The 513,941-nt window shown below is 48.4% G+C and overlaps 10 protein-coding genes, 2 long non-coding RNA genes, 4 other non-coding genes and 4 pseudogenes across 138 annotated transcripts, besides 103 other annotated features; 7 read left to right on the top strand and 13 right to left on the bottom strand.

Annotated features, from left to right (window-relative positions):
• Positions 1 to 1,102: 1,102 nt before the first annotated feature.
• Positions 1,103 to 9,383, bottom strand: CCL22 (C-C motif chemokine ligand 22). 3 transcript variants are annotated; one of them, XM_047434450.1, is made up of 4 exons: positions 9,360 to 9,383; positions 8,403 to 8,505; positions 6,732 to 6,855; positions 1,103 to 3,788 (listed from the first exon to the last, which is right to left on the bottom strand). In XM_047434450.1, the coding sequence occupies exons 2-4, from the start codon at positions 8,473 to 8,475 to the stop codon at positions 3,704 to 3,706; spliced, it is 282 nt and encodes a 93-aa protein (XP_047290406.1). In that variant the 5' UTR covers positions 8,476 to 8,505; positions 9,360 to 9,383; the 3' UTR covers positions 1,103 to 3,703. The 3 variants fall into 3 exon arrangements, with proteins under 3 accessions (XP_047290406.1, XP_047290405.1, NP_002981.2); XM_047434449.1 differs by having other exon boundaries at positions 9,144 to 9,367; NM_002990.5 differs by lacking the exon at positions 9,360 to 9,383 and having other exon boundaries at positions 8,403 to 8,509.
• Positions 4,366 to 4,547: a silencer, noted in NCBI's record as "fragment chr16:57396657-57396838 (GRCh37/hg19 assembly coordinates)". NCBI's record gives its function as "represses an EF-1alpha promoter that drives an FKBP-Casp9 reporter gene in an ReSE screen in HepG2 liver carcinoma cells and K562 erythroleukemia cells {active_cell/tissue: HepG2 | K562}" and the evidence as "EXISTENCE:reporter gene assay evidence [ECO:0000049][PMID:32094911]".
• Positions 45,129 to 45,956, bottom strand: RPL23AP91 (ribosomal protein L23a pseudogene 91; annotated as a pseudogene).
• Positions 63,085 to 63,134: an enhancer, noted in NCBI's record as "active region_10890". NCBI's record gives its function as "activates an Ori minimal core promoter by ATAC-STARR-seq in GM12878 lymphoblastoid cells {active_cell/tissue: GM12878}" and the evidence as "EXISTENCE:reporter gene assay evidence [ECO:0000049][PMID:35858748]".
• Positions 66,698 to 66,867: a silencer, noted in NCBI's record as "silent region_7529". NCBI's record gives its function as "represses an Ori minimal core promoter by ATAC-STARR-seq in GM12878 lymphoblastoid cells {active_cell/tissue: GM12878}" and the evidence as "EXISTENCE:reporter gene assay evidence [ECO:0000049][PMID:35858748]".
• Positions 66,730 to 66,812, top strand: TRL-CAG2-2 (tRNA-Leu (anticodon CAG) 2-2). The gene has a single exon. It is a non-coding gene; the product is annotated as a tRNA-Leu (tRNA).
• Positions 67,018 to 67,077: an enhancer, noted in NCBI's record as "active region_10889". NCBI's record gives its function as "activates an Ori minimal core promoter by ATAC-STARR-seq in GM12878 lymphoblastoid cells {active_cell/tissue: GM12878}" and the evidence as "EXISTENCE:reporter gene assay evidence [ECO:0000049][PMID:35858748]".
• Positions 67,158 to 67,367: a silencer, noted in NCBI's record as "silent region_7528". NCBI's record gives its function as "represses an Ori minimal core promoter by ATAC-STARR-seq in GM12878 lymphoblastoid cells {active_cell/tissue: GM12878}" and the evidence as "EXISTENCE:reporter gene assay evidence [ECO:0000049][PMID:35858748]".
• Positions 67,259 to 67,341, bottom strand: TRL-CAG2-1 (tRNA-Leu (anticodon CAG) 2-1). Its single transcript has one exon. It is a non-coding gene; the product is annotated as a tRNA-Leu (tRNA).
• Positions 67,488 to 67,617: an enhancer, noted in NCBI's record as "active region_10888". NCBI's record gives its function as "activates an Ori minimal core promoter by ATAC-STARR-seq in GM12878 lymphoblastoid cells {active_cell/tissue: GM12878}" and the evidence as "EXISTENCE:reporter gene assay evidence [ECO:0000049][PMID:35858748]".
• Positions 74,341 to 74,635: a silencer, noted in NCBI's record as "tiled region #5344; K562 Repressive DNase matched - State 9:DNaseU". NCBI's record gives its function as "represses a minimal TATA promoter and a strong SV40 promoter by Sharpr-MPRA in K562 cells {active_cell/tissue: K562}" and the evidence as "EXISTENCE:reporter gene assay evidence [ECO:0000049][PMID:27701403]".
• Positions 79,965 to 80,177: a silencer, noted in NCBI's record as "fragment chr16:57321027-57321239 (GRCh37/hg19 assembly coordinates)". NCBI's record gives its function as "represses an EF-1alpha promoter that drives an FKBP-Casp9 reporter gene in an ReSE screen in phorbol 12-myristate 13-acetate-treated (for megakaryocytic differentiation) K562 erythroleukemia cells {active_cell/tissue: K562(+PMA)}" and the evidence as "EXISTENCE:reporter gene assay evidence [ECO:0000049][PMID:32094911]".
• Positions 82,427 to 82,836: a silencer, noted in NCBI's record as "silent region_7527". NCBI's record gives its function as "represses an Ori minimal core promoter by ATAC-STARR-seq in GM12878 lymphoblastoid cells {active_cell/tissue: GM12878}" and the evidence as "EXISTENCE:reporter gene assay evidence [ECO:0000049][PMID:35858748]".
• On the top strand, positions 82,620 to 111,195 carry PLLP (plasmolipin). The gene is made up of 4 exons (NM_015993.3): positions 82,620 to 82,886; positions 105,222 to 105,395; positions 108,708 to 108,830; positions 110,263 to 111,195. Exons 1-4 carry the CDS (start codon positions 82,752 to 82,754, stop codon positions 110,377 to 110,379), a joined length of 549 nt encoding a protein of 182 aa, NP_057077.1. The 5' UTR covers positions 82,620 to 82,751; the 3' UTR covers positions 110,380 to 111,195.
• Positions 82,881 to 83,542: an enhancer, noted in NCBI's record as "H3K27ac-H3K4me1 hESC enhancer chr16:57317662-57318323 (GRCh37/hg19 assembly coordinates)". NCBI's record gives its function as "activates a minimal SCP1, AML or CMV promoter by ChIP-STARR-seq in primed H9 embryonic stem cells {active_cell/tissue: H9 hESC(primed)}" and the evidence as "EXISTENCE:reporter gene assay evidence [ECO:0000049][PMID:30033119]".
• Positions 90,321 to 90,615: a silencer, noted in NCBI's record as "tiled region #12895; K562 Repressive DNase matched - State 8:EnhW". NCBI's record gives its function as "represses a minimal TATA promoter and a strong SV40 promoter by Sharpr-MPRA in K562 cells {active_cell/tissue: K562}" and the evidence as "EXISTENCE:reporter gene assay evidence [ECO:0000049][PMID:27701403]".
• Positions 103,138 to 103,907: an enhancer, noted in NCBI's record as "H3K27ac-H3K4me1 hESC enhancer chr16:57297297-57298066 (GRCh37/hg19 assembly coordinates)". NCBI's record gives its function as "activates a minimal SCP1, AML or CMV promoter by ChIP-STARR-seq in naive H9 embryonic stem cells {active_cell/tissue: H9 hESC(naive)}" and the evidence as "EXISTENCE:reporter gene assay evidence [ECO:0000049][PMID:30033119]".
• Positions 103,138 to 104,678: a biological region, named in NCBI's record as "H3K27ac-H3K4me1 hESC enhancers GRCh37_chr16:57296526-57297296 and GRCh37_chr16:57297297-57298066".
• Positions 103,808 to 103,977: an enhancer, noted in NCBI's record as "experimental_43612 CRE fragment used in MPRA reporter constructs". NCBI's record gives its function as "activates a minimal promoter by MPRAs in K562 erythroleukemia cells, with activity observed for the non-introgressed 16:57297312 variant allele {active_cell/tissue: K562}" and the evidence as "EXISTENCE:reporter gene assay evidence [ECO:0000049][PMID:34662402]".
• Positions 103,908 to 104,678: an enhancer, noted in NCBI's record as "H3K27ac-H3K4me1 hESC enhancer chr16:57296526-57297296 (GRCh37/hg19 assembly coordinates)". NCBI's record gives its function as "activates a minimal SCP1, AML or CMV promoter by ChIP-STARR-seq in naive H9 embryonic stem cells {active_cell/tissue: H9 hESC(naive)}" and the evidence as "EXISTENCE:reporter gene assay evidence [ECO:0000049][PMID:30033119]".
• Positions 104,900 to 105,453: an enhancer, noted in NCBI's record as "H3K27ac hESC enhancer chr16:57295751-57296304 (GRCh37/hg19 assembly coordinates)". NCBI's record gives its function as "activates a minimal SCP1, AML or CMV promoter by ChIP-STARR-seq in naive H9 embryonic stem cells {active_cell/tissue: H9 hESC(naive)}" and the evidence as "EXISTENCE:reporter gene assay evidence [ECO:0000049][PMID:30033119]".
• Positions 105,454 to 106,009: an enhancer, noted in NCBI's record as "H3K27ac-H3K4me1 hESC enhancer chr16:57295195-57295750 (GRCh37/hg19 assembly coordinates)". NCBI's record gives its function as "activates a minimal SCP1, AML or CMV promoter by ChIP-STARR-seq in naive H9 embryonic stem cells {active_cell/tissue: H9 hESC(naive)}" and the evidence as "EXISTENCE:reporter gene assay evidence [ECO:0000049][PMID:30033119]".
• Positions 106,421 to 106,480: an enhancer, noted in NCBI's record as "active region_10887". NCBI's record gives its function as "activates an Ori minimal core promoter by ATAC-STARR-seq in GM12878 lymphoblastoid cells {active_cell/tissue: GM12878}" and the evidence as "EXISTENCE:reporter gene assay evidence [ECO:0000049][PMID:35858748]".
• Positions 106,491 to 106,630: an enhancer, noted in NCBI's record as "active region_10886". NCBI's record gives its function as "activates an Ori minimal core promoter by ATAC-STARR-seq in GM12878 lymphoblastoid cells {active_cell/tissue: GM12878}" and the evidence as "EXISTENCE:reporter gene assay evidence [ECO:0000049][PMID:35858748]".
• Positions 107,674 to 108,229: an enhancer, noted in NCBI's record as "H3K4me1 hESC enhancer chr16:57292975-57293530 (GRCh37/hg19 assembly coordinates)". NCBI's record gives its function as "activates a minimal SCP1, AML or CMV promoter by ChIP-STARR-seq in naive H9 embryonic stem cells {active_cell/tissue: H9 hESC(naive)}" and the evidence as "EXISTENCE:reporter gene assay evidence [ECO:0000049][PMID:30033119]".
• Positions 108,842 to 109,054: a silencer, noted in NCBI's record as "fragment chr16:57292150-57292362 (GRCh37/hg19 assembly coordinates)". NCBI's record gives its function as "represses an EF-1alpha promoter that drives an FKBP-Casp9 reporter gene in an ReSE screen in K562 erythroleukemia cells {active_cell/tissue: K562}" and the evidence as "EXISTENCE:reporter gene assay evidence [ECO:0000049][PMID:32094911]".
• ARL2BP (ARF like GTPase 2 binding protein) lies at positions 113,657 to 122,033 on the bottom strand. 2 transcript variants are annotated; one of them, NM_012106.4, is made up of 6 exons: positions 121,887 to 122,033; positions 121,151 to 121,212; positions 118,649 to 118,755; positions 117,440 to 117,525; positions 116,785 to 116,881; positions 113,657 to 115,126 (listed from the first exon to the last, which is right to left on the bottom strand). In NM_012106.4, exons 1-6 carry the CDS (start codon positions 121,922 to 121,924, stop codon positions 115,025 to 115,027), a joined length of 492 nt encoding a protein of 163 aa, NP_036238.1. In that variant the 5' UTR covers positions 121,925 to 122,033; the 3' UTR covers positions 113,657 to 115,024. The 2 variants fall into 2 exon arrangements, with proteins under 2 accessions (NP_036238.1, XP_047289839.1); XM_047433883.1 differs by lacking the exon at positions 121,887 to 122,033 and adding an exon at positions 121,481 to 121,499.
• Positions 115,500 to 121,477, top strand: LOC124903697 (uncharacterized). The gene is made up of 2 exons (XR_007065082.1): positions 115,500 to 115,588; positions 117,321 to 121,477. It is a non-coding gene; the product is annotated as an uncharacterized LOC124903697 (long non-coding RNA).
• Positions 121,635 to 121,844: a silencer, noted in NCBI's record as "silent region_7526". NCBI's record gives its function as "represses an Ori minimal core promoter by ATAC-STARR-seq in GM12878 lymphoblastoid cells {active_cell/tissue: GM12878}" and the evidence as "EXISTENCE:reporter gene assay evidence [ECO:0000049][PMID:35858748]".
• Positions 121,935 to 122,314: a silencer, noted in NCBI's record as "silent region_7525". NCBI's record gives its function as "represses an Ori minimal core promoter by ATAC-STARR-seq in GM12878 lymphoblastoid cells {active_cell/tissue: GM12878}" and the evidence as "EXISTENCE:reporter gene assay evidence [ECO:0000049][PMID:35858748]".
• On the bottom strand, positions 126,823 to 181,140 carry RSPRY1 (ring finger and SPRY domain containing 1). 16 transcript variants are annotated; one of them, XM_047434854.1, is made up of 17 exons: positions 180,242 to 180,963; positions 165,080 to 165,104; positions 162,284 to 162,788; positions 159,607 to 159,699; positions 159,182 to 159,234; positions 158,105 to 158,217; positions 154,194 to 154,320; positions 153,346 to 153,404; positions 151,119 to 151,185; positions 150,257 to 150,388; positions 146,445 to 146,560; positions 145,877 to 146,020; positions 139,839 to 139,950; positions 136,479 to 136,581; positions 135,973 to 136,125; positions 132,064 to 132,168; positions 126,823 to 128,413 (listed from the first exon to the last, which is right to left on the bottom strand). In XM_047434854.1, exons 3-17 carry the CDS (start codon positions 162,631 to 162,633, stop codon positions 128,317 to 128,319), a joined length of 1,824 nt encoding a protein of 607 aa, XP_047290810.1. In that variant the 5' UTR covers positions 162,634 to 162,788; positions 165,080 to 165,104; positions 180,242 to 180,963; the 3' UTR covers positions 126,823 to 128,316. The 16 variants fall into 16 exon arrangements, with proteins under 16 accessions (XP_047290810.1, XP_024306251.1, XP_024306250.1 ...); XM_024450483.2 differs by lacking the exons at positions 165,080 to 165,104; positions 180,242 to 180,963 and adding an exon at positions 181,057 to 181,140; XM_024450482.2 differs by lacking the exon at positions 165,080 to 165,104.
• Positions 131,700 to 131,829: an enhancer, noted in NCBI's record as "active region_10885". NCBI's record gives its function as "activates an Ori minimal core promoter by ATAC-STARR-seq in GM12878 lymphoblastoid cells {active_cell/tissue: GM12878}" and the evidence as "EXISTENCE:reporter gene assay evidence [ECO:0000049][PMID:35858748]".
• Positions 154,463 to 154,632: an enhancer, noted in NCBI's record as "experimental_43594 CRE fragment used in MPRA reporter constructs". NCBI's record gives its function as "activates a minimal promoter by MPRAs in K562 erythroleukemia cells, with activity observed for the introgressed 16:57246657 variant allele {active_cell/tissue: K562}" and the evidence as "EXISTENCE:reporter gene assay evidence [ECO:0000049][PMID:34662402]".
• Positions 179,623 to 180,267: an enhancer, noted in NCBI's record as "NANOG-H3K27ac hESC enhancer chr16:57220937-57221581 (GRCh37/hg19 assembly coordinates)". NCBI's record gives its function as "activates a minimal SCP1, AML or CMV promoter by ChIP-STARR-seq in naive H9 embryonic stem cells {active_cell/tissue: H9 hESC(naive)}" and the evidence as "EXISTENCE:reporter gene assay evidence [ECO:0000049][PMID:30033119]".
• Positions 180,669 to 180,878: a silencer, noted in NCBI's record as "silent region_7524". NCBI's record gives its function as "represses an Ori minimal core promoter by ATAC-STARR-seq in GM12878 lymphoblastoid cells {active_cell/tissue: GM12878}" and the evidence as "EXISTENCE:reporter gene assay evidence [ECO:0000049][PMID:35858748]".
• PSME3IP1 (proteasome activator subunit 3 interacting protein 1) lies at positions 181,176 to 214,826 on the top strand. Of its 43 annotated transcripts, none has more exons than XM_047434678.1 (10): positions 181,176 to 181,261; positions 188,440 to 188,582; positions 188,760 to 188,790; positions 192,604 to 192,672; positions 193,423 to 193,564; positions 194,418 to 194,516; positions 194,920 to 195,041; positions 200,066 to 200,199; positions 203,227 to 203,291; positions 212,785 to 214,826. In XM_047434678.1, exons 5-10 carry the CDS (start codon positions 193,438 to 193,440, stop codon positions 213,000 to 213,002), a joined length of 765 nt encoding a protein of 254 aa, XP_047290634.1. In that variant the 5' UTR covers positions 181,176 to 181,261; positions 188,440 to 188,582; positions 188,760 to 188,790; positions 192,604 to 192,672; positions 193,423 to 193,437; the 3' UTR covers positions 213,003 to 214,826. The 43 variants fall into 43 exon arrangements, with proteins under 43 accessions (XP_047290634.1, XP_047290632.1, XP_047290633.1 ...); XM_047434676.1 differs by lacking the exon at positions 192,604 to 192,672 and adding an exon at positions 191,592 to 191,753; XM_047434677.1 differs by adding an exon at positions 190,139 to 191,753 and having other exon boundaries at positions 188,440 to 188,790.
• Positions 181,579 to 181,628: an enhancer, noted in NCBI's record as "active region_10884". NCBI's record gives its function as "activates an Ori minimal core promoter by ATAC-STARR-seq in GM12878 lymphoblastoid cells {active_cell/tissue: GM12878}" and the evidence as "EXISTENCE:reporter gene assay evidence [ECO:0000049][PMID:35858748]".
• Positions 188,091 to 188,672: an enhancer, noted in NCBI's record as "NANOG hESC enhancer chr16:57212532-57213113 (GRCh37/hg19 assembly coordinates)". NCBI's record gives its function as "activates a minimal SCP1, AML or CMV promoter by ChIP-STARR-seq in naive H9 embryonic stem cells {active_cell/tissue: H9 hESC(naive)}" and the evidence as "EXISTENCE:reporter gene assay evidence [ECO:0000049][PMID:30033119]".
• Positions 216,570 to 217,359: an enhancer, noted in NCBI's record as "H3K27ac-H3K4me1 hESC enhancer chr16:57183845-57184634 (GRCh37/hg19 assembly coordinates)". NCBI's record gives its function as "activates a minimal SCP1, AML or CMV promoter by ChIP-STARR-seq in primed H9 embryonic stem cells {active_cell/tissue: H9 hESC(primed)}" and the evidence as "EXISTENCE:reporter gene assay evidence [ECO:0000049][PMID:30033119]".
• On the bottom strand, positions 218,923 to 274,709 carry CPNE2 (copine 2). Its single transcript, NM_152727.6, has 16 exons — positions 274,502 to 274,709; positions 256,370 to 256,584; positions 253,825 to 254,004; positions 251,742 to 251,816; positions 249,725 to 249,796; positions 248,014 to 248,097; positions 247,642 to 247,731; positions 246,101 to 246,199; positions 245,532 to 245,618; positions 243,819 to 243,878; positions 241,299 to 241,432; positions 239,389 to 239,443; positions 232,466 to 232,517; positions 230,010 to 230,143; positions 220,971 to 221,207; positions 218,923 to 219,741 (listed from the first exon to the last, which is right to left on the bottom strand). The coding sequence occupies exons 2-16, from the start codon at positions 256,547 to 256,549 to the stop codon at positions 219,634 to 219,636; spliced, it is 1,647 nt and encodes a 548-aa protein (NP_689940.3). The 5' UTR covers positions 256,550 to 256,584; positions 274,502 to 274,709; the 3' UTR covers positions 218,923 to 219,633.
• Positions 219,301 to 219,595: a silencer, noted in NCBI's record as "tiled region #6435; HepG2 Repressive non-DNase unmatched - State 23:Low, and K562 Repressive non-DNase unmatched - State 18:Pol2". NCBI's record gives its function as "represses a minimal TATA promoter and a strong SV40 promoter by Sharpr-MPRA in HepG2 and K562 cells {active_cell/tissue: HepG2 | K562}" and the evidence as "EXISTENCE:reporter gene assay evidence [ECO:0000049][PMID:27701403]".
• Positions 221,341 to 221,635: an enhancer, noted in NCBI's record as "tiled region #3054; HepG2 Activating DNase matched - State 8:EnhW, and K562 Activating non-DNase unmatched - State 5:Enh". NCBI's record gives its function as "activates a minimal TATA promoter and a strong SV40 promoter by Sharpr-MPRA in HepG2 and K562 cells {active_cell/tissue: HepG2 | K562}" and the evidence as "EXISTENCE:reporter gene assay evidence [ECO:0000049][PMID:27701403]".
• Positions 221,427 to 221,632: a silencer, noted in NCBI's record as "fragment chr16:57179572-57179777 (GRCh37/hg19 assembly coordinates)". NCBI's record gives its function as "represses an EF-1alpha promoter that drives an FKBP-Casp9 reporter gene in an ReSE screen in K562 erythroleukemia cells {active_cell/tissue: K562}" and the evidence as "EXISTENCE:reporter gene assay evidence [ECO:0000049][PMID:32094911]".
• Positions 225,182 to 225,361: a silencer, noted in NCBI's record as "silent region_7523". NCBI's record gives its function as "represses an Ori minimal core promoter by ATAC-STARR-seq in GM12878 lymphoblastoid cells {active_cell/tissue: GM12878}" and the evidence as "EXISTENCE:reporter gene assay evidence [ECO:0000049][PMID:35858748]".
• Positions 232,010 to 232,059: an enhancer, noted in NCBI's record as "active region_10883". NCBI's record gives its function as "activates an Ori minimal core promoter by ATAC-STARR-seq in GM12878 lymphoblastoid cells {active_cell/tissue: GM12878}" and the evidence as "EXISTENCE:reporter gene assay evidence [ECO:0000049][PMID:35858748]".
• Positions 253,893 to 253,942: an enhancer, noted in NCBI's record as "active region_10882". NCBI's record gives its function as "activates an Ori minimal core promoter by ATAC-STARR-seq in GM12878 lymphoblastoid cells {active_cell/tissue: GM12878}" and the evidence as "EXISTENCE:reporter gene assay evidence [ECO:0000049][PMID:35858748]".
• Positions 261,331 to 261,930: an enhancer, noted in NCBI's record as "H3K4me1 hESC enhancer chr16:57139274-57139873 (GRCh37/hg19 assembly coordinates)". NCBI's record gives its function as "activates a minimal SCP1, AML or CMV promoter by ChIP-STARR-seq in naive H9 embryonic stem cells {active_cell/tissue: H9 hESC(naive)}" and the evidence as "EXISTENCE:reporter gene assay evidence [ECO:0000049][PMID:30033119]".
• Positions 263,210 to 264,165: an enhancer, noted in NCBI's record as "H3K27ac-H3K4me1 hESC enhancer chr16:57137039-57137994 (GRCh37/hg19 assembly coordinates)". NCBI's record gives its function as "activates a minimal SCP1, AML or CMV promoter by ChIP-STARR-seq in naive H9 embryonic stem cells {active_cell/tissue: H9 hESC(naive)}" and the evidence as "EXISTENCE:reporter gene assay evidence [ECO:0000049][PMID:30033119]".
• Positions 274,218 to 274,627: a silencer, noted in NCBI's record as "silent region_7522". NCBI's record gives its function as "represses an Ori minimal core promoter by ATAC-STARR-seq in GM12878 lymphoblastoid cells {active_cell/tissue: GM12878}" and the evidence as "EXISTENCE:reporter gene assay evidence [ECO:0000049][PMID:35858748]".
• Positions 274,688 to 274,737: a silencer, noted in NCBI's record as "silent region_7521". NCBI's record gives its function as "represses an Ori minimal core promoter by ATAC-STARR-seq in GM12878 lymphoblastoid cells {active_cell/tissue: GM12878}" and the evidence as "EXISTENCE:reporter gene assay evidence [ECO:0000049][PMID:35858748]".
• Positions 274,848 to 275,097: a silencer, noted in NCBI's record as "silent region_7520". NCBI's record gives its function as "represses an Ori minimal core promoter by ATAC-STARR-seq in GM12878 lymphoblastoid cells {active_cell/tissue: GM12878}" and the evidence as "EXISTENCE:reporter gene assay evidence [ECO:0000049][PMID:35858748]".
• Positions 275,118 to 275,187: a silencer, noted in NCBI's record as "silent region_7519". NCBI's record gives its function as "represses an Ori minimal core promoter by ATAC-STARR-seq in GM12878 lymphoblastoid cells {active_cell/tissue: GM12878}" and the evidence as "EXISTENCE:reporter gene assay evidence [ECO:0000049][PMID:35858748]".
• Positions 282,630 to 282,759: an enhancer, noted in NCBI's record as "active region_10881". NCBI's record gives its function as "activates an Ori minimal core promoter by ATAC-STARR-seq in GM12878 lymphoblastoid cells {active_cell/tissue: GM12878}" and the evidence as "EXISTENCE:reporter gene assay evidence [ECO:0000049][PMID:35858748]".
• Positions 283,772 to 377,735, bottom strand: NLRC5 (NLR family CARD domain containing 5). Of its 45 annotated transcripts, NR_169519.1 has the most exons (50): positions 377,697 to 377,735; positions 350,104 to 350,218; positions 346,285 to 346,591; positions 344,977 to 345,036; positions 343,439 to 343,507; positions 340,274 to 341,924; positions 339,137 to 339,220; positions 338,907 to 338,990; positions 337,436 to 337,519; positions 337,208 to 337,297; positions 335,829 to 335,888; positions 333,623 to 333,688; positions 333,041 to 333,124; positions 331,109 to 331,192; positions 330,008 to 330,097; positions 327,443 to 327,511; positions 326,574 to 326,642; positions 325,718 to 325,807; positions 325,227 to 325,310; positions 323,688 to 323,777; positions 322,555 to 322,796; positions 321,800 to 321,895; positions 320,651 to 320,740; positions 319,664 to 319,747; positions 315,671 to 315,754; positions 312,452 to 312,541; positions 312,198 to 312,260; positions 311,773 to 311,856; positions 309,144 to 309,227; positions 308,231 to 308,320; positions 307,760 to 307,825; positions 305,761 to 305,844; positions 305,591 to 305,674; positions 301,994 to 302,080; positions 300,678 to 300,758; positions 299,822 to 299,905; positions 299,464 to 299,556; positions 297,373 to 297,456; positions 296,674 to 296,757; positions 292,609 to 292,692; positions 290,390 to 290,473; positions 289,913 to 289,996; positions 289,490 to 289,573; positions 289,272 to 289,349; positions 288,159 to 288,242; positions 288,000 to 288,071; positions 287,663 to 287,746; positions 286,111 to 286,194; positions 285,682 to 285,765; positions 283,772 to 284,875 (listed from the first exon to the last, which is right to left on the bottom strand). NR_169519.1 is itself a non-coding variant. In NM_001384950.1 (49 exons), the coding sequence occupies exons 3-49, from the start codon at positions 346,577 to 346,579 to the stop codon at positions 284,764 to 284,766; spliced, it is 5,601 nt and encodes a 1,866-aa protein (NP_001371879.1). In that variant the 5' UTR covers positions 346,580 to 346,591; positions 350,104 to 350,218; positions 377,675 to 377,735; the 3' UTR covers positions 283,772 to 284,763. The 45 variants fall into 45 exon arrangements, 35 of the variants coding, with proteins under 35 accessions (NP_001371879.1, NP_001371882.1, NP_115582.4 ...); NR_169518.1 differs by lacking the exon at positions 322,555 to 322,796 and having other exon boundaries at positions 321,800 to 321,844; positions 338,907 to 338,982; positions 339,089 to 339,220; positions 377,675 to 377,735; NR_169517.1 differs by lacking the exon at positions 322,555 to 322,796 and having other exon boundaries at positions 307,760 to 307,883; positions 321,800 to 321,844; positions 377,675 to 377,735.
• Positions 296,419 to 297,143: an enhancer, noted in NCBI's record as "H3K4me1 hESC enhancer chr16:57104061-57104785 (GRCh37/hg19 assembly coordinates)". NCBI's record gives its function as "activates a minimal SCP1, AML or CMV promoter by ChIP-STARR-seq in naive H9 embryonic stem cells {active_cell/tissue: H9 hESC(naive)}" and the evidence as "EXISTENCE:reporter gene assay evidence [ECO:0000049][PMID:30033119]".
• Positions 297,144 to 297,869: an enhancer, noted in NCBI's record as "H3K4me1 hESC enhancer chr16:57103335-57104060 (GRCh37/hg19 assembly coordinates)". NCBI's record gives its function as "activates a minimal SCP1, AML or CMV promoter by ChIP-STARR-seq in primed H9 embryonic stem cells {active_cell/tissue: H9 hESC(primed)}" and the evidence as "EXISTENCE:reporter gene assay evidence [ECO:0000049][PMID:30033119]".
• Positions 304,751 to 305,950: an enhancer, noted in NCBI's record as "BRD4-independent group 4 enhancer chr16:57095254-57096453 (GRCh37/hg19 assembly coordinates)". NCBI's record gives its function as "activates an origin of replication core promoter dependent on BRD2, P300/CBP, MED14 and CDK7 cofactors, and independent of BRD4, by STARR-seq in HCT116 cells {active_cell/tissue: HCT116}" and the evidence as "EXISTENCE:reporter gene assay evidence [ECO:0000049][PMID:35650434]".
• Positions 319,281 to 319,370: an enhancer, noted in NCBI's record as "active region_10880". NCBI's record gives its function as "activates an Ori minimal core promoter by ATAC-STARR-seq in GM12878 lymphoblastoid cells {active_cell/tissue: GM12878}" and the evidence as "EXISTENCE:reporter gene assay evidence [ECO:0000049][PMID:35858748]".
• Positions 321,004 to 321,183: an enhancer, noted in NCBI's record as "active region_10879". NCBI's record gives its function as "activates an Ori minimal core promoter by ATAC-STARR-seq in GM12878 lymphoblastoid cells {active_cell/tissue: GM12878}" and the evidence as "EXISTENCE:reporter gene assay evidence [ECO:0000049][PMID:35858748]".
• Positions 321,434 to 321,493: an enhancer, noted in NCBI's record as "active region_10878". NCBI's record gives its function as "activates an Ori minimal core promoter by ATAC-STARR-seq in GM12878 lymphoblastoid cells {active_cell/tissue: GM12878}" and the evidence as "EXISTENCE:reporter gene assay evidence [ECO:0000049][PMID:35858748]".
• Positions 325,040 to 325,139: an enhancer, noted in NCBI's record as "active region_10877". NCBI's record gives its function as "activates an Ori minimal core promoter by ATAC-STARR-seq in GM12878 lymphoblastoid cells {active_cell/tissue: GM12878}" and the evidence as "EXISTENCE:reporter gene assay evidence [ECO:0000049][PMID:35858748]".
• Positions 325,410 to 325,459: an enhancer, noted in NCBI's record as "active region_10876". NCBI's record gives its function as "activates an Ori minimal core promoter by ATAC-STARR-seq in GM12878 lymphoblastoid cells {active_cell/tissue: GM12878}" and the evidence as "EXISTENCE:reporter gene assay evidence [ECO:0000049][PMID:35858748]".
• Positions 327,696 to 327,895: an enhancer, noted in NCBI's record as "active region_10875". NCBI's record gives its function as "activates an Ori minimal core promoter by ATAC-STARR-seq in GM12878 lymphoblastoid cells {active_cell/tissue: GM12878}" and the evidence as "EXISTENCE:reporter gene assay evidence [ECO:0000049][PMID:35858748]".
• Positions 333,673 to 333,842: an enhancer, noted in NCBI's record as "experimental_43539 CRE fragment used in MPRA reporter constructs". NCBI's record gives its function as "activates a minimal promoter by MPRAs in K562 erythroleukemia cells, with activity observed for the non-introgressed 16:57067447 variant allele {active_cell/tissue: K562}" and the evidence as "EXISTENCE:reporter gene assay evidence [ECO:0000049][PMID:34662402]".
• Positions 340,323 to 340,841: an enhancer, noted in NCBI's record as "H3K4me1 hESC enhancer chr16:57060363-57060881 (GRCh37/hg19 assembly coordinates)". NCBI's record gives its function as "activates a minimal SCP1, AML or CMV promoter by ChIP-STARR-seq in naive H9 embryonic stem cells {active_cell/tissue: H9 hESC(naive)}" and the evidence as "EXISTENCE:reporter gene assay evidence [ECO:0000049][PMID:30033119]".
• Positions 352,254 to 352,303: an enhancer, noted in NCBI's record as "active region_10874". NCBI's record gives its function as "activates an Ori minimal core promoter by ATAC-STARR-seq in GM12878 lymphoblastoid cells {active_cell/tissue: GM12878}" and the evidence as "EXISTENCE:reporter gene assay evidence [ECO:0000049][PMID:35858748]".
• Positions 352,434 to 352,593: an enhancer, noted in NCBI's record as "active region_10873". NCBI's record gives its function as "activates an Ori minimal core promoter by ATAC-STARR-seq in GM12878 lymphoblastoid cells {active_cell/tissue: GM12878}" and the evidence as "EXISTENCE:reporter gene assay evidence [ECO:0000049][PMID:35858748]".
• Positions 352,634 to 352,683: an enhancer, noted in NCBI's record as "active region_10872". NCBI's record gives its function as "activates an Ori minimal core promoter by ATAC-STARR-seq in GM12878 lymphoblastoid cells {active_cell/tissue: GM12878}" and the evidence as "EXISTENCE:reporter gene assay evidence [ECO:0000049][PMID:35858748]".
• CFAP69P1 (CFAP69 pseudogene 1) lies at positions 353,179 to 354,238 on the top strand (annotated as a pseudogene).
• Positions 355,472 to 355,521: an enhancer, noted in NCBI's record as "active region_10871". NCBI's record gives its function as "activates an Ori minimal core promoter by ATAC-STARR-seq in GM12878 lymphoblastoid cells {active_cell/tissue: GM12878}" and the evidence as "EXISTENCE:reporter gene assay evidence [ECO:0000049][PMID:35858748]".
• Positions 365,933 to 365,992: an enhancer, noted in NCBI's record as "active region_10870". NCBI's record gives its function as "activates an Ori minimal core promoter by ATAC-STARR-seq in GM12878 lymphoblastoid cells {active_cell/tissue: GM12878}" and the evidence as "EXISTENCE:reporter gene assay evidence [ECO:0000049][PMID:35858748]".
• Positions 366,956 to 367,457: an enhancer, noted in NCBI's record as "H3K27ac hESC enhancer chr16:57033747-57034248 (GRCh37/hg19 assembly coordinates)". NCBI's record gives its function as "activates a minimal SCP1, AML or CMV promoter by ChIP-STARR-seq in primed H9 embryonic stem cells {active_cell/tissue: H9 hESC(primed)}" and the evidence as "EXISTENCE:reporter gene assay evidence [ECO:0000049][PMID:30033119]".
• Positions 367,523 to 367,622: an enhancer, noted in NCBI's record as "active region_10869". NCBI's record gives its function as "activates an Ori minimal core promoter by ATAC-STARR-seq in GM12878 lymphoblastoid cells {active_cell/tissue: GM12878}" and the evidence as "EXISTENCE:reporter gene assay evidence [ECO:0000049][PMID:35858748]".
• Positions 375,261 to 375,555: an enhancer, noted in NCBI's record as "tiled region #12884; HepG2 Activating non-DNase unmatched - State 21:Repr, and K562 Activating DNase matched - State 8:EnhW". NCBI's record gives its function as "activates a minimal TATA promoter and a strong SV40 promoter by Sharpr-MPRA in HepG2 and K562 cells {active_cell/tissue: HepG2 | K562}" and the evidence as "EXISTENCE:reporter gene assay evidence [ECO:0000049][PMID:27701403]".
• Positions 377,428 to 377,927: an enhancer, noted in NCBI's record as "H3K4me1 hESC enhancer chr16:57023277-57023776 (GRCh37/hg19 assembly coordinates)". NCBI's record gives its function as "activates a minimal SCP1, AML or CMV promoter by ChIP-STARR-seq in primed H9 embryonic stem cells {active_cell/tissue: H9 hESC(primed)}" and the evidence as "EXISTENCE:reporter gene assay evidence [ECO:0000049][PMID:30033119]".
• Positions 377,651 to 377,850: an enhancer, noted in NCBI's record as "active region_10868". NCBI's record gives its function as "activates an Ori minimal core promoter by ATAC-STARR-seq in GM12878 lymphoblastoid cells {active_cell/tissue: GM12878}" and the evidence as "EXISTENCE:reporter gene assay evidence [ECO:0000049][PMID:35858748]".
• Positions 377,891 to 383,050, top strand: LOC124903696 (uncharacterized). Its single transcript, XR_007065081.1, has 2 exons — positions 377,891 to 378,021; positions 378,271 to 383,050. It is a non-coding gene; the product is annotated as an uncharacterized LOC124903696 (long non-coding RNA).
• CETP (cholesteryl ester transfer protein) lies at positions 383,447 to 405,342 on the bottom strand. Of its 3 annotated transcripts, NM_000078.3 has the most exons (16): positions 405,195 to 405,342; positions 404,168 to 404,282; positions 397,772 to 397,906; positions 397,611 to 397,681; positions 397,291 to 397,378; positions 396,190 to 396,259; positions 395,911 to 395,971; positions 395,209 to 395,300; positions 393,782 to 393,961; positions 392,141 to 392,191; positions 389,037 to 389,201; positions 386,067 to 386,134; positions 385,612 to 385,645; positions 385,055 to 385,127; positions 383,881 to 383,966; positions 383,447 to 383,700 (listed from the first exon to the last, which is right to left on the bottom strand). In NM_000078.3, the coding sequence occupies exons 1-16, from the start codon at positions 405,310 to 405,312 to the stop codon at positions 383,626 to 383,628; spliced, it is 1,482 nt and encodes a 493-aa protein (NP_000069.2). In that variant the 5' UTR covers positions 405,313 to 405,342; the 3' UTR covers positions 383,447 to 383,625. The 3 variants fall into 3 exon arrangements, with proteins under 3 accessions (NP_000069.2, NP_001273014.1, XP_006721187.1); NM_001286085.2 differs by lacking the exon at positions 393,782 to 393,961; XM_006721124.4 differs by lacking the exons at positions 383,447 to 383,700; positions 383,881 to 383,966; positions 385,055 to 385,127; ... (3 more) ...; positions 392,141 to 392,191; positions 393,782 to 393,961 and adding an exon at positions 394,786 to 395,123.
• Positions 383,814 to 384,314: an enhancer, noted in NCBI's record as "H3K4me1 hESC enhancer chr16:57016890-57017390 (GRCh37/hg19 assembly coordinates)". NCBI's record gives its function as "activates a minimal SCP1, AML or CMV promoter by ChIP-STARR-seq in naive H9 embryonic stem cells {active_cell/tissue: H9 hESC(naive)}" and the evidence as "EXISTENCE:reporter gene assay evidence [ECO:0000049][PMID:30033119]".
• Positions 395,855 to 396,194: an enhancer, noted in NCBI's record as "active region_10867". NCBI's record gives its function as "activates an Ori minimal core promoter by ATAC-STARR-seq in GM12878 lymphoblastoid cells {active_cell/tissue: GM12878}" and the evidence as "EXISTENCE:reporter gene assay evidence [ECO:0000049][PMID:35858748]".
• Positions 402,361 to 402,655: an enhancer, noted in NCBI's record as "tiled region #2679; HepG2 Activating DNase matched - State 5:Enh, and K562 Activating DNase unmatched - State 5:Enh". NCBI's record gives its function as "activates a minimal TATA promoter and a strong SV40 promoter by Sharpr-MPRA in HepG2 and K562 cells {active_cell/tissue: HepG2 | K562}" and the evidence as "EXISTENCE:reporter gene assay evidence [ECO:0000049][PMID:27701403]".
• Positions 402,657 to 402,726: an enhancer, noted in NCBI's record as "active region_10866". NCBI's record gives its function as "activates an Ori minimal core promoter by ATAC-STARR-seq in GM12878 lymphoblastoid cells {active_cell/tissue: GM12878}" and the evidence as "EXISTENCE:reporter gene assay evidence [ECO:0000049][PMID:35858748]".
• Positions 403,746 to 404,733: an enhancer, noted in NCBI's record as "H3K4me1 hESC enhancer chr16:56996471-56997458 (GRCh37/hg19 assembly coordinates)". NCBI's record gives its function as "activates a minimal SCP1, AML or CMV promoter by ChIP-STARR-seq in naive H9 embryonic stem cells {active_cell/tissue: H9 hESC(naive)}" and the evidence as "EXISTENCE:reporter gene assay evidence [ECO:0000049][PMID:30033119]".
• Positions 404,734 to 405,721: an enhancer, noted in NCBI's record as "H3K4me1 hESC enhancer chr16:56995483-56996470 (GRCh37/hg19 assembly coordinates)". NCBI's record gives its function as "activates a minimal SCP1, AML or CMV promoter by ChIP-STARR-seq in naive H9 embryonic stem cells {active_cell/tissue: H9 hESC(naive)}" and the evidence as "EXISTENCE:reporter gene assay evidence [ECO:0000049][PMID:30033119]".
• Positions 415,739 to 416,239: an enhancer, noted in NCBI's record as "H3K27ac hESC enhancer chr16:56984965-56985465 (GRCh37/hg19 assembly coordinates)". NCBI's record gives its function as "activates a minimal SCP1, AML or CMV promoter by ChIP-STARR-seq in naive H9 embryonic stem cells {active_cell/tissue: H9 hESC(naive)}" and the evidence as "EXISTENCE:reporter gene assay evidence [ECO:0000049][PMID:30033119]".
• Positions 415,741 to 416,035: a silencer, noted in NCBI's record as "tiled region #9411; HepG2 Repressive DNase unmatched - State 4:PromP, and K562 Repressive DNase unmatched - State 12:CtcfO". NCBI's record gives its function as "represses a minimal TATA promoter and a strong SV40 promoter by Sharpr-MPRA in HepG2 and K562 cells {active_cell/tissue: HepG2 | K562}" and the evidence as "EXISTENCE:reporter gene assay evidence [ECO:0000049][PMID:27701403]".
• Positions 416,406 to 416,455: an enhancer, noted in NCBI's record as "active region_10865". NCBI's record gives its function as "activates an Ori minimal core promoter by ATAC-STARR-seq in GM12878 lymphoblastoid cells {active_cell/tissue: GM12878}" and the evidence as "EXISTENCE:reporter gene assay evidence [ECO:0000049][PMID:35858748]".
• On the top strand, positions 420,735 to 420,846 carry LOC124903811 (uncharacterized; annotated as a pseudogene).
• Positions 421,949 to 422,028: an enhancer, noted in NCBI's record as "active region_10864". NCBI's record gives its function as "activates an Ori minimal core promoter by ATAC-STARR-seq in GM12878 lymphoblastoid cells {active_cell/tissue: GM12878}" and the evidence as "EXISTENCE:reporter gene assay evidence [ECO:0000049][PMID:35858748]".
• Positions 422,039 to 422,088: an enhancer, noted in NCBI's record as "active region_10863". NCBI's record gives its function as "activates an Ori minimal core promoter by ATAC-STARR-seq in GM12878 lymphoblastoid cells {active_cell/tissue: GM12878}" and the evidence as "EXISTENCE:reporter gene assay evidence [ECO:0000049][PMID:35858748]".
• On the bottom strand, positions 422,428 to 435,150 carry HERPUD1 (homocysteine inducible ER protein with ubiquitin like domain 1). 14 transcript variants are annotated; one of them, NM_001436354.1, is made up of 9 exons: positions 434,901 to 435,150; positions 434,132 to 434,538; positions 431,980 to 432,057; positions 431,817 to 431,891; positions 430,475 to 430,605; positions 427,933 to 428,055; positions 427,047 to 427,397; positions 425,055 to 425,160; positions 422,428 to 424,166 (listed from the first exon to the last, which is right to left on the bottom strand). In NM_001436354.1, exons 4-9 carry the CDS (start codon positions 431,835 to 431,837, stop codon positions 424,002 to 424,004), a joined length of 897 nt encoding a protein of 298 aa, NP_001423283.1. In that variant the 5' UTR covers positions 431,838 to 431,891; positions 431,980 to 432,057; positions 434,132 to 434,538; positions 434,901 to 435,150; the 3' UTR covers positions 422,428 to 424,001. The 14 variants fall into 14 exon arrangements, 11 of the variants coding, with proteins under 11 accessions (NP_001423283.1, NP_001423280.1, NP_001423282.1 ...); NR_199163.1 differs by lacking the exon at positions 434,132 to 434,538 and having other exon boundaries at positions 425,055 to 426,426; positions 426,891 to 427,397; NR_199165.1 differs by lacking the exon at positions 434,132 to 434,538 and having other exon boundaries at positions 425,055 to 426,426; positions 426,891 to 427,397; positions 431,817 to 431,888.
• Positions 425,141 to 425,190: a silencer, noted in NCBI's record as "silent region_7518". NCBI's record gives its function as "represses an Ori minimal core promoter by ATAC-STARR-seq in GM12878 lymphoblastoid cells {active_cell/tissue: GM12878}" and the evidence as "EXISTENCE:reporter gene assay evidence [ECO:0000049][PMID:35858748]".
• Positions 425,847 to 425,916: a silencer, noted in NCBI's record as "silent region_7517". NCBI's record gives its function as "represses an Ori minimal core promoter by ATAC-STARR-seq in GM12878 lymphoblastoid cells {active_cell/tissue: GM12878}" and the evidence as "EXISTENCE:reporter gene assay evidence [ECO:0000049][PMID:35858748]".
• Positions 427,944 to 428,053: a silencer, noted in NCBI's record as "silent region_7516". NCBI's record gives its function as "represses an Ori minimal core promoter by ATAC-STARR-seq in GM12878 lymphoblastoid cells {active_cell/tissue: GM12878}" and the evidence as "EXISTENCE:reporter gene assay evidence [ECO:0000049][PMID:35858748]".
• Positions 428,384 to 428,743: an enhancer, noted in NCBI's record as "active region_10862". NCBI's record gives its function as "activates an Ori minimal core promoter by ATAC-STARR-seq in GM12878 lymphoblastoid cells {active_cell/tissue: GM12878}" and the evidence as "EXISTENCE:reporter gene assay evidence [ECO:0000049][PMID:35858748]".
• Positions 434,121 to 434,415: an enhancer, noted in NCBI's record as "tiled region #13851; HepG2 Activating non-DNase unmatched - State 1:Tss, and K562 Activating DNase unmatched - State 1:Tss". NCBI's record gives its function as "activates a minimal TATA promoter and a strong SV40 promoter by Sharpr-MPRA in HepG2 and K562 cells {active_cell/tissue: HepG2 | K562}" and the evidence as "EXISTENCE:reporter gene assay evidence [ECO:0000049][PMID:27701403]".
• Positions 434,229 to 434,278: an enhancer, noted in NCBI's record as "active region_10861". NCBI's record gives its function as "activates an Ori minimal core promoter by ATAC-STARR-seq in GM12878 lymphoblastoid cells {active_cell/tissue: GM12878}" and the evidence as "EXISTENCE:reporter gene assay evidence [ECO:0000049][PMID:35858748]".
• Positions 434,529 to 434,578: an enhancer, noted in NCBI's record as "active region_10860". NCBI's record gives its function as "activates an Ori minimal core promoter by ATAC-STARR-seq in GM12878 lymphoblastoid cells {active_cell/tissue: GM12878}" and the evidence as "EXISTENCE:reporter gene assay evidence [ECO:0000049][PMID:35858748]".
• Positions 434,529 to 435,118: a biological region, named in NCBI's record as "NANOG-H3K27ac-H3K4me1 hESC enhancer GRCh37_chr16:56966101-56966655".
• Positions 434,549 to 435,103: an enhancer, noted in NCBI's record as "NANOG-H3K27ac-H3K4me1 hESC enhancer chr16:56966101-56966655 (GRCh37/hg19 assembly coordinates)". NCBI's record gives its function as "activates a minimal SCP1, AML or CMV promoter by ChIP-STARR-seq in primed H9 embryonic stem cells {active_cell/tissue: H9 hESC(primed)}" and the evidence as "EXISTENCE:reporter gene assay evidence [ECO:0000049][PMID:30033119]".
• Positions 434,999 to 435,118: an enhancer, noted in NCBI's record as "active region_10859". NCBI's record gives its function as "activates an Ori minimal core promoter by ATAC-STARR-seq in GM12878 lymphoblastoid cells {active_cell/tissue: GM12878}" and the evidence as "EXISTENCE:reporter gene assay evidence [ECO:0000049][PMID:35858748]".
• Positions 435,104 to 435,658: an enhancer, noted in NCBI's record as "NANOG-H3K27ac-H3K4me1 hESC enhancer chr16:56965546-56966100 (GRCh37/hg19 assembly coordinates)". NCBI's record gives its function as "activates a minimal SCP1, AML or CMV promoter by ChIP-STARR-seq in primed H9 embryonic stem cells {active_cell/tissue: H9 hESC(primed)}" and the evidence as "EXISTENCE:reporter gene assay evidence [ECO:0000049][PMID:30033119]".
• Positions 435,449 to 435,498: a silencer, noted in NCBI's record as "silent region_7515". NCBI's record gives its function as "represses an Ori minimal core promoter by ATAC-STARR-seq in GM12878 lymphoblastoid cells {active_cell/tissue: GM12878}" and the evidence as "EXISTENCE:reporter gene assay evidence [ECO:0000049][PMID:35858748]".
• SLC12A3 (solute carrier family 12 member 3) lies at positions 451,442 to 502,085 on the bottom strand. Of its 4 annotated transcripts, none has more exons than NM_000339.3 (26): positions 501,775 to 502,085; positions 500,076 to 500,222; positions 498,920 to 498,995; positions 497,468 to 497,563; positions 497,057 to 497,196; positions 496,556 to 496,666; positions 494,830 to 494,941; positions 494,506 to 494,636; positions 489,131 to 489,215; positions 488,065 to 488,219; positions 487,643 to 487,750; positions 487,039 to 487,162; positions 484,795 to 484,896; positions 483,088 to 483,243; positions 481,928 to 482,027; positions 480,817 to 480,928; positions 480,199 to 480,339; positions 479,261 to 479,367; positions 476,936 to 477,018; positions 475,132 to 475,209; positions 474,238 to 474,339; positions 472,650 to 472,761; positions 467,676 to 467,762; positions 464,784 to 464,919; positions 462,830 to 462,897; positions 451,442 to 454,028 (listed from the first exon to the last, which is right to left on the bottom strand). In NM_000339.3, exons 1-26 carry the CDS (start codon positions 502,054 to 502,056, stop codon positions 453,887 to 453,889), a joined length of 3,093 nt encoding a protein of 1,030 aa, NP_000330.3. In that variant the 5' UTR covers positions 502,057 to 502,085; the 3' UTR covers positions 451,442 to 453,886. The 4 variants fall into 4 exon arrangements, with proteins under 4 accessions (NP_000330.3, NP_001119580.2, NP_001119579.2 ...); NM_001126108.2 differs by having other exon boundaries at positions 475,159 to 475,209; NM_001126107.2 differs by having other exon boundaries at positions 500,076 to 500,219.
• Positions 453,673 to 454,872: an enhancer, noted in NCBI's record as "CDK7 strongly-dependent group 2 enhancer chr16:56946332-56947531 (GRCh37/hg19 assembly coordinates)". NCBI's record gives its function as "activates an origin of replication core promoter dependent on BRD2, BRD4, P300/CBP, MED14 and CDK7 cofactors, with strong dependence on CDK7, by STARR-seq in HCT116 cells {active_cell/tissue: HCT116}" and the evidence as "EXISTENCE:reporter gene assay evidence [ECO:0000049][PMID:35650434]".
• Positions 453,673 to 455,696: a biological region, named in NCBI's record as "CDK7 strongly-dependent group 2 enhancer GRCh37_chr16:56946332-56947531".
• Positions 454,370 to 454,419: an enhancer, noted in NCBI's record as "active region_10858". NCBI's record gives its function as "activates an Ori minimal core promoter by ATAC-STARR-seq in GM12878 lymphoblastoid cells {active_cell/tissue: GM12878}" and the evidence as "EXISTENCE:reporter gene assay evidence [ECO:0000049][PMID:35858748]".
• Positions 454,778 to 455,696: an enhancer, noted in NCBI's record as "H3K4me1 hESC enhancer chr16:56945508-56946426 (GRCh37/hg19 assembly coordinates)". NCBI's record gives its function as "activates a minimal SCP1, AML or CMV promoter by ChIP-STARR-seq in naive H9 embryonic stem cells {active_cell/tissue: H9 hESC(naive)}" and the evidence as "EXISTENCE:reporter gene assay evidence [ECO:0000049][PMID:30033119]".
• RPS24P17 (ribosomal protein S24 pseudogene 17) lies at positions 460,269 to 460,794 on the bottom strand (annotated as a pseudogene).
• Positions 462,715 to 463,223: an enhancer, noted in NCBI's record as "H3K27ac-H3K4me1 hESC enhancer chr16:56937981-56938489 (GRCh37/hg19 assembly coordinates)". NCBI's record gives its function as "activates a minimal SCP1, AML or CMV promoter by ChIP-STARR-seq in naive H9 embryonic stem cells {active_cell/tissue: H9 hESC(naive)}" and the evidence as "EXISTENCE:reporter gene assay evidence [ECO:0000049][PMID:30033119]".
• Positions 462,939 to 463,028, bottom strand: MIR6863 (microRNA 6863). The gene has a single exon (NR_106923.1). It is a non-coding gene; the product is annotated as a microRNA 6863 (primary transcript).
• Positions 463,852 to 464,032: a silencer, noted in NCBI's record as "fragment chr16:56937172-56937352 (GRCh37/hg19 assembly coordinates)". NCBI's record gives its function as "represses an EF-1alpha promoter that drives an FKBP-Casp9 reporter gene in an ReSE screen in HepG2 liver carcinoma cells {active_cell/tissue: HepG2}" and the evidence as "EXISTENCE:reporter gene assay evidence [ECO:0000049][PMID:32094911]".
• Positions 468,460 to 468,509: an enhancer, noted in NCBI's record as "active region_10857". NCBI's record gives its function as "activates an Ori minimal core promoter by ATAC-STARR-seq in GM12878 lymphoblastoid cells {active_cell/tissue: GM12878}" and the evidence as "EXISTENCE:reporter gene assay evidence [ECO:0000049][PMID:35858748]".
• Positions 473,896 to 474,627: an enhancer, noted in NCBI's record as "H3K4me1 hESC enhancer chr16:56926577-56927308 (GRCh37/hg19 assembly coordinates)". NCBI's record gives its function as "activates a minimal SCP1, AML or CMV promoter by ChIP-STARR-seq in primed H9 embryonic stem cells {active_cell/tissue: H9 hESC(primed)}" and the evidence as "EXISTENCE:reporter gene assay evidence [ECO:0000049][PMID:30033119]".
• Positions 490,352 to 490,851: an enhancer, noted in NCBI's record as "H3K4me1 hESC enhancer chr16:56910353-56910852 (GRCh37/hg19 assembly coordinates)". NCBI's record gives its function as "activates a minimal SCP1, AML or CMV promoter by ChIP-STARR-seq in naive H9 embryonic stem cells {active_cell/tissue: H9 hESC(naive)}" and the evidence as "EXISTENCE:reporter gene assay evidence [ECO:0000049][PMID:30033119]".
• Positions 491,767 to 492,703: an enhancer, noted in NCBI's record as "H3K27ac-H3K4me1 hESC enhancer chr16:56908501-56909437 (GRCh37/hg19 assembly coordinates)". NCBI's record gives its function as "activates a minimal SCP1, AML or CMV promoter by ChIP-STARR-seq in primed H9 embryonic stem cells {active_cell/tissue: H9 hESC(primed)}" and the evidence as "EXISTENCE:reporter gene assay evidence [ECO:0000049][PMID:30033119]".
• Positions 495,743 to 495,932: an enhancer, noted in NCBI's record as "active region_10856". NCBI's record gives its function as "activates an Ori minimal core promoter by ATAC-STARR-seq in GM12878 lymphoblastoid cells {active_cell/tissue: GM12878}" and the evidence as "EXISTENCE:reporter gene assay evidence [ECO:0000049][PMID:35858748]".
• Positions 496,153 to 496,202: an enhancer, noted in NCBI's record as "active region_10855". NCBI's record gives its function as "activates an Ori minimal core promoter by ATAC-STARR-seq in GM12878 lymphoblastoid cells {active_cell/tissue: GM12878}" and the evidence as "EXISTENCE:reporter gene assay evidence [ECO:0000049][PMID:35858748]".
• Positions 498,926 to 499,510: an enhancer, noted in NCBI's record as "H3K27ac-H3K4me1 hESC enhancer chr16:56901694-56902278 (GRCh37/hg19 assembly coordinates)". NCBI's record gives its function as "activates a minimal SCP1, AML or CMV promoter by ChIP-STARR-seq in naive H9 embryonic stem cells {active_cell/tissue: H9 hESC(naive)}" and the evidence as "EXISTENCE:reporter gene assay evidence [ECO:0000049][PMID:30033119]".
• Positions 499,511 to 500,095: an enhancer, noted in NCBI's record as "H3K4me1 hESC enhancer chr16:56901109-56901693 (GRCh37/hg19 assembly coordinates)". NCBI's record gives its function as "activates a minimal SCP1, AML or CMV promoter by ChIP-STARR-seq in naive H9 embryonic stem cells {active_cell/tissue: H9 hESC(naive)}" and the evidence as "EXISTENCE:reporter gene assay evidence [ECO:0000049][PMID:30033119]".
• Positions 504,305 to 504,354: an enhancer, noted in NCBI's record as "active region_10854". NCBI's record gives its function as "activates an Ori minimal core promoter by ATAC-STARR-seq in GM12878 lymphoblastoid cells {active_cell/tissue: GM12878}" and the evidence as "EXISTENCE:reporter gene assay evidence [ECO:0000049][PMID:35858748]".
• Positions 506,610 to 507,009: an enhancer, noted in NCBI's record as "active region_10853". NCBI's record gives its function as "activates an Ori minimal core promoter by ATAC-STARR-seq in GM12878 lymphoblastoid cells {active_cell/tissue: GM12878}" and the evidence as "EXISTENCE:reporter gene assay evidence [ECO:0000049][PMID:35858748]".
• On the bottom strand, positions 508,691 to 508,774 carry MIR138-2 (microRNA 138-2). Its single transcript, NR_029680.1, has one exon. It is a non-coding gene; the product is annotated as a microRNA 138-2 (primary transcript).
• Positions 508,775 to 513,941: the final 5,167 nt, after the last annotated feature.

The following is a 513,941-nucleotide window of genomic DNA, read 5'->3' as shown; positions in this document are numbered from 1 at the left end:
AGTACGTATTCAGGGGTGAGGAATGGCTGGATGCCATTGGCTCCAATGGAGGCTGCGGCTAGGCCCAACTGCAGAGAATTGTGAAGCGGGAGTGAAGAATGAGGATGCTGTTCACAGGCCAGAGAGAGCTGGGAAGGTCTTGGACTGAGGGATAACTAGAGTAATGATGAGAAAAAAAAATGGGTAGCACTGGACGGCAAAAATTTCCTCTGGGGTGGGGTGGGGGTGGTGAGAATGGGGGTGTCCTTGTCCCCACCTTCCACAAGCCCTCAGGTGGCCAGGACCCTGTGCCCCAGAGAGCAGGGAGCCTGTGCTGTTCTTGAGGGATATGAGGGACTCCCCAGCCCTGGAAGTAGCACAGAAACAGCTCTGGAGAGGAGGATGGGGAGATCGGGGCACTCCTGCAGGACCAGGATGGGAGAAGGGATGGGCATGACCAGGGGGCCTCCCCTGCCGCCACCTCCAGGGCCCCTGGGACCCAGTCCCACCCAGCTCTCCCAGCTTATCTTTTCTGGCCAGTAAGGAGGATTGCCCACGTGTGCTTAGCATTTCCTCTGCCTGTGACCACGCTGGCTGTACCAGAAGGAAGGGGTCTCGGTCCCTGAAATGACCACATGGAAGGTTGCCTAAGACTGAGAATGCTTGATTAGACTTCGTGTGAGAAGAAATAGCTTCTGCTGAGTTGAGCCACTGAGATTTGGAGGTGTTTGTTGCAGGAGGTAGCCTTTCCTGACTAATACTCCCTCCCTTTCTCCAGTGTCTGCCCGTGCAGGGGGAAGGTGAAGGCTGAGTGGCTGAGTGATTATGCTGCTGAAAGCTCGAGATGTGGGGACTGCTTTAATGGTTTCATCAAATCCTCCTGACAGCTGGTCCCAAGGTGGGCTGGGAACTCTGGGACAAATGTCTGGGCTTCTCCATCAGCACCTGTGCAGCCACCTCCCAGGCCCTTGTGTCCAGCCCTGACTCCCACCACTCACAGGGTGACCTTGGGCAAGTCACCACCTATTTCAATGGGAAGGCTTCCCCAGTGGGATAGAGGGGATCATGGTGCCCCCTGCCCCATCTCACAGGGACAGCAAATGCCAGGAAACCAAAGCAGACACTATTTTAAAGGATTTATTTTCCAGCAGTCCTGAGGGGCAAGGACAGGACAGGAGGGAGAAGGAGATCCCAGGACGCTTGAGGGCCCCGTTCATGGGCAGTAGGCAGATTCGTCCTTCTAGTGCCTGTGGTAGGCAGGTTGACCCTGGGTTCGGGAGGGACACAGGCCCTGGATGACACTGAGCTGGATGCCTAGGCAGTGTCACTCCCCACACTTTCAACCTGAGCCCCACAGCAAGCCTATAAGGTGAACATTCTCACTGTGATTTGTCAGGCTGGGTTCAGGGAGTGAAATGGCCTCCTCCAATTCCACAGGTTCAAATACCCTGCAGAGCGGCACCAGCCTCCCTCAGAAAGGACCAGACACTTGTAACATTTATGTCCTTTACCTGGGACACTGCTGTCCCATACTTGCTGTATGAAAAGAATATTTCTCAAGAGGAAGAGGAAGCCAGGCGCAGTGACTCACGCCTGTAATCCCAGCACTTTGGGAGGCTGAGCCAGGAGGATCGCTTGAGCCCAGGAGTTTGAGACCAGCCTGGGTAACATGGCAAAACCCCGTCTCTACAAAAATCAGCCAGAAAGGCATAGATAGACCCAAATCCCAGTCTTTAGCCTGGCCCAACCACCTGAGAATGGTCTCTACCCAGGATTCCTTCACTCAATTACACCCTACTCTTTGCCTCCTGCCACAGACAGAGAGAGAGAGCGCTACGCTACCACAGCCAGCTTCCTCCCAGGGCCAGGAAAGCTCCACCTTGTCCCCCTCTCACAGTTCCTAAAATTCTTCCATTCATCTATTTGGCCTCTTAAGTATTTACTCTGTTTTCAAATACATATATAACTCCAGCTTATAATACCAAGTCAAAGGTAGTCTTTCACACCATAGCATGAATTTGATTGTCAGCTATTTAAGGAAGGAGGCAGGGAAAGTGGAATGGGGGGTACTCTGAAGAGGCCAGGCCTGGGTATTGGAGGTTGGAGGACCACCCAAAAAAAGCCTGAGGGGAGAAGGAAATGTAAGCAGACACGACACATAGGTAAAACGAAGAAAGGTACAGGAGTCTCCTATTAGGAAAAAAAGGGGGAGGCTGGGTGTGATAGCTCACGCCTGTAATCTCAGCACTTTGGGAGCACAAGGAAGGTGGATCACTTGAGGTCAGGAGTTCAAGACCAGCCTGGCCAATATGGTGAAACCTGTCTCTACTAAAAATACAAAAATTAGCCAGCCGTAGTGGCACACACCTGTAATCCCAGCTACTTGGGAGGCTGGGGTGGGAGAATCGCTTGAACCCAGGAGGTCGAGGTTGTAGTGAGCCGAGATCACGCCACTGCACTCCAGCCTGGGCGACAGAGTGAGACCCTGCCATAAAAAAAAAAAAAAGTTGGGGGGGGGGTGGGGAGAGGGAAGAGGCCAGGCACTGTGGCTCACGCCTGTAATCCCAGCACTTTGGGAGGCTGAGGTGGGCGGATTACCTGAGGACAGGAGTTCGAGACCAGCCTGGCCAACATGGTGAAGCCTCGTCTCTACTAAAAATACAAAAATTAGCTGGGCGTGGTAGCAGGAACCTGTAATCCCAGCTACTCAGGAGGCTGAGGCAAGAGAATCACTTGAACCCAGGAGGCAGAGGCTTCAATAAGCCAAGACCACACCATTGCACTCCAGCGTGGGTGACAAGAGCGAAACTCCATCTCAAAAAAAAAAAAAAAAAGGGAGTGGGGGAAGAAAGGTGAATCTGGGCAAATTTGGGGCTTCACATTGACCCAGCTGGCCCATTTCTAGTGACCTTGAGTCTCTGTATTGATATGTAACTGCCTTTTGGCAGGGAGAGGGGAGGGACATTAGTTTTATTGATTTTGTCTGCAGCCACTTTCTGGGCTCTGATTCTGAGCCAGGGCCTGTCTGCAGTGCTCTATGCTAGAGGCTTGGAGACTAGAGTAACTTAGCTAGAAACCTTGGTCCAACTAGTGGAGAGGTGGGGGAGAAAACCCCCAAATCCCAAGAATCTGCGGAGACTGTGACTAGGGTTATTAAGAGGGGACAGAGGGCCAGGGGACATCTAATACATGAAATGGAATTACCAGCTGCTTGGGCGAGCAATGCCTTGGAGGGCTGGTGGGGCTACACATGTGCAGGTGGTGGGACTTTCTGGGTGTCAGCAACATCCCAGGCAAAGACCCAGAAGTGGGATGTGTAGTATGGGTTTGGAGAACAGGGAGCTAGAACCCAACATTCATGAAGGGAAGTGGGCAGGCTGGAGACAGAGATGGAACCCAGATCCAGAGGGCCACATGCCAGGCTTGGGAGACTGACCTCAGCTTAGGGCAGTGGGGAGTCATGGAAGGGTTTAAGCAGGGGAATCGCTGATGGGAACAGGACCCTCTGACTGCAGGGAGGGAGGCAGAGGATGGGTTAGAGGGGTCAGGGGGGAGATGGCAGTGACAGCACGGAGGTGACCAAGGGTGACAGCCACAGGGATGGAGATCAGGGAATGCAGAGAGTTGGCACAGGCTTCTGGCGGGGAGCAGCTATAATGGCAGGGAGGTAGGGCTCCTGAGCCTTCCTGGAGGAGCCAAGGCCACGGTCATCAGAGTAGGCTCTTCATTGGCTCAGCTTATTGAGAATCATCTTCACCCAGGGCACTCTGGGATCGGCACAGATCTCCTTATCCCTGAAGGTTAGCAACCTGGAAGAAGGAGACCCCAGAGACAATGCAGCAACATTAGCACGCAGCAAGGATGCCACACCCTCGGGAGCTTAGCATTTATGAGCCACCTACTTTATGCAGGGCTCAGCATTTATGAGTCACCTACTACATATGACATTATCTGCTAAATAGAGTGGTTCAAAATTTACAAGCCACCTGTGGTGTGAAAAGAATATTTCTCAGGAGGAAGAGGAGGCCAGGAGTTCACGCCTGTAATCCCAGCACTTTGGGAGGCCGAGGCAGGAGGATTGTTTGAGCCTAGGGGTTTAAGGCCATCCTGGGCAACATGGCAAAACCCTGTCTCTACAAAAACGTACAAGTCAGCCAGGCATGGTGACATCTGCCTGTGATCTCAGCTACTTGGGAGGCTGAGGTGGGAGGATTGCTTGGACTCAGGAGGTCAAGGCTGCAGTGAGCCCAGATCTCTGCTCCACTGTACTCCAGCCTAGGCAACAGAATGAGACCCCGTGTCAAGAAAAAAAAAAAGAGGAAGAGGCAGCAAGGACTTCCAGGACCCTCAGCTCTTGAATCCCAGCCTTGAGTTCCAGATCAGGCCATGAAATAGAATCCCCAAGAGTTGGGTTTTGTTTTTGTTTTTGTTTTGTTTTGTTTTGTTTTTATTTTTTGAGATGGAGTCTCTGTCACCCAGGCTGGAGTGTAGTGGTACGATCTTGGCTCACTGCAACCTCCAACTCCTGGGTTCAGGCGATCCTCCTGCCTCAGGCTCCCGAGTAGCCGGGATTACAGGTGCCCGCCACAACACCCAGCTAATTTTTGTATTTTTAGTAGAGATAGGTTTTCACCATGTTGGCCAGGCTGCTCTTGAACTTCTGACCTCAAGTGATCCTGCCTGTCTCGGCCTCCCAAAGGCTAGGATTATAGGAGTGAGCCACTGCGCCAAGCCAGAATCCCCAAGAGTCTTATAATATCACTTAACTACTCTGAGCCTCCAGACACATTCTTTCTAGGGTCCCTTCTGGCTCAAAATCCAGTGATCACATATGATTTGATTGATTGATTGATTGATTTTAGAGACAGGGTCTCACTCTATTGAGGCTTGTCTTGAACTCCTGGCCTCAAGTGATCCTCCCAACTCAGCCTCCCAAAGTCCTGAGATTACAGGTGTAAGCCACTGCACTCAGCCTTTTTTATTTAAAAAAATGAAATAAAGACAGAGTCTCAGTAAGTTTCCAGGCTGGCCTCAAAATCCAGGGCTCAGGAAATCCTCCTGCCTCAGCCTCCCAAGTAACTGAGAAGCACTACATGCCCAGCAATTGAGCATCTATTATGTGCCAGACATTGAGCTCTTCACCTTCCTCTTACTATTACTGTGCCCTGTAATGCTCAAGAGGCCCCCTAACCTTTTTGTGCTCATTTCCTCACCTGTGAAAAGGGGGTCACGATGGCACCTACTGCATAGGATTGTTTCAAGGATTAAATGAGTTCATATTTATAAAGTGCTTACGGCAGAGCCTAGCACTTAGCAAGCACTCTCTATGTGTTTGATAAATACAAATAAGTCAAATAAGTTTAGGTTATTACTTCATTATACTGTTGGGGAAACTGAGGCTCAGAGTTAAAGAGACAAGAACTCTGGGAGGGCTTCCTGCTTCAGCCTTTTTTATTATTCACCTGCAGATCCCTCTAAGAGATGGTGTCAGCAATAAGGAGGAGGAAGATGAGAAGATAATAGAGGCCCAAAGTGGGTCATGAGTCCCCAAACCCAGCCTCCCCAGGTGTGAGATTTGGTAGGCAGCAGGCTCTGAGCAGTTGGAGAAGCAGCCAGAGAGGCTACCGCAGAGAGGGCAGGACTTGTCACCCAGCCAGGTGCAGGTGCAGGCCCCAGGCCAGGGAAAAGGAGGCAAAGAAGCCAGAGAAAGAAGCAAAGGAGAACAAGAAACTCAGGAGAAAGCCCTGAACGAGGAACCAGGAGTGAGTTCTGGCTCCAACCTGGGCAGCCTTGAGCAGGTCACTGTCCCTTGCTAAGCCTGTTTCTCCATCTCTACCATGGGAATCGTTGAACTTCCTCGTAGGATTGTTGTGAGAATTAAACCAGTTAACACAGGTAATGATCAGAACAGTGCCTGGCACTCGGGAGGCACCTTGGAAATTTTAGCTCTTAATGTTATTCTTCTGGTCAAAATGGGCTGCCTTGGACTTCTGGGAGCCTGGAGAGGATCCAAGACACTTCTGGTGTGAGCATTTTTTTTTTTTTTTTTTTTTTGAGACAGAGTCTCCCTCTGTTGCCCAGGCTGGAGTGAGGTGGAGCGATCTCGGCTCACTGCAACCTCCACCTTCCAGGTTCAAATGATTCTCCTGCCTCAGCCTCCCAAGTAGCTGGGACCACAGGCACGCACCATCACACTCAGCTAATTTTGTATTTTTAGTAGAGATGGGGTTTCACCATGTTGACCAGGCTGATCTTGAACTCCTGACCTCAAGTGATCTGCCTGCCTCGGCCTCCCAAAGTGCTGGGATTACAGGCATGAGCCACCACGCCTGGTTCACCATCCATTTTTGCCCAGAACCTGGGAGCATCTTTGCTGACTCAGTGGCACTAGGTATACTCCTATACCTGCTATACCCAAATACCCTAGATGCCACAGCTACTGACTACCTACTGCCATACCCACACTGTGGTGGCACCCTGTTCACTCAGCTCTGCATCCTCAGAACCTGACATGTTGCCTGGCACCTAGTAAGCGCCTGAGGATATTGGCTAAACGATCACATTATTTTTGTTTGTAGTCCACCCAAGCCTGAACTGAGCCATCTCTTCCAGCCAAGCCATCCTGGCAGGCATCTGGTAGCCCTGCCACATTCCTCTCATCCCTGGGTGTGTCCCACCCACCAGCACCTGGGCCATCCCAGGCTGTACCCGTCAGGCCCACCAAGGCCCTGTGGCCCCAGCTCCCTACTCACACCACGCCAGGCCTCGGGCAGGAGTCTGAGGTCCAGTAGAAGTGTTTCACCACGCGCAGGGGCAGACGGTAACGGACGTAATCACGGCAGCAGACGCTGTCTTCCATGTTGGCGCCGTAGGGGCCTAGGGGAGGGGTCCCCAGTGAATTCACAAGCTGGAGCCCAGAGAGGTCACCCTCGGCCCCAGCCCCTGATCTCGGCCTCTCCAGGCTCCAGGAAAGAGATGCAGTTTTTCTGTTCTCATGTGGAAGGATGGTGACCAGAGGATTCTGAGCCCTCCAAGACCCTACCCTTGGAGCTTCTGAGAAGCCACTTAGGGTCCAATGTCTACACTCTGGGACAGTCAGCTCTAGGAGCGGGGATTCAGAACAACTAAGCATCAGCTGTAGCCTGAGGCCCAATTTCCTCCTCTGACCAAAGGGGTAATAACAGTACCAGCTTCAGAGGGTCTTTAATGCATGAAAAGCACTCAGAAAGCCCAGCAGCTGGGAGCAATTCTTGTTTATAGCTGCCTGACCCCACTCCAGTGCTCACTCCTCCACCCAACACAGCAAAAGTATAGAGTGGGGTGGAGAAGAGGAGTCAGGAATCCATGCTGAGGACAGGTTCTGGACAAAAATGGATAGTGAGCCCAGAGCAGTGGCTCACGCCTGTAATCCTAACACTTAGGGAGGCCAAGATGGGAGTTTCACTTGAGGTCAGGAGTTCGAGACAAGACCGGTCAGCATGGTGAAACCCCATCTTTACTAAAAATACAAAAATTAGCCGGGCATGGTGGCAGGTGCCTGTAATCCCAGCTACTCAGGAGGCTGAGGCAGGAGAATCACTTTAACTCCAGAGGTGGAGGTTGCAGTGAGCTGAGATTGCGCCACTGCACTCCAGCCTGGGCAACAGAGACTCCATCTCAAAAAATAAATAAATAAAATGAAATAAAAAATAAATTTAGGCTAGACGCAGTGGCTCATGCCTGTAATCCCAGCACTTTGGGAGGCTGAGGTGGGAGGATCATCTGAGGTCAGGAGTTTGAGACCAGCCTGGCCAACATGGTGAAACCCTGTCTCCACTAAAAATACAAAAATTAGCCAGGTGTGGTGGTGCATGCCTGTAATCCCAGCTACTCAGGAGGCTGAGGCAGGAGAATCGCTTGAACCTGGGAGGTAGAGGTTGCAGTGGGCCAAGATTGCCCCACTGCACTCCATCCTGGGCAACAAGAGTGAAACTGTGTCTCAAAAAATAAAATAAAATAAAATAAAAAATAATAATAATAACATTTTAAAAAATGGATGGTGGGAGGGCAGCACCAGCTTTCCAAGGGAGAACCCCTTGCCCCAGCCCTGCCTTCCCCCACTCAGACCTGACCCTTAGAAGCTCCTCACCCACACCCCTAGGGCCCTATGCTTGAGTTTTCTGGGGCAGGAGATCCCGAGGCTATGCCCACCACAACCCCCAACCCAGGTGAGACAGATCCTAGACTCCAAGTCTTCAAGACTGCCCATTCAACAGACTTGTAAACTGAGGCCCAGAGAAGCACTGCAACTAGCCGAAGGCCGCAAGAGCCAACAGCAGACTGAGGTCTTCTGCTCTTGGTCCAGTGCTTGTCCAAGACATGAGGAAGACACCCCACCGTCTGCCCTGGCCTCTGTAGGGGGTCTTCCTGCTCCCCAGCCTCACCTGCCTCAGTTGCTTGAAGCGCCACAGCAAGGAGGACGAGGACAACCAGGAGTGCAGTCTGTAGGCGATCCATGCTCTGTCCTGTATGTCTCAGCCCAGGTGTCTGCAAAGGGACATAGGAAGACCTGCTATTTAAGGTGCTGGCTCCACCCACAAGCCTCACTTACTTACCTCTTAGTCACCGGGGTGCCCAGAGTCACTTGACATTCACATCTCAAAAGAAGAACTACCTCCCACTTCCTCCAAAGTGGAGAAATTCTCTTTGGCGGGGAACCACTCAGAGGGGACCCCCCCTCAACTCTGTCCTCGCCTCTGGTTTCAGACAGACTTGTAAAATCCCCCTCTTAGAGGCTTGTGCTCCCCAGGGTCTCTGCACTGTGTGGCCTTGGCCATGTCTGGGTGTCTCTGGGACTTGGTTTCCCCATCTGGAAATGGGGGAGATGGTTTCACAGCTCTGTTGACTTCACTGGTTGTAAATCAAGTGAGAACGTGGACCAACCCTCACCTAGAATTGAGGCCTGTCTTGTACCCTTAATGACGGCATTACTGGTCTCTCTTCAATGGGAGAGGCCTATGGACCCATTGACCCATCTGGGGCTTCTCGTGAAGTCCACATTTGGGCCAGGTCGTGGATTTCTCAACGGTTTATGGAAAGCATCTACCCACACTTCTGTCCTGCCTGATCTTCCTTCCCAGTGGCTGCCGGGCTCTCCCTCCCCCACTCCTGTCTCAGTCCCTCACCATGTCCATGTCCCGTTGATTCTGCTTCCTAAATCTCTCTCAGATCTGCTCCTTCTCTCCAACCCCACTGTTCCTGCCCAGTCCAGGCCACCTCCACCTCAGGCTGGGATGCTGGCCTCCTCAATGCCATCCCCACCCTGCAGCAGCCAGCGTGAGTGGTCCAGAGCTACACACTCTCTCTCCTGCTTCAGAACCCTGCCGTGGCTCCCCATTCACCTAAAGGCAGGTCCCGGGCTCCTGTCTGTGGCCTTCAAGGCCCCGTTTCCGGACAGGCCTTTCCCCACTGGTCTCCTTCCCCTGAGGGATCACACCACACTCCTCACACTTCCTCAAAAGGGACTGCGGCCTGTCCCTGGCCTTTAATGTCACTTTCCACATCTCTACCACATAAACTCCTACTTATGCGTCAAAGCTGTTTGAAATGTCATGTCCTTGGTAAGCACACCCTCTCAGGACTTCAAAGCCTTCTAGGGGACCTGGAATGTGGCCCTGAGCAGACTGGGTCAGGTTTTCTCTTTCTCAAGCCCCTCCCTAGAAGTCAGACTCCAAGCTCTAGGAGGCTGGGGTCTCCCTTCATTTTTCTTGGCATTCCCAGGGCCCTCTGAGGATCAGGCACATGTTGGGTGCTCAGAACACATGGGCTGGGTGCAGTGATTCATGACTGTAATCCCAGCACTTTGGAAGGCCCAGGCAGGTGGATCACCTGAGGTCAGGAGTTCAAGACCAGCCTGGCCAACATGGAGAAACCCCATCTCTACCAAAAATACAAAAATTGGCCGGGTGTGATGGCATGCGCCTGTAATCCCAGCTACTTGGGGGGCTGAGAGGCAGGAGAATCGCTTGAATCCGGTGAGAGGCAGAGGTTGCAGTGAGCCAAGATTGCGCCACTGCACTCTAGCCTGGGTGAGAGAATGAGAGTCCATCTCAAAAAAAAAAAAAAAAAAAAAAAGAAAGAAAGAAAGAAAAAAAAGAACACATCTAATGAAGGAGGAAACTGAGGTTCAGAGAGAGAGGACTTGCCCAGTTCACACAGCCACACAGAGGCTACGCCAGGCCTGGAACTCAGAACTTGGGACTCCATGTATAAAGGGACCCATCCATTCATCCAATTCCTTCATTCAGCAAACATTTATTGAACGCTGTGGTAAACAGAATAATGGCCCCCCTAAATGTCCACATTCTAATCCCCAAAACCTATGAATATGTTACCTTACATGGTAAAAAGGACTTTGCAGATGTGACTGTTTAGGGTTTAGGATTTTTGTTGTTGTTGTCGTTGTTTTAGAGGCAGGATCTCACTCTGTCACACAGGCCGGAGTGCAGTGGTGCAATCACAGCTCACTGCAGCCTTGACCTCCTGGGCTCAAGCGATCCTACTGCCTCAGCCTCTCAAGTAGCTGGGACTACAGGTGTGTGCCACCACGCCCTGCTCATTTTTATTTCTTGTAGAGATGGGGATCTCACTATGTTGCCAGGGCTGGTCTTGAACTCCTGGCCTCAAGCAATCCTCCTATCTTGGCCTCTTGAAGTGCTAGGATTATGGGTGTGAGCCACCATACCTGACCTAGGATCTTTAAAGAGGGAGATTTATTGGATTATCTAGACAGGCCCAAGGCAATCACAGAGTTATTTCAAGAGGGAGGCTGTGGGTCAGAGTCAGAAGAGATGATGGATGACAGAGCAGAGGTCCCAGTGACGTGGAACTGTGAACCCAGGGATGCAGGCGGGCTGGAGAAGCTGGAAGAGGCAAGGAAACAGATTCTCCCCCAGAGCCTCCAGAAAGAACTTATCCCTCCCCACACCTTGATTTTAGTCCACTGAGACTGATTTAGGACTTCTGACCTCCCAGGCTATTGGATAATAAATTTGTGATGTTTTAAGCCACCAAGTTCATGGTCATTTGTTACAGCAGCCAGAGGAAGCTCATACAAGCACCTACTATGTGCCAAGTGCACTGCCAGAGCCTGGGAAGGCAGCCTGAACAGGAGAGCAGGGGCCCCTGCTCTCATGGAGTTTGTCTTCCACAACAGACAAACATGGCAAACAAGGTAATGTCAGGCTGGGAGGAACACCGGGAAGCGAATGAAACAAAGAAGCAGCTTTGGGATAGGCAGTCGGGAAAGGCCTCTAGAACGGGGTGACATTTCAGCTGAAATTCAAAGATAGAAAGGAGGCCAGGCACGGTGGCTCATGCTTGTAATCCCAGCACTTTGGGAGGCTGAGGCAGGCAGATCACTTGAGGTCAGGAGTTCAAGACCAGCCTGGCCGATGTGGTGAAACCTCATCTCTACCAGAAATACAAAAATTAGCCATACATGGTGGCATGCACCTGTAATCCCAGCTACTTGGGAGGCTGAGGCAGGAGAATTGCTTGAACCCCGGAGGCAGGCAGAGATTGCAGTGAGCTGAGATCGCACCACTGTACTCCCGCCTGGGTGGCAGAGCGAGACTCCATCTCAAAAAAAAAAAAAAAAAAGAAGATAGGAAGGAGCCTGCCAGGGAGCACAGCAAATGCAAAGGCCCAGACAGAGTGAGAGGGCTGAACAGCTGAGACAGTGTGGGTAGAGACAGAATGGGTAGAGATGCAGAGCACAGCTGAGTGGAGAGGCTGGCAGGCAGGGACCGCAGGGTTCCTGTGAGCTCCTGCTAGGATGCAATCTGAAGTGCACGGCATCATCTCGGAGGACCTCTTTTCAAAAGCCATGACCCAGGACCAGTCACAAAAGAACAAACACTGTATGATTCCACTGCTTTGGGGAACCTGGAATAGTCACATTCACAGAGACAGAAGGCAAAATCGTGGTTGCCAGGGGCTGGAGGTGGGGGAATGGGCGTTAGTGTTTCATGGGGACACAGTCTCCATTCTGCAAGATGAAAGTTCTGGAGGTGGATGATAGTGATGGTTGCACAACAATGTGAATGTACTTAATTCCACTGAACTGTACACTTAAAAATGGTTACAATGGTAAATGTATGTGATTCACAGTTTCACCATTTTTTAAAAGGTGCTCCCCTACAATCAAATCAAGTCCCTAGTATTAATTACCAGTTGACAAGAAATACAGGGGCTAGAGGAAAAAGATAAATGGCCCTGTGAGGAAGCAATCAGACAACCCCAGAAGGTGGAACCTTCCAGATGCTCTTCAGGATAACAGTCCTCAGATCATCAAAAAGTTAATGTTGGTCCGGCGTGGTGGCTAAAGCCTGTGAGCACTTTGGGAGGCCCTGGAAGGCGGATCACTTGAGGTCAGGAGTTTGAGACCAGCCTGGCCTACATGGTGAAACCCCATCTCTACTAAAAATACAAAAATTTAGCTGGGTGTGGTGGTGCGTGCCTGTAGTCCCAGCTACTTGGATGGCAGAGGCATGAGAATCACTTGAACCTGGGAAGAGGAGGTTGCAGTGAGCCGAGATCGCGCCACTGCACTCCAGCCTGGGCAACGAAGTGAGACTCTGTATCCAAAATTTTTAAAAAAGTTAATGTTGTTTTAAAAAAATAATAAAGTGAATAGAACATTTAAGATTAAAAGAGGCTTAAGAGACATAACAGCCAAATGCAATACACGGACCTTGATTGAATCCTAGTTTTGAAAAAAGTCAGGGCACGGTGACTCACGCCTGTAATCCCAGCACTTTGTGGGTCTGAGGATCGCTTGAGGCCAGAAGTTTAATACCAGTCTGGGCAACATGGTGAAAACCCCTCTCTACAAAAAATACAAAAAAAATTAACCGAGTGTAGTGGCATGCGCCTGTAGTTCCAGCTACTCAGGAAGCTGAGATGGGAGGATCACTTGAGCCCAGGAGGTGGAGGTTACAGTGAGCCAAGATCACAGCACTGCACTCCAGCCTGGGTGATAGAGTGAGACCCTATCTCAGAAAAGAAAAAGAAAAAACAGGGGGCCAGGCACAGTGGCTCACGCCTGTAATCCCAGCACTTTGGGAGGCCGAGGCAGGTGGATCACCTGAGGTCTGGAGTTCAAGGCCAGCCTGGCCAAAATGGTGAAACCCCATCTCTACTAAAAATACAAAAATTAGCCTGGCGTGGTGGTGCGCACCTGTAATCCCAGCTACTCAGGAAGCTGAGGTAGGGTAATTGCTTGAACTCAGGAGGTGGAGGTTGCTGTGAGCCGAGATGGCACCATTGCACTCCAGTCTGAGCGACAGTGCAAGACTCCATCTCAAAAAAAAAAAAAAAAAAAAAAAAAAAGGAAAAGAAAAAAACAGCTCTAAAAAGATCTTTTGGGAACCAGCGGGGACATGTGAAAATGTGAATATGGGCTGGATATTATAGTAGATATTCGTGCTTTATTGTTGATTTTCTTCAGTGTAATGTGGGAAAATGTCCTCATTCCTAGAAGATGAAGTATTTAAGGATAAAGGTCATAAAACACTGAAGTATTTAGGGATAAAGGTCATGATCACCTTACTTTCAAAGAGTTCATGGGAAAAAAATGTGTGTAGACATATATGGATATGTATGCAATATGTGTGTATACATATGTGTATGCATAACTATAGATGTATGTGCCTATCTATATATGTGTATATATATGAATATGTATGTAATATATGTTCATATATGTGTGTATAGCTACAGATGTATGTACATATCTATATATGTGTGTGTATATATATGGATGTGTATGTAGTGTGTATATATATGTATGTATAACTATAGATGTATGTGCATATCTATGTGTATATATATGAATATTTATGTAACATGTGTCTGTATATGTGTGTATATATGGATGTGTATGTAGTATGCATGTGTTTATATATATGCATATGTGCATGTGTAGACATAGATGTATGTGTATATGTGTGTATAGTGTGTATATGTGTGTGTGTGTGTGTGTGTGTGTGTGCATATCTCCCAGAGAGAGAAAAGAGAGACTAAGTATATGTGGTAAACTGAGCATCAACGATGTTGCAGCTTGGCAGTGGATATACTGGTGATCACTGAACTACTCTAAGGACTTTCCTGAATATTTAAAATGTATCATATAAAGGCAGCTGAAGGTATTGGGGTGGGGGGAAAGAAAAAACAAAATAAATAAGAATAAAATGTGTCATAATAAAAACTTGGGGTGGCGGAGAAGAAATCTTTAAATGTGGAAGTCATCCTGTGGCCTATGGGCGGCTCTTGGAGGACTGAAAGTGAGTGACAGAGAATTGGCCTGGTGGCTCTTCACCCGAACCTGGGGTTTTCTTACAGGGGGCACTCCAAGGCCGAGGTCCCTCCATGGGTGGGCTCAGGGGCTCCCCCCTGGAGAGCCCCTGAGTCCCCAGGGACTCGGCAGGGCTCCAAGTCCTTGCTGCTGGCTCAGCCTTTGCAGCAGCCGCCCTCCCCATTACCCCTCTCCCTGGGCTTACAAGGAAGGTAAGTCACACCTGGGGGCCAGCAACCTTTGCACCCCCAGTGCCCTTGACCTCCTGGGAGCTGGAGAAGAGCAGGCATGGCATTCAATGCCATGGCCAAAAAGGACACGGGAAACCAGCTTTCAAAGAAAGGAAAGGGGAGTTCCTCTTGGGGCTGCAGGTGGGGAATCATCAGAGACACAGAGGGCAGCTGTTGTTGATGGGGGTGTCTTCTCTCCTCCTGTCAGGTGTTTTATGCTGGTGTTATCCTTCTGTCCATGCTGCAATGTGTGGAAAGCTCCCAGATCTAACCCTCTTTTCCTCAACCTTCCTTCTTCTTTTGTTTAAATTAATGTGTTTATTAAAAATACATTAAGGTAGAAACAACCCAAATGTCCATCAACTGATAAGTGGATACAGAAAATGTGATATATGTATGATCCAGGAATCCCACTGCAGGGTATTTATCCAAAAGGAAGGAAATCTGTATATCAAAAGATGTCCATACACCCATGTTTATTGCAGCACTGTTCACAATAGCCAAGATATGGAATCAACCTAAGTGTCCACCAATGGAGGAATGGATTACAAGAATGTGGTATATATACACAATGGAATACTATTTAGCTATAAAAAAGAATGAAATCCCATCATTTGCAGCAACATGGATGGAACTGGAGGTCCTTATGTAAAGTGGAATAAGCCAGGCACAGAAAGACAAATATCATATGTTCCCACATATGTCGGAGCTAAAAAGTTGATCCCATGGAGGTAGAGAGTACAATGGTGGGTTACCAGAGGCAAGGGAGAGGTATGGGGATAAATAGTAATTGGTTAAAAAGTAAAAAATACAGATGGATAGAAGGAGTAAGTTCTAGTATTTGATAGTATAGTGGGGAGATTATAGTTAAAAATAATTTATCATATATTTCAAAATAGCTGGAAAAGATTTATATATATATATATATATATTTTTTTTTTTTTTTCTTTTTGAGTCGGAGTCTTGCTCTGTCGCTCAGGCTGAAGTGCAGTGGCACGATCTTGGCTCACTGCAAGCTCCACCTCCCGGGTTCACGCCATTCTCCTGCCTCAGCCTCCTGAGTAGCTGGGACTACAGGCACCCGCCACCCTGCCCAGCTAATTTTTTTTTTTGTATTATTAGTAGAGATGGGGTTTCATCGTGTTAGCCAGGATGGTCTCGATCTCCTGACCTCGTGATCTGCCCATCTTGGCCTCCCAAAGTGCTGGAATTACAGGTATGAACCACCATGCCCAGCCTGGAAAAGATTTATAATGGTCCCAACATAAAGAAATGATAAGCCAGGAGCGGTGGCTCACGCCTGTAATCCCAGCACTTTGGGAGGCTGAGGTGGGCGGATCATGAGGTCAGGAGATTGAGACCATCCTGGCTAACACGGTGAAACCCCATCTTTACTAAAATACAAAAAATGAGCCGGGCGTGGTGGCGGGCGCCTGTAGTCCCAGCTACTCGGGAGGCTGAGGCAGGAGAATGGCGTGAACCCAGGAGGCGGAGCTTGCAGTGAGCCGAGATCGCGCCACTACACTCCAACCTGGGCGACAGAGCAAGACTCTGTCTCAAAAAAAGTAAAAAAAATAAAATAAATAAAAATAAAAGAAATGATAAATGTTTGAGGTGATGGATATCCTAATTATCTTGATTTGATCATTGCGTATTGTATACAGTTATCAAAATATCACATGCACCCCCAAAATATATATAACTATGAAATCTCAATTTAAAACATAAAATATATGCGGTACATACATGCAACAGAAAATTATTCAGCCTTACCCAGCACTTTGGGAGGCCGAGGTGGGCAGATCATTTGAGGTCCAGAGTTCAAGACCAGTCTGGCCAACATGGTGAAACCTTGTCTCTATTAAAACTACAAAAAACTAAGCCGGGCATGTTGACGCATATCTGTAATCCCAGCCACTCGGGAGGCTGAGGCATGAGAATCGCTTGAACCCAGGAGGTGGAGGCTGCAGTGAGCCGAGATGGCGCCACTGCACTCCAGCCTGGGTGATAGAGTGAGACCCTGTCTCAAAAAAAAAAAAAAAAGAAAAAGAAAAAAAATTATTCAGCTTTAAAAAGAAAAGAAATTCTAGAACCAGTCACAAAAAGACAACAGGGTATAATTCTGCTAATATAAGGTACCCAGAGCAGTCAAATTCACAGAGACAGAAAGGAGAATGGTGGCTGCCAGGGTGGGTCTGGGAGGTGGGGAATGGGGAGTTATTGTTTAATGAGGGTGGAATTTCATTTTGGGAAGATGAAAGCATTCTGGAAATGGAACGTGGTGATGGTTACACAACCATGTGAATGTACTTAATACCACAGAACTGTACACTTAAAATGGTTTAGATGGTAAATTTTATGTTACGTATATTTTAGCACAATAAAAATACACAATAACATATAAATGTGTATTTGCACAAGTGTATAGTTTATATGTGGAAAGATACACAAACAATCTCTATTAGTTGCCTCCAAGGACTCAGGGTAGTGGGTGGGGCAGGTGCTCAGAGGGGAAGACTTACTTTCCACCAAATGCCCTTACTTATGATTTGAACATTTTTCCATGTGCATGACTGACCTATGCAAAAAGATAAAATTTTAAATTCATGCATTACAAAAGGGGTAGAATGAAAAGCAGTTTTCCCACCTCTGAGATGCTACTCACCCCCATGCCAGGTTTAATTTCCTTTCCTCAGAGGCAAACAGGCTTAATGATTTCTTGTTTGTCCTTCAGAAATAGGCTATGCATATTGCAAGCTTCTGTGTAAAGGAAGGAAGATGGGAAGTGAGAAGGAAGAGAGGGAGGAAGGGATGGAAGGAAGGAAGGTGCAGGGGGGTAAAAAGGAAGGAAGAAAGGGAGGGAGGGAAGGAAGAAAGAGGGAAGGAGGGAGGAGGGAAGGGGGAAGGATGGTGGGAGGGAAGGATGGAAGAGCGAGAGAAGGAAGGAAGAAAGAAAGGAGGGAAGAAGGAGGCAGGAAGGAAGAGCAGAAGATAAGATATACGAAAACCTGTTTTGCACCTTGGTTTTTTCACGTAAAATGCGTCTATCAAAATATCTAGCCAAACCGTGTTCTTTCTATTGGCTGGGTGGTTTTCCACGATATGGATATACCATAATGCCTATAGCCAGTCCCCGACTGATGGATATTTTGGGCTTTTCCAGTCTTTTTCATTTATAGAATAATGTCAAAATAACCTTCCTTGAGTGTACTTGCAAGGGGGAATGCTTCTGGTGGGCAAATTCCTAGAAGTAAGGTGGCTGGGCTTTTATATATCCACAGAGATTTAAAAAGAAAGCCCCTGCCCTGAACAGCTGTCTCGGAGCTTCCTCTTTTCAGCAGACGCAGGGGGTGCCCCAGGAGAGGCTCTGTATGGGGTTGAGAGGAACACTTCAACCACTGATTTCTTTCGTTGTTTTTTTTTTTTTTTTCAAGACGGTATCTTACTCTGTCGCCCAGGCTGGAGTGCGGTGTCACAATCACAGCTCACTGCAGCCCCGATCTCCCCAGGCTCAGGTGATTCTCCCACCTCAGTTGTTGTATTTTTAGCAGATATGGGGTTTCACCATGTTGCCCAGGCTGGTCTCCCACTCCTGGGCTCAAGTGATCCACTAGCCTCAGCCTCCCAAAGTTCTGGGATTACAGGCGTGAGCCATCGCTCCCAGCCCGAGACTATTTTTTAATAGAGATGGGGTTTCACCATGTTGCCCAGGCTGGTCTCAAACTTCTGGGCTCAAGGAATCTTCCTGCCTCCGCCTACCAAAGTGCTGGAATTACAGGCATGAGCCACCGCACCCGGTCGACATTTTCATCACCACAAAAAGAAACCCCATATCATTAACAGTCACTCCCCGTTTTCCCCTATCCCCAACTTCTGGCAACCGTGAATCTATTTTCTATCTCTATGGGTTTATCTTTTGTGGGTATTTCATACCCATGGAATCATATATATAATACGTGGCATTTTGTGTCTGATTTCTTTCACTTAATGTTTTCAGAGTTCATCTGTATTGTAGCATGTATCAGCACTTCATTCTTTTTCATTGCTGGATAATATTCCACTGTATGGATGGACCCATTGTGTTTATCCATTCATCAGCTAATGGGCATTTGGGCTATTTCCACTTTTTGGCTCTTGTGAATCATGCTGCTACAAACAATTTTGTGCAAGTTTTTTTGTGAACATGTTCTCCATTCTTTGGGGCATATATGTGGAAATGGAATTGCTGGGTCATGTGGTAACTCTAGGTTTAACTTTTGGAGAACCTACCAGGCTGGTTTTGTTACTGGATGGTGCCATGCAGTTCTGGGTTCTTGGTGTCCCGAACAAAGAACTGGAGGAGACACACATGGAAAGCAAAGCAAAGCAGCAACAGGGTAAGAAGTGCAGTGTCCACTCACAGATGTGGGAGCGGACTGACCTCTGCAGATGAGATCAGCATCAGCTTGGTGTCATTTGGGTCTTTTCATGAGTTTTTTTCTTCTCGTCACAAGGCTGCCTAATCTCTAGCCAGTGTTTGGCTTTTGATTGATAGGTGTGTTGCTCAGTTACTTTGGGCCCTTGTGCATTTCTGTGTCTCCTCTATCCCATAATTTTAAGTACATGCATGATATACAGCCCATATGCACGAACCTTAAGTAGCTGATAATCATGCAGGATTATGTGAAAGATACTTTTTCTCTAATGCGCATGCCCATCTCTGAAGAGCTTCCCCTTAGTGGTTTGGTCTGGATCTTGCTGGCCATGGGGTCCTTGCTCACTACTTTTTTTTTTTTTTGAGACGAGTCTCCCTCTGTTGCCCAGGCTGGAGTGCAGTGGCGCAAAATCGGCTCACTGCAACCTCCGCTTCCCAGGTTCAAGTCATTCTCCTGCCTCAGCCTCCCCAGTAGCTGAGATCATAGGTGGGCACCACCATGCCCCAGCTAATTTTTTTGTATCTTTATTAGAGACAGGGTTTCACCATGTTGGCCAGCCTGGTCTCAAACTCCTGGCCTCAAATGATCCACCCATCTCGGCCTCCCAAAGTGCTGGAATTACAGGTGTGAGCCACTGCGCCCTGCCTCCTTGCTCACTACTTTATCTCACTTTTGTTTTGGCTGCTGAACCTCTGCTTTTCATCTCACTTCTTGCTCACCCACCCCTTCACCTTGTTTCTGTTCTCTGCTTTTACTTATTCTGTCCTTTATCCAACTTTCAGTTCCCTTTGCTATTCTTCTGCCTCATTTTCCCTATTCTCTTGCCTCATTTTCAAGGAGGTTCTACCATTTTACATGAGTGTTCTATTTTCCCACCAACCTTTGCTATTGCCTGTCCTTTTGATTACAGCTATCCGAGTGGGGGTGACGTGCTGTCTCTCTGGCTTTGATTAGCATTTCCCTAATGACTAATGATGCTGAGTATCTTATCATGTGTGTATTGGACATTTGTCTATTTCCTTTGGAAAAATGTCTGTTCAAGTCTTTTGCCCATTTTCCATTTTTCAGTTGTGTTGTTTGTCTTTTTTGTTGTTGACTTGTAATGGTTCTTCATGTATTTTGATATTAGATCTCTATCAGATGTATGATTTACACATATTTTATTCTTTGGGTTGACTTTTCACTTTATTGATAACACCTTTGGAGCACAAAACCTTTTCACTTTGATAATATCCAATTATCTATTGTTTCTTTGGTTACTTGTGCTTTAGATATTATATCTAAGAAATGGTTGCCTAACCCATGGCCATGAAGATTTGCTCCTATGTTTTCTTCTAAGAGTTTTATATTTTGATTCATTTTGAGTTACATTTGGTAAATGATGTGAGTGAGGGATCCAACTTTAGTCTTTTGTATGTGGATATCCAGTTGTGTCAGGTTATTTATTGAAAAGACTATTCTTTCCCCCATTGAATTATCTTGGCACTCTTATCAAAAATCAACTGCCCATAAATGTATTCATTTATTTCTGGACTCTCAGTTTCTACACAATTTTTTTTTTTTTTTTAAGAGACAAGGAGCTTGCTCTGTTGCCCAGGCTTGCAGTGGTGCAATCACAGCCTCGAACTTCTGGGCTCAAGCCATCCTCCCTTCTCAGCCTCCTGAGTAACTGAAACTATAGGCATGCAGCACTGTAACAGGCTAATTTTGTTGTTTGTTTGTTTTTGGAGAAACAGGGTGTCACTTTGTTGCCCAGGCTGGTCTCAAACTTCTGGGCTCAAGCGATCCTCCCACCTCAGTCTCCCAAAGTGCCAGGATTGCAGGTATGAGCCACCACACCCAGTCCACAATCTTCATTAGTCCTTCATAGTAATTCCCTCCTCCTAGGTCTTCTTATTTTTTTAATTTTCAAACAAATCTTTCAAATATGCAGAAAAGTAAAACAAATCTTGGGATCCACAACCTAGATTTAACAGCAGTTAACATTTTACTGTCTTTTGGTTCACTAAGAAATAAAATATTTTAGATAGAGCCAGGCATGGTAGCTCGTGCCTGTAATCCCAGCACTTTGAGAGGCCAAGGAGGGCAGATCGCTTGACCTCAAGAGTTCAAGACCAGCTTGGGTGACATAGTGAGATCTCATCTCTACAAAAAATAAAATAAAATAAAATAAAATAAAATAAAGAAATAAAGTATTTTAGATACAACCAGAGCTACCCTACCCCTACCCCCACCCATTTCCCCTCCCTATCTCTTTTTGGGTAACCACAAAACCACCTAGGAAGTTACTGGGGTCCTTCCCAAGGATGTCATTGTACTTTTATAGCCTTATAAATAAGATATAGCATTGTTCTGTGGGCCTTAGTATTTTACGTAGGCAGCATCATACAGGATATAACCTTTTATAACCTGCTTGTTTTGTTCACGTTTATCTTTGTAAGCTTTTTCTCCATGTTGATCCACATGGATCTAGTCCATTCATTTTTACTTTGAAGCAAGTTCTATTTTGGTTTCATCCATTGTTTATTCCTGGATTCCCCTGGCAGTGAATATTTGGTTGTTTCCAGATTTTCACTATTACTGGTAGTTCCGTAATGAATGGGCATTCCAGTGTGCACCTTCTTGTTCCCTTCATCTTTTTGTTTATTTTTGGCTCTAAACTTGGTTATCCACTGAGGGACTTGCTTCCCCTGCAGGTTTCTAAGACATGGCTATTATCTCCTCAATAGCCGTTCTACTGTGGGGCTGGGGATAGAAGAGGCATTGCCCCTTGCTCTTTGTAGCTACTTCCAAACCACACATTTTTCCTCCCTAAAATCCCCAGCTTCTTTCCTTAGTTTAATTTTTAAAAAAAAATAGAGACAGGGTCTCACTATCTTGCCCAGGCTGGTCTTGAACTCCTGGCCTCAAGTGATCCTCCTGCCTCAGCCTCCCAAAGTGCTGGGATTACAGGTGTGAGTCACCTCACCCAGCCCCACAGCTTTTTTGAAATGCAACTCACCACTTTACCATCCATTGCTCCCTCCGGTTGCAGCCATCTACACACCCCTGTCATTCCCCCTCCCTCCATGTCTGTTACAGCTCCCAGCTTATAGTCATTCTCTCCAACGTGATTCTGACACAATCATGATTTCCTTTTGGGGGTGTGTGTGAACATGTTTTAATTGCAGGATTCTTAGATATAGTGGTTAATCCATTGCTCACAATTCCTTACTAAGAGTGCCTCATGCTGGAAACACATGCCCTCCCCTTACATTACATTAAACTCAGGTGATCACATCTGTTTTTTTAAATTATTTTATTATTTTTTTTGAGACAGAGTCTTGCTCTGTCGCCCAGGCTGGAGTGCAGTGGTGCAATCTTGGCTCACTGCAAGCTCCGCCTCCCAGGTTCACACCACTCTCCTGCCTCAGCCTCCCGAGTAGCTGGGACTACAGGTGCCCACCACCACGCCTGGCTAATTTTTTGTATTTTTGGTAGAGACGGGGTTTCACCATGTTAGCCAAGATGGTCTCGATCTCCTGACCTTGTGATCCGCCTGCCTCGGCCTCCCATAGTGCTGGGATTACAGGTGTGAGCCACCGTGCCCAGCCAATCACATCTCTTTAACACAGAGTTCTTGTGTTAAAAGATTCTCATCTTTGTGAAGCCAAGGACTGTGGTGCAAAAGGAATATTTCATTAGCTGAAGTCACTACTATTTGCTAGAAAGATCCATTACTTTAGAATACTTCAACTATAAAATATATTGAATTTTCATATATCTCAACCATACACATGTGTAACTAACACTAAATGCGGTTCAGTCATTAAAAAGTAAGATTCTGGGTTGGGTGCACTGGCTCACGCCTGTAATCCCAGCACTTTGAAAGGCCGAGGCAGGAGGATTGCTTTAGGCCAGGAGTTTGAGACGTTAGCCTGGGCAATATAGCGAGATGCTATCTATACTAAAGAATTTAAAAATTAGCTGGGCCTGGTGATGCATGCCTGTAGTCCCAGCTATTTGGGAGGCTGAGGTGGGAGGATTGCTCAAGCCCAGGAGGTCAAGGCTGCAGTGAGCTGTGATCACACCACTGCACTCCAGCCTAGGCAACAGAGCAAAATCCTGTCTCAAAAAAGAAAAAGAAAAAGAAAAAAGACATTCTGGGAGCAGGGTACAAATATACAATCTGGCTGAATTCCCCAGGTAAGGACCTGTGTGTTATAAATTAATTGCTAATACCAAACTGAGAGCTCGGTGACCCACACAGTGTACAGCTAGGAAAGCAAACGAGGCCCTCATATCTCAGAGCCACAGGGTGATTTCAGTAACCAGCCTTTCTGTCCCATGGTCTCCTTTCCTCCCGTGAGCTTGTCCTCCACCTGCCTCAGCCCCTCACTCCCAAGGTCATATCCTGAACCATGTCATTACCAGTAACTGCCTTTGCATAGTCTCAACATAAAACACCGCACTCTCCAACCACCACCATCTGTCTGTCCAGCTCATTGCCTTGAGCATCCAACTCCAATAGTCCTTTAGGCTCACCCAGGCTGATCCTGCCCTTTTCCCTTGCCTCTCCTTCACGTCCTTAATTGTCACCTTGCTAAGCTCCCAACTTCCGTGGTCTTTCATTACAGACATCGTTTACCTACACCCTCGACTCTCTTCCCAAATAACTTCAACTCTCATTCCTGCTAACTCCTAGTAAAACCGGAACCCGGAAAACCCAACTCTCCACCAACTCTGTACCTGCCCCAGTGCAGCTGACACGGCTGGAGAAAGCCACCCAGTCACGCTAATGGTAAATCCAAGATCACTCACCTCAGTGCCACCCAAAAGTCCCACTGCGTTTCCCTGACTCATTCGCTCTCCCACTCTCTTTGACTATTTCATACTTTCCTGTCTCCACTCAAACCTTCAAACTCCTCCTCACTGATCTGCACTTGAAACCTGTGACCCTGATTCCCATGTCCCCAAGAAACGAGAAGTTACCAGAAGACCACACCCACCTGCAACTGTCGCATCTGCCCACTGCATTTTCCTTGTTCCTCACTCAAGGATAAGCTTGTCCAACCCAAGGCCTGTGGGTCGCTTGAGGCCCAGGACAGCTTTGAATGTGGCCCAACACAAATGCGTAAACTTTCTTAAAACATTAGGAGATTTTTTGGGCGACTTTTTTTTTTTTTTTTTTTTAGCTCATCAGCTATCATTAGTGTTAGTGTACTTTATGTGTGGCCCAAGACAATGCTTCTTCTTCCAATGTGGCCCAGGGAAGCCAAAAGTTTGGGCACCCCTGAAGGACATCACTCCTAATTCTCCTGTTTCTTTCCTGCATCATCAATTTCCTCCTTTCTACTGTATCATTCTCTCTCTCTCTCTCTTTTTTTTTTTTTGAGACAGACTCTCGCTCTGTTGCCCAGGCTAGAGTGCATTGGTGCAATCTTGGCTCACTGCAACCTCTGCCTCCCGGGATCAAGCGATTCTCCTGCCTCAGCCTCCCAAGTAGTTGGGATTACAGGCACACACCACCGCACCTGGCTAATTTTTGTATTTGTTTTTAGAGACGGGGTTTCACTTTGTTGGCCAGGCTGGCCTTGAGCTCCTGACCTCAAGCGATCCACCTGTCTCAGTGTCCCAAAGTGCTGGAATTACAGGTGTGAGCCACCGCGCCCGGCCCTACAGTAGCATTCTCACTGGCATGCAACAAACCAGTAATTCTCCCATCTTAAGAAAACAGTGCATTAGGAAAACAGATCCCACATCCCCTTCCAGGTGCTGGACCTTTACAGTAAAACTCAAAAGAACAGTCAATACTTGCTATCATCAATTCTCCTTTTTCTTGTCTCTTCATTCCAATTCTGATTGCAAATACTTCTTAGGAATTCCTTGGGATGGCAGAGTCATGAGAGGAAGATCCACTTCAGAGAGGGGAGAGATGAAACCCTGGAGCACACTTTATTCCTGAGGTTCTAATAGGGGACTAAGAAAATACTTTTGATTTATGTGGGAGAAATCATTGAACACGTGAAGGATATAAATGTCTTCTGTAGTTAAAAAAGGAACCATTGGAATCAGGTAAACTGGCATGTATTAGGTACTGTAACGTCAGATGTCATAACAAACAAACCTCAAATTGTATAATGGCTCAGACACAGTAAGTTTATGTTTCACCACATAAAGTCCAAAACAGATGTTCCTGATTAATGGGCAGCTCTTCTCCAAGTGGCGGTTCAGGCACCCGGACTCCTCCCATTTGTGGTTCTGCTGTTGTTAACAGATCGCCGTGTTCATCTACATCAAGTCATAAAAGGGAAAATAGAAGCAGGCCTGGAGCGTGGGAAACTTTTTTGGTCCAAGCCTGGAAGTTGGGTGCATCAGCTCTGATCACATTCCATTAGCCAGAATTCAGACACCTGACCTCACCTGTTTGCAAGGAAGGCTGGGAAACAGAAGAGGTGTACTCAAGAAGAGGAAATAGGTTTGGCAAAGAGCCAGCCAGGCTCTGCAAATAATGGACATCCTCCAAGGAACAATGATTGGGCAAAGAGAAGATGACTTACCCTCCAGGACTTTGTTCTGAATAAGCAGCTTGTCCTGGCCTGGATTTCCGAGCAAGTCCCATTGTAAAACCACAATTGCTCTTTCTTCAAGAAGAAAACCCTTAGAAAAGCAAACAATTCTACACATTCCATCTACCTCTTCTGCCATTTGATATGTTTTGTGGGTTTCCAATTGGCTTTTTGGTATTCTATAAAAATGAGAGTCATCTTATAGCCTGTAGGGTGAGGGTGTGAGTAGCATGGCTATATCCTAAGTCTCAGAGATACGGGCTCTGCTACCAACTGGCAGTGAAGCTTGACTACCAGGCCCTGTGCCCTTGGGACTCAGGCCCTGACTCTGTGAAATGGGACTGGTCATGCCTGCCACTGCCAGGCTATTTGAGGATCAACAACTTGCACATTCGCAGCTCCAAATGATCTTTACAACAGCCTTTGGTGATTGAAAGGGTATAAATGCCCCTTGCACATTTCACAGATGGAACACCCGAGCTGGACGGTGACATGCTTGACCCAGGGAAACTCCAACTCCCAGTCCCCAGACAAGAGGTAGTGGCTGAAACTGAGAGGAGGTGACATCTTATAGGGAAGGAAGCAGAAAGGGGAAGCAGAAAAGCATGAGGAATGGTGTGAGGGGAAGAAAGAAGAAGAAAATGTATGGACGTTTATCCCAGAGCCCAGGGTTCTTTCCGTAGTGCCTCCCAACCCTCGGTTCCCTGTTATTTACTCACCCTGAAGCCTGGTAATCTGGACACAGATGGAGAATTATAGAGAAGACCAGGGGGGAACCAAGAGCGTTTGGAATCTCAGGAGCCTTCAAACTGGACAATGAACAGTGTCATCTCTTTCTGTGGTCAGTGGCCACCTACCTAAGGAATGGGTCCCCCAGGACCAACCATGTGTCAGAAGGCTCCTCCTCTTGCCCTTCTTTTAGTGTGGGATCCTGGAAGTCACTGTCACAGGGATGCTGTATCTACATGGGCTTGGACTCCTCGTACGGAAAGAATTATTATTTTCTCAAGTGGTAAAATGTTAACAGTTGGTGGATCAGGATGATGGAAATACAGGAAATACAGGATTTCTTTACTCTATTTTTGCAAATTTGCTGTAAGTTTGAAATTACTAGAAGATAAAAAGTTAAAAAATAAAAAAAGAAGAAGAAGAACAAGAGCTGGGCATGGTGGCTCACACCTGTAATCCCAGCACTTTGGGAGGCCGAGGCAGGCGGATCACAAAGTCAGGAGTTTGAGACCAGCCTGGCCAATATGGTGAAACCCCATCTCTACTAAAGATACAAAAATTAGCCAGGCGTGTTGGTGGGTGCTTGCAGTCCCAGCTACTCGGGAGGCTGAGGCAGGAGAATTGCTTGAATCCGGGAGGCAGAGGTTGCAGTGAGCAGAGATTACGCCACTGCACTCCAGCCTGGGTGACAGAGCAAGACTCTGTCTCAAAAAAAAAAAAAAAAAAAAAAAAAAAAGAAGAAGAAGAAGAAGAAGAAGAACCCAGAAACCCCCTCATGACCTCTTCCATCACAACCCCTCTGCTGCCACCACCAAGGAAAGCCCATTCTGGCTCCTAATACCTAAACTAGTTATTTCTATTTGAATCATAGAAAAAGTGACTGGGTGCACTGGGTGCTCATGCCTCTAATCCCAGCACTTTGGGAAGCTGAGGTAGGAGGATTACCTGAGCCCAAGTTCGAGACCAGCCTAGGCAATGTAGTGAGGCCCCATCTCTCCAAAAAAAAAAAAAAAAATACAAAAATTAGCCAGGCATGGTGATGCAAGCCTGTGGCCCCTAGCTACTAGAGAGACTGAGGTGGGAGGATCACTTGAGCCTGGGAGGCCAAGGCTGCAATGAGCCGGGGGGGGTGACAGAGAGAAACACTGTCTCAAAAAAACAAACAAACAAAGAACAGAAAGAAACACTGAATCATACAGAAAGCATTCCTTTATGCCTGACTTCTTCTCTTTTTTTGAGACAGCGTCTCGCTCTGTCACCCAGACTGGAGTCCGGTGGCACGATCACGGTTCGCTTCAGCCTCAACCTCAGCTATCCTCCCACCTCAGCTCCCCTAGCAGCTAGGACTACAGGCATGAGCCACTGCACCTGGCCTGTGCCTGACTCCTTTCATTCAACATTATGTTTAGGAGATTCAGCCATGTCTTTGCTTGCCCTTTTACTTCATTCTCATTCCTCCACAGTATTCCATTGTAAGAATGTATCACATATAGATGGGACTTCCAGAATGACTGAGTGAGGAAGCTCTGAAACACCCACCCACCCACACAAAGCCCTCATTCTTTTCTCATTAAAGTTCAAGACTTTTCAAAGTAAACACTTCTCAATTTGTTACATACTGTGTTAGTTTTTTCTTTTTTCTTTTTTTGAGACAGAATCTCACTCTGTCACCCATTATTCTACCTACTACTTATAATTTTGATCAATCTCCAGTTTTCAAATGATTATTTTTTCTCACAGTTTTGCAGTTTTGTTATAAGTTTTTGTAGTTTGTTATAAGTTCTGCTAAGTTTTGTATTTTTAGTAGAAATGGGGTTTTTCCATGTTGGCCAGGCTAGTCTCAAACACCTGACCTCAGGTGATCCACCCGCCTCAGCCTCCTACAGTGCTGGAATTAGAGGCATGAGCCACCGTGCCCTGCCAAGAAAAATTATTTTTAAGAGAACCAATAGAAATTCTGGATTTGAAAAGTATAGTGTCTAAAATGAAAATTTCCCTGGAGGGGCTTAAAAGCAAATTTGAGCTGACAAAATAAAGAATTGGCAATCTTGAGGATAGATCAGCAGAGATTATACAAGCTGAATAATGGAGAGAAAAAAGACTGAAGAAAATGAACAGAGACTAAGAAGCCTTGGCCCATCATCAAATGCACCAACATCCAGGTAACAGGACTCTGAGAAAGAGGGAAAAAATAGAGAAATGGGCAGAAAAAATATTCAAAGAAAAAAATGGCTGAAAAATTCCAAAATTTGATGATAACATTAATCTACACATCCTAGAATCTGAATGAGCCAGAAGTAGGATAGACTCAAAGAGATCCACACATGAGCACGTTATAATTAAACTGTTGAAAAGAAGAAAATAAAAACTTGAAAGCAGAAAAGAAAATCCATCATATACACAGAAATGACAGTAAGATTAACACATGACTTTTGTCCAAAACAATGGAGAAATACACAACAAACTAGGAATAGAAGGAAACTACCTAAGCATAGTTATGTGCAGATTAAAACAAACCTGATAGTGAAAGACTGAAAGCTTGTTCTCTAAGACCAGGAATAAGTAAGGATGCCTGCTTTCACCACTTCTAATAACATAGTACTGGAATCCTAGCCAGAGCAATTAGGCAAGAAAGAGAAATAAAAGGCATCCATATTGACAATGAAGAAGTAAAATTATCTCTGTTTGAAGATGACATGATCCTATATGCAGCAAACCCTAAAAATTGCATCCATTAAAAAGCTATTAAAACTAACAAACAATTCAGTAAAGTTGCAGGACACAAAATGGTCACATAAAAGTCAATTGCAGCTGGGTGTGGTGGCTTATGCCTGTAATCCCAGCACTTTGGGATGCCAAGGCAGATGGATCACTTGAGCTCACAAGTTCAAGAACAGCCTGGGCAATATGGCGAAACCCTGTCCCTACAAAAAGTACCAGAATTCACTGAGTGTGGTGGTGCACGCTTGTGGTCCAAGCTACTTGGGAGGCTGAGGCAGGAGGATGGTTTGAGCCTGGAAGGCAGAGGTTGCAGTGAGTCGAGATCGCACCACTGCTCTCCAGCCTGGGTGACAGAGCCAGATCTTGTCAAAAAAAAAAAAAAGCAAACAACAATTGCATCTCTACACACTAACAATTAACAATCTGAAAATAAAATTAAGAAAATAATTCCATTTACAATAGCATCAAAAAGAATAAAATATGTAGGAATAAACCTAACCTAACCAACAAGATAAAAGGCTTATATGTTGAAAACTACAAATGTTTCTGAAAGAAACAAAGACACAAATAAATGGAAAGACATCCTATGTTCATGGATCAAAAGACTTAATATTGTTAAGATGTCAATAGTAACCAAAGCAATCTACAAATTTAATCCAATCCCTATCAAAATCCCAACATCATTTTTAAAAAAAATTCTAAAATTTATATGGAAACTCAAGAGAACCCAAATTGCCAAAATAATATTGAAAGAGAAAAACAAAGTTGGAAACATCACACTTTCTGACTTAAAAACATACTACAGGCTAGGCAGGGTGGCTCATGTTTATAACCCCAGCACTTTGAGAGGTCAAAGCAGGAGAAATGCTTGAGGCCAGGAGTTTGAGGCCAGCCTGGGCAACAAAGTGAGATCCCATCTCTACAAAAAATAATAATAATAAATAAAAATAAATAATAAAACATACTGCAAAGCAACAGTAATCAAAGCAGTGTGGTACCAGTATAAAGACAGACATATAAATGGATGGAACAAAATACAGAGCCCAGAAATAAACTCTTGTTCATATGGTCAAATGAGCTTTGACAGGAGTGAAAAGACTATACAATGGAGAAAGGACAGTTTCTTCAACAAATGATATGGGAGAACTGAATATCCACATACAAAAGAATAAAGTAAGATCCTTACTTTATACACCATATACAAAAATTAAATCAAAATGGATCAAAAACCTAAATGTAAAAAATAAACTATAAAACTTTTAGAAGAAAACATACAAGAAAGCTTCATGACATCAGACTTGGCAAGGATTTTCTGGATAATCATACCAAAAGCACAGATAACAAAAGTAAAAATAGATACATTAAACTACATCAAAATCTAAAACTTCTGTGCATCAAATGACACAATCAACAGAGTGAAAAGACAACCTATAGAATGAGAGACTATATTTGCAATTACATATCCAGGGTTAATATGCAAAATATATGAGGAACTCGGCCAGGTGCAGTGGCTCACGCCTGTAATCCCAGCACTTTGGGAAGCCAAGGCAGGTGGTTCACCTGAAGTCAGGAGTTAGAGACCAGCCTAGCCAACATGGTGAAACCCCATCTCTACTAAAAAATACAAAAAATTAGCCAGGTGCGGTGGTGTTCACCTGTAATACCAGCTACTTGGGAGGTTGAGGCAGGAGAATCGCTTAAATCTAGGAGGCAGAGGCAGCAGTGAGCTGAGATCGCACCACTGCACTCCAGCCTGGGTGACAGAGTGAGACTCCGTCTCAAAAAAAAAAAAAAACATATATATATACACATATATATATATATATGTATATATATATATATGTATATATGAGGAACTCCTGCAACACAATAAGAAAAAGACAAATAACCCAATTTTAAAATGAACAAAGGACTTGAATAGGTATTTCTCCTAAAAAGATATACAAATGGCCGGCCAGGCATGGTGGCTTACACCTGTAATCCAAGCACTTTGGGAGGCTGAGGCAGGCAGATCACAAGGTCAGGAGATCGAGACCATCCCATGAATGGTGAAACCCCATCTCTACTAAAAATACAAAAAATTAGCTGGGCATGGTGGCGGGCGCCTGTAGTTCCAGCTACTTGGGAGGCTGAGGCGGGAGAATGGCGTGAACCCAGGAGGCGGAGCTTGCAGTGAGCCGAGATCACGCCACTGCACTCCAGCCTGGGCAACACAGCAAGACTCCGTCAAAAAAAAAAAAAAAAAAGCAGATAGACAAATGGCCAAGATGAAAAAACGTTAAACATCATTATTTATTAGGAAACTGCAAATCAAGACAAATATCAACCCACACCCATTAGGATGACTAATTAAAAAAAAAAAGACAGAAAATAACAAGTGATGGCAAGGATGTGGAGGAATTGGAACTCTTGTTCACCGCTGGTGGGAATATAAAATTGTATAGCCACTATGGAAAACAGTATGGTGGTTCCTGAAAAAATTAAAAGTAGAATACTATGTGATCCAGACATTCCTTTTTGGGGTATATATCCAAAAGAATTGAAAGCAGGATCTTGAACAGATACCTGCACATTCATGTTCACTGTGGCATTTTTCATAACAGTCAAGAGGTGGAAGCAACCCAAGTGTCCATCAACAGATGAATGCATAAACCAGATGTGGCATATACACAAAGTGAATATTATTCATTAAAAAGGAAGGAAATTACGACACGTACAACATGGATGACTTTGAGAACATTACGCCAAGTAAAATAAGCCAGTCTCAAAAGGCAATACTGTATAATTCCCCTCATGTGAGGTAACTAGAGTAGTCAAATTCACAGAGACAGGAAGTACAATGGTGGTTGTCAAAGGCTGTGGGGGATGAGGGAATGGGGAGCTGTTTAATGGGCATAGAGCTCCATTTTGCAAAAAAGATGTTCTAGATACTGCTCACACATCATTGCGGGTGTAGCTGACACTAAGAGATCGAGCTGACTGGTATCTCTTCTGATGAGGATACTAATCCTATCAGATCAAGGCTCCATCCTTATGACCTATTTAACCTCAATTACTTCTTTAGAGGGCCCATCACCAAATACAGCCACACTGGGGCTTAGAGTTTCAACATATGGATTTTTGGAGACACAAACATTCAGTTCATAACAAGCAACTGGGAAGGTGGAATGTGATTGCTAGAGTTTCCATGTTACATCATTTTATTTTTTTCTTTTATTTCCGTGGGACCCTGCTTGATAACATGTTGTATCATTTTAAATTTCCAGTTTTTAATTTAAAAATTTTGGAGACATGTCAAAAAATGGGAAAGTATGACCCATACATTAGGTGAGGGAGAGTAGTCAATAGAAGCTGTCTCCTGAGGAAGCCCAAACATTGAACTGTGAGACAACAGCTTTAAGTCAACTATTATAAATATGTTCAATGAACAAAAAGAAACCATGTCTAAAGAATTAAAATATACAATGTCTCACCTATAGAGAATACCAATAAAGAGATAGAAATTGTAAAATAAGGAACAAACAGAAATTCTGGAGTTGAAAAACATAATAACTGAAATGAAAAAATTCACTGGAAGGGCTCTAAAGCAGCTTTGAGCTGGCAGAAGGAATAATTTGTGAACTTGAAGATAGGTTAATTAAGATTATTCAGTCTCGGCCAGGCGCAGTGGCTCACGCCTGTAATGCTAGCACTTTGGGAGGCCAAGGTGGGCAGATCACCTGAGGTCAGGAGTTCAAGACCAGTCTGGCCAACGTGGTGAAACCCCATTTCTACTAAAAACACAAAAAACAGCCGGGCATGTGGTGGTGCATGCCTGTAATCCCAGCTACTCAGAGGCTGAAGTGGGAGAATTGCTTGAACCCCAAAGGCAGAAGTTGCAGTGAGCCGAGACTGTGACACAGCCTTCCAGGCTGGGCAACATAGTGAGACTGTGAGACTCTATCTCAAAAAAAAGAAAAGAAAATAAAAAGAAAGAAAGATTATCCAGTCTATAAAATGGTAGAGGGCAGGGAATGAAAAATGTGAACAGAGCCTCAGAGACCTGTGTTATGCTATCAAACACACCAACGTATGTGTAGTGGGAGTCCCAGAAGGAGAAAAAACAGTAGAAAAACTATTTGAAAAAACAATGGCTGAAAGCTTTCCAAACTTAATGAGCAACATTAATCCTCACATTTAAGAATCTCTCAGTGTGAAATTGGGTTAGGAAAAAAAAAGAATCTCAATGAACTTAAAGTAAGATAAATTCAAAGAGATCATCACCTAGACACGTCATTATAAAACCCTGGAAAGACAGCTAAAGAGAGAATCTTGAGAGCAGCAAGAGAAAACCCATTCACCACAGACAAAGGATCCTCAATAAGATTAATAGCTGTCAGCTGGGCGTGTTGGCTCACACTTGTAATCTCAGCACTTTGGGAGGCCAAGGTGGGCAGATCACATGAAGTCAGGAGCTCTAGACCAGCCTGGCAACATGGCGAAGCCTCGTTTCTACTACATATACAAAAATTAGCTGGATGTGGTAGTGCACGTCTGTACTCCCAGCTACTCGGAGGGCTGAAGTGGGAGAATTGCTTGAACCCAAGAGATGGAGGTTGTAGTGAGCCAAGACTGCACCACTGCACTCCAGCCTATGCAACAGAGCTAGACTCCATCTCAAAAAGAAAAGATTAACAGGCATTTTCTCACCAGAAATTATGGATGCCAGAAGGTAGTAGAATTACCTATTCAAAGTGCTGAGGAAAAAAAAAGAAGACTTGCAACCAAGAATTTCATATTCAGCAAAACTGTCCTTCAAAAGCAAATTAGAAATAAAATATATTCCTATATTAAACACAAACAGCAAAATTGTCACTGGCAGACCTGTCTACAAGAAGTACTAAAGAGAATTCTTCAAACTAAAATGAAAGGACATTAGATAGTAAGTCAAATTCACACAAAGAAATAAAAGAGCATTAACAAAGATAACTACATAGGTAAATATTAATGATAGTATAAATTATTTTTGTTTGTAAATCTTTTCTTCTATCTGATTTACAAAATGGCTGCATGAAGCAATCATTATTAAAACTATGTTGATGTGTTTAAAATGTGTAAAGATGTAAGTTATATGAAAATAATAGCACAAGGAGAAGAAATGGATTGGAGCTATATTGGGTCAAAGGTTTTTTATAGCATTGAAATTAAGTTGGCATTAATCCTAATTTGATTCTTTTACATTAAGTTCTTAATTGTACTCTCTAGGGGAAACCCTAAGAAGATAACTAAAAATACGATTGAAAACTATTTTTAAAACCATACACACACACACACGAAATAAAATACTATAAATATCTATTCAACATAAAAGAAGGTAATAATGGAGGCACAGAGGAACAAAACAAGACTCAGAAGAAAAAAATTACACATGAATGTATTCAGAAGAAAAAAAGACTATCTATAAATATAGATATAATATATATGTATAAAACAAATAGAAAAATGGCAGACATAAGTCTTACCTTTTCGTAATTACATTGAATATGTATGTATTAAATTCTCCAATTAAAAGCAGAGTTTGATAGGATGGATTTCTTAAAAAACATGATTCAACTATATTCTGTCTACAAGAGACACACTTTCTTGTCAAAGACACATATAGATTGAAAGTTACATGATAAAAAAGAGCTTCTTCTCCAAGAAAATATCAAATACCAGTTGACTCCGGTACAGTGGAAGGACCCAGAGGCTTCCACAGTGGCATCCAGGGCTGCTACACTTAAGTCAGAGGCTGCACTGTCACCCTGGGCAACTTTACCAAGCCCATATTTGATGCCAAGACCTATAGCTACCTGACCCCCAACATCTGGAAAGAGATAGTATCACCAGGTCTTCCTATTAGGAATTCACTAACCATCTTGTCAAGACCCAAACCAGAGTTTCTGTATAGAGGATCCAGGCTCCAACTGTGGCTACAATATAAGGTTTTTTAAAAAAAAAACAAACAAAAAATAAAAAAAGTGAACTAAGCCTGTTTTTTCTTTAAAAAAAAAAAAGATAGAAAAAGATATGCCATGAAAATATTAACCAACAGAGAGCTAGAGTACCTATACTAATATCAGACAAAATAGATTTTAAGGCAAAATCTTTTACTCGAATTAAAAGAAGATGTAATAATTATAAACATATATGCATCTAGCAGCAGTACCCCCAAAATATATGAATCAGAAATTGACAGAATTGAATGGACAAATAGAAATGAAACAACGGGCCGGGTGCGGTGGCTCATGTCTGTAATTCCAGCACTTTGGGACGCTGAGGCAGGTGGAACACCTGAGGTCAGGAGTTTGAGACCAGCCTGGCCAACATGGCTGCCTATAATTCCATCTACTCAAGAGGCTGAGGCAGGAGAATTGTTTGAACCCAGGAGGCAGAGGTTACAGTGAGCCAAGATCATGCCACTGCACTCCAGCCTGGGTGACAGAGCGAAACTTCATCTCAAAAAAAGAAAAAAAGAAATGAAACAATAATTGTTGGAGACCTCAATACCCAATAATGAACAGAACTAGCTAGAAGATCAATAATAGAAGACTCGAACAACATTAACAACTAGATGTGCTGGGCTCAGTGGCTCACACCTATAAGCCCAATACTTTGGGAGGTCGAGGCCAGAGGATGGCTTGAGTCCAGGAGTTTGAGACCAACTTGGACAACATAGTGAGACCCTATCTCTGCAAAGTTTAAAAATTAGCCAGACGTGTTGGTGTGTACCTGTAGTCACAGCTACTTGGGGTGCTGAGGTGGGAGGATTGCTTGAGCCCAAGAGGTTGAAGCTGCAGTGAGCTATGATCTTGCCACTGCACTCCACACTCCAGCCTGGGCAACAGAGCAAGATCCTGTCTCAAAAAAAAAAAAAAAAAAAAAAACAAGTATATATTACAGACATCTATAGAACACTCCATCCAACAATAGCAGAATCCACATTCTACTGAAAGTTGCGTGAACAATTCTTCAGGATATACCATATGTTAAGCCATAAAACAAGCCTCAATAAATCTTAAAGGATTGAAATCATCCAAAGCATGTTTTCCAACCACAGTTGAAAGAAATAACAGAAGGAAATTTCAGAAATCCACAAATACGTGAAAAATGAACTACAAAATCCTAAATAGCCAGTGGGTAAAAAGAAATCGCAGGGAAAATTAAAGACTTGAGATAAATGAAACAAAACACAACACGCCACATCTTATAGGATACAGCTACAGCTTCCTCATAAATGTCTATATTAAGAGAAAGACTTCAAATCAGTAACCCAACATTCTACCTTAAGAAATTAATTTTTTAAAAGAGCAAAATAAACCTAAAGCAAGCTGAAGGAATGAAGTCATTTAGATTAAAGTGGAAATAAATGAAATAGAGAGTAGAAAAACAATAGGGAAAATTGATGAAACCAAAGGTTGGTTCTCCGAAAATGTCAACAAAACTGGCAAACCTTTAGCTAGACTTACCACAGATAAAAGAGAGAAGATACAAAGTAACAAAATCAGGGCCAGGCGCGGTGGCTCACACCTGTAATCCTAGCACTTTGGGAGGCCGAAGTGGGCAGATCACCTGAGGTCGGATGTTCAAGACCAGCCTGACCAACATGGAGAAACCCTGTCTCTACTAAAAATACAAAATTAGCTGGGTGTGGTGGCACATGCCTGTAATCCCAGCTACTGGGAAGGCTGAGGCAGGAGAATCACTTGAACCCAGGAGGCAGAGATTGTGGTGAGCCGAGATCCCGCCATTACACTCCAGCCTGGGCAACAAGAGTGAAACTTCGTCTCAAAAAAAAAAAAAATCAGGAATGAGAGAAGAGGCATTAATACCCACATTACAGAAAGATAAAGGACTATAATGGAATACTATGAACAATTCTATGACAACAAATTAGATAATGTAGATAAAATGTATACACTCCTAGAAAGACACAAACTCACTAAAGAAGACATAGAAAATCTGAATAGATCTATTTACAAGTAAAGAGATTGGATTAATAATCAAAAAGTTTCCAGCCAGATGTGGTGGCTCATGCCTGTAACCCCAGCACTTTTCGGGGCTGAGGCAAGTGGATCTCTCGAGCCCAGGGTTTCAAGACCAGCCTGGGCAACACGGCAAAATTTCATCTCTACAAATAATACAAAAATTAGCTTGGCATGGTGGCATGCACTTGTAGTCCCGGCTACTTGGGAGTCTTAGGGGAGTGATCACCTGAGCCCAGGAGGTCAAGGCTACGGTGAGCTATGACCACACCACTGCACAGACGGAGTGAGACCTTGTCTCAAACAAAACAAAACAAAACAAAAAATTTCCCTCAAAGAAGAGCCCAGGCGCAGATTTAACACCAGTCTTTCTCAAAACCTTCCAAAAATAGAAAAGGAAGGAATATTTCCTGACTCATTCTGTGAGGCCAATATTATGCTTATATCAAAACTAGAAAAAGACATCACACATACACACGAAAAGAAAACTAAAACCAGTATCTCTTATAAATATAAATGCTAAATTTCTCCAAAAAAAAAAAAATCCTCCAAGACCAAGTGGAATTTATCTCAAGAATATATGGTTGGTTTAACATATAAAAATCAATCAATGCAATACACCATATCTGTAAAATAAAGGACAAAAACTACATGATCCTCAATAAACACAGAAAAAAATTGACAGGTCAGGTGCTGTGGCTCATGCCTGTAATCCCAGCACTTTGGGAGGCCAAGTTGGGTGGGGATCGCTTGAGGTCAGCAGTTTGAGACCAGTCTGGCCAACATGAAGAAATCTCATCTCCACTAAAAACACAAAAATTAGCTGGGTGTGGTGTCATGCACCTGTAGTCCCAGCTACTCGGGAGGCTGAGGCAGGAGAATCGCTTGAACCTGGGAGGCAGAGGTTTCAGTGAGCCAAGATCGTGCCACTGCACTCCAGCCTGGGTGACAGAGCAAGATTCTGTCTCAAAAAAAAAAAAAAAAAAAAGACAGAAATGAAAAAGAAAAAAAAATGACAAAAATCCAACACCTTTCATGATAAAAAAAAAAAAAAAAACAACTCAGAAACTAGGAATAGAAGGGATCTCAAGCTGATAAAAGGCATCTGTGAAAAACTACTAACATCATTCTTAGTGGTAAAAGACTGAATGATTTTCCCCTAAGATCAGGAATAAAACGAGAATGTCTGCTTTGGCCATTTCTATTCAACATGTTATTGGAGGTTCTAACCAGGCAATTAGGCAACAAAAAAGGCAATCAGGTCAGAAAGGAAGAACTATTCCCATTTACAGATGATATCATCTTATACAAAGAAAATCCTAAAAGAACTGCAATCAAAGCCTACAAAACAATGAAGGCAGGCCAGGTGCGGTGGCTCATACCTGTAATCCCAGCACGTTGGGAGGCCAAGGTGGGCAAATCACTTGAGGTCAGGAGTTCGAGACCAGCCCGGCCAACATGGTGAAACCCCGTCTGTACTAAAAATACAAAAATTAACCTGGCATGGTGGCGGGCACCTGTAATCCCAGCTACTTGGGAGGCTGAGGCAGGAGAATCACTTTAACTAACCCTGGATGCAGAGGTTGCAGTGAGCCGAGATTGAGCCACTGCACTCCAGCCTAGGTGACAAAGTTCTCAAAAAAAAAAAAAAAAAGAAAAAAGGAAACAAACAAACAAAAAAACAATGAAGGAGTAGAACAAGGTTGCAGGATAGAAGAACAGTATTAAAAAATCAATGTGGCTGGGCTCGGTGGCTCACGCCTGTAATCCCAGCACTTTGGGAGGCTGAGGTGGACGGATCACAAGGTCAGGAGTTCAAGACCATCCTGGCCAATATGGTGAAACCTCATCTCTACTAAAAATACAAAAATTAACCAGGCGTGGTGGCAGGTATCTATAAGCCCAGCTACTTGGGAAGCTGAGGCAGGAGAATTACTTGAACCCTAGAGGTGGAGGTTGCAGTGAGCCGAGATTGTGCCATCACACTCCAGCCTGGGCAACAGAGCAAGACTCCGTCTCAAAAAAAAAAAAATCAATTGTACTTATATATACTACTCAGGAACAATCAAAAATACAATTAGGAAAATAATTCTATTCACAATAATATCGAAAAGTATAAAATACTTTGGGGCCGGGTGCAGTGGCTCATGCCAACAATCCCAGCATTTTGGGAGGCCAAGGCGGGAGGATCACTTGAGGTCAGGAGTTCAAGACCAGCCTGGCCAACATGGTGAAACCCCACCTCTACTAAAAATACAAAAATTAGCCACATGTGGTGGCACGTACCTGTAATCCCAGCTACTCAGGAGGCTGAAGCATGAGAATTGCTTGAACCCATGAGGTGGAGGTTGAAGTGAGCTGAGATCGTGCCATTGCACTCCAGCCTGGGTGACAGAGTGAGACTCTGTCTCAAAAAAAAAAAAAAACAAAAAACTTCGGAATAAATTTTACAGACATGTAATATTGTTACACTGAAAATTACAAATCTTTGCTGAGAGAAATTAAAGAAATTCTAAATAAATAGACATTCTCTACAAATCAGAAGACTCATTATTAATAAGGAATTTCTCCTCTATTTCATCTATAGATCCAATTCAATTCTTCTCAAAATCCAAGCAGGCATTTTTTTTTTTTTTTTTTTTTTTTTTTTTTTTTTTTTTTGCAAAAATTGACTGGCTATTTCTAAAATTTATTTTAAAAGGCAAAGGGCCTAGAATAGCAAAAACAATTTTGAAAAAGAGTGACAAAGCTAGAAGACATAATTTCCCAATTTCAAAACTTACTATAAATCCACAGTAGTCAAGAGAGTGTGGCACTGAATAAGGATAGACATATAGATCAATGGAACAGAAGTGAAAGCCCAGAAATACACTCTTAACACTGATGCCAGTTGATTTGCAACAGAGGAGCCAAGGCAATGCCTCAGAAAAAGAATAGTCTTTTCAACAAATGATGATGGAACAATGGAATATCCATCTGCCAAAGAAGAAAGTTAGATCCCTATATCACACTATAGGCAAAACTAAACTAAAAATGGATCAGAGAACTAAATATAGAGTTAAAATTATAAAACGTTTAGAAGAAAATTGTTGTGACTTTGGGTTAGGCAAAGATTTCATAGCTATGACAGCAAAAGCACAATCCATAAAATTTTAAAAATTGATAAATTGGATTTCATCAAAATTAAAAGCTTTACAAGACACCATTAAGGAAATCTAAACATTGGAAGAATGTATTTGCAAATTGTATGTCTGCTTAAAGACACGTATCCAAAATATATAGAATACTTACAACTCAATATCAAGAAGTTAAATAATCCAATTTTAAAAGTAGATATAATAATTGAATATATATTTTGCCAAGGAAGATATATGAATGGCTAATAAGCACATGGTAAGATGTTCAATATTTTTATTCATTAGGGAAATACAAACCACAAGAGATACCATTTTATACCACAAAAACAGCTATAATTTTTTTTTTAAAAGGACATAATAACAAGTGTTTACAAGGATGTGGAGAAAGTAAAACCCTTATAAATTGATTATGGGAATGTAAAATGGTGCACCCAGTTTGGAAAACAGTTTGTCAGTCTCCTTAAAATTTAAACATAAATTTTCCATATGACCTGTCAATTGCCCTCCTGGGAACATTTGTCCATGAGAAACGAAAAGACATGTTCACACAAAGACTTGTTATAGGAATGTTCATAGCAGCATTACTCTTAGTAGCCAAAAAATGGAAACCAAAATGTTCATCGGCTGATGAGTTGATAAACAAAATATGGTATGTCCTTACAATGGAATACTATTCAGCCATTAAAAAGAATGAAGTGCTGGTACATGCTAAAACATGGATGAACATCAAAAACACTATACTAAGTGAAAGTAGCCACACATAAAAAGCCACATATTGGATAATTCAATTTATTTGAAATGTCCAGAAAGGGCAAATCTACAGAGATAGCAATTAGATTAACAACAGTTGACTGGGGCTGGTTAGAAAAGGGAGTGACTGTTAACAGTCATGAGGGATCTTTCTTGAGTAATGGAATGTTCTAAAATTGAATTATGGTGATTATTGCACAACTCTGTAAATTTACTAAAAAATCATTGAATTGTACACTTAAAAATAAAATGAAATAAAATAAAAAGACCTGACTAAAACAAAAATAGTTTAAAAAGATAAACTGGCCAAGCACGGTGGCTCACACCTGTAATCCCAGCACTTTGGGAGGCTGAGGTGGGTGGATCACAAGGTCAGGAGATCGAGACCATCCTGGCTAACACAGTGAAACGCCATCTCGACTAAAAATAGAAAAACTTAGTCGGGTGTGGTGGCATGCACCTGTAGTCCCAGCTACTCGGGAGGCTGAGGCAGGAGAATTGCTTAAACCCGGGAGGCAGAGGTTGCAGTGAACCGAGATCGCGCCACTGCACTCCAGCCTGGGCAACAGAGCAAGACTCCATCTCAAAAAAAAAAAAAAAAAAAAAGATAAACCACAAATATGTAAATAAACCAGTTTGTTTATTCATTCTACTATTGATAGATATTTGAGTAGTTTCCAGTGTAGAGTTATTATAAATACTGTTACTGTGAACATTCTTGTATATGTCATGCAGTAAACATCTGTAAACTTTTTCATTGTCTTTTGGAGATGGGGTCTTGCTCTCTCACCCAGGCTGGAATGCAGTGGTGCAATCATAGCTCATTGTAATCACAAAGTCCTGAGTCGCCAGGACTACAGGCACATGCCACCAGGCTAACTTAAAAAGAAAAAAAATTTTGCAGAGATGAGGTCTTGCTATGTTGCCCAAGCTGATCTCTAACTCCTGGCCTAAAAGGATGCTTTCACCTCAGCCTCCCAAAGGGGTGAGATTACAGGCATGAGCCACCATGCCTAGCCCATATGTACCCATTTCTGTTGAGTGTATATCTAGGAGTAGAACATCTGGGTCATGAGTATGCATATATTCTGCTTTAGCAGATACTGCCAAAGACTTTTTGCCAGGTTCTCTACCAATTTACATGTCCTTTGGCAGTATATGAAATTTCTACTTTCCCTATGCTATGATTTGAATGTGTCCCCCAAAGTTCATGTCTTGGAAAATTAATCCCCAAAGCAACAGTGTTGAGCGGTGGGTCATTTAAGAGGTGATTAGAGATCCTGAGGGCTCTGTCTTCATGAATAATGTCATTATGGTAGGAGTGATTTAGTTATCACTGGAGTTGGTTCATGATAAAAGGGTGAGTTCTACCTCCTTCCCTTTTCTCTCACATGAGCACTTCTGCCGTTTCACTTTCCACTATGGGATGGTGCAGCAAGAAGGCCCTGGTCAGATGCAATTCCCTCGACCTTGGACTTCCCTGTCTCCAGAACTGTGTGAAATAAATCTCTGTTCTTTATAAATTGCCAAGTCTTGGGTATTTTGTTATAGCAGCATGAAATGGACTAAGATACTCTACTTCCTTGCTGACATTTGGCATCTGTTCAGCCATTCTGCTGGGTGTGTAGTGGTTCCTTATTATGGTTGTGAAAGTGAACACTATTTTAAGTTTTTCTCTTTTGGTTTTTGGCTATTTGGGAATCCTCTTTGTGAAATGCTGATTCAAATATTTTTGCCCTTTTTTCCCCTTAAGTAGTCTGTTGTTTTCTTATTGATTTTTGTAGAAGTTTTTTTTCCAAGCCAGTCACAGTGGCTCTTGCCTGTAATCCCTTTGGGAGGCCGAGGTGAAAGAATCAAGTGAGGCCAGGAGTTCAAGACCACCCTAAGCAACATAGCAAGACCCTGTCTACAAAAAAATAAAACTAAATGAAATTATTTTTTTCCACTCTTTGGCTTGACTTTTCATTTTTTTTTTTTTTTTTTTTGAGATGGACTCTCGCTCTGTCACCCAGGCTGGAGTGCAGTGGCAGAATCTCAGCTCACTGCAAGCTCTGCCTCCCGGGTTCACGCCATTCTCCTGCCTCAGCCTCCCCAGTAGCTGGGACTACAGGCACCTGCCACCATGCCTGGCTAATTTTTTGTATTTTTAGTAGAGACGGGGTTTCACTGTGTTAGCCAGGATGGTCTCAATCTCCTGATCTTGTGATCTGCCCACCTCAGCCTCCCAAAGTGCTGGGATTATAGGCGTGAGCCACCACGCCTGGCCAACTTTTCACTTTCTTGACAATGTCTTTTGATAAGCATAAGTTTTAGTTTTAATGTAGTCTAACTTATCCATTTTTTTTCCTTTATGGTTTTAGTGGGTTTTTGTTTATCTTTTGTTTTTTATTTATTTATTTATTTATTTATTTATTTATTTATTTATTTATTAAGACAGTCTCACTCTGTCTCCCAGGCTGGAGTACAGGGGCACAATCTCAGCTCACTGCAGCCTCAGCCTACTGGGTTCAAGTGATTCTCCCACCTCGGCCTCCTGAGTAGCTGAGACTATGGGCACATGCCACCATGCCTGGCTAATTTTTGTATTTTTAGGAGAGACAGGGTTTCACCATGTTGCCCAGGCTGGTCTCAAACTCCTGGCTTCAAGTGATCCTCCCATCTTGGCCTCCCAAAGTGCTGGGATTACAGGCATGAGCCAGATTTTAGTGTTTTGTCTGTTTGTTTTTTGAGACAGAGTATCACTCTGTCACCCAGGCTGGAGTGCAGTGGCGCGATCTCAGCTCACCGCAACCTCTGCTTTCTGGGTTCAAGCAATTCTCCTGCCTCAGCCTCCTGAGTAGCTGGGATTACAGGCACCCGCCACCACGCCCAGCTAATTTTTGTATTTTAATAGAGATGGGGTTTTACCATGTTGACCAGGCTGGTTTCGAACTCCTGACCTCAAGTGATCCATCAGCCTCAGCCTCCCAAAGTGCTGGGATTACTGGCATGAGCCACCACCCCCGGCCAGTTTTAGTGTTTTTTGATGTACCATTTAAAAAATATTTGCCTATTTCAAGGCCACAATGATATTTTCCTGTTTTCTTCTAAAATATTTATTGTTTTATCTTTCACATTTAGATCGACAATAAATCTGAAGTTGATTTTGTATATACTGTAAGGTAAGGGGTCAACATTTATATTTTCCTATTTGGGTAACTGATTGATGCAACACCACTTTTTAAAAAAGCACTGCAGATTTATAGTAAGTCTTGAATTTGATGAAGTTCTCCAACTTTGTTTGTTTATTTATTTATTTATTTATTTATTTATTTTTATTTTTTTGAGACGGAGTCTTGCTCTGTCGCCGAGGCTGGAGTGAAGTGGCGTGATCTTGGCTCACTGCAATCTCCGCCACCTGGGTTCATGCCATTCTCCTGCCTCAGCCTCCCAAGTAGCTGGGACTACAGGCGCCCGCCACCACGCCTGGCTAATTTTTTCGTATTTTTAGTAGAGACGGGGTTTCACCGTGTTAGCCAGGATGGCCTCAATCTCCTGACCTCGTGATCCACCCACCTCAGCCTCCCAAAGTGCTAGGATTACAGGCGTGAGCCACAGCACCCGGCCATTCTTTTATTCTTAATTAATTAATTAATTTTATTTTTATTTAATTAATTTAAATTTTATTTATTATTTATGTATTTATTTATTTTGAGGTGGGGTCTCTCTCTGTCTCCCAAGCTGGAGTGCAGTGACACAATCATGACTCACGACAGCCTTGACCTCCTGGGCTCTAGTGATCCTCCCACCTCAACCTCCTGAGTAGCTGGGACCACAGACATACACCACCACACTTGGCTAATTTTTAAAATTATTTATAGAAATGAGGTGTCGCTATGTTGCCCAGGCTGGACTTGAACTCTTGGCCTTAAGCAATCTTCCTGCCTCAGTCTCTCAAAGTGCTGGGATTACAGGCAAGAGCCACTGTGCCCAGCCCCAACTCTGTTCTTATTCTTCAGGATTACTTTGGCCATTCCTGGTTTTCTGCTTCTACATATAAATTCTAGAATGAGCTTGCAGTGAAAATCATTCTGAGATTTTACTGGAATTACATTAAGTCTATAGATCAATTTGAAGAAATCAGAAAAATTCATTATAATATAAATCTTCCAATCTATGATTTTGGTATGTTTCTCCATTTATTTAGCTATCTTTAACTTTTTTGGAAAATTACTTTGTAGTTTTCAGTGCAGAGGTCTTGTATGTCTTTCATTGTAATAATTTCTAGTTTTTTTTTGGAGGAAGGCAAAAAGATATATATATTTAGAGTTAGCCAGCCGGACTCAGTTTAGATGATCCCAACTTTGTTGGCAACATCCAAAGCATCGTAATCAGAAGCCAGTCTAACATGTGCCTTCTTCTCTCCGTCAGGCTGAATCAGAGTGATGACCTTGGCCACATCAGTGTCATAGAGCTTCTTCACAGCCTGTTCGATCTGGTGCTTGCTGGCTTTAACATCCACAATGAATTTTTTTTTTTTTTTTTTTTTTTTTTTTTTGAGACGGAGTCTCCTTCTGTCGCCAGACTGGAGTGCAGTGGCACGATCTCAGCTCACTGCAACCTCCACCTCTCCAGGGTTCAAGCGATTCTCCTGCCTCTACCTCCCAAGTAGCTGGGACTACAGGCACATGCCACCACGCCCAGCTAATTTTTGTATTTTTAGTAGCGACGGAGTTTCACCATGTTGGCCAGATGGTCTCAATCTCTTGACCTCGTGATCCGCCCGCCTCAGCCTCCCATAGTGCTGGGATTACAGGCGTGAACCAACGCGCCCAGACGTTGTCTTCTATCTTCTTCATGGCAAACTTAGTAGCCAGTACAAACTTGATGATAACATAGTGGTCAAGCTTGTTTCTCCTGGGGTGCTCTTCTGAGGATATCTGGGCTGCCTCTGGAGTCGCAGCGTCTTGGCCACGGGAAGATGGGTGATGTGTGGATCTTCTTTTTTATGTGGCTGTGGACACCTTTCAGCACTGCCTTCTTGTCCTTCAAAGCCTTCGATTTGGCTTCAGCTTTAGGGGGGCAGGAGCTTCCTTCTTTGCCTTTGGTGCCATCTTGTGAAAAGGGTCTATTTCGAGATTTTTCATCATTTATTCTATCATATAGCATTTTAAGTTTTTAGTTAAAATGTTTCTTTTCTTTTTTTTTTTTTTTTTTTGAGACAAAGTCTCGCTCTTGTCCCCCAGTCTGGAGTGTAATGTCGCGATCTCGGCTCACTGCAACCTCTGCCTCCCAGGTTCAAGCGATTTTCCTGCCTCAGCCTCCCGAGTACCTGGGATTACAGGTGCACACCACCATACCCAGCTAATTTTTTGTATTTTAAGTAGAGCTGGGGTTTCACCATGTTGGCAAGGCTGGTCTCGAACTCCTGACCTCAGGTGATCTGCCCATCTCGGCCTCCCAAAGTGCTGGGATTACAGGCAGGAGCCACCATGTCCTGCCAATTGTTTCATTTTTTAATGCAAATGTCTATATATGTTGCTTATTTATAAAAATATAATTAACTTTTAAATATTAACCTTGGATGCAGCAGCCATTCCAAATTCACTTATTTTTGTTTGTTTTCTTTCTTTTTCAACCAAGATCAACTTCTGCACAGATTCACTTATTGATTCCAGTAGCTTGTCTGTAGACTTACTGGAAATTTCTCTGTACCTAATCATGTCATGTAAATAATGATAGTTTGGAGTTGAGCGTGGTGGCTTGCATTTTGGGAGGCCAAGGCGGGAGGAACTCTTGAGCCCAGTTCAAGATCAGCCTGTAGTCCCAGCTACTTTGAAGGCTGAGGTAGGAGGATCATTTGAGCCCAGAAGTTTGAAGCTGTGGTAAGCCATGACTGCACTACTGCACTCCATCCTGGGTGGCAAAGCAAGACCCCGTCTCTAATAATAATAATAATAATAATAATAATAATAATAATAATGAATTTTGCTTCCCCCCCAAATCCTTATGACTTTTATTTCTTTTCCTTGACTTATTGCACTAGCTTCCACTTCTAGTGCAATGTTAAAGAGAACTGGTGAGAGTGGTCCAAGTCACTTGTAGAGAACATTTAGAACAATTTGTTCTGTATACTATCATATATGTAGGAAAAGAAGGACAGGGGTTCCATGTACATATAGGCTTACAATACTAGAAACCAGTAACCCATCACCAAGGCCACAACCAACTGGACTAGGGGTTATAGCCAGAACCAATAGTAGTCACCCAGACCTCCCAGTGGTCAATGTAATGGGCTGGTTTGGGAACTCAATCAGTAGGATCAATCTGGAATGGAGTGATAACCTGTCTCATCAGATTTGGAGACCCACAGAGCAGAATCACAGTCAGTTTCTCACACCAAGAAGAGGTGCTTAGCTGGGATACAGGAAGGGGAGCTTTCACCACTGTTTGCAAAGGAAGATGGCCCAGAGAAAAGATTGTTTGACTATGTTTTCTGGGCATTTCATGATCTTGCTTTCCTATTGCTTCCTCTAGGGACTTTTCATCAGCATCTCAAAAACTCTCAAATGCATAAATCACCATAAAAACCATTGTTGAAAAAACTGGCAAAAGTCCTTACCTCTGGAGAGGGTAACTAGAGGTCAGGGACAGGGAGGGAGGCTTACATTTCACTGTTATATCATGCCCACGTAAGGTTGATTGAAAAGTAAATTTAGTATTTATGTTATAATACATAAATAAATTAGATATTAAATCATTACGAGGTTGAAAAGACAATCATTGGGAAGGCACTCCTCTGGAAGAATGTGTTAGGGTTGCCAGCCCCTCTAACCCACCCCTGCTGTGCTTCTTTTTTTTTTTTTAACTTTAAGTTCTGGGATACATGTGCAGAATGTGCAGGTTTGTTACATAGGTATACATGTGCCATGGTGGTTTGCTGCCCTTATCAACCTGTCATCTTGGTTTTAAGCCCTGCATGCATTAGGTATTTGTCCTAATGCTATCCCTCCCCTTGCCCCCACCCCCTGACAGGCCCCAGTGGGTAATGTTCCCCTCCCTGTGTCCATGTGTTCTCATTGTTCAATTCCCACTTATGAGTGAGAACATGTGGTGTTTGGTTTTCTGTTCCTGTGTTAGTTTACTGAGAATGATGGCTTCTAGCTTCATCCTTGTTCCTGAAAAGGACATGATCTCATTCTTTTTTATGGTTGCATAGTATTCCATGGTGTATATGTGCCCCATTTTCTTTATCCAGTCTATCAACTGGGAATATACCCAAAGGATTATAAATCATTCTACTATGAGTACACATGCACACGTATGTTTATTGCAGCACTATTCACAATAGCAAAGATTTTTTTGTTTTTTTGAGATAGAGTCTTGCTCTGTCACCCAGGGTGGAGTGCAGTGGCCCGATCTCGGCTCACTGCAATCTCCACCTCCCGGGTTCAAGCGATTCTCCTGCCTCAGCCTCCTGAGTAGCTGGAATTATAGGCACCCACCACCACGCCCAGCAAATTTTTGCATTTCTAATAGAGACAGGGTTTCGCCAGTTGTCTAGGCCAGTCTCAAACTCCTGACCTCAGGTGATCTGCCCACCTCAGCCTCCCAAAGTGCTGAGATTACAGGCGTGAGCCACCACGTCCGGCCCCCGCTGTGCTTCTGACATGGGGAAGGGAATGTCACAGAAGCCAAGACCCCATCCCCCACCCACCCCAGGGAAGGACGTGAGGAAGTGGGAGCCGTGGCTGACCTAAGGAGAATGTAGCAGCAGCCACTACAGAAAAAGATGCAGACCCAGAGAGCAGCTGGGTCACAAAGATGGCAGAGTGCTGGCTGCAGGAGGGACAGAGGACCCCCAAACCAGGGCAGGAGGCTGAGCTGCTCAAAGAGTCCCGAGCGCCACTCTGCCCTCCCCTGCTATTCCCAGCCCAGCTATTCCTGCTATTCTGGGTATTCTGTGTCCCTGCCTGGGAGGCCCATGCAAATTCTTTCTGTGTTACAGATGCGTGTAAATCTGTGACCTCCCTCTCCGGTGGACCTGTCCTTCCAGAGCAGAGGCAAGAGGGCCCCTGCAGGGGGCGGGGGTGTCTCTCTGCTCCATCTGGGGCAGCCCCCCTTCCTCAACTCCCATCTTCCTAGAGAAACCTCCTCCCTCTTGTCCTAACCTCTAGGGTTGAATCCCAATCCCACAGCTGGGAATTTTCCAAAAGCCCCACAAGCCCTTTTTCCCGGATTGCCCTTTCTCCATACCACCCTTCAGGGGTCTGCAACACTGAGTGAGGTTGTGAGAAGGATTTCTTGGAGCCCCAAAATAGCAAAATGGAACTGAGTGCAGAGGTAAGAGCACGGAAGGAGAATCCAGATCTAGTTCTGGACCACGCTGAACCTGAATACAATGTTCGAAATAGCAATTAATAACTATGTGCCTATCTCTGTTTAGGCCTTTTATGTGGATTAATTTATTTAATTATCACAAAAATCTTTTGAGGTAGGTACTATTTTCTCTCCATTTTACAGAGAAGGAAACTGAGGCTGGGTGCAGTGGCTCACGCCTGTAATCCCAGCACTTTGGGAGGCCGAGGCCCGTGGATTGCTTGAGGTCAGGAGTTCAAGACCAGCCTGGTCAACATGGCGAAATGCCATCTCTACAAAATATACAAAAAATTTAGAGAGACATGTTGGCGCGTGCCTGTAGCCTCAGCTACTCGAGAGGCTGAGGCACGAGAATTGCTTGAGCCTGGGAGGTGGAGGTTGCAGTGAGCCGAGACCACGCCATTGCACTCCAACCTGGGCGAGAGTGAGACTCCATCTCAAAAACAAACAAACAAACAAAAAACAGAGAAGGAAACTGAGGCACCAAGAGGTTAGAATGCTTGCCAAGGTGCACAGGTGTAGGTGATAGAGCCAGGATTCAAACTTAACTAGTCTGATTCCAACATCCATGTTCTCAACTCATACATTCCACTGCACCTCACAGTCCCTGGGCAAAGTGCCCACCTCTGAGCCTCAGCTCATGCTGTTCCCTCCTACAGGAAAGTCCTTCCTCCCTTCTCCACCTGGCAAAATGCATCTTTCCAGACCCCCATCTGAGAGCCCTGATATGTCCCCAGCACGTGCACACACACCAGACAGAATTTCATGGTGTCCTCCTCTGGGCCATTGGGCAGCCACTTCCCTCCAGCACAGAGTGGACATGCCATGCAGCCTTTGCCCAGCCAGGGCCTTGCCCCCTGCTGAGCCAGAAGCACTTCCCGGCAGGCCCTGGGCCTGGCCCATCACAGTGTCCTCAGCCTCCAGCACACAGCAGCCTTGGCCAGTGCCGTTCCGCGTTCCAGATAGGACTGGCCTCTGCCTCTAACTTTCTGTGGGACTTTGGGTAAACCACTGCCTCTCTGTGACCTCAGTTTCCCCATATCTAGGGATCCCAGGATTGAGATTTTTAAAAAATTTTTTCTGATTGTTCTTCAGCTGCTGAGAGCTCTATGTCTCCCTGCCAGAGAAATCACCTGGGAACTTTCCTCTCAGACCACGCTGTGGAGAGAAACCAAGGAGCTTCTGGGAGGGCCAGTGGGACTTTCTGGGCTCCCAGCTGGACTTGGACTTTCCTAGAGGAACATCTGAGTCACCTTCCTGTCTGAGGAAGGAGTTTGGCTGCTCTGTTTTGGATGATGAAAGGCCAGGAAAGGGCCTCTGTCCAAACATCCACTCTTCCCACCCAGACTTGATGATGCCCCTCCAGTGCCAATACCCCACTGATAATAATAATCGGAAGTATGATTTATACACTACCTTCCCCCATACTCATTCACAGTGCCCTGCAGTTCCCAAGCCAAGGAGATAGAGCTGTGGGATAGCTAGGACTAGGCTGGGTCAGACCAGAGCTCTGGTGCCAGGGCTGCTGCTCCTTCGCCTCTCCATGCCTCAGTTTCCTCATCTATAAAATGGGACAAGGGCACCTGTTTTCTTAGGTTGCTATGAAGAATACACTTGCAAACTGCACAGTGCCTGGTGCCTAGCTATTGCTCATCACTCTGGAGGCACCAATGGTCTAAGCCAGGTAGGTGCTGGCCAACACCTAACTCCGACCATTATACAGATGAGAAGATCCCCTGAGCAACTTGGGAGCAAACAGAAGGTGTTCTATTCATCTCCATGTCACCAGCATCCAGCACATGATAAATATCCAAAAAGCCTAAGAAACGTTCCACTTCCCACTCACCCCCAGTAGCTGTGTGTCTTTGGGCTATCTGCCTTCCTTCTCTGGGCCCAGCCTTTTTGGGATGCCTAAGCTCACACTTTAATATCTAGGTGCAAGGGAGCAGTGGATTACATTAGGAACTCTGAGTTGGCAGAGCTGCCCTGGTATGATTTCTGCCTTCAACACTAACTGTGTGATGTAAGGGAAGAAGGGAAGTTATTTTACCTCTTTAAGCCTCAGGATTGTGTGTGTGTGTGTGTGTGTGTGTGTGTGTGTGTGTGTGTGTGTGTGGTTTGTTGTTGTTGTTGTTTTTTAGAGATGAGGTCTCACCATGTTGCCCAGGCTGGTCTCGAACTCTTGACTTCAAGTAATCTGCCCATCTTGGCCTCCCAAAGTGCTGGAATTACAGGCATGAGCCAGCCTCAGTTTTCTTATTCATAAAAAAAAAAAAATTCCCCCTACCTCTCAATATTGTTTTGAGACTTCAACACATGAAAAGTACTGGACACAGCCCCGGAACATCGTAAATGCTCAATTAACTAAAGATGATTTAAGGGTGAGAAGAGGAAGTTAGGGGGTTGGTTGAAATGGTTATAAACCATGTTGTGGGAACCCAGAAGAGAAAGCAACAAATTCCAGCTGGGGAGATGTAGAGAGGGGAGGCGACCCACCGGAGGCCACACAGTTATCGTGGCAGAGCTGGAGGGAGTTCCACAGACCAGACCCCTGTTTGGGCTGGAAGGCAGCCATCTCTGAGGGAGCGAGGCACTGGTTTCCTGTTTTCCTTCTGAGAATCCGAGGCACCTAAGACAAACAAACAAATAAATCTTGGCCTAAGTTCCATTTCACTCAGTGAAGGAGCCTTGTAAAAGGATGTGTCTGAGCAGGAAAAGTTTATCCCTACCCATTTCACCTTCAACTTGAAGAAGGAGCCCTGAACCGTGATTCAAGACTGGGTTCTAGACCTCTCTGGGCCTCAGTTTCCCCTTCTGTAAAATGACCAGATTTTATAGGCATTTCTGTGCTCTTGCAAACAACCACCAAGATACATTGTTAAGTGGAGGAGGAAAAAGAACAAGGCCAGTATGCATAGAAGATGACAGTTTAAGGAGAAAGGTGGGGGAAGGTGGGAATGCCTGTATACATCAACTTGTATATGCAGAAAATTTCCTGGAGGGCTACATGAGGAACCAGTACCGCAGGGCTTGCCTCTGGGGAAGGAAGCAGGAGTCAGGGATGGAAGGAAAGTTTTCATCTGTTTATTCTTACTTTGCACCTTTTGAAAGTTAAATTATGCAAATGTAATCCCTGTGGGGGGGATATATATACACACACATATATATACATATATATGTATGCACTGTAAAAAATAGAAAAGTATTGAAATCCAGCACTTTGGTATTTTTAAAAAATTATATAACATTGACTGCAGTTTTTGTTTCCTTTTAATACACATACACTGAGATTCCAAGAAGAAAACCCCCCAAAAGGCAGGATCTCTGGTCAGAGACCTAATGCCTGCAGGAGGAGGAAGTGGGGGCAGAAACAGGGAAAAGAGATACACAAGGTTAGAAAATTCAAACCTTATTATGAAAGGTACAAAAAAGGAAAGTGAAAGCCTTTACCTCCCTCCCCAGAGGCAAGGTAATCAGAGGAAATCTCTGATAACAGCTTTTTGTGATTCATCTGGGACATGGGAGAATTAAAAGTCAATAAGTAAAAGGAAAGAAAAAGAAACTGACATTGTGAAAGCTAAGTTTCCATTTGACTTAATCTCATGTCTGGTAGGAGCTGTTTCTGCAGGTGATTTTGTCCTGTTTGTCCAGGCACTGGGTGGGGTTCCATTCTCCTTGGTCAGGTATACAAGCTGGCAGGCCTCCTGGAAGCAGCATCCCTATCTTCTCAAAGTTAGGCAATGACATTCAGAGCTGGCTCCTGGGGAGGGAGAGGCCATCCAGAGCCTACCCAGCCTCACACCCTATCCCCTGGCAAACAACCTCAAGCCCTGACTGTGGTCCTCTCTCTCCAGAACCACAAGCATCTCCCCAGCTGGGCTGAGAAATGTGTCCAGGGGTTCCAGTTCACCGACACCTTTTTCCAGCTTCTTTTTTATTATAAAAATAACACATGCTCTTGGTAAGAAATTCCAAGAGCACAGAAGAACAGGAGCCCCCTTCTCATTCCCTTTCCTCAGGGTGAACTGAGCCACCAGGGTTCTTGGTGTCCTGGTCAGCCCCAGGAGATCATAAGGGTAATGATGCCCATTTTATAGATGAGGAAACTGAGGCACGGAGAGGGGGAGAAACCATTGAGGCCATGTGCTGAAAAGTGGCAAAGGTGGGATTTGAATATGGCTCTTCTGCCCCCAAGTCTAGAACTTTCCACAAGTCTACCAGCAGTACAGCTCTGATCAGCTCAATCCCAAGTTCATAGTGCTTCTTTGCCCCATCCTTATCACTCCTCATCCCCACCACACAAACATATACACGCATACACACACACACATACATATACACACACATACACACACATGCATACACATGCATACTCACATATACACGCACATGCACACAGACATACACACATATACATATACACACACATACACACATACACACATATATACATATATACACATATACACCCACTTACACACACATACACACACACATACACACAAAACCCCACAGTGACTAACCCAGCTGCATGAAAATGCCTCCACAGACATATATACACTCACCCAGCCCAGTGCCCTCATCCCCATAGACTATTTCTGAACCAACATATACACTTGCACACAATCACACATGTGCAATGTACAAAAACACACTTCAGACACTCACACGTGTTCTCATTTCCAGAGACACAAAGACACACTTCTACACACCCATAGACATAGATGCTGGCACACACCCATCCCCACCAGCCTCCCCTCATACCCTCTGTCAGAGCCCACCCCTCAGAGACGCCACATCCATCTTGTGGCCAAGCCATCACCGCCAAAGTCCTGTCCTCTTCTGCCCGATCAAGTCCTAGTTGTGGTCTTCTAGTTACACTATTGTGCCAGCCAGATGCCACCTGTCCCCCGGCCAAAGCTGGGCCCCTCCCTCAATGCCCTTGCCCTTCTGCCCAAGATTCCAAGGCAGCAGAATTCTTTTTATTTTATGTATTTATTTTTGAGAAAGAGTTTTACTCTGTCGCCTAGGCTGGAGTGCAGTGGCACGATCTCGGCTCACTGCAACCTCCACCTCCGGGGCTCAACTGATCCTCCTGCCTCAGCCTCCCGAGTAACTGGGACTACAGGCATGTGCCACCATGCCCAACTAATCTTTGTATTTTTTGTAGAGACGAGGTTTCACCATGTTGGCCAGGCTGGTCTCAAACTCCTAATCTCAGGTGATCTGCCGGTAAGCTAGCAGAATTTTTTTTTTTTTTTTTTTGAGACGGAGTTTCGCTCTTGTTGCCCAGGCTGGAGTGCAATGGCGTGATCTCGGATCACCACAGCCTCTGCTTCCCAGGTTCAAGCGATTCTCCTGCCTCAGCCTCCTGAGTAGCTGGGATTACAGACATGTGCCACCACGCCCAGCTAATTTTTTGTAATTTTAATAAAGACGGGGTTTCTCCATGTTGGTCAGGCTAATCTTGAACTACTGACCTCAGGTGATCTGCCCACCTCAGCCTCCCAAAGTGCTGGGATTACAGGCGTGAGCCACCGCCCCTCGCCAAGCTAGCAGAATTCTAGGGCTTCCTTTCGTCACCTCTCCCACCCACATGGCACTAATGCCTTGAAGAGATTTGATGAAGAACCTCACAGTTCAACACTCCTGCCTCCTGAGGTGTGCACAAATAGCTTGAAAGGGACCATCTGCTCCTGAGGATCTGCACTCACCCTTGCTCCAGACCCTCTTCATCTTCTCTGAACGTTTCCAAATCCCTTACCTCAGTTTTCCCCCAACAGTTCTCAGAGGATGGGGACCTGAACATTCAGTTGTGGCTCCATTTGACTCACCTGTAAATGTGGTTCCCGAACACTCCAGAGACAACTAGGAACTTCATGAAAACACACAGTACTGCCCCCAGACCCACGTGGGGTCTCTGGGGCTGGCACAGGGTGGCCACTCAATCTGATGGCCAAGAGGTCAATTGAAGAGCTGGGCAGGTGGAGAGAGGAACATCCTTCTCTTCCATAGTCAGACATTAACCAGGAGAGAACTGGATCCCCAAAATGTAATCTTGAGGACTTGAGCACAAGTACTGAGGGCCCTAGTTGGGGTGCTATGAACATACGGGGGAAACACTCTGAATTGGGGATTTATTGGGGGATTTATTCATTTGTTCTTTCAATTAATAAATACTTCCTACAAGGAGGCCAGCCTCAGTGACTGAAATCCCAGCACTTTTGGAGGCCAAGGCAGGAGGATCACTTGAGTCCAGAAATTCGAGACCACCCTGGGCAACATAGTGAGACTCTGTCTCTACAAAAAATACAAAAGTTATCCAGGCTTGGTGGTGCATGCCTAAAGTCCCAGCAAGTCGGGAGGCTGAGGTGGGAGGATCATTTGAGCCTAGAAGGTTGAGGCTGCATTGAGTCATGATCGAGCCACTGCATTCCAACCTGGGTGACAGAGCAAGACCCTGTCTCAAAAACAAAAACAGTTCCTACAGGGAAGCAGGCACCAAGATCTGTGGGGATTGAAGAGTCCCAGCTCACATGAGTGTGGGGTCTGGTGGGGACACACGTAGCCTAAGACTCTCCTCTCTCTCTCTCTCTCTGACACACACACACACACACACACACACACACACACACACACACACACCATGCCAAGGGTTCTGGTGCAGACAGGGGAGCTGACCCAGGCTGGAGGTCAGGAAAGGCTCCCGTGGGAGGGAACCAGAGGAGAGCTGAGGGCGGGTGAAGGTGTTGAGCTCCTTCAGCAACTTGGAAACTTTCTCAGACAACCTGACCTAGAAAAATTTTGCATCAGACTCTCATTTTTATGAGGAACTTGATAAATGAAGAAACTTGCTCTGTATATCTGCTGAAACCTTTGGAGAACAAAGGAGGCATCAGTAATGCTCTTTTTTTAGAATGAAAAGTAATTTTCATGGCTCTTTTTCCTTTCACGTTGCAAAAGCAGTGCATTTTGGGAAACATGACTCCCCCAGCCCCCACCCTCCCCTGCCCTGCCCACCGTGTCTCTGGCTGGGGAACAGGGCACGCGACTTGCACCACCCTGTCATGACCTCCTGGGACTCCAAGAGTCCACCTGTTGCCTGTCCAGGCACCTCCCCTGGGCAGACCCACCTGTGCCCCTGCTGGCACATCCTCTGCTGAGGTCCCCAGGACAAAGGACATAGGTTGGTCTTCTAGGATCTGAGTCCCAGCAACCATAGAGAAAGACTGCAACAAACAGGCCTGGAGAAAATAGCATTAGGCATATCAAAATCCAGAGGGAAATGGGGAGTTATTTGAAGATAAAGAATTTCCAGAGGAAATGTCAAAACTCTGAGTGGCTTCACGCAGGTGGAAAAGGGCTTCAGCTGTGGGTTCCTTCCCCTCCCCAGGGTTGTGGTCCCCATTTCCCTCCTTGGAAGCCCCACTTGGATGGGTTTGCGTCCCGGATATGGCCTGCAACACTGGGTCCAAGCAGTTTAGGGGCTAGCTCTGACTCTGGAAGGCTGGAGAAATGGCTGCACCAGCTCTGGGCTCTCACGATGCACACAGGGCCAGGAGCAGTGGCTCATGCTTGTAATCTCAACACTTTGGGAAGCCAAGGCAGGAGGATTGCTTGAGGCCAGGAGTTTAAGACCAGCCTGGGCAACGTAGACCTTGTCTCTACAAAAAAAAAAAAAAAATTTTGTTGTTGTTGTTTCAATTAGCGGGACATGGTGGCCAAACACCTGTAGCCCCAGCTTACTCAGGAAGCTGAGGCAGCAGGATCTTTTGAGCCCAGGAGTTTGAGGCTGCAGCAAGCCAAGATTGCACCATTGCACTCCAGCCTGGGTGACAGAGCAAGGCCTTTCTCTAAAATATAAATAAGGCCAGGCCTGGTGGCTCATGCCTGTCTTGCCAGCACTTTGGGAGGCTGAGGCGGGTGGATCACTTGAGGCCAGGAGTTCGAGACGAGCCTGGCCAACATGGTGAAACGCCATCTCTACTAAAAATACAAAAATTAGCCGGGCGTGGTAGTGTGCGCTTGTAATCCCAGCTACTTCGGAAGCAGAGACAGGAGAATCTCTTGAACCCAGGAAGCAGAGACTGCAGCGAGCTGAGATCATGCCACTGCACTCCAGTCTGGGCAACAGAGCGAGGCTCCATCTTAAAAATAAATAAATAAAATAAAAATAAATAATGATTTTAAAATGATGCCCATAGAAAATGTGTAGTGATTGAAAGGAAAATGGAATATTTGTCCCTCTTTATTGCACTTTCCCCAGGATCCCTGGCTTTCCTGGAGAAATTGATGCCCTATCTCAACTGGACTCCATACCATCCTTGGTTCTCCTGAGACCCATCTTCTCTCAGTCCCACCCCTAGGCCTTTGCTCATGATGGGCTCCATGGAATGCCTTCCCCCTCCTCTCAGCCCATATAGGTCAGACCGGTCCTTCTCTGCCCACCTTCTCCAGCACACCTCCTCCTCTTTGGCATCCCTGGAGTTCTTTCTCTTCCACTAAGTCTGCATCATTTAATCAGGCAGGATCTGATCTCTTGTTTCCTGATGTTTTGCAGAGGAGCCATCTAAGCTAGCACTGCCCAATAGAAATATGACACAAGCCACACAGGAAATTCAATTTCTTTTTCTTATTCTTTTTCCGTTTTTTTTTTTTTTTTTTTAAACAGAGTCTCGCTGTGTCGCCAAGACTACAGTGCAATGGCACAATCTCAGCTCACTGCAACCTCCGCCTCCCAGGTTCAAGCGATTCTCCTGTCTCAGCCTCCTGAGTAACTGGGAATAAAGGCGTGTGCCACCACACCCATCTACTTTTTTTGTATTTTTGGTAGAGATGGGGTTTCACCATGTTGGCCAGGCTAGTCTTGAACTCCTGACCTCAAGTGATCCATCTGCCTCAGCCTCCCAAAGTGCTGGGGTTACAGGCATGAGCCACCGCACCCAGCCAGAAATTAAATTTTTCTAGTAGCAGCATTGAAAAAAGTAAATAGAAACAGTGGAAATTAATTTTAATAATATATTTTTATTTGACCCAACATGGCCAAAGTATAATTACATTGAAAATTAATAATAAAACAGTTTACATTTTTTTCATACTGTCTTTGAAACCTACTTTGTATTTTACACTCATGATCCCTCTGAATTCAGACTGGCCACATTTCTTTTTTTATTTTATTTTATATTATATTATTTACTTTTTTTTTTTTTTGAGATGGAGTCTCACTCTATTGTCCAGGCTGGAGTCCAGTGGCATGATCTAAGCTTACTGCAACTTCTGCCTCCCGGATTCAAGCAATTCTCCTGCCTCACCCTCCTGAGTAGCTGGGATTACAGGTGTACACCACCATGCCCAGCTAATTTTTGTATTTTTAGTGGAGATGGGGTTTTGCCATGTTGGCCAAGATGGTCTCGAACTCCTGACCTCAAGTGATCTGCCTGCCTCGGCCTCCCAAAGTGCTAGGATTACAGGCGTGAGCCACTACACCTGGCCTGGACTGGCCACATTTCAAATGCTCAAGAGCCAGTGAGTGACTACTGTGTGGGAGGGTACAGGTCCAGGCTGTATTTTTCTTTGGGTTACATGTGACAGAGGTTCACATTAAACTGGCATAAGTGAAAAAGGGCATTGGCTCATGAAACTGACAAGACCAAAAGGGATAAATTGAGGGACAGCTAGCTCCAGGCTTTCCAATGTCGTCAATGTCGTCAGAGAGCTGACATTGTATATTTTCCAGCTTTCCTTCTCAAGTAGGTTCTGGATGGCATAGCAAAGACAGCCACCACCAGCTCAGCCACCTGACCCCGCACCCAGCTTCTCTATTCCAAGTGTTCCCCCAGGCCAGACTCCCACTGGACCAACTGGAATTCTGCACTCATTTCTGAACCAATCAGTGTTGTGGCAAGATGGGTGGAATGGCTGACTAGCAGATGTGAGTCGTCTGACCATTCCCAGCATGAGAGGAGAGGAGAGTCAGCCTCACCTTTCCTGATGGGACTGACAGTGGCCACGGAGGGGTTTCCCAAAGGAGAATCAGGAGGTTTGGTACCCAAAGACTAAGGGGGCCACACAGGATGGGGAGGGAGAGGGATGTGAGGTGAGAGTGAAAAGTGACCAGAATGCAGGTTGGATTGAATAAAAAGAGGCTCCCAAGAGTACTGGAGTATGAGATTGAACAGGAAAGACATGATCTTAGTCTGGCGGAAATGTTCAAAAGATGTGATGGCTAGTAGGGCACATGCCAGTGAGAGCAGATAATAGCCTTAGTGCTGGGTGCCCAGGAGTTTTGGGGGTTGTGGGGAATCCCGGAGAGGGGAAGGGCCAGGATGGTCGTGGGGACTATGGGAGGCTCATTGCAGCCCCATTTACCAAGGAGCACAGCAGTATTTCCACCTGTTGCTACTGATATGGCCATAGGAAGCACATCAGGAGACCATCCAGAGGCCTCGACCTCAGACACTGCATCCCATACCCCACACTAAGGATGCAGCCCACCCCGAGAGAAAACTCTGCCCTGGTGCAGCTCTGAGCAGAACACAGGAACCTTTTAGCCCAGAAAGACAGAGCAGATGGACCTTCCCGAGGGTCTGGAGGTCCCCAAGCCCAGGCAGGCAAAAGGGTTGTTATCCCAATGGGGAGGGCTAGGCACGGGACTCAGAGATGAAGACTCCTGGGGAAGGCAAGGGTCATGAATGGCCTTCCCAGGGGGGAACCCAGGCTTCCTGAGCTCCACTAGAGAGGCACAAAAAGCTGACTTGAAGAGCCCAGAGAATTGACTCAGTCGTCTGTCCGTCCGTCCATCCATCCATCCATGCATCCCTTTGTCCGTTCACCCACTCATGTACTATTTATTTACCAAGCTCCTGCTATGTGACAGGAATGCCCTACCTGCCAGGAATACCCTGGTGAACTAGATGGCCAAGGTCCCTGCCTTCGCAGAGCCCAGAGCCTAGTCAGGGAGAAACACGATCAACAGATAAGCCAGCCAATGAACACGGTGACTTCGGATCTCAAATAGGGTGGCCAGATAGCAAATGAGTGGGAGGAGAGGTGGGGGCTGCTTTAGCCACGCGCTGAGGAAGAGTCATTTGAAGAAGATGGCTCTAGACAGAGGAAACGGCCAGTTTCATAGACCCTGCAGAGGGAGTACGTTTTGTATTGGAAAACCAGATAAATGGAGGTGGGAGATGAAGGTGGGGGAAGAGGTCGGAAAGCTGGTCACGGCTGACTCAGGTGAGGCAGTCAGGATGCACTGTGGTTGTGGGGAGGGCAGGCTAGAGATTCTCTCCACAAAGTCAGATTGGCAGGTCAAACTGGCCCCATAGTATTCACCAGGCACAAGAACTGTCATATTAGGCTGGGCACAGTGGCTCATGCCTATAATCTCAGCATTTTGGGAGGCTGAGGTGGGAGGTGTGCTTGAGGCCAGGAGTTCAAGACCACCCTAGGCAATATATTGAGACCCCATCTCTACAGAAATGTTTTTTTGCAAAAATTAGCCAGGCGTGGTGGCTTGTGCCTGTAGTGCTAGCTACTCGGGAGGCTGAGGTGGAAGGATCACTTGAGCCCAGGCAGTCGAGGCTGGAGTTAGTTGTGATTGCACCACTACACTCCAGCCTGGGTGACAGAGTAAGATCTTGTCTCAAAAAAAATAAAATAAAATAAAAAAGTCACATTGTTTTATTTTGCTGGGCTAACACATAAAGCATTTACTCTGCTCCAGGCACTCTAAGTGCTCAGCATGTATTAACTTATTTGATCTTCTCAAAAATCCTCTAAGATAGATATTAGTACTAAGCCCATTTTACAGATGGCGAAACTGGGGAACTGAGAGGCTAAGTAACTCCCCCAAGGTCACAGAGCTAGCAAATGGCAGAAGCAGGATTTGAACTCAGGTGGTCCCAGAGTCCATGCACTCAGCCACGAGGGCTCAAATTAAAATTGGCCAGCCAGGCATGGTGGCTCACACCTGTAATCCCAGCACTTTGGGAGGCCGAGGCAGGTGGATCGCCTGAGGTCAGGAGTTCAAGACCAGCCTGGCCAACATGGTGAAACCCCATCTCTACTAAAAATACAAAAAAAAAAAAAATTAGCTGGGGGTAGTGGTGGGCGCCTGTAATCCCATCTACTCAGGAGGCTGAGGCAGGAGAATCACTTGAACTGGGAAATGGAGGTTGCAGTGAGCCGAGATCACACCATTGCACTTCAGCCTGGGCAACAAGAGCGAAACTCCATTTCAAAAAAAATTGGCCCTCTACTCCCTGCCTATCAGGGTGGTAAGCTGTCGTCTCAGCCATTCCTGGGGTTCTCCTTCTAGGGTGGCCAAAGGCTTAGGGGGCATGGGCAGAAGCAGTCCAGAGAACTTGGAAGTGAGCTCCTGGCCTTTGGTCTATTCTGGTCGTCACTGAAATGCTCACTGTCCACGTGATCCACTCATAGCCAAGAAATTGAGCCGCCTGACTCCCTCTATGCCAAGGGTGGACCTTGGGGTCTTTGGCTCCAGCTCCTGAGGGACCAAATTTTCCCTACCCCATCCTGTTAGACATCTTTGCCTGCCTCATCCACTTCACCTCCAGATTCCCCCATTCCCCTGGGGCTGGCCTGGCTTCTCCCCTCAGTGGTCAAGATGTCCAAACAAGGACTTTAACAGGCATTTGCTCCTGGCACCCTGTGGCTTCTGCCCTCCACCCTCAGCCAAGAAAACCAGAGCCTAAATAACAAAAGCTTGGCCATGCTACTTGGACTGCCTTACTGGGAAAATCCTACCCTTTCTTTTAAATCTCCTTTAATAATGAAAACAAACAGGACTAAAAACAGCATCTCAAAGTCCATCCTGCCATGTGAATTGGCAAGCCCTCGTGGCTTTTTTTTTTTTTTTCTTTTTGAGATGGAGTCTCGCTCTGTCGCGCCCAGGCTGGAGTGCAGTGGCACGATCTCGGCTCACTGCAACCTCTGCCTCCTGGGTTCAAGCAACTTTCCTGCCTCAGCCTTCCGAGTAGCTGGGATCACAGGCGCCTGCCACCATGACTGGCTAATTTTTTGTATTTTTAGTAGAGATGGGGTTTCACCATGTTGGTAAGGTTGGTCTCGAACTCCTGACCTCAGGTGATCCGCCCGCCTCGGCCTCCCAAAGTGCCAGGATTACAGGTGTGAGCCACCGCGCCCGGCCTCATGGCCTTTATTAAGGAGACAATGTAAAGAAAGTGCTTGGCACAATGCTAGGCACACAGCATTCAAGAAGGGGTTTTGTTTTGTTTTGTTTTGTTTTGTTTTGTTTTTGAGACAGCATCTCACTCTGTTGCCCGGGCTGGAGTGAGGTGGCATGATCACGGCTCACTGCAGCCTCGACCTCCTGGGCTCAAGCGATCCTCCCACCCCGGCCTCTCAAAGTGTTAGGATTACAGGTGTGAGCCACCACACCTGGCCTCAAGGAGTTTTGAGCCAGACAAATCAAGTTCCATTTATCAGCTGTGTGACTCTGGGTAATTCATGTGGTCTCTCTGAGCCTCACTTTCCTGTAAAATGGGGGTAATGATGACCTGTGTTGTGGTGCTGTGCTGAACATTAAGTGAGGTAATGGATGGAAAGGAAACATTCACTAATACTCAGCTTCTTGCCACACTTGTCCCTGGGAGGGCTGGTGATGTGTGCTGAAGTCCCAGGAATGCTAGGAATTACCCCTTTCAGGCACCTTGGCTGGACAAACACTAGGTCCTCATTTGGCCATCTGACTTCATCTGTGCAAAGTAGGGCAAAGTACAGGAAGAGCCACGTCGGGGCTTCCCCAGCTGCTTGTGGGCTTTTCAAGCTCCACCCAGGGGACTTTTTTTTCCCCAAGCTGGACAAATGTCCGGAGCAGGGAATGGGTGAGGCCTGTCCCACAGGGCTCATTGTTGGCGTCTAGGCTGCTGATAAGGTGGAAACAGGACATAAACAGAAATGGTGGCCTTCTCCCTTCCCAATTTTGGTCTCAGGGACCTAGGGGTACAAGGCTTCCTCCAGGCCAGGAGGGTGTCACATGAAAGGTGTCGAGGGGGGACACCTGATCATCCACCCAAACCCAAGAGACAGAGCTGTGTGGGAACCTGGTGCTGAGCCCCATCAAGGGAGCACTTTCTCCCAGGCCGGCCAGGAGGGCAGCAGGCAGGGCGGGGCTGGTGTGGGCTCCAGCTCTGGCGCTACCTCTGTTCCCTTCTCTCTAAAATGATGTGCACTCAGAAAGGTTGGTGATGCAAGAAATGAAGGGAGGGTCCCAGAGGTGGAGAGTGCAGGGCTTCTGCCCCAAAGAGGACCTTGGGCAAGTCACTCAGCCCACCTGAGCCTTACCTCCCTGGTCTGCAAAATGGGGTGAAAGTGGGAAGCTAGCAGCCCCTGCTTCAAAGCCCTTGCCTTCAAGGGAAACCAAGCATCTAGTAACCTGGCTCCCCTATGGCCTTCGTGACCTCCTATTGCATCCCTACATCCTCTCTCTCCACCCTGACACCCCACACACACACCAGCCAGCCAGCAGGGCTTGTGTGTTTTACCCCAAAACACATCCTGAATCTTGAATTCTACCACCTTTTGCAATCTCCACTTCCCTGGTCCAGCCATCATCATCTCTTACCCTCCCTGCCCTGGCCTTCCCCCTGGACTTCCAATTCTTCCCTTGGCCTGCCGTCCATCCTCCACACAGCAGCCAAAGGGATAGTTTTTGAAGGGCCCTCAGGACCATGCCACTCCCCTGCTTAAAACACTCCAGGCTGGGCACAGTGGCTCACACCTATCATCTCAGCATTTTGGGAGACCAAGGCCGGAGGATCTCTTGAGCTCAGGAGTTCGAGAACAGCCTGGGCAAAGTGTCAAGATCCTGTCTCTACAAAAAGTATAAAAATTAGCCAAGTGTGGTGGTGCACACCTGTAGTCCCAAATACTTGGGAGGCTGAGGCAGGGATTGCTTGAGACCAGGAGATTGTCTGCAGTAAGCCAAGATTGTGCCACTGGACTCCAACCTGGGCCACAGGGCTGGACCCTGTGTCAAAACAACAACAACAACAAACAAAAACACAGCAGTTACTCCATCACAGAAGAAAATCCAAACTCCTTTCCCTGGCACTCCAGCCCTGTGTGATATGGCCTGAACCTTCCCATCACCTTACCCCTGCCACACTGGCCTTGCTGTCCCTCCAACAGACTATATTTCTCTCTGCCTCAGAGCCTTTGCACTGGCTATGTCTTTTATCTGAAATGCTGCCACCTGCAGCTTTGATCTTGCTTGTGTTTCTCCTTTTGAACTCAGTGTCAGCTCCTCACAGAGGCCCTCCCTAACCACCCTGCCTAGGAGAGCCCCAATCACTCTTGATCACTGTTAAAAGGGTATTTTTTTTTTTTTGAGATGGAGTCTCACTCTGTTACCCAGGCTGGAGTGCAATGGTGTGATCTCAGCTCACTGCAACCTCTGCCTCTCGGGTTCAAGCAATTCTCCTTCCTCAGCCTCCTTAGTAGCTGGGATTACAGGCAAGTGCCATGACGCCTGGCTAATTTTTGTATTTTTAGTAGAGACGGGGTTTCACCATGTTGTCGAGGCTGGTCTTGAACTTCTGACCTTGTGATCTGCCCACCTCAGCCTCCCAAAGTGCTGGGATTACAGGCATGAGTCACCTCGCCTGGCCAAAAGGATAATTTTTAAGATAAAATCATAATTCTCATATAAATATAAAATGAACACGTCAAAGATTTTATTTTAGTCATTAATTAATGGGAGGACCTGTTCAATGTTATAGCCAATTCAAAAGAGAATTCAAAGACACACATATATTGGCAATCAGGAATGCTGAAATGAATTTATAAGCAGATTGCAAAATTGGTCAATATCCACAGGGCAATGATCAATTGCATTCTACCCTAACAAAATTCACCTGTATTTCTGTGGACAAGAATTATTTGGACATAAAAGTAATGAAAGGTGCAAGCCCTTATAGAATCAGATCCAGCTATCTTTTTTGCCTGTTTTAAAGTCTTTCATGAGTTTCTTGATGCATCCTCTACCCAGCATTTAACAACACCTGGATGTATTTGTCCACCTGTTTCTTATCCTTCTCCCTTCGCTCCATGCCTGAATGTATCTTGAGAGTGGAAATTCTGTTTTGTTCACAGCATCTAGAAGAGTGGCACATAGCAAGTGCTTAATAAATGTTTGTTGACTTTCTTTCCAGCTTCCAGGGCAATTTGTATTTTAGAAGAGGACACAAAAGAGTTTAGTGCTAAACCTAAAGGAAAGAATTCTGGCAGTCAATGAGGAGAGGACATTTGGGACAGGGAAAGAGGAGGATTTCATTGTCTTTCAGATAACCAGGACCTCTGCCCACCCCCATGGGGCTGCATCCCAAGCTCCAAGCATCTCAAGGGAATCTAATCCAAGGGTGGTAAGTGCTGCTGTTCTCTGGCCGAGGCCGCTCTGTGATACCATCTCAGACAAGTCCGAGGGCACTAAGAGGTTAATGTGACCCCACTGCTCACACCTTCTAGGCCTGACCCCTGGACTCCAAAGTTGGCTCAGAGATGTTCGAGGGTCTTGGACCCTCTCTTCTAGTGCCTGTGTACAGAGAGGGGCAGCAGCTGCCATTGTAGGAATATGAGTCATTAATGAGGGAATTCATTAATTAATGTGTAATTGTTACACACCAGGTCAGCGGCCCAGCCCCCTGAGATCCTAGAAATCCTTCTGGAGAAGGGCACCCTCTCGGTACCGAGGTCTTCTGGTCCCTGGAAACAGCCTGTGCGCGGCGTGCGTAAGCCTAGAGGGGGTGGAAGGGAAGAGAGGAAGATGCCGCGGGGGCCAGGAAAAGAGAGATGAGTCACGAAATGAGGGGATGCAGGAAGGAGGAAGCGAGGGAAGAATGAATCCATGGGATCTTCCCTGCGTACCTACTGTGTGCCGGGTACGGTTTGGGCACTGGGGACATAGGAATAGGGCGGGTCTGGCTGTGCAGCTGCAGGCCTCGTTCTATCCCGGAGCCTGAGTAAATGAATTATAACACATATACAAATGTGAAGCTGCAGCTGGGGCGAGTATTCGGAAGGAGAGCGCGGTAAGAGTGCCAGGCGGCCTTGCAATACCTGGGCTTTACCTAGATTGGGCGCCAGCCCACGGAAATGTCTGCGAATCAGTGCAGGTATACGGACTTGATTGCATTGTGCACAAGGGAAATGCAAGGTTGCTTGCAGATTTCAGGAATCAAAGCTGACATGATAGTACATGTATGAATGCAGAATGAATACAGGCTGGAGGCACGAATGCATGTGTATTGAAGTAACAGTCTTCGGTCTCGGCCTTCTCTAGTAGGCCTTGCGCACCCTCTGGCGTCGCCTAGGTGCATCGCGCTGACCTTCCTTGTCCCATCTCTCCACGCCCATTGGAGCAAGTGAGTGTATCTCGCTCCACCCAACGCCGGGCGGACAACTAGGAGTGGGTCTTCGCTGCCCACTACGCATGCGCATATTGCAGAACTTGTGAAGAGGCTTTATGCGCCACACACTGCAAGCAGTCAGGATGGCCGAGCGGTCTAAGGCGCTGCGTTCAGGTCGCAGTCTCCCCTGGAGGCGTGGGTTCGAATCCCACTTCTGACAGAGCTCAATTACTTTTCCTCATCAACACCGCAGATCAGTGAGGTTATGATGTCTTGTGTGTATGTGTTCTGTGTATATGTTCTTATAATCTTTTTTTATTCTTTTACAGATCAATGAGGTTATGATGTCTTGTGCGTATATGTTCGCATAATCTTAATTGTTTTACAAAACGAGTATTTTCTTATTAACGAGCATTTTCTTTTTTAAAAAAGAATCTCGCTCTGTCGCCTAAGCTGGAGTGTGGTGGCGACATCCTCCCGCCTCAACCTCCTCCGAAGTTGGGAGTTCAGAATCACACGACCACGTCCTGTCAGACTTTTTCTTCCCCACAGACATTCATTTAGACTTTGGATTGTGTGTAAAACGTACGGTCCTCTGTGTTTGAGGGCCTCTCTTGGTGTGCGGTCGTCGAAGATTTCTCTTCTGAAATACCGGAAAAGAGCGCTTGTCAGAAGTGGGATTCGAACCCACGCCTCCAGGGGAGACTGCGACCTGAACGCAGCGCCTTAGACCGCTCGGCCATCCTGACTTCCTAGGAGAGACTATTTTGGGGTCTGATGTAGTTCCTCTCATGCTTCAACGACGCTCGGGACTCAGAACCCAGAGGCGGTGTCCCGGGCAGTTCCGAGTCCGGCCTGCAGCTTAGGTTATCCACAACCAAACCCATCCGGTGCAGCGAGACTCACTGCTGTGGTCAAACTGGCGCTTTCAACTGAATACACAGATAATTTAAATGGAAAATCAGTTTCCCTTACCATCAACAGAAATAAACACAATGAAAACGAAATAACGTTGCTAAATTCTAGCTGCCTGCCCAGGCTCTGAGCCTCAAGTGGTGGTATTATGAACTATTACTAATACCGGTCGGATGTTTCGGGCTGTGAATGGGGCACTGGCGGAGTAGGGGGCGGGGTTTGGAGAATTATTGTTGGAAGGAGGACGCTCTATAAGGTTTTTGTCATCCGCTCCTCAGGACGGGAGGCCTTGGGTTGGGAGATCCCACTCTGCAAATGATTACCTAGGGCCTCATTCAGAAAGAGTTGGCTTTTAGACCTTTCTAATAAGCTGATCAAGGGAAAAAGTTGGAGATTGTTAAGCTTGGGGAAGAGAATTATTATCTGTCTACAAAAGCCTGATATACAAGGGGTTGGGATTGTGTCTGCCTGTCCTTTTTGCTCCAAGAACTGGGGCCCGAGGTGGGGGTGCAGTGGGTGAATAGTTACAGAGGATGGGTTTGGGAGAAGAAAGAGTTTGCTGGAAAGGAAACAGGGTGACTGTATTGGTAGTGATATCCCTGTCGCTGGAGGCATTCAAGACGAGGATCGATGGTCACTTGGTGGAAATGCTGCCAAGGAGATTCAAGAGTTTCTATTGCTGCTGTAACACATAACTACAAATTTGGTGGCTTAAAACCATCCCATTTATTTATCTTACAGTTCTGGAGGTCATAAGTCTAAAATGGGTCACAGGGTTACATTCCGTCTGGAGGCCAGAAGGGAGAATCCATTGCCTTTCCTCTTCCAGCTGCTGGAGACCACCCACATTCTTTGGCTCCTCAGTCCACACCACTCCAAACTTTGCTCTGTCTTCACATCACCTTCTCTGACTCTGACCCTCCTGCCTAACCTCTTTATAACAACCCTTGTGATTACACTGGGCCTGTCTGATAACCCAGGGTCATCACCCCATCTCCAAATCCATTATTATTATTATTGTTATTATTTTGAGAAGTAGTCTCACTCTGTTGCCCAGGCTGGAGTGCAGTGGCACGAACTCGGCTCACTGCAACCTCCGAATCCTGGGTTCAAGCAATTCTCCTGCCTCATCCTCAGCCTCCTGAGTAGCTGGGACTACAGGCACACACCACCATGCCTGGCTAATTTTTGTATTTTTAGTAGAGACGGGGTTTCGCCATGTTGACCAGACTGGTCTTGAACTCATGACCTCAAGTGATCCACCCGCCTCCCAAAGTGCTGGGATTACAGGTGTGAGCCAATGCGCCCGGCCCAAAGCCTTAATTTAACCACAGCTGCAAACTCTCTTTTAACCATTTAAAGTAACAGAGCCACAGGTTCCAGAGATTAGGATATGATGAGGAGACTCATTATTCTACCAGTGCCCTAAAGCACAATTTGATTTGGAAGATTCCATCCAGGGGTAATTTTCTATAATATCTTTGGTCTGAAACCAACTTTCCCCACCACTTCGCTGTTCAGTCTCCCCAAAACTGCTCTGAGTTCACCTCCCCCCTCATCACAAACGTGGCTGGTGGATCCCGGAGGCCCCTGCTAAACCTTGAACAGGTTGAGAAGTACTGCGTTTGAATTCCTGCCGTGTGACCTTGGGTAGATCACTTCACCTCTCTCAGCCATACAGGAAGGAAGGGAGGAGTTGGGGCAGGGGTCCCTAACCCCTATAGCGGTCTGTGACGTGTGAGGAACCGGCGGCATAGCAGGAGGTGAGCCACACACAAGCTAAGGAAGCTGCATCTGTATCTACAGCCACTCCCCATCGCTTGCATTATCGCCTGAGCTCCGCCTCCTGTCAGATCAGGGGCAGCATTAGATCCTCATAGCAGCGTGAACCCTATTGTGAACTGTGCGTGCAAGGGATTAGGCTGCACACTCTTTATGAGAATCTAATGCCTGATGATCTCCCATCACCTCCAGATAGGACCGTCCAGTTGCAGGAAAACAAACTCAGGGATCCCACTGATTCTACATTATGGTGAGTTGTATAATTATGTCATTATCTATTACAATGTTATAATAATAGAAATAAAGTGCACTATGAACATAATGTGCTTGAATCATCCCAAAACCACCCTCCTAACCCACCCCTACCTCCTCTGGAAAAATAGTCTTCCACAGAACCAGTCCCAGTCCCTGGTGCCAAAAACGCTGGGGGACTGTAACGCCATTCATCGGTTTCTTTGGGTGTAAAAGACAGAAACTCAGCTTGCCCTCGTTTTGGCAAAAAAGGGAGATTTGTTGGCTCATGAGACAGAGGGAAGGGTGGGCAGGCAGGTTGCTGGATCTCAGGGACCCCAGGAAGTGAGGGATCAGAACTTCTCCCACCTGTGCCCCTCTCTGCTTCTCTGGAGGCAGCTCTGGCCAGGGCCTTGTCTCTCTGTTCAACACCAAGAAGGCCACCCTCACACTCCAGATCTTTCCACCACCGGGAAGCCTTCCCTGCTCACCCCTACAAATCGAGTTGTCTGGCACAGACTCTCCCAGCTCCCTGGATCTCCATCCAAGCACATCTGTAATGAACACATTATCTGGGTAATCCTTTTTTTAATGGCTCTCCCTAACACCCCCCATCTGTGGCTTGGTGATTAGCCGGACCCCTGGGGCTAGGGCCTGGCACATAATAGGGCTTGGTCCATATTTACTGTGTGATGAAAGAAATAAATAACACAAACCTACTTTACAAAAATAAAAAATAAAAAAATAAAAGGGTTCATACCACGGAAAAATCTCAAGACAAAGAGTTAAGTGAAAAAAGCTAAGTAGAAACCAGAAATGGGCCGGGCGCGGTGGCTCACAACTGTAATCCCAGCACTTTGGGAGGCTGAGGCAGGTGGATCACTTGAGGTCAGGAGTTCGAGACCAGTCTGGCTAACATGGTGAAACCCCATCTCGACTAAAAATACAAAAATTAGCCAGGCATGGTGGCACGTGCCTGTAATCCCAGCTACTCGGGAGGCTGAGGCAGAAGAATTGCTTGAACCCAGGAGGCACAGGTTGCAGTGAGCAAAGATTGTGCCACTGAACTCCAGCCTGGGCAACAGAGTGAGACTTCATCTCAAAAAATAAAAAATAAATACATAAATACAATCTTACTAGGTGATCAAGGTCAACATCAACATTGATAGGTTCCATTGATAGTAGGTATCCTTGAGAGGCAATTTACCTCTGTAGTCTTCCTTCCAAAAATACATTACTCAAAGTCTAATCATGACAAAATAATATCAGACAAATCGCAATTGAGGAACATCCTACAAAACCCCTGAACAGGGCCGGGTGTGGTGGCTCACACCTGTAATCCCAGCACTTTGGGAGGCTGAGGCAGGTGGATCACCTGAGGTCGGGAGTTTGAGACCAGCCTGGCCAACATCGTGAAACCCTGTCTCTACTAAAAATACAAAAATTAGCCAGGCATGGTGGTGCGTGCCTGTAATCCCAGCTACTTGGGAGGCTGAGGCAGGAGAATGACTTGAACCCGGGAGGCAGAGGTTGCAGGGATGTGAGATCACGCCTCTGCACTCCAGCCTGGGTGACAGAGTGAGACTCTGTCTCAAAACAAAACAAAACAAAGAAAAAAAAAACCCTGACCAGTACTCCTCAAAATGTTCAAGGTCATCCAAAACAAGGAAGGTCTGAGAAACTGTCACAGCCAAGTGGAGTCTATAGACACAGGATGACTAAATGTACTGTGGTATCCCAGATGGTATCCTGGAAACAGAAAAAGCACATTGGGAGAAAACTGAAGAACTCTGAATAAGTATTTAATAACAATGTAGCAATATTGGCTCATTAGTTGTGACACAAATGTAGCCTGGGCAACATAGTGAGACCCGACTCTAAAAAAAAAAAAAATAGCCAGGCAAGGTGGCTCACACCTGGGGTCCCAGTTACTTGGGAAGCTGAGGTGAGAGGATCATTTGAGCCCACGAGCTTGAGGTTGAAGTGAGCTATGGTCATGCCACTGGACTCCAGCCTGGGTGACAGAAGGAGACCCTATCTTTAAAATAAAAAAAAAAAATAATAAAAATTTTGCTCTTCAAAATTAGCCTGGCTTTGTCACCCAGGTTGGAGTGCAGTGGCGTGATCTCGGCTCACTGCAACCTCCGCCTCCTGGGCTCAAGTGATCCTCCCACTTTGGCCTCCCAAGTAGCTCAGATTACAGGAACACCACCATGACTGGCTAATTTTTGTATTTTTTTGGTAGAAACAGGGTTTCACCATGTTGGCCACACTGATCTCAGACTCCTGGGCTCAAGCGATCAGCCCACCTGGGCCTCCCAAAGTGCTGGGATTACAGGTGTGAGCCACAGTCCAGCCGAAAACACTGTTAAAAAATAAAAGACAAGCCACAGACTGGGAGAAAATATTCACAAGATTTTTTAAAATCAGATATATCTGATAAAGCACTTGCATCCAGTTATATCTCAATTATAAGGAGACAACCCAATTTTAAAATGGGCAAAAGCTTTAAAGAGACACTTCAGCAAAGAAGATATATGAATGGCTAATAACCACATGAAAAGATGCCCAACCATCGTTAGTTATTATGGAAATAAACAGTAAAGCCACAATGAGACACTACTGCATACCTATTAGAATGGCTTTTTAAAAAAACTGGCAATACTAAGTATTAGCAAGGATGAGAAGCTACTGCTAGAAGTCTCTCATATATTGCCAATGGGAATGTAAATGGTGAGGCCACTTTGGAAATTTTTTTTTTTTTTTTTTTTGAGACAGGGTCTCCTTCTGTTGCCCAGGCTGGAGTGCAGTGGTGCAATCCCGGCTCACTGCAACCTCCGGCTCCCAGTTGCAAGTGACCCTCCTGCCTCAGTCTCCTGAGTATCTGAGATTATAGGCGCCCACCACCACGCCCAGCTAACTTTTGTATTTTTAGTAGAAACGGGGTTTTGCCATGTTGGCCAGGCTGGTCTCAAACTCCTGACCTCAAGTGATCCACCTGCCCCCGCCTACCAAAGTGCTAGTATTACAGGCTTGAGCCACCGTGCCTGGCCAAACATTGATTCTTTTTTTTTTTTTTTTTTTTTTTGAGACGGAGTCTCGCTCTGTTACCCAGGTTGGAGTGCAGTGGGGCGACCTCGGCTCACTGCAAGCTCCGCCTCCCGGGTTCACGCCATTCTCCTGCCTTAGCCTCCCGAGTAGCTGAACTACAGGCGCGCGCCACCACACCCGGCTATTTTTTTTTTTTTTTTTTTTTGTATTTTTAGTAGAGACGGGGTTTCACCGTGTTAGCCAGGATGGTCTTGATCTCCCGGCCTCGTGATCCGCCCGCCTCGGCCTCCCAAAGTGCTGGGATTACAGGTGTGAGCCACCACGCCCGGCCACTGGAAAACGGTTTTGCAATATCTTTTTTTTTTGAGACGGAGTCTCGCTCTGTGCCCAGGCTGGAGTGCAGTGGCCTGATCTCGGCTCACTGCAAGTTCTGCCTCCCAGGTTCACACCATTCTCCTGCCTCAGCCTCCCGAGTATCTGGGACTACAGGCACCCGCCACCAAGCCCCGCTAATTTTTTATATGTTTAGTAGAGACGGGGTTTCACTGTGTTAGCCAGGATGGTCTCGATCTCCTGACCTTGTGATCCGCCTGCCTCGGCCTCCCAAAGTGCTGGGATTACAGGCGTGAGCCACTGTGCCCGGCCACAATATCTTTTTAAAATTATTATTTGGCTGGGTGAGGTGGCTCATGCCTGTAATCCCAGCACTTTGGGAGGCCAAGGTGGGTGGATCACCTGAGGTCAGAAGTTTGAGACCAGCCTGGCCAACACGGTAAAACCCCATCTTTACTAAAAATACAAAAATTAGCCAGGCTTGGTGGCACACACCTGTAGTCCCAGATACTTGGGAAGCTGAGGCAGGAGAATCCCTTGAATTATTATATGTATATATAATTTTATTTTGTTTTTTAAAAAATAGAGACAGGGTCTCTCTCACTCTGTTGCCCAGGCTGTGTCGAACTTCTGGCCTCAAATGATGCCCTCACCATCATTGGCCTCCGCCTCCCAGAGTGTTGGGATTGGGATTATAGGCATGAACCATTCACACCCAGCCAGTTTCACAATGTCTTATAAAGTAAAACATATTGGCTGGGCTGAGCTCGGTGGATCACACCTATAATCCCAGCACTTTGGGAGGCCGAGGCGAGCAAATCACTGAGCCCTGGAGTTCAAGACCAGTCTGGGCAACATAGGGAGACCCTGTCTCTACTAAAAATACAAAAATTAGCTGAGTGTGGTGGCGCAGGCCTGGAGTCCCAGCTACTCGGGAAGCCAAGGCAGGAGAATTGCTTGAACCCGAGGAGCGGAGGTTGCAGTGAGCTGAGATCGCACCACTGCACTCGAACCTAGAGGACAGACTCCGTCTCAGAAAAAAAAAAAAAAAAGAAAGAAAAAGAAAAGCATAAACAAGGTGGCTGAGTGACACTGCTCACACAACGACAGAGTTCAGGGTTTCCCCAAACCATCCTTAGGTTCCATAATCAGCCAGGACTCACAGAACTCGCTGCAAGCTGTATAACCATAGCTGCAGTTTATTACAGCTGAAGGATATGGATTAAAACCAGCCAAGGGAAATGGTGTATAGGGAAGGGGCTAGGAAAGTTCCAAACCTGGAACCTCCATTATCCTCTCCCTGTGGAATCAGGGACAGCGTTACTTTCCCAGCATCAATGTGTGACAATGTGCACAGACTATTGCCACCCTAGTAAACTCACTGTCTTGGTGTCTAGAGTCTTTATTGAGGTCCCATCATGCAGGCAGGGTTGACTGCCCAGGTGGCAAATCTCAGACTCCAGCTCCTCCTAAGGTCCAGCTATGTGGGTCCATATCTTGTGTCCCAAAGCTTCCACCCTAAGCCACACTGTTCGGTGACCTGCTGCAGCCAGACCCCAGGCTAAACCACATTGTTAGACTATCAGGTGTGGCCAGCTCCACCCTAAACAATGACTATCAGATATGACATTCCAAGGGTTTAGAGGTCAACACCCAGAGGCTGAGCACAAAAGCTAGATCTTGCTGGGTAGGTGGTTCACGCCTGTAATCCCAGCACTTTGGAAAGCCGAGGCAGGCGGATCACGAGGTCAGGAGATTGAGACCATCCTGGCTAACACGATGAAACCCGGTCTCTACTAAAAATACAAAAACTTAGCCGGGCATGGTGGCGGGCGCCTGTAGTCCCAGGCAGGAGAATGGCGTGAACCCGGGAGGCAGAGATTGCAGTGAGCCGAGATCGCGCCACTGCACTCCAGCCTGGGTGACAGAGAGAGACTCTGTCTCAAAAAAAAAAAAAAAAAAAGCCCTCAAAACTAACTAGGAAATGGGGAGATGTAGGTCAAAGGGTACAGAGTGGCAAACATGTAGGATGAAGAAGTGGAAAGACCTAATGTACAGCATGAGGGTTATAGTTAATAACAGTGTGTTGTATTCAGGATCTTTGCTAAATGAGCAGATTATAGCTGCTCTTGCCACAGGGAGGAAAATGGGTACCCATGTGAAATGATGGATATGTTAGTTTGTTTCACTACAGTAACCATTTTACTCTATATGTATCTTACAACATATTGTATATCTTATATATACACAATAAAATGTATTTTAAAAAAAAAGGAACCATTCCCACAGCACCAAGCATAGGGCCAGTTGGAAAAGTACTCAATCAATATTTGTTGACTGCAATCAGCAACTCGTTGAAGTTGGCTTTTGGAAGCTGTTAGATGAACTCCCATGGGAACCTTTCTGTGAATTTCTTAAAATTGTAAAAGGCAGAGTGTGATGGCTCAAGCCTGTGCTCTCAGCTCTTTGGGAGGCCGAGGCAGGATGATTCCCTGAGGCCAGGAGTTCGAGACCATCCTGGGCAACACAGCGAGACCCTGTCTCTACAAAAAATAAAAAAATTAGGCCAGGCGCGGTGGCTCACGCCTGTAATCCCAGCACTTTGGGAGGCCAAGGCGGGTGGATCACGAGGTCAGGAGATCGAGACCATCCTGTCTAACACGGTGAAACCCTGTCTCTACTAAAAATACAAAAAAAAAAAAAAATTAGCTGGGTGTGGTGGCGGGTGCCTGTAGTCCCAGCTAGTCGGGAGGCTGAGGCAGGAGAATTGCTGAGGCAGGAGAAGGAGGTGGAGGTTGCAGTGAGCTGAGATCGTGCCACTGCACTCCAGCCCCGGCGACAGAGGGAGACTCCATCTCAAAAAAAAAAAAAAATTAGGCCTGTCGCCAAGGCGGGTGGACCATAAGGTCAGGAGATCAAGACCATCCTGGCTAACACAGTGAAACCCCATCTCTACTAAAAATACAAAAAAATTAGCCGGGCGTGGTGGCAGGTGCCTGTAGTCCCAGCTACTCTGGAGGCCGAGGCAGGAGAATCACTGGAACCCAGGAGGTGGAGGTTGCAGTGAGCTGAGATTGCGCCATTGCACTCCAGCCTGGGCAACAGAGTAAGAGTCCGTCTCAACAACAAATGGTAAAAATAAGTTAAAAATAAAAATAAAATAAAATAATTAGCTGGGCATGGTGGTACACGCCTATAGTTCTAGCTACTGGGGAAGTAAAACTGGGAGGATCACTCGGGCCCAGGAGTTCAAGACTGCAGAGGGACATGATCATGCGATTGCACTCCAGCCTGGGCATCAGAGTGAGACCCTGTGTCAACAACAATTGTCTTTTTTTTTTTTTTTTGAGACAGAGTTTTGTTCTTGTTGCCCAGGCTGGAGTGCAATGGTGCAGTCTCAGCTCACTGCAACCTCTGCCTCCTGGGTTCAAGTGATTCTCCTGCCTCAGCCTCCCAAGTAGCTGGGATTACAGGCATGCACCACCACACCCGGCTAATTGTTTTGTATTAGTAGAGACAGGGTTTCACCATGTTGGCCAGGCTGGTCTCAAACTCCTGAAATCAGGTGATCCGCCTGCCTTGGCCTCCCAAAGTGCTGGGATTACAGGTGTGAGCCACCACACCCAGCTACAACAACAATTGTAAATCTAATAGTGTAAATCCTTCAGTGGTTTAAGACCCAAGTGATCTGACTCTTGGCTGCCTGTTGAACCTCATCTCTCCCTATCTTCCCAACTCTTATCCCTCGGTGCTTCCTCAGAGATCTCAAAGTCTTCCCTGACTCAGGGCCTTTGCACAGAAGGCAGTTTTCCCTGCCTGCAATGTTCTTCTCCTGTCTGATTCTTGTTCATCCTCCAGGTCTCTGCTAAAATGTTTAGACCTTCCTTGACCCAGTTATCTAAATGACAACTCCCAATCCTCAGAATTACTCTCTCCCCTGGCTCCCTGCCCTTTTTCTGTGGTGACATCATCACTACTGGTGAGTTGCTATTTCTTGGTGGGTTTGTACATCTAGACTGTCTGTCTCCCCCACTAGACTCCTTGAAGGTGGGGGCCCTCATCACAGCTCACAGCTCCATCCCCAGGGCCTGGCACTCCCGAGGCACACACTAAACATCTGCTTCGTGCCTGAACCCCCACTGCTGAGTAGCTGAGTAGCTGGGGCCACAGCTGGGCAGGCCCAGTACGCAGTGGGGATAAGGTCAGAGCAGGGAACTTTTGTAGAACTGGAGAAAACTGAGGCAAGACATGTACTGCAGGTATCCCGTGTGGAGATAGGCTGCTCAGAGCCCGGGAAGGGGAGGCCGGTCCTGGCAGTAGACAGGCTGTCTGTCCCCCCACCCCATCCTAAGAATCCAGGACCCCGTGGCGCCAGCGGAGACTGTGGGTGGGCAGCTGGTTCCAGTCTGGGGACAGGTTCCTTCCCACTTTTTCTGACTGGGGGGCGAGTGAAGTTGGTTTGGGAGAAAATGTCAAAGTGAAAAACAGTGGAGTGATTCAGTCTTTTCAGTCTTGCTTGCTGCCATTTGAAAAGAATGAAAGTGGGATTAACAAAAAAAAAAAAACCCACAAAATCCAAACCAAAACCAAAACAAAAACACCCTACTGTTTTAGAATCTGCCTCAGAAACAATCATCTTTTTGTTTTCTGTGTCACAATAAAATTAAGGGCTCACCCGAGCTTTGTTCTGCACTTGGACTTGTCTGCAGAGAGGCTGGTCTCTGAGTAACAATTTTGCAGCTACCAAGAAGACTCCTCATTTCCAGAGCACCTACTGCAAGTGGGGTGCTGGGACAGGGGAAGGGGCTCAGGTGCATTGAGGGGAGGGGGTTGAACATCCCGTTGAGTAAAGGGTTAAGTCAGCATCAACCAGTGATATTTTTAAAGTGTTCATCAGAGCTTGTCTCTCGCCTGCTTAAAACACTCCAGGCCTTGGCCGGGCGCAGTGGCTCACGTCTGTAATCCCAGCACTTTGGGAGGCCAAAGCAGGCAGATCACGCGGTCAGGAGATCGAGACCATCCTGGCTAACACGGTGAAACTCTATCTCTACTAAAAATACAAAAAATTACCCAGGCGTGGTGGCGGGTGCCGGTAGTCCCAGCTACTCTTTGAGGCTGAGGCAGGAGAATGGCGTGAACCCGGGAGGCAGAGCTTGCAGTGAGCTGAGATCACGCCACTGCACTCCAGCCTGGGCGACAAAGCGAGACTCCGTCTCAAAAAAAAAAAACACTCCAAGCCTTAAAATAAAATGTTAGCCCTTCTCCATCATTGTGGTAGGCTGTATAATTGCCACTAAAAGATGTATCAGTGGCTCATGCACTTTGGGAGGTCAAGGCAGGAGGATTGCTTGAGCTCAAGTTCGAGACCAGCCTGGGCATCATGGTGAAACCCAGTCTTTACAAAAAATTGGTGAGTCATGGTGGCTCAAGGACCTGTGGTCCCAGCTACTCAGGAGGCTGAGGCAGGAGGATTGCTTGAAACCTGGAGGCGGAGGTTGTAGTGAGCCAGGATGGCACCACTGCACTCCAGCCTGGGCAACAGAGTGAGACCCTGTCTCAAACAAACAAACAGAACAGATCCTAATTCTTGGAACCTGTCCATTTTACCTTATAAAGTAAAAAGGTCTTTACAGATTAAGTGACTAAATTAAGATTCTTTTTCTTTTTTTTTCCTTTTGAAACAGGGTCTTGCTCTGTCACCCAGGCTGGAGTGCAGAGGCAAAAACATGGTTCACTGTAACCTCAACCTCCTGGGGCTTAAGCAATCCTCCCACCTCAGCCTCCTAAGTAGCTGGAACCACAGGTGTGCACCGCCACGCCCGGCCAATTTTTTTTTTTTTTTTAGAGACAGGGGTATTTGCTGTGTTGCCCAGGCTGGTCTCAAACTCCTGAGCCAAACCCATCCTCCTGCCTTGGCCTCCCAAAGTGCTAGGTTTACAGGCATGAGCCACTGCGCCCAGCCTCAAATTAAGATTCTTTATTTGAGGAAAACTATTCTGGAGTATCTGGGTGGCCCTAACACAATCACAAGTGTCCTTATAAGAGAGGCAGAGAGAGATGTTATACATACAGAAAAGGAGGAGGCCATGTGACGTAGGAGGCAGAGACAGGGTTGATGCAGTCATAAGTTGAGGAATGCCAGCAGGCCCCACCAGGGTTGGAAGAACAAGGATGGGATTCTCCTCTAGACTCTGCAAAGGGAGCATGACCCTCAGGACACCTGATTTTGGCTCTTCCCAAATTTTGGAAGATTTTGGCTCAGTGAAACTGATTTCAGACTTCTGGCCTCCAGGACTACAGGAGAGTAAATTTCTGGGTTTTCTTTTCTTTTTTTTTTTTTGAGACCGTGTTTCACTCTTGTTGCCCAAGCTAGAGTGCAATGGCTCAATCTCAGCTAACTGCAACCTCCGCCTCCCGGGTTCAAGTGATTCTCCTGCCTCAGCCTCCTGAGTAGCTGGGATTACAGGCGTGTACTACCACGCCCAGCTATTTTTTTGTATTTTTAGTAGAAACAGGGTTTCGCCATGTTGGCCAGGCTGATCTGGAACTCCTGACCTCAGGTGATCCACCTGCCAAAGTGCTGGGATTACAGCCGTGAGCCACCGTGCCTGGCCAAATTTCTGTTGTTTTAAGTCACCAAGTTAGAGCAGCCACAGGGCACTAATACAGTCCTCTAAATAGCCTGTGTGATCCGGCCCTGGCCCGTGTTGCCAATCTCACCCTTACTCACTTGGCTCTAGCCCTACCAAGGACCTTTTTCTGTTCTCAAAACTGGTCCAGCCTCAGGGCTCCTGCACTTATTAAATTCTTCCCCCAGAATTCCCAAGGCTAGCCCCTACTCATGATTTGGGTCTCTGCATAAATGTCACCTCTTCCCACAGGTCTTCCTTGACCACCTTAACCCAGAAATCACCTGTGGGTGACTCTGTGTCACATTCCCCCATTTTACTTTAGTCACAGCGTTTGTCACTATCTGAAAGTATTATTCCTCCCGGGTTTATTACTTCTCATCCCCACCAGACAGTGGGATCCAACGACTGAAATCCTATCATTTGTGGCAACACAGATGAACCTGGAGGACATCATGTGAGTGAAATAAGCCAGGCATAGAAAGACAAACACCACGTGGTCTCTCTCATATGTGGAATGAAATAAAGAAGTTGATCTCGGCCAGGTGCAGTGGCTCACGCCTGTAATCCCAGCACTTTGGGAGGCCAAGACAGGTGGATCACCTGATTTCAGGAGTTTGATACCAGCCTGGCCAACATGGTGAAACCTTGTCTCTACTAAAATTACAAAAAATTAGCTTAGCGTGCTGGCGGGCGCCTGTAATCCGAGCTACTCAGGCAAGAGAATTGCTTGAACCTGGGAGGCGGAGGTTGCAGTGAGCCGAGGTCGCGCCATTGCACTCCAGACTGGGCAACAAGAGCAAAACGCCATCTCAAATAAATAAATAAATAAATTGATCTCATAGTAGAGTAGAATAGTGGTTACAGGAGGCTGGGGTGTAGTGGGAGGATACAAAGAGGTTGGTTAACAGGTACAAAGTTACAGTTAGGGCTGGGCATGGTGGCTCACACCTGTAATTCCAGCACTTTGAAAGGCCAAGGCGGGTGGATCGCTTGAGGCCAGGAGTGCGAAACCAGTCTGGGCAACATGGAGAGACCCCATCTCTACAAAAAAATTTAAAAAAATTAGTCAGGGCTGGGCCCAGTGGCTGATGCCTGTAATCCCAGCCCTTTGGGAGGCCAAGGTGGGCGGATCACAAGACCAGCCTGGCCAACATGGTGAAACCCAGTCTCTATTACAGATACAAAAAATTAGCTGGGCATGGTGGCTCGAGCCTGTAATTCCAGCAAGACTCCATCTCAAAAAAAAAAAAAAATTAGTTGGGCATGGTGGCGTGCACCTGTAGTCCTAGCTACTAGGGAGGCTGAGGTGAGAAGATCACTTGAGCCTAGGGGTTGGAGGCTGCAGTAGGCTATGATCATGCCACTGCCCTCCAGCCTGGGTGACAGAGTGGGACCTCGCCTCAAAATAAATAAAAGTAAAAAGAAAAAAATACCAATATTGTACATTTCTTTTCTTTTTTTGTTTTTGTTTTTAGATGGAGTCTGGCTCTGTCACCCAGGCTGGAGTGCAGTGGCATGATTTCAGCTCACTGCAACCTCTGCCTCCCTGGGTTCGAGTGATTCTCCTGTCTCAGCCTCCTGTGTAGCTGGGACTACAGGCACCCACCATCATGCCTGGCTAATTTTTTTGTATTTTTGTAGAGACAGGGTTTTGCCATGTTGACCAGGCTGGTCTCAAACTCATGACCTCTGGTGATCTGCCTGCCTTGGCCTCCCAAAGTGCTGGGATTATAGGCGTGAGCCACAGCGCCTGGCCCTAATATTGTATATTTCAAAATATGGTAGCTAGAAGTGGGGATTTTGAATGTTCTCACCCCAAAGAAGCCATAAATGTATGAGGTGATGGATATGCTAAGTACCTTGATTTGATTTTTTTACACAACGTACACAGGTACCAAAACATCACATGGTACCCCATATTTAGGTACAATTATAGGTTGCCGAAAAAGTAATTGCGGTTTTTGCTATACTTTTATATGCAAAAACCGTATAACTTTTGCACCAACCTAATATTACATGTCAGTTAAAAACAATTTTTTAAGTGGCTCTCTTTTTAAGTGGGTATTTGGGAAAAAAAAAATGTGGGAGCCAAGAAGGCCTTGTCTACTTCGTTTCCTGCTGTATCCACAGGGCCTGGCATGTAGTAGGTGTTCAGCAAACATTGGTTGATGAATGCATGATGACCTATCTGTGCAAACCTCTAGGCTCAAGAGGTGTGTGTGTGTGTGTAAGTATTTTAGGGTGCATGTGTGGCAATGAAACTGTATATGACCTCCCATCTTCTGAGTGACCCCTCCTCCCTCACGCTGTCAGGAGCTTTCTGGGGAATATTTCATTTATTCCCTACAACGCTCTGTGAGGCAGGTTTCCTTCGTATCTATATGACAGACGAGGAAACTGAGGCTCCGCGATCATCTAAGTTATATAAAATATGTTCAGAAGTGAAAACAGCATTAATAGGCAGAAAAGGACCTCCCCCTTCTACCGCTTACCCACCGCTTACCCAGACCCTCCCCTTCCCCGCGCTGGGTCTCCCAGGATTCTTCTTTACTTTCTTTTCTATAAAATACAGACGGGGGGAGGGGGGGCGTCTCACTGTGTTACCCAGGCTGGTCTCGAACTCTTGGCCTGAAATTATCCTTTCACCTTAGCCTCCCAAAGTGCTGCGATCAGAGGCAGGAGCCACCGCATCCAGCCTTCTCCCGGGACTCTTCAAGAGTCGCTGCGCCGGGGCCTAGGCCGAGGGTGCACAGCGCGTAGAAAGCGCCTGGGAGAGCGGTGTCCCCCGCGAGCTACCACAAGTTTATCCCTAGGCGCGGAAGCTACCACGGCCTGGGCGAGAGCCGGGAAATTCCCAGCGGGCGGCTTGCCCCGGGGGAGGCCGGCGAAGCGGTCTAGGCTGGTGCTGGCGGAGCCGATTCACGGACCCGGGGTTGTTTACTGGTCCGGGGAGTGGACGCGGCTGCCCACGAACCGGTCGCGGCTGGGGCGGCGGCGGCGAGCAAAGGGTTAAGGGGGCGGCCCCGGCGGCGGGGGCGGAGCCGGGATCTCGGCCGCACCTGGCGCCCCAGGCTCCCAGCCCCGACGCCTCCTGCAGCGCCTGGAGCCACACAGGGATCCGGAGCCTGGGGGAAAAGCGGCGCGGGAGCCGGCACCCACCGCTGGAGGGGCGGCGACGGCGGCCGTAGCGACCTCGGGAGGCAAGCGGAGCCGCCATGGCCGAGTTCCCGTCGAAAGTTAGCACGCGGACCAGCAGTCCTGCGCAGGGCGCCGAAGCCTCGGTGTCGGCGCTGCGCCCGGACCTGGGCTTCGTGCGCTCCCGCCTCGGGGCGCTCATGCTGCTGCAGCTGGTGAGAGCACGCGCGGGCCCACGGGGTTGGCCGGGGGCTCCCGGTCCGGCCAGGATGGGTGAGGGACTCCGGCGCTGCGTTCATTTTTCGCGAACCTTGCGCTCCCCACCCGGGCTCACACTGTCACCGACGCGCTGCGCGTACCCCTAGGGCGCTTCCCGCACGGACGCCCCCAAGATCGCCCTGCATCCCTCTCACCACGACACTACCCCGTGGCCGTCGCTGCGAGCGTGAGCACCCTGCACCGTGTACAGAGTGCCCACTGCCCGTGCCCCATCGTGCCCCCTCCAAGGTGGTTACCAGCGGCCACAGAAGCCCCCACCGGAGCCACAGTCACTGCGCACAACCCGCCAACCCTTCCCAGCCCTCCCTTCCCTCCTCTCTCTTTTTCACCCCTCTTTCTGCCCGGACAGTGCCCCCAGCCCTCTAGGGAACCCAGTCTGAGGCAAAGTCCACTCTCTGACCACCTTCTGTCCCGCTCCCAGCGGCTCCGGGTGGCCGCACCCATGAACATTCCTCATCTAATCTAGAGGGCACATCCGACTCCCCAACACGCACACTCAGGCACTACCCTGTGGGCGCCCGCGCGGGAGCCGGGCTCTTCTAGCTTTCTCTGGGTGACCCGCCAGGTTTCAGCCGGTTTAGCCAGCCCCACGGGACCGAGATATCGCTGGAGGGAGGGGTTTGTGGGTAGCCAGGGGCAAGACTCCTACTCTCTCCCAGACCCCTGTACAGACCCCAACTGAGGCGGACCCATGGGAACATCCTCCACTCCCACACCAGCCACAGGCCCGGATGTTAGCTTCTTCCTCTGCCACCCTTTCGTGAGGGTCTGGAAGCTGGGTGGGTGCCCTGGGTGGGTGAGGGCCTGATACATTTTCAGAGGACTCAGGTGGAATTGGAGTTGGGCCAGGACCTGTATTTCTTAGCAATCCAGCGAGTGGACATTTCCCATTGTCTCCTATTGCTGGGTGCTAGCGCTGCTGCGAGGCCCAAGCTAGAGGGCAGGGTGGTTGCTTTGGTGCCAGACCCTGGGCTGAGGTCCAGTCTCCCTTCCCTGACCTCTCCAGGTGCGGGCCCACCTCTACCTGGGTCAGTGCTATCTCATTTCAGGATTTCTCAGATCTCTGTGGGCCCCCTCCCCAACCTCTGAATCTCCTGGCGGGTTTGTTTAAAATTTAGATTATTGGACTCCACCCCCGGAAAAAAATGTGCAATCGGAATTTGAATCTCAGGAAGTACAGCCAGAAATTCATTTTTAACAGTTCTCCCAGAGTTTTTTGTTTGTTTCTCTTTTGGGGGGTGGGGGAGAAGGGGAGAAGATTCTGTCTTCTGAGGGAAGAGGTCTAGTTCCTGGAATCATTTAATTCTGCAGATGGGGAGAGCCACTGACCCCGCCACCGCTAGAATGCTCTGCTCTGGGCTGGTTGTGAGGGGCACAGCCATGAGCAGCTGCCTGGCTGCCCAGGGGAGAGCCAGGTGGGTGTGAGAAGTGGTGCGAAAGGGCAGAGGAGAAGGAGAGCAATTTCACGACCAGGAAGGCTTGTTGGAGGAGGTGGTTTTTGAGCAGAGACTTCACTGAAATCTGAGGCAGACGCAGGGAAAGGGTGTTCCAAGGGCAGGGAACAGTGTGAGCCAAGATGTGGTGATGAGAAAGTTGAATTAATTTGCAGGGAGTAGCCAACAGGTTGGTGGTGCTGGAGTTGAAGCACTTGTTTCTGGTGTGGACAGAAGCCAAGGGCCTTGTGTAACTTCTGCGAGCTACAGGGTCTAGGTTCTGTTGGTGGCCTTAAGAGGTTTTGGAACAGAAGAGGGATCTTGCTGGGTGGAGGATGATGACTGGCAAGATCCCTGTGAGGGATCCCTCAGCATCCCTGGTGAGGTGGATCCTGAGGCTGGCCCCTGATGGACAGGAGGATTGCTTGTGGCCAGAAGTTCAAGACCAGCCTGGGCAACATATTGAGACCCTGTCTCTACAAAAAAAAGGAAAAAAAAAATAGCCAGGCATGGTGGTATGCGCCTGTGGTCTCAGCTACTTGGGAGGCTGAGGTAGGAGGACCCCTTGTGCCTGGGAGTTTGAGGCTACAGTGACTTTGATCGCACCACTGCACTCCAGCCTGGGTGACAGAATGAGACTTTGTCTCAAACAGACAAACACACACACAAAAAAAAAAAAAGAAAAGAAAAAAGAAAGAGACTAGCAATAGGGGCAATAGGGGGAATGGAAGGCATTGGAGTAAGAGGAGGATGTTGCTGCTGTGGGCCGCAAGGGTCTTGGTAGCTTCCTCTAGGGCAGGCTTGTGTTCCTGATTGGGGTTGGGATGGGTGGGGGCATCCCCTGTGGCCTCAGCAATCCAGCCCTGCGCATCTGGGTCCCATTACACAGACGTAGACATTGAGGTCTAGTTAGAAGGACTTGCCAGGAGTCCTGTAATAGAGCTTGGCACTTGGGTCTCTTGACTCTCAGGGACTGGGTGTGAGGGAAGTGGGCTCCTTTTGCTCCCTACCTGCAGTGCCTTTGAGGGGATGAGGGTCTTCCATCAGAGTTCTGAAAATGACCTGCACATTTTAGTGCCTTAGAAATCTGCTTGTTGGGGCCAGGTGTGGTGGCTCACGCCTGTAATCCCAGCACTTTGGGAGGCCGAGGTGGGCAGATCACGAGGTCAGGAGACGGAGACCATCCCGGCTAACAGGGTGAAACCCCATCTCTACTAAAAATACAACAAAATTAGCCTGGCATGGTGGTGGGTGCCTGCAGTCCCAGCTACTCGGGAGGCTGAGGCGGGAGAATGGCGTGAACCCGGGAGGTGGAGCTTGCAGTGAGCCGAGATGGCGCCACGGCACTCCAGCCTGGGAGACAGAAAGAGACTCCGTCTCAAAAAAAAAAAGAAATAAAAAAAAAATCTGCTTGTTGGAGAAGCTGCATCCTGAGCTGTTTCTCTGGCAACAGGTAGTTCCACTGGGTCTGAAATGGGATATGTGGGGGTTAATCCAACAGGCACCACCATCTGCTGGGAAGCCATGGTAGCTCCCATCTATCAGGCCAGCACTAGGCTCAGGCCCTTTGCCAAGGCCTTTAGATCTTCTTAGTCGGCCCCATTTTAGGTGAGAAAACTGAGGCTCAGAGGCCAGTTCTTTGCCCAAGATCTCACAGCCCTCCTCCACAGGAGTGATTTTTCTGACTTTTCTGGCCTATGGTCTTAATGACCACGTGTGGCTTTGCTGCTACCTTCCCAGGATCTGTCATTATGGAGGGAGTGGTGGGGACCCTGGGCCCACAGCCTGCTTTCCAGGAGCTCTTGGTCAGTGAGAGAGGTGCCCAGAGGATGTGCTTCTCCCAGAGGGATCAGAGAAGGCTGCATGGAGCAGGAAATAAATGAGAAAATGGAAGCTAATTCTCCATCAAACCCTTCTGTTTCCCAGGATTTGATGAATGTTCCTGGTATGGTGGGAGGAAGGGGAGGTGGGTAGAAAGGCTCCCAGCTCCTGGAGAAGGAGATACACTTTTCATTCGGTATCAGAATGTGTCCTGAAGAACCAATCTCAGTATTCTTCACAGATGTCTGGTGGTGTTCATTGATTTATCACTATCGTTATTCCTTGTAGATTCAGAAAGAACACCAGATGGAATATGATATTAAACCACATAAGACAGAAGAGTTAAAGCGATGTATCTTTAAAAGCTGGTGGTGTGGAGGGGAGAATTGACTTGCAGCAAGTTTAAGGCTGTTGATTATTTGTTGAACTTCCTAGCAGCCTAGGCAAAAAGGGAAACATGAAGAATCTATGCAGATAGCGTCTAAAAAAGGAGGCAGGTCTTTGTTTTGTTTTGTTTTGTTTTCTCTTGCCAATGGATTCATGTCACAAGGCAGGCAAGTTTGATCTACAGATAACTCTTTTGGTTTTAAAAAAAAAAGGCATCAGTGCTACAGATTTTTGTGTAGCTCAGGTGGAAGAATGCAGAAGGCGTGGTTATTTGCTTATGGGGAGCTCCCAAAGCCTTTTTACAATAAGTATAAAGTAGTGCTGTTAGGTGCCCATCTCTCATTTTTTCAAGCCTCCCCAAGCCGTGGGGAGAAGGATGATCTTATCTGGATTTACTGATAAGTAAATAGGCTCCGAGAGGGTGAGGAACTTGTCCAAGGTCACACAGGATAGAGTGGCAAGCTTGGCTTTGCACTTCGATCTGGAAATCCAAAACCTGGCTCTAGCTATGCTTCCTCATCTTGTTTACTTTGGGGGTGGGAAGTTCTAGAGTGCTTTCTAGGGGGAAAAGGGGGACTGCAGGAAGGGAGACTCATCAGGGGCCAAGGCCATCAGGGAGGGCTTCCTGGCATAGGAAGGGAGAAGGAGGATCAGGACAGACCAGAGCTTGTACAGAGACCTGTCAGTCAGTAGGCGTCCTTGAGGCCCAGGATGTGGAAGCTGTGTGAATGCCCTGTGGCGGTAAGGCCATTTGGTTTGGTACCTTCTGTCCTTCCATTTTGCCCCACCTCCTGGGATTGGGGGTGGCCACACAATTCCCACTTTGCAGGTGAATAACAGATCAAAAGCCTCACCTAGCTAGGCAGGTGGCAGGGTGGCACATGCCTGTAGTTCCAGCTACTTGGGAGGCTGAGGTAGGAAGATTGCTTGAGCCTTGGAGTTTAAGGCTGCAGTAAGCCATGATCACGTCACTGCACTCTAGCCTGGGTGACAGAGTAAGACCCCTACTTTTTTTTTTTTTTCCTCGAGACAAGGTCTTGCTCTGTCACCCAGGCTGGACTATAGTAGTGTGATCACAGCTCACTGCAACCTCAACCTCCCAGGCTCAGACGATCCTCCCACTTCAGGCCTCCTGAGTATCTGGGACGACAGGTACATGCCACAATGCCTGGCTAAGTTTTTATATTTTTTGTAAAGATGGGATTTCATCATGTTACCCAGACTGGTCTCGAACTCCTGGGCTCCAGCAATCCACCTGCCTTGGCCTCCCAAAGTGCTGAGATTACAGGTGTGAGCCACTGTACCCAGTCCTCTACTCTTAACAAAAAAAAAAAAAAAGGAAGAAGAAGAAGAGAAGCCTTCCCTAGATCTCCATGATCCATGGGGTGGCATGGAGAGTGCTGATGGGAACACAGGCCTGGACGCTGAGAGCCTTGGGTTCAAATCCTGGCTCTGTCCCTTTCTGGCTGCATGATCCTGGGGGAGTTCCCAAATTTCCCTGAGCCTCACTTCCTTGTCTGTCAGATGGTGATGGCAGGATCTAGATCATGCCTGCAAAGAGCTAGCCTAGCACTATATGTGGGAATGAAGGACAGTTTGGATTCACAGGGTTATAGGATCCGAGGGTTCTTATGCAAGCATAAGAGGTGCCTTTGCAGCATCTCCAACATGAACTTGCATGCTTCCAGAGACAGGGAGCTCAGTTCTTCTTAAGGCTGCCTGCTCCATCCTTGGGCACTTGGGAGTGTTGGAAAGTTCTTCCTTATGGTGATACCGGCTCTGTCTCCGGCCCCAGGAGGCAGACCAGCTCCTCTGCAGATGAAGGGCAGGGCAGGGACTGAAAGCCAACTCTGGTCTCCAGGAAGGGGCTACCTAGATGAGATTGTTGGAGTCCGAGTGAGGTGTGAGCAGGGCTTGGTCACACTCGGATTGCAATGTCTGAGACTCCCGGGGCTTCCCTTAGCACTGAGATTTGTGGGTGGTTCAGTCTTTTTAGTACAGCATTCCAGGCCCCGCATGCCCAATATCTTCATCCAACCCAGCTCCACTGCACAGAGCAATAAATGCCTTGTATTGTTAGTTCCCCCCACACTCCCCACTTACTGCAAGGGGGGGAGTATTGAGTGTTTGGGAATTAATGTGTAATTACATTATGAATATATGAATACATTCTCCTCACAAAATAAAAAAACCTGTACAGATTACACTAAAGCTGTAGTTGGATTACCCACCTCTGTCCCTAAGGGGACAACTATTTGGGGTGTTTCTAGTCTTTTTTCCTGTGCACTTTTGAAAACATTGATAGTTTTATTCTGTATCCTTTGTTCAGCAAGTTGCTTTTCTCATACTTGGTGCATCTGAGAGCTCTTCTTGTGCTCTGTCATCCAGGCTGGAGTGCAGCGGCGTAATCTCAGCTCACTGCAACCTCCGCCTCCCGGGTTCACGCCATTCTCCTGCCTCAGCCTCCCGAATAGCTGGGACTACAGGTGCCTGCCACTACACCCAACTCATTATTGTATTTTTAGTAGAGACGGGGCTTCACCATGTTGGCCAGGCTGGTCTTGAACTCTTGACCTCAGGTGATCTGCCTGTCTCTGCCTCCCAAAGTGCTGGGATTACAGGCATGAGCCACCGTGCCTGGCCACTCTTCATGTTTTGAGACTTGTCTTCCTTCCTTGTAAACTGTTGTGGAGTAACCCGTAGTGTCCCGGCAGCCTCTGCTCATTTAGCTGTTTCTCTACTGATGGAATTGTTTTATTCTTTGAAAAAAAAATTACAGAGACATAATACAAAGCACTCAAATAGTAGAAAGGGTAATCAAGAAAATGTAATCTCTCTCATCCCTGACTGACCACGCCCCACAGCTGCCCTCACCCCAGGCAACCACATGCCTTGTGTCTCATTCCAGGGTGAGTGGATGCATATTTCTACATAAAACCCACATCCTCACTTAACCACAGATAGGTGCTGTCTGGGCATGTGCCAAGCCATGCTTTTCCCCAGGGCAATACACCTAGGGATATTCTGTATCAGTGCACAGCAAGCTGTGTCCATCTTTTTCATACCTTTATTACCTAATTTCTTTTTCTTTATTTTTATTTTGTTTGTTTGAGGCAGAGTCTTGCTCTGTCACCCAGGCTGGAGTGCAGTGACGTGACCTCAGCTCACTGCAACCTCTGCCTCCCAAGTTCAAGTGATTCTCCTGCCTCAGCCTCTTAAGTAGCTGGGATTACAGGCACGCACCACCATGGCCTGACTAATTTTTGTATTTTTAGTGGAGACAGGGTTTCACCATGTTGATCAGGCTGGTCTCAAACTCCTGACCTCAGGTGATCCGCCCGCCTCGGCCTCCCAGAGTGCTGGGATTACAGGCGTGAGCCACCGCACCCGGCCCCTAATTTCTTTAATAGGTAATGTATTTACAATGCTCAAGAATAAAATAGACAGGGAAGGAGTACAGTGAAAAATCTCTGTTCCCTTTTGGTTAAAGTTGACTCCTTCATGCCCACTCTCAGTTTTCTATATCCCATTTTAAGACTTTCTTTAAGGAGACCTATGCAAATGTGGCTCTAGATTCCTCTCTCTCCCAGTTTATATAGTCTCCCCAAGATATATAGTCTAGCCACATCCTTCTGCACTTTTTCTTTTACACTTAAAAAATGAATCTTGGGGGTCCTTTTGTCTCAGTGTGTGGAGTGCAATTGCTTCTTTCTTTATGGCTTCTATAGTATTCCACCATGCAGCTGTGGTGTGACTGTGTGGTCAGTCCCTTTGTTGACAGACACTTCGGGTTTTCTATTCCTTTGCTGTTGCGCACCCTGCTGCAAGAAATGCCACCAAGTGCATCTGTACGATATGTTTCCAGGAGTGGGACTACTGGGTGGGAGGATACATGCATTTGGGATTGTGATGTAGATTGCCAAATGCCTTCCGGAGAGGTCACACCCTTCCTGCCTGCAACAGCATGCCTCCTGGAAGGTTCCTGTTCCCACAGCCTCCCAACATGGTGATTTAACACACTTCTGGATGTGCCCCAATCGAATAGACCAAAATGATAGGTCAATGTAGTGTTATTTTCATTTCTCTCTCTCTCTTTTTTTTTTTTTTTTGAGACAGAGTCTCACTCTGTCACCCAGCCTGGAGTGTAGTGGCATGATCTTGACTCACTGCAACCTCTGCCTCCTGGGTTCAAGCAATTCTCTGGCCTTAGACTCCCGAGTAGCTGGGATTACAGGCGCCCACCACCAAGCCCGGCTAATTTTTGTATTTTTAGTAGAGACGGGGTTTGGCCATGTTGGCCAAGCTGGTCTTGAACTCCTGACCTCAGGTGATCTGCCTGCTTCAGCCTTCCAAAGTGCTGGGATTATAGGCATGAGCCATGATGCCCAGCTAATTTTTATATTTTTAGTAGAGACAGGGTTTCACCATGTCGGCCAGACTGGCCTCGAACTCCTGACCTCAGATGATCTGCCTGCCTCAGCCTTCCAAAGTGCTGGGATTACAGGCATGAGCCACCAAACCTAGCCTATTTTCAGTCTCTTATCAGTGAGGTTGACCTTTTAAAAAATGTGTTTGGGTTGTTTGTTGGTTTTTGAGACAGGATCTCACTCTGTCACCCAGGCTGGAGTGGAGTGGCACGATCAGGAATCACTGCAACCTCCGCCTCCAGGGCTCAAGCCATCCTACCACCTCAGCCTGCCGAGTAGCTGGGACTACAGGTGCTCCTCACCATGCCCAGCTAATTTTTGGTAGAGACATGGTCTCACTATATTGCCCAGGCTGGTCTCGAACTCCTGGGCTCAAGCAGTACTCCTGCCTCGGCCTCCCAAAGTGCTGAAATTATAAATGCAAGGCGCGGCGCCAGGATCTAAAAGATGTTTAAGAGCCGTTTGTATTTCCTTGTCTGTTTGTATTCTTTGCTCATTCTACTGAGTGTGGTTGGTCTTTGCCTTAATAACTGCTAGGAGTTCTGGATTATTTGCAAATATTTCTTTCCTAATTTGTTTGTTTTGCTGGGTTTTTTTCCCCCTCTCATGGTGTTTTTTTTTTTTTTTTTTTTGCCTTGCAAAATTTTGTTGTAGTGTTTTTTTTTTTTTTGCTGAATTTCTTTATTTCATTCCTCTTCCTTTTTTCTTTCTGGGTTCTGGAAATTGAATCATAGTTCAGTCTTTTTCACTCCAGTTGTATCTGTCTGGAATGTATTAACATTGTTACATATTTGTTGTATTTAATTACCTTGTTAGCTTCTATTGTGACAGATAATACAGGTTTCCCACTTCCTAGTGATTTAAGTTTCCTTTTTAAAATTAGCTTATATATGTGATATATACAAGTTCATCAATGGGGACTAGTTTAGATAAATTATGATACATCTGTACAATGGTGCATGATGCAGTGAGTAAAAAGATATCCCCCCACCCCTCAAAGAAGACAATGCAACAGCTCTGTGTATAAGGATGGACAATCTCCAGGCTACCTATTTAAGTGAAAAAAGCAAGGTGCAAAATTGTAGCATGCTATCATTTGTGTGGAAGAAGTACACAGATACAAGACACACTTATCTGAAATGCATGTGTGTGTGTGTGTGTGTGTGTGTGTGTGTGTGTGAAGTCCCTGGAGACACACATAAGAAACCACTCTTGGCCGGGCGTGGTGGCTCACGCCTGAAACCCAGCACTTTGGGAGGCCGAGGCGGGCGGATCACGAGGTCAGGAGATTGAGACCATCCTGGCTAACACGGTGAAACCCCGTCTCTACTAAAAATACAAAAAATTAGCCGGGCATGGTGGCGGGCGCCTGTAGTCCCAGCTACTCGGGAGGCTGAGGCAGGAGAATGGTGTGAACCCGGGAGGCGGAGCTTGCAGTGAGACAAGATCGCATCACTGCACTCCAGCCTGGGTGACAGAGCAAGACTCCATCTCAAAAAAATAAACAATAAACTACTCTTGATCCAGGCACAGTGGCTCACACCTGTAATCCCAGCATTTTGGGAGGCCGAGGCAGGCAGATCGCCTGAGGTCAGGAGCTCGAGACCAGCCTGGCCAACATGGTGAGACCTCATCTCCACTAAAAAGACAAAAAATAGCCTGGCATGGTGGTGCGTACATGTAGTCCCAACTACTCGGGAGGCTGAGGCATGAGAATCGCTTGAACCCCGGAGGCAGAGGTTGCAGTGAGCCAAGATTGTGCAACTGCACTCCAGCCTGGGTGACAGAGCAAGATTCTGTCTCAAAACAAAAACAAAAACAAAACCACACTCTTGGTTGCCTCCAGAAGTTGAGTATCAAATGGAAGACAGGATGCTGAATATGCTATTTGGATACCTATCATGTCATATATATTACATCTTTCAAAGATAAGATAAAATCACATTTAAAACTTTGAAATAAATGAAAATATTGAGTAAAGAAAAAAATAGGGCCAGGTGTGGTGGCTCACACCTGTAATGCCAGCACTTTGGGAAGCTGAAGCAGGAGGATCACTTGAGCCTAGGAGTTCGAGACCAGCCTGGGCAACAGAGCTAGACCTTGTCTCTATACAAATTTAAAAATTAGCCAGGTATGGTTGTGTGCGCCTGTCCCAGCTCTTGGGAGGGTGAGGTGGGAGGATTGCTTGAGCCTAGGAGTTCAAGGCTGCAGTGAGCTGTCATCACGCCACTACAGTCCAGCCTGGGCAACAGAGTGAGACCCTATTGCCAAAAAAATAAAAAATAGTACACGTTCGTGGATATGGCAAAAGCTATGAAGGTGGCACTTGAATGTCCTCAGGCCCAGAGAGAGAAAGGCACTTTCCCCAGGATCACACAGCAGGGAGCAATAGCCTTGAGTTCAGTGTTATGGCTGAGGGACCTTGGGTGATTTTCCCAACCATCTATGAGTGGAAGGAGAACAGGGTACTGGGATAAAGTCTCCCAGGCTGTTGCTGTTGCTGTTGACCTGGCAGGGACAGGCATTGGTCACTCCTTATCAGCCAGTGAGTTGTTTGTGGCAGAATTCGGTGAGGACTAGGACCCTGATTTCCCATTCAGAGATTATCTGACAGATCCCCATGGCTGTTGTTTGCCCAGGTCTCCATGGTAATTGGGAACCTGGGTGGTGGGGGTGCTGTCTTTCTTGGCAGCCCAGTGGGCTGAGCCCTGATTGTGACAAAAGCCAGGCCCAGGCCCTTTGCTGTTGGGCTGGGTTGGTCTCTCCTGTTTGTCCAGTGGGGAGAGGCCAGGGTGGTACCCCAGGGTCTCACAGGGAGTTGCAGGCAGGGAGACAGGTCAAAGGTCAGTCAGGGCCCAAATCCTGAGCTGCTAGGGAACAGACACAGGCCTGTTCTGGGATGTTCTAGCTTTTATTTGGGGCTGGGGTCAGACACCAGATGAGCTTTTTCACATCTGCCACTCTGTGTGAGGGTGGCAGGATGGGAGCATTGCCCCCCCAACTTTTTTTTTTTTGAGATGGAGTCTTGCTCTGTCCCCCAGGCTGGAGTGCAGTGGCATGATCTCGGCTCACTGCAAGCTCCGCCTCCCGAGTTCACACCATTCACCTGCCTCAGCCTCCCCAGTAGCTGGGATTACAGGCACCTGCCACCGTGCCCGGCTAATTTTTTGTATTTTTTTAGTAGAGACGGGGTTTCACCATGTTAGCCAGGATGGTCTCGATCTCCTGACCTCATGATCCACCCGCCCGGCCTCCCAAAGTGCTGGGATTATAGGTGTGAGCCACCGCGCCTGGACCCCCACCCCCAACTTTTTTTTGAGACAGGGTCTCACTCTGTCACTCAGGCTGGAGTGCAGTAGTGTGATCATGGCTTACTGCAGCCTTGACCTCCTGGGCTCACATGATCCTCCCGCCTCAGCCTCCCAAGTAGCTGGGACCACAGGCATGCACCCCATGCCTGGCTAATTTTGTTTTTGTTTTTTTGTAGAGATGGGGATCTTGCTTATGTTGCCCAGGCTGGTCTCAAATTCCTGGGCTCAAGCGTTCCTCCTACCTTGGCCTCCCAAAGTGCTGGGATTGCAGGTATGAGCCACTGTGCTCTGCCAATGGGCCCCTCCTTGAAGTTGAGACAGACAAGTCTTGCTCAAGGTCACCCAGAACATCAGTGCCAGCATTGGGTGTAGAACCAGTGTTGCCGGAAGTCCAGGGAGAGAGGAAGACACTCACTTTAGCACCCCAATTCCTCCAGCAGGCCGAGGCCAGGGTGCACGGGACTGATGAGGCTCTATATACTTCCAACAGCAGCTGGTTCTTTCTCTGGAGGGGCCGATGGAAGGATGAGGTGGCCTTGGGGTGCTGAGACTATAAGCTTCTTGTTATCCCAGCTGCCTTGGGTTCGAGTTCTGCCACTGCCCCCTCTCAGCTCTGGCTTCAAGAGCAGTGATGCTCTCTTCAAATAAAGTAGTCTCCAGGGGAATGTCCCCACATCCTGGGTGACAGGGGAAGGGGAGCCTGGGCCACAGAACTATCCAGGTCCCAACCCTTACCAGGCATGACCTTGGTTCAGGTCCAGATCTTCCAAGAGCCTCGGTTTTCCTCATCAGTGGAATGGGTCAAGTGTTTCCCTTGAGAGGGTTGGGCCCAGAAGGAGGAAGGCCCTGGGGGTAAAGCCCTGGCGGGGGCCTGGCAGGGTAGTTGCGGGGGCAGGAGTTGGAGGGAATGAATGCAGGGCTCCACCTGGGACTTCACAAGGAGGGTAAGGCCTTCCTGGGAATGCTCTGTGTGGTTGGAGGGGCCTGGGTGCTGGGGAGGCTTGGGTAGGCTTTGTGGGGTAGGCCTAGGAGACCCTGGGAAGGAGGGAGGAAGCAGAGGAGGGGACTGGCAGGCAGGGAGCTCTGAGTTTCTGAGATCCCACCTGCGAGTGCTGCCACCTGCTCTGAGAGCCAGAGAGGGCCTTGGAGTGTCACTGAAGAGGCCCCTACCCGCCTTCACACACCTGGGGGCGGCCTGTGGAGGGAGGACCTGCTTGATCTGACCAGAGGGCAGGATGGGAACGGGGAGGGATTAAGTAGGGGTAGTTTCAGTTCAGGTTGGGAAGACTTTTCTTTTTTTTTTCTTTTTTTATTTTTGAGACAGAGTTTTGCTCTTATTGCCCAGGCTGGAGTGCAATGGTGCCATCTTGGCTCACTGTAACCTCTGCCTTCCAGGTTCAAGCAATTCTCTTGCCTCAGCCTCCCGAGTAGCTGGGATTACAGGTGCCCACCACCACGCCCAGCTAACTTTTTGTATTTTTATTAGAGGCGGGGTTTCACCATGTTGGCCAAGCTGGTCTGGAACGCCTGACCTCAGGTGATCCACCTGCCTTGACCTCCCAAAGTGCTGGAATTACAGGTGTGAGCCATCGTGCCCGGGTGGGAAGACTTTTCTAAAGCCCTAAGCGGGGACCTCACAGCAAGGATAAGGTGGTAGTGGCTCCTCACAGCAAGGATGAGGTGGTAGTGGCTCCTTGGCTGCAAGTACACGTGGGGGCTGCAGGACCTTGCTGGGGGTCCAGGGGCGGCTCAGCTCAGCCACTGGGGTAGGTGTGCTGCAACTTCTTCTGCGTTTGGCATTGAAATGCTCTCTGCTCTGAGACCCAGGACTCAGGAATAACAAGCGATACAATGAACGCCTTGGAGGAGGACCAGGTCTGAGCCCCCACCTCCAGCATCGTCCTCCTGCCATAGCCCCAGGAAGCAGGGTCCACGCGGGAGGTGGGGGTGGGGTGGCTGTGGCCTGGGGTGGCGACCCTCGCTGCCAAGCTCCCCACTGTGTTCCCAGGGCATAGAATAGCGCCTGGCACAGTTTGTTTAATGACTGAATGACTCCGTTTGGCAACTTACATGCCCATTTTTCCGACGAGAAAAGAGAGCTTAGGGCTATTCAGTACTGCCCAGGTCTAGTGGATCTGGGGCTGGGTTCCGAGTCTGCTGTCGCCTTCCTGGAGAGCGGGGATGACTCCAGGATCCTCGAATGCTGGAATGCATGGCATGGGAATTCCAAGGTGCCCTCCCTCTCACACAGTCAGGGGGTGGTGTGTGGCTGTGTCGTGGCCAGCTTAGGCGCCCGGAGCCTCTGTCCCCTGCCCCTTTGTCTCGTGTGATACAATGGGTGGCTTTTTGTCCCCATAAAGTCCCTTTCACTGTAGGGAGAAGGGCCAGAGCGGGGGTGGGGACCGAGCCTGGCCAGGCTGAGTTCTGAGTGTCCTTGGCTTGCCCAGATGTGTCCCCAGTGAGGGGGACCCCAGGAAGGGTTTGCTTTGCCATGCTGGGCGTGGTTTTCCTGGATGGAGCAGTGGGAATAGAGAGGCCGGAGCTGGGGAAGGACTCGGGGACCTGGGAAGCACTCAGGGGCCATGGATGGACTTGGGGGCAGGGGAAGGACTCGGGGGCTGTGGAAGGACTTGGGGGCTGTGGATGGACTCAGGGGCTGGGGAAGGACTCGGGGGCTGGAGATGGACTCGGGGGCTGGGGATGGACTCGGGGGCTGGGGAATGACTCAGGGGCCAGTAAAGGACTTGGGGGCTGGAAAAGGGGGTTGTGGATAGACTCGGGGACTGTGTTTGGACTCGGGGGCCATGGAAGGATTTGCTGCCTTGGCCCCTTTGGCCGTTACGTTGTTTCTAAAAACCTTTGGTTCAGTCACCCATGTTTAAAAAGCTGATTTTTGCCAGGTGCAGTGGCTCACGCCTGTAATGCCAGCACTGTGGGAGGCCAAGGCAGGTGGATCATCTGAGGTCAGGAGTTTGAGACCAGCCCGGGCAACATGGTGAAACCCTGTCTATACCAAAAATACAAAAATTAGCCGGGCATGGTGGTGGCACGCACCTGTAATCCCAGCTATTTGGGAGTCTGAGGCAGGAGAATGACTTGAACCCAGGAGGCAGAGGTTGCAGTGAGCCGAGATTGCGCCACTGCACTCCAGCCTGGGCAACAAAGCGAGACTCCATCAGATAAATAAATAAATAGCTGATTTCCATATAAAATCCAGACTTCTAGTGTCTCTTGAAAAATTAGAAACTTTGGTCACCCCAGGCCTGCATTCCCAGCAGCCACTCCAGAGACTCCCCGGCCCACTGTAGTCATTCCTGTGACCTGCCAGCCCTGGCAGCTGCTGAGCTTGAGCCCTGGTGTCCTCTAGGCCCCGGCTGCCTTCCTGCCTCGTGGCGTCCCTCTCTGGGATTTCCCTCCCCCAGCCCCGGACTGTCTCATAGCCTTCACGACTGCTCACGACTGCTATGGCTTTTAATGTTTTCTTTCACATGGTTTCATCTCCATGACACACCTGTGAGGTGAGCAGGTGTCCCCCTAGGGTCCCTGTACCCCAATTTCCTCACTTGCCAGATGAGGAAACAGACCAGAAAGGTTGGGTGACTCCCCCAAGGCCACACAGTGAGCCCACAAAGGTCTGATGCTGCCCCGGAAGTGAGGAGGGTGAAAAGAGTTGGGGTGACCATCTTTGCATGACAGCTCAGAGTCCATAGGGTTGGTCAAACCCCTCCCTTTGGGGCCCCTGGAGGAGGCCCATGTTCAGGAGTGTTGACCTCTGCGGGAAATCTCAGAGAACAGCAAGCCAAACCTCCCTGCTTCCATTGTGCCAGGGGGTGAAGGGGTCTGCCCAAGGCCCCTCAGCCTATGAGGAGCTGAGGGAGTGCAGCTCCAAGGGAGATCTGAGGGCTGGGCTGGATTTCTGGGGCCTCCTGTGGGAGCACCACCGCCTTATCTGTCAGGTGGGTGGGGCTGGCACTGACGTGGGTCCTTATCTCTGCCTGGGCTGTGCCTGGTGCTTGAATGTGGATACTGTCATTCTCTCAGTGAGGCCTCACCCTCCTGAGGAGCCTCACACACCGTGGCGAATGCAGGAAAGTAGGCCCAGGGCCTGACTTGAAAACCCATGTTCTTAACCCCTCAGGGTGATCATGACACCTGGCCATGTTGAATATTAAGCCTATGCTGGTTGCTGGTCTAAGTTCCTTGCTCAAAACTACCCTAGGGCCCAGGCAGGAGGATCAGTTAAGCCTAGGAGTTCTAGACTAGCCTGGGCAACATGGGGAGACCCCACCTCTACAAAAATTAAAAATAGCTAGGAGTGGTGGTGCATGTCTGTAGTCCCAGCTACTTGGGAGGCTGAGGTGGGAGGATCACTTGAGCCCAGGAGTTCGAGGCTGCAGTGAGCTGCAATAGTGCCATTGCACTCCAGCCTGGGTGACAAAGTGAGACCCTGTCTCAAAAACAAAACAAAACAAAACCACCCTAGGGGGTAGATACATTTCAAAGATGAAGGAAGATGAAGACAAGGGCACAGAGAGGCTAAGCCACTTGCCTGAGGTCACACAGCTAGTTAAGTTGGCAGGGCCAGAGCGTGAATTCAAGGAGTCGATAGGCCACCCCTCCAACAGAACCAATGCCAGTGTCACTCAGGTGAACAAGGTCATGACACCCATCCACAGATTCAGAGAGCAGCTGAGAAAAACCTATTCATTTCCTGGGGCTGCCGTAACAAAGTTCCACAAACTGGGTGGCAGAAATATATTGTCTCAGTTACTGAAATCAAAGTGTTGGCAGGGTTGCTTTCTTCTGGGGCTCTGAGGGAGAGTCTGTCCCATGTCCCCCTCCTGGCTTCTGGTGGTGACCAGCAAGCCTTGGTGTGCCTTGGCTTACAAATGCATCACTCTCGTCTCTGCCTCTGTCTTCACACGATGGTCTCCCCTTGTGGTCTCTGTGTCCACATTTCTCTTGCAAGGACACCAGTCATTGGATTAGAGATGCCCCCAATCCAGTATAACCCCCCTTAACTCGAGCATGTCTGCAAACACTATTTTCTTTTCTTTTCTTTCTTTCTTTCTTTTTTTTTTTTTTTTGAGACGGAGTTTCGCTCTTGTTGCCCAGGCTGGAGTGCAGTGGTGCGATCTCGGCTCACTGCAACCTCTGTCTCCTAGGTTCAAGCGATTCTCCTGCCTCTCCCAAGTAGCTGGGATTACAGGCACATGCCACCATGCCTGGCTAATTTTTTGTATTTTTAGTAGAGGCAGGGTTTCACCACGTTGGCCAGGCTGGTCTTGAACTCCTGACCTTAGGTGATCCACCTGCCTCAGCCTCCCAAAGTGCTGGGATTACAGGTATGATCCACCATGCCAGGCCTTGTTTTGTTTTGTTTTGTTTTGTTTCTGAGACAGAGTCCCACTCTGTCCCCCAGGCTGGAGTGCAGTGGTGCAATCTCAGTTCACTGCAACCTCTGCCTCCTGAGTTCAAAGTGATTCTTCTGCCTCAGCTTCCTGAGTAGCTGGGACTACAGACACCCACCACCATGCCCGGCTAATTTTTGTATTTTTACTGGAGATGGGTTTCTCCATATTGGCCAAGCTGGTCTTAAACTCCTGTCCTTAACTGATCATGCACCTCAGGCTCCCAAAGTGCTGGGAATACAGGTATGAGCCACTGCGCCTGGCCAGAGCCTGTTTTCAAATAAGGCCACATTCCCAGGTACTAGGGGTTAGAACTTGAACATATTTTGGGGAACACATTGCAAACCACAATAAGAGATGAGGAAAAACTTCCCTCAGAGTCAGTGAAGGGCATGCACCCTGCAGGAACCTGGCCTGTCTGGCTGTCAGTGTTGGCAGCTTCTGGGGAAACTGTAATAACAGGGTTTCACTGCAGCAAGGAGTGCCTCTTGGTTGGGCATTTGTGACGAATCTTCTCTCTGATGCCACAGGTGGTTTTAACAAAAACATCTCTTCGTTACCCAATTGTTTGGAAATTCTTTGAAGATGCAAAGGTCGTTTTTGACACTGTAGTCTTCATATGTAAAAAAAAGTTCCTAATCCAAATTATTCAGGTTTTCAGAAAAGCAAAAAAAAAAAAAAAAAAAAAGGCCCTGTGCCCTTGAGATTTCCAGACAGTTCCCTTTGTTTATCTGCAGGACCTGTCTGGGGAGGCATGGCAGGGACCTCAGAGAGCTGGGAAGGAGGGGAGGATGTGGTTTGCCTGTGTGTGTAGGAGAGAGACAGTTAGATATTCATGTAGACACCTCCAGAGAAACACGGGGACAGACGAACATGTAAGCAAGAGAGACCTGCAGGGCCCAGGGGTGAAGGCATAGAGTTCTGTTCTCAGATACCCACGTGGCACCCTCCCTGCCCCTCCCTCACCTCCCTGGGTCTTTGCTTATCATCACCTTGCCAGTGAGATCTTTCTTGGCCCCTTCTCCATAGACATTTGTTAAATATATTAACCCAGAGAGATGCCCACAGCGAGGCCTGTGTTGGGTGCCCTGTTCCGAGCAGGGTCTCTCTTGGGGGACTGGGCTGGGGGCTCAGGAACCAGGAGAAACCAGTCTGTCTGGTTCAAATGCAGGAACGAACCTTCCTTGTTCTAGGGCAGAAACCGAGGCAGCTCCGCAGGCACAGAGCCAGGCAGCACAGCCAGAAAGAACGCCAGAAATTCCCAGTCCTTATCCACCGGCTTCATCTGGACGCTGTGTTCGCTGATCTGGAAACCAGGGGTGGGGCTGGAGCACAGCACAGGGCGGGGCAGGGATGGCGGCGGGCAGTGGGGGGAGCCTGGGTGCCCAGCCCAGACTGGCTCCTAGAGCCAGCTGAAGTGTCCTCATTTTTTACACTTCACTAAATAACTCATAGTAGCGCAGGTTCCAAGGAAGCACGGATCTGGGTTCCTGTCCTTCCCTATCCTTTTAAAATTTTTATTTATTTTTTGAGACAGGGTCTCTGTCACCTAGGCTGGAGTGCAGTGGCGCCATCATGACTCACTGCAGCCTTGACTTCCCAGGCTCCATTGATCCTCCACCTCAGCTTCCCAAGTATCTGCGACCACAGGCACATGCTACTATGCCCAGCTAAATGTTATATTTTTGGTAGAGATGGGGTTTTCCATATTGTCCAGGCTGGTTTCGAACTCCTGAGCTCAAGTGATCCACCTGCCTCAGCCTCCCAAAGTGCTGGGATTACAGGTGTGAGCCACTGCACCCGGCCTCCTGCCCTGTCCTTTACCCACAGTGACCTCAGGCACATTGCCTCCTGAGATTCCCTTTGGAAGATGGGAATAACAGATAGAACATTTGAGGAGGGTCTGGTGATGGAGGAATCAATGAGATGTGTCTGGCACAGAGCGAGAAGGCATTGAGTGGTTATTGTGACCTAGGCTGTGAGTCATGGGACAGGTGATTGATAGGCATATGATAGTGGAAACCTGAATTGGTCTTTTCTTGATTTTTGGTTCATTGCATTTTCTGACTTTCCTTTAGTTAGTTGGAAGCTGGCAACACAGTGGCAGCGGAGGCCCATGAGGAATTGGCTTTAAATGAAAAAATAATTGTTTATCTTGGACGCACCCAGTTCTCACCTGGAGAAGGGACGGAGGCGTGCTGCCCGAAGTGTTTGTTCTCCTTCAGAACACTGGCCTCCCCCCAGCTCTGGGGGTTCGTGGCCTCTCCAGGTGTGTCTGTTTCTGGCAGGGTGTTGTTCTGAGACATCCTGCCCTGGGTCCACACTCGTAAGGGCTCTGCCCCCAGCTTGGTGTGTGACAGCGGGCAAGGCCCTGTGGCTCCGCCCTGGCTTCCTCACCTGCCTACCCTCACCTGGCCTGCTTGCGGCGGTGAGAGTGCTGACGGGCAGCAGAGGCTGGCAGGGTGCTGTGTGTTGGGGGGTGGATCCCTGGAGCTTCACCCCAGTGTGGGGAGGAGCAGGTGCTGAGCCCTGGAGAGCGGGACACCTTCCCTGGGCCTCCCACTTTGGGCTGAGCCCCTTACTTGGGTTGGGGGGAGGCAAGGCCAGGGGCAGTTCACAGATGGACACCTGCTTCTTATTAATTTATTTTGTTAATTTAATTTTAACTTTACTTAATTTTAATTTTATTTATTTTCGTTTATTTTGAGACAGGGTCTTGCTGTTGCTCAGGCTGGAGTACAGTGGCACAGTCATGGCTCACTGTAGCCTCAACCTCCCAGGTTCAAGCGATCCTCCCCACTCAGCCTCCCAAGTAGCTGGGACCACAGGTGCACCATCACCACACTCGGCTAATTTTTAAAGTATTTGGCAGAGATGGGCTCCCTGTATATTGCCCAGGATGGGGTCTTGAACGCCTGGGCTCAGGCAATCCTCCCACCTTGGCCTCCCCAAATGCTAGGATTACAGGCATAAGCCACCACGCCCAGCCCCACTGCTTCCTCTTTTAATACACGGTGCCTGTGCAGGGCAGGGTTCTGGTCTCTGTCATGGTTGAAGAAATAGGATTGTTAGTTCCTAAGCACATTGTGTATTTAGCGTATATTATGTGTCGGGCACTGTTGGGCACTGAAGATACAGCAGTGAACAAAACCCAGAATCTTCCTCGGAGAGCAGGGAAGGTACTCGGTCAGCATCACACAGCCACACAGCTTTTGACTTCCAAGCTCGAGGCCCCACCTGCCACTTCCCCACTGGGCCATACCCTTCCCAAGCCAGATCCCTGGGGGATGGGGAGTAGGCCGAGGAAGGAGGGTTGTGAGGGCTGAGGGCTCCCTGGGCCAGCTCAGCTACAGGCCCCCGAGTCTTGTCCCTGGCTTCTGTAGGGATCCACACAGGAGCTTCCCTTCTGGTCCTCGACGAGGTTGCTTTTGGATGGGGTGCCTGGCAGGCACCCCAGCTCTGTCTGTGCTCTAGGCCCAGGCCCTCAGGTGCTCTAGGGGCTGGCGGCAGCCCCTCAGCTGCTGGGAGCAGCCAGGACTTTCTGTCTCCAAACCCTAGCAGCCAGAGGCAGGTCCTGCTCCGGAGCCGCTTCTCTGATCCCACTGACTTGTCCTTGGGCTGGTGGCAAGGTCACTACGCAGCCTTGGTGCCATGTACCTGGGCGCTGACCAGGGGAAAAAGAGGACACCTCTGTGTGTCTTGATTGGCAATGGAGCCTTTCTCCAAAGCTAGACCCTCGTGTCCTCTCCGTGGCCAGGGATTCCAGAGAGTGCCCTCGTGGAGAAGGCGCTCTCCAGAGCATCTCCACCAGCAAGGGGTGGGTGGGGGTAGGAGGGGCTGGGGAGGCCCAGGATGGCCACATCCGAGGTGCCTCTGGGGGCCTCCACGAGCTCCCTGGGCCCTGCCTCAGCTGGCCCTTTGCTGGCCTGCACCCTGAGACAGTCTGCATAGTGAGTCGACAAACCTGCCGCAGAGAATTCTCTGTGGCTGTGAGGGCTGGGGCCTGTGCAGTCCAGTTCGGGCTTGTGGAATAATAAAAAAACACTTCTGCTGCAATCATTTATGTGCATGAACTTGTGGGTCCTCACAGTAGCTCTACAAGATAGGAATGGTCATTATATGATAAGCAAGGGTGGTTATACACTTGCCCACGGCCACACAGCCGGTAAGGAGAGCCGGGATCGAAGCCAGACAGCTGGGCTCCAGAGTTCATGCTGTTAGCCACTACCCATGCTCTGCTGGGATGGTCAGGCCCATCCTGCCGTGTGGGAACAGCCTGACAGGTAGGCCCCTTGGCTTCCTGGAGGCCCAGTTTCACCTGTGAGATGGCAACACCTGTATAGAAGGGCATCTGGGAGAGCCGGAGACGTGGGGTGTTGGGCAGGAGGTCACCCAGAGGCCCTTGTGACGTTCTCTGCTGGGCCCAGCTGGGAGGGAGGACACAGGGCTGTTGTCTTCCCGCCTCTGGGACTGTGGTGACTTGATCTTCCTTTCAGCAGCTTTTACTGAGCCCCTGGCAGGGCCTAGGGCCTGTGCTGGGTGTGGGGACGTAGCTGTGAGACAGCCACGGCTGTGCCCTCGTGGAGCTCGCAGTCTGGGGAAGGGAACGATTATGGCCCTGGATGGTGGGTGCCTGGGGGGCCCTGTGAGCACTGATGAGGGCTCTGGGATGCCGGCTGGAGGCGTGGGGGTGTCCTGGAGCACCTGACATCTCAGCTGAGACCTGCAAGAGGAGTGAGAGTGCAGGGCAGGGCCCCGGTACAGTGGTGTATCACACGAGCCAAGTCAGCATTCCTTTTTAAATTTTTTTCTATTTTTTGAGACAATTTCACTCTGTCTCTGAGGTTGGCATGCAGTGGCATGATCATAGCTCACTGCAGCTTTTAACTCCTGGGCCCATGTGATCCTCCTGCTTCAGCCTCATGAGTAGCTGGGACCACAGGTGCGCACCACCATACCTGGCTAACTATTATTATTATTATTATTATTTTTGCTTTTTGAGACGGATTTTCACTTTTGTCTCCCAGGCTGGAGTGCAGTGGCGTGATCTCAGCTCACTGCAACCTCTGCCTCCCAGATTCAAGCAATTCTCCTGCCTCAGCCTCCCAAGTAGCTGGGATTACAGGCACACGCCACCATGCCTGGCTAATTTTTGTATTTTTAGTGGAGACAGGGTTTCACCATGTTGGCCAGGCTGGTCTCGAACTCCTGACCTCAGGTGATCTGCCTACCTCAGCCTCCCAAAGTGCTGGGATTACAGACGTGAGCCACTGCGCCCGGCCTTAATTTTTCTGTAGAGATGGGGACTTGCTCTGTTGCCCAGGCTGGTCTTGAACTCCTGGCCTCCAGCGATTATTACACCTTGGGCTCCCAAAGTGCTGACATTACAGGCATGAGCCACTGTGCCTGGCCAGTATTTCTTAGCTAGATAAGAAATGAAACCGCATCTCTGGCCAATCCTGCCTTGTCTGACCCTCCTAGGTGCTGGGGCTGCTGGTGTGGGCGCTGATTGCGGACACCCCGTACCACCTGTATCCGGCCTATGGCTGGGTGATGTTCGTCGCTGTCTTCCTCTGGCTGGTGACAATCGTCCTCTTCAACCTCTACCTGTTTCAGCTGCACATGAAGTTGTACATGGTTCCCTGGCCACTGGTGGTGAGTCTGGGTGGGGGTACTGGAAGTGGCTATGACAGGACCACTGTGACTTTCCCTAGAAGAAGTGGCAGGGTGTGGGGGGGTGGCCTGACATCCTCACTGACCTAAGCTGATCTGCAGAGCCAGGGGTGGAGGTGAGGATTGATGGTTCAGAGGTCCAGTTTTTCTATTTTTCCTTCAAGACAGTGTCTCACTATGTGCAGGCTGGAGTGCAGTGGCTCAATAATGGCTCACTGCAGCCTTGAACCCCTGGGCTCATGTGATCCTCCCATCTCAGCCTCCCCAGTAGCTAGGACTACAGGCACGTGCCACCATGCCCTGCTAATTTTTATTTTTATTTTTTGTAGAAGAGGAGTCTCACTTTATTTCCCAGGCTGGTCTTGAACTCCTGGGCTCAAGCAGTTCTCTCACTTTGGCCTCCCAAAATTCTGGGAGTACAGGAGTGAGCCACCATGCCTAGGTGCACGGTTTTTTGGGGAACCATGAGCCAGGAAGGACACAGGCTTGACTTTGTCCCAGGAGGGGAGTAGAAGTGAGGGGCTGTTGAGTGGATTTGTAAGAGGCCATTTGGAATCTTAAAAATATTTTTCCCGGCCGGGTGTGGTGGCTCACGCCTGTAATCCCAGCACTTTGGGAGGCTGAGGTGAGTGGATCACCTGAGGTCAGGAGTTTGAGACCAGCCTGACCAATATGGTGAAACCCTGTCTCTACAAAAAATACAACAATTAGCAAAATACAACAATTAGCCAGGTGTGGTGGCGCGCGCCTCTAGTCCCAGCTACTTGGGAGGCTGAGACAGGAGAATTGCTTGAACCCAGGAGGCGGAGATTGCAGTGAGCCGAGATCACACCATTATACTCCAGCCTGGGTGACAGAGCAAGACTCCACCTCAAAAAAAAAATTTCCCTCTGGGGGTGGTCAGAATTTGTGCCTGTGTTGTGTGAGTTTGTGAGATTGTAGCTTGGCCCAGGTAGGCAGCCCTGTGGCTGGAGGCTGTGGCAAGCTGTCAGAAGTTGCCCAGGCCAGGGCCTCAAGTGTGCAGGACAAGCTCGGGCACCTGGCTGCCTGCAGGTGAGGCCCTGAGGCCTGGGAGAGGCTGGGCTCCCCAGGTTTGCCCCAGGACAGTCTCCCCAGGACACAGGGCTGAGAGCGGACATGGGAAGTACCCCGGCCAGACACACAGAAAGCTGCTGGTTTTTTTTTTCCTCTGACCCGGAAAACCCCTGCAGCTGGGGTCTGAGGCTTTCAGTGAGAAGAGAGGCGAGAAAGGCACATGATTGTAAGACAAGCAAGGCTGGGACTAGGCGGCATTGTTTGGAATTCAATGACTTTTTAAACCGAGGAAACGTGAGTCATCCTCAAGACAGAATGGGTTTGTTAGATCTCGACATCCCTGGCAGAAACAGGCAGCGTTTGCAGGGGTCGCTGGGCTTGCAGGGAAGATTTTGGGGCGAGGAGGCGGTGCCTTGACTTCCGGGCTCAGGGTCCACCCCCTCCCTCACGTCCCAGGGACCTCTAAGAGAGAAATCTCCAGAGATAAAAGCCTGTGTGTCTCTTAGGTGCAGATTTGGGGCTCCAGCCGTGGCTGTTAATGGAAGGAGGCTCCCTTCTGCCACAGTGGCAGGACATTGCTTCTTGTGCTTCTGGACCCTCAACGAATGGGGCAGAGAGGGCTTAACTGCATCTAGAGAAGGCTGGATTAGCATGGCCAATTTGGGATTTTCTGGCATGGGGGCTACAGACCCCTACAGGATCCAGGCAAGATATGTGAGTAAATTGGGTCAGGAGGGACCCTGGAGAAGCCAGCATCCATCTGCCCATCGCAAGCTGCCTCTATACTCACTTCATCTGTTCCTAGTGGGAATGCAGCCCCTTTGGAGCGAAATCTTTTGATATCCTAAGTTTTTTTTTTTTTTTTTTTAGACAAAGTCCCGCTCTGTTGCCCAGGCTGGAGTGCAGTGGCACGATCTTAGCTCATTGCAACCCCTGCCTCCCAGGTTCAAGTGATTCTTCCGCCTCAGCCTCCTGTGTAGCTGGGATTACCGGTGGGCACCATCACTCTTGGCTAATTTTTGTATTTTTATTGGAGACGAGGTTTCACCATGTTGGCCAGGCTGGTCTCTAACTTCTGACCTCAAGTGATCTGCCTGCCTCGGCATCCCAAAGTGCTGGGATTACAGGCATGAGCCACACTGCACCCGGCCAAGATTTTTTTAATATAAAATTTTTACATGAAGTCTTCAGGTTTTCATGAAATCTAATTTTATAATGTTGGTAATTTTTTAAAAGTATATTGGACGAACTGAATGAATGTTTGAGGACCAGGCGTTTGAAGACGGTGAATGGGCTCCTGGGGCCAAGCGTTTGGGATGAGGGACTGGTCCCTGGTTGTCAGCAGAGGGCCCCTTCCTGCCAGTCTGGTTCCATATCCAGCTTGAAATATCTGGTCCTCTTGGTCCTGACCCTGGCATTTGCTTAGAGCCTTGAGCTTAGGATGTGGCCAAGAGGGAGACAAAAATTCTTCCCCCTGAAGGCAGAGAGGGATGTGAGGCCCAGCCCAGGACTGGCCACAGAGCCAAACCTTGCAGTGGTACCAGGGATGGCCTGGGCTTGGCCCTGGACCACACTTGGAGGAGTAGCCTGTGTTTCTTTAGCTGGTACAAAGAGATGGGTCATGGATTGGGCTCTTTCTGTGAGGAATGGGTCTGGCACTGCCACTACCCCATCACTGAGGCCCTCCTGTCATTCCCCTCCTCCAGCCTCAGGTGTGTTCATGCTCCCTGCTCAGCAGGCCTCCTGGGGACCAGGGCCTCATGGGCTGACTCCCTGGAAACTGTGGCCTCTTGAGGCCCTGTTGGTGGGAAAGACCCAGGTGTTTGCATCACCATCCAATGGCTATTCAAGGAGTGTGCCAGTGGGAACCAAGAAGCCCCAACCGTTGGTCTTGTCTTTTTTTTTTTTTTTTTTTTTTTTTTTGAGACAGGATCTCACTGTGTCACCCAGGCTGGAGTGCAGTGGTGTGATCATGACTCACTGCAGCCTCAACCTCCCGGCTCCAGGTGATCTTCCCATCTCAGCCTCCCAAGTAGCTGAGATCACAGGCATGCGCCACCATGCCTGGCTAACTTTTTTATTTTTGTAGAGATGGGGCCTACCTATGTTCCCCAGGCTGGTCTCTAACTCCTGGGCTCAAGCGATCCTTCCACTTCAGCCCCGCAAAGTGCTGGGATTACAGGTGTGAACCACCGTGTCTGGCCTCTCTTTGTGTCTTAAGCCTTTTCTCTCCCCACTCCCTACCCCCATGTCCTGCAGTTAATGATCTTTAACATCAGCGCCACCGTTCTCTACATCACCGCCTTCATCGCCTGCTCTGCGGCAGTTGACCTGACATCCCTGAGGGGCACCCGGCCTTATAACCAGCGCGCGGCTGCCTCGGTGAGTCTGCTTCCCAGGCTCCCTTGGTGGTCTGCAGGGTCTCAGCCCCAGGACTCAGGCTGCTCGCTTGGTCTGAGGCCAGGCACCTGCCACCTCCTGAGGGGTTGTCACCTGAACACTCAGTGGGTCTTAGAGGGGAGCCGGGCCGCCTCCAGGCTTCCATAATTAACAGTGGAGAGTGGTGTGTGGTGGGCAATGGAAGTTTTGGGTTAACTATTTTTTCTTTTTTTTGAGATGGAATCTTGCTCTGTTGCCCAGGCTGGAGTGCGGTGACGTGATCTCAGCTCACTGCAACCTCTGCCTCTTGGGTTTAAGTGATTCTCCTGACTCAGCCTCCCAAGTAGCTGGGACTAGAGGTGTGTGCTGCCACACCCGCTAATTTTTTTGTATTTTGTATTTTTTTTGGAGATGGAGTCTCACGCCTGGCTAATTTTTGTATTTTTAGTAGAGACGGAGTTTCACCATGTTGGCCAGGCTGGTCTTTTGAACTCCTGACCTCAGGTGATCCACTCGCCTTGGCCTGTTAAAGTGCTGAGATTACAGGTGTGAGCTGCCACACGCGGCCTGGGCTGACTATTGAACCTTGTTGTAAATCAGCTGTGCCACACTGCCTTAGGGTCACGTGCCCCCTTGGAGAATGTGAAAAACATGCTCTCCCACTGACAAGTGCACGTGCAAAAACCTTTTGGTTTAAACCATTCTGGGAGATTCATAGGCTCTCCCATGAAACCCAAACTCTGGGCCCACGTCAGGTGGCCAGTGAAGTGGCAGTAGTCCCCTCCACGCCTGTCACCCTTCACACCACCAGGCCCTGCACACCATCTCCTCCCAGGATCCTGCGACACCCACAGTGAGGGAGAGGAAGGGACTACCAGTTCCTTTTGACAGACAGGAGGCTCCTGCTCAGAGAAGTTGGACGCCAGGCCTGGAGCCACGGCCAAGCCCAGGGGAGGGCAGGGCCTCAATGGGCACGCATTTGGTTCCTTACTCTTCCTGATGAGGGCAGTTTTGAAATCAGCAAATTCAGTGATGGGGACAGAGACGGGGAGCTTCTGAATGTGGCTGCAGGTGTTAGTATAGAGGCTTGAACTGGTTCTAGGAGATTCCTAGGGTGTCCTTTGAATGTTGTCTTTTTAGAACTAAATCCTTGCTAGGTGTCCCCTCTGTCACTCTTATCTTCTCCTTCATTGCCCTTATCACAATCTGACAGGCCCTGCCTGTGGTTCTTAGCTGTTTCCCATGGTTAGAAGGTAATGTTGGTATCCCAGGACCCTGGTGCTCATCAGCCCCATGATAAACAGCTGTGAAATGCATCTGGCTAAGTGTGAGATGGTGCGGCTGCCACAACCCCTCCTGCCTGGCCTGAGATCTGGTTGGAGCTTGTGTCACTGTCACCCTCTCGGTCCTTAAGCCCTTCTCACCTCTCTTTCAGTTCTTTGCGTGTTTGGTGATGATCGCCTATGGAGTGAGTGCCTTCTTCAGCTACCAGGCCTGGCGAGGAGTAGGCAGCAATGCGGCCACCAGTCAGATGGCTGGCGGCTATGCCTAAACCACCTGTGCCACGGCCCCCTCTGGGGCTGAAGCCGCCGCTGGGTCACAGAGCAGGGTCACCCTGCAAGCCTGAAGCTGGGGAGCCCTGCGTGGAGTCAGCCCAACAGGGACTGCATTTGCTCCTCTCTGCCCGTCAGACATAAGCTCTCACAGCGCTAAGGAAGCAGGCCCAGGCTGGCAGGCATCTCGGCTTGCAGGAGGCCAACTGCTGAGACCTCTTCTCCATCCCCCTTATTCAGTGGAAGATGACGGGGGATCTGAGGCTGTGTCTCTGCCTTGTCTTTAGAGGACTTCAGCGTCCAAGACTGGGGCCCACCCTTCTCACCAGCACTAAATGCACTAACAAGGACTCCAGACCTGCAGCCCCAGACCCGCCGTAGTATAAGCCTAACAAGCAACACGTAGCACCTTAGTCTTTGTTCCAGGAGAGCTGAGCAAGCTGGTGAAACCACTCTCCTTCCTTTAAACACCGTTTCAACCAACCTCTCCCTGGAGCCAACCTGTAAAAAGTGGGTTGATTGCTGACAGCATGGTCTTCCCTCCCTGCATTTCAGACATACCAGTTACTGAAAGCAAATCAGTTTTAAGTGATTTCTCAGTGCTGAAAAGCCTGTCCAGGTTTCCTTCCCTTTCCCAAGCCTCTCTCTGTAATACTCCCTTTGGGCGAAGCTAACATCGGTGCCTCCCCGACCTTGCTGACTAGGCACATGGGACGCAAAGGAGGGAGGGAAGCAAGGCCTTGCCTGGCGAGTTGTCATGTGGTTGGTGGTGACTGTTTTATTTTTTTTAATAAAAATAAAGATGAGAGAAATTATTTGGACAAGATGTTGGCAAATCACTTTTACAGGTGCTTGTAACCTCCAGGAGACCTCAGCTTGACTGTAGAAGATGCCTGCTGTAGGGCAGTTCACGTTCTGGAGTCGTTCAGCACCACCTGCGAACTCTTTGACCGGAGGAAGGCTGCCTATACTTCCTGCTTGCTGGGTCTGGAACAGTCCTGGTTTATGCTGTTTGTGCTGGCATAAATAGAATAGCACGGCCTTTTATTCTCACAAGTGACTCAGTTTGACAATAACTTAGTCACCCTTGCTTTGGGCAGGTTAGGTGAGCTTACTGAATCAAAGATTTCAACAATATCATCTACCTTGAAAGTCTGTGAAGCTTGGAGGTCATATAATCAAGGTGGCTGGCCATGCTGCCTGCTCAGAGCTGGTAGAGACAGCAGAGGAAAGCAGCTGAGTACTCCTGAGCTTATTTTTCCAACACCACAGAACAACGTTCTCTGAACAATAAGGTAAAAGCATTTCTAGGTACCCTCTGTACCCTTTTGTTATTTTTTATTTTTATTTTTTGGAGACCGAGTCTTGCTCTAGTGCCCAGGCTGGAGTGCAATGGCGCAATCTTGGCTCACTGCAATCTCCGCCTTCTGGGTTCAAGCAATTCTCCTGCCTCAGCCTCCTGAGTAGCTGAGACTACAGGTGAGCGCCACCACGCCCAGCTGATTTTTTGTATTTTTAGTAGAGATGGGGTTTCACCATGTTAGCCAGGATGGTCTTGATCTCCTGACTTCATGATCCGCCTGCCTTAGCCTCCCAAAGTGCTGGGATTACAGGTGTGAGCCACCACACCTGGCCGATTTTTTTTTTTTTTAAGAGACAGGGTCTTGCTCTCTTGCCCAGGTTGGAGTACAGTGCCACAACTACAGCTCACTGCAGCCTTGACTGCCCAGGCTCAAGCAATCCTCCCACCTCAGCTTCCTCAGTAGCTTGGACTACAAGTGCAGGCCACCATGCCCAGCTAATTTTTGTTTTTTTTTTTTTTTGAGATGGAGTCTCACTTTGTCACCCAGGCTGGACTGCAGTGGCGTGATCTCGGCTCACTGCAACCTCTGCCTCCCAGATTCAAGCGATTCTCCTGCCTCAGCCTCCCGAGTAACGGACTACAGGTGCGTGCCACCATGCCTGGCTAATGTTTTGTATTTTTAGTAGAGACGGGGTTTCACCGTGTTAGCCAGGATGGTCTCGATCTCCTGACCTCGTGATCCGCCCGTCTCGGCCTCCCAAAGTGCTGGGATTACCAGCGTGAGCCACTGTGCCCGGCTGATTTTTAAATTTTTTGTAGACATTGGGTCTCGCTATATTGCTTAGGCTGGTCTTAAACTCCCAGCTTCAAGTGATCCTCCCATCTCAGCCTCCCAAAGCGCTGAGATTATCGGCATGAACCACCACACTTGGCCCTGGTATAAATATTAATAGCATCACTTTTTACTCTAAAGTCTCGGAGTTTGAATAATAAATTAGTCCTTCCAGGAGTAAGTTATAAGAGTTTGGTTTTAAGGAAGGGCAATACACTTAAATGTAAAACAAAATCCCAGGCAAGTTAGAGAGCTCACCCCTCTTATGTTTCCAACATGAATCAAAAGCCTGTTTCAGGGGGGACATTAAAGGCATTCAGTCAATGCTAAGGCTCAGCAGTTTGTGTGACTACTGCTTCCCACTGGGGAGGAGTCCTAAGCAAGAGGACTGGGGCTTCCTCACCCCAGGGCAGGTGGGAGCCCCATCAAAGGTGGCACCTGACATCACAGTCTAAGTGTCTGAGGATGGAGAGACAGGCTGCTAGTTTATTTTAAAAGAAATCAGAATGTCTACTTATAATATTAAGTGACAACAGACTTGCCTCCTTTTTGCTGAGCAGAAAGGGTGAAAAAACCAGCCAGGCATGGTGGCTCACACCTGTGATCCCAGCACTTTGGGAGGTGGGTGATCACCTGAAGTCAGGAGTTCAAGACCAGCCTGACCAACATGGTGAAACCCTGTCTCTACTAAAAATACAAAAATTAGCTGGGCGTGTTTGTGGACACCTATAATCCCGGCTGCTTGGGAGGCTGAGGCAGCAGAATCACTGGAACTCGGGAGGTGGAGGTTGCAGTGTGCCGAGATCGTGCCATTGCACTCCAGCCTGGGCAACAAAAGCAAAACTCCATTCCCAAAAAAAAAAGAAAAAAAAAAGGGTGAAAAACCAATTTGCCTTTATCATCGTTTTTTCATCATTTAATCTCTGGACTTGTCCACTGGCCTTTTCTCAAGTAGGCAGGCTGGTCCACAGGTCTTAGCAAGTGCTCCCAGCATGCCTGGGCTGTGGTGGACCTCCCATTTATAGACAAAGCAAGGGAAAGCAAGCCCAGGAGAGGTGGCATTTAAAAAAAAAAAAAAAAGACCAAAGCAATAATTAATAACCTTATGGCAGTGGCTACATTAAAGAAAGAATACAACTCATTGAGAATGGTGGTTCTTGCGAAACACCTGAAGTTTTACTCATGGTACAAAAGTATTTAATAAGTGACACATCAGTACAGAAACACAGAGCTTGTAGCTTGTCCTTTAAAACCAGAATGGCCAAGTGAAAAGTCAGTACAGATTCTTATTTTTACTATTAAAAAAAAAAAATCAAAGGGACACACTGGGAATTGAACTACTATGCTTTTTCTTCGTTCTAGAGATGACATATATGTTTTCTGATAAGTAATCTACCACACATTGCACTAAACCAAAGCATACAAACAGCCAGTAAAGCTGTGCTCTACCTGCTACTCATGCTGGGCTGGACAGTGGAACACCATCTTGGTAGGAGAGATTTTGACAGGAAGAAACTGCAGAGTCCCTACCTAACCCAGAGAACCTTACAAACTGGTTTATACACAAAGGATTTTCAGCAAACATGCAAACACACTAACATGCTATAGGAATATGTTTTAGTCTATTTCTAGCACACAGCATACATTCATAGGTGCCCAGTAAAATAGGAATGAATGTCAATGTAGAAAGCATTTTTGCCTTCACAGTACTAACAAACACCTAAAAAGCACACAGCATATAATACTTTGATCTTTAAGTGGATAATCATGGAAGTTCCAAGATCACATCCACTAGGTTAGCCTGAGTATTCATCTATAAAAATATTTTTTTTTTCAAAAATAATGCTTAAAAGAGACTTCTAGAAACAGTGGGACTACATCAGGACCAGAAGACAGTGACACAAGGACTGCAAATGTTAAGACTAGGAGTAGCTTTTCACATGGAGCTTTTATGTAGAGGACGTCTCCTTCTGTTGATTCCTACAGCCGAGACAAGATGTGATCACAGGAGACTCCAAAATCTCAAACTGGGCTTGAGTAACACCCTAGATAAACATCAGGAACCCCACTGAGGCTGAAGTACTGAAACTGTGGCCCATGTGAAAAAGAGGTGCAAGTGCACAAAGATTCATGCAGAGCCTGCTGGAACAGAGGGTGGTGGCGGCGGGTTAGTCCACACTTACACACCAGCAGGTATGCTGGGGAAGGGCCCCCCAGGTGGAGTGCCTGACATAGGGCTCGCTCCAGAGGCGTCTGACTCAGAAGCTCCTGAGAGAGGTGTCTACTTGAGGTGGGGAGGAGTACTATGGTTAATGAATACAAGAAGGTGTTTCAGGATAAATAGGTCCAGGAGGGTTAGGTCATTTTGGTTTTGACCTATTAATACTTAACATAAATGAAGAGTTACATAACAGAGTCAGTCTTTCCAAGATGTGTTCTGTCATCATGAGCTGAGCCTATTGGGCTGGTGACATCCAGAATGATCCCATTCATTGGCTGGAGGTAGGACCTAGTGCCGCAGATTGTTCTGGGAAGCTGGCAGAGAAGATGATTTGCACAATGAAGTCACCACTAAGCCACTGCTTAAGTCCAGTCCTCGGCCTTCTTTTTCCTATATGAGAAAACAACCAAAGGAAGGACTAGAAAGAGCCCTGGCTTGGAATCTTGCCTCTGACATGGGGAAGGCAGAGCTGAAGGTGGGAACGTGGACCTCCAGAGTACATAGGAAGGGAACACAGGTTATTGGTTATTCTGCATTTCTGCTCAATACTGGCCTGCCCTAGTCTTAATTTTTTTTAATATTATTTTTAAAGAGGTAGGGTCTTGCTCTGTCACCCAGGCTGGAGTATAGTGGCTTGATCACAGCTAACTGCTGCCTGGAATTCCTGGGCTCAAGTGGTCCTCCTGCCTCAGCCTCCTGAGTAGCTAGGACTACAGGTGTGCACCACTACAGCTGACTAACTTTTTTATTTTTATTTTTGTAGAGACAGGGTCTTGATATGTCACTTAGGCTGGTCTTGAACTCCTGGGCTCAAGTGATTCTCCTGCCTTGGCCTCCCAAAGCGCTGGAATTGTAAGTATGAGCCACTGTGTCCAGCCTGGCCCTGGTCATTCTTAAAATGCACTCTTAAAATGTACCTCCCTTCACTGGAAAACATTTTTCTTTCTTTCTTTTTTTTTTTTTTTGAGATAGGGGTCTTGCTATGTTGCCCAGGCTGGAGTGCAGTGGCTATTCACAGGCACCACTGCTGTGTAATACAGCCCCAAACTCCTAGGCTCAAGTGATTCTCCTGCCTCAGCCTTCGAAGTAGCTGGGACTACAGGCATGCACAACCACACCCAACACCATTTCTTTTTCTTTTCTTTTTTTTTTTTTGACACAGGGTCTGACTCTGTCACCCAGGCTGGACTGTAGCAGTACAATCACAGCTCACAGCAATCTCAACCTTCTGGGCTCAAGCGGTCCTCCCACCCAGCCCCCAAAGTAGCTGACTGGGACTACAGATGCACACCAGCACACCAAGCTAATTTTTGTATTTTTCATAGAGACAGGGTTTTGCCATGTTGCCTTGGCTGGTCTCAAACTCCTGAGCTCAAGCCATCTGCCTGCCTCGGCCTCCCAAAGTGCTGGGATTATAGGTGTGAGTTACCATGCCCAGTCTCCTATTTTTCTTATAAAGAGCTTGCATTATATGAAAAGCAAGGCAGGGCCAGGTGCGGTGGCTCACGCCTGTAATCCCAACACTTTGGGAGGCCGAGGCGGACCATGCTTCAGGAGTTTGAGACCAGCCTGGCCAACATGGTGAAACCCTGTCTCTACTAAAAATACAAGAATTAGCTGGGCGTGGTGGCAGGTGCCTGTAGTATCAGCTACTCGGGAGGCTGAGGCAGGAGTATTGCTTGAACCTGGAAGGCAGAGGTTCCAGTGAGCCAAGATGGTGCCACTGCACTCCAGCCTGGGTGACAAGAGCAAAACTCTGTCTCAAAAAAAAAAATAAATAAAAGAAAGGCAAGGCAGAATGAGACCTGAGACCTGCTTTTTCGGTTTTGTCCTTCTGATTAGGAACTCTAAGTTGGTACCTGGGCTTGTTTCATGAAAACATGAGAAGGTCCCAGCCACAACAGAATAGCAGCTCACTCTTCTGATGCCTCATCGGCCAGTTTGAAGGGAGAATGATGGGGGAAGCGTGGGAGGTTCATGTTCGGTATTTCTACCTGGAATTTTCTAAGTGGCTCAAAGTGGCTAAATAAATAGGAGTAGTAACTTACTGCTCTGTAGTCCAAAAACATTTCTTTAAAAGCCAGAAAATCTGTGAAGGTGAGCAGCATGTCGAATATGTCACCAGCCACTTCATCCTTATGGTGCCTGCAAACGGAACAGATGGCTGTTTCGTGAATGAATGATGAGACAGTCCTCAAGATTGCTTTCGTTTTTCTTTCCACCACCCCAGCCCCACCCCCCGCATTATTTTTGTTTTGTTTTTTTAGAGACTGGGTCTTGCTCTGTCACCCAGGCAGGAGTGCAGGGGTGCAATTATAGCTCACTGTAGCCTTGAACTGCTGGGCTCAAGGGATTCTCCAGCCTCAGCCTCCTGAGTAGCTAGGCCCACAGGTATGCAACACCACACCTGACTAATTTATTTTTTGTAGGGTCGGGGCCTCACTATGTCACCCAGGCTGGTCTTGAACTCCTGGGCTCAAGTGATCCTCCTCCCTTGGCCTCCCAAAGCACTGAGAACACAAGCGTGAGCCAATGCCTGATCTTTTCAAGATTTCATTAAAAGGTTTGAGGGCTTCCTCCATAGGACCTAACCACCAACGGCATGCACAGGAAAACAAACAAGGAGCGTCTTTTGGTCAGCCTAGGGAAGGAAGAAAGTGAGAAAACAAAACAAAACACAAAAATCAGTCAAGCTCAACTCACTGTAATGTTGTGGTGAAGGCTGCCATGTTGAACTCAGGAATCCGCTGCAGCAGCTGTTCTTCAATGTATTTTTCTACCAAAGAAATCTGCAACAGTGGAAAGGATTTTGGTGAGACCATACTTTGGGAAAACAAGACTTCTTTTCAGAAAGCCTGCCCAGCCCTTTCTAAACATTTCCTGAGGTCTGTGTGCCACAATCTACACTGAGTGCCAAGGATACCAAAGAGGACCAAAACACAGCTCCTGTCCTGGAGAAGTACTCAGCCTGGTGTGGAAGAGAAGCCTTAGCTGATAATGGTGCTGTAACAGGGTGGATGCTCTGACACAGGTGGAGACAGTGAGTAGCACGGTACCCACACCCACAACCCAGTGCAGGATGCAGTAAGTGGGGGCTTTGCCTCCTGGGTAGAGGGCATCTGTGTAACAGAACATACGGACATGGAGGCAGTCACAGGTTCCTTCTGGGCAGGTTTGTTTATGCCATGCTTCTGTGTTAAGAAAATAAAGTCCTGGAGGCCAAAATGGATTCTTAGATGACAGAATCCCAGGGGGCTGTTAAGAGGCCTCAGGGTAAAGTGTAGAGACCCAAGGGTGACGAGCTGAGGTTCCTGGGTTCCAGTCTTGGTTTTTCCACCAAATAGTTAGTGATCTTGGTCTCAGTTTTCACTTTTACTTAATAGTCATGCATATATGACTGGATTATATAGAAGAAAGAAAGAGTATGTGAAAGCAGAAAGGTTTGTCAAAAGCATGCAAATGCAAGGTATGAAGAACTCATGTACTGTGATTAAAAGCAGGATTATGATAAGCCAAACGTCTTTTATTTATTATCTTTATTATTATCATTTTTTTTTTAGAGACAGAGATCTTGCTGTGTTGCCCAGGCTGGTCTCAAACTCCTAAGCTCAAGTGATTCTTCCACCTCAACCTCCCAAATAGCTGGCACTACAGGTGTGCTACCAAGCCCAGGTCAAACTTCTTTTAAATAAGAAGCTGATGAGTTAATCAAATATTTGCCTGAAAGCCTTTTGGAAAATAGCCCCAAAGGCTGTGCAGAGGAAAATGAACTTAAACCAGATGCTAATGAGGATTCCTGGAAGTGTACTGGTGGCATATTTTAAAAGGCAGCAAATTTCAATGTCTTTTGAATCTAAATTTAAATTTTTAAAAACTCTGACCTCCTGGTAGGAGACATAGAAATCTACTTACGTATTCATTAAAAATAGGTGTGTAGATGAGTTTATTCTCTTCTGTGTCTTCAAACTCCAGGTAGTACTTGTCCATGAAATTTCTCTGTAATAACTGGAACTCGTCATCTGAACCACAGTGGGGAAAATTTATTCTTTTTAATGGAGATTACCAACCATTATGATTTATAAGTAGGCAGGATCTATGTCAGCAGTACTGCTTTCTCAATGATCAGTCTCTGGAAGGAAAGCTGATGTTTTAAGGGGGTATTAAATGGGACCCTGATGTGGAAATAGCCCAATCCTCCTGTTTTCTTTTTCTTTCTTTCTTTTTTTTTTTTTTTTTTTTTTTTTGAGCTGGAGTTTCTCTTGTTGCCCAGGCTGGAGTGCAATGGTGCGATCTCGGTTCACTGCAACCTCCACCTCCAGGGTTCAAAAGATTCTACTGCCTTAGCCTCCTGAGTAGCTGGGATTACAGGTGTGTGCCACCTCGCCAGCCTAATTTTGTATTTTTAGTAGAGACAGGGTTTCATCATGTTGGCTAGGCTGATCTCGAACTCCCGACCTCAGGTGATCTGCCTGCCTCCGCCTCCCAAAGTGCTGGGATTACAGGTGTGAGCCACCGCACCCAGCCCTGTTTTCTTTTTAAATTGTGGTGAGATATACAATTTTTTTTTATCATTTTAATGTTTAAGCACACAGCTCAGTGGCTTTAAGTATGTTTACATTGTTGTGCAATGATCACCACCATCCTTCAGTCCATTTTAACCATATCCACACAGGGTGGCTTGGGAACTCCCTGACATTACTTTTCTGAAAAGGAATGAATTGGTTCTCTCTTATTTTGATATAACTTCCACAGCAGTTGTGGAAACAGTGTAGTGATTAAAATTATGGGGTCTGAAAGAGGCTAGCCCGTCTGGGTTCGAATCGCATCTCAGCTACTTACTAATTGTGTGACCTTGGGTAAGTTACTTAATTTCTCTAACCCCCATATAAACACATTTATCTGGAAAATAAGAATGGTTTATGGTAGTTATCATATAGGATTGGAAGTGGAATTTAGATGAGAATTCATGTAAATAGATTAGTTCATAGTGAACACTTAATAAATGATAGGGAATAGGGAATTTTTTTTTTTTAATTGAGACAGGGTTCTCCCTATGGTGCCTAGGCTGGTCTCGAACTCCTAGACTCAAGCAATCCACCTGCGCTGGCCTCCCAAAGTGTTGGGGTTATAGGTGTGAGCCACCGTACCCATCCCGGAATAAGGAATTTTAACAACTGAATAGATTATTTCTAAAAATAAAAGGAAAGTTTCAGAAAGGACCCAGACTTTGGGATAAATACCGTAGGCTCACAGAAGGCTCATTTTCCCATAGCATATAGGGTATAATAGGCAAGAGAACTGAATGGATTCTTCAGTATTCCCCAGAAATCCCCAAGTCCACATGGGAAACGAGCTTAATGATGAAACATCTATATTCAGGAGTTAAGGGCATGAACCTTTATACCTGAAGGTATAAAAACTTGGTCAGTAATTTTCATTCTAAATGGATTAAGCCATACAGCCAATAACACCAAATAACAGTGTTCTTTTCTCAATTCTCATAAAACTTAAAGTCAACAGAATTTTCTCAAATGTAAGTTTTCCCCTCCTACATACTTGTCTTAAACCTCTGGGGACTGTTACTGCTTCTCTGTTACTTAGCAGGTTTCATGGATGCCCAAATACATCCACAAGTAGGAACTCAAAACCTAGGAAAATACAGAACCAGCTGAAGCTTAATACCTTGTTTTCTTTATGGCCATGTGTGCTTATGGTTATGGTTTTATGTGTTTATTTTCATTTTTATTTTTTCCAGACGGAGTCTCGCTCTGTCGCCCAGGCTGGAGTGAAGTGGCACGATCTCGGATCACTGCAAGCTCCACCTCCCAGGTTCACGCCATTTTCCTGCCTCAGCCTCCTGAGTAGCTGGGACTACAGGCGCCCGCTACCACGCCCGGCTAATTTTTTTTGTATTTTTAGTAGAGACAGGGTTTCACCGTGTTAGCCAGGATGGTCTTGATCTCCTGACCTCGTGATCCGCCCACCTCGGCCTCCCAAAGTGCTGGGATTACAGGCGTTAGCCACCGCACCTGGCCTGGTTTTATGTGTTTTATGGCATGAAAATGTTAAAACTCAAAACTATCTAAAATTGAAATTGCTCTTACCCTACATAAGAAATAGAGTAGATCATTATTTCCTATAGTTTTGCGAAGAACGCCACACTGCTGGTGCCCTATTAGCCTGAGTCAGTCCCTTCCAGCCTCTGAATCTATGCTTATTAGATGTTTTCAGGAGTACTGGGCTGTTTGTTTCTAAGACAAACTGCAGTAAGCCTTTACTTAAGTATTACATTGTGCTACATTAAAAATTGCAGGCAGCTTGATGTTTTCTCTTTTTAAAATTAACTCTCCAAATTGATTTCAATGTCCTTAAAGAAACAAGCAAGTCCTTAAAAACAGTATCTTAAAAGCTTACCCATGATAATGTCCTCTAAATATCCAACCACAGCATCAAATTCTGCATCAGAGGCGGAGGAGCTGAAAAACATGCCTGGATTAGGTGCTATTTCAAATAATGCATTAAAAAAATGTTTTTAGTATGGACGTTTTCAAACATGCACAAGAGAAAAAAGAGTAGCAAAACGAACTTCCCATCACCCATCTTCAACGATTAAGAATGACTGACTGATCTAGTAAGTCCAAACAGAAGAAAACACACTCGGCACGTTTGTGACATGAACGTTCAATGTCATGACTCCACTTTAATAAAAACTTGTTCTCCAGGCTCTTAGCTATCACCCCATACCTGTCTGCTTGTGAGCATGAACCCGGCACGGGCGAAACACCTGCCGGGGGGGGTCATTTGGTCAGGAGTCCGGGAGGCGGGGGCCAGGGAGGGGTGGAGGGGCCTCGGGCGCTCAACCCCTCCAGGCTTTGCTGACAGCTGAGGGTTGGCGGCTGGGGATTGTGATGGAGGCGCTGATCAACGGTGACACCCGCCTCGCACTCCTGTCCTGCGGGGCCTGAAACCTGCAGCCTTAGTACTCTACAAAAGGAAGGCCTGGAGCTGGGACGGCGCCTTGGCGGCCCCCACCCTGCCCGGCCCGGCCCGGCCCGGCCCCTAAGGACACCTGTTTTATAGGGTCAGGCCCCGGGGCGAACGCCCGCTGCCTCCGGCCCCAAGTCGCCTGCGCCCTGGAGGAGCTACTCACAAAGACAGCGCAAAGCTCTCTCCTTCTAAGGCGTCCATCGCAGTCGCCCCGAGTAGGCTCCAACCCCGCCCGCGGCCCAACTCGCATGCAGGGCGCGGCCGCCCGGCGGGGTTAAGGCCTCTCAGCCAAGGCCGCGGCCAGCTCACTGCCAGGTCGGGTCAGCGCCTGCGCGCCAGGTCCGGCCTTGGATACCCTCTGCCGCCACGCGTCGGTCCGGCCTCTACGCCCGCCTGGCCCTCTGCGCGCGCCGCCGACGCCGCAGGTCCGGGCCTCGGTGACTGCCGGAGGGGCGCGGCGCCCCGCCTCCTGTCACCATGGCCACCGCAACCCCTTCCACCGCCTCACGGCCGGCCGGCATCCAATCACAGGCGAGCGTTACCGATGCCGGGGCGGGGCAAGACAGGGAGAGGAAGTCCCGGAAGGGAGTGCGGAGGGATGCGGCGCTTCGGCGAGCACCCGTTGTGTGGGAACTCCGTCTCAAGTCGCCCCCATTGTACGGATGAAGGAATCGAAGCCACGAGCCAGAATTTCCTCACTCGCAACTCGAGAATAAATTGCGCCTCCCTGAGTGTGGAGGATTAAATAAGTAGTTTAAGGCGTGTTTAAAGAGCGCTTGTAAGTTGCCAAGTCGCTGGAGAGCCAGTCCCTTATCCCTTGAACCAGGTGATGCTGACGTCTGATTTCAAGACAGTTCCTACCCCTCGTGGAAGGAAAGCCCCATCGCAAGAAGTCGATGTCCTGTAATTTACGTTATAATCTTCGCATCATAAAGATTACTCGGCAGTAATTGGTTTCTTGACTAATTATACAAGATGAGAATTGAAGAACTATTTTGAGCCACGCAATCAGGAATCAGATACCTTTCAGGAAAAGGCCTCTTCAAAACTGCCAAACTTTGAAAAAGGATTCGTTTGAGCTGATTTCTCTTGATTGGACAACTAAGCATTGTGTCTCTTTAGTTGCATGATACCTTATGGCCAAAGTGTGGTATATGACTAGAGGAACTAGAGGGGTTTAAGGTATGAACTGAGGGTCAGGTGGCCAGTCAGAATGGGTTAGCAGACATTTTTTATTTTTTTGAGACGGAGTCTTGCTCTGTCGCCCAGGCTGGAGGGCAGTGGCACGATCTCGGCTGGCTACAACTTCCGCCTCCCAGGTTCAAGCGATTCTCGTGCCTCAGCCTCCCGAGTAGCTAGGATTACAAGTACGTGCCACTATGCCCGGCTATTTTTGAATTTTTAGTAGAGACAGGGTTTCACCATGTTGGCCAGGCTGGTCTCGAACTCCTGACCTCAGATGATCCACCTACCTTGGCCTCCAAAAGGGCTAGGATTACAGGTGTGAGCCACCACAACCGGCCTAGCAGACATCTTTGAATGGACTTAAAATAGATATCCGTGGGATCTGAAACAAAGATGGTTACAAAGACACAGTCGGGTGTGACAGCTGTGACCAAGGTGACATAAATTATTACTAATTTATTTATTTATTGAGATGGAGTTTCGCTCTTACTGCCCGGGCTAGAGTGCAATGGTGCAATCTCGGCTCAACACAACCTCCGCCTACCGGTTTCAAGCGATTCTCCTGCCTCAGCCTCCCGCGTAGCTAGGATTACAGTCATGCGCCACCATGCCTAATTTTTTTGTGTTTTTAGTAGAGATGGGGTTTCTCTATGTTGGTCAGGCTGGTCTTGAACTCCCGACCTCAGGTGATCCGCCCGCCTTGGCCTCCCAAAGTGCTGGGATTACAGGCGTGAGCCACTGCGCTCGGCCTATTTATTTTTTGAGAGGGAGTCTTGCTCTGTTGCCCAGGCTGGAGTGCAGTGGCGCAATCTCGGCTCACTGCAATCTCTGCCTCCCGGGTTTAAGGGATTCTCCTGCCTCAGCCTCCTAAGTAGCTGGGATTACAGGCGCGTGCCACCACACCCGGCTAATTTTTGTATTTTTAGTAGAGACAGGGCTTCACCATGTTGGCCAGCGTGGTCTCGAACTCCTGACCTCTGGTGGTCTGCCCGCCTCGGCCTCCCAAAGTGTTGGGATTACAGGCGTGAGCCACCGCACCCGGTCAGGTGACATCAATTATGAGTTACTCTGTTTAGCACCAAGTGGAAGATAGGCATTTAAAAAGATTTGCTGAATTACTGGACTGAGTTGTTTAGTCAAGCCCTGGTCACACAGCTTACAGCAAACTCAGAGAGTTTCTTCATGACCTACTTTCTCTATATACCACACATTTCTGGACAAAATGAATTTGCCTACCCTTCCTAAGTCATTGATGGAGTGGAGGAGGAACACACCTTGATTTAATCTGTTCTGGTTATCTATTGCTGTTACAAACCACCTGAAAATTTAGTGGCTTAAAACCACCATTTTGCTCACTAATCTGTAATTTGGGCAGGGCCAGCTAGTCTCTATTCCAGTTGGTGTCGGCTGGGGGCAGCTGGAATGGACTAGAGGAGCTTCCTCCAAGGAGTTTACTCACATGGCTGGCAAATTAGTGTTGGCTCTTGGCTCTCAGTTGTGGACATTGGCCAGAGAACTGGGGCCGGGGTTTGGGGGGTTTCAGTTCCTCTCCATCTATAGGATTCAGGGGATTCTTGGGTTTTCTCACACCATGGTGCTGGGTCCAAGAGCAAGTGTTTCAAGACACTGAAATGTAAGCTGGCAGTCACTTAAAGACCTGGTACTGGAAACTGGCACAATAGCCCTTCCACTGTGTTCCACTGATCAAGCAGACCCAGAGCCACCCAAATTTAAGGAAAGTAGACATAAACCTCATTTCTTGACGGGAGGGATGTCAAATAATTTGTGGCCATCTTTTAATCCATTTCACCAACCTTACTGACTCTAGGAACAAATGGGGATAAAGATAAAAAGTACCCACTCAAGGATGTATCAGATAGTGTGCTAAACATTTATAAATACATTGTCTCCTTTTGAAATATTTGAGACCTTACAAAAACAAAAAACCGGTATGAGGTGGGTAGTATCTCCATTTTACAGACTGGGAAACCAAGCATTAGTGGGACCTGGGTCCAGTCCCACTCCAAAGGGCCTATTTCAACCATCATGCTATATAGCCCCTAATCCCTGGGTTGTTAAACCATATTCTTGGAAATCAGAACGTTTTCTCCTGAATACAGAATGGCCTTTTTCCACTTGTAGCAAAACTAAAAATTGACTTGAATACACTAAATGTTTTTCCATTAATACTCATTTTTAAAATCCTTTGATTGGGGGTTGGCACTAGGAATTCTTCTGAGTGAATAAATAGCAAAAGGTAAATGATGGGCAATATTGGAAAGAGCTGATCTTAGGTGGATGGTTTGTTTTCATGGATACACATTCAAGATGGTTGAAACTTGTGCAAAAGTCATTTTCTGCCAGTGAAATTGTGTCAGTTTTGTGACTGAATCAGTTTCCTGGCACTCTGCAAATGGCACCATGACTTTCTTCTGCTCTATGTTATTTTAAAAAGGGGCAAATTCATTAAAAAACTTTTTTGGCTGAAATGCTGGATTTCCCCAGTGAATCACCTGACAAAATACCATAATTTTTTGTTTTTCTCCCTGGTAACAATTTATCAGTAGTAAAAGTCTAGCTTTTAATTTCTCTTAAATGCTTACATTCAGTTCAGAATATGGATGTACGACTTTACGCTTCCACATAGCTTGCTAACCCCTAGTTTTTTCTTTGATAGGGAGTTCCTGTCTTTCCCTTTGAGGTGGCTCCAAGTTTACAATTTAGCTTCCATCCTGGATGATTTGATCAATTTAATATTGAAGCCCTTTTGTTTTATGATCTAGAACTTAAGAACAGGAAACGTAAACCACCCTAGGAACAAAGTTCAAGGGTAGATTTTTAGAAAGCTGTTACACTCCTGCATTCCTTTGCCTGGCAAATTATTAATTCCATCTATTTTTCCTTCTCTCCACTAAATGTACAGACTACCTTTAGTTTCAGCTGGACCACACATTTCTTTACTGGTCTATTTCCATTTTTTTGCTTGTCCTTTACCCCCAGCCCACCCCACTCCTCCATTCCATTCTCCAAATAGAAGCCAGAGCCATCTGTTAGAATTATCAAGGCACTTCCATGCTTAAACACCTTTGCCTTCTACTGCACTTAGTATAAAACAGAAAATCCTTCACATAGCCTTCATGAGCAGTTCCCTGGCCTCTCCAACACTGTAGCATTACCTATTCTACCTACTTGCTTCCTATTTTTCCAGTTACAGGGGCCTTCCATCGGATCCCCAAACCCACTGAGACCCATTCTTCCTCAGTTAGTGCCTTTGCCTAAAATGTTGTGTTCGCCTAGCTACCCAGTCCTAGAAGCTAGTCCTCAGTCTCTGCCAGGCTATGTCCTACTTCCTCCTTTAAGTTTCACTAATGTTACTTCCCCAGTGAGGTTTCTTCTGACACTCCCACCACCATCTAAATTAGGTCCCCCTCATTCTCTCTAGGACCCTATTCTTTTCCACTAAAAATCTGTTACAATAAACACAAATATATTGTCTTCTCCCCACCTTAGGAACAAACTTCAAGGGTAGATTTTTAGAAAGCTGTTAGGCTCCTGCATTCCTTTGCCTCGCAAATTATCTATTAATTCCATCTATTTTTCCCTCTCTCTACTAAATGTACAGACTACCTTTAGTCTCAGCTGGACCACTTCCAAATTACTGTTAGACATAATAATAGACAATAATTAGACAAGCTTATTAGACATAAGCTCTACAAGCATATTTTGTATGCCACATAGGCACAGTGCCCAGCACATATTAGGTGCTCAATAACAATCTGCTGGATGAGTAAGTGGCCTTATTCTTAATTCTAATACTTGATTCTCTCCTACTCCCAAAAGTAGCCCTTAAAGTCTGAGAGTATAATGTCTTGGAACCTTAGCAGTATACACCAATGAAAGTTGTGAAATCTTAGTCAAAAAAGGCAACAGATGTTTTATTCTTCAATGCAAATTACTGTATTCACCACAAGCTAAAGAAGAGAACATGTATCCTACATATATATTTATATATATATATATTTTTTGTGTGTGTGTGTGTGTGTGGATTTATGGAAGACTAAAGACACGGAAAAAAATCCAGCACCCCAACATGTACAGCCAGGAAGGAAATCAGTTCTGTAATAGGACAGGTATAATGAACTACAAACAAGAAGGGGTGGAAAAAGAAGAAAAAAAAATGTGCATTGAGTTTAAGACACTGTAAAACTCAGAAGACATATTTACTATTCAAGTATAAACTCTGTAAGGACTTGGCATAAATTGAAAGGCAGCTGCTGAGGTACACCATTATAAAAGAAGTTCTATGAATTTACAATTCTACCTTCCAATTTCCTGGGAGAAAAAACCAAACTCTTGAAGGTCTTCACCAGAGACCCTGAGAGGGATTAACACTTTTGATGAAGACATAGTCAATAATTCATGATTGAACTATTCAAAAACATGTATTTATTTAGAACAATAGAAATACGTGTTCTCAGACTGTCCTCTAGAGTTTTTGAGACTATTAGTTCAAGAGTTTCAAAGTATATTACTTGTAAAAACAATACTGATTAAAAAAATTTTTTTTAACAAAAAAACAGAAATCTGATTTGATGGTACCTTGAAAATACCCTAAATACCAAATTTTCTCCAACCTAACATTACAGCTAATTTAAGAATTCCTCCTTCATTGGTAAAACATTTTTTCCTCATTAAATGTGGGTACTGAAATTGGATAGAAACACTATGAATGTGAAAATACCACCAATTTTCTGCAGTAAAAAAAAAAAACCCAAAAAACAAAAAAACAAACAAAAAACCTAGAATGTTCTTTGGAATCACTGAAATATCACAAACTTGGGTTTTTTCTTACAGTCTGTGCACCTTCTTTCAGGTTCTCTGTTTTGCTTGTAGTACTGACTGTGTGATTCTAATTTTTATAGATTCAAGTCTTGCAATGCAATATCCATGCTTGACACACCGGTGTCTCTGACCAGTGAGAAGTTATGCATAACCCAGAAACGCTGTCATTTACATCTCCATAAAGACTTCTGCCCCAAATAAAAACTTCAGAATGACACAACACATCCTGTGTTAAACAATCAAATGAACCCAACAAGGGGGATTCCAGTGTGATTTCAGTACTTGGGAGGGCATTGTCTGCTATGGTTTCTCATGGAAGTACCACAGGCCTGGCTGCTAGCATTCAGCTTTCCTTGGCCTTAAAAGGGATTTTCTCAGGGCTGGCAAGTTGGATTAGATTCTAAGAGAATTTTGTCTTTGACAAACTACCATTTTTAGCATAAAATCTGGCCATGGCTATAAGTTTCAATGTGTGTACAACTGATTAGAGAGTTTTTTTTTTCTTTTTCTTTTCAACATTGGCTGGAATTGAGTAGAAAAAAGTCCACGATGCCTCTTCACATGTGTCATGAAATATGAGAAATCTGTCTGATTCTAGATACTATTTCTTTACGACACAATGGGCAGGTCTCCAGCTGCAAGGCACAATCCATGCACAGGTCACTGGGGAGAAACACAGAAAAGTCAGTCAAGTTAATGCTTCAAAAGGTCAAACTCCAACTGCCTGCCAACTAAATCAAAAATGTTAACAAGTTTGTTCATTGAAAGGGTTACTAATTATACATGGTTTAAAAAAAATGAATATGTAAATAAAAAGTAAATCTTACATTTCTGATCCTCAATTGTCTTAGTCTGTGGAACAAGTAAAAAGTTCATATGCATTCTTTCAGACACTCTATATGTGCACAGCATATACTTACAGATGTGCACTTATAGGTAGGGATATAATATTTCTCCCCAGAAAGCTAGCCATTTATCCCAGAATCATTTACCAAACAGTCCATCTTTCACCACAGTTTTGACACAATGCCTTTGTCATATGGTAAATTTTCATTTTTAGTTAGTTCTATTTCTGGGCTTTTATTGTATTCCATTATTCTGCCATTCTTGTCATATAGTAATGGGACCAAACTATTAACATTTATTTTAATGTATTTTAAGATGTGGTATGGTTGTCATCTCCCTAACTTTCAGAATTTTCTTGCCTTAAACTTTTAAATCAGCATGTCAAGTTCCAGAAAAAAATCATGTTGCTCTTTTTATGTTGAGCAAATTAAACTTAGAGTTTAGAGAAAACTGTCACCTTTACAATACTGAGAGGTCCTCCTATCCAAGAAGAGACTCATTTATTTAAGTCTTCTGTTATACTCTTTGGTAGTTTAAAAGTTTTCTTCATATACGCTCTACATATTTCTTGCTATGTATTCTTAGATAGCACTTTTTTTTTTAACCATGGTAAAAGGGATCTTCAATTATATGTTCTAACTGGCTGCTATTATACATATAGCTAGAAGAGCTACTGATTTTTGTGTATTTTGTAAGTCATAGTGGTGACAGTAGGCATCCTTATCTTATTCCCAACATCTCTTGAAATGCTTCCTATGTGTCACCATTAAAAAGATGCTAGCTGGTGAAACCCCGTCTCTACTAAAAATACAAAAATTAGCTGGGCATGGTGGCGGGCACTGGTAATCCCAGCTACTTGGGAGGCTGAGGCAGGAGAAATCACTTGAGCTCGGGAGGCGGAGGTTGCAGTGAGCTGAGATCACGCCACTGCACTCAAGCCTGGGTGACAGAGCGAGACTCCGTCTCAAAAAATAAATAAATAAATAAAAATAAATAAATAAATAAAAATAAAAAAATAAAGAGATACTAGCATTTGGCTGAAATATATGTGTTTTTTGTATTGTTATGGAAGTATCCATCCATTCCTATTTTATATTGTTTTAGTCCATTCATTTCTGTTTTGTAGTATTTCATCCATTAGGAATGGATATTGAATTTTAACAAATGCTTTCTCAGCATTCTTGAAGTGATAACTGCCCCTCTCCTGCCTCTGGCCTATTTGAGTAATTATATTAAAGATTTCTATATTGTAGGCTGGGCATGGTGACTCATGCCTGTAATCCCAGAACTTTTCGGAGGCCAAGGCAGGTGGATTACTTTAGGTCAGGAGTTCGAGCCAGCCTGGCCAACATGGTGAAACCCCGTCTCTACTAAAAATACAAAAATTAGCTGGGCCTGGTGGCATGCGCCTGTAATCCAAGCTACTCGGGAGGCTGAGGCAGGAGAATTGCATGAACCCAGGAGGCAGAGGCTGCAGTGAGCTGAGATCACACCACTGTACTCCAGCCTGGACGACAGAGCAAGACTCCATCTCAAAAAAACCTGCCTTTGCCTGGGCTGGAGTGCAGTGGCACGATCTCTGCTCACTGCAACCTCCACCTCCCAGGTTTAAGCAATTCTTTGTCTCAGCCTCCTGAGTAGCTGGGATTACAGGCGCCCACCACCACGCCCGGGTAATTTTTTTTGTATTTGTAGTAGAGACGGGGTTTCACTGTCTTGGCCAGGCTGGTCTCAAACTCCTGGCCTTGTGATCCACCCGCCTTGGCCTCCCAAAGTGCTGGGATTACAGGTGTGAGCCACCGTGCCCAGCCTAAGATTTCTGTAATTGTACCATCCTTGCATTCCTAAGATAACTCCCCCTGCCAGTTGCGTTGCTAGGTCTTACTTTCTAATATTTTATTTGGGAGTTTTAGATTTATATTCATAAAAAAATAGTTTTTTCTTTTTATGAGTTTTATCAGCTTTTGGTATGATTACTAAAAATAACATTGTGGTTTTCCTACTTTCTCTATGGTTTGGCCAAGTTTAAATAGAATTGGGCTACCTATTCCCTGAAAGTTGTAAAGAGTTCACCTGTGAAACTAGCCTTAGTACTTGTGGAAGAGAAGGCAAAGGTAGCTTTGATAACCATTTTAACTTCTTTTATGGTAACAGGAATGCTTAGATTTTCAGTCTCCTCTGGGGATTGACTCTTGTAATTCATTTTATCCAGGTTTCCTTTCTTTGTCCCTATATCCCTTTTAAAATTGTTGTTGCTGCTCAAAGTTTAGCTAAATTTTCTTATAATTCTTTTAATGTCCTCTTCCAACTCTATTTTGGATATATATCTACTATGGAGACTATGATCATACTTAAGATACCTAGTTCTAAAGTTTTATATTTCAGCACTCATTAATGACCCCTTGTATTATGTGCAAGACCACAGGACCAGAGAGCTCAAAGATGATTAAGACCAGATCCAGCTGTTTGAGATCTTAACATTCTTACAGAAACAAAGATCAAAAAGGGCATGAAGATATCCAACCTTTAAACTCTGCATCTGTCTGTGAGGCCCTGATAACTAAACCCTCCAAATATGCTCAAACTGAGAAATTCTGGGCTGTAGAAGTAATAGGGAGGATTAATCACAGCTGGAATCACTGTGCCTTTCTTTCAGAAGAGAGGCTGGTATAGCTAAGGGTGAAATGAGACACACTCTACTTCCCTTAAGTGCACAGCCAATTAGATAACCCGTTTCAAAAGACAACAAACGTAGAGAGGCAGAGTCAGGGGCCCAGGCTGAGTCATTCCTGGGGATGACAAACTGGGTTCATCACTCCAGGCTCTGGACCCCTGTGGAGCCACGTGACTAAAGCTATGTCAAAAATAAGACCAAGGCAGGGTATGGGATATGATGAATTACAGGTAGCTGGCTTGTAACATCAACTTGAGTGTTGCTCATAAACAATCGGCACACATTGACTGGCCAGGACGCCACATTGCCCAACTGCTCTTCTCCTTTCTAAACTTAGTTGGGCTAGCCTTCCTGGGGACCATCTTACTTGCTTCTCTTGCTGATGCTCACTCTGTTCTATAGGGTCCAGGCTGCCCTCTGAGTTCATCTCATACAACTGAAATTTAGTAAGATGACATGGAGGCTGCTAACTTCTCAATGGTTGACTGTAAATAAGAAGTAAATGAGGAAGCTCTAAAACTAAAAGAGTGCCTAGGAAGCTCATAAATAGCATTAAACCTGTTACATTTTGTGAAGCCAAAATTGTATCAAAAATACAGTACTGAGTAAACAAAACAGCCTTCCACATCAAGCAGCTGCTTCTATTTCAGGTACTTTCTGGAAGACAGCCAGGTTCTACTTAAACTCTAGTTCCTCATTCAGCCTGCTTTAGATACAATAAACCCTGACGAACAGCCATGGAACTAGCAATTTAAGAACAGTATGAAACTTTGCCTAATATAAATCCTCTTACCTGTGTCCACATGGCTTCAATTGTGTGTCTGCTACCTCATCACAACAAAGGGAACAGCAGTTTTCTCGGATACTGACTTGCTTCAACAGAGCAAGACGCCTGTGCCTGAGTAGAAAAAGCAATTTGAAATACATTTTGTCAACAGGGGTCCTGTTAGCAGTGATGCATATGAAATGTTTTGAAAATGCTCTGCACCTGTGACATATATTCCTTAAACTTTGTTCAGTAAGGTTTTCATACATGCCATCTCCTTTCAATCCTACAATCATTTTCTAAAGTAGAGAATGAAGGAGGTATAACCATTCCCATTTTATAGACAAAGTTCAAGGAAATGACTTGTATAAGGTATGCAGTCAGGAATCAAATTAAAATCCTTTAGTTCTAAGTCCAGTGCTCTTTTTATGTTACCAGCAAATTTCAACCTTTTAAATCACATATGTGAGAGTCTGCTCACAAGCATAGAGGCTTTCTCAAGAAAAACACACATATACAAGTTTTTATACAATTTCAAGGGGTTTATAACAGTTCATTTTAGACTCCCTGCAAGTCCAAACACCTCAAGTTAGAACCCTTCCATTATACTTTCACTCAGCATGGAATGGAAGCAGACAGGCAAAACTGTTCTGCTGAAGGTACAGCCCTAATATATGGGCAAGGGAAGCATGAAGCATGTATTCAGTTCACTTACGGGCTTACTGTGTGCCAGGCACTGTTCCAAGCCCTAGAGATTCAGCAGTGAACAGAGGACTAAAAAAGTATCCCTGCCTTTGGAGAGCTTATGCTCCAGTAGGGGAAGACAGAAATAAACAAGATAAGTAAAATACAGTGTTAAATGCTGATAAATACTATGAAGAAAAGGGAAAATGGGAAGGACAAGGAGTGTACACATCAGAGGTGGGGTGTTATTAAAACAATTTTAAATATGGCAGCCAGGAAAGGTCTCACTAAGGTAATATTGAGGTAAAGGGAGTGAGGAAGTAAGTTTTGTGGTTGTTTGGAGAAACCGTTTCGGGTAGCAGGAACAGCAAGTGCCCTGAAGCTATCATAGGCCTGGTGTGTTTCAGGAGCAGCAAGGAGGCCAGGGTGGCTGAAGGAGCATGAGAAAACGGGAGAGGGTAGGAAATAGGTCAGAAAAGTAACATAGGGAAGGGAGAGGACAAATTGTACGGGGCCTGGGAGGTCACCGGAAAGGTTTTGGCTTTTCCGTTCAGTGAATAAGAAGCCACGCACTGGCATCTTTTGAGCAGAGAAGTGTGTGATCTGACTTACGTTGTAACAAATCATTCTGGAGGCTGTGTTGAATAGACTGAAGGGGATCTGGGGAGGAACAAGGTAGAGGGCAAGACAAAAATAATATAGGTAGGAAATGGTGGAGGCTTGGACCATGGTAGCAGCAGTGAGGGTGATGAGTAGTTGGATTTTGGATATATTCTGAAGGCACAGCCTACTGGATTTGCTGAGGGATTGAATGTGGAAATAGCAGAAAGTAAGGTGTCAAGGATACTCTACGGTTATGGCCAGGGAAACTGGGATGATAAAGGAGTTATTAACAGACGAGGGGCCAGGCACAGTGGCTCACGCCTGTAATCCCAGCACTTTGGGAGGCCGAGGCAGGCAGATGGCTTGAACCCAAGAGTTCGAGACCAGCCTGGGCAACATGGCGAAACCCAGTCTCTACAAATAATACAAAAATTAGCTGGGTGTGTTGGCATGCCTGTAGTCCCAGCTACTCAGGAGGCTGAGGTGGGAGGATCGCTTGAGCCTGGGAGATGGAGGTTGCAATGACCTGAGATTGTGCCACCACACTCCTGGGCAACAGAGTGAGACCCTGTCTCAAAAAATAAAAAATAAAAATTAAAAAAACAGAGATGAGAGAAGACTGAGGGAGAAGCAGTGGCTGTGAGTGGATGACTTGTAGCTGAGAGTGGGTATGTGGTGCTTCACTGTACTATTATTTTTTTCTTCTGTATGTATTTGAAATTTTCCATAATAAAAAGGTTAAAGAAAAAAAGAATGAATGGAAGAATTACAGACAGAGAGTATATACAACACAGAACAATTTATAAAATCCCAGTTAGTAGTAACAGGGCCATGAGCTCCTACCCTGATGCCAGAAAGGAGTAATATTCCAATGAATATAAAGTATCACTGAATATACATTTTTGGAACACAGGATGAAAATATTAATGGCACAGAAAATGGTCTCAAGTAAGTTCATACTTAATGCCACAATTTATAATTAAGCACAACTGGAATGTTAAGGGCAGCAAGGTGCAAGAAGGAGGTTGGCACTAAGGTGGCCACTCAGTTAGGCTCCTGACAACTATATCTTCTTGTTACTATCAGAGAAAACAGTCTAGAGACAGCATAGGATTGACCTAGCTTGGAATTCAGCTGTTCTTATTCAAGACAAGACGAACTTTGGGTACCAAATTTATATACATGGTTACCAAGAGAGTATGTATAAGCTGCCCATAAAATGAGACTTTCTGATAGTTGATGCCCATTGCCATCTGAGTTTGGGAAGGTTTAATTCTGCAGGAGCAGTTAACTAAATGCTGAAGCATTTTAACTATGTCCAGTCCCCATGGGAACTTAGATGGATCAATTGTCCCTTTTAGGGTATATGTGAGAAGACTTATTTGTGGGCTTCATCCAAGGAAAAGGCAGGCTAGATGAAAAAGAACGGGGTATGATAGATAAGGGAGAGGTGTCCCCTCAGACTTTGGCCAAGAGGAATTTAAAGTTCAGAATCTCTGTCAGGCACCAAGGATGAGCCTGAATGAAAAGTTCTAGGAATTAACCTCAGAACCCTGAGCGGGAACATATGCAACCCTTATGTTCTTGGGCTATTACTGAGGCTCTGCTGCCAGTGTTACCATCTGCAGACAACACTACCATCATCGTCCCATTTTCTAGTTCATCTGGAAACTATTGAACCACTGAGACAGTGATTCCAAGGTGAAGCACAGCCCAGAGCACTGCTTGCAGATCTGCTTTTTGAGCCAAAACAAGAGCTAGGATTACGTTACAGATATCTTCAGGGGCATACCAGTCCGACATTAGCTATGTCATGGCCAGTATGCTGGCCTTGGCTGCTGAGAGAGACTCTCTTACTGATATAAGATATGTGGTATTAGTAACAGGAATACCCTTTAAACAGGCAGCTGCTCTGTTTAAAATGATAAACTTTAGCTCACATTGTGAAACAAGCTTCAACTTGAAGTAATTACCAGGAAGCAGCTGGAGTCTTTCCCCAGCCTAAGGAATAGACTACATTCATCTCACAAGGAAGTAAAGCAGGCATTCATCTGATAAATTAATGCCAATCACAGTTTTTGTCAAATAAGGGCTGTAAAATTTTATGCAAGATGGTATTCACTGATGGTTGTGGAACAGTGTTGTCATCTTTGCCACACAGTTGAAACCACATAAAAAGTCTGTTTCAATAAAGCCGAGTCTGCTAAAAGATGTACTAGATTTCCTAATATTTAGGATTTTGACACTGACATTCACGTGAAGTTAGTTTGCAGTTTGTGTGCATGTGTCATATTTTTCTGATTTTTATACCAATCTTATTTATCTCACAAAAAAAATTTGAAAGTGTTCCGTCTTTCTGGGTTTGGTAACATTTTAAATAACAATAAGGTTATCTGTTACCTAAAGATTTGGTAGAGATCCCCTGTGAAACCACCTGGGTCTGGTGCTTTCTAGGGACAGATATATACAATAATTGGTTTGTGTATATTTCTTCTGCGATCTTAGAAATTTATATTTCCTGAAAAGTCATCCATTTTACTCAGGTTTTCAAAATTTATTTGTTATATTCTTTTAACGTTGATTATAAATTGTTTAATTTCTCATAAGATTCATGTGAAAGTCTGGAGATAGCCTGGGCAGATTCCTTACCTTGGCAAAATGATTTTTTCTTCAGCTGTTAGGAAGGCGTAGTCATTAAAAGTGCTAAATTTCATAGATGGTGGGTATTTGAATGGTTTTGCTCCAAAATTGAACTCACATTGTTGATATGACATGAAACTAGCTGCAGCAAAAAATCCAGATCTACAAATAAAATGAGTACAGAGGCCAATAGAATTAATAAAAATCAAAATAGAGTTAATAGATAGAACAGTTTTCAGAAAGGCAGGGTGAGTCAATCCTACCCTGGCAGAAAGGAAGAGTGACAGACTGTGTTTATAACCCACACAGGTCTGTGACTAGAGAATATTCTGCCTTATCTTCCTGTATCAAACTTTGGGATAGTTTTAGGTCTGATCAAATGGGTTCCCAATCACTTGAAATTAATCAATTTCTCATCACAATTGCATATATAAATGGACAAAGACTTTTTTTTTCCTAGAGAAAAGGGCATTCCGTGCATCTACTCGAATTTTTGACTGAGAAGAGCTACTTACACAGTAGATGAAAAGACTTGCTTTTCAGGAGGCAGCTGGTTGCCATTTAAAAAGAAGATCATTTGCTTTTCATTCAAGTCTAACAGAAATCCTACTGTATCTCCTAGAGGATAAAGAGAAACACTGTTAGGATAATGATGTGTACTACCAGGATTCTTTGCTAAGCATCTCAAGTGTTTCAATGGCACTGTATTAAGTCTGCATCTTTAGCTATGCATTCAACATGTTAATTTTTGTTTCTTCTGTAACTGATCTGACCCCTATACACCAATATTTTAATGTAACAATAAGAAAAAAATACTGCCAATTAAATTATGACAAGCCAATCTTAAGATGCATCCCAATTTCAAAGATGTTAAAATGTGGGGAAAAATACGCATTTTGGGCTCAATGAAATATGGTAAGATCAAAAAATCATGTGGTCACTTGCCTCTCTGGTGAGATTTATAATTCCCTAGATAACTACCCCAAAATATGCCTTTCTTTAAAAAAAGGCAAGGCAGGCTGGGCGAGGTGGCTCACGCCTGTAATCCCAGCACTTTGGGAGGCCAAGGCGGGCGGATCACCTGAGGTCAGGAGTTTGAAGACCAGCCTGGCCAACATGGTGAAACCCCGTCTCTACTAAAAATACAAAAATTAGCTGGGTGTGGTGGTGGGCACCTGTAATCCCAGCTACTCGGGAGGCTGAAGCAGGAGAATCACTTGAATCCGGGAGGCGGAGGTTGCAGTGAGACGACATCATGCCATTGCACTCCAGCCTGGGTGACGGGGCAAAAATCCATCTCAAAAAAAAAAAAAAAAAAAAAAAGGGCAGGGCGTGGTGGTTCATGCCTATAATCCCAGCACTTTGGGAGGCCGAGGTGGGCAGATCATCTTGAGGTCAGTTTGAGACCAGCACAGCCAACATGGTGAAACCCCATCTCTACTAAATATACAAAAATTACCCGGGTGTTAATGGCAGGTGCCTGTAATCCCAGCTACTTGGGAGGCTGAGGCAGGAAAATCGCTTGAACCCTGGAGGTGGAGGTTGCAGTGAGCTGAGATCGCGCCACTGCACTCCAGCCTGGGTGACAGAGTGAGACTGCATCTCAAAAAAAAAAAAAAAAAAAAAAAAAAAAAAAAAGCATTTATCTTCACTTATCAGATAAAGTAAAACTCTAAGGTTTCAGTTTTTGGTTTTGTTATTTTTGTTGTTAAGACAGGGTCTTGCTCCATTACCCAGGCTGGAGTGCAGTGGTACAATCCTAGCTCACTGCAGCCTCAAACTCCTGGGCTCAAGTGATCCTCCTGCTTCAGCCTCCTGAGTAACTAGGACTACAGGCACGTGCCACCACCCCTGGCAAATTTTTAAAATTTTTTTATAGAGATGGGGGGTCTCATTATGTTGCCCAGGCTAATCTCAAACTCCTGGCCCCAAGTGATCCTCTCAAAGGATCCTCACACTTTGATCTCCAAAAGTGCTGGGATTAAAAGTATGAGCCACCACGTCTGGCCCAATTTTGGTTTTGAAAGATGAGATAAACAAATTTGTCTGTCAAAGATAAACAAATGAAATTACACAGCAATGACAAGAAAAATGGACACTCAATGCTGGTGGAGGAAAATCTGGCAATATACAGCAAAAGCTTTGAAATTCTATATCCCCCTTGCCAGAGAAGTTTCACTTCTAAGGGTTTTGTCTTGAGAAAATCCAGAATGGTCTATAATGATAATTTTAAAAGGCAAAAATGTCAGTGTCCAACAATGAGGCATTAATTAGTATATCATAGTACAACTATATAATGGAATACTGAGAAGCCATTAAAAGTAATGTTATTGGCTGGGCCATGGGGGCTCAGGCCTGTAATCCCAACACTTTGGGAGGCCAGAGTTGGGTGGATCACTTGAGCCCAGAAGTTTGAGACTAGCCAGGGCAACATGGCAAAATCCTGTCTCTACCAAAAAAATACAAAAATTAGCCGGGCGTGGTGGTGTGTCCCTGTAGTCCCAGCTACTGGAGAGGCTGAGGTGGGAGGATGGATTGTGCCTGGGAGGTCAAGGCTGTATGAGCTATGATCACACCACTGCACGCAAGCCTGGGCTATCGATAGATGAGACCCTGTCTCAAAAACAGCAACAATAAAAAGTAATGTTATTTAATAACCTGGAAAGCTGTTCAAGGTATTAAGTATAACAACAACAAAAATATACATATATATAAAATTTAAGTGTTTTTAAAAAATCTCTGGAGAAATTACAGGGGATTTTTAGTTTATTCATTTTTTTTCTATTTTTCAAATTTTTATAATAAACATATTACTCGAATAATCCTTTAAAAAATTCTTATTAAAAAACAAGCTAGTTTTTGAAAACAGGGCCTTTATCATATGCTCCATTAAATGAAGAAGTTTTATGTTCCTTCAAGAACCTGCAAGCCATTAAAATGAGTGTTCCTGTTGGCTTTTCTGATTTTTTTCCCACACCACCAATTTAATCAAGTGGAGCTGTTTCCATATGGGGGTGGGCAAATTCCTGCTTTCCTTTTTTTTTTTTTTTTTTTTTGAGATGGAGTCTCACTCTGTTGCTCAGGCTGGAGTGCAGTGGCGCAACCTCGGCTCATTGCAACCTCTGCCTCCTGGGTTCAACTGATTCTCCTGCCTCAGCCTCCCAAGTAGCCGGGACCGCAGGTGGGTGCCACCACACCTGGTTAATTTTTGTATTTTAGTAGAGATGAGGTTTCACCATGTTGGCCAGGCTGGTCTTGAACTCCTGACTTCAAGCAATCCACCTGCCTCAGCCTAAATTTCTGCTTTCTTAGCATGCCTAAAAATTCAGTTTATATCCATAATGCTGATTGGGGTAGCAAAATGAGAGAGGGATGCTTGGAGAAAGAGTTGGGTTATATCCTCTATCTAGCTCTGATGCTAGGAATCAAATCCTTCCAGAGGTTATATCCTCTACCATATGACCCTACTTCCTTAGAGCGTGGCCACTGGATAGGACCTGTTCCATAGCCATCTTGTCCCTGAAAAATCCTCATTTTAGTGGCATTACAATTCCAGTGTCCCTGATATTGCCATGGCTGCTTTAATTCAAAACAGATCCAAAGAGGAAAATAGAATTCATACTAATCTTGAGTATCATTTTCTGACAAATGTAAAAAATTTATTTTCTGAAATGTTTTTGCTACAGGAAGAACTCCACCAGAGGTAAATTTATCAGAGGAATACCATTTATATCCTTGGCAGTGACACAAAAGTTAATATCCCTTTTCACATTTGATCTTCTCCTAAGACATTTTAAGGCTTAATGTAATAAATGCCTCATAATAACCAGATGTCTTAACCCACTTGATAAATTTATAATGGAGGGAATGAATACCTTCTTTCCAGCATGGGTGTATGTGAGGCTTACTTCTGGCATTGTACCAAATCAGCTGCCGGCAGCCATCATACGCACAGGAGTATTCATCATCCCCAATGCCGTAGCCTTCCTGGAGAGAGACAAGGCCCAGAAGATTAGCAAGTCTGCCTGCTCTGACCTGGGAACAGAGAGTGTGTCTTTTACGACCACTGACCTAATGGCTGGGATTCTAAGCTTTCTGGATGATGAGAGAGCTCATGGTTTTTTGAAAATACTAAAATTATGACTTAGAGGGCTGGTTCCAAGTGAATAGATAATGACTTCACCAACAAATATTTTCCCAGTGCCTCCTTTGTTCAGGCACTTTCACATTTGTTAGTTCATTTAATTCTCACTAACATTATCATGAGGCTGGTGGCATCAGACTCCATTTTAAGAGGAAACAAAGGCTCAAAGAGGTCAACCAGCTTGCCCAAGCATATATTACTTGCCCAAGAAACAGAGCCAGGTTTGAACCTAAATTCTTCTGATTCCAAGATCAGTCAGTACACTTGTATATCAGCACAAGATTGTCAGAGGCATTCAAACCAGAGAGACTCCATCTTGAATAGGGGCAGGGTAAAATGAGGCTTAGACTTGCTGGGCTGCTCAGCTGCATTCCCAAGAGGTTAGGCATTCTTAGTCACAGGATGAGACAGGAGGTCAGCACAAGATACAGGTCACAAAGACCCTGCTGATAAAACAGGATGCAATAAAGAAGCCAGCCAGAAGCTGGCCAAAACCCACCAAAACCAAGATGGCAACAAAAGTGACCTCTGGTCATCTTCACTGTTCATTATATGCTAATTATAATGCATTAGCATGCTAAAAGACACTCTAACAGGTGCCATGACACTTTACAATGTCATGGCAGTTTGGAAGTTACCCTATATAGTCTAAAAAGGAGAGGAACCCTTGGTTCCAGGAATTGCCTGTCCCTTTCCCAGAAAACTCATGAATAATCCATCCCTGTTTAGCATATAATCGAGAAATAACTAAGTATACTCAGTTGAGCAGCCCACGCCACTGCTCTGCCTATAGAGTAGCCATTCTTCTGTTTCTTTAATAAACTTGTGAAAACACTTTATTCTATGGATTCGCCCCAAATTCTTTCTTGCGCGAGGTCCAAAAACCCTCTCTTGGGATCTGGATCCAGACCCTTTCCAGTAACAAGATCAGATCAGGCAAATACCTTTCTTGCATGTAGCAGACTTCAAAATACCCAAATATTCAGAGATTTCAAAACTGGAGATAAGAGAAAGGTTATAGTGGACACTCAGCTAAAAGCTATTCTGAAATCAGCTTGATTTGAGGATTGTACAGGTCCTTGGCAGTTTCTTCTTTTTTTTTCTTTGAGATGGAGTTTCACTCTTGTTGCCTAGGCTGGAGTGCAATGGCGCGATCTTGGCTCACCACAACCTCTGCCTCCCGGGTTTAAGCGATTCTCCTGCCTCAGCCTCCTGAGTAGCTGGGATTATAGGCATGCGCCACCAGGCCCAGCTAATTTTGTATTTTTAGTAGGGACGGGGTTTCTCCATGTTGGTCAGGCTGGTCTCGAACTCTAGACCTCAGGTGATCTGCCCGCCTCGGCCTCCCAAAGTGCTGGGATTACAGGCGTGAGCCACCGCGCCTGGCAGTTTCTTCTTTTTGTTACTTACTGCCTTTCAATTATTTCACAGAACTGTTAAAATAAAAGGGTGGCTGAGATCTTAAGAAATTATTTTGAGTGCTTATAAAAAATAGAAGCAGCATGCAAATCAGACAACTGCTATCTTTAAGGAACAATGGTGAAAAGTTTTACTAGAGAAAGAAATTGAAAATGGCCAAATCCAAGTAAGATCAGGTCCTGATGGCCTGCTTCTTCTATGGGGCAAACAATACAGTGAGGAGAGAGATTGGAAAAAAAGTTCTGATGAATGCAACAATGATTTTGTACTGGATTTTTGGATTACAACATACTGAATTTGGAGGAACGCTCTCCAAAGTGACTCTTCTGAAATAGCTATTGATATTCACTATTCAGACTACTCAAGAGTTAAATGAGCTTGCATCTAATTGCCTTAGAAATTCACCACCCAAGGCTGCCAAGAGCAGTGGCTCATGCCTGTAATTTCAGCACTTTGGGGGGCAGATCACTTGAGGCCAGGCATTTGAGACCAGCCTGGCCAACATGGCGAAACCCTGTCTCTACTAAAAATACAAAAATTATCCAGGTGTGGTGGCGCACACCTATAATCCCAGTTACTCTGGTGGCTGAGGCACAAGAATCGCCTGAACCTGGGAGGCAGAGGTTGCAGTGAGCAGAGATCACGTGCCACTGCACCCTGGCCTGGGTGACAGAGCGAGACTGTCTCAAAACAAAACAAAACAAAAGAAATTCACTACTTGCTAGAAAGAATGCCTTGCCACACCTTTCAAACGCTGAACAAGTCAGTAAGTAAAAAACTTAAAAACCACTAAAATGTAGGCATTGTGGCATAAGTAAAAGGCAAGCAATTCTTTTCTATCTTCACCTTCTAATGTCCTGAGAAGTCCTTGACAGAACACTTGAAAGAAATTCCTAGAAGCTAGCCACCATGAGTTGGTAAAGAGCAGACTCATTACACATTCTTTACCATGCAATGTCTTTGATGACTGGATAAGTTCCACAACAGAGTGGCACTGTAGCACAAAGAAGGAACTCTAATAACTTTAACTACAGAGCAGCATCTACAGATTTAAGGAGAAGATGCCTCTGCCTAGCAGAGATGCACTTTAAAAATCTCTTAAGCTTACATCTCAGAGAACAACCTAGATGTCCTACACCCTCTCTCAGCTCAAAATGTTCCCAGCAGGATTAATTTTGGTTTCCATTGGCTAGGACAGATAAATGAGAGAATAGAGTGGTTAGCTTGGTATTTATCTTGAACTACCTGTTTTTTGGTCATGCATATTTTAGCAATGGAAACATTACCAAATACAAACAAAAGAAAGTTTATCCACAGCTTGTCATTCAGGGAATAGTTTGAGTCTCTTTCCCACGTGGTGGACACTCTCCTTTTTCCTGCTGTAGGGCATCCCAACCGTTTCCTGTTAAGGGAAATGTATGAAGACAGTGTTCTGCCTCCTCCTTTGGAAGTGGAAAGGTAAGATATGACCTAGGCTTGGCCAGCTGGACCTTCCCATCAAACACTCAGTATGGTGCAAGTGACCCCAAACAGAGGGATAGTTAGGATGGATTTCCAGCAGCAATGGTGGCTGCATGCTGGCCAGATCGTTTCCCTAAAACACCGGCTATTGTACTTCCTGTTTCTTGGCCCTGACAGCCTTGGAGCCTGTCTAGTTCCAAAACTTCTCCATAATCTGGAGGCTCCGGAAAGGCTTCTAAATCATTCCTTTTCTGTCTGAGATAGCCAGAGTCATTTTCTCGAAGGCAGATGCTTCAACAGGGGAAGGAGCATGGGCTATCCTGGCCTGAAATCTCTAGCAGCTGGAGACTACATGGCTTTGGGGAAGTTTCTTAATTTCTCTCAACTTGATTTTCCTCATCTTTAAATGGCAGGATAATACCTTTCCAAACTCTCAAAAAGATTAAAGATAAATATGTGAAAGACCTCACAAAAGTGTCACATGACAGACACTCACAAAAAAGCAAAAGATATTTATTTATTTATTTATTTTTGAGACAGAGTCTCACTCTATCGCCCAGGCTAGAGTGCAGTGGCACTATCTGGGCTCAGTGCAACCTCTGCCTCCCATATTCCAGCAATTCTCCTGCCTCAGCCTCCCGAGTAGCTGGGATTACAGGCGCCCGCCACCACGCCCAGCTAATTTTTTATATTCAGTAGAGACGGGGTTTCACCATGTTGGCCAGTCAAACTCCTGACCTTAAGTGATCCACCCACCTCAGCCTCCCAAAGTGCTGGGATTACAGGTGTGAGCCACTGCGCCTGGCCAAAAGGCAAAAGATATTTTAGATAAATCAGAGTACACCCTTGGAGAGTTGCTCCTCCTAAGCCTCCATAAAAATATACAATACAACAAGACAAACTGTTCTGTAGGTTACCTGAACAGAACTATCCTTAAGCTTATTTTAATGACCTAACATTGAGCCCAGTGGCCAGCCTTTTAAAATGGAAACCTAAGCAGCAAGAATTCAAGTAAGAGGCACTATGCAGAGACTTAGAATCTTTTGAAACTGGGTGTATCCTAGGAATGACTTACTCCATAGAATCACACCCTGTCTGAATAGGCAAAAAGATTCAGAATCACCAGAACAATGTACATTTAAAGCAAAGTTTTAAATATGGCAACATCATTAAAATCCTGTATTTGGGAAAAGACATCGTATCAGACTTTATCAATTTCTAATAGGGAATCACCTAATGCTTGGATCAGGGAAGAGTGTTTGTTTTTAAAGAAACCAACAGCCTGTCAAGTGATCTGGAGGATAAAAAAACAGTATTTAAGTCTTTAACTTGACAAGCCAAAGGTCTGCAACTACATGGCAAAAGTTATAATTTCATCGAGCAGATGAAATGATCCAGCTTCACTGGTCATTAAAAAAACACATTTGTAACATTCAGTGCCAGACCTAGATCTGTAGTGTGTTTGCTGCCAAATCAGGAGAGACAAGTTTTATATCGAAGCTTCCTCCCTGGAAGAATCCCCTATTACTTCTAGTTCTAGAACAATTTTTCACTTCCAAATGAGGAAACTAGCTAATTCTCTGAGATTTTCCCCATTTTTGAATACAAAGAAAACAACTGTTGTAGAATAGGAAGGCCACTGAATTCTGGTATGAGTTTCTTCCTACTCTGTCTCAGTTTTCTCATCTGTGAAATGGAAATTGTAACAGTAAAAGCTATTGTGGGAATCAGATGATTGGCAGACTGGGGTCTAGTTCTCCACCCCAGACAGGAGTACAGACTTGACCTCTCCACTGGCCCTTTTCCTCCAATTTGTCTCTCTCCAGCCTAGGAGTTTTAATAATACACCATCAACAATTCCAGGGTGAAATACAGCCTTGCTGAAATAGGCCTTTAAAAATTATGCTTATAAGTAGGTCACCATGGGATGTGCCTGTAGTCTCAGCTATTCAGGAGGCTGAGGTAAGAGGATGGCTTGAGCCCAGGAGTTTGAGGCCAGCCTGAGCAACACAGTGAGACCTGTCTCTAAAAGCAAAGCAGAAAATCAGAAAACCTCACCATACTTATGGCCGGCAAGTTTAGCTTGATTTTGTTGGATCACTTCTAAAACCCATTCCAGGATCTTACATATTGGAGGGGGGGGCTATTATTTAGATTAACAAAATAATCCAAGGGGCTTTTCCCACCTCAAATGGTAGAAACCATATGAAAACAAAATATTCCTGATCAAAACTGGATTAATTCCAAACAGCTTATAATTTGATCATCAGAAGAAAGCCAATTGGCCTGGGTGTTAGAAGGGTATAAAGTGGCAAGAAATCATACATCTGTAGGAAAGGGAGGAACTCCAACACCTTCAATGCTACTTACTCTAGGATTTGTTTCCCTTTTATATTATAGCTTTCTATAACAAAAGATAAATAACTAAATATTGAGAAAAATATGCCAACTAATTACTAGGTAAAAGTCAAGTGAAAGAAGTCAAGCCAACACTCTATTTTTTGAAAGGAAAAGAATCCCTACAAAGCTCTTAAGAGCTTCAATTCAAGGTAATAATCAGCACTACTTCCTGTATAAGAAATGAGCCAAGTACGTGGCTGGGGTGGAAGCAGAGCCTACAAAGACAAAGGACACATCCAGCCTCTAGGTGAAAAATTAGCGTGAACTTAAGATTCAAGAAAAAGAAAAGGCCGAGGGGCAATTTCACTTGTTTTCCTATTTCTCTATCAGTTTAGTAGATCATTGTTAGGGACCTGGTACCATGTGGCTCTGCCCAAGAAAAGATTATTGAGCAAATCTATTTGAAAAATAAGTATTTTCCACCCACCAACTAGGGGGAAAAAGCAAACTGCCACTGCTCCCATTTTCACAGTTCTCTAGGGTACTCACATGATTGAGGAATTTGCTGTCTCGAGTGGCCCAGCCAATCTGCATGACGCCAGAAGTGACCACTGTTACTTCATAGTACCATACCCCGGCATCCACACAAAAGGTGCAACGCACACTTTCAAAAGAGGAGGCATCACAGCGAGCCTGGCAAAACCAAAAAATGTGTCAATCAACTATGAGGGCCTGAAGACCACCAAAGATAACTGACTACTGGGAAGGTTGAGTGTATTTTTCCTTATTAAAACTTCTGGTGGACTATTGCTTCCTCCTCTGTCCATCCTCAGTGACAAAAAGTACAAAACCAAACTACATAAGGCATTTGGCAACATACAGAATCAAAGAATTGTTTGCAGCCATTCTTCAAACAGTTCTTTAATCCTGACACATCTAGTGCCTTATGGTACCTTCTGTTCATAAGCAGCTCTTTGAGACTTCCCCCTGAAGTCAGCAACATTTCCAAAATACAGGGAGAGTGGGAAGCACCAGCCCTAAGACAACTGGCTATGCAAGGATTAAAATAATTACCCTCTCATCCCCCAAAGGGTCCAACTGTAGAAGCATTACCTACCTCTAAGCCATGAGGTGAGATCTTCAGGTACTCGCTGACATCATTGCTATTCAGCATGGCCCTAATGCTACTCAAGTTCACTTTCTCATAGGTCAGCTGTCTACCTTCTTTTAAAACTGCAAAAGAAAGAGTGTTCATGTTTCTAAGGCAGGCTGCTGTGGAGAAAAGAAGAAGCTAGTGCCAGCTACAGCAATCAGACAAGAGGAAGAAATAAAGGGCATCCAAAATGGAAAGGAAGAAGTCAAATTATCCATGTTTGTGGATAATATGATCTTATATTTAGGAAAACCTAAAAAAATCTGCCAAAAACTATTAGAACTAAAAAGCAAATTCAGTAAAGTTGCAGGATATAAAATTAACAGACAAAAATCAATAGCATTTCTATATGCCAATAGCAAACAATCTGAAGAAGAAATCAAGAAAGTAATTGTATTTACAAAAGCTATAAATAAAATAAGATACCTAGGAATAACTTAATCAAAGAAGTGAAAGATCTCTACAATGAAAACTATAAAACACTAATGCAAGAAATCAAAGAGGACACAAAGATATACCATGGTCATGGATTGGAAGACTCAATATTGTTAAAATGTCCATACTACTCAAAGCAATCTACAGATTACATGCAATCCCTATCAAAATACCAATGACATTCTTCACAGAAATAGTAAAAAATAATCCTAAAATTTATACAGAACTACAAAAGACCCAGAATAGCAAAAAACCTGACCCTCAGCAAGAAAACGAAACTGGAGGAATCACATTACTTGACTTCAAATTATACTATGGAGTCATAGGAACCAAAACTGCATGGTACTGGCATAAAAACAGACACATGGACCAATGGAACAGAAGAGAGAATCCAGAAATCCATACATCTACAGTGAACTCATTTTCAACAAAGGTGCCAAGAACATACATTGGGGGAAAGGACAGTGTCTTCAATAAATGGTGCTGGAAAAACTACATATCCATAAGCAAAAGAATAAAACTAGACCCCTATCTCTCATTGCCTACAAAAATCAAATAAAAATGGATTAAAGATTTAAATCTAAGACCTCAAACTATGAAGCTACTAAAATAAAACATTGGGGAAACTCTCCAGGACACTGATCTGGGCAAAGATTTCTTGAATACCCCAAAAGCACAGGCACCAAAGCAAAAATGGACAAATGGGATCATATTAAGCTAAAAAGTTTCTTACAGCAAAGGAAATGATCAACGAAGTAAAGAGACATCCCACAGAATGGGAGAAACTATTTGCAAACTATCCATTCGACAAAGGATTAATAACCAGAATATATAAGGAGGTCATATAAGTCAATAGGAAAACATTCAATAATCTGATTAAAAAGTGGGCAAAACATCCGAATAGACATTTCTCAAAGGAAGACATACAAATGGCAAACAGATATATGAAAAGGTACTCAACATTATTGATCATCAGAGAAATCCAAATCAAAACTACAATGAGCTATCATCTCACCCCAGTAAAAATGGCATTTATCTAAAAAACAGGCAACAATGAATGCTGGTGAGGATATGGAGAAAAGGTAACCCTTGTACACTGGTAGTAGGAATGCAAATTAGTATGGCCACTATGGAGAACAGTATGGAGGTTCCTCAAAACACTAAAAACAGAACTACCATATGATCCGGCAATTCTGCTGCTAGGTATACACCAAAAAGAAAGGAAATTAGTATGTCAAAGAAATATCTGCAATCGCATGTTTATTGCAGCATTATTCACAATAGCCAAGATTTGGAATCAACCTAAGTGTCCATCGAGAGACAAATGAATAAAGAAAATGTGGCCGGGCGCGGTGGCTCACGCCTGTAATCCCAGCACTTTGGGAGGCCGAGGCGGGCGGATCACGAGGTCAGGAGATCGAGACCATCCCGGCTAAAACGGTGAAACCCCGTCTCTACTAAAAATACAAAAAAATTAGCCGGGCGTAGTGGCGGGCGCCTGTAGTCCCAGCTACTTGGGAGGCTGAGGCAGGAGAATGGCGTGAACCCGGGAGGCAGAGCTTGCAGTGAGCCGAGATCCCGCCACTGCACTCCAGCCTGGGCGACAGAGCGAGACTCCGTCTCAAAAAAAAAAAAAAAAAAAAAAAAAAAAAAAAAGAAAATGTGGCACATATACAAAATGGAGTACTGTTCAGCCACAAAAAAGAATGAGATCCTGTCATTTACAATAACATGGATGGAACTGTAGGATATGATGTTAAGTGAAATAAGTCAGGCACAGAAAGACAAACTTCGTGTGTTCTCACTAATTTTTGTGGGAGCTAAAAACAACTGAACTCATGAAGATAGAAAATAGAAGGATGGTTACCAGAGGCTGGGAAGGGTAGTGGGGGTGGGGGAGAAATGGGGTTGGTTAATGGGAATATAGCTAGATAGAATGAAGAACACCTAGTATTTGACAGCATAACAGGGTGACTACAGTCAACAATAATTTATAGTATATTTAAAAATAACTAAAAGAAAAGTGCAAAACAAAGAAATTTTAAAACACCAAAAGAGTATAATTGGAATGTTTCTAACACAAATAAATGATAAATGCTTGAGGGGACAGATATCCCATTTACTCTGATGTGGTAATTACTCATTGTATGACTGTATCAAAATATCTCATGTGCTCCAAAAATATGTATTACTATATATCCATTAAAAATAATCCCCCTGGAAGGTAAAACACACTGATTTTTCATACATTAAAAATAAACAAACAAATAAGTTAGTGCTACCCTAGTCAAGGAGTAGAGATGCTCGTAAATGGCAGAATAGGTGAGGAGACATAGCCAGAGGTTTCCTGCTGCACTGCCATTTGAAGATCAATCAAACAAATGCTAGGAAAGGCAGCACTGCTAGATTTATGCTTCCATTCCCTAGAATATAATTTTGTATGAACAAAATCCAAATTGCACTCTTTCAGAATTATTCTTTAACTGGCACTTCACAGGCTGTGCATGAAGCTCCTCCCCACAATATTGGGGTAACAGTGGGGGTGGATTTACATGTCCAGTTATGCTTTAGCGTAGTATTAACCATGGATGGGGGAGTGAGGGTACAGAAGTATACAGGTTGATCACTCTTAATCTGAAAATCCAAAATGCTCCAAAATCCAATACTTTTTGAGTGCAGACATGAGGCTCAAAGGAAATGCTCAATGGAGGATTTCAGATTTTTTGATTAAGGATGCTTAACCTGGTATCTGCAAATACTCCAAAATCTGAAAAAATGTGAAATCTGAAATACTTTCAGTCCCAAGCATTTCAGATAAATTCTACCTAAAAGAGAAACTCAACCTATAGTAGTTTTTGTCCCAGCAGCCCTTGGAGGAGGAAAAGAGAAAAATCAGGAACAATTCTCATGATGTAGGTAAGACATGACTTGGGTTTTGAAGAGCAAAGTTGGGAAAGGGAGAGAAGTAAAGAGGGAATTCCAAGTGAGGGGAATAGGTCCAGAGGTAGGAATCATCAGGACCTGTTTGTAGGACAGTGGGATGATTTGTGTTGGAAAGAGCTGGTTAGACAGTGCCATATAATTAAGGGCTTTGATGCAGCAGGAAACTGGGTGCCAGTAAAGGTTTTTGAACAGGAAAATGCTGAAATTAGAAGCATACCATGTAATTCTTGTCTAAAGGGTCTCTAGGATACTTTTCTGCTAGAATATATCCAACCTGCCAGTAGAGGTCCTTATGAGGACTCATACTTACCATTGCAAAAGGAAGACCAGTGAGCCTATGAAAGAAATGAGTCTGGAAATGGAAACGGACATTTTAATAAAGGACAACTCCCACTTACAGAGATTGTCTAAGCTCCACTGGGCACAGAAACCAACTTGACGTTTCAGATAATCAGGATCATTAGCCCAGGACTCCAATGTGACAAGCCGGTCACTAATACTGGATTCAGAAATAGTCAATTTATTTTCACCTGTTTGGAAAGACATAATCCTTGAATTAACAATGAAAGGGTAGAATGATTTGCTCAGCAAATTAGTATTGCTAAGGAGGGGGAAGAGGCAATTAAAGAATTGGAGACTAGATTAGACTTCAATTAAAATTTCTAGGGAAAACATAGCCAAAGAGCTTTGACTATTTTGTTTTCCTTTTTTTTAGTCACAGGGTCTCACTCTGTTGCCTAGGCTGGAGTGCAGTGGCACAACTATGGATCACTGTAACCTTGAACTACTGGGCTCAAGTGATCCCCCCGCCTCAGCATCCCAAGTAGCTAGGAACATAGGTGCATGCCACCATGCCTGGCTGATTTTTTAAAATTTTTTGTAGAGATTGAGTCTTGCTATGCTGCCCACCCTGGTCTCGAATTCCTGGCCTGAAGCAATGCTCTGGCCTTAGCTTCCCAAAGTGCTGGGATTATGGGCAAGAGCCACCATACTTTTTTCTAGAAACTAGCAATCACATCACTAAATTTTTGGCTATAAAAAGTGAGTAAACATGGTTACCAAGTTTTGATTCTTAGGTGAGAAAATCCTTGCCTTTGTCCCTGTTATACTTCATTGGCTTTAACGTGTCTATCCAGATGAAAACAGAATGTATGCCCATCTGATGGGGTTCAAAGTGTAGGCTTATCCAGTAACTAAGAAAAATAAAATTTTTAACAACCAATACAGAAGATCATTAGTGCAAGAAGTCACTATACCTACTTGTCTGTGCAAACTTTTCCAGTGCGATAAGTGCAAAAAGCATGACTGTGGGGTGGGACTGTAACTTCTGAAAAACAACAAAAGATAAAAAAAAAAAAAAAAAATCATTCCCCTGCAGAGGTGGCAAGTTATCAGTTTCATTTCCTTGCCCAATATGTGCTAGATGTTTTTTCGAGTGGTCAGAAAAGTTTCATTCATTCAAGTTCTCAATTATCCATTTGGCTAATAATGTTAGTAATGAACTGGACAGGCTCTCTTAATCTTGTATTTTTTTCTTAAAGTCACTAGGTTAATTTATAGATTTGGAAATTTCAAAAGTATCCTGTTAAATACACTATGTTATTTTACTTAATAAAACTTACATTAGGGCTTTGTTAAATAAAATATTCATTCTCACATTCATTTATGCAAGCCAAACAGAAACCTAGAATTATAAACTAAAAATGATATTTTACTTAGAATCCTAAAAAGAACCACTTATCACTAACAAGTTGCAAAATTATAAATAATTAAATTAACAATTAATGGCTCAGTTTTTAAGCTGTTCCCTGAAAGGAATTCTACAAATGCTGATGGTAGACAGGAGAAAGCAACAAGTGAACTCTTTTAGTTACATTTAAGCTCATGTCACATGAGTTCCCCTTTAAGGAAAGGTCTATCTGTTGAACATGACACCTTCTCATAGCTGTGCTTTCCCTACTGCTACATTGGGAGCCACCAGAGGAGCTCCAGAACATCAGATGATTCCCACTGACTTCCCTGGTACCTCCTAAGTTCTGGAAACCTCACATAACCACCATCCCTGCTGCTGGAAAGCCTATTCAGCATTCTATTTCTTCTCATATCCATCTAAATCCCTCTGCCTGGCTTTTCAGGCCCTAAACCCTTTCTAGCTGGCTACTCAGTCTGTGTCCTATCTCTGAACACTGTCTTCTCTCATCAGACAATTCTCTGTCTCTGGACTTCTGCCTGTGATGTTCCCTTAGCTAAGAAACCAATTTTTTCCCTCCTCTGGGCACAATAAAATCCTCATCTATAGCATGACCCAGCTGAGGGTCCACCTTCATCAGGAAGTCTGACTTTCATGACACCCCGGCTCTCATTACCCATACCACCCACCTTCTCATTTAGTCTTTTTTTTTTTTTGAGATGGAGTCTCGCTCTGTCGCCCAGGCTGGAGGGCAGTGGTGAGATCTCAGCTAACTGTAATCTCTGCCTTCTGGGTTCAAGTGAATTCCTGCCTCAGCCTCCTGAGTAGCTGGGACTACACACACATGCCACCATGCCCAGCTAATTTTTGTATTTTTAGTAGGGACCAGGTTTCGCCATGTTGGCCAGGCTGGTCTTGAACTCCTGACCTCAGGTGACCAGCCCACCTCAGCCTCCCAAAATGCCGGGCTTATAGGCATGAGCCACCGTGCCCGGCCCTCATTTAGTCTTGATGAAGTACTTTCTCCCATGATCACATCCTGTGATAAAATGGAGGCTAATTACCTTGTCTGAGTAGTTTTGTTTCCTCAACTAACCAATAAACCTCTTGAAATCATAGGACTGCCATGTTGTATCCCCAGAGTGCTCATTGAGAGTAAGGTAAGTGTTTTAAGCACGTATCAGTGGGTATTGACAAATAAGGGTTTTCAGACCAGAGTTTTGAAAAGGGCCAATGCTCACTAGGCCTACAAAAATAACTTTTAAAAATACAGACCATTCAAGACCACAGGCCAGAACTATGAGAGATCTGAGGGCACAGCCTCAGCAAACCAGAAGCTTCATAGACAATATATTAAATATTCCAGTGACAACAGTTTTAAGAGTAGCAGTGAGGGGGAGGGCAGGGAGGAGTAGAGATTTATATATACTGGGAATCTGACTTGATGGCCTCCTGGCTTGGAACGCCATGTAATTGTTTCTACTGTGGAGGTCCCTATTACCATTTGGCAAACTCAAGGAACATGCAAAAGAGCCAATCATAGCAGCTATCTTATGACTAAATTTAAAACCAGACTAACTCAGCTGTTTTTGCTGGTTGGGATAAATTCCAATCCCACTCTCTTTTTTAAACATAGGAGGGAATAAATAAGCACTCGGGAAACACCTGCAAATAAAATTTACAATTGATTCCATTCTCTGTGCCAGTGGCTATGCCAGCAATTTGAGAAAATGCACAGTTCTAGATGATGCCCACTTCTAGATGACTAAGAATAAATAGTTTTGATGTCTCACTTACCAGACACTGTAGCAAGTATTCCAGTATTCCTGGGCTAAGTAAACCTATACTTGCAGGACCTAGACAAATACAACAAACACTTGATATAATTAAAATGCCAGATTATTTTAAATCACTGGTAACAATCAAATTGTTTTGGTAGAACTCTTTCATGCACATTATCTTATTAAAGCCTCCTGCTCTGAGGTAGAAAATAGTACTAGCTCCATTTCACAGTTAAGCAAGTGAGCCCACAGAATTAAGCAACTAACTCCAGGGCACTTGGCAAGCACATGGGAGAGTCCAAACCAGTAGCCACATGTTCTGATTTCTAATCCATTGTTTCTTCCACATTACGTGATGTAAGTAGCTGAGCTATGCCCCTGTACTTTGCTGTTAACTTTCTTAAAATGGGTAACATTCATAAACAAATTAAATACCTGCTTCTCAGGAACTGCTCCAACCAGAAGTTCCTTTTCCTCTCCCTCTACCTTGTATGTCTTCATAATCGAGCTAAACTTTATAAAGTGTGTATATATGCAAATTATATATTGTATACACACATACATATCTTTGTTATGCTGAATTTAGCTTTTCTCCCTTTTTTCTTTTCCTCGCTCCTTATTCTTAAAGCAAATAAGCACAACTTTTTTCTTTTAAAATTTCCCCTGAAAATCCACAAAGCTAAATTAAATTGCATTCACCTCTGTAGCCTTTCAGTAATTTTCTTCCAGTTAGTCTATGTCTCTCAATATCATTTTTAAGAGATTTCTTTCTGGTATAGCAGTTTGATCAAAGACATACAGTACAAATTTCCCTTTAATGTCAAACAACTTAAGATCTTCCACTGTGGAGTGTCCCAAAGTTACCTGCTAGTTTCTCGGCCAAGCAGCCTAGGACTGCAGATGTGTTCCTGTGTTTGGCAGGATGGCTTGAGTCCTGGCAAGCTACTTCTCCATTTAAATTGAGAATTTCAGTCAATTTCTGGAGTGCATCCTAAAACAAAAAAGTACAAGTGGGTTTGACCCATATACTACACAGGTTGTTTTCCCAGGCTCATTTTTTTTTTGAGACAAAAGCTATAACCAGCACTTTGGGAGGCCGAGGCGGGCGGACCACAAGGTCAAGAGTTCGACACCAGCCTGGCCAACATGGTGAAACCCCATCTCTACTAAGAATACAAAAATTAGCCAGGTGTGGTGGTGCGCGCCTGTAATCCCAGCTACTCAGGAGGCTTAGGCAGGAGAATCACTTGAACCTGGGAGGTAGAGGTTGCAGTGAGCCGAGATCGTGCCACTGCACTCCAGCCTGGACGACAGAGCAAGGCTCCGTCTCAGGGGGGTGGGGGGAGCTATAACCAGGTGTTAAATAAACTCAGAATGACCATATAAAAATTATGCAATGTACCCTAATGATATCATTGATGGGAAATATCTGATCAACCTGAAAGTCTCCTTACATGACTTACTAGATTCCACTTCATTCAGAATGCTTAAGTTGTATCAAATATATGCTACATATTCTTGAATCACTAAACAGATTAAACCCACTCAGATGCCATTATGAAAACATTAAAGGCTGGTGATGTTGAAGTAAAAAGTTACTTTAAAAAAAGTTTTACTAAGCAAAAACAAATCCCAGCAGAGTTTTCTTCTTTTCTTTTTGCTCTTGCTCTGTTTCCCAGGCTGCTGTGCAGTGAAGTGATCATGGCTCACTGTAGCCTTTACCTCCTGGGCTCAAGTGATCCTCCCACTTCAGCCTCCCTCGTAGCTGGGACTACCGGCACATGTCACAGTGCCCAGATAATTTTAATTTTCTGTAGAGATGGGAATCTCATTATGTTGCCCAGGCTGGTCTTGAACTCCTGGCCTTAAGTGATCCTCCTGCTTCAGCCCCCAAAAGTTTTGGGATTATAGGCATGAACCACTGCACCCTGCCCCAACAGAGTTGAAGGCAAATTGAAACAGGCAGCTCTTATAAGCCTAGGCAAAGGTCAATTCATTGGTGACTACGCTAAAGACTTTCCCCTTCCGTCCACAATGTTTTTCTGCACTGGGCTTAAACAGATGAATGAAAATGCCAGAATTGAGGCTGGGCACAGTGGCTCATGCCTGTAATCCCAGCACTTTGGGAGGCCAAGGTGGGAGGATGCTTGAGCCCAGGAGTTTGAGACCAGTCTGGGCAACATAGCAAGACTCCATCTTAAAAATGAAAGATGCCAGAATCCAAAAGAAGAAAAAAAGAAAAAAAAAAAGGACTCTGTAAAACACATGGGAAAGCAATGAAAGTTCGATGCTTTTGTTCTATGTAAAGGATAACCAATGTTACACTAATCATTAATACATTTGAGTAAGATTCAAAAGTGCTTTCAGTTTTAACTTTTTTTTGTTGTTGTTGTTGAGATGGAGTCTCACTCTGTCGCCCAGGCTGAAGTGCAGTGGTGCAATCTCAGCTCACTGCAGCCTCCACCTTCCGAGTTCAAGTGATTCTCCTGCCTCAGCCTCCTAAGTAGCTGGGATTACAGGTGCACGCCATCGTGCTGGCTAATTTTTGTATTTTTAGTAGAGATGAGGTTTCACCATGTTGGCCAGGCTGGTCTTGAACTCCTGACCTCAAGTGATCTGTCTGCCTTGGCCTCCCAAAGTGTTGGGATTACAGGCATGAGCCACCGTGCCTGGCTTTCTTTTTTTTTTTTTTTTTTAACAGAGACAAGGTCTCACTATGTTGTTCAGGCTGGTATCAAACTCCTGAGCTTAACTGATCCTCCTGCCTTGGTCTCCCAAAGTGCAGGGATCACAGGCATGAGCCAGTACATTCAGCCCAGTTTTTCCTCTTAATAAAAAACATTCTTAAAACTTTTGTTATGAGGAAATTGCTTAGAGAAAGATAAGAAAATCAGCGAAGCAACTCAACATTCTCTTCTAGCTTCTGAATAAAGATCGCCACCTGAGATACAAATACTTCTTTTTTTAACCAGGCTGGAGTGCAATAACGCCATCTTGTCTCACTGCAATCTCGACCTCCAGATTGCAAGTGATCCTCCCACCTCAGCCTCCTGAGCAGCTGGGACTATAGGCATGCACCACGTTACCCTGTTAACTTTTGGATTTTTTTGTAGAAACAGGGTTTCACCATGTTGCCAGGCTGGTCTTGAACTCCTGGACTCAAACAATCTGCCTGCTTTGGCCTCCCAAAGTGTTGAGATTACAAGTGTGAGCCACTGCGCCCAACCTAAATGCTTCTTTTTTTTTTTTTGAGACAGAGTTTCGCTTTGTCGCCCAGGCTGGAGTGCAGTAGCACAATCTCAGCTCACTGCAACCATTGCCTCCCAGGTTCAAACAATTCTCGTGCCTCAGCCTCCTGAGTACTGGGATTACAGGTGCCTGCCACCACTCCCGGCTGATTTTTAGTAGAGACGGGGTATTTTAGTAGAGACGGGGTTTCACCATGCTGTTCAGGCTGGTCTCGAACTCCTGACCTCAGGTGATCCACCCACCTCAGCCTCCCAAAGTGCTAGGATTACAGGCGTGAACCACCGCGCCCAGCCTTAAATGCTTCTATTTTTAACATTTAAAAAATTTTAACCTAGGCTGGGCACAGTGGCTTACACGTATAATCCCAACACTTTGAGAAGCCAAGGTGGGAGGATCCCTTGAGCCCAGGAGTTCAAAATCAGCCTGGGCAACATAGTGAGACCCTTTATCTACAAAAAATAAAAAAAATTTAGCTAGGTGTGGTGGTGCATGCCTGTAGTCCAGCAACATGGGAAGCTGAGGCAAGAGGATCACTTGAACCTGAGAGGTTGAGGATACAGTGAGCCATGACTGTGCCACTGCACTCTAGCCTAGGCGGGGCCGGGGAAGGAAGGGAGGCAAGAAGGAAAGGGAAGGAAAGAAGGAAGGAAGGGAGGAAGGGAGGAAGGGAGGGAGGGAGGGAGGGAAAGAAAGAAAGAAGAAAAAAAAGCAATTAAATAAAGCCTTGATAGAGAATGTGGCGGGGCACAGTGGCTAACGCCTACAATGCCAGCACTTCGGGAGGCTGAGGTGGGCTGACTGCTTGAGCCCAGGAGTTTCAAGACCAGCCTGGGCAACATGATGAAACCCCATCTCTAAAAAAAAATACAAAATTAGCCAGACATGGGGTCATGCACCTATGGTCCCAGCTACATGGGAGGCTGAGGTGGGAGGATCACCTGAGCCTAGGGAGGTTGCAGCTGCAGTGAGCTGTGATTGCTCTACTGCACGCCAGCCTGGGTGACAAAGTGAGACCCTGTTTCAAAATAAATAAATAAAAAGACAGAGGGCTGGGTGCAGTGGCTCATGCCTGTAGTCCCAGCACTTTGGGAGGAGGCCGAGGCAGGTGGATCACCTGAGGTCAGGAGTTCAAGACCAGCCTGGCCAACATGGTGAAATCCCGTTTCTACTAAAAATCCAAAAATCAGCCAGGTGTGGTGGCGGGTGCCTGTAATCCCAGCTACTTGGGAGGCTGAGGCAGGAGAATCGCTTGGACCCGGGAGGCGGAGGTTGCAGTGAGCCAAGATCACATCATTGCACTCCAGCCTGGGCAACAGAGTGAGACTCTTGTCTCAAAGAGGAAAAGAAAAAAAAAGAGGACATAATTCTTCATAATACAAAATAAATTTACATAACAAAATCAATACTGAATAAAACAGACCCCAAATGTATAAAGATGAAACACAATACATCAAATGTTCTTTGTGGTCATTTATCTTGTGCTTAAGCACAAATGATAGTTTCATAAAAGATAAGTATTAACTTACTTTAGTGGGCAATGGACATTCATCTAGTAACAATGTTATAACAGCTGGTCCCAGTGGATCTTCCAGTGGAATAACTCTAATTAAAGACTGGACAACATCCAACCATCCTTCATCTAAGAGCAAATCAAGAAGATTATATGATGGAGTCACTATTTTTAAAATGTGAAAATATGTCACACGAGATCAATTCACATTAAAAGAAAGACTTTTGGTCTATAGATTTTTAGCAGCTAATATTTGGCATGGACATAATCATCAATTGCTAGTCATCGTGGTGGAGTAAAAACATCTTAAGTTACAGGAGTCTGGTGATTTGTGGGTACCTTTATTTGGAAAAAGGTTAAGCTATGGTCTTGTGCTCTCACATTAAAATAGTTTTAAGCATCTTATTTACTACATAGGAGTTAACTGAGAAAATGAAGTATACTCAGCAGTTGGCTTTGTTTTCAGAATGATACTTAGGAAACTAAGGAACAAAAAATATCTTTGGCCAGGGGCTGTGGCTCACACCTGTAATCCCAGCACTTTGGGAGGCTGAGGCAGGAGGATCCCTTGAGCCCAGGAGTACAAGACCAGGCTGGGCCAACATGGTGAAATTCTGTCTCTACAAACAACAGAAAAATTGCTGGGTATTGTGGCATGCGCCTGTGGTGCTAGCTACTTGAGAAGCTGAGGTGGGGTGATCACCTGGGCCAGGGTAGGTTGAGGCTGTAGTTGAGCTGTGATCGTGCCACTGCACTCCAGCCTGGGCAACAGAGTGAGACTCTGTCTCAAAAAAAAAAAAAAATATATATATATATATATATATATAAATAATCTCCTCTCCATTCCAGAACAGTATGGTGAAAGATCCATCAATGCCAAAAAAAAAAAAAAAAAAAAAAAGGTATAATATGCATTGCCTATTATACCTATTCAGGGAAATTTCCATACAGTAAGGGCTTTTTTCATTGTTATGTATGCTGTATTTTTGGAGTCTTTTATCTCAAAACAAAACAAAACAAAAAACAAAAGGTGGCTACTTTTCTTCATTATTATATATTCATTATAAAGTAATGAAAACAAAACTAAAAATACCTGTTTCTGCCATTTCGTGTAATGTTATCATTGAATAGGGAGGTTCCTGATCACTGGAAAAAAAAATTCAAGGCATTAAACCTGAGGAAATAATAAATGACAATTCCAAATAAGAATTCAAACTGGAGGTGTGGAGGTAAAAAGGGACAGAAGAAATGAACACAAATGTAAGGAAAGAGATAGAAGAGACAACCTGAGCTATGACCTGTAAGGATGAATGTATACCATATGTGCTCATTTCCAGTCACTGTCCACAATGACCCACAGACAAAATGGGCAGGTGGATACAGACAAAGACTACTATGTGTCCTGGGGTAAAAGCACAGGAGTAAAACTGGAGATCACAGCCTACTCTCAGCTTTACACTCAGAGGCCCAGTGCCAACTGAGACAAGCCAGGAAGGTCAACATCACCTTCATACTTACCTCAGAGAAATGCCAGGAAGAGAGACGACAATCCCGGTTGAGGACTTATGGAAGCAAGGGCCTATATACGCATCTTCATTTTGAAGTTTTCTTCTGGAAATACCACTACATGCTTAGACTTCATAAAATGGTATTACAAGAAACAAAACCAAACTTAAGGAACTACTTAACATTCTAGACATTGCTCCAAAGTGGCATTATACACCTTAATTCAGTGGTGTGATCCCAGAAATCTTTAAAAAGTCCTTCAGGGGAACTTCAATAATGAGATGTTTTCCATTAAACAATTCTAACTGCTTAAGAACTCACCACTTATTTGTTTACATATTGTGGGTCTCTGTTTTAGTGTGGAAAAAAAAAAAGCCCCAAAAACTATCATCTTAAGTCATTTAATCCAGAGAATAACCTTGTGATATGGGAATTAGTATGGTCATTTCAGGTACTCATTAGGTGCTGCCTGTTTAAACAATATAATTGACTGATGCAAGTATTTCTGAAGAATGATCTGGCAATAATAAAATTAAGTATGCATATACCCAACAGTTGTAGATAAATTTTTACACAGGTCCAAAAATCAATGCATATTTGCGCTGTTCACTGCAGTGCTGTTTGTAAGAACAAAAATTTGGCAGTAACCTAAGTGACCATCACCAGATGAAAATGTAACAAAATATAATACTTTCAGGCATACAAGGGAATACTCTGTAATAGTCAGAAGCAGTTGTAGATTTATATACAGTAACACAGATTTCGATGTTGAGAAAAGTTAAAAACAAAGAGGTTTGTATAACTATGTCACTCTCTTTTAAAATATTGCAAGGGGCCAAGCGTGGGGGCTCACATCTGCAATCCCAGCACTTAAGGAGGCTGAAGCTCGACAATCGCTTGAGTCCAGGTATTTGAGACCAGCCTGGGCAACATGGCAAGACCTGGCTCTACAAAAACTTTTTTAAAAATTAGCCAGGTGCAGTAGCACACGCCTGTAGTCCAAGCTACTTAGGAGGCTGAGGTGGGAGGATGGTTTGAGTCCAGGAGGCTGAGGCTGCAGTGAGTCATGATCACGCCACTGTACGCCAGCCTGGGTGACAAAGTGAGACCCTGTCTCTTTAAAAACAAAACAAAACAAAAAAACTCTCTCTCTCAAAGTCTATTCTGCACCCATTTTTCCAATGAGCTTAAATTAACATTGTTTGTGGTTTACTTCCTTATTTGGGAAGGATAACTTTTATTACAATTTGGTACAAGGGATTTAAAAAATTTTTTTTGATTAATTAATTTTTGAGACAGGGTCTTGCTCTATTGCCCAGGCTGGAGTGCAGTGGTGTGATCATAGCTCACTGCAGCTGGAAACTCCTGGACTCTAGCAGTACTCCGGTCTTAGAATCCTGAGTAGCTGGGATCACAGGCAAGTGCCACTGTACCTGGATAATTTTTAAATTTTTTTTGCAGAGATGGGATCTCCCTATGTTGCCTAGGCTGGTCTTGAACTCCTGGCCTCCAGCTATCTTTCTACCTCAGCCTCTCAAAAGTGTTGGAATTACAGGTATGAGCCATTGTGTCTGGCCAAAAAATTATTCTTCTCGAAGACTAACAAATGCTCCAGTATTTTATGGAAAAGTTTAATACAGCTCTAAAAATTCGTTTGTATTCACAGGTACACTCTGTTTTATGCTTAATTTTTGAGGAACTAAACGAAACTGGGTTTCTATAAATGCGATTATCAAATGTTTATATACTTAAATTTACTAGCAGGGCCTGAAGCAAAAAGAACACATAAGTAACTTTTTAAAAAATACTACCATCTACTGAGCAACTGTTAAGTACAAAGCTCCACACTGAATGCCTTATGTACATTATCTCATGATAATCCTTGTGGGAACAATATTATCCCCCCATTTACAGATGAGGAATCTGAGGCTTCAAGAAGTAACTTACCCAATGTCATGCAGTTAGTAAGGCACTGGGCCAGAACTTGAGCTAGGCCCATCATGGTTCTAAGCTTTGTGCTCTTAACTACTGAAATATACAACCTTAAGTTAAATGTTTTTTTCTACTTGGATGCCCTTTAATTTCACTGTTATTCAATCTATGATTTTGTATTTAGAGGTAGACAAAGCAGAGGAAAAGACAAAACAGGTACAGGTGTGCCTTGCAGTATCAACTGACAAGCTTCCTAAATGGATTAAAGATAGTCAAATAAGGGATAAAGGATCAAATAAAGGATAATGAAAACTCTCCTTGACCTTAGTCCTTATGTTGCCAAGAGAAGTTGCCTGTAGCCATGTTCTTGGTAAAACAACTTACCTTGAATCTGAGGTCAGTGGAATAGACAGGCATGTACCATTAACAGTGAGCCTTCATGAAACCATTTCCTATTGTAGCTAGCAACATAAACTCACTCCATATTTACTCTATTCTCTAATAAAGATCATAGCTTTATCGTGTTTTCTGCTACAGAAACATTTAGACATTTCCAGACAAAGTAGATGACAGCAAGCAAAAACATCAAATCTTATCATTTACTCTGCCATCAGCGGAGCATTAAAATATTCTCCTTTGCCCTGTGAGCACAAGGCTTGGCGAGTATGTCCTAAAGGAACTGAAGGAGTCCTAAAGTCATGGTTCCGGGCAGAACACTTTTCATTCCACTGGAGGTGACCGTGAGTCAGATACTTACTTATCTACAAGAGTCCGTATTACTGCCAGTGTGTCCAACACTAGCCCATCCACATTTTGTTTCTTTCTCCTTGGCTCATGAGGTCCTCGGCCCCTCCTTGGTGGCCGAACAGGGTCCCGTGGTTGGCTCCTTGTGTCAGCAGTGGGTACTGCACTGTTCTCGGCCTGTTGCTGTTGGGTGTCAACACTGTCATCTGTTCCACTGTCATCTCGGCAGATACAGGAATTACCCATGGTAGTAGCGGCACCTCCAGTCCCTAGGAAGTGGGCTATGTGCTCTTCGAGAGTCAACAACAGACCCTGGCCAAGGCTTCTGCTCGCTAAGAACACGGCCCAACCAAAGACGATCATTTAGGTAGTTTTCAGTTTTCCAAGTACTGTTTTCATAACCTGGAGTTGAGGAATTTGCATCCTATTTGTTTTTAACAACTGAATGCCAAAGAAAGTTGCAGAGCTTATTCCCAACATTATCAACTACAGGGGATTCTGGACATCCAATGGCAGTTCTAAAAGAAAATGAGAAAAAGGAAAATGAATAAAAGATTCTTGACCACTTAATTACTCAAATTTTCCTAGTCTGATTTTATAGATATTAGGATTCTAATGAAGAATTATCTTTGGTTATTTTTATAGGTTTCCAATACAAAGAGATAGCTTTGGATAACAGAATTCGCAATCAATCAATAATTTCTTTTTATCATTCTGTTACAAAGTTGATTGCCAAACCATATTCTTATAGACCAGAGGAGTTATCATTGATTTTTTTAAAACCACATGTATAGTTTTTCCTGTCTATATAGAAATACATTAGAAGGATGTGTGCATTTTTTTTCAAGGGCTCCTTTTATCATAAAAAAAGAGTTGTCTTTCTGTGTAAGAGGTAGGTGTTAAAAAGAGAAAAATCTTTAAAAAAATGAATTAACTCCTTTCTTTAAACCCATAGGATAATTTAACAAGTTTTAAATAAAATAATTACAGACGTTTGTTGTTAAAAAAAAGTTATGATACAAATATGATAGCACCATTTGATATCAAGGAGAATAAAAGGATAGAGTTTCCCATTGGAAGCTCACTCAAGAACTGACAGAATTCATACAAGTTGTTGCAAAGTGTTTCTGTTATGTAAGCAAGGCTTTGTTTTGGGAAAGGAAAACTGATATCACAAAAGTTGTATTTTCACAATGATCAGTTTGTTGCACATGTCTATTACAAAGTTCAGAATAAGATGCACCAATTTATCTTTGCCTGAAAATACTGACTAAGGACCTTGTGCCAGGTACCACGCTGGACTAGGAGAATAAAGATGAGTAAGGAATAGTTCCTGCCCTCCAGGAATTCATGGATGGCCATTCTCATCCCACAAAGTATGTTTATCATTAAAAACCTAATGAAAGAACCAGCTCTTCAAGAAGCTGGTAAAATCTGGTTAGATTCTGGAAGGAAGTAAAGATTTAGAAATAGGAGACTTACATGGGCTGGTAGCAAAAAGTAAAAAAACAAACAAACAAACAAAACAGGCTGACAGCTGGAGAACAGGCCACATAAGGAATAGACTATGCTAGTGTGTAGTCTCTACACAACATCTGGCTAGTTACAATTAATTCCTCATACCTTGAGCACTGACCAGGAATAATATAAACAAAATTTATAATTCAGTGGAATTAGAAGAGAAATATTACTCCCATTATTTTATTTGTTTATTTATTTACTTATTTTTGAGGAGTCTCGCTCTATCACCCAGGCTGGAGTGCAGTGGTATGATCTTAGCTCACTGCAACCTCCACCTCCTGGGTTCAAGCAATTCTCCTACCTCAGCCTCTCGAGTAACTGGGACTACAGGTGCTGCCACCACACCCAGCCAGTTTTTATATTTTTAGTAGAGACGGGGTTTCACCATGTTGGCCACAAACTCCTGACCTCAGGCTATCTGCCCACCTCGGCCTCCCAAAGTGCTGGGATTACAGGTGTGAGCCACTGTGCCCAGCCTATTTCCATTATTTTAGACAGATTCATGGCAAAATTCTTTTTATTTTCCCAGTTTGATTACTGCTACAGGGAAAACATAGAAGAAAAAGAGAAAAATGGAGACAGAAAGTCTTCAGATATATATATATATATATATATATATATAATCATATGTAATAAAATATATATAAAGAGGGAGGAGGCAAAGGGAAGGGAGAGAAAAGAATGGAATGGGATGGAACAAGACAGGAGAAAGAAAAGGATAAAGGAAATGAGAGGCAACAGACGTTTTCACTATTAAGACAGCAATGGCTGGGCCAAGTGATACCACAGATGTTCTTGGTTCCCCCAAACCACTCGGGCTGTCTTCAAAATTTGGAGGTTGTACTGAAAAGGATGTGACTGAAGTATATAGGTAGGAGTATGATGCAAGGACCAGCTGGAAATAGCTTTTTAAAAGAACACATTCTAAACCAGCAGAGTCGAAGTAACAACATTGCCATTACTGTGGGGATCAGAGTATGATTCGCTTTAGAGGGTAGATAACTAAGAGATTTCAATGCTTAAGAGAATAGAGGAAACAGAAATCAGAAATAGGAATAATTCTTTAAAGGGTCCCTGAAATGAATTTCTACAGATCTTATAAATTATGCTGGTTTCTGAGAAAGATGAAAAAGCAACATTTAAGAAGCTATGCTCTGGGTCCTCTCACAGAAATTTCACTGATAGAGAACAAGAGGCTTGCCGCCATCTTGGAAGTGGCCTGCCACCATCTTGGGAGTTCTAAGAACAAGGACCCCCGCCACCCACCCCCCGTAACAATTGCACTTACTTTATTTGGTGTTCATAGTTTCCCTCTGAGACAAGATTTTTTATTTTTTATTTTTTTAGAGATGGGGTCTTGCTATGTTCCCCAGACTGGTTTTGAACTCCTAGCCTCAAATAATCCTCTCATCTTGGCCTCCCAAGTATTGGGATTACGGGTGTGAGCTATCCTGCTCGGCCCCTCTGAGATAAGCTTTAATATTCCTATTTCAAAATGAGTAAACTGCTCCTCTCCCTCTCCCTCCTCTCCCTCTCCCTCTCTCTCTCTTTCCACGGTCTCCCCCTGATGCCAAGCCAAAGCTGGACTGTACTGCTGCCATCTCGGCTCACTGCAAACTCCCTGCCTGATTCTCCTGCCTCAGCCTGCCGAGTGCCTGCGATTGCAGGCGCGCACCGCCACGCCTGACTGGTTTTCGTATTTTTTTGGTGGAGACGGGGTTTCGCTGTGTTGGCCGGGCTGGTCTCCAGCTCCTAACCGCGAGTGATCCGCCAGCCTTGGCCTCCCGAGGTGCCGGGATGGCAGACGGAGTCGCGTTCACTCAGTGCTCAATGGTGCCCAGGCTGGAGTGCAGTGGCGTGATCTCGGCTCGATACAACCTCCACCTCCCCAGCTGCCTGCCTTGGCCCCCCAAAGTGCCGAGATTGCAGCCTCTGCCCGGCCGCCACCCCGTCTGGGAAGTGAGGAGTGTCTCTGCCTGGCCGCCCATCGTCTGGGATGTGAGGAGCCTCTCTGCCTGGCTGCCCAGTCTGGAAAGTGAGGAGCGTCTCTGCCCGGCCGCCATCCCATCTAGGAAGTGAGGAGCGTCTCTGCCAGGCCGCCCATCGTCTGAGATGTGGGGAGTGCCTCTGCCCTGCCGCCCCGTCTGGGATGTGAGGAGCGTCTCTGCCCGGCCGCCCCGTCTGAGAAGTGAGGAGACCCTCTGCCTGGCAACCGCCCCGTCTGAGAAGTGAGGAGCCCCTCCACCTGGCAGCCACACCGTCTGAGAAGTGAGGAGCCCCTCCGCCCGGCAGCCACACCGTCTGAGAAGTGAGGAGCCCCTCCACCTGGCAGCCACACCGTCTGAGAAGTGAGGAGCCCCTCCGCCCGGCAGCCACTCCGCCTGGGAAGTGAGGAGCGTCTCCGCCCGGCAGCCACCCCGTCTGGGAGGGAGGTGGGGGTCAGCCCCCCGCCCGGCCAGCCGCCCATCCGGGAGGGAGGTGGGGGGGTCAGCCCCCCGCCCGGCCAGCCGCCCGTCCGGGAGGGAGGTGGGGGGGTCAGCCCCCCCCCCCCCCGGCCAGCCGCCCCGTCTGGGAGGTGAGGGGCGCCTCTGCCTGGCCGCCCCTACTGGGAAGTAAGGAGCCCCTCTGCCCGGCCAGCCGCCCCGTCCGGGAGGTGAGGGGCGCCTCTGCCCAGCCAGCCGCCCCGTCCGGGAAGGATGTGGGGGGGGCCAGCCCCCAGCCCGGCCAGCCGCCCCATCCGGGAGGTGAGGGGCGCCTCTGCCCGGCCGCCCCTACTGGGAAGAGAGGAGCCCCTCTGCCCGGCCAGCCGCCCCGTCCGGGAGGGAGGTGGGGGGGTCAGCCCCCCGCCCGGCCAGCCGCCCCGTCCGGGAGGTGAGGGGCGCCTCTGCCCGGCCGCCCCTACTGGGAAGAGAGGAGCCCCTCTGCCCGGCCAGCCGCCCCATCCGGGAGGGAGGCAGGGAGGTCAGCCCCCCGCCCGGCCAGCCACCCCGTCTGGGAGGTGAGGGGCGCCTCTGCCCTGCCGCCCCTACTGGGAAGTGAGGAGCCCCTCTGCCCGGCCACCACCCCGTCTGGGAGATGTACTCAACAGCTCATTGAGAATGGGCTATGATGACAATGGCGGTTTTGTGGAATAGAAAGGGGGGAAAGGTGGGGAAAAGATTGAGAAATCGGATGGTTGCCATGTCTGTGTAGAAAGAGGTAGACATGGGAGACTTTTCATTTTGTTCTGTACTAAGAAAAATTCTTCTGCCTTGGGATCCTGTTGATCTGTGACCTTACCCCCAACCCTGTGCTCTCTGAAACATGTGCTGTGTCCACTCAGGGTTGAATGGATTAAGGGTGGTGCAAGATGTGCTTTGTTAAACAGATGCTTGAAGGCAGCATGCTCGTTAAGAGTCATCACCACTCCCTAATCTCAAGTACCCAGGGACACAAACACTGTGGAAGGCCGCAGGGTCCTCTGCCTAGGAAAACCAGAGACCTTTGTTCACTTATCTGCTGACCTTCCCTCCACTATTGTCCTGTGACCCTGCCAAATCCCCCTCTGCGAGAAACACCCAAGAATGATCAATAAAAAAAAAAAAAAAGAAAAAGAAAAAAAAAAACAAACAAAAAAAACAAAATGAGTAAACTGAGGTTTGGAGTGGGAAAAAAAAAAAAAAGAAATTTCACTGATAAGGCGCTGTTAGAATATTTCAGGTGAAAAGAGGTAAACAATTCAAGGTTTTTGGACAGGTCTGGCTCTGGGCCAGTAGGTCAGATGATTGTGCCACTGGAATATTTACTTGAAATTGTATTTTATTAAAAAAAAATCTTTATCTAGAAACCTTAAAATATACACATTCATTTCTAAAACCTAAATGCTGCACAGGCCTATGGAATGTGAAAGTTCCTCTTCTGCTCTACCTAGCCCATGCCTTTCCCAGAGATAACTAACCTCTTAAAAGCTTCATATGTTTGCCTCCATATCTATTATTATATACTTTCAAACTAGCTTTTTCTTTTTTTTGAGATGGAGTCTCACTCTGTCACCCAGGCTGGAGTGCAATGGTACGATCTTGGCTCACTGCAACCTCTGCCTCCCACGTTCAAGTGATTCTCCTGCCTCAGCCTCCTGAGTAGCTGGGATTACAGGCGCACGCCACCATGCCTGGCTAATTTTGTATTTTTAGTAGAGACAGATCTTCACCATGTTGGTCAGGCTGGTCTCAAACTCTTGACTTCGTGATCCGCCCGCCTCGGCCTACCAAAGTGCTGGGATTACAGGCATCAACCGCCGCGCCCAGCCGCTTTTTCTTTAAATCTAACTAGAATGAAGCCATAAATATTGCTCTATGATTTGCTCTTTTTAATACCACAACCTTCTATATCAGTATATATGTAACTACCTCATGCATTTAAAGGCTGTACAGAAATTCATACTCTGTATTATCATAATTTCTTGACCACTATGCTATAAAAACTTGTGGCTAACCCAACTAACACTTTGGGGATGGTAGAAGGGAGTAGTCCAGGATTAGAGACATGGGACCTCTTCTGGGGAAATGTGTCATCCCCTGGGGAAGTGCTAACTCCAAACTCCTTCCTCACAGTGGTAAGGGTCCTAGGACTATGATCTGTGGTGTCAACATTGCCACAGCAGAGGGGAACTCCACTGGCTGCTCTAATACCCCACAGCCTTTCCATACAATCTGTATGAAGGTGGGATGGGAAACAAGATGCAAACAGTAGATTCAATCCAAATTGGGGAAAACATACCTGAGGAAGGGAGACTAATCACGTACTAAAAATAACTGGCAATGATTTGAGAATGTCAAGTTCCAGAAAACAAAGCCTTGAAGGGGAGAGAACAGGAATCTTGTTGCTCAGTAATTTCAGGGGGAAAAAAAAGCAAAAAGAATAGGGGAGCCTATAAAGTTACAATTTAATGCCAACACATAAAAGTATTTAGGAATAATTAAGAAGAAAACATCTTGGGGGTGCCTGTGAGGAAAGAAGTTAAAAAGAGGTTTGTTGGATCTTAAATTCTTAAACTTTATCATTTTTTCCTAAGGTTTTTATACACTGAATACAGAATAATCTATGCAGATTTCCATTTAGTACAATTTTTTTTTTTTGAGACGGAGTCTTGCTCTGTCGCCCAGGCTGGAGTGCAGTGGCGTGATCTCAGCTCACTGCAAGCTCCGCCTCCCAGGTTCATGCCATTCTCCTGCCTCAGCCTCCCGAGTAGCTGGGACTACAGGCACCCACCACCACGCCCAGCTAATTTTTGTATTTTTAGTAGAGACAGAGTTTCACTGTGTTAGTCAGGATAGTCTCGATCTCCTGACCTCGTGATCCGCCTGCCTCGGCCTCCCAAAATGCTGGGATTACAGGTGTGAGCCACCGTGCCCGGCCCATTTAGTACAATTTTAAGGTGATTGGATGATATCCAATACACGCAGATTTTTTTTTAAAATCTGACTAAATCTGATAGGATGGGCATGGTGGCTCATGCCTGTAATCCCAGCACTTTGGGAGGCTGAGTTGGGAGGATTGCTTGAGCCCAGGAGGCTGAGACCAGCTTGGGTAATGTAGCAAGACCCCATTTCTACAGAAAAAATTAAGAAATTAGCTGGGCATGGTAGTGCACACCTGTGGTCCCAGATACTCAGGAGGTTGAGGTGGGAAGATCACTTGAGCCTGGGAGGTCGAGGCTGCAGTGAGCCCTAATGGTGTCATTGCATTCCAGCCTATGTGACAGAGCTAGACCCTGTCTTTGGGAAAACAAAAACAAAAACAAAAACAAAAAACAAAAACTGACTAAATACGAAGGTAAGAAGACAAAAATTAAGTTTTTTTCCAAATTGAACTAAAGTGTGTTTTGAGTCAGTTTCTTCCAAAAGAGCAATTTTCCTTAAATGACCCAGAAAATGTCAACTATAAAATTTGTCAGAGAAGAAAATGAGGCTTTTAAAAAAACTGTAAATACTTTAAAGCCAGACTTTTTTTTTTTAAATAAAAAGGACCATCTGTGAAAACCAAGTGTAAAGAAGAGGTTAATCAGGTGGAAGAAGCTGGAAGGCATTTTATAAAGGCAAGCCTATGAAACGTACAAGGAAAAATCAAGAGCTGTTACCTCTAAATACTTTCTGAGATGACTACACAGAGTACTCTTGAGGGCTACAGCCACAGACAGGGCACATAAATGAACAAAGTAGATGATCTTTCAGATTTATCTGGCACTGAAAACCTATAGGTTTTAAACTGGAAATGGCTGTCATTCATGGTATTTTTTTTTTACAGAGAAGTGATGGACTGCAGGCAAAAGACTGGGTGAAAGCTAATCAATTACACTTTAGACAATTTTTTGTTTCATCCATTCAAAAAAAGCTTTACGTGGCCCACTTTCCAAGGACCACTGCTTTAAGACAATAAAACTGAGCTTACAGATTTTACACACAATACCAGAAGCCACCATAGCACAGTACACACTCTGTTGTCAGACTAGGTGAAAGTCCCAGCCCTGCAATATTTACTGATACACGTCCTAATTAACCTGACTCTTGACACATGTTAAAAAACAGACATAGTAACAGTTCTTATCTCACAGTACCACTGTGGGGATTAAATGAAATAATGCATGTAATACGCATGGCACAGTGCCTAACATTTAAACTGGATCAAAAAAATGCAAGATGTTACAAAATGAGCACATATCTAATCAGAAATAACTAAATTACCTGGGGGAGAGGGATTCTGGAGTAAAACTTGAGTTAAAAGCACTAAGAAAAGTAAAGAATTTATCTTTTACAGAACTACCCCGTACTGAAGTAATTTTTACTTTTCTATAACCTATACTTACCTATATTTTCAGACAGAGAATCTTGGGAGGGATTGTAGCTTGATCATCCCATAGACGGCATTAGAATCACTTAGAGTACTTATTAAAATGCAAATCCCTGGTCCCACTACGAATAGCCAGAATCAGAATTTCTGGGATGCCGGCCCAAGCTTGTGTTTTCTTAAAAGCTCCCCAAGTGACTCTGATGGCAGCCACATTTGGAAATCACTGTGTATAGAACCTACCACAGAACCTGGCACAGCAGGAAGGACACACCGACTGAACTAGGGGGCAAACTGAAATACTAAAGGGCATTTCTTCTTGGGTCAAAAATGTTAATTTCCTTGTCCAGTAAAATGAACTGAGACTATCTTTGAATGCAGTCTTTTGGAGAGGTCAGCCTAAAAAGCCATTAGAATGGTTATATCCATAAGTGACATGTACAGTACATATCAACACAAAGGAAAAAATGGCTCCATATATTTCCCATGAGGTCCATCTTACGAAGCATCAAAATGAACCTAAATGATACGCTGCTTAAGGATATCATCAAGGGTTAAGAGACTGAACGGAATAGAAAATGAGTAAGATGAGATTATATAAAGGCAACACATCTGTAATACCTATATATATATATATATATTTTTTTTTTTTTTTGAGATGAAGTCTCACTCTGTCGCCAGGCTGGAGTCCAGTGGTGAGATCTCGGCTCACTGCAACCTCTATCTCCTGGGTTCAAGTGATTCGCCTACCTCAGCCTCCCGAGTAGCCAGGACTACAGGTGCGTGCCACCACGCTCAGCTAATTTTTTGTATTTTTAGTAAAGACGGGGTTTCAATATGTTGGCCAGGCTGGTCTTGAACTCCTGACCTCATGATCCACCCACTTCAGCCTCCCAAAGTGCTGGGATTACAGGTGTGAGCCACCGTGCCTGGCCAATACCTATATTCTTTACCTTAACTTCAAAGACAACATTAGCTGGTGAAGTCAACTTTGAGACAAAAAAAAAAAAAGCTAGTCACACAATTTAAATACACATCTGTGACAAACATCAACTGATTTAATAATTTTTATCACTGGATGCCAGTGCTTAGTAGAAGGACTCTTCTTACCACCTAAGTGGCAATACTTTTAATATGATTATACTTTTTTATTTTTATTTTTTCAGACGGAGTTCCACTCTCATTGCCCAGACTGGAGTGTAATGGTGTGATCTTGGCTCACTGCAACCTCCATCTCCCCGGTTCAGGCGATTCTCCTGCCTCGGCCACCCGAATAGCTGGGATTACAGGTGCCTGCCACCACGCCTGGCTCATTTTTGTACATTTAGTAGAGATGGGGTTTCACCATGTTCACCAGGCTGGTCTTGAACTCCTGATCTCAGGTGATCTGCCCACCTCGGCCTCCCAAAGTGCTGGGATTACAGGTGTGAGCCACCATGCCCAGCCTAATATTATACTCTCGATAACAATTTTGCTGCAAGAGCATAATTATGATCGAATATTTCCTTTGCAAATCTATTTCTCTGAAGTGTGGTATTATTAATTTTGATTCTTGCCTTTTTAAAAAAGAAACTAAAGACTATTCTCTCCATTTCTATATTATTTATTAGATTTTTACATTTTACATGTTTTTTCATTTTTCTTGGGGGTAAATGAAGCACCTAACGCTTTATATTTTTTTAAAGCTGCTCTGAGACAAAAAAAAATAATCAAACTTAGGGTCTTGGTAAGCTTGGTGTTAAAGCAGTAAGGTTCTGGTACTCACTGTCTTTATAAAACACAGACCTCTACCATCATAAACAGCTCACCATGGAGACATCTGGCCAACTAGTCTAACCCTCTCTGACAAATGGTCCAGGAATCAATGATTCATCTCTTCAAATATTTGCTTGCATTCAGCCATAGTACAGATCAGTGAGAAAGAACACTTTCTTTTCTTTGAAAATAGGACTGCAGAATTACACTGCCTAGGAAGGAAAAGCTGATTACAAGAGTGACCATAAAGAAGAAAAACCAGACTTTGGGCACTAAATTACTATTGTTATAATCTTCACCTTATCATTCCAAAATAGTGTTAGAGGATGTGACTTTTTTTCCAACCCTCCCCCACAAAGGCTAAGTCAAATAGCATGAATAGCAAAATGTGTAACATCCTGAAAATTTTAATGATGTTCTCTCATTAGAAAATGTTTTCGGATTTTTCCCTAAGTGTGTTAAAGAGATAGCTTCTATCATCACATTTACTCCCCACTCCCAATATTTTATTATGAAATTTTCCAAACATACAGAAAATTGAATTAGAGTTCACTGTAAACTGTGAACTATATACCCACCACCTAGATTCTACTACTAACATTTTACTAAACTTGCTTTATCCCCACCACCTAGACTCTACTACTAACATTTTACTAAACTTGCTTTATCGCTATCCATCTCTTATCCATCATTAATCCATTCAGTTTTTTTTACATATTTCAAAGTAAACTATAGGCATCAGTATACTTTCTCTTAAATAATTCAGCATGCATATCACTAATTAGACTTCAATAAACTTCAAGTTTTTAGGAGTCGAATTTACATACACTGAAATGTGCAAATCTTTTTTTTTTTTAAACGGAATCTCATTCTGTTGCCCAGGATGGAGTGCACTGGTGTGATCCCAGTTTACCACAAACTCTGTCTCCCGGGTTCAAGTAATTCTCCTGCCTCAGCCTCCTGAGTAGCTGGGATTATTGGCACATGCCACCACACCCAGCTAATGTTTGTGTTTTCAGTAGAGATGGGGTTTCACCATGTGGGCTAGGCTGGTCTCAAACTCCTGACCTCAAATGATCTGTCCACCTCGGCCTCCCAAAGTGCTGGGATTACAGGCGTGAGCCACCGCACCCGGCTGAAATGTGCAAATCTTAAGCACAGTAACGTGCTGAGTTTTATCAAATGCATATACCTGTGACTCAAACCCTATCAAGATAGAGAACATTATCTAGAAACATATTTGCTTAAAAAAATACAAAAATTAGCCAGGCACAGTGGCGTGTGCCTGTAATTCCAGCTACTTGGGAGGCTGAGGTGGGAAGATCACTTGAATCCAGAAGGTGGAGGTTGCAGTGAGCCGAGATCATCCCACTACCCTCAAGCCTGGGTGACAGAGCAAGACTCTGTCTCCAAAGAAAAAAAAAAAAAAGCCTGCAGAACACCCCAAAGACCACAATCTTCTTACTGAAGATTGTGTTTAAATAGGGAAAATCTCAAGTCAACAATACTGATTTGGTAATGCATGAAGATTACACTTGCCAGCTGAAACAGAAACTACCTAAAGATGTTTCAACAAGAGTGTTTCTGTCTTTAGACTCTAAAGCCTCTGGTATTTCATTGGGGAAGGTAAGAAGGGGGTAGATTGTGAAATATTTGGTTGGAATTTTACTTTTCCCACAAAAAGAAAGGTTGTCTTGATGAGGCGTTTTTACTTGCCTCCCAGATGTCCAAAGCTATCTAACCGTAGGTTTAGGTCACACAGAGTACCATTAACTCCTGAACTGTAACTGTCAAGAAGTCTGGGAAAAGCACTGGATGATTCTGACATTTCCCTTATGCACTGAGGATCTTTAAGAAAGCACACCTTTGAAAGTAGGTATTTTTTTCTGGTTGAAAGACTATCTGAGCAGGGCATGGTGGCTCACACCTGTAATCCCAACACTCTGGGAGGCCAAGGCAGGCAGACAGCTTGAGCCCAAGAATTTGAGACCAGCCTGGGCAACATGGCGAAACCCTGTTTCTACAAAAAATACACAAATTAGCCAGAGTGGCGGCTTGGACCCTATAGTCCAGCTACTGGGAAGGGCAGTGGGAGTGAGGGGTGGGAGGATCGCCTGAGCTGGGGAGGTCGAGGCTGCAGTAAACCATGATCGCACCACTGCACTTCAGCCTAGGAGACAGAGTGAGACCTTAAAAAAAAAAAAAAAAAAAAGAGTCTCTGGAAAAACCTTCCTCTAAAAAGTTGAGAGCTTTTTTAACCTAGTAGCAGTGCATCTGTGGTCAGAAAGAATTACAGAATATAGTCCTGACCTAAAATGGTACAAAGGAGAAAAGACAAATCCTTTCAGCATTCAAATAATTTACTAAAAAATAAAATTTAGGCCTAGGATAGAGTAAGGAATTTCCGGAAGCAAATAATAGTAAAAAAGGGGAAGTAAATAATCCCTGCCTGAAATCTTAAGGATTGAAAAATTTGCCTTGGACTCCCAAAAAATACTAAGGAAGAATTGAGGTAAATGCTTATGACGGTTGCAGTACAGGGAAGAAAAACAAATGTAATATTCCGTAGTACTTGTGGTTTTCCCCCCAGGAGGCCAAATAATAGGAGATCATGTGTTATTCAAATATACACAAATCTGAAGGAAAAGGATTTTTCTATTACAGAAAACTCTCTGCTCTTAAGAAAAGCAAATAAAATATATAAGCAGCATGAATATCAACATTTTCCTTAATGATGTCTACTTTAAATGATGTCTAAAACACTCATACTGCATACTCATTTGGATACTTATTAGACCCTAATATGTATTCAATAAATATCTTAGGTGAATTTATTCTAAAATCTGTAACATAAAGTCTCTCCAAAATATTTACCATTTTGAAAAACTGAGACAACACCATTCAATAACTATATATCCAATGCTTATATGGCAGGCAGTGAGGAAAGACGGAAAAAGGTCCCTCATGCTCCTGACAAAGGGAGCTGGGGTTAGGGACAAACTTAGCTCCCTACCCAAAGACTACAGATAAAGCATCTACTAGAAGGAGGCCTCTTGTTCCATCAGTTTTCCAGTGTAAAAGGAACTTTGGTAACACTGAAGTACCTCTGTGTGAGCAAGTTTTTAGGTGACTATACAAATCAGCAATAGCAAAAGGGGACTAGAGAATCTATCTTTGCATTGTAACACATTTATGTCTTACATTATAAGCCAAAATATTGTTGGTATAAATATTCCTGCCCACACAATGAAAAGTAAACAAAAAAACCTATAAATTAAATTGATAAAGATGAAGTTAAATAAAAATTCTAATAAAAAAAGAGGAATCATGATGAAAACTGACATTATTTTGAGACAATTCAGATGATGCACCCCAAACTAAGCATACTTCCTGAATACTGCAGGAATCCCCATTCTGCATATGACATGTGAGAAGCTTGTATTGGTGCCAGGTTTCCCAGGACAGACTTCCTGGGCGAAAAAAGTATTAAGAGACCACAGTAAACTCCAATATTGTTCTAGTTTTAGGTTATGAATACCATGTTTTAGTAATCCTTAGTAATTCACTTGGTAGGTTATTAATAAGTAGCCCTTAGGCATACCTAAGTATGAACAACTATGAAGCAATAAAAACTTAAAAAAACAAACAAACAGTGCTATATTTCCCATGTGGAGGGACTGGGCAGAAACCACATCTTGAGAATCACTGCATTAAGGGAACACAAGAGCGAAAACAATTCTTCAGGAGGTAGAGGGGTAAGAAAAAACTAACACTGAACATTAAACTATGAGGTAATATACTTGCTGAGTAAGGTATTTCAAACCTTCTATTTGAGGTACATAGGACCTATGAAATTACGCCTGGAAACTATAATTTCAAGCAACAAGAAAGCTATGTGCAGAGTTCATTCCTTAACAAATTTAAGGAGTACATAAATTCCTTACTATTTCAAATGTATTCTCAGTTTTCAAAAGCTCAGAAACAAAGCGGAATGTTCTCTAAGAGGCCACCACTATTTATAAGATAACTTTTCCTGATTTAACCTTGTATATACCACACATTTATCTAAAGTTACTACTTTTACATATTTAACCAGCAACCACTCCCTTTTGGAATGGACACATTTGTATGTTTTCTCTACTCACAAAGGTTGGCAAGAAAAGGATTTCAAAAGCTGACTTACTGAATGATAAACCAAAGGGAAATATTCACTCCTTTGCACTTCTAAAAGTTGTAAAAGTCCCCTCCAAAAGGCTGTTGCCCAAGTTACGGCATTTACTACTTCGTGATTATTCTGCTTTTCAATTTTCTAATTTGAATATCAGGGAAAAAACTACCCAAATTCAATGATAACTGCCTTGAAAATGCCAAAAGCTTGAAGAGAAGCTAAATCCATAGTTTATTATCCCCAAATAATTCTTTTGAAATAGATTGCTGGTTCCACTGTGTTTCCCATTTGTGGTGACTACTGACTTTCCACTTATTTTGCAATCCTGAGACTATCACACCCCACTTTACAAGTATCCTACTAAAAAATACAGAACATTTCCTATTTATTTATTTGAGACAGGGTGTTGCTCTGTCACCCAGGCTGGAATGCAGTGGCTCACTGCATCTTCAACCTCCCAGGCTCAAGAGATTCTACCACCTCAGCCTCCCAAGTAGCTGGGACTATCTGCATGTGCCACCACGCTGGGCTAATTTTTGTATTTTTTTGTAGAGATGGGGTTTTGCCATGTTGCCCAGGCTGGTCTTGAACTCCTGGGCTCAAGTGATCCTCCCGCCTTGGCCGCCCAAAGTGTTGTGATTATAGGTGTGAGCCACCATGCCCAGCCATAACTTCCAATCTTAAGTAGTGTAATAGTGATTACTACCTTCAAGAATTCCTAACATTTTCTCCAAACTATATAGAGTGTGAAAGAAAGCTGTATTTAAAAAGATGCAAAGGGATTTCCCACTTCATTAGAACAAATTACTTCATTGTTAAGGAAAGCATATACAATTCTCAACAGACTAAATTAAGCTCACGAGGCCAGGCATGGTGGCTCACACCTGTAATCCTAGCACCTTGGGAGGCCAAGGTGGGTGGATGGCTTGTGCCCAGGAGTTTGAGACCAGCCTGGGCAACATGGCGTAACCCTGTCTTAAAAAAAGTGCAAAAATTGGCCAGGTGTGGTGGCTCGCACCTGTAGTCCCAGTTACTTGGGAGGCTGATGTGGGAGGATCACCTGAGCCTGGGAGGTAGAGGCTTCTGTGAGCCGTGATTGCACCACTGCACTCTAGCCTGAGAGACAGCATGAGACCCTGTCTCAAAAAAAAAAAAAAAAGAAAAGAAAAGAAAAAGAAAAAACAGAAAAAAAGAAATACAGAATAATTGTTTGTTAAACTCTTGACAAAACACACTTTTTTTTTTTTTAGCCTCCAGGCCCCACAGTGCTACATAACTCAGATTTGTTGTTTTTACCTGATTCACTACAGATTAACACACTATTATACAAAATGCTAAGTTTTTATTTCCCTTTGATACTTACTAAATGAAAAGTTATTTTGCTGACAAAAGCAGAAGCCCACATAGAGTATGCTGGTATACCTCCTATAATCAATAACTTGAAAATAATCACTGAGGGCCAGGCACAGTAGCTCATGCCTGTAATCCCAGCACTTTGGGAGGCCAAGGTGGGCAGATCACTTTGAGCTCAGGAGTTCAAGACCAGCCTGACCAACACGGTGAAACTCCCTCTCTACTAAAAATACAAAAATTAGCCAGGCACGGGTGGTGCTTGCCTGTAATCCCAGTTACTTGGGAGGCTGAGGCAGAAGAATTGCTTGAACCCGGGAGGCAGAGGTTGCAGTGAGCTGAGATCGCGCCATTGCACTCCAGCCTGAGGAACAAGAGGGAATCTCGGTCTCAAAAAAAAAAAAAAAAAAAAGTCACTGAGTACAGAAAAAAGCATAACATAGAAAGACATTAAATAGTAGGTTAGGGCAACATGCATCCTGGGAGATCAAATAACTCACAATCACCAGTTATAGTTTTTAAAAAGATCCACAGAATATAGGATCACAAAAACAGAAAATTCAGAGCAGTACAAAAATTACTTCGAAAGGCAGACACAGTGGCTCACGCCTGTAATCCCGGCACTTTGGGAGGCCGAGGCAGGCGGATTACAGGACGTCGGGAGTTCGACACCAGCCTGACCAACACGGAGAAACCTCGTCTCTACTAAAAATACAAAATTAGCTGGGCGTGGTGGTACATGCCTGTAATCCCAGCTACTCCGGAGGCTGAGGCAGGAGAATCGCTTGAACCCAGGAGGCGGAGGTTGCAGTGAGCCGAGATAGCGCCACTGCACTCCAGCCTGGGCAACAAGAACGAAACTCCGTCTCAAAAAACAAACAAACAAAAAAACCAAAAACACAACTAAATTACTTCGGAAAAAATCCCATATAAATTGCCCGATATTTGGAAAACCATCTCTAACAAGTACGACGAACCAAACACTAGTAAAATGTCATACAGGGACACAAGTCTCTTACAATCTCATAGAGGGATCTACAAAGCAAGATACCATCCCAGGAAATGATTGCCCGATATTTGGAAAACCATCTCTAACAAGTACGACGAACCAAACACTAGTAAAATGTCATACAGGGACACAAGTCTCTTACAATCTCATAGAGGGATCTACAAAGCAAGATACCATCCCAGGAAATGCAAAGTCCACATAAGGGGAAAAATAAAGAGAACCACTGTGCAAGAGAAATTTAAAAGCAACTTCCAACATGCCTCATAATCTATAGTCTAGGGCTACCACAACAACGCATAGTATTCGTGGAGGAAAAAAGGCAGTCTTTACAAATCACAACTGAGGGAGAAAGTATGATATTCACTGCCTGTAGACATCCAAAAGCCATGCATATATATATGCAAAAGGGGGAGGAGGTTTACAATGTTGAGATCAAATTACTTAGAGGAAAATTTCAGCTGTTAGGGGAAAATAATTCCTGAAGGAAAAGATATTACAGTGGTAACTCCTGCCAGCACCATAAGAAGTTCAAAGTAAATGAAAACTCTGAGAGCAAAAGCTGGAAATCCCACCATCCCCATCTAAGCAGGGTTTGAAACCATGGGTTTAGATCTTAATATGACCTAAGAAGCTGTGAACCTTGAAGCTTTCAGTACAATATGGCTCCCAGCACTCCGCAGGTGACAGACAACGACTGTATTAATCCCACCCCTTACCTCTACATACTACTTTACATTTTAGAAAGTGCCTTCACTTTTATTCCTCAACAGCAACCCGTTTGGTGGTAGAATCACACTAACTTACGTTCACGCAGCTTGTAATTTGTACTTTCACATACTGCGCTGGTTATTTTACAGTAGAGACTTAAGGAGGTTAAGTCACTCCACTAAGCAAGAACAGATGGTAGGTAAAGGGCCTGGAAAACTGCGGGATTCTACTCAGTCGATAACAGACACTTCTAACCCTTCAAAGTTCAAAGTACAACACTCCAGGGGGAGCAACCTCTCTCAGAGAACTATACAAGACAGGACCTCGGAGTCTCAGCCGACCGCCTCGGTCTCAGTCGGTTTCCCTCCCCAAAGACGGGGAAAGTGAGGCAGCAGGAGAGACAAATGCCTAATTTGGACTCACGCAAGGGGTGTTGGTGGGATAGACTCTCCCCACCCCACTCGGGCAATAAGCCCGGAAGCAGTTGGATCCTGTGTCTGGGACACCTGGTCGATCTACAGAGAGAGGGAATAATTCCCGTTTCCCTTTCACTACTCCCCACTCTGGCTTTCCTGTGGATGGAGGTGTCTTCTTCCCATCACCGCCCAGAAATCCCCTCTCCCCAAGGTCCTTACCCAATTTTCAGCTCCGGCTTCCGTAGTAGGACATTCCGCTAGTTCTAGCTCCTGCTTCCTAGCCCCATTCTCTCTCTATCCCAAGGCGTTTCTAAATCTCCCCGGGGAGGTATGCCTCATCCGTGCCACCTAGACCGTAAACTCCACAAAAAGAACCCTCCTAAAGCGTCCCTTCATCTACCCTTTCTATCCCGGGCACCCCTGAGTAGGTCAGGACCCCATCGGTACCAGGAGCCACCCCAGGAGATAGATAGCTGCCTCTCACCTGGGCCCTGTTAGCCGCAGCCTCCTCAGAAGGGCGACCCCCAAGAACCTCTTCTGGTGAGGACCCCCGAAAGAGGGAACACCCTCTTCTAGGAACCTCTTCAGATCCCTCAAGCGCGGGCCTCGGTGGAAAACCTCTCGGCTGTTTCTCAGGTTCTGACCAACGCCACCTCTCTCCCGGGCCCTTTCCAGAGCCTACCCCGGCCCCAGTCCGGTCCGCCCGCCCCAGGCTCGAGCGGCTGTTCCCCTCCCTCACAGACGTCCCCAACCCTCAGACTCCCTCCCGTTCCGCGTGCCCAGGGCTCAGAGCAGCGCGGTCGGGCTGTGGCACTGACTTTCTCTACCTCCCGGGCCCACCGGAGGGAGGGGGCGGCGGCGGCGGCGCGACTCCTTTGTGACAGGTCCGAGAGAACGGCAAAGATGGACGCGAGGCCACGGCGCTGCCATTACGCGCAGAGCCCACCCCCGCTTCGTACCGCCCCAGCCCTCCCTCAGTCCCCTAGGAAACGCCCCTTCCTCGGTGGCAAGCCCTCTCCTTGACAGCCAATCACCTTTCAAAAATCGTGTCACGTGATCAGCGGGACCGGCCCGCCCTCCAGGCGCAGACTGGCCAGTCCTCATCCTGAGGCGTGAATGGCCCAATCAAGTCTCTCCGGCTCGTTTTCAGGGTACCGGATTTCCATCGGGCTCCCGGGGAGGAAGAGCTCCGCGGATTGGGTTACGTCGCCGGAAGTGGGGCGGGACTCTATTGTGGCGGTGAGGAACAGGAAGCCCTGAAGGGTCAAAAGAAATACAAAAGCAAAGGCTATTTTCTTTTTTTTTTTCTTTCTTTCATTCATTCCTTCCTCTGTTTCTTTCTTTCTTCCTTTCATTTTTTTTTCTTTTTTAAGAGCGAGCGGCTCTGCGGTGGCGGTTTGGGGTGGGCGCCGCCGAGGTGAGGTCGTCTCGCCTCCCGCGCGCCGGTAGGTGAGTGCGGCCTCGGTCCTGGCCTGGCGGCGACACCTGGGTTCCAGCTTCCTTACGGAAGAGATGAGCTGCGGCTGCTGTTAGGGTTAGGGCCAGGCCTGTTCTCAGTCCGCGCACCCGCTCCTTGTCCGGAGTAGCCGAAGCCTGGGGCTTGCGGGCCCAGCCTGAGGGGAGCTGAGGGTGCCCGCGGGAAGGCATCTGGGTCGCGGCGAGGACCCTTTCAGGCGGGCCCAACACTGCCGGGCGTTTAATGGGGTTTCCCCAATTTTCTGCTAGGTAGGGCCACCCAGGTTTCAAGTGAGTAGCAGGCTCCGTTCCAGAGGTCTTGGAACAGGTCCAGGTTACTCACTCGGATGTGCGGCGTCTGGTTGGAAATGGTTGAATCCCAGAATGGCAGTGCAGGATGGGAAGCACATTTATTGTGTGCCATGTACCAGTTGCTGTGCCAAGCGAATTTTCTATTACGGAAAACAAGCCAGCTGGCCCGTTTTGCAGAAAACTTAAGAAACAAAGAGAGTTGAAGCGTCATGCTTGAGAGTTGGTGGTCCTTGTGACTGTCAGTCCACACAGAGGAAAGGGGGAGACCTGTTTGTTCGTAGTCGTGGTTCTTTAATGTTAGTGGAAAACAAGATCTCCTGGGGCCCTTTTAAAATGCAGTTTCTCAGACTCCCGCACGCTCGGGTAGCCCGACTGGTTAGTTCAGGAGTGGGACCCAAGAAGCCAGATGCGAGCCTGGTGATCGGAATTCCCGATGACCTCTTGCCTACCACCTGTGACATAAGATTTGTCGATTCATCAGTTATTTGGTGTATTCATGTGTCCACAGGGACACCATAAAATGGAAGGCACCCTTCTGAAATATTTGAAGGGAATCAGTGGGTAGACTCCTTTTTGATACAAAGTATTGAGCCGACAGCAGCTTTTACAGTCTTTTAGTTAGATGACCTGCGAACAATTTGTAAGGATCTGAAAGTAGAGGCTGCCCGATTATCTTTCTCAACTGAAGTCTTCATGTCCTTACCCTGTGGGGAAGTGCTTCATGATATAAGAAAGGAATAATTGTGTCAAAACCATTTAGTTGATTATCAGTCTTCACTTTCATCTTCCAAGAATGGTGATGCTTGGTTAGAATCAAGCTGCTGCTTTAGCTATTGAAAACCACGTATGTGGTAAATCAAGTAACAAGTGCGATGTACGTACAGGGTCAGTCATAGTGTAATTATGCCTTTATGGCAGCTAAATTAAGCATTTTCAACGTGTTCACCATTAGTCACCTTTTGAACATACTTTGTCTTCATTCTTAAATATTATGTTTCACTCTTTACTATAGAATATGTTGTTAAGATTGTTTTGTCTAAAATCAAGTATCGACAAGTTTAAAAAAAAGATTGTTTTGTGTTTGGTTTTCTGTATTTCCACTATGCTCTATGGAACTATGGGTTTGTTTTTGTTCAATTTGTTTGGTATTTATTAGACTTCTTGAATCTGTGGATTAGTGTCTTTCATTAATTCTGTAAAATTCTCAGCCATTTTATATGCATATATTGCTTCTTCCCATTGTTTCTCTTTTTTTTTTTATCGATTTAACTAAACCTTTTCACTCTTTTCTCTATGTCTTTTACTCTGTTCTTTCGTAGTACATTCTGGATAATTTATTCTCAAGTTATTTCCATTGTTATTAAACTCGGCCTCTGAAATCTTAAATCATATATTGCAATTTTTAGTTTCTGAAGTTCTGTTTGGTTTGTGACACTTTTACAGTTTTTTATTTCTTACTATTTTGAGGCTTAATTTTATTTCTTTAAACATGGAAAGTATAGTTGTTTTTATAATCTCTATGTTTAATTCCACTGTCTGAATTCCCTTTGGGGGAGTCTGTTTCTGTTGTCCATTATTCCTGCTGTTTTACTTCCCAGTTCACCTTTACTTTGAAGCTGTAGTTCTTTTGGGCACAAGATTAAGATGGAGAGGGAGGTAGTTGTCAGACTCCACTCCCTGGATGGGCTCCTGGCTTGAACTTGTTTCTGTTATCTCATAAAGGCACTGAAACTTTAGCTTTTAGGTCAGAGAAGTCCTCAGGATGAAATCCATTTTGAATATTGGGCTTAATTTCTGGTTTTCACCTTCTAGATTGTGTCCAAATTCTTTACTATCTTGTTAGCTTTTCTATTTAAGAATTAATATTTTTGGCTGGGCGTGGTAGCTTACACTTGTAATCCCAGCACTTTGGTAGGTCGAGGTGGGCAGATCACTTGAGGTCAGGAGTTTGAGACCAGCCTGGCCAACATGGTGAAACCCTGTCTCTACTAAAAATACAAAAATTAGCCAGTCATGGTGGCGGGCACCTGCAATCCCAGCTATTCGGGAGGCAGAGGTAGGAGAATCGCTTGAACCTGGGAGGTGGAGGTTGCAATGAGCTGAGATCATGCCACTGCACTCTAGTCTGTGTGACAGAGCGAGACCCTATCTCAAAAAAAAAATTATTTTTGACAAATTTCCAGCATATTTAGTGCAGAGGTGGAGAATTGGTTTCAATTACCTAGCCCACTATTTCAAGAAATGAAAATCCCCCTGTATTCTGAAATTTGGAATGTGAAATTTGTGTGATTTCCAAGTTAAAGATGGTTATTCTTCATATACCTAAAATTTCCACCACTTTTCACTGTGCATCGTCACAGCCATTATGAAAATTAAGCTTCCCCAATGCTTATTCTAGTCTTCCTTTCTGAACTGCTTAGTGCCTCTTATGGCCTGTAACCTAGTTTTACTTTTCCTTAAATTGCTGTGTGCCAACCTTATGTCTTTTACTGAATGAGTGTAAGTTCCTCAGTTGCCTGTTTAGTACATAGCATTGTATCTTGCACATAATAGGTTCTCGGTAAATATTTGCTTCAAAAATCTTTTTTCTTTGAGATGGAGTCTCGCCCACTTCGCGCAGGCTGGAGTGCAGTGGCGCGATCTCGGCTCACTACAACCTCCGCCTCCCGGGTTCAAGCAACTCTCCTTCCTCAGCCTCCCGAGTAGCTGGGATTACAGGCATGTGCTACTACGCCTGGCTAATTTTCATATTTTTAGTAGAGACGGAGTTTCACCATGTTGGTCAGGCTGGTCTCGAACTTCTGACCTCAGGTGATCCACCTGCCTCAGTCTCCCAGAGTGCTAGGGTTACAGGCATGAGCCACTGCGCCAAAAAAAAAAAAAAAAAAAATCTTAGTTGGCCTTGTCTGGTTATTGTAATGCAAAGTTTTTTTTTTTTTTTTTTTTTTTTTAAGGGAAATGGGTATCTCCTTATGTTGCCCGGGCTGGCCTTGAACTCCTAGGCTCAAGCAGTCCTCCAGTCTCAGCCTCCTGAGTAACTGGGACTGCGTTTTTTTGTTTTATTTTGTTTTTAATTTGGTCTTGAAGTGGAGTTATATAGGGTGGGGGGAGGGAGGATGGAGTATGACTTGAGGTGTGGGTTAGGTTCTGAAGCGAGCCTAGATGACAAAATAGCTTACAAGCAAAGCTACCCTTGAAATCTCAGGGAGGCAGCATGTTAATTGTAGGAATACCAGTGTTGCAGAACTCTGACATGGCCAGTGTGATATTGTAAAATACATATTTGGCCTTCATCCCTGTCTCCTGTGGCATATGACTCCTATAATCCTTGAAATCTCCAAAATGATTAGTGTCTTTTTATATGCTAAGGAGCTGACTGATGGCTGGCAGCCCCTAAGTAACTTTAGCATGGGGGCTGGTCACTTGAAAGACCCAGGCAGGATTAGAGGGTTGGGACCTTCAACCAATGTCCAACCTCTGGGGAGAGGAGAAGGCAGACGAGCTGATGACCACCAGCGTCACTGGTTTAATTAGTCATGTCTAAGTAATGAAGCTTCCATAAAAATCCAAAAGACTGGGATTGGGGAGCTTCTGGATAGGTGGACATGAGAGGTTCCTGGATGATGGTGCCCCAGAGAGTGCATGGAAGCTCTGTGCCCTTCCCACATGCCTTGCCCTATGCATTGCTTCATCTGTATCCTTTGTAATATGCTTTTATAATAAACCAGTATATGTAAGTAAAGTGTTCCTCTAAGTTCCTCTAAGTTCTGTGAATTGGTCTAGCAAATTAATAGAACCTAAGGAGGGGGTCATGGGAACCCTGATTAATAGCCAGTTGGTTAGAACTACAGGTAAAACAACCTGATTCTTGTGGTTGGTATCTAAAATGGAGGCTAGTCTTGTGGGACTCACCCCTCAACCTATGGGATCTGACGCGGTCTCCATCCAGGTAGGTAGTGTCAGAATTGAACTGAATTAGAGGACACCCAGCTGGTTGGTGTCTGCTACAGAATTGGTTGGTTGCTTGGTGTGTGGGGACATATCCCTCACAGAATTATACTGTGTTGATTGTTGAGTGAGAGAATAGCAAAAATGCTTTGGTTTGGTTTGGGTTTTTTTTTTCTCTATATCCTCAGGCAAGTTTTATTTCGGCTTTGGAAAAAACTGCTGTTTTTCTTCCTGTGAGCCCCAGATGAAGTTGTTGGTTTGTATTTAGGAGTCACAATATGTAAAAAATACAATGAATACAATCATTCATGCATAGTGAGGGAAGTATTTATATTCAGAGAGGTGCATGTGAATGAGGATCAGCTAAGGGAACCGATATTTAAATTAGTTATCTTTCTTCTAGTGTGTATAGGTGAATTCAAGATAAATGCACATTTGAGACCCTGCCCTTGTGCTATGGAAAGATAAATAAATCAATACTTTTTTTTTAACTTCTTTTTTTTCCCCCTCGCCAGGCAAGGTCGGTCTTGTGCTGTTGCCCAGGCTGTAGTGCAATGGCCCTCATAGCTCACTGTAGCCTGGAACTCCTTGGCTGAAGCCTTCCTCCCACTTCAGCCTCCTAAGTAGTGCACCATCACACCTGGCTAATTTTTAAATATTTTTGTAGAGAGAGAGTCTCACTGTGTTGCCCAGGCTGGTCTTAAATTCCTGGCCTTAAGTGATGCTCCCAGCTTGGCCTCCCACAGCTTTGGGACTGCAGGCATGAGCCACTGTGCCTAGCCTGTTTGTCTGTTTGTTTGTTTGTTTGTTTTTAATAGAGTTGGGGTCTCACCATCTTGCCCAGGCAGGTCTTGAACTCCTGGGCTCAAACAATCCTGCCTTGGCCTCCCAAAGTGCTCAGATTGCAGGTGTGAGCTAGTGCACCAGGCCTTAATTTCTTTTCTTTTTTTTTTTTCTTTTTCTGAGACGGAGTCTTGCTCTATTGCCCAGGCTGGAGTGCAGCGGCGTGAAATCTCAGTTCACTGCAACCTTCGCCTCCTGGGTTCAAGCGATTCTCCTGCCTCAGCCTCCCAGGTAGCTGGCATTACAGGCACATGTCACCACAGCCAGCTAATTTTTGTATTTTTAGTAGAAATGGGGTTTCACCCTGTTGGCCAGGCTGGTCTTGAACTCCTGACCTCAAGCGATCCTCCTGCCTCAGCCTCCCAAAGTGCTAGGATTACAGGTGTGAGCCACCATGCCTGGCTGAATTTCTTATTGTATGTGTTTCATAGATGCCTGAAAGATTATTGCAAAGCTGAATTTTTTATTGTATGTGTTTCATAGATGCCTGAAAGGTTATTGCAAATTGCTCCTTATGATAAACATTTAAAATATGGATTAAATTTCTTTTTCTGTGGTTTAGTTTTTAGATTCTTTTAGTCTCCTTTGCTACCGGAATATGTTAATTAAGCTTTGGTGTTAGAAGATTGACTTCACTTTGCCTAGTAATAAATACTAACAGCGGGCTCTCTGTTAGTAGTTGTTGTTCTCTAAATAAATTTTATGATATAGGAAAAGTCAGCTAAATTTTTAAAAATCTAAATAACTGTATCTTGGTAGAAGTGCCTTCTGGCCAGAAATAAGTCTTTATTTGAAATATAGATGAGTTAGCCAGATGGCAAATTCCTCTTAGTTGCTGTCCTGCATTTTGAAGTACAGTGTGACTTGAACATCAGAGTAAAAAATGTTGGAAAGCAATAATCTATATTTACTCACAAAAGGAAATGGATTGACCTATTGCTTTTGCTACTGAAAGTGAAGCCTTAAAACAACAGAACACAGAAACCTGATTCTGGTGTGTTTTAACATGTACAATCTAATTAATTTTAGAATTAGAAGGATATGGTGGCCAGTGATGTAAACACTCAAGTAGTTTGCCATCACATAATTCAATTCCATAGGAAACCAGATCTCATTACTTTGTGTCATGGCACTAGCTAAATGGAGTCATTTTTCAAGTTAGGAATAGCAATTATTTGGGGAGCAACAATGTAAGTTTTGTATTTTAAAACATGTGTAGTGTGCTATGTAAGAACTGAGCCCATTTTGTCCCACCACCCTGGAAATTAAATGGGACGGTCTCCAATGTAAACCCAGTAGTTCAGTGTTACCAGTTACTTTGGCTTGAAATATAAGAACTTTGTTTTCTTGACGGTCAGGCAGATTTGAAAACCACGTTCTTTATTTGTGCCAATTTGGACTCTAAGTTTGGTGGACAAAGTGAATTTTGAAATGGTTTTAGTTTTCCATGAATTCCCTATTTGAAGAAATTGAATAAATCCTTTAAAAAATAATGTAATGTTTAGTTTGATAATTAAACTTGAGTCACTTTGGAAAACGTGAGTAAAGGAAAGCTGACAGCATTTGTTTACTCTTTCTAAAGTGGAACACAGTAAGGACAAAGTAAGCATTCCTAATGTAAGTCCTCTGCATTCCTACAGGGCTCTTCACAGTTAGAGCCCGTATCCCTGATATCCCTGGGCTGTTTGTCTTTTGATTTGTTTTTAATTACCCTAGCAAACAAAAGGGAAAAAGAAGAGACTTGTGAAAATTTACCTAGACAATAGGAATTAGAAGTCAACACAATCTAATTTTCTAGCTTCTTTGTCTACTTCCAGCAGGTCAGTAAGTTACAGGTACTTATCACCTCTTTCTTGCAGAATAAACAGCCATTGGACTCTTCAAACAAAAACGCTGTCTCCATCAAGTACTGCTTTCGCAGGATAAGTGACCATTTTTAATCAGTTGAAATTAACGGAAAGTAGCAGTTATTTTTGAAAGATGACATCAATTATATAATATAGTAAAGAGATTTAATTTTTAGTCCTTTGTTTCTTACTGCACAAATTGTATGGCGTTTGAATAGAATTCCCATGATACTGACACTTCAGCAAATACTTGCTTGATGGCTACCAATCTCTATAACTTACATTGCACAGTACCTAGGAATATTCATGTGAGTTCATTCCTCCCTGCTCAGATTCTTCAGCTCCTCGTGGTTGGTTTATTCAGTAAGTATTTGAATACCTAATATATGCCAGACACTGTGCTAATAATAATAAGCACTGTGGAGACAAAGAGCTGTTGGAACAGTCACAGATGATAAAACACAAAGAATAAGGGCTGTAGTAGAGTTATGAATGATCATAGCAGGAACACAAAGGAAGGAAATACATATTAACTACTCTAGGAGGTCTTGGAAAGCTTCATAAAGGAGATGGTCTTTAGTCTGATTCTGGGCGGTTGGAGCAGCAGTTTGCATCGGGTGAAAAGAAAGCAAGGGCATTCCTGGCAGAGGGAACAGCCTGAGCAAAGCCATGCAGAGAATGAAGACCTACAGAAGAAAATGCTAATTTGAAAAAAGATGCATAAAGCAGTCTATGTTTTAGTCTAGTCTTTTTAAACTTACAGAAATTTATTACTATGTGTGTCCATCTAACTTGGCTTATTTTCTTTATTTGGGGATCAAGGGAATGCCAGAATTATGATATTAGTTTTATTACTAATTAATTAATTTATTTATTGAGACAGGGTCTCACTCTGTTGCCCAGGCTAGAGCGCAGTGGTGCGATCATGGGTCACTGCAGCCTTAGCCTCCTGGAGTAAATGATCCTCCCACCTCAGCCTGTGAGTAGCTGGGACTACAGGCACACATCACCATGCCTGGCTAGTTTTTTAAATTTTTTGTAGAGATGGGGGGTCTCACTTTGTTGCCCAGGCTGGTCCTCCTGCCTTGGCCTCCCAAAGTGTTGGGATTATAGGCATGAGCCACCATGCCCAGCCTGAATTAAGATATTAGTTTTAAAGAGCAGACTTTTGTAAGTGTGCATTAGTTTTGACAGTGTGACTGTGTTTTCAGGACACCAACCCACTGAGAGCTGATGAGAAATACATTTCTTGTATTTTTCTTTCCCCTGCAACGCTTGCCTTTAAATTTTTTTTTTAAATATGCATTTACTTTATTTCTTATTTTCATTAACCAACTGATTTCTGGTTTTGTCCCTGTGTATAAAAGATTGTAGGCCGGGCACAGTGGCTCATGCCTATAACCCCAGCACTTTGGCAGGCTGAGGTGGGCAGATTGTATTGCTTGAGTCCAGGAGTTTGAGACCAGCCTGGGCAACATGGTGAAACCCTGTTTCACGAAAAAAAAAAAAAAAAAAATTAGCCAGGTGTAGTGGTGCATGCCTGTAGTCCCAGCTATTCGGGAGGCTGAGGCATGAGAACTGCTTGAGCCCAGGAGGCTCTCTGAATTCTTATTTAGGTAGAAATGTAAAATTCTAGGGTTTGTTTTTATTGTTGTTGTTGTTGTTTTTGGCATATTGGAAGATTTTTAAATTTTCTCTTTTAAAAATATAGGCCGGGTGCAGTGGCTCACACCTGTAATCCCAACACTTTGGGAGGCCAAGGCCGGTGGATCACCTGAGGTCAGGAGTTCGAGACCAGCCTGGCCAACATAATGAAAGCCCATCTTTACTAAAAATACAAAAATTAGCCGGGCATGGTAGCACACACCTGTAATCCCAGCTACTCAGGAGGCTGAGGCAGGAGAATCGCTTGAATCTGGGAAGCGGAGGTTGCAGTGAGCCAAGATCGTGCCACTGCACTCCGGCCTGGGCGGCAGAGCGAGACTCTGTCTTAAAAAAAAAAAATTATATATATATAACAAGAATGAAGAGAGACATTTACTGGGACACCAATGGCATTGCCGTATCCTAGTATTTATTTCCCAGGTTTAAATCATATCTAATCTGATAAATTCATTTCCTTCAGACATGATTATTTTTCTCCATCTTATAAAATTAAAGTAACTAGGAATGTTTGGCTCAGAAAAGCAACAAATTAGGAGGAACATGGGAATTGTCTTCAAACAACTGAAGTATGGTCATGTTAGAAAAGATTTGATTCTTTTTGTATAGTCCCAGTGGATTGAACCTATGTATTGAATTTATAGTAAAACAGATTTCAGTTCAGTTTAAGGAAGAACTATCCTAACAGTCAAATCTGCTTAGAGAGGGAGTTGGCTGCCTAGGAAGGGAATGCAGTGGTCCCTCTTGAAGTTTTAATATATGAGTTGGATGACCTTCTCCTGGGTGTGTATGGTAAATTCAGATGTCGAGTGGATTATCATATTAGGTGGGCTATAAGGACTATCCCACCCTGAATTATTTACTAGGAAAAATGGGTGATGGAAAGAAACCAGATGATTAATACAGGATGAGAAAGGAGACACGGTTAATAGGGGATAAGAAAGGGGGAAATTGAGGGTTCGGAATGTCTCTCCCAACCATTAGAGCCCTAGAAAGTTCACGTTTTCTCTGCCAGAGACATTTAAGAAATTGTTGGCTCTGGTTTCATAAGAGGTTGTTCTGTAGAACTTGAGGAATTTTTGGCATTTTCACAGAGACTGAACAGTTCTGCTTCAGTAATGAGCCTCTGGCTGGAGTCATTGAGTGCTGCTAAATCAGAAGTGTCCAGGTTGTGGGCTTTAGGTGGGAGCAACAGCGTCTGTCAGTTGATTTCATTTCTTTCTAGTAATTTTCACAATTCGCTCTTATTGTTACATTAAACTAAACCTCAGCAACAGTAGTATTCAGGCTGAGACTATTCTCTTGTTCTGAACGTTTGGGTTTGTTTTTTCAGCTTCCATTTCTAGCTTTACTAAATAAAAATGTTGCATGAATATTCTCAGCACTGGAATTTGAAGTAGGAAGAAAGCTGAAGTCGACATGTCTTTGTTTTCAACTAAGATTTAGTGTTTTCTGGGGAGGAGTATGGTAAAGTTGGTAAGAGTATGCATTTTTGATATCAGGCCTGGATTTGGTTCTCAGCTCTACCATTCACCACCTGTATCACCTTAGACAAATAATCTAACTCCTCTGGACCTCAACTTCATCTGTAAACAGATAATATTTCTCATAGGGTCAATGATCATGTAAATTAGATAATATCCATAAAAGGAATATAATACATGGTAAGAGCTCATTAACTGTTAGCTGCTTTATTTTTGTGGTAGCGTGGAAACTTACTGTTTTTGTTGTTAGTGGTTATCTTGGAATGGACATTGGATTGAATATGTGCCTCCTTGTTAGCACATAGTGCTGTGAATAACATGTCTGGGTAGGGGTTAATTCCACAGTTACTCAAAAGGAAAGAAACCAATAAAGAAAAACAGAGGTTTAGTTTAAAAGGAGTAATATGGCCAGGTGCGGTGGCTCACCCCTGTAATCCCAGCACTTTGGGAGGCCTAGGCGGGCAGATCACGAGTTCAGGAGTTCGAGACAAGCCTGGCCAACATAGTGAAACCCCATCTCTACTAAAAATTCAAAAATTAGCTGGGCGTGTTGGCACACGCCTGTAGTCCCAGCTAGTCAGGAGGCGGAGGCAGGAGAATCGCTTGAACCTGGGAGGCGGAGGTTGCAGTGAGCTGAGATTGCACCACTGGACTCCAGCTTGGGTGACAGAACGAGACTTCATCTCAAAAAAAAAAAAAAAAGGAGTAATAAGTAATATACACTCTGCTATCTTTATTTCCTTCTCTCCTCTTTGAAGAAAAGCTCAGGTAGAAATAACAGATTCGGTAATCTTCTGTGTCAAAATATGCATAAAATGGTTGAGGTGATTGTGGGAGTGAGAAAAGAGAAGGATTGAAGTTCAAATCTTAAATGGCACAGACAAGGGGTTTACAGGGAGGAAGGTCAGAAGAGATATAAATGAAGAGTCAGATTAGTATTCAGGAAAGTACGTGGAACTGAAGTTGGGAGATCTGTTCTTCCAGTCTCACTTTCTCCATTCATGGTTTGTGCACCTTCCCTGCTATACAGACTGGACTTGAACACTAAGTCTTCAATAGCTGAGATTCTCCATCTTAATCTACTTGGAGGCAAGAGCAGGTGAATCAAGATAGTGTAATGTCTCAGAAACAGGAATTTCAAGAAGAAACAATGTCAGATGTTACAGAAATAAAGGAGGATGAGAGCTGGGAAAAGGATGGGATGCTCAGGAGGCCAATTTTTCTAGATTAGAGGGACAGAGAAATAGCTGCAATATGAGATTTACTATGGAACACCAGGTAATAAGAATTATCCCAGGTCCTCTTGCCAACTGTGTAGATAACATCGATGTTAATAAAAATTCTCTGATATGTCAGGAAAAATGTATTCATGTGCTTTCATCAATGGCCTATAAATTAAACTATTTGAGAGTTTTTTTTTTTTTTGAGACAGAATCTTGCCCTGTCGCTCAAGCTGGGGTGCAGCGGTGTGATCTTGGCTCACTGCAACCTCCGCCTCCCAGGTTCAAGCGATTCTCCTGCCTCAGCCTCCTGAGTAGCTGGGATTACAGGTGCGTGCCACCGTGCCTGGCTAATTTTTGTATTTTTAGTAGAGACGGGGTTTCACCATGTCAGTCAGGATGGTCTTGAACTCCTGACCTCGTGATCCATGCGCCTCGGCCTCCCAAAGTGCCAGGATTACAGGCATGAGCCACCGCACCCGGCCGAGAATTTTTTCAATTCAAAGTTGGAAGATAATTTTTAGTTTGTTGCTGGGTGAGATGGAGCTAAATCTCCTTGTTTCTCTTTAGAATTTTAATTGCAGTTCTCACTTGAAATGATTTTTTTTGTTTTTGTTTTTGTTTTGTAGATTGGTTGTTTCATTATGGATGGAGGGGATGATGGTAACCTTATTATCAAAAAGAGGTTTGTGTCTGAGGCAGAACTAGATGAACGGCGCAAAAGGAGGCAAGAAGAATGGGAGAAAGTTCGAAAACCTGAAGATCCAGAAGGTATACTGTGACAGTCAGTATAATGGTCTTTAATCCACACAGCAACCCTGCAGAGTAGGTATTAATTGTCCTCACTTGGTTTTATTTATTTATTTTTTTGAGACGGAGTCTCACTCTGTTGCCCAGGCTGGAGTGCAGTGGCGCGATCTTGGCTCACTGCAACCTCTGCCTCCCAGGCTCAGGAGATTCTCCTGCCTTAGCCTTCCGAGTAGTTGGGATTACAGGCACCAGCCACCACGCCTGGCTAATTTTTGTATTTTTGGTAGAGATGGAGTTTCATCTGTTGGCCAGGCTGGTTCCAAACTCCTGAGCTCAAGCCATCCTCCTGCCTCGGCCTCCCAAAGTGCTGGGATTACAGGTGTGAGCCACCATGCCTGGCCAATTGTCCATACTTTAGAGTTGAGGAACTGAGACTCAGGGGCGAAGTCACCTATGTAAGGTCCTGCACAGCTGGGAGCAGAGCCAGCATACTCACATCCTGCTTCTTTTCTGCCTACCACACTTCCTTCCAAGAGATTCTGCTCCTCTCCTCCATCTATACAGGTGGATCCATGGTCTGAACAACTGAGAACACTGCTGCTGTGGAGGGTTTGGGCTGGCCCCTCAATCAGTTAACTGTCTCAGGCCATGGGCGCTATTGACATTGATAGTTGGCTTTGAGAACTGGTGGCCCCTCTCTGAGGTCCAAAGGGAAACTGGACTTTGTACTATTTTTGTGTTATCCACACCCTCAGATCATGCAGAGACTTGACTTTGTCTTTAAAACCTTTTGTGATTCCAAAATAATATGAAAACAATCTGAAGTGTATATCTCCTCCCCGTCCACCTCTCTCCCCTCTCCTTTTCCTTTCAGAATGTCCAGAGGAGGTTTATGACCCTCGATCTCTATATGAAAGGCTACAGGAACAGAAGGACAGGAAGCAGCAGGAGTACGAGGAACAGTTCAAATTCAGTAAGCTTCAGAAAACAGAGAGTTCAAGGGGCTCTGTGGGGTACTTTTGACGCACTTTTGCCTTGTGCAGCACTTTTCCTAACTAGCCGTGGAATTGTCTTGATTTTCGAGTCTCCGGATGCTTATTTGGTGGAAAAGAGACAGCCTTCAGCCTTCTAGACCACATTGAATATTTTTGTTTAGAGCTCAAAACACCCATTTTAATTCTATGGTAATATTTAGTAATGGGAAAAAATGCCTTGTTTTTTTTTATGCCCTGTTATCTATTCAAACGCCATGGTATTTACCAGTTCTTTTTTTTTTAATCCCCTGAAGAATCTGCTGCTTATTTAAAAAGGGGAAAGGAAAAATCTTATTTTTCCCTTTAGCCTGCTAAGTGTGCCTTGTTTAATTATTTCCTCAGAAAACATGGTAAGAGGCTTAGATGAAGATGAGACCAACTTCCTTGATGAGGTTTCTCGACAGCAGGAACTAATAGAAAAGCAACGAAGAGAAGAAGAACTGAAAGAACTGAAGGAATACAGAATATCCTTTGTACTTGGAGGAAAACCTGTAAGGTGTCCATTTTCTCATCAGCATCTATGGATGTTGTCTCCTCATCAACAGAAAGAGGGTTTTCTACCTGGTGATCTCTCAAGTCCCTTTGAACACTGATATTCCTGTAATTCTGAAAAGCTGGTAGTGGTTTGTGGAGTTTGTGTTGTGTGCAAGAGTGTTATAGTCAAAAGTCCACATCCTTCTTAGGGTTAACTCAAGGCATCAATCCTACTAGTACTGGGATTAGATTCTGACACAGGTGGGCAGTGCAGTCAGCTTCATCCAGGGGAGAAATTGGGCTCTGAGTTTTAAAAGAACATGTTTAGCAACTTTCCTATATTCTTAGTAAGATGTTCTCTAGTGGTATAGCATGCCCTGTCCTGATAGAAGGGCTGAGAAAGCAGCAAAGATGACTTTGCTCTAGATCAGTGTTGCCTTTTGGTCATCCACTTGAATGTCTTCATAGACATCCCAAATGAAACTTGGCTGAATCAAAATTCTCAATACTGTGCCACATCACCCCCACTCTCATCACACTGCCCTTCCCCAAAGTCTCTTCTTTTTCTGGTCCTCCCAGTCCCAGTAACTGGTAGTCCTATGCCTCCAGGTGCCTGGGCCAAGAACTGTTTCCAAAACGTACTCCAAATCTCTTGAATTGTTGGTATCTACTGCTACTGTAGTAGTAGTAGACTTTCTTCTCGACTCCTGTGACCATCTAATTGGTTTGTTTCTGCTCTCATCCTCAATAATCTATTCCTTAGACAAGAAAGGGAACTTTAAAAACCATACATGGCATCATGTCACTTTTCTATTTGAAACAGTCTAGTGGGTTCCCCTTACATTTAGACTAAAGTCTTACTCTGTATCAGGCCGTAGAAGGTTCTACATTATTTAGGCCAACCCGCCTCCTTCTTGCATCTTGAAGCCACTCTTTCTCATGTTGACTGTACTGCAGCCTGCTGGCCTTCTTTATGTTCTCTTTCACCATGCTTTCTGAGTCAATCTCAGGGCCTCAGACTTGCTGTTTCCTCAGCCCAAAATGTTCTGCCCTCAGATTTTGCAAGATGCATTTCACAGCTCAGCCCTCTGCTCAGCTCTCCCTTTTAGAAACCTTCCCTAAGCACCCCACCTAAAATTGCTGTCGGTAATATCAATTTTTTTTTTTGAGATGGAGTTTCTCTCTTGTTGCCCAGGCTGGACTGCAGTGGCGCGATCTCGTCTCACTGCAACCTCCGCCTCCCGGGTTCAAGCGATTCTCCTGTCTCAGCCTCCCAAGTAGCTGGGGTTACAGGTGCATGCCACCACGCCCAGCTAATTCTTGTATTTTTAGTAGAGACGAGGTTTCATCATATTGGTCAGGCTGGTCTCGAACTCGTTACCTCAGGTGATCCGCCCACTCCAGCATCCCAAAGTGCAGGGATTACAGGCGTAAGCCACCGCACCCAGCAAGTAATATCATTTTTTATAGATTTGTCACTATCTGAAAGTTGTCTTTATTTATTTGCCTACTGGTTTGTTTATCTCTTTCCTGCTAGAATGTAAAGTAAATGAGCTCCATAAGAAAAAAGACTATCTGACTTGGTCACTTCTGATTTCTCCAGTGCCTGGCATATAGTAGATTCTCAGTAAATATGTGAATAAATTAATAAATGATTCATAGGAGATATTAATAGGACCATTTATCTTCATGTGAGGAAGCTTATTTGGATATTTCAAGCTTATATGTTGAGTAACATCACTGGTGTAATCCAACAGGCTTCACGTCTAAGATGGACGACATTACTGTGTATATGTACTAGTTGGTATTTTCTTGCAGAGAATGTGCAGCACATTCCATTTTAAGAGTTACGTGGGAGGCCTGGACACAGTGGCTCACGCCTTTGATTCCAGCACTTTGGGAGGCCGAGGCAGGAGGATCGCTTGAGGTCAGGAGTTTGAGACCAGCCTGGCCAAAATGGTGAAACCCTGTCTCTGCTAAAAATACAAAAATTAGCCGGGCATGGTGGCTTGTGCCTGTAGTCCCAACTACTCAGGAGGCTGAGGCAGGAGAATCGCTTGAACCTGGAAGGTGGAGATTGCAGTGCGCCAAGGTCACGCCACTGTACTCCAGGCTGGGGACAGAGCAAGACTTTATCTTAAAAAAAAAAAAAAAAAAAAGCGTTGTATGGGAGAAGACATGGACAGATTCCCTGATTCCCTGGGAATTGATTTACATCAGAACTGGTAGGAAAAGACCTGGCTTCCAGTCCCAGTTCTGTTACTGGCATTCAGGTGCAACATGGAGATGGAAGCTCATGGGAAGTTATACCTCAATCTCAACTGTAGGATTGAGGCTGATTATTCTGAACTCCCCCTTCCCTGACCCTGATGACCCCAAAATAATATGTGTTCGTTTGTAGAGATAGGCAGATACCCATATTGTGTTGTTTCAGACACCAAGCTTTTTCCTCTAAGGAAATACATTCATTACACTTCTCACTTGAATGATATTATGTTTTATTTTGGTAGACTAGCAAATAAGACATATAGTGTCCCCCAAAGTAGCATCTGGGGAGAAGTGCTGTTGAGTGTGAGATGCCCTTTGGTTTTCAATTAAAAGGAAAGAATGAACAGGGCAGCAGTGAGACAAAAGAAACCTTTGTGTCCTGGTAACATTGCAGTACAATGAGGCTCCAGGGATAAGGGCTTTAACTGGAAACTTGGAAAGTTCTGTCTAGAAAAACTGAAGAAAAGCAGGCCTTCCAAGTCACTGACATCTAATACACTAATCCCAAGCATGCAAGTAGCCAGAGACATGTTGAGATAGGAATTGAAGGATTAGACATTTGTTTATTGAAGCTCTAAGTTAGGAACTGTTTCTAGGCTTTGCTTGATTACTATATGATATGTTGTATAATAGGATACTTCTGAATACAAATAAGCTGTGGTTTAAACCATGTAAATAACAGAACTCTTGTTTCGTCTCAGGTTAAACCAGTATTTAGCAGTATTGTGTATGTTAAAAAACGGTGCAATTTTAAGAGAATGCTGATCTAATGAATTTCTTGAGATTTTTGAGGTGTGTTTGTGTTTTTAAAGCATTTTGGGAGAAGAGGGGCTTAAGAAGGAAAAATTGCTTGTACTTTGCGGATCAAAAATAAGATTATTAACACCCCCTACCCCTAAAAGGTTAGGACTTTTCTTCATTTCAAAAGAATAAAAAGTTAAATGTTGGGTTTTGTCTATGTCGTGGTATAAATAATGTATAAATATATACATGCTTTTGTTGTGTTTTTTTTCCATTTTTGTTTTTTTTTAATATTTAATATTGAGAGTTTTGAGAACTTCTGTCTCCTAATGATGGAGTTGCAGATAAAAAATCACAACATGCTAATTTTTTTTTGGCATTCTCTCCTAGAAAGATGAAATCTTTTTTTTTTTTTTTTTTTTTTTTTTGAGACAGAGTTTCGCTCTTGTTACCCAGGCTGGAGTGCGGTGGCACGATCTCAGCTCACCACAATCTCTGCCTCCCGGGTTCAAGCGATTCTCCTGGCTCAGCCTCCCGACTAGCTGGGATTACAGGAATGTGCCACCACACCCAGCTAATTTTTTGTCTTTTTAGTAGAGACAGGGTTTCTCCATGCTGGTCAGGCTGGTCTTGAACTCCCGACCTCAGTTGATCTGCCCACCTCGGCCTCCCAAAGTGCTAGGATTACAGGCATGAGCCACTGTGCCTGGCCAATCTATTTTTTTTTAAATAAAAATGAGTATTAACATTATCTATTTCCATGATGACCCTAAAAACATTAAATTCATTAAACTCATAATAGTACTAAGCATTATATCTAATTTCCATTGCATACTGCAAATATTTAAGGTAACTTGTGCCCATAAGAACAGAGTTAGTTGCCTGGAGAGTGATTAGAATTAGAATCTTAGGATTTCTGGAAAATCTTAGGATTTTCTCCATTGTTCAAAGACACGTAGATAAATAACCTTAACCATACATCCTCTACTTCCACCCACCTTTTTGGGCTGATAATTCATGCTTCTTAGATTTCCTGGGCACTAGATGTCACTATTGTTCCAGGCACTAGTGCATCTTAAATAAGGACTTGCACTGTGTCAGAATACTTATCTGTTGTCTAAGACGTTTCAAGAGAGAGCATAAAACGGAGGGAGAAGTGGAGGGAGAGGAGGGAGGGCTGGTGGAGGGAACAAGTGAAAGTGACCTCCCCGACAAAAATATGGGGCCTTTCTTCACTTCAAAAGAGTAAAAAGTTGAGAGCCAGAGATTGGCATCAAGAACGAAAAACTGATGTTACAAGCGAACTGGTCATGCTTTTAAAAATAGCTTTTCAGTTCTTGTATATATGCACAGGATTTCTCATTAAAATCACCTTTGATTGTTTCTTGGCCTTTTGGCTAAGATCAAGTGTAAAATCACCTTCAGAGAGTGTTTAAAACAAACTCCCGGGCCTCTAGAGGTCTCATTCAGTAGGTTTGGGGCAGGGAGGGACTTGACATGTTTAATGAGCCTTGGGGTGATTCTGATGTTTCCTTGCACCAGTGGAGCAGGAGTTAGTCTTCGTGATGTCTAAGATTAATTGCCACTGATAGTCAGAACAACATTCTGCAAAATTTGATTTAACCCTTGAAGGGGGAAGCATGTTTTCAGGGAAGCCACATTTTTTTTTCTGTTTTCTTTATATTCCTTAAGATCTGTTTTCCTCATCAAGCATGATATTGGCCATGTCCTTGGTAATAGTGGGTTTTGTGGCTATGCTCAGATTTTCATTGAGAATCAGAGGAAAAGGTTGCTTATCTGTATTATTTTGGGCTTTATATGCTGTCTTCCTCCATGGTCTCTTTCATTTATCTTTGAATTGGCTGGATTTGACTGGCAGAATAAAGAAGGGTGGGGCATTTATTTAAATAAGTAGGCCAGACATTACATCGCACAGCCGAAGGGCTAGTGGGTTATATTTGTTGTCTTCCCTTTTGCTTAGTTTGACCCTTAACTGGTAACTCACAATAACCTCAAGAAGGTTGGAATTTCTCAAGAGAACAAGAAGGAAGTGGAAAAGAAACTGACTGTGAAGCCTATAGAAACCAAGAACAAGTTCTCCCAGGCGAAGCTGTTGGCAGGAGCTGTGAAGCATAAGAGGTTAGTCAGCACTCACACAACTCAGATTTCTCTCTGACCGTGTACTCTGAAACACCACTTGTAATGGAAGCCAGAGCCAACGCTTGCCTCGCGTGAGTCCTGGTGAAGTTCCCTTGGTGTGCTCACCTATCTCTCCCTTTCCAGATTTGAGGCCTTCTATAGGCTTTGACCCTCGTCTCTCTGATCACTTATTCAACAAATATAAATAATAGCTACTCTTCAGTGGGGATCTGCCACACCAGGCATTGTGTTAAGTGCTTCCTGTGCATAATCCCATGTATTCTTCAACAACCCTATGAAGTACAATTATAATCCCTGTTTTGTAGATGAGAAGACCAAGAGTTTGAGAGGTTGAGACCCTTCTTTGTGCAAGATCATAGAGAAACAGAGAGCTAGAGTTCATTATTTGGGCTTCTGTCTAGAAAAATGAGGTAGTGAGTCTTGTGAAAGGATCTGTGTAGGGTGTACTGAGAGCAAGGAGGAGGAGCATACAATGCTGCTGGGAGGGTGTTGTGTGCATCTTCATGTTGGGGAGGTTGGGGGAAACCATTGGAAAGATGCTGATTAGGTAGGACAACTAGGGCTTTGACAAGCAACAAGGGAGAGAACAGTCTAAGCAGAGGGAATAGCTGCTGCAAAGGCATCCTGTCCTGAAAGAACATGGCAGCCCTGGCAGGGTTACAGACCTGGCTGTGGCTAGGTTTGGATTGATGTGGAAGTGATAGCACTGTCTCAAGGCTATGATAAGTTCTTTGCTATGTTTGCTCCTCCCTTTCCAAATCCTGAAATGTCATCAGAGTGATTGAATCTGGTCATTTAGATTTGACCCAACAGACTGTGGGCGAAATGATAAGTTTAAGTGCAGTCTATTAGGAAAATCAATATGATATATTGGCAACCAGCCATATGTTTTGAAGGGAGTGTATTGATGCAGTCTTGTGGTTTGGCACACCACCCATCTGCTGCAGATGTTCTTAGGAACACTGCCTACATGTAAAAATGTCATGCTGGTATAGCAACAGAGGGGAGGAGTTATCCTGAGAAGGGCTCGCTACCCAAACCATGAATTATTCCTTTCAAGTTCTCACATAAGCTTTCCTGCAAGACTAGGGACTCGCAGGATTTGGACCTGGGTCAGTTTTACTGGAATATGCCAAGGGAGGGCTCTCCAGGTGATCAATTTGTTATCCCTTGAGACTGCTCTTGGTGGTCGCAGAATGGGTGTTGTAACTGTTTCCCTTAGTTCTTAGATCACCTTTAGAAAAGGCTCTGTAGTAGCGTATTTGGTGACCTGCATATAACCCCTTTTGGGTTTTGAAACAACATCATTTAATGTTTCTTTGTGTAGTAAGGTAGTCTCCTGGGGCAGGAGTTCCTAATCTGTCCGACCCTGAGTTTATTGGAATCACCTGGGAGTTTGTTAATAATTTATATTCGCAGGCCTTGCACTAATTCTGGTTCAGTAAGTTTGAAGTGAAGTCTGGGAGTCGTAGTTTTCAAAGTTCCATGAGTGATTCTGCTGCCTGGTGAAGGTCTGGAAGCCATTGGCATGTATATGTCATGAAGCATAAGACCAAAACAAGCAGCAATTTCTTACCTTCTTCAAAGGAATATTCTTTACTCTCTTCTAGTTTATTCTTTTATTTATTGTTAGAAAAAACTGTCAGATACCTAGTTCATGAATGTGCAGTCTTTTTAGTTATGAGCATCTGAAGCTATAAATTTTCCTTAACTTTCATTGTATATGAGTTTTATATTTCCTTCTAAGTATTTTAAAATATCCATTATGATTTCTTCTTTGACTCAGGAATTATTTAGAAATGTATTTTTTAAATCTCCATATTGAGGTAACAACCATATTTCAGTGAGGGGAAAGATAAGCCTTCCCCCTCGCCACACACGTTTTAACACCTTATGATGATATATATATATATATATAACAGTGTCTTAGAGGCTGCAAAATATGTTTCTCTTTTGTCATTGATTTCCAACTTAATTGCATGTGGTTTTGTATACTCTGATTCTCTTTTCTTTTTCTTTTCTTTTTCTTTTTCTTTTTTTTTTTTTGAGCTGGAGTTTCACTCTTGTCGCCCAGGCTGGAGTGCAATGGCGCAATCTTGGCACACCTGTGCCTCCCGGGTTCAAGCGATTCTCATGCCTCAGCCTCCCAAGTAGCTGGGATTACAGGCATGCACCACCTTGCCTGGCTAATTTTGTATTTTTTGTAGAGACAGGGTTTCACCATGTTGGCCAGGCTGGTGTCAAACACCTGACCTCAGGTGATCCGTCCGTCTTGGCCTCCCAACGTGCTGGGATTACAGGCGTCAGCCACCGCACCCGGGCCTCCCACATAAGTCTTAAATGGAACCTGCTGTGTACTCCCTGCAAGAAAATACCAACTAGTACATACACACAGTAATGTCCCCAGTCTTAGAGGTGACTTCAGTATGGTCTGTTGAACACCACAAACTAGACATTATTTTTTGATACAGTATTTGTTTAGATTTATATTTGTATTTGCCAGTTTATTTGTTCACCACCCCTTCCTTCTGGGGTCCCTTCCTTCTGGGATCATTTCTTTCTTCATTGAAATACATTCCTTATACATTGTTTTAGTGAAAATCTTGTGGGTGACTCTCAGAATCTCTAGCATGTCACTAAAGATGTTTTCTTCAATCTGTAATTACTAAATGTTTGTCATTTATGAACATGTCTAAATATTCTTGAAATCCATCTGTGGTTCTAACCAATTTGAGTGATAAAGACGGCCAAGAATCTGAAGTTGAAGTGATGGTTGATACAGTGCTTTATTTCCTGGATTTGTCAGGAGTTTAAATTGTCTTTATGACTGATGATGCAATTGGAAGGAGATTAAGAATCTGAAATGAATACTTTTCATTCATTTTTATCATCCCAGCCTCTTGAGACTGCCTAAGACCCATATAAATAGTTATTGGAGCTCCTGATTCCCTAAGCTTTGATCCACAAGATTGGACATGGCTCAAGTCACCATGTGTTTTGTTACAGCTCAGAGAGTGGCAACAGTGTGAAAAGACTGAAACCGGACCCTGAGCCAGATGACAAGAATCAAGGTGGGTGGCAGCCTTCATTACTTCCTTGTACTCAGAATACACATGAACCACAGTAAAGGGCTGTAATGCATTGCTTCTGCAAATGAATGCATTTCTGTCTTCAAGCAAGCCTACCTATGCTTAATTTACCCAACTTTTTTATGCCAGGCAGGATTTTATTACCAGGCCAGAGTTTATACCAGGCAGGATTTTATACCTGCAAAAGTTATTATATTAGAAACCAGTGAAACTGATCAATGAAAATAGTACTCTCCCAGGAGTGCTTACCAGGCCCTGGTCATACCACCTCTGCTCACAAAAGGTGTTTTTCTGTTTCCCCCAAATGTCAGGTTTCTTGATTTCACCTGGTTTGCTACCAGTGGGAGGTAAATACCTGGCTCCTGCTCATTGTTGTACTGGATTGAGCCTAGAAGCTTAATACAATCTCAAGGAGTATACTTCTTTGGTTTTTACTTTTATGTGATGAAATCTGCCTCTGTATTAAGAGGCAAGAACTTGTAAGTGAAGGTGAATGTTACTGGGGCTGGATTAGGGATGAGAAATTCGAGTGTGTTTTCAGTTTTATTCTAACTCCATGTGGGATTGAGACTCTGAACTAAATTCCATCGATCAACAGGGCTTACATTAATTTCTCTCAAAAAAAGATGATGCTTTTTAATATGCATCTACTAAGCACCAGTGGTGGTGGTCTGTTGCTGTTACCCTTTTGGTCTAGAACCTACTTTTAAAAAGAAGAGTCTGGGGGAAAAAAAAAGGAGCCTGCCTTTTACCCGTATCTCTTCCATCTAGTTCTCCTTAGAGGGAAACAGAATTATACTTTTTTTTTTCTTTTTTTTGAGATGGAGTCTCACTCTGTCACCCAGGCTGGAGTGCAGTGGCTCAATCTCAGCTCACTGCAACCTCCGCCTCCTGGGCTCAAGTAATTCTCCTGCCTCACCCTCCCGAGTATTTGGGATTACAGGCGTGCGCCACCACACCTGGCTAATTTTTGTATTTTTAGTAGAGACAGGATTTCACCATGTTGGCCAGGCTGGTCTTGCACTCCTGACCTCAAGTGATCTGCCTGCCTCGGCCTCCCAAAGTGCTGGGATTACAGGAGTGAGCCACCAAGCCCAGCCACATTTCTTATGTAGCCATCAAGAGCTATTCTATGCATGTGCAAGCAATTGTAAATATGTATCTTTTAAATGCTTTATTATGGATAATTTAAGCAATATTCAGAAGTTGGAATAAGTATAATAAACCCCCATTACCAAGCTTCACTGATTTTTTTTTTTTCTTTGTAAGGTATCTCCTACAGGAAAGACCGTCAACAATTTTTTTTTTTTTTTTTTTTGAGACAGGGTCTTGCTCTATCACCCAAGATAGAGTGTAGTGGGGTTATCTTGGCTCATTGCAGCCTCTGCCTTCCTGGTTTAAGCAATTTTCATGCCTCAACCACCCAGGTAGCTAGGACTACAGGCATGTGCCACCACGCCCAGCTAATTTTTGTATTTTTAGTAGAGACGGGATTTCGCCATGTTGGCCAGGCTGGTCTCGAACTCCTAGCCTCAAGTGATCCACCTGCCTCGGCCTCCCAAAGTGCTGGGATTACAGGTGTGAGCCACCACACCCAGTCAGCAGTTTTTAACACATAGCCAATTTTATTTCATTTATATCTCTCAACTGTAATATTTTGTGACAATTCCAGACATTATATCATTTCATTCATAATTCTTAATATATGTCTCTAGCAAATACAAGTTCTTATTTTGTTTCTTTGTTTTAACAATTACAGTACCATTATATTAATAATCACAGGCCAGGCGCAGTGGCTCATGCCTATAATCCCAACACTTTGGGAGGCTGAGGCAGGCAGATCACCTGAGGTTGGGAGTTTGTGACCAGCCTGACCAACATGGAGAAACCCTGTCTCTACTAAAAATACAAAATTAGTCGGGCTGCTGGCTATGCCTGTAATCCCAGCTCCTCAGGAGGCTGAGGCGGAAGAATCGTTTGAACCTGGGAGGCAGAGGTTGCGGTGAGCCGAGATTGCACCATTGCTCTCCAGCCTGGGCAACAAGAGCGAGACTCTGTCTCAAAAATAATAATAATAATAATCACAGTAATTACCAAATATTATCGAATATTAAGTTAGTATTTTCTCCAATTGTCTCAAAAAAGTTTTTTCTTTTTAAAAATTATGATCTTGGCCGGGCGCGGTGACTCCCACCTGTAATCCCAGCACTTTGGGAGCCGAGGCGGGTGAATCACGAGGTCAGGAGATCAAGACCATCCTGGCTAACACGGTGAAACCCCGTCTCTACTAAAAATACAAAAAATTAGCTGGGTGTGCTGGCGGATGCCTGTAGTCCCAGCTACTCGGGAGGCTGAGGCAGGAGAATGGCATTGAACCCAGGAGGTGGAGCTTGCAGTGAGCAGAGATCACGCCACTGCACTCCAGCCTGGGTGACAGAGGGAGACTCCGTCTCAAAAAAAAAAAAAAAAAAAATTATGATCTTAGCAAGGACCAGACATTATATTTGGCTACTATGGCTTTTTTTTAAAAAAGTATTGAGGTATAATTCACATACCATAAAATTCACCCTTTAAAAGGATACGACTCAGTGGTTTATATTTTTTAAAAATCAGTTGACCATAAATGTGTGGGTTTATTTCTGGACTCTCTTCTTCCACTGAGCTATATATGTCTATCTGTATGCCATTAGCACACAGTCTTGATCACTATAGCTTTGGAGTAAGTTTTAAAATTGGGAAGTGTGAGTCTTCCAACTTGGCTCCTCTTTTTCAAGATTGTTTTGGCTATTTGGAGTCTCGAATTTCCATATGAATTTTGGGATCAGCTTGTCAGTTTTTGCAGAAAAGGCAGTTACGATTTTGATACAGGAATTGTTGGAATCTGTAGATTAATTTGGCAATGTTGCCATCTTAGCAGTAGGCTAATATACCTTTTAATTTGAATTTAATCTGTAAGTTCTTCCTTTCTAAATTTATATTTTGTTTTCTTTGTATTTTATTTGTGGAGAAACTGGGTCTTTGTTCTTTAGCATTTCTCTGGCTCTAGATTTTACTGATTGCATCCCCATGCTGTTTCCTGCTACCTTGTGTTTCCTGTAAAATGGTAGTTTGATCTGGAAGGTTGATCAAGTTGGTTTTTTCGGCAAGAATACATTATATACTGTTTTCATACTTTCATTGTTAGTAGTATTTTAATCTAACCTACTCTGTTCATTGCTTAATTCAGCAGTTATTGTACCTTGGGAATCATTGCATAACTGGACATAGAGCACTTCCTCGTTCCTTTTTAAGGCTGTGTAGTATTGTATATTGCATGGGTATATCATTTATCCTACTTTTTAATTGATGAACACTTAGATTGTTTCATTCTTTCCCTGTTCTGATGTTTCAGTAATAATCCTGCACATGCATAATTTTTCACATGCACAGATCTATCAGGTTAAATACTTTGAAGTAGACTTGATAGGTCAGAGAGGATATACATTTGTAATTTAGGTAAATATTGCCAAATTGCCCTTCAAATAAGTTATCCCAATTTATACTCCCATCAGCAATTTTGGAATTTTTCACTGACATCTTTTTAATAAATAGGAAATTTGCTTAAATAGGATAAATGTATACTGTATATGTGTATACACACACACACATAAAGCTTCATAGGAATATTTTTCTTTTTTTTTTTTTTTGAGACGGAGTCTCGCTCTGTCGCCCAGGCCGGACTGCGGACTGCAGTGGCGCAATCTCGGCTCACTGCAAGCTCCGCTTCCCGGGTTCACGCCATTCTCCTGCCTCAGCCTCCCGAGTAGCTGGGACTACAGGCGCCCGCCACCGCGCCCGGCTAATTTTTTGTATTTTTAGTAGAGACGGGGTTTCACCTTGTTAGCCAGGATGGTCTCGATCTCCTGACCTCATGATCCACCCGCCTCGGCCTCCCAAAGGGAATATTTTTCTTTTAATTAATTTTTTTTTAGAGATAGGATCTCACTTTGTTGCTTAGGCTGTAGTGCAGTGACTATTCACAGGTGCAGTCATGGCACACTACAACCACAAACTCCCAGGCTCAGGTAATCCCCCACGTGAGCCTCCTGAGTAGCTGGGGTTAAATGCTCTTGGCATAGGAATCTTAAATGTATTTCTACAAGTAAGCTAGTCGCTCTTTATATGGTACTTATTTCCTGGTAGGAACTATACAAATGAATCAGTGGAAAGGAAAACTTGTGTGGATTCTTTGAACTATCTCAGGCAGACAGCTGTGTTTCAGAGCCATCTTTTTGTCATTCTAAATCCCTTCTTCCTACTCCTGCATTCTTGCAACAGAAACCAGGCAGGAAGTGTCCTCCTTTGCTAGGAATTAAGGCTCCACAAGAAGAACGCTCCCTGAAGCTTGCTTCAGCCCTGTCCTTAGCAGTGGGAGGATTTCCGTCTTGGGCCCCTATGACTCTGATAGAAATTCAGGCTTCCCCCAGCGAAGATTTTGAACTTAAGCACTGAGCAGAGCCAGTGAATGCACAAGTTGGCCCCATCTACTCCCAAGTCACGCATCTGTCTGAATACTAAGAACATTCTCTATTAGTAATTTTCTGTGTTAATTTGGTATGACAATGTGGTCCTGCAAATGCAGAAGTTGGCAGGAAACTTCACCAAATGGGTGAGATCAGAGGGCACCATTTTGTTCTCTTTGGACAGTTAACTGCTTTTGGAATGAAATTTGTCAGATTTGCAATCTCTTTTCTTTCTTGAAACCTCCTAGATAATTGGGGTATTTGGTCTCTTCACTTAAACTCTTCTGATACCACAGTGGTCCAGATTCCTTGATTATATTTCTGTAGCTAACTTCCATTCTTCCGTTAGGCCAGTTCTCTACCCCCACAGGCACTCTGACTTTCATCCTTCTTTTCTATGTAAAATAGAACTTTAAATTCCATTCGCCCTTGAAATATGGTCATGTGCCACATAACGCCATTTTGGTCAATGATGGGTGCATATATGATGGTGGTCCCATAAGATCATAATATCGTATTTTTACTATGCCTTTTTCTATGCTTAGCTATGTTTAGATACACAAATACTGACCATTGTATTACAGCTGCCTACAGTATTCATACAGTAACATGCTGTACAGGTTTGTAGCCTAGGAGCAATAGGCTATATACCATGTGGCCTACATGTGTAGTAGGCTATACCATCTAGGTTGTATAAGTATTCTATGATGTTCACAACAATGGAATTGTCTAATGATGCATTTCTTAGGTCATATTCCCATCATTAAGCAGGGGTGTCTGTACTTGATAAAATGAAATACCTCATTCAACAATTTCACATAAATTAGTTTTCTAGGTAACTGATCTATATATCCTTTTAAGGTTTTTTTTCTTTGTTGGTTTGTTTTTTTATTTTGAGACAGTCTAGCTCTGTCACCCAGGCTGGAGTGGGGTGGTGCGATCCCGGCTCACAGCAACCTTCACCTCCCAGGCTCAAGCGATTCTTCTGCCTCAGCCACCCAAGTAGCTGGGATTACAGGGGTGTGCCACCACGCCTGGCTAATTTTTGTATTTTTAGTAGAGACAAGGTTTCCCTGTGTTGGCCAGGCTGGTCTCGAACCCCTGACTTCAGGTGGTCCACCCGCCCCAGTCTCCCAAAGTGTTGGGATTACAGGCGTGAGCCACCACGCCTGGCTGGTTTGTTTTTTTTAAACAACCAAATTTTTCTAACAGAATGCTGAAAATATCATTCTATCTGGTATACATAAGTACTACAATGTATTTTTAAGTCATGAATGGTATAGTTTGATGTTATGTTCCAAATGTTAAAAGAGCATCACATTTTTATACCCCTTCCCCCCAAATTAGCCATTTGCAATGAAACTGTAAACTGTCTGACACATTTTCCTGCATTCTGATTTCTGACCCTTGTGAATGCAAGCCTGCTCTGAGCCAGGCCCTGTGCTATATGTCCTGGGGGTGGAATGGTGATAAAAGAATGCTTGCCTTCAAGGGGCTTACCGTTAGTGGAGAATACACACAAGCAACCCCTCTCATCTTCTACAGCCTTCTTAGCTTTAATACTGGGATGCTCTTGGGGTTACAGAGATAAATGGGACTATTCCTCCCTAGTTTAAGGGCTCAGGATGTTCTTTGAATTTTTGTATTTGCTTTTTTAAAAAATTGTCTACCCAAGCACAGCTGCATTTTAAAAAACTGTCTGAATTGGTAATATATGCACATAATAAAACATTTAGGCCAGGCTAGGTGGCTCATGCCTGTAATCCCAGCCCTCTGGGAGGCTGAGGCGGGAACATCACTTGAGCCCAGGAGTTTAACCTGGGCAGCATAGTGAGCCTTATGTTCTTAAAAAAAAAAAAGAAAAAAAAGAAAAGGAAAAATTCAAAAGGGACAAAAGAATGTGGAGTAAAAAGTAAGTCTCCCCCATTTTCCAGCCACTCATTTCCTTTCCCCTGAGCAGCCTCTGCTACCAGTTTTTATTTATTGTTCTCAGACACTGACATGCATCTACATGGGCATGGCCACTTTGCCCCAGATTGTAACTTTCACACACTGTCCTGCTCCTTGCCTTTTTCATTTAGCACAATATCTTGGGGATCATTCAATAACAGTACACACAGAGATGCTTTCTTCTTCTTCTTCTTCTTCTTTTTTTTTTTTTTTTTTTGGAGATAGGTTCTCGCTCTGTCACCCAGTTTGGAGTTCTGTGGTGCGATCATGGCTCACTGCAGCCTCAGCTTCGCCAGTTCAAGTGGTCCTCCTACCTACCTCAGCCTCCTGAGTAGCTGGGACTACAAGTGTGCACCACCACACCCGGCTAATTTTTTAAATTTTTTGTAGAGACAGAGTCTCCCTGTGTTGTTCAGGCTGTTCTCAAACTCCTGGGCTCAAATGATCCTCCTGCCTTGGCCTCCCAAAGTGCTGGGATTACAGGCATGAGCCATTATGCTCAGCTACTTTATTCTTCTTCATGGTTGAATAGTAGTCCATTACTTAACTAGTCATCTATTAATGGACATTTTGGTTGTCAGTACTCTTTTGCTACTATAAACAGTGCTGCAATGAATGTTCTCTTATGAACATCATTTAAGTTCGAAGAACTTTGCCAAATTTCTCTGTACTCCCTGAACAGCAAATGAAGTTTGCTGTTCCTAACATGTTCCCTCCTAATATATTGTTTATCCCGTTATGTTTAAAATTCATCTGTTTCTTTTTCTTTGAGTTGTTCATGTTTTCCATTCACTTTTCTATTTGGTTGTTGGTTGTTTTTTTAACAGATTTGGAAGAACTCTTAGTATCTTAAGGAAATTTGCTTTTATGATAGTACAAGTATTTGCTCCTGCCTTTTTTTTGTAGCCTTGCTCTATCTCTGTAGCCACTGTCGGCTTTCATTTGACTTTTCTCCATCTCCGTGTTTTAACATTGCTTATCTTTGGCAACTTCCTTTTCCCTTCTTAGAGCTTCTTGCACAAACAAGCAAATACATTGATCTCCTGAACTTTGTGTGCGGGCCGTTTGATATCTCTTCTAACTGCTCAGTGGTATTGTTTGCTTACTCCTGGTTTCCTATACTTGGAACTGTGTATTCTTTTCACATTTACTTGAGGTGTCTGGGTAAATGAGGTGTTAGTGCATCTAAGGCAAAACCCTAGAAGGTAGTATGCTTGTCAGCCTGTGGCAACAAAGTATGAACTCCAACCCTTACTCTGCAGTGAGCTCAGGTTATCATTTTCGTATGTTCTCTTTTGATTCACGTTTAGTTTCACATTTTCTGCCCTAAGCAACCTACAACCTTGCCAAGTCATTTGACTTTCCTCATCAGTAAAATGGGGATAATGCCTATACATCAAGTTGTAGTGATTAAATAAGGCCGGAAACATTTCAGGGAAGAATGGAAGGGCTGGAGTAGAGTTCTTAACTTTTCCTTTCATCTTCAAGTCCTGCATTTTCTTTTCTTCCTCCTCCTTCTTTCTTTCTTTGTTTTGTTTGTTTGTTTGTGTGTTTGTTTTTTGAGACAGGGTCTTGCTCTGTTGCCCAGGCTGGAGTACAGTGGTGCCATCATAGCTCACTGTAACCTTGAACTCCTGGGCTCAAGCAATCCTCACATTAGCCTCACAAGTAGCTGGGACCACAGGCATGCACCACTATACCCGACTAGTTTTTTTGTTTTTTTTTGAGGCAGTGTCTTGCTCTGTTGCCCAGGCTGGAGTGCAGTAGCGCGATCTCAACTCACTGCAACCACTGCCTCCTCCTGGATTCAAGCTATTCTCCTCCCTCAGTCTCCCTAGTAACTGGGATTACAGGCACGCGTCACCACACCCAGCTAATTTTTTGTACTTTTAGTAGAGATGGGATTTCACTGTGTTGGCCAGTGAACTCCTGACCTCAAGTGATCCACCCACCTTGGGTGGTCTTGACCTCCTGACCTCAAGTGATCCACCCAACTTGGCCTCCCAAAGTGTGGGATTACAGGCATGAGCCACCTCACTTGGCACTGTCTAATTTTTCAAAACATTTTCTCGTAGAGATAGGGCCTCACTATGTTTCCCAGGCTGGTCTTAAACTCCTGACCTCAAGTGGTCCTCCTATCTCAGCCTCCCAAAGTGCCAGGATTATACGCATAAGCCACCATGCCCAGCCAAGCCCTGCATTGTCTAGATTGAGGTCTTTGTCATTGAGGTGGCAGAGTAACTGTGGGTTTCCTGTAAGAAAAAGAGTCCCAGCTCCTAGATGACATTCTGCATGGCCTTAAAATGTTACCTGACAGGCTTCAGTTTTCTCATTTGTAAAAGAACACAACTGGAAAGCAAAGGTTGTGTTAAATTGGTTTCTGAATTGCTCCTCTCTCCCACTTGGGAAAAGCGGCCCTTCTTAATAAAGAACGTTATTCTGGTGAGTCCTTCTGAGCCTATTCTAGTCCAGGGGGCTACCCGATTTTTTAAAATGTTTAAAAAGAAAAGAATGTTATTTTGTAGCTGATGTTTGGCCTTAAAATTGTATCTGTGCTAGCTGGCTTATTGGTCAGTAAATAAGAAATGGTGTAATACGCTGAGAACTTAATGGAATTGTTAATATTGCTCACAGTGTCTCTCTTAATCTGTTTTCAGATTCTCACGGCTGTGTGAGCACAGGGAAATCAAAGCACTCTAGGCTACACTCCAGAGTAGCTTGTTCTCCAACTCGGATTTGATGGGGAACAAGAGAGTGTAGTCAGGCTCTGGGGTTAAAAAGACCTTGATTCAAGTCTCAGCTCTGCCCCTTTACTTTCAGAAGTCCTTTCACCTCCTGGAGCCTCCCTTCCTCCTTCAGTTTCCCCATCTCTAAAACGAGGGTGATGATAGTATTGGCTGCATAGCATTGTTCTAAGGCTCCTCTGTGGGAAAATCCCTTGGTACAGTGCCTGGCACATGGTAAGTCAGTCCCCAACTTTGGAAAAGGGTGATGAAGTGACAGTCTTTCCCCTTTTATTGCAGAGCCCTCATCCTGCAAGTCTCTCGGAAACACCTCCCTGAGTGGCCCCTCCATCCACTGCCCCTCTGCTGCAGTATGTATCGGCATCCTCCCAGGCCTGGGTGCCTACTCTGGGAGCAGCGACTCCGAGTCCAGCTCAGACAGCGAAGGCACCATCAATGCCACCGGAAAGATTGTCTCCTCCATCTTCCGAACCAACACCTTCCTCGAGGCCCCCTAGTTTCTCCGTCCCTACACAGGGAGCTCCTCCCCAAGGGTAGATCGGACCGTTCATGCTGCCTATAGGCATTATGTCCCTCAAAAAAAAACTCCTTTGCCTGCATCCTGTGTACAACATGACATTTTTAACCAATCCAATCTAAAAATGTGCCAGAATCCACCTGTGGCCCGAATCGTGTTTGGTTCCTCTTTCTACTCCACTGCAGATGACCAAACCTGTCCCGCTGCCACTTTCCTCACTGATATTGGGAGGAGGGCAAGGCCCAGCCGAAGTTCCACTAAAAATGCCCCAGGAGAATAGGCACCGGCTGGCTTGCCAAAGGGTTTGGGTTTTATTGCTTTCTGTTTTTTCTTTTCCCGACAGCACAAAGAAGTAAGGGCAGTTATTGGACAGGTGTTATTTAAACATTCTATTGTAAATGAATGTGTTGTTTGGTTCTACTGCATTGTGGAGCATGCGGGGGAAGAGAACTGACCCAGGTAGTGAAATGGAGCCCTTCCCTGGAACTAACCAGTCCTTGATGTTGTGTGACTAAGTAAAGATGATAAACCCCATCTGCTGGGGGTGTCACTTCACACTCGGCATGCATTGTGAAAGCTTTCCATACCCTTGGCCATTCCCTCTCTCCTCTCTCTCCAACCCCATTTATGCAGGAAGGGACTGCTAACAAGAACGCTTCCATCTCAAACCTTTTCTCTGCCTGGGAAATTATTTTATGTTTGTTTTTGAAATAAAGGATTTAGTTTAAGATTCTAAATTTTAGAGAAACAAACGTAGGCCTTGTTTACTAATAGCCAGACATCAGAACTGCAGGTAGGTATGTTAATGAGATGACTTATTTCTGGCAGCTCCTGGAATCCTAATATTGTAAATGAGTGGGACACACTTGCATATTGTGACCATTCTATTGAGGCCCTTCTCTGTTTAATGCATATTATACTTGTGCTTTTAACTGTGGAATCTATTTCTAACCTAAAGGTGCTGCCCTAGTACTTTTCTTTGCTGCCTCTGCTGCTCTTTTTCCTTTCCAAACAGCAACTCTGAGGCCATGAGCAGCCAAAAACTAGAGGTACTGCTCCACCTCGTCTCATAAAGGGAAACGGGCTCATCCCTTGGATTCTGGAGGAGGGAGAGGGAGATGGTGTGGAGGCCTCGAGGACAGAGATAGACATGAGCTTTGACAACAATCTGTAGGCTCTCCTGCTTTAGAATAAGCATGTACCATTCTTTATCCATTCCCCTTATTCCTACATCAATTGTTTTTACTTTCTTGGGTGTGAGACTGAGTGAGACACACACAAAATGTGTTGACACTGTGATGCCGGCAGGCAGAGCAGCTACTGACTTTGAACATGGGCAGAGAGGCCCCTGGATCTCATCCAGCCCACTCCTTTTCCCCTTCCAGTACAGTGACACTCTGGTGCCCATTGGCAGATGGCGACTTCCCTGCACCCATAACTGATGCTTTGTGAATTCTTCCTCCTTTTCAGAACTACTCTGTGCTAATTGTTCTGCCAGTATGGGCGCATCAGCTCCATCCTGACAAACAAGACATTTAGGTAAAACTTTGTAGGCACCTTCTGCTTCTCTGCTTCATTGTTCCTGTGATAGTCCTGTTGTTATTACAGCATGTACCCAAAACAGCCTCACATTGTTACAGGAGGCAGGCCAGGACATCAAAGTCATCATCTTTATGTGGCATGACTCTTAAGAGGCCATTACTGTATCTCATGGCCTCTTGATGTGGAAAGAAGTTGACAGAGGGTTGCAGGGTTTAAAAACATCCATTAACATGAAAGCTAATAAACCTGTCAGAGAACAAGATCTTGTTTTTCCTCTACTGAATATTGTGCTTCCACCTCTCCCCATGTCTCTCAGCTAGATTGTGTTGAGAAGGTTGAGTGAGACTCTTCAGACTGTGACTTACCTTCTGGTGTCTCAGGAGAGACTGAGAATCACTGGTGATCATTGCATCATATTCCATTGTCCCCATCAGCACAGAGCTCTGGAACTGAAACAGAGCTTCTGTAGCAACCACAGCTAACAAAGCAGCGTCTGATCTGACCAACAGAGGAAGCAGCCTTGGAAAGTATCTAGTGTAGACCTTGAAGTTCAAACCCAAAGGAGAATAGAATAAACAGGGCTGGAAGGAAACACTGCTTTAAACTGTAAAGTGTAGTACTCCTGCCTTAATAATTGGGATTTTATGGTAATTACGGGACAAAAACAAAGTTTGGCATGGGTTTCTTTAAGCTCGCTTACTTTGTTCTGAGTGGTAGGATTCTTACAATTCTCCAGCCATGTGAGGGAGAAAGCTAATAGGAATCCTACTGCCACCTCTATATGGGGAGGATTATCTAGCTTGTGTCACCCACCTGGGTGGAAAATGAGTGTGATATTCAAAGCGTCTATTTTTCCATCTGTAAAAACCAGGGAAACTGATACGACTAGACCGAAAAAGGTGGCTGGCTACCTACTTGTGTATATCTTCCCTGAATCTAAGGATGCAAGAGACTGAGAGCTGGCTCCCCAAATCCAGAGGGGTGGGGCGGAGGGGGGCTTCAGCTTTTTTCAGAATCATTCTGGACTGGGAGTCAGGAGGCCCTAAGTCGGGTGACTTAGTGCCAGGCATCCTCATTTCTTTCACTCTAGCTCCTGAGTTCTTCCTGTCTGGCTTCCTCCTTCCCACCCAAGAGAGGAGCTTCATTTGCCTAAGCCCTTCCCCACTGTTTCTGCTGCTCCTCCCTGGGAACTCAGCCTAGTTCCACCATAGTGGTTATGAGTTAGGAGCCAGCTGTGACTAGCTGTGTCACTTGGGCAAGGTTAGTGTGACCTCTCTGGACCTCACTTTCCTCCTTGGTAAATAGGAATAACACTACCAATTTCCTAGGGAGATAGAGATAACCTAGATTAGGTGCTAGGTGTGCGGTATCAGACACACAGTGTTTAGTAAATGGTGGCCACCCTCAGTGCTGTTACCATCAGCCCTCCCTTTTTTCTGGGTGGCATAGCCAGAGCTTCCATTATTGGTGATTTATGCAGGTTTATCCATTCCACTGGCATTCCTCAGTTGCAGCTAGAACACTGGCATGGGTGAAGGGTCAGATCTGGTCGTCAAAGCTCCAACCACCAGCTTTTGCTGTATGCTTCCCTTTTGGCTAAATGTTAATTGCTTAGGCACACCCGGTTCCTTGGCGCGGTTGTCCTAGCCGTGGGTATATGGCTCAGCTGTCATCTTAGGCCCCTCCAGAAAAACAGCTCCATGGCAGTGCAGATTATCTGGACTTGGGTATTTTCTTGGTTTTCTGGCATGCCCAACCCACTTAGGCGTCACAGGATGGAATGCAAGTTCTGCTCAGTGGGAGGCTAGGATCTTGGCAACACTTTTGTAGTCACAGGTTGAACACAGAAACCAGTCACACATTTGTGCTTTAGTGACACTGGCAAGGGCTGACATTTTGCTCCCTTACCTGCTGGAGCAGCGGTTCGGAGAGAGAGGGAGCCTCACAGTGGTAACGGCAGAACATGGCCCCAGCATCAGAGCTTTGCAGAGGGGAGAGGCAGAAAAACAGAGGGACAGCCATTCACCTGTGCTTTATACTGCAAGCTGGTCTTCCATTACTATTTTAGTAATAGTCATGTACATCATTGCTTGTGTTGGTTTCTTTCATTCAGTGTATACTGAGAGCTTGCTATGTATATGCCAGGGTGTTAGGGGCATTTGTGCGTTATTTTTGTGGACTCTAGTGTCTTTCATTCTGGGGGAAAAAAGTCCTGTGAAGCAGCCCTTCTCTATATTTTACAGGAAATCAGAATTCCTAGGAGCTCAATGGCTTGTCTGAGGTTGCATAGCTAAGTGACAGAACCAGAATTTTCATTTGAACCAGAATTTTCATTTGAGCCTTTAAGTCTGGCTTTCTGTGGTTTCAGTGAAACTTCTAAACAAATGCCAGTGCCCAGGCCTCCGTGGAAGGGATTCAAGGGTAAAGGAGTCTTTCTGGCTGGATTTCCAAGTTCACTTTTCAGCCTGCTATCCATGTGCAGGAACCAAGTAGCAGCACCAAAGCTTGGATTTTTACAAAAGTGATTTGGAGCCAGGCGCCGTGACTCATGTCTGTAATCCTAGCACTTTGGGAGGCCGAGGCAGGTGGATCACTTGAGGTCAGGAGTTCGAGAACAGCCTGACCAACATGGTGAAATTCCATCTCTACTAAAAATACAAAAATTAGTCAGGCAAGGTGGCGTGCGCCTGTAGTTCCAACTACTTGGGAGGCTGAGGCAGGAGAATCACTTGAACCCAGGAGGCGGAGGCTAAGTGAGCTGAGATTGTGCCACTGCACTCCAGCCTGGGTGACAGAGTGAGACTCTGTCTCAAAAATAAGAAAATAAAAAGTGATTTGGTTGGCCTTGTCAAGAGTTTAGACAAACTCTTTAGACAAGAGTTTAGACAAGTTTGTGAACTGAAGCCAGCTAGGAATAAAGGGCCTGCTTGACTTACCCACCGTTAGGCAGAGAAGGGGCAGACAGCAGAGATGGCTGGATCTGCCCCCACATGAAGCCTGGATGTGGGGACCACGGCCACCACACCTGAGGAAGTGATCTGAGAGTGGGAGCATGTGGGACAGACCCCCACTGCAAGGCCAGGGCTTCGCCTTCACGTGGCCCAGTGGACGGCAGTCTCCCTAGTTTCACCAAGCTCGTAAGCCGCTCCCACGGGAAGGTGTAAGGGAGGAGTGGGATTCCACCCATGTTGCTGGCCTGGGGGCCAGTGCACTGGAGTTTTCCAAAGGACAGTCTGCAAATCAGAGCTCTGTGCAGTCCTGCGGCCCTCTTGAGAGAAGTGTCCCTAACAGATCCTTCAGCTGACTCTTGGTGTCCACAGAATCAGCAGCGGCACCAGAAGCTTAGGATGAAGGTATCCCTTACTTGCTCCCACCAGAAAAACTCTGGCTGGAGCTTACCAGGCACTAAGAGGTGGGAATCTACCTGCTGCGGTGCCCAATCCTAGCAGGCCCTAGTAAGAATTACTGGCCAGAAGAGTAGATGGGGACAAATGACTTTCCAATTTCAGTGGCACAGAGTGACAAATTCATTAGCAGCTTGAGCAGAAGAACCCCATCCAGAGCCAAGGGAAGGCATTCAATGCAGTGGAGCAAGTGTGGGCCATGAGGTAGCCAGACTTGGGTATGAGGCCTGGCTCTGCCTCTAGTAGACTTGATTCGCTTCTCTGCTTGTCTCCTCATCTCTGAAATGGTCACCGTCAGGAGCTATTGGAAGGGTTCACCAAGATAGTGCTTGCAGCCTGGGCAACATGGCGAAACTCCATGTCTACAAAAATTAGCTGGGCGTGGGGGTGCATGCCTGTGTTCCAGCTACTCGTGAGGCTGAGGTGGGAGGACTGCTTGAGCCCACAAGGTTGAGGCTGCAGTGAGCCGAGATCACACCACTGCACTCCAGCCTGGGTGGGACAGAGTGAGACCCTGTCTCAGAAAAAGTGCCTGCAAAATACTGAACACGGAGCTGGAAACAAAGTGCTTAATAGGAGGGTTAGCTGTTACTGGTTACACGGAAGCCCGTGTCCAGGGGGCTTACCTGGAGGTCCAAGCGGGAGTCAGGTGGATAAAGGAGAAAGAGGTGTTATGTGGAATAAAGGAGGGACCTGGGAGCGGGGCTGAACTTTCAGAGAGGGGTCCTCTGGCTGGTTTCATAAAACTGGGCCTGAGCCTAGAGAGGGGGATGTGGAAGAAACAGCAGGGTCAGAAGCAGCCCCATTTTGGGTCCTGAGGCCAGAGAGGCTTTCACAGACCTCTAGGTGGCCAACCCAAACACCCGGGAGACCCAAGGAGGAGCAGATGGGTGGCTGGGACTGCTGTCCAGTTGTGGGGTAGGGATATGTCAGAAACTGGTATGGGCCTGCACATTCATTCTATTCATCCATGAATATTTATTGAGTTTGTACAATGTGCCAGGTTCTGTGCCAGTTTAACAGGTTATCACTGTTAACTGGCAGTGATTTAACAGGTTATCATCTGGAATGCATGTCCCCATGCAGAAGTGACTACACCAACTTATTAGACTTGTGGGGTGGATTTTCATTTTCCATTTCCTTTCTTAGATCAGTGAGCCCGTCAGGTCCCTGCTGAGGAAGGAGCTGACGCAGGGACGTCTGAAACTCATTTGTTACCCTGAGCATATAACAAATAGAACACAGTCACAGTATTAAAAAAACAGCAGGAATTAATTAGGTGCAGGCTACGACACGTATGCACCAAGGACATGTTTCTTTCATCAGAGTCTGCAGCTAGTTACTTGGAAAAAGCCAGTTATGATTGTAAAAATTTTATTCTCAATAACAATTCCACTAAAATTATACAAAGTACATTCAATACTTAAGAATGGCAAAGGTGGGGAGAGGAGGAGAGGAAGCCAGTTTGGCCTGGAAGCATCAACAGTTGACTCCAACAAAGGAAGCCCAGCTGGGCTGGAGGAAGTTGGGGGTGGAGGTCCGGTTGTAAAAAATAAAAAAGGGGATCGGTAAAAAAAGGCCACCCACAAGGAAGCAGAGTGAGCGTGCATGTTCCTGGGGGAGGGCAGGAGGCTCAGCTGACATGCTGCTGCTGGGCACTGGAGCTCAGGCGGGCTCCGAGTTGGTGGGGGGCAGGTTTTTATGCTTGAAATACTGCACAACTTGTTGGGGCAGCTCCGCCAGCACAGCTTTGGCCAAGGTCTCTTTTGCTGCCTGCAGGGTGGAGGAGGGTGGGGTGGGGAAGAGAGAGAATAAGGATTAATGACCGGAAGTTGTGAGCGGCACTATGCCCAGAGGGCTGCTACAGCAGGTGTCCATTGAGGACAAAATTAGGGCTGCGGGCCAGGGCTGTCTGCAAGTGGCATCCCTCATCTCAGCCCAGGCCAGGCCTGAAATTCCCCCTGATCGCAGTGCCTTCCTTTAGGTTAGGTGTAAGTGTTACCTGGAGCACTTGAGATGCTTGGGAGTAACGGGTTAGGATGACTCCGTCTGCGGGAAGCACCTATGTGTCCGGCAAACATCTCCTGAGCACCTTCTTGGCGGGAATAAATGGGCCTGACAGTATGGTTCACTAGTGAACAGCCAGCCACAGGCCAGGCACATGGAGGTACTCGGTCACCGACCTGTGCATGAAGGGGTGACCGATGCCCAGGGTTTGTCCTTAGGAAGCGAATGCTCCAGAGGAAGGAGTAGAACCATCGCAGGCAACCCCAGAGGATGCTGGGAAGAGAGGTGAGGGCCACTGGGTGCAAACCAGCATGGGCAGTTCTTGCTGAGGCTGGGTTAAGCCCCCAGCCAGCAGTATGGGGGTGGCATTACAGTACAGCGGTACAGTGGAGAGACTGCTCCCCTATGGGACTCCTCATGGACCCTGCTGCTAGGGCAGTGATCAGGAGGCCAACCCCGGCCTCCTTGTGGGCAGATCTGGGATCACCTGCAAATAAAGCCAGAGCCACTTCCAGGAACAAGGCTGGGGACACCATTCTCCCAGGCAGAGGGCTTTAGGGAGAGGAGGTCAACCTAAGATGACTGGGAGGCCTTGTTTTCCGTCTACAAAATGAGGGGGCTTGCTGGGGCGTGATGATCAGGAAAACCCCTCTCTCCTCCTGCACTTTACACCACATGGATAGCCCCAGCCTCTCATCAGACCCCACTAGAGGGCAGGTCCTCCAGGAAGCCCTGCCCCAGAGCCTCAGGCTAGATGCCCACGGCTCCATGTTCCATCAGTTTGTGGAAGCAAGTGCTCACACTATCACAATGGCCACCACCGGGGCAAGGCCTGGCACGGCGCCTGGCACATGGCAGGCCCTCAGAAGAGCATAGTCAATGGAGTGGAGAAGTCTAGGATTGGGCCAGACAACCCCAAGACTCTCAAGCTTGATTATGAGCTATGGTGGCTGGGATCCTGTAACCGCCCCCTCCCAGCCCAGGCCCACACTCACGTTGCGGAACTCTCGAAAGGGAACGAACTGCACAATATCGCGGGCTGCCTCCTCCCCCGTGTGGGAGCGCAGCATGCGGCTGTCCCCATCCAGGAACTCCATGGCAGCGAAGTCCGCATTGCCCACGCCCACGATGATGATGGACATGGGCAGCTTGGAAGCCTGCACCACGGCATGCCGTGTCTCCTCCATGTCACTGATGACCCCGTCCGTGATGATGAGGAGGATGAAGTACTGCTGCAGGGAGGGGGCCAACGGGGCACTCAGCAAGGTCGAGGCTCTGGCACCCCTTCTCCCTCCCTCCTTCATCCCAAACCCTCCGAGTCCTGGAGGAAGGCAGTGCATCTTACCCAGCTGCAGCCAAGTCCCAGACAACTCACTATGCGTCCTGCTCTCAGCACCCCACCCCTGCAGGCCTCTCATGCTCTAAACTCTGACCTGGTCACAGCAGGAAGTACAAACTGCTCTCCCCTCCTGCCCTGTGTGTTATCTTAGACTCCCCCTTGGGGCCTCTGAGAGCCCTGGACTCTGGGCCTGGCCTTGCCAGTTGCTATACTGTGGGACTCTAGGCAACTGACTTGACTCGTAGTGCCTCAGTTTCTTCATCTGCAAAGTGGGAGTTGTTGCAGATAATGTGCCTGACGTGGCAGTGGCCCAGTCAGCTGCATTCCCGACAGGCCCACGGCTGGCGCAGGGGGACTCATCTGGCTGATGGGCTGCTCTGGGACCGGTCTCCCCCTCTCTGCTGCACCTGGGCATGGGCACCTGTGACCCCCTCCATTCCCTACTCAACACGACAATCTGAGACACCTTGCGGGAGCTAAAGCAGGTCGTCTGGGCCAGGGCTTCCAGGAGTGTGGGACTCTGCTGACAAATAAGTGGATTTGAGTCACATCCCAAACACAGCACTGAGCACCATCAAGTCATCAAGTCACCCCGGAAGAGGACTGGTTTGCAGTGGCCTTTCAATTCTATGAACTGCACCCAGGAGCAAGTCTTGGTTTGGTACTACTGTGTCTTTCACGTCTCTCTAACATTTGCTAAGCTTCCTTATCAACGGAAAGGGAAGGCAGGAAGCCCAGAGCTTGAGGAGACAATAGTCTCCAGCTAGGCTTTAATACCATTGTACAGCTTGTTGTGTTTATTTTTGTTACTCTCTATTTATGGCAAGTGATACTGCTTTTTTTCATTTACAATGGGATATAGAGTTTCTTTATAAATTAAATTTTAAAAATTGAATAATTAGTGTGGGAGATATATAAAATACAAACTGTGAAGTGGGGCCGGGGTGTGCCTGAGTGAAGTGCAGGAAGGCTCATTGGACCATCTGAGGGTGAGGGCCCAGGATTCCAAATTGGCCAAGAACTCTTTTTTCTTTTTTTTTTAGACTGAGTCTCGCTCCGTCGCCCACACTGGCACAACCTGGGCTCACTGCAACCTCCACCTCCTGGGTTCAAGTGATTCTCCTGCCTCAACCTCCCAAGTAGCTGGGATTACAGGCACCCACCACCATGCCCGACTAATTTTTGTATTTTCAGTAGAGTTGGGGTTTCACCACGTTGGCCAGGCTGGTCTCAAACTCCTGACCTCAGGTGATCCACCCGCCTTGGCTTCCCAAAGTGCTGGGATTACAGACGTGAGCCACCGCGCCCAGCCAAGAACTTATTTTCAGCTCAGCTCTGTCCTTAGTACCCGCTGACCCCTTTAGGGGAAGCTCAGTTTCCCCCATCCGTAACATCAACAGATCAGCTCTTGTGGTCTTCATATTCTCTGTTTGGGGCTTTAGTCTTCCAGAAGAGGAAACTGGGGCCTAGACTAGTCAAGGTCATGGAGCTAAGGAGGGTGGAACCAAGCTGGACCCCAGGTCAGCCCTTAGCCACCTTCATATCCAGCAAAGCCACTTGTTCCCTGGGGAGGTTGCAGAGGCTACAAGCTCAGCCTTCCAGGGTGCCTTGTTCCTGTCTGCCCCCCAAGTACAACAGTGGAGGGAAGGAGCAGGGTGAGCTGTGTGGAGACACGGACCCCACCACCCTCACCCCCAGCTCCAGGCAGCAGTGGTCTAGCTCCAGCACTGTGCCTTTAAGAGACCAATCCCTTGGCTGGGGATACCTGTTGCCATGGAGATGGTGGCCTGAATCCCACAGTGGAGGGCTGCTGTTGCCAGCCCCCCATCCCTGGCTGTGAGGGGCCTCAGAAGCCCATCCAGACCCTACCCTTGACAGCCCACCACTGTTCCTGGGCCCCTTCCCTTAGGCGGCCCTCCAACCCCACCTCAATACCATCAGAAACAGTCCAGGGCAACATTTCTGGGACACCTAAGCAGATAGGTAGAAAGACACTAAGAGGCCGGGCAATGAAGAAAGAAAAGAATGCTTGGTCCTGGTCTAATGGGCCACACCTTTCAGTGGGTGGGATCTGTTTCCAAGCCCGTTCCAGCTCAGGCAGGCAGTGCCCACTCCCTCCACACGTGGCCCTCCTGGCTCCCTCGTTTCTATCAGCCCCCGTGCCTAGGAGATGCGTGGGGCTCAGGCCTGGGCCTACCTCTTAGCTGGCAGCCCTCCTCCCTGGGGAGCCTGGGGGCAGACAGGGCCAGGTTCCTGCAGGACTGTGGGCACCAGTGGCCAGAGGAGGTGATACCACACAGTGACAGCACTACACAGACCCTGCCTGTCACCCTCATGCTGACTCCCATTCTAGAGGAGTGGAGCTCAGAGAGGTGATGTAACTTGTTGAGGCCTCACAGCCGGGAACTGGCACAGTCCAGATTGAACCCAGCCTGGCTGACTCCGAAGCTGGGGCTCTTTACATGATGTCCTCCTCCACCGCCCACTGGCACCAGTGGTCTGTCATTGTCTCCAACAGAGGGGCCTGGCAGGGAAAAGCTTTCCTCCCACCCAGCATGCCAGTGTCTGAGGGCCTGAATATCCAGGATAGCAGCCCAGGGTGGGGCCCAGAGCCCTGGTACTGGACTTTAACCCGCACCCCTATGTGCCAATCAACCAGCCACCATGCCCACACACAGGGGCTTGGCCTCAGCAAGTGCCCAGCTGCGCCTGAGGTCAGCAGCCCAGACCTCGGCAGTGGAAGTGCAGCTGACAAGTCCCCGGCTTCCCGCCCAGCCTGGACAAAGCCAGAGTTGTTCAGGAGCCTCAAACGTCTATTACACAGCCCTACCCCCAGGACAGATCAAAGGGGAAGGGGCTGTAGATGGAGAGAACGGAGGGTGGAATCGGGTGCAAGGGGTTGGAAGAGGCTCTGCAGGCTCTGTTGTCCCTGCAGGTGGTCCTGGTTCACCCTGTCCCCAGCATTCCCACCTCCAGAAACAGCCCATCACTGTCAGATTGAATCCAAAAACCCAACTCCCAACAAGGATGAAGCAACTCTTGCCTTTACTCCGAGGTTCTTCAGGTTTCTAGGGCTGTAAACAACTGCTTCCCCTAATGCATTTAACGTTTGATTTGATTTATAAGAAATTGACTTGACCACAACAGTTCCAGGCAGAGTCTAGGGAAGCTGCACTTACTCCCTAGCTCATTTCAGGGAAGTTGGCAGCTGAGGACCCTGCGAGGGGAGCGGGTGGAATTTCCAGGGAGCTGGCTGGGTGCTTCCCAGCTCCCCCTCCACTGGGACACCAGACACCTGGGTGACCAACCAGGAATGGGCCATGAATAGCAAGGCCCAGGTCTCAGGGGCCAAGGCAGAGGGAAAGATGAAGGCCTGAGATAGGAGTCCCCCCAAGGCTCACTCAAACCTGCATAAGACCTTCCAGTGGCTCCCCACCGCCCTCCAGAGAAAACCCAGGTTCCTCAATGGCTTCCGAGGCCCCGCAGGAGCTGGCCTACCTTTCAGCCTCACCTCACCCCACCTCCTCCTCTTTCAACACATTCCTTCCTTCCGATACACCCACACACCAAACCTCCAGGCCTCGGCACGTGCCGTTCCCTCCGCCTGAGACACTCCACGCACACACATCCTTTATGAGGCTAACTCAAGCATCCTCCAAGTTTCAGCTCACATGTCACTTTCCCAAAAAGCCTTTCCTGAGCCCTCCATCTGGGTCGGATGCCACCTCTGTGAGCCCGTGCTTCCATCGCCTCAGGCTTAGTCTCCCTGCCTCCTGCTCCTGGCCTAGGGCTCCTCACTAGACTGCAGGCTCTGGGAGGGCAGAGGCCCTGTGTCACTCATCATGGTCTCCCCAGTGCTACACAGAAGTTGGTTGGTAAAGATGTGTTGAGTGAATGAATGGGAGAGTGCAGCCCTGCCTAGAGAGAGGCTTCCACCACCTGCTCTCAATTTCCTGTACGTGGGTGTGCATCGGTGCACATATGTCTGGGGATGGGGAGGGTGAAGCCACACCAAATATTCTTCCCCAAACTAAAAAACGGCTGACAAAAGCATCAGGGGATAATTCATAAATGACTTCCTTTTGCTTTGGGACTAATTGTGCTTGGCATCACTGAATGCTAGCTCAAGAGGTGTCCCCAAAAGATTCGGCCAGCAGGGAAGCACTTTATGTGTGCCAGGCACTATGCTGAGCAATTTCTATGCCTATCTAGTTCTAGAAGGCAGGGACTGTTTCCATTATCCTCGTCGCACAGATGAGGAAACAAGTTCACAGAGTTTAAGCTACCTGCTCTCGGTCCCACGAAGTCAGGAAGTGGGGGAGCTGGGATTTGAACCTCCCAGAGCTTGAGGCTGAACCACCAGGCAGCCCCACCTCCCCTCCACTGGTGTACCCTGAGGCCAAGGGGATAAGGTAAGGCAGGAGGTAGAGAATGGCCTTATCTGTTCTTGGACATCAGAGTGGGAGAGCCTGATAAGAGGCCCCTTGGCCCCACTCCTGCAGGTTAGAGATGCTCAGACATCCCCTGAGGTCACACAGCCTGGGTGGGTGACAGAGCTTTTCCAGCAGAAAGGAGCCAGGAGGTGGCTGCCTCCCCCAGGCCGGGAGGACCAAGTCGCAGCAAAAGTGGCTGGGATGTCCAGAGGACTAGCACCAGGTGCTTGGGCCTCAAGTCCTTCTGCTTCTTCCCTCTGGGGAGCTCTCCGCAGCTGCTCCCCAGAACACACAAATGCCCTTCCTGGCCTTTCCTGGGGCCCAAACCCCCTCAGACCTGGGTCCAGCAGACACAGACCCACCTCTCCCCAGGACCCTGGTTCCTGCCCAGTCCTGCCCCAGCTCTGCAGGTGCAGCTGTGAAAGGGCCCTGGCGCTAACACTGGGCTGCACGCCCGCTCCCTGCCCCACATTTTTCCCCTTAAACAAACATGCAAGACTTTCTTTTTCTATCCCTTTGAAAGCCTGCTCAGGGTGGACAAGACTGGGTGGGACAATGGCCTGGCACCCGAACAGGAGGGAGTGCAAGGTGAAGCCTGCCTCTTGCTGTGCCCTCTCTAGCCAGTTCTAGCCCAGCAAACCCAGGAATTAAAAAAAAAAAAAAAAAAAAAAAAAAATCCCGGCCGGGTGCCGTGGCTCAGGTCTGTAATCCCAGCACTTTGGGAGGCTGAGGTGGGCAGATCAGTTGAGGTCACAAGTTCAAGACCAGTGCGGCCAACATGGTGAAACTCTGTCTCTACTAAAAATACAAAAATTAGCCCGGCGTGGTGGCAGGTGCTTGTAATCCCAGCTACTCAGGAGGTTGAGTCAGGAGAATTGCTTGAACCCAGGAGGTGAAGATTGCAGTGAGCTGAGACTGTGCCACTGCACTTCAGCCTGGGCAACAGAATGAGACTTTGTCTCAAAAAAAAAATATCCCTCCCAGGCCTTTCCCAGTTACTGCCCATTAAGCCTGCACCCAGGTCCTCACAGCACACTGGGGGTTTACTACGCCCATTTCATAAGAGGAAATGGGTGTGGGTGCAGTGGCTCACACCTGTAATCCCAGCACTTTGGGAGGCTGAGGCGGGCGGATCACCTGAGGACAGGGGTTTGAGACAGGCCTGGCCAACATGGTGGAACCCTATCTCTACTAAAAATACAAAAAATTAACCAGGCGTGGTGGTGGGCACCTGTAATCCCAGCTACTTGGGATGCTGAGACAGGAGAATCGCTTGAACCCAGGAGGCGGAGGTTGCAGTGAGCCAAGATTGCACCATTGCACTCCAGCCTGGGCAACAAGAGTGAAACTCTGTCTCAAAAAACAAAAAGAGGAAATGGGTTTAGAGCAGGAAACATTCCATTCCATAAGAAGAAACATGCCCCAGGCTCCGGGTTGCCAGGGTCAGGGCCGGGAAGCTCCTTCTGGCACTCTGAGCTCCTTCTGGCCGGGTGCTGCCTCCACGCCCTGCGCTTCCTGTTCCCTCTACCCCGGCCACTCTTCCCTGAGCGCTTTGCTGGCCTGTCCTTCTCCGTCCCTCAGGTCTTTTTGGGTGCCATGTGCTGAGTGATCTTATTTAATCCTAATACTACCTCCTCCTGATTGATCCTATTAGTTTTCCCACTGTACAAATGAGGAAACTAAGGTGACGTGACTTGCCCAAGTCACACAGTGAGGAAGGGACAGCGGCAGGATTCAAACCCTGGCACCCGCCACTCCAGGGTACCCATTTTTCCCACAGATTCTCTACTGCCTCCTGAACCATCAGAAGAGGCTCTGCCACTCCCCACTCCTATTGAAACCGCCTTTGCAAAATTATAACTGAGGAAATTATGACAGCGAAAGAAATCAGACCTAACTGACTCCATCTTGCTTCTAACCCTTCAACTGTCCTTGTTCATTCCTGGGTGTAGGCCAAACTAACTTTGGGAAGGGATTCAGTTCACGGTTTGACTCTGAAACAAACTGATAACAGCCCATTCCCAAAAAGACCCTCTTCTTGCCTGGGGTCCAGTATGTCTTTGCAGGACTAACAAATCAGCTACAGATTGGAAATTACAGTTTAGGAGTCATGCAGCCTCTGGCTCCAAGAGTCTGAACCTCCCCAAATTGGGGATGTCACTACTGTGAAACCTAAGATCAGTGCTTGAGATATTTTGCAGACCCTGCACTCCATGGATCAGCTGTCACCACCCAGACTGGTAATCTGGCTCAGTCAGTTCTGCCATTGCACCCAGGAACAGAAGACAGCAAGAAAAACTCACTTCAGACAGCAAGAAAAACTCACTTCGACCCCCTATGATTCCATCTCCAGCCTGACCAATCAGCACTCCCCACTTTCCAAGCTTCTACTCGCCAAATTATCTTTAAAAACTCTGATCCCCAAATGCTCGGGGAGACTGATTTGAGAAATAATAAAAGTCCGGTTTCCTGCACAACCGGCTCTCTGTGAATTACTCTTTCTCCATTGCAGTTCCCCTGTCTTGATAAATCATTCTTTCTAGGCAGCAGGCAAGGTGAACCCACTGGGCAGTTGCACTATCTTTCCCACCACCTCCCGGAAGTCAACTGCCACCTCCCTGGTGACCAGGTGCCTCCCTCCCTTGGCTGGTCCCAATGGTCCCCTTAGGCATGGGACCAGGTCCCTTTCCCTGGGGGAGGAGGCTCTGACTGAGCTTGTACAACTGACATCCCTCAGCCAGTGCTGACTTCATCCATTCACAGAGCACGATGAGCCTGCACAGCCCAGGCACTGGACCAGGCACGGAGAGAAGGATGTGAACTAGACATTGCCGACCATCATCAGGGTCAGCCAGGAACAGGCAGAGAAGGCAAGAGATCTGCTTCATATAGTGGTCAGGGAAGGCTGCTTGGGGGAGGAGGCCCTGAGGGAGGGCCTTGCAGAGTCCAGGAAGGACCTGCGGGGGAACAGCTAGGAGTGCTCGAGGAACACACGGGGGGTTAGGTGGCAGAATCATCCTAAGAGAAGGAAAGGGCTGTGCAGTCAGTGATCGGGTCGGTAAGGAAGGCAGAGGCTGGCCTCAGGGGATCCAATCTGATGGCGAAGGGTTTTTGGCAGGGCAGCGGCTGGATCTGACCCTCCAGTGGGGGAAACAAATGGTAGCTTGTGGACTGGTGGTGTGAGGAGTGGTGAAGGCAGCTGCAGGGTCCACTGAGAGACCTGTGGCCATGGGGAAGTGGGTGAATTTGGGATATTTTAGAGTCTAGTGAAATGAACACTCTAGAAGTGACTTCAGCAACCCTCTTCTTTCAATGGAGGTGGAAGATGAGAAAGGGGTGGGGGCTGGCCGAGGTCTCCCAGGAGGTAGTGGCCAGAAAGGAATTGGAGTCAAGTCTCCTCAACCCAGACCAGCATCTGGGCTGGGTGCCTGATTCCCCGTCACGGCGCTGGAGCGTGAGGAGCAGGGCTGAGTCAGGGGCTGAGAAGTCCTATGCATAGGGCATAGGTCAGTCAGGTCCCCAAGGTCAGGAGAAGGCAGAAGGGACATCAGATAACTGCCCTTAGGGCAGGGGGAGAAGACCTCTCAACTCATACTGCAGAGAGAGGCAAGGGCAGGTCATGGTGGAAATGGGGAGGTGGGCAAGGTGACCTTTGGTGACCCCACCACTGGCATCAGACCCTGCCAGTAGGGCCTGCCTGGGAGCCAGCCTGCAGCTGGGGGCGGGAGAAGGGAAGGGAGACCACGGTTGCAGATGCCTGGGATGGCTGCTTACCATATATTCCAGATGCCACGCAGCTACTTTGGCAGCCTCAGCCGGGCCAGTGAGGCTCTAGGCTTGTTGCTGAGTGTAGGGCCAGGGCCAGACAGTTCAGCAGCCCTCAGTGTAAGGCAGGGGCAGCTCTGATTGGAACTAGGTGGCTCAGAAGGGTCAGCGTTAGGGCCTCAGGGATCACTGCCTCCAGTTTTCCATCTTGTTACTCTTGTGGGAATAACCAGTACCTCGCCCTGGGGAGACATCTCCCGTTGATCACAGCCCTGCTTCCTGCTCAGCACGAATGGATTTGCTTTCTCCAGTCTGTGCTCCAGGAAGCCAGGACCAATCAAGTTGAGCTTGACTCAACTTTTACAATACGTGAAGGTAAAGCAAGGCCCAGAGGTGTCCACTAGGATTTAAAGCAAAGAGAAGGCAGAATATCCTGCCCCCCAGCCCAGAGGACGTGCGTGTTTCCTGGCATGACTGGCTTGCAGCTGCCTACTCACCGTGGCCGTCCGCTGTTGTGTGGCCTGGGCCGCAAACCGGGCCACGTGGTTGACGATGGGGGAGAAATTGGTAGGACCGTAGAAGCGGATGTGGGGCAGGCAAGCTGAGTACGCCTGGGCAATACCATCCACACCTGCCTCGGGAGAAGAGTCTGGATCAGCCAGGTCTCCCTGACCCCATACCCACTCTCATCTCACTGCTGATGAAACATCTATTTCATGCTTACCCAAAATGTCCCTGCCATGGCTAGCATAGGCCTTGTGAGACAGACTGGAAGCTGCCAGAGGGAAGGGCCAGCATGGTAAAAAGCCAAGAGCCCTGAATGTGAAGTCAGACAGGCCTGTAGAGTTTGAATCCTGCCTTTTCTTTGAGAGGAGTCTTGCTCTGTCACCCAGGCTGGAGTGCAGTGACAGGATCTCGGCTCAGTGCAACCTCCACCCCCCAGGTTCAAGCAATTCTCCTGCCTCGGCCTCCCGAGTAGCTGGGACTACAGGCATGTGCCACCACACCTGGCTAATTTTTGTATTTTTAGTAGAGGCAGGGTTTCGCCATGTTGCCCAGGCTGGTCTCAAACTCCTGACCTCAGGTTATCTGCCCACTTTGGCCTCCCAAAGTGCTGGGATTACAGGCATGAGTCACCGTGTCCAGCCTAAATCCTGCCTTTCTTAGCTGTGGGACCTGGGGCAAGTAGTTTAATCTTTCTGAGGCTACGTCTTTGTCTGTCAATGGGACTGATAATCTACACTCTGGCAGTTGGCAGGAGGGGGGTCTCTCAGGCCTTTCCAGAGAAGGGGCTTGGCGAAGCTTGCAGTGATGCTTTGAGACCATGGGAAGCCATCTGGAGGTCCATTCTGGACATGCTATGGCTTCTGTTCGTGGTTGGGGGATCAAGGCGTTCGCACAGTGCCTGTACAGAGTAGGCGCTCTGTAAATAGCTGCTGTTATGAGCACACTGCCCTGTAGCCCTGCCCAGAAGGCCTGGCCAGGGATGAAGCTGATTGACCAAAATGTCTCTGGAGATCTACCCCAAATCAGACAGCCTGGCCCAGCTTTGGGGATCCCCAGGGAAGGTAGATGCTATGTTGAAGCCAAGTCCTAGGCGGAAAGGTCTCATGATGATAGAAACAGCCCTCTTCCATACCCACCTGCATCCCCTCTCCTCCACTCAGAGTTTTCTTCCTCCCTTCCTCCATCCCTCCCTTCCTTCTTTCATCTTCCTTTTTCTTTCTTTCTTCCTTTCTTCCTCCCTCCCTCCCCTCCTCCCTCCCTTCCTCCTTTCCTTCCTTCCTTCCTCCTTCCCTCCCTCCTTCTCCCTTCCCCTTCCCCTTCCCTTCCTTTCCTTTCCTTTCTCTCTGTCTCTCTCTTTCCTTTCTTTCTCTTTTCTCCTTCCTTTTTTTTTTTTTTTTTTGAGACAGAGTCTCACTCTGTTACCCAGGCTGGAGTGCAGTGACATGATCTCAGCTCACTGCAACCTCTGCCACCTGGGTTCAAGCGATTCTCCCGCCTCAGCTTCCTGAGTAGCTGGGATTACAGGTGCGCACCACCACGCCTGGCTAATTTTTGTAGTTTTAGTACAGACGGGGTTTCACAATCTTGGCCAGGCTGGTCTTGAACTCCTGACCTCTGATCTACCCACCTTGGCCTTCCGAAGTGCTGGGATTAAAGGTGTGACCCTCCCTTCCCCTCCCCATCTCTCTTTCTTTCCTCCCACCTCAGCTTCCTGAGTAGCTGGGACCACAGGCATATGCCACCATGCCTGGGTAATTTTTTTAATTTGTAGAAATGGGGTCTCCCTCTATTGCCCAGGCTGGTCTTGAACTCCTAGGCTCAAGTGCTCCTCTTGCCTCAGCTTCCCAAAGTGCTGGGATTACAGGCATGAGCCACAGCATCCGGCCTCTAATAGTTTCTTAACTGTCCCTAGGAGGCTCAGAAATCCTCTTAGGCCCAGGGGTGGGGATGAACACAGACACCATACTCACTTCCCAGCCCCTGCCTCCCCCTGATCCCCCGCCAAGTACTCCCAGAGCAGGGCTGGCCTTCCCAGCAAGGGGGCGGGTGGGAAGGAGGTGAAAGCAGGTGTGTCTGGTGCCACCCTCACCTCCTCCTGGTTTACACAGGACTTCCTGTCAGTGGCTTCCTGTAATTCTCACTGAACCACCCAGTAAAGTGAGAAGAGCAGCTGTCATAGTTATCCTGGAGCAGGTAAGGAGGCAAAGGCCCAGGAGGTACAGTGACCTTTCCAAGGTCCCACAGCTAGGAAGGGCAGCAGCTGGCCTTGAATCCAGGACTATCTGACTCCAAACTGCAGCTCTTCCCCCTCTGTCACTCTGAGCAACAGTAAGGGGGAGGGGAAAGGAGAAAGAAATGAAAACCTGTCCTCTGCCCTCCCTCCACCCAGGGAGCTGGCCAGGCCCGTAGCAAACACAGGGCAGCTGCAGGTGGGTCTGACACTCACCTGAGCAGAAGGGGTTGGTGGGGTTGAAGTTGATGGCAAACTCATGGGAGACCTGAAACGCAGAGAAAACGCTGAGCTGCAGCCTCCCGCCCCCAAACCCAGACCCAGGCCACCACCCACTGCCAGGCCAAGGCTCCCTTTGAGAGCACCGGCTCATAACCCCCACCCCTACCCTCCTCTAGGCCACTGATACCCCCCACATCTGCTTTTCACCTCCACTGCTGGGTGTGACCCACAGAGAGGCCCAACCACCCTCTCCTCATAGTGGAGGAAACTGAGACCCTGGCAGGTCACCCTGGGCTCTTCTGGGGACTGGGGCTGCCTATGCCCCATCAGTCCTCTAAGAGTCCCGGGTGGGACAGGGATTTCCCTGTGGGCCAGGGTTCCAGGATGCTCCCTCATCACTGCTACAGCTGGATGTGGGCTCCACAACTAGAGCACCGCTTCTCTGGGCTTCAGAGGCTTTTCCTACCTTAACAGTAAGCAAAGGGGCTTAGAGGGGAGCCTGCCTTGCGCCAGACAGCCAAACGGGGGTGAGCTGACAGCCCACTCAGAGCTGACCTGGCGATCAGGGAGTGTAAGGGGGCTGCAAGGGGATCAGATGGGGCTATCATAGGCTCCCTAGGGACTCATCCTGCTTCTCTGCCTCCAGGCCCAGCACCCAGCCCCAGAGGATCATCAGAGACTGACCCGGACACTCCGGGACACTGCTGCACCCATCACATCCGGCTGCTGCTGCTCGCATGGCTTCGGGGTATAGAAGGACTCATAACTGGCCCCGTTCAGGGCTGTGGGTGAGACTGCAGTGCCTGCAGAACCCAAGGCCTCGGGAGACGCTGCAGAGCTCAGATGGGGGACAGTCCCTCCTTTCTTCCCTCTCTTGCAGCCCCACAGCCCCAAATCCCCCTCAGCCCCCTTCCTACCATGTACCACATCCGCATTCACTGCTGTGCAGGAATCCCCTTACTCCTTCCTCACAACACCCCAATGGAAGGGCAGCTGTTATCACCTCATCTTATGGATGACAAAACTGAGACACAGAGTGGACTAGAATTTTCCCACATTTCCTGGCGGGCAGAGCTGGGACTCGAACTGAGGTCAGGCTGCTCCCAGAGCTCACGCTAACCTCCAAAGGCATTCCTCCCCCAGGGATTTTCAATGAGGAGGGTGGAGGGGTGCCCCGGTCCTCAGCTGCAGGAGGAGGGCTTTTGTCTGGGCACAGACAATCCCAGACAGACTCTTCAGCTCCAAGACATGACGATGGGGGTACTGGGAGGCTCTCCTGCATCCAGCGTCCCCATTTTACAAATAAACAAACCGAGGCCCAGAAAAGGGAAGCCAGGCACCAGAGCCACACAGTCGAACAGGCCTGAGACCCAGTGCCCTCCCCTCCCCTGGGGGTGGGAGTTGGTCTTACTCCTGGGGGAGAGGGCAGGGACCCAGCAGTGGGGTTCAGTCTGGCCTCCCTGGCAGCCCAGGGGAGGGGAGGTGGTGGGAGGACTCCTCCCCGTTTCAGGCAATGGGGTTTTCTGTTCTTTGCTGTCTGCTTTAGGCGCCCGGCACAGAGCCAGTCCCCTGGTGTCCCTCTTGGGTCCTGTCCCTGTCCAGGGCCCACTTCACCCTGTCCCCAGTCTGGGCTCCAGGTTTGGGGGCTGGAGGTCCCTGTTGCCATGGAGACTTCCTGAGCCTCTATAGAGATTACGAGGGGGGCTTGTATGGAGGGGCTGAGAGAGAAAATGGTTGCCAGGGAAACAGGACTCCCTTGGGCCAAAGTCTTCCTGAAAAATCAGATTTTAGGAGATTTTAGAGACCACAGTGGGAAAGCCCCCTGCTGATAGGGGTGGAGGAATATTTTGCCTTCTCGGGCCCCCCGCTCTTCATCCCCACTCTTCCCCCCTCTTTATTTGGGGAGGGCCCAGCCTTGCGGTCAGGGGGGCTGTGGAAGGTTGTCCATCTGCCCCAGAGGCCCCAGAGGTTGTCTCCTCCAGCAACTCCATTTCATAGCTGGAAAGAGTGAGGTTCCCAGAGGGCCAGGGAGTGCCCAGGTCACACAGTGGGGCCTGGGGACAAGTGTCCATGCTACCAGGAGTGGCAGCTCAGCCCCTCCCATACTGGTTGCCCTGGTTTGCCTGAGAAAAGTCATAAACAGAACAAGTTCCTGGAGGCCACAGAAGCTGATGAGGGGCCCCTGGGGACTGGCTGCCAGCCACAGGCCTTTGTCCTGGGACTCCCTATTGCCTTCTGACAGCCAATGGCCCTGTTCACCCAACCTGGCCTGGCTCAGCCTTGAGGTCAGGGAGTTACTTCAGGCTCAGTTCCCTGTGGCCCTGGCTGAGGCAGGTGGTAGAGGCAGCGGGTGGGGCATGGAGAAAGCCCAAGGGATCTCAGAGTGACTGTCCTCTCTGAGCCTCAGTTTCCCCACCTGCAGAGTATGCTCCCCCTCCTCCCAGACCTTTGCACAGACTGTGCCTTCTGCCCAGATCCCGTTCCTCATCTGAGTAACTCTGCTCACGTTGAAGGGCCAAGACCTCATGCCATCTCCAAAGGGAAACGCGTCCTGAGACCCTCAGCCACTCTCTGGGGCAGGAGTTCTCTCTGGGATCATCTGGGCCACCCTCAGGGAGAAACTGAGGTCTCAAAGGCAGGCAGCCTGGTCACGTGCTCCTTCTGGTTCCTTCTAGCTTCCCACCCTCAGAGAACCGACCCCTCTGTTTGCTCAGGCCTGGGGTCCCAAATTTGGGCTGGGTCCCAAATTCATTCCGTCAACAAACAATGGCACTGCACACTGCAGGCCAGGTGCTGGGATGCAGGCAGAAAGAAACCCAGTGCCTTCCCCAGGCAATCACAAACAAGTCACAGAGTTCCATGAGGGCAGGGCTCTGGGCAGGAAGAAGGGCCCCCATGTGAGTGTGAGCATGGCTCCCAGAGGGCAGGCCACTCCCCGAAATTCTAGGTGAAAATCGGTGGCAGAAGCCCAGGAGAGGGAGCAGCGGGCTGAGTGAAGGCCATGTGCAAAGGCCCTGAGGTGGGAGTGAATGAAGGAGCTTCAGGCAGCAGGAGTGAGGCGAGTCAGAATGCGAGAGAGGGTGAGGGGCCAGGAGGGGCCAGGCCTGGCGGCTCCCATGGCAGGGGGAGGTGGGACACAGCATCTGTCCTTTCCTAGCCTGGACGCAGCATCTTTCTTGGCACCGCCGGGCACTCCAGCCTGGCCAAGCCCTGGCCTCCCCAGCATCGCCCTGTGACATTTACAAGGAGGCTTTTGCTCAAGAAAACATCTCATTCAGTTCTTTGAAAGCTGGCTGGTGTCCTAGCAACGGGCTCGTGCTGGGCCCAGCCGCACCAGCTCGCCCTGCCCCCCGAATGGCATCACTGTGGCCCAGCTTTGGTCCCATCTGAGGCGTAGCCTCACACCACAGGGAGCCAGGACACCCACATCTCCTGCCCTGGCCCTTGGGCCACTCCCCGAAATTCTAGGTGAAAATCATCCTCCCCAGAGAGGACCAGAGAGGACAGGAGGCAAAAATTCACTCTGGAAACAGCAATGCGGCACAGCAGGGCAGACAAGAAGGGGCACTGGCCGAGCGAGACCCATGTGCAGGCTTAGGAGCTCTCTGGCCTCACACCCCACAGGCTTCTCATGGGGAGGCAACAGTGTCTGAGAAGAAACTTTAGAGTCCAACTGCCCAGTTGGTGAACATGGCCTTGGGCAAGTCATTTTGAGGCTCCAAGCCTCAGTTTATTGCCCTGTAAAATGGGACAGCATTCCCTGCCCATCTGCAGCGACTCCCCAGCATCACAGCTTCTGCCCTCATTGACGTCTCCATCTCTGAGCCACCAAACCACCCCTCCCCTGGTGCCCGTGGTTCTATGAGGAGCCCCCGCCTCCTGCCCCAGGACTACCCACAACCACACCTCAGGGACCCCCGCTTCAATTCACCTCCACGCCTCTCCTGGCTCCTCCTCAGCCTTTAGACCTGCTTGACCTAACCCTTCCCCTCCCTCACAGCCAGTTGACTTCCACGCTGGCTGACTGCCACACTGGCTGATGTCTCCATGCCCTTCTCCCCTCCCCATCTTGTCTCTGCCATAATGGCCCCAGCCATGGTCAGTGAAACGGATGGTCTCTTCTCAGCCTTACCTCACCAGGCCCAGGGGCAGCCTCCAACCCCACTCCCTCCTCCCCGAGCCCTGACTGCTTGGCTTCCTCAACGATCAAAATGGGTTCATAACAGGGCCTACCTCATTGGCTTTGGTGAGAATTAGTTGAAACTGGTAAAGCAGGCAGAGTGGTATCTAGAACATTCTAAGGGCCCAATAAATGCTGCTACTTATGGGTTTGCTTTCTGCCCCTCCCTCCTTCACTTCCTCCCTGCTCTGCCCCCGGGCTCAGTCTCCGCTTCATCTGCCTGGCTCTCTCATGCAGCTGTCTCTTTTTTTATTTTAATTAATTAATTAATTAATTTTTTAGAGACAGAGTCTCACTCTGTCACCCAGGCTGGAGTGCAGTGCACTCATAGCTCACTGGGCTCCAGGGATCTTCCTGCCTCAGCCTCCCGAGTAGCTGGGATTACAGACTCCCGCCACCACACCTAGCTAATTTTTGTATTTTTAGTAGAGACGGGGTTTCACCATGTTGGCCAGGCTGGTCTCGAACTCCTCACCTTGTGATCCACCCTCCTCAGCCTCCCAAAGTGCTAAGATTATAAGTGTGAGCCACTGCACCCAGCCAACTTTTAAATTTTGTAAAGCCAGGGTCTCACTGTGTTGCCCAGACTGGTCTTGAACTCCTGGCTCAAGCAATCCTCCTGCCTTGGCCTCCCAAAGCATGAAATTACAGGTGTGAGCCACTGCACCCCGCCTCATGTGGCTGTTTCTCACTCCACCTGTCTCCCTAGCAATCTCATCCTCCCAGAGGTGGCACCATGGGTCCTGGCCCAGGTGGCCAGGTCTCTCTCTGTCTCCCCAGAGCCCAAACCCATTGACCCATCAACCACTTATCTTTTTTTTTGTAACAGGGTCTCACTCTGTTGCCCAGGCTGGAGTGCAGTGGCACGATCTCGGCTCACTGCAACCACTGCCTCCCGAGTTCAAGTGATTCTCCTGCTTCAGCCTCCCAAGTAGCTGGGATTACAGGCATGTGCCACCACGCTGGGCTAATTTTTGTATTTTTAGTAGAGACGGGGTTTTGCCATGCTGGCCAGGAAGATCTCAAACTCTCTGACCTCAAATGATCCATCTGCCTCAGCGTCCCAAAGTGCTGGGATTATAGGCGTGAGCCACTGTGCCCAGCCATCATCCACCTTTCTCCTGGGACTCCCACCTTACCATCTCCCCTGCTGAGCCTAGCACCCACCCCGTTCCTCATCTCAGTAAGCAGCACCACCCCCGCCTCAGTGCCCAGTTGGAAATCTTGGTGACCTCTTCGGCCCACACTCACTTGGTCACACAGAAAGTCCTGGCCTCTGCCCTGAGTTTCCTTGCCTTCGCCCCTTCTCTCCACCCTCCACTCTGCCCACTCTCGCCCTAGCCACGCCCCACTCAGCAGCCAGGAGAGGCCTTTAGAAATGCCAATCTGCTGATGAGCCCCTATGTGGTCCCTGCAGGGGTCCCCGTGGCCCTTTAACGCCCACATCTGTCTCCACCCTGCTCACCTCCAATGGAGGGTCTATCACCCACCTCTGCCAGTTCCTCCAGCTCGTCCTGCAGGCTTCGCACAGTCTGTTCTCTGCCCTGAAGGCTCCCCCTGCCCCACTGCCACCTCTAGTCACTCTGCTACTTCCCTTTCCCCTCTTGGCTTAGAGCTTGCCCCCTCCAGGAAGCCTGATGGCCCCAAGCTGGGTTGGGTTACCTCCTCGGCTCCCCACAGGCCTACGGTGCCCCCACCTCAGCACCGATGACACTACCTGTCTTTAGTGTTGCCATATAGAATACAGGATGCCCACTATGACTCAGAAACAGAAAACAAAAAACTGCATGTTCTCCCTTATAAGACGGAGCTAAACAATGGGTGCACACAGAACAGACACACAGAGGGGAATAACAGACACTGAGGACTCCACACAGCGAGAGGATGGAGGGGTGACGGATGAAATGCCACCTACTGGGTACAATGTACATTATTTAGGTGATGAATACACTAAAAGTCCATATTTCACACAATACGTCCTCGTAATACAACTATACTTGTACCCCTAGATCCATACAAAACCTTGAATTTCAGATAAACAATGGATGATTTAAGTATAAGTATGTCCCATGAAATATTCAGGACATACTTATACTTTAAAAATTGTTTATCTGCACTGGTCACAGTGGCTCAGGCCTGTAATCCTAGCACTTCGGGAGGCTGAGGCCGGTGGATCACCTGAGGTCAGGAGTTTGAGACCAGCCTGGTCAACATGGTAAAACTCTCTACTAAAAATACAAAAGTTAGCTGCGGGGTGGTGGTGGGCACCTGTAATCCCAGCTACTCGGGAGGCTGAGGCAGGAGAATTGTTTGAACCTGGGAGGCGGAGGTTGCTGTAAGTGGAGATTGTGCCACTGCACTCCAGCCTGGGCAACAGAGCAAGACTCTGTCTCTAAATAAATAAATAAATAAAAATAAACACATAAAAATAAACATTGTTTACCTGAAATTCAAACTTAACTGGGTGTCTTGTATTTTGATTTGCGACATCTGGCAATCCTATCTGTCTCCCCCACTCCACATGGGTCTCATAAACAGAGAACATAACGTGCTGCCCCGTTACAGCCTCAGTGCCTGCCCAAGGATCAGGCTTGAGAAATGAGCGTGGCCTGGGGTGAACACAGGGAAGGCAGGGCAACAGGGCCCCAGCCCAAGACCTTTCCAGAGCTGATCCCCGAGAGGCCACACACACAAACCCCATCTCAACCAAAAGGAAACTAACTCCGGTTTCACTCACCTTCCAGTCTGGGGGTAACTGGGCCCCGAATCCCAGAGCTGGAAACATCTTATCACTAATCAGAGAGAGAAGAGAAACACACTGTAAGACACCTGAGGACACCACCCGACCCTCTGCCCAGGGCTGGGCCCACTCTGCCTCATACACTTCCAAGGACAGAAAGGAGGAGCTCACCACCTCTAGAAAAAGCTGTTAGGATCATCTACCTAATGAGCCCAACCCACCTCTGGGGACCTGGTGAACATGTGGCCTGACCACATCTATACCTGTGGCAGACACGACAATGGTACTTCTAACCAATGGGCCTGGGCACAGCTTCTAGATCCTTCTCAAACTGAGACTTCAGCCAGCCACTAAACCAAGGTCAGGAGGTCAAGATGGAAGTAGAATGAATGTACTGGCTGTCTCTCAGCCTCCTGCTCATAGCTGGGGAAAACTCTACTAATATGAGAACCCTCCTGTGGCATTCAAGGTCCTGTGTCATCCAGTCCCAGAGCCTAGTCTTATCTCCTTCCACCCACGCCCCTTCACACCCCACTCCCCTAGCCCTGGCCACTGGCCACTTGCTATTCCCCAAACACATAGGGTACCTTCACATTCCAACTTCAATGCTGTTGTGCCCCCATCTGTAACATCTCTCCCTAATCTGTTTCCTCTAGCAAACTCCTACTCATCCTCTAAGGCCCAATCAAAATGGCCCCTTCGCTCTGTAGATTTCCCTGATACCCTAAAATGCCTCTCTTTTTGTGCTCCCATAGCTCCTGCTTCACATGTAAACTGGTCTCTCAGAACTCCGACGATTTCTTCCTTATCTTCCTCTTTAAGTGAGAACTCCCTGAGGACAGGGACCACATTTCATTTGTATGTGCACTCAACAGACATCTACTAAGGATCCCTTTGGCTGCCGTGGAGGGGACACACAGCTGGGGGCCAGGGCAGAAGCAGGGAGACTGATGAGGAAGCTAATGAAATGATCTGGGCACAAAGTGATGGTGGCTCAGCCAGGCATCTAGAGCTCACTGGGGCCATGCTAAGTCTTAATGCCCATTAGACAGCTCGGTGATGGGCTGAATGGGCAGCTGGACACCTGGGACTCCACCCAACCATGCTGATGATGACTTCCACCTCCCTTGCTCTGCATGTTGTACAGATCCCTGGCTGCCCCTCTCTAGGAGGCCAAGTCCACACAGGGCTCCTGAGCCTGCTGTCTTTCCTGCCAAATCTCTGGCACCTGCTTCTTCCTCCCCTGTTCCCAATGTGTCAGCCTCCTGGTCATTCCATCCTCTGACCTGGAGCTCCCAATCAGCACCATCTGTGACAGTGATGTCATATCCTGTTGGTAGCCACACCTGCCACACTTTCACACAGCTTCCCTTCACTGACTTTCCGTGGTACCCAGCCCGACCCAAAGGTCCCCAGGAAGCAAGGTCATGGGAGGAGGGTCCGTGCATGCTAGCTGCTCCTCAGAAGTTCCCAATAGAAGCGAGACCATTAGGGAACTAGGCGCCAGGCCCAGGAACCAGAATGGCTGGCCTCTGGTCCCATGATCTGCGGGACCTGGAACAAATTTTCCACTCCCACCCCAGGCCTCCCATTCCCCAGCTCTAAAAGGAGAGGATGCAGCAATAATGAATGAGTTTAATCTTCCATCATGATTCATTTTCTTACTGGCTACTTGGTGTACTGTGTAGAAAACGATCCCAGTTTGAATCTGCGCTTGGCAGGTTAGAGTTCAGCAATTGATTAGCAATGTCTGCCAAGGGTATGGGAATGGGTAATAACTGCACCTATGCCATTTGCTGTCCATTCCTAGATTTGATGATCTCTGGGTCCCTTCTAGCTTTGATACACTGAGCTTCCCAGGTTGGATGGAACCCTAGCTGACCTTCAGAGCCCCTCTCCAACCTTACCTGTCGTAGTCCTGAATGATCTGCCCAACAGCCCAGATGGCCGACAGATATTCGTTGGTGCCCATAGGGTTGATATAGTGCAAAGAGGAAGGGTCGAGGGGATTCCCGTTGGAGGCTGTAAAGTCTATTCCAACCTGCAGAGTGGAGAAAAAGGCCACCCAGTGGGGCCAGAGACCCCAGCACCCTATCCCACTCCCAGGGAATAGGAGAGGTAGATGGGACATGGGAAGCCCACTCATCTCCCAGCCCTCCCCACAATAAGATGGTCTGAAACCTAGAAATGCTCTGATTGTATCACTCCTCTGCTCTAATGCCATCTGTGGCTCTCTATTGCCCAAGCATAAAGTCCACTGCCTAGATGTGATGACATAAGAGACTAACGTACAGTCCCAGATTCCTTTTTCTCCTTACTATCCCTATCCACACATTCATCTGTTCCCATATGCAGGCATTTATTCATAAGCTTCGCTCTGCATGCAGAGCCAGGCTATCGTTTCTTCCCGTCTAACTTTGCTCCATCTTCCAGGCCCAACTCAGATGCCACTGCTCCACTGCAACCTTCCCAGATAACCTCACCCCCAACCCAAGCCATCTCCCCATTATCCCTCAGACCACCAAGGGGCCTGGGACCTGGGGTTGCCTGGTAGAGCAGTGCCCGTCTCCCCGATCAGCTGGGAGCTCACCGCAGCACGTACTCTGGAGAAGCCTGGCCCAGGGCTGGGAACAGCAGACAAGGCAGGTGCTTATTAACAGGGACTCGGGGCTGATGGGCAGGCAGGGACTAGGGCTCTACCTGCTCTCTCAGCCCCAGAGAATCCCAGCCCAATCCCTGGAGAAAGGGCACAGAGGGGTAGGCAAGAACAACCCCTGCCCAGCAGGGGAGGGTTAGAAGTAGGACCCCGGGGAAGATTTGGCTACATGGGAACTCAGTTGCTGTGGGGTAGGAGAGAAGGGGCCACCCATCCAAATCCTCACATGGCTAGAGGGTCACTCCCCCAGGTCAGGGGCAGCATGTCTTAGTCCTTGAGGGACCGCTGCAGGGACACAGCCTAGAGCCCGGCACAAAGGAGGCAGTCAGTGTGAGTTCGCTGAATGAACAAACTCGTGCAGGAGGAACAGGAGGGCCTGGCCTCTGTGCAGGGGAGGGGGCAGTGGTGGGCAGCAGGGTCAGAAGTCAGCAAGGCCAATCCTCTGACTCCATGGCATCCTGTGATGCCCTCCATTTCCCATTAGGATCTAGGGGTGGTGATGGGGAACGGTGAGACAACATGGGGAGGTGGGCAGAGCGTGGCACCCCAGCAGCTTCCTCCCTTCTGGGCCTGAGGCTCCCTTGGGGTGAGGAAGCAAAGCCAGGATGAGTGGCACAGAGTCTGTGGGGCAAAGACTCCAGGCCACAGGCAAGGTGGCAGTTCATTCTTCCAACGAGAAATGATGGAGCACCTGCTATGTGCCAGTTACTGTGTGATATGCTGGGGTTGGAGTGGAAGCAAAATAAACAAAGTGCCCACACTTAAAAGCACTCACATTCCAGTGGGTGCGACGATCAGGGAGAAGCGACAAATGCATATGAATCTCGGGGCGGCAAGTGCCCAGAAAATAGGAAAATAGTGAGGGCCAGGCCCAGTGACTCATGCCTGTAATCCTAGCACTTTGAGAGGCCAAGGTGGGCAGATCGCTTGAGCCCAGGAGTTTGAGACCAGCCTGGGCAACATAGCAAAACCCCATCTCTACAGAAAATGCAAAAATTAGCTGGGCATGATGGCATGCACCTGTAATCCCAGCTACTCAGGAAGCTGAGGTGGGAGGATCAACTGAGAGCTGAAGGTGGAGGCTGCAGTGATCTGAGATCGTGCCACTGCACTCTAGACCACGTGACAGAATGAGACGCTGTCTCAAAAAAAAAAAAGAAAAGAAAAGAAAAGAAAAGAAAGAAAATAGGAAGATATGACAGAGGAGCAGCAAGGCATTGAGGGAGGGAGGGCTCCCTGGAAGGTGACCTCCGTTACCTCCTCAGGCCTGAAAAATGGCAGGTAGGCAGCCATGCAAAGGTTCTGGGGAAGTGTTTCAGGCAGAGGGAACAACAAATGCAGAAGGAACAGCAAATGCAAAGTTCTAACATGAAGCAAAGCTTGGCATGTTGGGCAAACAGAGGAAGAGTGTGGTTAGAGCCCAGTGAGCAAGGAGGAAGGAGGCTGCAGATGAAGGAGGCAGGGATCGCTGAAGGCCTTGTGGCCAGTGAGGAGGAATTTGTTTTCCTCCACCCGCAGAAGGAGTGTAGCCACCAGACTGAAAGCTGTGCAGCTGTGCTCTGACCTGTAGTTAAGCCCCAACTCAGGCACACCCAGCAGGACCAGACAGCCCACTTATGCCCTCCTCACTAGGCCGCACACACTCTTTGCCCCAGGGAAGTCCTTCCTGAAGTCTACCCTAAGTCCCTCTGGCTGCACTAGTGGCCCAAGTCTTCAGGGAGGACCCTCACTGGGATGGGGGTGCAGAGGGAGCCAGCGGGGAGAGCCTTACGGTGAACATGAGCTGGCAGCCTCCCAGGATGTAGTCAAGGAAGGAGTAGTCTCGGTTTATCTGGAAGAAAGCGGATGAGTCAGTGGGTCCCCTTGACTTGGTCACACTCCCCATGGGGGAGTTGTTGCTCTATGTCCTGCAACCTCAGTAGGGACAAGGAGGTCAAAAAAAGCTGATGGGCCTGATCTAATTACAACAAAACCCAAATCTCTCTATAACAAAGCCTTCAGTGCAATGGTTCCTAATGGGTGGGGGACTCACAGAGACCCCCACACCCCACAGATACACAGACACATGCTGGTTCCAGGCAGGGTGCCAGGGCCCAGTGTCAGTTACCTGACACAGAGTGTCTCAATTTGTCACTGTTAGGTACTTACCTTCTCCTGGCCCTTATTAATCTACCTTTTTAACAAAGAGAAAGAGCAGGCCTCCAGCTCAAGGCCTTCCTCTAGAAGTTGTTTTGATGGTCTTTGTCTCTTTTTGGCAAAGAAGGCAGATCTTTTAATTTTGGTAGAGTTCTAATAATCTCTTTCTAAATAAATGTATTTAAGTTAAAAAAAAAAAAAAAGAGAAAAGAAACAGGCCAGGTATAGTGGCTCATTCCTGTAATCCTAGCAGTTTGGGAGGCCAAGGCAGGCAAATCACTTGAGGTCAGGAGTTCAAGACCAGCCTGGTCGACATAATGAAACCCCATCTCTACTAAAAACACAAAAATTAGCCAGGCGTAGTGGCATGCACCTGTAATCCCAGCTATTTGGGAGGCTGAGGCAGGAGAATCCCTTGAACCTGGAAGGCGGAGGTTGCAGTGAGCTGAGATCACGCCACTGCACTCCAGCCTGGGCAACACAGTGAGACTCTGTCTCAAAAACAAAAACAAAAAACAATAATACAGGGAAGAAAGACTGATTCAAAAAAATAAGTAAGGCAGGTGCCAGAAATTGTGAAAAGTGATGTGAATGATGGAAACTTCAGAAACAAGGACCATCCATCACAAGGCTGCAACCTGACATCTTGACCTTTAACGGAGTGCTTTTTTGTCGTGACACCACTGAATGTTCGTGTAAACCCTAGCCAGACGAGGCTCCAAATAAGGTGGGAGTCTGGGATCCACCTGCTGGTGGAGAGCAGCGGCCAGACTCCTGAGCTGTCAGGCCCTGAGCCCAGGTCTCTTGCTCTCCTGCCCCAGGCTGCCTTCCTTAATGTTCTGCCAGATCCAGCAGTTATTTGCCCACCAGGTCTTCTGGCCCCCACCCACAGCCTGGCCACTGCTGACATGAACTTCATTGCCTTTCTGGGCCTCAGTGGCCCCGGCTGTACCATGGGAGTCACAGTGACGCTGATGCCAGAGAGGACAGGGTGTCCCCACCCAATGTCCTCTGCCCCTTGCATGCCCACCGTGGGCGGCAGCAACTCGCAATGACAATTCTCCCACCAGGACAGGCCCTGGAAGGTCAGCTCGTGCCTTCCCTGGCCTCCACACAGGAATGTGAGAGAAGAGTAACCCTGGACATGCTCTGCCTCGTTAATATCTCCATTCCACAGATGAGGAGACTGAGGCCTGGTGAGGTGAAGCTCAGAAGGCCATAGGGCCAGGATGTGGCAGAGCCGGGATTTGAACACAGGCCTCGCTGGCTCCAGATCCAGTGCTCTGTCTGTCCCTTCTGTGTGGCCTGAAACCTGGCCCCTGGCTCGTGCTTGCCCACGCTGGTTCACCTTGCAGGATCGCAGGATGATGATGCCCGAGTTTTTATAGTTCTTCTTCTTCCTCTGCTTCTTGGGGTTGATGCACTCGAACTCCAGCTGGGCAACGCAAAAGAAAGAGACACTCACCTCGGGGCTTCTTTGGAAACAGATCCTCCTCCTTGGCCCTAGAATCCCTTCCACAGGCTTGACAATGGGGGCAGCATGCTTCCTCCAGGGAGCCTCCCAGGATGTCCACACCCAAAAATGGTAGCAGGATCAGCATCTGCCTCCCTCCTCCCCAGATAACGCACCCCCAAACTGTCCAGCTGAGGGCCCAACATCACGGAATGACTTAAATGGATAGCTCCTGACTGCTCACTATATGCTGGGCACTTCGCCTGCATCATCTCATTCAATCCCCACCCAAATCCTCTGCCCCCATTGACAGATGGAGAAACTGAGTCTTAGATTGAATGCCTTGCTCAAGGTCATGCAGCCAGAAGGGGGATCTCAGCCCCAGGCTGCCTGACCCAAGACCCGGTGCCCCTTCCCCCAGCCCTGCTGAGGTCTTGGGGTTACAGTACACGTGCCCATCTCACCGGGACGCTGTCTCGAGCCTCACACATCTGTGACACTGAGGTCTGGAACTCGCCGATGAAGTCATGGCCCCCGTCATTGTCATAGTCGTAGCACATGACCTGGGGTGGGTTCAGCACGGTCACCCCAGAGCTGTCCCCCAAGAGGTGCTCTCCAGCCCCTCTCAACTCCCCAAGCAAACCCTCTGTCTTCTGTTTGGGTAGTGCCTCTCCTCAGCATCTGCCTAGCTGGCCTGGATAGCTCCTGAACTGCCTCCTGCAGGAAGACTTCTGTGATTGCTGGGAAAAGGAGAAAGTGTGTCTGCCCCACTGATGGAGGCTGTACCCTCTAGTGCAGGCAACTCCACTCCTTATACACCTGGCAAATGGCTCCCCCTCCACCTCGGGTTGTGACCCACCCAGCTTATGGCCTGGGGCCCTCTCTAGACATATTTTTTTCTGAGATGAGCACAGAAATCACAGCTTTATATGCTGTCTGAGCTGCTATGGCCCTCCTAGGAGGAAGGCAGGGATTATTGTTCCCATCCCACTGATGGGTAAACTGAGGCCCTGAAAGAGATGTACCTGCCCAAAGTCTCACAGCAGCAGTAGCAGACCCAGTACTAGAACCTAAGATTCCTGGTATCCTACTTGGGAATCTCTGTCCTGACCTAGCTGTCTCCCCAGTCCCATCTGCTCTCAGACCCAGCCCCTGGGGACCAAGAGCTTTTATTTTTTATTTATTTGATTTTATTTTATAATTTTTTTTTTTTTTTGAGACGGTCTCTACTAAAGACCGTGAGAGGGTGGGTGAGAGGCCTCACGTGAGAGGCCAGGGTGGTCTCAATCTCCTGACATCGTGATCCACCCACCTTGGCCTCCCAAAGTGCTGGGATTACAGGCATGAGCCACCGCGCCCGGCCTATAACTTTTTTTTTTTTTTTTGAGACAGAATCTTGCTCTGTTACCCATGCTGGAGTGCAGTGGCTCAATCTGGGCTCTGCAACCTCCGCCTCCCACATTCAAGTGATTCTCCTGCCTCAGGCTCCTGAGTAGCTGGGACTACAGGCGTGCACCGCCATGCTCGGCTAATTTTTGTATTTTTAGTAGAGATGGGGTTTTCCCATGTTGGCCAGGCTGGTCTTGAACTCCTGACCTCCAGTGACCCACCTGCCTCAGCCTCCCAAAGTGCTGGGATTACAGGCATGAGACACTGCACTCAGCCAGAGGACTGAGAGCTTTTAGAGAGACTGGTAATCACTGTCCTCATCATGCCAAATTTGATAATTTCCAAGGTGTTTCCCTAGCTAGCAGCTCTGCAGCCCTCTGGGGAGGGCAAGAGAGTTTTAGAGAGGGGCTCAAAGGTGGGGGCCCTGCCCGGGTACTTCAGGGCATCAGATAGATCCAGGATGAGGACCCAGTCTCCAGTCCTCCCTCCTCCAAAGATGGGGGTTCGTTCCACTTGTATGAGAAAGAGCTTTCTACAAGGCATCCCCGGGAGCCTCAGGTAGACTGGGAGGCTGGAGCTGGCAAGGTGGGGAGCAGGGTCCCCAGAGCCCCCTCACCTGGATGGGCTTCTCCATGTCCCCATCACACAGGGACACCAAGGGCACTGTGAATGGCTTCCACACAGGGTCCAGTGTGTACTTGATCACCTGTGGGACAGAGAGGGATGCTGTGAGCTCAGGCCCTGGGCAGCAGTGCTCTGGGGTTGGGTCAGCCCAATGGGGACAGGGTGACAAAATGCAGACCCACAGCCACACTTCCAGAGACAGAAGTGAGCGTCCCTGTGGCTGGGAGGAAGCATATCCCTCAGGTGCCACTGTGGGTTTTCCTGCACACTGAGCGGCTGTGACCGCACCTCCCTTTTTCAGAGCTGTGGAGGGGCTGGACTGCAGGCCCACTGCTTAGAGATCCCTGGGCCCCCACGTACCCACCTCAGTCCTGTGGACCAGCATCCACTTGCCATCGTCTCCTGGCTTATAAAACTCCAGAAAGGGGTCTGACTTCCCAAAGAGGTCCTGGGAGAAGTGGGAGGATGCGGGTGAGAGAGGTACAGCCCTGCTAGGTTCAGGCAGATGGGGGTGTGGCCCTGCTGCCTCCCCAGCCGGGTGTCAGGATAGGAGCTGTGGGCAGAGCCAGCCTGGCCCCCTCCCCTCAGACTCTGCAAGGCTCAGCAAGAGGCCCAGGGCAGCTGCAGCCCCCTGGGATCAACCAGGTCCCCCAGCAGAAACCCCCCACCCTGAGGCTGTCAGAGCTTGTGCTCAGAGACCCTCCAAGACTCAGAGCCTGTGTGAGTCAGAACTCCGGCATTTTAGATGGGCCAGGACTTCAAGAGGGTGACTATTCCCAAGGTAGGGTGAGGCTCCCAGCAGGGTGTCATTTCAGTTTATTTTATTGGGAATGTGAAAAACTGAAACTATCCTGCACATGACATAAGGAATATCATGGCCTTTAAAAAATCATTTAAGGTTTAAAAAGTGCCACTTTTTGTATGTGACTCACTCTATCTATCTATCTATCTATCCATCCATCCATCCATCCATCCATCCATCCATCCATCCATCTATGGGGTCTCACTATATTGCCCAGGCTGGTCTCAAAATCCTGGCCTCAAGTGATCCTCCTGCTTCAGCTTCCCAAGTAGCTGGGATTACAGGTGTGAGCCGCTGCACCTGGCAACTGTTACTTTAAAGAGGTTATATTCAAGTTAGGGAGACAGAAAATAAGTAAAGAAGGTATGGGCCAGGCATGGTGGCTCAAGCCTGTAATCCCAGCACTTTGGGAGGCCGAGGTAGGCGGATCACAAGGTCAGGAGATCGAGACCATCCTGGCTATCATAGTGAAACCCCGTCTCTACTAAAAGTACAAAAAAAAAAAAAATTAGCTGGGCGTGGTGGCAGGCGCCTGTAGTCCCAGCTACTCGGGAGGCTGAGGCAGGAGAATGGCATGAACTCAGGAGGCGGAGCTTGCAGTGAGCTGAGATGACACCACTGTACTCCAGCCTGGGCAACAGAGCAGGACTCTGTCTCAAAAAAAAAAAAAAAAGAAAGAAAGTATGCTAGACAGTAATAGTGTTAAGGAGACGAGAAGGAGGGGGTGGGAAATTGAAGACCAATTTCAGGGAAGGCCTCGTTGAGGAGGTGATGTGGGAGCAAAGGCTTGATGGAGGTGAGAGGGTGCCGTGAGAAAATTCAAGGAAGAGAGCATCCCAGGCAGAGGGAACAGCAAGTGCAAAGCTCCTGAGGGAGGAGAGTGCCTCGTTTAATTCACGGACAAGGGGCTAGGTTTGGCTGAAGCAGAGTGAGGTGCGGGGAGGAGGGGTGAGGTCGGAGAGTCGGGGCACTGGGGACACATCAGGCAGGGCCCCATTGGGTAAGGACCTTGGAATGTACTTACACTAAGTGAGATGGGGATGCCCCAATGAGCAGGTTTCCAGGTGTGTTTTGAATACCCCTAAGGGATGGAACACTCACTACCTCAGAGGTGAAGGAGTCCTAATCTGGAGTGGCCAGGAGGGCCCCGTGCTGGACCAGTCCCTAGAATGTGATGGAGGTGGTGGCCCGAGGTCCCGGAATGAGGCCACACAGCCCTGGGGCTGGTGGGGGCTACTGTTCCCAATGGGAGCCCTTCCTCTGCCCGCCTTACCTTCTTGTCCAGCCTCCTGCCCGCCAGGCTTAGTGTGATGACGCGGTTGTCGGACAGCTCCTGGGCAGCGATCTGTAAGGCCGGGACATGAGGGGCTCCTCAGACTCCCCCAGCCTCCTGCCAGGCAGGATGGCACAGGGTGCCCCAGGAGCAATCCTCCAGGGCTAGGAGGGGGAAGGGAAGGGCAGTTCCAGGTGACCTTGGACAAATCTCTTGTCTTCCCCACACCTCAGTTTCCATCTTCTGGAAAATGCGGAAAATAACCCATCTGGAGATGAGGAGTCAGGAAGCGGATCTACGCAAATCCGCAGGGCCCATGGGGTGGTGGGCAGAGATGAAGCAAGGACCAGACACCGGGGGTGGTCTTGAGTCCCGGGGAGAGGTTCTGGCCCAGAGAGCAGCATGACCGGCCTTCTCCTGCCCCTGCGGCAGCCACAGAGAGCACAGCTTCCTCAGAACACCAAGGTGTCAGCATCACAGCCACTTCATTGTACAGCTAGGGAAACTGAGGCCCAGGGGAGAAACTGAGTCCCATCAGTTCACATTGGTCATCTGTCCTCCATGCATTCCCCATCAGCTATGGTTCCCTGACCCCAGCCCAGCCAGTGATGGCCTAGCTGGGCGACTTCGAGACTGCTGAGGCCCCCTGTAGGCCTCTCTCCCTCCCCTGCTGCCCACAGCAACACAAGTGGGCTGGGGCCTTTCGCTGGGGCCTCCTCTCCTCTCCTGCCTCTAGGATGGCCTCACCCAGCGCAAGGCATCTGGCCCTCTGGACCCACAGACAGAGGCCAGCCATGTTGCCCGTTCTCCCCTGCCGTCCTCCCACTGGGACTTGCTCAACAACCCTATAGGGTAGGTCCTATTATCACCCCCATTTCCCAGGGGACGGGATGGAGGCCTAGAGTGGAACTGCCAGAAATGCTGGGGTGATGGCATACCCGGGTGAGTGGGGTCTGTCTGAGATGGCTTCTAGGTGGAAGCTGCCTTGTGAAGGCATTCATTCATTCATTCATTCAGAGATGGGGTTTCACTCTCTTGCCCAGGCTGGAGGGCAGTAGCATGATCATAACCCACTGCAGCCTCAAACTCCTGGCCTTAAGGGATCCTCCTGCCTTAGCCTTCCAAGGAGTAGTGCTACAGGTGCAAGCCATGCACCTGGCCTGGGAAGGCATTTAGATGGGCCAGTTAGGAACCAAGAGGTTGGGGGAGGTTGTTTGGGAGGTGGTGATCCGTGGGGGCAGGAACAGAGTAAGAGCCTGAGGTATGTTCAGGATATGCTAAGAATTCAGTTTGCTTTGAACGCAGGGCATTTAAGTGAAGGAGATTAAAAAAACACCAAGGCAGGAGAGCCAGGCAGGGTCTGAGGGGTCCTTCACAGCCTTGAACCGAAGGGTTGGTCAGGCAGTGGGGAGCCATGTGAGGTTCCAGGACAGGGGAGTAACACACGGGAACACACAAAGGCATGGCTTCTCCCTCCAGCCTGGCCGGCTTCCCAGGCATCGCGTGGGCTCAGAAGCCAGCCAGACAACCAGGGGACGATCTCGCTAGCTCAGCTGCCCCAGGGAACTTCCTCTCTGGGTCTCAGGGGTGGCCCTGGCTTCTGGGAGTCTTTGAAGACCAAGGAGCTCATCCGGGCGAAGGGCCTGTGCATCTCCAGCGGAATTACTGCGCATCGCGGGAGTCGTTGCGCATTGCAGGAATCATTGCGCGTCGCAGCCACAAGCAGGGCACTGATGGGCAGGGCACTTCTGAACGACCCCCAGGGGAGGGCAGGCAGGGGCCAGTGCAGGGAGGGGGCTGCTGGCAGGGCTCTGGAGGCCTCCCCAGCTTGTCAGCCCCCACTGCATCATTTGTGGAGCCAGCAGCCGGTTGCTAAGAGACCTGTTGCTAAGTTGTAAGTTGGGCCTTTTTACTCCAAACAAAGCTGGTGATTATCTGCCAGGGAAGCGGCCCATTGATGGGGGAGGGTGTGGGGTGGGGATGGAGGGGGTGCGGAGAGCCGGGAGGGGACTGGTACCGTAATCAAGCCCTTCCCCGCAGGCTTGTCATTCAGCAGCAGCAGAGGCCTAGTGATCTTCTTGCTGGAGACGATCTAGGGGAGAGAGGAGAAAGGGCGCTCAGTGAGGAAGCGGGGGAAGCCCGGGAAGGAAAAATCCTCCACCGGCACCGGAAAAATCCTCTTGGCAGGGCTGCACCCCGCCCTGGCTGGCTGGTGACCCGCCTGAGCATCATCATCACCCTGGGAGGTGGACAGCAGCCAATCTGGGCAGTGAGGAGCCTGAGGCCCAGAGAGGGTAAGAGACCCGCCTGAGGTCTCCCGCTGCAGTTGGACTCCCACTGCCTGGTTTGCCCCTAGGAAAAGGCATTTTGGAGACAACTGTGGGAGGTTAGCCCCCTAACTCCCTCCTCCAGAGGCATTCCACAGACCCCACCTGCCTCAGGATATGATCTCTGATGGACAGAGTCAAGCTCAGATTCTATGTATTTTCCTTTTGAGACAGGTCTCGATCACGGCTCACTGCAGCCTCAACCTCCTGGGCTCAAGCGATCCTCCCACCTCAGCCTCCTGGGTAGCTGGGACTACAGGCATGCATCACCACGCCTGGCTTTTTTTTTTTTTTTTTTTTTTTTTTGGTAGAGACAAGGGCTCATTATGTTGCTCAGGCTGGTCTCGAACTCCAGGCTCAAGCGATCTTCCCGCCTTGGCCTCCCAAAGTGCTGGGATTACAGGCATGAGCTATAGAGCCCGGCCAATTCTTTCTATTTTTATTGGTTTCAATAGGTAATACACTTACACAGGGTGCAATAATCAAAACAACATAGAGAGGAAAAGTGGGCCACATTGCAAAGTCACCCTCCCACCTGTGTCTGCCCACTGCACTCAGGGGCCAGCATGGTTCGTGCTTCCTGGGTGCAGTGCGAGCGTCGTCCTGTGCAGCGGGGAGCACACATCAGTATGATCTAGTCCTGCTCCTGTGGGGCTAGTTCTTCTCCGCAGATCCACACACCTGCTCTGTGCCCTGGGGACTGTGCCACCTGGCTCTTTTGCCCTCTGGCTTTCAGAGGTTCAGCCAGTTGGGGGGATGGGCAGGAGACGGGAGAGCAGGTGGCGTGAGAGGTGGGGGCCCCCGTTTGATGGGAGCTTCTCCATTACTCTGTCTTCTGCCTCAGTTGCAGTCCAGAGGCCTCCCTCTATGGGCCACAGGTCTTACCAGGCCCTGGCAATGCCACTTCCTCACCCTGCCTTCCTTCCAGGTGAAGGTGGTCAGCTTTCCTCTGGGGCCAAGCCCTGGACTGGTTTCCCCATCCCTTGTCAGTTCCCTGCCCTGTCCACAAGCCCTTAAGCTCTCTTCTCAGTTATACCACAGGGTAGGGACCCTGACTACTGTACCCTGCTTCTTACGCAAAAAGTAGACATCACAACCATGGCAGTCCCTTGCTTTCTGCATGGTCACCATCTCCTGGAAGGCCCCGGGCATTTCAGTCTCCACTAGGACCCCTCAAAGCATTTTCCATTTCATTCCCTTATCAACCATGTAGGCTGGGCAGAGCAGTCATCATAATCCCCAAGGAAAATGTGGGGAAACTGAGGCCCAGAGGGGGATGGGAGCTTATCCAAGGGCATACAGCCATAAGGAATGATTGAGACTTGTGTCAGGGGCGCCTAGCCCCGCTTGCTCCCGGCCTCCAGGAGCTTACCAAGGACTGAGATGGATGGGGAAGTGTGGCCCAGAGAGGGAAAGGAAGTTTCTCAAGGTCACACAGTGAGTCTGCCACAAAGCGGGACTACTGTGGGTGTCTTGGTTGCTGGTCAGATGCTCCTACCCCCAGAGGTCAAGACCACACCTGATTATATCTAACAATCGGAATCCCTGGCCACCTGGGGCCCCAGATCCTGAGAGGCATTCTGTTTGGCTGCCTCTCCAGATGGGAGCTCTTCAGCCCGGCCTTGAACCCGCCAAGACTGTTCCCCACTCTGCATCTGCACTTTGGGACCCACCCAGGAAGATGGGGCTAGGGAAAGACAGCACGAGAAGAGACTTTTTGAGGGGTTGCCCGGTCTTTGGGCCCCTGCTCCCACCCAGGAGGGCCCAGCTCACCGTGCCCAGGCTGCAGGAGAACTGGCCCAGGAAGTCATGCTCGTCCAGCCGCATACTGGACTTGTCCTGGTCAAAGAGCGCGAACTTGAGCTTCTGTACCTCCTCGAAGTGGTAGTCAAGCACGAACTTCTTGGAGAAGGCGGGGTTGAGGTTGTTGATCGCGGTTTCTGTCCTGTCGTACTAGCAGAGGGGCAGGAAAATGGAAGTCAGAGTCAAGGCAGCTGGTCCAAGACCTCGCAGGCTGCTGGAAATCATTCTGCTAACTTGTACAATGCCTACTCTGTGCCAGGCTCTTGTGGTCATCGTCAGTGACTCACTATCCCCAGCTCACAGACAAGGACACTGAAGCACAGAGAGGTTAAGTGACTTCCCCAGGGCTGGACAGCTTGTGGAGCAGGGCCGAGATTTGAAACCGAGGTCTGACTCTGCTACCCACACTCTTAATTCTTTGGCCCTGGCTCCCTACCCAGGTGCCAGGGTAAGAGCTCAGGCCCTGCCCCTGCCTGGGTAAGAGATGGAGGACAAGGCCCTTTCCCCATCTGGGCCTCCGTTTCCACCTCTGTAAAGGGAAAGGATTTGACTACTTGCGGTTTTCACTTTTTATTTTGGGAAAACCCTTTTTCAAACCATGTTTTACATGGAAACTGAGAGAGGAAACAGAAAGCAGGGAGGATTCTTCGGGGGAGGTGGGGTCAGGGACTCCCCACGGGAGCGCGGGGAGATATTTGTATCTTGTATAGAATCCTGACACTGTGCAGCCCAACACCCCACCTACTGTGGATACCAAAGCCTGGCTGAGGACAGGGCCTGGTACTGTGGGTCAGTGGTGGCACTGGGACAGGAAACCCGCCTCCTGGCCTCTGGATGCTGAGGCCCCAAACCGCGGAGTCTGGGTGACAGTCTATTTTGGGGCCCAGGCTGTGTTGACTTTTCCTCCCACCCAGTCCATTTCCAAGGGCTGGAGCAGCAGGGACGGAGGAGGTCTTGGCCCTGGGCTATTTTTAGCCAGGGTGGCTGGCCTGGGTGGGGGCAGAGGTTGTCAGGGAGGGTGGGGGATTGTGCTATGAGTCAGGGGGATACCACTCCCTCGGGGCACTCAAGGGTTCTAGAGACCTGGTGGAAGGGAACTGTGCCCCCAGACATGCCTCTCACAGGCTTGTGGCTCCCCCAGGAGTCCTCAGCTGGCCCCATGTCCCACCTCCCACTTACAGTTGTACCATCAACAAGCTGGGTGACACAAAAAAGTCCCTACCCACTCTGGGGCCCCTGTTTCCCCCTCTGTAAAGTGGGTCAACAATCCCACACCGTTTTCTTGGCATCACAAGAAGGAGCCAACATCCATGGGAACTCTTTGTAAACCACAGTATGTTCAGGTGAACTCCCACCGTGGCCTAGTTAAATATCCATTAAAAAATACACACATATTTTGGGAAATATACATGCATATAAAGCCATCTGGAAGGCTGGATACCAAACGGTTAACAGTGGTTCTCTATGACAGGTGGGTTCCTAACAATTTTGATTTTCTCCTTTAGGTTTATCTGGATTCTCTACATTTACTCCAATAGTTTCCTTTTGCAAAAGCAAAGCAAGTTTTAAAACCTGAAGGTCTGAACAGCTTAGGTTTCTCAACATCCTTCCTCAAGCTGCAACTCTTTCCAACCTTCAAGCCAAAGTCTTCCAGCTCAGAAGTCCTTGCCTGGGGCACCATTAATATCCCCAGATCTGGGGCCTTCCAAGGGAGTCAGCAGAAAAAAAATATATAATAATTTCACAGATGAGGAGACAGGTTCAGAAAGGGACAGCTACTTGCTTAAGGCCACACAGCAGGGAGTAGCATCACTGGGCCTTGGACCAGCTCCCAAAGCCTGAGCTCACTGTTTCTCTGTTTCTTACTGACCATGTGTTCATTTAGAAAGGTTATTTAAAAGCGGAAGCAAACATTTCATAAAACTATAAAATGTTAACTATATATAACAATTTATAACAAGATGGGGCGTGGTGGTTCATGCCTGTAATCCCAGCACTTTGGGAAGTGGAGGCAGGTGGATTGCTTGAGGTCAGGAGTTCAGGACCAGCCTCGCCAACATGGCGAAAACCCATGTCTCTACTAAAAATACAAAAATTAGCTGGGCGTGGGGTGCACACCTGTAGCCCCAGCTAATCGGGAGGCTGAGGCAGGAGAATTGCTTGAGCCTGGGAGGCAGAGGTTGCAGTGAGCTGAGATCTCACCACTGCACTCCAGCCTGGGGGACAGAGAGATTCCGTCTCAAAAAAAAAAAAAAGATATCAAATAATCACTATAAATCATATAAATATAAATCTATAGATTTTAATTGTAATAATTTAAACACAAAGTAATATTTTAAATATATTTAAAATAAAATTTCATTTTAAGAGTAACAATTTACCAAGTAATCCCCTGCCACCAGCCCACACTCCAACTACTTCCATCAGACATCCTGGATCCCAGTCCTGGGAGACTCCCCCTCCCCAGCAGCCTAGCCACCCCCTTACCCACCGCAGACACACGGAAGAGCCTCACCTCGATCCATCTGCCATTGTTCTCTGTAAAGAGGACACAGAAGGGGTCGGACTTGGAGGTAACATCCCGGTCCAGTAGGTTCTGGCCACTCACTGACAGCTCCACCTTGCACACGCAATACTGGGGGCCCATGGGGGCTGCCCCCGCTGCTGGGGCACCCCCACTGGGTATGTGGGCCATGGGAGCCGGTGGCGGTGGCAGGAGTTCCTGGCAGTCTAGGGGAACAGAAGTGAGGGTCAGAGAGTGGACAGACACCTGCTATGCTGCCCCACCATAGGGAGGCATTACCACCTGGCCTTTAAGAGGTGAGTGGAGAGATGGAAGGCAAATTGAGGCGGGTTGTCAAATAACATAGGCAAAGGTTTGAAGAAAGAAGAATGCAAGGAAATGCATGAAAAGGGAGTCTCAGCTGAGCGCAGTGGCTCACGCCTATAATCTCAGCACTTGGGGAGGTCAAGTGCCTGGAAGCCCGGAGTTCAAGACCAGCCTGGCAACAAGGAGGATCCTGTCTCTGCAAAAAATATTTAAAAATCAGCTAGACATGGTGGTGCGTGCCTGTGGTCCCAGCTACTTGGGAGGCTGAGGCAGGAGGATTGCTTGAGGCCAGTAGTTCAAGGTTGCAGTGAGCCGTGATTGCACGTCTCTGCACTCCAGCCTAGGCGACAGAATGATACCATCTCAAAAAAAAAAAAAAAAAAGAAAAGAAAAGAAAAAAGAGTCTCTGTCTCTGGTAGCTGTGTTAAATTTGTCTTTGAAGTTTTTCTCTGCTGTGGTCAGTCTTCACCTGTAAGGATGCACAGCTCCTTGTGTGTTGCTCCGTCACATGAGCAACAAATCACAGTGGACATGGGTGTCTCAGATACTAATTGTGCCAGGAAAACCTGGGCTTCTCCTGAGCAACTAGCATGTTGGCATCTTGTGGCCACAGTGGAGCTGACAACTGCTCAGGCTTCTCTCCTTCCTACTTTGGCCACTAGGAAGCTCACTTCTGGTAACGTCAGAGGCGTTTAAACCAGAGCAACTCCATCTTGAATAGGAACTGGGTAAAATAAGGCTGAAACCTACTGGGCTGCATTCCTAGATGGTTAGGCATTCTGGGTCACAGGATGAGATAGGAGGTCAGCACAAGATACAGGGCATAAAGACCTTGCTGATAAAACAGGCTGCAGTAAAGAAGCCAGCACCAAAACCAAGACGGCCATGAGAGTGACCTCTGGTCGTCCTCACTGCTACACTTCCACCAGGGCCATGACAGTTTACAAATGCCATGGCAACATCAGGAAGTGACCCTATATGGTCTAAAAAGGGGAGGCATGAATAATCTGCCACTTGTTTAGTATATCATCAAGAAATAACCATAAACATGGGCAACCAGCAGCCCTTGGGGCTACTCTGTCTATGGAGTAGCCATTCTTTTATTCCTTTACTTTCTTTTTTTTTTTTTTTTGAGGCAGAGTCTGGCTCTGTCACCCAGGCTGAAGTGCAGTGGCATGATGTCAGCTCACTGCAACCTCCACCTCCTGGGTTCAAGCAATTCTTCTGCCTCAGCCGCCCGAGTAACTGGGACTACAGGCACCCACAACCACGCAAGGGTAATTTTTGTATTTTTAGTAGAGACGAGGTTTCACCACATTGACCAGGCTGGTCTCAAACTCCCGACCTCAGGTGATCCACCCACCTGGGTCTCCCAAATGTGCTGGGATTACAGGCATGAGCCACCGCGCCTGGCTATTCCTTTACTTTCTTAATAAATTTGCTTTCACTTTATGGACTCGTCCTGAATTTCTTCTTGCACAAGATCCAAGAACCCTCTCTTGGGGTCTGGATCGGGACCCCTTTCCTGTAACAGTAACATTAAAAATTCACCCTTGTTCATTGTCTATCACCTTCACCCTGTATCTCTAGCTCATACACAATGACTGGTGCACAGGAAGCATCCAGTATATACTTGCTGAATGAAAAAAGGATGAGTGTATAAATGAATGAATGGACAAACCCTCCATATGCCTCAGATCCTGCCAGCATTGGTCCTTATCTTCAACACACAATTTACCCTTTCACTCATATACAATTTCCCAAAATTCTGTGCCCTGGGCCTCAAGTATCTTCCTCCAGTCAAGGTTAATTACTGACATGTGATCAGTCGAAGGACTTCTGTTTTCCTTTGAGTGCAAGGTGTGAGTGAGACTGGAGCAACCCATCTCAAGGGGTGGAGGGGGACCTAGGTCACACCCATCACAGGCCCAGCAGACAAGTCCTCTGGCTTTCTCTGCCTCAGTTTCCCATCTGCCCATGAGACATCAGGACACAGCCCTTTGAGCCTCCTGTGGTCAGGTCTCATTTCCACTGGCATGTGTGCATTTAACACTGGCCCTGTCATCCCAGTGGTTGAACCTAGCCCCTAAACACCTACCCAACAATGGCCAGGTTCCAACTCCCTAATACTTTGTCCTCCTGAGGCTAAGTGGTTTACTGACCCTGAACTTCTCCAGTGGAGGGAAGTAAGTGGGGGTGGTGGGTGGGCCCCCTCTGGGAACACAAATCCAAGTCACTGTGCTTGTGAGCACTAATTGAGCATGTCACCTGAACAATGTCACTAATCCTCACTCAGTCTTACGAGGCAAGTATAGTAATATAATTTTCCAGAGGAGGAAACTGAGGCTTTCATTCACTCTAGAGGGTGTACTGAGCATCTATTAGGTCCCAAGAACTGTCCCAGTGCTGGGAATGCTACAGTAAGAAGACTGCTCTCGGCTGGGCATGGTGGGCTCATGCCTGTAATCCCAGCACTTTGGGAGGCCCAGGCAGGTGGATCACTTGAAGTCAGGAGTTCAAGACCAGCCTGGCCAACATGGTGAAACCCCATCTCTACTAAAAGTACAAAAATTAGCCAGCATGGTGGCGTGCACCTGTAGTCCCAGCTACTCGGGAGACTGAGGCAGGAGAATTGCTTGAACCCAGGAGGTGGAGATTGCTGTGAGCTGAGATCGCGCCACTGCACTCCAGCCTGGGCAACAGAGCAAGACACTGTCTCAAAAAAAAAAAAAAAAAAAAAAAGATTGCTCTGTCTTAGCCCGTGCAGGGCTCACAGTCCAGTCTGGCAGGAACACAATGAGGGAGCAGGGAGAGTGGCCAGGACCTGCAGGAGCTGTGGGCTCTGATAGGGTGTCTGAGTTTCATTCTGAGAGCAATGGGAAGTCTTAGAAGCAGAGAACTGACATTATCTGATTTGCGTTTTTAAAAGCTTACTTGGCCCCTTGTGGGGAGAAGGGGTTGTCAAGCTAAGGAGAAGTAGCAGAGAGACCAGTGAGGAGGCAGCTGCTGTCCTCCAGGCAGGAAGGATCGAGCCACCATCACTATGCTGGGTCCACTCCTCCTCTCTTTCACCCAGGCCACGGTGCACTCTGGAGCGCCAGCCTCTTGCTGGGCAGATGCAGTCCCCTGCAAGCCCCGGTCTGCAGGAGGCCAGGGTGAGAGTGGGGCTGGCAGCGGAGACCTCCCAGCTTCCCCTCCAGATCCAGTGTTCCCCGGACATGCCTGGCAGGGGAAAAATCTGGACAACGATGAAGCTGGTCCTCAGCCCCCTCCCTCCCAGCCTTTGTTCCTAGAACCTTGTTATAATCACACGAGCTCAGAGCATCAGGACAGCACTACAATTTGCCTGCAGGATTTATTCTTGTGTAAAAATCAGTTTCCACTGGAGGAGCTGGTGAACTGCGTTCACTCTTACTGTGTGCAGCTGGGCAGCTGTGCCAAGTTGGGGTGGGGTGGGGAAGGGGGCAGACAGGGATGTCCAAAGTCTTGCTGTGTGGCTGAGAGCGCCTTCCCATGCCTGCAGGACAATTGCCCCCATTTTAGAGATGAGGAAACTGAGGCCCAGAGAGTAAAAGTCACTTGCTTGAGGTTACAGGGCCAGGAAAAGGCAGAGACAGGATGTGAATCAGGTCTCCCAGGCCAATGCTTGGCCTTTTGCCAGGGTGGGGAGATTGCTGAACATTGTGGGACCTAGGCAGGGACAGCCAGGACATCAGCCAGGCCAGGGGAGCCTGAGGCTAAGCGGGCAGGTTGTGATCAGGGCTGGGGAAGCCAAGGGCATTCCCCCATTTGAACACACACCCAGGATGGGCCCCAGAGTATCCAAGTTCACCAGTTCCTCTGGGTCACCCAGTCCACACCCCTGCATCTCCCACCATTGCTGGCGAGGTGGATTCTAGCTCACCTACCCCCTCCTCACTTCACAGGCCCCCTCTGTGACATGTTAGATGCCACCTGGGCCACCATCTCCTGCTGCCAAATCAGACACTTCTCTTCTCATCCTGAGGGTGTCAGGCACACACGCCCAGATTCACCTGCTTCCTTGTCCATTTACACACGTGTGGTCACATATACACACATACACATACGCACCCAGACTGACAAATACAATGACAGATGCTCATATGAACACTCTGGGGTCACCTCCTTCTGTCCCCATCACTACCCTACCCCCGCCCCTCTGCCTCATCCAAGCCCCATTATCTTGCCTTGGTTACTATACCAGCCTCCTGCCTTTCCCTCCCTCCAGCCTGACTGAGGGCGTGGGCAGGAGGGACAGGTCACAGGGGCAGGGGGCGGTGGCTGGGCCAGGAGCCCCCAGCTCACTGCAACTCCACCTGGATCGGCTCAGGCCCTGGCTAGAGTGAGCAATGGGTGGGTGGGAAGGGAACTCCTCCCCGAGCCAGGGGCAGGTCCTCCCATCTCCAACTCACCCTCTGGCTGGAAGCTTCTGGATCCCCGAAACGGGGAGCACATGATGTCTGGAGTTGGGGCAGGCGGGGGGAAGAGTGGGTCCCTCTGCGCCAGCCCAGCAGCAGCCAGGCGTACTGGACCCTGAGGCCTGACGCAATGGAAAAAGAAACTACAGCTTAGGCTGGGCCAGGGGCCCCCTCCCCTCCTACCCCAGCAGGAGGGCAGGCAGGCAAGGTGTCATTAAGGGAGGGCTGGGCCTGCCATGCGCATCTGGGCACGATGGAAACACCTCTGGGGCAGCCCCCACCCCATAGGTAATTTGAGGTTTCAGGCTGGGGGATGGGATGGGGAGCCAGGGCCTGCTTAAAGCATGGTCCTGACTCCTGGCACAGATGGGCACAGCCCTTCTGGGGTGACCAGACCCCCCAGGCAAGGAGCTTGGAGAGGGGTTTATGAAACTAGTGGTCTCTTTTACAGATGGGTCAACTGAGGCAAAGAGAGGACAGGACTTGGGAATTCCCAGGCACTGATTCATTGGTTCATTCAACAAATACTCCCTGAGCACCCCGGGGCTATGCAGTTAATAAAACACACAGGAGCCAGTGGTGGCTCACACCTGTAATCTCAGCACTTTGGGAGGCTGAGGTGGAAGAATGGCTTGGGCCCAGGAGTTTGGGGCTGCGGTGAGCTGTGATTGTGCCACTGCACTCCAACCTGGGCGATAGAGCAAAACCCTGTCTTAAAAGTTAAAAAAAAAAAAAAAACCGGACACATAGGATTCAGCCCTCACAGGGTCCACTGACCCCAGCGAGGAGGCATCTTGCCCTTAGGCAGGACAGGCTTGGACATTGGTGCTGAGCCACAGGCCTAGAACATCACGGTTTTAGCCAGAAAACTAGGAATTCATCGTCCTTAATCTCCTTTTATCTTCACCTCCTATATGCCACCAGTGCTGCTGATTTCACCTTCAAGCTGCATTCAGCATCCGTCCTCTCCCCACTTCCACTATGTCAGCCCAGCCAGGCTCCCATCATCTCGTGCCCAGACACACCCTGACCCATAACAGGAATCTCTGATGCAAGCTCAGCTGCACTCTCTTTTCCACACCAGAGCCAGAGGGAGTCTTTAAACCTAGAAGTCAGATGCCACCATGGCTCTACCTGAAAGTCTTCCTGTGACCTCCTCATCCAGGTCACACAAACCCCAAATCGTGCCCAGGATGACAGGACCCTGCCTGACCTGTCCCCACTTCCTGCCACCCTCCCCCTCGCTTGCTTCCTTTGGCCCAGCTGCACTGGCCTCCCTTTGCTGTCAGGCTCTCTCCTGCCTCAGGGCCTTAGCACTTGCTGTTCCTTTTTCCAGGAATGCCTTTCTTCACAGGAAAGGTCTTACTTGTCAGCTTAATATCACATCCTCAGAGGCCTTCCCTGATCACCCAGGCTGATGTAATCTGTCTCCGCTCCATGCTGCTTCCTTCACAGATCACTGCAATGTACAATCGTTTTACATATCTGTCTATGTACCTGTGTCTGTCTGCCCCGTCCCTCAGGAGGACATCATCACTGTTTCCCCAGCACCTATGGCCGTATCTGCATATGTGAGCACCTAATCAATGAGGAAGGTGGGGGCTCGTCAGGCAGGCTCCATCATCAGCAGCCCCAGAGCAATCATAGCCACCTCCCCCTGCACACATCACTTGAGAGAATCACAGGCAGCTTCTCAAACCCTAGGGTCTGAGAGGCCAGCAGGAGAGGGACTGTGTCCTACTTCACAGGGGTGGAAACTGAGGCCCAACAAGAGGCAGTGGTTTTTTTAAGCCAGGGAAGGATGGTGACTAGGCCCAGAGCCAAGGCTGCCATCACTCCATCCTTCCCACTTTGGCTCTGCCATTTAACTGCTCTGTGACCTCTGGCAAGTTCCTTCAACTCCCTATGTCTCAGTTTCTCCCTCTGTAAAATGGGAACAAGAGTGCCTTCCGGCCGGGCGTGGTGGCTCACACCTGTGATCCCAGCACTTTGGGAGGCCGAGGCAGCTGGGATCACCTGAGGTCAGGAGTTCAAGACCAGCCTGGCCAACATGGTGGAACCCCATCTCTACTAAAAATACAAAAATTAGCTGGGCGTGGTGGTGTGTGCCCTTAATCCCAGCTACTCGGGAAGCTGAGGCAGGAGAATTGCTTGAACCTGGGAGGCGGAGGTTGCAATGAGCCTAGATTGCACCACTGCACTCCAGCCTGGGTGAGAGAGCAAGACCCCATATCAAAACAAAAACAAAAAACAACAACCAAAAAAGAGTGCTTTCCTAGGTGTTGTGAGGATTCAGTGAGGTAAAGCACTTGGAACAATAGGTAGCTTTTGCTATGATCAGTGATTCTTAATGGCTGTGAGGAGAAAGTAGCCCTGGCCCCACCGCGATGTAGAACCCGGGAACCAGCTATAGTGTAAAGGAGCTCACTGTCGGGGAGGAGCTGCTGGGCCGGCTGGGTGGGGGGACCTCCAACTTAGAAATGGGCGGAGAGGAGGGGACAGTGAGAGAGGCAGGCACAGGGAAGCAGATGGCCCAGGAGGAGGCCTGGTAACCCCGAAGGGGAGAAGAGCTGCTGGATGGTGAAGGGCAGGCCTGAGGTGGCCAGGGAGGCAGCCCCCATTCCAGAGGCTGGTGGAGAGGAGGAGCTGGGACCACAGTGGGATGTCCTGTCGTAAATTCTAGCAAGGGCACCGTGTGCTGTCAGAAAAGCACATGCAACTTGATGTGTAGAAAAGGGAAAAACAGGCCAGGTGTGGCAGCCCACGCTTATGATCCTAACACTTTGGGAGGCTGAGGTGGGAGAACTGCTTGAGGCCAGGAGTTTGAGGCCAGCCTGGGGCAACACAGTGAGATCCTGTCTCTACAAAAATAAAAAATAAAAAAATTAGCCAGGTGTGGTGGTACACACCTGTAGCTACTAGGGAGCCTGAGGCAGGAAAATTACTTGAGCCTGCAAGGTCAAGGCTGCAGTGAGCTGTGATTGTGCCACTGCGCTCGAATCTGGGTGACAGAGTGAGATCCTGTCTCTCAAAACAAAAAAAGAAAGAAAAAAATAGATTCTGTTTTGCTGGTGGCAGTAACAAAGAAAGGGGCGTGGTTGCCTGGTCACGGTCAGTACCAGGCATTAGTTAGGAACCCATTATGTGAGGTCTGAATCCCCAGCAATTCTTAATGTCTGGGGAAGAGGGGAAAGTAGATAAAAAATTTGGGGGATGTGTAAAGTTAACAGTTTACATAAAGGGGGCGAGGTTAAAACTGATTGAGAGGGCCGGGCATGGTGGCTCATACCTGTAATCCCAGCACTTGGGGAGGCTGAGGCGGGCGGATCATCCGAAGTCGGGAGCTCAAGACTAGCCTGGCCAACAAGGTGAAACCCCATCTCTACTAAAAATACAAAAATTAGCCAGGCATGGTGGTAGGTGCCTGTAATCCCAGCTACTTCAGAGGCTGAGGCAAAAGAATTGCTTGAACCTGGGAAGTGGAGGTTGCAATGAGCTGAGATCGTGCCACTGCACTCCAGCCTGGGCAACACAGGGAGACCCTCTCTCAAAAAAAAAAAAAAGAGAAATAAATAAAAACAAAAAACTGATTGAGAAACACGGCTCTAGGCTCTCCCTCCAGGCTGGTGGACACAGCATAGGGAAGCCCAGAGAGACCATGGTAGTGACGGGGGACTAGGGATTGAATTATGGGCTTGGATACACAGCCCTCAAGGTCTTCGAGGTGGGGCCCACTCCTGGGTGCTGTGGCTTCTGGGACCCTCAGGGCCTCCAAGTCCTTCTGCACCCAGCATATCCTGGCAGTGGGGTCTCATCTCTGATAGCAGAGGCTCCTGTGGTGGCTCAGAGCTGTCACCACGTGTGGTTTCCAGATGGGTCACCTACGCATCTCCCCGGAGCCTGCTAGAAATGCAGCACCAAGCGGGTGCGGTGGCTCACTCCTGTTATCCCCGCACTTTGGGAGGCCGAGGCAGGTGGATCTCGAGCTCAGGAATTTAAGCCCAGCTGGGCAACATAGTGAAACCCTGTCTCTACAAAAAATGGCAAAAAAAAATTAGCTGGGCATGGTGGCATGTGCCTGTAGTCCCAGGTACTTGGGAGGCTGAGATGGGGGGAATCACCTAAGCCCGGGAAGTCAAGGCTGCAGTGAGCCGTGATCATGCCACTGCACTCCAGGCTGGGCAACAGAGTGAGACCCTGTCTCAAAAAAAAAAAAAAGAAAAAGAAATGCAGCACGCTGGGCCCACCCAGACCTGCTCTAGCAGAAGGCCTAGAGTGGTGCCCGTAGGCCTGTGTTTTAACATGCTCTGCTGGTGGTTCTGATGTGGGCTAAGTATACACAAATCACAGGTTAGCTGAGTACGTGGGGCATCTTGTTCAAATACAGATTGTCATCCAGCAGGTCTGGGGAGGGGCCTAAAATTCTGTGTTTCTAACAAGCTACAGCTGATGCTGGGGCTGCCCCCCTGGAACCACACTTTGAGACACGAGGCTACAGATCAGAAGTTGCAATGTGGCCACCCCATGGCTGACCACACCCCAGGGATGGCTCTAGTGTAGTTGGATTTGGCATAATGAGGCAGGTGTCACACTTGGTCTCCATACAAGCCCTGCTGGCTTCACACACCGAGCTTCCAGCCAGGTCTCTGTAGACTTCTGAGTTTGCAACCTCTAGTCTGGATGAGAATGCTCTGTTAACCAGAACCCTCAGCTAACAAGACACCCATTCCCTACGGGCCCTGATGGCTGCTAAGTTTACTGAACTTTTGGGGGGTTGGAACGTATCTTGAATGCATCCAGGTCTAAATTGCCTCCTTCATCCCATTTCCCAGATGAGAAGATCCAGGAAGATAAATGGCAACCATATTAGTCCAGGTTTTCTGGAGAAACAGAACCAATAGGATATCTATCTATGCAGAGAGAGAAATGTATTTTCAAGAATTAGCTCATGCGATTGTCGGGGCTGGAAAGTCCAAAATCTGTAGGGCAAGCCAGAAGGCTGGAAACCCAGGCAGGGTTTCTATGCTGCAGTCTTGGGGCTGAATTCCGTCTTTGAGAAACCTTAGTCTTTGCCCTGAAGGCCTCTGATCAATTGAATGAGGGCCACACATAATGGAGGGTAAGCTGCTGGACTCAAAAGTCTACTGATTTAATGTTAACTGCATCTAAAAACTACCTTTATTTGACCAAACAACTGGTCACCAAAGCCTTGCCAAGCTGACACATAAAATTAACCATCATAGCAATCTTTAGTTCCTAGGAGATCTGTCATGGGGCAGGAAAACAGGGTGTTAGGGCAGGAGCTCTGGGCTAGCCCTTCTTAAGTGTGGGAGCTCAGAGAGCCCACCCCCACCCTGTCAGCTGCAAGAGAAGGGTGAAGGTGGGTGTGGCCATGCTGATGGAGAGATAACCATAATAAAATGAGAATAATAATGCCTGTCCCAGGTCCTTGAAATTCTATAGCTTCACAACATCCCCAAATGAGGTGTTATCATCAGCACTCCCATTCTCCAGGTGAGTAAACCAAGGCTAGGAAGTTGAATCACTTACCCACATGGTTCTGGTCCTCTGGCTCCCAGCCCAATACCACTCTACCTATTGGGCCTCCACTAATGTGACTCTGGACAAGTCATTGGTCCTTCTGTGTCTCAGTTTAGTTTTCTCATCCAACACATGGAAATTACAAAATGCTTGACGCACTGCAGATACTGGCTCAAAATGAGAAAAACCTCTCCATGGCTTTCGGCTGTTCTCAGGACAACATCCAGGTTCCCTGATGAAGCTCTCAAAGTCCCCTCCCTCACACTTTTGGCTCTAGCTCTGCTGTTTGCCACACACAGTTTCAGCAAGTATTTTTCGTGCCTCCCTAATTCTGCATATGCTGTTCCATCTGCCTGGAATGCCCTTCCCCCTTCTTCACTTAGTGATTTCTTTCTTCAAACTCAGCTCAGTAAAACCAAATGCAGCCGGGCATGGTGACTCATGCCTGTAATCCCAGCACTTTTGGAGGCTGAGGTGGGCGGATCACTTGAGGTCAGGAGTTCGAGACCCAGCCAACATTGTGAAACCCCATCCCCACTAAAAACACAAAAACTAGGCAGGGCATGGTGGCTCACACCTGCAATCCCAGCACTTTGAGAGGCCGAGGCAGGTGGATCACAAGGTCAAGAGATCAAGACCATCCCGGCTAGCATGGTGAAACCCCATCTCTACTAAAAATACAAAAATTAGCTGGGCGTGGTGCACGCGCCTGTAGTCCCAGCTATTCGGGAGGCTGAGGCAGGAGAATCGCTTGAATCCAGGAGGCAGAGGTTGCAGTGAGCCGAGATCGCACCACTGCACTCCAGCCTGGCAACAGCAAAACTCCGTCTCAAAAAAAAAAAAAAAAAAAAATCAAAAATTAGCCGGACATGGTGGCGGATGCCTGTAATCCCAGCTACTCAGCAGGCTAAGGCAGGAGAATCACTTGAATGGGGGTGGGGTGTGGAAGTTGCAGCAAGCTGAGATCGCGCCACTGCACTCCAGCCAGGGCAACAGAATGAAACTGTCTTAAAAAAAAAAGCACTATGCACCCACCCCCACCCCCAGGACGGCCAAAATTTTAAAAAGCTGACCATACCATGTGTTGGCAATAATGCAGAGCAACTGGAACACACACAGGTTGCCAGAGGGAGTGGAAATTGGTGCAACCACTTAGGAGAAACATTAGTGCCCAACGAAAACACTCACGTATGTTCACCCAAAGATACACACAGGAATGTTCATGGCAGTGCTAATCCAAATAATCCCAACTGGAACTCCCCACCCAAACCCCCATGATTGGAAGAAGGGAGACATAACTGGTGAATGAACACACAGCAGACCACATACAGCCAACTTGAAGGAAGAACACAGGTAGCAATAACACGGATGGGTCTCACACGTGCTGTGTGAAGGGGGCCAGAGAGAAAGGAGTATGTCATCCTATATGATTTCACTTAGGTGCCCTTAAACATGGACAAAACAAATCTATGCTGCTGGAAGTCAGGATAGCAGTAGGACACGTGGACGGGTGTTACTGACAAGAAGGGGACACCGGGGGCTTTGGTGCTGGTCGTGTCTGTTTCTGATCTGGGTTCTGGTGACCCAGATATGTTGGTTTGTGAACAGTCATTGACTGGTCCATGTAGAATGTCTGCTCTATTTCATGTTACACTTCAATGTGGTAAAACAAAAAACAAAAAACACCAAAACCAATAATCCAGGGACTCCTCTACAAAGCCCTTCCTATTTCCCTGGTCCTTGAGAGGGAATCACTTACAATATCAGCATACTGTAACCATTGGCTTAGAAGCGTCGCCCTCACTGGAGCTTAAAGATGGAACCAAACCCTGTTTCCATTTCGTTGCTCCCAACACCCAGAGGCACAGAATGGAAGCTCGACACAAGTTTGTTGAAAATGAGGAAGAGTGAAAAGGTGAGAGGAAGAGGAACCATAACATCTTGGAATTGTAGAGGCCCGGGACTAGAGGTTCACAGAATTCCAGAATTTGGGAATTCTGGGATTTCAGAGTCATGAGTTCTTTGAGTCTCAGAGCTAAAAGACTTTAGAGTTTATCTGGCCCCACTTTCCAGCCACACAGGAACCCTGGCCACAGCCTGGCTGCCCCAACATCCTGCATCCTGGTTCTGGTGGGCAGGGTCCAGCCACAAGCCTTATTCTCTGGGGCCCTTGCCGCATGCCCATTGCTGCACCAGCTCCTGCCAGGCGACAGGCAGCCCCCGGGGAGCAGGCTGGCACTCCTGACCAGGTGGGGGCGGCACCTTGACACAAATCATTTCTGCACCGAGGCTACGGCACCGGCTGCTGTGCTCCAAAGACACCACACTCCAACAGGCAGCCAGGCCATTACGGGGATAAATACAGATGCAGACAGCATGGCGAGGAGGCTGCAGCAGGGGTTGGCCCTGAGGCCCCCCTGGGGACCCCCAGCTTCCACCAGACCACATTCAGAGGGAGGTCATTCTCTGTAGTGCCCGCTTAATCACTAAGCTCTGGCTCTTAGGGGAGGTGGCTTCCCTTGGGACACCCCCACCCCCACCCTCCCAGGCCCCAGGTTCAGCTCATCCTGCACTGGAAGGTTTGTGTCACTTATAGGGGCTGACCTAGCAGGCTGAGAGGCAGCCTCCACTGTACTTCCTGTGAGTCTAGGGACTGGGTTTTGTCCTCTCCTGCCACTCCTCCCTCCTGGGCCTCAGCTCCTTCCCCTCCGGCCTCCCAGGAAGCTCCACATGGGGATAGGCACGGAGTGCTGTGGCTCTCCGGAGACTCTGAGTACTTAGGGGACCTTGGGAGTGGATCTGGCCAGGCTCAGAGGGCAGGGGACTCCCATGGAGGAGGGAATGGGGAAAGTTGTACGTCTGAGAGAAGGTGGATTTGCCTAGGACTGAAAGACTGGGGGCTGGGGAGGTGGAGGATGTGAGGTCCCCTGGGTGGGACGTCACCTGCTGCCACTGCCTGCCCACCCAAGGGACTGAGGTGTGCTGGAGAAAGTCACCCATTCCCTATGCAACCTGGGCCATGTGTCCTAACCTCTCTAGCCTCAGTTTCTTCATACAGGAAATGGAGCTGCTGCTAACTAGAGCTGTCCCCACTACTTTCTTCATGATGTTCTTAAGGCAGCAGTGAAAAGCTGGTACACTGAAGAGGGTTGTGCACAGATGTAATCCCTCTTTCACTTGGGACTTTGGGTCTCCACCTTCCAGGAGAGCTTCCCTCACCATGCAGCCATCCATTTGGTTGTTCAACAGATGTTTCTTAAGCAGTTCCTCTGGACCAGGGACTTTGCTGTGTGCTGGAGGGGCAACCATGATCAAGACACACTCAGGCTCTGGGCATAGGAGTTCGGGATGGAGTTGGGGGAACAGAGAGGTGAGCAAATGACAAGGGCAGGAAATCTCAGAGAGTGGAAAATGTCATAAAGAGAATAAAGCAGGGTGAAGTGATTGTGATAGGGCAGTGTGGAGGAGGCCACATTTGAGCTGGGATGTTAATAGACCAGGAGCCCCAGGAGAGCAAGGCATTGGTCTCTCTCGTTCATGGCTGTATCCCAGCCATAGCTGGTGCCCAGCAGGTACTCAGTGAATATTTTTGAATGAATGAATGAATGGGCTCCTGAACCAAGCTAGGCATGTCCCCACCACAGGGCCTTTGCATGCGCTGTTTCCTCTACCTGTTCCCCAGCATGTGTAAAGGCCCTGTGGTGTGGACATGCCTAGTGTGGTTCAGAAGCCCATTCTCCCTACAACTCTACTGTATCCCTGCAGGCTTTTGTGTCTTATCAGGAGCTGAGGATATCTGGCCTGCCTGATGTGCCCTGGCTGTCCCCTCTCTAAAACACAGGAGGGAATATGCCCAACTCCCAGCAGACAACTCCTGCAATCCCTCTTTCCTTTGGTTGGACCCCAAGTCTTTTTTTTTTTTTTTTTTTGAGACATGGTCTCACTGTTTCACCGAGGTTGGAGTACAGTGGCACAATCATGGCTCACTGCAGCCTCGACCTCCTGGGCTCAAGCAATCCTCCCACCTCAGTCTCCCAAGTAGTTGGGACTACAGGCATGCACCACAACACCCAGCTAATTTTGTTTATTTTTTATTTTGGTAAAGACGGGTTTTTGCCATGTTGCCCAGGCTGGTCTTGAACTCCTGGGCTCAAGTGGTCTGACTATCTTGGCCTCCCTCAGTACTGGGATTACAGGTGTGAGCCACCACGCCCGGCTCTCCCATCAGTCTTTCAGAGACATGCCCAACCTGAGAAAAGTGTATTGTAAGAGTGCAGTGAATGCTGGGAGCTGAGCTACTGGGTTTCAAACTCTGGTTGGCCATGGGCTAGTTGAGCACCACACACTGGATGGCTTAGATTCTCTCACAGTTCTGTAGGCTACAAGTTTGAAATCCAGCTGTCAGCAAGGCCATGCTCCTTCCAGCACTCAGTATGGTAAGCCAGAGATCCCTCCAGAGACTCAAGAGGGCAAGCTCGTAATTCTCCCAGGATCCATCACTCAACATCACAGACTCATTTAACAGGAGGCTGCAAAGAGGGGCAGGTGCAGTCATTCCTCACACAAGGATTTACTGAGCACCTACAATGTGCCAGGCACTGTTCTAAGTGCTGGGACATGGCCCTAAACAAGACAGACACTGTTTGCTCTTGCCTTTTTGTGGATCTGACACCCTTTGGGGAGGGAGGCAGATAAGCTGGTGCACCAATGAGTAAAGAAGATGGTTTTAAAGAGTGGCAAATGCCCCAAGAAAAATACAACCAGGAGATGCAGCAGTGAGGAGGGATGGTGACACAATCTCACTAGTCAGTCTCATTGCAGACCTCAGAGCAAGTGTGGCCAGATAAGTAAGAAATGTTCCATGGTCGGGCACAGTGGCTCATGCCTATAATCCCAGCACTTTGGGAGACCGAGGTGGGTGGATCACCTGAGGCCAGGAGTTCAAGGCCAGCCTAACCAACATAGCAAAACCCCGTCTCTACTAGAAATACAAAAATTAGCTAGGTGTGCACCTGTGATCCCAGTTACTTGGGAGGCTAAGGCACAAGAATCGCCTGAACCTGGGAGGTGGAGGTTGCAGTGAGCTGAGATCACACCAGTGCACTCCGGCCTGTGTGACAGAGCAAGATCCTGTCTCAAAAAATAAATAAATAAAAAATAAAAAAAGGAAGAAAGAAAGAAATATTCCAGGGTATGGAACAGCAGTCTTCTTGACTCTGCCATGGGAGTGACAGCCGAGGTCCAGTGGCCCAATGAGGGCAGAAGACATTGGGATGTGAGCCAGGAGGCGCCTCTAACCTGGGCTCTGTCCTCAGGCACTGTGGGACCCCTATGTCCTCCCTTCTGGACAGGGAGGTGGGGAGATGTGTGATTGTGGACTTTTCTAGATGCTGCCTGCCAAGATCACAGGGTGACCTGGCATCCCAGCTCCCACAGAGCCCACACCACCGTGTCTGGCAGGGTTGGGGGAGATCCCACCTCCACTCCCTGAGGCCATATTCTGCAAGGGGGAAGGAGCTGGGTCCTCAAGGTGTTTTGCTCCTGATTCGGTAGCCCCAGTGCCATCTATGAATAAGGTTCAGGGGAGGGGAGAGGGACAGAGACCTCCATCAGGCTGGGGGCACCCTGACCCTGAGCTGAGGGCTTCTCAGATCGGGACCGTGCCTGGCGATGATGCCTCCTGCTCTGACAGGAGGGAGAAAATTACTAGAGAGTGCTCTTTTGTTTTCTGTTCACTCCTTAGAGCCCTGTGAGGCCAGCCAGATGTGGGGAAATGGGGACACCTGGATGAGACCTACCACTTCTCCTGGTCTTCTTTCACCCCAGGCCCCTGCCCCTAGAACAGCCCAGAAGTCCTGACGGGAGGGGGAGGAGCAAGCTGGCCTGAGACAACCCCACAAAGGATCCTGGATGCAGTCACCCACATCAGGCTTCTTAATATTCCCATGGATAATGACAATGACAGTTAACCAGGCACTCACCACGTACCAATAAGTGCTGGCACCCGAGTCCTTGCAATCTAATTTAATCCTACCTTTGCAGAAATACACAATTACCTGAAAAGAATATGAAGGTGTATAGATATAAAAACTGAGGACTGGGAGGAGGACCAGATGGGGTCCAGTACTTACTGTTTTACAGACATAGAAACCGAGGCTCCATTCTCAGCCATCTTCTTCCCTTATGCCCCAGTTTTTAATTCTCATGACATTCCAGAGGGAGTGTCCGTTGGAACACCACCAGAGACACCACACTTGCCACTCATGAAGTGCTCCCTACTTGCAGAACGTCTGCTCCCTGTTCCCCAGTTCCAGCCTCCCAGCCGCCCTACTGTAAGCTGGATCATGTCACAGTTTGCCTCATTTTACAGACAGAAAACCCCCCAAGTCCAAGGGGTGACAAGGCACGCAGACAGGAAGTGACGGCCGCAAAACGAACCCAAGCGTCCACATCCTTCGTCCCTGGTTCTTTCCATGGAGAAACCTGCCTGGGTGACCCCTTCCAATCCAGCTGGCTGGGGCGGTCCTGGAGCTCACCTGGACCTATGCCAGGCGGAATGCCATAAAACCACGCCTTCATGCTGTGTCCATTCTCCAGGAGGCAGGCCCCGGAACATCAGCCCATTTCACAGATGGTGACCCAGAGGGCCACAGGGGGGGAGGGTCTGGGCCAAGTTCCCTGTTGGTCATAGGTGGGGTTCAGACCCAGGTCTCCCAGGCCTCCCCATCAGGGCAGGCTGCAGCTGCCAGGGATTACAATCTGCGCACACCGCCTGTTTCCTGAAAACCATGGGCTCCCTGCAGTCCGTGAAGCTGTGGATGCCCAAGGGGCAGAAAAAGCCCCCCAACCTTTGATGACAGCACACACCTCTAAGGGAGCAAAAAACTAAGGCAGACAAAAAAAAGGGCGTTTTGTCTGGAAGATCATTCTTCCAGACCCCTTGTCCCTTCCCCCAGTACATATGGGGCAGGGGATTCAGATGCAAGATGAACACCCTATTAGCTACCAGAGCCAGCAGCATCTGTGACCTTGGGCAAATCACAGCCCCCTTTGAAGCAGCCCCTTCCCCATAGGAGAGCTTCTTGAACTCGGGGGGACGTGGAGCGAGGCTGGGGGATGGGGTGGGAAGAGCAGGGAAGAGGGTGTAAGACCCCTCTATTTTCAGAGGAGCATCGCTGTGAGAAACGGGGAATAAGAGAGGGCCTTGTTCGCCCGCTCTCTCCATGCCCACCCCCACACCCCCTTTAAACACACAGGTGCCAGACAGCTTTTTCGCAAAAACTAGTTTGCAAACACACTCCGACTTCTGGGAAGCTGCCCAGCTCCACTCCCCCTCTGCGCTCCCAGTACCGGGGCTGGGAGCCGGCCCTCCGGCAGTTGCCTGGGGCAGGGGGTGGGTGTTGAGGGGTGGGAGGAGGGCAGAGGGGAGCGGAGAGGAGCCAGCGCCCGCCGAGAGCCAGGGCGACCTCACGCCTTCAGCAGCTGCGGCAGCGGCGGGTCTCCACCTCCCGTACGCCCTCCAAGCCCCTCGGGGCGGGTGGAAGGGTCCCCAAAGCAGCTGGGCTCGGACCCCCGAGGGCGCCCCCCTCCCCAGGGACCCCGCCCGCCCTTCCCCGCAGTCCGGGAGCCGGCGGGGCGCCCCCGCGTGGCCGGGTCGGAGCTGAGTCACCGAAGCGCCGGAGTCCGGGTTCGCGCTGGCGGCGGGGGCTAGAGCGCCGCAGCCCCCCGAGGCGGAACCCGGGTTCCTTCGGACCCGCAGCTGGATCAAAGAGCCCAGCCCCAAGGCCGAAGTTGGGCACTCACGCCAAGCTGCCCCGCCTGCCCGGGCCCCACTCACCGCAGGTCCCGCGGGCGCCACCGCCCTCACCGCACGGCTGCCGCTGCCCGCGCTCCGAGCCGCCCGGGCATCCCCGGGAGCTGCTCCTGCTCGGCCGGGCCCGCGGGCGCGGGACAGGCTCAGGGCGCTGCCCGCGCGGCCACGGCCCGCTCGCGTGCGCTCCCAGCCGCTCGGGGTCCGGTCCTCCTCCCGGGCCGGGCGGGCGGGCGGCGGCGGCGGCGGCGGCTCGGGCTCCTCCCTCCGGCCGAGGAGGGGAGTGGGGAGGGAAGTGGGAGGCGAGGCGGGAGCTTCCTGGAGGGGCGCGCGCTCTCCCACGGGAGGAGCGGGGGCGCTGTCCCGCCCGCAGTCCGCCGCTCCCAGCCCGCGCCCGGCGCGCCGCGGCACTCGGGGCGCCTGGCACCGAGGGGGCCCGAACGTTCGGGCCGAACGCGAGGGTCCGAAGGTTCCAGGCTGGGACTCAGGTGGCTGAGGATCGGAACAACGCGGCTTCGCGCCCTCCCCAGGCCTGCTTTGCCCGAGCCTCTGGCACCTCCGAGTTCCGAGCGCCGTGCGCTCAGGGCCACCGACGCGGGAACAGAGGGGTGGCCTCAGCCCGGGCCTGCGGGGCCCCAGGGCCGCTTGGACCCCCAGCGCCGATGGGAGCGGCGCTGCGCCCTCGGGGCAACACCCAAGGCTGGGTTCTGGGTTGTATTGGGCAGGATTAGGGCCGCAGTGTTTTCTTCCCTTTTTTTTTTCAATAGCAAAAGAGCTCGGCATTTTCTTGCCGCCAGAGATTGGAAATATGACATATTTCTCTGACACAGACGATAAGATAAAGACGGATCCGAACTGGGCCTGGGTCTACTCATCCGTGCGGAAAATTAGGCGAGTCTTTAAGGCCTTGGAGCCCAGGCCTCCTTTTCCCTAGAAGAGGCACCAATTCTTAGGACACTTGTCTGTCGCTGGGCGCTCAAGCCTTTGGCCACTCCGCGGTATTTAGGTGCTCTCTGGGCAAGTTCACCACCGGGCATCAGAAGGCTGAGCCTCACGTAACCAGATTCTGGGGGGCGGGGCTTTCCCGGGGATCTCAAGGCCATGTCCACAGCCCTTGGCCCTGGGGCTCAAGGACTGGGCAGCTGAGGGTTAATGCCGAGTGCTTCCATTGTGGCTTTTCGATTCCAGGCAGGTGAGGGTTAATGTGGGAGCCTCGCGCGCTGCAGCCTGTGAGCCTCCCTCCACGTCTGAGTCACTGGCACTTTGCAGCCTTACAGGGGCCGAGACTAAACAGCCCCCGGGGCTCTGAGCTTTGTTCTCTGCCTGCCTGTCACCCATCCATCTTTCCTTTCTCCAAGCTCTCTTCACCTTTCTTCCACCGAAGCCAATCAAAGCCCTCTGCCCCGCTCTGGGGCAAACCAACCTATCAACCCAACTCCAGCCCCGCTTCCTCCAGGAAGACTTTCCTGATTGCTCTGGCCTCAGAATCTGTCTCTTGTCTTTCCAGCAGCAGGAGAGCCAGGCACTGGGATGGACAGTGGTGAACCAAAGCAGATAGTCTCTCTCAAGTTGCTCACCTGTGGGGGCCAAGATCAGGACCCAGGCCATCATATCACCATATGAAATGTGCAAAGATTGGAGGTAGGGTGGCACAGAAGACCCAACTCAGCCATGGGAGTCAGCGAGGCTTCCTTTAAGAAACCTGAAGGATGAGATAGTTGGGCCTGTCAAGGAAGATACTAGATCCCTAGCCAAGGAGGCAGAGTACAAAGGCCAGGGGTCACAGCAATTCCACTCCTAGATATCTACCCGGGAGAAATGAAAACATATGGCCACACAAAACATACACAAATGTACGTAGCAGCATTATTCATAATAGCCAAAAAGTGGAAACCACGCAAATGTTCATCCACTGATGAATGGAAAAACAAAATGTGGTATATCCACACAACATAGAATATTATACAGCCATAGAAAGGTACGAATTACTGGCCAGTTGTGGTGGCTCACACCTGTAATCCCAGCACTTTGGGAGGCCAAGGCGGGCGATTACTTGAGGTCGGGAATTCAAGACCAGCTTGGCCAACATGGCAAAACTCTGTCTCTACTAAAAATATAACAATTAGCCAGGCGTAGTGGCAAGAACCTGTAATCCCAGCAATTCGGAAGGCAGGAAGGAGAATCACTTGAGCCCAAGAGGCGGAAGTTGCAGCCAAGATTGCGCCACTGTACTCCAGCCTGGGTGACAGAGGGAGATTCCATCCCCCCTCCAAAAAAAAAAAGAAAGGAAAAAAAGAAAGGTGGGAAGTACTGATACATGCTACAGTATGGACAAACTTGGAAAATATTATGCCCAGTGAAAGAAGCCAGTCTCAGACAAATATTACATGGCTCCATTTAGATGAAATGTCCAGAATAGACAAATCCACAAACAGACAAAGCAGATTTGTGGTTGCCTCGGCCGGGGAGTGGAGAATGGGGAGTGATTGCTATTGGCAAAGGGTTTCTTTGGGAGATGATAAAAAATGTTCTAAAGTTAGATTCTAGGCAGAGTGCGGTCCTGCCTGTAATCCCAGCACTTTGGGAGGCCGAGGCAGACAGATTACTTGAGGCAAGGAGTTCAAGACCAGCCTGAGCAACATAGTGAGACCCCACCATCTCTACCAAAAAAAAAAAAAAAATTAGCCGGGTGTGGTACCTGCCTGTAGTCCCAGTTAGGAGGCTGAGGTGGGAGGATTGCTTAGGAGGTTGAGGCTGTGGTGAGCCATGATCACACCACTGCACTCCGGCCGGGGTGACAGAACAAGACCCTGTATGAAAAAAAAAAAAAGTTAGATTATAGTGATGATTGCACAACTGTAGGTATTCTTAAAACCACTGACTTACACACTTTAAAAGGACAAATGTCATGGTGTATGGATTATATCCCCATAAAGCTATCTTTAAAAAAAAGGCCAGGGATCAGGAGAGCCCTGAAGAAGTTGATTAAGGCCAAGGATCCATCACAGGTTGATTCTACATGCTTTATCCTCATTCCACACCCAACACAAGACTGCAAAATGTTAAACGAAGTCTTTCCCTGCCCAGGTGGAGACCTCTCAGTGCACAGTGGGAGGCCTGAAGGCCCCGAAATAGACCCATGTCAGGGTATGTGTGTCAACACCTGCCATCTGGGTGTTTATTTTCACAGTCCAGGCTGTTTGGACAAACGGATCAGAATACCCAGGTTTGCCCATGCATGTCAGTGTGCTCGTGAATGAAAGACACATTGAAGGAGCGCCAGCTGTTCAGGGATCTGGCTGGGCCAGGAGTGTGTGAGGACTGGCGGAGGGAGGGTGTTCCAGTTATTTATGTTGCATCGCAGATCACCCCAAAACTTATCCCTCACACTTCCGGGGTCCTCAGGGCTCATCGAGGGCAGGTGTTGCACAGTGTTTCCCATACAGTTGCAGTCAGATCATGGTGGTGGCTGAAATTGTCTAGAAGGCTTTCTTGAACATATGGCTATCACTGGACGCTGGCTGTCATCTGGAACCTCAGCTGGAATTGTCAGCTGGAACACCTACCTGAGACCATTCCTTGTAGCCTGGGCTTCCTAGTGGCATGGCATAGGGTTCCATGAGTGAGCATTTCAAGAGAGGCAAGTGGAAGCGTTATCATCTGTTTCAGGCCCTTGCCTTGGGAGTCACATAATGTCACTTCTGTTGTAGTCACAGAGGGGTGTCACCGTCACATAATAGGAAGAGCATGTGGGACGGAAGATACTGTGATGGCTGTCTTTAGAAAATACCATGTGCCACAGGGGGTTGATATGGAAACATATCAGGATCCTTGAGGGATCCCCTCAAGGATCTCCTGGTTAGAGGCAGGTGTGGCTGACTCCATTGTCAAACCTCAGGCATGGAGTCATGGCCATGAGTTTGAATCCCAGCCGCTCAGCGGCTGCCTAGGTGAAATCACTCAATCCTCTGGCCCTTGCTCTCCTTCTCTGTAAAATAGGATAGACTTAGTATTTGCTTTATGGGATGGTTGTGAGAATCCAATGAGACAGAATTCAGTGAGACCGTAACGTGCCAGGCAAGTGTAGACAGCAGGGCTAGTGTATAATTGCTATTTTTTTGTTGTTGTTGAGACGGAGTCTCGCTCTGTCGCTCAGGCTGTAGTGCAGTGGCACGATCTCGGCTCACTGCAAGTTCTGCCTCCCGGGTTCACGCCATTCTCCTGCCTCAGCCTCCCGAGTAGCTGGGACTACAGGTGCCCGCCACCACACCCGGCTAATTTTTTGTATTTTTAGTAGAGACAGGGTTTCACCGTGTTGGCCAGGATGGTCTCGATCTCCTGACCTCATGATCCACCTGCCTCGGCCTCCCAAAGTGCTAGGATTACAGGCATGAGCCACCACACCCGGCCATATAATTGCTATTTTTTAAGTTCCAGGGTTGTGGTCACTCTGATGCAGGGACGGTCCCTTTCTAGGATCAGGATACCCAGACTTCTCCAGCCCTTCCAGACAACCTCAGACACCTCCCTCAGCTCTGACCCTGTGCTGAAGTATGTGTGGGTGTGTGTTGGGGAGTGGGAGGTGGAGGACTAAGGGTCCCATGAGGACCACTGATGCCTCTGGCCCCAGGCTCCTAACCAAGGGGTCCCCAGTTGGCCTTTCTTCCCTGGGGAAAGCTCCTCTACTGTTCTCTCCTTCCCAGGGCAAAGGTCTCTTTCTGGACAGCTAGGTTGGGGTGTGTGTGGGATGAGCCTCCAGGTGTGGCTTCCAAGGGCCAAGGGGAGGGTTCTTCACTGGGGTAATTGGGAGGCAGGACAAAGACCAGCAGTCCCTGGAACTTCCTGAGCCTTGCCCCGGGATGAGATGATCTTTTTTTTTTTTTTTTTTTTTTTTTGAGATGGAGTCTCGCTCTTTTTGCCCAGGCCAGAGTGCCGTGGTGCAATCTCAGCTCACTGCAAGCTCCACCTCCTGGGTTCGTGCCATTCTCCTGCCTCAGCCTCCCGAGTAGCTGGGACTACAGGCGCCCGCCACCACACCCAGTTAATTTTTTGTATTTTTAGTAGAGACGGGGTTTCACTGTGTTAGCCGAGATAGTCTCGATCTCCTGACCTCGTGATCCGCCCGCCTCAGCCTCCCAAAGTGCTGGGATTGCAGGCGTGAGCCACCACGCCTGGCCGAGAGATGATCTTTACCAAACCAGCCACTGAATGGTCTTTCCTGGAAGCTCTGGATGTGCCTAGAGTGCATCACAGGTCCTCAGGCCTAGCTTTGGCCATGAAGGGTAGGGTTGGGGGCAGAAGCAGAGCCCAAGAAGGGTGCACAGCCCTCCTGCCTTCCTGAGGGTCTCTCTCTCTCCAGGGAACACACAGACCCGCAGACCAGTTAAATCTCCAGTCCAGGACCACTCCAAAGTCACCCTTTCCTTTTGTTCCAGAGTTGGAGTCTGAGCCCCACTAAATACTCACTGTGTGACCTTAGGCAAGTCATGTTCTCTCTCTGTGTCTTGGTTTCCTCATCTGTAAAATAGAGGAGATTGTTGCTGTGATTGTTGGGCCTAGAGTACATCACAGCTGGCGATGCTCTACAGAAATAACCAGGCAGGGCAGGTGGCTGAGGATCCAGAACTCTCCCCAAGGGAGTGCAGAAATGAGCCATAAGATCATCTTTGCAGCTGAAGAACATAGGTCCTCGTGCCTAACCTCCTTTTGCTCATCCCCTTACTATACAGATGAGAAAACTGTGGGTGTCACAGGAGTGACCTGGGTTTGATTCCTGGTGCCACCAGTTACCAGCTTTGTACCTTTGGAAAAGTTAGGAAAAGTCTCTGGAGTTAGTGTCCCTCTCTGGGGAGGGAGGGTCATGGGATCCTCAGGACAAAATAAGGGGTGCAGGTGCAGGTGCAAAGGCTTGCCCAGCCTCTCCAAGAGACGGCATACTCCAGACCAGTGGGTCTCCACTGCGGCTGCACACTAGAATCACTCAGGGAGCTTTCTAAATACTCTTTTTTTCCCCCAAGACAGGGTCTTGCTCTGTCCTCCAGGCTGGAGTGCAGTGGCATGATCTTGGCTCACCGCAGCCTCCACCTTCTAGACTCAAGGGATCCTCCTACTTCAGCACCCCACCCCACCCCTACCCCCCGCCCCGAGTAGCTGGGACTACAGGTGCATGCTACCACGCCCGGCTAATTTTTGTGTTTTTTTGTAGAGACGAGGTTTCGCCATTTTGCCCAGGCTGGTCTCAAACTCCTGAGCTCAGGTGATCCTCCTGCCTCAGCCTCCCAAAGTGCTGGGATTATAAGCGTGAGCCACTGCACTCAGCCCAAATACTCCTTTTAAAAATAGTGATTTTTAAAAGCTTCCCAGGTGACTCTAATGTGCAGTCAGGGTTGCGATCCACTCATCTACAGTCTTGCTAAGCTAAGTATGGCCCAGCAACATGGCCATCACTTGGGGGCTTCTTAGAAATGCAGAATCCCAGGTGTCTGGGGCTGTCTGGAAGGGCTGGAGAAGTCTGGGTATCCTGCCCCAGACTTGCTGAACCAGAATCTGCATGGTGACAGGATCCTGACACCCTTACAATTTATGTAACTGCAGTTTTACAGCTTGGGAACCACTGGCTGGACAGATGTGTGTTTAGGGGAAGGATAGAGGAGGCAATTTGACAGCACCTGAGGCATGTGAAGGAGGCGAAGGGGGAGTCTGTGACTTCCATCAGAAAGATGGACATTCAGACACAATGGACTTTGGGGACTTGCGGGGGAAGAGTGGGAGAGGGGCGAGGGATAAAAGATTACAAATATGGTGCAGTGTATACTGCTCGGGCGCTGGGTGCACCAAAATCTCATGAATCACCACTAAAGAACTTACTCATGTAACCAAACACCACCTATATCCCAATAACTTATGGAAAAATAAAATAATAATAATAAATAAAACTAAAAAAGAAAGATGAACGTTCAATTTGTACAATTATAAGACTGAGGCCAAGAGACAAAGTAGTAAAAGGAGATTCTCCCCATCTTGCAGATAGACGCGGGTACTTACCAGCCTGATCGCATTCTCAGTGCGATGGCTCACATGCAGAGACGGGGAGCTTCCATTGGATCTTACTGCTTGCCACCCCATAACCTTGCTTTTCTTTGAATTTTATTTGTTTTCATGTATATATTTAAACTGAGCCTACTTTGGGGAGGAAGGGGGCAGGGAGGCTGTACTCCATCCGTGCTGGATAGAAAAACAGGCCGGGCATGGTGGCTTATGCCTGTAATCCCAGCACTTTGGGAGGCCAAGGCACGTGGATCACTTGAGGTCAGGAGTTTGAGACCAGCCTGGCCAACATAGTGAAACTCCGTCTCTACTAAAAATACAAAAATTAGCCAGGTGTGGTGGCGAACATCTGTAATCCCAGCTACTCAGGAGGCTGACGCAGGAGAATTGCTTGAACCCGGGAGGCAGAGGTTGCAGTGAGCCCAAATTGCAGCACTGCACTCCAGCCTGGGTGACAGAGCAAGACTCCGTCTCAAAAAAAAGAAAAAGAAAAAGAAAAATCAAAAAACGGTTAAGGCCTCCAAGCAGGCAGGTGGCAAGAGAGGAAGTTTCTTAATAAAATGAACAAGGCAATTTCACACCAACTTGATGTAGGCCCAGCCAGCTCTGCAGTGCCGCAATACTATGGTTTATTTCAGGGAAGCTGCTGAAAGTTTCTTGGAGTGTAGAATTTGGGCAGATATGAAGGGGGGAAAAGGCGAAGAGAGAAGTAAAATGGCTAAGCAGCAAATGAAAATAGTGTCCTTGAGCTCCGGGGTCCCCTGTCCCCCATGGCCAGGTGCCTCTGCTGGTATCCTCTGCTCCTTCCTCGGCCTTGGCTCCCCTGCCAAGCTATTTCCAGGCTTTGAGGGATTCATCCTTCATTCTTGGGCAAGGAGAGGAGGCAATGCAACCCCTCTAGTGTGAAGGTGATCTTGGGCACACTGAAGGCCAAGGTCAACTCGGCATCATGTCCCAGGAAAGGGAGACAGAATTTCGGACCCAGGGTTGCCTGGTAAACTTCTTGGATCCTCTTCCTGCCTACTTTTTCCCCCATGAGCAGGCTGACGGGCCCATTTGGTGCTAGGTGTGCCCTGACCCTGGCCCGGTAAGGGTGGCCCTGTGTGAAGTATGGGTGCTTGGCACTTGGCTGGAGGACTTTCTCCTCATGCTTGGCAGGGGGCCAGGAACAACCTGGAGGGCTGCAAAGGTCAAGGCCAAGCCACCCAGGTGATGTCACTGGTAGGCTGGGACATCCCAAGCTACTAGGCCGGGTGGGAACAGGCCCCAGCATCGCCTCCTAACTTCCTTCTGGGTCCCACAGTGGAGGAAGTTATCTCATGAATCGCCAGTGGGCTAGCCTGCCCTCCAGTGGTGCTCAGCTGTAACTGCACCACCCTCCCGACTTGGTTTTTCACAATGGGGTGGGAGGCTCCCCCTAAGATCAACTTGTTTTAACTACACGAGGGAGACAGGATGCTGATCTGTCATTTTGGGCATCTCTTCACGTCATATGATATTCGGCTATAAAAAGAGAGGAGAGCTAGGATAACTCGTTTTTGTTTTTTGTTTTTTTTGCCGGTAACTTTGCTCGTCTTGCTTTCCTGACCTCTCCAACAGTCTTAATGTGTGTCTGTGTGTTGTGGGGGTGGCTGCTAACCCACATACCTCAAAGACAGGTAGCAAAGGGTTAAGTCACATTCTATTCCATGCCTGTCTGACTTCCAAAGCCATGTTCCTCTGGTACAACATACCCATGCAAACTCTCTAGGCCAGGGTCAAAGAGCAGCAAAAAGTGGGGTCAGGTGGGGTGTCAAGACAATGGGGAGTGGTGGGGACTGCAGCAAGCTGAGGCATGTGTGCACATCTAAAAGGCACAGTCATGTGACTCTTCAGTGGGAGTGCTGGATTAGCACTTAAAAGCAAGCAGAATCTGAATTTTTATGTAAAATTCCCAATTTTGAATACTGACAATGAATTCAGAAAGTAGTTTCAATGTTATGCAAGTCAAACAAAAAATGTTTCTAACATGCTGAGCTTCTATAACACCCTCACGTTGCAGGCGAGGTCTGGAGAGAGGAGGTAACTTGCCCATGGCCACGTGACTAGAGACAAGTCCTGAGCTGGGAACCCATGTCTCCTGACTCCCAGGCCAGTGCTCCACTCAGCACACCTCTCTGTTGTTTGCGCTGCTGTCCAGTCCTTACGGCAGGGGGTGAACCACCTCTGACTTCAGTGGGGTAAGAGGAAACATTGGATTCACGCTAGACGTGGAATACCATTGTGTTTATTGATCAAGCCTGGCTTCGAGTGTGACAGAGCCATTCTTGGTTCTCCTTGGAAGTAACAAGAACACTGGGTAACATGTGAAGTGCATGGAGACTCACCTGAATCCCACCAAAGTAGTAGCTGGACCCAGTAGCCTAGCTTATTGTCTTGGCAGTGCCCCCTACCCAGTACCATTAGACCTGGCTTTGTCCCTTACATAGGACAGACTGGGCTTCTCCACTCCCGCCAGGCTGGCCCTACCTCCACCTGTCCTTGGAAGCTAGTATGTAAGTAAGGGAGGAGTCATCAAGTTTATAGATGGGTAGGCTGAGGATTGAGGCAGGAGGGGACTTAATGGCTGAGTCCCTGGCTTGTTCCAGAGCCCTGGCCCTTGAGCCCCTGGACTGGTCAGTGCATGGACACTCTCCCCTCCCAGCTCGGGCGGAAGACTTTTCCTGACTTAGCTGCTCCATACACACAATCTATAAATATGTATTTGCTTTAAAAATTAATAAATTAGATCTTGGGCCAGCCTGAGGTCATCTGGCCAGCCATGAGTCCTGTGACATGGACATTTGTCATGTGTCATATATAGACCAACAATCATGTATCCTGCTACTTGGGATGCCAGCACCCATGCCACAGAACACGTGCCACACTGACTTTCATGTAACGCCACATGTCAAGGGGTCACACTGCCACATATAACCGTACGTGTCATGCATTGTCATGACACCCTCATTGTGTGTCGCATGTCCCCAATTGATCACACATATCCCACGTAATGCAGGGTACTCCTTTGTCCAGACCCAGCTCCTGGTTCCCAAAAAAGTTCTCCCTGAGGACTGCAGCAGGACACACGTATCCTTCCTCCTGGGTGGAGTGCAGAGCGCCCTGCCGAGGCTCTTCTTTCCTGAGTCAATTATCCCAGTGGGCGAAAGGTGGATCATTTGGGTGCATCACTTGGCTGGATTCCAAAGGTCTTGAGGGGGCCATCAAGTACCCCAAGGGGCCTGGGGCTGGTTGTCAAAGAAGGCAAAGTCCAGCCTGGGCTCCTGGCTCTTCAGGTGCTGGGCCATGTCGCAGGGAATGGGGTTATTCCAGAGGCTGTGGGGCACAGATATAGGCACTCATTCATCCTCCCATCTTTGCCATCTGTCGTATCTGCAGATTGGGAGGCTGAGGCCCAAAAAGGTAGAGCTGTGCCTAGAGTTACCTGGCAGAGGCAGGTGTTAGACCAGCATAGCTGACCTAGGGAGAGGGTGTACCCCACACCTGCCTCCTGAGTCCTCCAACTCAACCTTCCTCCCTGGGAGATAGTGATGCCAGCTAAGGCCACACTCATATGACACATTTGTGCAAATAAGGAAAAGACCCTCTTTCTTCAAGATGTTTTACTTCCATCTGTCTGAAATTGTCATAATATATGATTTTGGTAGAACAAGGTACTTTACTCTCATCTGCTAGAAATCTAGCAGGTTGACAATGTGAATGGTGCCCCTTAGGTTTAATGCCCTTGTGCAGTGCACAACCTATACAACTGTATGTGATGGCTCTGATTATAGCTGCCATTTTAAGTGCTTACTATGTGCCAGGCATTGGGTTCAGTGCTTTATATGCTCATTTAGTCTTCACAACTCTCTGAGGTAGATACTATCAGTATCCCCATTTCACAGATGAGAAAATTGGGGTTCAGAGAGGTTGAGTTATGGCTACAAAGTTACACAGTTGGCAAGTGGCAGAGCTGGGGTTTGATCCAAGTCTGCTTGCTGCCAAATTCTTGGTGGAGTGGTCCAAGTCTCCTTTGATAATCCCCAGCCCAGGCCCTGCCGCCTCCTCCAGGGAGTCCCATTAGATCTGGGGGTTGGTGTAGCCTCCCACCCACCATCCCTGCCCCTGCAGGCCTCTGTTACCGGATGACTTGGATGCTAGACCCCTGGGCCAGTCCTTCAGCCAGGAGCCAGGCCCCCAAAGCTGTGATCTGATTCTTCTCCAGGCTTCTCAGTGGACAGTGAGGGGAGGGGAAAGAGAAACACGGCCATGAGAATGGGTGTGAGAGTTTCCTAGGTCCCTTCCTCAGGCCAAGGTCAGGGGACACAGTCTCCCACACTACCTTCTCAGGGAACCCAAAAGACAACAGGGGACTGGTGGCAGGTGCAGCAGGAAGGCTGAAGGCTAGAACCCAGGGGGAACTAAGCCTGGCAGGGGCTTGGAACAGGCCAGAGTGTGCAACTCAAGGAAGGGCTTTCTGGGAGGCAGGGGACTGACCCAGTGGCCTCTTGGTGTTCCCGGGATGTAGGTCCCCCTTTAGCCCGTCCCATTCCTCCCCCGGCCCCTCATACTCCACTCTCTTCAGCCGGCCCATCTGCGGCAGCACCTGGGCCAGCTCGGCAGCTGCCTCATCCCCGAGGAGATTCCAGGACAGCCTGCAGGGTAGGGGTCCCAAAGTCAGCGGCAGGAGAGCAAGGAGGTCGAGGGGTGGAGACAAGGCAGTGAATGGGGAAAGCAGGGTGCCAGTCGTGGGGGCAAGGGTTTTCAAGAGAGGCCACCTGATAGGGTGCTTGTGTGTCCTCCCCTGAAGACGTCAGGGTGCAGGTTACCTTCCTCCCTGCTCCCCTCCCCGTCAAGTTTGAATCATGACGTTGTTCACAAGATGTTGCCATTTTTGCCACATACATGTACCTCCTGTATTTAAGATGCATCATATTTTTCTTTAAATTGGCCCCCTCTTTTTTCTTACTTTAAAAAATTAATCTTGGCTGGGCGTGGTTGCTCACGCCTGTAATCCCAGCACTTTGGGAGGCCAAGGTCAGGTGTTTGAGACGAGCCTAACCAACATGGTGAAATCCTGTCTCTACTAAAAATACAAAAATTAGCTGGGTGTGGTGGTGGGCACTTGTAATCCCAGCTACTCAGGAGGCTGAGGCAGGAGAATCTCTTGAACCCGGCAGGTGGAGGTTGCAGTGAGCCGAGATTGCACCACTGCACTCCAGCCTGGGTAACAGAGGGAGACTCCATCTCAAAAAAAAAAAAAAAAAAAAATCTTGAAAGGAAACTTTTATTGCTACTATCAATGGAAAACTTGTGTTACAGACTCCATATAGAAGGTAGTTACAAAAATAAATATAGTACAAACAATGGTATTAACTTCTAGTTGGAACATATGCCCTTCCTAAGATGTTGGGTTTTTAACCCTTTTGGTTAAAAAGGGAGAATCCAGTGTTAGGTGTTAAAGATGAATTACCACTGATCTGAGACTTTCGCTTTGGTGTAATGAGAAGGGTTAAGACCTTTAGGATGCAAACTAAAATCTTCTCGTAATCACTTGTGTCCTGTTCTTTAGGAAACAGCTTTGTCCTCCATACCATGGTTAGGGTCCCAGGCTAGTCCTAGAATTCTAGTTTACTCATGAGGCAGCACTGCAAAGCCCCAAGGTCTGGGGGATTCTGATTGCTAAGAGACAGCCAAGCACGGCCAGCCAGCAGGTCTGGGGGTGGCTTTCTCCTGGCTTTAGCCACTGTTTCTACCAACTGTGGTTCATAAATGGAGGTTTCATCAAGCAGGCAAGGTGGTCTATCCAGTTGCCTCCCAAAAGGAAGGTTGGACCAAAAACCTTTAAAGACCATCTGGTCCACCTCCCCTCCCACCAATCTACAAATGGGGAAAAAGGCAGAAGAAGGTAAACTGTTTTACCCAACATTACCTGCAGCTCAAGTGTTAAAATGTCTTTGAGAGGATGTCTGAGTAAGGATGATCTTCCCCATTTACAAATGGGAGGACTGGCCAGAGAGGATGGGAGCAGCTCCAGGCCACACAGCAGGCTGGAGCCAACTCCCCCGACCCCTCCCGACTTTTCCTTTTCCCAGCCAGCTCAGGGCTCTTCCAATCACTCACAAGATTACTTCCAGGGCAGGGCAGCTCGTGAAGCTGGAGGTGAGGAGCTTGGCAGTCTGGTTGTCAATCTTACAGGAAACCAGGCTGGGGATGGAGAAGGGCATGGGATGGGATGGGGGTTGTTTGAGTCAGGGGATCTAGCAGGTCCTGCCTCCAGAGCCACCAGGGTCTGGGGTAAGCTAGGCGTTTTAGGAAAGACTTCCTTTCTTGAGCCAGGCCCCCACCATCCCTGGGGCTTCTATCACTTCAAAGGCCTCCCCAGGTGTTAGGCTCAGTCAGAGAAGGGCTGCCCTCAGCCTGCCACTGGTCCCCTAGGCAGGCAGGGGAGGCTACTTACTCTATCTGTCTGAGCAGCGGGAGCTCCATACAGAAACGCAGGACCCCTCCAGCCAGGTTGTTTTCCGCCAAGCTGCAGGGTAGGGGAGATACCTGTGAGAGGAACCCCCAGACCCGCCCAGGACTGTCCCCGTGCCTGGGCTGGGCAGCCCCTACTTACCTGATCTCTTCCAAATGGGGGGATCCATCCAGGGCCTGGGCCAGGCTCAGGGCCCCACCTGGGCCCAGATGGCTGAATGGTAGGCTGGGGAAAGAGGAGAGGGTGAGAGGAGCCTGAGGGACTGGCGTTTCCAGAGCCCCACCCTCAGCCTTGTCTCAGGCTGCAGTGCCAGCCCGTAGACAGTCTCTGGCTAATTCCCCATCCACACAGGACCTGGGTAGGTATCAAGGACCCTGGCTTTGGGGTCTGAGATCCCAAATTCAACACCTGGGTCCTTCGTGTATGAGTAAGGAAAATTCTCCACACCTCTCCTGGCCTTCATTCCCTTGCCTGGAAAAGGGAGCACATAAAAGTCCCAGCACCAGCCAGCCATGGTGGCTCACGCCTGTAATCCCAGCACTTTTGGAGGCTGAGGTGGGTGGATCACTTGAGGCCAGGAGTCCAAGACCAGCCTGGGCAATATGGTGAAATGCCGTCTCTACTAAAAATACAAAAATTAGCTGGGCATGGTGGGCATGCTCGTAATCCCAGCTACTCTGGTAGCTGAGGCACAAGAATTGCTTGAACCCGGGAGGTGGAGGTTGCAGTGAGCCGAGGTTGCACCACTGCACTCCAGCCTGGGTGACAGAGAGAGACTCCATCTAAAAAAAAAAAAAAAAAAAAAAAACAAGGTCCCAGCACTCTGGGACTCTGGGGGCTGCCATGGGGCTGCAATGAGGTCATTTGTGAAGTGCTGAGGCCACGTTGATTGGCACCGTGCTCCTGCGAAGCCCTCTGCCAGGATTTCTCATTCGCCCTCAGGGACCCGCTCACAGGGCACAATGAACTGGGATCATTGTACTTCTTTTGCATGTGAAGAAACTGAGGCTGAGAAGGGGCAGGGGTTTGGCCAAGGTCAGGCAGGGGCCAGTGGCAGAGCCAGGACTAGGCTGGGCCTCCTGATTTTCTTGCTGCAGACATCAGAGGCAGGGAAGGAACAGGCAGGAGAGTGGGTATATGCCAAGCTTGACTTGGGGCAGGGCAGCTCAACTGATGGGGGCCTGGACCCCCCCACTGCTCCCGAGGACCCTCCTCCCCACCAGCCCTGCATGGTATGGGCAGGGGGCCACTCACTGTAGGACCCTCAGGTGCTGGGGCAGCTCCTGAGCCAGCCCCAGGGCTGTGGGATCCCCCAGGGCATTGCAGCCAAGCCTGGAAGAGGAGAGGAATGAGCATTGAGTACTGGGCCTGCCCACTCGGGACCCCCGCCCTGCCCTGTGCCCACTGCGGGAGAGGAGGCCAGGTGGACCTGGGGGGCACAGAGGGCAGAGGCCACCTGGGCAGACACTCACATCAACTCCTCCAGGCGCCTGCAAAGAACGAGAGACTCTGCCAACTGCACTCCCCCGGCTGAGCTGATGCTATTCCCTGAGAGGCTGTGGGAGGGGGGCAGCCATCAGGTCCTCTGATGCCCCCTCTCCCCGACACCCCAGCACATCTGCTGGGTCTGCCACCCCTGCTTCAGGGGGCCTAAGAGACAACCCCCCGACACCACACACCTACCCAGACAATGAGGCAGAAAGGCCCAGAGAAGAGCAGGGGCTGGGGTGGCTTAAGGTCCCGCAGTGAGGGCCAGGAGGTCACCGAGCCCCACTGCCTGGACACTGAGGTTGGCGCAGGGGAGATTTTACCATGCTGGCCTCAGCTAGGGGCCAGTATCTCCTAGGACCATCGTGTGACCCCTGTGGCCCTCCTCTGTAGGGCTGGCTACTCACTCTATCTTCCTGAGCTCTGGCAGCCCAGGCAGGATGGTAGCTAAGTGCTGGACACCAGCGTCTCCAATCTGGTTGTGGCTCAAGCTTGGGGGAGAAAACAGCTTCATCAGCCTTCTGCCGTCTCATCTTGTCCACACCCCACTCCCAGAAAAAGAAGGGGAGGCTGAAGTCCCAGGAAGGGCCTCGACTCACACAGAGAGCCCCATCACCCCATGTTGAGTGACAGCTCCTAACCCTTGGCTTCTGTTTAGGATGTTCTCCCCATTGTCTGACCTAAATCCCTCTTGCTACAATTGACACTCTTACATCCTGTCTTTGGGTCCCCCAAGCTTCTAGGCCCCAGGTTGTTTACACAGTGTAGAAGTGGGTGAAGGAGATGAGATGAAGAAGCAAAGGGCGTGCTCAGGTAGCCCCTTGCCCTTGTCATCTTTCCCGGCCAAAATTGTCCTGGGTCTGGGGGCAGAATGGGCAACTCACTCCAGCTCCTCTAGGCTGGTGGCAGCCCTGAGAGCCTCAGAAAGGTGGCAGCAACCGACATCACCGATACTGTTCCTGTTCAGTCTGGAAAAGCAGGGAATAGACCAAGAGGCTTTCAGGAGCTTAAAGGCCTTTGCAGGTGCTGTGCTAAGAACTCTACAGTTTGCAAAGCCTTACACGCCCAGGAATTCATATGCTGGTAGCAAAACTTCTGGGGGTCATGGCAGGTGGGGAGTGGTGAGCAAGGTGGGAATTATTGTCCCCAGTGTCCAGGTGAGAAAACTTGAGAGCCAGCAGTGAGCTGTGACTGGCCAGAGACTTAGGGACTTGCAGGCTGGGTGGAAACAAATCCAGAGCCCCTGGCCCAGGAGGAGTCTCTACATTTCTTTGCCAAGCTTCACCTCAGCCTCTGTGTCAGGGATCTCCGGGCTGGCCCGGCTGAATGCCACTTTCACGTGGGATTCTCTGATTCACGCAGATCAGTTCTCAGGGGCATATGTGTTCTCATCCATGCAAATGGTAGGTTTTTCCTTAAACCCAGGGTATTGTCTTTACTGAGCCCTGACCTTGCTCTGCCTGGGTAGGAAAAAACAATAAATAGCTGAGGCAAATGGTCTTAGCCCCTTGGGAAGTATTTGTTTGCATGTTGTTTTTACTTTCTTTTATTTTGCAAATTAAATTTTAATGGGGCTGGGAGCAGTGGTTCACACCTGTATTCCCAGCACTTTCGGAGTCTAGGCAGGTGGATCATTTGAGGTCAGGGGTTCGAGACCAGCCCGGCCAACATGGTGAAACCCCATTTGTACTAAAAATATACAAAAATTATCTGGGCGTGGTGGTGCATACCTGTAATCCCAGCTACTTGGGCGGCTGAGGCACCAGAATCGCTTGAACCCAGGAGGCAGAGGTTGCAGTGAAGTGAGATCATGCCACTGCACTCCAGCCTGGGCGACAGAGTGAGACTGTGTCTCAAAAAATAAAAATAAAATAGAAATAAATAAATACACTTTAATGGATCACCTTTCAGTAAATTAATTTTGGGTGAAATGGTCCAATATGATATAACCTCCTGGAACTCTCTAACCTCATTTCCTACCTACTCTGCTCTGCCCGAGGTAGGGGGTAGGAGGTGTACTTGGATATAAACAAAGCAATGCTTTGTGTCACTGCTTGGATTTGTTTTTAGTCACAAGATTTCATGTTTTGAAAAATCACATTGAAAGTAAGTGTCATGTTTATTTATCCTAGCAGCAGGGAGTGAAATCACAAAGGGAGTGTAGGAAGGCCACCCCATCTGAGTCTAGACCCACACTACTCAAAGTGCTGACCGTGGCCCCCAGAATTGATACCACCCGGAAGCTTGTTAGAAAATGCAGAGTCTGAAGCCAGGCGTGGTGGCTCACGCCTGTAATCCCAGCACTTTGGGAGGCCGAGGTGGGCAGATCACCTGAGGTTGGACGTTCAAGACCAGCCTGACCAACATGGAGAAACACTGTCTCTACCAAAAATACAAAAATTAGCCGGGCGTGGTGGCACATGCCTATAATCCCGGCTACTCGGGAGGCTGAGGCAGGAGAATCGCTTGAACCCGGGAGGCGGAGGTTGCAGTGAGCTGAGATTGTGCCATTGCACTCCAGCCTGGGCAACAAGAGCGAAACTCTGTCTCAAAAACAAACAAACAAAAAAAGAAATGCTAAGTTTGGGTGCAACGCCTTAGGCCTGTAGTCCCAGCTGCTTAGGAGGGTGAGGCAGGAGGATCACGTTCGCCCAGGAGTTTGAGGCTGCAGTGCAACACGATTGCACCTGTGCATTGCCACTGCACTCCAGCCTGGGCCACACAGTGAGGCCCCAACTCAAAAAAAAAAAAAAAAAAAAAAAAAAAAAAAAAAAAAAAAAAGCACAGTCTAGGCAGAATTCCAGACCTGGGGAATCAGAATGAGCATTTTAACAAGAGCCCAGGGTGAACTGTGTGTGTGCCTCAAGGGTTGTTCTACGACGTGGGCCTAAGCCCTTTAGGCCACTTTTGTAACCAGGAGGAAGCTGATGGCATTAGAAGGCAAGAGCAGTGGGCACCCACCTGGGAGGGCACAGGGATGGGCCTGGGAGGGATCCGCAAAGGATCCCCTGGGAGGTGGCCTCAGTGCTTCCCTGGATGTGGTCCCAACTGAGTGGGAAGTGTTTCTTCCCACTCATTCCCATGGGGCCGCTCGGTCACTCACCTGAGGCTCTGCAGGCAGGTCATCTGGCTTAGTCTGTGAGTAAGCAAGGCCAAGGTGGAGCTGTTCAGCAGAAGGTGACTGAGGCTGGAGAAGAGGAGGCCAGGTGAACTTGACATCTGGGGGTGGGGCACTGTCCAGTCTGGGGGTCTGAGGCCTCTGTGCTTAGCAAGCCTAGGGACCTCCAAGACAGCCACTTATATCCACACAGTGTAAAAATTCTACAAAATGAACTGTACTGGGAGGTCCAAATGCTGTTTCTCTGCATGAATTACTGAGGTCAGGCAGGCAGCAGTTCTATGTTCTGAACCACATGGACCAAGACTAATGATCCGTAATAATGGCGGTCACACATTGATCATAAAATGTGGGCCAAACTCAGGGCTTGGGGCCATCTGGAAAGGTGGGTTTATTATCGTCCCCATTTTACAGGTGAGGAACACCAAGGTTCAGAGAGTTAGAGAACTTGCTTAAGGTCATACACAAAGTGGCTGCTTCAGGAACAGAACCAAAAACTATAGAACTCCCATTCCTGAGCCCCAACCATATGTGACCCAGGCGATTGTACTTCTAGAGGCCCCCAGCCTAGGCAGGAGAGGAGAATAACAATAGCTAGCACTTGTAGAGTGTGAACTCTGACCAGACTCTAAGACTGTAACACATATTATCTCATTTAATACTCACAACAACCGTAGCAGGGGAGATTGCTCTTATCCTCAAAGTTAAGATGAGGAGGCCAAAGAACAGAGAGGCTGAGGGACTGGCACGAGTTCACACATTAAGAAACAGAACTGGCTGGGCGCAATGGCTCATGCCTGTAATCCCAGGACTTTGTGAGGCCAAGGCGGGTGAATCACCTGAGGTCAGGAGTTCGAGACCAGCCTGGCCAACAAAGTGAAACCCCATCTCCACTAAAAATAGAAAAATTAGCTGGGCCTGGTGGCATGTGCCTGTAATGCCAGCTACTTGGGAGGCTGAGGCAGGAGGGTTGCTTGAACCCGGGAGGCGGAGGTTGCAGTGAGCCAAGACTGTGCCACTGCACTCCAGCCTGGGCAACGGAGAGAGACTGGGTCTCAAATAAATAAATAATAAAATAAGAGGCAGAAGCAAAAGATGGTCAACTGTCTTGGTTGGCTCAGAACAGAAGAGTTTTTCCTGGATGTGGGACTTTGGGTGCCAAAATGGGGAAAGCTCCAAGCAAACTGGAAGTGTCAGTTACCCCACCCAGAGTTGAACCCAGGCAGTGAGGCTCCTAACTAGGGTCCATGCTCCTACCCACTCCATCACAGGTATACAGCTGGAAGAAGCTGACTGGATTTGAGGGTAACTGCCTGTGGGGAGTTACACTTGGAAATGACAGATCTGAGATGGGAAGAGACCTCCGGGCACTGACGATCCATCCCCTTCCTTCGGACAGGGAAGATATTATGCCCAGTTTACAGATAGGGCAACTAAGGCAGCAGGAGGTAAGGAGCAGCACATGGTGCCTGGGAAATCAGGAGGAAGAAAAAGGCCCCCAGGGGCATGGATGAATCTGTCCTGTCCCCGGCCCAGGTGCCCAGCTCAGTACATATTTGTCGAATGCATGAATGAGCCAATGAATGACCTCACTGGGCCTCCAATCCCCTAAATAAAAGCTTCCAGAAGGCTGAGCCGAGATGCAGGTACATGGACAGTGGGCAAAGAAACAGACCAGTGAGACGACAGGAGGGCCCTGTGGTCAAAGGTCTCTGTAATCCCTCTTCTCCTTTTACCTGATCCTCTCCCCAGGACAAGCAAAGAGGGACAAGCGGAAGAATTTCAATGTTAAGGGGCAAAAAGTCAAAAGGCTACTTTCAAGCTGAATTCAAAACATATGTAGAAAAAAAAATCTGGAGAAAAATTCACAAACCGTTCAACAGAAGTTTTCTCAGGGGGTGTCATCCCCGGGGCATTTCATGTTATTTGTTACATATTTCTAGAAAGATGGAACTTTTTTGGTCATCAGAAAAAGTTAAGAGATGAAAAGCAGAAGATATTCTGTTAAATTTTCTGTCCAGATACTGTCTAAACAGGAATCTGTGCAGGACGGGGACCTGTCTTTTAGACTGAGGCTGTTTCTGGCATTTCTAAGAATTTGATGACTTCAAATTATGGGGGAGAGTAGTAAAAGCTGCCAGTTACCAAGGAAACAACTGTAGACAAATGTAGTGGACATCTGTAGATTTTTTTCTGCCCAGAGTTTCTTTCCTCTTCTGTTACTCACATCCTGAAATACCACCCCTCTAAGTCCAGAAGATAGGGTGTGCATGCGCCCAGGTCTGGCCAGTGAGGAGAATATTTTGTGCTCACAGCCACAGTGATTGCTTTAGGGTGGGGCAGGTGACTCAAGCTAGTCCAGTGAGACTCAGTCTAGGACCTTTTGTTGTAACCACAGAGAGAATGGTACTCCCTTTCCACTAAGCTGAGAGAAAGTAAGCCTGCAGGTGCAGGGATGGCCTGCCTGAGAAGGAAGCCAAGGTGGACAGAGAAAGAGTAAGGGCCAGAGTGAAGTGTGTGAGAGAGAAGCCTGACAAATATAGAACCCCTGGATCCAGCTGTGCCTGAAGTCATTGGCCTCGTAATTTTCCATGACATAAGCCAATATATTTCTGTCTTGGATTGCTTTGAGTTGTGTATTCTGTTTCCTATGACCAAGGTTCTTGCTGGCACTGAGATCCAGAATAGAAAGTAAAAGGTCATGTAAGGGCATTCAGCTCACCTGGGTCCATCCAGAAACATGGCGGTTTGTGTTCACAAAACATGCAAAGGTTCCTAGGCATGCTACTCACTGACCATGCAGCACTAAGCACCATCACCCCTCACTCACTCCTTTCCCCATTAACCACTGTCATCCCTCACTCACCCCCTTCCCCATTAACCAACCCCACCACTCACTCACAACTCTTCCCTATTAACCACCCCCACCCCTTACTCACCCCCTTCCCCATTAACCACCATCACCACTCACTCACAACCCTTCCCCATTAACCACCATCACCACTCACTCCCTTCCCATTAACCACCATCACCACTCACCCACCCCCTTCCCCATTAACCACCAACACCACTCACTCACCCCCTTCCCCATTAACCACCACCACCACTCACTCACCCCCTTCCCCGTTAACCAACCCCACCACTCACTCACAACCCTTCCCCATTAACCACCATCATCGCTCACTCACCCCCTTCCCCATTAACCACCAACACCACTCACTCACAACCCTTCCCCATTAACCACCATCACCACTCACTCACAACACTTCCCCATTAACCACCAACACCACTCACTCACCCCCTTCCCCATTAACCACCATCACCACTCACTCACAACCCTTCCCCATTAACCAACCATCACCACTCACTCACAACGCTTCCCCATTAACCAACCCCACAACTCACTCACAACCCTTCCCCATTAACCACCATCATCACTCACTCCCTCCCTTCCCCATTAACCACCAACGCCACTCACTCACAACCCTTCCCCATTAATCACCATCACCACTCACTCACAACACTTCCCCATTAACCAACCCCACCACTCACTCACCCCCTTCCCCATTAACCACCAACACCACTCACTCACAACTCTTCCCCATTAACCACCATCACCACTCACTCACCCCCTTCCCCATTAACCAACGCCACCACTCACTCACAACCCTTCCCCATTAACCACCAACACCACTCACTCATCTCCTTCCCCATTAACCACCAACACAACTCACTCACAACACTTCCCCATTAACCACCATCACCACTCACTCACCCCCTTCCCCATTAACCACCATCACCACTCTCACACCCTTCCCCATTAACCACCATCACCACTCACTCACCCCATTCCCCATTAACCACTCCCACCACTCACTCAGCCCATTCCCCATTAACCACTCCCACCACTCACTCACCCCATTCCCCATTAACCAACCCCACCACTCACCCACTTCCACCATCCATTAACCAACCCCACCACTCACCCACTTCCACCATCCATTAACCACCCCCACCACTCACTCACCCACAACCACCATCACTACTTACTCCAGCCTCTTTAGCATCCATTTCCCCTCAAGGGCCCTCATCAGCGCCTTGGTGCCCTCCTCATCAAATTGATTGTTAGACAAGCTGCAGAAGACCAGGCAGAGGCAAGGGTTAGCGCAGCCTGCCCAGCCCTGGAGCTGAGCTGTCCTGTCAGCTCCCCTCTCCTGCTCTGTCCCCTGGGAGGCCAACTCTGCATCTGCATGCCCTGGGCCACCCTCGCTGTCCAGGTTCCCCATGGGTATCCCTAGCTCCAGGGCTCAGGCTCTGGGTAGGCATGATAGTCACAGCTGGCCCAGCTGAGAAACTATGCCCTGGATGAAGGCTGCAGAGAGGAAGCTGGGGGACTAGGGACACACACACACACACACACCCTCTTGTTCTTCAGCCCTCTCCGTAGCCTGACTCCCACAGCCAGCCCAGCAGAGCAAGGCTCATGAGCCCCATTTTCATAGATAAGGCAATCAAAGCCCAGAGTGGAACAGCCATGCCCACAGCCCCTCTGTGAGTCAGTGGCGAAATTCAGACCAAAACTGTGGTGCTCTTCCTTCCCCAGGCCACACCCAGAACTGCTGCACTTCATCAGGGGAAGGGTCATTGGTTGAAGTCTCATTGCCTGCCCTCCCAAACGCCCTGCTCTCTTCTCCACCCCTCACCCTCAGCTGGGCCACTTGTCCCCAATCCCTCCACTCTGCAACTCACTCCAGCTCCTCCAAGTGGTGGCAGTGGCCCAGACCAGATGCCAGGTGGGCGAGGCCCTCGGTGCTCACACAGCTGGAGGTCAGCCTGGTGGGGGTCAAAGGGCAACAGGTCAGGCAGGAGCCGCCCTGGGTCTTGGGAGCTCTGAATGCTGGTGGCAGAGGGCAAGGATGTGGGGTAGGGATGTGGCGGGCAATGTGAGGAGACCTCCTTCCCTTCGTAAATCTCTTCCACCATGAACTCATTAAGCCACCACAGAGCTTGGAAGCAGAAGCATGGACTAGTTCAGTATTTCCTAAACCGCAGTCATTCAGGTAGCAACTTCACAACTTAAGCCAGGATTAGGTATCACTGTAGTTTAGCTAGTTACTGTTGTTTATTACAAACTCTGCATCTTTAAAGCAAATACTGAAGAAGTGTCAAAGATCTCTCTGTCCTAAAGAGTTTCTTCCTTTTTAAACATTTATTTTATTTATTTATTTTTTGTAGAGATGGGGGTGGTCTCGCTATGTTGCTCAGGCTGGTGTCGAACTCCCGGGCTCAAGCGATTTTTCCTCCTCGGCCTCCCAGAGTGCTGGGATTACAAGCTTGAGCCACTGTTCCCAGCCCAAGAGTTTCTTCTTGGTGTAATCAGTTAGATGGAAATAAAATGTAAAGTTAGGAAAGCTACATTTTGCAACTGTCATGCTGATTCATCGATTTAAGTAAGATTTATTAACGGCTGCTAAAATTTGCCAATGAGAGTTTGAGGAAGACTTAATACATAATCTTAAAGTATCTCCCCACATAATCTATGTTGATTACAAAGGGAAAGTTAGTAAATTTGCAAGTGGAGAGACCTGGCAGACACCACTGTCACAGGTGATCACAGTTAACATCACTAGCCCGAGGACTCTGACACATCATGTGCCCCGATGGAAGGCACGATAACACAGCATCACCTGTGTGATATTCCTGCCCAAAGGGCAGACTCTAACTCTAAACATGAGGAAACATTGGACAAACCCAAGTGGAAGGACATTCTATAAAATAACTGGCCTGTAAATGTCAGAGACAATGCTATGAAAGACAAAGAAGGGCCAAGGACGTGTTCCAGATTGAAGGAGACACTAAAGAGATGACACTAAATGAGACGTGTGATCCTGGATTGGATCCACAACTGGGAAAAAAATGCAATAAGCAACATTATTGGGAGAACTGGTGAGATTGGAGTATAAACTGTAGTTGAGATAATAGTAGTGTATCAATGTCACATTTCCTGGATTTTATAATTTTACTGGATTATGGAAGAGAATGTCCTTATTTCTAGCAAATTCGCTGAAATGTTAACGGGTAAAGGGACATGATTACAACTTACTTCTAAATGGTTCAGAAAAGGAGAGAGGGAGAGAGTGAAAGAAAAGGGAGGTGGGAAAGAAGGAGGGAGGGAAGAAATGAGCAAATGTGGAAAAAGATTGGCAAAGGGTGAATTTGTTCTTTTTTTTTTTTTTCGGAAACCGAGCCTCGCTCTGTCACCTAGGCTAGAGTGCAGTGGCACAATCTTGGCTCACTGTAACCTCAGCCTCCCGGGTTCAAGCAATTCTTGTGCCTCAGCCTCCCAATTAGCTGGGATTACAGGCATGCACCACCATGCCCAGCTAATTTTTTTGTATTTTAGTAGAGACGGGGTTTCACCGTGTTGTCCAGGGTGGTCTCGAATTCCTGAGCTCAGGCAATCCACCTGCCTCGGCCTCCCAAAGTGCTAGGATTACAGACATGAGCCACCACGCCCAGCTCTAAGGGTGAATTTGGGTAAATGGCACACAGCAGTTCTCAGTCTTCTTGAAACTTTGTGTTAGTTCGCAGTTATTTTAAAAGAAAAACAATGAAAGAGTGTTAAAAAGGGAACAACTTTCTTGCCATGTGGCTCAATGTTCCTAAGGTCATGTTTACGACTAGGTACCCCTAAAAATCATCTCCAGGGCCACCTGTGGTTTGTGTCCACAGAGTAAGACACAGAGTAAGAGTCCTCTGAGCCCAGGGCTGGGAATAACGGGAGGTGTCAGGGCAGGGCAGAGCTGCAAAGGGGACTGAGTGAATGTCTTGTCTACATACCGAAATGTCTTCAGCTCAGAGAGGGACAGCAGGAGGCTCTGCAGCAGCAGGGAACTGGCATCATCGTCCTCACAGAGGTTAACCTGAGACAAGCTGAAAAGGTCCAAGGATATTCTAGAGGATTTCAGGCTGGACACACCTCAGAGGTCATCACATCCAGAAGGGGGTGCCAAGAGAGGAGAAGGGGCCACCCAAGAGCTCCCCTGAGCCACCCTGGGGCTCTCCCTCCCCTCCACTGGCCAAGTGTGATTTTCTCCTGCACAAGGAAGTGAGAATGCCAGGGTCACACATGGCCTGGAGTAGGTACCAGGGTCAACCAGAGAACTCAGGGCCCCACACAGAGTTTCCAGGCGCTGACCTGAGCTGCTGCAGCCTGGCACATGTCTCCATCAGCTGCCCGACAAGAAGGCTGTGGTGGGCTCCAAGGTCACAGTGAGCCAACCTGGACACAGACAGGGAGACGACAGTTTTGGAACATCTAGTCCAGTATGTGGGATTCAGTATCTGCCTGCAAGGAGCTTATGGTGTAGGGGTAAATAAATGCTGATCAAATGAAGTCCTACAGTTTGCTATTCACTTATGAGAAGTGCTAGGAAGCAGGAGTCCAGATGGGGCAGCTGGTATGGTTGTGCAGGTTGTTCACCGCACAAGGACACACAGCCGAGGAGGTGAGGTGAGGCTGAGATCCTACCATGCTCTATTTCCCAGAATGTACACATGCAGGGCTGCATCCACTCAAAAGGGTGACATTTTAATTTCCCAAACTGTGCCATATGGATTTAGAGGTGCTGTGAATCCAGGGATCTATAAGAGTGGATAATGGAAGTGTTTGACTAAGCCTTGGGGTCCAGGGGGCCTCCCTGAGGTGGTGGCATTTAAGCTGAGACCTGAGGGATGAGGAGGAGTTAGGCAGGTGAAGCAGGTAGGCGTGAAGAGAACATTCTGGGCAGAGAGCACAGCCTGTGCAAATGCCCTAAGGTCTAAGCAAGATGGTGTTCGGGGAACTGAAAGTTCATGGGGGTGACTGGAGCTGAGACTGGGGCCTGGAGTGGGGCTGAAACGCCTCAGAAGTGGGTTGGTCAGACCTCTGTAGCCTGTGTAAAGACTTCGAACCCCTAAGGTCTCTGGGCAGGGTGGTGAATATTGGTCAGAAGCAGCCCTGCCCCCTCCCCAACACCAGCCCCTGCCTTGGGGTCCCTGGTGCTGGGTCCCACCTGAGTGCCACAGCTTCTGGATTCTCTTCCTGGCGAGGAAATTCCAGCTGGACACAGAGCTGCTGCTGGGTCTCGGAGATGCTGAGGAGTGAGCAGTAACCAACGTGAGGTCGGGCAGCCTTCCCCGGAGGGCCTAGCTGGCACCTGGGCTGCCCGGCTCCAACTCTGAACTCTCACTTTGCCTGGGTCCCCTTCTCCCCTGCCAGGGACCAGCTTAGGACTGGAAAGTAGGTGCTTCCGTGAGTCACACACAATACCCCAAGTAGTGCCTTTTCAACAATTTTTCTCTTTCTTTTTTTTTTTTTTTAAAGAGACAGGGTCTTGCTCTGTAGCCCAGGCTGAAGTGCAGTGGTGGGCACGATCATAGCTCACTGCAGCCTTGAACTCTGGGCTTCAGTGATCCTCCTGCCTCGGCCTCCCAAAGTGCTGGGGTTACAGGCGTGAGCCACCGCGCCTGGCCCTTTTCAACAATTTAAAGTTAATAAGTTGATAAGCCTTTTCAGACCATGACAGAAAGCCATTAGAGGGATCCAAGGGCAGTTCCAGAATTTTCTGAGGGAGGGGCACAAGGACCACAGTGTGGTGGAAGGGTGGGGTAGGGGATGTGTCTGGAGTCTGCATTTGCGCTCTAAGCTCACTGCCTTCACTTGAATGTTATGTTCATGGGGTGCTTATGGGGAGAGGGCTATGGGAGATTATAAAGTCCCCAGAGCATCCCCTTGCTCACTCCTGGAGGAGAGAAGGAAGAAGCAGGGCAGGCTGTGTGGCTGGTGACAGTACAGCAGACATCTTTACAGGCTCCAGTTCTTGTAATCCTCCCAGCCCTGCAAAGGGCCGTAATTAGACTCTTTTAAGAGCAGGAGGTTGAGGTCAGAGAGACACAGTAATGGGCTCCAACCAGTAAGTGACTGAGTTGGGATCTGAACATAGCTGAGTGGGATGCTAAAACCTTTGCTATAAGCTACTCTGTGTGTCATTGTGTTATTTCTGGTTGAAGAGCCATAATGTGTGTTACTGCATCTGGGGGGCCACTTCCAAGCAACCAGCGTGGACTCCCAGCCATGTCTGCCTGGATCCAATAGCCCTTTGTTTTGATTCTGGGGATGTCTTCCTCTGACACTGTGGCTTGACTACTGCACTAGTCCCAACAAATGTGTAGCCCCTCACATATGCCCCAGGAGCTCCTGCTACCCTGGGGACATGGAAAACTAGCTGGTGACACAGCTATTACCCCACAGGATGAGGGAAGGTCAAGGAAAAGTCCCAATGCTTATGAAAGATGAAGAATTCCAAAGGGGCCTCTTCTCTGGACTCACCTGATTTCAGTGACACTGCCTGAGGCCTGGGCGCAGACTTCTAACAGGGAGAGAACCCTGGCTCTGTCCGCCCACGGCTCCTGCACCCTGTCACAGAAGGGGACACAGATAAGGCCCCCCCAAGGTGAGCAGCAGACAATCAGCACACATGACGGGGCCGGGGGAGGAGTGTCAAGGGGGGGACCTAGAGGCTTTTTGAGTTTTTTTTGCTCATTTTAAAACTATAAAATTATACAAGTAGGCATCAATCTAAAAAAGGAAATTAACATCACCCTTATTCCAACAACTATTGTTGTGACAATCCAAACAGAAAATATTATTTTTTAAATGATATTTTTATATTTTATTTTTTTATCTTATCTTATTTTATTTTTGAGACAGAGTTTTGCTCTTGTTGCCCAGACTGGAGTGCAATGGCATGATCTCAGATCACTGCAACCTCTGCCTCCTGGGTTCAAGCGATTCTCCTGCCTCAGCCTCCCAAGTAGCTGGGATTACAGGCATGCGCCACCACGCCTGGCTAATTTTTGTATTTTTAGTAGAGATGGGGTTTCACCATGTTGGTCAGGCTGGTCTTGAACTCCTGACCTCAAGTGATCCACCTGCCTCGGCCTCCCAAAGTGCTGGGATTACAGGCGTGAGCCACTGCACTGGGCCACTGATATTTTTAGATTTAAGAAAAGATTCACATAATGTTACATCACAAAGGTAAGGAAACCAAACTGTATATAAAACATGATCCCAATTTTGCATTTCAAAAAAAGGAAAGTATTTGGAGAAAAAAAGTGTGGAAAGAAACAGGGAGAGAGATGTGTGGAAAACATAGGAAAATATATTAAATGTTCATGGTGGTTGTTTAAGATGATAGAATTCTCATGAGTGATTTTTATTTTATGTCTTCTTTAATTTTCTATATTTTCTAAACTTTCTACAATGCATGTGCATTAATTTGAAAGTAGGAAAAAAGAGAATTAAGTCAAATATTACTGCTTTAAAGTTATGCTGAATTTTTAAAGCACTATTTTCTTTATGTATTTCTGGATTTTCTGCACATTTCAACAATGATTAAATATTATTTTTTTATTTTTATTTTTTGTAGATATGGGGTTTTGCCATGTTGTCCAGGCTGGTCTTGAACGCCTGAGCTCAAACAATCTGCCCACCTCAGCCTCCCAAAGTGTTGGGATTACAGGCGTGTGCCACTTCCCCCAACCAATATTATTTTTAGACTAAGAAAAGTTTTATTTGAAAATGTTATTTTGGCTGGGTGCAGTGGCTCACACCTGTAATCCCAGCACTTTGGGAGGCTGAGGTGGGGGGATCACGAGGTCAGGAGATCGAGACCATCCTGGCTAACATGGTGAAACCCCGTCTCTACTAAAAATACAAAACATTAGTCAGGCGTGGTGGCGGGCACCTGTAGTCCCAGCTACTCTGGAGGCTGAGGCAGGAGAATGGCGTGAACCCAGGAGGCGGAGCTTGCAGTGAGCCGAGATCGCACCACTGCACTCCAACCTGGGCAACAGAGCGAGACTCCGTCTCAAAAAAAAAAAGTTATTTTGGGTGCTCTAGCAATTCTGGATATATAACCAAAATAATTGAAAGCTGGGACTTTCTGGCTGGGCATGGTGGCTCACGCCTAGCACTTTGGGAGGCTGAGGTGGGAGGATCACTTGAGCTCAGGAGATCAAGATCATCCTGGGCAAAACAGTGAGACCTCATCTCTATTGTTTTTGAAATAAAATAATATTTAAAAAAAGAAAGCAGGGACTGTCAATTGGGCACTTGAATGGACAACCCAAGTGTCAATTGATGGATAAGTGGATACACAAAATGTGGTCCATCCACACAATGGAATATTATGCAGCCTTAAAAAAGGAAAGGGCTGGGTGTGGTGGCTCATGCCTGTAATCCCAGCACTTTGGAAGGCCGAAACGGGCAGATCATCTGAGGTCAGGAGTTCGAGACCAGCCTCGCCAACATGGTGAAACCCTGTCTCTACAAAAATACAAAAAAAAATTAGCTGGGTGTGGTGGCGGGCGCCTGTAATCCCAGCTACTCCGGAGGCTGAGGCAGGAGAATCGCTTGAACCCAAGAGGTGGAGGGTGCAGTGAGCTGAGATCGAGCCAGTGCACTCCAGCCCAGGTGACAAGAGTGAGACTCTGTCTCAAAAAAAAAAAAAAAAAAAAAAAGGAAGGAAAGTCTGACACAGTGACACACGCTGCAACATGAATGAACCAGAGGACATTATGCCCAATGAAATGAGCCAGTCACAAAAAGACAAATACAGACAAATACAAATGACTCCACTCATATAAACTATTTAGAGCAGTCCAATTCATAGAGACAGAAAGCAGAATGGTGGTTGCCAGGGGCTGGGGTAGGGGGGAAATGGGGTGTTGTTTAATGGGGATAGAGATTCAGTTTTGCAAGAGGAAAAGAGTTCCGGAGATTGGCCGTACAAAAAAGTGGATGTACTTAACACTCCTGAATGGTACACTTAGAAATGATTAAGATGGCAAATTTTGTTATGTGTATTTTATAATAATTTTTACAGGTTATTTTGGGGAACAGTCAGTTCTTAGGTGCCTTGTCACAGGCTGCAATGAGAAGTGCACAGCTCTGTCGGTGACGTAAGTTTTTTGGGCACAAACATGAAACTGAATGTCATGGAGCCTTTTGATCTAACGTCCAGTTTCCAGGAAAGTCGGGGTTAGAGGAACACGTGCCATGACATCATGAGAAAGCCACCAGAGTCAGGAGCAGGACAGTCTGCAGTACACACAGTTGCTGATTTTGTCAACAGACACTGACATGAAACAGAAAGCTGTGGTGAGGGGATGGGGGCAGTGATGCCGCAGGTTAGAAGAGTCAGAAGACCATCGCCATCCCGTGCAAATGCAGACCAGATGTGACAGATCCTGGATCCCAAAAGCCAGCTGTCTTATCTGGGGGACAATGGGGACATTTTAGATTAGACTAGGTAGTACCCGACACTAAGGAATCGCTAACTGAGTTTCTTAGGTGTCCTGATGGAACTGTGATTACTGAAAAAAATGTCCTTATTTTTTGGAGCTTCACGGTGAAATATTTAGGAGTGATGGATTATGAGGTCTATAACTTACTTGAAACCGCTTCAGCTGAAATAAAAATAAAAATAGAAGCAAATATAAAAAAAGTATGAACAACTGTCAAACCTAGGTTCTGGGAATAGGAGTTTTAAAAAATTATTCTTTCTACTTCGGTATCTTCTTTTTCTGAGTGTTTTAAAATGATCATAGTGAACAGACAGACAAGAACTTCGTTTCAGTTTATTTTTGTCCTCAGTTCAGTATCCTCTGAAACCTTCTTTCTTTCTTTCTTTCTTTTTTTCTTAAATCCCAAAGCACAGGCCTCCAGTGTGGGGAAGGACAGTTTCTCTGTGTGCCTTGTGGAGTCTCTGGGACAGATGGACAGGGTTTGCTCAGGGTCCAGATGGCAGGGTTGTGGGTACAGGAAATGACTGGGGCCATGATCCTGGGGGCCTCTTACTCCAGTGCCCACCCCTGCTCCCATTCATGCCATGGCCCCTCCCGGAGGCAGCGGGGGAGGAGGTACCTGAGGCTGAACAGCCCTGCGGGTCGCCCCACCAAGCTCAGGAGGATGGCCAGCTGCTTCTGGCCCAGGCAGCACTGGGTCAGCCTGGAGACAGAGGTCAGTCACTGAGGTGGCTCTGGCAGGGTGCCCCCACCCCTCTGCTGTCCTCACGGGCTGGGTGGGTCACTCACGTGAGCTCCGTCAGCTGCAGGGACTTGCTCAAGCCGGTGGCCAGCCTGGACACGTGCTCTGGCCGGAAGCTGCACTCACTTAGCCTGAGGGCAGAAAGCCAGGGCAGAGCCTGGGTGAGGCCTGTGGGCACTGCTGCTCAGCTTCATCTCAGCCTCCCTGAGGGCCTATTGGGGGAGCATCCCACCTCTGAGGGCAAAGGCCTGGAGCAGGGCCTGAGAGGCCAAATATGCAGCTCCTGCTCTGGGAGCTTCCTGTCTCTTTGGGGAGGAACCTCCCACACCCCCTGTAAGAAAGTATTAGGAGTAAGTTATTTAGGGAGGCTGACTCTAGGTCAGGCACTGTGCCAGCCTCTGGGTGCATGGGACTTCCTGCCTTACCCGCAGGGTCTCCTTTAATTCTCATAGCACCAATTAGAGGTGGGGAAACTGACTAACCCAAGGACACACAGCAGATAAGAAAGAAGGGCAGAATCTGGTTTCCATCCAGGTCAGTCTGACTGCAGACCCCAAGCTCTTAACCACTGCCTTACTCTCCCGGACCAGCACTGGCTGAGCTCCCTGGGGAGGGAGGTGTGCCTGGGATTCTCCGTGGGGCTCTGCTGTCCAGGCATCTCAGCCCTGGGTGGCCAGCAGACGGGCCCAGCCAAGTGAAAGGGCCCAGTGAACCTCGGGGCAGTTCACTCTGATGAGGCAGGGCTGCTGGGATACTTCCAGGAGGGGCTGATGTTTGAGCTGGGTGTTAAAGGATTGGGAGAATTTTATCTCAGAAAAGGCAAGGAAGAGAATGTTGAGCTGAGTGCGGTGTGAGCAGAGGCAGAGAATCTTCAGGCAGGGCTTGATCTAGGAGCAAATAGTGAAGGTTATGGCTGAACTGTGTGTGTGTGTGTGTGTTGTGTATGTGGTATTTGTAGGTATTATGTGGTGTGTGTGCTGTATTTGTAATGTGCCAGGTATGTATGTGGGGGGTTTGTTTTTGTGGGGTGTGTGTATTGTGTGGTGTGTGTGGTGTATGTGTGTGTATGTGGTATGTGTATGGTATGTGGTGCGTTTGTGTGTTGTGTGTGCTGTGTGGTGTGCGTGTGTTGTGTGTGCTGCGTGCTGTGTGGTGTGTTTGGGTGTGCTTGGTGTATCTGTGGTATATGGGTTGGTGTGTAGGGCGTGTGTGTGGTGTGGGGGAGGTGGGAAGGAACATGGTGGAAGGTGACAGTTGGATCAGACTGTGAGGGAGAAGATGCTAGGGACTTTGAACTTCACCCTGGGGTTAATGGGGAGCCACTGAGGGGCACAGAGTAGCAGAGGGGCACTGTCAGATGTGTGTTGTGAAGATCCCTCTGGGGGCTGTGGAGTGAATGGAGGGGAGGAGGCCTGATAAGATGCAGGGATCAGTTTGGAGGCCCTGTTCACAGCTGAAGTAAGACATGTAAAGGAACTGGCCGTGGCAGTGAGTCAGGGCTACCAGGGGTAATGATAATGATAATAATAATAATAATAATAATAATAATAATAACAGTTACAATAACTGCTGACAGCACTCCCATGAGCCAGACCTTTTCCTGGCACTTTATACTTATTAACTCATTTAATCCTCACAATAACCCTAAGGGGTAGGTTGTGTTATTATCCCCATTTTACTTGTCCAGGGCCACATAGCTGGTAAGTGGCAGATCAGGGATTTATTTTCAGTTGGCTTCAAAATCTTTAACCGTGACACTCAGAAGCCTCAAGGCCTGTAGTCAGGACATGGCAAGGAAGAGAATGTTGGGCTGAGTTGGGCTTAGGATGGTGGGCTAAGAGGCACAAGTTCAATGCCAAGGCCCTGGCTGAGACTGGAGTTACCAGGGCATCGGGGGCAGATCTGGAGGAACAGACCCAGGCAGTGAGCTTGAAGCTGCTCTCTAAAGGAGGAGAGGGCCCAGGGAAGAGGGGGCCATGGAGGCCGCCATAGGGTCAGCCTCCTCTCCCCTCTCTGTCCCCTGTCCCATCACCCTGCAGGGATTACCTGAGTGTCTTCCCAGCCTGGTCCTCTCTGGAGAAGTGAATCCGGAAGCTCTGCTCAGAGCCCAGGCTGCAGAGAGAAGGGCCTGGGGAAGCACGGTGCCCAGACATGCCAGCTTCCTAGGCACCTAGGGCACCCACAGGGCACAGAGAGGGAAGCGGGGCTGCACCCACAAGGACAAGGGAGGATGGAGGCCTCAGAACCAGAGGAGACCCCCAAACTCATTCTGTGAGCATGGCAATACCTGGCCTTCCCACCCCATGGCCTCCATGGTCCCCATGGCACCCGGGCATCAGGGGATAGAAATTATGATCCCATGCCCAGGAAACCCTGAGATTCAGAGAAAGGCAGAGGTTGCTCCAAGCCACCCAGATGGAAGGCCACAAAGTGTGGGTGCCTTGCTTCTCCCATCATCAGCCAGGGGCACCTGTTGGCCAGCAGAAAGGGGCTTTTCGGGGACCAACATCCCCTTACTTCACTGAGGCCTCCCGGACACGTGGGCAGGAGGGCAGTGTCTCCAGCAGGTACAGGGCACTTTCCTGAGAAATGCTGTTGTGACTCAGACTAGAAGGGAAATGGAGATGAGAATGGGAGTGAGGGCAGGACCTCCTTGGAGCCCTGCCCAGCCCCCTCCATCTCCCTTCCAGCTGTCATTTCCAAGAAGAGAAGCCTCCATGTCTAAGCATCTATTCTCCAGATGGACACACTGAGGCCCAGAAGGATACCATCCCCACACAGGCAGAACTGGCACCAGACCCTGAGTCCTTGAGCGCTGCACTCACCCTGCCCGCTGCCCCTGTGGTCTGGGGTCTGGGCACTGGCAAGGCCAGGCTGGCAGCTCTAGCCCCGCATGGGTCAAGGACTCCCGAGCACGAAGCTCAGTTGCCTAGCAACAAGTGGTGTCCTGGAGCTGGCTGTCACTCCAGCAGGTCACGGGAGAGATGGGGCAACCATGTGGATGACTTCCTAAGGCCCCTTGCCTGCCACAGGGACATCTCCACATTTATGTTCCACAGATTGGGTCAGAAGAATTTCAGGGACGGGATGGACCAGGAGCCAGGCAGCTGCAATCCCGCATCAGCTGGTTGGGGATGGAATGTTGCTTCCCTGTCCCCAGGTCAGTTTGGCTGTAGGGGTGTGTCACCCTGCCACGAATCACAGCCTCTCTTGGGTGTTTGGTGGAGGATCTGCCCATGGTGGGTGTGAGGGACAGAGGAAAGGACCCAAGGCCAGGGGAGTGAAGGCAAGGGAAGAATTGCCCCTTGCCCTCCACAGTCCTTGTCCTCTGGTGCTCTGGGGGATGCCCTCAGAAGGAGCCCCCATCATGCTTTTGGCCTAGGGGAGCCTTCCTCCTTGCTATCTGTCCTTTATGCTGCTTTCCACTTACTCAAGCAAACCGGAGATGGGCACCTGCGGCAGACATTCCAGAAGGCATCTGAGTCCGCTGTCGCCCAGCAGGTTTGCTGAGAGACTGTAGGGGGTAAGGAGCAGTGGCGGGGATCAGAGGTGCCTCCTCAGCCTGAGATGCTCCTCAGTCACCAGGAGCCTGCATCCACTGTCACTGCTACTGGACCCCATGTCAGGGTCACCAGCGCCACCACCATCACCACCATCACCAGTATCACCACCATCACCACCACCACCAATGTCACCACCACCAGTATTACCACCATCACCACCACCACTTTCATTATCACCACAATTCTACACCACCAAGCCCAGTACCACCATCACCATCCCTTCCATCACCACTAGAATGACCAGCAACTCCTACGTTCTCTGCTACTATCCCCTCCCCAGCACCACAGTAAACCCATCCTCTTGGTCCTCTTCCATATCGGGTGACCACTCATAGCTCAGGTGCCTCCAGCAGGCTTTCAAGGGTTAAAGAAAAACCAATTTGCCTTCACCACGCCCTTGGCCGGCATCATTTGGGATCCACAGTTTTTGAATGAGAGGAAATTCAGGAAAAAAAAATGTTTGCAGGATGCATTAAACCCATAGATTTCTTCTTTTAATCTGGGAATGCAATATCAATATTGGAAACCTCACCTGAAGTTTCTTACTTCCCTTCATTGCAGCATTCTGTGGTTTTATTTATTTATTTATTTTGAGATGGAGTCTTGCTCTGTTGCCCAGGCTGGAGTGCAATGGCACGATCTTGGCTCACTGCGACCTCTGTCTCCCAGGTTCAAGAGATTCTCCTGCCTCAGCCTCCCAAGTAGCTGGGATTACAGGCATGTGCCACTATGCCTGGCTAATTATTTTTGTATTTTTAGTAGAGACGGGTTTTCACCATGTTGATCAGGCTGGTCTCAAACTCCTGACCTCAGGTGATCCACCCGCTTTGGCCTCCCAAAGTGCTGGGATTACAGGCGTGAGCCACCACGCCCAGCTAGTTTTAACTACAGTTTCAGAAATAATATAACCAGTGTGTCCCGGAACATCTGATTTTCCTCCTAGGTCTGTGACATTTTTGATGTTTGTTAATTTCATCTTTTCCTGAGAAACGTCATTTAAAAATTGGTCTGTCTTATGAAGCCACTTAATAAAATAGTCTTTAAAATAAGAAAAATTGGCTGGGTGCGGTGGCTCAAGGCTGTAATCCCAGCACTTTGGGAGGGCGAGGCAGGCGGATCGCCTGAGGTCAGGAGTTCAAGACCAGCCTGGCCAACATGGTGAAACCCCGTCTCTACTAAAAATACCAAAATTAGCCAGGCATGGTGGCTCATGCCTGTAATCTCAGCTCCTTGGGAGGCTGAGGCAGGAGAATTGCTTGAACCTGGGAGGCGGAAGTTGCAGTGAGCCGAAATTGCGCCACTGCATTCCAGCCTGGGCAGCAGAGAAAGACTCCATCTAAAAAAAAAGAAAGAAAGAAAAGAAAAATTTCCCTCTATAATGAAAAACAAAAAACTCAAAGACATATTTCTTATTCATATCTGTTTAAAATACATTCCAAGCACAGCGGCTCATGCCTGTAATCTCAGCAACCTGGGAGGCTGAGGATCACCTGAGCTCAGAAGTTTGAGACCAACCTGGGGAACATGGTGAGACTTCATCTCTTACAAAACTAAACTATTAGCCAGGCATGTTGGTGTGTGCCTGTAGTCCCAGCTACTCCAGAGGCTGAGGTGGGAGGATCGCTTGAGCCCAGGAGTTGGAGGCTGCAGTGACCTATCATTGCACCACTGCACTCCAGCCTGGGCAACAGAGTGAGACCCCAGGTCTTAAAAAAAAAAGAAATCCATGATTTTATCAGTCACATTTTTCTTCTCTGCCACATCACAACAGAAATGAAAATTGTGTGGCATTTTTGGCGGACTGCTCTCTCTATTTCCCACTGGTCCTAGGCTGGATTCCCAATGCGTCTGAGCAGGGACTCTGCATTTTACTAGCTGTGTGACCTTGGGCAAGTTCTTACACCCTCTGTGTCTCAGTTCCCTCATCTGTAAAATGAGAACAATACTAGTATCCAGGGATATGGGAAACATAAAAAGAACATGTCAAGCACTTAGAACAGTGGAGAAAGTGCTCAGTAGCTGTTAGCTATTATTATTCCACCCATGCAGGGGCTGACTATTTGAATATCCAAGACAGGCCACGCAGATACCACATCTCAACAATACAAGAGACTGCAAGACCCCACCCTGGCTGGCTCTGCGTCCCTCCTCAGGCAGAGTCATCCGGTACTTTTAACCACCTGCTGGGCCAACAATGAATCCTGCGTTTTAGCCCCCATCTGCCAGCAGAGCTTGCACATACTTGAGGCTGAGGGCTGCCCAAGTCAGAGGGCACACCATGGAACTAGCTCCACCATGGCGAGAGTGGGGGCGGGAGAGAGAAAATTGATTCAGGGAAGCTTTGGGTATGTGACCCAGGCATCCCTGACAGCTGGTCCTGAGAGGTGTAGGCAGGCACACATGAGTGTATGTGCACACACGGACCCTCATACCCCCTTCAGTGCCCCTCAGGCATGCGTCCATGCTCCTCTCCTTCCTCCTCCTCCCTCAACTTACTCCACCTGGCTGAGGTCTTTACACTTGCTCAGCAACCAGCAGAGTGACTCTACGTGCTCCTGGCTGAGGCTGCAGCCTGTGAACCTGCTGGACGGAGGTAAAGGGGACAAGCAGGGGATGGGGCGTTTGGCCACTGAGACCCCCTCCGGCCTGGCTAGCCCAGGGCACAGCCTCTGGGCTCCAGGTGGGTCTCCACTCAAGCTTGGACCCTCTGGAAGTGTCCAGAATCCACTGCTCCCACCCCCACAGTAGATCCCACCCGGACCTGTGTTTCTTCATGCTGGGTGAAACAAGTCCCTCTGCAGGGTTGTTCCAGGGGAATGTTTTGTGGTAGGCAGTCTGCATACTGCTCTGGCCACCCAGGAGGCAGATCTACTGGTCCCCAACATCAACTAGCTGCCTAGGCATGGTTCAAGGGGGCTTACCCACAGCACACGCCTTCCTCCTCCTCGTTGGATCTGAAGTGCAAAGTTGCATGGTGCAGGGACCTGGATCAGACAGGACCTGGGTCAGACAGCTGTGGCCACAGCCTCAGGATGCCCCCACGGGGCCAGCACCCCTCCTCCGGAAGCCCAGCCTCTAGTTGGGTCCTACTGTCTTCATCCTACCCCCTCATACCCACCAGACTCCAGGCACAACCCTTCAGGACGAGTCCTGGCTGTCCCAGGGGAATGCCCACCTGAGATCCACCTTTTTAACCCGTGGACACAGGCTTAAGGTGTTGGCCAGCAGGAAGGGGCTTTTCGGGGACAGTCCCGTCTGGCTCAGCCTGAAAAGGAAAGGGGGTAGATCCGGCAAGATGAGTGGACAAGGAACCTGGCTAGCCTGGAGGGTAAGGAAAGGGAGGGTGGGGAGGGCTAGCAGCTCAGCAAGGCAATAGGGAAGCAGGCAGGGGATCAAGAGGCACAAATAGGGCTGAGGGACAGGCAGATTTGGATTTGAGTCCCAGTTCTGCTTATTGGCTGTGTGACCTTGGAGAAGTGACTTCACCTCTCTGAGCTTCAGTTTCCTTATCTGGAAATCAAGACTCGTCATGTATGACTCTCGAGGTATATGAGGATTTAATTACATCATGCAGGTGCACTGCCGGGCATGGGACCTGTGCTTGCTGTTATTATTACTATTGTTTTTACCTGCAAGCACAGATTTCACAGGCGAGTCCTTGCTCACAGAGAGTGGGAAGCTTCAGGCCCTTCAGACACAGTTTTTAAACCTTAGCACTATTGAGATGTGAGGTCCAATAATTCTTTGTTGTGGGCTCTCCTGTGCCCTATAGGATGTTCAGCAGCATCCCAGATCTCTATTCATTCGATGCCAGTAGCAGCACCCCTCACCCGCAGTCATGACCACCAAAAATATCTCCAGATATTTCCAAATGACTCCCAAGGGTGAAAATCACCCCCAGTTGGAAACCACTGCCTTAGAGAAAGTGAGATGGGTCCACTCTGCCCTCAGAGGCAGCCTCAGCACCTCCATTTGCCTCATCCAGTAATCCCCCTATCAGCTTGTCTGTAAATTCCACTCTCAAGATCCACCCTGAGTCTACCAACTTCTATCCCACCCCAGCAGTGATCAGCCCCCAGCACCCTTCACCCTGCTGCACACATCTCTTCCCACTCTCATTTCCACTCGTATCTCCCAATCCATTCTCTACCCAGCACTCAGTCTGAACTTTTGAAAACCCAAATGAGGAACGGGTGCAGTGGCTCCTGCCTGTAATCTCAGTACTTTGGGAAGCCGAGGCGGGCGGATCACTTGAGGTCGGGAGTTTGAGACCAGCATGGTCAACATGGTTAAACTCTGTCTCTACTAAAAATACAAAAATTAGCTGGGCATGATGGTGCACGCCTGTAATCCCAGCTACTTGGGAGGCTGAGGCACAAGAATTGCCTGAACCTGGGAGGCGGAGGTTGCAGTGAGCCGAGATTGCGCCATTGCACTCCAGCCTGTGTGACAGAGCGAGACCCTCCCCCACAAAAAAGAAAGAAAGAAAACCCAAATTATTCCTCTCCCTTTCATGTTCCCAGGAACAAAAGTCTAAACTCTCCCCATGGGTGCCAGGCCCCATGCAACCCAACCCGAGCCCATCTCTCTCTTCCTCCTCTCCTAGGACTGTCCCTGCCAGTCACTGTGCTCTGGCTGTCTCGGTTCCGCGCTGTTCCTGGAGCCCACCAAGCTTAATCATGCCTCAGGGCCTCACACATGCCGTTCCCTCTGCCTGGAATGCAGTTCCCTGCTCTTCACAAGGCGAGCTCTCTCTCTTCCTTTAGGTCCCAGCTCAGCATCCCTCCTCAGAGATGTTCCCTGATGGCTTCTGCCACATCTAAATCACCTCTCCAGCCACTCTTCACCACATCCCGAGAAAATTCTCTTATCACTGGCTAAGTTCATCTTATTTGATTTTACTTTACTTATTTTTCAGCTCCCACTATTGTAAGAGGAGCTCCAAGAAGATAAGGACATGGTCAACTTTTTCTGCTGTGTCGTCACACAATGCCTGGCCCACAGTAGGGCCACAAGCACTACACGTTGAGTACTACAAAGTTTAAACCCTGGCAAGGGGTCAGGCTGGCCACGCCACTCCAAAGGCGGACGAGGAGTCAGGGGTGAAGCTGTGTGATTTAGGCAAAGAGAAGTTCCTCTCCGGTCTGAGGTTTCCAACCTGTTCAATTTTAACCTGCCACCTTTTATGTCCAAAGGAGTCCTTTCTGACTCATTATCTCCGGGCAGGGTGGGACTATTACAGGGTGCCATGGGGTGCTGTGAGCTGGGCTGTACTTGCCCCTGGAATGTTGTCACGTCTCCTCCCTCCCTCCCAGATAAAACCCAAGCATAAGCGAGATCCTGGAGGTGATGCGAGCCATCTTAGACATCCCAGAGAGCCCCAGCCTTTGCACCGATGTTATTAACATTATGATTTACTTTCCTGCTGTATTTTTTCATCTTAGCTGCAGCTGCTTCCCACCCCGCCTCCCACCACTAGAAGACTGTTTAAAGTAAATCCTTCTAAAATTCTTTCTTTTTCTTTTTTTCTTTTTTTTTTTCTGAGATGGAGTTTCACTCTTGTCGCCCAAGCTGGAGTGCAATGGCGCGATCTCGGCTCACTGCAACCTCCGCCTCCCAAGTTCAAGCAATTCTCCTGCCTCAGCCTCCCAAGTAGCTGGAATTACAGGCACCCACCACCACACCGGGCTAATTTTTGTATTTTTAGTAGAGACGGGGTTTCACCACATTGGCCAGGCTGGTCTCAAACTCCTGACCTCAGGTGATCTGCCCGCCTCGGCCTCCCAAAGTGCCGGGATTACAGGCATGAGCCACCACACATGGCCTAAATACTTTTAAAATTCTAACCAGTCTGAGCTGAAATTAGAAAATAGTTTTAATACTTTGGGGGAATTCTGCTTAAATTCCCTTTTTGCGAGTTTGACGGTGACCTTTAAAAAGCAGCATGTGATAAGTACAGGACCTACATCTGTACAGCCCCTTTCTACGAGTGGGTGACCCTCCGTGGGTGGGGAGAAGTTGGACAGCTCATTTGTCACAGATCTTCCATTTCTTAAGGTGATTTTAGAATAACTTATTTGAGTCCCAACTCTGGGGGAATGGGCGGGGAATATTAATCCCATTTGTCAGATGAGGAAACTGAGACGCAGAGGAGGCAAACGACGCCCCCTGAGGTTGACAAAGTATTAGGGTGGAGCTGGAAGCAGATTGGAGTCCCCAGTTGTGCCAGGTAAAATGATAAAACAACCTAAGGAAAGAATGGAGCGGGTAGAGGGGGTTGGAGGGGGTAAAGGCGGGGGGTTGAGGGGTTAGAGGGCAGGTACAGCTTTGCCATGGAGGAGCCTTAGAAACACGAGCACAAGGAACCGGGAAATAGGAAAAACTCTCGTCTTACTGCAGCAGGCTCAGCTGAGGGAGTTGAGGTAAGCAGTCCAGTAGAGTCTCCAGGCTCTGGTCACTCAGGAACTCACAGGACAATCTGTGAAACAAAGCAGGTGGATGAGGTGGGGGAAACCTTCCAGGAAAGCAGGGAGCACGGCCTCATAGCCAGAGCCTTCTGGAGATGGGACCTAACCAGGGTCACCTGAAACATTCCCTCCCAGCACTGGGTCCATGGGTTATCCGTGAGGCTGGAAGAAGAGGAAGGTCTTTTAAGTTTGGGAAATACGGGGTTAAGCCAAATTAAATGGTTTTGTTTGCTGCAGGGCTTCTCTGAGGCTGCGATAGGCTGCTGTGCATTATGAATTTCCAAGGAGCTACAGCAGACTTTTCCCCAAACTAAATGGACTAGCAGAATTAATTTTTAAGGGCCATGAAGGTTAGTGTTCCGCAAAACATGTTTGTTAAGAAAAGAATGCAGCTGGGCATGGTGGCTCATGCCTGTAATCGCAGCACTTTGGGAGGCTGAGGTGGGTGGATCATCTGAGGTCAGGAGTCTGGGACCAGCCTGGGCAACATGGTGAAATTCCACCTCTACTACAAAAAACGAAAAAAAAATTAGCCAGGCGTGGTGGTGCACACCTGTAGTAATAGCTACTCAGGAGGCTGAGGCATGGGAATCACTTGAACCTGGGAGGCAGAGGTTGCAGTGAGCCAAGATCGTACCACTGCACTCCAGCCTGGGTGACAGAGCGAGTCTCTATCTCAAAAAAATAAAAAAGAAAAGAAAACAATGCTGCCTTAACCCAGAGGAGTGGATATGACAGTGGAAATTCAGCATACAACAGGTCAGCGAAGGAGACAGGGACTGGCTTGGGTCTCTAGTTGCCCATTAACACCAGACCAACCAGCTCATCATTGTTCAGATAATTCGTCAGAACCCAGTGCATTTAGGAGAAACTCCAGATACCTGCCTTGCTGTCTCTGCTCTAGATGGAGGACCAGGACAACTCAAGACACTGAGTTCCCTGGGGTTTACCTACAGCCCCTTCCTGGGGGGCCTGGAGCCACTTCCCAACCCCCGCAGACCTCTACTATGTTCTCCTTCTGCCTTCTCCACCTCCCCCTTCCTCTCTTTCTGTTCCTTCATCCTCTGCAGGCTGCCCTCTCCCCTCTCCGGGGCCTCCAAGGGCCTGGCCCATCTCTGCTGCTTTCTCCTCTGGCTGTTTGGAGGGGAGGCATGGAGTACAGGGGCCCTACATCAACTGGCTCAGTGAGCTGGGGGGCAGGGTAGGGCGGGAGGAGCAGCCTCATGTTGGAGCCTCTGCCAGGGCCCAGGCTGGAGGCCCAACTCTACCCTTTCTGCCCCAGGGACTGGGCATGGGCCCCTGAGGCACAGTCAGGACTGGGGCCTTTATTGAGGGTGGTCTTTCCAGAAACACATCCCGTATGGTGTCCCACCAGACCCCCAAATACACCATGGGCTCTGGTTGGCAAAGGAGGTGATTACACCCTCCTTTTTTTTTTTTTTAAAGCAATGGAATCTTTACTCTTTACCACATCCCACATGGTATGCCCATGTGTACACAGGCAAAGTAGACCTGCAGTGCTTGAATTCAGGGAGGGGGGATGGAGCCCCACAATCTATCTTCCCTGGCTTCCCCGGTGGAACCCCGGGGAATCACTGGACTTCAGCATTGAGTACCTTGATGACTATTTATAGCAATAATCCTGCAAGTGATCACAGTACTCTACAGTTGACAAAGTGCTTTCATATTCACTATTGCACTTTCCCCAACCACAGGTAATGGAGGGGGACCTGAAACTCCCACCTGTGCTCAGACCGCCCAGTGCTGCCAGTGGGCTTTATTTATTTATTTATTTATTTATTTATTTATTTATTTGAGACAGAGTCTTGCTCTGTTGCCCAGGCTGGAGGACAGTGGCGCAGTCTTGGCTCACCACAATCTCTGCCTCCCGGGTTCAAGCAAGTCTCCTGCCTGCCTCCAGAGTAGCTGGGATTACAGGGGTGCACCACCATGCCTGGCTAATTTTTGTATTTTTAGTAGAGATGGGGTTTCACTATGTTGGCCAGGCTAGTCTCGAACTCCTGACCTCATGATCCAGCCACCTCGGCCTCCCAAAGTGCTGGGATTATAGGCGTGAGTCACCGTGCCGGGCCGCCAGTGGGCTTTTTATATTAAGCTTCCTCTGCAGATGATTTGCCTTGGCCAGCAGAGCCCGCATCCCAGTCTCCTTGTGTTCCCAGGATCTGGCCCAGTGCATGGTATACAATAGGTACTTAACAGTCAAATCACGTAAGAGTGCTTTTTGTAGCACTGACTGCAGTGCTACACAAAACAAAACACAACACCTAGAAGCAGTTTGGATTTCAATCTAGACCAAGTTGTCCAAGCCACATGGCCTGCTGCATGCAGCCTAGGATGGCTTTGAATACGGCCTAACAAAAATTCGTAAACTTTCTTAAAACACTATGAGATTTTTCTTTGGAGTTTTGTTTTTTTTTTTTAGCACATCAGCTATCGCTAGTGTTAGTGTATTTTATGTGTGGCCCAAGACAATTCTTTTTCTTCTTCCAATGTGGCCCAGGGAAGCCAAAAGATTGGACACCCTTGATCTAGACTCTAGAAGGGTGTGGTGGAGTAACTTGCAGCTCGTCCCGTACTGTGGCAATTTAGTATTAAAAGGCATCAGTATATACTCTGTGAAAACAGGTAAGAGACAATCAGGGACCACTGACCATTGGTTGACTTTAAGGAATTGCCATTAATAGGGTAGGTCTGGGCCAGGTGCAGTGGCTCAAGCCTGTAATCCCAACACTTTGGGAGGCTGAGGAAGGTGGATCACTTGAGGTCAGGAGTTCGAGACCAGCCTGGCCAACATGGTGAAACCCTGCCTCTACTAAAAATACAAAAATTAGCCAGGCATGATGGCGGGCGCCTGTAATCCCAGCTACTCAGGAGGCTGAGGCAGGAGAATTGCTTGAACCCAGGAGGCAGAGGTGGCAGCAAGCCGAGATCACGCCATTGCACTCCAGCCTGGGCAACAAGAGCAAAACTCTGTCTCAGAAAAAAAAAATAGTGTAGGTCTGATAATGGTTTTGTGGTTATATGTTTGAACCTGGAGAAGGACATGGGAAGGCCACACTCCAGGGGGTCAAACCGGATTATCTGGTTGGAAGGGCTGGAAGGGCATTTGAGATGGGGGCTAGAAAGCAAGAAAAAAGACTGAAGCAAAATGGAAAACACAGATGCTATGAAAACACAGTGCATGAAACTAGTTTATGACTGCAAACAGGTAGAAACTGAATATGCAAATAGGCAAGGAGTAGACAGTCCTGTGGACACATGACAACATGGATTTGATGAGAGAAGAGGTTGTTTAGGTGAGGCAGGTTTTGTCTTGGATTTCTTTATTTTAAGGTAATTACTATAATAGAATCACCACAATGACAATAAAAGGAAAGGCTGACCATCCACTGTGCAGATGAAGAAGCTGAGGCCCGGGGAGTTAAATCCCTTTTGAGCCAAGAGTCCTGATTCCAGGTCCAGTCTCTGGTTACAGACCCAGATGTTCTGGGGCGAGTGAGGTGGTAACCCCAAGGAGAGTGGGGGTGCCTTGAGGAAGGGCTTTCAGAAGTGCTACGCTCCAGCCATGCAGGCAGGTTCAAGTGGGTGCCCTGGTGAGGCTCCAGGGGTGGGGTTGGAGGTGGACAGGGCTCCCAGGTGCCCTGAGTTGAGTGGATGGTGCAGGTGAAGGCTTCCCCAGTCCAGCACAGCATCTCCCAGTGGGAGACATGCGCTGCCTAAGGCTGGGGGCTGCCGAGAGACAGCCAAGTTTCTACCAAAGGCCAGGGGACTCTCATGGGGCAGGGCTGGTGGGAAGAAATCGAGAAAGACTCACCTGTCTTCTAACCAAGAAGCCCCCTCCCAGGTCACTGGGCAGATCCCCACATGGTGCCCTCTGGGGCTGTGTCCTCGTTACTTACTGCAGTTCCAGGGGTCCCGGGCAGTCCTTCAGAGTGGCACAGAGGCGGGTGAGGCTTGGGGGCTCCAGAGGACACTCACTGAGGCTGCAAAGGGGCAATGGGCAGGGCAGGGAATCAGAGAAAGCCCAGGGTCCCTGGCTAGCCCCAGGGGCTCTATCCTTCTCCCAGCATCCCTCACTCTAAGTGGGAGGCCACAGGCCCCTTCCCCTGTGGGGCACTCGCTTCCCTCTCGAGTCTCCCCTGCAGCCCCCAATCCTCCTGCCCTGACAGTGACAGTGCAGGACCCTGAGTTCCCAGCTGCCCTTGTCAGTGACTCTCCAAGTCCTCCCCACCGCCCCCTCCAGAGCCCAGGCCACCATCCTCACTCACCTTGACCATTTAACACCCTCTGGGCTTCCACTCTTGCCTCCCTTTAATCCCTCTCTGCCCCACAAGTGTCTCACATTTTAACACTGCACATCTGACCAGGCCTCTCCCTGTTACCCCCGTGGCTCCCCATTGCCCTGGGGCTAACAGTGAAATTGAAATGTCCTTCCCAGGGCCTCACTTGCCTCCACTTCCCTGGAGGCCTAGAGAGAGGTGGGGCCAAGTCAGGGTCTCACAGCCTCTCATGGCAGAGCTTGCAGATGGGGAGTGTATTAGTGGGGAGACAGGCCAACCCCTTTCTTTCTGGAAAGTGGGTGTCCCCCAGAGCAGATGGAGACCCCAGGCAGGGAGTGGCTGAGCTGCTCTGTTTGCTTCACAGAAATGTGGAATCTTCTCTCCAAGGAGAATGCGGGGCATGGGCCAGCTGAGCTGCCCGTCAGGGGCCAGAGCTCCCCAACTCCCAGCACCCCTCACACCCACGCCTCTTTCTTTTCCTTTTCTCTTAAACTCCCTCTCTTCCCTCTATCCCAATCCCCAGCCCTAGCCCCCTGCCAGCTCTGCCCCCTCTGACGCCTCATCCCTATTATGGTTACCCCCAAACAAGAAGGGCTGGGACAGTACCAGAGGCTCCTGGGGATGCAGCGCTGACGGAACCCTAAGAACTTGGCTGCAGCTGGGAAGTCTGGCAAAGATCCAGTGGCCCACATATCCCTAGGAGGGGGATCATTTAGAAAGGAAAGTTCAGATCACCCCCTCGGACTCCCAGCCCAGCCCATATACCCCTAGGAGGGGGATCGTTTAGAAAGGAAAGTTCAGATCACCCACATTGGACTCCCAGACTTGGAAAGTCAGGGCTGGAAGGCATCTCAGAGACAATGCAGTCACTAGATCCTAGCTCAGTCCCTCATTGTTCAGATGGGGAAACTGAGGCTCAGGGAAGGGAAGCCTGAGTTAGAAAAGCCAGCAGCTTGTTCCTGTCCAGGTGAGCAGGCAGGAGGACCCAAGACAGAGCCTCTCTGACCACTGCTTGGCATCACATGACTTCTGCCTCCCTGTACGTCAGTTCTTTGGGCCTCAAGAACCCGGGGGTTCCCCAGAAACAGAGATCCTATCCTGGGAAGCAAGACCACCCAGGCTTGAGCCACCCCTGACTCCTGACAGCCCATCTGTACGGCAGTGCCTTTTCTTGACACACTAGCTGTGACTCTCTCCACCCAGCCAGCTGCACATGGGCCCACCCTGTCCGCTGCCACTGCTCCCAAGTGAGGCCAAGAGGCCTGGTCCCACTAGAGGGCAGCCGGGAACATCATGAAGAGCTAAACTAGTATTGGTTGTTTACTGCGAAGACGGGGAAAATGTTTTTTCAGAGCACCCACGGCCCCTGCCTTCAGAGCGTGAAAGGGCAGTGACATGTATGGAGCGGTGGGTCTACAAAATTCCCCGAAACGCAGAAGCACAAATGTTCTCCTGTCTCCTCCCACACAGCAGCAATCTGCGGGCACCTGCCCTGCTCTGGGACCTCTCCCAACCATATCCCTCCCTTCCTCCCATCTGCATTGCCTCCTTCCAAGGGGAAAACAGGGCAGTTGATTACTGACAATTTATGGGGGGGGCGGTGGTTACTGAAGTGGTGATTAAACCTAGTGTGCCGGACTTGGGTGGTTTAACTGAGAGCTGAGTGGTCAGCATGGGTCTGGGGGTGGGGGGACCTCCAACAGACGGGGACCAGAGCGGGAGGGGACTCCCCCACCCCGAGCGTTCCCTCCTCACCTGCTTGTCTTGTCCCCTCTCAGGAGGATGTGTTGGCTTTCAAAGCTGGAAGCAGAGAGGAAGCAGCAGTTTGAAAATGGTCAAAGACCAACTTCCCTGGCAGTGGCAAGAACCCAGACTGGTCAGGGCAAGGAGGGCCTGGGGTGGCCTGCTTTCTTAGCAAACAAGGAATAGATTAAGCAACAATTACATGTATCAAGTCACATGCAAAGCACACCATCGACATTTCTCATTTGATTCTCACAATAAACAATGAGGTAAGAAATTCTTCTTTGTTGTTGTTTCGAAGAAAGGGTCTTGCTCTGTCGCCCAGGCTGGTGTGCAGTGGTGCAGTCATGGCTCACTGCAGCCTCAACCTTCCCCGGGCTCAACTGATCCTACTGCCTCAGCCTCCCAAGTAGCTGGGACTACAGGAACGCCCCACCATGACTGTCTAATTTTTGTATTTTTTGTAGAGATGGGGTTTTGCCATGTTGAGCAGGCTGGTCTCAAACTCCATGGCTCAAACGATCCTCCTGCCTTAGCCTCCCAAAGTGCTGGAATTACAGATGTGAGCCATTGTGCCTGACATTTTTTTTTCTTTGAGACAGAGTCTTGCTCTGTTGCCCAGGCTGGAGTGCAATGGTGTGATCACAACTCACTGTAGCCTCGATCTCCTGAGTCTAAGCAATCCTCCCACCTCAGCCTCCCAAGTAGGTGCATGCCATCACGCTTGGCTAATTTTTAAAGTTTCTGTAGAGATGGGGGGGTCTCACCATGTTGTCCAGGCTGGTCTCAAACTCCTAGGCTCAGGTGATCCTCCTCCTCCTGTCTTGGCCTCCCAAAGTGCTGGGATTACAGGCTTGAGCCACTGTGCCAGGCCAGTAATTATTCTTATCTCCATTTTACAGATGAGGAAACTGAGGCCTGGAGAGGCTCTGGGACCTGCTCTGAGCTCGCAGCAGTTAAGTAACTGAGCCTGGTCCATCTGCTGTGGCACCTCCCATTCTTGGGGGTCCTTAGGGAAGGGAAAGGGAAGCAGACCTCCCCTGAAAATCATGGATGCGGTGCCCTGAGTGCCTGGGGTGGCTTGGCTGGCTGGTGCCTCCCCTTTTATATTCTCATCAGCTCCCACAATTAAGACAGGTCCCTGAGTCCCCAGTGGCAACTAGGAAGCTCCCAGTTTTCTTTTCTTTTCTTTTTTTTTTTGAGATGGAGTCTCACTCTGTCGCCCAGGCTGGAGTGCAGTGGCACGATCTCAGCTCACTGCAACCTTCGCCTCCTGGGTTCAAGTGATTCTCCTGACTCCTGAGCGGCTGGCACTACAAGGGCTCACAACCACGCCCAGATACTTTTTTTTTTTTTTTTGGTATTTTTAGCAGAGACAGGGTTTCACCCTGTTGGCCAGGCTGTTCTCAAACTCCTGACCTCACGTGATCCGCCCACCTTGGCCTCCCAAAATGCTGGGATTACAGGCGTGAGCCACCGCGCCTGGCCCCCAGTTTTCTTAAAAGTCTCTGCAGCATACCAACATGGCACATGTATACATATGTAACAAACCTGTATGTTGTGCACATGTACCCTAGAACTTAAAGTATAATAATTAAAAAAAAAATCCTAAAAAAAAAAATCTCTAAGGACTATCCAAAGAACGAGTGAGGCAGAGTCAATGAACTCTCTAATGGTGAATTTGGAGAAATTTGAGCATCCGTGAGGCCATACTTATTCATTCATTTGATCATTCATTCATTCAGTGGACGCCCATCACATGCTCTGCAGATCTGGTACTGCCCAAGGTGCTGAGGATGACAGGTTGGCATGAAACTGGTGGACAAGGGGCCCACGTGGGAGCAGATGACCTGTGGGATGGGGGACAGGGGCAGGGCTGGGGGCGGAGAGGCACGCTCACCTGATGTCCAAGCGGAAGAGCCACTGCAGAGTGGAGAAGCACCGAACCAAACCCAACACGGCATCCAGGGACAAACCGTTCTCACTGAGGCTGGAGATCACAGGGGTGGCACAATGGAGGTCACTCAGGACCCAAACACATCCTCTTTGTGGTCAGGGCACAGGGCGGGGGAGGGATCCCTGGTTCCAGATGACGGAACCCACTGAACCCAAGATGGTCAGAGAGCACCCCTTGCAAGTCCTCATGGTGGAGATGGGGAAACAGAGTCCTAGAGAGAATCAAGGTCTAGCCCAAGGTTATGAGACATGTTGGTGACAGAGCTGAGATGGGCACCCAGTGGGTCCCTCGGTCTGTGATGGATCTGAGGAGTGCTTTCTGGCTGGAGCTGGGCCTCCTTTTCTCCACCTGATAAGGGAGGGGTGGTACCCAGGACAAAATGAAAATGCAGGGTCTCTTGTGCAGAAAGCAGGAACAAAGTGTCTCCTTTCTTTCAGGGTCTCCTGTCAACTTGTTATTGTTTTCTATTTACTATTTAATGCTACACTCCCCTCCCACGGGGACACTGGTAGGGCGAGTGTGGACCCTCACAGCACCAGGTCACGAGTCCACACTAATAAGAAGGTCACATGAGGACATACTAAAACCTCCAGTCTTCATGTAATTTGCCTGCAATGGTTAGACCTTCCTTCCTTCCCAGGTGCAGGCCCTGAACAGGAACCAAGGCAACTCCCTTCCTTCCCAGCATTGCACAAAAACAGGGTGTGAGCAGGGGGTCCTTAGGCCCCAGCACTCATTTCAGAGATCGTAGCCACCAACAGAGGCCACGCCTGCAATTTATGTATTTACCGACTGGGAACCAGGGACTCGGAGAGGGGATGTAACTTGCCCAGAATCACACAGCAAAGCGTGTTCACAGAGACAGCCTGGAATATAGGACCTGTGACCTCTCCCCTGGGCTCCTCTGGCTTTGGCCCAGAAGTGCCTGGGAGGAGGGGGTGCTTTGTGAGCCAAAAGCACCAAGGGCATTTAGGGATCAAGAACTCTGGTCCATTGCAGGCAAACTTTGGGGATTCCTCCTACACACTCTCTGCCAGGTACTCAGGGATCCTTGGCAGCCCTGGGCACCCTGCTTGAGTGTCCTCTCTGGTACAAACCCTCCCTGTCTACCCTGACCATACCCCAGCTAACAGCCCCAGCCCCTCCCGGCACCCCAGGGCCAGAATAACAACTGCCAGCCGTTAGTCATACTTCGCACCCACACCTGCCCTCCCCAGGGTGGCCTCAGAAGCCTGTTCAGAGATGCGGAGACAGGTTCCAGAAGTGAAACCTTGAATCAGAAGTGGGATTATTGAGTCACAGACTCTCTGAGTAAGAATCATCTATTAGCTAGCCTTCACCGAGAACTTACATTGTATTAGGGGCAATTTTCATGCATTTTCCGATTTAATCTTTACAATAACCCCAGGAAAGAGGGGGATGGGACAGAGAATGCTCCCCCCCTGCCCCAGCCTCAGAGGCTCTGCCTAGCGGGCTACTCACTTCAAGGACTGCAGAGCTCCCAGCCCTGGGAGCAGCTGAGCCAGCCGGGCTGCACCTTCATCCCCCAGAGCATTGCCTGAGAAGCTGGGGGTGGGGAGAAGGGAGGGGAGAACATTAGCAGGTGGGGAGTGGGTTGCTGGCAGCATGGTCCCTGCATTCCAGTTACTCAACTTCCTGAAACTGGACACAGCCCTGGGCTGCCAGGCCAGATCTCAGCAGATCTGGCACGGGCAGCTGGGGTCTCCCCCAGGTTCTTATTCTGAGGTTCGTGGACCTCTGAGGGACCAGGGGTGAGCCTCCGAGCGTGTCAGACATGGGGGATCTGTATCTTGGGAGGAAGAGTCACAACTTTCACCAGATTCTCCAAGGGGTTTCTGACTTCAGCAGGGAAAGAACAGTTGATCTAAATCTTAAAAACCAAACCCAAACACCAACACTAACTCACTGTAATTGGCCCCACCCACCCACCTTCCAACACACAAACCACTCACTCGAGGTGGAGGTGACCGAGGTGGCAGCTTCCTCCCAGAGCCTTGCAGAGCTGCTCTAGGTGCTTTTCTTGGAGGCCACAATGTGTCAGCCTGCCCAGGGACAAAAACACAGTGCTGCATGCCCCACTGAACAGAGGCGGGAAGGAGCCGCTTTCCCACCCCCCAGACACAGAGGCAGAGAATGAGGCTTGCAGGAGAGGAGGGACTGGGATGTATCTGGCACCTAGACAGACGGACAAAGAGGGACCAACACACACGACACCCACAGGATGTCACATATAGGCAGAGGGTGGGCAGAGACACAGATGGAAGGAAACCAAGGCACAGAGACCTCAGAGAGAGAGAGCAGATCAGAGGAAGACAGATAAGACTGAAATAACAGTTAAATAAACTGATAAAACAGAAATACACGATGAGAGAGGGAAGAAATGAGAGAAACAGGCAGAGGGACAGAGGGAGATTAGGACAGACAAAGACCAAGAGAGAAGGGGGGAAGAGTGCTGATGGGAGCCCCCAGGCCCAGGCACCAGGATCATGACAGAAGGAGCCCAGTGCTCCCCTTCACCTCTTTTCAGAGTCTCCACAACCCCTCAGCTGCTGGGGGTCAGGGAGCTAAGGGGAGTGGGGTCTCCTGGGCTTGGGAAGGTGGTTGACGGGGCTGCCTTGTGAGCCCTGTCTGGGGTGGGCTGGGCAGGGGAGGTAGGAGGTAGGGAAGCCAGGCCATGACCCCTGGACACAGCAGGTCAGGTGTCCTTCAGGGAGCATGTGGGGCCTGGGCACAGGTTTGGGAGCAGGCTCTGAGCAGGGGAAGGGAGGGGGCTGGAATCACACACAGGGCTGGAGGCCATCACTGTACCTCATCCTTCGGGAGCTCAGAGGCAGCTCAGAGGGCATCTGGAGCATGAGGCTGTCAAGAAATGCAGCCCTGGAGGGACATCACCAAGGCCAGGCTGAGCAAAGGCCATGTCCGCCATCTCCAGAATCCATCCTCAGCCTGGCCTTCCACCATCGAGCCCTATCCTCCACCTAGAGTCAATCAGACCTTGGTGCCAATTTGGCTTCTCCACTTCCTGGTTGTGTGACCCTGGACAAATCACAGCCTCTCAATGGGAGACTGTATGTGAACTGCCTTAGTTTGGTGCTTGGTGCATACATGGCAAGTACTCAATTGACCTTGACTGCTATTATCATTAATCTCATCCTCCTCCTCATCTGTGCTTCAGAGATGTCAGCCCCAGCTGGAATCGAGCCTTCAGTAGTCCAGACTCTACAGAAGAGATTGTGGGTGGGCTCCGGGAGCAAAGAGCTGAGTCTCTACCCATGCGCTAGGCTGGGGCAATCCAGGACCCTAATGGGTCCTTGTGTGAAAGGGATACAGAAGTTCCGACCAGGACCAGAGCTACAGGCCAGGCAATCCCCTGGGTTTAAGCTGGAGGGCTCTAGTCTCCCGGAATCCCCCTCTGGCTACCCAACTCCTGCCCTGGCCTGCTGTCTATATCCTACACACTGGGGCTCCTTTCAGGCACCATGAGAGGCGGAGGTGGTCTGGATTTGGACCCTCCCCCTTTGGGGCTGCATCCTTTGCCAAGCCTGCTCACTTCCCGCTCTTCCGTGAATTTGTCCAGGTCACCCTGGCAGTTGACTGACTGGCACTGCCCAGCTGTGGAGGGTAGAGAGGGGAATGTCCCTGACTGAGCATGGAGTTGGGGTGAAATCGGGCCCTACCTCTCCTGGGGCCCCTTCTGCTCCTCTGGCTCCTGGGCAAACATGAAGATCACAGTTTTGTGCTGCAGGCTGTGAAGACAAAAGAGGGGTGAGGAAGCGAGAGGTTATTGGCTCCCTGTTACTATTTCTTTTTGAGAGAAGGTCTCAGTCTGTTGCCCAAGCTGGTGTGCAGTGGTGCAATCATGGCTCACTGAAGCCTCCACCTCCTGGGCTCAAGCAATCCTCCCACTTCAGCCTCCTGAGTAGCTGGGATTACAGGCTTGTGCCATCAGGCCCAGCTAATTAAAAAAAAAAGTATGTAGAGACAGTCTATGTTGTCTACTCTGGTCTCGAACTTCTGGGCTCAGGTGATCCTCCCACCTTTGCTTCCCAAAGTGCTGGGATGATAGGTGTGAGCCACCGTGCCCGGCCTGTCACTTTTTACCCCTGGCCCGGGAGGACCTCTCAAGTTCCATCCCCCTGCCTCCAGCTGCAGCCACTTCCTCTGACTCCCCTCTGACTTCCTCTGAGCTTTTGGAGGGCTGAAATCTTTCTACCACAGATATTTCACAAATGTATCTATTGCCTAAGTAAGCCCCATTTCCTGGCAAGTCTTAAAAGAAAACAAATTCTGTGTTCTCTCTTTTAGCCCCAGACTGAAACCCCTCTCTCTGCTAGTCAGTGTTCTGTCTGTGCTCAAAGTATGTGTGGATTACCCCTGGTAACCTTTGGAGTGAGTCCTTCAAACCTTCCATTTTCTAGTGCAATAATTTTTGTTTTACAAACATGGGATTAAACTATAGATTCTCTTTTTAAACATTAGTTTTTTAAGGGCTAGAAGCAGGGATGACAAATAATTATTAATACTTGATCATTATTGATGGGAACAGATTATATATACCATGCTCTCTCTTTTTTTTTTTTTTTTTTTAATTTGAGACAGAGTCTTGCTCTGTCTCCCAGGCTGGAGTGCAGTGGCATGATCTCGGCTCACTGCAACCTCCGCCTCCCAGGTTCCAGCGATTCTCCTGCCTCAGCCTCCTGAGTAGCTGGAATTACAGGTGCACGCCACCATGCCCAGCTAGTTTTTGTATTTTTAGTAGAGACGGGGTTTCATCCTATTGGCCAGGCTGGTCTTGAACTCCTGACCTCAGGTGATCCCCCTGCCTCAGCCTCCCAAAGTGCTGGGTTTACAGCATGAGCCACAGCACCTGGCCCAGATTATACCATTCTTTCTGCCATTGCATATCTTGAAAAGCTTTATTATAATCTTTTATAATCTTTTAAGATAATGAGTTAAAATTTTTATGTTTGGCCTGGTGCAGTGGTTCATACCTATAATCCTTGCTCTTTGGGAGGCCAGGGCAGGAGGATCACATGAGCTCGGGAGTTTGAGAACAGCCTGGTCAATATAGCAAGACCCTCTCTCTACTAAAAATAAAAAAAATTGCCAGGCATAGTGACTCATGACTGTAATCCCAGCACTTTGGGAGACTAAGAGAGATGGATTGCTGAGCCCAGGATTTGGAGGTTACAGTGAGCTGTGATTGTGTCACTGTACTCCAGCCTTGGTAACAGAGCAAGATCCTGTCTCTAAAGAAATTTCTTTATGTTTACTTAATAACTCCCCGTCACCCCTCCATATTGAAACTGCACCTATATTATCATTTTTTTTTCTATGGTTCCACTGAGTTCTCTCTGGAAGTAACTTAGTCTAACTAATATCCCTCGGTTAAACATTCCAGCTATTTTCTTTTTTTTTCCTATTATAACCAATACTGAGGTGAACATCCCTACAGCTAAATGTGTTTGCACAATCGTGATAATTTATTTAGTATAAGTTCCTGGAAGTGAACAGGGCATCGCTTGGAATGCACTAGGGACCCTTTATTGAATCATCATATACAGTGAACCAAGGTCCCCTAATCTACCTTTTGGGTGAATCGGTTTCCCTCTCCTCCCTTGAGGGGTGTTTAAAGCAGGGACCACCCTACTGGGTTGAGAATGAGGCTTTCCTCCGAGTGGGAACTGAGTTGACATTAATCATCATCTGTCCTCACCTCCCCATACTCAACGGCGAGACTTACAGAAATAGGATTGGGTTCCCTAGTGGCAGAGCCTGGGTCTGTGAGTGGGGTAGGGGGTCGCATGTCACTTGTCAGTTGCGCACATCATGAACTGACGGTCTGCTCTCAGGAGAAACAGTAAGGGACTGAGGGAAGCCAAACGGAGCAAGTCCTTGGCCTAGTCTCCCAGGGAGCTTTGTCCCACTGGAGAGTTTGGGCTGGAGAGTTGTGCCCTCTGCCTCTGTCATTGGCCACTCTAGGTTAGGGGAAAGTGGGGGTTGTACCCTGCCAGGCGTCTCTGGTTCTTATCAGCCAAGGGTAGTTCTCCAGAGGTATAAACCATGAGCAGCCTATATCCACAGCAGCTAGGAAGAGGGGTGCCGGCTGTAACGGGGTCTGGGTGGGACAGCAGCAGCATCTTCTGCCCGTCCCAAGGCCTGGGCCCAGAAGGAATTCCAAGGGCTTCAGAGAGAGCATGATGGGGGGGGGGATGGGTACCGTGGTCTGAGGGAGCTCCCACCTGATGTGCAGCTCTGCCAGGGTCCAGCACGCACTCACGGCCCTCAGCACACAATGCACCCCGGCCACAGAAAGCCCGTTGTTACTGAGGCTGTGGAGAGCAGGAGAAGGCAGCCGTTGGCATGTGGCTGAGGTACCCAGCCCCAGCCAGCTCTAGCCCCTCCCTGTGGCTCAGCAGCTTGCTGGCTGTCACTCCTGGATGTCCTAGGTCCCTTGCCAGGGGATCTCAAAGGATTCTGGTGCGTGTGAGTAAGCCAAAAAATGCATGACACCCCCATCCCATTTGGAAAATAAAGTTGTCCAGCTTGACAGCAAGAACTCAGTGTTTTCACCTCTCTGACCCCCAGTTTTCTCATCTGTAAAATAACCACCATTTTCTGAGCCCTGACTATACCAGACTCTGTACAAAAGGCTTTGTACATATATGGTTTCATGTGATCCCATTTTACAGAGGGGAAACCGAGGCCCAGAGACATTCAATTACTTTCCCAGGTTCACAATGCTACTAAGTGACAGAGCGAAGATTGAAATCCAAAGCTGAGGCCCCAAACCACTGCTACCCAATCTCAACACTCCCCAAACCCGACCCACACTTGATCCTAAGACCCCCAAGACACCCCCACCCAAACATCACCCTCACCCCATGCAACACCACAGCACACCCAGCAGCCTAATAGCCTACCTTTCCATCTCACCACCCCTCACCCCAACAGTGTATCCCCACAGGAACACACCACTCCCTACCCTAGCACCCCAGCATGACACCTCCACAGTGCAACATCCCACCCACCCTGACACCTCCCCAGTGCAACACCCCACCCCACCGTGCTCCAGGGCAGCTACAAAGATGAATTGGAATGCAAGCCACTGATGTATAATGAACGCATTTTACACATGTAAGGGTGCTAGATGATTGGACTAAGACAGTGGCTCATGCCGGAGGTGAAGGCAAGGCATGGTCAAACCATCTTGACTTTGCTGGAGTTGGGAGGAAGCAGGGGTGGCAGTGGATCAGCACCCTTACTGCTGATTACGAACACGGGGACCTCCTGGGGCTCTACAGGGCCTTCCCTGGTACCCAGCGGTGGGGTGGACAACTCACTCCAGCTTCCTGGCGATGTGCAGCTGGGATGCAGCCTCTGCCATCAGCCGACAGCCTTCATCTTCCAGCTGGTTCCCTGAGAGGCTGAGACGGGGGGCCCAATGCACTGTATTGTGGGGCTGGAGTCCTCCCTCAATCCCCATCACTTACTCCTCCTTTGCTAACTTTAGTCAAAGTGTCACTCTCAGGAATGAACCTTGATAATAACTGAAATCGACAGACTCCATACCACATGCCTGGCAACATCCTAGGTTCTTCTATGACTATTGGCCTATTTCATCCTCATAGTGCCGATGACGTGGGCACTGTAATTATCCTCACCTTACTGATGAGTAAACTCAAGTGCAGAGTGGTTAAGTGCAGAGTAAAGTTAAGGCACTTGCTCGAGGGAGAACCTGGATTTGAACCCAGGCAGCCTGCCTTCAAGGCCCCACCCTCAACTCTTCCTTTATGCTGCAAGTTACATAATTGCTTTTTGTGATAAACTTCATGATTATGGGGGCATCTGACCTAGTCTGGGAGTCGGGGATGGCTTATTTGTTGCTTAAGCTACTTGCTGAAATAACTGGGAGTTCAGTAGGTAAAAGGTTGGGGGAGAGATGGAGGAAGGGTGTTCCTGGTGGTAGAAGCAGTACATTCAAAGGCCCTGTGGCATAACACATATGAGGACCTGAAAGAGAGCCAGTGTGTCTGGATTGGAGATTGAGTGGAAGGATGGGGTCAGATGGGGTTTAGGAGGCTGGGGGCAGGGTTCTGGACCACCTGGGAGTTTAGAATGTGGGTTTTATCCTGAGCAGTGGGAAGGAGTGAAGGGGGCAGGCATCAGTGAAAAGTGATCTACTCTCTGCCAGGTGGAAGTGGCCAGGGTGAAAGCAGGGAAGCCAGCAAGGAAGGCAAGGCGAGGGGGTCATCCAGGTAAGAGATGAGGGTGGGTTGGACTAGAAAGGTGGAGGAAAAGAGGATAGTTTTGAGCGCTACCAGTAGGTCCATCTGGAGGGACTAAATGTGGGAGAAGGGCAAGGGGGCTAGGAGGTGGCTGCGTAACCAGGCGGGTGATGGGGCTGCTTCTGCAGGTGATGGCACTCGGGGAGGGGCATGCTCAGTGCTGGTGAGGCAGGTAGAAGTGTGTGAGCTTGTTAAAAAACCACCTTCTAATTCTGTCCTGGTTCTCCCAATGGGACGAGGTCCAGGATCAAGAGGTGATCACCACGACAACCCTCACCCCTATCCGTCTTACCCTGAGGTGGGGCCACTCGACCCAGAACACATCCTGGCGTTCCATCATCTGCCTTCATGTTCACTTGGAGGTTTCCTGGAGGGGCGCCCCTCCTAGGGTCGTGACAGAGCCTCCGTCCATCCCCAAGCACTACTCTTATTGGCTTCAGCCAGGGGCTGGACGCCATGGGAATTTCTCCATCCCGAAAAGAGAAGGTTATCCCACTCTACTCTGGGAGAAGGATGAAGGGGGTGGGGGGAGCCCTGAGGGACTGTGGTTTGGAAGGCAGACCCAGGTGTGGTGGGGTTTCTACTTGGCAGATCTCAGCAAGAGAGGTAGCAGTGGTTATGAGGATGAGGCTGCGAGCCAGACTGTCTGGGCTTGAACCCTAGCCTAGACTCTTCCTACCTGTGTGGCCTTGAGCAAGTTTATCTTTCTGCAGCTTAACTTCCTCCTCTATAAAATGAGGACAGTAACAGTGCTTACATCACAGAGATGTGAGGAGTGAATGCGAGGAGGCATGTACAGTCCCTAGCACAGCACCTGACCCGGGACAAGTGCTGAATAGTAGCAGCTGTTACAATGATCTGATTCCCCCAAATTCTTCATGAGGCAGCATGCCCCTCCCCCACACCACCCACCCAAAGGCGAGGCCCTGCCCACCCTCTCCAACCTCCTTTCCTGGCTCCTACGCCAGGGCTTCCCGTGATACTCACTCCACTTCCTCCAGGTGAGGGCCTTCCTGGAGCAGGGCTATGAGGGCCTCCGCATCGTGGACCTGGAGCTGACACTTCTGCAGCCTTGGGTAGGAGTGGGGGACAGAAGGGCTCAGGGCAAACAGCCCCTACTCCATGGCCCCTCCAGCTTCCAATGCTGGGGGAGTCAGGGGGCCCACAGACCTGGGTCTAATCCTAGCCACACCTCTTAGTAGCTGGGTGATCTTGAGCAAGGGACTTAACCTGTCTGAGACTCAGTTTCCTCCTCCCTCAAAGGGGAATAATAATGTGTACTTCACAGAGATTCTAAAGGAATTACAGTGAGGTAATGGATGTAAAACATCTAGTGCAATGCCCGGCATATAGATAGCCGGTTCCATTAAGTTGCAGCTATTGTTATTATGACAGATGCTCCTTATTCAAGCCAGGATGGGCTATCCAGGATGGGCACCACACCCGGCTAATCCTTTCCCTGTCCCTCATCTGCTTTTCCCTTTATCCTCCCTGCCCCTGCTCTCCCTTGCCTCGGACTTTCCCCCATATCATATCCCTCTCCTAAGGCAATAGATCCCTCCAAGGTACCTGAGCGTCAAGCTTCTGCTCTGAGCCCCTTTCCTCTGGCCGTCACTTTCCTGCAGGTCTGGAGCTCTGGCAAGAACAAATCAAGCATTGGCCTGGGCTCAGGCATCTAGGGCCTGGTGGATCAAGCCTCTTTCCTTGGCTTCTAGAGGCTGAAGACCCTGAAGCACAACCCAAAGTGAGTCGGTAACAAAGGAGACTGCTTGCAGATGCTCAAGATGTGATTCAGCAGAGCAGGAGGGGCAACAGGTTTGAGGTCAAATGGAACCTTTATTCAAATTTTGGCTCTGCCATGTATAGCCATGTGGCCTTGGGCAAATCACTGCAGTCGGCTCCCTTTTCTCTTTTCTAAAACGGATGACAACATCTAGCACATAGGTACCTGAAGGATTGAATGAGACAATGTATGTCCAAGTACCCAGCATAGGTGTAAAATCGAAGGTTAGTAAACAGAAGCTGCTATTGTCGATGATGTGATGGTCTCCATTTGTGGATGTGCTGTCTGTGGTTCAGAAGGCGAGGAGCATGAGCTGTATGCAGTGAGTCCAGGCTATGGTAAACCACAGACTCTCTCCCACTGGGCTGAGGGAGCGTTAGGGGATGCAGGGAAGCTAGGACATCATGAGCCAGGTTTCACAGACTTTTTGGATTGGTGCTAACCATTTTTTTTTTTTTAGAGACAGGGTCCCACTCAGTCCCCAAGCTGGAGTGCAGTGGCTCTATCCCAGTTCACTGCAGCCTCAAACTCCTGGGCTCAAGTGATCCTCCCACCTTGGCTTCCTGAGTAACTGGTACTATAGGAGTGAATCACCATGCCCAGCTATTTTTTTTTTTTTTTTGTAGAGATGGGGGTCTCACTTTGTTGCCCAGGCTGGTCTTGAACTCCTAGCTTCAAGCGATCCTGCCCCCTCAGCCTCTCAAAGTGCTGGGGTTACAGACATGAGCCACCATGCCAGCCTGTTTAATAGAACTTTCTGCAATGATGGAAATGTCCTGGCATCTGTACCACTTGCTATGGGAGCCACTAGCCACCTATGGCCACTGAGCAGTTGAAATATAGCTAATGTGACTAATGAACTGAAAATTTCATTTTACTTAATTTTAATTTATTTAAATTAAAATAGCATTAAAATTTTAATTTATTTAAATTGAAATAGCATTAAAATTTTAATTTATTTAAATTGAAATAGCCATATGGGGCTAGTGGCTATCCTACTGAGCATCACAGCTTTAAGCAGTTAGAGGGAAAAGAAAGTGACACTGGTCCTAGTGGGTCATTTTTTGAGACAGAGTCCCTCTCTGTCACCCAGGCTGGAGTACAGTGGTGTGATCATGGCTCAAGCTCCCAGGCTCAAGCGATCCTCCCAACGTCAGCATCTTGAGTAGCTGGGACTACAGGTGTGCACCACCACGCCTGCCTTTTTTTTTTAGAGATGGGGTCTTGCTATGTTGCCCAGGCTGGTCTTGAACACCTGGAATCAAGAGATTCTCGTGCTTGGCGTTCCAAAGTGCTAGGATTACAGGCATGAGCCACCGCACCCAGCAACATTGGTCCTACACTACCAGGTCATTATACAAGCAAGGAATCGAGATCCAGAGAAGGGAAAGAGATTGCTCAGGGGCATACATACATCTGTCTCTGAGTCTTAGCCAGGAGAGCAAAGTGTGGTAGAGCACAGTTGGGATGGTCTTTTAGGGAAAAGCAGCTCCCTTTTCTCAGCCCATCCAAGACTGGCCAAGCTGGAATCCATGCACAGCTGGAATAGCCAGCATTTGACTGCCCACTGCATGCCAACAGTGCTCTAAACTCCTTAAGTGTAGTAACTCATTTAATTCTCAGAACAACCCTAAGATGTAGGTACCATAATTGCCCTCCCTGTCTTTTTTCAGTTGTAAGGGCTTTTCCAGAGTTTTCACCATCTAGTAATGCCAGTCTAACAGTATCTTTATGTTCTCCCCAAGGGTTTGCCTTCCTCTGAGTCTTCTGGGGATGCTTCCTTCCACAGGGACCAGATGTGGTCTGGACACGCTAGAGGAAGTTAAAATCCTTTGCCAACCTAAGCAGTAATTCATTCCTCAGTGCAGCAGTAGCAGGAAGAATTCCCATACCCCAGCTCTTCCTAGTCTCTTGGTCACCTTTCCCCTCAACTGCCTGAGCCCAAGTTGCTTCTAAGGATGGCCCCAGGCCCACCGCCTCTTGGCTTCTTACCTTTGTAGCTCTGCAGTTGTCTCTGTGGGCGGGGAAAGAAGGAAGATGAGGTCCGCCTCCCTGCAGGATCAGATACCAAGCCATGAAACCCAGAGACTGGAAACCAGCACATCACCCACCACAGGCACACCCTTTTCTGCCCCAAATGTTCAAACATCCAGATAAAGCTGATTTTGCAATTGACAGGGAAACATAACGGAACTAGCAAAAGTGTTTTAAATCAGGCATGTGAAATACTGATTATGTCTTTGCTTGATGAATCCTGCAAGAGTGTTTTAAAAAGTCAGAAAAACAATTTTCACAAGAAATATAATAAAAATTAAGAATGTTGTGAGTTTTTTTTTTTCCTTTCTTTTTAAATTTGAGATGGAGATCTCACTCTGCTACTCAGGCTGGAGTGCAGTGGTGTGTTCACACCTCACTGCAGCCTCAACCTCCACGGCTCAAGCAATCTTCCCACCTCAGCCTCCCAAATAGCTGGAACCACAGGCATGCACCACCATGCCCCATTAATTTTGTTCATTTTTTGTAGAGACTATGTTGCCCAGGTTGGTCTCGAACTCCTGAGCTCAAGTAATCCTCTTGCCTTGGCCTTCCAAAGTGTTGGAATTACAGGCATGAGCCACTGAGCCCGGCTGAATTTTTTTTAATAGAAATTTTTATGAGTAAGAAAAATGACACCTAACCTACCCCATGATCAAAACTGGCTATATTGGTTCAGCACCATGGAGGGCAACACACAGCTAATTATTCCTTTGGCTATGCCTGTGCTTCGTAGACTTGTTGACTCATTCCTTCATCCATCCATCCATCCATCCATCCATCCATCCATCCATCCATCCATCCATCTTTTCACACACCTATCCATCTTTTCAGCTAGCCATCTATCCATCCATCCATTCATCTATCCATCCATCCATTCATCTTTTCATCCACCCATCAATCTTTCCATCCATCCATCCATCCATCCATCTTTTCATCCACCCATCCATCTTTTCATCCATCCATCCATCCATCCATCCATCTTTTCATCCACCCATCCATCTTTTCAGCCATCCATCCATCCATCCATCCATCCATCTTTTCATCCACCCATCCATCTTTTCAGCCATCCATTCATCCATCCATCTTTTCATCCACCCATCCATCTTTTCAGCCATCCATCCATACATCCATCTTTTCATCCATCCATTAATTCAATATATACCAAGTACCAGGTGCCAAGCCTGAGCTAGGTTCTGAAGGTAAAGCTGTGAGTAAAACAGTAGGGTATGCACAGATTTATCCTGCAGACGAGGGGCCTCCTCCATTTCCCATCCCACTTTCCCCTCCTCTTTTCTCAAGGCCCATAAGGCCAAGATCCCTTTCCTTCTGCTCACCTGGCCTGAAGCATCCTGACGGTAGGACACGTGACTGCCACCCTTGCCAAGCAGAGTAGGGTTGACACGCAGATGCTGTTGCTGCTCAGGCTGCAAGATTGTGGCAAAGGTGTCAGGAGTGGAATCCCCTACCCCAGGGGCCCCAGACCTTCCTTGCCTTGCAAGGGAGTGGGGTGAATCAGGTATAGAGAGGGACTGGGCTGCAGAGGCAGTGGAAAGATCACTTACTCAAGCTTCCGGAGCCGTGGTAGGTGAGGGAGAACCTCCACAATGTTCAGCACCACCTGGTCACTGAGCTGGTTGTCCCGAAAACTGCGAGGAGACCAAGGCCCAGTCCCTTTGCCCTGGGGTTGGGGCACTTGCAAGCCCCAGTTAGCAAGTGACAGGATGGCCACCCTCATGTGGGAGACATAAGACAGGGGCCCAGAAAGAGCTGATGGCCTGCTCGCCGGATTCCAGCAGGCACGGCTAGGAGGAAAGACCCTCTGCTGGCCTCAATTCTGGGTCTATTCTGTTCCTATGGGGAAGTTTTTGCCTGGCGGCTCAAGGGATCTAGAAGACAGACTGACGGCCTCTTCATGAGGCACAATGAGGAGACCTAGCACCCTGCTCCCAGGGCTTATGCCTGGGATGTGCCTGGGATAGGCCCCCCAGGCAATGAGTAAAGTCTAGACTGGGACGCTGCAGACATCGCTTCCAGCCTCGGCTGTGGCCCTGACTCACCCAGAGCCCTGAGCCAAGCGCATTCCTCTCTGACCTCACTTTCCCCACCTGTTCACAAGCCAGCCTTGCCTGGGTTCCTAGCTGGGGAGACAGATGAGTTGAGGGGAGTGAGGGTGATTAAGAACAATGGTGGGTGATGAAAGACAAAATTAAAGTCACTTTCAATAGCCAGGGAAGAAAAATGTCAACAAGTTCAGTACTTCTGAACCTTGGCTTAATCACGGTTCACAGATGCCCAGCCGAGACGACAATAGGGACTGTGGTCCAACTTATTATTTTCACTCAACAAGTGCTGAACCTTAGTGACAGGCTGCATCTGTGTGGATGAAGTGGTGCCTTCTCTAAATGTCATAAAGGTGCCATATAAACTAGCAGCGTTCTGCCAGGGAGGAGGGTCACTGGTCCCACTCCTCCCCATGGTACTGAGTCCCAGACACAGGGCAGGAGTATATTTGTGCATACAAGCTTAGTTAGTTAGAGTGTGCTGGCATCAAAATGTGTACATGTAGTTAAAGGTGCATGTGTGCGCTGCATACATGTGCACACCTATGAGTGGGCATGTGTGGGTGCATATTCTTGCATATGCCTGTGTACTTCTGTGCAAGTGTAGACATGTGTGAACAAATGTGAAGGTGTGTGGTGCTTCATGTAGTTATGTGTACCCACAGTGCCTGATTCCTGCCTACGCACTGCTATCCCTTCTCCTGGGATTTCAGAAAGAGGGAGGGAGCCTTAACACTCATGCTCCTCCAAGACAGTCTAAAATATTAGATGAAGGAAGCCTTGCTCTGGGGACTCTGGGAGCCTTGGGTTTGGACTCAGCCCTACTGAGTACTTGGACTGATGCCTTCCCTCTCTGGGTCTCACTGAAAAACTACTGGTCAGACTTGGAGGAACATGCAGGCCCCAGGGGGACTCTGGGACCTGGGCAGTGGCTCATCTCCCCAGTCAGTGAGCCCTCCTGGAGATCACTCACCTGACTTCTTTCAGCTGTGGACAGAGAGGCAAAGCTTTCACCAGGTGGCTGATGCCTCGGGCAGTGATTTTACTTCCTGCTAACCTACAGAGTAAGCAAAGATGGTGGGGAGGAACGAGGAGGGGAAAAGGGCGGGGCCAGGAATCTGCCTTGTGTAGGATTAAGGAGAGGGAGGAGAGTACCAGGCATCCCCAGCTGAAGACCCTTCTCAGCTCCAAGGCCTGGCTCACCCCAGCATCTGCAGCCTCCCCATTGTCGGCAAGCTCCTGGAGAGGGCTTCTGCAAAGGCATCCCCACACTTCCTGCTCTTAAAGCTGCCATAAGAAGAAGCGAAGTGTCAGAGGATCAGTGCTGGGCAGAGCTGAGAAGTCATCGCCATCCCCTCAGAGAGATGGGGCTTAATACAGTAGTACTAACAAATACATATTATGGCCGAGACTTCTAATCGTCCACCAAAGCCCATTCTCCACTTCATCTACAGCAATAGAGCTATCATGAGGAACATGGTTTCCCAGCCAGAGATCACATTTCCCAGCCTCCCTTGCAGCTCAGTGTGGCCAGGTGACTATGTTCTCACCAATGGAATGTGAGTGGAAGGGATGTATCCTAGTTTCAGGACTGAACTTTAATGCATTGACATGTTCCTCCATGCTCTTTCCTTGTTCCCAAGCCAGAGCACAGATATACCCATGACGTAGCTTTGACTGTGCAGATAGGATTCCCAAGGGGATAATGGAGCAAAATGGGAGGGACCTGGGTACCTGCATGACTGCGTGGAGCTGAGCCATTCCACTGACCTGGACCACCTACCTCTGACTCTTCCATGAGAGAGAAATAAAATTCTACATTATTTAACCTACTGTATTTGGGGAGGAGGTTTCTCTGTTACTGCAGCCTAGCCTTTTCTCTAGCTAATATGCACACTGAGCCTTTGCTCTGTGCTAGGCACTGTGCTACAAAATGTTTTTCATGCACCATCCCATCTCATTCTTGCAATGACCATATGAGTTGGCTATTGTTACAGATTCGTTTTAGGAACGAAGAAACTCTGGCCTAGACAGTGTGCATGTGTGTGCTCCATATACTTGCCCAAAGTCCACCAGCCTCTATAGACAGCCTGGATCTGTGGTTTCAGCCCATGATTGACAGAGAGACTGAGAGTCCAGAAACCACAGACAAGAGGAGGATCCATTTGGACTCCAGAGGTCCTGTCAAGGTATGGAGCTTCCTCTCTTGCATTGCAGGCCATTATGTTCTGATATTCAAGATTCTTATCCAGTCCTCTTGGCAGAGGTTTGCTAGACTGGTTGGCCTCTGCTCCCCCAAAAGCCCAATCCCCTCCCCGGTCCTCCTCCACTCTTACTCACCTGAGATTCTCTATCTGCCCACAGCCTACCAGAGCCTCAGGGCAGTGGGGCTCCAGGGGACAGCCATCAAAATCCAGGTGGATGGGGGCCTCCCTGTGCTCTAGGATGTTGGTCAGGGTGGCCAGGTCGGTGCAGGTCAGTGGGAAATTGTGGAAGGGCAGTTGATAGGGGAGGCTTTGTGCGGTGAGACTGGCCAGCTCAGGCTCCTGTGTCTCATCCACACAGTGACACAGCTCTACAACCTTTGGCCCTGTGAGCTTGCGGGTGGCCAACTTCTTCAACACCTGCACTACAGCAGCCTGCTTGGCACCCACACAGTCCTCATTGCCCTGCGCCAGGTGGCTAAGGAAGGGGCGGCAGGTGCAGGATGCCAGGCCCGCCAGGAAGGTGGGGAGGTGGTCTGAGAGGCCCAGTCTAGCTTTGGTCCGCTGTACCCAGCGGGAATGGAGGGTAACATACTGGGTAAGTGTGTCTTTGTTCACCTTGGGGCTGGCCATCAGGTGCAGGGCAGCAAGAAACTCCTGCAGGCTGAGGTGGGTGAAAGCATAGCCTGTCTGCTGGTGCCCAGGGCCTGTGCAGACGCAGAAGGAAGTCAGCAGGCTGTGAGTGGCCCCAAAAGCTATCAAGGGTGGAGCAATATCTTTTGCATAGAAGATAACCTTCCCTGTCTCCAGGCCCCTCAGGGCCACCTCCCCCAGGTCCAGTAGGGACGAGGTGGGCAAGTGCCCAGGGGGGCTGAGGGCGAGCACCATCTGCATATAGAGCTGAGTCATGTTGGGCAGGAGGGCCACAGACTGGCCTGGGGCGTGGTCAGGAAGCAGATGGTGGAGGCAGAGACAGGCGACTTGGCACAGTGCGGGCACCGCACACAGGCTTCGGAGACGTCCATTTGTCTGTAACTCCACCAGGGCCCCCTCCCGCGATGGCTGGGCGCTGAAGAAGTGATTCACATATTCTTCCACCCGTGGCCCATCAAAGCCCAACATGTGGACCATGGCTGCCTCTGCAGGCAGGCAGGCAGGCAGCTTCCCTGGACGGGAGGTAGCCATCACCCGGCAGCCAGGCAGGAGGGTCCCATTGCAGAGATGGGAGAAAAGGGTGAGGACTGGGCCTGGGCCATCAGGACCCATAGGCTGGAGGGCCTCATCTAGCCCATCAAAGATCAGCAGGACTTGGTCAGCGTTCTTCTCCAGGTACTGGAAGACAGTGTCGTGGTCCGATTCAGGGCTCAGGTACAGATCAAAAAGGAGCTCGGACGGTGTCAGGAACCTCGTGATCAAGTTGAGCTGGCGGAATTCAAAAAGGAACAGGGCCTGGAAACAGTTCAGATGGCCCTCTGCCCACTTCTGGCAGAGCCGGTGGGCCAGCGTGGTCTTGCCCATGCCAGCCTTCCCCAAAAGCACGGTCACCCTCGGGCCCTTGTTAACCCTGGTGTTGAAGAGGTCCGAGATGCTCACGTCAGCACCATCTTCCACCTTGACGTCCCCCATAATGGCCCCCTCCGGAGTGTCTAAGGATGCTGTGGCCCGGCGCAGGATTGGAGGGACATAGACCTGGTGGAAGGCGTGGGGCTGCCCTGACCCAGGGATTTGGCTCCTGTAGCGCTGCTGGGCAGAGGTCCGCAGGAGCTGCAGGTACTTCTTGGCCAACTCTGCAAGGGGCAGGGACATGGCATGAGGAGAGGACCCCCCGGCCCTCTGCTCATGTCTTCTTGCCCCAGTATTGGGCTGTTGGGAGCCTGTAGCCCCAGATGTGTATGTATGATGGGGTGAGGGTGGGGGTGTCAAGAGCACCATAGGGGGATCTGTGCCACCCCAACTTCCAGAAGGAATCAGTTCTAAGGGAGCATAGGCTCTCCGGTAGCTATTTAAACAGGCAGGTGGGAATGGGGAAGTGTGGGTCACGGTTCTATCCATTCTGCAATAGTACACGTGGTGTAAGGGTTCAGTAAGATGGGGGGAGGGGAATAGGGCACCTCCTTTGCAACATCTCTTTTTTTTCTTTTTTCCCAGAGACAGAGTCTCAGTCTTGCCCAGGCTCCAGTGCAGTGGCACGATCCTAGCTTACTGTAGCCGCAAACTCCTGGTCTCAAGTGATCCTCCTGCCTCAGCCTCCTGAGTAGCTGGGACTACAGGTGCACACCACCACACCCAGCTAATTTTTGTATTTTTAGTAGAGACAAGGTTTTGTCACGTTGGCCAGGCTAGTATTGAATTCCTGGGCTCAACTGATCCACCTGCCTCAGCCCTCCAAAGTGCTGGGATTACAGGTGTGAGCCACCGCGCCCAGCTACTTTGCAATATCTTATTGAAACAACCTCTTTCTGTAATATCTGGATCCCCAGTGCCTCTTCCCAATATTTCAGTTCTGCAATGCCCAGGGGTGAGCACTAACAACCTGTAGGCCTAGGCATTACCGATCGGAACTGTGGGAGCTGGGCCCCTACAGTGCCAGATGTTAACCTTTTAATTCCTGGGTCATTGAGAGGTCTCAGGTGACCCAGGGAAAGGGCTGGGGCTGCTTTTGGGGGAACCCTATGGGGAAAGGCCAAGGTAGTGAACTATTTTGAGCGGATGTGAATCCTCTGGTTATAGCCATGGTTGGCAGCAGTGGGGGCAGAGAAGGCTCTAGTTAGTGGGACAACTCGTGGAGAACGAGGACCATTCTGAGAACTGGTCAAGAATGAGAGAAGTCCCCTTTCTTCTCTCACTGGCCTGGCCTGCCCTAAGCAGCTCCATGTCTCCCCATGGGCCCCCAGGGCCTCTGTCTTGAAGGTTTCTCCCAGGCCTCCTCACCCCTCCCCATCCCTGCTCACCCCCAAACTGGTCTCCTCCCTGGGTCTCCTTCAACACTGAGGACATAGGGTGTCCCTGGAAAAGCCTGGACAGCGAAGCTGAGACCTGTATGGTGCTTCCAGCTCCTTCAGCGGAGCCCTCTTCAGAGAAGTCCCCATGCAGCCAGATGGGTGGGGAGCCCCTTCGCTGCCAGCCCAGGCCTCTCCTCTGCCTGTGCAAGACCTCCAGTCCTTTTCTCCTGGAAACTTGCGAGACAAGAGTCACTGGGCCTCTGGAGGCTTATTGGCAGGGGACAAGGTCCAGGGTCCGGGTCTTGGCCCCCAGGCAACCCCATCTCTCTGTTTATGTTCCTCCCCACACTGGTACCCACCTAGCTGCTGCTTCTTGCACTGCTTCCGGCGGGGTGAGGACCCACAGCTCTGATGTGGGCGCTTCAGGCCTGAAAAAGCAAAGGAAGGGGTGGAGGAGTGGGGTCTGGGGATCTGGGCTGAGGGGTTACCCAGAACCTTTGGGGAACTCCAGTCCACAGACAGGTGGCAGGCAGCCAAGTACACCCACATGCAGGGACTGGAAAGGCAGGCAGCAGGCAGAGGCTGGGTCAACACCAGCTTCTATTTGCAGAGTGGACTTCTAGGCACCCCCATTGGAAGGTGGATGTTCTGGGCCTGGCAGTCTTGCAGTCCAGGATGCAGGAAGCAGGGCCAACAGCCAGCAGCCCCCAGAAACACTCAGCTCCAAGCACTAAATGGCCATCTGTCCATCAGGGAAGGACCAAGCTCTATGGAAGCCGCCGGTGGTCATATAAGTGAAGTTCCCAGTGAGTTTGGCCAGGCCTGCAACCTCCCTCCTCTGTTAGGGTTTTATCATCCCGATTTCTTATCACCCACATTTCCTCACTTCCCTTAATAGTTTCTGGAGTCTTGTCTCATTGTATGGATTTTCAACAATCACTTTAATGCCTTTCTGGAAGAGTTTGAGAAAGGAAGAAGGAAAACAAGAAGGAAGGGGACCCAGAAAGGAAGGGAGGGAGAAAGGAAAGAGGACTCAGGAAAGAATTTTAAGAAGTCAAGCAGGGTCCTCCTACAGCTAAGCTAAGTGACCAATAGGAACAGCCCCTGGAGCAGGGCCCTGGGCTCCTTGTCCAGCTAGGAGGCTGGAACCAGTTCGAGAGCACTTCAATATCTTAACAAATCCTATATTAAAAAGGGACTCACTGGCCAAATATCAATCAGATCTGGTTACAGCCATGAGATAATGATGCCAGCTCAGTGATGCGGGCCTATTGGACCAGGGACTTGGACAGTTTTGATTCACTGGGGAGCTGAGGTTATAGGGTGGGTTTTCTGTTGGCATTACTGCCATGCACAGCGATAAGTAAAGTCAATGCTTCTGTAGAAATCAAGGTGCTGAGATGAAAGTGTGACCCACGAATCAGTAGGTGGTCATTATTTAATCACTGGCCCTTCCGAGCTCCTTCAGAAAATCAGCCAAAGGCTCCCCCGCTGAAGACAGCAGCTGTGGGTGAGTGTCAAGTCCAAGGTGTACAAGTCGGGAGGGGGTGGTTAGGGCTTCCCCATGAAGCCTGACACTTTGGGGCTGGGAGATGAGGCCCTGCGGGTTGCGGGCAGGAAAGTGAGAACAGGCTTCCTGAGGGGTTCCAGGTTAGACCCTTTAGAATTGGTAACGGGACAAGCTAAAGCCTTGAAAGTCACTGCAGGAGGAGGTGGGGCTGGGAGACACAGTTAGGGGCTTGACACACTTGCAAATGGGTCAGGGACAGACGAAGAGCATGGCCTATGAGAAATGGCTGTGACCAGCCACCACAGCCTCCACAGCCTCCTCCAGCTTGGAAGTGGGGACTTCACAGTGCTCACCACCCCCTTCCCACCCCCCAACTCCAGTCCTCACCATGGTGGAGCTGAGATTCAGGTTGGCTTTTCCCCTCAGCTCCCAGCTGGCTGGTGAACCCTGCAAGAGAGGGGAGAGTATAATGTGGTATGGGGCTGTCGAGGGATGCTGGGGACCAGCTCTGGCCTGGCGCCTGGCTCAGGGCTCATCTCACAGGGAGATACCCAGCAAGGGAGAACTAAATGGAACACTCAGTTATCTGTTGTGGAGAAAATGTGGTGGTGAGCTTTGAAGGCAGTGCTGGGCAGAAATGTGTGTATATGCAAGTGCATGCAAGTTTATGTATGTGTGTGCACAGGCATGCATGTGTTATGCATGTGGGCACACTTGCATGCATGTGTACATGGGTTTACGCACATACCCACATGTATATGCACTGTGTGTATCTGCATATGTCTGCACATATGTGCATGCGCCGCCCCGCCCCCCGCAATTCCCACACTCTGCCTTGAAGTAGGGTTCTTAAGTGAGTTCCCATTTTCTCTCCAAAAACGCTGTTGCCCCTCAATGTCCTGTGTTTCCCCTCAGTGCTGTGCAAACAGAAGGTGCCCAAGAAATCCCCACGGATCAGTAGAGGGCAGAAGGCGCTCCCCGTCACTGTTTCTGACCATGTTGCAAAACAAACAAACAAACAAAAACACCTCTAGCCAGGTGTGATGGCTCACATCTATAATCCCAGCACTTTGGGAGGCCAAGGGAGGAGGATCACTTAAGGCCAGGAGTTCAAGACCAGCCTGGGCAACACAGTGATGTCCTGTCTCTACAAAAGAATGAAAAATTAGCCTAATGTGGTGGCATGCACCTATAGTTCTACTGTAGTCTCAGCTACTTGGGAGGCTGAAGTGGGAAGGATCACCTGAGTCCTGGAGTTGGATGCTGTAGTGAGCTATGATTGTGCCACTGCACTCCAGCCTAGGCAACAGAGCAAGACCTTGTCTCAAAAATAAAAAACAAACAAACAAAACCCAACAAGAGCAACAACAAACAAAAAACACCCCCCCACCCCCGCCAAAAAAGAAGAAATAAATCTCTCGGGCATTATGGGCTATGTGGGATTTTGTGGCTGGAAGCAGTCACTCAGCAATTCGAGCAATTCGAGTGAAGCCAGGTAGAAGGAGGGGTCCTCCAGGCCCCAGCAGATTTGGGCGCATTAGGAAATTTGTTCTGGGAAGTGTCCAGAAATATAGAGTTGAGATCGTGGCTGGGCTACACCCTCTCTCTGACTTAGGTGGGTCCCTGGGCTCCTCCCGGCTCCCCATGACGCAGGTACTGGCCCGGCTGCTTTGCGTCTCTCACACCTGCCCTTACCATCATCATAGCCAAAAGTACTCAGCAGCAGCACCTCCAGGTCCAGAGGCACCTCCAGCTGCATGCACACACAATGAATGAAAGACTGCCAGGTGTCCGAACCCTGGACATGCAGCTTGTTGAGTTGCAGGATGACTCTCTGTTCAGGGTCCAAGGTCTCGTTCCTGGAATCCAGGTCCGTGTTGGGGAGGAAGAACTTCATCTTGGCGTTCAGCCATTCTGGGTCTTTGGTGAGCAGCCTCACAAGACAGCTCCACAGGTTCTTGTTGCCGAGCTGGAGGCCAACGGGGTCCATGAGGAGCCAGCCCTGGAGGGACAGGGAAGATAGGTGAGTTGAGGGGGACAGGTAAACTGGGGGCAGATGAGCTGAGGGACAGGGGAACTTGGGGGGAGTTGAGCTGGGGGACAGGCAAACTGGGGGGAGGTGAGCTGGGGGACAGGTAAACTGGGGGGGAGGTGAGCTAGGGGACAGGTAAACTGGGGGCAGATGAGCTGGGGGACAGGAGAGCTGAGGGGGAGGTGAGCTGGGGGACAGGGGAACTGGGGGACAGGGGAGCTGGGGCACAGGTGAGCTAGGGGACAGGGGAGCTAGGAGGAAGATGAACTGGGGGACAGGTGAACTGAGGGCAGGCAGGTGAGCTGGGGGACAGGGGAACTGGAAGGAAGATGAGCTGGGGAACCGGTGAGCTGGAGGACAAGCAAATTGGGGGCAGGTGATTTGGGGGACAGGGGAGCTGGGAGGAAGATTAGATGGAGAACAGGTGAGTTGTGGGGCAGGTGACCTGAGGGCAGGTGAGTGGGGTACAGATGAACTAGGGGGAAGGTGATCTGGGGAAGGTGAGTTGGGGGATAAGGGAGTTTCTAGGGAAGTCAAGCAGTCAAGAACCAGTCCCTACATTTGAGCGACATAAAATAGGCAGGGAAGTGGCCTCTCCATGGAGTCTTGATGTCTCTGCCCAGGGATCAGCTCCAGAGATCAGTCTGTTTCTTCTGCACCCCCTCCCTACTCCATTTGTGCCTGCACCCTGGCTCTCTGGAATGGTCTTGTTCATCCCCTGTGGACAGTCCCGTGAGGATGCATTACTCATTCTTATTTCCATGAACCATTTATGCTGCTCTCAGTCTGAGCTAACCTCATGGCAGAGACAACTAGTTGTCTCCCAAAATCTGTTCTTCCCTTCTTCCTCAGTATTAGAACTACTAAATATTCTCTGGTCATCTAGAATAGATTATTATATCCCAGTCTCCCTTGCAGTTATATGTAGCCATGTAATTTGGCCAGTGGAATGTAAGTAGAAATGTTGTCTATTCTTCTTTGCTCCTTCCTGTTGTCTGGATTGTTGATGGGATGGCTGGATCTTGGGCAGCCATATTGAATCATGAGGTGGAACCCATACTGAGGAAGGTGGAAGGTAAAGCTGCCCATCTGCCCTGTGCTCACTGACTTTGGACTTCTGTTACATGGCAGGGAAATACACTTCCATTCTGGTTAAGCCACTGTTGTTTAGTGCTTTCTGCTACTCACAGTGAACTCTAATCCTAGCTAACACAGACCATCACCTCTTTTGCTAAGCAAATTCTTCCCTTCTGAACTGGAACTCTTTTTTTTTTGAGACAGAGTCTCGCTCTGTCACCCAGGCTGGAGTGCAATGGTGCAATCTCGGCTCACTGCAGCCTCCGCCTCCCGGGTTCAAGCGATTCTTCTGCCTCAGCCTCCCGAGTAGCTGGGATTACAGGTGCACACCACAATGCCCAGCTAATTTTTGTAATTTTTAGTACAGATGGGGTTTCACCATGTTGGCCAGGCTGGGCTCAAACTCCTGACCTCAGGGTGATCTGCCCACCTCGGCCTCCCAAAGTGCTGGGATTACAGGTGTGAGCCATCATGATGGCCGAACTGGAACTCTTAAACCACCTCCTTCTAGAAGTACCAATAGAGGGCACGGGGCATTTACACAGCAAAAGCCTAAATAATGTGCAGTTCCTTTGATTCAGTAATTCCATTTCTAGGACTCTAACCTTGGCAAACGATCATGAACGTATATACAATATTTAATTGCAAAGATGCTCACTGCAAGATTATTTATAATTATTAAAAATTGGAAACAACCTAAATGTCCAACAGTTGGGGATTGGCCAACTAAATGGTGGTCCATCATCTAGTGGACTATGCTATCACATTTCCGGATGTACTTTCTGGTACTATGTCCTTCCTCATAGCAGTACACACTTGGAAAGCACTCACTGTGTATTAGGCACTGTCTAAGTGCTTTATATACCTTATTTTATCCTCACAACTCCAGAGAGTCCACCTCTAACTCTGAAAAGAGTAGGAGGTCCACCCAGAAGCCAGCCTTCCCAATTCCCAGAGGCTGAGGCCAGTACTATGCGTCCTGGGGTTTAGAGCCCAGCTGCTCCCTGGGCATGCAGTAGAGACATACTTGGATGTACTGTCAGCCCCACTGGTCATTTCTCCTCAACTGGGCTAATAGCAATAGGTCCTCACTCAGGCAGAGAGTCTTAGAATTTATGAAACATGCTCACACCATGATCCTCAGGCAGGGATCACCACCTCCACTAAGCAGACGGAAAGACCATGGCCAAGGAAGGGCAAAGGGTGTGCCCACAGTCACACAGCAAGTCCATGACAGAGGCAGGAGGAGAACTGAGGTTTCTTGCCTCCCAGGCCAGTAAATTTCCAAGGCCTTGGAGGCCTAGATGGCACCAGACAAGGCTAAGTCCCTGGATTTTGTGTGATCTCGGCAAAAGGATGTGGCCATAGCCTAGGGCATAACTTCTTTTCCAGGCTATGGTGTCCAGCATCCATGCTACCCATGAAGAAATGGTCCAGGGCAGCATGGCACCAGATGGAAGTAAGTAGTGCCTGGATGGTGTGATTTCTGGTGATGTTTCTCATCCTCAAATTTCTCCTCCAGCCAGTCTAACACAATACCTTTGTTTCCATCATTAGTGTTCTATCCCCTTAGGATATGACACAAATCTCTTTAAGGCTAACCATCCTCAGGAGAAAAAGCACATGGCATCATTATCAGTCATTGAGATTTCCATGGGGAATAATCTTGGAGACAGAGGACGATGGTTGAAAGATCCATGGCCCAGCTCTGTTACTAATTCTCTGTGGTAGGCATTAGGGCTGTTCACAGATACTCTTTCTCCTCTTTCTAGGCCTTTGGTGGGATTACACTTCTCTGCCTCCTTGAAATTGGGCACAGCCATGAAACTTGCTTTGGTCAATGAAACATGCTAAAAAAGACTCATGTCATGCCTGTAGTTGTTTTAAGAACCAAGGTGTAATTGACAGTACTTTTTCTTTTTTTCTACTCCAGGGACCAGAAATATTGCAAATCATGGCTACCCTGTTAGCCTGAGTGTGGGAGACAGGATGATGTGGAGGAGCAATCCCAGTCAATCCACACGAGACAGGAAGCAAGAGCAGGAAATAAACTTTTGTTGCCATGAGTCACTGGGACTTTGGAGGGTGCATGTACTACAGTGTAACCTGGCCTATCCTAGCTGATACACTCATAGTGTGACCTTGAGCAAGCCTTTTTCCTATATAAGCCTCAGTCATACCATCTCTAAAATGGGTAGATTAGATGCTGTCTCAAAACTCTTCCTGATTTTCTGTGTCTGATCATTACATTCTCATGCTGAATGATGGTCAAGGGCAGGTTTGTTGTGTTGGGGGCAGCCCAGTAAGGCAGATTTGGGTAGGGACCAGTCTTGGCAGTAGGAGAAAAGTGACGAAGTAGATAGGAGGGGAAAAGAGGAGGTGAAGGGGAGAGAAAAATCACCTACTTGGTCTCCTCGTTCATGATAGGTGCTCTAGGGTCCCCACGGAGAGGGTCTCATGGGTGTCTGGGCTATGTGTGCCTTGAGCTGGATTGACAGGTTGTTTCCATAGTGCAGACTCCTAAGGGGAGAGAAGACAGGGAGTTTTCCCCACTATTCCAGACTCCAAAAGGAATGCTGTAAACCAGGCACCAGCCCTTGCCCCTGCCTGCCGGAGACACATCTGAGAACATTGGCTCCAGACACAGTCCCCCCAACTCCATCCGCTAGACCTTGTTCTTCCCCGACTGCAGCTCCTTGTGTCCCTGGGTTTACGCAGCCTAACCCTCCTTGATGTCACCTCCTGCCACACCTGGCTCAGAGGATGCCCCTCTTCCTCCTCCAATTCAGATATGCACCTTACAATGTCCTTTGGCATCACAATGAGCCCTGCAAGTCAGCAAAGTTATTACTGCTCATTTATTCAGATGAAAATGAAATAATCCTTACTGCAGATGCCAACTTTTGCCCCCAATATAAAACCCCAAAAAGGTTAGGATTTGCAATCTTCTTCCTATTTAGTTAGTTTTTTAAACAATTGAGAGTAAACATTCTTCTTAAAGAGAAGACCTGGAGGCATTGATAGCTGCTCACAGAAAGCACAATAAAAAGATGAGCTGGCACAAACTCCCACACCACGCAACAGAGATCTTCCTACGAACAAAGAAGAGAACAGGTAGCTACAGAGTACATGGAGGAAATGAAGAGAGGCGGAAGATCAGCGTGTGCTCTGATTGTGTCTCTGTGAAATACGGGGAATGTAACTCAGAGTTCCATGACTTTAGACAAATCCACGTAAATAGGGCACATTCTGACATAATGGAGGTGGTATGTAGTATGGTAATTAGAAATAAGAAAGGAAAAGAGAGATCTTTTGAAGAGGTCCTGGGGGACTAATAACATATGTCTATATTTCTCTTTCTCTCTCTTTCTTTTTTCTTGAGATGGAGTCTTGCTCTGTTGCCCAGGCTGGAGTGCAATGGCATGTTCTCAGCTCACTGCAACCTCCACCTCCTAGGTTCAAGCAAGTCTCATGCCTCAGCCTCCCGAGTAGCTGGGATTACAGGCATGTGCCACCACGTCTGGCTAATTCTAGTATTTTTAGTAGAGACTAGGTTTCACCATGTTGGCCAGGCTGGTCTTGAACTCCTGACTTCAAGTGATCTGCCTGCCTCAGCCTCTTTAAGTGCTTCTTTTCTTTTCTTTCTTTTTTTTTTTTTTTTTTTTTTTGAGATGGAGTTTCATTCTTGTTGCCCAGGCTGGAGTGCAATGGCATGATCTCGGCTCACCACAACCTCCACCTTCTGGTTCAAGCAATTCTCTTGCCTCAGCCTCCCAAGTAGTGGGATTACAGGCATGTGCCACTACACCCGGCTAATTTTGTATTTTTAGTAGAGAAGGGGTTTCTCCATGTTGGTCAGGCTGGTCTTGAACTCCCGACTTCAGGTGATCTGCCCGCCTCGGCCTCCCAAAGTGCTGGGATTATAGGCATGAGCCACTGTGCCCAGCCTCTTTCCTTTATTTATTTATTTATTTATTTATTTATTTATTTATTTATTTATTTTTTTAAGAGACAGGGTCTTTCTATGTTGCCCAGGCTGGATTCAAACTCCTAGGTTCATGTGATCCTTTTGCCTTAGCCTCCTGAGTAGCTGGGACTGCAGGCATGGGTCACCACAGCCAGCTAAATGATATTTTAAAAAACATTATCACACTGTAACAGGAGAAATAAAGAGAGGCTTTAGCAAATTGAGATAAAAACTTGCCGTGGACTGAATGTTTGTGTCCCACCTCCCCCACCAATTCACCTGGTGAAGCCTAAATACCCAGTGTGATGGTATTTGGAAGTGGGACCTTTGCGAAGTGATTAGGTCAAGAGGGTGGACCCCTTATGATGGGATTACTGCCCTCACAAGAAGAGGCTGGAGGCCGGGTGCGGTGGTTCACGCCTGTAATCCCAGCACTTTGGGAGGCCAAGGTAGGTAGATCACTTGAGGTCAGGAGTCTAAAACCAGTCTGGCCAACATGATGAAACCCCATCTCTAATAAAAACATAAAAATTAGTCAGGCATGGTGGCAGGCACCTGTAGTCCCAGCTACTCAGGAGGCTGAGGCAGGAGAATCACTTGAAGCCAGGAGGCAGAGGTTGCATTGAGCCAAGATCATGCCACCGCACTCCAGTCTGGGCAACAGAGCAAGACTCCATCTCAAACAAACAAAAAAAAAAAGGAAAAAGGAAGAGGCTGGAGAGCGCTTGCCCTTTCTTTTTGCTCTCTGCCCTGTGAGGACACAATGAGAAGGTGCCGTCTGCAAACCAGGAAGCGCATCCTCTCCAGACACCAGGCCTGCTGGCTCCCTGATTGGGGACTTCCCGGCTTTCAGAACGTGAGAAACAAGTTTCTGTTGTTTAAGCCACCCAGTCTACAGTGTTTCATTATAACAGCCCAAACTGACTAAGACATACTTGCCTTCGACCACAGAAAGTGAAAGAAAATAAAACCCACTCTAAGTTAACAGGCAGATAAAAAACAACAGCACTTTATGTACAACAGGATACTTTAACAGAACTTGGTAAAATTATATTAGCAGTCATTTAGAGAAAAGAGGCAGTATTTATATGCCTTAAATATTTCATAATAAAACCGCTGAAGTTACTTTTAAGTCTAATCTTAAGTTAGAATTAGATATAAAGAAACGAATAAAGGCAATTCTATCAAAAGGCTATTTGTTGGGAGGATCAGACAATAGCAAAAAAGCTTCCAAACATAATAAAATATATAACAAGGTGACCATCATTCAAACTTTAAGATTCTTGGATTAAAAATGGAAAAAAATTGGCCAAAGGGATGGAATAGAGTCCAAGTGAGCCTCACACTCATTTAAAATACACTATTTAATCCATGATATTGAAAGAAAAAAGGGGGGAAATAAGTGGTGTTAAAATACATAGCAATATGCTGTCTCTTTCCTGCCACCATGAAGAAGGTCTTTACTTCCCCTTTGCCTTCCATCATGATGATGTTTCCCAAGGCCTCCCTCGCCATGTGGAACTGGTGTTTTGAAGCCTGTGGACCTTAATGGTGTCATCAAACTTTTTGAAGAGACTGCTAAAGAAGGCTTAGAAGAAAAGCAACTTAAATCTGTCAAGAAACTGGTACAGTGTTATCAGAATGAACTTCCCTTAAGGGATTTAGTACAGACATTTGAAATTCTGAATCTGTGTGCAGTAAAAATTGAAAACCAGCCGCATTTTGTAGAATCTGCATATGATATCATAAAATAGTGTGGCTTGCCATTTTTGAAAAAGAAAGTATCGGATGAAATAACTTATGCTGGAGATACTGCTAGTTCAGTTGCGCTTCTGGGTGACTTAATGAAAATACCAAGTTCTGAATTGAGGATAAAAAATTGTAAACGTATTGTTGACTTTTATCAGGCACAACCACCAAAGGAGCATATTCCAGGTTACCAGCAAGTGAGTTCATCATACAAGATTCAAATGGCTGAAGTTGGAGGATTGGCAAAAACAATGGCCCAGTTAATGACCTTGCTTGAAAATCAACTTGTTGAGAAACTTTGGGTACTTAAAATTCTGCAGCATCTCTCGACTTCTGAAGTTAATTGTACTGTAATGATGAAAGCACAAGCAGCCAATGGAATCTGTGCTCACCTCAATGACTCAGATTTCTCTGGACAGCTTTTATTTCCTTCATCAGAAACACTTTGGAACTTATCAGAAAAAATCTTCAAAATAAGAAATTGTTCAACAGCTTAGTAACTTGGAATGTTTACTGACTTTGAAGGAAGTATTTTAAAATCTATGAGAGGTTTTAGTCATTATGACCGTCAGCTTAGAAATGACATATTAGTGATCACTACAGTTATAGCTCAAAATCCTGGAGTGCCAAAGATTGAATGTGGCTTTACCAAGGATTTGATACTGTTCGCAACCTTTAATGAAGTTAGAAGTCAATCCCTTTGGTAAAGGACTTAAATTTTCTAAATCCTATGAAGATTTTGAGTTGAATAAATTACTATTCACTATAATTGTGATCTTATGTAAAGATTTAAATACTATACAGGTAAAGAGTAATCAAGGCAAGAAAATTAACAAAAATTGTATCACTTTGTAGTATAAAAATATACATATGGCAATATGAGTGTTTTAAATTTAAAGAATTATTTTTAACTAAGCAATTAAATTAAAAATTTCTGCATGGAAATGAAAAACACAGCCACATAGCATTTCACACCCACATAGAATGGCTGTAATGAAAAAGACACATGTTGATGAGGATGTAAAGAAACAGGACACCGTATATATTGCCGGTGGGAATGTAAAATGGTCCAGCCACTCTGAAAAACAGTTTGGCAGTTTTGGCAGTTCCTTAGAACAGCAGTCCCCAGACTTTTTGGCCTAGGGACTGATTTCATGAGAGATCATTTTTTCCCCGGACGGGGGTTGGGGTTGGGGGATGGATTCGGGATGATTCAAGCTCATTACATTTATCATTAGATTCTCATCAGAAACTCGCAACCTAGATCCCTCACATGCGCATTTCACAACTGGGTTTGTGCTCCTATGAGAATCTAATGGCACCGCTGATCCGACAGGAGGCAGAGCTCAGGCAGTAATACTCGCCCGATGGCCGCTCACCACCTGCTGTGCGGCCCAGTTCCTAACAGGCCATGAACCGACACTGATCTGTAGCCTGGGGGTTGGGGACCCCTGCCTTAGAATGTAAAACAATAGAATTACCATCTAATCCAGCAATTCCACGCCTAGGTCTATTCCAAGAGAAATGAAAATATACATCTACACAAAAACTTGTATATGAATGTTTGTACCAGCATTATCCATAACAGTCAAAAAGTGAAATCAACCCAAATACCCAAAAGCTCATGAATGGAGAAACAAACTGTGACATATCTATACAATGGAATATTATTCAACATAAAAAGGAACCAAGTTTATGCCATGTGAAAAAAGATCACTAAAGATCACGTATTGTATGATTCTATTTATGTAAAACATCCAGAAAAGGCAAATCTATTGAAACAGCAAGTAGATTACTGGTTGCCTGGGCCTGGGAGCAGAAATAGGAATGATTCTAAATGGGTTTGAGGAATATTATGGCAGTAATGAAAATGTCCCAAAACCAGATTGTGGTGATGGTCACATAACTCAGTAAATTTACCAGAAATCACTGAATCCTACACCTAAAATGGATAGATTTTACGGTATGTAAATTACACCTCAATGAAGTTGTTAAAAATAATGCAGTAGAAATTAACATATTATAATAATGTATTCTTTATTGCCTTTTTTTTCTGTATAGTAAAAATGGCAACAAACAAAACGAAAGCAACAAACTGGGAAGTGTTTGTACCATCTATGATGGTAGTCTAATTTTCTTTTCTTTTTTTTTTTTTTTGACACAGGGTCTTGCTCTGTCACCCAGGCTGGAGTGCAGTGGTGCAATCATAGCTCATGCAGCCTCCTACTCCTGAGTTCAAGTGATTCCCCTGCCTCACCCTCCTGAGTAGGTGAGACAACAGGCACACTCCACCATGCCAGGCTAATTTTAATTTTTTTGTAGAGACATAGTTTCCCTGTGTTGCCCAGGCTGGTCTTGAACTACTGGACTCAAGTGATTCTCCCCTCATCAGCCTCCGTAAGTGCTGGGATTACAGGCGTGAGCCTCTGCACCTGAGTCTAAATTCAATTTTTTTTTTTTTTTTTGAGACGGAGTCTCCCTCTGTCGCCTAGACTTGAGTGTAGTGGCACGATCTCAGCTCACTGCAACCTCTGCCTCCTGGGTCCAAGCGATTCTCCTGTCTCAACCTCCTGAGAAGCTGGGATTATAGGCACCCACCACCATGCCCAGCTAATTTTTGTATTTTTAGTAGAGACGGGGTTTCACCATATTGGTCAGGTTGGTCTCGAACTCCTGACCTCAGGTGATCCACCTGCCTCGGCCTCCCAAAGTGTTGGGGTTACAGGCGTGAGCCACTGCACATGGCCCATAAATTCAAATTTTAAAAAGCTGTGGCATGTGTATATTTTAAATGTGTGTGTATTTGCATACATAGAGACCAACTCTGGGAAGCTACACAGGAAACTGATGACAGGCTTGTGTCTGAGGAGGGGTCTGGGCCTGCTGGGACAGGAGAGCCTTTCCCACTGTGGACCCTTTTTAGGACCCTTTGAACCATTCAAACTTTTTAATGTGCACATTTTGATTTTTTTTTAAAAAAAGCCACAAGAACATTTACATTAAAAACTAGAATAGACATTTCCCCAATGTGTAAGGAAGAGAAATACAAGATGATGAGTAAATAAGAAATTATCAGTGATAGCTCACAAAAAAATGAAACTTCCCTAAATGACGTGAAATAAAAGAGAAATAGGAAGGCAATAGGTGGGGAAAAATATTTGCACTAAGTATGATGGATGGAGGATGAATATTACAATTAAAAAGCAGCCAGGTGCAGTGGCTCACGCCTGTAATCCCAACACTTTGGGAGGCCGAGGTGGGAGGATAGCTTGAGCTCAGGAGTTGGAGACCAGCTTGGGCTACATTGTGCAACTCAGTCTCTACAAAAAATAAAAGATTAGCTGGGCGTGGTGGTGTGTGCCTGTAGTCCCAGCTAATCGGGAGGCTGTGGCAGAGGATTGCTTGAGCCCAGGAGTTTGAGGCTGCAGTGAGCTATGATCTCGCCACCCCACTCCAGCCTGGGCAACAGAGTGAGACCGCATGTCAAAAAACAAAAAAATTAAAAAGTTATTCATATCTACTGAGAAAATATTTCATTTTACTTTTGAGTTTAACATTTATGCATGTGTGATAAGGACACTACATTTCTACTGGAAAAGCAGTTGACAAAGTTGAACAGACAATATAGCGAATATTTGCTACTTGCCAAGTGAGTACCTTTCAGCATTATTTAATTCTCCCAACTCCACCTGGATGCCTCATGTGCGTTTCAAAATTTCCAAGTCCGAAACTGAGCTCCTGATCTCTCCTCCTAAACTGCTCCCCAGACCACCTTCCCCACTTCAGTTAGGGGCAGCTTCATGCTTCCTTGAGCTCAAGCCCAAAGATGGCTTCATTTTCCAAGTGCATTCCAGAATCTTGCTTCCTCTACTGCTATGGCCTAGCCTGGACACCATCATTTCTCACTGGGATTCCTGCACCAGCCTCCTCCCTGGTCTCTGTCCACCCATCCCCCAATAACCTACTCCACGCAGGAGTCAGCTATTAAGACAGAGCCTGCATCAGGTCCCATGACATCAGGTCCTATGCCCCTTAGAGCCTTCTCATCTCACCCAGAATGAAAGCCAACTTCCTGCCCAGCACTACCAAGATGTTTGAACAGTTTTTTAAAAAAATCAAACTTGATCACTTTAAATTTATCCTCATTGTGTTGGTTGGTTATTTTTGGCTTTTTAAAAATGAACATTTGGCAATTTAGTTTTGAGAAAGTTGCTCATTTTGTCAAGATGTTCAAACATGGTGTAGCTCACAGTTGTATATAATATGTTCTTGTATTTTTTTTTTTGAAATGGAGTCTCACTCTGTCGCCCAGGCTGGAGTGCAGTGGCGTGATCTCAGCTCACTGCAACCTCCACCTCCCAGGTTCACGCCATTCTCTTTCCTCAGCCTCCCGAGTAGCTGGGACCACAGGCACACGCCACCATGCCCAGCTCATTTTTTGTATTTTTAGTAGAGACGGGGTTTCACCATGTCAGCCAGGATGGTCTCGATCTCCTAACCTTGTGATCCGCCCACCTCGGCCTCCCAAAGTGCTGTGATTAGAGGCATGAGCCACTGCGCCCAGCTTTATTTATTTATTTATTTTTTGAGACGGAATCTCACTCTGCCACCCAGGCTGGAGAGCAATGGCAAGGTCTCGGCTCACTGCAACCTCCACCTCTTGGGTTCAAGTGATTCTCCCGCCTCAGCCTCCTAAGTAGCTGGGACTACAGGCTCATGCTACCACAGCCAGCTAATTTTTGTATTTTTGGTAGAGACGGGGTTTCACCATGTTGGCCAGGCGGGTCTCAAGCTCCTGACCTCATGATCCACCCACCTCGGCCTCCCAAAGTGCTGGGATTACAGGCGTGAGCCACCGTGCACGGCCTATTTTCTTATAATTTTAAATCTCTTCATGGCTTCACATTTAATTTAGTTTACTTTGTTTTTTCTTCTTTTTAGATTCACCAGCCGTTGGTAACTCTTATGTTTGAAAAACAAATTTTTGTTTTCATTTATCAATTTTGCTGGAATGGTCCCTTTTCTAGTTCTGTAATTTTTGCTTTTATCTTTTTATTTCTTTCCTCTGATTTAGTGAGGCTGTTTGTTATTCTTTAAAATTAAAAACTTTATTGCTTAAGCCATTGCTAGGCTTTTTCTTTTAAAAAATAATAAAACACTTTTGGCCAATTTCGATAAATGTATATCAATACTTATGTGCTAAGTAGATTGAAATTATAATTTGGAATGGAGTAATTTAATAAAGGGTTGTTTTTAAGGCTTTCTTATTAGTTTTTGTGCATTACACTGTACAAAGAATAAGTCCTGTGCAATTTCTGCTTTGAGGACTATGTTGAGATTTTTTCTTGCTTGGTATATAATAAATTTTAAAACATTTCATGAACATTTAAAAAGTGTTCTTTTAGAATAAAAATGGATTTCTATTTCACAATTATATCAAAATAAAGTCTAGATGAAACCAAAATTTAAATGTAAGAAGTTAAACCATGAAAGTACCAGAAAGCTATATGTTCAATTTATAACAATTCATGAAGTTGTACACTTACATTACATTTTTCTATGTGTTATGTTTCACGACAAAAAAGTTAAGAAAATGTAAGTGCTCAAACAAAACATGGGAAAAAGTATTTTAAAAAAATTTCTCTTTTAAAAAATAGAGGCGGGGTCTTGCTCTGTTGCCCAGGCTGGCCTTGAACTCCTGGACTCAAATAATCCTTCCACCTCTACCTCCCAAAGTTCTGGGATTGCAGGTGTGAGCCACTATGCCTGGCTGAAAAAAATATTTTACAGAAAATAATTTCAGAGTAGAGAGCATCTTGCTAAGCATGACACAAAACTCAGAAATCATGAAAAAAGAAAAAAACAACTGGATGAAACTGATCAGATATAAATTAAAATTTTTGTATTGTCAAAGAATACCACAGATAAGGTCAAAAGCCAGATGACAAATTGGAAAAATATCTGCATCACAGACAAGGTTATAAATGTATACATCATAAACAAAGCTATAAATGTATAAATGTTTTAATAAATCGAGAGTTACTAAAAACCAACACTGAAAAAGCCAATGACCTCATAGAAAACTAGGCAAAGAACATAAAAGGTTTACAAAAAAGGGAAACACCAATGACATTTAAAAATTTTTTTTTGAGACAGAGTCTCACTCTGTTGCCCAGGCTGGAGTACAGTGGCACGATCTCCACTCACTGCAACTTCCACCTCCCCAGTTCAAGCAATTCTTCTGCCTCAGCCTCCCAATAGCTGGGATTACAGGCACGAGCCACCATGCCTGATTAATTTTTTTTTTTTGTATTTTTAATAGAGACTGAGTTTCACCATGTTGACCAGGCTGGTCTCGAACTTCTGACCTCAGGTGATCTACCTGCCTCGGCCTCCCAAAGTGCTGGGGTTACAGGCATGAGCCACCACCCCTGGCCCCAATGACTTTTAAATATATGAAAAGATGTTCAAGCTCACAGAAAATAGAATAAATATAATACATTAGAACTAAAAAGATACACCATTTTCTAGCTATTAGATTCGCAAGGATATTACTGAGTTGGCAAGGTTGTGAATTAACGGGCACTTAGATGCTTTGCATCATTCCACGTGGACGTGGAGTGTGTATATTTTAAATGTGTGTGTATTTGCATACATAGTGACCAACTCTGGGAAGCTACACAGGAAACTGACGACAGGCTTGTGTCTGAGGAGGGATCTGGGCCTGCTGGGAAAGGAGAGCCTTTTCCACTGTGGACCCTTTTTAGGACCTTTTGAACCATTCAAACTTTTTAATGTGCACATTTTGATTTTTTCTAAAAAAGCCACAAGAACATTTACATTAAAAACTAGAATAGACATTTCCCCAATGTGCAAGGAAGAGAAATACAAGATGATGAGTAAATAAGAAATTATCAGTGATAGCTCACAAAAAAATGAAACTTCCCTAAATAATGTGAAATAATAATAATAATAATAATAATAATAATGTGTTAACGGTTTTGTGACCCTGTCTCAAAAAATGTGTATACAAATACATGAATATTTCTGGAAGAAATTCATCCGTGGACATGTAACAGGATACAACCTTTATCTACCAAAGTGGTAAATGCCATGTAATCACACTGAGCAATTCCATACACAGGTATTTAGCCTACAGATATCTTCATAATGTGCAAAATAATATGCCCAGGGATATTTAACGTGGCCTTGCTTGTAATAGCAAAAGATTGGAAAAACCTAAATGATCAAAGAGGACATATTATGATTAAATTATGGCACATCTATACAATGGAATTCTTTGCAGCCATCAAAAAGAAAGAAGCAGCATCCAGCCACTCAGGAGGCTGAGGTGGGAGGATCACTTGAGCCCGGGAGGTTGAGGTAAGCTGAGATAGTGCCACTGCACCCCAGCCTGGGCGACAGAGTGAAACCCTGTCTCAAAAAAAAAAAAAAAAAAAAAAAGAGGATGAAGATGAACTTTATGGAATGATATGGAATGGTATCCAAGATACACTGTTTTTTAAAAGAGAGCCGGGGCAAAACAGGGTGTAGAATATGCTTCCTTTGTGTAAAGAAAAAATAAATATGGTGGCTCATGCCTGTAATCCCAGCACTTTGAGGGGCAAAGGCGGGCAGATCACTTGAGGTCAGGAGTTTGAGACGAGCCTGGGTAACATGGCAAAACCCCATCTTGACAAAAAATACAAAAATTAGCCAGGAGTGGTGGTGCACACATGTTGTCCAAGCTACCCGCAAGGTTGAGGTGGGAGGATTGCTTGAGCCTGGGGGTATCCAGGCTGCAGTGAGCCAAGATTGCATCCCTGCACTCCAGCCTGGGTGACAGAGTGAGACCCTGTCTCAAAAAAAAATGTGTATACAAATACATTAATATTTCTGGAAGAAATTCATAAAGGTAATTGTCCCCAGTGAAAGGAATTTTTTTTCCTTTTTTTTTTGAGACAGGGTATTGCTCTGTCACCCAGGCTGGAGTGCAGTGGTGTGGTCGTGGCTCACTGCAGTCTCCACCTCCTGGGCTTATATGATTCCCCGACCTCAGCTTCCTGAGTAGCTGGGACTACAAGTGCACACCACCACACCTAGCTAATTTTTTGTGTTTTTTGCAGAGATGGGGTTTTGCCATCTTGCCCAAGCTAGACTTCAACTCCTGGGCTCAAGCAATCTGCCCACCTTGGCCTCCCAAAGTGCTGGGATTACAGATGTGAGCCACTGCACCTGGCCTAGAATGTTATACCATATGCATGTGTTATCTAATGAAAATTAAGTTTTAAAAGTTGAATATATCTATTACTTCAGCTATACGAGTTGTCATTCAAACCTCCCAAGTTCACTTTTTTTCTTTCTCTTTTTTTTTTTTTTAATATTAAGATGAGGTCCCGCTATGTTGCCCAAGCTAGTCTCAAATTCCTGCGCTCAAGTGATCCTCCTGCCTTGGCCTCCCCAAGTGTTGGGATTACAGGTGTGAGCCACCATGCCTGACCCCAAGTTCATATTGATTTGATTTGAGGTAGCCATCAAAGAATGAGAAAGACATGCTAAGCCACTGTTCTTCAATTGATTTCTCCATGCATAGCTAGTAGTTTTTATATTGCATATGAATTACAAGGTTCACGATATTCAAATGCATAAAGTTTTTTACTGTTCTATAGAAAACAAGAAAGAAGAGCTACTGCAAACGGAACAGAGAAAATAAAACCCGATGAACTTTCAAGCCCTCACATTTGCATTTTGGCACCAGGACCTCTGGCTTTCCGTTCGAAGTGTTACCTCTAAGAATCCCCAGTGCACCCCTGAGGCCGAGTAATCAAATGGGGGCGCTGAGAGAAAGGTGGAGGGAAAATGGCCAGGGTCACGCAGTCAGTAAGGGGAATCCAGACACGTGGAGTTGCAGTCCTGGGATCATGCCACCCCAGTTCAGACAGAGAGAGGGAAAAGGGCTGGGGTGCACCTGGAAGATTTATGGGGGCTCTGAGTCTGAGGAGGTGCGAGGGGAGTTTACCCCACCCTGGTTTCAGTGTCCCAGCAGACGCCTCCCTCCAACTGCCCTCGCTGCTGTGCTCTTTGGGAATCCTTCCTGCTGTCCTGAAAATGCTGTTGACACAGAGCTTAGAGGAGGGAGTGCAGAGATCAAACCTTGTTCTCTCCCTGCAGCCCACAGGCCTTTGCCTTGGCTGTTCCCTTTGCTCAGAAAGCCATTCCATCTCTAGTCCACACTCATACACACATGCACGTGCACACACATACATGTACCCACATGTGCACATGCACGCATACCTCTGGCTGGAGTTATCTTGAAAACTCAGCTCTGGTCTGGCCTCATGCCTGTCTGAACTTGCTATCAGCATCCCACTGCCTCCAGGATAAAGTCACACCATGGAACTGTGACCACCACAAAGCAGCTACATATCAGGTGTCCAGGGAAGGCTCAGGACGAATAAACATTGGCTTATGCCTGTAATCCCAACACTTTTGGAGGCTGAGGCAGGAAGATCGTTTGAGGCCAGGAGTGGGCAGACAGTTGGCGAGACGAGCCTGGGCAACATTGTGAGAGCTGGTCTCAATTTAAACAACAAAAAACAAAAACAAAGGATAAATAAACAAATGCCCTTTCATCATCCAGTCCCCGGCCCTCCTAGGCCTCTCCTGCACCTGCTGACCTGCCCATGAGATGCTGCTCACCACCCCCCGGCATTCTCTTTCACAAGTCCCCGCCTTGCACATCCTGCTTCCCTACCTCACGTCCCCTTTCCTCTTTTTCCTACCTTGCAGACTTCTCCTTCCAGACCAGACCTCAGCACGGGGATCCATTTCTCACCCTCTCTCCTTCCTTCTGCTATCTCAAGTCTTGCCATTCTCTAGGCCCGTCAGCTTCTCTCAGTGCCTGAATCTTGGTGAGGGCAAATGCCTCCGTACCAGGGCCCTGGATTTGAGTCCCTACTCCACACCAAAGCTGTGTGACCCTGGTAGGTTACGCAGCCTCTTCGTACCTCAGCGTCCTCATCTGTAAAATGAGGATCTTCTAGGTCAGGTCCCTAGAAGCAGAGCCCAAGGGGGTTCCTGTGGAAGTTGTTTATTGAGGGGGTGGTGGAAGAAAGATAGGGTAGCAGAGGCAGCTGAGCAAAGATATGGTTTCAAAAGCCTCGCTTCAGCCTGCCACATGGGAGAACTGGAGCGTGATGATAGAAGAGGTCCATCCTGCGCATGTGCAAGGGGTCTGGGTGGTCGGTCACACTTCACGTCACTGCACCCCCAGTGGGCGGGGGAGGGAGGCATGACTGCCCAGGCATCTCTGAGCAAGGCAATGCCCACCAGGCAAAGGCGACCCCGGAAGAAGGATGCAGGTGTCACCCACAGTGAGTGGGGGCATCCGGGCAGAGATGGGGTTGGGGGAGCTCTGACAGTGTCTGCTATGGGGGGTCATCATAATGCCCACCTGGCAAGATGGTTGTGGGATGGGGCATGTGGAATCCCTGACATGGAACCTGGCACATGATACAAACTCAATCCAGGCTGGGCATGGTGGCTCAAGCCTGTAATCCCAGCACTTTGGAAGGCTGAGGCAGGCAGATCACCTGAGGTCCGGAGTTTGAGAGCAGCCTGGGCAACATGAGGAAACCTCGTCTCTACTTAAAATAAAAAAAATTAGCCAGGCGTGGTGGCAGGCGCCTGTAATCCCAGGCTGAGGTGGGAGAATAGCTTGAACCCAAGAGACGGAGGCGGCAGTGAGCTGAGATCACGCCACTGCACTCCAGTCTGGGCGACAGAGCGAGACTTCATCTCCAAACAAACAAACAAACAAACAAACAAACACCTCAATCTATGTGGAGAAAAGGGAGACCTCATACACTGGTGGGAATGTAAATTAGTACAGCCACTACAGGACAGTTCGGAGGTACCTCAAAAAACTAAAAATAGGGCTGGGCACGGAGGCTCACACCTATAATCCCAGCACTTTGGGAGGCCGAGGTGGGCAGATCATGAGGTCAAGAGATTGAGACCATCCTCGCCAACATGGTGAAACCCTGTCTCTACTAAAAATACAAAAATTAGCTGGGCGTAGTGGCGCCCCATGCCTGTAGTCCCAGCTACTTGGGAGGCTGAGGCAGGAGAATCGCTTGAACCCAGGAGGCAGAGGTTGCAGTGAACTGAGATCACGCACTGCACTCCAGCCTTGAGACAGAGTGAGACTCTGTCTCAAAAAAAAAAAAAAAACAAAAAAAAACTAAACTAAATTTAGAGCTACCATATGATCCAGCAATCCCACTGCTAGGTATATACCCAAAAGAAAGGAATCAGTGTCTCAAAGAGATATCTGCACTACTATGTTTATGACAGCACTGTTTACAATAGCCAAGATTTGGAATTAATCTAAGTGTTCATCGACAGATGAATGAACAGAGAAAATGTGGCAGCTGGGCACGGCAGCTCACGCCTGTAATTCCAGCACTGTGGGAGGCTGAGGCAGGTGGATCACCTGAGGTCAGGCATTGGAGACCAACCTGGCTAACATGGCAAAACCCCTCCTCTACTAAAAGTACAAAAATTAACAGGGCATGGTGGGGCATGCCTGTAATCCCAGCTACTTGGGAGGCTGAGGCAGGAGAATTGCTTGAACCTGGGAAGCAGAGGTTGCAGTGAGCCAAGATCGTGCCACTGCACTCCAGCCTGGGTGACAGAGCAAGAGTCCATCTCGAAAGAAAGAAAAGAATAAAAGAGTAAAAGAAAATGTGGCACACATACAAAATGGAGTACTATTCAGCCATCAAAAAGAATGAGATCCCATCATTTGCAAGGACATGGATGGCACTGGAGGCCATTATGTTAAGTGAAATAAGCCAGGTACAGAAAGACACACATCACTTGTTCTCACTTATTTGTGGGATCTAAAAATCAAAACAATTTAAGTCATGGAGATAGAGAGTAGAAGGATGGTTACCAGAGGATGGGAAGTATAGTAGGAGGCCAGGGTGGGGGAGGTGGGGATGGTTAGTGGGTACAAAAAATAGTTAGAATGAATAAAACCTAGTATTCAATAGCACAAGAGGGTAACTATAGTCAGTAATAATTTAACTGTACATTTAAAAATAACAAAAAGTATAATTGAATTGTTTGCAACACAAAGGATAAATGCTTGAGGTGATGGAAACCCCATTTACCCTGATGTGATTACACACTGGACGCCTATATCAAAACATCTCATGTAACCCATAAATATATACACCTACTATGTACCCACAAAAATTAAAAATGAAAAATAAAAAAAAGGTTCAATCCACACAAGCTATGATTACCACTAGTGTGGTTGTCGTTGCTATCGCTTCTTCCGTCTCTCCAGCCCCTGACGCCTGGTGTAAGGAAGGAAGTGAGGGATGCAGAGAGGACAGGAGTGGAGCCACAGACTTCTGGCTGCCATTCCTTTGCTTTCCATCCTGTTTCTGCCTCTTGAGGATTAGATTAAGGAGGAGGTCCCATTAGGTCTTGGGATGGAGGGGAAACAAGACCTCAGTTTTCTCATCTGTGCAGATCAGAAAGGATGCAGTTTGTGGGGTGATAGCCAGGCACCCCAGTCATGACTACAGACATTTGGACAGAAATACCTCAAAGAAACAGAAAGTGCTGCTGTTGTTGGTTCTTTAGGTCCAGGTGGACAGGTCAGGGCCTGGGGACCCTGGGGGAGGACCTGAGGCCACAGAGGCCCTCCAATCCTCCCTGAATCCTACACCAAGCCCTACCAGGGGGACACAGAGAACCCAGCGCCTCTGCCTTCCCCCCGGGAATGGCTGATGATGTCAGGGCTTCGGATAACACCTGAGCCTGGATGCACAGGGTGGCAGAGCAGAAAGAGCCCCAGTGATGGGGTCTATGCTGTGCCCATTGTAAAGATGGGGAAACTGAGGCCCTGGGAGGGAAAGGCCTTGCTGGCATTCAAAGCAGAGGAAACAAAACTAAGAGCAGGGCTGGGCTGGGCCACTGGTCTCTTTCTGGGAGGCGTCACCCTCCTTTCAGGGGTCCCTTGGGAGGTGCCTTCAGGAATGGTTAGTGGCCATTTCCTCCCCCGCCCACAAATGCTGGCAGGGCAAGCAAGAGATGTCCTTATAGGGCATATCCATTTCTGTGAGTCAGTGATGATGCAGGGGTGACTGTTGCCTGTGAAAACCATCGTCTCTGTTGTCCCTCACAAAGATAGGGCCCTAAAGGACTTAAAACACACAGTCATGATGCTTTACACATGAGGAAATTGAGGCTCACAGTGGGAAAGGGACCTGCCTAGGTCACCAGCTAGAGTCGAGGAGCCAGGAGTTGAAGAGGTGTCTCCCTGCCTGGCGGCCCTGGGGATGTTCCTGAGCCTGCACTCAAATTCATGCCTGCACTCCCAGCCTCAGGCCTGAGCCTGGGTGGTCCCTGTCCCCAGTCCAACAAGGCCATCTTCTTCTGGTCATTGGAAACCCAGCAATCTGGGTCCCAGCCCACATCACTAGTCTTTAAACTGCCTCCTTCACCCCAGCCACCTTCCTATGCTAAAGGCTTGAACTTTCCACCAAGAGCCCCCAAGCTTTCCAGATGCACCCTCCTCCAGGACTGGGGTGCCCTACTGCCAGCCTGAGCCTGGCTGGGACAGCAGGTGGCCAGCTGGTGGCCTTGCTTCTCCTGCTCAGCCCTGGCAGTTTGGGTCTAGCACCCACAGGAAGGGGTGGGTGGCTAGCAAGGCTGCTAGGAGAAGGCTCCCGCTTGCGTGTCCCGGGCCCCAGAGGCCTCTCCCTGGGGCTTCCAGGCCAGTGGTTCCCATGCTTGTCTGCACGACGGCATCACCTGGGAAGAGGGTCTTTAAAAAATCCCAATGGGCCACACTCCAGACCCATCACAGCACCATCCCAGGAGGTAGAACGCAGGCACTGGCACTTTTGGAAGCTCCCGGGGGGTTCCCCATGTGCCGATGTCTGGGAACAACTGTTTGAGGCTGTGGCACCCAGCTCTCCACTCCCAGTGGGGAGAGACAGGCTCCTCGCTACCTCCCACCTGGGGCTCTGCTTCTCCAGCAAATCAGAGCTGAGTGATTCTTGTCCTCTGAGAGCCCCAAAGGCCCTGGGGACAGGAAGGCCACCAAGTTGACCATATTTAGATGGAGACCTTGAGGATGTCTCCCCATAACCAACACTCAGCTTTATCCCCTTCCCAGGGCAGAGCACCTTCCTCAGACTGGGAGCTGTTTCTTGGCACCTCGTGCCCCAACTCTGTGGCTCTGCCAGGGCTTGGCACACCCAAGCCAAAGTGAAAATAAAACCAAGGTTTGGAAGTCCCCTCCTCAGCTCCAACCTTGCCATGGGGCCTGGCAGGAATGTCCCAGAGGAGTCTTGCTTTGGTTTGGTAAGTAAGGCAGGGGACAGAGTAAGCTCGAGACATAAAGGAGAGAAGGCCTGGATCCAGGGCTCAGAGCTGCAGGCTGGGAAGTGGTTTGCCCATCTTGTAGGGCAAATCAGCAGTGACTTCTAGATCTTACTGCGCTTCTACCCTTTGACCTTACCACTAAACTTCTCAGCAGAAAGCAAAATGGACAGCCTTGGGGCCCAGAATACACAATGTGATCGACTGAATATTTGTGCTCCCCTGAAATTCACATGTTGAAACTCTAACCCCTAATAGGAGGGTATTAGGAGCTGGGGTCTGGGGGAGGTAATTAGGTCAGGAGGGAGGAGCCGTAGTGAATGGGATTGATGCCCTTATAAAAGAGACCCAAGAGAATGCTCTAGCCTGCTTTGCACCATGTGAGGATACAATGAAAAGTCCGCCATCGGCAACCCGGAAAAGGGCTCTTGCCAGAACCCGACCATGCTGGCACTCTGATCTCAGACTTTAGTCTCCAGAACTGTGAGAAATAAATTTCTATTGTTTAGAATCCAGCCAGTCTCTGGCACTTTGTTACAGCAGCCCCAATGGGCTAAGACACACAGAGTCTTGGATAAAGAAATTCCAGCAGCGGTCTTTAAACACCCTAGACAGCCATAATAAAGTTTGGTGTAACCACGCTGTGGGATTATGTACAGGAAAGGGACTTATTTTTTGTTGACGTGGCTGTATCTTCAAGATGTATCATGGAATAAACAAGACACATTGTATAATGATATGCACAACATGATATCACTTGTCTCAAAATACACATCAACAAACAGCAATACTGTTTCTTCCCACAGGTCGATAATAGCATGTTTTATAACTTAGAGGCTAAGAGCATGAATTTCGGAGCAAGGCTGCCTAGATTTGGGACTGACCTTTCCACCAACTGCAGGCTGGGTGACGCCAGGCCAGTTACATAGCCTCTCTGGGCCTCAATGTTCTCATCTGTAAAATGGGGATAAGAGCAGCACCTACCTCACAGAGTTATTGTGGGGCTTAAATATGTAAAGCTCTTAAAGCAGTGCTTGGAAGTTAGTAAGCCCTATATAAGAATTATTTTTATTATGTGAAGGTTTAGATAAAGTTCTGGAAACATATCAAATAGGGGTTACTGCAGGAGAGGGGACAGGCATGGGGCTGGAAGCAGTGAGTAAAATAGATATCAGCTTTATGTATAAAAAGTTTAACTTTCTGCAAGGAAGACTGATTCGTGTCTTACTTGTGTGGTTTAGAATTAATACATTTTTTTAAAGTAAAAAAAAAAAAAAAAAGACATCAGTGACTTGAGGCTGGGCCCTTTGAATTTAGCAGAATTTTGCCTCCAGACTGGATCATCTGAACTGCTCCCTCCCATCCTGGCAGACATTGCCAAACCCATAAAACTGGGGCAGAAGAAAGGTTGGAGGGGCTAGACGGCTAGAGCCTTGGTTTTGGGTCTCACTGACCCAAAACTGACTTAGAGGCTGACATCCGGACAAGTCCCAGCTCCCTTTGGGCCATGGTTTGTGTATATGTCAAGCAGGAGTAATGCTTTGTATGCAGCCCATCTCACAGGGAATTGTGGAGCTGTTAAAAGAGCCTCTAATGCTGGGCATAGTGGCTCACACCTGTGATCCCAGTACTTTGGGAGGCTGAAGCAGGAGGATCGCTTGAGCCCAGTAGTTTGAGACCAGCCTGGGCAACATGGAGAAACCCCATCTCTACAAAAAGTACAAAAATTAGCCAGGCATGGTGTCGTGTGCCTGTGCTCCTAAGCAACTGGGGGTTGGGGGACAGAGGTGGGAGGATCACTTGAGCCTGGGAGGTTGAGGCGCAGTAAGCCGTGATATTGTGACTGCACTCCAGCCTGGGTGACTGTGAAAGACCCCCATCTCGAAATAAAATAAAAGAACATAATTTTTGAAAAAAGATCCTCTGGGGTCAGGAGGGCTGGGTTTAAATCCTGATTTCAACATTTTAGTGCTGTGCAACCTTGGACAGTTTTCTTAACCTCTCTGTGCCACTGTTTTCCTCATCTGGGTGGTGATTTTACATTTACTTCACAGGATCACTGTGAGGGTTGGAGACATTAATACTACAGCACAAGGAGGGGACATGTCCAGTCCGCAGCCAATGCTCATTGGCTGTTATGTACTGAGTTCCCGGCATAGGCTGGGCATCAGGCTACAGTATTCCACCTGCACCTCCCCATTAGAATCTCAAGCAATATTTCCAGGCACGTTTCCTGCATTTCATAGATGAAGAAACAGGCTCCAAGAAGTCAAGCAACAAAAGGTGGATTTAAAATCTATGCTGGCCGGGCACAGTGGCTCACACCTGTAATTCCAACACTTTGGGAGGCCGAGACAGGCAGATTGCTTGAACCTGGAAGTTCGAGACCAGCCAGGGCAACATGGTGAAAATCTGTCTTTACAAAAAATGCAAAAAAATTAGCCTGGCATAGTGGTGTGCACCTATAGTCCCAGCTATTTGGGAGGCTGAGGCAGAAGGATCACCTGAGCCCAGGAAGTTGAGGCTGCAGTGGGCTGTGATCACACTACTGCACTCCAGTGTGGGCAACAGAGTGAGACACTGTCTCAAAAACAAAATAAATAAAACAATAAAATCTATGCTGATTCCAGAGGCCATTTCCTAACTGAAATATAATACTGCTTTCAACAAATGGTCGTCTTTTAAAACTAAATTATCATTTTATTATGTCTTTATTATTTTTCCTGTTTACGAACATAACCTGTACTCATTTGGAAAGTTCTAAATATTCTGGAAGTATACATTATGAAATTTCCCCCACAAACTCACCCTCTAGGGGTAAGTGTATAATTTCCAAAACTCTTTACTCATGTTTGAGATTTTTTTTGACTTATCTGAAAGCCAGAACACCATTTCCTTAAAGCTTTTCTAGAAACCATGTCACTTTTAACTTTATTTTTTGAAGTACCACTTGCCACGAACTGAAGGTATCATCGAAAAGAAACTCAAGGGTGGGGCATGGAGGCTCACACCTGTAATCCCAGCACTTTGGGAGGCTAAGGCAGGAAAACTGCTTGAGCTCAGGAGTTTGAGATCAGCCTGGGCAACGTAATGAGACCTCGTCTCTATCAAAAATAAAAACAAAAAACAATTAGCCAGGTGTGGTGGTGCGCACCTGTAGTCCCATCTACTTGGGAGGCTGAGGCAGGAGGATCGATTGAGCCTGGGAAATAGAGGCTGCAGGAAACTATGCACGGAGCTGTGCAACCAGTGCACTCCAGCCTGGGTGACAGAGTGAGACCTTGTCTAGAAAAAAAAAGAAAGAAAGAAAGCCAAGGAAAACAAAAAACACTATGATGCTGTTGAACTGTAGCTGGGTATTGCTGCAGACCCAGGGCTCTGACCGGAGGCCTGGCCTCCCCTTGCTGAAAATATCAAGAGTGTGAGAGGTTTACAGATGCGTTAGCACCTGACTGAGGCTTTCTCTTTCACTAGTCTGGAAGAATGAAAAAGAACTGAAAAGGGAACAAATTTGTCACTTTACGATTCAATGGAATCGGATGCCCTCTCCACATACCTCCTAAAATCCTCTTGTGAACTCCTACTGGATAGGTCTTTCTCTGGGAAAACACTGACCTGTCCATTTCAATAAAAGGATTCTGCAGTCCAGAAACACACAGGACACCTTCAAGAACTCAGTGAATAAGACTATTGAGAGACACACAAAACAGCAAGCTATTTCTCTCTTCAAACATGATGCCACGGTAAGATCTGAATGCCTCAAAGCACCAGCTTCCCAAGGCATGCATGCTCCTTCCATTTCACCAGGAGGGACAGAAGGGACCGTGCAGGACAAGGGGTTCTTGAGGGTCTGGCGATGGTACAGGATCCATCCCACCCACAAGGGATAGGTGCTGGGGGATTGGGAAGCTTCCAGCGGTCGGCAGCCTCTCTACATTGGCACAATCTTTTAGGAGAGAAATTTGACAACACGGTTTCAAACATTTAAAAAATAAAAGTTCATATATCCCTTTAGGAGTCCACTTTGAGGATTGAGCCTAAGGAAGCCATCCAGAATGTGAGCAAAGCTCTAGCTACGAGGATGTTCACCAGGGCGTTGCTTACGCCTGGATGTCAGCGGGAGCAGCCCTTCCTTTCTTGAGACAGAAACAGCCAGCTGGGACACCAACCCACCTGCAATGCCATGACCTATAGGAGGCTATGGCCTCTCCTGGGAGCTCTGCGATTCCTGGGGAGGAGGTGGGTGGGCACTCCTCTAGCTGAGGGCTCCTGCTTTAATTCAAGCAGTTTGTTGCTTTTTTTGAGACCGAGTCTCCCTCTGTAACTCAGGCTGGAGAGCATGGCACGATCTCAACTCACTACAACCTCCACCTCTCAGGTTCAAGCGATTCTCCTGCCTCAGCCTCCAGAGTAGCTGAGATTACAGTCACGTGCCACCACACCTGGCTATTTTTGTATTTTTAGGAGAGACGGGGCTTCTCCATGTTGGCCAGGCTGGTCTCAAACTGCAGACCTCAAGTGATCTGCCCATCTCAGCCTCCCAAAGTGCTGGAATTACAGGCGTGAGCCACTGCGCCCAGCCCAGCCCATTATTAAATTACAAAACAAAATTGCAAAAATTGCAAAAATGTCATTCACAATGAGCATCTGGGAGCACAAAAGCAGACTTTAAGCAGCATTTTCTCCTCTTCTCCCTCCTCTCCTCTTCTCTGCTTTCTTCTTCTCCCCACTTTTTTGTTTCTTGCCATCCCCTCTGACTGGTTCCCTCTTCCTCCAGATGCCATGGCCCATGGTTCCCTGCCACGCTCCCTTCAAGTTCTCTCTCAAATGTCCCAACATCCCTACAAGAAGGCTACATCTGCCTCTCTATCCAGCATGCTCCACCCTCGCCTGCCTTGCCTTCTTCACTGCAGTCACTTCCACCTGACCTCATATGACATGCACATCTTTGTTTACTTGTTTGTCTGTTTCTACTGCCTCATCAGCTCCACAAGGCAGGGAGTTGGTTGTGTTCCCGGCTGTAGCCCAGTGCCTAGAGCAGGGCCTGGTGTGTGGAAGCTCAGTGGAGAAGCTGAATGCACTCATGATGGCAGGTGGTGAGCCAGAGCCGGTGTCTGCAGTGCTGGTACCTGCCTCACACGGAGCAGAGGGCATTCCTGGACTCACCGAAAATGCCCTTTTGCCATCCTTCCCCTAAGAAGTTTCTGGGAGTCATCTCCCTCTGTGGCTAACCTCCCTCCACCTTCTCTCCTTCCTTTCTTCTCCCCTCCCTCCACCCCCTTTTCTTTCAGGAGCAAATACAGCCCCTCCGCCCCATACACATACACCATGCAAAGCACTCTCTTCCCACCCAAAATGGTCCTGGTCCCTGTTGGCCATTTTGCACACAGGTTCCAGCCACCCCAAATCCTATCGAAGTATTTTCCCAAACGTATTTCCTTTCCTTCACCATTATGGTGAGAACTATTGGAAGAATTAAAATGTCATATCTTGCTTTTTTTTTTTTTTTTACAAAAAACAGGGAAAACATCCCATATATAATACAAGAAAATGAGACCCAATATAAATATCTAACAATGACGCATATGGTTCAGACATTCTATAAGCAACTATGCCACCATTTTAAATGACAGTATAACCATATAATAGACAAAGAGCAAATTCCCTTAACATGAAAAGTGCTTTTACAACTCAACAGGAAAAAGACCAAAAGCCAATAAAAAAGTGGGCAAAGGATATGAACTGACAGTTTATGGAAAATGAGCTACAGGTGACTCTTAAATATTTGAAAAGATGTTCAAACTCATTCGTAATAAGAGGCATAAAAAACACACCATTGTTCGTCTCCCAGATTTGCAAATATGGAAATTTGGCCCCTCCCCCTCCAGCTGGTGGGAGCAAAAATTAGTACAACATTTAAGGGGGGATAATTTGCCTTATTTATCCAAGTTCAAACTGCATATTCCCCTTGACCTTGCAAATCCACTCCTGGTTTTCTTAAAGATTCACTCCCACGTATGAAAAATGATGCCTGACCAAGGATATTCATTACAGCACTGTTGAAATAGCAAAAGACAGGAAATAACCTAAGTGTTCTACAACTGTTAGATCAATTACAGAGCAGTCATACGGTGAAATACTAGGCAGCTGTTAAAAAGAAAGAGGGAAAGGGCAGATTTTAAAATTTTGATGTAGAAAGATTTCCAAATTGCACTAAGTTTAAAAAAAAAAAACCCAAGTTAGAGAACACTACATATAGTACACTGCCATTTGTGAGAAGGGAAAAGTACACATGTGTGTGTGTGTCTATATATGTGTATATGTGTGTGTGTGTGTGTGTGTATATATATATACACATATATACGTGTATATATATATGTATATATCCATGTTTGTAAAAACACACTTAGACTGTCTTTGGAAGGAGACACAAGAACCTGATAACATTGGTTGTCTTCGGGGAGGGCAATTGGGTGGCTGGGAGACAGGAGATGGAAGGAGACTTATTTTTCATTATATCTTTCCAAATGTTTTACATTTTTAAAACTACATAAATGTATTAGCTATGAAAAATTAAAAATTTTAAAACATGATATAATAAGATTTAATTTCCCTTTAACGCATAATTCCATATCATTTATTTTTAAAAGTGAGATACCATTTTCATGTATAAGTCCATTAAAAATATGAATATATGGGCTGGGTGTTGGTGGCTCATGCCTGTAATCCTAGCATTTTGGGAGGCCAAGGCAGGTGGATCACCTGAGGTCAGGAGTTCAAGACCAGCCTGGCCAACATGGTGAAATCCTGTCTGTACTAAAAATACAAAAACTAGCTGGGCATGGGGGCAGGTGCCTATAATCCCAGCTACTCAGGAAGCTGAGGCAGGAGAATCACTTAAACCTGGGAGGTGGAGGTTGCTGTGAGCCGAGATCATATCACTGCACTCCAGCCTAGGCAACAGAGTGAGACTCCCTCTCACTAAAAAAAAAAAATAAAATAAAATAAATAAATAAATAAAATAAAAAAGATCTGGCAAACAAATCTGGCTCACATCCTTAGATTGCCTCCAAAGTTTTTACAGTGTTTGGACTTGCATTAGCTTGCCTGGTCCTTAGTTCAATTCTGTATGGAAAACAGAGCAGAGATGCTGGGATGGTGTATTCGTTTCCTAGTGTTGTCACAGTACTGCTGTATCTGCTGTCACAAAGTGCCACAAGCTGCGTACATTAAAACAACTGAGATTTCTTCTCTCGCAGTTCTGGAGGTCAGAGTCTGAGATCGAGGTGTGGTCAGGGCCGGGCTCCCTCTGAAGGCTGGAGGAGAGGATCCGTCCTTGCCTCTCCTGGTTCCCACCGGCTGCTGGCCATTCTAGGTGTCCTGTGGCTCCTAGATGCATCGCCGCACTCTCTTCCTCCTCCGTCCATGATTGTCTGATCCCCGTATGTCTCTGTCTTCATGTGTCCATCTCCTCTCTTATAAGGACACCGGTCCTATTGGATTCAAGGCCCATCCTACTCCAGTATGACCTCATCTTCACCAGTTATATCTGCAACAGCCCTATTTCCAAATAAGGTCACGTTAGGAGGCGCCGAGGGTTAGGCCTTCAGCATATCTTTTGTGGGGAGGCACAATTGAACTCATAACAAATGGGAAAAGTCATGCTAAGAAGTTATGGCTGGGTGTGGTGGCTCACGCCCATAATCTCAACACTTTGGGAGGCAGAGGCAGACTGATCACTTGAGGCCAGGAGTTTGAGACCTCATGTCTATTAAAAAAAAAAAAAAAAAAAAAAAGGAGTCCGGGCAAGATGGCTCACGCCTATAATCCCACAGGAGGCCGAGGCGGGTGGATCATCTGAGGTTGGGAGTTTGACACCAGCCTGGCGAACATAGTGAAACCCCATCTCTACTAAAAATACAAAAATTAGCTGGGTGTAGCGGCGGGCGCCTATAATCCCAGCTACTCGGGAGGCTGAGGCAGGAGAATCGCTTGAACCCAGGAGATGGAGGTTGCAGTGAGCCAAGATCGTGCCACTACACTCCAGCCTGAGCAACAGAGTGAGACTTCGTCAAAAAAAAAAAAAAAAAAAAAAGGAATAAAGAACAACAACAGCAAAAGAAGTTTTGCTGAATTTTCCTCAGAGGGGAAGAGGGTATGTGTGTTGGGGTCTGAGGAGGCTGACCCGGCCCTGTGGACACCCGGACAGCTCTGTATCTGATCCAGGAATAAAGTTCAGCATATTGTGAAACTCTTCCAAGATCTTTCCCCTCTGCTTGTCTGTCTTCTTCAAGGATCCATCTCCCCTCACACTTGTGCAGCATTTTAAGGTTGATCAAGGCACTGGGTGGGCGTGTATCATCTCATTCAATCCACAAAACACACTTTGTAGGATAGATTTGCATATGTTCATTTTACAGACGAGAAACCAAAGTTTCGAGAAATTGAATGGTTAGTTCATGGTCATCCAGCAAATACCAGTTGTTGAGAGCCCCAGTCTGTCTGCCGTCCACACCATGTGCAGGTCCACCTGGCAATGTGCTTCAGGAGACAAGGCGGGTGGGCATCATGGATGGCCATTCTGGGCTATGGTTCAGTAAGTTTTGCAGAAAGCACGCTGGATGGGAGTCTAGATACACCTGAAAAGCATCAGATACATCTAGATACATCTGAAAAGCCCATGGCTTTTCAAGGTTTATTTCTCCCTTAGAGAAACGGAAGGTGATTTGAAGGGACAATGAGGCTCCAGGATCTGGCCCCGGGGTACTCTCTGCCTCCTGCTACCCCCGGGTTTTAGAGGCTGGGAACTGCCAGTTTTCAAACTGCTTTTTAGGTCTGCAGAAACTTCAACCTTTTAAAAAAGGAAACATAAGAACTCCAACTTATAAAATGGACGCAAACGGCACTGAAGGTAGGAGCCTCTTCCGACCTCCTCGAATGATCACCCCAGCCAGTTTCAGGTCCTGGCTTTCTGGGTGAGAATAGTGACCGAAAACCACATGGGAATGCAGAAAGCAAGTAACAAAACAACACCCACGTATTCACCTATCACTTATGAGGTTAAATGTTCCTTAGAAATAATCTGGAGATTTGACATTAAGGAATAACTATTAAAATGTTTGTAGTATGCTGGTGGTACTGTGGTTTTGTTTTTAAAAGATGCCTTATCTTTTAGTACATTCTGAAATACCTCAGTTGAGATGCTATGCTGTCTGCCATTTGTTTCAAAATAACCAGCGGTGGAGATTGGGCTACCTAGGTGGCCTTGGGGTCGTGAGTAGGTGGCCTTGGGGTCGTGACTGTCCAAGCTGAACGTGGATAGGTGGGGCTTCATTATATGAAAACCCGCAGGTGCAGAAGGCTCAACCTAATTCTATTCCTTCTACTATTGTATATGTTTGGAATTTTCCACAATAAAAAGTTGTTTAGGCCAAAAAGTCTAAATTGCGTACAATGAACAGTGTAACTTCCGTAATTGTTTTAAAATCAATGAAAAGTTGCAAAGTAAAAGACAGAGAGAGTGGGTGGATCCGGTAGGTGACAGGAGCTGCGCAGGGAGGGGAGCACAGCCGCTTACTGTGTCCCCCCATCCAGGCGACCCTCATCTGCCATCCTCTGCGGGCCGGCAACTCTTCCTCCAAACTGCCGGGGCGCATGCTGTGCGCGCTGCCGGGCCACTGGCGCCCTGTCCGCTTACCCAGCTATCCATCGGCCAGCCACCCGGCCACCCGCACCTCCCGCTCCAGGGCCTCTGACATCCCCTCCACCCCTCTCCGTGCAGAATTCGAACCCCGATCCTCTCCCTTCCGCTCGCCCCAGCCCGGGTCCCGCAGCCCCGCGGCACGCCCGGCACTCACCCTCAGAGCTCCCGGCACTCACCCTCAGCGCTCGCGGCTCCTCCGCGCTCTGCACGAAACTGAAAGTAGAAGCCGCCGCCTAGAGCTGCTCCGCCAGTGCATGGAACTGGCGGCTGCTGCCGAGAAATCACGTGGATTCGAGGTGCCAGCCCGAGCCAGATGGGGCTCGGGCGCGGGATGGGCGGGGGCCTAACACACCCGCTCCCTGCTGCGCCCACACCCTGGCACCTCCCCACAGCCCCGCATCGGACCCAAGGACAGTCCCAGGAGACGTGGGGGCGCTCACCCCTTTCGTGGACGGGAAACTGAGGCAGGCGGGTGAAGGTCGGCTCACATGCGGAGCTCAGGTGGGTGGGGACCCTGGGCCAAGACCCTGTCTCAGTGCCTCAGTGGGGACTGGGTTGGATGGGAGGGGGGATACGGTGCAGGAGGAGGGGACTTAGAACCAGGGGGAGAGCGGAGAGCCTCCAGGATGAACTAGGGGAGAAGGGAATGGCAGCAGCGTTCGCTCCTATTCACCGAACCCCTGGCTGGCTGACCCGGGAAAAACAGTCTACCAATTTATCTCATAAAGTAACCCTAAAATACTTCTGCAGGCATCACCCTATGTTCCAGGTGAGCCACTGAGGCTCAGGGAGGACAGAGGTGAAGGATCTTGCCCCAGTCACAGGAGGAATCACAGGCAGAAAGGGGGAGATGGAAAGAGGTAGGAGGGAGAGCAGGGAAGGAGAGGAGGGACTGGAGGGGGCAGAAGGAAGGGGAGGTGGCTGTCCCAGGATGGAGTCAGGGGCCATCCTCAAAGTCCAGCTTCAGCTTCTCCAGGTTTTTGCCCACATCCTGGGACAGGGGGCTCCTCTCCCCCTGGACATACTCATCCGGTGGGCAGCTGTGCCTGCTAGGAAGGCCTTCTACCCACCTCCCAGACATCCCACAGGGAAGCAACTTTCACTCCCAGACCGCTGGTGCTCCCCTGCCTCCCAGGCCTGGGGTGGGTGTGGGTGAGGACGCTGCAAGGTAGTGGTCAGGACACAAGCATCAGCATCGGACATCCCTGGTTCAAGTCCTACTCAGAGTGGGAAGGACACAGACTTTGCAGTGATTCCTTGTGTGTGACTCCCAGCTTCACCACTCCTGGTTGTGCAACCTCAGACAAATGCCTTGACCTCCCCTGGCCTCAGCTTCCTTATCTGTCAAGTGGGGTATTCCTAGTCTCCCCAGGCCACTGAGGGGCATGGTGGGAATGGATAAGAATGTGGGTGTGAGCTGTATGCATGGGAGGGATTGATTATGTTCCAGTATGTGCCTGCTAGGAAGGCCTTCCACTCACCTCCCAGACATCCCACAGGGAAGCAGCTCATGTTCACTGAGCACTGACGGGATGGCTGGTCCTACATGAAGTCCCAGGAAAGACCTGTGCATGAAGTCCCAGGGAAGACCCTGACCCGCTCCCTGTGCAGGCAGGGTAGACAGACACTTGAACAAATAACCACAGTCCAAGACACAAATGCAGATCATTTTCAGATGCATTTAATTCTGAACAGCCCTGTGAGGAGGGCAGGACAAAGATTATTATCCCATTAGACAGATGAAGAAGCTGAGGTCCAGATAAATCAAGTGAGTTGCTGAAGGTCACACAGCAATGAGGGGCAGAGCTGGGTCTTGACCCTGGAGCCCTTTTCACTCTGGGGGTACCAGGCCTGCCAGAAAGGTTATCACCAAAGGGTTCTGGAAGAGTGACCTCCTCAAACTTTCCCTGTCCTCAGACTGGCTTGTGGCCTGAGAGTCCGCTATCAGCACATCATACCTTTGGCTAAAAATGTGCTAAAAATGTGCCAGCCCCTCCAGTGTCAATCAAATGGCCATCAGTCATTTACACTTGAGTGTGGAGAAGCCGATCAGATTTTATGGGTTGGAGATGAGAAGGAATCTTGAGTGTTTGGACTTTTGGGTGGGAAACTGGAGATATGAGAGGAAAGTTTGACAGCAGAGAGAACTCAGGAGGTGGGTGGGGAGGGAGTCATGGTTAACTGGAGGATGGAGTGAGTCCGCATGACCTAGACACCTCTGTGTACCTCACCTCCATGAAGTATAACCAATGTCTGGCACTCGTGGAGCACTTAGGATATACCAGACACTGTGCTCTCTCCTTTTTTTTGAGATGGAGTCTTGCTCTGTCACCCACGCTGGAGTGCATTGGCATGATCTCAGCTCACTGCAACCTCCACCTCTCCGGTTCAAGCAATTCTCCTGCCTCAGCCTCCCGAGTAGCTGGGACTACAGGTGCATGCCCAGCTAATTTTTTTTAAAAACATATTTTAGTAGAGACCGGGTTTCACCATGTTGCCCAGGCTGGTCTCCAACTCCTGAGCTCAGGCAATCAGCCCGCCTTGGCCTCCCAAAATGCAGCCGCTCTCTCCTTTAATCTTTTTGTTTGTTTGTTTTTAAGACAGTCTCACTCTGTCGCCCAGGCTGCAGTGCAGTGGCACAATATCAGCTCACTGCAACCTCCACTTCCCAGGTTCAAGCAGTTCTCCTGCCACAGCCTCCAGAGTAGCTGGGACTACAGGTGTACACCACCATATTCAGCTAATTTTTTTGTATTTTTAGTAGAGATGGGGGGGGTCACCATGTTGGCCAGGCTGGTCTTGAACTCCTGAGATACCCCTGCCTCAGCCTCCCAAAGTGCTGGAATTACAGGTCTGAGCCACCATGCCCGGCCTCTCCTTTACTCTTCATGGCAACTGTTATCTTTCTTTTTACAGATGAGAAAAGGGAGGCACAGAGAGGCTAAATAATTTGGCCAAGATCACACAGAAGCAGAGGAGCAGAAGGGTGGACCCAGGCAGGCCAGCTCTGCAGCCCCTGCTCTTGGCCACCATGGGCTCCTCCTCTGGGCTAACCCAGCCCTTGCCAGAATCCTACATGGAAAGTATTATCATCCCATTGAATAGAAGAGGAAATGGAGGCACAGAGGGGCCCCAGGATGGCAGAATTAGTAACTGGGGTTGGGGGGAGCTGGGATTAGACCCAGGTCTGAAAGCCAGGCCTTCCCTCTACCCTTCCTATTTGCCAAACACCCGGGCCCCATCCTGCCCAAGGTCAGCAGCCCAGGTGGCAGGATGTGCTTCTGCCTGGTGCTGGCCTTGGGGAGCACTTGTTTTTCCCCAGAGGAAGCAGCAGGTGTGGCCTTCTTTATGGAAATGATCCTAACTGGGTTGGAGCCAGGATTCCCCCCAACACACACCCAGGCCAGGAGGACTTCAATAGGACTAGGTCAGAGCTTCTAGGCTTGGATGGAGGGGCTGGAATTTGGGAGAGGGGCTCGGAGGTCAGTCCCATTTTGGTAAGCCTCTCACCCTCTGGACTCCATATCTCCTGCTAATCGCACTCCTTGGATGAGACAGTGACATGGAAGTGCCTCCCAGCTCAGCCCTGGGGAGACCTCTCCAAGGTCACTGAAGGAAGCTGGGGGCATGCCCCTACCCTTCTTTCTGGAGCAGAGCCCTGGGACCTTCTGGAGTCCCAGTCAGGCTGGGGTCTACAAGGGTTAAGACTCCAAGTGACTTCTCTGTCTGCCCCTCATGCAGATAAAAGTTTCCATTCAAGGAAGAGCTGCCTTAGGGCTGCCAAGTTATCCTGATTCTGTCATTGTAGCATCAAGGTGGGGGCCTTGGGCCTTCCCAGCCTCTTCAAGGGGACATTCTTGGGTGGGATGTGGCTCCTAACTGGTGTCACCACCTCAAAGGCCAATATCCCAAGACCCAGAATTCCCACGTTGGACTCAGGGACTGGCGAGATCACACTGACTCCTTCTGCCAGGGCCCTTTAAGAGCCGCCCATCCCGCCCATGATGCTCCTGCTTAGTGAGTCAGACACTTGCATTAGGCCCCAGGGGAGGAAGAGAAACAGGCCTCAGAAAGCACTTGGAAGGGCAGGGAAGGGCTGGGAAGAAACCTGGCTCAGAAGATGGTGCCCTCCCCTCACATATTCCCAGACTGGAAGGGGCATCTTACTTCTGAGCTCCCCACAGCCCCAGCCTCCTGGCTGTCTCTCCTGGCTGCTGAAATAAAGGCCAAGCCCTTTTATCACCTTTGTTATGTGACCCTGCCTGCTGGTTGGGCCTCATCTCTCGCCCCTAGTTCTTTGCTTTCAGGGCCACACCAGCCCTCTTGACTGTTCTTGAATCCATCATGATTCTTTCTACCCCAGGGACCTTGCACTAGCCAGCATCTTGCTGCGCTTCCTCCCGTCTCAATTGGCTAATGTGGGAGAGGCATTTTCTTTACACACCCAGAGAAAATAGAGCCTGCTACCTTCCAAGACTGAGAGGGTTGGAAGAAACTTTTTGTATTGTAGCTTGAGGGTGGGAAGGAGAAGACACAATTTGAGCATAAGAAGGTGAGCTGGAAGCTGGGCACGGTGGCTTATGCCTGCAATCCCAGTGTTAGGAATGCTTGTTCTCCACTGCTGCAAAGAAATAGCACTCAAACATAAATTTAATTTTCTCAGCAAGCAATTTTTAGTTTCTGTAGAAAGGGTGCTCCTCATAGATGGAACAATGGTGAGAGCACAGTTGAACAAGGGAGGGGAAGGGGTTCTTATTCCTGACCCAGGTAATCCCTGCTGCTATGTTGTTCCCCTGTTGGCTAAGGTTGGACCGCACGGTCTAAGCTAATTCCGATTGGCTATTTTAAAGAGAGCAGAGGTATGAGCCAGAGTGGCGAGGTGAGTAGTTTGGCAGGAAGGACAGTTAGGAACGGGTAACTAAAGGTGACTTACATCAGAGCAGGTGACCAGGGGTGACTCAGGTCAAAGCAGGTGACTGGGATGAGTCAGGATGGAGCAAGTGACCAGGGGAACAGGTGTGAACTACTGAATAAAACTGATGGAAAAGGTTGTTTACTGAAATTAGAAGCAAGGGGGCGAAGAGAACCAGGAAGTTAAACTTTAAAATGGAGAATCAAAGAATAAGAGAGCTGAACATACAGACATACTGATTCTTTGAAGAAAAACTTGGGGTTCACCATATTTAACATGAGCACTTTGGGGGGTTGAGGCAGGTGGATCACTGCAGGTCAGGAGTTCGAGACCAGCCTGGCCAACATGGTGAAACCCCGTCTCTACTAAAAATACAAAAACTAGCTAGGTGTGGTGGCGGGTGCCTGTAATCCTAAATACTTGAGAGGCTGAGGCAGGAGAATTGCTTGAACCTGGGAAGTGGAGGTTGCAGTGAGCTGGGATTGTGCCACTGCATGCCAGCCTGGGTCACAGAGAGACTCCGTCTCAAAAAAAAAAAAAAAAAAAAAGGTGAGCTGGAAATAAGCTCAGGCTCGTGAGCAGTTTATCTTCTGGAATAAAGTCGTTTGCCTTTTTAAAGGCTCTGTCTTCCTCCATTTCTACCAGAAACCAGACCTCTGAGGGCCCCTTCCCCTCCCACCATCCTCAGGATCTGAAGCCCTGGTCCTCCCTCACTTTCTGTCCAGCACTGGAACCCCAAGGGACAGAGAGTGTGTGACAGCTCCTGCAGGAAGCTGGTCAGACAAGGAGAGTGCTGGGTTAAAGGGGATAAATTTGGAAGGTATCCAGGGACCTGATCAGGGAGGATCGTGAGTCCCAAGGAGAGAAGTTTGGATTTCTTCCTCCAGTCATCATGAAGCTTGGAGGGTTTGGGGGCAGCTGCCTTGGAAGGGCTGAAAAGAGGTGGACGGCACTGGTGAGACAATCCCTTCCCCCCCCCTCTACCCGCCAGCCACAGAAGAAGGACTCCGCAGCTCTTGGATACAGCACTTTAATGCCAGTGGGCCTTTAGGATAGGGAGGAGTTGGGAGCCAATCTCCATCTCCGTACTCCTAACCCAACTTCCACCACGCTGGAGGAGACACCAGGGTTCCAGCTGTGAGCCTGGTGCTTGCCTTCTGCTACAAGCCCCATCCCGACCTCCTTGGAGACTTCTAGCTCAAGCTCTGGAGGAAATCCACCAGCAGGTGCTCAGGGAAGCCAAAGTCCATCTGCAGCAGCAGGAAGCCCTGAAGGGAGGGGCAGTAGGAGAGAGGGGCGAGCTGGGCTGACTCCCAGGCCACCAGGAGGGAGCCAAGCTGGTAGAGGCCCCTCTGTCTGTCTCCCCAACAGCCCCCAGTCACCCCAGGAATCCTGTCTGGGCCTCTCTCCCCAGGAACAGGGGCTGGTGAGGGGGGCTTTGTACTCACATCTCGAGTGATAATCTCAGGGTTGATGATGTCGAAGAGGCTCACGCCTTTGCTGTTCATGAGGGCTGTAAACACTACCTCGAGCCCTGGGGCAGGGGACAGAGCCCCAGTCAGCCCTTCTTGGGGAGCAAGGCCGGCCCGAGGCTCTGCCACCCTGGGTAGTGGGAGATGCTGAGACCCTTTTGGACCAATATTCTGTAAACATGCGTTTCACTTTGATTTAGCAGAGTGAGCAAGTGCTTCTGAGGATGAGGAAGAGCAGAGTTTGCCTGGCGGCAGGGCTTGCCACTCTGCTGCCAAAAAAAATTCCCTTCTGCCCCAAACTTGAGCTCCCAACCCATCCACAATGGCCACATGACCTGCAGTTAGCTGAGTCTACCCTGCTAGGAAGGAAACTTTCCCACACAGCTTCTCAAAGTGTTCTTTGCAACCACACAGAGTGGTCTCCTTGCAAGTAGTTGTAGGAACCATTTAATCCACATCCCCTAGTTTTAGCTTCATGGTTCAGATGGGGAAAATGAGGCCAAGAGATGCCAAGACACCCCACTAGGATCATTCCAGTTTCCACGCCCTTCCTCTCCTACCTAAGCCATGTGGACAAGCAGATGTTCAAAAGGAAAGCACAGTCAGCTCAACATACTCTGTGGGGAAGGGAGCAGAAAGCTCTCAGCAGAGCCTGGTCCAAAATACCCCCAGCACACGTGTGCTATGGTGTCTGAGAGTCTACCATCCGAGTCACCTCAAAGGGATAAATATTCTACCATTTCAAGGTCAAAAGGAAAATTGGGAATCATCAAGTTCAACATTCTTGTTTCACAGAAAGGGAAACTGAGGTTCAGGGCTGGGCTAGAACTAGGTCTCAGACTCCCAGCCCAGGGGTCTTTCTGCTATATCAGGTTGCTATTAGGAGACCTGCATCCTGAAAGTGGGTTGAGCCATCCCGCGGGGTGGCAAAGATAATATTCTGCAGGTAAACCAAGAACAGGGGTCTGGGCATCTGGCCGAGTCATTGGCGTGCAATACCACCAGCAGGGAGAGGAAAGGGGGCCAGGACCGCTAAGTATCAATGACTGGGAAGAGGGGCACCTGAAGCTCTGCCTGGGAAGGGCCCACAAGGTGAAATGGGAAGCTCTGTCAGCCTCGGCACCCAGTTTCCCCTCCAGCCCACACTTACGAGACATGACCTCAGGGATGCCCACAGCGGTGATCATTGACTGCAGGAAGCTCTGGACGGACTCGGAGCTGCTCTGCCAATCAAATGCCCATGGTGAGTCCTCCCTGGAGCACAGAAGTGACCCACAAGGCAGATGCTGCACGGCCTGGACAAGCATTCATCCTCATGCCCATCCGTGAAAAAAATACATCCAACCCACTCCGTTTTCCTGCCCCAGACGGTGCCCTTCCTGAGTGGTCTTTCCTTCGCCCTGGGGAGGCCCAGGATTGCTAGCCCATTCCACAGAGGGAAAATTGAGGTCCAGGGAGGCGCTGCTTGGCCAGTACTGTTCTGCCTAAACCCCAATCCATACCACCACACTCTCATTTTTGCAACACAAGGGCTCTCCCAAAAGACATGGCAGGGAGAAGAAGGGTCACAAGAGACACAGCATGGACCACCTGGTCCACATTCTTTTGGTCTGGTTGCCTGATTTCCTTTAGGGCCCTCCGCCTGCTTTCTTTAAGGCAGGAGGTCCCACAGGACTTATTTCCCCCAGTCTATCCAAGACTACCTACCTCAGTCAAGTTGGAAACAGTCTTTGGTGTAATCCTGAAATAAAAAAGCGATGATAATTTGACCCTCCATTGGGCCCCCTCCTGTAACATCCCCTGGGAAAGAAACTCTAAGAATAGCAGCCAGTGCTTCTGTCTCATAGCTCAGGCCCTTTGGGGCACTCTCTTGAGATTTGCTATTCCCTTGAGATTTGCTATTCTGGCGGCCAGGCCTTTGCTCGGGCAGCGCTCTCCTCCTGCCAGGCCCTTCTTCCTGGCAGCCCTCCATTCTTCCTGGAGCCCCTTCTTCCCCACGAAGATTCTATCTAGGCAGGGTCTTATCTCCCTGCAGTCAGCCCATATGCCCCAGAAGAAAGGGGCCACATTTCCCCACCAACACCCCGCCCTGTGCCTGACTCCAAGGGGCCAGGGAGAGGTTTGCGGAGTTGACCGCCCCCTCTCTTCTCTGCAGCACATACTGGAAATCCAAGAGGCTTAAGAAGAGCTTTTTCTTAGAATAGGAGGCCTGGACGGTAGTCACGATATCCTGGGGAGAGAAACCAAATTTGCTGTGAGCCAGGGCTCTTCCCGAAGCAGAGAGCAACCCTCCTAGCTCAGGGCCCCTGATTCTTTCCACTGAGGGACTGGAGAGGCAAGGATGACACGGGAACCAGGCTTAGCTACTGCTCTTCTGAAAACCGAGGAAAGTTCCCCAGCACCTGTGGCTTTGGGGTTAGGACCTGAGAAGTCACTTTCTTTTTCTTTTCTTTTCTTTTTTTGTTTTTGAGACAGTCTCACTCTGTTGCCCAGGCTGGAGGGCAGTGGCACGATCTCAGCTCACTGCAACCTCCACGTCCCAGGTTCAAGCGATTGTCCTACCTCAGCCTCCCAAGTAGCTAGGACTACAGGCATGTGCCACCATGTCCGGCTAATTTTTGTATTTTTAGTAGAGATGGGGTTTCATCATATTGGCCAGGCTGGTCTTGAACTCCTGACCATGTGATCCACCCACCTCAGCCTCTCAAAGTGCTGGGATTACAGGCGTGAGCCACCGTGCCCGGCCGAATAATTCTTTTTTTTAACAAATGCTCAATGTTTCAGATTCTTAACAACAAAAAAATAAGTAAATAAAATAATATGTCTACATCCACATGAGAAAGCCAAAAGGAATAAAACAGAAAAATGAAAAGGAAAGTAATACAAAAATTAAAGAGATATTTAAAAGGCTAAATAAACTGGGCACAGTGGCTCATGCCTATAATCCCAACACTTTGGGAGGCCAAGGTGGGAGGATCACTTGAGCCCAGGGATTTGAGACCAGCTTGGGCAATGTGGCAAAACCCTGTCTCTACAAAAAAATACGTGGTAGTGCACATCTCTAGTCGAGAAGCTGAGGTGGGAGGATCACCGCTGCACTCCAGCCTGGGCAGAAACAAACAGACAAACAAACAAACAAACAACAACAAAAAAGAACGGCTAAATACAATGTGCTATCCTGGATCAGATCTTGGAAAAGAAAAAGGGTATCATCAGTGGAAAAACTGGGGAGATTCAAATAAAGTTTAGAGTTTGGTTAACAGTCATGCACCAATGTTAATCTCTCCGCTATGACACTGTAGCATGGTTATGTAAGATGTGGACAAAGCGGGAAGTGGGTGGGGGATATATGGGAACACTCTGTATTTTGCAACTTTTATTCAAATATAAAGTTACTCCAAGATAAAAAATTTATTTAAAAATAACAAAGCACCAGAAGGAAATGCACCCAGTCACCACATCGAAGGCCCCTGGAGAAGGGGGTTATGGTGACAGTGGTTTTCTTCTTTCTATTTTTCTATATTTTCCACAATGTGATTGTATCGCTCTTGTCTTTAGTTCTTAATGTATTAAGAAATATTGGCCGAGCACAGTGGCTCATGCCTGTAATCCCAGCACTTTTGGAGGCTGAGGCAGGTGGATCACTGGAGGTCAGGACTTTGAAACTGGCCTGGCCAACCTGGTGAAACCCCGCCTCTACTAAAAATTAGCTGGGCGTGGTGGCACGCGCCTGTAGTGCCAGCTAGCTACTGGGGAGGCTGAGGCACGCGAATCGCTTGAACCAGGAAGGTGGAGGTTGCAGTGAGCCGAGATTGCACCACTGCACTCCAGCCTGGGTGACAGAGTGAGACTCTGTCTCAAAAAAAAAAATTGAAGATATTCTAAGGAGCATTAAAGATAATACTGATTCTTAATTCCTTATTTGTAATTATAAAATCAAACAGGATCTGAAAACTACAAGTTTTTTCTTAAGTTTTGTTGGCAAAACCTGGCCATTGTCTAGGAAGCTATGTATGGTATTTATCTTGCTTCATATGAGGAGAAATGCCAATTGAGGCATTTGAGGAGAATTGATTGTGGGGTGCCACCCCACACCCTATTGGGGTGTTCTGCAATATATCCAGTGTCTATACACTATACTACTTTTACAAATTCACAGAAGTTCTGAATTTGGAAACCCTTGTGGCCCTAATGAATAAAGGGTTGTGGACTCGGGTAATAAACACCATTGTCCACTGCTCAGCTTAAGGAGGAGAATATTGGCTGGGCGTGGTGGCTCATGCCTGTAATCCCAGCACTTTGGGAGGCTGAGGCGGGCAGATCACTTGAAACCAGGAGTCTCAGACCAGCTGGGCCCACATAGCGAAACCCTGTCTCTACTAAAAATACAAAAAATTAGTCAGGCGTGGTAGCGCATGCCTGTAATCCCAGCTACCTGGGAGGCTGAGGCATGAGAATCGCTGGAACCTGGGAGGCAGAGGTTGTAGTGAGCCGAGATTGTGCCACCGCACTCCAGCCTGGGCAACACAGTGAGACTCTGTGTCAAAAAAATAAATAAGTAAATAAATAAATAATAAATAAAAATAAGAATGAAAGAACATATGCTTGGCATGGTGGCTCATGCCTATAACCCCAGCAACTTAGGAGGCCAAGGCAGGAGAATTGCTTGAGGCCAGGAGTTTGAGAACAGCCTGGACAACATAACAAGACCCCGCCTCTAAGGAAATTTTTTTTTTTAAATTAGCCAGGTGTGGTGGTGTTTGTCTGTGGTCCCAGCTACTCAGGAGGGCTGAGGTGGGAGGATCACTCGAGCCCAGGATTCGAGGCTGCAGTGAGCTATGAGTGTGAGGCTGCACTCCAGCCTGGATGACAGAGTGAGACCCTGTCTCTAAAAAAAATAAAAATAAGAAAAGAGAGAAAATATTACCTAAGCTGTGGAAACCACGTGTGTACCCCCTCGTTACTTGCATGATGTGATTTTGATTGTAAGGAGCCATGTGCAAGAGACAACCAGTGCCAGCAGAGGTGGTGAGAAGGATCTGGAGGCTTCAGAGACCCCCAGGCCCCTGCCCTCTGCGGCCCATATGTGAGTCAGGTTCCCCCACCACCACCTCTCCCTGCACCCGCCTCACCTCTTCAAATGTGTAAGCTACAGAATGTTGCTGGTCTGGGCGTGGAAAGAGGAATTTCACCATCACTGAAGAATTGACCACGACTCCCTTGTTTTGGCAGGAGATCTTGGGCATCTTGAGGCAGTGGACGGTGACTTGGGCCTGGCTGGGGAAGCCGCCGACAACCTGTGGAAGACAGGGGTCCCATGGCCAGGACAGGGGCCCATCAGGGCAGCAGCAGTCCATGCCCTCGGAGATGGGAAGGACAAAGCTGGCTCCGGGCCCCAGGGCTGGGGAAAAGGAAGTAGCTCGGGGTAGTGCCCAGGCCCCAGGCTGTGCAAATTAGGACTCTTGTCCTCTCTGGGCCTCAGTTTCTCATCTGTGTGCTAGTGAAGCTATTCCTACCCTGAACTCCTCTCTCAGGATGTGCTGAGGATGCCTTCACTTAGCCTTCTGGGCCTCACTTTCCTCATCTGTAAAATGGGGATAATCATAGATCCTACCTCATAGGGTTGTCCTGAGGATGGAATGAGATAATCTGTGGAAAGAGCTTAGAACAGGACCTACTGCATGGTAACCCTCCGAGGGAAGCTGCTGTAGCAGCTGGGCTAGGGGTGGGGATAGAGCAGAGAGCGCAGGAGCTGCGGGCCATATCTGCAGGAGCCCAGCATTTTCCAGGGCATCCCAGAACAGAACGTAAAACTGCAGCTGAGGAGTATTTAAAGGAGAGACACACCAGGCTGTGGCACGAGGGGACCTGACCTAGTCAGGGAGGTGGGAGAGGCCTTCCCTGAGGTGGCAGGAGGAGGAGCAGATGGCATGGGGGAGGGCAAACCATTCTGGCAGAGGGGACAGTGTGGACAAGAGCCCTGTGGAAGGAACATGGCCAAGATAAGGAATGCGCAGGCAGCCAGCGGGGCTGGGGAGTGTGGCCTGAGGACCTTCGATTACAGCCTGTGGGACTGGGCTCAAGGAGATCACATGCCCCAAGAAACCACTGAACCGCTGGATACACAAGAAAAGGTTTCATTAAATACATAGCTCAGCTCAAAAGAAAGAAAGGGCCGGCGGGGTGCGGGAGCTCACACCTGTAATCCCGGCACTTTGGGAGGCTGAGGCAGGAGGATCATTTGAGGTCAGGAGGTCAAGACCAGCCTGGCCAACATGGTGAAACCCCGTCTCTACTAAAAATACAAAAAAATGAGCTGGGCACAGTGGTGCACCCCTGTAACCCCAGCCAATCGGGAGGCTGAGGCACGAGAATTGCTTGAACACAGGAGGCGTAGGTTGCAGTGAGCTGAGATTGCGCCACTGCACTCCAGCCTGGGGAACAAGAGCGAGACTCTGTCTCAAAAATAAATAAATTAATTAATTAAATAAAATAAAATGAAAATCTCAGTGGGTAAGTAAACAAATAAGACACAGCTGTAAAAAGAATTAATGAACTAAAAAGATACTTGAAGAAACTATCCAGAATTTAGGATAGAGATAAAAGAGATGGAAAACACGACAGAGCAACTAAGAGACACGGAAAATGGAATGAGATGGCCCAACGTGTGTCTCATGGAAATTCCAGGAGGTAGGCATGGAGAAAATAGGGATGGGGCAATCATGGAAGAGAGAGTGATGAAGAAATTTCCAGAGCTGATGGGCTGGGTGCTGTGGCTCACACCTGTAATTTCAGCACTGAGGCAGGAGAATTGCTTGAACCCGGAAGGTGGAGGTTGCAGTGAGTTGAGATTGTGCTACTGCACTCCAGCCTGGGCCACAGAGCAAGACTCTGTCTTAAAAAAAAAAAAAAGAAAGAAAAGAAAAGAAATTTCTAGAGCTGACAAAAGACCTCGTCAACTTTCAACTAAACAGTTACAATTACGCTGGGTGGGAAACAACTAGATGAAGAAGTAGACAGGATGAGAAAATGCAGGGCCCTGGAGGCCATGGGAGAGCGTTTAGCCTGTATCCTACACCGGCTTTAAGCAGGCAGGTGAATGACCAGTTTTATTTCTTGAAAAGATTGTTCTGGCTGCTGTGGGGAACAGATTATTGGAGGGTATCAGGACACAGGGAGACCCACCGGGAGCTACAGATGGGTCCCCACTAGAGATAATGGTAGCCTGGGGAGGAGGTAGAGACAGAGAGAAATGGAAAGACTAGAAATAGGACATCAAAGGAACAGGACTCAGACAAGGGGCTAAGGGAGAAGAGCCGGTCAGGGGCCTGCCCAATATTGTGAGTTGTGTATGTGCAAGGAGAGAGGCATCACAGAGCCGGGGAAGGCTGGACGGCCTGAGTTCAGAAGGGAAGAGGGACCGTCCTCTGTTAGAACAGGAGAACGGCCGCAGGAAGGCGCAGGTGTGGGTGAGTGGGTTGCGACTGGGAGCAGCGACGTGGGGGGGAAGTTCTGTTGGTGGCTCTGCTCAGCTCTCTGGTAAGCAGGTTGTGTGTGGAGAGGGAAGTGGAAGGTAGACAGGAGGGGGCAGCTGGAGATTTGAGGATGGCAGGGAAGGCCTGAAGAAGTCATTGCAGTGGGTGGGGGGAGTGAGGTGACCAGAAAGCTGAGGGAGGCTTACTCAGAAAGCATGAGGTCCATTTGAGGTAGGAGATCATGGGTTCTTAGTGGAACCCTGCACTGAGGAGTGGGATTATGAACATCATTGCCACTGGGCATAGCAAGAAGGGGCTGCGACCTCCAAGGAGCTTGCCTGAAGTCAGCTTTGGGATCAGGAGTAATCAACAGTCACTTATTGCTGGGGCCCTCTGAGCCCAGAGTTGATCCTGGGGTTCCAGCCCCCTACAAGTCCCTATGCCTGGGAAATGGAGCAGGGAATGGAGCCTTATCTTTGGGGGCAATAGAGCTGGGCTCAAACCCAGCCTTGCCATTCACTAAGTTTCCCTGTGTGTAAAATGGGGACAGTTTGACCGCCCCACTCATAGGGTCGGTGTGAGCACTGAAGGAAGTCACACACACTAAGTGCTTCACTCCATGCCGAACAACCGAGTAGGAGCTGTGTTCGCTGTTATAATTGTTGCCATTGGTGGTGTTATTGGCTGTGTGGGGGCTCTTGAAGCCAGAGCAGGATTGGGGTACGTGAGATAAACCCCACACAGGGGCAGGGGGCAGTTACCTCTTGGAAGATTTCCTGGTTGGTGTTGAAGCCCCAGGTCTCCAGCACTGCCTGAAAAGAAATGAGGAAGTTGGAGGGTGGGTGGAGTAAAGTCCACTCCTCAGAAGAAAACTTCGCAGGGACCAAGGGCAGTTTCAAGGACTGGACCCCTCCTCAGACGCAACTCCCAACCTCCCAGACAACATGTGAGATGCTCTGGGCAGGGTGTGGAACAGGGAACCCCTGTCCCGGCTGGAGGCCTGGCTTCTGCTCCCCACTGTGCCCCACACATGCTGTGTGACCTCGCACAAGTCTCTTCCCCTCTGTGGGCCTCAGTTTCCTCATGAGTTCAATGACAAGCACAGCCTGGAAACTACCTAAGCATTTCTAGTACAGTATAGGTGAAGAGTACAGGCTTTGGGGCCACCTCTTACAGGCTGTGTGATCTTCAGTAAGTCACCTACCTTCTCTGAGCTTTGTGGTTTTTTTGTTTGCAAAACAGAGGTAACAGTACTTATTTCACAGGATGAGTGCAACAAAACAAAGTGTAGCAAATATAACTGCAATAAATGTAAGTCTAATATCAACTTATATTTAATGCACAGTTACTACGTGCCAAGTTATATCTATACCTAAATCTATTGATCACTCTGTCTATCTATCCATCTATCTATCTGGCAACACATAGTTGACTCCAATAAATGCTGGACTGTATTTTTTTCTTGAGATGGAGTCCTACTCTGTCACCCACACTGGAGTGCAGTGGTGCCATCATAGCTCACTGCAGCCTCAACCTCTTGGGCTCAAGTGATCCTCCCTCCTCAGCCACCTGAGTAGTTGGGACTATAGGTATGCACCGCCGTGCACAGCTGATTTTTAAACTTATTTTTATTTTTGTAGAGACAGGGGTCTCCCCATGTTGCCCAGGCTGGTCTTGAACTCCTGGCCTCCAGGGACCCTCCTGTCTCTGAGAGAAGAGAGACAGACCCTCTCATATTGTTTTATATTGTTTTATACTCAGAAAAAGAAAGAGAAGCGAAACTAAAGGCAGGTAGCCCAACGCCTAGAGACCAGACCCGAAACCAAGGAACCAGACCCGAAACCAGGCCTGGGCCTACCTGACCTAAGCCTGGTAGTTAAAGATGGACCCCTGACCTAACCAGTTATGTTATCTATAGATTCCAGACATTGCATGAAAGAGCATTGTAAAAATCCCTGTCCTGTTCTGTTTCGTTCTGATTACCGGTGCATGCAGCCCCCAGTCACGTACCTGCTACTTGCTCAATAGATCACGACCCTCTCATGCAGACCCCCTTAGAGTTGTGAGCCCTTAAAAGGGACAGGAATTGCTCACTCGGAGAGCTCCGCTCTTGAGACAGGAGTCTTACCCATGCTCCCGGCTGAATAAACTCTTTCCTTCTTTAACTCAGTGTCTGAGGAGTTTTGTCTGCGGTTCGTCCTGCTACATCTCAGCCTCCCAAAGGATTGGGATTACAGGTGTGAGCCACTGTGCCCAGTCTGGACTTCACTGCTATTGCTCCAGCTTAGTTCTTTTGCCCACCACCAAGTTTCCGAGTTTCCTCCCTCCTCCCCATGCGTGTGCACACACACACATACCACATGCCATCTGGATCCCCTAGCAGCCCAGCCCCACCCACTCACCTTGAACTCGTCTCCCATCAGGCTGAGCATGAGGCGGCCATCCTGGAAAGCTACCTTGGCCAGCGAGTGGAAGACTCGCTCAGAGAACCAGAAGTACAGCATGCGGGAGTCCCCCAGCAGTGTGGGCGAGAAGGTGGGGAGGGGGAGGTCCTCTGAGACATTCTTGTAGATGAAATGACCCTGGAGGAAGCCAGGACGCTGGCTGGACCCTGTGTGTCCCTACTGGGCTCAGGTCCAGCTTCAGGGAGATTGGGAGGAGCCCCAGCATTCAGCCCAGAGTGCAGATGGGGAAACTGAGGAAAGAGCTGTACCCAGTTTCCCCCAGCGGGGCTTTCACTCATTCAACAAATACTTCCGGAGTGCCCACTATGTCTCAACCACCGTGGGAAGTGAACCAGACAGACGTGGTTCCTGCCTTCACAGGGTTATATTCAAGTAACGACATTAGTCAGGGCAGCTGGTGACCACGGACCTCCAGCTCCCACCCCGCCCCAGCTGACCACCAGCCCTGCCCCTGCAGAGGGCAGTCCATTGACCATCGGCTCCTGGAGGCCAAAATCAGGAAAACAAGCTGCTGCCCAGTCCCCCGCCCCACTAGATCATCCAGCCCATGGGTTGTGAACAGGCTTCAGGAGTGGCCATGAACCTCTGAAATGATCCTTCTGTCCAGTTTTCCAGGGAGAGGCTCTGTTACAAAGATGGCTGGGTCCGCCCTAAAGTCTTCTCCAATCTCTCCCTCCATTCTGTACCACTTAACTTTTAGCTGGTCTCAATATTTAGCTGAAATAAATTCCTCAGTTTCCCTTGCAGCTAGGGTGGGGTCCTGCGATCAGGTTCAGGCCAACGGGCTGTGAGCAGAGTGGGTGTGGTGGTCAGGCCAGTCAGCCAGGACCCTGGGATGAGGTCATGCCTGGGGCTGGCTGAGAACACGTGGAAGGGGCCTGCGTGCCTGACACCCTGCAGCCTCCTGATCCCGCGGGGCTGCAGATGCTCAGAACGCAACAGAGGGAAATAACTGTTTATTGTGTTTAAGCAGCTATTATTTCGGATTTCTTTGTTACAGAAATCTATATCCTAAGTAATAGAGGGTCCAAAGCTTTTGTCAGTACCCCCTGGGGGGGGGCCACAATCCACTGCTGTAGAGGATGACAGAAGCCGAATAAGCCCTCTAGGAAGGAGCTGGTGCTTTGCTGGGATCCTTGTAGTGGGCAGCCCTGGTGCCTGCAGAGAGGGGTCAGGGGCACGTCGCTGTGGCCTGCCCTCCTCGCAGCATCAGGAATGCGGAGGAGCATCAGGAATGAGGAGGAGCGCCCCAGGACTCTTGGCTGCCATAAGGTTGAAGCTGGGGGACGGGGTTGTCAGAGCACAAAAAAGGACCAACTCCCCTGGGGAAGCTGGGCCCTGCCCCACCCTCCCACAACTCCTACCTTGTGATGGGACTCCAGGTAGGAGGCTGTGATGACGGGATCACCTGTCAGGGAAATGTCCACCCCAATGTCTCCATCTGAAAGGATGCTGGCTGCAGGAGGAAAAGATCAACGCAGGGCCTCAGGATGGGGGAATTGCCCTGAGTCACCGCTCCCCTGCATCCACACAGCTACCCAACCCTCCAGCCTCAGTGTTCCCCTCTGTAAAGTGGGACCTGGGTGTGCGGGGAGGGGTGTGGCACTTTTTCATTCTCTCTTTTCCCAAGTCTGTCTGTCTGGGTAGGTAGAGCCCTTCTAGAAGGTTGGTTCAGAGCAGAGTCCAAGACTTGGGCTGAAACCCAGCTCTGCTCTGTACTGCATAGGAGAGTACAGTACATGGATGAGTGCCCAGCCATGTGAGCAATCTAATTATCTTTTTTCCTAATCTACTTCCAGGAGAATCTTGGAGTCCTCTTGGACTTAATCACCCATTTGTCCTGAGTTCTATAGACTTGCCCAACGCCACACAGCTTGTGAGGCTGCAGCCCAAAGGGGCAGAGATTTGCCAAAGTATGCTCATAACTAATCATCAAGTGTCAGAGCCAGATAGAGCCCATGGGACCTAGACAGGAAGAGTGACAGTCCCAAGGCCACATAGTGCAGCAGGTGGCTTTCTGGCTCCCACTGCTGTCTTCTGAGGCATGCAGACAGAAACGCACTCACCAGCCCTTGTCTGGACAAAATCGGCCATGATGTTAGAGATGACGTTGATCTCTTTGCAGATCTGGGGCAGACAGAGCAGGTGCTTTCCAGGCAGGAAAGGAGGCCAGAGGCAGTGCCTCCTTCCAGCTGCGTGGTGGTGGCAGTGCTGGGGACCGGCACAGGGGACTGGCCACATGGAGAAGGTGGGAGTGGCACCTTCTCAGGGAAAGGCAGGGAGGAAAGGGATCCAGCCTCCTGGGCATGGCCCTGGACCACAGGGAGTCAGCCAGCCTCACTCACCTGTCCCTTCAGGACCAGCTTCAGGGTGAAGGAGATGAAATTTGTGAACAGCTGCTTGATCCACCCAGGCCTGAAGGCAGCAAGCACCACAATGAGCCCCTGACCAGTCCTGTGCATCCATGGAGCGCCTAGTGTGTACCAGGCACCGTTCATGGCTCTGTTGGCCCTGACTCTTGTAGCTCAGGAAGTAAGAATTATCACTCCCATTTTGCAGCTGAGAACACGGAGCCTCAGACCCAAGAATTAACTGTGGCACCATCCCAGAATTCCTCGGGAGGGCCCAGCTCCTGTGACGCTCACACCTGTCACACACACGAGAACGTGTCTAGAGTCCAAATTCATACATGTATCCGTCTGCTCCAGAGTCAGAAAATGGCCTGAATAGAGGGCTCCTCTCCAGACCCCACCCACCAGTTCCCTTCTGCCTTCCAGGTTTGGCATTGGTAACATGACTAGGGACTCTCCAAACCTTGTTATCTTCCTCTGTGCAATGGGGTTACCCACAGCTCCTTGACAGAGGGTGTTGGCCAAGACAAAAAGCCCCACCCTGGGAAGCAGGAGAGTAAAGTATCTAGGAACTCAGCTTCTGGGGTCAGAGAATGCTGGGTTCAAATCCTACTCCCATCCCTTAGTGGCGAGTTGTGTGTCCTCAGCAAGTTACTTAGCTTGGCTAGAGTTTTATCTCTGAGTTAGTGTGGTGCTTGGAATGCAGGATGCACTCCGTAGATATGAGCTTTTCCTTTCTAACCTCTCTGTGACTCAGTTTACCCATATGTAAAAAGGGGATGATAACAGAATCTATATCCTAGGGTTGGTTTTAAGGACAAAATCAATTAATTCATGAAAAGGGCTTGGAATAGTGCTTTGCACACAGCAAGTTCTTAATAGCTGTTAGTTACTAGCTGTTGGTTATTGTTGTTTCCAGCCTTTGAGGGTGTATTGATGGGAGGGGGTAGGAAGTGACCCCACTGAAGGTATTGCTGCCCTCAGGTTTGGCCACCCACAAGCATGCCCTGTGTGGGGTTGAGCCTGGAAGGAGCCGTGGACACACTAACAGGATGGGCACGAGCAGGAATGGGGGCCACAGGGTGGTGTACTTACTCTCGCTCCCCTTGGAGATGCAGGAGCAGCTTATGGAAAGACAGGTAGCAGTCAGGGGCATCGGTCCGCACTCTACCAGAGTCACAGGCTGCAGGGAGACCCGACATGACCTCAGGGCAGCCTCCGCTATCAGATGGTATCCACATGCTGCCCAGGCCAGTCAAGAGCTTGGCCAGCTCTGGGGTCCCCACCCCTGCAAACTTCCCAGGCTGGGCCTCCTTTGGTGGCCCCAGAACCCTCTGCCTGCACAACCTCCCCCTCTGCTGAGGCCAAGCCCTGGAGTCCAGCTCCCACTTCCCCAGAGGACGCTTGACACATACTCAGCTGTGTGTTGATCTGGAGGTCAATGGCAGAGTCGATCTCGAAGTCAATGGACTGATCAATACCCAGCCTGGAAAGAGCCAAGGACCCAGGACCCTCATTCAGCCCTCCAGCCCAGAGAGGGCCAGGGCATGGGGCATCAGCTGACAGGAATGCTTACCACCAGGCAGTGGTGTAGCCATACTTCAGGGTCCCCTTGAAGACCACAGACACGTTCTGAATGGAGACATCAATGGACTTGGCTTCCACCAGCTCCACCTGGCTGCTGGCGATGGACAAGTGGCTGATCTGGATGCTGGGAAGGAATGGAAGTGAGGAAGGATGTTGGGGGTCATCCAGGGAGCCCAAGGAGTGAGCCTCCAATTTTGTCTAGGCGAGGGTGGAAGATAGAATCATGGCCCCCAAAATGTCCTCCTAATCCACAGAACCTGCAAATATGTTACCCAACATGTCAAACCCTGGGTACCACACTCAACTCGTGTTACCCATATGAAAGTATGGTTAAGTTAAGGACCTTGGGGTAGGTGGGGAGATGATCCTAGGTTATCTGGGTGGTCCCAATACAATCACAGGGTACCGAAAAGTGGAAGAGGAGGCAGAAGAGGAGAGGAAGGGGAGAGGTGACCAGGGAAGAACGCCCGGAGAGAGTCAACCCTGGTGTGCTGAAGATGGAGGGAACCGTGCTCACAGGGAGATTTATATCTAGAAATGCCTATCTTTAAAAAAGAGAAAGATCTCAACTCAATAATCAAACTTTCCACCTTATGGAACTTGAAAAATAAGGGCAAACTAAGCCCAAAGCTAGCAGAAGGAAGGAAGTAATCAGGATCTTAGTGCCTATGAATGAAATAATAGAACAAAAACAACAATCGGTGAAAACAATAGCTGGTTTTTCCAAAAGATCAACAAAATCAACAAACCTTTAGCTAGACTGGCAAAAAAAAAAAAAAAGAAGAAGACTCAAATTACTAAAAACAGAAATAAAAGCAAGGCCATTATTACCAGTCTTACAGAAATAAAAGGAATTATGAGAGAATACTACGAACAATTGTATGTCAACAAATGAGGTTAACTAGATGAAATGAAATGGACAAATTCTTAGAAATGTAAATGGTATATGAAGAAGGGTGAAAATTGATTCGGAAGAGTATCAATACACCACCAGAGGTAAAGTTAGATCAAAAATAGGTTGGTGGGCCAGCGTGGTGGCTCACACCTGTAATCCTAGCACTTTGGGAGGCCGAGGAGGGCAGATCACCTGAGGTCAGGAGTTCATGACCAGCCTGGCCAACATGGTGAAATCTCGTCTCCACAAAAATACAAAAAAATTAACCGGGCATGATGGTGGGCGTCTGTAGTCCCAGCTAGTTTGGAGGCTAAGGCAGGAGAATAGCCTGAACCCACGAGGCGGAAGTTGCAGTGAGCTGAGATCGCGCCATTACACTCCAGCCTGGGCAACAGAGCAAGACTGTCGCCAAAAAAAAAATAGATTGACAAAACGTTGCAGGTCTATATCAAAACATCTCATGTACCCCATAAATATATACTCCTACTATGTACTCTCATGTACCCCATAAATATATACTCCTACTATGTACTCACAAAAATTAAAAATAAAATTAAAAAAAAATAGATTGGCAAAGACTTCTGGTATAGGAAACAACTAGATTGCTCCAAATTCTTCTTCTTCTTTTTTTTTTTTTAGTTTGTTCTTTCTTGTTTGAGATAGGGTGGCTCTCTGTTGCCCAGGCCAGAGTGCAGTTGTGTAATCACAGTTCACTGCAGCCTCGAATTCCAACGATCTTCCTGCCTCAGCCTCTGGAATAGCTGGGACCACAGGCATGCACCAACACTGCCTGGCTAATTTTTGTCTTTTTTGTGCAGATTGGGGGGGTCTCACTATGTTGACCAGACTCCACATTATTCTAAATGCTCTAATTTAGAATTAGACCCTACTACAATCTCCAATCCTCTTTCAGTTCTACAGAAATTTAAAGCTCATACCATTGTTTTTTTTTTTTTTTTTGAGACTGAGTCTGGCTCTGTTGCTCAGGCTGGAGTGCAGTGGCACGATCTCGGCTCACTGCAACCTCTGCCTCCTGGGTTCAAGTGATTCTCCTGCCTCAGCCTCCCTAGTAGCTGAAATTACAGGCTCCCGCCACGACATCCAGCTAATTTTTGTACTTTTAGTAGAGAGGGGGTTTCACCATGTTGCCAGGCTGGTCTTGAACTCCTGACCTCAGGTGATTCCCCCACCTCAGCCTCCCAAAGTGTTGGGGTTACAGGCATGAGCCACCATGCCCAACCCGTTTTTTTTGTTTGTTTGTTTGTTTGTGTGACAGAATTTTGCTCTTGCTGCCCAGGCTGGAGTGCAGCGGGCAATCTCAGCTCACTGCAGTCTCCACCTCCTGGGTTCAGTGATTCTCCTGCCTTGGCCTCCCAAGTAGCTGAGATTATGGGCATGCACCATCATGCCCAGCTAATTTTGTACTTTTAATAGAGATAGGGTTTCACCATGTTGGCCAGGCTGGTCTTGAACTCCTGACCTCAGGTGATCTGCCCGCCTCGGCCTCCCAAAGTGCTGGGATTATAGGTTTGAGCCACTGCGCCCAGCCACGTACCAAATTTTTGAGTGGAGTCTCTTCTGGTAATAGCTGCGTAAGCTCCTAATACACTAACCTCCTTGGATGACTAAATTCTTGACCTCCGCACAGAATACAATAAACACTACCTGAGACATTAGAGAGTAAGTGAAAACAGTCAGACTGGGCCAGGCCGTGGCTCACGCCTATAATCCCAGCACTTTGGAAGGCCGAGGCAGGTGGATCATCTGAGGTCAGGAGTTCGAGACCAGCCTGGCCAGCATGGTGAAACCCCATCTCTACTAAAAATGCATAAAAAAAAAAAAAAAAGATTAGCCGGGAGTGGTGGCATATGCTTGTGGTTCCAGCTGCTCGGGAGGTTGAGGCAGGAGAATCGCTTGAACCCAGGAGGCAGAAGTTGCAGTGAGTCGAGATCGTGCCATTGCACTCCAGCCTGGGCGACAAGTGCAAAACTCTGTCTCAAAAACAAACAAAAAAACAAAAAAACCCACAAACAAACAAACAAAAAAACCCAGCCGGGCTGCAGGGGAGATGCCGGGTGGAGGAAGAGAACAGCACAGGGTGCATTTCTCCATTTTCACAGATTCTAGCACGAAGCTGGGCTCCGGCTCTCACTGTGAGAAGGGACAGTGGGAAAAGGCCCTTTCAAGTTCTTGAGCTCTGGTAGATCATAGTTTTTCTGGCCTAGAGAACCAGAGGACAGGACTTGGGACAATCACAGCTGCTGGAAAGCAGGGGAGAATACCATAAATGAGAAAGTCAGAGCAGGAAGCTTCCCTCGCCCTAAATAAAAGTAGATGGAGGGAAGCCAAGGAATGGGGGAAGCCTCTAGAAGCTGCAGAAAGCGAGGGAATTAATTCTCCCCTATAGCCCCCAGAAGGAATCTGGTTCTGCTGACAGCTTGATCTTAGCTCAGGGAGGGCCATGGTGGACTTCTAGCCTTTTAAACTGTAAAATGGTAAACTTGTGTCATGTTAAGCCACTAAACTTGGAGTGATTTTTTTTATGGCAGAAAACAGGAAACTGATACAGAGGGCTTCTGGGAGGAGGTGACACCAGATGGAGGGTGGGAGTTTGGAAGATAGTAGGTGGCTCAGCTTGGAGGAGGCCTCAGCTAGGCCCCGGGGGCAGAGGTGGAGCTGCACAATGGGAGAAGCGTTGGCCCTGGGGTCTTGGTGTAGGTACAGCAGAGGATCTGTGCTGCCTGTGCCGCCGGGGACTTGGTCAGAGGTGGGGCTCAGTGAAGACCCTTAGGAAGCAAGGATCAGAGAGGAGAGACTGCAGGCAGGGAGGCCAGTGGGCCACATTCACTCTCATATCCCTCTACCCTTGCTGAACTCTCCCCCAGGGCCCGGCTTGAGCACATGGAATATGACACAATAGAAGCGGCCATCACGTACCAAACACATGCTGTGTGGCAGGCACTGTGCTTAGAGTTTATACACATTTCCTGGTTTAATCCTCACAGCTACCCACGAGGTAGTCACTATTGCTGTACCCACTGAACTGAGACAGAAATGGCTCAGACAGCTTATGTGGCTTCAGAAAACCTCAGTAGAAGGGAATTTGATCCTGGGTCCATCCCACTCCAAATCCCATATTATAAGCCACTATGACACACTGTGCCCAGCAAGGAGAATCCACATATATCTGGCTTTCCCGGTCTGTTCTGTTCTATTTTATTCCATTCGCTTTAGAGAGAATAGTGTGAAGAATTCTCATCTTACCCATTATCCAACTTCATCTAACATTAATCATGACCAATCATAGTTATGGCCAATCATATTTTATTTCTACCCCACTCATATACGTTTGGGATAACAGTTATATATTAATGACTATGACATCTAGTCTATGGCAGTCTGGTCTTACTGAATTATTGCTGATTTATTAAGGATACTATTTCTTTAACTTCTCAACGCTTTTGCCATGTCTGACCTCTTGCAACACATAGGTCTAGGATAGCATTATCCTCTTTTATTTTTTAGCAACAGAGTCTTGCTCTGTCACCCAGGCTGGAATGCAGTGATGCAATCATAGCTCACCGCAGCCTTGACCTCCCCTGGCCTCCTGAGTAGCTGGGACTGCAGGCACGCACCACCATGCCCAGCTAATTTTTAAATTTTTTATAGAGACAGGTGGTCTTGAACCCTGGCTGAGGTAATCCTCCTACCTCGGCCTCCCAAAGTGCTGGGATCACAGGCATGAGCCACTGGACCTTGCCCATTATTCTCTTTTACAGAAGCCTAAACTGAAGCCCAAGGTCACACAGAGGGCGTGGCTGCGCGAGACCTGGGACGCCCCACAGCACCCGCTAGCGGCGGGAGTTTTCCTGCAAAAGGCGAAGTGGCATCCAGCACCGCTGGCGCCCCCTGGTGGCTCAGAAACATTTACCAAGACTCAAGGCCCAATGTGCGCGGGTAGCAGAGACCACCCCTGGGGAGCGTGTTTAGCAGGGCCGGGGAGGAGGAGGAGATTGGCTTTAAGACAAAGACAAGGTCCCTGAACAATGTCTGCCCCACCCTTGGGGCCTCAGACCGACACACAGACCGGGACCCAGGCTCCAGGGCAGCCTGAGGTGCCATGAAGGTGGCTGAGTTTCCGATACTGAGCTGAGTTTGCACATGAGCTCCGCCAGGCTGCTAAACCTCTATCGGCTCCTGTTTCCGTGTTTGTTAAGCAGGGTCATCCGGGCGATGGCATTATCCTCTTTTACAGAAGAGGCTAAAATATATGATAAAGATTAAGATAGGCCGGACGCTGTGGCTCACGCCTGCAATCCCAGGACTTTGGGAGGCCGAGGCGGGTGGATCACTTGAGGTCAGGAGTTTAAGACCAACCAGGTCAACATGGTGAAACCCCGTCTCTACTAAGAATACAAAAATTAGCCGGGCGTGGTGGTGGGCACCTGTAATCCCAGCTACTAGGGAGGCTGAGGCAGGAGAACGTCTTGAACCCGGGAGGTGGAGGTTGCAGTGAGCTGAGATCGTGCCACTGCACTCCAGCCTGGGTGACAGTGAGAGACTCCATCTCAATAAATAAATAAATAAATAAATAAATAAATAAATAAATAAATAAATAAATAAAATAAAGATTAAGATAGATAAAGGGCCAGGCGTGGTGGCTCACGCCTGTAACCCCAGCACTTCGGGAGACTGAGGTGGGCGGATCACTTGAGGTCAGGAGTTGGAGACCAGTCTGGCCAACATGATGAAACCCCATCTCTACTAAAAATACAAAAATTACGCGGATGTGGTGACGTGTGCCTGTAATTCCAGCTACTCTGGAGGCTGAGGCACGAAAATTCCTTGAACCCAGAGACGGAGGTTGCAACGAGCTGAGATTGTGCCACTGCACTCCAGCCTAAGTGACAGAGGGAGACTCTGTCTCAAAAAATGAAAAACAAGAAAGAAAAAAATATATGATAAAGGTGAGGATGTTGTTTGTAAAAGCACCTGGCCCACAACCGACCCTTGACTGTTACCATCATCCCAAATAAAGTCAAGATACTAATTTTAGGCTTGGGGTGGGGGACTGGCTAAGCCAAGAGTTCAAGACCAACCTGGCCAACATAGCAAGACCTGTCTGTACTATAAGAAAACAACATTTATACATTTTTTTAAAAAATACTTATTTTGTTGAGATTTTTCTACCCTACCCCCCATTCACCCCGAAATAAGACCTCCATCTTCCCAGGGCAGTGGGAAAGGACCCTTTGAAGCCTGACTCTTAGAGGGGCTGTTGGAGAGGTTGATACACTCCAATAAATCCCCCCAGGGCACCAGGGGATGGAGGGTGGGGGTAGGGAAGGTGTCAGGCTCTGGTTCCAAATCAAGGGGAGAGACCTGAGTCCCCCAGCTGCTGCCTTTCCTCCCTGTGGGCTGGGGGCAAGCCCCAGGCTGTTCCTCCCGCCTCCCTACCCCCAGCCTGGTCACACCCGAGGCCCGACTCACTTGTGCAACCCATACTTGACTTGGCCAAGGAGCATCATGGCCTTCTCGCCCGTGATATCTGGGTAGCTGGCTCGCTGGAAGGCGGTCTGGATCACCTTGGCAGTCTCGTGGTTCACTAGAGGGGAGGGCAGTGGATGAGGGGCTGCAGGCCCACACCAAGCCCCCTGCTCCCACCCCCAACTGGCCTTGGCCATGACTCAGCCTCTCTGAGATGAGGCTCCCAGCAGGTCTTAAAGCTGAGGGGTTGGACTGGGCCTCCCTCTGGGTTTAAGGTTGATGGCAATTCTAGGGGACACAGAGAGCTCTGACCCTGACCCCAGCTAGAGATCCTGATCATACCCTAGCCTCTGGATCCTGACACATGGGAACCCCACGATCCTAGCAAATGGGGCAGCCCTGAGCCCAGCCGCACACTAACCCTAGCCTCACCCAGACGATGCTGTGACACTGTCTGTAGTCCTGGGGGTCTATAATTCTGGCTTTTGAACTTGGCGATACTCTATTTTAGAAATTGTATCATTTAGCCTCCCTATACCCTTATTATATTGAGCAAGAGACTGAGGCCCAGAGAGGGCAGGGGAGCTGGCCAAAGTCACACAACAGTCAGTGATGGAGCCTCCGTCACCTGAGCTCATGGCAACCCCTGACTTTGGCCATAGAGTGACCCCCAACACCAAATATACACCAACCTCCTAATCTTTACCCCCTGACTCAACCCCCTAACCTGGCTCAGATCTGAACCCTAACTCGAACCCCAGTGATTCTGGGTCTCAGACAAACACAAATCCCTATACCTGGCTGTTTGCAATGCAGCTAGGACCTTCTCACCAAAGAACTTGACCTTGAAGGCGAGGTCAGGAGGGGGTGATGACAGCTCCACTCAGCCCATCTCCCTCCCAGGGCACTCCTCTCTCTGGGCTAGTGTGGCAGCCGGCTTCAGGGCTGGCTTCAGGCCAGGGAGGCTCCTGGCATAGTGGGTGTCCATGAAAAGACCCCTGGCAGGGCAGACAGATGCACTGATACTTACACACCAGGAGGGCAGGCTTGGTGATGCGGCACACGATGCCTGCCTCGTGCGAGGTGCCTTTGGAGCAGGCATGGGCATTGCCCAGCAGGGCCAGGGTCAGGACTGTGGCAGCCAGCATGGTTATCAGGCAGTGGTGTGTAAGTGGCCCGAGCCGTTCAGCCTGGAGCCCGTATATGTATGTCCGCCCAGCCCCCACGGAACATGAGGCTCTTCCGGGCAGCAGGGTCTTCCTGGCCCCAGAGATTCACCTCCTTCCTGCCCAGCCCCTGCGGCCTCCTCTAGAGTTCAGAGCCAGACATTCAACAAGAGCACCCCAACTTCTACTTGTCTCCCCTCCACCATCTGCACCATTTTTGCCATCCCTTATGTTATCTGGATAATTGCTTAATATGTTTCCATGAATTCATTTATTTTTTACTTAAATACATATATCTAGGAATAAGCTTTCTCTCTCAGTTGCCATAAATAGAAAGAGGCCAAAATACAATGACTATGAGAAAAAGACATTGAATTCTTGCCAGATACTGTTGCCCGACAATGACCCCAAGCTTGAAGCCTGCTGTTGCCTGTAAAGTAAAACTCAGTAGAAAAAGGGAGAGGGCTTCATGGGTGCTAGAGAAACTCTAGCATCGACCTTTCCCTTGCTCTGATTTGAAAGCTTGAAAGGATAATGTCCTCACTGTAGTATTCCATGGCATTTGACGCTGCATCTGGGTACCCCAGAAACAGTCCTCTATGTAGACTTTCCTTGATATGCATAAAATAACTCTGGGGGGGTATACAGCCTCTGAGATCATTGGCTGCCTCCGGGAGAAACTGGGTATCCGGGGGAAAGGGGCGGAGCAGGGGGAATGTCTGTGGCATTTCAATTCTGAGTTGTGTGAACGTGTTATCTTTCAAAAAATTACAACATACAGTACTTTACCTACAGCTGGGGCCAAGAACTGCCCTGCAGCAACTGTGACCAGATGACCAAGTGCTGCCTCCTCAGAGCCCCTAGGAAGGAGCCAGGGCTGCAGGGATGTGGGCAGGATGCTGTGCCCCGGGCAGGGCCAAGGAAACATGAGTCGGGATGGCCTTGCTCAGTCGCCTCTCAGGGGGTCCTGCCCTAGTCCCGAGTTTGCACCTGCTCCAATACCAAAGCTGCCCAGAAGCACGTGGGGAGCCGGGCTGACCCTCACTGTTTCCCAAGGCTCAGAGACATAAGCTGATTGCCCCTGGGCACCAGCCCTTGGGTTCGTACCCACAGACCTCTGGAGCCCCCTCACTGAGTGAGCATGTACCATCGGCCCTGCCAGGGTGGGGGCTGGAGGTGAGCCCTTTAGCCCAGGCCTCCCCAGCACCCCGTCCTCCGATCAGGCTGGAGGAACTTCATTCATTAATGGGCTCTATTTCTCCAGAAATGTGAGGACTTCCCGGCGGCTATTGTCTTCTTGGCTGTTGTTTCTGTTCCCTTCCTTGGGCCACGGAGGGCAATGACCGAGGGTGCCCCTGGCCAGGGTACTGGTGGTCAGTGGCTGGGCCTGGAGAGAAAAGGGAGGTGGGCCCCATCCTCTAGTGCAGACTGGGTGCTGGGGGCCTCCCAAGGGTGGGGATAATGGATTAAAAAAAAAAACCAAATAACTAAACCAAAAAACCAAAAGAGCCTATCCCTTTAAACTTAGAATCCTGCACCTTAGACTCTTAAAACTTAGTAAGAATTATACTAATATCAGCTGTATTTTCGAGATAATGCTTTTTTGCGTTATCTCATTTAATCTTTTTTAAATTATTTTTTAGTCTTTTTAAAATTGTAGTAGAATTTAATTTACTGCTTAGTGAAAACTTGCCACTTTAACCATTTTAAAGTGTACAATTCAGGGGCATTTAGTATGTTCACAGTGTTATGCAGCCATGAATTTAATTCCAGAACATTCTCATCACCCCAAAATAGAGCCCCACATCCAATAAACAGTCATTCCCCATCCTGCCCTTTCCCAGCTCCTGGCAACCATAAATGTGCTTTCTGTCTCTATGGATTTGCCTACTCTGAACATTTCATGTAAATAGAGTCATACAGTGTGTGTGATCTTTCGTTCCTGGGTTCACTCTTTTCTTTCTTTCTTTCTTTCTTTCTTTCTTTCTTTCTTTCTTTCTTTCTTTCTTTCTTTCTTTCTTTCCTTCTTTTTCTTTCTTCCTTTCTTTCTCTTTCTTCTTTCTCTCTCCCTTCCCTCCCCTCCCCTCCCCTCCCCTCCCTTCCCTTCCCTTCCCTTTCTTTCTTCCTTCCTTCCTCCCTTTCTTTCTTTCGACAGAGTCTCGCTCTGTCGCCCAGGCTGAAGTGCAGTGGCACAATCTCGGCTCACTGCAACCTCCACCTCCCGGGTTCCAGCAACTCTCTTGCCTCAGTCTCCCGAGTATCCAGGATTACAGGTACCTACCACCACACCCAGCTAATGTTTGTATTTTTAGTAGAGGCGGGATTTTGCCATGTTGGCCAGGCTGGTCTCAACTCCTGACCTCAAGTGATCTGCCCGCCTCGGCCTCCCAGAATGCTAGGATTACAGGTGTGAGCCACCATGCCTGGCCTATGTCCCTTAGAGGAATGTCTTCAAGGTTTGTCTGTGTTGTAGGCTGTGTCCATACTCCATTCCCTTATACGCCTATACCGCACTGTGTTGGTCCCTTCACCTGTCGGTAGGCATCTGGGTTGTCTGCTATCTCATTCACTCTTCATAGCCACCCCCGGGATGCCTTGATTGCCCTGCTTTATAGGTCAAACAGTGAGGCAGAGAGAAGTTAAACTACAAGCTCCAGGTCACATAGGGACAGAAAGCCAGTATTTGAGCGCTTCGGGAATTTGGGCTCAGTGCTGGTCCCAGCTTCTAAGAATACCGGAGTCAGAGGGCAAGAGGCTTGGGGTCATGGAAGCTCACCCTCTCTCACAGGGGAGACACAGCTCCTGGGGAAGGGAATCCCTGGGACAGGGAGGGGCGGGATAACCTGCACCCTCTCCAGCCTCTGTAATCATAACCTGCAAAACCTTGTCATGGAGGAGAATGCAAACCCCATGTGAATTTTTAAGCAGACTTTGATTTTCAGAAGAATTTTAGATTTTCAGAGAAACTGAGCAAGTTTCCCATATACAACCCATACTGAGTTTCCATTATTATTATTATTGTTATTATTATCATTGAGACAGGGTGTCGCTCTGTTGCTCAGACTGCAGTGTAGTGGCGTGATCCTGGCTTACTGCAGCCTCAACCTCCCGGCTCAAGCAATCCTCCTGTCTCAGTCTTCTGAGTAGCTGGGGCTACAGGCATGTGCCACCACCACACCTGGCTAATTTCAAAAAATTTTTTGTAGAGATGGGGATCTCACTGTGTTACCCAGGCTGGTCTCGAACTCCTGAGCTCAAGAGATCCTTCCGCCTCAGCCTCCCAAAGTGCTGGAATTACAGGCATGAGCCACCGCCCCGGCCTCATTATGAACATCTTGCATTCATACGGTATATTTGTTACAATTAATGAATCAGTGTGGATACATTACTGAAATCCATGGTTATTCAGATGTCCTTAGTTTTTACCTAATATCTTTTTCCTCTTCCAGGATCCCATCAAGAATACATCACATTTGGCAAGGCATGGTGGCTCATGCCTGTAATCCCAGCACTTTGGGAGGCCAAGTTAGGTGGATTGCTTGAATCCAGGAGTTCGAGACCAGCCTGGGCAACATGGCGAAATACCGTCTCTAAAAAAATACAAAAATTAGCTGGGTGTGGTGGTGCACGCATATAGCCCCAGCTACTTGGGAGGCTGAGATGGATGGGAGGATCACTTGAGCCCCAGAGTTCGAGGCTGCAGTGAGCTGTGATTGTGCCACTGTACTGCAGCCTGGGTGACAAAGCGAGACCACATCTCAAAAAAAAAAATCACAATTAATTGTCACATCTCCTTGTAGCTGTGACAGTTTCTCTTGTTTCTGATAGTCTTGACAGGTTTGAGGAGCAGTGGTCACGTATACTGTAGGATGCCCTTCTGTTGGGATCTGTCTGATGTTTTTCTTTTCTCTTTTTCTTTTCTTTTCTTTTTTTTTTTTTTTTTTTGAGATGGAGTCTCACTCTGTCAACCTGGCTGGAGTGCAGTGGCGCGATCTCAGCTCACTGCAACCTCCGCCTCCCGGGTTCAAGCGGTTCTTCTGCCTCAGCCTCCCAAGTAGCTGGGATTACAGGCACCCGCCACCGTGCCTGGCTAGTTTGTGTATTTTTAGTAGAGACAGGATTTCACCATGTTGTCCAGGCTGGTCTCAAACTCCTGACCTGTGATCCACCCACCTTGGCCTCCCAAAGTGCTCGGATTACAAGCGTGAGCCACCACTCCTGGTCTGATGTTTTCCTTATACTGGCATTACGGGCTGTTGTGAAAAGGGTCGTGGAGGTAAAGTGCCATTTCATCCCATCATATCCAGGATGCCCACTATCAACATAATTCATGACAGCTGATGTGACCTCGATCACTTGGCGGAGGTCGTATTTGTCAGATTTCTCCACTGTGAAGTTAATTCTCCCCGCTCCCCCTTCCCGTACTGTACTCTTTGGAAGAAGGTCACTAAGGCAGCCTGGAGTTGTGTGTGCCCTCCTGTAGGGTGGAGAATCTACAGAATTCATTTGGGATTCTCCTGCACAGAAGATTTGTCTCTTCTTTCCCGTTTATTTTTATTTTTATTTATATATTTATCTTATTTATATATTTATTTATTTTGAGACAGGGCCTCACTCTGTTGCCCAGGCTGGAGTGCAGTGGTGAGATCACAGCTCACTGCAACCTCCGTCTCCCAGGCTCAAGCAATCCTCCCTCCCCAGCCTCCCAAGTAACTGGAACTATAGGCATGCCCCACCATGCCCAGCTAATTTTTGTGTTTTTGGTAGAGACAGGGTTTCATCACAGTGCCTAATCTGGTCTCAGACTCCTGGGCTCAAGTGATCTGCCCACCTTGGCCTCTCAAAGTGCTCTCCCATTTATTAATATGAATGTATTAAATCATCTATGTGAGTATAGACTCATAGACACTTATTTTATACTTTGGGCTATAATTTGATGCTTACTTTATTTATTTTGTTGCTCAAGTTGCTCCATCTTTGGCCACTGGGGGCTCTTTCGGTTGGCTCCTGCGTCCCTGTGTCATATCCCTATCAAAGTGGGTTTTCCCCCTTTTTGGGGCCCCATGTAAACGTATAAAGATAAAACACGAGCTTTTCAGTACACTTCCACCTTGCTGTGACAACCCAAACTGGGGCCAGGACTAGGGTAAGGCAAGTGCCTGACAAAATTTAAGGGGTGCCAGAAAAACTTAGTAGCCACCATTTAAAAATCAAAATTATGGACTCGGCATGGTGGCTCACTGTAATCCCAGCACTTTGGGAGACCGAGGTGGGTGGATCATTTGAGGCCAGGAATTTGAGACCAGTCTCCAACATGGTGAAACCCTGTCTCTACTAAAAATACAAAAATTGGCCAGGTGTGATGGCGGATACCTGTAATCCCAGCTACTCGGGAGGCTAAGGCAGGAGAATGACTTCAACCCGGGAAGTGGAGGTTGCAATGAGCCAAGATTGCGCCACTGAACTGTAGCCTGGACAGCAGTGTGAGACTCTGTCTCAAAAAGAAAAAACAATCAAAATTATGGACTCAAATGAATATTTGCACACCCGTATTCATAGCAGCATTTTCCATAGCAGCCAAAAGTGGAAGCAACACAGGCATCCATCAATGATGAGTGGATAAACAACATGTGATATATCCACACAAGGGAATATTATTCATCCTTTAAAAGGAAGGGCATTCTGACACACACTACGATGAGGATGAACCTTCAGGACATTATGCCAAGTAAAATGAACCAGTTACAAAGACAAATACTGTATGATTCCACTTATATGAGGTATCTAGAGTAGTCATATTTAAGAGCCAGGAAGTAGAATGGGCAGGGTGCGGTGGCTCAGACCTGTAATCTCAATGTTTTGGGAGGTTGAGGTGGGAGGATCGCTTGAGCCCAGGAATGTAAGTCTGGCTTGGACCATGCAGCAAGACCCCATCTTTCCAAAAAATAAGTGAATTAGCAGAGTGTGGTGGCGTATGCCTATAATCTCAGCTACTCAGGAGGCTGAAGTGGGAAGATCCCTTGAGCCCAGGAGTTTGAGGCTACAGTGAGCTGTGATTGCATCACTGCACTCCAGCATGGACAACAGAGGGACACTCTCTCTAATAATAATAATAATAATAATAATAATAGAATGGAGGTCACCAGAGGCTGGAGGAAGAGAGAACGGGGAGTGAGTTCATATTTAATGGAAATAGAGTTTCAGTTTTTCAAGGTGAAAAGAGTTCTGGAGATGGGTTGTATAATAATGTGAATGTATTAAACGCCACAAAACTGTACACTTCGAATGGCTAAAATGATCAATTTTATGTTATATATATATTTTATATAATAAAAAATCAAAATTAATGCAAAAGGTCTATAATGGACAAAGTATCAGAACCTTAAGTAAACACTGAATCAGTATTACTAATTTTCTCATTTGCTTCCATGTCCAACAAGGCCTGTTGTGGCCCTGTTGTTGAGTCGGTTCCACGGCAGAGCAGGGTGACAGCCCGCTGACCCCAAGTTCTTCCTCCATCCACTCAGTCATGCCAAAATCTCGCCTTCAGAGGATAAGCCCAGAGAGAGGAATCTGTGGCAGAGCTGAGCCCAGAACCCAGGTGGAAAATTCCCACCCTAGGTGGGCGTGGTGGCTCACACCTGTGATCCCAGCACTTTGGGAGGCTGAGGTGGGCAGATCACTTGAGGCCAGGAGTTCCAGACCAGCCTGGCGAACATGGCAAAACCCTGTCACTACTAAAAATACAAAAATTAGCTGGGCTTGGTGGTGTGTGCCTGTAATCCCAGCTACTAGGAAGGCTGAGGCAGGAGAATGGCTTGAACCTGGGAGGCAGAGGTTGTGGTGAGCCAAGATCACACCATTGCACTCCAGCATGGGTGACAGAGTGAGACTTGGTCTCAAAAAAAAAAAAAAGAAAAGAAAAATTCCCACCTTACCAATACAGGGATTCCATCCATCCAAGCTTGGCCATATGCATCACGTATTTAATTAATAGCAAGAACTAGCTAATCAGTTAAGAATTTCGAGATGTGGAGATTATTCTGTATGAATATGAACGGAAGAGGTAAGAAAGAATTAATTATTTATTTATTTTGAGATGGAGTCTCCCTCTGTTGCCCAGGCTGGAGTGCAATGGTGTGATCTTGGCTCACTGCAACCTCTGCCTCCCGGGTTCAAGTGATTCTCCTGCCTCAGCCACCTGAGTAGCTGGGATTACAGGTGCGCGTCACCATGTCCAGCTAATCTTTGTATTTTTAGTAGAGACGGGGTTTCGCCGTGTTGGCCAGGCTGGTCTCTATCTCCTGACCTCAAGTGATCTGCCCACCTCGTCCTCCCAAAGTGCTGGGATTACAGGTGTGAGCCACCACGCCTGGCAAAGAAAGAATTTTAGAAGTCCAGGCAAAGAAATCAGGGGAAACTTCCTGGAAGAGGTGGCCTTAGAGGGCAAAAGGGAGAATTGGTGAGTGGAAGCAGCCATAGGCCAGTTGGTGGAGCAAAGCTTTGAGAGCCAGTTGAGCTAGCAGGGCAGAACCTGGACGAAGCCTGCTTTCCAGACTCCAACTCAGTGGTGTGCTGGTAAAAGTTTAACAACCAGCTCTTGGGGGGCCAGACAGGAACCCCAATCTGTAGTCTTTGCCAATTTATACCACACATATTTACCTCCCACCATGGCCAACTTCAAGCTATGAATGTGATGCCACTGAATGCAGAATTGGTAAGAAATACACAGTAGCACACAATTCTACAGTATAGCCATTTCCACTATACGGATCCAATCAATATCAATAACCACAAAGCATCAATAATAGTATGCTGGACAGTCTCTGGGCCTACTTAGGCTCAAGAGGCTGCCCAGTAAAAATAAATAAATAATAATAATAGTGCACTGTAGCAAAGTAATTCACAAGTGATGAGTTTTGAGTGTTAACTTTGTTCACCTCAGCCTCCTAAGTAACTGGGACCACAGGGATGTGCCACCATGCCTGGCTAATTTTGTTTTTATTTTTTGTACAGACCAGGGTCTCCCTGTGTTCCCCAGGCTGATCTCCAACTTCTGGGCTCAAGCGATCTTCCAGCCTTGGTCTCCCAAAGTGCTGAGATTACAAGCGTGAGTCACGGCACCCAGCCTATTATTTTATTTTATTTTATTTTATTATTTTGAAAGACACAATCTCCCTCTGTTGCCCAGGCTGGAGTGCAATGGCGTGGTCTCAGCCCATTGCAACCTCTGCCTCCTGGGCTCAAGCAATTCTCATGCCTCAGCCTCACAAGTAGCTGGAGTTACAGATGTGAGCCACCACACCCGACTAATGTTTTTGTATTTTTAGTAGAGACAGGATTTTGCTATGTTGGCTAGGCTGGTCTTGAACTCCTGACCTCAAGTGATCCACCGCCTTGGCCTCCCAAAGTGCTGGGATTACAGACATGAGCCATCACGCCCAGCCTATAATTTTGTTTTTAATAATAGCTGTGTTCAATAATTGGCTCACAAAATTCCTGAAAATTTAACAATTGACTCCCATGAGCAGACCAGGCTTCTCCAGCCCTCCTTGAACTGCATGAGACTGCCTCTTGGAACTTAAGAAGCTCCAAACCTTACATCCCACCAAGGTTTGCGCTGGGACAATGATCTGAGCTCTGTCCTCAAGCATGTGTTTCTCCAGGTCATTGACCTACAGCAGGAATGCCCGGCCCCTTCCTCAGCCCTTGGTTGCAAACAGGAGGCCACAGGCTCCTCACGTCCTTCCAGTCAAGGCGAAAGGTCTCTCCTTGCAGCCTAGAGTGAAGCCTTCCTGCCCCAGCTGGCTGACCCCTCATTCTGCCTCTCTCTTGAACCTAGAGGCGTCTTGATCCCCGGGCCCCACCTCTGCAGGACAGAGCCAGGATTTCTGGGAGGGGTCATTACAACCATCCCCCATCTCTTAGCCTGGGACTTTCTGCAAAAGAGTTAGGGGAGTAGGCCACAGAGCAATGGCCTGCCTTAGGTCACAGCTGCTTTTAATCCCAGCTCCCATCAGGCCTGGGTAGAAGCCCTGCCACCTCAAATCACCAGGCACAAAGTCCCCGCACTGGGGCAAATCATACTGTTGGGCCTCTCTTTTGCCCCAGCCTCTCCACCCTAAGTTTATTTTCATCTTGACAGCACCCCATTCCTCCCACCTAATCCCCACATTCATCTTCCCTTCTTCACGATCAACACTCACTGTCTTAATTTTTTGTATTTTCAGTAGAGATGGGGTTTCACCATCTTGGCCAGGCTGGTCTCGAACTTCAGACTTCGTGATCCCCCCGCCTCGGCCTCCCAAAGTGTTGGGATTACAGGCGTGAGCCACCGCACCTGGCCGCAGAGAGCCTTATGAGGACGTGTGCATGGATATGTGGGCACAGATATGCACGTGTGCACAGATACACACACACCACATACACACAAGCACCCAGCTACACCTGCTTGTGAGACACACACAGGTACACCCGTATGCCCACAGCACCTACCCCAAATACACACACTCAAACATCTTGGTATGCACCTCATTTTTTAAAAGACATTTTCATGGACTATACATTCACAAAGCTTTTAGCATTCAGTGTTTCCTGCAACCTTAATCCTTCAGGAACCACGGTCATGATGCTGTCTTTTGTGCATCTGCCCTAGACTGTTATTTACTTAACCTTTTAAACAGACTGACTTTTTTACTTATGTGGATTTTAAAGGGGAGCTTTATATCCCCACTTTAAATGGAAAATACATTTATCTAATACATTGAAAAATAGCATGCTATTATAATCAAGTGTTTTTGGCTTTGCACGGTGGCTCATGCTTGTAATCCCAGCTACTTTGGTAGGCCAAGGCAGATGGATCCCTTGACGTCAGGAGTTCAAGACCAGTCTGGTCAACATGGTAAAACCCTGTCTCTACTAAAAATACAAAAATTAGCTAGATGTTGTGGTGGGTGCCTGTAGTCCCAGCTACTCAGAAGGCTGAGGCAGGAGAATTACTTGAACCTGGGAGCCAGGGACTACAGTGGGCCAAGATTGCACCACTGCACTCCAGCCTGGGCAACAGACGGAGACTCCATCTCAAAAAAAAAAAAAAAAAAAAGGAAAAGAAAGAAAAAGAAAAAGAAAAAAAAAGTGTTCTTCCACCTAGAACGGTTTTGCACACCCGTCCCTGGGTCCCGTGTGCCACTCTGGGGAAGTGCTCCATTATTTCACTCCAGCCTTGTGATCCCTGTGCGGTGGGCAGAGCAGGTTTTATATGTCACAGGGTCTGTTATGATGAGGAAGTGAGAATTCAGTGGGGTGCTGTGACTTCCTCTAGGCCCCACGGCTGCAACTCACACCAGCTCTCCTGCCCCACATCTGGTGCCCTTCCCTGGGGACAACCCCTCTGGCCTCATCCCTACAAATCACCTCCCCTTTCAGTCTAATGCCAGCAAGAAGGTTGTCATCAGAAGAGACCATCCACCTTCCCTGCGGCGTATCCTCCAGTAGCACCTCAAGGTGGCGCCTCCTAGCCAGCCAGGGCCACCGCTCACCCTCCCAGGACTCTGTGCAGCCCTCCCTGGCCCCGCATCCTCCACCCTGCCCTCTGTCATCAGCCATCCAGTGCTTATTCCCCAACCCACTTCTTGGAACCTCCCCTCTACCTTCATGCTCTGACCTGGGGTCTGCTGCCTTCCCTGCAGGCCTCAGTGGGGCTGTTCTTCCTCCCACATGCCTCCTCGCTCTTCCTTCATAGAACTCCAGCTCCCTGAAGTACACAACATCAGACTCTGCTGCTCCCGCCCCATGGTGCTGCGGTGGCTCCCATCCCATCTCGACCACATCCCATTTCTTACTGCAGGTCTCTGGCCCTACGTGCTGTGGCTCCACTTCTGGGCCTGATCTCCACAGCTCCTCTGGGCTCAGCTTCAGACACCTGCCACCGTGCAGGACACACACATACAGGACACACGTACCCGCTCCTGCCCCAGGGCCTTTGTCCTTGCAGTTCTTTCTGCTTGGAGGCTCTTCCTCCAATCTTTGCTTGGTTTGCTCCAGCTCATCATTCAGGTGTCACCTCTTCAGAGGCCCTCCCCGACCACTGTCTAACCACTCCTCCTCCTGGTGTCGAAACCACTGCATTCTAAAATGTCCCCTGCCACGTTATCCCCTCTCCTTTCCATGCTTTTTGTCCTAGCCCTTGTCATTTTATGTCCGCTTGTTTCTTTGTAGTCTGTGTTGACCTGCCAGGGTGTAGAGCCCACGAGGACAGGGATCACCTGCAGCAAGTGAGTCCCCAGGAGCTAATGGGTGAGTGCTGACAATGTGGTACATATACCTACTCATGTGCTCTCCAGCCAGCTGTGTGCACACAGATTCGCAGCCTATCCATGTATAGGCACCTACGCAATCAGGCACACAGATTCTCATGTACACAATGGGCTTCAGAGGGTCCAACTCTGCAGCTGGGTCAGTGGTGCTGTCCCACCCCACCCTCCGGGTCCCTACACCATTTAAATCTCATCATTTCCACCCTGGAGACATCCTTCCAGATGAAGCCTGCCTCTTCCTGCCAGCCTGCCTGGCCTGGTCCCTGGAGTGGGAAAGCTTTAGGAGGCACAGAGCAAAGCTTCAGGCCCTCCCCAGGGCCACCCCCACCTGCCTTTGCTCTCAGGCAGAGCCAAGGGGAGGGGACCCTGCCTGAACAAATGACACAGCCTGCCTGGAAGCAATTCCCACCCCAACTGGCCAATACACTACACAGGGATAAGGAACTGGACCCCACAACCTCCAGAGCCGGCCCCTGTGTCAGTCAGGGTTCCTCCAGAGAAACAGATCCAATAGCGTATTCATTAACTAACTTCTAGAAATTGTCCTACACAGTTGTAGGGGCTGGCTAGACGCGTCTGAAGCTGTAGGGTAGGATGGTGGGCTGGAAACTCAGGCGGAAGCTGAGGCTGCAGGCCATAGACTTAATTGCTCTGTCCTTGGGGAACCCTGAGTTTTGCAATTAAGGTCTTTCAGATAATTAGATGAGGCCCATGCAGGTTAATCACATCTGCAAAATACCTTCATAGTAACACCTAGATTCACGGGGTTTTTGTTGTTTTTTCTTTTATGTTTTTTTGCGATACAGTCTCACTCTGTTGCCCAGGCTGGAGTGCAGTGGCATGATCTCCACTCACTGCAGCATCCACCTCCCAGGTTCAAGCGATTCTCCTGCCTCAGCCTCCCGAGTAGCTGAGACTACAGGCACACACCACCACGCCAGGCTAATTTTTGTATTTTTGGTAGAGATGGGGTTTCACCATGTTTGCCAGGCTGGTCTCAAACTCCTGACCTCAGGTGATCCGCCTGCCTCAGCCTCCCAAATTGCTGGGATTACAGGCGTGAGCCACCAAAGCCCGGCCTAGATTCGTGTTTACATAACTGGGCCTAGCCAAGTTCACACATAAAACTAATCATTACAGTACTCTCTTTGTCAACCTGGCACCTGTATGCATCTCCTTAAACCACACTTAATCTCCAGATAAAGACAGTAACAAAGCCATACTTCCACCTAACATGACTCAACCATCCTGCATACAACAGAAAACATGCCAATCCTTTCCCCAGAGAGGCTGCAACGTCCTTGGGTGATGTTTACTCTTCTGCTTGACATCCTGTCACTTCAATGCTGTGATGATCCATCTTATGTTAGGTGATAAAGGAATGAGAGAGGAAAGAAACAAAAGATTTTTTTTTTTTTTGAGACGGAGTCTTGCTCTGTCACCCAGGCTGGAGTGCAGTGATGGGGTCTCAGCTCACTGCAACCTCCACCTTCCGGGTTCAAGCAATTCTCCTGCCTCAGCCTCTTGAGTAGCTGGGATTACAGGTGCCTGACACCGTGACCGGCTAATTTTTGTATTTTTAGTAGATATGGGATTTCACTCTGTTGGCCAGGCTGGTCTTGAACTCCTGACCTCGTGATCCACCTGCTTCAGCCTCCCGAAGTGCTGGGATTACAGGAGTGAGCCACCATGCCTGGCCTAAAGATTTGTTTTATATCTGTAATATGTATTAGATATCATAGCATACAAGTTTGTATATGAATATACAAATATATTAATAACAAAATAAGGAACGGTGTCGGCCACCTACCTTTTGGTCCATGTTTCAGCCAGCCAACCAACCAACGAACCAAACAACCAACCAACCAAGTTAGAGCCCTTTCTAACCCCTCATGCTAAAGCACTGAGTTAAGAATCTCTGCTTAGTGGGCCCATATCATTACGTTCAGCCAGATCCAACACTATGGTCCTTCCGTGATCTCACAACCTTAAAATCTACTCCCATACATGTCTCTTGGATTTGTCTGTATAAATTGGAAAAATCATGCAGTTCTTTTGGTGTGTAACACACCTCTTCATGGGTCACAGTGTGTACCTTTCTCTCTGGGGCCTGGTGGGACTTGAGTCTAGTTACAGGTCCAGCAAAGAGGGGAAGGGCATAGGATCCAAGAAGAATCAGAAGTGCCCCGCAAGACAGCTACCTCAGGGAAGGCCACAGGGTTTCTCAAAGGGCTAAGAAATTGTGATGAGGTCAGGCACAGTGGCTTACGCCTGTAATCCCAGCACTTTGGGAGGCCGAGGTGGGTGAATCTCTTGAGGTCAGGAGTTCGAGACCAACCTGGCTATTGGGGGTGAAACCCTGTCTCTACTAAAAATACAAAAAAATTAGCTGGGTGTGGTGGTGCGCGCCTGTAGTCCCAGCTACTCGGGAGGCTGAGGCAGGAGAATTGCTTGAACCCAGGAGGCGGAGGTTGCAGTGAGCTGAGATTGCACCACTGTACTCCAGCCTGGGCAGCAGCACAAGACTCTGACTCAAAAAAATAAGAAAGAAAAAGAAAAAGAAAGTGTGATGATTACAAGGGTAGGGAAATAACACCTGCACACTCGCTGCCAATCTGTGTCCACACAGCTGGACCCAGGGAGGGGTAGATGGGCTGTTTCTACTGGCAGGGAACATGACAGAATTTAGGGATTCAATGTCCCCAGCTTTACTGGAATCTTCCCTTATGTTCCCATTCCGATTTTCAAGTTGTCCTCACTTTAACTGAAGACACCCTGCAAGGCTGGAATTTGGGAATTGGATTTGCGACATAATTCAGCCACATGCAAGATGAGACTTTGGGTTTCCTTTTCACAAATCTCAGCCCTGGCCAGGCAGGGTGGCTCACAACTGTAATCCCAGCACTTTGGGAGGGTGAGGCAGGCAGATCACTTGAGCTCAGAAATCTCAACCCTGCAGCTACAGGAGATAGGGGTCTCTTCTAAGGAAGTCACAGCAGTTTTTATGCAGAGCTTGAGCTGGGAATTTGAAACCTTGAGCTCCTCCTTTTTTTTTTTTCTCCACTTTGTCCAGTGTAGTTGGGAGCAACCAGCCAATTTAATACATCCTAGTTTGACTACAATGTTCTAAGGGGTGGGGGGTGTAAAACATAGCCAAGGACAGATGCAGGGGACAATATGGGTGCTAGCTCATGCCTGCACTCTCCCCTGCGTCATGTGGGTGGTGTCTTCTCCCAGTTATGACAGGGGTAACGGAAGGGATGCACTGCAGGATTTCTGGACCTGACTGGGTGACTTCCACAAGCTCCTCTGAATTCACTGTCAGTCTCCAATCATGGAGGACCCTGAGGCTGGGAGTGCTGTGCTTCCAGTGCGTTGCATGGTCAAAAGGGGAGCCCCGGCTTCCCCTTTTCTCCAGTCTCAATCTCCCTACCCTCTTCATACTTATGTGGAATTCTCTTCAGTTCCTCCCACACCATGTTCCCTCCGCCTTTGCACAGGCAGAGCTCTCTTCCTCTCTTCGCCTGTCACTCCTGCTCACCCTGTAGCCCCTGTGTCGGTGGCACACTTCCATTGCTGCACAGGAGTACTGGGATGGGGCTGTGGATGTTATTTCCCTGTCCTTGAACTCATCACACCTGTCTGCCATCACTGCTGTACTTGCCACCCACAGCCGACTACAAGACCCAAGAGGGGAGGGGCCACGCCCAACCTATGCCTCATTCTGTCTCCTGGCCCCCACGCCATATTTGGCACATGAGGACTGCTAAAAAAAATTGTAGAGGAGGTCCACTCCTGAGAGGGAGTATTTCTAGTCTCAGAACTGCCAGTTAGGGGTTTGAGACCTTGGACAGGTCTCTCATCTCTGCAAGCCTCTACAAAATGGGAGAACACCTAGATTGCAGGACTAGCTGATAAGACAAAGAGACTATCCTACACTCATCCAAGTACTTTGAAAAGGACCAAGTAATTATTACATAAAACCTGGGATTCTCCAGGGGACCTGGAGCCTCCTCCTTTGTCAGTCAGACTGTAGACAGGTATGGCTTCTCATCTCCCTCCTGGCTATGTAAAGAATATTTATCTCCTAAGACTATACTTTCAGGGATCATTTCTGTGGTTGGTTACCAGAGAAGTTTCTCTGAACATGTAGAGCACTGGTAAAAAAAAATAAATAAGAAATCATTTATTTATTTTTTGAGACAGAATCTCACTCTGACGCCCAGGCTGGAGTGCAGTGGTGTGGTCTTGGCTCACTGCAACCTCCCCCTCCCGGGTTCAAGCAATTCTCCTCCCTCAGCCTCCCGAGTAGCTGGGATTACAGGTGCCCACGACGACGCCCAGCTAATTTTTGTATTTTTAGTAGAGAAAGGATTTCGCCACGTTGGCCAGGCTGGTCTCAAACTCTTGACCTCAAGTGATCCGCCTGCCTCGGCCTCCCAAAGTGCTGGTATTACAGGCATGAGCCACCGTGCCTGGCCAAAAATAAATTTAAAAAATTTTATCTCCATTGGTTAGTGTGTAAAATGTCACATCTAACAAAGTATGTTTGCTATGTAGAATGCCAAAGGTGGTGTTGATTTAGTAACTCATTACTAAATTTCCCAAAATGAGGCACATGGATAGTCCTGGGCCATTCTCAGGAAGGGAAAGCCCCAGCTTCAGGCATATTAAAGGACCCAGAAGGCCTGCAGTGAAGAAATCTATGAACTTGGATCAGCCTGAGGGTTCCAAAATGTACTTGATCATGAAGCTCATTTTTTAGGGGTGGGGGGGGGGGGTGGGGGGGGCGGGGGGGTAGAGTGTTTCTTCTACAGAACTAGGATTCAAGAAATTGCACCTTAAAAACACAGACTTAGAAAGCTGCTATAGCCAGAGCTGAAATCTGGGGCTTTTTCAGTTATTTACTTGCTACTTAATAATAAAGGCCCAAACCAATAATTTTCTAAGTATTCAGAGTGGTGTGTGGCCCATGATTGTGGCACATTGAGTAGCTGTGGTGGAAGCACTGAATTTCTGCCATGTCCCACCTGTCAGCCGTCTTAGGCCTTAATTGCTAAGAGTCCTGCTTGCCCCAGTGGGGATGGGGTGCCAATCTGAACCCTGGTTAGCTCTGTTCAGGGGCACCTTCCTGGCACTATTTATTTTGGGCCTGTAGAACCCAGAGTTTAAGCCACAAACTGACATTTCAGGGGGTAAAATCCCCACTCCTTCAGAAACAGATGGTACCACAGCTGCCTGGGGCCTTGGGCCCCTTGCCAAATGGTGATGGCCTTGCCTCTGAAAAGCAACAGGCTTTTCCACCCAAGACTTTGGGAATTCTTAATGTTTGTTTTCCTAAACCAGCAGGACCTCATTCCCAAGCATGTGCAGAATCCAGCTGTTTGGCAGGAAGAGCACGTCCTGTGGCTGAGCTTTTACTCCTGCTGCCACCCTTCTTACCTTGAGCTGGAGAGAAGGTGAGTCATTTCATACCTCATCATTTTTCCCCCATCATTTCATACCTACTCTAGTTACAAGTCATTTCTTCCTTGAAGCAAACTATCTCTTCACAATTTGTGAATATTCATTGCCTTCTGATAGTTCTGTTCTAGAGGCACACAGTTATTTGAAACTTTTTGCTATTTAACTCCTTACAAAAGGGTTTCAGTTGGCTTTGAAAGCATAACCACACATAAGACATCTTTGTACCTACCCAGCGTCTTGCTATGAGTTGTTTAGTGAATGTTTATCTTAGGTAAACAATGTTTCCGATGAGGATTAATTTAAATGACCACAATCATGATAGAAAAGGCTGATTTATTTTGCCAAATAGAACACCTACACATAACATTACTCACGTAAAAATATATAAAACTTTGCTTTAAAGATTAGTCCCTGGCTGGGTGCGGTGGCTCACATCTGTAATCCCAGCACTTTGGGAGGCCGAGGCGGGCAGATCACCTGAGGTCAGGGGTTTGAGACCAGCCTGGCCAACATGGGTGAAACCTCGTCTCTACTAAAAATACAAAAAATTAGCCAGACATTGTGGTGGGCACCTGTAATCCCAGCTATTCGGGAGGCTGAGGCAGGAGAATCGCTTGAACTCAGGAGGTAGAGGTTGCAGTGAGCCGAGATCGCGCCACGGCACTCCAGCCTGGGCAACAGAGTGAGACTCCATCTCAAAACAAAAACAAAAACACCACCAAAAAAAACAAAAAAATGATTAGTTACCACAGTAGTACTTAAAGGATTAAAATCACAAACATAAGCTCAGCTTACAAAAGCATGAAATTTGAGCTGGTGAAACTATTGCAGATTTGCCAAGGTGAAACCACTAAATTTACTAAATTTAAATTTGGGGAATTTAACTTTGATGGGTTCCTATATAAGCCAGTACTGTTTAAATCAGGAAATGGGGGGAAACACAGGTATATTCTTAGTAAATTAAAACTTTCAAGCTAAGTGTGATGGCGCATGCCTGTAGTCCCAGCTGCCAGGGTGGCTGAGGCAGGAGGTGGCTTAAGCCAGGAGTCTGGGGCTGTAGCCAGCTACCAGCCCACTTGTGAGTAGCCAATGTACTCTGGCCCAAGGAACAAAGCAAGACCCCATCTCAAAAACAAAAACGCCAACAAAAACTTTCATGGCCTTACCTGATCATTCTTACCGGCACAAACAGTCCTCTTCTGAAAAACAAGCATTCAGGTTAAACACCGACAACTCAGTTGTTGACTGTCTAGATACAACAAACGCAGAGTAAACTGCTAGGATGACAGGAGTCTCTGCCAGGGTCATTCATAGTAAAACTTTATTGAACAGAAAACCCAGCAAAGGTTTTCACCTCCGCAAAGTTCCCCTTAGTTTAAAGTAAAGCACTGCATTTTAAAAAGCAATTATACATAAGTCTTTCCTAGAAAAGTCCTGCTAAAACATGTCTAGCAATTTCATTGATTATATAAAGTAGTACACTTAGTGTAATTTAAACATTCCAACAGGAATCAAATCGTACCAGCAGAACCACTTCTGCATCTATGACTTCTATGTACAAACACACATGCAGACACACACATTTGGAAAAGTTCCTCAAGCATAGACATGCAACACCTAAGGCCTTCTACGTACAGTGCTTATTAAACTACATAGAGTATATATTAAAGCTCTTCAGAATAAAGACATGAGAAGCCTTGGGCATTTTTTGTTCACCAATTTGTATCACGGCTTCACGTTTCTGCTTTTGCTTGCTCACAAAAGCATATCATCATCCACACTGTTTTTTAAAAACTCATCATTGCCATGTCCAGGAGAGGCAATCTAGCTGGAGTCAGGTGATCCAGTCCATTCCTGTCAAAGCCTCCAACAGCTACAGCACAAACACCATCAGTTTGCGATGGCTGGGGGGCCTTCTGGAAGAAGAGAGGCAAAGAAAGTCTTGAAGACAAGCCATGCTGTGCTCATAAAGGAGGGGCTGGTCTGCTCGCCATCTAGTACATCCCTGTCTGGAGGGAGGTGGTTGGGGTCTTCAGTTTCAGGATCAGTGCCTTCCTACAGGTAATGAAACAATGAGGTAATGAAACAATGAGAAAACAATTAGGGCTATGATGAACACCAAATAATGTTAGGAAAGGGCAGGGTAAATCCCTGCCCCCTGCCCCATAGGCACAGCAGCAGGCAGCCAGGACCCCAGGGAATGATGCCCTAGGCTGGATAGGGCTGTTTCTCAGGCTTCCACAGCACAACTGTGTTGATGTTGTCATAGTTTTGACTGCTCCTGGCAGCAAATATCAAATGAAACAACTAGATCTGCAACTATTATTATTATTTTTGAGACAGAGTCTCGCTCTGTCACCCAGGCTGGAGTGCAGTGGTGTGATCTTGGCTTACTGCAACCTCCACCTCCCAAGGTCAAGCCATCCTTCCGCCTCAGCCTCCCTAGCAGCTGAGAATACAGGCACGCCCAACTAATTTTTGTAATTTTAGTAGAGACGGGGTGTCACCATGTTGGCCAGGCTGGTCTTAAACTCCTGACCTCAGGTGATCTACCTGCCTCAGCCTCCCAAAGCGCTGGGATTACAGGCGTGAGCCACCACGCCCAGGCTTCAACTATTATTAAACTAGTAGTTAACCACTTCATACCAGTTCTTATGGTATAACACACTGTTACAGACCACTGAACGCTCAAAATAGTGGGTTTAAAAAAATGTTATTTACTTAAGCCAAAATGCAAATTGCCACGTCAAAAATATGTGATAGAATGTGATGGCACATTCGACGTTTTAAAAATAGCTGCTGCTCTAAGAAGAAATGTGAACAAATCATGAAATATTTAGCCCAATAAAATGGTAAACCGCAAGCTGGCAATCTAAAGGTTGAGGATTGGAGAGCCTGGCATATCACGTCAAGCTCGCCTGGGCTTCGTGGGAGGCTCCATACCTGTAAGTTATTGTTGGGGTCCTGATTTACAACGTCAGGAGGAGGACCATCATTTGGGAAGTTCTGAACCGGCCTCGGTCTAAATGGAAACCACCCAACGTGATGCCTTCAAAGGAAGCACATAAAAGTCCATCTTAGCTGATGTCACAGTGAGACTTACTCAAGAATCCAAGGCTCCCCACCTCTAATCACAGCAGCACCCTGATAAGCTCACTGCAAGACCCATCTACAGAGGCATTTGATCACACTGTCTCCCAGACATTCTCACCAGTCTGTAAGGTCCTTGAAGGCAGGGACTGTGTTTTATTCATCATTGCACACCCAGCCATATAAACAGCACCTGGCACATAGTATGCACTCAATAAATGCTTATGACGAACTAAACCTTACCCTTGAAAACCTGAACAGAGCGGGGAGAATGCATATACCTACAAAGCTATAATTATATATAACATAATGACAACCTACATTTGGTCTTTTAAATATATGATTCTAGAGACTACAGAAAATATTAACTAAACGTTTTATTTGAAGAAACCAATTAAATCCCAAGTCTTAAATATAATAAAATATTAACAATGACTAATTGTGGATATTTGAGTGTTCATTATATTCTAATTATTCCTTTTTTATTTTTAAAAGCTAAAATAAAAATCCATTTTTACTATACAGGAAAATTTCTTCTTTTAGTTTCAACCACGAAGACCCATCACTCTAGGCCAGGCTTTCTCAGCTTTGGCACTAGTGACATATTGAGCCAAATATTTACTGTGGGAGTTGTCCTGTGCATTGTAGAAAATTCAGCAGCACTCTTGCTTCTACTAACTAGACGCCAGCAGGACCACTTCCCCTAGATGTGACAACCAAAAATATCTACACATTGCCAAATGTCCCCTGGGGAGAGAGGGTACAAAACCACCCCCAGTTGAGAACTACTGCTTCGGGCCACAGCTAAAACCAAATGTCAGGTATGTGAAGGTTCCCTTGCCTTTCAGGGCCATGCTAACAGTCAGTGCCTGACTTTACCCTGGAAGGCAGCTGTGGTCTGATAAAGGCAAATGTGTTCTCATTCAAAACAAATACAGTTTTCTGTTCCATGCCTCAGTATGGCTACATACTTGTGGTTTGTGAGCCTGGAAGGTAAGGTAGCTTATCTAGAGGACAAGATAATATTCTTATATTAACACAGGATTGATATGTTCTTGGGACCATACAACCAAGCCATGAATTCCTTGTATCGAAAGTGCCAGAATACATACTATTTATTATGTATTTATTCTAAGACAGGGTCTTGCTCTGTCACCCAGGCTGGAGTGCAGTGGTGCGATCTTGGCTCACTGCAACCTCTGCCTCCCCAGTTCAAGCAATTCTCCTGCCTTAGCCACCCAAGTAAATTACAGGCCCGTGCCACCACACCCGGCTAATTTTTTGTATTTTTAGTAGAGACGGGGTTTCACCATATTGGCCAGGATGGTCTCAAACTCCTGGCCTCATGTGATCCTCCTGCCTCGGCCTCCCAAACTGCTGGGATTACAGGTGTGAGCCACTGCGCCCAGCCACAGAGTGATATACTATTTAAACACATCTCCTTCTACAGTAACTGAGACTGCTCAAAAAAGAGCAAAATCTGGCCAGGCGCAGTGGTGGCTCACGCCTGTAATACCAGCACTTTGGGAGGCCAAGGTGGGCAGATCACTTGAGGTCAGGAGTTCGAGACCACCTGGCCAACATGACCAAACCCCGTCTCTACTAGAAATATAAAAATTAGCCAGGCATGGTGGTGGGCGCCTGTAATCCCAACTACCCAGGAGGCTGAGGCAGGAGAATCGCTTGAACCTGGGAAGCGGAGATTGCAGTGATTGTGCCATTGTACTCCAGCCTGAATGACAGAGCGAGACTCCATCTCAAAAAAAACAAGAAACAAAAAGAGCAAAATCTGCTTAGTGTGAACACAGTGTAGTGTAATTTATATTAGAGAAACCATCTGCTTACAGGTACATAACAACGGTGGCCCCCATGACCATGAGGAATCTGCTCAGGGAGGAGTAGAAGTAGAGGATACTGAGAAAAACAGAAAATGTAGCTGCTGAATAGGTCCAATCCAACCAATCTCGATTTATTTCATCATCTTCTTCCACAATAGGGCCACCTTGTGCATTCATCCGCAAATTTTGATTGGCTCCAGGATTAACAACCACTTGAGGAGCAGCATTCTGATTGGCAGGCTGGTTTTCAGCTGGAAACTGGTTGTGAATAGGGGCTGGAGCAGGTGCAGAGACCACAGGTATCTCTTGTGCACTTGGTGGTGGAACAAAAGCCCCTGATGCAGCAGTGGCTGCTAAACTAAAATAAAAACGACAGAGGCAGATACTGTTGAGACCAAAGCACCGTGAAGTCTGTGGCTTATTTACACAGCAGTCTTTTACTGTTAAGAATTTCAAGTAGGTAGATATGCCTTTGATTTTTCTTCAATTTAGTGAAGAACTTCCTTACTAACTATATCTATAAATGCCTTTTCTAAGAAAAGCCACAAGGTGAATTTCACCTGAAATTAAACATCAAGCCCACTGTAAGATTATGGCACAGTAGCAAATTAAAATCCTCACAAAACTTTGAAGATAGCACAAATTGAAAAGAAAGTAACATGTTCTAAATAAAGTCACTAAACTATGTATCAGACAAAAGCACCCTTGTGTCAATACACAAATCAGGTAGCAGCTGTCATTTACACTCTACCCACAGACCAAACAGAGCAGGGCTCTGCAGACTGATGAAAATACACTCATCCCTCCATTCTGAACTTTACAGGTAACATGGATAAAATTCCCTTCAATTCCCGGGAGCCCTGGCCACACCCAGCATGGCGGGAAGGACTCACTATTGCATGTAGTACTGTCGTGCATATATCTGCTGGAACCAGGAAAGCTGAAGCCACCCATAGGGTGTGTAACCGGAGAAACCAGGACCCAGGCCTTGGAATGCCTGCTGGGCAGCTTCAGGCCTATACATAGATTTGAAAAAACACTCATTTTGAGTGGGTTGAGTATGAACAAATGAAAACTAAGTTTAAATTAAAATCAAGAATTCAAATCGAAGAGACAGAAGAATGGAATTTACGGCAGTTACATGGTAAATGACTGTATGACGCACCCATGTACCACAAGCACAGAAGGTACTAAATGACACAGCACTTCTACCACAGTCCCATCCCACAGGAAAACAACAGCCCTTGCCACCTGCTTGCTGAGTGCACAGATATATAAACAACCTTTTTGGGTTAAGTAGATCCCACCTCAGTTTTGACTTGTTGAGTCTCACTGCAGGTCTCAACCCACTGTTCATCTTTTAGAGAGCAGCTCAAAAGCCACATTTCTCCCAGTCTTTCCTGAAGGAAATCTCTCCCATCCTCCCAATATCCACTTCTTCCTCCATCCTCCATCTGAATCTATAGTGAAGTGTGCATGTGGTATCACCTGTGCATGCTTACTGACCACCGGGGGTCCTGTACAGGCTGCTGGGTCCACAGCAATCTCATGAAGGAGATTTTACAAGGGGAACCCAAGTACAGCTCAGGGAAGACAGGGGCTTTGCACAAGGTCACTGAGCTAGTAAGTAGCAGGGCTGGATTTCAGAGCTGGTCTGATGTCAAATGCATGCTTCTTTTTTTTTTTTTTTGAGATGGAGTCTCGCTCTGTTGCCCAGCCTGGAGTGCAATGGCGCAATCTCGGCTCACTGCAAGCTCCACCTCCCGGATTCACACCATTCTCCTGCCTCAGCCTCCCCAGTAGCTGGGACTACGGGCACACGCCACCACACCTGGCTAATTTTTTGTACTTTTAGTACAGACGGGGTTTCACCGTGTTAGCCAGGATGGTCTCAATCTCCTGACCTCGTGATCCGCCCACCTTGGCCTCCCAAAGTGCTGGGATTACAGGTGTGAGCCACCGCGCCCGGCCAAATGCATGCTTCTTTAATCAGGCCACACAGCCCTCAACTTCACAGGGCAGGTGTATGCGAGTCATCTTTGGCTTTGTGCTTCTTACACAGTCAATTTCTTCAGTAGCACATCACAAAATTGAAACCATAATAGAATTGCCCAAAGATCAGAAATTGGTTATGTGGTCATTCCTGCAGGTCAACTCATATCCTTAAGCAAAGTTGTATGTACTGGCTGTTCAATAAATATTTGTTAAAGGAAATCAAGTTTAAATATGGTGAGATTCAGAGAGTCAAATATGAGCCTCAATTCTCAAGTTAAGAATAGTTGAATCAGAATAAGGGAAGTAGTTTTAAGTTTTTCTAACCAATAATTTTCTATCCAATAATTATCCAATTTATATGCTGACAATCTTTTAACTAAATTCCATACACAGAGTATTTCTAAAATAGTATTCCAATACAAGTAAGCTTTGGTATGATGCTGTTTTTGATCATTTAAGAAAATTACAGTGCATGGAAATAAAATGATAAAGTGCTTTTAAGATTTCTGTTAGATCTGATAATGGCATTCTAGATATACAAGATAACTAAAAGGTTTTCATAGTTATATACTGAAGAATATAGGGATGAAATAACATGATGCCTGGGAATTACTTTTAAATACTCTTTTTTTAAAAAAAAGGGAAAGGGTAATAGATGAGCTATGGTAAAACTCTGATTGTTATTTATTAGGCCTGGGTGATGGTGTGGGGATTAATTATCCAGTCCCCACTGTTGTGTATATTTGAAAGTTCCATTAAGGGGGAAAAGGAAGAAAAACTCATTCCTAAAACACCTGGCTTTATAAAATATTGTGTATAAAAAGTACTAGAAAAAGGGGGACGGAGAATTGGAGAGTTACAGAATTGCAACTTGCAGTTAATGAATTTTTCCCCAAAAACAATGTATTCCAAGAGCTATAAAAATCCAAATAACAGAGCATTTAGTTCTGACTTTTGCTCTAAAGAAAAGCTTTAATAGTTATAAGAAATTGGCCAATTTTCCTAGTACCCCCAAGTCTTTGGAAGGACACTTCTTAAACAGTCTCTCCCTTGTTGTCACCCATTGTTACAATAAAGCACAAAGCCACTCAGCAAAGCAGCTGCACAATGCTTACGACAGCTGTTTTCTCCTGCAGCAGCACTAATTTCCTATCATGACGGCAACCAAGCGGTCAGCACAATGGAAGGATAAAACGCCTACATTTTCTTTTTTTTTTCAATATATGCATTACCTACTTTTTAAATTTGTGTGTACTAAAAGGCTGTGTATTAAGAAAAGTTAAATATATAAGAGATCTTTAAAGCGAAGCTATTTATAAAGCAAAATTCTGTATGTTTAAAAGTTCTGATTATATACGTGTAAACATACCTTATTCTTAAATTGATGCAAACGAGGAACATTCATGTTGCATAAGCCAAGATCTTTATTATAACACTCACCTTGAGATGTTTTCCCATCCAGGGGAAGAAAGGTTCCGAAGAACTTCCCTTTGCCTTAAACCATCACTTGAGGAATCCTCAGGATACTGTCCCCGATTAGAACCAGCAGGCTCCTCTGTGGATTCAGCCACCTAAATAAGTGTAACATGAACACAGAACAAAGGAGCTGATGCAACTGTCTGAAATCAAGCAAAAGGAATTATTTTGCTGTCAAGGGCTTACATCTCCTACCCCCCACCTCTGAACGTGACAAAATTAAACAGAAGCAACGTTATGTAAAAAATAGTCTGACATTTATTCAACATAATTTTCAATACATAGATGCTAAAATATTCATATTTTTTCCCTAGAGTATGCTACACTTTCATTAAAATCTTCCAATGAAGTTGTCATTGGTGAGAAAGCTTCCTGATAATGGTGCTAAATTTACTCATTGCAGACATCTGACCAACAAGATTTATAAATACAACCCAGCCCACAACTTTCTAAAATAGTATTCCAATATAAGTAAGCCTTGGTATGATACTGTTTTTGATCATTTAAAAAAATTACAGTGCAGGGAAATGAAATGATAAAGTGCTTTTAAGATTTTTGTTAGAACTGATAATGGCAAAATAGGGAATTTCCTATGCTCTGTTCAGATGTTCTAGGAAATATAATGCAAATTTAGAGTGCATCACTACATTAGAATACTAATACCATATATGTGAATAAACATTGTGAAATGAAAAATAAATGGTTTCGTGTGTCATATATGTCTTTAGAGCCAGGTCTAGTGGCACATGCCTGTAGTCCCAGCTACTCAGGAGGCTGAGGTGGGAGGATCGCTTGCCCTCAGGAGTTTGAGAAAAGCCTGGGCCACACAGCGAGACCATTTTTAAAAAAAAAAAATTCTTTAAAGATCACTTGATAAAAACTCTGATCTTTTCCTATCCAACTAATCACAATGAAAATTTCCAAAGGAAATATATTCACTTTTGTACTCTTTATAAAAATTAGTGACTCCTTTGAAGAAACTTGCTATGTGCTAAATTCAATAAAAACCCGATTAGTGTTAGTTCAGTAATCTAGATACACAGTAACCATAGATCAAATCATATCCCATAAGATAGTGCAATATGTAACTCCACCTTTCTACTACAGCACTAACGGAACAATCTGCTACTATTAACTCATCACTTTGTGTTGATAATACAGTTTCTAATTCCTAGGAAAGAAACAAAATATTACTTGGTAATAACACCATACAGTCTCTCAATAAACGTTTTATCCAACTTCTTTTATTACTCCCCTGAAAGTCTGAATGATACAAATTGTTACCATCATGAAGAGGCAGACACACCTTGGCGTTGATTTCTGGCATTTTTGAAGGACTCTTCACATTGCACACCAGATGCAAAACATGCCGTTTTTCCTGCTAAAAGTAATACGAAGGTACTTAAGGACCTGAACCTAACCTGGTGAGTGCTTAAAAACATTCAGAAGTTAATGTGTAAGTGATGTACCTTTGGAAGCAAGTCCCTGAGACATTGGTGATCCAACAACAGCTTCCCAGAATAAATTAACCTCTGGTCCTCTGGACGCTGATCATGGAAAGAAAGAGTAACACAGGTCAGCATTTCACCCCTACAAGTTCCTAAACACAGAATAAACTGTTTTATACAAGTAATTTGAATATGTGTGTTTCCCCCCAGCATCACGGGAAAACACTTTCTCAAAAGCCCCATATACAAGACTTCTATTTAGAAAGTGTCTTAACTTTAACTGGTCTCTAACACGCAAATAAATACAGAATGGCAAATTATCGGCTGGGCATGGTGGCTCATGCCTGTAATCCAAGCACTGTGGGAGGCCAAGGCGGGCAGATCACCTGAGGTCAGGGGTTCGAGACCAGCCTGGCCAACATGGTGAAACCCCATCTCTACTAAAAATGCAAAAATTAGCTGGGCGTGGTGGCTTGTGCCTGTAACCCAAACTACTCAGGAGGCTGAGGCAGGGGAATCGCTTGAACCAGGGAGGCAGAGGTTGCAGTGAGCCAAGATCATGTCACTGCACTCCAGCCTGGGCGACAGAGTGAGACCCTATCTCAAAAAAAAAAAAAAAAAAAAAAAAAAAGAATGGCAAATTATCTCCAGTCCAAACTTAACTCCCAGGTAAACTGACTGACTCCTATTACTAAAAGCAACAAACAGCAAACAGGGAACCTACAACCAAATTGAGTTTGGTTTCAGAGAAAACTCAGAGAACTCCCAAGGCCAGCCTTAACCAAAATCACCCAGCAGTGCCCCAAAATAATATGAAGCTATTCTAAACTGAAGCCTTCACAGACAATTTCCTGGCATACAAATGCAGTTATAGAGGAGATGGCGTGTGGGTGACATTATACACAACCACCCTGTGAGATTTAGTATCCCTATTTTAAGGGAGGAAAGTCTGAAAAACTGACTTGTCCAAGGTCATCTGCTGCCACAGTGTCACAATTCCAACCCCTCTTCTCCTCCATATCAGTGATTTTAACACCATAGGGACTGCACACTCTTTTATACAAATCTCATTTTTAAAATCTATTTGAAACTCCGTCTAAATTGTACTTAAAAATAATGGCCTCAAATAATATTAACATATAATCTGTCTATTGGAGATCACTAACGTGTTAATCTACTCTTGCCAGAATAACTGATTATGCGAAACCTGGAATAAAGGTGTTCCTGCCAAGTAGCTTGAGATAATTAAAGCAAGCTGTTTAAACAAACAAAACAGCAAAAAGTGCATCTACTTATCCATATACATCAGAACTTTTTGACACTGTGTAACTAAACCAAAATAAATATACTGAATGCTGTGTTCACCGTTTTTCTGACGGATGAGAACTTTAAAGGTAAATGCTAATACATACGTGAATTTGGAAAACAGTACCTTTTGTATATGTAGGGTCCTGCATTTATTACAGAGTTCAACCAATAGAAAAGGCCGGAAAACCACAGCTGCCAGTGGTTTTGAATTATTTTCCCCCTTTTAAAGGCCTAACTTGATATTGAGTCTTCACACAGATGGCTGATTTGAAAAATATTAAGTAAAGCAAACAACTATTACAAAGTAGGCCTTCTCATATTATGCCATTTTCTACTACAGAAAACAAATGATAAGTATGTTTCAGCCATAATAATTTTTAGACACAAATTTGTATACCTGAGAGGTATTTGTTTACAATGTTAGGTCTTCAGACTGAACAGATGGGAGCGGCATTCCTCATCAAAGGAAGACCTTAAAAATCCTCCGCCAAAATCCTGCCTTTTGCCATATGATGCAACCATAGGCTACACCTGCTTCACCAATTTGTGTACCCAATAGTCATTCTCATGGCAACACAGCCACCCAGTTTCTTGGAAGCAGCTATGGTGAAACTGAAAAATGTGCCAGGGTGAATTCTAGAGGACATGGAATGCAAGCTTACTAAATAAATATGCAAATTTCAAAATAACAACTCAGAAGGAAAACTCACTTCTAAAACATTCTTGACCATATGAAACAAAAACAGACACAGGCGCTACCACAAGCTGGAACTCACGACTTCACTATCTTTTCCTGCCCGGATGCCCTCTCCTGTGTGATGAAGAATTATGCTCGTGGGCAGTGAAGAACACTGCTGACACTTACATAATATCAGAGCAGAAAGTAAATACAGGAAGGGCCAGCTTACAGCCTCATCACGTGGTGGCCAGGGCAGGCGGTGCTAAGGGTGATGTTGACAGATGTGTCAACCAAAACAAAGCAAGGAAGTCTTGCTAATAATGGAGAGGCTGCCGTCCTAAAACCAGACTGAAGGCGACTCCTGCCTGCTTCCCTTCTCAGTCGCTCTTGGTCAGAAAGTGCACGGGGCTCCACCCCGGGACTCGGCAATGGCTGCTCGGTCCAGTGCGACAGGGAGGGGCACGGCGGAAGGTGGCCAGGGAGGAGAAGAGCCACGTCCTGCTTCTGGGTGTGGGGCCTTCCGTCCACAGTGTCTGGGCGGTCCCCAGGTTTCTCAAGCCACGGCCCCGGGTGGCACCTGCCCGCTCCTCTCCCTGCAGAGAGGCTGCGTTCAGAAACCTCATTTTGCAGCACGGATGTTTTCTTACTTCTAGCCATTGGATGCAAGCCCAATTAGGAACACCGAGTTGCCTGGCCGCTGGGGGAGAAACAGGCTTGGAGGGTGAAATGACTCGCCCAAGGTCAGGCTGCTGATTACTGACGGCTACTGGGCAACAGAGGGGCGCCCGCGTCGGCGGGGCAGGGAAGGGGAGACCACAGCCCTGGGGGAGGTGACCGGCCGAGCGATCGCAGCCGTCAGCGGGAGGAGGCCACAGGACAGGGCAGCCGGACGTGGCATCCCCAGCAGAGGGCGGGGGGCCACAGCCTAGGGGCGGGAAGTCGGGGCCGCTCTCACCGGACGCTCGGGGTAGACGCGGCTCAGGTGGGCCTTGAGGTGGCCCACACTCCAGCCGCGGTCGCCACTCAGCTCCAAGTCGCGGTGGCGCTGGTTGGGGCTCTTCACCAGGAGCGTGACGGGCTCGGGTTCGGTCTCGGACTCCATGGCGGCGGCGGCGGTGTCGGGGCTCCGCTGCGCTCCTAGGTGCCAGGCAGGCGGCGTCTCAGCCGCCCGCAATCTCTGCAACGACAGTTCACGTCTCTGGGGCGCGCGCCCCCGCTTCGGGCGCCTTTTATAGAAGCCCCGCGCCCGGCTCTGCGGACAGAACGCTCTGTGGCTGCCGCCCATTGGCTGAGGCGGAGGCACTCTCCCAACGTGGCCCAATCGGCGTCCGGATCCGGGTGGCAGAGGGCGGACCGAGCACGTGGGCACGGGCTGATGCAACCCGCCGCGTCTGCGTCACCCAGAGGCGCGGCTGTGCCCCGGGAACCCGGGTTCGGTGGCCATGTTTGGGTGCGCTGCAGGCCGCGCGGGGAGCTTGGTCTGAGACCTGCGAGGCCCCCAGCTCGGGTGGCTGAGGGCGCCCGAGGCAGGGGGTGGGGAGTGGGGTATCCTAGCAGACCCCAGTTTAGCAGTCTCTGCAAATTCTTTCCTCACAAAGCCGCACCCCCACCCTTTTTCACCCCAGGTGTCAGTGCCCACTTCCCCTTTTCCTGCCTCTGTGGCCCCACGTGGAAACCTACGGGGAAGCCCGTCCTACAGGGGAAGCCTACCCACTCGAACCCTCAAAGAACGGCTGGGCGACCCCGAGTGCAAGCCCACCTAGGAGAACTCCACGTGCTCCTAAGAAAGACAACGAAGGAGCAAGGCCAGATTTTCCTTGGGCTGGGAGGATGGAGGCATCCAGGCAGCTGTTGCCAATTTCCCTGGGCCTCAGACTTGAACGTTTGGGACATCACCCTAATGATGATTGACAAGTCAGCCACAGTCCTGCTCACACTGGAGTCCCCCTCAAAACGCGTCACTTTATAAGATACTCACACATGCACCCGTTAAATTGGGGCTGAGACGAGGAGGGCGGGGTTCTCCGATTCCTGAAGTGGGACCATAAAGGCCTCTTTATTGTAGGCGTTCCCTCCTCCTCCTCTGTAGGAAAAAAAAAAAAAAAAAAAAAGGCTTGAAAAACAAAACTGACATTGCCCCGGCTCCCTCCTTGTTCCAACCCCCTTGGGACATCTGTTTTTTCAGGTGTTGTCAGGAGCTTGTCAAGGTCAGGAAGGTAACAGGAGGAGCCTGGTCTGGTTGGTGGGTATATTCATCTGCTGCAGCTGCCATAACAAAGTGCCACAAACTGGATGGCTTAAGACGGGGTCCCCAACCCCCCTGGGCCACGGACCACTATGAGTCCCTGGCCTATTAGGAACCAGGCGGCACCGCAGGAGGTGAGCCACCAGCGAAGCTTCATCTGTATTTACAGCTGCTCCCTATCGCTGCATTACCACCTGAGCTCAGCCTCCTGTTAGATCAGGGGGCATTAGATCCTCACAGGAGCCGAACCCTATTGTGAACTGTGCACGCAAGGGAACTAGGCTGTGCTCCTTACGAGAATCGAATGCCTGATGATGGGAGGTGGAGCTGAGTTGCTGATGCTAGTGCTGAGAGTGGCTGCAAATACGGATTAACATTAGCAGAGAGGTTTCACTGCACAGAGGCCATCATAAATCAATTGCTTGCAGACTCATATCAAAACACTATCAGTGAGTGGCAAGTGACAAGCTGCATCTGGTGGCAGGCTTTACAATGGCAAGTGTATGTACTTCAGTTGTACAGCTGCATCTGGTGGCCTTAAAAGTATGTTTGAGGCTGGGCGAGGTGGCTCACGCCTGTAATCCCAACATTCTGGGAGGCCGAGGCAGGTGGATCACAAGGTCAGGAGTTCCAGACCAGCATGACCAACATGGTGAAACCCCGTCTCTCCTAAAAAATACAAAAATTAGCCGGGCATGGTGGCACGTGCCTGTAATCCCAGCTACTCAGGAGGCTGAGGCAGGAAAGTTGCTTGAACCCGGGAGGTGGAGGTTGCAGTGAGCCGAGATTGTGCCATCGCACTCCAGCCTGGGCAACAGAGCGAGACTCCGTCTCAAAAAAAAAAAAACAAAAACACAACAACAACAACAACAAAAAAACAGTATGTTTGAGACAACTTCAAATCTCCACGTTCTGGGTTAAAGTCTAGGCTTTAATCCTGAGATGGCCACAAAAACACTGAAAAGCCTGCTTTCATTTCCAACATCCTTTTTTTTTTTGAGACAGGGTCTCACTCTGTCGCCCAGGCTGAAGTGCAATGGCACGTTCTCGGCTCACTGCAACCTCCGCCTCTCTGGTTTAAGCCATTCTTGTGCCTCATGCCTCCGCCTACCAAGTAGCTAGGATTACAAGAGTGCACCACCACACTTGGCTATATATATAATTTTTATTATTTTTAGTAGAGACAGATGGGGTTGTGCTATATTGGCCAGGCTGGTCTTGAACTCCTCGCCTCAAGTGATCCAGCTGCCTTGGCCTCCAAAAGTGCTAGCAGTACAGATGTGAGCCTCCATGCCTGGCCTATTGCAACATCCCATCTCTGTGAAGCAGGGTTTTCTGCAGTGACAGCAGCCAAAATGGGTAGACTTGACATAAGCACCATACTTCGGGTGTCACTGTCTCCTATCACCCACAGATGAGACCATCTAGTTGTAGGAAAACAAGCTCAGGGCTCCCACTGATTCTACACCATGGTGAGTAGTATAATTATTTCATTATATATTACAATGTAATAATAATAGAAATAAAGTGCACAATAAATGTAATGTGCTCGAATCATCCTGAAACAATGCCCCCCCCACCCCACCTCTGGCCTGTGGAAAAACTGTCTTCCACAAAACTGGTCCCTAGTGTCAAAAAGGTTGGGAACTCCTGGCTTAAGAAACAGAAATTTATTGTCTTGGTTCTGGAAACTGGAAGTCTGAGATCAAGGTGTCGGCAGGGTTGGTTCCTTCTGAGGCCTCGGGGGAGAATCTTCCAGGCCCCTCTCCTATCCTGGTGGTTTGCTGGCACTTTTTTTTTTTTTGAGACGGAGTCTCGCTCTGTCGCCTGGGCTGGAGTGCAGTGGCATGATCTCGGCTCATTGCAAGCTCTGCCTCCCGGGTTCACACCATTCTCCTGCCTCAGCCTCCCAAGTAGCTGGGACTACAGGTGCCCGCCACCACGCCTGGCTAATTTTTTGTATTTTTAAGTAAGGACAGGGTTTCACCGTTTGCCAGAATGGTCTCGATCTCCTGACTTTGTGATCCACCCGCCTCGGCCTCCCAACATACTGGGATTACAGGCGTGAGCCACGGCGCCTGGCCGATTTTTTTTTTTTTTTTTTTTTGAGACAGAGTCTCGCTCTGATGCACAGGCCAGAGTGCAGTGGCACAATCTTGGCTCACTGCAACCTCTACCTCCCAGGTTCAAGCAATTCTCCTGCCTCAGCCTCCTGAGTAGCTGGAACTACTGGCGCCCACCACCACACTTGGCTAATTTTTGTATTTTTAGTAGAGATGGGGTTTCACCATGTTGACCAGGCTGGTCTCAAACTCCTGACTTCATGATCCGTCCACCTCGGCCTCCCAAAGTGCTGGGATTACAGGCGTGAGCCACCGCCCCCGGCCTGCTGGCACTCTTTGACGTTCCTTGGCATATAGAAGCATCACCCCAACCTGTCTTCATCTTCTCATGGGTTCTCCTTTTGTAGGTCTCTTCACATCATCTTCCCTGTGTGCATGTCTGGCTCTGTGTCCACATTTCTTTTTTCCATAAGAGTACCAGTCATCATGGATTGGGACCCACACTAATAACCTCATCTTAACTCCATCATCTGCAAAGGCCCTATTTCCCAATGCTGCCACATTCACAGGTACTGGTGGTTAGGGCTTCAGCATCTCTTTGGAGGACTCAATTCAGTCCACAATAGTCAATCTTAATATAACACACAATACAGGGTGATTTCTTTCTCAGCTGTCTTTATATTAAGATGAGAGGTTGAGGGCTTTGGAAATAAATTGTCCCCACACTCAGCTTTCTGCAAGTGGTTTTGGTCGGCTGAGAAGGCTCTGACCTTTTTTTCTTTTTTGAGACGGAGTCGTGCTCTGTTGCCCAGGCTGGAGTGCAGTGGCATGATCTCCGCTCACTGCAACTCCACCTCCCAGGTTCAAGCAATTATCCTGCCTCAGCCTCCCAAGTAGCTGGGATTACAGGTGCCCACCACCAAGCCAAGCTAGTTTTTGTATTTTTAGTAGAGACAGGGTTTCACCATGTTGGCCAGCCTGGTCTCGAACTCCTGGCTTCAAATGATCCACCTGCCTCGGCCTCCCAAAGTGCTGGGATTACAGGTGCGAGCCACCACCTGGCCTAACCCTTTTTTCATCAAAGCTGGCTTCATGGGTGTGGGACCCATGTAGTGGATGGGGCCCCATGCTTGGTTTAATGCTCTGCTATTATCTTTAAATTCTTAATAAATTTTAAACAGAAGCCTTGCATTTTCATTTTGCACTGGGTCCCACAAATTCTGTAGCTTTTCACACATCAGGATGGGAGATAATAACTGATTATGATCTGGTAGTCTTGCAACTAGGGAGAAGCTAACCAGTGGAGCAAGCCCAGGTAAAACCAACATAGGCATTAAAGGAGGCAGCAAGGCAGGAGGTGACAGCTGCATTGAGAAATCAAATATGCCAGTAGTGTGGTTTCCCCTCACCTGCAGTGACAAGCCTCAGGGCCCCTTAAGACGTTAAGATATCTTATCCCTTTCCACTCAGAAGAAAGAAAGTTTAGGAGTGTGATTTTGCATTTTCTTCCCCTAGGGAAAAGGCAATCTAATTTCTGTGATTCTCTCTTGAGTTATCGCCTGGTGAGATAGCTCCTTTTAAAGAAATTTGGGGACAGGAGTGGTGGTTCATGCCTATAATCCCAGCACTTTGGGAGACCAAGGCAAGCAGATAACCTCAGGCCAGGAGTTCGAGACCAGCCTGGCCAACATAGTGAAAAATCATCATCTCTACTAAAAATAGAAAAAAAATAGTCAGGCGTGGTGGCGGGCACCTGTAATCCCAGCTACTGGGGTGGTTGAGGCAGGAGAATCGCTTGAACCTGGGAGGCGGTGGCTGCAGTGAGCTGAGATCGCGCCACTGCACTCCAGTCTGGGAGACAGCGCGAGACTCAGTCTCAAATTAAAAAAAAAAAAAAAAGAAGAGAGAAATTCGGTGATTCTGCTTATAGCACATTTAGGAAAATGTTAAATACAGGTCAACGAATGTGCCAGGAATAGAAAGATAAACACAGCATGACCCTATTCTCAATGACTTTACAAATATAATGAGGATGCTAACAAAAAACACAGAAATAAAAGACTATCCCAAAGTCGAATACATTTCTGAAGGACTTATGATTACATTGAGAAAAGAAGAGAGGGAGTCAGAGAAAACTTGATGGAAGAGGTAGAATTTGAGCTGAATTCCGAAGGATGGGTGAGATTTGAATGAAAGTAATAATGGCAGCAATTACTGACTAAACACCATGGAGTGCCAGTGACTTTATACGCAGAATTTGTATGGGCAGGTAGAGCTCAGTGGTTAAACTCATGGGGCCACGGCCCAAATTAGGAAAATTAGGAATAATAACAGTATCTTCTGTTTCATAGGGTTTTTGTGAGGCTTAAATAGCACAAGTTGTCAAAGTTCTTGGGACAAACCCAGACATTTACTACGTGCTCAATCAATGTTAGCCATTAATATTTAGAGGACTGGACTGAGTCCAGTACAGTGGTTCCCAAATCTGACTGCAACAAAATCACTCCAGGAACATTTTTTTTTTTTTTTTGAGATGGAGTCTTGCTCTTGTCACCCAGGCTGGAGTGCAGTGGCGTGATCTTGGCTCACTGCAACCTCCGCCTCCTGGGTTCCAGCGATTCTCCTGCCTCTGCCTCCCAAGTAGCTGGGATTACGCCTGCCACCATGCCCAGCTAATTTTTTTTGTATTTTTAACAGAGACAGCGTTTCTCCATGTTGGTCAGGCTGGTCTTGAACTCCTGACATCAGGTGATCTGCCTGCCTTGGCCTCCCAAAGTGCTGGGATTGTAGGCGTGAGCCACCGCGCCTGGCCAGGATATATTTTTAAATAAGAATAATGACCACATCATTATATTAAGATAATGATAATATCAGATAACAGTCATTGGTAAGAATGGAAAAAAGTCTTGGGACAAGCTTAGAAAAGACTTTGAATGGTCACCCTTCGGAGTTTGGGCCTTATTTTGTGGACAATGGGAGGTTTTTGAGCAGTAGAAGGGACAGATCAGAATCAGTATGGATCCACGTCATTATGGAGGGGGACAGACTCCAGGCCAGGAGACTGATCAGTTCATTCAAGAGGAGATGAGGGCCAGGATTAGTGGCTCATGCCTGTAATCCCAGCACTTTGGGAAGCCAAGGCAGGCAGATCACCTGAGGTCAGGAGTTTGAGACCAGCCTGGCCAACATGTCGAAACTCTGTCTCTACTAAAGATATAAAAATTAGCCGGGCATGGTGGTGGGCGCCTCTAATCCCAGCTACTTGGGAGGCTGAGACAGGAGAATTGCTTGAACCCCAGGAGGCGGAGGTTGCAGTGAGCCAAGATCACACCACTGCACTCCAGACTGGGCAACAGAGCAAGACTCCATCTCAAAAGATATATATATATATAGGCCGGGCGCGGTGACTCATGCCTGTAATCCCAGCACTTTGGGAGGCCGACACGGGTGGATCACGAGGTCATGAGATCGAGACCAGCCTGACCAACATGGTGAAACCCCATCTCTACTAAAAATACAAAAATTAGCTGGGCATGGTGGCACGTGCCTGTAATCCTAGCTACTCGGGAGGCTGAGGCAGGAGATTTGCTTGAACCCCGGAAGCGGAGGTTGCAGTGAGCCAAGATCGTGCCACTGAACTCCAGCCTGGTGATGGAGCAAGACTCCGTCTCAAAAAAAAAAAAAAAAAGGAAAAAGAAATAAAGTAGGAGAGAAAGCATGTGAGGGAATGCAAGTTAGCAAGCTGAAGGGAAATCCACAGTGTTCAATGGGATTTCTGGAAATGTGGAAATGAAAGGAACATGGAAACTCTTTAAGTTGACTGTGGTAGTGCTGCAGTGTTGCTGTCTCTCTGCCATGATCTAATTCATGTTTGCATTCTGAGATGGGGACAGGAATGGAAGAATCAAGCGCTATCTTATTTTACAATCAGGCTGTGAAGGTAGAGCCTTTGCAAAACCCAAGTCAGCAAGAGATCATTGCCAGTAATCATGTTTTATTTGAAGTAGTCTGGTGTCTTAGGCCCTGCTGAACTTCTATACTTTGTTTTTTGAACTCTTGGGGGTTTTTTTGTTTTTTTGGTTTTTTTTTTGGAGTAATTTAAACTCCAACCAGAATCTGTGCTTTTTATGGTCATTCTGAAGTCCTAATTTGACCACCCACATAAGCCACCTTCTTTAGCCCAGGAAATGGACGTCCTGTTCCATACTCATGAAACCCTTCCCACAGCAACTCTCCTGCCCTTGCTAAGCCAGAAGCAGCTTTCCTTCTGTACAAGAAGTAGTCCCCCAAGGCAAACCCTCCCTTAACATTGTGGCCCATGACGGGGAAGTGTTTTTATTTGAAGGAAGGAGGAATCTCAGACTGTGGTTATCAACTTTTGAGGACTTGGGGCAACCACTTCCCTGTTATTCCCCTGTGCGACCTGATTCTTTTTTTTTTTTTTTTTTTTTTTTTTGAGATGGAGTCTCGCTCTGTCACCAGGCTGGAGTGCAATGGCATGATCTCGGCTCACTGCAACCTCTGCCACCTGGGTTCAAGCAATTCTCCTGCCTCAACCTCCTGAGTAGCTGGGACTACAGGTGCGCACCACCACACCCAGCTAATTTTTGTACTTTTAGTAGAGACAGGGTTTCACCACGTTGGCCAGGATGGTCTCGACCTCTTGACCTCGTGATCCACCCACCTCAGCCTCCCAAAGTGCTGGGATTACAGGTGTGAGCCACTGCGCCTGGCCGCTACCTGATTCTTAAAGGTGTTTGTTATACACAGTTTTTAAATGGAAGAAAATGAAAACAGAGCTAGTTTTTGAGAACCTCAAAGTGTCTCTTGAATAGGAGACACCAGAGGGTAAGACCAGTCAAGACTGACAACGGGGGCCAAGCTGTGGCAGCAGAACAATAGGTCTGATAGTAAAACTCAGCCCTTAGAAAGTTTTACAGTGTACCCAGAGTTGCTGGATAAGTCAATATAGAATTACCAGATGACCCAACAATTCCTCTCCTAGATATCTATCTACCCAAAAGAACTGAAAGCACTTTTCACAAAAATTTGTCCATGAATATTCATAGCAGCATTATTTATAATAACACAAAATGTGGAAACCACCTGAAGGTCCACCAGCTGAATGAATAAGCAAAATACGGCATATCCATGCAATGCGCTATTATTCAGCCTTAAACAGGAATGAAGTGCTGATGCATGCTACAAGATGGATGAGCCTTGAAAACACGATGCTAAGTGAAAAAGCCAGACAAGAAAGGCCACATAAGGCCACATATTGTATCTACTTATATGAAATATCTAGAGCAGGCAAATCCATAGAGACAGAAAGCAGATGAATGCTTGCCAGGGGTTAGTGGGGATTTACTGCTTAATGGGTCCAGAATTTCCTTTCGGGGCGATGAGAATGTTTTGGAATGAGATAGTGGTGATGGTTGCACAACACCGTGAATGTACTAAATACCACTGAATTACACTTTAAAATAGTTCAGGCCGGGCACAGTGGCTGACACCTGTAATCCCGGCACTTTGGTAGGCCGAGGTGGGCAGATCACCTGAGGTCAGGAGTTGGAGACCAGCCTGGCCAACATGGCGAAACCCCGTCTCTACAGAAAAAAAAAAAAACAAATACAAAAATTAGCTGGGCCTGGTGGCGTGTGCCTGTAATCCCATCTACTTGGGAGGCTGAGGCACAAGAATCGCTTGAACCTGGGAAGTGGAAGTTGCAGTGAGCCGAGATCTCACCACTGCACTCCAGCCTGGGTGACAGAGTGAGACTTTGTCTCAAAAAAATAAAATAGTTAAAATGGTGAATTTTGTGTTATGTCTTTTACCACAATTTTTTAAAGACCTTGGCCTGGCACAGTGGCTCATGCCTATAATCCCAGCACTTTGGGAGGCTGAAGCTGGAGGATCGCTCAAGGCCAGGAGTCCAAGACCAGCCTGGGCGTGAGACCCCATCTCTCTCTCTTTTTTAATAAAATAAGAAAAGAGAAAGAAAGAAAGAGAAAGAAAGAAAAGGAAAGAAAGAGACAGAAAGAAAGAAAAGAAAGAAAGAAAGAAAGAAAGAAAGAAAGAAAGAAAGAAAGAAAGAAGAAAGAAAGAAAGAAAGAAAGAAAGAAAGAAAGAAAGAAAGAAAGAAAGAAAGAAAAGAAAAAAGAAAAAAAAAAAAAGACCCTGCTTGGGCTTCCCTGTTCTGAGTGCTACTCCCCAGCCTTTCTTCCAAGAGTGGGAGGAAGGCAAATAAAATCACCTCCACCACACATAGGAAACTTTCACTGATTACTCCAACAAAGGACTTAGATCCTGGAGAGGACGGGTAGATGGGAGGCATCTACCTGATTTGGTTGTCTCTCCAACAGTAAATACTTGCTTTTGCCCTAGAGCATGCCAGGTTTATGGCTCTCCCTGGCTGACCAGGTTTGGACCCAGGACAAACAAGAGTCAGGTGGAGCCCGCCCTCCAGGCCAGCATCTAGGGCAAGGGTCATGGTTGAATTCGGAGGCCCCAGGTAACCTCTGAAGCCCACATTCTTTTTCTCCCATCACAGCTTCCTTCTAAATATTCTGATTGCTGTCCAGCGTTTTACTTTAAACAGAAAAGAAAAAAACATGTATCTTAAATGTCATGTACCTTTTCTTTTTTTTTTTTTTTTTTCTTTTTTTGAGATGGAGCTTCACTCTTACTGCCCAGGCTGGAGTGCAATGGCACAATCTTGGCTCACTGCAACCTCCGCCTCCCGGGTTCAAGCAATTCTCCTGCCTCAGCCTCCCGAGTAGATGGGATTACAGGCGCCTGCCATCACGTCCGGCTAATTTTTGTATTTTTAGTAGAGACAGGGTTTCACCATGTTGGCCAGGCTGGTCTTGAACTCCTGACCTTGGGTTATCCACCGGCCTCAGCCTCCCAAAGTGCTGGGATTACAGGCATGAGCCACTGTGCCCGGCCTCGTGTATCTTTTCTTGTACACAGAATATTCTGTACCCTAAGTAGGATTTTGATCTTGTATTAGTTTCTTTCTTTCTTCACCCAGCAAAACTCCCACCTTCCCCAAGCTGACTTCAGACTAGACCCAGCACTTCAGCAAAGATGCGTAAGACACCAGAAGTAGCTTAGGCAACATTTTTGTTCAAATGGTGGGACTTTTGATCTCCTCCATGAATTTATTTCTGCTTGCTCAGCCCTCACATTAAGTCCTGGACTTATCCTCCTGTCTTTATTAGCCCATTGCAAACACCTGCACTTATTCCTCCAACTCTTATCTCTGACGTGGCCCAGTTGGCCTTTCCTGCCCTAGGCCCATATCCATCACTGAGATCTCAGGAATTAACCCCTGGGTGTAGTTCTTTGTGTACAGGCTCCAGTCTCCTCCCCGATACGTGCCTTGCCCCAGTACCCCTGACATTAACCAACCCTGTCTTTTTCCAGGAAAGGACCCTGAATATCACACCACTGAAGGAGGTTCTTCCCTCCCAGCCCACCTCCTCGGTGTGCTTATAAGAGCATACCTGCATCTAATTTGGTGCATATCTTAGCAGCCTTTTCTTTTTTTTTAATTTCAACTTTTATTTTAAGTTCTGGGGTACACGAACAGGTTATGCAGGTTTGTTACGTAGGTAAATGTGTGCCATGGTCATTTGCTGCAGAGATCATCCCATCACCTGGGTATTTCTTTTTCTTTTTATCTTGTTTTGTTCGTTTGTTTGTTTGAGATGGGGTCTCACTCTGTCACCCAGGCTGGACTGCGGTTGTGCAATCTTGGTTCACTGCAGCCTCTGCCTTCTGGATTCAAAAGATTCACCTCCCTCAGCCTCCCGAGTAGCTGGGACTACAGGCGCCCGCCACCACGCCTGGCTAATTTTTGTATTTTTAGTAGAGATGGGGTTTCACCATGTTGGCCAGGCTGGTCTCAAACTCCTGACCTCAAGCAATCTGCCTGCCTCAGCCTCCCAAAGTACTGGGATTACAGGCATGAGCCACCGCACCCGGCCACCTGGGTATTAAGTCCAGCATCCATTAGCTATTCTTCCCCATGCTCTCCCTCCCCTCAGGCCCCTCCCACACTGACAGGCCCCAGTGTGTGTTGTTCCCTCCCACGTGTCCATGTGCTCTCATCATTCAGCTCCCTTTTCTGATCTGAAGGTTTACCTGTCTGCAGATACAGGTAGTGACCTCCAGGGATCTCTCTCAAGATCTCACTCAGCACCTTTGACAGCTGGCTCACAAGCTTCCCCCCCACCCTTTGCCCATTTTAACAACTCCAGCGTCCGGCTCACACTCTCAGGATGTTTAGCTCACTTCCCTTTGTCTTGTCTCCACTTTCCTCTACCACTCATTGGTATGATCCATTCATTCGTCGTTCATTCATTCATTCTGCAAACATCTATTGAGTGTCCACTCTGCTAAGCCCTGTGCTGCACCCTAGGGTAAGAGATGAATCAGATATGTTCACCCTCAAAGCTGACATGCAGTCATTCAGCTGTTTCAGCAGTTAAGATACTGAAATACTCCTGTGCCTGTTGGGTCCATAGCCCCTGCCCCGAGTGCCCTTCGGCTGCCCTGGGCCCTCCTCTGGTCTCCCTGCCATCCAGCAACTAAAAGGTACATCTCAAATCCCGCCTTTGTAGACCTCATAGGCAAATGGTGGACACCTTAGAGTTTGGTGTGCTTAAGATGTTTAGTTCCTCCAGAATGTCAAGCTGTGAAGTGCACACGTACTGACCACAAACTTTGTTCTTCTCCTTCTCCCCATCTCCCACATCAACTGCATATTCTTCTTTGTTGTTGTTGTTGTTTGTTTGTTTTAGAGACAGGGTCTCACTCTGTTGCCCAGGCTGGAGTTCAGTGGCACCATCTCAGCTCACTGTAGCCTCAACCTCCTGGGTTCAAGCCATCTTCCTACCTCAGCCCCCAAATAGCTGGGACTACAGGTGCATGCCATCATGCCTGGCTAATTTTTGCATTTTTAGTAGAGATGGGGTTTTACCATGTTGCCTAGGCTGGTCTAGAACTCCTGACTTCAAGTGATCCACCTGCCTTCGCCTCCCAAAGGGCAGAGATTATAGGTGTGAGCTACCGTGCCCGGCCCACTGCATGTTTTTGTTGTTGTTTTGGGTTTTCTTGAGACAGAGTCTCACTCTATTGCCCAGGCTAGAGTGCAGTGGCACGATCTCGGCTCACTGCAACCTCTGCCTCCCAGATTCAAGCGATTCTCCTGCCTCAACCTCCTGAATAGCTGGGACTACAGGTGGCCACCATCATGCCTGGCTAATTTTTTTTTTTTTTCCCTTAGGGAAAAAAAACCTGTTGGTCAGGTTGGTCTCAAACTCCTGGCCTTAAGTGATCCGCCTGCCTTGGCCTCGCGAAGTGCTGGGATTACAAGCATGAGGCACCGCGCCCAGCCTGCGTGTTCTTTTTGTCTTCATGCTACTAGCATTTCAAGTCTTGTCAAGTCTTGCAGCTCACTTCTGGTCTCCCCATCCAACTGGGAGCTCACGGTCATCATTCTTGAATCCCTCCCTCGTGCCTTCTCCTTCCCTGTTTGCTTGGCCAGCCCCATTGTTGGGAAACATGTCACCTGCAATTTCTATGTTTGCTTTCTGACCTGGTGCTCAGGGGCCCTGCCGGGGCAGATCACAAGGGCAAGGGTCCTGAGAGTTTTGCACCCCAGGGCTACCAGACTTCAGCTATGCCTTTCCTGCTGTGTGGCAAAAATGTCCCCACGTTTTGTTGATTCATCATTGCTACCTTTTCTGCAGTTATTCTTTTGCTTGCATCATCAATCTCTCCCCTCTGACCTATCGATACACTCAGGTCTCTATTACTCACCCTCACTCTGTAACAGAGACATTTATTGTTCAATGAATATTCATATCTTCCCCCAAATTTCCCAGCACCCTTGCAGTTAGGTGGAGCCATGTGACTATTTGGCTTTGGCTAATGGGCTTTGAGTGGAAATAAATAACGTCCCTTCTGGGTGGAAACACTTAAAAGCCAGTGTGTGACCCTCCAGCTCTCTTTTCCCTTCTTCAGTGAGCTGGAAACTACTGGTCAAAGTGGTGGCTTCCCAAGACAGGAGTAATTTTGATCGTTGAGTCCCGATGTGGAGAAGAGGAACCCCGAAGAGCTGCCTGACTGTGTTAGGAATATTTGTAACAGAAACAGAACTTTGTCTTGTAAGCCTCTAACATCGAGAGGGCAATTTGTTACTGCAGCATAGCCTAGCATTACCCTAATACACGCCCTACGATAACAACAGGCAAAGCACTTTCCTTGAGTCTGTTATTCCCTCAGGTTTCCACTGTGTCTCCCTCAATCTCTCCATTGCTGGCTTACTCAAGTATGAAGTCTCTAAGCAGGGCTACTGTTTTCTTTTCCTGCCCACAAATTCATTCCTCAGTCCCTGGCCCCTGACCTGCCGCTTTACCGAATTATTCACTGCAAGGCTCCCAATGATGCCTCAACCCCAAATTCAACAGCACCTTCAGTGGCTCCAGCCCCTTCGCAGACAGCTACTACATGGTCGACTCTGAGCTTCTTTGATCCCCTTCTCGGGTGCCTCCTCGGTGATCTGAGTTTTCCTCCTGTCCCTCCAATGCTCTTTTCAAGTCTGCCTCACCACTGACCCTTTTTCATTCTGCCTCCTAAATATAGCCCTTCCCAAGGTCTAGCCCTGTTCTTTCTTTGTACTTTCTCTCTTGATCTCACCCAAGCTATGACTTCCATGTCCCTGACCATGAGCATGACTGCCAAATCTATTTACGGTCACTGCTCTCAAAGAGCTGCAGGCTAACAGGGGAGCACCTTGAGCTCTTCCCAGGTTCCAGGACCACAGTTCTGACCACCTGGGCATTCTCACACTTAAAGTACCAAACCCAAATCAATTTGCTTTCTCTTTCCTTCAGCATTAAGCCTGTTACTCTGCCCTTCATATGACGGGACTGCTACTTCTCCTCCTCCTTTTTTTTTTTTTTTTTTTTGAGATAAAGTCTTGCTCTGTCACCCAGGTTGGAGAGCAGTGACACAATCACAGCACTGCAGCCTCAACCTCCCAGGCTCAAGTGATCCTCCCACCTCAGCCTCTGGGGTAGCTGAAGCCACAGGTGCGCACCACCACATCCAGCTAATTTTTTTTTTCTTTTTTTGTAAAGAAAGGGTTTCATCATGTTGCCCAGGCTGGTCTCAAACTCGTAGGCTCAGGTGATCGCCCTGCCTTGGCCTCCCAAAGTGTTGGGATTACAGGCGTGAGCCACCGCGCCCGGCCGAGTCTTATTTTCCTATACACACTTCCCTCACACTCCAGGAAAACTGGCTTGTTTCTTGTTCTCCAGACATGCCCGGGGCAATCCTCACTCTGTCTTTTGCTCAAGCTACCGCTGCTGCCCAGAAATCCTTCTTCCCACCCCAGATCTCATTTCTCTCTTTCTATTGAATCCCACCAATCTCTGGAACCTATTAGGCCAAATAATGATCTAGACAAACTCGAAATCCTTGGATCCAAAGGCTCACACTACAGGGGAGTAGGAAGTGGTGGGCTGGGAAGGGCAGTGGGTTGGGGGTGACCAAGGAATGTGTACCCCTTTTGTACACCATGTTCCCTATAAAGACTTTCCTAATCCCCTTGACCTTATGTGTTTGCTCCCTCCTTTGCAAACGTAGAATGTTTTATTTGTAATTTTTATGAGTTAAAATAAAACCACTTGTCCTTTCTTGCCGCTGTCTTTCATCTATCAGACATTTTGCTCTCTGGCCTCCCAGCCAGGTGGTTCTTCTGAGAGTATTTATAGAAACTGTATTTGTGATGGCTCCACTTTTAGGAAGTGGGTGCGTATGTTGTACTTTTGCTTTCGGTCACAGGATGAAACCTCACTTCAAGTGGGAAATTACCAATGAAGCCAGTGGCTGGGCTTTCCTGCGCCCCATTTCTGTGAACATTCTTGGAGTTGGCAGCATTTTTTCCCTGATATCCTGAGCTGTACACAGCTATGAACCAAACCTGGCTGCTTTGCATGTGCCTGAAGGCCTCCCAGCCAGGTGGTTCTTCTGGAACAATCCAGCTGGTCTCATCCCTGTGAACCCCTCCTCCCCCTCACCACTCTAGACAGTCCAGGCAGGGGTCTAGAAGGGAATTCAGTCCACATGGGGACTCTCCATGTGCTAAGGAGGCCCACAGCTTTCTGCCTGGGTAAGCAGAGCCCAGAGAGCCCATTGGGTGAAAAATAGGTGGTACTGCAATTACTTCAAAGCCATAGGAAGTCTGGGCAGGCACTGAGGGAGGATACTAAATCTGGAGGCTGAAATGCTGAGGGCAAAACTGGGAGCTGACTGGGCAGTGGATCCCAGGGGAGAGAAGGGAGGAGCCCCTGCTGGGGTGGCCACTGGGGCTGAGGCTGGCCCTGGCCCTGATGGTTCCCTCCTCTGCCAGCACAGAGGAAGGGAAGGCTTCATGGATAGTACTTCCCACTGCACAAACTCCTAAATGGGAAGCATTTTGTCATCCAAAGGCAGGGACAGAGAGGCAGTGTGGCCCTACATCTCTTATGCTAATAGGCCAAATAATGATCTAGAGAAACTCGAAATCCTTGGATGCAAAGGCTCACACCACAGGGGAGTAGGAAGTGGTGGGCTGGGAAGGGCAGTGGGTTGGGGGTGACCAAGGGATGTGTACCCCTTCCCCTTAACCCCCACCTCCTGATGCAGCCACAATTTTTGTCAACCACTCCTGGGCCAAACCACAGTCACTGTTGGGTCAGCTGGCTGGGGACACCTGTTCTGGTCCAATTCTTTCATTTCATAGACTGGAGGCCTCCCAGAGACACGAAGGGGCATATCTGAGGTCACACAGCCAGTTTTGGGGAGACATTGAAACTCAAATCCCAGTCACCTGGTGGCCTTGCCATGGCTCCTTCACTCAACCTGTTACCTCTCTGTGTCAGGCAAGATGGGAAATGCTGGGGGACTTTGATAAAGGCTGAGAAAAATGGTTCCCCGTGAGTCTGCAAATGCATGGAAGAGAATCAAAGGGAAAATAAATGGCTCCTATAAATATTTATGTTGAAATCTGGCACTATGACCTGCAGAACCAGTAGGGGCTCCGAGAAGAGTTCAATCCAGGGTTGGAAAAACAATAGTTCATTTTTTCAAAACACTCAGCAGAGTTGAAAAACAGTGTGTTCCAAAACAAATAAGTTCCGTTGACTGAATGACCACCGTTTTTATTCATTTCATTGTTTATGGCCTCGCTGTTAAAGCTTTTTATTTTTTTACAAAGCTATTACTATTGTTAAAAACATACTATTTCTGACATCGTGAAAATTTTTTTTTTGACACCCGAAGCCAAAACATTCTGTTTTTTGGACCAAGGACTCTTTGAGGTTTGAAGAACCAGAAAATTGTTTTCTACGTGGCTCTAGAAAGGCCAGCATTCCCTGATGGATGCTTCCCCTTATTTCGAGTTAAGAATTATCCCAGAATCCAGCTCAATGGCTGGGAGGCAGGCCCATCCTCCAGGTCCCTCAGGAGCACGAGAGCTGTTCCTAGTCAGCTTGGCCGTGCCCCAGTCCCTCGTAGCAAGCCCTGAGGCGGTCAGACAGTGGGGCTTCAGAGCAGCCTGGGAGCCCCAAGCCTTCTGGGCTTTGCAGTGGGATGACCTGAGAAATGCTAACATCCTTTGGGTTGTAACTCCAGAAAGGAGACTTCAGATCTCCTTCTAAATTCTAGAAGTCTTTAGTCTCCTTCTGAAGTCTAAAGTGTAGGCACTGCAGCAGTCTTGGAGGAGGCTGATGAAACCCAAAGATGTCTGTTCCTTCAGCCACCCCAGTGCCATCGGAAGAAGGCACAGGCAGTCGTACCACCAAACAACTCACCTTTACGCTTCTTGGTTATGTCTAGAGCTGCAAATACCCTCACTTGGCCTCACCCACTGGCATTCGATGGCAGTGCTCTTGCACCCTAGCTTTGGGGGCTCAAACACTGGGGATGTTCAACGTGTAGTGACCTGAAGGCCTTCCGTGAGCCAGGTATAGGTCCTTTCTCCATCTCCCTTGTCCTAGCTTCTCTCCCACCTCCAACCCCACTCTTAACAGCCCCTCCCTGCCAGCCCCCTCTGCCGCCTGCTCTTTCCATCTCTTGCAGGTGGCTCCTCCTCCCCTCTCCTTTCACCTGGTCTTGGGCTAGGCTTGGCTTGGACCTGCTCCTGCCTATCTGTTCCTTGCCAACCTTGCCATCTCTACACCCCTCTCCACATCTTCATTCCTGACATCCTTGTCGTCTGTTCTTAACCATGCCTGAAATCTTACCCTTGCCACTAGACTCCTTCAACCTTGCCCCTTCTTTAAAACTCTTTTTTGACTCTCCTGCCATCAATACCCCTCCTCACGTGTTCTGTCAATCTGCTTTTCTTCCCGGTGAGATGAGCTGGGAAAATGGCAATGACACCCAGCCGTGGCCTTTCCCCAGCTCAGCCAGACTCCCTGTGTGTGGACAAATGCAAGGCACAACAGAAAGGTGGCCATGCCTTTCAAATGTGTGGGTCCCCACCCATGAGTGGATCCCAAAGTCATTTTATTGGATTGCAACCAACAGTGAAAAATAAACAGAACAGAACATACTGGAGGACGTCCCCCAGGGAAGGGTAAGTATTGTTTTGTGACATTTTTGTTTTGGTCGTTTCCGTGTGTGTGCGCTGCAAGTCTCAGTGTGAAGTATATTTCTTACTGTGTGTTGCAACCAAAAAAGTTCGAAAAGTCCCTCGTCCAAAGAACCAGTGAAGACATCAAAGACCCCTTATTGAAAGTGACGGGAGTGAGAAGTGGTTCAAGAAATTTGCCTGGGCCGGGCGCAGTGGCTCAGGCCTGTAACCCCAGCACTTTGGGAGACCGAGGTGGGTGGATCACCTGAGGTCAGGAGCTCAACACCAGCCTGGTCAACATGGTGAAACCCCATCTCTACTAAAAATACAAAAATTAGCTCGTGTGATGGCAGGTGCCTGTAATCCCAGCTATTCGGGAGGCTGAGACAGAAGAAATGCTTGAACCCGGGAGGAGGTTGCAGTGACCTGAGATCATGCCATTACACCCTAGCCTGGGCAACAAGAGAAAAAACTTCATCTAAAAAAAAAATATATATATATGTATTTGCCTGGCTGTGGAGGCTCAGAGAGAGACCTGCATTCCTTAGAGAGCCTGTAGGTCCTACAGGTGAGGCTCCCATTCTCCTATTGGAGGAAGCAGGGCATGATTTAGGAACTTTCACCCAGGAAGGTCTGTAGAAACTGTCAAGATTCACGCCCAGCATTGGGACTCCAATTTGCATACAAATCAAAGACTGAACTCTTAATTAATGGTCATCAAAATCAAAAGAAATCCTTTAAAAGGAATAGGATGCTTTAGAGAGTTTTCCTTGCAGCTCCATCTGCTATTTCTCTAGCCTATAAACACAAGACCCAGGGAATGTGTCCCATGGAAGTGGAGTCCAGCCAGATTTGGAAATCTACCATCTTTTTCGGTGAGATCATCAGATGCTGCCACTTAAAGTGCAACAGAACATGAGTCTCATCCCTGTGGACTAGAGGCAATCAAGTTCCAACTTATCCCACACACTCAGAGCTGTGGACAGGGATGTCAAAGCCTGGAGTTACTGGCAGTAAAAGGTGAGCACGTTTTCCTGGTTTCCTCGGATCAGGATGACTGGAGGTCTGAGGTCCTGGGACAGGGTCTCCAGCCAGGCCATGTACAGCGAGCTGGGGCACTTCCCCTTCCTCCCTATGGGCAAAGTGCTGCAAGGCATGAAAAAGTGGTAGAAGAGAGATTACCACGGGGCCGCTCCACACGCCCAGCTCCCAGTTTGTTTTCAGAACAGCGAGTCTGTTTACCGTCCCTCAGAGCTCCTTCCACCCACCCTAAGAATGACCTCCCCACTTTCCGCACAAACCTGACCCAGAATGGACCTTCTGCCGTGAAGCGTTTCTAAACAAAGCCATGGCCCACAAGCCCTATGGGATCTAGTCCTTGCCAAGCCCACGACCTCACCTCCTCCCACCCTCGCCTTGCTCACCCCCGATGCCCTGTGGCTTTCTTTCCATTCCTAAAAAAATGCCAAGCTCACTCCTGCCTCCAACCTTTGCACTTGACGTTCTCCCCACCCACCAGGAAAGGAGCAGCCCCAGCTCTGCACCTGGTCACTTCCTTTGAGTCAGGCAAGTGCACCCACCTCCTCCCTGATCACTCCTCCAGGGCAGGCCGCCCACGCCTCTTCCTCACATCACCCCACTTTACTGCCTTCAGAGCCCTCCACAGTCCCAACAGCATCTTCTGATTTATGTGCTTGTCTCCCCACATTAGAATGTTCGCTCACAAGGAGGCCAGATCTGCCTTATTCACCCCCCTTTTCCCAGTGCCTAGAACACAGTCTGATACAGTCAGGCTCAGTATATATTTGTTAAGTGGGCGACCCTTCCCTATCAGGCCACCCGCTTCATGCCAGGCTTGCCTCTCCAGCCCTGTGCCAGCCTGTGGCCACAGCAATGTGATATGTTCCTGTTCATTCATTGTCCAGCTCAGCGTCTTTGTCCTGCCTCCTGCCCTGTGCAGGAGGCCCTGGGAGCAAGACTCCACCGCTGCCTATGGGGAGGCCCCTTGTCTTAACTGTGCAATGCTGCGTGAATAAAAAGATGCCCTGGGAATGCTGTCCAGCCATGTCTTCCAACTATTTCAGGAAGTGACTTTTCTACTATCTGGAGAATTCCAAAAATGCATTGGGATGGCCACAGCTGCCCAGCTCTGGGCTCCAGGAGGGTCTGTGGGCTCCAGCAGTGTCTCACAGGTCCAGCTGGTGCCGCATGAAGTGGGGGCACCAGCACCTTCCGTGGGACTCACTTGAGTGTCTGTTTTCCCCAAGTACATCCCCCTGGGGAATGGGCAGGGCCCGCAGCACCGCGCTCCTTCACAGGTGGGAGAACTGGGGCGGGAGGAGGATGCTGGAGCGCTGAGGTCAGAGCCAGTCTCTGGCGTCCGAGTCGTGGCTTTGCCACTTCCTCAGCCAGATGACCTTTGCAGAGTTTCTCTTCCCTAAAGCAAGAACACAAAAACCTCCCTCGCAGGATGTTTGTGATGCTAAAACAGGCAAAGCACACGCAGGCACAGCACAATGCCTGGCACACAGTGAGTGCTCTGTAAGGTCAGCAGCTGTCATCACCACTTAGTACTGACCAGCACGCGACAGCTAAGCCAGCGGCGGCAAAGCTGGAATTCGAACCGAGGTCTTGACATCTTCCCTCCGCAGCAGCCTCTGCTCACAGCAACTCCAACCTCCTCTGAGAAGGGTAACTGGGATACTAAACAGCTATGTCACACTTGGAAGTTCCATCCACAAAGCTTCACCTGGGACAAGCCCTACCCTCCTTTAAAAAGCAATGTCCCGGGCCAGGCATGGTCACACCTGTAATCCCAGCACTTTGGGAGGCCGAGGTGGGCAGATCACTTGAGCCCAGGAGTTTGAGACCAGCCTGGGCAACATGGTGAGACCCTGTCTTTACAAAAAATAGAAAAATTAGCTGGGCATGATGGCACACGCCTGTGGTCCCAGCTCCTCAGGATGCTGAGGCGGGAGGATCGTTTGAGCCTGGGAGGTCGAGGCTGCAGTGAGCATGATTGCGCCACTGCACTGCAGCCTGGGCAACAGAGTGAGACTCTGTCTCAAAACAAACAAACAAACAAACAAACAAACAAACAAAAGGTCTCAAAAATTAGGGAAGGTGGGTTGGACCAAGGCCATTTCATTAAGCTATAGTCATCTGAGTTCAAATATTTAGTGACTTTCCAGGAGAAAGGGACATAGGAGTACTGAGCCCAAACTCTCCTGACTGAGCAGTTATGCAAGAGGCGGACAACATCCAGGAAATAGGACATGATTTCGGGGACTGAATTCAGAAACTTCAAAGGCCACGAGAGAAATGGTGCCTGCACCATGGGGGTGGGGAACATCCAACACACCTATGTCAGACTTTCAAGCTTCAGCATGGAGTTCCCTCCCCCAACACAGCCTGTCCACCTGTCCGAGAGACAGCTGTCTTGAAAATCACCCCCGCCCCCACACCAGTCAATGACGTGCTCTATTCCTGCTCACAGGATGTGCATGCCTTGAGCTACTAATCTTCAGAAATAAAACTGTTCCAGAACAAAGGAACATTTTTTCAGAATTACATCTCTTAGCCACAAAGAAAGGCGACTTCAGATCTAACCTAGATGTGAAAGACAGCCCTGCATCAGAACCACAGTCACAGGCTCCAGATGCAATTCCCACTTCCTGTCTGCAAGACCCTGGCCAAGTTGCTTAACTTCTCTGAAGCTGCTTCCTCATCTCTAAAGTGGGAGTGAGGGGGTGATTATAATAGAGTTTTGAGGCCAGGCACAGTGGCTCATGCCTGTAATCCCAGCACTTTGGGAGGCCAAGGCAGGTGGATTGCTTGAGCTCAGGAGTTGGAGACCAGCCTGGGCCAACATGGTAAAACCCTGTCTCCATAAAAAAATACAAAAAACTAGCCAGGCCTGGTGGTATGTGCCTGTAGTCCCAGCTACTCGGGAGGCTGAGGTAGGAGGATTGTTTGAGTCCCGGGAGGTGGGGGTTGCAGTGAGCTGAGATCTCACTACTGCTCTCTAGCCTGGGTGACAGAGTAAGACCCCGCCACCAAAACAAAGAAAATTATAGGACCAAAGATGCCCAAAGAGGCCTGAGTCACAGGTTACAGAAAGAGAAAAAACAACAACAACAAAAAAAAACAAAGAGGTTGCCGTGAGCCGAGATCCTGCCACTGCACTCCAGCCTGGGTGACAGAGTGAGATGCTCTCTTAAAATTAGGGCTTTGCAAATTCATAAGGCCTATTGCCTTGAGTACCATATAGAGGCCCAAGCCATAAAATGCAATGTTGATTATTACTATTTTGATTATTGCTGCTTGGCTTTGAGGAGGGAGTGTTTTTAGAAAAAAAAGAGGTGTCTGGACCCAACAGGAATATGTTGCTAGGCTAGTCAAAGCTTGCTGGGCTTTTTATGAGGCTGGTTTATCAGCTGTGCTGGGGTAGCTGAGCTCAAACCCGGGGCCATTTGATAACCCACTGATTAGTGAACAGCAATCAATCAAGTGCTGCCTCAAACCGGCTCTAGAAAATGCTCCAAGCACGCTCTCCCAGATGCTAGACAATGTGATCTAATCATTTCACCGAGGCTTGGGAGATTTTTTTTTTTTCCCTTCCTCAGAATTTCTGGGCTCCACCCTAGAGCCTGGTCTGGAAGGCACTGAGGAACTTGCATTTTTCACAGTCCCCTGGTGGTTCTGATGAAGCGGACCCTCTGACTGAACTTGTAGAGAAACACTAGGCATGGCTCCAGGTTGGAGATTAGTGATGGAGAGATGCAGCTGCTCTGTCCTCCCGGTGGACTTGGCCCAATAGCTGGGGCCTCTTTGGGCAACAGCTGTAGCTACTGGCATGGGGTGGGACGCCCTGGGCAGGGGTCTTCTCTTGGGTCACTGGATTTATAATTACTTGTATTGGCAAATCCCACAAAGGCTGGTGGGTGGGGGATTGATTTTCCCTGTGAGTTTGGGGGATGGTGGTAGGGATGGGGGGTGGGAAGGGAGAGATTCCAACAGGTGGTCACCTCCCGGGATGAAATTCTTCATCTTATGGCTTAAGAGACTGAGAGACTGATTCTTTTTTTTTTTTTGCTTTCTTTTTTTTTCTTTTGGTAGTGACAGGGTCTCACTATGTTGCCCAGGCTGTTCTCCAACTCCTGGGCTCGATCAATCCTTCAGCCTCAGCCTCCCAAAGTGCTGGGATTACAGGCATGAGCCACTATGCCCAGCTGAGACTCATTTTAATGAGTCATTTTAATGACAAATAAATGCCCAGCTGAGACTCATTTTAATGACAAATAAACTTAGAATCACAGCATGTTAGCATGAAAGAGAATCTTGGAAATACTTTTGTTAACTCTTTATAATTAGGGAAACTGAGGCTAGAGAGACATGGGGTCTTACCCAAGGCCACACAGTGGGCTAATCGCATAGACAAAATGCACACATGCCTCTCTGAACAGAGGCGGCACTCATTAAGCCGTGGTCTGGCACACCCATGCACACCCACCAGGCACCATACCCAAGGAAGAGTCTGGGGAGGCGTCCCAGGACAAAGCCATTTCCACTGTCTTGCGCTCGGACCCAGCGCTCACCCTGGACCAATCTTGTCCTAGGAACATTCTCTGCTAGGTGTTGGCAAGAGGTTTGGAGATAAGCCCAGCCCCTTTCCTTATCACTGTTCTCCAAGGAAACACGGGGCACTTTCTTTGTACAAAAAAATCATGTCCCTAAAGCCCCAGGAAGCATTGTTCTGGGCAGAGCCAGCTTCCTGGGTGTGCAACCAGCACAGTCACACGGGGCCTTCTGCTCCGGAGGGTCCCTTGTTTATCTAATGCCCTGCTCTCACCGTCTTGACATTCTTCTTTTTTTCTTTTTTTCTAATGCCTTAAGTCACACAAGAAAATGTTGCAAGCGGCAGTTCAACACAATTGACTACACTATAAATTATATCACTATCTGCAGCTGGGCACCGTGGCTCACGCCTGTAATCCCAGCACTTTGGGAGGCTGAGGTGGGTGGATCACCTGAGGTCAGGAGTTTGAGATCAGCCTGGCCACCATGGTGCAACCCCATCTCTACTAAAAATACAAAAAATTAGCCGGGCGAGGTGGTGATATTCAGGAGGCTGAGGCAGGAGAATCACTTGAACCCAGGAGGCGGAGGTTGCAGTGAGCTGAGATCTCACCACTGCACTCCAGCCTGGGTGACAGAGTGACTCTGCCTCAAAAAAAAAAAAAAAAAAAGTTATATCACTATCTGAGAAATGAATACAATCATTCTTTAAAAAAAAAAAAAGCACACACTGGCACTGGGGACATCGGGGCATGAGGAATACTGAGTCCCAGGGGCAGACTGACAATGGTCTGCTTCTGGTCTGTTGTTAGACTTCTGCACTCTTACACACATCTGCTAAGAAGGGTTTGCACACTGCATAGGATATTAGGAATCATGAAGAATTCTACATGCTCTACTGTCTACTGGCACATAGGAAGTGATTGGGAAGAAGAGAAACTATAAGTCAGAACCATTTGCTACAGTCTGAATATTCATGTCCCCCCAAAATTCACACGTTGAAATCCATATCCCCAGAGTGATGGTTTTAGGAGGTGGGGCCTTTGGGAGATGATGAGGTTATGAGAGTGGAGCCCTGTGACCTATGAATAGGATTAGTGCTCTTATAAAGAGGCCCCAGAGAGCTCCCTGGCTCCCTCCGCCAAGTGAGGACACAGAAAGAAGGCCCATCCATGAGTCAGGAAAGGAGCCCTGCCTCTGACTCTGAATTTACCATGCTTTGATCTAGGACTTCCCAGCCTCTAGAACCATGAGAAATAAATTTCTGTTATTGATAAGCCCAGTCTATGGTATTTTGCTATAGCAGCCTGAATGTTCTAAGACATGATTTCTGAAAACTGCTGTCGTGTATGGAAGTAGCGTTTGAGTATTATCCAAGCACATTTCTAGCTCTGTCATCCAGGCTGGAGTGCAGTGGCATGATCTTGGCTCACGGCAACCTCTGCCTCCCAGGTTCAAGCAATTCTCCTGTCTCAGCCTCCCAAGTAGCTGGGATTACAGGTGTGCACCACCAAGCCTGGCTAATTTTTTTGTATTTTTAGTAGAGGTGGGGTTTCACCATGTTGGCCAGGCCGGTCTCAAACTCCTGACCTCAGGTGATCCACCCGCCTTGGCCTCCCAAAGTGCTGGGATTACAGGCGTGAGCCACCATGCCCAGCCCCAAGCACGTTTCTAATTGCCTGAACCACTCTCCTGGTGACAAAATTCCGCTAATTGGTAAAAGCAAAAATTTTACCTCTGTCCTGTCAATGAAGAGTAACTGGTGCTGGTGCCTTTTGAATTCTCCTGGGCATCTTTTTTTCATGTGAGAGTTTTTAGTTTATTAATCTTCTTGTAAAAAATCCACAATGGCTGCAGATAACACACTGCCGCCCCTTTACTCCTTTGGCTGTGATCCAATCTCCAGCCCACCTTTTGCCAGCACCAACGTGGCCTTTACAGTCCCCTTAACTTCCTTCATTCTGTTCTTGCATTCCTTTCATTGCTTTCTTGAGGTCTTTTTCTTCTCATACAGGCCATGTCTTGCAAGTCTATGTTTGGGTTCACTTTTCTTTGCATAATCCAAGGAATCATAAATCATGCCAAAGCTAGTTGTCTTGCCACCACCAAAATTAGTTCTAAATCCAAATGCAAAGATGATATCCAGTGTGGTCTTGTATATTTTGGCTAGTTGGTCCTGAATTTCTATCTTAGGTACTGTTGCCTTCCCAGGGTGAAGGACATAGACGACCATTTGTTTCCTCTGAAGTAGTCAGTTGGTCACGACCTTCCTAGTTTGGATACTTACTGATTCATTCAGGATGGCAGTCAATCCTCAGACATCCAGGGAGGAAAAACCCTCATGGACATCTTAAGACAGACTGGAGGTCCAGAAACCTCCAGGTCAGGTCTCCAAACTGGTTGCTCAGCTTCTAGCCTTTGATGAGACCTAGGAGGATGCGTATCCTCAAGCTTTATCTACTCATCTGCTAGAAGCCATTGGCCATTTTCAGTCTGAACCCATTTGCTGTTTTGATCTTCTCAAAGGGGCACTTACACTACATAAAAGAAACATTGCTGGTGCTCTCCTGAAAGAGGGTATTGCAGACACAGCAGTAAGGGATGCATGCAACGTACACAGTACTCAAGCAACAGAAGTAGGGGGAAAATAGTTTGAGTTGCTTTTATCACCCTCAATGGACCACTTGTTCTGAGGTCTCCTCTCATGAATCTAATATCCTTAGATCCTGGCATCTGCAGTCTAGGTCAGATGGTGACAAGTCTGGGAATGGGTTGTATCACCAGAGCTGAAGGATCCCTCCTATCTGAGCACATCTTCCTAGAACAGTGTGTGGCGCTAGGTTTTTGGGGACCTTCTTGCCAGAGAAAGCAAGCTTGATGAGGCACTTGTGGTTGCTCTCCAAGGCAGGATGCATTTTGCAGATTTATAGAAGGGTTCAAACAGGTGAAGTTTGAAAAATGATACCCTGACGTTTCATGCCCACGTCATCATCTGTCTACATCAATGATCAAACTATGATCAGTTGTGTTGAACCCCTACCCCCTCCTCCTTTCCACCACTGTGAGATTTTTTAAAAAACAAATTCCATACATCCTATGTGAGGATGTAAGGGAGACTGCTTTGAAAGGGAAGACCACAGACCTTCTTAATAGTTTCTGAGCAAGGTGCCCCACATTTTCATTTTGTCCTAGGCCTTGCAAATTGTGTAGTTGGTCCTGGCTTCAGGCTCTGAACAAGCAGTTTCCACGAACATTTCGGCTGTCATGCAGAACCTGGCATCTGCAGTCCAGGTCAGATGGTGACAGGTCTGGGAGTGGGGTACATCACCAGAGCCGAAAGATCCCTTCTGTCTGATTCCCAGGTGGTTGGCCCCCAGGAAATGTAGGAGAGGCCAGTTACTTACCTTGGCGAAGACCCCTTGTCCCCTGAGCTGAGGGCTTGGCTGATCATGTTCTTCCTCTTCTTCCTTCTTTTTTTTTTTTTTTTTTTTTTTGAGACGGAGTTTCGCTCTTGTTGCCAGGCTGGAGTGAAATGGGGCAACCTCGGCTCACCGCAACCTCTGCCTCCCAGGTTCAAGCAATTCTCCTGCCTCAGCCTCCCGAGTAGCTGGGATTACAGGTATGCACCACCACGCCCAGCTAATTTTGTATTTTTAGTAGAGACGGGGTTTCTCCATGTTGGTCAGGCTGGTCTCGACCTCCCGACCTCAGGTGATCTGCCCGCCTCAGCCTCCCAAAGTGCTGGGATTACAGGCATGAGCCACCGTGCCCGGCCAATCATGTTCTTCTTACAGGCCTCAGAGAGAGCAGAGCCACCCTGAGACCTTTGCTGCATAGCTCTCACCTTCCATCCCACATTCTGCTTGCTCAGCCCTGGCTAATACACCCAGGGGTGGCTCAGAACTGGACGTGGGTCCAGTAGGAACAGCCAGGGCTAGGACAGGCCTCTGTTTCTGTTGCTCAGGCTTGGAACCAACATCAGCTGGGAATGGCCGATAGCCAAGGAGGGCCAAGTAATTCCTGAACAACCAGGAGTTGATGTCCCTCTTGAAAGAGCTGGGTTCCCTCTTTGCCAAGTGGAATTTGGTAGGAAAAGGCAGCCAACAGGAAAAAGCAATGGCAAGGGGAGGTCACTGATGCCTGGGACACGTGAGGCCCTCGACCCCTGCCAGCTGGAGCTCAGGTGTGGGGCGGGCTCAGGCCCAGCCACATGCTAAGAATCGCCAGGGCTATGTTTATGGGAACTTTGGCCCTTCTGCTTCCTAGGGGAAGGCTTGGGCCCTCCGTGGTGCCCCTGCTGAGCCCCTTCCCAGAGCTGAGACACCTGACTCTGGACAGACTGGTCCTCCCACCAGCCGGGCACTACTTACATGACGATGAGAGCAGCGTCTCGGGAGTAATCCAGCACAATCTCATTCAGCCTCACCTGCCGAAGGGACTGGGCGGGAGAAAGCCGAGTGGTCACTTCCCATATCATCGAGGTCACTCAATCCTTCACCACGTCTATGGCCTCATTAACATTTTCAACTGGATTCATGATTTACTTGTAGACTCTGCTGCCTCATAAATTCTTATAGAGTCTCCTGTCTCCAGGAAGAAGGGGACCCTCAGAGTAATGGAGCACCAAGCTCACCTCCTCCAAGAAGCATTCTGTGGCTTTTCCTTGCCTGACTTTATGACCATAACCAGCAGGGTAGAGGGAAGAGAGAACACCTTACTAGGTTCAGATCTCAGCTCTCACATTTCATAGCAGAGAGAACTTGGGCAAGTCAGGTTGTCTCCCTGACCTTCACCATCTTCATCTGTAAAATGGGTATGATGATACCTTCTCCAGGGGAATTTGGGGAGGATCAAATGAGACAACCTATGCAAAAGCACCCGGCAGAGGGCCTGGTACACTAAAAATACTTTATAAAAGAGAGGTTGCCCCACTTCTTCTGTAACAGAGTATTGGAAGGTCTTCTTCGGACACAATGTTTTATTCAGCATTTTCCAAAGAGCCAGATGGCTGCATGGGCCCTTTGGGGCAGGGTCTCGGGGCTGACAGATTAGGGAAGTCCCCAAACTTGCGTGGGACTGGGTTGGGGGTGGGAGACTCCTTCCAACCCAAGGCCTAGCTCAAATTATTCAGAAATGATTGACACTCAGGAACTGATCGTGGACGGATGCCCTATCCTGGAGACCAAGAGACCGAGGGGAAGGGAGTTAACGTGGGTAAGGGATTCTGGACCTTGCACTGTAGTTATTTGGGGCATACAAGTCCTTGTTGTGGGAAGTGTCCTGCACATCGTAGGATGTTTGGCAGCATCGCAGGTCTCTCCTCACTGCCTGACAGTAGCAGCCCCACCCCCGAGTTGTGACAAACAAAAATGTCTCCAGAGGTTGCCAAATGTCCCCCAGGGGGTAAGCTCCCTCGTGGTGGAGAATGACTGACACTGGGGGTAGAAGTAGGACCCGGCCCTTGCCCCCATCGCTCTCGCTCGCACTCCTAGAGCCTGCCCCACCTTGACGCACTCACAGCATGGCTACAGGCACACACCCTTTCTTAGCCCTTAGAGTCCTGAAGGTGCTGTCCAGGAAGGGGCACCATAGCTCTGAGCTGTGGCAGGGGTAGGGTCTAGAGGCTAAGCAGGGAAGGTCAGGCAGCCGTGTTGGCCCACAGGACAATTTTTTTTTTTTTTTTTGAGACGGAGTCTCACTCTGTCACCCAGGCTGGAGTGCAATGGCACAATCTTGGCTCACTGCAACCTCTGCCTCCCAGGTTCAAGCGATTCTCCTGCCTCAGCCTCCCGAGTAGCTGGGATTACAGGTGCCTGCCACCATGCCCAGCTAATTTTTTTTGTATTTTTAGTAGAGATGGGGTCTCACCATGTTGGTCAGGCTGGTCTTGAACTCCTGACCTCAAGTGATCCACCTGCCTCGGCCTCCCAAAGTGCTGGGATTACAGGGGTGAGCCACCATGCCCGGCCTAACAGGACTAATTATACCTTGGCTGTCACCATGAGTCTCAGAAATCTCTTCCACCCGGCATAGAGGAAGTGTGGAGGAGGAGGAGGAGGAGGAGGACTCCGGGCAGTCAAGCCCACTGCCAGAGCTCACTCAAGATGGGCAGGAGGACCAGGCTCCCAGGTCAAGGATAGCACTGAGTTCCACAGCCGGGTTACCCATCAGCCTGAACGACTGTGGCTTGAGGATACCTCAGGGGCCGGAGTGGAAGGCAGGGTGGAGGATCGAGGGGAGGGGCTGGGGGAGCTCAAGACATGCAGGACACCCGTCCCTGACCCAGTGATGTGTCGCGTTTCCCACCCCCACCCCTCTCTGCACCTTGACTCTGTTCTTCGTAATCTCCTCATCTGAGATCTTCCAGGGGCAGTCCCGCCGCATCTCGTTGACAGTGGCCTCATCCTTGAAGCCATCATTCAGACGGAAGGGTGCAATCATGTCCTCAAACCTCTTGGTGCTGGGGACGAGAAAGTGGGTTGAGGCCGGCTGAGACGATAACCCCATTTCTAGGGGTGCCAGGTCCCTGCGGGGAGCTGGCAGTGTTGCCACAGCTCCCATTTTCAGGCTGAAACCCATCGGACACTGCCATTTACAAAGTGGCTTCCATGTTGAATTCAGCTCTGCTGGCTGGGTCTGGCATCCAACTGAACTTTCACAAGTTGCCCACAACCACTGACCTGTGACCCACCCGACCATCCAGCAGGTATTTACAGAGCATGATTCTGTACCAGGCTCTGTGCTACACAACAGTGAACAAATCAGATTGTGTCCCCAGTCCTCACAGAGCCACGGTGATAAGCAAGTAGCAAATAAATATGAAGTGGAAGCTTATGAAGGGACAACCAAGTACTGGGACAGAGAATAATGGGTGGGGAAGGCCCTTCTGGGACCTGAAGGAAGTCTGTCCTTGCAAAACCAGCCATGCACGGGACAGGGGGTGCAGAAGCGAACAGAACTGAACGTGCAGAAGCCCTGAGGCAGAGCGTGTTTGGCTCATATGAGGAGCAGTGAAGGATCCTGTGTGCTGGAGCAAGGTGAGTGCAGGGAAGGGTGGGAGGAGGTGAGGACAGGCAGGCAGAGAGGGCCCAGTCGGGCAGGGCTTCCTTATCTGCCCCAAGTGAGACCAGAAGCTGCTGGGGGTCTTCTGTGCGATGTGACTCACATCATTAAAGACAGAGATTTAGGGCTGGGGCCGGGCACAGTGGCTCACGCCTGTAATCCCAGCACTTTGGGAGGCCGAGGCGGGCGGATCACCTGAGGTCAGAAGTTCGAGACCAGCCTGGCCAACCTGACGAAATGCTGTCTCTACTAAAAATACAAAAATTAGCTGGGTGTGGTGGCACACACCTGTAATCCCAGCTACTCAGAGGACTGAGGCAGGAGAATCACTTGAACCTGGGATGTGGAAGTTGCAGTGAGCTGAGATGGTACCACTGTACTCCAACCTGGGTGATGGAGTGAGACTGTCTCAAAAAAAAAAAAGAGAGAGAGAGATGTAGGGCTGATTGGCATTCAGATGATGCTATCTGAAGCCACAAGGATGGATGAGCTCACCTGGGACAGAGTAAATGGAGAGAAGGGAAAAGGGTCAGGGCCAAACCCCAAGGATGCCAGCAAGGGCGAGTGAGGTCAAGGATGAAGAACCAGCAGACGAACTGGAGGAAGGGCCCCTGATGCAGGAGGAAACCAGTGGAAGGGGTGTCTTGGAAGCCAAAAGAAGGAACGGTCTCAAGAAGGATCACTGTCAAGTGCAGCTGAAAGGTAGAGAGAGAGAGGACTCTGTGGGTGTGGCAACGTGGAGGTCACTGATGATGCTGGCAAGAGTGGTCTCAGACAGCGGGGGCAGTGGGTTGGGAGCGGGAGGATTAGGGGAAGGGAGGAGGGGTCGACAAAGAGTGCAAACATCTTGAAGTCTGGCTGTGCCAAGGAGGAGAGAAATGGTCCAGTTGCTGGAGGCAGATGAAAGGTCAATGGAGGGGATTTTTAAAATAAGATGCTAGGCTGGGCGCAGTGGCTCACGCCTGTAATCTCAGCACTTTGGGAGGCCAAGGCGGGTGGGTCACCTGAGGTCAGGAGTTTGAGACCAGCCTGGCCAACATGGTGAAACCCCATCTCTACTAAAAATACCAAATTTAGCCGGGCACAGTGGTGTGCTCCTGTAATCCCAGCTACTTGGGAGGCTGAGGCAGAAGAATTGCTTGAACCTGGGAGGCAGAGGTTGCAGTGAGCTGGGATTGCGCCACTGCACTCCAGCCTGGGTGACAGAGCAAGACTCTATCTCATAAATAAATAAATAAATAAATAAATAAAAATCAGATGCTAGATGGGGTCTGTATGTTGCTCCTGCTGTCTCTTCTTCCTGGAAGATCTCCCTGATCTCTTTTTGATCATCAAGGCCAGCCTTTCGCAAGGCTTTGCTTTTCCACCAACAGAGACAATCCTACTCTCCTTGGCACCCTGATCTGTCTCTGCAGCATTGCAACTGCCCTTGGCTTTCACCAGCCTGCAGCCATGCTTGGAGGATGGGGCTGCAGATTCCTCATCTCTGCCTCTGCAGCACCAAGCACAGCTCCTAACAAATGGTTGGAGCCAATGTATGCATCACTATTACACAGCTCCTTTCTGCTTGTCTTGATTTCCTTCCCTGTCCAGATGGGGGACATCCTTACGGCTGGGAGACGTAAGAGAAAAGTTAGGGCTAGGAGGTCAGGAGGAAACATACCTTAGTGAGGAGACAGTCCTGGAAAACCTCACGCACACTGATTGACAAAATACAAATCCTGTTTGTAAATGTCTTATTTGAAGAAGACGGAGTTATACCATTTGGAAAGCAAACAGTCCCTGCTGAACCTGCCATTGGTCACTGCTACAAATTCACACAGGGGTTTGCTTAAAATCTGTGCTCTTGCCCTTGCGTGGAAGGAGGAAGGAAGTTGTTGCCCAGGTCACTCACCTTTTCCCCTCTCCCAGCACCAATGTGTTAACACAATGTCAGGGGCTGCAGCCGCCTTGCCCTGTGGTCCCCTCAGCCCCAGGGAGGGGACAGGCCCCGGCCACAGCCACTGCAGAAGTTGTGCCCTCTGACACATCTAGGAAGGGCTTGGAGGAGAGACCCTTGCTCCTAGTCTACCAAGGAAAAAGGGGGCAGCCGGCAGAGGGGTCTCCAGGCACACAGTTGGCCCTTCTGCCTGGAAGCCCCAAAACAGAACTTACTGCTCAGCCCGAGGGTTCTGGTTGATGTCAGGGAGGATGTGGACTTCATGGAATCCCAGTCGGAACTTGCTCAGCAGAGAAATGATCCTGGAGGACACATGGAGGGTTTATTGTTATTACTTTTTCTTGAGACAGCGTCTTGCTCTGTCTCCCAGGCTGGAGTGCAGTGGTGCAATCTCGATTCACTGCAACCTCTGCCTCCCAGGTTCAAGCAATTCTCATGCCCCAGCCTCCCGAGTAGTTGGGATTACAGATGTGTGCCACCACGCATGGCTAATTTTTGTATTTTTAGTAGAGACAGGGTTTCGTCATGTTGGCCTCGGGTGATCCTGCCTCGGCCTCCCAAAGTGCTGGCATTATAGGCTGGAGCCACCATGCCCAGCCTGAGAGTTTTAAAAATGTATTTATTCATTCAACTAATTTTCACTGAGCACCTACTGACTACATAGCAGTGAGGAAAATAGATCAAAGCCTGCGCTTGTAGAACATGGGGGTAGCGGCAGACAGGAAACGAATACCCACAAAATGGGTTAGATGATGACAAGTGAAACGGAAAAGTAATTGACCAGACTTTCCCAAGTATCTGGTGGCCATCTCTGTACTAGCGCACCCCAAATTTTCACATGTCTACGCATCTGCTGAGGATCTTGTTACCACGCTGATTCTGATTCGGCTGGTCTGGGGTGAGGCCTGGGATTCTGCATTTCTAACACACTCCCAGGGGATGCAATGCTGCTAGTCCACAGACAACACTTTGAGTAACAAAGGTCTAAGGAATAGGAAAGTTGAATAAAGGAAATTCTAGAGCGGCTGAGGAAGCGAAGATAACCCACAAGAAACTAGGTACAGACCCAGGAGTAGCAAGACAGATGGCACTGACTTTGCATCTAACAGGGAAGGAGAAGCCTACTGTGGTTTGTAGCAGTCAGGGAAGACTTCACAGAGGTGGCGGTCTGGCTGGACGGTGAAAGAGGGGTAAGATTGTTACAGGCCAAAGCGGGTGGGGCAGGGGAGGGTCTACACTAACATTACCCAAGAAGCCTTCAAAACAATACACCTGGCCGGGCGCAGTGGCTCATGCCTGTAATCCCAGCACTTTGAGAGGCCGAGGCAGGTGGATCACGAGGTCAGGAGATCAAGACCATCCTGATTAACACAGTGAAACCCCGTCTCCACTAAAAATACAAAAAATTAGCCGGCCGTGGTAGCAGGTGCCTGTAGTCCCAGCTACTCGGGAGGCTGAGGCAGGAGAATGGTGTGAACCTGGGAGGTGGAGCTTGCAGTGAGCCGACTGCACTCCAGACTGGGTGACAGAGCAAGACTCCATCTCAAAAAAACAAAACAAAACAAAACAAAACAAAACCAAATCAAACTAACAAAAAAATACACCTGCCTGGGCCCTCCCCCCAACCCCTTGCCCATCATTGAGTCAGAACCCCTGGGAAGGACATGGTTTTGGTAATGCCCCAGGTGATTCTGATGTGCCAGCCTGGTTAGGGACCACTGGACTGGTTGGTGGGGAACAGTCAAAAGGAGGGAAGGCATCGGGGTGCAGGGGGGTGGAACAGGGCAGTGAGGAGCTGGCTGGGATGCATGGAGTGTGCTGGGAGAGAGGAAGAAATGGGAAACAAGTCTGGAGGACCAGGCTGGGACCCAGCAGGCAAGCCGTTGCTGGTCCCTGATCTTGGGGAGTGAAATTTTGAAAGCAGAGCCGTGGGCAGATTTGTCTTGGTGTGCAGTAGCAGCGGAGGCTGGCAGGCCTGGGCAGTGCCTAGGCAAGGGCAGCATAGACTTGCCCCAGGATTATGTAGAGAGCAGAGGATGCGGCCCACCAAGGGACAGAGGGAGGCAGAGGAAGGGTTACCTAACCTTCCCACCAAGGACATGCTGTTAGCCCAGGCTTCCATAGCCTTGAGCTATACCAAACCTACTGAACCCAGCTTCCATTCAGAGCCAGGACAGGGAGCAGAGACTGCAGAGCAATCTCGTATCTTATTTACTTTTTGGAGATCACAGAGAAGGCAGATGCTGCTTTTCCCAAGCAACACTTTCCTTAGCATTGCAGAAAAGGGGCTTTCCCAGGAGAAAGTTCTTAGTGGGGGTGAGGACAAAGTGATAGGATTGCTGGGTTTCCCTTAACTCACACTGCGGGTGATAGAGAATGGAGCACGGGAGGCCATCCTGGCATAGGACCGGGTGGTGTAGGCTGGGGGATCCCCTCCTACTCTGACCCTGGGGCATCACAGCCAAGATAGTTGCAAAGGGCACTAGAGACCGGGCAGGGGTTCTTCTCTTTGGCTAATTAATTGGATGACTTTGGGCAAACTGCCCCATCTGTCTGTATCCTCCAGCCAACCTCCAGCCTACCACCTCCCACCTCACCTGAACTTGCTCAAAGCAGCAGCTGCCCAATTCCACCTGCCGACATCTGTCAACTCCATACTTGTGTGCCACCTGCCTTACTATTTACTTCCTTTTCTCTTTAAACCAACTCACATTCTGAATTAGATACTTTTTTTTTTTTTGAGATGGAGTCTTGCTCAGTTGCCCAGGCTGGAGTACAGTGGCACAATCTCGGCTCACTGCAACCTTCGCCTCCCAGGTGTAAATAATCCTCCTGTCTCAGCCTCCTGAGTAGTTGGGACTGCAGGCACATGCTACCATGCCAAGCTAATTTTTGTATTTTTAGTAGAGGTGGGGTTTCACCATATTGGTCAGGCTGGTTTTGAGCTCCTGACCTCAGCTGATTCACCCACCTTGGTCTCCCAAAGTGCTGAGATTGCAAGCATAAGCCACCACGCCTGGACCAAACTTAGATACATTTCAAAGGGAAATTTTATATCATGATAAAATATTATTATTTAAAAAATAGAGATAGCATCTGTTCTTTCACCCAGGCTAGAGTGCAGTGGTGCAATCATAGCTCACTGCAGCCTTGATCTGGGCTCAGTGATCCTCCTGCCTCAGCCTCAAGTGGCCAGTACTACAGGCACATGCCACCATTCACAGTTAATTTTTTTTTTAAGTTTTTTGGTAGAGATGGGCTCTCACTATGTTGCCCAGCCTGGTCTCAAACCCTTGGCCTCAAGCAATCCCCTGCCTTGGCCTGCTGCCAGAGTGCCAAGATCTATAGGCAGAGCCACTGTGCCCAGCCAACATCACAATTTTAAACAGAAAACCAGCACCTCTTGCCAGGGAGAGGTGTCCAATAAAACCCATGTCGATAAACCAGGGTCACTAAGTTCTGGCCAGATGCCATTGCCTGCCAAGCCCATGCATCCAGCCTACTCCTCTTGCTCCGGGAGACAAGCACAGGTTACCAAAGGGAAGGACGGGCCAAGGCTAAACCAGGACTTTCTGCAGAATCAGCCCCAGAATTGGAGGAGAATTAAAAGGCACTTCTCACCAAAAGACTCAGTGGTATTTGCTGCCTCAACCCCTGGCCACTAAAGTCACCTCTTGTCTCACCCAGAGTCTGCATCCCATGCATTGGAGACACTGCCTTAAAGCAGGGGCCCCTGACCCCCGGGGCTGCCAACAGGTACTGACCATGGCCTGTTAGGAACCGGGTGCATGGCAGTGAATGCAGCTTTATCTGTATTTACAGCAGCTCCTCATCGCTTTCATTACCATCTGACCTCTGCCTCCTGTCAGATCAGCAGTGGCATTAGACTCTTAGAGGGCCACAAACCCTCTTGCAGGATCTTAGAGGGCCATGAACCCTCCTGATGATCTGTCACTGTCTCCCATCACTCCCAAATGGAACCATCTAGTTGCAGGAAAACAAGCTCGGGGCTCCCACTGATTCTACATTATGGTGAGTTGTATCATTTTTAAATTATATGTTACCATGTAATCATAATAGAAATAAAGTGCACAATAAATGTAATGAGCTTGAACCATCCCAAAACCACCACTCTCCCCCAAGCCTGTGGAAAAATTGTCTTCCACGAAACCAGTCCCTGGTGCCAAAAAGGTTGGGGACTGATGCCCTAAAGGATTCTAGCCCCTACTTCATTTCTCAGGAGGAGGCGTGTTCTCCAGCCTTCATTTCCTTTTTTCAAAAAATTATATATAAATTTTTAAATATATATAAAATATTTATATAAAAATTTAAAATATTGGCTGGGGGCAGTGGCTCACACCTGTAATCCCAGCACTTTGGGAGGCTGAGGTGGGTGGATCACTTGAGGTCAGGAGTTCGAGACCAGCCTAGCCAACATGGCGAAACCCCATCTCTACTAAAAATACAAAAAAACTATCTGGGCATGGTAGCGCACGCCTCTAATCCTGGTTACTAGGGAGGCTGAGGCAGGAGAATTGCTTGAACCCAGGGGGCGGAGGTTGCAATGAGCCGAGATTGCGTCACTGCACTCTAGCCTGGGTGACAGAGTGAGAATCCATCTCAAAAAAAAAAAAAAAAATTAAAATATATAAAAATTTAAAACATAGAGACAGGATTTTGCCATGTCACCCAGGTTGGTCTCGAACTCCTGGACTCCTGGATCCAGCTGCCTTGGCCCAGCCCATCCTTCATTTCATACAGGTTCCTCCTGGAGGAGATTTGTTTTTTGTTTTTCTTTTTATCTTTTTTTTTTTCTATTTTTCTTGTCTTTTCTTAACTTTAAATTTAAAAAATGGATTCCTTTTCTTTCTTATTTTTATGCTTCTTGTTATCCAAACCCAGAGATTTGTGACTTTACAACCTAACTCCCCTCCCTGTCGTAGCAAAGCCTAGGGCATCTGCATTTATTGAAGGGGGCAGGAAACCAGAACAACTTCTGGAATGGAGAGAAACCTGCTCCTGCTCCTGCCCACTGCCATGGCCTGGAGAGAGCTGGCCCTGGGCTTTGGGACAATCTCAGTGCCCACCTGGGGGTGGTGGTAGAGGATCTAGGGTAGGGGACAGCCTTGGGTGGAGCTAAGATGACACTGGTCCCTGCAGTCACCCCCAGGCCAGCCCTCCACACTTACGCCTTTCTCTCCTGGTCCATCCTGTTAATCTGGCCGCCTACGAACACACGGATCTTGCATTTGCTCCACCTCCTCTTGCGGCCAAGGAGATAGGGAATGAGGAGGGTGAGGCCTGGCAAGGAGAGTCCCCGTGAGTCATGACAAGAATACACTCAGGACAGAGCACTATGTGAGTTCCTGCCCCGCTCTGCCATTAGCAAACCCCTTCCTCTCCTCGCTGGACCCCAGTCGACCCATCTGTATAATGAACATGGCTGACTGAATTCAAGTCGCACACGGTGCTCTGTGGGGTAGGGTTTATTTGTGCTTGTGCAGCATATTTAAATAAACAAGCTGGCGGCCGGGCGCCATGGCTCATGCCTATAATCCCAGCACTATGGGAGGCCGAGGCAGGTGGATCACCTGAGGTCAGGAGTTCAAGACCAACCTGGCCAACATGGTAAAACCCTATCTCTACTAATAACACAAAAAATTAGCTGGGCCTGATGGTGCACACCTATAATCCCAGCTACTCAGGAGGCTGAGGCAGGAGAATCACTTGAGCTCAGGAGGCAGAGGTTGCAGTGAGCCGAGATCACACCATTGCACTCCAGCCTGGGCAACAGAGTGAGACTCCATCTCAATAAATAAATAAATAAATAAATAAATAAATAAATAAATAAATAAATAAAATAAAAATAAAAATAAAAATACAAAAATTAGCTGGGTGTGGTGGCAGCCGCCTGTAGTCCCAGCTACTCAGGAGGCTGAGGCAGGAGAATCGCTTGAACCCAGGAGGCGGAGGTTGCAGTGAGCCGACATCATGCCACTGCACTTCAGCCTGGGCGACAAAGTAAGACTCCGTCTCAAAAAGAATAATAAAAAACAAAAGTCATTTAATAATTGAGGAGTTTCACATAAAAATCGAGGTCATTGGCAGTTCTTGAAGAGTGAATATTTGACCAGCGTGTGGGAGCCCTCATCCCTCTCTGTTGTCTCTCCACACAAGACCAAGGGCCAGCTGTCACATATCACCTTGTAATCCTCTGTGCCTCATTTTCCTTATTTATAAAGCGGAGTTAATCATGACAGCTCCTACCTGGGGACTGGATTAGGTAGGGAATTCCCTGTCAGCCAGGTAGTAAGTGCTCAGCCTATTTTGGCAGTTATTAATAGGACTCGTTCCATTGGAGCGAAGACATTTTCTTTCTATCTGTGACTCTATCAAAGGTAGGAGCAATAAAGCTTAAAGTCACTTTTTTTGTTTTTTAATGGGAGAGGTTATATTTCATTGTGAAGTGAAAAATATTCCTCCAGCTTTCCTGGGCACCGCCCATCTCCCCATTTATATCACCTGCCTGTGCCCCTAAGGGCCATCCAGTCAGAAGTTTCCATCTCATGGCGACTTCAGCTCTTCTCTCAAAGCTTCCCATTTTATAACCAAAAAACTAGAGGCCAGACAGAGGGGTCCCTCTGGGCTCCCCTGAGCTCACTGCTGGGCCCAGGAGCCCCTGTCCCCTTTGAGAGCAGGCCAGGAAGGAGAAGGAAGGAAGACCACCACCACCCCGCCCCCGCCGGGCAGGAGGGCTGATCCAAGGGGGTCACTGACCTCCATCGTCAAAGAGCCAGTAGATGTCTATGGTCTTCTTGCCCTGCTCCGACTGGAAGATGGTGGTGGCCTGCTCCTCCTTCACCAGGGCCTTGGGGTCCACTGCAGGAGGTGGGGGCGGGTCAGAGCAGAGCCAGCAGCCGCGCATCCAGGCAGGCCTGGCCCAGGGCCCCGCCAACGCCCCTTCTGATGTTGAACACGGGTTCTCTGGCAGGTGGAACAGGAACCGGGGCCCAGGACGCTCAGTGCTGTGATGTGCCCCTGCCCTGCTTTCAGCTTCTCTCTCCCGGGATTCTGGTGAGTACTGGGGGTGGGGGCAGTCCCAGAGCCCTCTGGGTAGGTAGGGAAGTGCACTCTCCATTCCCTTAAACACCTCCTGCACCCTTCACAAATGCCCACAGCAGCCCTCCCGCCTGCACTTCAGGCCCCCTGTCTCCCGGAGTGATGGTGGGAGAGGACGAAGGAAAATCCCACCCCACCCTGCATGGCTAGAGGGGCCTTGGCAGGGGTGGGACAAGGGCCCCAGAGCCTGCTAGGTGGGTCCCCATGATGCCGTGACCCTGAATTCTCCACCTCCTGGCAATATTTTTTCTTTTTTTGAGACAGGGTCTCACTCTGTCACCCAGGCTGGCAATGTAGTGGTGCGGTCACAGCTCACTGCAGCCTGGAACTCCTGCCTCAGCCTCCCACAGTGCTGGGATTACAGGCATGAGCCACTGCGCCTGGCTGCTGGCAATCTTTGACACGGCCAAGCCCCTCCAGTTCCCAACTCCAGTTACTCAGGCACCACCGTCACAAGAAAAAACCACCTGTCCTCGACCAAGTTCCCAAGTGGCCCACCCCTAGCCACCCCACAGGGCTAGAGTGCCCTGAGCTCTGAGTGGGAACACTGACAAGCGCCAGAGACTGATGGCCTGGCACCTCTGGCGCTGGCTTCCTTCCCGTCCTCCGCTGGGTCAAACACGGGGTTAACTGCAAAAGAAGAGGCAGCTTTGTTCACAGGCTCTCCTTGTCTGAGGGCACCGTGGGTTCCTCCTTGACAGGGCTCCCTTAATGCTAGGAAGAAAGTCCCGATGCCCCACCTGGCCTCCACAGCCCCACTGCACCTGGCCTTGGCCTCCCTCTGACCTGCCTCCTGCCCGGCTCCTCACATTCCAGTCGCGCATGGCCTCCTCTTGCCCCTCAAACAGGCCACGTTCATCCCCACCTTGGGCCGTGGCGGTGGGTGCGCCCTGAGCTGGAACATACTTCCCCTAGCCCTGGCCTCCTCAGCAAAAGGCCCCCTCCTGAGGGAGGCCTTCCCTGGCCACTACGCCCTGCACCCGTTTTCTCCAGACACTCTCACAATCTGAAATAACTTATGGGTCCACTGGCAAGTGTCTGCTTTTCCCTCTGGAGCGTCAGCTTCTCAAGAGCAGAGGCTTTTTGGCTTTTGGTGTGCCTGTAACCCCAGCACCAAGAGCAGCGTTGGTCAGGAGTGGAGTTACTGCTCTGTAAATATTGGTGGCATCCGTGTGCCAGACATGCCCTCAGCAATGGCACAAATGAACGGACCCAGCTCCTGGCTGCAAGAGACGCGGACTCCAAGCTCCCAGTCTCTCCAGCACTGCCTCTCATTTGTTGCCATACACGTTATTGCTTTCACACCTCTAGATATTTCCTTTTTTTTTTTTTTTTTTTTTTGAGACAGGGTCTTGCTCTGTCAGCCAGGCTGGAGTGCAGTGGTGCAATCACGGCTCACTGCAGCCTCAAACTCCTGGCCTCAAGCGATCCTCCCATCTCAGCTTCCCAAGTAGCTGAGACTCCAGACACGTGCCACCACACCTGGTTAATTTTTTGTTTTAGTAGAGATGGGGTCTTGCTATGTTACCCAGGCTGGTGTTGAACTCCTAGACTCAAGCGATCCACCTGCCTCAGCCTCCCAAAGTGCTGGGATTACAGAAACGAGCCACCACACCCAGCCTCTCTAAATATTTCTAATTCAGAGTCTGCAGTCATATATGACTTTAAAATGCAAAACACATCCCTACTCAGTGGACCAAAATGCCCGGTTCCCATGGTCATTATGTATTTTCATATTCTGGCATCTTCCTGCAGGCATTTTCCTCTCCCCTCTTTCCTGGTTTTCTATTACATCTTTTTTTTTTTTTTTGAGATGGAGTCTTGCTCTTGTCACCCAGGATGGAGTGCAATGGCGCGATCTTGGCTCACTGCAACATCCACCTCCTGGGTTCAAGTGATTCTCCTGCCTCAGCCTCCCAAGTAGCTGGGATTATAGGTGTGCACCACCCTTACACCCAGCTAATTTTTGTATTTTTAGTAGCAACAGGGTTTCACCATGTTGGCCAGGCTGGTCTTGAACTCCTGACCTCAGGTGATCCACCTGCCTTGGCCTCCCAAAGCGCTGGGATTACAGGCGTGAGCCACCATGTCCGGCCTATATTAGATCCTTTTGCCCCGACCCAATTGTGATTTGGGGAACCCTGAGTTCCAGTCCTGGCTCTGCCCCACCTGGGAAGCATGACCTTGAATGCGTTGCTTTCTCTTTCTGGGAAAACTGATGGGCTCTAAGGGACCATTAAGAGGCGACTTTCTATGAGTCTGTAACCTTTTATTTCTTACTCATTTTTCCCTCTGCCATTTAAAAACAAAAAATGTGTTCTAGAACTTTCTGGGAGTGGGTGGGGCATGTACTCACTGTGCGCCTGCATCATCTTGGACACGTTGAGTCCCTCCCGCATCCTCATGACACACACGCCATAGTTGAAATCAAAGGCATCACTGGAAAGAGAGGAGGTGAGGTCCAGCTTCTCCCCCAGCTCCCACTGGGGAGGTGACCTGGCACCCAGGAGACCAGATATCTAGAGTTGGCTCTGCTTCCTACCACGCCCTTTCTGTTCTCTGGGCCTCAGTTTCCCCATCTGTATCCTGTACAGGCAGAATTGGAGAGTACCCCAGGACTCCTCCAGCTCTACAGTCTGTGGCACTGTGGATCCTGCAGATCCGGTACTCAGGGGAACCAAGTCAGCCCTGTCCTCCTGATACATTTGGATAATCCCCCACAACTCAACTCTGCCCATGGAGGTGGGGATGGTAATTATTCCCTCCATTCTATGGATGCAAAAACTGAGTTTTGGAGAGTAACTTGCCCATGGTCACACAGCTAAGGGAGTGAGCAGCTGGGATTAGAATCACATGGCTGAGACTGTGGACCAAAGGACAGACATGCTCATGAGAGGAGCTTTACTCCTGCAATAGGCTGTCTATAAAGATGTCTGGAGGCCGGGCGCAGTGGTTTACGCCTGTAATCCCAGCACTTTGGGAGGTCAAGGCAGGCGGATCACCTGAGGTCAGGAGTTCGAGACCAGCCTGGCCAACATGGCAAAACCCCATTTCTACTAAAACGTACAAAAATTAGCCGGGCGTGGTGGTGGGCACCTGTAATCACAGCTACTTGGGAGACTGAGGGAGAATTGCTTGAACCTGGGAGGCAGAGGTTGTGGTGAGCCAAGATCGCACCATTGCACTCCAGCCGGGGCGACAGAACAAGACTCTGTCTCAAAAATAAATAAAATAAAATAATTAAAGATGTCTGGAAGACTCTTGTTCCAAAGGTGTATGTACTGCCTGATTGACACAGTGCCCAAGAGCCCGCCCACCACTGGGGTTTGGGCCAATGGGCTGCGCACTGCCCTCCCTGGGCTCCTTAGATCACATATCTCCAGGACAAGGAACTTTCAGGCCCTGCTTTTTGAAGGTTTGGAATGTTGGAGCTGGAGGGAGGCTGGAGATCAGGTATTCTATCAGTTGCTGCTGTAATTCTGTTAGCACCTGCTGAGAGGATTGCTCCGAGTCCTACAGCTGGTTAACAGCATACCTGGAAGCAGGTCTCAGGGCCCCAACCCTCAGCCTCATGTTGTTCAGTGATACCTCACACAACAACATCAACACAGAAAAGCCACTGAGGGAGGCATCTCTGGACATCACACAGCAAGCACTGATGAAGAGTTTGGAGTCAGCCCTGAAGTCCCCAGGGAGTTCCGTCCTCAGGTCCTGGTTTCACTTCCCTGTTCAGGGGCACCGCCTCAGAGCTCTTGAGCTGGTTCCCTGTGCACCTTCTGGAGCCCACAGGGAGGCATGAGGTTCTCACCTAAAAACTCACATTTGCAGTTACTCTGAAAAATTAAAAGATCTGGTGGCCGGGCACGGTGGCTGACGCCTGTAATCCCAGCACTTTGGGAGGCCGAGGTGGGCGGATCACGAGGTCAGGAGATCGAGACCATCCTGGCTAACACGGTGAAACCCCGTCTCTACTAAAAATACAAAAAATTAGCCGGGCGTGGTGGCGGGCGCCTGTAGTCCCAGCTACTCAAGAGGCTGAGGCAGGAGAATGGCGTGAACCCGGGAGGCGGAGCTTGCAGTGAGCCGAGATAGCGCCACTGCACTCCAGCCTGGGCAACAGTGTGAGACTCCGTCTCAAAAAAAAAAAAAAAAAAAAAAAAAAATTAAAAGATCTGGCAACATTGGGCCCACATTTCTGCACGGGCACTAGAGCCCATTCTGCATGGACACGAGCCAAGTAGGAGCCACTCTCTCTGGGTTGCCACAGTCTCCACTGCTCCCTATCACCCCTGGCCTGGCCCACTTCACTCATGGTGCTACCTGCCTGGCCCCAGCTGGCTTTGGTGTCCATGACTCACAGGTCAGAGACGGGCATCTTCAGCCTCAGCGTGTTTCTTCTTTAGCTTTGAGAAAATGGACTCAACTTCTTTTTCAAAGATGGGGTCTTGCTCTTTCGCCTAGGCTGGAGTGCAGCAGTGCAATCTTTGCTCACTGCAGCCTTCAACTCCTGGGCTCAAGTGAGCTTCCTGCCTCAGCCTCCCAAGTAGCTGGGACTACAGATGCCAGCCACTTTGCCCAGCAGGACTCAACTTTTTAAGCACCCACTACTTCTTTTCCACTTCTCAAGGCCCAATGGGCCCAAATTAACAGACCCCAAGCCCCTTCCTCTCCCCCGACTCACTGGAGGATGCCAATGTAGTCTTCCACTGTGGCCGGGTGAGCCGACTGCCAGTTCTTCTTGAACCCAACCACCAGAATGTTGGGCTTCATTCTCCCGAGACCTGCGGCCTGCCAGGGGATAGGGGTGAGATGGGGAACCCATCAGAGGGGCAGAGTTGGTGATCCACCTGGCCAGAGCCCCAACTTTCTGATGTCTCCAGATGTGCTGATTCTCAAAAAAAAAAAAAAAAAAAATATATATATATATATATATATATATAATCTTAAAAATTTTTGTTTTGCACAAAACAAAACTTTATTGGGAGAAAGATGACTGATGGGAGGAAATATCTGAATTCCAGAATCCTCGATTCTAGTTCTCGCTTGGTCACCAACACCCTACATCCCTCCCAGTGCCCCCAAGAGTTAGAATTGGCCAAGGTGACACAAGCCCCCACAGGCTTCCAAGTCAGTTTCCCAGGTCCTGGGCATTCCGAGAAAGTGCCCAGAACCAGCACATCTGGAGACATAAGAAAGTTGGGGCTCTGGCCAGGCATGGTGGCTCATGCCTGTAAACCGAGCACTCTGGGGGGCTGAGATAGGTGGATCACCTGAGGTCAGGAGTTAGAGACCAGCCTGGCCAACATGGTGAAACCCCGTCTCTACTAAAAACACAAAAAAACTAGCCGGGTGTGGTGGTGGGTGCCTGTAATCCCAGTTACTCAGGAGGCTGAGGCAGGAGAATCACTTGAACCCGGGAGGCGGAGGTTATTGCAGTGAGCTGACATCACACCATTGCACTCCAGCCTGGGTGACAAGTAAAACAAGTCTCAAAAAAAAAAAGTTGGGGCTCCTTCTGCAGCAAAAGGGGCTTAAGCAAAGGGGCCGCCAAGACTTTCTGCCTTCCAGGTTGTGCCACCAAGCCGTAAGTCCTGTAGGGGAGCCCCCAGTCCATGGCACCTGCATGAGGATCTGGACGCCTCTGCGGAGGTCCTCGGCAATGACATCCGAGTAGAAGGCCTTGATCTTCCTCTTGTTCAGCCACTTGGTGTGCCCGTTGGCGATGAGCTGGAGCTCAGGCATCCTCTGCTTGTGGGGTCCCTGTGGGTGGGAGGGGCAGGGGACATCACCAGCTGCCTTCACCCTCCAGCCTGAGATTCAACCCCTCTCCTGCCCTGGAGGCTGCCCCAGGGGCTTGGCAGCACCCACGGTGCCCTTTTCTTTTGCCCAGATAAGGGAAAACACAAGGAGTGGGGGAGAAAGTGGGGAGGAAGGGAGAGGGAGGGGGCAGAAAAGAGGCAGGGCAGCTGGGGGAGAAGCCAGCAAGAGGGGCCAGGAAGGGGAGAGAATGGGGTCCATGGGGGGTGCCTGGCTGGGTGCCCCTTGCTCCGCATCCCCTCGGCCCCCACTCTGTGGGTGGACATCACACCCAGGCGACTCCCCCAGGAGCTGTGTTGGCCAGGCTGGTCTCAAACTCCTGACCTCGGGTGATCCACCTGTCTTGGCTCCCCAGAGTGCTGGGTTTACAGGCATGAGCCACCATGCCTGGTCCCCTGTGCCCCTCCAGGGGCCACTCACGATGAGCACGTGGCCACAGATCATCAGGCTGAGGTTCCGGGTGAAGGTGCCCACAAAGTCCACCAGGGCCGGGCGGAAGTTGGGGGGCCCCGTGAGCACCAGGCACTGGGGGCTGAGGAGGGAAGGGAAAAGGGCAGGAGCCATCAGGAGAGAGCCCACGGGGGTCTGGGTGCGAAAGGCACCTCCCAGGCTCCCTGAATGGTGGTGTGGCCACCAGCATGACCCTACATGCTTGGGGCCTCGGCTTCCCACCTATAAATCCAGGGTGACTTTTGGGGCTCTTCCTGCTCTTTTGGTGACCTCCACACTAGTCTCCCTGGTCCTTCCTGCTCAGGCCACAAAATGCTACCCCCCATGCATGTCCCCTGCCCTGCCTAGCCCAGCATGGTGGGGGAAAGAACAAAGCCTGGGAGTGAGGAAACCTGTCACTTACAAACTCATCAGTTACCCGGGAAGGTGACTCAGCCTCTGCGTCGAGAGGTAGCAGAGGGCAGTGGTCAAGGGCCATGACCTGAGTCAACTGGAGCCAGACTTAATCGGCCACTTGCCAGCTGTGTGACCTGGGGCCAGTTACTTAACCTCTCTGTGCCTCAGTGTTCTTGGGACTGGGTTAGTAATTTCCTGGACCTCAGCCGGTTCTTGTAAGGCTGTGTAAGGCACTTTGCAAGCACCTGGCTCATAGTAAGCATGACATAAATAGATATTGCCAATAATTATTAGGATCTGGTGGGAAGAGGATGGCAGGTGCATAAACCTCCTCTACAAAGAGGGGAATGAGCTTTGAAGGGTACCCAGGGGAGGTTCGTCACCATTGGCTCCGGCGATACTGTGATGGGAGCTGCAGCAACAATCACCTCAACACCAAAGCACGTTTCCACTGTGGAAACCAAGGCATGGAGAGGCCCCTTGACTTGCTTGGTCCCCATCAGGATATGTCCACCCCTGTCTTGTGGTGGCTGGGTGGCTCCTCCATGTCTGTTCCCTCTCTGAGTGGAGGCTGCACATACCCTGGGTCTGCCTGGGTCAGGTGACAGGTCTAGGCTTGGAAACTCCCAGGGTGGAGCCATCACTGGCCCTGGGGTCCCAGGTGGGTCCCAGCAGCTCTGCTCACCGGTAGTTCTTGATGTGGTCTTCCACCTCATTGAGGCCCACCGAGTAGCTGAGGGCCAGGTTGTAGGAGCCAGCCTGTACCGAGGAGCCCCAATTTACCTCTGGGAGAGCAAGGGAGCAACGGGGGTGAGAGCAGAGTTAGGAATCACTAGAGGAAACCAGACACGTGGAGGGACAGAGGTAATGTCGGCCTTCTCTAGGCACCGGGCACCCGTGGGAGCAGGGCCACCTGGGATGGGCAGCCTGCAAGGTGGAGGCCTGCGGACTGTGTGGCTGCACGTTGAAAAGTTACACATCAAGGCCAGGCACGGTGGCTCACACCTGTAATCCTAGCACTTTGGGAGGCCGAGGCAGGCGAATCACCTGAGGTCAGGAGTTCAAGACCAGCCTGGCCGACATGGTGAAACCCTGTCTCTACTAAAAATACAAAAGTTAGCCAGGTATGGTAGCATGCACCTGTAATCCCAGCTACTCGGGAGGCTGAGGCAGGAGAATTGCTTGAACCCGGGAGGTGGAGGTTGCAGTGAGCCGAGGTTGTGCTGCTGCACTCCAGCCTGGGTGACAGAATGAGACACTGCACCCCAGTCCCCCCACAAAAAAGTTACACCTCAAGCTCCACACGATATCCTCCTGCCTTGCCAAACCTTTGCAATGGCCTAGAAGCCCAGGTTGACACTTAGAATCCCAGGCTTTCTTAGAGTCCTGTTTCCTGCCCTCAGGTCGCTGCCACCCCAGGGTCCCTGCCTGCAGCCAAGTAGAGACCTTGCCCGGAGTCCAAGCTTTGTCTGCCTGCCATCCACACAACCAGCCCTCAGCCACCTCTGAGGCCTAGGTGTGCACAGCAGCCTGCTGGCCCCTCTTGGGGGACAGCCCTAGGGAAGAGGCTGAAGCAGGCCCTGGAAGCTCACTCAGGGTCCTTCGGACAGGGGATTCCAGGGTCCTGGGTGCCCAGGGGTGGCTTAGAGGTCGAGACATAGGCCCTGAGTGGGGACATCCCCTGGGGTTTCTTGCCACATTGGGAGGGATAAAGGGGAGGGGCAGAGAGGGGCCCTGGACAGCACAGAGCCGGACTCAGGGCCCTCCAACTGGGGCGGAGGGCAGGGCCGCCTGCATGGCTACCCTGGGGGAGGAGGGCCGAGGCCCCGCAGCTGAGATGCGCACCTGGCTTCTTGTAGATGACATAGAGCAGGAGGAAGAGCACCACGCCAATGGCGATGAGGGCCGCCCACCAGGTGAGGAGGAACATGATGACCACGGAGATGATAGCCCCAAACAGCGCCGCCCACTTGTTGTAGTATTGGAATGAAGGTCTCCACCCTGGGCCAAGGGCACCAGTCAGTGGGCATGCCTGGCAGTCGAGCCTCTTTCTAGGCCAGAGCTGCTGGGCAGGGCCTGGCAGTAATGCCAGCAGTGCCCAGAGCCGGGGTCCCAGCCTGTACCCACCAGCCATGAGCACCACCCACCCTGCCTCCTGGGCTGGGTCTACAGGCTCTGGGGCAAATCACACGCCTGCTTTGGCTGGCATTTCACCAGGAGCATCCAGCTCTGGCCAAATACAGCCACAGGACATCCCATGTCAGCAACAGCACCAGCTCCCATGGTGCCAAGGGGGTGAGATGGAGGGGGAAGGACATGATTCTGCCTGGCTCCCCACCAGCAGGTCAGGCCAGGGCTGCCACTAGTGACAGCTGCCTCATGGTGCAACTCCAGGGCCATCATACACATTGGGATCTATGTAAAAGGTGGCCTAGTAAAAGACAATGGCAATTTGGAGCTGGTTAGAAAAAGTCTTCCTCAGCCAGGCACAACTGTAATCCCAGCACTTTGGGAGGCTGAGGCGGGCGGATCATGAGGTCAGGAGATCGAGACCATCCTGGCTAACATGCTGAAACCCCGTCTCTACTAAAAATACAAAAAATTAGCTGGGCGTGGTGGTGGGCGCCTGTAATCCCAGCTACTGGGGAGGCTGAGGTGGGAGAATGGCATGAACCCGGGAGGTGGAGCTTGCAGTGAGCCGAGATCGTGCAACTGCTCTCCAGCCTGGACAACAGAGCCAGACTCCGTCTCAAAAAAAAAAAAAAAAAAAGAAAGAAAAAGTCTTCCTCAAGCCTCTTTATTGCCATCTGCCAGAAGTTTTCCATCATAAACATGCAAATATATGAAATCTATGATATGAATGGTGCCTCCTAGAGTTATGCAGTGTGCAACCTGCAGCACTGTCTGTGACAGCCCTAGCTGTGACTTTGGGCAATTCTCTTTCTCTGAAGAACCAGGCTCCTGATTCCTGTAAAACTGGGGAAGGAAAAGACTGGAAAACCCCTACAGATGGTAAGCAATGTATGAATCCATGTAAAGTGCACACTGTCAGTGCGCGAGAAAGGAGAGCCGCTATTATTATTATCATTATTATTATTACTATTATTTGAGACAGAGTCTTGCTCTGTCACCCAGGCTGGAGTGCAATGGCGCGATCTCTGCTCACTGTAACCTCCCCTTTCCCAGTTCAAGTGATTCTCCTGCCTCAGCCTCCCGAATAGCTTGGATTACAGGTGACCGCTACCACATCTGGCTAATTTTTGTGTTTTTGTAGAGACAGGGTTTCACCATGTTGGCCAGGCTGGTCACAAACTCCTGACCTCAAGTGATCCGCCCACCTCCGCCTCCCAAAAATGCTAGGATTACAGGCATGAGCCACCGAGCCCAGCCGAGAGCTGCTATTATTATATTAATGTTCCCTTTCAATGGTTTTAAATTGAGAGGTGACCTTGGGCTGCCAACCTCCACCCATGCCTCCCACTCCCACCCCATGCCCCAGTTCCTCCTGCCCCCTGGGTGCCTCCTCCTGAGGTGGGTGAAGGGTTTGCTTACCAGGCGAGTTGGTGATGGAGGCGTGGAAGCAGCTGAAGTTGATGAGGGCATAGGAGCAGAGGAAGAAGTTGGAAATGATGGGGGCTATGGTGTTGAGCTCAGCTTCGGGGACCCAGGGAGAGAGAGGACAGCCTGTTGGGCAACTCTGCCAAGGACTGGCTTGGCACCCTCCTTCCCAGGGTGGGGGACCCCAGACAGGCCACCAAGGCTCAGTCAGTCTCAACCTTCTCATCTGTGAAATGGGTCCACCTCATCTGTGAGATGGGTCCATCCTTTTGTGAAGCTCAAAGGGATGGTGTCTTGTAAACTGTAAGCGCCCAGCTTTTAAGACAGTGGGGGTCAGTGTGAGAGTAGACCCCATCAGGCTATGGGATGACCAAGGGTAGTGGCTGTCACACTGTTTTGACCACAAATGACAGCAAGAAATACTTTTCTTTTTTTTTTTTTTTGAGACGGACTCTCGCTCTGTCACCCAGGCTGGAGTGCAGTGGCGTGATCTCGGCTCACTGCAACCTCTGCTTCCTGGGCTCAAGCGATTCTCCTGCCTCAGCCTCCCTAGTAGCTTGGATTACAGGCATGCACCACCACGCCCAGCTAATTTTTGTATTTTTAGTAGAAACAGGGTTTCACCATGTTGGCCAGGCTGGTCTCGAACTCCTGACCTCAAATGATCCACCTGCCTCGGCCTCCTAAAGTGCTGGGATTACAGGCATGAGCCATTGTGCCTGGCCAGAAATACATTTTGCAATGTGGCCCAGGACACCTAAGACCGTAACACAGCTCCACCCCACTGGTACCCCAGTGGTAACCCACCCAAGAACTGCTTCCTCTTCCCTGTCTCCCTGTTCCCCTCCCCTGCTACTGCCCCCAGCACCCCAGATAAACTTTTACATATTAATCCTTGTCTCGGGGCCTGCTTCTGGGGATCCCAAAACACGACGTGCACCAATGTGCCAGGTCCTCTGTCCATGATTTCATGTAATCACCTAAGAACCCTGCCCGGAGCATCTGAGATCATGGTCCTCAGTCTGAAGTCAAGTCAGACCCCCCCCCAGATGAAAGGACATCGAATCTGCATCAGGGTACATTGCAGGGAAATGTGTTTCTGGGCCCCGGTGAGCAGGAAGCAGAGACGGGGCCGGGGAACATCAAGTCTGACCAGACTTTTCCATCCCTGCCACCTCTTCATGTGGTCCAGGACCCAGTAGTGCCTGGTGTCTGAAAAGCTTACCTTGGGTAATAGTGACTAGGCTATCAGGGCAAATCTCATGGACTGTGATACCAGCCTGAACGGCATGGATTCACTGTTGGCAGGAGGGTGCCCATGAGCCCAGGGAGGCTGGCCAGTAGTCTACCCCCATCCCACTCCTGCATAGGGAGCAGGGGCCAGGGGACATCATGTTGCAGCATGGCCACTGCCCGTGCTTGGTGTGGCCACCTCTCTCCTCGCGAGTTCTGCCTCCATGGCTAAGTAAATTAGGCAAGTATTGGGCATGTGCACATGTGAGTATGTGTGCACATATGAGTGTGTGTGCATATATGAATGCATGTAGGTCTTCCTGCACAGGTGGTCTCTTCCTGCCCATCTGAGACACACCTGTTAGGCACTATTGCTCCCATTCTGCAGATGAGAAAAATGAGGCTCAGAGAGGTGAAGTACCTTGTCTAAGGTCACACAGCTGGCACATGGCAAAGCCTGGATAGGAAGTTGATCTAATGAACCGATTACCTGGGCTCTTTTCTCTTAAGACATCTACCACCTTGAAGCCCAAGGAGTCTAGAAGCCCTAGGCCCTTGGAACTAGGTTTGTCTAGTTTATATACCTATGAGGATACTGACCAGCCATTGGTATCCCATCCCAAGGAGAGACCAGTCAGCTTGTCCCATGCTCCAAAGGTGTTCTGGGGTTCATTTAGGCCTGGGGAGGGGGATGCTAGCTGCCAGGACATGTGAACGCAGACCGGGGGAACAGGTAAGTTCTCTTCTAACAAAGCAGAAGGCTCTGCTGCCTGACATGGTTTGGGAGCCACCCTGCCTGGAGGTGGGAAGGGGAAGGATCACATGGCCCCCCGATGTCTCCTCCCAGGTGGGGTCTCACCCCTCAAGACTTAGCCTCTTAGTGCCCACTAACTGTCAGGCCCGGCGGGGAGATGAGGAGACAGGAGAAGAGCCCGGCCCCCAAGACCCTCATGGCCGGCCAGGGGAACAGGAGGCCAGGCCCTGTGAGCCCTGGCAGAGCCTTACCGATGATGATGAAGGCCACAGCGATGGCGTAGGCCAGCAGGTAGCCACGCACGGGCTCCTTGTTCTTGCCATAGCCTTTGCCGAAGAAGCCGATCAGTGGGTACAGCTGGTCCTCGCAAAGGCACTGCAGCACCAGATGCCGCACTCACCCTTAGGCTGGGACCTGCCACTTCCCCTCCCCTGGGGCCACCTGAGCTCCAGCCCCGGCTCGGTGCCCTCCGTGACCTCCCCAACCTGGGTCCTGGTGTCTGTTTCTATTAAACAGGGATGCTCACCCCCTCCACCCTCCCCGCCCTACCATAAAGACAGTAAAAGAGCATGACTGGGGGATGGATGGCTTCGGGTAGAGCTTGAATGGTGGAGTTGCGGACAGGATGCTGGTGGCACAGGTGGGAGTTTGGGGTGGGGACTGCAGGTGTTTGTCAAGTCGGAGGGGGCTGCTTCCTTCAAGAGTTTGCTGATAGCTCCTTTTCCCTTCTGGCTAGAGACCCCAGTCTAATGACACCTTCAGGTGTTTGTAGCAGTCACCCAGGGACCCGCCCTATTGTGCCTCTAGCCCAGGCTCCCCACCCCCTGTCATCTCGACCCCTTTCTGCGGCCTCACCTGGAAGACTTTGGCAGCAGAGACAAGGCAGGCCAGGGCAGAGGAGAGGGTGGCCCCGAAGATGCCAGCCGTGATCAGGGGCGCGAAGCCTGACACCATGCTCATGGTCTGTGGGGATTTGGGGCTCAGGGACTCCACGGTGGGGGCTGAGCCAGGAGCCCCCATCTGTGGCACTTCATTCCCTACTGCGGGCAGGGGCTGGGTCCTGAGCCTCCACCTGAGTCCACAACCCACCCCTGGAGATCCCAGTGTCCACCCACAAGTCGGGACTGGACAGACCTGGGCTCTGAACCCCTCTCTCCTAAGCCTAGGCCTCAACCCCCAAAACTATGTCCCCCCAACAAACTTCCAGGCCTGCAAGGGGCCCTGCAGCCTCCACCCAGCCCCCACTGTGTCTGGTGGGTCAGCTCTCCTGGCAGTACCTGGTAATAGTTGATGAGGCCGTAGTGGCAGCTGTGCTGCTGGGTGCACTCGGTGAAGTTCCAGCCATAGCTGCAGGCCAGCCCCTCGCAGGCACCCCAGCCAGGGGTCACTGTGTCATTCAGGACCCCAGAGGCATCACGCACCACGCAGGAGCCTGAGAGGAGGAAGGAGAGCATGGGGAGGTCTGCCTTCCCTCCTTACTCTGTCCTCTTCCAGCCCCACCTCTGCAGAGGGCGAGGTGCTGCAGATGATGGGCAGCTGTCCCTTCATTATGCAATGATAATGATGACAATGAAGGTGTGCCCGGAGCCATGATAAGTACTTTACAATAACCTACGAGCAGGCATTACTATTATTTTTGTTGTCGTTGCCATTTTACAGAGGCGCAGAGAGCTTGAGTGACCAAGATCACAATGTCCTCCTTAGATCGGAGACCTGGATCTCAAGCCTCGAGTGGCTGTGAGCTGGACCAAGTCCCTTGGCCATTTGTGAACAGCTTGCCTCAAACGGGGCCACTGGGAGGAAGTACATCTGTGAGGATCTCAGTTCAAGGCAGGTGTTAACAGCCCAGACCTGGGCTCAAAGCCTGGCTCCACCATTCAGTGGCTGTGTGACCCTGGGCAGGTCACTTAACGTCTCTGAGCCCCCATTTTCTCCTTGGTGAAATAGGGAAAATGACAATGATAGGACTGGCATGCAAAGGGCGGGGCACATGGGAAGTCAGTTACTGGTATCATTATCATCATCATCATCATCATCATCACTCCTAGATTTGTCCTGTAGGATCTTCACACTCATGAATCTGGGCCTTCAAGGGACCCAAGGAGCCTGGTCTGACCCCACCACGCCCACTGCCATGAAGATGCTCTGATCATTGCCAAGATACCCCAGAGATAGGTTCAAGGCTTCACATCCTAAGGTCGCCACACCCTCCCAGCCCAGCTCTCCCTGTTGTTAGAGAGTCGAACCCCACCCTCTGATCCCCTCCAGTGGTCAGGGTTTTGGGACACTGCAGGGTGGAGGCCAGGTCCCTCCCCCTCCTGACTGGCTGGGCCGGCCACTTACCAATGGTGGCTGAGATGGCCAGGTAGGAAATGGTCGTCCAGAAAATGGCCATGAGGGTCCCCTTGGGGATGGCTATAGCAGGGTCCTGAAGGAGGGAGGGAGAGAGGGAGGGAGGGAGGGAGGGAGAGAGGGAGGGAGGGACGGAGGACATTAGGCAGCCCCTGGGCCTCCTTCCAGGCCTGTCCTCCTTGTCTAAGGCTGAGGCTGGGGGCAGCAACCTCTGACCTTGGCCCCTCAGAGCCCCTGTTCCAGCACAGAGAGGAAGGAGCCTCATGACTGAGGACCCCCAGAGAGGGATGAATACAACCAAGATCACGGGTCGGAGACTCCACCCAAGGCCCTGGGAAATGGAGGCAGAGAGAAGAAATTCAACAGCTCCACGCCTGCGCCACAGAGGCCACTTGGCCAGGGTTTGCTGTGAGGGTGGTAAGGGTGGGGGCAGGGTGGTGGGCTCTGGAGTCGGCCTGCCCGGGTTCACTTCCAGGCGGCCAGCTGGGCAGGGGGCTGTGCTCTCACACCCCGGCCCCTCATCTGTCAGGGATGTTGGTGAAATAAATTAATCCACATTGACATCCTAGACCAGGACTCCCCTCCCCGCCAGCCCTCACAGCGTGTTCAATCATTATGCACCAATTGATTTGTCTGGTTCCTCAACCATAAATAGGATACACCCCAAATTTTCTCCTTCCGTTCTAAGAAATAAATATCTGCTCATATTTTCTTGCTTTTTTAAAATTATTTTTTATTTTTATTTTATTTTTTTTTTGAGACAGAGTCTTGCTCTGTCACCCAGGTTGGAGTGCAGTGGCATGATCTCGGCTCACTGCAACCTCCACCTTCTGGGTTCAAGCAATTCTCCTGCCTTAGCCTCCCAAGTAGCTGGGACTACAGGCATGTACCACCACTATAGGCGCCCTAATTTTTGTATTTTTAGTAGAGACGGGGTTTCACCATGATAGCCAGGCTGGTCTTGAACTCCTGACCTCAAGTGATCCACCCACCTCAGCCTCCCAAAGTGCTGGGATTACAGGCGTGAGCCCCCGCGCCCGGCCGCTCGTATTTTCTTAACAGTGATCACAAGCCTTCACGAACACAGCATGTGTTCCACTCTTCTAGGCACTTTCTCAAATGTAATTTCCTGAGAAGTGGCCTGGGCACCCCTGCTCAGCTGGTGGGGAAACTGAGGGCAGAGAGCTGCGAGGAGGACACAGCTCTGGGCCTGACCACACCAAAGTCAACAGCCTCGGGCTCCAAGGACTGATCCTGGGTGCAGCAACACAGGCTGGGATTTTTACAGTAAGTTCAAGACCTGCTCACTTTCCAGACACAGACCCCAACCTGAAGGCAAAGGCCAGGCCTGCCATGGGAAGTCAATTTATAAACCCCCCCAGCCTTCCCTGGGCTGTTCTGCTCACCATCCAGTTAGCAGATGGCACCGCAGATTAGGAGCAAGTCAAGTGTGTTGGGGGGCTACCAGGAGGAGGTGGGAGGGAGGATGTGGCAGGCCTGGGGAAAATGGGAACAGAGGTGTAGAGCTGGAGTCTCTAGAGCCCAGGTCTGCTGGGACCTCCAAGCCTTGGCCAAGTGCCCTCTGTGGCCCAGACGTGGAGCTGTTGAATTTCTTCTCCCTGCCTCGGTCTCCCAGGGCTTTGGGTGGAGTCTCCACCCCAGGGCTCTGCAGGGCCCCTGCAGGCATGGACCTGCCAGCCCTGCCCGGCAAACCTGTTTGACTCAACTGGGCCATGCACATGGGGTCCCCAGCCCCAAAGCCAACAGAACACACCAGCCTCCCACCCTGCCTCTAGTGGATTGAATAGCGTCCCCCAAAATTCACATCCACCCAGAACCTCAGAATGTGGCCTTATTTGGAAACAGGGTCTTTGCAGGTGCAGTTAGTAAAGATGAGGTCATACCGGATTAGGGTGGGCCCCAAATGCAATGACTGGTGTCCTTACAAGGAAAGGACCCACAGATGAAAGAAGGCCACGTGAGACAGAGACAGAGATTGGAGTGATGCAGTTGCCAGCCAAGAAAAAGCCACTGTCAGCAGCCACCAGAAATTAGGAAGAGGCAAGGCAGGATTCTCCCCTGGGTTTTCAGGGGGAGCTTGGTCCTGCTGACACCTGGATCCCGGACTTTTAGCCTCCTGAACGGGGAGGGAATATAGGTCTGTTTTTAAGCCACCCAATTTGTGGTGAAAACACAAATACACCAGCCATCAGCCCCCATCCTGCCTCCTGCATCTAGAGCTGAGATCTCAGCCTCTGGATGTGCTGGGAAGAGGCAAGCAGAGAAGAGGTGAGCTGGGTAGAGGTGGGCTGAGATGTGGACCTGGATGTGCCTAACTCTGAGATTGTTGCCCGGGGATTTAACAACGTTAGGCACATCCAGGTCCACATCTCAGCCCACCTCTTCCCTGCTGTGTGCACTGGGAGAAGCCCCTTAACATCCCTGAGCCTCAGTTTCCCCATCTGTGAAATCAGAAAATAACTTGGCAGGTGACAAGTGCCCATAAATGTGAGCTGTTGGGGTGGGGGCAGGATTGTGCACAGGGGCATGCCCTGAGGCAGCACAAAACGTATTTGTTAGATGATGAAATTGTGATGTAGTTGAGGCCTCTCTGTTTTAGAAACTGGCATTCCGGCTCCTCTGCCACCTGTGTAGTCCTGGGCAGGCCCCCGAACCTCTCTGACCTTGGCTTGCTTGTCTATATCATGGTAAAAATGACAATGATAACAAGAAGCCCTTAGCTCCTGCTCTGAGCCAGGCACTATTCTAAGCACTTTACATGAATTAGCACATGGAATCCTCCCCACCGCCCTGCAAGATGGGGGCTGTACTCGTCCCATTTTAGAATTGGGGAAGCTGAGGCCCAGGGAGTTTTAAAGGGACTTGCCCAAAATGTCACAGTGAGGGCTCCACAAACAGTGGCTCTGCTGCTGAGGATGCTGTCCCACAGGATGGGTGGAGGCCATCCAAGAGCCCCTTAAAGCTTGAGGGCATTTAGGACAGAGTGCAGGCGCGCGGGCCTCATCCAGCTTCAAGACAGCTGACGCCTGCTGGTTGGTAACCTAAAAAGCTTGATGAGGCATCGAGATAAATTCCCAGGCAACGATCTAATGAGACTGCATGGAATCCAGGCTGTCTGAGCACAGGCCCAACCTCTGCGGGACCTCAGGGCAGGCAGACCAGGCCTCTGCTGGCCATTCCCCAGAAAAAGGAGAGGAGCCAAACCAACGGCTGTTCTCCAATTTCCAGGCCCTGCCCAACACCACCTGGTGCATAGCTGCTTAAAGCCACGCTGGCTTCACAGTCGACTCCATGTGCATTCCTTTTTTTTGCGGGGGGGTGAGGTTTGAGATGGAGTTCCGCTCTGTCACCCAGGCTGGAGTGTAGTGGCGCCATCTTGGCTCACTGCAACCTCCGCCTTCCGGGTTCTAGCAATTCTCCTGCCTTAGCCTCCCGAGTAGCTGGGATTACAGGAACCCACCACCACACCCGGCTAATTTTTATGTTTTTAGTGGAGACTAAAACAGTTTCATCATGTTAGCCAGGCTGGTCTCGAACTCCCGACCTCAAGTGATCCACCTGCTCTGGCCTTCCAAAGTGCTAGGATTACAGGCATGAGCCACTGTGCCTGGCTCAATGCACAGCTCTTAATTTGCTTAAGAAAATGCATCAAGGAGCGCCTTCCAAATGAGACTGGAGGTTTGGGGTAGGGGTTAGCTGTGATTTCCAGTGTGGGGCTAGCTCCCCATTCATCACCCCCTCTTGCCTGCCACCTCCCTTGAGCAAAGGTTCTGCCAGCTTGTCACCTTTCAAAGCCCAGCTCTGGCGCCTCCTGCACCCAGAAATTCTGCTGGAACCCCTGCCAACATCAGTCTCTCCTTCTCCCTGCTGGTGCAGCACTTTGTGCTACTGCTCAAACACTGCATTTCACCATGATTCAGTCAACAAACATGTACAGAGCACCTAGTATGTGCCAGGCTCTGAGCTGGGAGGGAATAGGGAGACAGAGGCAAGTCTCCGTTCTCCAGATGCCGGGGCAACAGATACGCGTTTGGCCCAACATCATTATGCTGGGGAACCATGACTCTGATGGAAGGGCTGGGAGAGATGATAGTTGAAGGCGGTATTTGAAAGAGAAACAGGCCAGGAGAAGTGGCTCACTCCTGTAATCCCAGCACTTTGGGAAGACAAATCGGGTGGATCACTTGAGGTCAGGAGATCGAGACCAGCCTGGCCAACATGGCGAAACCCTGTCTCTACTAAAAATACAAAAATTAGTTAGGCGTGGTGGCAGGTGCCTGTAGTCTCAACTACTCTGGAGGCTGAGGCATGAGAATCACTTGAACCCGGGAGGCGGAGGTTGCAGTGAGCTGAGATCGTGCCACTGCACTCCAGCCTTCCAGCCTGGGCGACAGACCGAGACTTCATCTCAAAAAAAAAAAAATAAAATAAAATAAATAAAAGAGGCTAGGCATGGTGGCTCACCCCTATAATCCCAGCACTTTGGGAGGCCCAGGCGAATGGATCACCTGAGGTCAGGAGTTTGAGACCAGCCTGGCCAACATAGCAAAACTCCATCTCTACTAAAAAATACAAATATTAACCGGGTGCGGTGGCAGGCACCTGTAATCCCAGCTACTCAGGAGGCTGAGGCAGGAGAATCGCTTGAACCCGGGAGGCGGAGGTTGCAGTGAGCCAAGATCATGCCATTGCACTCCAGCCTGGGCAACAAGAGCAAAACTCCATCTCAAAAAAAAAAAAAAAAAAAAAAAAAAAAAGAAAGAAAGAGAAACAGAACAGACTTTCAGGGTAAAAAAGCAAGCGTACGGAGTTGCAGGTAGAGAGCGCAGCACAGGCAAAGGCGTGGAGGAGGGACGAGGTAACACGGGCAAAGCAGTAGAGCCTCAGGGCTGCAGCAGGCTCATGGGAAGGGTGGCACTGGTCAGGGATGAGGCTAGACAGGCAGGCTGGAGCCTTGAATGCCAAGCCAAGAAGCCTGCCTGCAGCAAGGCAGTGGGGAGCCCTGGGAGGATGTCAGCCCAGCAAAGATGTGCATGAGCAAGGCTGGGCTCTTAAGGTCACAGCTGGGCCAGTCTTCCCCTAAGGCTGAGAGTTCTGGGAACTAGGGAGGAACCTAGCCATTCTGTGGTGTCCCTCAAGCCTAGAACGCAGCTGGTCTTCATAAACAACCTCAGAACGGAATGGAATCGGTTGGATTGGGTTGAACTGAGCTGAGTTGGACTGGACTGGATTTTAGAAGCCCTGCCTCCCAGGTCAGCGGCAGATGCCACTAGAGCAGGGGGCAGGATTCTGCTCATAGCCCCTGTGCAGTGCCAGGACACAGGAGGGGCAAGTATTCTGCTCACCTTGAGGTCACCAGATATGTTGGCCCCTGCCAGGATGCCTGTGGCCGAGGGGAAGAAGATGGAGAACATTCCGAAGAAGGTGCCATCTGGACCCCGCCAGTCAGGCACCAAGTTCTGGACAAAAATGTCCGCTGGAAAAGCAAGGCCTGATGAGTAAGGCTCACCTGGAGGGCTTGACCCCCCTTGCTGGGACCCACTGGGCAGGCAGCCCCTGACCATGGGATTGGGTAATCCCATCCTCCCAGTGTCCACACAATGGGCCAGATTCCTGGGTAGAGAGTCCCTGTCCCCAGAGCCATGGTCAGGGCCTTGATCAGCACATACCCCGGTAGCTGAAGAAGCCTTTGGAGGCCTTGTCCTCAGATGGGGGGATCAGCGTCCCCACTAAATAGTTGGCAAAGGAGACCATGATGACAAGGAAGAACAGCACCTGGGCCTGGAGGGGGCGAAGGACCCCAGAGGTCAGATAGTTTTGTTCTACCTCTCTGGGAAGCCCCGCCAGAAAATGATTTGCCCAGGGCCCGTTTCTCCATTATTCACTCACTCATTCATTCAACACCCATTATGCAGCAGGATCTGTTCAAGGAGTTGGGAATATAGCAGTGAACAAGACCGCCAAAGCCTCTTGTCTTGGCTGATAAATAAGGAGGATGAATTTAAAGTAAGAAGAGGTTTGGGAGGCCGAGGTGGGCGGATCACCTGAGGTCAGGAGTTTGAGACCAGCCTGGCCAACATGGGGAAACTCTGTCTCTACTAAAAATACAGGCCGGAAACAGTGGCTCAAACCTGTAATCTCAGCATTTTGGGAGACCGAGGTGGGCGGATCACCTGAGGTCAGGAGTTCGAGATCAGCCTGGCCAACATGGTGAAACCCCGTCTATACTAAAAATACAAAAATTAGCCAGGCATGGTGGTGGGTGTCTGTAATCCTAGCTACTTGGGAGGCTGAGGCAGGAGAATTGCTTGAGACGAGGAGGCGGAGGTTGCAGTGAGCCGAGATCACGCCTCTGCACCCCAGCCTAGGTGACAGAACGAGACTCCATCTCAAAAATAAATAAATAAATAAATAAATAAAGAAGAGGGAGTGTGATGGGGACTGGGTGGAGCTCATTTAGCAGGATGACCTGGGAAGGTGTCACCAGAGAGAAGGTGTTTAGCAGACACCTTAAGTGGGAGAATGAACAAGCCAGAGAACTGTCCAGGGAATTCAGCTCAGGGCATCCAAGGAAGAGCAAGGAGGACACCCTCTGACAGCTGCAGGTCAGAAAATGCGGGGAGAGGACAGGCTGCAGGGGCCAGGTCCTGCCCTGCCTGTAGGGCCTGTCCGGCTGAGTCTGCCAGCAGGATCCATGATTCAGTTGAAGGCCACACCTCCCCAGGCTCCCTCGCAGCCATGTGTGACAGCGATAGTGAAACTTCCAGATGGTGCCATAAAAAGAAAGAGAAAAGGGAATTCCCTCCCTTTCATTTCCCCCTTCTTTGCTTTCCCTCTGACTGGAGGGGATGTGGGTATGGTGGACCAGGTGGACAAAGGCCACGGCGCAGGGATGGAGGGAGCACAAGATGGAAGGAGTCTGGGTGCCCGGCCCCCTGAGCCACCATGCCCACCCTGGGCCATGTGGACCTAGGTTGTCACACAAGAGATACAAAGCAGCAGGGCACAGTGGCTCACACCTGTAATCCCAGCACTTTGGGAGGCCAAGGCGGGCAGATCACTTGAGGTCAAGAGTTTGAGACCAGCCTGACCAACATGGTGAAACCCCGTCTCTACAAACAATATAAAAATTAGCCAGGTGTGGTGGCAGGTGCCTGTAATCCCAGCTACTCGGGAGGCTGAGGCAGGAGAATCTCTTGAACCTGGGAGATGGAGGTTGCAGTGAGCCGAGATGGTACCACTGCACTCCAGCATGGACATCGAGCGAGATTCTGTCTCAAAAAAAAAAAAAGAAAAGAAAAAGAAAAGGCAGAGGACCAGGGAGGGCCCAGGCCTGGCAACCCCCGCTTCTCCACGTGACCACCTCCATGTCCCCCTCCTCCATGGCCTCCTCACCTTGGACTCCCACTCCATGCCAGCCAGGGAGATGGCCAGCAGCACAGTGACCGAGACCACGGCAATGATGCGGATGTCGTTAATGGGGTCCACGATGGGTGCCCCATACTCCTGGGGAGGGAAAATGGGCCAGGCTGCAAGCCACCCTCTGAATTCCCCATCCCCCAGACTCTGCCCACCTAGGAGGCACCTCCTGTGCGGTGCACTCTGCTAGGACGATGTTAACTCAAGCACCACCCCTGCCATCGAGTCCCCAAAGCAGCTGCTGCACGGGCCTGGACAGTGTGGCTCTAAAGGCCACACACACCCCCAAAGGGGACTTGTGGGAAAGCAATGGCCTTTATTTGATGAGATTGTCACTCTCACCCACAGTGATCAGGCTGTGGTTCCTGATGGGTGAAGTCAGGCAGAGCAGCAGGAGGCCCCAGCCCAGATGGGGCGGAGGAGAGTGCAATGGGCTGCCCGGATCCCTCTACCCAGGGTCCAGCCCCCCGGCCTCACCTGGAGCAGGTCCCGCACGGTCTCTGCAAAGCCCACCGTGTGCATGGCCACACCCACGGCATTGGCGAAAGCGAAAATGAGGCCGATGGAGCCCCCAAGCTCTGGGCCCAGACTCCGGGAGATGAGGAAGTAGGTGCCACCTATCAGGGCAGAGCCGGGAACCATGAAACCAGATGAGTCGGTTGGCTGGGGTGGACTCAGGGCAGGCAGAGGCCAGGAGAGGGTGGCCACAGGACCCACGGGGCAGGAGATAGCTGAGGCCATCTCGTGGTGTAGACAGCCTGCCTAGAGCCCTCTCCCGGAACCACAGGAGCGGCTGGGTGTACCATTGGGTTGGGGAAGTTGGGAGTCCTGTTCCCAGGATTAGGAGCCCACGAGAGGAGGGCCTTGGTGGAAAGGGGGATGGCCCACCTGACTTGACCTTGCCATTGGTGGAGATGGCTGAGATGGAGAGGCCTGTGATGGAGGTCACCGTGACCGACAGCAGGATGATGATCCAGGTCAGGACTGCAGGGGGCACCCAAAGCTTAGGCAGGGCATTTCCCAAGGGAGGAGCCCCAGTTTGCCTACTCATTCACCATGCGACCTACGTTCATCTCCCTTCTCTGAGCTTCAGTTTTCTCATCTGAAAAATGGGTCTCTGTCACTTTGGGAGGCCGAGGCGGGCAGATCATAAGGTCAGGAGTTCAAGACCAGCCTGGCCAACATGGTGAAACCCCGTCTCTACTAAAAATACAAAAATTAGCCAGGCATGCTGGCACATGCCTGTAATCCCAGCTACTTAGGAGGCTGAGGCAGGAGAATCGCTTGAACCCAGGAGGCGGAGGTTGCAGTGAGCCGAGACCACGCGACTGCACTCCAGCCTGGGTGACAGAGTGAGACTTCGTCTCAAAAAAAAAATGGGTCTCTGTCTACCTCCTGTCATACTCTGAATAGCCAGTGAGCCCTTGAGCCAGCATTTATTGGATTGTTAGGTATGGAGGGGAAGCTACCCTCGTTTAATAATAAAAAATAAAGTAGCAGTTACCACTCCGTGATCACCTCTGGGAGCCAAATCTGCGCTGTGTTTTTACTTGCATCCTGTAAAAGCCACAACGGTTCCATGAGGTAGGTTCTGTTATCACCCTCATTTTCCTAATGAGGAATCCAAGGCTCAGAGAGGTTAAGAAACTTGCCCAAAGTCACATAGCAGGCTACAGAGCTAGCATCTGAGTCCTGTTCTGTCCAGAATGCAGCTTTCTTTTTTATTTTTTATTTTTTTTGAGATGGAGTTTCACACTCTGTTGCCCAGGCTGGAATGCAGTGGCGTGATCTCGGCTCACTGCAGCCTCTGCCTCCCAGGTTCAAGCAATTCTCTGACTCAGCCTCCCGAGTAGCTGGGATTACAGGCACCTGCCAACCACGCCTGGCCAATTTTTTAATATTTTTAGTAGAGACAGGGTTTCACCATGTTGGCCAGGCTGGTCTTGAACTCCTGACCTCGTGATCCACCTGCCTCGGCCTCCCAAAGTGCTGGGATTACAGCCTCCCAAAGCGTGAGCCACCGTGCCCGGCCAGAGTGCAGCTTTCTAACCTGCACGCTTTGAGGTAGAAATGGGCTCTGAGAGGTTAAGTGGCTTACTGAGGGCAAATAGCCCTTAGGCCTGCTGACCCCATGTCCAGCGTGCCTCTGCCACACCACCCTGACCCCTGTCACTGCAGGGGCCTGAGACTGAACCAGGGAGGAGAAGGCCTGGCCGTTTGGTCTCTGCACCTCAAGTTTAATCCTGCAACCTTGGGGTCTGGGAAGAACAGGATTCAGGCAAGCTGGGAAGAATGGGATTCAGGCAAGCCCTCCCTCCTCTTCCCCAGAGGGGCACTCACCGATGCCTGCCTGGGCCGTAATCCAGGGCAGCCGCAGGTAGAGGATCACGCCCCAAATGTTGAGCATGCAACGAATCTGGGAGGACAGGGGGGTCAGAGGCCACCTGGGTGGACACCCCAAGGCCAAACGACAAGTCCCTGTCCCTTGCTATGGCAGGGTATCGAGCACCTAGGCCCTAGGGACACCTGGGTCCCTTCTTCACCCACTTCAGTAGGTTCCGAGTCTGGTTCTATGGGGCAAGAGGGTGAGAGGCACCCAGAGACCCACCTATCCCTCCCACCTATTTTCCCACCCTCCCGTTGAGTCCTGACGCTAGGCTACCAGCACTGTTAGCCCTCACTGTATCCATCCCAAGCCCAGGATCCTGTGTCTGCCAGCCCCGACCATGGCCCCAGTGGTCAGCAGTTGATCCAGAGCCTGGCATTTACAGGGAGCTCAGCAAATGCCAGGTGAGCCAGCGCCCCATGTAAGAGCAGATATCAGAGCTCAGGTGGCTGTGACTTCAGCTTCCAAATTTAAAGCAAAGCCAGAGGCCGAGATGGAGGCTGAAGCTTCCAGGTGGGAGGGGCTGGTGTGGTCGCTGGCCCCACTGAGTTGCAGGGCCGTTCCCGGCTCTGGCAACACAGCCCAGGAGGGAGATCCCAGCTCTGAATAAGAGCATCTGGGGGTCGGGGAGGGCTCGTGGTTCAGATGGAGAAACGGAGGCACAGCCAGTTGGCAGCGTTAAGATCAGAACCCCAGCCTCCTGCCTCCCGGAGCAGGGCTAAAGCCTTCTACATCCCATAAGATCCCCTCTGTAAAGTCCCATAATGTCTCCAAAGCCAAGTGTCCTTGATTGTCTACTGTCTGGAAACTTAATCCTGCTCCTCACTATAGCAAACCTTTTCCTTCCCTTCATGGAGGAGAAAAACACATTTACGGATTTGTGTGTTTAGTGCAGCCCCCTGGTGGCTTTTTAGGGAAACACAGTTTCTTCTAATTACTCCCCGGCAGGCTTTAATCTATTGTCTATTGATCTATTAACTCATTGAATTCATTGTACAGATGGGGAAACTGAAGCCCCACCAGGGCCTGAGAGTCAGAGCTGAGCCTGGATGGAGCTCTGCCACCCCACCCCCATTTCTGGACATCACGCACCACCCACACCCCACTCACCATCACCCCCTTGACCCAGCCGAAGCGCACTGGCTCCTCGGGGTTCTTCTCGCTGCTGGTGCCTGCCTCGCCCTCCACCAGCCCATCAGTCATCTCGTGGCTGGGCCGGCTGTCAAAGGCCAGGGCATGCAGGTGTCTGCCTTCCTGCTGGCAGCCCAGAGACCACAAGTCAGGCAGGTAGGGGTGCTAGGGACGGCGTCTCTGCATCCAGCCCACTGACCTGCACCACTGCGCCCCATACCGAGCACCCCCCGACCCCTCAGCCCACTGGGTGTTGAGCTGCTTGAGGGGCTTTTAAAATGCTCCCTAGGCCAGGAGCAGTGGCTCACGCCTGTAGTAAAAGCACTTTGGGAGGCCAAGGTGGGTGGATTGCTTGAGCTTAGGAGTTCAAGACCAGCCTGGGCAACAAGGTAAAACCCTGTCTCTACTAAGAAATACAAAAATTAGCTGGGCATGGTGGTGTGCACCTGTGGTCCCAGCTACTCAGGAGGCTGACATAGGAGGATCTCTTGAAGCCAGGAGGTGGAGGTTGCAGTGATCCAAGATCAGATGCCATGGGAGACTGGGAGTCCTGGGCGCTCCTGCTCATAACACCTCCTCCCCCTAGGAGAGCAGTGGCCTTAGAAGTGATTAGGCAGTTGCCTAGCCTTGTAATGGGCGACAGGATTATTATCACCCTGGAGAGGTGAAAGCTTGTCCAAGGCCACATAGTTGGTCCCTGGAGGGCTGGGTCTTGAAACCAGGCCTCTACCTCTGGGGCACTGGGAGGTCTCCTAGTTTGTGCCCCAAGTGACTGACGCCCTCCTCTGGGGCTTTCTTCCTGGCACTTCATCTCAGTATGGAGCCAAGGGCCATGTCTTGGTTTGCTCTGGGGTGGAGAAAAGGCCTGCGAATTTAGTAAGTCTTAGCCTCAGAATCAAGAACAATTCTGGGCTGGGCGTGGTGGCTCATGCCTGTAATTCCAGCACGTTGGGAGGCCAAGGTGGGTGGATCCTTTGAGGTCAGGAGTTCAAGACCAGCCTGGCCAATATGGCAAAACCCCATCCCTACTAAAAATACAAAAATTAGCTGGGTGTGGTGGTGCGCTCCTGTAATCCCAGCTACTCGGGAGGCTGAGGCAGGAGAATCACTTGAACCCAGGAGGCAGAGGTTGCAGTGAGCCGAGATCACACCACTGCACTCCAGCCTGGGCGACAGAGCCAGACTCCGTCTCAAAAAAAAAAAAGAAAAGAAAAGAAAAGAAAAGAAAAAAGAACAATTCAGCCCAATTGTCATATGGGAAAAGTGAGGCCAGACAGGGGTCATGACAATCCACCTTCCAGCCCTCCACTCTTCACAGTCCAGCCTCCCGGGCAGCAAACCCGGCGAGCCCTCTCTCTGAGGTGAACCTTCCCAGGCCCTTCTTGCCCTGTCTCTTTCAGGGGTGTGCAACCTGCTTGCATGCTTCTACTCACTGGAAGCTCATTACCTCTCTAGGCCTCCCACTCTAGCTTTGGGTTGCTAGTGATTGGCTAATATACATTCCAACATGTGCCCAGATTTCTGCAGCTCCACTATTTCACTGGGGCCTCTCAACCCAGGAAGAAGACGCTCCTCCATCCCCATGGCACAGATGACAGAACTGAGGCTCAGAGAGGTTAGGTAGCTGGGTCGAGGTCACACAGCAGGGAAGTGGCCAGTCTTCTGAGACAGCACTTACCTTGAGGAAGGAGTGCAGGTCAGCCAGTGTGGGCCGGACCTTCCGGGGCTCACCAGGCTGGGTGCTGTTGGCATAGTGCTCATATGTGGGCACCACATCGATCGTGTTGTAGCCAAAGGTGCGCATGCAGAAGGTGCTGCTGTGGGTCAGGTGGCTGGGGTGGCTGCTGTCATAGGCAGCTGGTGGAGAGGGCTCATCACTGCTCAGCAGTGTGCTGATGGTGAAGCGCCCGCTGCACAAAGTGGCGTCCCCAGGCGTCTCTGTTGTGGGCAGTTCTGCCATTGTCGCCTGGGTGTCCAGGGAGGGGCCAGGATCCGCAAGGACACACAGGGTGGTTTTATAGGCTGCGTCTGCACTGGGGAGGAGGCAGGGAGGTTGGCCTAAACCGCCCGTGGCTGGTGAGCAGGGTCCCCGGACAGGGCCGGAGGCAGAACACCATTTGATTGTGGAGATAGGGGACCCGCCTTGGATCTGGAGGGCTGGGCTGGCCCAAAGCCAGCCACTCCCTGAGTCCTGGAGTGGCTCTTCTGAGTCTGGGGGCAGCAGAGATCTTCAGCCAGGACCCAAGAAGGAGTTGTCAGAGAGGACCCTGAGGGGCCCCATAAGGGATCCTAGAGATAGCCTGGTGGCTTTGTAGCAGGACGAGCTGCAGTCAAAACTCCTCAAACACCGACTTAAAGAAGGAAGGGGTTTATTCGGCCGGGGGGCATCGGCAAGACTCCTGTCTCAAGAGCCGAGCTCCCAGAGTGAGCAATTCCTGTCCCTTTTCAGGGCTCACAACTCTAAGGGGGTGCATGTGAGAGGGTCGTGATTGATTGAGCAAGCAGGGGGTACGTGACTGGGGGCTGCATGCACCGATCATTAGATTGGAACAAAACAGGACAGGGATTTTCAAAGTGCATTTCTATAAAATGTCTGTAATCTATAGATTACATAACCGATTAGGTCAGGGCTCGATCTTTAACTACCAGGCCCAGGGTGTGGCGCCGGGCTGTCTGCTTGTGGATTTCATTTCTGCCTTTTAATTTTTACTTTTTCTTTCTTTGGAAGCAGAAACTGGGCATAAGACAATATGAGGGGTGGTGTCCTCCCTTAGCCTGAGGACACACTCTGGGTCCTACTCTATGAGAGTTCAAAAACCTCTCATATTAGTATTTGGATTTAAAAAATTTATTTAATATTGGGAGGCTGAGGTGGATGGATCACCAGCCTGGCCAACATGGTGAAACCCTGTCTCTATTAAAAATACAAAAATTAGCTGGGCATGGTGGTGGGCACCTGTAGTCCCAGCTACTTGGGAGGCTGAGGCAGGAGAATTGCTTGAACCCAGGAGGCAGAGGTTGCAGTGAGTCCAGATCGCACCATCGTACTCCAGCCTGGGCGACAGAGCAAGACTCTGTCTCGAAAAAAAAAAAAAATTATTTAGTAGTTTTGAATAGATGAATTATATAATTTTTTTTTTTTTTTTGAGACAGGTTCTGGCTCTGTCACCCAGGCTGGAGTGCAGTGGCACAATCGCAGCTCACTGAAGCCTCAACCACCAGACTTCAAGAATCCTCCCACCTCAGCCTCCCAAGTAGCTGGGGCCACAGGCATACACCATCATGTTTGGCTAATTTGTTTTTACTTTTTGTAGAGATGGGGTCTCAAGTCACCCCAACCACCTGACCCTGGATGCCCAGGCTGGTCTCAAACTCCTGGACTCAAGTGAGTCTCCTACCTCAGCCTCCCACCTCCCAAAGTGTTGGGATTGCAGGCGTGAGCCACTGCGCTTAGCTGGTATAATATTTAAAAAGATGTGTATATATACACACACACACACACACACTCTCACACACACACACACATTAGTCTCTCTAGCTCCAACCTGTCTCCCAATGTCTATGTGTACCTCCAGAGACATCTACAAGTAACTCCAAACCAGAGCTCAGCAGGTCAGAATTGTAATCCATATCCACCAATAGACTGACAAGCCCTGGGGCCTGGGACCAGGCGGTGGCCTCCAGGGCCCCTAGGCATCACCCAAAGTGTGGGCCATGTTTCCCTGGGCCCTGCCTGCAGGGCCATTGGGTTATAAAGCTTGGGGAGCCAGCGCCTTTCCTGGCTCCTGAAGCCATCCCAGACAGGGCACCCCAGCTCCCATAGGAGCAGTCACCCTACCAGTGCTGGAGCAGATCAGGACCCGATTTTGCCAGCACTCTGAGGCCACACCTTGCATGCAGGTGGCATGGGAGCAGCACTCTTGTTACCAGAGGTGCCTAAGCCATTGCAGGGAGGCAGTGGTGGAAATTTGAGCTGTCAGGGGATGAAAGAGGTGAGTTAGGGTCTGGAGAGATGAGTTAGTGGGCGCACACTTGATGTGTCACTAGAAATGGAGGGCGTATTTTCCCAGCTGTTGTGAGGGCTCTCAGTGTCAGCCCCTATGGTGCTGGCCTCACCTGTTGTCACCTTTCCTCCAAGAGGCCAGCATTCAATGACTGACGGATGTGGCTATAAAGAGCTGACACCCTGCCCCAGCTGAGGCTTTGGGTATACACCGAAGCTCACTTCTCCCTCTGCCCAGCCCTGCTTCCTTCCCTTCTACCCACAAGTACTGACCACAAGAGGCTCCCTGTTGAATGCCCTGCACACACTCCCCTATCTTGGAGTCTGCTACTCAGGAGTGGGGTGATCTAGCGGCTGACCAGAAAATCACTGATCTCTTTGTCACCTCTGCTGAGGTTTCCATCTTGCAGCCATTCACCCAACAAACTTTTATTGACCACCCACCATGCCATAGGTGGGTGCGATAGGAGCCAAGGACACACATGGTGGGCACTGCGCCTGTGCTCATGATGCTGCTGAGTTCGTTCAGGAAATCAGCATGGAAACAGATCAGCCCAGCTGTGTAGTGAGGGTAGCAATGGGAGAGGTGTCCCTGGAGGAGGGTCAGGGTAGGGACAACCAGGGAAGGCTTCTGGAGGAGGGGACCCCTGACCTGATTCTTAGAGAATAAGTTGCTCTTCCTGGAGGCAGGGGATAGAAAGGCTATTGCCAGCTGTAGACATCTGAGCTTGGCTTATGCTGTAGCTCTGGTCATCCTTGGGAGGGACATGGAGGGACATACTTCCTCTCCCTCCCTAGCCCTGCCTCTCGGGCTTGGGCTCACAGAGTTCACACAGGTCCCCCAGAGGACTGGCTCCATGGTGCTCGAAATCCTTAGGGCTCCATGACCCCCAACAGCCAGTCAGCACTGGATGATTGAGAACTCACAGGAAGGCCTGGCTGGCTCACTCTGTCCCTCTTGCTAACCTCTTACTCCTCTTCCAGAGGTGCTGGGGACAGGTGTACCCACCCAGCTGTAGGGCCAGGCAGAAGGGGTAGATGAAATGCTCAGCCTGTGTTAGGGCAGCAAACACTGTTGGGGAATCCACCTCCAAGATGAGTGTCTAGGAGTCCCACAAAATCATGGATAAGTTTTCATACGTCAGTGCACTTTTCTAGGGAGGAGACAGAAATTTCATCCACCTTGTTAGACTCACAAGCGCAGGGATCTGGCCCTGCTTTGTTCAGGGATGATCCCAAGCAACAAAACAGTAGAGAGTGGGTATTCGACAAACGCTTGTTGAATTATGAAGGGGACGCAGAAGCAAAGAGGGCAAAGGGTGATTCCATGGAAATCCTTGGCTGACAGAATGACCCCAAGCGGGGCTGATGAAAGTGGCCACTCCACAGGCCCTCCCAGCTCAGCATTCGGCCTCTAGTTTCGCATCTAGAGGTGAGCTGAGGATAACAGGACCTCAATGACAAACCCCAAATGTTACGATCACTGTGCACTTTTTTTTTTTTGCAAAGCTTATACATTTACCATATGTGTTAATTTTTAAATCTTCTCAGGGCGCCTCTTAATGACCCACAGGCCTCCCTACCCACTTCCCTGGATTCCCAGCCCCTCCTCAGAGAGGCATCTGCCAGTGGGGCTGAAGGCTTGAGGGCCCCACCCTGGCTTTGTTAGGGGAGAGGATTTGTGGAGGCCTCTCTCTGCTCATTACCTCCCACTGGGCCCTCGGGGTAGATCTTATCACTCGTCTGCCTTTTAAACTGCCATTTGACTGGCGAAAATCACAGCTGCCCTTTATCTGCTCACACCATTCCTACACACCCTGTCCCTGGGCAGCTGTGGAAAATTCTTGATTAAGATCTCACAGAGGAAGGAGCCTGAGGGGGCCTGGGCTGGTTTCCAGCAGTGCTGTGGTCCTGGGCAGAGTGAGGGGCCCTGACTGTGCTTGCCAAGGGTGACCTTGGGCAAGTCACTTGCTCCTCCCTCCAGAAAACCCTGGCCTAGACAGCTCCAAAGTCCCTTTCTGCTCTGGAGGGGTACATTTGCTGCTTCAAGAAACCTCTTCTGCCCCTCTGCCTCTCTATGGGGTAAGAGAGGGTTTTAGCAGGTCCCCTCGAAGGACTCATCATAGGACATGCCAAGAGACTGCAGACACCTTGTCCCAAAGCACAGACCCCCAGGAAGGGGAAGCCTGCATTTGGATGGAATTTAATCAATTTCAGAAATGTTTACAGAGGCACTCTTTTTGATGGTTGGTGGGGACACAGTGCTAGGTCACACACAGTCCCTACCTTTCAGGACTCTGGCTTCCAGGAGAACCCATGGGCCAGGCCTTTCTGATCTGAGGTTCTGTGTACCTGGAGCAAAGCCCTTGATTTGGCCGCAGAGTCTCAGTTCTCGCCGTTTCTGTATGACTTTGAGCGTGAAATTGACCTGGGTGAACATCAGCTTTGCAGCAGCAAAATAGAAATGACACTTCTACCAGGCATCCCTCGCCCCTGGCTGAGTGCAGTGGGCCCCTCGGATCTCCTGGCTCTCAGACAGAACAGGAGCAGTGAAGAAACTGAAACTTTCAGCCGTCAGGAAACCACAGATGCGGAAACCCCAGAGAAGCAGAAACCCCAGATGCAGGTCCTGAAATGGTGAGGACAGAAGGCCCTGCTGCAACCTCAGAATCTCAGGGCCTCCTGTCTTTGCGGCTACAGAGGCAACTCAGCATTTATTGTGCTCCTCCTGTGTACCAAGCACTGGACCTCACAGCCTAACCTGGCAGACAGACCAGCAAGGAGATCATGCAACTGGCCAGCAGAGGAGGAAGGCTGTCCAGAGGAAGGAGAGGGGAGAGGGGAAGGGAGGTGTGTGGGTAAGGATGGAGGGGAGATGACAGGGGAGAGGAGGGAAAGGAGCTCAGGAGGGGTGTGGTCATTGCAGGGGGAGAGGCAGTGGGACTGAGGCCCACATAGTGCTGTGGGGTGGGGAAAGGAGGGAAGAAATACTGGGAGATGAGGCTAAAAGGGATCCAATTGTTTCTTCATTCCACTGCGTTTATTGAGTGCCCACTGCATACCATGCCCTGTGCTAGGCAAGGGAGGCACCACAGGGAACAAGACAGAGACCCTGCCCTCCTAGAGCTCACATTCTAATGGAAGAGACGGTAAATAAACAAGCAAGTATTATAATACATTTAGTGATAAGTGCTGTTAAGAAAACAAAGCTTTTTTTTTCTTAGGAAGGGTACATTAGGCCTCTTTGAGAAATTCGAGCCAAGCTCCAACAATGAGAAGGAGCCACCCACATGTGAGCAGGTATGAGCACAGGGGTTCCAGATGAGGGCAAAGCATGTGCAAAGGCCCTCTGGCAGGACTGTGGTGTGGGCTTCGAGACTGGCAAGGAGGCCTGTGTGGCTGGAGCAGAGGGACCAAGGAGTTGGCATTCAAGACATGTAAAAGGGAACATCCAGCCTTATAGGCCAGGGTTAGAAGTGTCCTATTCTATTCTACAATGGTCAGGTTTATTTTTACAAGCTTATTTTGGCTGTTGTCTGGAGAATGGGCTGAGGGAGAAGGGCTAGGTAAGACTAGTCAGTGGGCATGGTGGCTCACACCTATAATCCCAGCACTTTGGGAGGCTGAGGCAAGCAGATCACCTGAAGTCAGGAGTTCAAGACCAGCTTGACCAACACAATGAAACCCCGTCTCTACAAAAATACAAATATTAGCTGGGCATGATTGCGGGTGCTTGTAATCCCAGCTACTCGGGAGGCTGAGGTGGGACGATTGCTTGAACCCGGGAGGCGGAGGTTGCAGTGAACCGAGATTTCCCCATCGCACTCCAGCCTGGGTGACAGAGTAAGACACCGTCTCAAAAAAAAAAAAAAAAAAAAACAACTAGTCAGGGGCCATTGAAGGTACAGGACAGTGATGGCCAGACTTGGGGAATAGCTGTGGGATGGCAGGATGGTAAGAAGGTTTGGGAGCTGAGACAGATTCTGAAGGCAGAGCCAACAGAACCAGCATGTGGATTTGTGTGGGGCAGGGTTCAAAGGAAGGAGGGACACGGGAGAGCTCTATGGGGGAAATTATTGTATTGTTTCCAAGTAGAGAACCCTGATGGGAAGGCCTTGAAGGCCAGGGTAAGAAGCCTGGCCTTTGTCCTGGGGTCTCAGGCCCCATCTGTTTCTGAAAAGCTGGCCCAGGGCAGCAGTGGTGTGGTGAACGGTGCAAGGCAGAAAGAAATGGGGCCAGGGAGGGCCAGGTGAAGGCTATGGCAACAATCAGGCTGGAACAGACAATGACCCTGGCTATGAGTTCCAGGGCCCACCCTTGACTACTCACAGACTTCGGCATCACACTGGAACCTCTAACAATGCTGATTCCAGGGCCCCACCTTGGAGATTCTGTGGACCTCGGCAAGAGGAGGTGAGGGGCAGACATCAGAGTTTTTTGAAAGCTGCCAGGTGATTCTGAGGAGCAGTCTGGGCTGAGATCCAGTGAGCTACAGAGGACAAGCTTTCACACACAGACTCCCACCCCAACCCCATCCCCAGGTCCTTGCGTCCGGCCCGGTCCCACGAGGCTCGCCTGGAGAGGATGGGTATGATGCAACCCTGGTGTCGTGAAATAGCCGGGTAAGAGGATGCGCTGCTCGTCGGCCTGATTCACAACACCAGCTGCAGCAACGATACCAGAACTCCGCCGGCTTCCTCCTCTGGGCTGTGGCTCCTCCGGTTTTGAGACAGTGATGAACCCATACAACACCTTCCCCAACCAATGGCTCCCCCAGGCCAGTATGGCACCAGGGCTCAGGGGTGCATATGGTGGAATCTGGGTCCCTGCCCACAAGGGGCTCACAGACTTGATGTTCATGGGGAAGAGGGGAACAGACATAAAAAAAAAACCTGTACAATGCAGGGGGTGCAGAGAAACAATGGAGGTACTGAGCACTGGGAAGGCCTGGGAAGCCAGAGGCTGGACTGCAACCTCTCCAGCAACCAGGACCAAGAAATTGAGCCTTGAGGACGGGTGCAGGGGCTCACGCCTGTAATCCCAGCACTTTGGGAGGCTGAGGCGGGTGGATCACGAGGTCAGAAGATCAAGACCAGCCTGGCCAAGATGGTGAAACCTCGTCTCTACTAAAAATACCAAAATTAGCCAGGCGCAGTGGCAGGTACCTGTAATGCCAGCTACTTGGGAGGCTGAGGCAGGAGAATCGCTTGAACCCAGGAGGTGGAGGTTGCAGTGAGCCGAGATTGCATCACTGCACTCCAGCCTGGGTGACAGAGTGAGACTTTGTCTCAAAAAAAAGAAAGAAATTGAGCCTTGAGGAGCACACAGGTGTGTCTATTGCAGTCCTGGTCCTCTACCTGGACAATGTTATAGCAGTTAGACACTAAGGTAATTGAAGCTATCGATAGCTAAAGCAAAAAAGGAAACATATATGATGAGTTAAGACATTTTCATTGTTAAAGGAAGAACTCCCAGCCAGGTGTGGTGCCTCACGCCTGTAATCCCAGAGCTTTGGGAGGCTGAGGTGGGAGGATTGCTTGAGCCCAGGAGTTCAAGACTAGCCTAGGCAACATAGAGAGATCCTGTCTCTACAAAAAAATTTTAAAAATTAGCCAGGCATGGTGGTGCACACCTGTGGTTCCAGCTACTTGGGAGGCTGAAGTGGGAAGACCACTTGAGCCCAGGAGGTTGAGGCTGCAGTGAACTGTGTTTGCCTGGCTCCAGTCTGAGATCTTGTCTCAAAAAAAAAAAAAAAAAAAAAGAAAGAAAGGAGTACTCCTAGTTCCTTTTTCTTCATGGACAGACTTAAAAAAAAAAAAAAAAAAAAACCCTATTTAGCCAACATTCATTCCACACTTGTAGATATTAATAATGCATTAAACACAATCTGGCTATTTTGAAGGACACACAGAAGGATAAGGCATGGTCATCGTCCTCAGGAGCATACAGTTCATCAGAGGAGGTAAAGCCAACAAATAGCCACAAGCTGAGGCGGGAAGACATAAATCCCTGGATAAAATGCTACACGGGTTCAGAGAGAGGATGATTTCCTCTGGCTTGTACCAGGGTGGAGTGAGGTAGATGACACAGAAAGCAAAAAGATAAGCAATTATTTAAGAAGGACAAAGTCCAATGTTAGCCTGGAGCTTCGTGGCAGCTCCAGGCAGAAAGCACAACCATGATCAGTAGTCACTACCTGATGAACGAGTGAGATTTACTTTCTTCCTTTCTTCCTCTTCTCGTTAAAAATAAATAAATAAATAAATAAATAAATAAATCCCCATCAACTCTTTATCTGTCCATGCAGGTTTAGCTGGTGCTCAGCCCTGCTGCATCAACACGAACTGGAGCAGTAATTCTAATAAAAATTCAGTCCTGTAATAACAGACACAAGCATATGTTCCTCCACCCTGATGACTCTGCCAATGTGCTCTCCAAGAAACCAAGGACTCGAACCCATTGTCTTCACTATCTTTGACCTTTCTTTTTTCTGAGACAGGGTCTCACTCTGTCACCCAGGCTGGAGTGCAGTGGCGTGATTACAGCTCACCACAGCCTCACCTCCCAGGCTCAAGTGATCCTTCCATCTCAGCCTCCCAAGTAGCTGGGACTACAGGCTGGGACTACACTACACCCAACTAATTTTTTAAACATTTTTTTTGTAGAGACAGGGTCTTGTTGCCCAGGCTGGTTTCGAACTCCTGAGCTCAAGTTATCCACCTGCCTTGGCCTCCCAAAGTGCTGGGATTACAGGCGTGAGCCACTGTGCCTGGCCAGCCTTTTATTTTCAAATTTCATTGGAAACCTTTTCTTTTTTTCTTGAAAGCAATAGGGGAAACATGATCATTCTGTTCCATTTTGAATTCCACAGGTAGACTTCCAATCAGAACACTCTTTAATGGATATTTTTGGAGTCTAGGGGCCTTGCTCCTGTGACCAGAACCAGGAGGCCTAGAATCTCAGAGCTGCTTTTGAAAGCTAAGCTCCCCGACCCACTCCCTCAAGCCAGGCCCAGTCCAGGGAGTGAGGAAGGATGTGAGCCGAGAGGCCTGGCTGAGATCTGTACAGCCTGCTTTCTGACCTGGTGCTTTTAGGTCACTGTTTGTCAAATGGAGATAATTCTACCCAGCCGTGGGTTTTCCGATGATATTAAGAGGGGATCTGTGAAAGCAGCATTTTGGAGGACATTAATAATGCTCTGCAAATGTAAACTTTCTGGTTTTTTTTGGTTCTAGCCCTTAAGCTACCAGAAAAGAAAGGTGGGAGAAAATGTACTCATCCTCTACTTGTTTAAGGCAGTGCTCTTTGGTAAGGGCAGCTGCTACATGTTTTTGTTTGTTGGTTTGTTTTTAATTTTTAAAAGTTGAGGCAGAGGGAGGAGTGGGAAGAGGAGGAGCTCAGGTCCAAAAGCAGAAACGCAGAGTTGGCTTTTAGAGTCATCAGAGCCCAGGCCTTGACAGGCATTGCATGCATGTAAAAGCAGAGAACGTTCAGCGTCCTAGAAGCTCAGTGTCCAGAGGCTCTCCAACATCTGGTTGACTCTCCGCCAGATACCTGAAATAAGCGGCTTACTTCCTTACCATCCCCCAGCAGAGCTGTAAAGGATCTTCTGCCAGTGGTCACCCAGCACCCCAGGGTTCAGATGCAAGAAGACACAGGGGCTTCCCTCCAATGGGAGTCTGCACTCCAGGCTGGGGCCATGGTGGACCTTCATGCTCTGGCTCGGTGCAGGTCCTGCAGGGTATGGATCCCCACAGCAGGAAGTTTGAGGGGTGGTCTGGAGAACAGAAGTTGGCTCCTTACCCCGAAGGAGTTTGTGCACTGAAGAGGCTCGGGACAAGCCCATTCAGGGCACGTGCCTGCCAGTGGTGAATGCAGGAAGGCCAGGGGCAGCCGGACACTGGGAAAGAGCATCTTTGATCAGGGTCCCCGGGCTCCAGCCAGAGCTGTCAAGTGCTCATTCACTTGTGATCTCCTTAAAAATGTGCCCCCTGAGCCCCTCACACACAACGATGCTCTTTAATGTGTGTGTGTGTGTGTGTGTTTTTTGAGAGGGAGTCTCACTCTGTTGCCTAGGCTGGAGTGCAGTGGCGCAATCTTGGCTCACTGCAACCTCCAAAGCCATTCTCCTGTCTCAGCCTCCCGAGTAGCTGAGATTACAGGCGCGCGCACCACGTCCAGCTTTTTTTTGTATTTTGGTAGAGACGAGGTTTCACCATGTTGGCCGAGCTGGTCTCGATCTCCTGACCTCAAGTGATCCACCTGCCTAGGCCTCCCTAAGTGCTGGGATTACAGGCGTGAGCCACCGCGCCCGGCCTCTGATGCCATTTTTAATGGTTAACTTCCCAACATTAAAAACCATGTTGGACGGCTAGGCTGGCTTTGACCTTGATGGGTATAGAGTTGGCAAGCTGACCCAATGGGACTTGGGGTGGTACATGTTCTTCCCTAACCAGATAGAATTTGTATCTTCCTATTTAGTACATCTCAGACATTGTATGAAAATCTGTGTTGGGGAAGGGGTTTGGGGGATTTCCACATTTAGAAAGATCCACAGGCCTACTTCATCACTCCCTGCTTCAGTAACAGCAATGGTTCCTGACCCTAGCAGGGCATGAAAATCACTTGGGAAACTTCTAAAAAACAAGAATCAGTGCCTCGGCCCCTCCCCAGGCCAATTAAGTGGGAAGCTCAGGGGGCAGGGGCTAGGAAATCAGTAGCGGCAAGAACTCCTTGGATGACTCTAAGATGAAGCCAGGGCTGTGAATTGCAGGGCTGGCACTGTGAGCTAGAGGAAAGAAGACGTTAACTAAGGCTGTGTGCAGCACAGAATCTGGCTCTTCTTGATAAAGGGATTGCTGATCTCAAGGTTTTTTTTTTTAAAGTTATCTTTCATGTTGTAAAAGGCTTTTAAAGAGCTTTTTCTCTCCTGGTTAGACACAGGAATACATAAACTAGCTACCAGCCCTTTTGTGCTGGATTCATTGCCCAAGGACAACAGGTAACCTTATAATTATTGGTTTGCACAGAAAGTGTGTGCCCCCAAGTCAGACCACCCCTGACTCATCTCTCTGCCTCATGGGCCACATACACCCCAGATGCCCTCCATACCCGCCACACACTTACCTCTTGAACAAGGGAGATGCCCTAGTCAAGCTTCTGCTTGGCCAGGGAAGGGATAAACATGAGGCCTGGGACCTCTGGCAGGCCCCTCAACTCACCTGAGTCCTGCTGTTTCTCCTGCTTCGGGGTCATAGGAGAGATTAACAGCTGCACGACACCGCTGGGGCATATGAAGCAGGCCAGCTGCAGCCAGGCCGAAGGGACCTGGGGGTCCCTGCATCCTGGGCTAGCAGGATGGCCACACCCACACAGTGTTCTCCCATCCCTGTAGGTCTGAATCCTGGTCACTTGCAGACAGCTCCTGCATCCCGGCCAGAATCTTTCCCCTTTATATGGCCCTTCCTTGTGGCTTTTTTTTTTTTTTTTTTTTTTTTTGACACAGGGTCTTGCTCTGTCACAGGGGCTGCTGAAGTGCAGTGGCTCAATCTCGGCTCACTGCAGCCTTGAACTCTGCCTCCCGGGTTCAAGCTATCTCCTGCTTCAGCCTCCTAAGTAGCTGGGACTACAGGCTTATGCCACTACACCTGGCTAATTTTTGTATATATATATTTAATAGAGACAGGGTTTCACCATGTTGCCCAAGCTGGTCTCAAACTCCTGGGCTCAAGTGATCCTCCTGCCCCAGCCACCAAAATGTTGGGATTACAGGTGTAAGCCACCATGCCAGGCTCCTTGTGGCATTTCTTAAGGCTTCCTATTTGATTATGGTGTCTGTGTGC

This window comes from Homo sapiens, chromosome 16 (assembly GCF_000001405.40).
Source record: "Homo sapiens chromosome 16, GRCh38.p14 Primary Assembly".
In the NCBI taxonomy this organism is placed as follows: domain Eukaryota; kingdom Metazoa; phylum Chordata; class Mammalia; order Primates; family Hominidae; genus Homo; species Homo sapiens.
Note: the sequence above shows the minus strand (reverse complement) of the source record. Positions and strands in the feature narration are given on the sequence as shown.

Excerpts from the sequence above, each read along its gene's own strand:
- CCL22 (XM_047434449.1), bottom strand. Across the intron at positions 6,856-8,402 it reads GCTTCAAGCAACTGAGGCAG|GCCCCTACGGCGCCAACATG; the intron begins GTGAGGCTGGGG and ends CCCCTCCCCTAG. Across the intron at positions 3,789-6,731 it reads TGCCCGAGGCCTGGCGTGGT|GTTGCTAACCTTCAGGGATA; the intron begins GTGAGTAGGGAG and ends TCCTTCTTCCAG.
- PLLP (NM_015993.3), top strand. The coding sequence starts at position 82,752 with ATGGCCGAGTTCCCGTCGAAAGTTAGCACGCGGACCAGCAGTCCTGCG. Across the intron at positions 105,396-108,707 it reads TGGTTCCCTGGCCACTGGTG|TTAATGATCTTTAACATCAG; the intron begins GTGAGTCTGGGT and ends CATGTCCTGCAG. Across the intron at positions 108,831-110,262 it reads ACCAGCGCGCGGCTGCCTCG|TTCTTTGCGTGTTTGGTGAT; the intron begins GTGAGTCTGCTT and ends CCTCTCTTTCAG.
- ARL2BP (NM_012106.4), bottom strand. The coding sequence starts at position 121,924 with ATGGACGCCTTAGAAGGAGAGAGCTTTGCGCTGTCTTT. Across the intron at positions 121,213-121,886 it reads GAGAGCTTTGCGCTGTCTTT|CTCCTCCGCCTCTGATGCAG; the intron begins GTGAGTAGCTCC and ends CATGTTTTTCAG. Across the intron at positions 116,882-117,439 it reads GCCTTCACCACAACATTACA|GCACCATAAGGATGAAGTGG; the intron begins GTGAGTTGAGCT and ends TTCCGTTTGCAG.
- RSPRY1 (XM_024450483.2), bottom strand. The coding sequence starts at position 162,633 with ATGATCGTCTTTGGTTGGGCCGTGTTCTTAGCGAGCAGAAGCCTTGGC. Across the intron at positions 159,235-159,606 it reads CTTCCTGGCATTTCTCTGAG|TGATCAGGAACCTCCCTATT; the intron begins GTAAGTATGAAG and ends TTTTTTTTCCAG. Across the intron at positions 151,186-153,345 it reads AATACTTGCTACAGTGTCTG|AAGTTACAGTCCCACCCCAC; the intron begins GTAAGTGAGACA and ends GTTGTTTTTCAG.
- PSME3IP1 (NM_001354098.2), top strand. The coding sequence starts at position 185,676 with ATGGAGGCTAGTCTTGTGGGACTCACCCCTCAACCTATGGGATCTGAC. Across the intron at positions 194,517-194,919 it reads CGAGGAACAGTTCAAATTCA|AAAACATGGTAAGAGGCTTA; the intron begins GTAAGCTTCAGA and ends TTATTTCCTCAG. Across the intron at positions 195,042-200,065 it reads AAGAACTGAAGGAATACAGA|AATAACCTCAAGAAGGTTGG; the intron begins ATATCCTTTGTA and ends CTGGTAACTCAC.
- CPNE2 (NM_152727.6), bottom strand. The coding sequence starts at position 256,549 with ATGGCCCACATACCCAGTGGGGGTGCCCCAGCAGCGGGGGCAGCCCCC. Across the intron at positions 248,098-249,724 it reads GCAGGAGGCTGGACAAGAAG|GACCTCTTTGGGAAGTCAGA; the intron begins GTAAGGCGGGCA and ends CACTTCTCCCAG. Across the intron at positions 247,732-248,013 it reads TGCTGGTCCACAGGACTGAG|GTGATCAAGTACACACTGGA; the intron begins GTGGGTACGTGG and ends TCTGTCCCACAG.
- NLRC5 (NM_001384950.1), bottom strand. The coding sequence starts at position 346,579 with ATGGACCCCGTTGGCCTCCAGCTCGGCAACAAGAACCTGTGGAGCTGT. Across the intron at positions 312,542-315,670 it reads CCTCAGCTGAGCCTGCTGCA|GCTGAGCCAGACGGGACTGT; the intron begins GTAAGACGAGAG and ends TTTCCTTTTCAG. Across the intron at positions 299,906-300,677 it reads CCAGAAGCTGTGGCACTCAG|GTTGGCTCACTGTGACCTTG; the intron begins GTGGGACCCAGC and ends GTCTGTGTCCAG.
- CETP (NM_000078.3), bottom strand. The coding sequence starts at position 405,312 with ATGCTGGCTGCCACAGTCCTGACCCTGGCCCTGCTGGGCAATGCCCAT. Across the intron at positions 397,379-397,610 it reads CCAGATCAACACACAGCTGA|CCTGTGACTCTGGTAGAGTG; the intron begins GTATGTGTCAAG and ends GTCTCCCTGCAG. Across the intron at positions 383,967-385,054 it reads CATCCCTGAGGTCATGTCTC|GGCTCGAGGTAGTGTTTACA; the intron begins GTAAGTGTGGGC and ends CCCCTGCCCCAG.
- HERPUD1 (NM_014685.4), bottom strand. The coding sequence starts at position 435,047 with ATGGAGTCCGAGACCGAACCCGAGCCCGTCACGCTCCTGGTGAAGAGC. Across the intron at positions 431,892-431,979 it reads TCAGGGACTTGCTTCCAAAG|CAGGAAAAACGGCATGTTTT; the intron begins GTACATCACTTA and ends TATTACTTTTAG. Across the intron at positions 425,161-427,046 it reads GCCACCGTTGTTATGTACCT|GCATCACGTTGGGTGGTTTC; the intron begins GTAAGCAGATGG and ends CTTCCTTTGAAG.
- SLC12A3 (NM_000339.3), bottom strand. The coding sequence starts at position 502,056 with ATGGCAGAACTGCCCACAACAGAGACGCCTGGGGACGCCACTTTGTGC. Across the intron at positions 500,223-501,774 it reads ACCTGCACTCCTTCCTCAAG|CAGGAAGGCAGACACCTGCA; the intron begins GTAAGTGCTGTC and ends CTGGGCTGCCAG. Across the intron at positions 475,210-476,935 it reads CAAGATGATGCAGGCGCACA|TTAACCCCGTGTTTGACCCA; the intron begins GTGAGTACATGC and ends CTTCTTTTGCAG.